The 456,454-nt window shown below is 43.4% G+C and overlaps 1 protein-coding gene, 3 long non-coding RNA genes and 4 pseudogenes across 16 annotated transcripts, besides 29 other annotated features; 4 read left to right on the top strand and 4 right to left on the bottom strand.

Moving 5' to 3' along the window:
• Window positions 18,889-21,531, bottom strand: LOC100129276 (RNA exonuclease 1 homolog; annotated as a pseudogene).
• Window positions 51,804-52,304: an enhancer, noted in NCBI's record as "H3K27ac hESC enhancer chr7:55379236-55379736 (GRCh37/hg19 assembly coordinates)". NCBI's record gives its function as "activates a minimal SCP1, AML or CMV promoter by ChIP-STARR-seq in naive H9 embryonic stem cells {active_cell/tissue: H9 hESC(naive)}" and the evidence as "EXISTENCE:reporter gene assay evidence [ECO:0000049][PMID:30033119]".
• Window positions 52,866-53,050: a silencer, noted in NCBI's record as "fragment chr7:55378490-55378674 (GRCh37/hg19 assembly coordinates)". NCBI's record gives its function as "represses an EF-1alpha promoter that drives an FKBP-Casp9 reporter gene in an ReSE screen in phorbol 12-myristate 13-acetate-treated (for megakaryocytic differentiation) K562 erythroleukemia cells {active_cell/tissue: K562(+PMA)}" and the evidence as "EXISTENCE:reporter gene assay evidence [ECO:0000049][PMID:32094911]".
• Window positions 64,004-64,702: an enhancer, noted in NCBI's record as "OCT4-NANOG-H3K27ac hESC enhancer chr7:55366838-55367536 (GRCh37/hg19 assembly coordinates)". NCBI's record gives its function as "activates a minimal SCP1, AML or CMV promoter by ChIP-STARR-seq in naive and primed H9 embryonic stem cells {active_cell/tissue: H9 hESC(naive and primed)}" and the evidence as "EXISTENCE:reporter gene assay evidence [ECO:0000049][PMID:30033119]".
• CALM1P2 (calmodulin 1 pseudogene 2) lies at window positions 103,553-104,165 on the top strand (annotated as a pseudogene).
• Window positions 108,176-108,225: a silencer, noted in NCBI's record as "silent region_18187". NCBI's record gives its function as "represses an Ori minimal core promoter by ATAC-STARR-seq in GM12878 lymphoblastoid cells {active_cell/tissue: GM12878}" and the evidence as "EXISTENCE:reporter gene assay evidence [ECO:0000049][PMID:35858748]".
• ELDR (EGFR long non-coding downstream RNA) lies at window positions 108,212-125,411 on the top strand. The gene is made up of 4 exons (NR_110426.1): window positions 108,212-108,316; window positions 108,429-108,660; window positions 125,181-125,285; window positions 125,384-125,411. It is a non-coding gene; the product is annotated as an EGFR long non-coding downstream RNA (long non-coding RNA).
• Window positions 108,536-109,095: a silencer, noted in NCBI's record as "silent region_18186". NCBI's record gives its function as "represses an Ori minimal core promoter by ATAC-STARR-seq in GM12878 lymphoblastoid cells {active_cell/tissue: GM12878}" and the evidence as "EXISTENCE:reporter gene assay evidence [ECO:0000049][PMID:35858748]".
• LOC100130121 (solute carrier family 19 member 3 pseudogene) lies at window positions 118,166-119,600 on the bottom strand (annotated as a pseudogene).
• Window positions 122,491-123,690: an enhancer, noted in NCBI's record as "BRD4-independent group 4 enhancer chr7:55307850-55309049 (GRCh37/hg19 assembly coordinates)". NCBI's record gives its function as "activates an origin of replication core promoter dependent on BRD2, P300/CBP, MED14 and CDK7 cofactors, and independent of BRD4, by STARR-seq in HCT116 cells {active_cell/tissue: HCT116}" and the evidence as "EXISTENCE:reporter gene assay evidence [ECO:0000049][PMID:35650434]".
• Window positions 126,254-126,773: an enhancer, noted in NCBI's record as "OCT4 hESC enhancer chr7:55304767-55305286 (GRCh37/hg19 assembly coordinates)". NCBI's record gives its function as "activates a minimal SCP1, AML or CMV promoter by ChIP-STARR-seq in naive H9 embryonic stem cells {active_cell/tissue: H9 hESC(naive)}" and the evidence as "EXISTENCE:reporter gene assay evidence [ECO:0000049][PMID:30033119]".
• Window positions 149,113-149,613: an enhancer, noted in NCBI's record as "H3K4me1 hESC enhancer chr7:55281927-55282427 (GRCh37/hg19 assembly coordinates)". NCBI's record gives its function as "activates a minimal SCP1, AML or CMV promoter by ChIP-STARR-seq in naive H9 embryonic stem cells {active_cell/tissue: H9 hESC(naive)}" and the evidence as "EXISTENCE:reporter gene assay evidence [ECO:0000049][PMID:30033119]".
• Window positions 152,219-344,830, bottom strand: EGFR (epidermal growth factor receptor). 11 transcript variants are annotated; one of them, NM_005228.5, is made up of 28 exons: window positions 344,482-344,830; window positions 221,410-221,561; window positions 220,359-220,542; window positions 217,107-217,241; window positions 212,485-212,553; window positions 211,183-211,301; window positions 209,695-209,836; window positions 207,901-208,017; window positions 207,188-207,314; window positions 207,015-207,088; window positions 206,094-206,184; window positions 203,509-203,708; window positions 202,216-202,348; window positions 200,024-200,114; window positions 198,410-198,567; window positions 192,634-192,672; window positions 190,723-190,864; window positions 189,804-189,926; window positions 189,027-189,125; window positions 182,369-182,554; window positions 171,973-172,128; window positions 171,006-171,081; window positions 164,984-165,130; window positions 163,434-163,531; window positions 162,492-162,659; window positions 162,065-162,112; window positions 161,222-161,330; window positions 152,219-158,591 (listed from the first exon to the last, which is right to left on the bottom strand). In NM_005228.5, the coding sequence occupies exons 1-28, from the start codon at window positions 344,567-344,569 to the stop codon at window positions 158,230-158,232; spliced, it is 3,633 nt and encodes a 1,210-aa protein (NP_005219.2). In that variant the 5' UTR covers window positions 344,570-344,830; the 3' UTR covers window positions 152,219-158,229. The 11 variants fall into 11 exon arrangements, with proteins under 11 accessions (NP_005219.2, XP_047275909.1, XP_047275908.1 ...); XM_047419953.1 differs by lacking the exon at window positions 344,482-344,830 and adding an exon at window positions 282,304-283,378; XM_047419952.1 differs by lacking the exon at window positions 344,482-344,830 and adding an exon at window positions 229,418-268,315.
• Window positions 170,878-171,763: an enhancer, noted in NCBI's record as "NANOG-H3K27ac-H3K4me1 hESC enhancer chr7:55259777-55260662 (GRCh37/hg19 assembly coordinates)". NCBI's record gives its function as "activates a minimal SCP1, AML or CMV promoter by ChIP-STARR-seq in naive H9 embryonic stem cells {active_cell/tissue: H9 hESC(naive)}" and the evidence as "EXISTENCE:reporter gene assay evidence [ECO:0000049][PMID:30033119]".
• EGFR-AS1 (EGFR antisense RNA 1) lies at window positions 174,898-184,097 on the top strand. The gene is made up of 2 exons (NR_047551.1): window positions 174,898-174,990; window positions 181,370-184,097. It is a non-coding gene; the product is annotated as an EGFR antisense RNA 1 (long non-coding RNA).
• Window positions 177,473-178,246: an enhancer, noted in NCBI's record as "H3K27ac-H3K4me1 hESC enhancer chr7:55253294-55254067 (GRCh37/hg19 assembly coordinates)". NCBI's record gives its function as "activates a minimal SCP1, AML or CMV promoter by ChIP-STARR-seq in naive H9 embryonic stem cells {active_cell/tissue: H9 hESC(naive)}" and the evidence as "EXISTENCE:reporter gene assay evidence [ECO:0000049][PMID:30033119]".
• Window positions 181,408-182,027: an enhancer, noted in NCBI's record as "H3K27ac-H3K4me1 hESC enhancer chr7:55249513-55250132 (GRCh37/hg19 assembly coordinates)". NCBI's record gives its function as "activates a minimal SCP1, AML or CMV promoter by ChIP-STARR-seq in primed H9 embryonic stem cells {active_cell/tissue: H9 hESC(primed)}" and the evidence as "EXISTENCE:reporter gene assay evidence [ECO:0000049][PMID:30033119]".
• Window positions 182,028-182,647: an enhancer, noted in NCBI's record as "H3K4me1 hESC enhancer chr7:55248893-55249512 (GRCh37/hg19 assembly coordinates)". NCBI's record gives its function as "activates a minimal SCP1, AML or CMV promoter by ChIP-STARR-seq in primed H9 embryonic stem cells {active_cell/tissue: H9 hESC(primed)}" and the evidence as "EXISTENCE:reporter gene assay evidence [ECO:0000049][PMID:30033119]".
• Window positions 206,494-207,693: an enhancer, noted in NCBI's record as "P300/CBP strongly-dependent group 1 enhancer chr7:55223847-55225046 (GRCh37/hg19 assembly coordinates)". NCBI's record gives its function as "activates an origin of replication core promoter dependent on BRD2, BRD4, P300/CBP, MED14 and CDK7 cofactors, with strong dependence on P300/CBP, by STARR-seq in HCT116 cells {active_cell/tissue: HCT116}" and the evidence as "EXISTENCE:reporter gene assay evidence [ECO:0000049][PMID:35650434]".
• Window positions 206,494-207,846: a biological region, named in NCBI's record as "P300/CBP strongly-dependent group 1 enhancer GRCh37_chr7:55223847-55225046".
• Window positions 207,274-207,846: an enhancer, noted in NCBI's record as "H3K4me1 hESC enhancer chr7:55223694-55224266 (GRCh37/hg19 assembly coordinates)". NCBI's record gives its function as "activates a minimal SCP1, AML or CMV promoter by ChIP-STARR-seq in naive H9 embryonic stem cells {active_cell/tissue: H9 hESC(naive)}" and the evidence as "EXISTENCE:reporter gene assay evidence [ECO:0000049][PMID:30033119]".
• Window positions 210,934-211,742: an enhancer, noted in NCBI's record as "H3K4me1 hESC enhancer chr7:55219798-55220606 (GRCh37/hg19 assembly coordinates)". NCBI's record gives its function as "activates a minimal SCP1, AML or CMV promoter by ChIP-STARR-seq in naive H9 embryonic stem cells {active_cell/tissue: H9 hESC(naive)}" and the evidence as "EXISTENCE:reporter gene assay evidence [ECO:0000049][PMID:30033119]".
• Window positions 216,732-217,270: an enhancer, noted in NCBI's record as "H3K27ac-H3K4me1 hESC enhancer chr7:55214270-55214808 (GRCh37/hg19 assembly coordinates)". NCBI's record gives its function as "activates a minimal SCP1, AML or CMV promoter by ChIP-STARR-seq in naive H9 embryonic stem cells {active_cell/tissue: H9 hESC(naive)}" and the evidence as "EXISTENCE:reporter gene assay evidence [ECO:0000049][PMID:30033119]".
• Window positions 222,797-222,866: an enhancer, noted in NCBI's record as "active region_26011". NCBI's record gives its function as "activates an Ori minimal core promoter by ATAC-STARR-seq in GM12878 lymphoblastoid cells {active_cell/tissue: GM12878}" and the evidence as "EXISTENCE:reporter gene assay evidence [ECO:0000049][PMID:35858748]".
• Window positions 230,008-231,207: an enhancer, noted in NCBI's record as "P300/CBP strongly-dependent group 1 enhancer chr7:55200333-55201532 (GRCh37/hg19 assembly coordinates)". NCBI's record gives its function as "activates an origin of replication core promoter dependent on BRD2, BRD4, P300/CBP, MED14 and CDK7 cofactors, with strong dependence on P300/CBP, by STARR-seq in HCT116 cells {active_cell/tissue: HCT116}" and the evidence as "EXISTENCE:reporter gene assay evidence [ECO:0000049][PMID:35650434]".
• Window positions 230,068-231,067: an enhancer, noted in NCBI's record as "H3K27ac-H3K4me1 hESC enhancer chr7:55200473-55201472 (GRCh37/hg19 assembly coordinates)". NCBI's record gives its function as "activates a minimal SCP1, AML or CMV promoter by ChIP-STARR-seq in primed H9 embryonic stem cells {active_cell/tissue: H9 hESC(primed)}" and the evidence as "EXISTENCE:reporter gene assay evidence [ECO:0000049][PMID:30033119]".
• Window positions 231,721-232,628: an enhancer, noted in NCBI's record as "H3K27ac-H3K4me1 hESC enhancer chr7:55198912-55199819 (GRCh37/hg19 assembly coordinates)". NCBI's record gives its function as "activates a minimal SCP1, AML or CMV promoter by ChIP-STARR-seq in primed H9 embryonic stem cells {active_cell/tissue: H9 hESC(primed)}" and the evidence as "EXISTENCE:reporter gene assay evidence [ECO:0000049][PMID:30033119]".
• Window positions 232,934-233,093: an enhancer, noted in NCBI's record as "active region_26010". NCBI's record gives its function as "activates an Ori minimal core promoter by ATAC-STARR-seq in GM12878 lymphoblastoid cells {active_cell/tissue: GM12878}" and the evidence as "EXISTENCE:reporter gene assay evidence [ECO:0000049][PMID:35858748]".
• Window positions 233,104-233,183: an enhancer, noted in NCBI's record as "active region_26009". NCBI's record gives its function as "activates an Ori minimal core promoter by ATAC-STARR-seq in GM12878 lymphoblastoid cells {active_cell/tissue: GM12878}" and the evidence as "EXISTENCE:reporter gene assay evidence [ECO:0000049][PMID:35858748]".
• Window positions 288,971-290,170: an enhancer, noted in NCBI's record as "MED14-independent group 3 enhancer chr7:55141370-55142569 (GRCh37/hg19 assembly coordinates)". NCBI's record gives its function as "activates an origin of replication core promoter dependent on BRD2, BRD4, P300/CBP and CDK7 cofactors, and independent of MED14, by STARR-seq in HCT116 cells {active_cell/tissue: HCT116}" and the evidence as "EXISTENCE:reporter gene assay evidence [ECO:0000049][PMID:35650434]".
• Window positions 289,289-289,458: an enhancer, noted in NCBI's record as "active region_26008". NCBI's record gives its function as "activates an Ori minimal core promoter by ATAC-STARR-seq in GM12878 lymphoblastoid cells {active_cell/tissue: GM12878}" and the evidence as "EXISTENCE:reporter gene assay evidence [ECO:0000049][PMID:35858748]".
• Window positions 296,359-296,935: an enhancer, noted in NCBI's record as "H3K27ac-H3K4me1 hESC enhancer chr7:55134605-55135181 (GRCh37/hg19 assembly coordinates)". NCBI's record gives its function as "activates a minimal SCP1, AML or CMV promoter by ChIP-STARR-seq in naive and primed H9 embryonic stem cells {active_cell/tissue: H9 hESC(naive and primed)}" and the evidence as "EXISTENCE:reporter gene assay evidence [ECO:0000049][PMID:30033119]".
• Window positions 343,156-343,830: an enhancer, noted in NCBI's record as "H3K4me1 hESC enhancer chr7:55087710-55088384 (GRCh37/hg19 assembly coordinates)". NCBI's record gives its function as "activates a minimal SCP1, AML or CMV promoter by ChIP-STARR-seq in primed H9 embryonic stem cells {active_cell/tissue: H9 hESC(primed)}" and the evidence as "EXISTENCE:reporter gene assay evidence [ECO:0000049][PMID:30033119]".
• Window positions 344,925-371,428, top strand: LOC105375284 (uncharacterized). Of its 3 annotated transcripts, none has more exons than XR_007060329.1 (4): window positions 344,925-347,286; window positions 368,435-369,118; window positions 369,390-369,491; window positions 370,039-370,188. It is a non-coding gene; the product is annotated as an uncharacterized LOC105375284 (long non-coding RNA). The 3 variants fall into 3 exon arrangements; XR_007060328.1 differs by lacking the exon at window positions 344,925-347,286 and having other exon boundaries at window positions 367,810-368,519; window positions 368,874-369,118; window positions 370,039-371,428; XR_927272.3 differs by lacking the exon at window positions 344,925-347,286 and having other exon boundaries at window positions 367,810-369,118.
• Window positions 377,540-378,739: an enhancer, noted in NCBI's record as "P300/CBP strongly-dependent group 1 enhancer chr7:55052801-55054000 (GRCh37/hg19 assembly coordinates)". NCBI's record gives its function as "activates an origin of replication core promoter dependent on BRD2, BRD4, P300/CBP, MED14 and CDK7 cofactors, with strong dependence on P300/CBP, by STARR-seq in HCT116 cells {active_cell/tissue: HCT116}" and the evidence as "EXISTENCE:reporter gene assay evidence [ECO:0000049][PMID:35650434]".
• Window positions 381,462-381,961: an enhancer, noted in NCBI's record as "H3K4me1 hESC enhancer chr7:55049579-55050078 (GRCh37/hg19 assembly coordinates)". NCBI's record gives its function as "activates a minimal SCP1, AML or CMV promoter by ChIP-STARR-seq in naive H9 embryonic stem cells {active_cell/tissue: H9 hESC(naive)}" and the evidence as "EXISTENCE:reporter gene assay evidence [ECO:0000049][PMID:30033119]".
• On the bottom strand, window positions 424,207-430,447 carry LOC643168 (Rho GTPase activating protein 5 pseudogene; annotated as a pseudogene).

Raw genomic sequence — 456,454 nt, 5'->3', positions numbered from 1 at the left:
GGTCAGTGCCTTGAAATTACAACTTTATTTTCCTTAGGACAAGCCAAATTCTTAGGACACCCTCCCCACTCTTCTGTGTAAGAGAAGGGCAAGAGGACATACATGCCGGCCCAAAGCACACCCAAGGAGTCGTGAGGGCCCCTGGCAACTGACCTTTCAAAGGAAGACATAGTCCAAGGACACGATGTGCGAGAGGGCGGCATTGTGGCACCACGTTGAGATCTGGGGGGGCACTGGGCGGAGCAGCACCTGGGGAAGCCGCCGGGTGCGGTGCTTGGGTCACGGCCCTCCGGGGAGGCCACCGGGTGCGGTGCGGGGCAGGGCCCTACGGGGTGGCCGGCGGGTGCAGAAGTTGCTACCAGGGGAGGGTGTGCTCATCCTTGAAGATCTGAGTCAAAATAGGCAGTGTCATCCTCTTCCATTCCCCAGCACCTAACGTGGCTGCCCCAAAAGCCGCTGAGCTTGAGCTCCCTTCTAAAGCCAAAGCAGGCAGCAAGGCGGAGAGGAACCCCGGAGGTGGGAGGTCACTGGGGGGCGGGGAGGGTGGTTTCGGGGCACAGGGCAGCGGTGACTGCCCGCAGGGGCAAGCCCGGGCTCCCCGCCTGCGGCGGCTCCCCACCAAGTGGGGCCTGAGACAGGAGGAGCTGAGGTGGGGGCGCCTCCCTGAGAAACGCCACTTCTTATCTGGAGCGCCCCAAAGGTGAGAGGAAGACGATGGAAAACCTGGGGCACGAGGGCTCTCACTGTGGGGTTCAGCCATCGCCGAGCCCTGAGGCCCCGCAGACAGCCCCGGCTCTCCTCTTTACCCCAGAGTCAGGTACCAGCCTCTGGCCCGGGAACCAAGCCTCAGGTGCTTGCAGGGCTAGAATGTGTGGTTCTGAGAACTGCGTGGTGCTGGGTCAGAACCACGTGGGGCCTGTATTATGTATTTCAAAACTTCACGCTTCCCTGCAGCCTCAACACGGAAAACAGGCAGTGAGCCCCCCTCTCCCCCACCCCGCCCAGGTGACCAGATGCCCCAGTGTGGTGAGCTGGCCCTGCCACAGTTCCCCTTCCTGCCCTCCCGGACTGTGACCTAGTGACAGAGATTCTTTGTTCTACCAAACTAGTCAGGTTCCTGAATCTCCTCCAAGGCCCATCTGCACACTTCCTTATAAAATCCAGTTTTAGCAAACAGCCTTGCTAAGTCACTTTAGGAAGAACCACCCCCTAATATGTGATCACCCCCATTATTTGACCAGGTTCCCTATCCCTCACTATCCCCTAGGTGATGTTGGATCAACCTGGCCTGTGTTCAGCAAGAAGCCTATTAGGTAAGATTAGTCAGTACCCACCTTCCCCTTCATGTTATCTCTTAGTAATTTTCCATCCAGTCACCCCCACCTTGCTTCTTGGCTATCCATTTCCACTTGTATTGGGAATTAAGCTCAATCTTTCTCCCACACTGCAAAATCCCATCGTGGTGGTCCCCATACCGTTAAGGTCTCAATAAAGTCAGCCTTACCCTGTGCTGTGAATGGTGTGAATGTTTTTCCTCTCTAAAAGTCATGTTGAGACTTAATCCCCAGTGTGACAGTAATCCATTCGTGGACGAAGGGATTAGCAGGTTGTCTCGGAGTGGGACTGTGGCTCTATATGAAGAAGAGAGACCTGAGCTGGCACACTCAACCCCTTACCATGGGGTGCTCTGTGCTGCCTGGAAACTCTGCAGAGACTCCCCATCAACAAGAAGGCCCTCGCCATGTGTGGCCCTTTGACCTTGGACTTCTCCAACTCCAAAACTGTAAAAAATAAATTCCCTTTCTTTATAAATTACCTAGTTTCAGGTATTATATTATAAGCAACAGAAAACAAATTAAGACCCTGTGCTTTAACAGTTGACATTGAATAATTTTCCTGTAATATTGAGACGCTCAACACACCGATGAAGCCCCGCCTGCTTTTTGCTTGTGTCCACCCTGACCCCCAGTGACAGCATTGGCCCACAGGTCCCCACTCCCTCTGCTCTCCTTCCACGTGGTGGAGCCCCTCCCTTTGCAGGGTGGCCCCTTCATGGTGCACAGTGACTGCCTCTCTAGGACCTGGAAGCACAGTCAACTTTTCTGTGCCTCCCCCGTGTCCCCATTGTGGCCGCACCTGACTGATCATGAAAGAATAGAAAACAGGGTCTCTGTCCACAGTACCACCTGTGGAAGGGTGGTAGCAGAAGAGAAGGTACTCATGCTGAGTGAAGGAACTGCTCTGCCAATAACTACATTTTCACCACCTCACTGCAGACCACATGTATGGGGACTCTGAGGGTTCTGGTGCTGCGGCCATCATGCCTGTCAGCATGACAGAGACAGTATGGCACCCTGAAGAGCAGTGGCAGCACTCAGGGAGTAGACCTGTTCATGAACATAAGACACATACCAGGACAACTCTTAAGATTTGGGAGGAGACTGGTTTGCAGGCAATGAGCCAGTGCAATATGAGTTACTATGCTACTGTTCACAGTATACACAGGTTAGTGGGATCTGCTTTACCTGGCACAAAGAGCAGCTGCAGCGGTCAGATCTTTCCTCTAAAACATCCAAAAGTATTTTTCCTTAACAAGTGCCATAAGGTACTGCCTCAGGTCTCAGGTTGCTGTTTCTGCCTTTACCTACATGATTATTTTCTTTTCTTTTCTTTTCTTTTGAGGTGGAGTCTCGCTCTGTTGCCCAGGCTGGAGTGCAGTGGCACGATCGCGGCTCACTGCAAGCTCCGTCTCCCAGGTTCACACCATTCTCCTGCCTCAACCTCCTGAGTAGCTGGGACTACAGGCTCCCACCACCACGCCCAGCTAATTTTTTTGTATTTTTAGTAGAGACGGGGTTTCACCATGTTAGCCAGGATGGTCTCGATCTCCTGACCTCGTGATCCACCCATCTCGGCCTCCCAAAGTGCTGGGATTACAGGCGTGAGCCACCGCGCCCCGCCTACGTGATTATTTTCTTACTTCTCCATGCAAAGAAATAGGCTTCTTTTGACACAGCCTGGACTTCATTTGATGCAGCTTCTCCTTTTATAAAGAATGTGCTGGCTAGCTACTTCACTATCTGGTGTCCCAAGCAGATAATAGCACAGAAACCATCCCCCTGCCTGGCATGTGTCCATCTCTCATGGGATGTTGGGCTTAGTGTGAGGCATTTTGACATTGTTGAAACTATGGGTAAGGCTGCCCTCTAAGAATGGGTGAGAATTCCTCTTAAGTGAGTGGATGTCAGTCTTACTCGTCTTCCAGCTGGACCATATAGACAGGAGTGAGGACTCCTGCCCCACTCAGAGCCCCACCCTCTTGGTCCAGACATGGAGGAATCCAGTTATGTCTGGTGGGACACTTGGATGGCTCCTGCCTCATGGAGGCAAGTCTGCAGCTAGGCTGGAAAGGGATTATGACAGGACCCCTGTTTAAGGGGAATACATTGTACATTTTAAACCACATTATTAGGTGTGTGCTATCTTGATCTGTTCCCATTTTTCTTTGGAGCCTGATAGAGTTTGAATCCATGTCCCTGCCCAATTCTCTTACTGAAATGTAATCCCCATTGTTGGAAGTGGGACCTGGTGGAAGGTGATTGGATCGTGGGAGTGGATTTCTCATGAACAGTTTAGCACCATTTCATTGATGATGTCCTTATGATAGTGAGTGATTTCATGAGATCTGGTTGTTCAAAAGTGTGCAGCACCCCACCCCCCCTTCACTATCTTACTCCTCCCCTGGCCATATGACATGCCTGCTCCCCCTTTGCCTTCTGCCATGATTGTGAGCTTCCCAGGGCCTCCCCAGAAGCCAAGCAGATCATTATGCTTCCTGTACAACCTGCAGAACCGAGAACCAATTAAACCTCTTTTCTTCATAAATTACCCAATCTCAGGTATTTCTCTATAGCATATGAATGCAGACTAATACAAGCCTTACTAAAGTCTTGTTTTAGCAATTTCAGTTTGCGCTCACTCATATCACAGGAATGGAGCCCATCTGGGGTCAGAGCATCAAAGGGAGGGAGCTGTGCCCAGTCTGCCATCAGCAGGGGGCAGCCATGGAAGTTAAGAAAACCCCAGAGGGTGTAAATCTTGGGGAACAGGAGTTGGAGACACACGATCCAGTTACCCTCCCCATCTGGTGCTTCTCCATTTATTTTCAAGTTTGGAGGATCTGTCCTGGTTATTTCAAGGATACAGTGAGTTCCTTAAACTTCCTAAGAAGCTGTCCTGTGAGTGTAGGTCCTAAATTGTTCTCTTCTCATAAAGACCCAGTAAGCCACCTAGGAGAAGAATATAAAAGGTAGAGGCTCCATGTCTGGGTATATGCCCAAGAGAAATTAAAACATAAATCTACGGGAAGACTTGTACATGAATGTTCATAGCAGCATTACTAATAGCAGCCAAAAAGTGTAAACAATACATACATTCTTCAACTGATGAATGGAAAAATAAAATGTGGCACTGTATGTCTCTACAAGAGAATATTATTCAACACTGAAAAGGAATGAAGTATTGATACTTGCTATGACATGGATGAATCTTGAAAACATACTAGACCAGGAAGCCAGTCACAAAATGGCAAATATTGTCTGATCCTGTTTATATGAAATGTCCAGAATAAGCAAATTCATAGAGACAGAAAGCAGCTTAGGAGTTACCAGGGGCTGCGAGGAGGAAGAGATGGGGAGTGACTTCTTAACAAGTCAGGGTTTTGCTTTAGGAATGACCACAATGTTCTGGAATAGGTAGTAGTGATGATTGCATAATATTGTGAACAAACTGAATGCCACTGAATTGTACACCATAAAATATTTAAAATGGTGAATTTTATGTTATGTTTATTTTACCACACAAAAGGGAATGCAGTATCAATACATGTGATAACATCGATGAACCTTGAAAACACTGTGTTAAGTGAAAGAAGCCAGTCATGGAAGATCACACATTGCATGACTCCATTTCTATGAAATGTCCAGAATAGGCTAATCTATTAAGACAGAAAAAATAGCCAATATCAGGAGCTGATGGGAGGAGGATGGGAACCGATGGCTAAGAGGTATGGGGTTTCTTTTTGTAGTGATGAAAATGATCTAAAATGAATTATGGTGATAGTTGCACAACTCTGTGAATACACTGAAAGCCACTGAATTGTACACTGTAAAGAAATGAATTATATGGTATGTGAATTATATCTTAATAAAGCTGTTACACACACACAAATCAAGGGACTGATGACCAGTACCTAGATAGTAGGGTGCCATGATTTGCCTATGAAATAATACAGATAGAAAAAAATGGCTGATCTAGCTTGTATAATACTAGGTGAGGTGGAGAAACTCAAAACACCTGGGCTCCACACTAGGACATTTTTTACTAATTAGAGGACGAAAAGAAGGCTTTGGATGTGAGCATTAGATGCTTCCTTCAAATGTGCTATGACTTGGCCCATGAGACTTAGTGTGCTGGGCAGAGGAAGAAAGAAGGATAAAGAGAAACAGACATGGATGGCATAATGTCACTCTAGGCTCTTCCTCAACAATGTCCAAGTTCTTCTCCCATCCCTAGGATTGGCCACGCCTGGCAATGCCAACTGGATGGGGTGCCCCAAGCCCTATGGGACATACAAGGGTTTGTTCCCATTTCTTCCCTTTGGAAAACTCTCCGTCCCTCTACATCCTGCCCTGCAGATACCCCAGAAGCTCTAGAACTTGTATCTCTGGAGTTTTCCTGGGGTATCTGTAGCTGGAACTTGTGGGGTTTTCCAGGAGAGTAGCCCGGAGAAAGATTAAGCCACAAGAATGGTGCTGTTACAATGACTTGGGGTGATTCAAGCTGTTTATGTAAACAGCCGCCCTTCAAAACATTATTTGTCCTAGGCCCTACACAGCCCAGTGTGTGCTCTCCCCAACTTCAGAAATAATGCCAGTGGGGAAGGAAGAAGAGCATGTTTACCCCCGTTGCTGTGCCACAGTCAAAGCCCTGCTGGTTCTAAACCCCTCAGTAACTGTTTGCCTCCCTCCTATGTGATGCCTGGCATTAGGAGCATCAAAGGCGCTTACTGTGTGGGAGTTGATGAGCCCCATCAGTGATGAGGATGCTTTGAGGAGAAGCAGCAAGTGGGCAGCCACTGCTGTGATTTAAATAAGGTGGATTTAATTATCTTCAGCAAGTCAAATAAAACATTTGCTTGCTTGCCTACTATTTATTTATATTTTTTCTAACTATAAGTGTTTCTGTGTTTATAGAGAAGTATTTGAAAAAGATAGAAAGGCACAGGAAGCAAATAGAAGACATCCATAATTCTACCAATTCGACACAACCTCCTGTTGACACTTGGATGTTCAGCTGATTCACAATATCAAAGAGAATTCCTACTGGAAAAAGGCCACCGAAAATAAATTCAGTTATATTGGGATGGAAATCTCACCATCTCTAAAAAAAAATACACTGTTGTTTTCCATTTTCTTTGTAAACATACTGAAAATAAGTGGTGGGCAGATTATAAAGGATCTAACATGGCATACTAAGAAATTTGTACTTTATTATGTATTGTATGAAATAAATCACTGAAAATTATCAAAAAATAAAAGTGTGTCACTTATACGCCTTGCTGTTTTATCCATTCTCAACCATTTAATTGGAATGTTTAGTCCATTTAGGTTTAGTATAATTATTGAGATAAATGGATTTAGGTATAAAATTTTGTTGTTTTTATTTGTCTTATCTGCTTTTTGTTATTCTGCTCCTCCTTTTCTGCCTTCTTTTGGGTTAACTGAATTTTTTTTGGTATTCCATTTTAATTTCCCCCATAGGCTTTTTAGCTATGCCTCCATGGGTTTTTTTGTTAGCTTATTTTTTGACAGAGTTTCTCACCTTGGCATCATTGACCTTTTAAACTAGATAATTCCTTACTGTGAGGAGCTGTCCCGTGCCCTGTAGGATAGTTGGCAGCATTACTGGCTTTTACCCTCTAGATGCTGGTAACAATTCCTCCCCACTAAGTCCCCCACCCAACAGTTGTGACAATAAAAAAAAAAAGTCTTCAGATATTTTTTGCCAAATGTTGCCCTGGAGAGAAAAATCACCATCAGATGAGAAGCAACGCCTGAGGATCACAGCATGCATCTTTTTCCTTTTCTTTTTTTTTTTTTTTTGAGACGGAGTCTGGCTCTGTCGCCCAGGCTGGAGTGCAGTAGCGCAATCTCGGCTTACTGCAAGCTCCGCCTCCTGGGTTCACGCCATTCTCCTGCCTCAGCCTCCCGAGTAGCTGGGACTACAGGCGCTGGCCACCATGCCCAGCTAATTTTTTGTATTTTTAGTAGTGACGGGGTTTCACCGTGTTAGCCAGGATGGTCTTGATCTGACCTCATGATCTGCCCGCCTTGGCCTCCCAAAGTGCTAGGATTACAGGCGTGAGCCACCGCGCCCGGCCTACAGCATGCATCTTTAGTTTAACATGGTCTACTTAAGTTAATGTTGTCCTCCTTCACATAAAATAAAGGCATATAGGCTGGGCGTGGTGGCTCACGCCTGTAATCCCAGCACTTTGGGAGGCCGAGGCGGGTAGATCACAAGGTCAGGAGTTTGAGACCAGCCTGGCAACATGGTGGAACCCTGTCTCTACTAACAATACAAAAATTAGCTGGGCGCCGTGGTAGGTGCCTGTAATCCCAGCTACTTGGGAGGCTGAGGCAGGAGAATCACTTTAACCCAGGAGGTGGAGGTTGCGATGAGCCAAGATCGCGCCACTGCACTCCAGCCTGGGCAACAGAGCAAGACTCCATCTTAAATAAATAAATAAACAAATAAATAAATATATATATATATAAAATAATGGCATATAGCTCAATATACACCTCCTGTAAATTGCATTATTGTTAGCATATACCTAACACCTACCTGTTATAAACATCACAATGCACTGTTATAATCTTTAAACATGTCTTTTTTTTTTTTTTTTAAGATGGAGTTTCCCTCTTGTTGCCCAGGCTGGAGTGCAATGGAGCGATCTTGGCTCACTGCAACCTCCGCCTCCTGGGTTCAAGGAATTCTCTTGCCTCAGTCTCCCGAGTAGCTGGGATTACAGGCATGCACTATCATGCCCAGCTAATTTTTGTATTTTTAGTAGAGACAGGGTTTCTCAATATTGGTCAGGCTGGTCTCAAACTCCCGACCTCAGGTGATCCACCTGCTTTGGCCTCCCAAAGTGCTGAGATTACAGGCATGCTGGGATTACCTCATTCAGCCTAAACATGTCTTCTAAAGAAATTAATAAAATAAAAAAGAATTCCAAACCTGGGTGTCTCCTTGACAGAGATCCTGTCTTTGGCCAAACTCTAGATAGGCTCCTCTGAGTTCTTTTTGGACTAAGACCCGTCCTTAGGCCTTGTCCTCAAGAGCCCAGTTGTAGCAAGAATCTCAAGTCAGTTTACTGTCACCTTCAATAGCTGATCAAATTCCTCATTCTCCACCAACTTCCCGGTGACCTCTGATCACCCTGGCCTGCCTTCAGTAGGAGTCCTGTTAGACCTCTGTAACCAGAACCCCCTTGCCCCTGATGTTTCTTCTTAATACTTTTCCATCCACTGACCTCCACCCTGCTCCTTGGCTATGTAAACCAAAAGGTATCAGAGACAAGGCTCAATCAATTTAAAAGTTTATTCTGCCAAGTTTAAGGATATGCCTGTGACACAGCCTCAGGAGGTCCTGACAGTATGTGCCAGGGTGGTTTGGCTAACACTTGGTTTGATACATTTTAGGGAGACATAAGACATCAGTCAATACATGGAAGATGTACACTGGTTCTATCTGGAAAGGCAGGACAACTCAAAGTAGAGAAGTGTGTTGCTTCTAGGTTACAGGTGGATTCAAAGAAGATTTCCTGATTGGCAATTGGTTGAAACAGTTTATCTAAAGACTTGGAGTGTCTGGGTTAAGAGAAGGGATGTGGAGACCACGGTTCTTATTATGCAGATGAAGGATTCTGGTAGCAGGCTTCAGAGAATAGCTTATAAATGTTTCTTATCAGACTAAAAAAGCCGCCAGACTCTGTTAATTCTCTCCTGGATCAGGACCAAGACCTGGAAATGGAAGGGGATTCCCTACAGAATGTAGATTTTTTCCCTACAAGAGATAGCTTTGCAGGGCCATTTCAAGATATGTCGAAGAAATACATTTTAGGGTAAAATACTCTGATTTCTTTCAGGGCCTGCTGTCGGTCAGGTGATGCTATACTAGAGTCAGGCTGGAATTTGGTATCTTATTGCTACAAAAAGTATTAAGATCTCTGTTTTTATGTTAATGCTGGTCAGTTGTGCCTGAATTCCAAAGGGAGGAAGGTAATCAGGCACATCAAACCCCCACTTCCCATCATGGCCTGAACTACATTTTCAGGTTAACTTTGGAATGCCCTTGGCTAAGAAGAGGGGTTCATTCAGATGGTTGGGGGGCTTAGAATTTTAATTTTTAGTTCACAGCTGTAAATTCCCACTTGTCTTTGCTGTATTCAGACTTGAGCCCAGTTGTATTCTGAGGCTCCTTTCCCCTATTGCAATAGTTCCTGAATAAAATCTTTACTGCTGTAACAACTGTCCAACTCTAGTTTTTCTTTAACAACCTGCAGTGGGAAGTAGATGAAATATCTATTCTTTTAGTTTTCATTTGTTACTTTTTTGCTGGCCCCACGGGGATCTTCCCCGTGTTTATGTAGTGAGGACTAAGCTCTGATTTTTTATCTTGCCCAACTTCCTACCTAAGGGGTCTAGGGAGTCATGCCCTACAAACCATAAATTCTCATCAGACGGGTTTTGACCCTATATATTGTAACTTACTTTTTAATCTGACTCTGGCATAACATTATGAGACAAGAAAAAAACATTTAACCCCAAAATATATTTCCCTGCCATACCTTAAAATTGCCCTGCAATGTCTCTTGTGGGAAAAATCCACATCCTATAGAGAATCCTCTTTCCCCTTTGTTTTCCTTCCTTTCTTTCCAGATCCAGGAGATAATCAACTAAGAGCCAGGCTCCCTTTTAGGTCTAATAAGAAACATTTTACAACCTGCAGTCTCTCTGAAATCCACTATCTGAGAGATTTCTCTGTGCTGCAGAACTTGGTCTCCACAATCCTGTATCTTTTTTTTTTTTTTAGACGGAGTGTCACTCTGTCACCCAGGCTGAGGTACAGTGGCGCAATCTCGGCTCACTGCAACCTCTGCCTCCCGGGTTCAAGCAATTCTGCTTCAGCCTCCTGAGTAGCTGGGATTACAAGCATGTGTCACCATGCCCGGCTAATTTTTTTTTTTTTTTTTTTGAGACAGAGTCTTGCTCTGTCACCCAGGCTGGAGCGCAGTGGCGCAATCTCAGCTCACTCAAACTCCACCTCCCGGGTTCAAGCGATTCTCCTGCCTTAGCCTCCCGAGTAGCTGGGATTACAGGTGTACGCCACCACGTCTGGCTAATTGTTGTATTTTTAGTAGAGACGGGGTTTCACCAGCCAGGCTGGTCTCAAACTCCTGACCTCAGGTGATCTTCCCTCCTCGGCCTCCCAAAGTGCTGGGATTACAGGCATGAGCCACTGCACCCAGCCAATTTTTGTATTTTTAGTAGAGACAGAGTATCACCATGTTGGCCAGGCTGGTCTCAAATTCCTGGCCTCAAGTGATCTGCCTGCCTCGGTCTCCCAAAGCACTGGGATTATGGGCATGAACCACTGTGCCTGGCCCACAATTTTTTTTTTTTTTTTTTGAGACGGAGTCTTGCTTTGTCACCCAGACTGGAGTGCAGTGGCGCAATCTAAGTTCACTGCAAGCTCCGCCTCCTGGGTTCACACCATTCTCCTGCCTCAGCCTCCTGAATAGCTGGGACTACAGATGCCCGCCACCACGCCCGGCTAATTTTTTGTATTTTCAGTAGAGATGGGGTTTCACCGTGTTAGCCAGGATGGTCTTGATCTCCTGACCTCGTGATCTGCCTGCCTCTGCCTCCCAAAGTGCTGGGATTACAGGCGTGAGTCACCGTGCCTGGCCAGAACCAAACCAATGTATTTCTTAAATGTATTTGATTGATGTCTCATGCCTCCCTAAAACTATGTAAAACCAAGCTGTACCGCGACCACCTTGGGCACACGATGTCAGGACCTCCTGAGGGCTGTGTCACGGGCCATGGTCACTCATATTTGGCTCAGAATAAATCTCTTCAAATATTTTACACAGTTTGACTCTTTTCGTTGACTATAGTTTATCAAGTCAGCCCAGAATTTAGGCGGAGCTTATAATCAGATGTAAGGGTTTATTTCCTCTGTGGTTTTCTCCTTTCCAGGATTTCTTCATAACTTTCCAGCTGTTCTGCCAGTCTAAATTTTGTCATCTGACACATCAAGCCAGTAAGACTGAGGTTTCCAGCTGCACTGAGCTCCGTGTGAACTGGGGAGGACCTGGAGGCCAAATGCTGCATATGGCAAATCTTACACACTGTGGTTCCTGATTCTCATGGCCTGACTCCACTCTAGTTACTGCCTGCTTTTGGTCATGTTCCAGTGCCTGTAATCAACCTAAAATAATAATAATAATAAAAAGGTCAGACTCTAGTTTAAAGCAAGTTTATTCAAGTGCAAAGATTGAGGACAGGCCACCCAGGAAGCCCAGATTTCAAAGAACGGAAGTCAGTGCTCCAGAGTGTAGAAGTTTGGGATCGTTTACATGGACAAAGCTTAGGGCGCTTTAACAGAATTTCAGTGTCTTTCTATGGAAGACTTAATGTATAGTTAAAATACAATGATATGATTAGTCCAGATGGTACGTTTCTTTCAGGGAAAGGTATATTTAACATTCCACCCTGAAGATGTAACTGTCATGGGGTCTTGGGTGCCATTGGTCTGGGTTAGGAACTGGACAATAAAGACAGTTAATCTATAACAAAGATCAGTGATTGGAAGGGGGAATATCTGGTCTCTGGTCTCTCCTAGGCATTTACAGGAAAAGAGCAATGAGGAAGAGGGTTAAGCTATAATCTAAGAAGCGAAATTGCAAACATGCTACTGTCTCCAGAGCTTAACTTCCTTCCTTGGCAAAATAAATTTAGAGGGTCCTGAAATTTTATTTTATACTACACATTTTTGTCTTTTTACCTATTATGTTCAAATTTTATCATGTTATCTAGCAATAAATCATGAATGTTTTTCTGTCATTAAATACTCTTCTGTAACATAATTTTATTGGCTTCATATGCCATTGTATGATCTACGAGAATTTATTTTATCTATTATTAGACATATAAGTGTTTGTTTGTTTTAGTAAATAATGAAAAACAAGAAGATCTCAATAGCTACCACGTGGCTGCCAACTGCCCGTGTGGAGCAACACTGCCCTTCTTGGCTCTGGGCAGCTGTTCACACTGGACTGTGCAGGAGGCATCCCTGGGAGCACAGCTGAGGATGTGTGTGGTGCTCCCTGTGCTGCACTGTGCTAGGCCATGGCTAGCAGCCCCTGGGACCCTACAAGGGAAAAGGAGGACATGAAGTGCTTGTGTGACCAGAAAAATGTCCCAATCCAGACCCCAAGAGAGGGTTCTTGGATCTCTGCAAGAAAGAATTCCAGGCGAGTCTATAGAGTAATGGGAAAGCAAGCTTATTAAGAAAGTAAAAGAATAAAATAATGGCTACTTCATAGGCAGAGCAGCCCTGAGGGCTTTTGATTGGCCCTTTTTTTTTTTTTTGATCCACAGTCTCACTCTGTCACTCAGGATGGAGTGCAGTGGCGCGATCTCAGCTCACTGCAACTGCCGCCTCCTGGGTTCAAGTGATTCTCCTGCCTCAACCACCTGAGTAGTTGGGTCTACAGGGATGTGCCACCATGCCCAGCTGGTTGATTTTGTATTTTTAGTAAAGAAAGAGTTTTACCATGTTGGCCAGGGTGGTCTCAAACTCCTGGCCTCAGGTGATCTGCCTGCCTCAGATTCCCAAGATGCTGGGATTACAGGTGTGACCCACTGCGCCTGGCCTGACTAGCCATTTTTATGGTTATTTCTTGATTATATGCTAAACGAGGGGTGGATTATTCATGAGTTTTCCGGGAAAGGGGTGGGAAACTCCTGGAACTGAGGACTCTTCACCTTTTCAGACCATATAGGGGGACTTCCAGATGTTGCCTTGGCATCTGTAAACTTTCATGGCACTGAAGACAGTGTCTTGTAGCATGCTAATACATTATAATTAGCATGTAATGAGCAGTGAGGAACGACCAGAAGTCACTCTTGGTTTTGGTGGGTTTTGGCCGGCTTCTTTACCACAACCTGTTTTATAAGCAAGGTCTTTGTGACCCGTATCTTGTGGCGATCTCCTGTTTAATCCTGTGACTTGGAATGCCTAAATTCCTGGGAATGCAGCCCAGTAGGTCTCAGCCTTATTTTACCCAGCCCTGTTCAAGATGGAGTCGCTGTGGTTCAAACACCTCTGATACTTGTAGGATTCCAGTGAAAATGTGAGTTGAAGACGCAGAACTAAATAATTTCTTGTTAATACGGAAATTATTAGTCATGCCCTAATTATTTGTCACAGACAAATAGTCTATCTAAAGCTGCTGTTGCTGAGGGAAGCGTGGATTACACGCATTTCTTTTTCTATTCATTTCTGCTTTGTGCCTAGGTGCTGTTGATGAAAAGAGTCAAACTCTGCAAAATATTTTAAGAGATTTATTCTGAGACAAGTATGAGTGACCATGGCCCATGACACAGCCCTCAGGAGGTCCTGAGAACATGTGCCCAAGGTGGCTGGGGTACAGATTGGTTTTATGTATTTTAGGAAGGCGTGAGACATCAATCAAATACATTTAAGGAATACATTGGTTTGGTTTAGAAAGGTGGGACAAAAGCGAGGGCTTCCAGGCTATAGGTAAATTTAAACATTTTCTGGTTGACAATTGGTTGAAGTTGTCTGAAGACATGGGATAGATAGAAAGGAATGTTCAGGTTAAAGATAAAGGTTTGTGGAGACCAAGTTTTATCGTGCAGAGAAAGCTCTTAGGTAGCCAACTTTAGAGAGAGCGGTTTGTAAATTGTTTTTTATAGAACTTAAAAGGGTGCCTGGCTCTTAGTTGATTATCTCCCGGATCTGGAAAGGAAGGAAGAAAAACAAAGGGGGAAGGGGATTTTGTATAGAATGTGGATTCTTCCCACAAGACATTTTGCAAGGCAATTTTAAGGTATGGCAAGGAAATATATTTCTGTGGTTAAATATTTTTTTCCTTGTCTCATAATGTTATGCCAGAGTCAGATTGAAAAGTAAGTCACAATATATAGGGTCCAATAAAACCCATCTGATGAGAATTTATGGTTTGCAAGGCATGACTCCCTAGACCCCTTAGGTAGGAATTTGGGCAAGACAAAAAATCAGAGCTTAGTGCTCAGTGCTTTTGTCCCTTTGATCCCTTTCCCTTGTCCGATCATACTGGCCCCTTCTTCCTCCACTGCTCTCAGTACTTGCTGCAGTCAATTGGCAGATATTGTGTAAGTCTCCCTGCTCAGAGATGGCAGCTTGGCAACAGGGTGTTTGCAAAAACTTGCCTAGCGAAGAGGAGAACATGCTTTACTGCTGATTTAAATTTAGGAAAACCCTCCTGCTGGGTAGAGCTTGTGTTAGAAGAGAAGGCATCTTCACAATAAATTACATAGTTACAGTTTCTTTGCTGACCTGGATATTTTAGAGATTCTTAGTTTGCTTGAAAACCCGTTAGATATAATGAGACAAAAAAATTATTTATACTCCTTTCTAGGATAATATTTTGACTGAAATTTTATACATAAGTCTATAAAAATAAAAATAAAATCCCATCTGTTGGAAGGAAAGAAATAGAAAGAAAGAAAACAAAACAGAAAGAGAAATAGAAATAAAAGAGAGAAGGGAGGAAGGAATGAGGGGAAAGGAGACAAAGAAAAGAAGGCCTGAAAAGAAGGGAAGGAAAAAATGAAGGGAGGGAAGTAACTCCCATGGAGTCCTGGAGTCACTGAGCTCTGTCTTCTGGGTGGGGCCAGCTGGGGTCCCATAAGAAAAACCCTCGATGTGCTGCTGTCTTTTCGAATGAGTGTTAATATTGCATTCTTATGAGCGACCACAATTTTAGAACGCTAATCCCTCATAGACACAGTTTTAGATCTTTTATCTCTCCATCTGTCAGCAAAAGAACTGGCAAAGGTAGTGGTGAGTCATATGATGATAATTTCTTCTAGAGTTGTGTCATTTCCCTGGCAATATGAATATCACAGACATTCTATCTGCTTGGGCAAAAAGTTTCTCTTTATGGACTTTTATTATTATTTTAGTAAATGTTACATATCCAGAATGAGTTTTTAGGAAGAACTGAGGTTTAACTGACATTGGCTTCATCCATATTGGGTCCTGTCAACTGTGGATTTTCCCTCCTCCTGGGTAACAAAATCAAAGATAGTGAAATAGCTTGAAACAACCGATCAGATTAATAAGGTAACATGCAAAAGAAAAATGATAGGTTGGCCACCATGGATCTCACTAATGTAAAATTTATTGTGGCCGGGTGCGGTGGCTCACACCTGTAATCCCAATACTTTGGAAAGCTGAAGCGGGCAGATCACCTGTGGTCAGGAGTTCGAGACCAGCCTGGCCAACATGGCGAAACCCTGTCTCTACTAAAAATACAAAAATTAGCTGGGCATGGTGGCGGGCACCTGTAATCCCAGCTACTTGGGAGGCTGAGGCAGAATAGCTTGAACCTGGGAAGTGGAGGTTGCAGTGAGCCGAGATTGCACCACTGCACTCCAGCCTGGACGACAAAGTGAGACTCCGTCTCAAAAAAATAAATAAATAACATTTATTGTTACCACCACCAAGGGGGTACCCATGGCTTTTTTGGGTTCACAGATTCTTCAGACATTTTACCAGCTAACACCAACATAATACCTTCTCGTATAACTGAAGTGGGCAGCACAGAGGAGCAAGGCTAGCTAAGGTTGTACATCATGACAAGGCATTATTTAAATCTGAAAAAAATACTCCCATAAGTTAAGTTTGCAAAACCTTTTCCCATCACCATAACAACCTACACCTTTGGACAAGCTCTGGGAACATAATTAAAAGATATGAAGATTGAGCCTACTCGTTTGACTTTGTCTTGATTCCTGAGATATTTATCCTTAGGAACTTCAGCCATAACTACTTCTTGTTATCTTTTGCATCTTGTGATATGTAGCACTGAGAAACATACCAGGGGCTCCTGGTATGTTTTCAAAAAGCCATCCTACATGCCCTCTTCAGGTTTGGTATCAGTCTATAAGTTAAATGCCCTCATTATATAAAATCCAGTGCCTCCAATGGGGGTCAGGTGGAGTCATTAAGAGTGTTGGCTCTGGAGTCAGACTGCCTGGTCTGCAGAGCAGCTCTGTCACTTACTAGCAGTGTGAATAACTTTAGGCAAGTTACTTCAACAGTCTGTACCTCAGCTTCCTCATCTGTAAAATAATAATATTAGTAATGGCTAAATGAGATAAGACATTTGAAACTCAGTAGGGTGCTCAGTATATCACAAATGCTCAATAAATTATAGTTAGTGATATTATTAGTATATTATCATGCAACCTATTTCCCGTAACTTTTTTTTTAACCACCTTCAGACATTAAAGCAATCCAAATCTTTTTTTTTTTTTTGAGGCAGAGTTTCGTTCTTGTTGCTTAGGCTGGAGTGCAATGACGCCATCTTGGCTCACTGCAACCTCCACCTCCCCGGTTCAAGTGATTCTCCTGCCTCAGCCTCATGAGTAGCTGGGATTACAGGCACCCACCACCATGTTCGGCTAATTTTTTGTATTTTTAGTAGAGTCGAGGTTTCGACATATTGGCAAGGCTGGTCTCGAACTCCTGACCTCAGGTGATCCGCCCGCGTTGGCCTCCCAAAAAGCAATCCAAATCTTAATGTAGTCCCATTATGGTTAGTGCTATTTAATAATGAGGAATTGTTGCCTATCTCAAAGCCATAAAAATATTTTCATATGCTATCATCTGGAAGCTTTATTATTTTACCTTTCACATTTACATCTATAACCCACCAGGAATTATTTATGTGCACAGCATGAAGAGGGGAAACTTTTCATTTTCTCCAGTTGACTATTCAACTGGCCCAGCATTATTGCCTTTACTCATCATTCTGCACTGCCAGCTTTGTCATAAGTCAAGTACGTGTGCCCAGGGGAGTCTTGTTTCTGTTCTGTATTGTTTCCTTTGGTCCATTTGTCTATACTCACCCCAATACTGTTTCAATTGTTGTACTTTTAAACTGAGTCTTGAAGTTGGATGGAAAATTCCCACAATTTGGTTCTTCTCCTTCAAGATTGTCTTGGCTATACTAGGTCATTTGCAATTCCACATACCTGTCCAAATCCACTTGTCAGTTTCCAAAAAAAATGGGGAAACAAAAAACCCTTCTTGGATTCTGATTGGGATTGTTTTGACTCTATAGATCATTTCTGGGAAAACTGACATTCTTATAATACTAAGTCTTCCAATTACATGTTTATTTAGGACTTTTAAGTTTTGTTTCAATATTGCTTTGTGGCTTTCTGTGTAGTGGTTTTGCATATCTTGCATTAGATTTACTCACAGCCATCTGAATTTTTGAGGCTGTTTGTAATTGTTTGTTGCTGGCGAATAAAAATACAATTTGTTTATGGACTAAAAAAGACACCACTTCTGAGTGTAAAGGTGAGCCATAGGCTGGGAGGAGATATTGGCAGCACCTTATACTGACCAAGGCTTTTATCTAGAATGTATACAGCTCCTATTAAAGAGAAAAAAACAACACAGTGGAAAAAATGGGGAACAGTCCTGAAGTGATTCTTCACCAAAAAGGATGCTGAAGTGGCTAAACAGCCATATGAAAATTGTTCGACATCATAAATTCTCAGATAAATGCAAATCAAAATTATACAGTGAGATTCCACTGCAAATCCATCAGAAAGGTAAAGTTCAAAAGAATTTCAATACTAAGTGTTGGCAAGAATATGGAGTAGCAGTGTAAACTGGTATAATTTTTATTTTGTGGTTTCTTTTTTTTAACCAGCATTTATTTATACTACCATTTATTCTGTCCATGCTGGGGGTGAGGGGGAAGGGGTACAGAGAACCCCACAGACGAGGAGCGTGCTCCTGCAGGAAGACTGCATTTGGAGGCCAGTGGGCCCTGGGGGCTGGCGAGGGGCTTCTTTGGTTCTCAGAGGTAACGGAGTCCAGCGCAGGGGGCGGTAGGTAGGTTGCAGAAGCCGGCTCCCACCAAGCAGGCCAGCTCCGAGAGCCCGGGAGGCGTGTCCAACCTACGCTAGGCCGCGTGTGGCCGTGGCCCCGGCTCCTGTTCGGGTCTGTCCGGTCCCTATGCCCCAGGAGGGAAGCCAGCGCCGGGCCCCTGCTCTTCTCAGTGGGGAAGGTACTGTGCAATTCATCAGGTTTACATTAAAAATAATACAAATAACAATATAGAATTTAAAAAGCCTGTCTCAAACTTGAGACCAGCCCACCCGGCGCCCCGTGTGAGAAGCAGAGGCGCCTGCCGCAGCCCGGAGCGGAAATGAGGGCCTGGTTGGAGCCGCGGGCGGGTGCGAGGGTCTCTTGGCGGCTCGGGCCGTGGGGCTGAGGGGCGGAGACGGCCCAGGGCTGCGGGACTGGGGGCTGCAGAGAGCGGGGCGGGGACGCGCGCCAGAGGCCAGGGCGGGGCGCGGGCTGGGCTGGGCGGGTCTGCTGGGCGTCGCGTTCTCGGCGTCCGCTCATCCCGCTGCTCTGAGCTGCCTGGCCTCGTGGAGATGTATGGCGCTGTTTTGGAAGAGGCCTAGGGCGGCAGGAGAGGCGGGCGGGCGCCAGCGCTTGGTCTTCTCGGACCTTCCAGATAGCCGGATGCACGCAGGCGCCGCGCCCCCGCGGGAGCTGTGCTGTACATGCGTCTCTGGGTGAGATGTCCCACGTGGTCGGCCGTGAGGCTCCGCAGAGAGCACTTATAGGGGAGGCCCAGGCGCTGGGGAGAGCGCGGACTCGTCCACCTCCGTGCTGTGGATACCCTAAGAGGTCACAGGCCGCTCTCCAGGCGGTGCGGGTGACGATGGTGTTGGTGCCAAGCGGAACACGTTCAGCAGGACTGCCTGCAGCTGACGCTAATGTCGGCAAGAAAGCCGTCGGTCTTGACGAAGGCGTCGCGCACCACGTTCCTGTGGCCGCGTTACCGGGCCAGCTCCAGGCCGTGCGTGGTGCAGGGCGCCCAACAGTCCAGGGCATGGGTCCCAGTGGGGAGGCGTCCCCCAGAGCTTTCTCAAACGTCCTCACGAAGCCCTCCAGGCGCTCCTTCCGCCGGCAGGTGAGCTCAGCGACCTGATGGCGCCGCGCAACCCCGGGTCTCCCAGCCGCCCCCAGTGGCAGCAACTCCTCGTTGCGGACATAGAGCTCGACGAGGACACGTGGGACTCGGTGCCGCGGGACAGCAGGTCCTGCAGGAGGAGTCCTTGGGCTTCTTCTCCTTGGCCGTGAAGAAGACGGAGCGGTGGGTGTGGGACGGGGAGCCGTTCTTGAGCTGGGCCTGGGTTAGCAGGAGCTCCTCAAGGGGCTGCACAGGGCGGCCTGGTTCAGGTTCCTCACCGGGGGCTGCTCCAGTAGCTGCACGAGAAGCTGGTCCCGGCGGCCAGCCTGCCCACCAACTCCTCCTCCCGGGACACATCCTGTGGCCTCGGGGATTCCCAGGCGGCTGAGCTCTGGGAGGGTGTTCGTGGCAGTTCAGGTAGAGGTTTTCTCCGGGGTTGCCGGTCTCAGGTCATCGTTTCCTCTTTCAGCGCCTTCTCCATAGCCTCCTGGTGGCGCAGAACGGAACACTTCTGGATGAACAGGTTGAGATGGCGTTGGCGGATGACGGTGGTGACTGCCCCTAAACTCTTAGGGGATAATGGGTCTCTTTACACTCTGTAAGGATGGACTGTGGGCGAGTCGCTTACGGGTGATGATGGTGGTGGTCTTGGACGCCATCCCTCACCACCTGCGGGTCTCAAGCAGCTGGCTGAGGGGCTTGGGGCCTCACTGGGGGTCTGGCTGCAGCTGGCCACGAGGGTTTTCTGTAGGGGCTGCAGCCAAGCGGGTTTGGGGACGTGGGCGATCCTCTTGGAGCGAGGACGGCTCTCCGCTAGCCTGGGGGCGGCCTGCAGCCAGCTCACCTACTTCCTCTGCGCGTGCTGGGCCGGCAGGTAGCCAACTAACTCCTGCGCCGGTGGGCGGGGCACCGCGGGACTCCTCCTCTAGGGCTCCGCCTCCTGGCCTTGCTTGGAAAGATATCATCCTCTTCTGAACAGAGTGGTCAGACCCGAAGGTCTCTTCCTTGGGGGGCTGAAGGCCAGTCGACCTTTGTCCTCCGTGTTGACGCTAGTGGACTCGTCGAAGATCCACAGGCACGCCTCCAGGGGGTCGGAGTGAAGTCCACCTCTTTTTCTAGGGCTGAGTAGTCCACATCCTGCCCGCGCTGGAGGAGAAGGAGGAGGAGTAGGATGGGCCGGGGAGTGGGGCGGGGAGTCCTTGAGCCGCTTGGGCGATTTCTGAGCCTCCCCGAAGCCCAGGCTGGAGACCGAGTCTAAGTCCCAGCTGAGGCTGGGAGGGCAGGGGCCCACATCCTCGGCGCCACAGATTCCGGGGCCTCGTCCTCACTCTGGTCTCCGAAGAGATCAGGGTGGCTCAAGACCCGCTTCTTCAGCTTGGGGCGTCCTGGGAGGGGTCTAGCGAGCAGGCCTTCCACTCCACCAGCTTCCCTGCAGGGGCCTTCGTGTGCTTCCTGTCTGGGAGGGTTGGGGCAGCAAATGGACTTCGGTGGCCGAAAATGGCTTCTTACTGGTCGCTTCCCCCGCTCTGCCTTGCGGCAGGGGCTGCTGGCCTGCAGGCCCTTCTTGTCCACACCGGGCATCTCCCCGGGCTGCCCTCAGCCCTTGTCCTTGGTCTTGTCCTCCTCCTGGGCACCATCTTTGCGGCTGGGGTCCCGCTTTTCTTACTCGGGTTTCCCCTCTTAGAGGCAGCTACCATCCTGCCAGGCCAGGCCTGGGGAACTGGGTGTGGCCGGGGACTCCCCAGCAGCCGGAGGTCCCCCACGTGGCGCTGCATGGCTATCTCCTTGGTCACCCGCAGGCCGCCCCCCCTCAGCCTCCAGACCCTCCCTGGAGGAAGGCTGCCTGGCGGCTTGGCTCCCGGGGCTGGCCCTGGCTTTGAGCAGGGCTGGCCATGGCGGGCTCCTTGGCGGCATCAGTTTTTGAGAGCAGAGTAGAGGGCTCACTGCCACGGGAGCCCGGGGCCGCTTGGTGGCCTGTTGCTTCCGGGAGCTGGCAGAGCTGAGGTGCCAGGCCAAGCAGCTGGAGAGCGGCCTGGAGTTGGCCATCACCTAGATGCCGCTGGGGACAGGGCGGCTGTGCCGCTGGGGCTGGCTCACGGCCATGGGGACCAACTCCGTGGCGTCGCACCACCTGCGCCTCTGCCCTGACCCCTGGACTCCTATACAGAAGATAGAAATTATTTAGGTTGATAGGGTGCAAGAGTCCCCGGCAAAAACTTTCCTTTTAACAAAAAGCAGCTCAGAAATTACTTTCTTTGGCTGGGCGCAGTGGCTCACGCCTGTAATCCCAGCACTTTGGGATGCCGAGGCGGGCGGATCACGAGGTGAGGAGATCAAGACCATCCTGGCTAACACGATGAAACCCCGTCTCTACTAAAATTAAAAAAAACTTAGCGGGGCGTGGTGGCGGGCGCCTGTAGTCCCAGTTACTCGGGAGGCTGAGGCAGGAGAATGGCGTGAACCCGGGAGGCGGAGCTTGCAGTGAGCCAAGATTGCGCCACTGCACTCCAGCCTGGGCGACAGAGCCAGACTCCGTCTCAAAAAAAAAAAAAAAAAAAAAAAAAAAGAAATTACTTTCTTTTTAACCACACACAGTTTAAAGAAATTACTTTTTTTCTAACAAAGAGCAGTCTGGAAGATTGGGCTATAAAACATAAATAAGCACTTCGACAACAGAGGGGGAGCTTCCTGAATAATCACCAAACTCCACATAAATACAATGAGTCCCAGTAAAAACAGTGGACCTTAATGAGCATATTCCTTTCCCTATTTTGGGCACACTAAGATAGGGAAGCAGAAAGCTTGCATGGATAAAGGCTAGCAGCTTGCCAATAGACTTGGGGGCTGGGTGTGTTCAACATGGAGGCTCCATTCCCCCCCCCCCCGCCTTTTTTTTGTTTGTTACCACAAAAACTAGGCAACGGCCAGGCGCCGTGGCTCATGCCTGTAATCCCAGCACTTTGGGAGGTCGAGGCAGGTGGATCACCTGAGGTTGGGAGTTTAAGACCAGCCTGACCAACATGGAGAAAGCCCGTCTCTACTAAAAATACAAAATTAGCCGGGCGTGGTGGCACTTGCCTGTAATCCCAGCTACTCAGGAGGCTGAGGCAGGAGAATTGCTTGAACCCGGGAGGCGGAGGTTGCGATGAGCCTAGATCGTGCCATTGCACTTCATCGTGGGCAACAAGAGCGAAACTGTGTCTCAAAAAAACAAAACAAAAACCAGGCAACATGGCACCAGCCATGTTAAAAAACCTATGTGCATAATAAAATATTGGGGTGGGGCAGCCAACTTCTTCACGGACTATGCAAATGGCACACCTGGTTCAACCAATCTTTCATGCCCTATGTAAATTAAACACGCCTTCTCAAGCTCATCTATAAAATCTGCATTTCACCATGGAAGTGGCAACACATTTCTCCAGGACCTCTCTCTCTGCAGCAGGGAGAGCTTTTTTTCTTTGGCCTGTTAAACTTTCACTCTAAATCTCAGTCATAGGGTCTTTACAGCTGCGATTGAGCCAAAGATCCTGAGAGAAGGAGACGACCAGAGGGGCCCTGAATGCCCTAAATGCAATCACGTGTCCTTATAAGAGGGAGCCGGAAGGAGATTTAATACAGAAGAGGAGGTGGCAATGTGGCCAAGGAAGCAGAGGTTGAGTGGCCACAAGACAAGGGCTGCTGGCAGCTCCCAGAAGCTCCTGGAGGTGAGGACTCTCTCTTAAAGCCTCTGGACAACTGTGGCCCTGCTGGGACCCTGGTTAGGGCCCAGTGATACTGACTAAGCATTTCTGGCCTCCAGAACTGTGAGAAAATAAATCTCCATTGTTTTAAGCAGCTAAGGTTGTAGTAATATGTTATAGCAGATAATAGAAAGCATACACCATGCAATGGTGTGTAAATAATAAATAGGCCAGGCATGGTGGCTCACGGCTGTATCCCCAGCCCTTCGGGAGGCAGAGGTGGGTGGATCAGCAGGTCAGGAGATTGAGACCATCCTGGCTAACATGGTGAAACCCCATCTCTACTAAAAATACAAAAAATTAGCCAGGTGTGGTGGTGCACGCCTGTAGTCCCAGCTACTTGGGAGGCTGAGGCAGGAGAATCGCTTGAACCCGGGAGGCAGAGGTTGCAGTGATCTGAGATCGTACCACTGCACTGCAGCCTGGGTGACAGAGCGAGACTCCATCTCAAAAAAAAAAAAAATTAAAATTAAAAAATAAAAATAAAAAACAACTAAAAATAAATGAAGTACTCTACACACAGCACAGATGAATCTGAAAACAGTCACATTGAATGAAAGAAGGGAGAGTCAAAAGAGAACCTACCATATGATTCCAGTCATGCAAGGTTCGAAGTAGTCCAAACTCATCTTTGTTATTAGAAGTCAGGATAGTGGTCACCTTCTAGAGAGGAGCAGTGACTGGGAGGGGCATGAGGGGTGTCTGGGGCTTTGGTAACATTCAGTCATTTATGTGCAGGGCTGTGCTCACTTTGTGATGGTTCGTTGGACTGTGATCTTACCATTTATGCACTTTCTGTATGTGTTTCCCTTCAACAAAAATTTATTTAAAAAGAAAAGCCTGAAGGAAATCTGCTGCAGTCATATTTGATGCAATCGCTGTAGTAGGAACAGGGCTACCATCTGTTCCTTTATTACCCTCTGCCCTCCCCTTCTGGGCCTACTCTTGCTTGGATTGTTTCAGTTTGGTGCTGGTTGGTGGCTTCTCTGTTATGCTGTGTATATGTAGATGGCGTATGTGTTTTGGTGGGAGGGACAGTGTTCAGCTTCCCCCTGACCTACCCTTTATCACAGAGAATCCCCTCAGAAAGGGGCTGCTGTGTCTCCCTTTAGGCACACAGCAATCCACATCTACAACATCTCTTCAGTGTGGGGCTTGCCCTGTCTGGCCCTGTGCCTTCCTCCAGCATCTGCTCTTCACACTGCGGTGGCTTATGCCCTCAGAGCTTCCAAGACCTGGGACAGATGAAGAAGCAAATCCCTCCTGCTCTTGGGCACACCCCACAGCGGGCCCTTCTCATCATGCTGGCCTGGGTTCCTCTAGTGAACTTCCCGCTTGCAGAAAGGATCATCCAGGTAGAGAGAGGCCAGTCCTTCTTCCAGGCACCTACAGTCTCCATAAATGATTCCTCTAGCTGCCCTCTCCTCTCTTGGCTTTGAGTTAGTGGGTGAGAGAAGCACCTCTTTCTTTTTCATAGAAGGAGAAAAGAGAAGTCTCTTACTACCAAACTGGGCAAAACCACAGGATAACTCAGTGACCCCCCACCCCCACCCTTCCTCATTCTACTCCTTCTGGTGATGCAGGTGGAGGGGTGTGGTTGAGCCTCTTTCTTCAATCCAAGGCTTTGGGGCTGCTATCTTTCTCTAATTGTAGTGGGGGTACTGAGTGTCTTTCCGTCCACGGCTTTGGACTTTGTCACTAACTCTGGGACACATGGAAAAGCCCCGCTCAATGATTTGTCATCCCAAGGTGCCTACACCAATCTCTGCAGACAGAAGAATACTCTAGAGATGGACCCAAACAAAGCATGCAGACAAGCATCCCTGGTCTGAAGTATGCAAGGATGCCTGGCAGGTTGGCTCTAACTGTATTTTCTAAGCTTGTATACTTTTTTTTTTTTTTTTTTTTTGAGTCGGAGTCTCTCTCTTTTGCCCAGGCTGGAGTGCAGTGGTGCGATCTAGGCTCACTGCAACCTCCACCTCCTGGGTTCAAGTGATTCTCCTGCCTCAGCCTCCTGAGTAGCTGGGACTACAGGCGCGCACCACCACGCCCAGCTAATTTTTGTATTTTTAGTAGAGACGGGGTTTTGCCTCATTAGCCAGGCTGGTCTCGAACTCATGACTTAAGATGATCCACCCGCCTTGGCCTCCCAAAGTGCTAAGATTACAGGTGTGAGTCACCGCGCCCGGCCAGTTTGTATAGTTTTGTCTGGTTGGGCCCCACTGATAGTTTTGTAAGTGGAGGAAGAAACTATCTTTATATTTCCTTGATCCCTGGTAGTTTGCTTGTAATTGAAGACAATAAATACCCATTCTACCTGTCTTTATCCATATTCTTACCCTGAAAAGGTGAAACTTTTTTTCTCTTATTTTTTGATCATTTGTAATTTTTTCTTCATGCCAAGGCAGTTCCTTCTCTCTAATGAGTGGGTGATATCCTATCACCACCCGCTAGTTTGATATTTTGCTGCAAGTACTCACCCAACTCAGCAATCTGCCTAACAACGTGACTTGGCCCGAGGCATGCACAATTATCACAGAAGATAGCTGGATTTGTTCTCTCAACCTTCATTGCATCCTCTTTATATTGGATATAGTTGCCAAGCTCAGATTACATCCCTTCAGACCCCTTGCTGTGTAGGAAGCGGTACAGTGGCACACGCTCTGGGTGGAGACAGTGAGGTGGAGGCCACCATGTTTTCAGGTGCTGGTGGTCAGAGTTGGAAATGAGAGACTTCTGAGCAGCACACCCTGTGTCCCTTCTTCAGCTGTGGGAAGGCAAAAGGCAGTGGCTGAATTGGCATTTTCTTGTCTTTTTTCTTTCTTTCTTTTTACATTGACATAGAATTTATCTAGAGTGATATACACAAAGGTTAAAGAAGTTTTACATACGTTCATACTCGTAACCACCGCCTAGCTTAAGATACAGACATTTCCAGTACTGAGGAAATGGAATTGAAAACAAATTCTCCTGCTAACCCAGAAAGCCTCTCCACAAGTTTAGAAGAGAAAGAAAACAGTTTTATCACTGAATACACACTAAGCTCATGTGACACATATCACAGGCAATCCATGAAAGAGATTGCAAAGATAGAAAAAAAAAGCCACGTATATAACCTGGCAGATACAACTCATTGCATACTTGTTCTCAAGAAAAATAACTAGTCCTTAAGTAAGAGAACTTGGCAGCACCGTTTGTCACATATAGTTCATACTACATTTGATATGGACAGGAGGCAGGGAAATGCTGGGTAGAAGAGGGAGGTTCCCCAGCAAGGGCCCCATCCTCAAACCTGGAAACTCAAAGCCCTAAATGGGAACAGGCATTCCTGTTTTCATGCCCAAATATTGCCTTTTGGCCTACCACACCCTCCTATCCTGTATCCATATAAACCCAAAACACCAGGCTCCATAAGCAGAAGAGCAGGGGAACAGAAGAGTGGTAGAGTTGCAGAGAAGGGGCGTCTGAAAGTTGAGAGGAGTTCAGCTGGTGACGGTTGGAGAGATCAGTTGCAGGATGGATGAACTCCAGGGGAAGATCAGCTTCCCACCTCATCCCCTTTCCAGTTCCCCATTCATCCTACTGAGAGACACCTCCATCTGGCAACAAAATCCTCCTCATTTAGCATCCTTCAATTTGTCCATGTGACCTGACTCTTCCTGGATGCCGGACAAGGACCTGGGTACCATGAGGGCACTGAGCTGGTTAACATGTAAGCCATCTGTGAATGGCAGAGCTAAAGTAGCACTGTCACATGCCCATTGGAACTTCGGGAGTTGCAGGCACCCACCCCTAGACACTACCGTGGGGCTGGAGCCCAAAAGCACTCTCCCTGGCTCTTGCACCTGCCTGTCTGTGGGCTCCCCCTCCTAAAAGGGATTTGAGGGTGTGGTAGCCTAACAGATGAGCCACACCCCTGCTGCAGGTCTTGCGAGGGGGGTCAGGAAACTCTCCTGTTTCATATTCACCTGGTAATTGGAGTGGTCACTTGTGCTTGCTAATTGCCTTTATCCAAAAGAAAATAAAATGTCGAGCCAGGTGCCTGCAGAAGTTGGACTCTTACCCTCCCCTGGAATCTGGGGATAGGGAGTTCTCTTCCTTGATGTTTACATTGCAAAGAGATAGCTCCCAGGTACTTGAGAAAAGCATCCCTGGATTGTGAAACTGGCAAGAAGCTTATTTAGCTTTTAGAAAGATTTGCATAAATCTATCTGAAAAGGAGAGAGAAAGAACTTATGATGAGGCATTTTCTAAAATAAATCCTCTAAGCTGGAGGCCATTATTCTGAGAGAAGTAACTCAGGAATGGAAAACCAAATACCATATGTTCCCACTTCCAAGTGGAAGCTAAGCTATGAGGACACAAAGGAATACAGTGATATAATGGACTTTGGAGACTCAATGAGGAAGGTGGGGGATGAGGCATCAAACACTACATATTGGGTACAGTGAATACAACTTGGTTGCCCTTTACACTAAAATCTCAGATTTCACCACTATAGAATTCATTTATGTAACTGAAAGGAAAATATCTTGGTCCCCCAAAATCACTAAGGAAAACTCAAGCTGAAAACGACTTAGGGCAAACCTGCCTCCCGTTCTACTCAAAGTCACCCCTCTGCTCACTGAGACAGATGCATATCTGATTTCCCCCTTTGGAAAGGCTAATCAGAAACTCAAAAGAATGTTTGTGCATCACCTATCTGTGACCTGGAAGCTCCCTCCCTGCTTCCAGTCTTCCTGCCTTTGCTTCAAGATGTCCCGCCTTTCTAGACCGAACCAGTGTACTTCTTACATGTACTGATTGATGTCTCATATCTCCCTAAAATGTACAAAACTAAGCTGTGCCCCAACCAGCTTGGGCACATGTCATCAGGTCTTCCTGAGGCTGTGTCACATGCGTGTCCTCAACCTTGGCAAAATAAACTTTCTAAATTAACTGAGACTTGTCTCAGATTTTCTGGGTTCACATAACCAAAAACCACTTATACCCCAAAAGCTATTGAAGTAAAAAAATTAAAAAATTAAGTAAATCCTCTAAAGAAAGAAATGGGGAGTCTCTTTTGCTTCTTGTACTGGAGAAAATTCAAGTTTCCTTTTTTTACATTTGTCTTTGCCGTTACACCAGAACCCGAGAAGGCTCCCATAGGCCCTTTTGTTTTGGGGTCCCATCCCTAGCTGGATGCCTTGCTGAAGGTCAGATGAATCTGACCCAAGAGAAAGTTATATTGTTGGTTAAAATGGGTTGCAGCACAGCTTCCAGTGCAGGAAGGCTAGGGAAGGCCGGCACAGGCTTCTAAATCCTCCCTCTGCTGCTTGCTCTCCAGAGGCAAACCACAGACACCTGTGTCCACCAGGCACACCCACTTGAATCCTGCAGTCCAGAGTCCTCATAGGAAGCTAGTCGCATGGACACGAGCCTGCTGTGTGACAGGCTGTGATTGAAGTTGAGGACATCAAGTCTTCATGTTTATGTGAGACACTGCTGACTGAACATTCTGCCCCCGCTGCTGTAGGACTAGTTATATTTCCCAGTAGTGCTCAAAACATAAATGTTCTCTAACTAGCATCGGACATCTAAATAAGTTACCTAATTTCACCTGCTGTTAATATTTTGCCACCTTTTCACTAGCAGAAAGTATGTATATTTGTATGTATTGTTAACCCAAAATATCTGAGATAGGTCTCAGTTAATTTATAAAGTTTATTTTGCCAAGGTTAAGGACATGCCTGTGACACAGCCTCAGGAGGTCTGACAGCATATGCCGAAGGTGGTCAGGCCATAGCTTGGTTTTACATGTTTCAAGGTGACATGAGACTTCAGTCAATATATGTAAGATATTGGTTCGGTCTGGAAAGGTCGGACAACTTGAAGCTGGGTTGGGGCTTCCAGAACATAAGTAGATAAGAGACTAATGGTTGCATTCTTTCGAGTTTCTGAATAGCCTTTCCAAAGGAAGCAGATATGCATTTATCTCAGTATGCTGAGGGGTGACTTTGAATAGAATAAGAGGCAGATTTGCCCTAACCAGTTCCCATTTTGACTTTTCCCTTTAGCTTAGTGATTTGGGGGTCCCAAGATTTATTTTTATTTCAAAGTGTGTTTGTTTATATGCATATATGTGTCTATATTATATGTTAAAAACTGCTAACAATGTGTAAGTCATGTTACTTCACATGCTTGTCTTAAGAATTATGTTCTGTATAACAACACCGTATTCAAGTTCCCCAATTGTCTCAAATATATCATTTAAAGCTTTTTTTTAAAAAAAAATCCTGGATCTAATCATGTTCATACATTGAAACTGGTTTAATGAATGACTGTAAATCTCTTGAAATTTTTCCTCCTGTCTAACTGAAGCCTTACATCCTTGGACTGACATCTTTCCAGACCATCTCCCTCAACCGCCCATCCCCCTCAACAACTCAACCCCTGGTATCCATCATTCTATTTTTCACTTCTGTGAGTTCAACTTTTTAGATTCTACGTATGAATGAGACCATGCAGTGTTTGTCTTTCTGTGCCAGGCTTATTTCACTTAATATAATGTCCTCCATGTTCATCTATGTTGTCTTGGATGACAGGATTCCCTTATTTTTTTATATGTCAATTAGCTAGATTTAGTTATTCCACAATGTATATATACTTCAAAACATCATGTTGTACACAAGAAATACATGCAGTTCAAAGTGTCAATCTAAAAAGTAAAAAAAAAAAATTGTGTTGTTCAATGTGATGTTTACACAAATTTTTTAATGGTTTAAGTGACAGTTTTGTACATCAGCTTTAAACATTTTTCTTTTCCTTTTTTTTTTTTTTGAGGCAGAGTCTCGCTTTGTCGTCCAGGCTGGAGTGCAGTGGCTCCATCTCGGCTCACGGCAAGCTCCGCCTCCCGGGTTCATGCCATTCTCCTGCCTCAGCCTCCCGAGTACCTGGGACTACAGGCGCCCACCACCACGCCTGGCTAATTTTTTGTATTTTTAGTAGAGATGGGGTTTCACCGTGTTAGCCAGGATGGTGTCGATCTCCTGACCTTGTGATCCGCCTGCCTCAGTCTCCCAAAGTGCTGGGATTACAGGTTTGAGCCACCGCGCCCGGCCTAAACATTTTTCAAGCTACAAATCTTATAGTAGAACTTTGGGTATTTTTTCTCCCTTTATTTCTGTGTTTGAGCAGAAGCGTAATTATATCTTGAGGAAAATCTTCTGTAAAAACGATTCAAGAACCTTTTTTTTGAGACAGAGTTTCACTCTTTTTGCCCAGGCTGGAGTGCACTGGTGCAATCTCGACTCACTGCAATCTCTGCTCACTGCAACCTCCGCCTCCCAGATCAAGCGATTCTCCTGTCTCAGCCTCCTGAGTAGCTGGGATTACAGGCGCCTGCCACCACGCCCAGCTAATTTTTTGTATTTTTAGCAGAGACGGAGTTTCGCCATGCTGGGCAGGCTGATCTCCGACTCCTGACCTCAGGTGATCCGCCTGCCTCAGCCCCGCAAAGTGCTGGGATTACAGATGTAAGCCACCATGCCCGGCTCAAGAGCCTTTAAAATTTCATGTTATTTGATCTACTGATTGTACTTATAGGAAGACTTGTAGAGGAAAAATTAGACACGCAAAGAGTTACAAATGTTTTCCAAGTTTTAGTAGTAACATGAAAAATAAATATAACTTAGAGTCCAAAAATTGGGAATTACTTTTTTTTTTTGAGACTGAGTTTCACTTTTGTTGCCCAGGCTGGAGTGCAATGGTGCCATCTTGGCTCACTGCAACCTCTGCCTCTCAGGTTCAAGCGATTCTCCTGCCTCAGCCTCCCAAGTTGCTGGGATTACAGGCGTCCACCACCACACCCAGCTCATTTTTGTATTTTTAGTAGAGATGGGGTTTCACCATGTTGGCTAGGCCGGTCTTGAACTCCTGACTTCAGGTGATCTGCCCACCTTGGCCTCCCAAAGTATTGGGATTACAGGCATGAGCCACTGTGCCTGGCCCAAAAATTGGGAAATTCTTATGAAGTGTTTGCATTAGAAGGAATATGACACAATGACTAAAGTCACATTTCGGCAGACTACAGCCCAGCTTGGGAAAATGCTTACGATGACATGTTTACAAATAAAAGTCAGGATATACATCTATATTCATTTTTATAAAAGCAGATAATAGCTGCACAACAATGGTAAAAGCTAAACATTTGATGAAGGAACAAAAGACTTGGTGAAGCAAAAGCAAAAAGTAAGCATTGTGCCTCCTTGGGCTTTTTGGATAGATAATTAGAACGTTGCCATATGTTATAATATGTTCTTTTAGAAGAGAAGAATATGTAAGAATTAAACTAGCAAAAAAATAGACGAATAATTAGTAATATTGCAGTTCTGGAATTCTTGGGCAAAACCATGAACAATTTCTCATAGATTATTGAATAAATAAATAAATATGAAGTATTAGTCTTAAATCCAAATTACAAATGTCACCAGCAGAAAAAATCAACACCAGATACTGGCAAATATTAAAATTGCACATAAAAAATTTTTGTTAGAGATTTTCTGAAACTGAGGGAGGGGGGAAGAAAAAAAAAGAGATTTTCCAGAACTGAAGGAAGAATTGTGATTTTTCTGTAAGTCTTGACTTTGTAGAAATTGGCAACAAAAGGTGAACTCTGAATTTCTAGAGTTTTCCACAAAGACTCAGTTTCTTTTAAAATGTGTCTTCAGTTTTCTGTTGATGTAAGAGAATACTACAAACTACATAATTTATAAAGAACAGGAGTGTATTTGGCTCTCGTTTCTGGAGGCTGAGAAGTCCAAGAGAATGGCACCAGCATCTGGCAAGAGTCATGCCATGGTATAAGGGCATCCCACTGTGAGAGAGAGAGAAAACGGGGGCCAAACTTATCCTTTTGTCAGGAGCCCACTCCTGTGATAACAGCATTAGTCCATTCATGAGAGTGGAGATTTCATGGCCTAGTCATCTCTTAAAGGCCTTACCTCTTAATCGTGTTACAATGGCAATTAAGTTTCAAAACAGAAATTTTTGGGGGATACATTCAAACAACAGCAGGTGGGAAATAAACTTTTTCATGATCAGGTTTTAAAAAAGTTTATCCCCCAACTAACTGGAAGGATTAGTTTTATTTTATTTGTAGACCCTTAAATAGCAGGGCCAGTCTTCCAAGCCTTTTCTTTCCCTGAACAGTGGGCAGGAGCTCAGAGGGGAGCATTCACAGGGTGCGCGTGGGGAGAATGGATGTGGGAGAGTTGTCAAGGTGCCCCACCTGAGCAAAAACTCCATAGCACGGGAGAAAGCAGAGGAAACGCCCACCTTCTCAGAGCCAGAGTGACAGGAGCAGACTGTAAACCAATGGACTCTTCTGGAATGATCTGGGTCATCTGTGCTATCTGAGTAGAGGGGATGCTACCTGTGCTGGTGATACTCTGTTCTTCCCCACCCAACCTCTCAGTCCACTCTCCACCCTCTGTTTTTCTGCTCTGTGCTTTGGGATGCCGCCTCCTGCGGACATTGCCCTCCTGCTCTCATGCCCTTGGATTTCCCAAAGGGTTGGTCAAGGGGAAGCACTGACTGATAGGGGGTCAGAGAGTGGGAGGGGAGGGAAGTTGGGTATGTATTTTTCTTTCTTTCTCCCTGCTTTGGCATGGTTCTGGCAGGGAATGCACCCTCTATGCGTAGATTCTTCTAGAACTCTAGCTTTCACCCAGGCTCTGGTAACACCATTGCCTGGGAGGATAAAGCTTCCCACGGTACCTCAGTATACCCTCTGTGTCCCTTAACTCTGCCCAGTCTGTGTAATCAATCATTCCCTTCATTTAAAAGTGTCTTCAAAAATCCCACATGACTGAATCACTGGCGTAAACCCCGAGTGAAAGCACTTGGTTCCATCTGAAGAGACTTCTAAAGGGCATGATCACATCACTCACAAGTGGATCAGCTTGCATTGATGGCACCACTTCTATGCTAGAAAGAAACTCGGCCATTAAGGAAAAAATCTTCAAAGCATGATTGTTCTTTGTATGCTTGGCTGTTGTCTACCTGCCTTTGCCTGCTTTAAAACTAAAGGATATTCTGGGAAACTGTGGGAGCTGTCATATCACAGGACTTGCTCTAAACCAATGATCCTTTGTGCTTTCTCTTTAGAAATTGGTACCAAGCAAGCAATCTTTCTTTCTTATAGAGAAGCAATGGAGCTTCTCCATGCAGCAATGCTGCCTCTCAACTAAGCAAAAATGGAAATTATGTCTTCAAAAATAGGGCATTTATTCCTTCTCTACAGCATGCAGCACATTCATTTAGACACCTAAAATAAACTCAATGTATCTATGCAGAGCTAAGATGACCAGAGTGAAAAACAGCGAGAAGCTGTTTTTATTGGAAAACATTCTGATTTCTATGAAGCATATTGAAAAGAAATTTTATTAACTGCTTCTCTAGGAAAAAAAATGTTATTTCAGGAAAGGAAGGAATGAGAAACTAGCTTAATTGCAGTGGAATGATGTTTGGACCTCTGAATGCCTCTTTATGTAGGAATCTTAATTTAGCCAAAATTCCCACAAACAAAATTTTACCATTACTATCAATGACAACAAATACTGGATGTATTAATTTAACCATGGATTCTCTAAGGACAGTGATTTGATAAAAGGGTAGCTCACTGAATTTTGAGCCAACAGTCAAATTTAAATGGAGTTTGAAATAACAAAACTGGAGATTTTTTCATGTATTTAATTACACTTTTATTGACTATAAAGGAAAAGCCTAGAGATTTTGGTGACATTTGAGATAATAAAAAAGATTTTTCATGATCGCTATAGTTTGAATGTGTCCCCCAAAATTCAAGTGTTGGACACAATTCCATAAAACAGTATTGAGAGGTGGGACCATTTAGAGGTGATTAGGCCATGAGGGACCTGCCTTCATGAAAGGATTAATGTTATTATTGAGGGAGTGGATTCACTGTTGCCAGAGTGGGCTTGTGATGGATGTGAATTGAGCTTGCCATCACCCTCTCTGGCCCTTCTGCCTTCCACCACGGGATGACACAGCAGGAAGGCCTTTGACAAATGCCAGCAGCATGCTCTTGGACTTCCCGACCTCCAGAACTGTAAACCAAATACATACCTGTTTATTATAGATTACCCAGTCTGTGTGTTCTGTTATAGCCACCCAAATGAACTAAGACAACCACTTTTAAGTGTCAAAGGTCAGAAACTACTAAAATTCAAGTAATGATGTGTAACTTTAGTTTGTTTTTTGAATAATATATAATAAAAGCCAAAACAGCAATCTCTTAAGCTAAAAAGGAAAATATCTCGGCTGAGTGGGCAATGTGTGTCCTCTCAGGACCCTGACTCATACAGCCCTCAATTGGTACTTCCATTTTGGCTGCATGAGGCACTGAAGCAGATTCAATATGATGTACAGAAGAAAAACAAATGTACTATTCACAATAATCCATTCCAAATAAAATATTTTCCATGAAATAAAAATGAAAACAAAGAGATGGAAACACTTTATGTGTTACATAAATTATCAATGAAAATAGATCAATGGATTTTGCTTTGGTAAATGTTTTCTGAAGTAAAATTTATCAATAGTTATATAATTTTCAATAAGATGTTTGTGTTCATAATCACAGAGTCAAAAATCCATCAGGCTGGAAAATAGTGGTATCAAAATGTGCTGTATCTATACAGAGGTTAACATAAAACCTTACTTTTCTGAACTCCGTGCCATCCTACCGTTTCTACCATTAGAAATGTGAATAAAGCCAAGAGCAGCGCATACAGAGATACTGGGCTCACCCGGTGTATTAGCCCATTTTGTGTTGCCATAAAGGAACACCTGAGGCTGGCTAATTTATAAGCCATGTTTATTTGGCTCATGGTTCTGCAGGTTGTACAAGAAGCATGGAAGGCCAGGCACAGTGGCTCATGCCTGTAGTCTCAGCACTTTGGGAGGCCGAGGCAGGTGGATTACTTGAGGTAAAGAGTTTCAGACCTGCCTGGTCAACGTAGGTGAAACCCAGTCTCTGCAAAAAATACAAAAATAGCTGGGCATGGTAGTGTGTGCCTGTGATTCCAGCTACTTGGGAGGCTGAGACATGAGAATTACTTAAACCTGGCAGGGAGAGGTTGCAGTGAGCTGAGATCAGGCTACTGCACCCTAGCCTAGGTGACAGAGTGAGACTCTGTATCAAAAACAAACACAAAAACAAAAACAGCAACAACAAAGAAAGAAGAAGCATGGCACCAGCATCTGCTTCTGGTGAGGCCTCAGGTAGCTTCCAGTCATGGGAGAAGGCAAATGGGGAGTAAGTATGTCACATGGTGAGGAGGGAGCAAGAGAGAGAGGAAGAGGTGACAGGATCCTTTAAACAACAGCTCTCATGTGAACTAACAGAGCCCAAACTCACTTGCTATCATAGGGAGGGAGGATACTAAGCCATTCATGAGAGATCTGCCCTCATGGCCCAAACACCTCCCACCAGGCCCCACCTCCAACATTGGGGATCATATTTCAATATGAGATTTGGAAGGGACAACTATCCAAACTGTATCACCCAGTGGTAAAGATTTTAGAATGGGCCACCATTAGTACACAAATAGGTACAGAGTATGGAGGAAAAGATGAGCTATGTTGTACTGAATTGAACTCTAACGTGGGCAAAGAGTGTAGCAAGGAGGTTGGTTAAGTATGTGTTAAGAAAATGTGTTAAAATGTATTTAAATTTTTACAAAATGTGTTAAGAGTGTTAACACTAAGTGGAAAACTTGGGTAGAAAATACTAGAAATAAAGTTGCATCTGTTTTATAGTGGCAAAGAAAGAAGGTTGCCCTGTCACATTAAAGACAAAGTGCCAGATTTGAGCAGTCTGAGGCTCTGTATACCAACCAGTCCGTGTCCTGTCTGAGGAAGGCTATTCTTCGAGAGCCACAGGACCAGCTGATGAGGTCAGGGTATATATTGGCCTCCAGGACCATCCTTCCAAAGCCTGGCTAGCAGTCCTTGGCCTGGCAATCAACGATGAGGCATGCCAATCTGATTATATCCCAGTGATGTTGAAATTCAGACAGAAACTCAGTTTCTTGGGGAAATTGGACTAAGATTCATTTATTCTTGGGTGCTGAAATGGCCATTTTTAGGCATTCGGAAGTGGAAGAAGCAGAGATAACTGTGGTGGAAGGCACAGAAAGCAGCAAGTAGAGGCGAGGAAATCCCTCAGGCAGGGGAGAGAGCATTGCCCTGGTCTGCCTCCCTGGTTTTCCTTTCTACTCGTTGTGTGTTCCATATGTATTTCCCTTTGTTTCCACTCACATCTATGGATAGCCTGTTTATTAACTCCACCCACTTCCTCTACATGCTGAGCATGAACAGGTCTCTGTCACTATCGGTAGGATTTTCAAATAAATCTATTGACATGGATTGGATTCAAATCCGCTTGTGCATTATCTATGACATCCAGAGATCTAGGCATCATGGTAGGAACTTCTGCAGGATTGCTCATTAGCTTAGCAATATTCTCCCACACACCAGATTGAGATTTGTGCCTTGCAGGGGTGCAAACTGGAGTTACCGAGGAAGAGCTGAAATTGCAAATGTTTACCCCATGAATGCCAAGATTTCAGTGTGCATGTGTGCGTGTGTATATTTATGTACATATGTATTATACTCAGTGTTATAATACAGTAGGTTTCACTAGTGGAAGGATTGTTGTCAATTTGAATTTTTTATTTCTTAAGCTTTTGATAGTCAGCATGTATTATTATTATATTTTAAAAAACAACTGCTACCTTATTCAAGAAAAAAGTAGGTGAGCCTGAATTGGAAGATCTATGCAATTAATGTATAGAGCCTGGGTTGATTAAGAAAATGTGCATCTGTAATTTATACAAGCTGTGCCAATAATTTTACCATGAGGTCTGCATACAATGTCACATAATAGCTCTGCTTGTCAATGCCTGTGTGTATGTTCTCCTGGGGAGAAATCGTGGGAGAGTAGAAATGGAAGAGAAGGCAACAGCAGGAGCTGACTTCTTGGAGGAGTCCTTCCCTCTAACTGTGGCGGAGCCAAATGTCAAGGGCCTCTGTTCGTGGAGGACAGGTGCTTGCTGGCTCACTTTCCTCTAGTGAGCGCCTTTTTTTAGACTGATGTTGGAATGCTACGTATTTCAGAGTTAGCATAAAATAATGAAAATTACCATCACAGCGAATGCTCCCTGATCTTGGGGACCAGAAACTCTCCTGTATGAGCTCCATGTTTAAAATAACATGACCTCCCCCTATGCCAGGTTGTTTATCTGGAAAAACTCCCTCTTCCCCAGCTTGTGTTATGCTTTGTAAATCAGGTCCAGAGGAAAATAATATTTGGAAATATTTTATTCTCAGATCTGACTTTCTTGGCTCACACTCGGTGGCAGACCCAGAACAGATGTCCTGTGGGCCCTTGGCCAATGGCTTCATGGCTGGCCGTCTGTGAGTCCTTACATCTTGGCTGAGGTGACAGCCACCTGACGTTTGTTTTAGCAGGACAGTTTGGCATGAAGGAAAACTCACTAACTACTGTTTCACATTAAATTTTCAAACAACTTGGAGTTTCATACGTGACTATTGTTTCTTGGCCACCAGTCTAAGAAAAGACAATAACGGAAAGAGGAATGAATTGCTTTTCTTAGCAACAAAACCAATCAATATTGGAAGCCCAGGCCACCCTCCTTTCACTTTGTTTCCTGGTAAAGTGAGAGGAGAGGGATCTGGGTTTGTGGGTATAGGACCCACAAACTATTCTTATTGCTCAAAGAGTGCCTTAGCGTCCTTAGATGCCTACTGATCATGGGTCTCTGGAATTTGCTGCCAATACTGTGGGGAGCCAGAGTCTGCATCCTGCTGTGGGTGCTGAATTCCTGCCACTGCCCCCCAGTAGTGCCCTGTATGTACCTCCTACTCTGGCAAGACCACCGGCCTTAGCAAAACACCAGGCCAGGATGCTCCTGCTGCATTTCCCTGCAGCATCACTTGACTGGAGCTCTGTTCAGCAACTGTACACAGGCTGAGTCAGCTTGACCCGTTTCCCTCAGAAATAGCTCATACTTTGGAATTCTGGAGAGTACAGTATCACAGTCACTAATATAGCAGAGTTGGATGTGTCCCAGGGGCCAGAGAGGGCCAAGTACGTGTGGTTTCCTCAGCTTGCCAAGTGCCGGCCAATCTGTTTACTCCATAACTGTGCTCCTGCTTTCTGCCAATCATGGCAGAAAATAGTATGTTCTGCTGGCAGTTTTGATCCACATTGGCTGACAGAAAGCATTGCAGTGATGTTGCCAAAGGTACTACAGGGTGAAAATGCTGGGGCGACTTGAAATGCAGGTTTTGTGTGATCTTAACAAGTTTATGTGAAATCAGAAATTTGGATGACTAGAAGTCCTTTAACATTTGAGAGGGATTCTTATCCATCATTCAGCTGGCGGAGTGACCATCAATTGGTGGACGTAAATGGAAGGAGCAGTGGGAATGTGCTTCACTGCTGCAGGGATCTGATGCAAAGGAGGTTTTGGGGATGCACCCGTGTTCTCATGACCGAGGGGGCTCCTAGCACCGAGTCATGAGGCCTCTCACTCCCAGCAGAAAAGCTTTTCGCCCTAATGGACAGTGCCAGGACTCACAGCATGGCCATTGTTCTGAAACTCCAGCTCTGCCACGTGTCACCTCTCCCTGCTGCCCACCTGGCCGCAGGTGAGCACCATCTCCTTGAGCATGGCCAGCCCCAGCAGCCTTCTCAAGGACTCTTTAGACCAGTGGCCCTGCTTCCTTTCTTCCTCTCTTCCTTTCACACTCCACAACAGGATTTTAAAATGCTCTTGAATACCTTCAGGTTGCCATTTAATATTTTAAAATTTAGGTTTAAATAGGTACTACAAAGGAGGGAATATCTTACATAGTATAGATATCGGCATTATGATCCATGGTCTCTAATCCGTGAGTCAAATAAATGTATTGTTCATCTTCCAATGTGGTATTATTTTATTATTTTGTGGCATAATTTTATTTGTTATTTGTTTTAGATTTATTTGTATTTTTGTCAAATAATGTGAATGATATAATATCAATCCTTTGAATGTTGTTGGAATTTGCTTTCTGGCTTTTATTTCCTTTACATTTAAAGAAACAGACTTAGTTTACATTTTCTCAGATGTTACAAATGTACTTAAAAAGAATGTATTTTTTAGGCAAATCCATAGAAACAGAAAGTATTAATAGATCGGTGATTGCCAGGGGCAGGGTGCGGGTGGGGTGAGAAGGGAACAGAGAATGACTGCTAATGGGTATGGGTTTCTTTTGGGAGTTGCAAAATGTTCTGGAATTGGATAGCACAACTTTCTGAATACATAAAAAACATTTTTAAAAGCATGAATTTTATGGTATGTGAATTATTTTTCAATTAAAAATGTATTTTCTTCAATTATTGATGCAAGCTTGTTAATTATGTTTTTTTCCTCTGTCCCAAGAAACAGGAGAAAATGTTAATTAAGTTTTAAGTATTCTATATCTTTCTAATTTTATGTCTCCTTCATCTATTAAATATGTTTAAATTGATGGTCTTGACAACATTGAAAAAGAAACTGGCTGGGTGCGGTGGCTCACCCCTGTAATCCCAGCACTTTGGGAGGCCGAGGCAGGCGGATCACCTGAGGTCAGAAGTTGGATAGCAGGCTGGCCAACATGGTGAAACCCCATCTCTACTAAAAATACAAAAAAAAAAAAAGAAAAAAAATGCTGAGCATCGTGGCGGATGCCTGTAATCCCAGCTACTCGGGAGGCTGAGGCAGGAGAATTGCTTGAACCCAGGAGGCAGAGGTTGCAGTGAGCCGAGATCGCAAGATGCTGTCTCAAAAAACAAAAACAAACAAACAAAAAACTTAATTACTATTGGAGAATGCTAGTGAATCAACTCGTTTTTTTGAAAAGTGGCACGTTAAAAAGTGGTACATAAATGAAAGAATCAAACCTTTAACTTAACTTCGTTCTGTGTACTACAGCAATGGGCAACCCAGACAGCAAAAGAGAACATTTTCTTTTTGTGGATGTATGTCAGCTAATAGATGAAAAATGAGGCCAGGCACGGTGGCTCACTCCTATGATCCCAACACTTTGGGAGGCTGAGGTAGGTGGGTCACCTGAGGTCAGGAGTTCGAGACCAGCCTGGACAACATGGTAAAACCCTGTCCCTACTAAAAATACAAAAATTAGCTGGGTGTGGTGGCACATGTACCTGTAATCCCAGCTACTTGGGAGGCTGAGGTGGGAGAATCGCCTGAACCTGGGAAGCGGAGTTTGTAGTGAACTGAGATCATGCCACTGCACGCCAGCCTGGGCGACAGAGAAAGAAAAAGGAAAGACTGGATTAGAATGTTACCTTTTCATGACCAGTAATGCCAGTAATGAATTAAGATAGCTAGGCTTTGGATATTAATGGTAGATAACTTCATATATATATATATATATAGAGAGAGAGAGAGAGAGAGAGAGAGAAAGAGAAAGAGAGAGTCCTACATTATATGTTCCTCCTGGAAGTACACAGCAACACCTATGAAGAAGTTTGCAAAAAGGTGGATCAAGTCTTCAATTACCAATTTGCAGAAAATAACAGAAGACAGAGAAATATGTTAAATGACACCTCAGTGATTCAATCAGATAAATCCATACTAAGGTGAACATGACACCATGAAAGACTTGGTTTCTTCAATAAGTAAATGTCAAAGAAAAACAATATGAAGGGGAACCTTATAGATTTAATAGACATATTAACCAATCTGAACATGTGAACCTTATTTGGACCCTAATTCAAACAAATTTAAAAATATTTATGACATTTATAGATAATTGGTCACCTAAATACTGATTGGATATTTGATGCTACTGAGGAAATTAATTCTTTCTAAGGTGTGATATTGGTAACATGACTACATTGTAAAAAAGTGCCCTTATCTTTTTATTTTATTTTATTTTTTAATGCTTTAAAAATTTATTTACTTATTTATTGTAAGTTCAGAGGTACATGTGTAGGATGTGCAAGTTCATACATAGGTAAACATGTGCCATGGTGGTTTGCTGCACAGATCATCCCATCGCCTAGGTATTAAGCCTGGCATCCATTAGCTATTCTTCCTGATGCTCTCCCTCCTCCCACCCCCCACTCTCCAACAGGCTTCAGTGTGTGTTTTTCCCCTCCATGTATCCATGTGTTCTCATCATTCAGCTCCCACTTATAAGTAAGAACATGGGGTATTTGATTTTCTGTTCCTGCATTAGTTGGCTGAGGATAATGGCCTCCAGCTCCAGTCATATCCCTGCAAAGGACATGATCTCATTCCTTTTAATGGCTGCATAGTATTCCATGGTATATATGTACCACATTTTTTTTAATCCAGTCTATCATTGATGGGTATTTGGGTTGATTCCATGTCTTTGCTATTGTGAATAGTGCTGCAATAAACATACATATGTCTTTATAGTAAAATGATTTATATTTCTTTGGGTATATACCCAGTAATGGGATTATTGGGTCAAATGGTATTTCTGTCTCTAGGTCTTTGAGGAATCACCACACTGTCTTCCACATAGGTTGAAATAATTTACATGCCACCAAGAGTGTAAAAGCATCCCTTTTTCTCTACAACCTTGTCAGTATCTGTGTTTTTTTTTTTTTTTTTGGCTTTTTAATAATAGCCATTTTGGCTGGTGTGAGATGGTATCTCGTTGTGGTTTTGATTTTCATTTCTTGAATTATCAGTGATGTTGAGCTTTTTTTTATGTTTGTTGGCCGCATGAATATCTTCTTTTAAGAAGTGTCTGTTCATGTCCTTTGCCCACTTTGTAATGGAGCTGTTTGTTTTTTTCTTATACGTTTGTTTAAGTTCCTTGTAGACTCTGAATATTAGACCTTTGTCAGATGGATAGATTGCAAAAATTTTCTCCCACTCTGTAGGTTGTCTGTTCACTCTGATGATAGTTTCTTTTGCTGTGCAGAAGCTCTTTAGTTTAATTAGATCCCATTTGTCAATTTTTGCTTTCATTTAATTGCATTTGGCATTTTTGTCATGAAATCTTTGCCTGTGCCTATGTCCCAAATGGTATTGCCTAGATTTTCTTCTAGGATTTTTATAGTCTTGGGTTTTGCACGTAAGTCTTTAATCCATCTTGAGTTAATTTTTGTATATAGTGTAAGGAAGGGATCCAGTTTCAATTTTCTGCATATGGCTAGCCAATTCTGCCAGCACCACTTACTGAATAGGGAATCCTTTCCCCATTGCTTGTTTTTGTCAGGTTTGTTGAAGATCAGCTGGTTGTAGGTATGTGGTCTTATTTCTGGGTTCTCTATTCTGTTCCATTGGTCTATGTGTCTGTTCTTGTACCAGTACCATGCTGTTTTGGTTACTGGAGACTTGTAGTGTAGTTTGAAGTCAGGTAGTGTGATGCCTCCAGCTTTGTTCTTTTTGCTTAGGATTGTCTTCACTATTCAGGCTCTTTTTTTTTAGGTCCATATGGATTTTAAAATAGTTTTCTTCTAATTCTGTGAAGAATGTCAATGGTAGTTTAATGGGGATAGCATTGAATCTATAAATTGCTTTGGGCAGTATGGCCATTTTCACCATATTGATTCTTCCTATCCATGAACATGGAATGTTTTTCCATTTGTTTGTGTCCTCTCTGATTTCTTTGAGCAGTGGTTTGTAGTTCTCCTTGAAGAGATCCTTCACTTCCCTTGTTAGCTGTATTCCTAGGTATTTTATTTTTTTTGTCAAAAGTGCCCTTAATCTTTCAGAGTTCATACTAAACCGTTTCTGGATGAAGTGACATAATGGTTGGGATTTGCTTTAAGACAGTATGGAAGAGGGTAGAATGAGTGATGAAATAAGCTTGGCTATGGGTTGCTAATTGTAGTTCAGTGATGGGTGCGTGAGGGCTCACTATACTCTTTTCTCTATTTGTGTTTAAGCTTTTTTTTTTTTTTTTTTTGAGATGGAGTCTCACTCTGTCACCCAGGCTGGAGTGCAGTGGCATGATCTCAACTCACTGCAACCTCTGCCTCCTGCCTCAGCCTCGCGAGTAGCTGGGATTACAGGTGCCCACCACCAAACCCAGGTAATTTTTGTATTTTTAGTAGAGATGACGTTTCACCATGTTGGCCAGGCTAGTCCCAAACTCCTCACCTCAGGTGATCCACCCGTCTTGGCCTCCCAAAGTGCTGGGATTACAGGTGTGAGCCACTGCACCCAGCATGTTTAAGCTTTTTAATAATCCTTATTTGAAATGGGAAATGGAAAGCATTTGATAGGGATCTTTTTTTTGAGACGGAGCCTTGCTGTGTGTCACCCAGGCTGGAGTGCAGTGGCGGAATTGTGGCTCGCTGCAATCTCCACCTCCAAAGTTCACATGATTCTCCTGCCTCAGCCTCCTGAGTAGCTGGGACTACAGGTGTGGGCCACCACCCCTAGCTAGTTTTTGTATTTTTAGTAGAGATGGGGTTTCACCATGTTAGCCAGGCTGGTCTCAAACTCCTGACATCAAGTGATCTGCCTGCCTTGGCCTCCCAAAATGCTGGTATTACAGGCATGAGCCACCACGCCTGGCCACTGTTAGGGATCTTACTACTATTCTTTGGCTTGATCTTCAGTATCCTTGGTACCTCTGTTTCTATATTATAAAAAGAGGGATAATAGTTAACCCACTTATCATGCATTGCTGCTTCGAGTCATGTGCTTTATTTATGTGATAATGGCCTGTAAGAGCCCTGAGCCATCTGCAGCAGGGCAGCAGGTAATTTCCATGCCTATTCAGACTTTTCTTTCTTTCTTTCTCTCTTTTTTTTTTTTTTTTGAGACAGAGTTTCACTCTTGTTGCCTAGGCTGGAGTGCAATGGTGCACTCTTGGCTCATTGCAACCTCTGCCTCCCGGGTTCAAGTGATTCTCCTGCCTCAGCTTCCCAAGTAGCTGGGATTACAGGCATGTGCCACCATGCCTGGCTAATTTTGTAATTTTAGTAGAGACGGGGTTTCTCCATGTTTGTCAGGCTAGTCTCGATCTCCCGACTTCAGGTGATCCGCCTGCCTCGGCCTTCCAAAGTGCTGGGATTACAGGCATGAGCCACCACGCTCGGCCCCTATTCAGACTTTTCTAGGGAGTGACTGAAGAGGACGTCCTATGGAGGGTGCCTGGCTAGGGTCTGGATGCCAGCTTTTGGGACGGACTCTTCAGGGGCAGCTCTGATGATCCTGCCCATGTCTGCTTTTCACATCCCTGCCTCTCTCTCCTCCCAGCAAGACCAAATGTAGTTGAGAAAAGCTTCCCTTTTAGGGGATATCACCACCAATCCCACAGAAATACGAACTACCATCAGAGAATACTATAAACACCTCTATACAAATAAACTAAAAATCTAGAAGAAATGGATAAATTCCTGGACACATATACCTTCCCAAGACTAAACCAGGAAGAAGTTGAACCTCTGAATAGACTAATAACAGGCTCTAAAATTGAGGCAATAATTAATAGCCTACCAACCAAAAAAAGTCCAAGACCAGACAGATTCACAGCCGAATTCTACCAGAGGTACAAAGAGGAGCTAGTACCATTCCTTCTGAAACTATTCCAATCAATAAAAAAAGAGGGAATCCTCCCTAACTCATTTTATGAGGCCAACATCATCCTGATACCAAAGCCTGGCAGAGACAGAATAAAAAAAGAGAATTTTAGACCAATATCCCTGATGAACATTGATGCAAAAATCCTCAACAAAATACTAGCAAACTGAATCCAGCAGCACATCAAAAAGTTTATCCACCATAATCAAGTGTCAGCTTCATCCCTGGGATGCAAGGCTGGTTCAACATATGCAAATCAATAAACGTAATCCATCACATAAACAGAACCAATGACAAAAACCACATGATTATCTCAATAGATGCAGAAAAGGCCTTCGATAAAATTCAACAGTGCTTCATGCTAAAAACTCTCAATAAACTAGGTATTGATGGAACATATCTCAAAATAATAAGAGCTATTTATGACAAACCCACAGCCAATATCATACGGAATGGGCAAAAACTGGAAGCATTCCCTTTAAAAACCAGCACAAGACAAGGATGCCCTCTCTTACCACTCCTATTCAACATAGTGTTGGAAGTTCTGGCCAGGGCAATCAGGCAAGAGAAAGAAATAAAGGGTATTCAAATAGGAAATGAGGAAGTCAAATTGTCCCTGTTTGCAGATGACATGATTGTATATTTAGAAAACCCCATTGACTCAGCCCAAAATCTCCTTAAGGTGATAAGCGACTTTAGCAAAGTCTCAGGATACAAAATCAATGTGCAAAAATCACAAGCATTCCTATACACCAATACAGACAAACAGAGAGCCAAATCATGAGTGAACTCCTATTCACAATTGCTACAAAGAGAATAAAATACCTAGGAATACAACTTACAAGGGATGTGAAGGACCTCTTCAAGGAGAACTACAAACCACTGCTCAACGAAATAAAAGAGGACACAAACAAATGGAAGAATATTCCATGCTCATGGATAGGAAGAATCAATATTGTGAAAATTGCCATACTCCCCAAAGTAATTTATAGATTCAGTGCCATCCCCATCAAGCTACCAATGACTTTCTTCACAGAATTGGAAAAAACTACTTTATAAGTTCATATGGAACCAAAAAAGAGCCTGCATTGCCAAGTCCATCCTAAGCAAAAAGAACAAAGGTGGAGGCATCATGCTACCTGACTTCAAACTGTACTACAAGGCTACAGTAACCAAAACAGCATGGTACTTGTACCAAAACAGAGATATAGATCAATGGAACAGAACAGAGGCCTCAGAAATAACACCACACATCTACAACCGTCTGATCTTTGACAAACCTGACAAAAACAAGAAATGGGGAAAGGATTCCCTATTTAATAAATGGTGCTGGGAAAACTGGCTGGCCATACGTAGAAAGCTGAAACTGGATCCCTTCCTTACACCTTGTACAAAAATTAATTCAAGATGGATTAAAGACTTAAATGTTAGACCTAAAACCATAAAAACCCTAGAAGAAAACCTAGGCAATACCATTCAGGGCATAGGCATGGGCAAGGACTTCATGACTAAAACACCAAAGCAATGGCAACAAAAGCCACAATAGACAAATGGGATCTAATTAAACTAAAGAGCTTCTGCACAGCAAAAGAAGCCACCAGCAGAGTGAACAGGCAACCTACAGAATGGGAGAAAATTTTTACAATCTACCCATCTGACAAAGGGCTAATATCCAGAATCTATAAAGAACTCAAACAAATTTACAAGAAAAACCCATCAAAAAGTGGGCAAAGGATATGAACAAACACTTCTCAAAAGAAGATCTATACAGCCAACAGACACATGAAAAAATGCTCATCATCACTGGTCATCAGAGAAATGCAAATCAGAACCACAATGAGATACCATCTCACACCAGTTAGAATGGCGATCATTAAAAAGTCAGGAAACAACAGGTGCTGGAGAGGATGTGGAGAAATAGGAATGATTTTACACTGTTGGTGGGACTGTAAACTAGTTCAACCATTGTGGAAGACAATGTGGCGATTCCTCAAGGATCTAGAACTAGAATTACCATTGACCCAGCCATCCCATTACTGGGTATATACCCAAAGGATTATAAATCATGCTACTATAAAGACACATGCACACGTATGTTTATTGAGGCACTATTCACAATAGCAAAGACTTGGCACCAACCCAAATGTCCATCAATGATAGACTGGATTAAGAAAATGTGGCACATGTACACCATGGAATACTATGCAGCCATAAAAAAGGATGAGTTCATGTCCTTTGCAGGGACATGGATGAAGCTGGAAACCATCATTCTCAGAAAACTATCACAAGGACAGAAACCAAACACCGCATGTTCTCACTCATAGGTAGGAATTGAACAATGAGATCACTTGGGCACAGGGCAGGGAACATCACACACCGGGGCCTGTCAGAGGAGGGGTCAGGGGCTGGGGGAGGGATAGCATTAGGAGAAATATCTAATATAAATGATGAGTTGATAGGTGCAGCAAACCAACACGGCACATGTATACCTGTGTAGCAAACCTGCACGTTGTGCACATGTACCCTAGAACTTAAAGTATATATATATAGTGGGACTGATTGAAATCAAGAGCCTCCTGATATGATGCACTGAAAACACAGCATCATCTACTTAGTATGATTGTCAAAAATATTGCACCTAAATCTAATCATGAGAAAACAATCCAATTTAACTTGGGGGACATTCAACAAAAAAATCGGCCTCAATTTTTGAAAAATGTCGATGTCATAGAACACAAACACAAAGCTGTAGAACTGTTCTGGATTAAAGGAGACTAAAAGAACATTAAAAACTAAGTGCAATTGATTAGATTTTTGGATAAACAGCAACAAAAAAGCTATGAAGGACATTACTTGGACAACAGGGTAATGTGAATATGGACTTAATTAGATAATCATATTAAACTTCTTTGGTATGATAATTTTACTGTGGTTATGTAGAAGAATATTTTTGTTCTTAGGAGGTTTATGCTGTATTATTTAGGAATATCTTGATATCTGTTATATATCTCTATTCAGGAGAAAAAGAAAACAAATGTGGCAATATAAAAAACTAATGTGCACAAGTATATATATAATATACATATATATAAAAAACATATTAAAAAATTCCCTTTTAGTTGCAGTGGCACTTCTTACCTGGGGTCCAGCCAGTTTCTGAGGCCTGAAAGGCTGAGGCAAGGGTCATCTGGTGGTTGGCTCAGCTCAGCACCTGAGCACATTTCAAAAAGCACCGCGCTCCCTCAACTGCTTTCTGGTTTCTCCAGCGCCTTTGTGATCGCTGACCCTACTGTTGTGATGATGTCACTTTAAAAAAGATGCCCTCACTGGGCGCAGTGGCTCATGCCTGTAATCCCAGCACTTTGGGAGGCTGAGGTGGGCGGATCACGAGGTCAGGAGATCGAGACCATCCTGGACAACATGGTGAAACTCCATCTCTACTAAAAATACAAAAATTAGCTGGGTGTGGTGGCGGGCACCTGTAATCCCAGCTACTCAGGAGGCTGGGGTAGGAGAATTGCTTGAATCCAGGAGTCGGAGATTGCCATGTGCTGAGATTGCGTCACTGCACTCCAACCTGGCAACAGAGTGAGACTACATCTCAAAATAAATAAAATAAAATAAATAAAAAGGATGCCTTTTTTATTTGGTCCCAGGGGCCACTTCAGGTTGAACTGGCATTGGCTCAGGACATAGTCTCCACACTATATTTGATGCATGTGGCAGGACAGCAGGGCTCCCAAAGGACAGCTCTTTGTGAGCAGCTGGACAGCCATCAGGGATCCGAATGAGCTGGAGGCGTGTGTATAAGTAAGGGGTTTGGCTTTTTCCTTAGGATTCAAGAACGGGGCAAGCGGGTAAGCTACAAGGTGAGACAAACCTCCCTGCCCTCATCCTGTTTGCTGTAAATTCCCCTCCAGCTGTGATAGGAAAGGTGATGCCCTGAGGACACCCTGTGGGGTGAGCCGGGGGAGGACGCTCAGGAGGAGGTGGCGTGGTGCCCAGGGCCTGACAATAGGAGCTGTCTTGCGCTTTCCTGCCAGGGCTCTGCTTCTGGCTGAGGAGGGCCCTTCATCACTGTCTGAGGACCACCTTCAGTGATACAGAATAAATGAGCCCAAACTGGCAACTGAGTCAATACATGAGCCAAAATTGAGCGCAACTTTATTCAACTACTTCAAATGCCTCATGGAACAAGGAAGGACCTGTTAAATACATGAATAAACACATTTAAAATATCCCTTTTAGGAAGCTGAAGGTCAACCTTCAGGCTGTTCTATACGAGGGTTGTTCTATACAAGATTTAGTAAATAAAAATACTGGACACCCAGTTGAATTTCTGATAAACAATGGGTAAGTTTTTTGTGTAAGTAGGTTTCATGCAATATTTGGAACATATTTATATTAAAAACTTATTTGCTGCTTATCTGGTATTTAAACATAACTGGATGGACTGTATTTTATCTGACACCCTACTTCTTATGTAATTTTTCAGCTTTTTCAACTTTCCAATTAAATTGTGACCAAGAGACAAGACAGGCAGCCTGTGAGCTGTGCGGTCTTTCAGGCTGATGAAAGGAATGGGATACACTTTTGCTAAGTAATGGCAGAGAGGAAGTTGCATTTTCTTCTTAGAAATTTTTTTTTCTTTTAGATGGAGTCTTGCTCTGACCCCAGGCTGGAGTGCAGTGGCGGGATCTCGGCTCACTGCAAGCTCCGCCTTCCGGGTTCACGCCGTTCTTCTGCCTCAGCCTCCCGAGTAGCTGGGACTACAGGTGCCCACCACCACGCCCGGCTAATTTTTTTGTATTTTTAGTAGAGATGGGGTTTCACCGTGTTAGCCAGGATGGTCTTGATCTCCTGACTGCGTGATCTGCCTGCCTTGGCCTCCCAAAGTGCTGGGATTACAGGCGTGAGCCACCACCCTCAGCCTCTTCTTAGAAGTTTTTATATTTTTTTATTAATTATTTTTTTTTAATTGAGACAGAGTCTTACTCCATGGCCCAGGCTGGAGTGCAGTGCATCTCTGCTCACTGCAATCTCTGCCTCCCTGCTCAAGTGATTCTCCTGCTTCAGCCTCCCCAGTAGCTGGGATTACAAGTGTGCACCACCATGACGGGCTAATTTTTGTGTTTTCAGTAGAAACGGGGTTTCACCATGTTGGCCATGCTGGTCTTGAACTCCTGACCTCAAATGATCTGCACTCCTTGGTCTCCCAAAGTGCTGGGATTACAGGCATGAGCCACCATGCTGGGCCTCTTCTTAGAAGTTTTTTTTTTTTTTTTGAGATGGTATCATGCTCTGTCATCTAGGCTGGAGTGCAATGGCGCGATCTTGGCTCACAGCAACCTCTGCCTCCTGGGTTCAAGCACTTCTCCTGCCTTAGCCTCCTGAATAGCTGGGATTACAGGAGCGCACCACCATACCCGGCTAATTTTTGTATTTTTGGAAGAGATGGGGTTTCACCATGTTGGTCAAGCTAGTCTTGAACTCATGACTTTGTGATCTGCCTGCCTCGGCCTCCCATAGTGCTGGGATTACAGGCATGAGCCACCGTGCCTGGCCTTCTTAGAAGTTTTGTAAGTTTTCCAATTGACCCGTTCCCTCTCCATTTCACACATGGCCAGCTTGTGCCATTTTACCAATTTATTTGGTCCCTGGAAACACAGTGAGCAGTGTCTACAACATTAAGAGGTTCCCGGGAGCCTCAGAATAGCACTGGCACCTAGATCCAGCTGCAGATGCTCTGACACCTGCACTAAATGGGCACAGAGAGAAATTGCAGCACCCCTGGAAGGCCCAGCAGGCACCTTTGACAACATGGTATGTGAGGCTCACCTGGAATAAGACCTCGTGGGCATGATGCTGTTGTGTGGCACCAGGCTGGGGAGCTGCTCAAACTGCTCCACTGCAGACAGGCAGATGAGATTGCTTGCCCCGCACCCAGGAAGGCTGCTGTCATCTCCAGGACTGTGCTACAAAGGGGTGGGCCAGACCCTCCATCCCATTTCTGGAACTTGGCTAGCTAGTTTCACAAGGAGATGTCAAGCCCCTGCCTGAAGGAAGTGACATTCCAGTCAGTAGTGTACCAGGGTGAGGTGTGGACGTATCTGGAAAATCTGAAATGTATTAAAGATCAGCACGAAATGCAGAACCCAGAGGATGGAAGAGGAAGATGTTCAAAGGATTGTGGCTGGGCCACACTTCCCTCCCTAACAAACAAGTGTTCCAGGAACTCAGGGTTTGCAGATGAGAGGCCGCTTCCTCCTGTTCCTCCAACTCTCCTTTCCTAACCTCGAATCAGTTGTATCTTGCCACCAAATCTAGACCTCACTTTGAATTCTCCGTTTCAGTGAATGATCCCATATTTGCTTGAACAAATGTTTATGTAAAACTCAGCCATGTCCTGGCACCGCGTTACCTGCTGCTTACGCCAGAGATCATCCTAGAGTGCCCCTCCCCTCTCCCCGCAACAAGCCGGCCTCGGTCCTGGGGAGCCTACCTCAGCATTGCTATGTCACCATCTGCATTCCCACGCTTAGTTGAGGCCCTCATTTCAGCTTCTTACATTCTCTGAATATATTTTGCTACTTCATGCTGCACAGATATTTTACATTTGCTTTTCTCTTTCCTTCTTTATTTTTACCCAGTTTATTTTAACTCAGCCTTTAAAAATCAGTCTAAGCTTCAGTTCCTTTGGGAAGCTGACTTTGACCTTCCCCTCCAATTTGATCTGGGTCCCTGTGTGTGTGTCCAACTTGTGAGCATAAAGTAACATCAAATCCATTACACTACAATGGTTAATGCACTGGCCAGTCTCTTCCTAGACTCTAGGGCCTTCCTTACCTTGGACCCCCCCACCTCCCTCCCGGACGGGGCGGCTGGCCGGGCGGGGGGCTGACCCCCCCACCTCCCTCCCCGACGGGGCGGCTGGCCGGGCGGGGGGCTGACCCCCCCCACCTCCCTCCTGGACGGGGCGGCTGGCCTGGCCGGGGCTGACCCCCACCTCTCTCCCGGACGGGGTGGCTGCTGGGCGGAGACGCTCCTCACTTCCCAGACGGGGTGGCTGCCGGTGGAGGGGCTCCTCACTTCTCAGACGGGGCGGCTGCCGGGTGGAGGGGCTCCTCACTTCTCAGACGGGGCAGTTGCCGGGCAGAGGGTCTCCTCACTTCTCAGACGGGGCGGCCGGGCAGAGACGCTCCTCACCTCCCAGACGGGGCGGCGGGGCAGAGGTGCTCCCCACATCTCAGACGATGGGCGGCCGGGCAGAGACGCTCCTCACTTCCTAGATGGGATGGCGGCCGGGAAGACGCGCTCCTCACTTCCTAGATGGGATGGCGGCCGGGCAGAGACGCTCCTCACTTTCCAGACTGGGCAGCCAGGCAGAGGGGCTCCTCACGTCCCAGACGACGGGTGGCCAGGCAGAGACGCTCCTCACTTCCCAGACGGGGTGGCGGCCGGGCAGAGGCTGCACTCCCGGCACTTTGGGAGGCCAAGGCAGGCGGCTGGGAGGTGGAGGTTGTAGCGAGCCGAGATCACGCCACCGCACTCCAGCCTGGGCACCATTGAGCACTGAGTGAACCAGACTCCGTCTGCAATCCCGGCACCTCGGGAGGCCGAGGCTGGCGGATCACTCGCGGTTAGGAGCTGGAGACCAGCCTGGCCAACACAGCAAAACCCCACCAAAAAAATACGAAAACCAGTCAGGCGTGGCGGCGCGCGCCTGCAATTGCAGGCACTCGGCAGGCTGAGGCAGGAGAATCAGGCAGGGAGATTGCAGTGAGCCGAGATGGCAGCAGTACAGTCCAGCTTCGGCTCGGCATCAGAGAGAGACTGTGCAAAGAGAGGGAGAGGGAGACCGTGGGGAGAGGGAGAGGGAGAGGTCAACTTTCCAATGAAATACTTAGGATGGACCTCATTATCTTTTCCTTCAAATCCTGCCTTCCTTCGTATTTTCTAGCAATGGTCGCCGTGTTATCCACCCAGCACCTCAAGCTACAGTCAGCCCTGACCTCATGCCCTCCATCCCTTTTCAAATATGTCACTAATATCTTTTGATTCCAGCTCCAAGACACATTGTGAATCTGTCCATATCTCTTCACATCCCTTGTCCCCACTTTAAATTGGTGCTTCTCAACTATAGGTGATTTCCCCCAACGAGGGACATTTGGCAATGTCCAGTGGACATATTTTTGTGTGTCATGACTCGGGGAGGGAGCTATTGGCATCCAGCAGGCAGAGCCAGGGATGCAAAGCATGCTGCCGTGCACAATACAGCCCTCACAGCAAAGATCAATGAGATGCCAAATGTCACTGATGTGGCTGTGGAGAAACCTGGCTCTGCAACACCCCTTCTTGCCTGCCTGGCGAATTCACCCAGTAACCAACTCACTGCGTCCATTCTTGCTGCACCTCTGACCTTCCTTCACAGGGCCTTTATAAATGCTAATTTGACCATATTACCATTCTGCTTAAAATGCTAATGATTTCCCAGGGCTTTCAAGATAAATCTCAAAATTCTGAACGTGGCTCACTAGCCTTGCATGGTGTGTCCCCTGCCAAGGTCACTGTCCAGCCTGTGGCTCTCTTCTCTAGCTGCCTGTGCTTCAGGAGTGCTGGTAACTGCCTCCTTCGGTTCCCTGGCTCCCACCCTCCATAGGTCCTTGGCGCTTCCTCTTCCTTTTGCCTGGCAGGCTCTCACTTTCCCTTACCTCCCTTCACTCTGCTCCTGCAGCTCCTGCAGATTTTAGTGCAGAGACCTTCTCACCAGGGAGGCCTTTCTGCATTTCCCAGACTGACTGGGAACGCCTAGTTGCAGCACTATAATTGTGATTAACCAGTAGTGTAATTGGTTGTTGGAAGTCTGAATCTTATGTGAAAACATCAGCTCTGCAGTGGCAGGGGCTGTATCCCCAGAGCCTATTGTGGGGCTTCCACCTAGAAGGGCCTCAAAGGACTATGAGCAAATGAATGAAACATGTGGTACCTAACGAATACCACTTCTGGTACACAGTAGGCACTCAGTAAATCCTTGAGGAATGGCTGACTATGTAAATGTCCTTGCGTCTACATTTTATTCAGCTTGAATGAATGAGATTTTCAGAATCTGTGTCCAGTTCCTGTCCTAGCAAACCAGGTCGAAGGCATCATGCTCTTCTGAGAGGTGTTTCTTCACTTTCCTTCAGTTTCAAATTTATTTGTAATGACAAGTAAAGGTGCTAAAACCACTACTACCAGAGTGCAGCTGGGGATTTTCTATGGCTCTGACTTCAGACAGCAAATTTAGATACTCCCTGACTCCTGAGAAATAACGGTTCCCATCCACACTTCATTTTCCATTCCTTTGACACTGACTTTTATTGGACAATCTTAATTCTTCAGCATTCCTGATGGCGTGTTTAACAGGCTTCCTGGTTTCTTGAGCTCACAAAGCAGAGCAGCCAAGTCACAGATGGAGTGACTTCTGAGCCCCGACTTAGTGTGGGCACCAAAGGCATGGGAGGAGGAGCACGGGACTCTAACCGAGCTGGAGGAACCGTGTCTGGAAGGTTGAGGCCCAAATGTGCAGGGGCCAAAAATGTAGAGGTCAAGGCAGAAAACCAGAGTGAATATCATGTTCGTGGTAGGAAATGTCCAGTTGTGTCAGTGTGAATCACACAGAAGGTGTGGAGGCAGTCAGCTCCAGACAAGTGGGCTAAAGTCTCTGAGCATGTGTCCTCACCTGTAAAACGGGGCTAATGAGCGCCCACTGCATGTGCTTGTGAGGATGAAATGAGCTGGCGGCTCAGGCCTGGTGTGGTAATGAAATGAGCTGGTGGTTGAGGCCTAGTGTAGTAATGAAATGAGCTGGTTATTGAGGCCTAGTGTGGTAACGAGCGCCCACCGCATGGGCTTGTGAGGAGGAAATGAGCTGGTGGCTCAGGCCTGGTGTGGTAACGAAATGAGCTGGTTGTTGAGGCCTAGTGTGGTAACGAGTGCCCACCGCATGGGCTTGTGAGGAGGAAATGAGCTGGTGGTTCAGGCCTGTTGCAGTAACCAGCACCCACAGCATAGGCTTGTTGTGAAGATGAAATGAGTTAGTGTTTCAGGCCTGGTACACAGTAGGTGCTATTTAGGCATTAGCCATTACTGTCAACTCACGTTTAGCTTGCATTTGGGGGAGTTTCAGCTTCAGATTAGGAAGGTTATAACTCCCAGGAGGAAACAGCCCAGGATAAATGATGAAACCTACAATCAGGGATCACAAACTACATGCAAAAAGAGGCCAGGAAGCCAATATGACCAAGCCAGAGAGCCAGGTGGAAACTTACACAGGAGAGATGCATGCCTCCCTCAGGGGCAGCAGCTGCTGAGCCCAGGAGACCCAACACTCTAGGGAATGTGGGCCCAGCAGGGTCACAACTTCCAAATTTTCAAGAGCAGCTGGGAATCCTGATTTTATATGAGGTCCTCAATGTTCAATGTTGGCAATAAATTCAAAGTTGTCTTGTTACTTTGGAAAGATATAAAAGTAAAAGTTGCTTTGTTACTTTGGCAGGGTTGCCAGACCATGATAGGCATGGTCTGGATACGGCCAAGGCTTGCTAGCCTGTGACCGCCACTGAGAGATTATCTGGTTGCTCTAGAGGTCTGACCCAAAGGAATTTCAGACACTGAGCAGCTGAACATACTAATGACCAGACGGCTTTCAACACCAGAGGTATTTGGAGTATGTGAGTTGCTCAAAGATGAGCAAGTGTTTCCCTTGATAAGAGAGGAGATAGATTTTATATAATATAGTTGGGAGATTTGTAAAATAGTTTAGCAATGAATTGCCTGTCTGTGCTTAGAAAAGCAAGAAGTGGCTAGAATTTGGCATTGGATTTGATGAAAAACTATGCAAACCAGCTTTTTGTTTCTTTCTTTGTTTTTTTGTTTTCGGACACAGGGTCTTGCTCTGTCACCCAGGCTGGAGTGCAGTGGTGCAATCATGAATCACTGAAGCCTCAGTCTCCCATGCTCAAGTGATTCTCCTGCCTCAGCCTCCCAACTACCTGGGACTGCCTGTATGCACCTCCACAGTCAGCTAATTTTTGTATTTTTTATAGAGACGGGGTTTTGCCATGTTGCCCACACTGGTCTCGAACTCCTGGGCTCAAGTCTCTGCCTGCCTCAATCTTCCACAGTGCTGGAATTACAGGAGTGAGCCACTGTACCTGGCTCCAAAGTAGCTTATTTCCTTTTGAACCCAGTTTTAAGATCAAAAGATTGGTAGAATGAGCAACACTGACACTGAAATTCTGCAAGGCATTTGATCTTTTTACTTCGTTTTGTCCACATTGCCCCTTTGGATGAGAGGGAAATGCAGGTTAGACAATGATGCAATGGGCATGAGTGTTGAGCAATAAAGTCTAAGTGCATGTCTTTCTCAAAAGGTAGTCTAAGGCCCAGGGAACATCAGGGAAAACAGTACAGGGAAATTGCTCTCAAGAAAATAAGAGTTTAAAGAAAAAATGAAGAAAAGTACATAGAAGGGAAATTCAAACAGAAGAGGATGGGTGTGTGGTGGCCTTTCAATAGTGTGTGTGAAGGCCTCTTCCACACTTTCACTGGAGACTTCAACGATAGTATATCTCAGGCCCAGTCTCATTTCCCAGCTTCTGCCTTCTCCACTCCTTGCAGCTACCTCCTGCTGAATTCCACGCTGCCCTGTCCTCCCAGCCTCTGGACCAATCCCCTCCAGGCAAGCTCATCAGCAACTGCTTGCTCCTGGACTCCAATCAGAAAGTGCTGAGCCTGTAATCCCAAGGCCTTGCCCAGAGGGAGCTCTCCCTGGTTCCAGTTTGCTAGGACTGGTTTCCACTGTGCCTCCCATCTTGTTCTCGCTAGCTCCTCTTCCAGAGACTAAGCCCTTTCTTTCCACATTTCAAACAACTGTAACCCCTAAGAGAGCTCTCCTGAGCTGTGGCTTCTTGTCCACCAGATTCTCAGTTCCTTCCCTCACAGCCCCCTAGAACAGGATTCCACCGTCTTCCTTGAGAAATACCAGGGCCATCTGTGGCCAAATCCATGGATAAATTGGTTGTGCTCTTTGGGTTATGCATCTCACTTGCTCCTCCTGGCTCTGCGTCCTCTGGGCCTCACCTCCCCTCTTGGTAAAAGTCATTTCAGGTCCTGGCTTCGTCTTTGACCCTGCCTGCTCCAGGGTGCTCTAATGAAGCATCACACCTCATGCCCTAATTCTGAGATATGACTGACAGAATCTACATGGTTGTTACACTTGTAGATTATATTGAGCTATGGGACAAAACCAGGGTTCGTGAAGATAGTAACAGGTAGGAGTTAGCAGAAAAAGTCCTGATCTTGATCCATAGACCCACTTGCTCAAATGCAGAATGAGGAATATGTCACTTTGTGGCATCTTTTCCTAAATAAACGTACAGATTTTTAGTGCATTTATTAAAAAGTTGTCTCAATGTGAGTCATTGGTTTGTGAGGTACCTGCCAAAAAAAAATGAGCTCAGACTGCATTAATCCAAGAATAGAAGTCAGCAGGCAGAGAGCGATAGCTCCACTTTACTTTGTGCTGGCTAGCCACACCTGGAATAGTGCATTCATTTTTGGGAGCCACATGTTTAGAAAGCTAAAAATAATCTGGAACACAAAAGTATGAGTCAGGTGATGAAACTAAAAACACGCCAAAGTGAGAATTTACTGAGGGACTAGGGAACATTTCACCTTCAGGAGGAAAGGTTTGAGGGATAAAAAATATGTCATCAAGTTTATAGAGGGCTAGCTATCATGTGGAAGACTTTTTTGTATGATCCTAAGAGGTTGACACTGAAATGATTTGTCAAGAGCTTCAAGGAAGACCTGCCCCAAAATCAAACTGACCCCAAAATGAAATTGTCTGTTTTGGCAGGTGGAGAGTATCTCTGTCATTGCAGACATTCTAGCACTGGCCAGATGACCACTTGGTTGGGATGTGGTAAATGCAGGTCAGGGATCAGGGGAATCTGGGGTTATGGGACCTTTATAATCCTTTCTCACTCAGACATTTAAAAACATTTTTATTTTAGATTCAAGATTTGTACATGTGCAGGTTTGTTACATGGGTATATTTTGTAATGCTGGGACTTTGAGCTTCCAGTGTACCCATCACCCCAGTGGTGAACATTATACCCAATAGATAATTTTTCAACCCTCATCTCTCTACCTTCCCCACTTTTTGCCTATTATTTTCCCCCAGTGTCTATTATTTCCATCTTTATGTCCATGTGTACTTATTGTTTACCTCCCACTTATAAGTGAGAACATGTGGCATTTGATTTTCTGTTTTGGAGTTATTTCACTTAGGATGATGGCCTACAACTGCATCCATGTTGCTGCAAAGGACATGACTTTATTCTTTCTCATGGCTACATAGTATTCTATGGTATATATGTACCACATTTTCTTTATCCAGTCCACAATTGATGGATACTTAGGTTGATTCCATGACTTTGCTATTGTGAATGGTACTGTGATAAACAGAGAAGTGCAGGTATCTTTTTTGTGTAATGATTTCTTTTCCTTTGGTAGATACCCAGTTGTGAGATTCCTGGGTCAAACAGTAGTTCTATTTTTAGCTATTTGAGAAATCTTCATACTGTTTTTCATAGAGGCTATAGTTGCATTCCCACCAACAGTGTATATTTGCATTCCCACCAACAGTGTATAAGCATTCCCTTTCCTTTGCATCCATGCCAACAACTGTTATTTTTTGACTTTTTAATGGTAGCCACTCTGACTGGTGTGAGATGATATCTCATTGTGGTTTTAATTTGCATTTCTCTGATGGTTAGTGATGTGGAGAATTTTTTCATGATTTTTGGCCACATGTATGTCCCCTTTTGAGAAATGCGCATTTACATCCTTTGCCCAGTTTTTAATGGGGTTGTTTACTTGTTTTCTTGTTGAGTTGTTTTAGTTCCTTGTAGATTCTGGAGATAGTCCTTTGTTAGAGGTGTAATTTGCAAATATTTTCTCCCATTCCATAGGTTATCTGTTTACTTTGTTGATTATTTATTTTGCTGTGTAGATTTTTAGTTTAATTATGTCACATTTGTCTATTTTTGTTTTTGTTGCATTTTCTCCCATTTGGGAAGGGAGGAAATATTTGCAAATTATACATATGGTTAGGTACTTTTATCCAGACAACATAAAGAATTTTTACAACTCAGTAATAAAAAGACAAGTAACTCAACTAAAAATGGACAAGGATTTGAATAGATATTTTTCAAAGGATATATATAAATGGCCAATAAGCACGTGAAAAGATGCTTAATATCATTAGTCAATTAGGGAAATGCAAATCAAAACCACAAAGAGATACCATTTCACACCCTCTAGGACTGTAATCAAAAAAGATAGATAACAAATGTTGGTGAGAATATGGAATAATTGGAACCTTCCTGAACTGCTGATAAAATAGGGCAGCCACTTTGGACAACAGTCTGGCAGTTCCTGTGGATATGACCCAGCAATTCTACTCGTAGGTGTGTACCCAAGGGAAATGAAAAGCATGTGCACACACAAAGGCTCGTATGCAAATATTCACAGCACCATTACTCATAATACCAAAATAGTATAAACAAGGAAAATGTCCAGGAACTGCTGAATAGATGAATAATATGTTTAATATCCATACAGTATGGTATTACTTGTCAATAAAAAATAATGAAGACTGATGCATTCTACAACATAAACATTGACAATACTATGCTAAGTTGCAGAAGACAGATGCAAAAGACTACCTTTTATATAATTCCAGTTACACAAAATCTTCCGAATAGGCAAGTCTGTAGAGACAGAGAGTGAAGTAGTGGCTGTCCGGGAAGGGTTTGTGGGGTGGGAATGAGGACTGACTACTACTGCATATAGTGTTCCCTTTGGAGGTAATAAAAATGTTCTAAAGTTAGATTGTGGTGATGGTTGGACAACTCTGTGAATATACTAAAAACTACTAGACTTAAAATGTAAAACCCTTTAGATGGAGGAATTTTGTGGTATGGAAATATTTCAATAAGGCTGCTAAAAGAACTAAGACAGGACAGTCAGACAAGGAGGAGGAAAGAGAATGACAAAAGAAAAAAGAGGAGAAAAGGGAAGGGAGAAGAAAGAGTGTCTCCCTTGTCTTTACAAAGCCTCGGTAAACCTCCCTTCAGATGCCCTTAAGAAGGCCCTGCAGTGAGAAAGACCAAGCTGAAAATCACAGGAGGTGTCAGAACCCTCATGTTGAGGGCATCCAGATTTGCATCACAGCCGTGGAACCCCTACTTCAGCAAACTAAAATCTTTTATTTATTAATCTCTTCTTTTCCTTTCCTTCTTTCTTTCTTTCCTCCTCCTTCCCCTCCCTCCTCTTCCTTCCCCTCCCCTGCTCCTCCTCCTCCTCCTTCTTCTTTCTTCTTCTTTTTCTTTTTTTTTCTCTCTCTCACTCTCTCCTTGTTTCTTTTGATTTATTATACAGGCTGCTAGCAAACCTATCTGACCTTTGCCTTAAAGGAAACATTATCATTCTGGACAGGTAATCAAACTATTCTGTGCTCCAGAGTGAGACACCATCACTGTCTTCCACAGCTGTTCATATACAAACATCTTTGAGAATGTAACTGGGCAGCTTAGCAGCTGAGCCTTAAACCACACTTTAAAACTTTCTTCTTTCCCCTTTTCTCTTCGCCCACTCCCTTGTCTCAAGATATGACTTTGAGACAAGCTATGTATATGTTCATCTTGTACTACAGCCTCAGAAAGTGCTGTAACCTCCACTTCCCATCCTTTTCCATTCTATGCCCCCATGCCTTATGCACACTTATTTACCCAGATGTTTGTTAAGCACACACCATGCTCACCTATCTGGCCATCTATTTCCTTAGAGGCTTCAGGAGTGGGATCCTCATAGGGACTAGACACCTCCAGAATTCTCTCTCCAACAAAAGATTACTTCAAGGCTGGAACCCACTCCCAGCTGAAGAGTGATACAAGATTAACTGTGATTAATTTATAACCTGGTAGGATCCATGATGATGCCAGCCCCTTCACCAAATTGAATAATAATTCAAGATGAGTGATCGGAGTGGGTCTTGCTGCCTGGCACCTCCTAATCACCAACTCTCACCCCTACCCCTCACCTCTTCTGCATTCCAAACCCTTTCTTTAAAAACCCTTGCATTCCCTCCACAACTCATTATTATTATTATTGTTGTTATTTTATTTTTATTTTCTGAGGCAGAGTTTTGCTCTTGTTGCCCAGGCTGGAGTGCAACAGCACGATCTCAGCTCACCACAACCTCCACCTCCTGAGTTCAAGCAATTCTCCTGCCTCAGCCTCCCGAGTAGCTGGGATTACAGGCATGCACCACCACACCTAGCTAATTTTGTATTTTTAGTAGAGACAGGGTTTCTCCATGTTGGTCAGGCTGGTCGCGAACTCCCAACCTCAGTTGATCCACCCGCCTTGGCCTCCCCAAATGCTGGGATTACAGGCGTGAGCCGCCGCGCCTGGCCCTCATTATTATTTTAACTTCTTTCTACAAGCAGCTAGCAGCCCGACCCTTTTGTAGGTCACAAGAAGACCATCCAGAACAAAGCTCTGCTTGCAAGACATACAGAAACGCAAGACACCCCTGGAGAATTCTCTCCTGGAAGGGCTTTCAGGCTATCCATTTCTGGACTGAATGAGCTTTGGTAGTTTGTGTCTCTCAAGTACTGTGTCCACTTTATATAAATTGTCAAATTGATTGTTATACTATTGCTCACGTACACTAAAAATAAAATCCTAAGTCCCCCACTGACTGCATGGACCCCCCTGTTGGCCAAAGGAGACTCCACATAAACCTTGGAAAACTGAGTTCTCAGCCTTGATGGGAAGGGAAGTCGAACACACCTTGTTACCTGCCGTCCCTTTTGGAGTTTAGGCACAACACCTGAGCAGCATTAGTGTTAAAGTAGAGATCTTAACACTGACAGAACACACTCTTTGTGGCAATAAGACACCAAATTAAAAATAAGACCTAAGGCCATGTGGCGCCAGGGTTAAGTCACCTGCAGGCTGTCAGTCTTGCTACATGGCATCCTTATCTTAATGTAAAACATTGCTTTCTGCTGACTCCAAGTTTTAGTCAGAACCTTACTTTTTTAATAAATTGCAAACTAAGGAATCTCTGAATCCTGGCTCTTTGGCTGAACCAACGTGTATCTTCCATGAGTTGATGTGTATCTTTGCCTATAACTCCTGCTTCCTTGAAATGTATAAAACCAAACTGTAATCCAATTACCGTGGACACACTTTTTCAGGACTCTTTGCGATTGTGTTTCCCTGGGTTGTGGTCACTTGTGTTGGCTGAGAATTCCCTCTTTAAAATATTTTACAGAGTTTGGCTTTTCCATTAACACTCATGATACTTTCTTTTAATCTCTGAATTTGTAATGATGATACATCGCTTATTCCTAATATTGGTAACTTATGTCTTCTCTACTTTCTCCTGATCAGTCTGGTTAGAGGTTTATTGATTTTATTCATGTTCTTTAAAAAATGTTTTTGATCTCATCAACTATATTTTTTTCTATTCCATTGATTTCCACTCTAATTTTTATTATTTTCTTTATTCTGCTTAGTTTGGGTTTAATTTGCTCTTTTTTCCCTAGGATCTTAAAGCGAGTTGGACCCATGATTTCCTCTAACATAGGTGTTTAATGTTATGAATTTGCCCTAGAGGGCAATGCTACTTTAACAGCATCCCACAATTTTTGTGTGTTTTCTTTAAATTTTCATTTAGTTTAGAATGATTTCTAATTTCTCTTTTGATTTCTTCTTTAATCGTATGTGTTATTTAGACATAGGCTATTTAGCCATGCACAGTGGCTCAGGCCTGTAATCCCAGCCCTTTGGGAGAACAAGGCAGGTGGATCACCTGAGGTCAGGAATTCAAGACCAGCCTGGCCAACATGGTGAAACCCTGTCTCTACTAACAAATACAAAAATTAGCCATGCATGGTGGCGCATGCCTGTAATCCCAGCTACTAGGGAGGCTGAGGCAGGAGAACTGCTTGAACCTGGGAGGTGGAGGTTGCAGTGAGCCAAGATCATGCCACTGCAATCCAGGCTGGGCGACAGAGCAAGACTCTGTCTCAAATTAAAAAAAAAAAAAAGAAAGAAAGAAAGAAAGAAAGAAATGTGCTATTTCACTTCCCAGCACTTTGGAGATTTGGAGATTATCCAGATAACTTTCATTATTTGAGATTTTATTATTTTTAAGCTTTATTGAGTATGTTTAGATATATAAAGAATTGCACGTATTTAATGTAAACATTTTGATGAGTTTGAACATATGTGTTCAAACCCATAATACCATCACCATGCTCAAGGTACCAAACATATTCATCACCTTCAAAAATCTTCTTTTGTTTCTTTGTATGTATGTTTTAATCTTTATTATATTGTTGATTTCTAGTTTAATTCCATTGTAGTTGAATGACATATTTGGTAGAATTTGGGTTTATAAAAATTTACCAGTACTTGCTTTACGACCCAGAATATGATTTATTCTGGGTATACTTCAAAAGAGTGTATATTTTGCTGTTGTTGCATGGAGAGGTCTATAAATGTCAATTAGGTCAGATTGGATAAAAATGCTGTTCAAGTTTTTTGCATTCCTATTGATTACTATCTATTTGTCCTTTTGATTACTGAGAGAATGGTGTTGACATCTCTGACTATAATTACTGATTTGCCTATTCTTTCTGTGTTATCAGTTTTTGCTTCATGTAATTTGAAACTCTGTAATTAGGAACATAAACATTAAGATTGTTATGTCCCCTTGTTAGGTTTTTGTTTTTGTTTTTGTTATGTTTTTTGAGACAGAGTCTTGCTCTGTCGCCCAGGCTGGAGTGCAGTGGCATGATTTCAGCTCACTGCAACCTCTGCCTCCCAGATCAAGTGATTATTGTGCCTCAGCCACCTGAGTAGCTGAGATTACAGGCATGCACCACAACACCTGCCTAAATTTTGTATTTTTAGTAGAGACGGTGTTTTGCCATGTTGGCCAGGCTGGTCTTGAACTCCTGGCCTCAAGTGATCCACCTGCATTAGCCTCCCAAAGTGCTGGGATTACAGGCGTGAGCCACGACGCCCGGCCCTCCTCTTGTTGAATTCACACTTTTGTCATTATGAAGTCACTCTCTTTGTTCTTCACATTATATTTCCCCTGAAAGTTCTCAGATAATATTTTTAAAATGACAGAGCCTCTACAGCTTTCATTTGATTACTGTTACTGTATCTATTTCCGTCCTTTTTCTCTGTGTCTTTATATTTAGCATAGGTTTTTTATAGGCCGCACACAAGTTGTGTCTGCCTTTTTAAACATCCAATCTGAAAACCTTTGCCTTTTAATTGTACATTTGGCTCATTTACAGTGTGAAAGGAAAATAAGTCTTGGGACTCCAAAAATCACTAAGCTAAAGGGAAAAGTCAAGCTGGGAACTTCTTAGGGCAAACCTGCCTCTCATTCTATTCAAAGTCAACCCTCTGCTCATTGAGTAAATGCATATTTGATTGCTTCCTTTTGAGAGGCTAATCAGAAACTCAAAAGAATGCTACCCTTTGTCTCTCACCTACGTGTAACCTGGAAGCCTCTTCCATGCTTCCAGTTGTCCTTCCTTTCCAGATGGAAGCAATCAACTTCTTACATATATTGATTGATGTCTCATGTCTCCCTAAAATGTATAAAACCAAGCTGTACCCCAACCACCTTGGACACATGTTGTCAAGACCTCCTGAGGCTGTGTCACAGGTGCGCATCCTCAACCTTGGCAAAATAAACTCTCTAAATTAACTGAGATCTGTCTCAGATATTTGGGGTTCACATTTTGGTAACCACTGAGGGATTCTGAGTGGAGGTGCCCCTGACCTTTGACAAATCTCCCATCGGTTCTTGGTACCAATTTGAGTTATCTTTATGGTTCGAATGAGTAGGACAATTTGCTGAGGCCTGGAAGTACCCCCTCCAGAGAATTCCTGATCTCCCAAAATTTGGTCAAGATCTAAAGTTTATTTTGCTGTACAACTTCCTCTTCTCTGAGTTTTACTTGCTTCTAACACAAGGAAGGCAAGTTTTCCTGCTTTGATGTTGAAGGAAAGCTCCTTCTGGACTCCTTTATGGAGTTTGAGCTCTCTTCCAACAGGGAAGACAAGTTTAAGTTTTCTCCTGCATCTAGGATAGTAGAGAGCAGTCTTCGGCCTGAGACCCATCCCTAGGTAAGTAACTGAATTGGGGTTTGTCTTGGCTAAAATTTAATTTCTCCTTAGTGTTACAGTGCTCAGTAATAGTATAAGTTGTGGGATCATTTGTTTTGCTTAACTGGTTTTTTTTTTTTTTTTGGTTGGTTGATTGTTTCTGTTGTTCTTGTTGTTTCAGTCTTTCTTCCATTGGGTTTGACCAACTCTATTTGACTTGATCAAATCTGAAGGGAAGTTCCAAATTATGGGAACGAGGACTCCCAAGTGGCTAAATTCCCATACACACACACAAAAAGGTGGTGAGGTGGGGGGAGAAAAATGGCCAGCAAAAGGGAAACAAAAAGGAAAGATTTTTTATTTTGAGTACTTAAGGGTCTTTATTAACATAACGAGGCCACCTTTTTGCTAGCCAGGCCAAACGGAAAGAGCAATGGCTGTCGCCCCGTGCTGCAGTTCCATAGCTAAAGTTCTGCCTTCTCTTTTCACCACAAGAGCCTGGATTTGGTTCCCAAATCAAGCCCTTTCTCATTTGATACTTGGTACTTCTGAAATAGCAGGAATTTGTCCTAGCGGAAATATGGTAATGAGATTTTAAAAGATTTTTTTAAAGGAGCTCAACTGGACTAAAGGTCAGCTTAATTAAAAGCTAACATCCAAGATTCCTCTGTGTGTGTGTGTGTGTGTGTGTGTGTGTGTGTGTGTGTGTGTTTGTACTTAAAAGGCCTTCATGTTTTTGTTTTTGTTTTTTTTCTCCTAGGACCTTGTTTTTTTTCAGCAAAAGTTTTTTCTTCTAGTTGAATGAATTCTGTTTTCTTCATTTACTTCTGCTGTCTCCCCTTTCTCTTGCACCCTCTGCTGCATGAGAGACCTAAAATAGTTTTAGTAGATTAGATTGGGATTCCTTAAAGAAAACAGAAAAGGTGCCAGACTCCCTTTTGGGGAGAAACCTCTGTTTTTCCTTATGGAACCCCAAGAGTGTAAACAGACAAGTTCATCTCAGCTCTTAAACTGCTTGCTTTTGTATTGTGTTACCTGATTTTTTTACTAAAATAGCTATTGGAACAGAGACTACTCTTGTGTGTTTTTAAGGAAGAGTGTAGTTTAGACACTTATAAATGTTTTTGTTTAAAAACATTTTTAAGTGCACTGTAGCTGGGCACGGTGGCTCACGCCTGCAATCCCAGCACTTTGGGAGGCCAAGGCGGGCGGATCATGAGGTCAGGAGATCGAGACCATCCTGGCTAACACGGTGAAACCCTGTCTCTACTAAAAATACAAAAAAATTAGCCGGGTTTGGTGGCGGGCGCCTGTAGTCCCAGCTACTCTGGAGGCTGAGGCAGGAAAATGGCATGAACCCAGGACGCAGAGCTTGCAGTGAGCCGAGATCCTGCCACTACACTCCAGCCTGGGCGACAGAGCGAGACTCCGTCTCAAAAAAAAAAAAATTTTTGTCTCAAAAAAAAAAAATTTTTTTTTAAGTGCACTGTAAAAGCATCGTGTGGTCTAGCCTCATAATAATTCTCCCTTTTTGGAGACCCAGGATTCCAGTGATGGCTCTGCCCAGAGCTCAGAGATCCAGTTAAAATATAGGTAGTCTCTATCTAAATAAATTGGTCTCCTTAGACAATCCTATGATAGATTTCTATAATTTTATGTTTGATTTGGCATACATCTTTAATCTCCCTCTAGCACCACCAGACTTTTTCTCTCTGTACCTTGAGATGTAAATTTTGCTGATTTTTCACCTAAGAATTATTTCCTTCAATATGCAGACTTAGGGCTATTTAACTGACAACTGCCAGAGTAATGAAACAGGTTATCAAGAGTTTGCAAGTCTAAGATAGGAAAAAAAAAAAAAAGAGAAGGTCTTATGAATCGATAAGATGTACTTCTACTGTTATGCCTAATACTGTTACCGGTGGAGGGTCTTGACTACAAGTTGTCCAGGTTCTTGGCATTTTGAACAAAGAATTGAACAAAACTCACAAATAAAGTAGCAGAGGAATGAAATGCAGGAACACAGCAGTGAAAGCAGGAATTTATTAAAGCGAGAAAGCACTCCACAGGGTGAGAGTGGGCCCCAGCAACAAGCTCAAGGACCCAGTTACAAATTGTTTTGGGCTTTAAGTACCCCATTTGAGGTTTTTTTTTTTTTTTTTTTTTTTTTTCCGGAGTTTTGCTCTTTTGCCCAGGCTGGAGTGCAGTGGAATGATCTCAGCTAACTGCAGCCTCTGCCTTCCGGGTTCAAGTGATTCTCCTGCCTCAGCCTCCCGAGTAGCTGGGATTACAGGCACCTGCCACCACACCCGGCTAATTTTTGTACTTTTAGTAGAGACTGGGTTTCACCATATTGGCCAGGTTGGTCTCAAACTCTTGATCTCGTGATCTGCCTGCCTCAGCATCCCAAAGTGCTGGATTACAGGCATGAGCCACCCGGCCCATTTGAGGTTCTTATTGGCTACCGCTTATCTGGATTTGGTCTATGGCTAATTTAAGGCTGAGGTGAATTGGCGCCCTGTGCAGATGAAGGGAAGGTCCCCTGCTTGGCCCATAGCCAACCCAAGGCACTCTCCTTTTCCCCCTGAGACGTGGCGGAAGTGGGAGGGCTGTAGCAAGAGTAGCCTTTGATCCTTTGTTACCTGGGGTGGGGAGACAGGGTTTTTCTCTTTTGATTTAGCTGTAGGAAGTTTGTGTTAGTTGGCCTTAGGTTACCTGCCCACAGACCCAGGTGTTTTCCTTTTATCCAGCTTTGGGAAGTCAGCTTGAATGGGCCTTAGATTCCCTGCCCCCCAGGCCTTGGTGTTTTGTCTTTTTTTTCCTTTTTCCTTTTTTTTTTTTTTTTTTTTGAGACGGAGTCTCCTCTGCTGCCCAGGCTGGAGCGCAGTGGCGTGATCTCGGCTCACTGCAAGCTCTGCCTCCCGGGTTCACGCCATTCTCCTGCCTCAGCCTCCTGAGTAGCTAGGACTACAGGCACCCACCACCACGCCCAGCTAATTTTTTGTATTTTTAGTAGAGACGGGGTTTCACCATGTTAGCCAGGATGGTCTCGATCTCCTGACCTTGTGATCCGCCCACCTCGGCCTCCCAAAGTGCTGGGATTACAGGCGTGAGCCACCGCGCCTGGCCTTCTTTTTTTTTTTTTGAAATGGAGTTTCGCTCTTGTTGCCCAGGCTGGAGTGCAATGGCACGATCTCATCCCACCGCAACCTCCGCCTCCTGGGTTCAAGTGATTCTCCTGCCTCAGCCTCCCGAGTAGCTGGGACTACAGGCACCCACCACCATGCCCACCTAATTTTTTGTATTTTTTTGTAGAGACGGGGTTTCACTGTGTTAGCCAGGATGGTCTCAATCTCCTGGCCTCCTGATCCGCCCACCTCGGCCTCCCAAAGTGCTGGGATTACAGGCATGAGCCACCGTGCCCGGCTGTGTTTTTTCTTTTAGGAAGTCAGCACAAATGGGCCTTACGTTCCCTGTCTCCTACCCTATTCTCCTGGCTCAATATGTCTATGTATTTATGTGTTGCATACACAATGTTTCACTATTAAAAATATATAAAAGGGCTCTAATTAGTTGACTGGTTAGACAGTGGGTGCAGCCCATGGAGGGTGAACTGAAGCAGGGTGGGGCATCGCCTCACCCAGGAAGCGCAAGGGGTCATGGAACTCCTTCCTTTAGCAAAGGAAAGCTGTGAGGGACCATGCCGTGAGGGATGGTGCATTCTGGCCCAGATACTATGCTTTTCCCACAGTCTCTGCAACCCACAGACCAGGAGATTCCCTCAGGTGCCTACACAACCAGGACCCTGAGTTTCAAGCACAAAACTGGGCGGCTGTTTGGGCAGCCACCAAGCTAGCTGCAGGAATTTTTTTCATACCCTAGTGGTATCTGGAACATCAGCAAGACAGAACTGTTTATTCCCCTAGAAAGGGGGCTGAAGTCAGGGAGCCAAGTGGTCTAGCTCAGTGGATCCCACCCCCATGGAGCCCAGAAAGCTAAGATCCACTGGATTGAAATTCTCACTGCCAGCACAGCAGTCTGAAGTCGACCTGGGATGCTAGAGCTTGGTGGGGGAAGGGGCGTCCGCCATTACTGAGGCTTGAGTGGGCAGTTTTCCCCTCATAGTGTAAACAAAGCCACCGGGAAGTTTGAACTGGGCAGAGCCCACCACAGCATGGCAAAGCTGCTGTAGCCAGGCTGCCTTTTTAGATTCCTCCTCTCTGGGAAGGGCATCTCTGAAAGAAAGGCAGCAGCCCCAGTCAGGGGCTTATAGATAAAACTCCTATCTCCCTGGGACAGAGCACCTGGGGGAAGGGGTGGCTGTGGGTGCAGCTTCAGCAGACTTAGATGTTCCTGCCTGCTGGCTCTGAAGAGAGCAGTGGATCTCCCAGCACAGTGCTCAAGCTCTGCTAAGGGACAGACTGCCTCCTCAAGTGTGTCCCTGACCCCCATGCCTCCTGACTGGGGGACACCTCCCAGCAGGTGTTGACAGACACCTCATACAGGAGAGCTCTGGCTGGCATCTGGTGGGTGCCCCTCTGGGACAAAGCTTCCAGAGGAGGGAACAGGCGGCAATCTTAGTAGTTTTGCAGCCTCCGCTGGTGATACCCAGGGTCTGGAGGGGACCTCCAGCAAACTCCAGCAGACCTTCAGCAGAGGGACCTGACTGTTAGAAGGAAAACTAACAGAGAGGAATGGCATCAACATCAACAAAAAGGACATCCACACAAAAACCCCATCTGAAGGTCGCCAACATCAAAAACCAAAGGGAGATAAATCCACAAAGATGAGGAAAAATCAGCGCAAAAAGGCTGAAAATTCCAAAAACCAGTATGCCTCTTCTCCTCCAAAGGATCACAACTCCTCACCAGCAGGGGAACAAAACTGGAGGGAGAATGAGTTTAACGAATTGACAGAAGTAGGCTTCAGAAGGTGGGTAGTAACAAACTCCTCTGAGCTAAAGGAGCATGTTCTAACTCAATGCAAGGAAGCTAAGAACCTTGAAAAATGGTTAGAGGAATTGCTAACTAGAATAACCAGTTTAGAGAAGAACATAAATGACATGATGGAGCTGAAAAACACAGCACGAGAACTTCATTAAACATATGCAAGTATCAATAGCCAAATCAATCAGGTGGAAAAAAGGACATCAGAGATTGAAGATCAACTTAATGAAATGAAGTGTGAAGACAAGATTAGAGAAAAAAGAATGAAAAGGAATGAACAAAGCCTTCAAGAAATATGGGACTATGTGAAAAGACCAAACTTATGTTTGATTGGTGTACCTGAAAGTGACAGGGAGAATGGAACCAGTTTGGAAAACACTCTTCAGGATATTATCCAGGAGAACTTCCCCAATTTACCAAGACAGTCCAACATTCAAATTCAGGAAACAAGAGAACACCACAAAGATACTCCTTGAGAAGAACAGCCCCAAGACACATAATCGTCAGATTCACCAAGATTGAAATGAAGGAAAAAATGTTAAGGCAGCCAGAGAGAAAGGTCAGGTTACCCACAAAGGAAAGATGATCAGACTAACAGTGGATCTCTCTGCAGAAACGCTATAAGCCAGAACAGAGTGGGGACCAATATTCAACATTCTTAAAGCAAATAACTTTCAAACTAGAATTTCATATCCAGCCAAACTAAGCTTCATAAGTGAAGGAGAAATAAAATCCTTTATAGACAAGCAAATGCTGAGAGATTTTGTCACTACCAGGCTTGCCTTACAAGAGCTCCTGAAGGAAGCACTAAATATGGAAAGGTGAAACCGGTACCAGCCACTGCAAAAACATACCAAATTGTAAAGACCATCGACACTATGAAGAAACTGCATCAACTAATGGGCAAAATAACCAGCTAGCAACATAATGATAGGATCAAATTCACACTAAACAATACTAACCTTAAATGTAAATGGGATAAATGCCCCAATTAAAAGATACAGACTGGCAAATTGGATAAAGAGTCAAGACCCATTGGTGTGCTGTATTCAGGAGACCCATCTCACTTGCAAAGACACACATAGGCTTAAAATAAAGGGGTGGAGGAATATTTACCAAGCAAATGGAAAGCAAAAAGAAGCAGGGGTTGCAATCCTAGTTTCTGATAAAACAGACTTTAAGCCAACAAAGACAAAAAAAGACAGAGGGGAGGGCATTACATAATGGTAAATGGATCAACGCAACAAGAAGAGCTAAGTATCCTAAATATATAAGCACCCAATACAGGAGAACCCAGATTCATAAAGCAAGTTCTTAGAGACCTACGAAGAGACTTAAACTACCACACAATAACAGTGGGAGAAGTTAACACCCCACTGTCAATATTAGATCAACAAGACAGAAAATTATCGAGGGTATTCAGGACTTGAACTCAGCTCTGGACCAAGCAGACCTAATAGACATCTACAGAACTCTCCACCCAAATCAAAAAAATATACTTTCTTCTCAGCACCACATCGCACTTGCTCTAAAATTGACCATGTAATTGGAAGTAAAACACTCCTCAGCAAATGCAAAAGAATGGAAATCATAACGAACAGTCTCTCAGACCACAGTGCAATCAAATTAGAACTCAGGATTAAGAAACTCACTCAGCTCACTCAAAACTACATAACTACATGGAAACTGAACAACCTGCTCCTGAATAACTACTGGGTAAATAACAAAATTAAGGCAGAAATAAATAATGAGAAACCAATGAGAACAAAGATAAAACCTACCAGAATCTCTGGGACACAGCTACAGCAGTGTTTAGAGGGAAATTTGTAACACTAAATGCACACAGGAGAAAGCAGGAAAGATCTAAAATTGACACCCTAACATCACAATTAAAAGAACTAGAGAAGCAAGAGAATTCAAAAGCTAGCAGAAGACAAGAAATAACTAAGATCAGAGTAGAAATGAAAGAGATAGAGATACAAAAAACCCTTCAAAAAAATCAGTGAATCCAGGAGCTGGTTTTTTGAAAAGATTAACAAAATAGACCTCTAGCCAGACTAATAAAGAAGAAAAGAAAGAAGAATCAAATAGACACAATAAAAAATGATAAAGGAGATATCACCACTGATCCCACAGAAATACAAACTACCACCAGAGAATACTATAAACACCTCTATGCAAATAAACCAGACAATCTAGAAGAAATGGATAAATTCCTGGACACATATACCCTTCCAAGACTAAACCAGGAAGAAGGCGAATCCCTGAATAGATCAATAACAAGTTCTGAAATTGAGGCAGTAATTAATAGCCTACCAGCCAAAAAAAACCCAGGACCAGATGGATCCACAACCGAATTCTACCAGAGGCACAAAGAGGAGCTGGTACCATTCCTTCGGAAATTATTTTGAACAATAGAAAAAGAGGGACTCCTCCCTAACTCATTTTATGAGGCCAGCATCATCCTTATACCTAAACCTGGCAGAGACACAACAAAAAAAGAAAATTTCAGGCCAATATCCCTGATGAACATTGATGCAAAAATCCTCAATAAAATAATGGCAAACCGAATCCAGCAGCACATCAAAAAGCCTGTCCACCACGATCAAGTCGGCTTCATCTCTGGGATGCAAGGCTGGTTCAACATTCACAAATTAATCAACATAATCCATCACATAAACAGAACCAATGATAAAAACCACATGATTGTCTCAATAGATGCAGAAAAGGCCTTCGATAAAATTCAACACCCCTTCATGCTAAAAACTCTCAATAAACTAGGTATCGATTGAACATATCTCAAAATAACAAGAGCTATTTATGACAAATCCACAGCCAATATCATACTGAATGGGCAAAGTTGGGAAGTGTTCCCTTGAAAACCAGCAGAAGACAAGGATGCCCTCTCTCACCACTCCTATTCAACATAGTATTGGAAGTTCTGGCCAGGGCAATCAGATAAGAGAAAGAAATAAAGGGTATTCAAATAGGAAGAGAGGAAGTCAAATTGTCTCTGTTGGTAGATGACATGATTATATATTTAGAAAACCCCATTGTGTCAGCCCAAAATCTCCTTAAGCTGATAAGCAACTTAGCAAAGTCTCAGGATACAAAATCAATGTGCAAAAATCACAAGCATTCCTATACACCAATAATAGACAAACAGCCAAATCATGAGTCAACTCCCATTCACAATTGCTACAAAGGGAATAAAATACCTAGGAATAAAACTTACAAGGGATGTGAAGTACCTCTTCAAGGAGAATTACAAACCACTGCTCAAGGAAGTAAGAGAGGACACAAACAAATGGAAAAACATTCCATGCTTATGGATAGGAAGAATCAATATTGTGAAAATTGCCATAATCCCCAAAGTAATTTATAGATTCAATGCTATCCCCATCAAGCTACTGCTGACTTTCTTCACCGAATTAGAAAAAACTACTTTAAACTTCGTATGGAACCAAAAAAGAGCCTGTAAAGCCAAGAGAATCCTAAGCAAAAAGAACAAAGCTGGAGGCATCACACTACCTGAATTCACATGATACTACAAGTCTACAGTAGCCAAAACAGCATGGTGCTGGTACGAAAATAGATATATAGACCAATGGAACAGAACTGAGGCCTCAGAAATAACACCACACATATACAACCATCTGATCTTTGACAAACCTGACAAAAATAAGCAATGGGGAAAGGATTCCCTATTTAATAAATGGTGTTGGGAAAACTGGCTAGCCATATGCAGAAAACTGAAACTGGGCCCCTTCCTTACACCTTATAGAAAAATTAACTCAAGATAAATTAAAGACTTAAACATTAAAATCTAAAAGCATAAAAACCTGAGAAGAAAGCCTGGGCAATAACATTCAGGACATACGCATGGGCAAAGCCTTCATGAGTAAAACATCAAAAGCAATGGCAACAAAAGCCAACATTGATGAATGGAACTTAATTAAACTAAAAAGCTTCTGCACAGTAAAAGAAACTATCATCAGAGTGAACAGGTAACCTATAGAATGGGAGAAAATTTTTGCAATCCATCCATATGACAAAGGACTAATATCCAGAATCTACAATGAACTTAAACAAATTTACAAGAAAAAAACAAACAACCCCATCAAAAAGTGGGCGGAGGGTATGAACAGACACTTCTCAAAAGAAGACATTTATGTGGCCAACAAACATATAAAAAAAAGTTCATAATCACTGGTCATTCAAGTTTCATGCAAATGAAACTTGAGTGATTACACCAATCCCTGATTTTTGGAGTTGGTAAACTCAAGCAGAATTACTTTACAATTTAGCAATGCCTTACTCTTGGGGTAGTTTTTAGCAATGCCTTAGTCTTGGGGTAGATTTTGCTTGTCTGGTGTTGTTTACTGGTAATCTTCTGTGTTTCATACTGATTCTGTAAACCAAAAAGTATCTGAGACAGGTCTTAATCAATTTAGAAGTTTATTTTGACAAAGTTAAGGACATGCCCAGAAGAAATACACATGAAATCACAGAAACAGTCTATGCTCTGTGCCTTTCTTCAAAGATGATTCTGAGGGCTTCAGTATTTACAGAGAAAAAGTGGGCTGGAGGGGAGAGGGAGAGGGGATGGTCACATTATTGAATGCATATTTGTAAGAGGAAATGAGCAGGTAGGGAATAGTCAATCACGTATTCCTCTTATGCTCAGTAAATCAGCTCTTTACATAAGATAATGTGAACATACAGTAGCTACTCGTGGAGATATTTAACCTTTAATCTGTAGCTTTCTGCTAGGAACAGGAGGAAAGGCAGCTTCTTGCAAGACTCAGCTTTCAGTTGAATTTTTTTTCTTTTGGTATAGTGAATTGAGGTCCCAAGTTTTTAGTTTCCTTTCACAATCCTCAACGTATTCTGGTTCATGCAGAACCAATTCTTTCCTTGGACTTGAGAAAATAAATATATAAACTGTAGAAAAGCCTCAATATCTGTCTTCAGTTGTTTTAAGTTAGCAGCTATAAAACAATTTTCAGTGCATCCTGCTGAAGGTGGTGGCATGAGCTCTGTGGGAGCGTGGTAGACTTCACAGGGATGCTTCACCCCAGGTGGGAGGACATAGCAGGACCTCTGGGAGGCATCTGCCATTCAAATAGCTTCCCCTGAAAATGGTGAGATGCTGGATCATAATCTCCACTTCAAGTGCATCTTGTAAGCGATGATGTGGCCATCTGCTCCATTTCCCAAGCTCTATTTTCATTCTGGTTAGTTACTGCATGTAATTGTACAATTATAGAAGGTGGCACTGTCTGTCAGTGTCTGCTCAGTAAATATGTGAGCAGATTGGGGTTTTGTATTTTAACTACTTCACACTCAGAGTTTCTAAGGTACAACTGAAATTCTATGCACTGTGTATTCTCTGTAACTTCTGTCTATATACATTAAAACACACGATCAAGACCCTGATAGAAGAAAATCTTCAGCCAAATTAAATTTAAAGGAGTTTAATTGAGCAATGAATGATTCACAAATGGGGCAGCCTCCTGAGCCAGAATAGGCTCAGACTTTGGCACAGCCATGTGGTGGAAGAAGATTTATGACAGAAAAAGGAAAGTGATGTACAGAAAATGGAAGTGAGGTACATAAACAGCTTGTCATTTGCCTTACTTGAACATGGTTTGAACAGCTGGCTACATTTGATTGGCCAAAACTCCGTGATTGGCACAAGGAGGTGTCTCATGACACCTCCGCTTGTTATAGTTCATGATGTACAGAAAAACCTTTAGGCTGAACTTAAAATACGTAAGGAGGCAGCTTTAGGCTAAACTTGATTTAAAAACCCTAAATACTTTACTCAGGGCACAACTGATATTAGAAAACAAAATTTCTTGATATCTTTACTATTTTCTTGTTACAATAACTTAATGATTATTTTTATAAAAGCTTTTACCGAGCTATAAAATGAAATTTATCCTTCTGTTGGAAACTAGTCTTCTGCCTGTTGGTAGTTTAATGATAATGCAACCAAGGAGCTGTTTGAATGCTCCTCTATGACAAAGTTGGCTACAGTAAGATAACAAGCACACAGCGTCATAAGTCACACACTACAAGAACCTGTCATTTAGTTTGACACAGCAGGGTCGACAGGTTTTCTTTTGGTATAGTGAATTGATGTCCCAAGTTTTTAGTTTCCTTGAAAAAATACCTCTGCACACAATGGAAGTTGGCTGGAGTTCCAGGCAGGACTGACATAGAAGTTTGCTTCTGGTATTCTCAGCACTGCTTTTCTACAGCTTTCTCCTGCCCTGTTATATTCTTCTCCTGCTCACCCTCCTCCACTTAGGTGCTCAGAATTTTTCTGTTCCCCATTGACACAAGAGATGACTTTTTTTTTTTTTTTTAATTTTGAGACGGAGTCTCACTTTGTCATCCAGGCTGGAGTGCAGTGGCACAATCTCGGCTCACTGCAACCTCTGCCTCCTGGGTTCAAGTGATTCTCCTGCCTCAGCCTCCTGAGTAGCTGGGATTACAGGCATGCACCACCATCCCTGACTAATTTTTGTATTTTTAGTAGAGACGGGGTGCCGTGTTGGCCAGGCTGGTCTCTAACTCCTGACCTCAAGTGATCTGCCTGCCTCAGCTTCCCACAGTGCTGGGATTACAGGCTTGAGCCACCACACCCAGCCTGAAGAGAAGGCTTGATTTGCTGCTGCTACTTCTGCCATACAATAGCGTGTTTAAATTTCAATCACTAACTTAACTGAACTAGCTTAACAGTTAACATTCAGGAAGGTTGTTTTTTTTTTTTTAATCTATTAGGACTCTGAAATCACAATGGACTTATTAATGAGTGCCATCTCTAGGAGGAACTAGAGAAAACTTTTCGGGGGCCCAAGGCATCACCTGAGAAGATGCCCCACTCTTCCAGAGTTAAGGTGGAGTGGAGTGGTTTGCAGGAACTGTGGGAGGAAAGAGAAGACCTCAAACAAGTGTCTGCCAAGGCAGCAGCTGCACACCAAAGCCAGAGAGCCTCTCAGCCAACCGTTTGCTCTCTAGTCTCCTAGGAAAGATCTGTCACTCCTTAGCCATCTCCAGTTGTTTCCCAGCTTCTCTATTGCTTCCTGGGGGTTGTGGGTGGAATCTTTGTGCTAGTGTTTTTTTTTTTTTTTTTTTTTTTGGAGATGGAGTCTTGCTGTATTGCCCAGGCTGGAGTGCAGTGGTGTGATAGCTCACTGCAACCTCCGCCTCCTGGGTTCAAGCAATTCTCCTGCCTCAGCCTCCCAAGTAGCTAGGATTACAGGAATGTGCCTCCATGCCTGGCTAATTTTGTATCTTTAGTAGAGACAGGGTTTCACCATGTTGGCCAGGCTGGTCTCAAACTCCTGACTTCATGATTCACCCATGGTGTTGGCCTCCCAAAGTATTGGGGTTACAGGCATGAGCCACTGCTCCTGGCCTGTGCAAGAGTTTTTGTGAGTAGTTTTGCTAACAATTTTAAAAGGTGGTAAATTGAATATCTAAAGTAGAAGAATTCCTAAACTGGATATTTAGAACTTGTAGGTCAGTGTTATAGATAAAATGTAAGTTCTCTTACATTTAAGAGAACTAATAACTTAAGATTTCAAATTAAGAAACACAGAGATTTGTGGATATCAGAAAGGCAAACTCTACTTCCTCGAAACACCTCCTCTCTTTATAGGAAATTTAAATTTCTAAGCTAAATTTTTGGCTTACTTCCTTTAATATATATCCAACGCACAAAATTATTTTATACTAATTTGGTTAGATGATCTTTTTCGTTATTATGAACAAAGATAAGACTTCTTAATCTTATTATATATATAAATGATAAAAATCAAAGATTACTCATAATCCCACAAACTAGAACAAATCACTGTTAACAGTCCTTCCTTCATCCCTTCATCTGATTCTTTCTGTCCTTCCCTGCCTCATTCTGTTTCCTTTAAATTATGCACAGTATGATTGTATGATACACACTCTTTGGAGCTGGTTTTTGACTTAACCGTATATATACATTGGATACCTTACCATGTAAACACATATTCTTCCTCTAGATAAGTTTTAATGTCTGTATAGTATTTTATTGTGTTAAAGTGAATTAAATATGGCCTGAGAAGGACTTCATACTTCTATATTTAAGTCCTTGTTGACAAACTATAACCTAACTTAATAGGTAGACAAGATTGAAAACCTAACCTAGGAGTATGCGGCTATAACAATTGCTGAGTCTTGGCCAATCCCAGCAGCCATACTTCAACCACTCATACGCTGCTGAGTGTTCAAACTGTGTTCAAATAAGGCAAATGCCAACCTGTAGCCAATCTGGCTGTTCTGTACCTCACCTCCAATTTCTGTACACCACTTCCCTTTTTTTTGTCTATAAATTTGTTCTGACCACCAGGCATCCCTGGAGTCTCTTGAATCTGCTGTGATTTTGGGGGCTGCCCAATTCGCAAATGATTCATTTCTCAATTAAACTCCTTTAAATTTAATGTGGCAGAAGTTCTTTTAACAGATGGTGTCAGAAGTGGGGTAAGGTAGAGCTTTGATGACCCCAGGAGTGCTGAGTGAACAAGCAAGGTGCCTGCCAGTCCCACTTGTGTCCACTGATCTCTCGGAGTGGCTGGTAATTGTGAGTAATTCTCTCTTGGATTTCGGAGCTCCATGGATTTGTGCTTTGAACTCTCTGAGTTTCTTTGAGCAAATTTCTAATCTGGGACCTGTAATCCTGGCACTTTGGGAGGCCGAGGCGGGAGGATCTCCTGAGGTCAGGAGTTTGAGACCAGCCTGGCCAACATGGTGAAACCCTGTTTCTACTAAAAATAAAAAGTTAGCTGAATGTGGTGGCATGTGCCTGTAGTCCCAGCTACTCAGGAGGCTGAGACAGGCGAATCACTTAAACCCAGAAGGCAGAGGTTGCAGTGAGCCGAGATAGTGTCACTGCACTCCAGCCTGGGTGACAGAGTGAGGCTCCGTCTCAAACAAACAAACAAAAAACCCTTAAAAACTGGCAAATGAAAAATCTTACAACTACTGGATCTTCTGTCTTTCTCTGTGTGTAGTTATATATGTGTTGTGTGTGTGACGTTTATATAAAGGAGCTCTAATTAATTGGTTTAAAGAAAAATAAGCACTTAAATATTTTGAAAGAAGAATAAAAACTGTAATGTCTCTTAGTTCATATAACTTTAGTAATCTTTGGGAAATAAAAACAGCTTTAAAGATTATTGGTAAAATAAAGACATTTCATCTAAATTAGGCAGGTCAGATATTATGTTTACTAAATGCTTTAAGGTTATAAATTGCTTTAAGTTATAAAAATTGTTCAACTTGCCTACTTTACAGCTGGGTAAGGCCTGGGGACATGTGGAGTTAGCCACATCCCTAGCTATGCTGGAAAGAGTCTTATCTGCACTTCTGTGTAGTACCCTAGGCTCCATACTTAGGTACATAATTAAAATAACCATACCTACACTCCATACCTAAGTACATAATTAAAATAACTTACTAGGTTTTTCACCAAAATTAAAAATTGCCAAGAGTTACGATTATCACATGTAATTGAGACTACTACAAAAATAGTTTTACATGCAAGGTGTGTTAGAAAAGTAAAATGTGTTTTAAGTAAAAGACGGTAAGAAGGCATGGGAATGTAAATTTTTGCTTAGTTTAGAGGGTTAAGGATTGTTTTAAATTATGTAAGATAAAGCCAAAGATTTGAACAAGTTGTGGACGGTTTGTGAAAAATTAATTTTGTGAAAAGAAATTCTGTGTGGACATTGGCTAAAGTTCCAGGGGAATTATTAAGGTTTTCTGTAAGTTGAACATTGGAATAAAAGCACAACAGGTTTTTCTTACAGCACTGCTCATTCTTTAACAAAAATTGTTAAGGGTTATAAAAGGTGTATGAGAATCTCACCTTATGGTCAAACTGATTAAGATTGATAGATTTGTCTATAAGGTTTTATTAAAAATTGGGGTTGACATTAATAGTAAACTAATGCAAGGGTAAAATTTGGCTTTCTCTCTTGAATGAGATTTTCATGTAATATTAAAGGATAATGACAGATTTTTGTTTGCCTGTTAAATAAACTACAGGAAAAAAAGAGGAAAGACAAGAGACAGATTGTATGGAAAGCTAAGGCTTCCCTCTATCAATGCCTTTTTAAAAATTTTTAAGTGGCCGGGGCGGTGACTCACACCTGTAATGCCACCACTTTGGGAGGCCAAGGCGGGTGGATCACCTGAGGTCAGTAGTTCAAGACCAGCCTGGCCAACATGGTGAAACCCTGTCTCTACTAAAAGTACAATAATGAGCTGGGTGTGGTGGCAGGCACCCGTAATCCTAGCTACTTGGGAGGCTGAGGCAGGAGAATCACTTGAACCCGGGAGGCAGAGGTTACAGTGAGCTGAGATCGTACCATGCACTCCAGCCTGGGCAACAAGAGTGAAACTCAGTCTCAAGAAAAAAAAAAAAAAAAAAAAAAAAAAAAAAAGTTCTGTAGTCCATGACTTATTATGGAAAAGATAGAATGATCCAAATTAACCATATATTGGTGTGATGACTTCTAAATTGCTAAAATAGTTTATGACCAATGTTTAGTTGTCACTAAACATTGTCAAAATGTTTATTTTGACAAATATAAAAACCATATTCCTGGGAAGACAATCAAAACTTTAGGTACATTTGACTACTTGATGGGCCATTTAAACATTTATAAAGGGATTTCATTCACTTGTCATTTTCAATGCATGTTTTCTGGTTTTATAAATATGTTCCCATGCAAGAGGGCTGATGTTACAACAGTAGCTTATTATGGCACAGTGTATTTTCACAAGGTAAAGAAAGCTTTTTATGGTTCACTGAGGACAAGCAACCCATTCACAGTCTAGAACCTGATGATTGGATCTTCTGGGAACATCAGAGAAAGACTGCCCTTGCCATCCACACTGCAACAAAACTTTGGGTCCTTGAAACTTGGGTTCGTAATCTCACAACTGAGAAGGCTTTCTCCACACTGTTGGAACTGTACACCCATTAGAACCCTTAAGGTAAAGCTAACCAGGGAAGTTTCTCCCCAGACGAAGATGCCATCCTTGATGTGAACAGCTTTTCCCAAGATCACGGATCAAGACTCTTATCTTCAAATATTTTTTTTCCTTGCTTATACCTCTATGAACAATAGAAGTGAAAAGGGGGTCTGTTATTTGCACTTACAGAATATACTTTTATTTGTGAAGGATTTTGCAGCCAGCCTTATTCATGGATAACCTTATACTTTGATAGATAAAAGATGAAGGCCCAATGTAGGTGAGAAACTTTAATGGTACATATGTTGCCACATAATCAATCAGAAACAAAACATTGATTGACTCCTCTTAACCCATATAATGAGTTAAGGAGAACATTGCTAGGAGGCCTCACTCTTCTAGAAGGGCATCATTTGTTATGTCCTTTTTCATGGTTTAGAGTAAAAGAGGCAATGATTAGAAATGTATCCCTCATAATAAGCTCTATAGAAAATTCTACTGTAAAGGCTATGGTTACACAACAGATTTTAAATTCTTTTATGAAAGTTATGCTAAACAATAGAATTGCTCTAGATTACTTACTGGCTAAATAGCAGTATCTGTGAAGCTGCTGGCGCTTATGGCCTATGGAGAAAACATGGGGTATTACAGAGATTCAGTTGTAGGGGTTGAATGAAAAGACTGCTTAGTTAAGCGAGTAGACTCTTTATCTAGCTCATTCTTTGATCTATTTAATTTTAGGTGGTTTGGTTTATGGGGACCCTGGGTAAGGAGCATACTCCAAACTCTCAGTATTATCCTCCAGATAGCCATAATAGTAATCTTCCTGGTGCTCTTCATTCCCTCAAAGGTTTTAAATGTTTACATGCAGCCATCTCTAGAATGTCAAATGGTCTGTCTTCAACTGGAATGACAAGAACTGAAAGGAATCTGCAACCATGGGGACACCATAACCTATGAATGACGTGCTGAGGCGAGAAACCCAAAATGATGGTAACAGAGTGGCACTAAGGCCCAAGTTTTAGTCACACTCTCACCTAAGTGAGAACCTAAGTAAAATTTTTAAACAAAATCATGAGAAGCCATTGTTTTAGAGCTTATGCACTAGGCTCCAACAGACCAAACCAAACAAAAATGGAGTCGCTTATGCTAAATGTGACATAATCAAACTAAGTCTTTAAGGAAACACTTAGGTCCTAGAACAGACCAGGTTTTGTTTTTCTCTCTCTACAGGATGTTCCAGCATAAGGAGCTACCCTCTACTCAGTCCTTGTTCCTACCTTCGCAAAACTCACTGTTCTACTGTTCCCCAGTGGGCTTCAAGGCTGAATAGTACATTTACCTTGGTGATAATGACATCAATGACTAAAATTTTGGTCAATCTCTGAAAATTGAGAAAATGACTAAAAGGGGAGAATAGTTAAGGTTAATTAAATATGGCCTGAGAAGGACTCCGTACTTCTATATTTGAGTCCTTGTGGATGAACTGTAACCTAACTTAATAGGTAGACAAGATTGAGAACCGAACATAAGAATATGCGCCTGTAACAATAGCTGAGACCTGGCCAATCCCAGCAGCCATTCTTCAACCATTCATGCACTGCTGAGTGTTCAAACGGTGTTCAAATAAGGCAAACACCAACCTGTAACCAATCCAGCTGTTCTGTACCTCACTGCTGATTTTTGTATGTCATTTCCCTTTTTTTGACTATAATTTTTTTCTGACCACAAGGAAACCCTGGAGTCTCTCTGAGCCTGCTGTGATTCTGGGGACTGCCCAATTTGTGAATGGTTCATTTCTCAAATAAACTCTTTTAATTGGCTGAAGTTTTTCTTTTAACAGTTGTATAATTTACGCAATTTCCAAATTCGCACTACTATAAATAAGTGTACAATGAATATTCTGTTTTCTTTTTTCTTTCTCTTTCTCGTTCCCTTTTTTTTTTTTGAGACAAGTTCTCACTCTGTCACCCAGGCTAGAGTGCAGTGGTGTGATCTCAGCTCACTGCAGCCTCGACTTTCTGGGCTCAAGTGATTTTCCCACCTCAGCCCCCAAGTGGTTAGGACTACAGGCTTGCACCACCATACCTGGCTAACTTTTGTATTTTTTGTAGAGACTGGGTTTTGCCATGTTGTCCAGGCTGGTCTCAAACTCCTGAGCTCAAACAATCTGCCTGCCTTGGCCTCCCAAACATATATTCTTGTTGACTTATTCACTTCTAATCTTACAACAAATTCCTACATATAAAGTGATCATATGACATTTTGAGGGCTTTTGATGAACACTGCTGAGTTGCCTTTCCCAAGGACTTTCCTACCTGTGGGGGATAAGGGGTGGGGGTGAGGCAGGGGAGGCTCCTAAAATCTTGCCAGGCAATGGCTACAGCTTCTGAGCCTCCCCTGGAGAGGATCATTCTGTAAGGGCCTCTCAGGGGTGGATCTGTCTGAGGCACTTGGAGAGGATCATTCTGTAAGGGCCTCTCAGGGGTGGATCTGTCTGAGGCACTTGGAGAGGAAATCAACAGCCCCATGTCAAGTTCATTGCTTCACATCTTTCCTCTTGGGGCTTTCCTTTCTTCCTCACCCGGGCTGAGCTTTCTGGGTCTGGGTCTGCAGGAGGGGGTTGGTGGGGTGGGAATGACCCACTTCTTCCCATCTCAGGGAGGTCTGACCTCCCTGGGCAGCACAGGAAGAAGGCAAGCCTGCCTGGAACCCCCAATAATTAGGAACCACTGCCATCTAGTGTCGGCATTGCTGTGAAGATTTAAATATTAAAACCCACTCCAAGCCCTGAAGAGCACCGCCTTCCCCATGGGCACCCCTCAGGGACCCTACAGGCTACAGCAGTGCAGGCCTGAGCTAGAAAATGCTCATTAGGAGAATTAAACATCTGGGGAAGGAATATGAAAATCTAATTTAGAATGGCTTGGGACTGCCAGAGAGGAAGTGGGGAGTCCAGAGAGAAGACTGAAGAGAAATTTTCTTGAAAGATAGATCCCATTAATTAGAGGGTGGCAGCAAATCTAGCGTTAAGGAAGAAACAAATATCTGGGGAAAACACTTCTTGGGATGCCTAGGAGGTGTACGGAATCTCCCATGAGCCTCAAGACGGACCCGAGGCTTGCAGAGTTAAAAGAGCCCTCCCAGCTCACTCAGGCCACTTGGGAAGAGCCATTGGTGCTGCTGTCCCCAGGACTCTGCTCTGAGACCTGCCCTGCATTCCAGCCTGGGCCCTGCTCTGAGACGCAGCCTGGGTTCTTCTCTGAGATCTGCCCCATGTTCCAGCCTGAGCCCTGCTCCAAGATCTGCCCCGTATTCTAGCCTGGGCCCTGCTCTGAGACCCACCCTGTGTTCCAGCCTGGGCCCAGATCCGAGATCCAGCCTGGGTTCTTCTCTGAGACCTGCCCTGCGTTCCAGCCTGGGTCCTGCTCTGAGACCTGCCCTGTATTCCAGCCTGGGTTCTTCTTGGAGACCTGCTCTGTGTTCCAGCCTGGGCCCTGCTCTGAGACCTGCCCTGTATCCCAGGCAGTGTTCTTCTCTGAGACCCGCCCTGTGTTCTCTACTGGGTTCTGTCTCTCTGACTCAAAATGGCGGTGGTAGTGCAGTTTCTTGGGCGGCGGGGGAAGAGGTTAGAGCTGTTCAGCCCTCGGGCTGCTGACACCACTGTGGGCTACAGGGGCAGCTTTACTCCGGGGATTCAAACCCCATTTCAGCCACCTTTTTATTTGTTGTGGAAACTTAGGTAATTTCTTAAACCTCTCAAAGACTCAGTGTAATAGGGTGAATAGTGACTCTCAAAATCCATCTCCACCCAGGACCTCAGAATGTGACAAATTTCTGTATTTGGAAATAAGGTCTTTGCAGATATAATTAGTTGAGTTCATCCTGGATTTGGGTGGGTCTTCAAATGTGATTTATAAGATGACAGAAAGAGACGCAGAGACACACAGAGGGGAAGCCCGTGTGCAGGAGGGGCTGGAGCGATGCGTCCACAAGCCGAGGAGCCGAGGGATTGCTGGGAGCCACCGGAATCTCAGAAGAGGCAAGGGAGGATTCTTCCTGGGAACCTTGAGAGGGGGCATGGCCCTGCTGATGCCTTGATTTGGAGCTCTTGGTCTCCAGAACCCTGACAGAATACATGTCTGCTGTTTTAAGCCATGGGTTTATGGTAGTTTGTTAGAGCAGCGGTGGAAACAAATACACCTAGTTTCCTGAGAAGCAGAATGGGGATAGCACCACCTCGGAGGTGCTGGCGATGAAGCCACGCATTATTTCATGAATGACTGGGAAGTCACCTCCCATCGCTGGGCCACAACGGCTAGATGGTGGAAGGCCCTCACTTTCTGCCAGGTGCATGGTAACCACTTAACAAACGTTAGCAGTCATCACTTGGGCTGGTTCTTTGCTTTTGAGGGTCTGCATGGAGACAGCCTGGTCCTGGGGACTTCCTCCCCTTCCATCTTGGGTAGCATCCCTGTAGCCCTTCCACTCCTCACCCGGTTAGCAAATCCCTCAGGCCAACACCTCTCTGGCACCGGGGCACCTTGATGGCCCTTTCGTCCATTCCTCAGTGCACTGCTGCCCTGGGGAACGTGGCCTCCTTTCAGCTCCTCAACCACCCCTGAGGTCCCAGGGCACCCCCTCCCTGGGGCTCCTCCAAATGCTGCCTTCCCATCTCTCCTGAAGGGCTGGTGGACATTCTACCTGCATTATAGACTCTGGCTGGCTAGAGGGGACCCTGGGAGCAGTGCCCCATCAGTATTTCAGTGAGTAGCTGACACCCACCACGTGGCCAGGACCCGGCCACAGAGGGACTGGAGCAGCCCTGGAGGTTAGGCTGCGTTCCATTCCCACTGAGCCCTGTCGTCCACATCTGAAATGAATCCCAGTGTCTCAGCCACAGCCAACCCCCTCACAGACACCCACACTGTCCCCTCAGAGTGGAAGTCAACTCCAATACCTGCTTCCAGACAGTCTCAGCCTCTGCCCCCAGCTCCCATCTCTGTCACCAGGTGAACACCTTGCCCACACAGTGTCATCTGTTTCCTGCAGGCAGAGCAATACCAGACATAGGATAGATGTCTTGGAGTCCAGAGTCTTCTCCGTGGGTTTCTGAGGCTGCCACGGAAACAGGCATTGGGAGCTGAGTGAGTCAGGGTATAACATGTTTACGCAGCACCTCCCATGTGCCAGGCATAGTGCTATGTTATGGGATTTTAAAAATAAGTGAGAATCTACTCTGTTGCTTTGCTGGTGAGACTGCCAAGTTGACCTCCATCTCTCCTTTCTGTGTGAAAAGTTCTAGGAGCTATAATTTTAGAAACTCAATGGATTACAAAATAATTTTACCACTGACCATCTATTAAATACCTGGAAAACTTCACAGCTTCAGGCTCACTGGCATGAGTCTTTCTGTATCCAAGAGGTGGAGTTTATATGTCCTTTTTAGTTCAGGTGGTTTTTAAACATGTCTGAGAATTCTTTGACACTCCTTCTATCAAGTGTTGGGGGGGTCTATGTCTCCTCCCCTGTGACTTGGTTAGCTGGGGCTGCCAGAAAAAAGTACCAAGGATGGAGTGGCTTCAACAATAGAAATTTCTCGCAGTTTTGGAGGGTGAAAGTCAGAAAGTTCTGGAGGGTGAAAGTCACACCAGCATGGTCAGGTTCTGGCGTGGGCCCTGCCTGGCTTGCAGACAGTGGTTTCTCACTTTTTTCTCACATGGCTGAGAGAGAGAGAGAGGGAGCAAGCTCTGTGGCATCTCTTTATAAGGGCACTGATCCCATGATGATGGCCTCACCCTTATGACCTCATCCAAACCTAATTACCAAAGACCTTTACAGAGTCTACGTAAGAACCCCATGGCAGGGTCTAGCCAGGCCCCAGAGCTGCATGTGGGTCATAATGATAACAAATGATTATTATGGTTTATGCCACATGGTCATAGATACCTAAAGCAGCAATCGCCACTGGCTGTTTGTTTAGCTAAGGCCCTTTCTACCATATCCTGACTTGAGTGGGAATGCTCCCTGCACCCCTGCATGCCTGCCTGCATTGAAAGAAAGGGCTGCAACTTTGTGTCCCTTCACCAGGCTTACACTTAGCCTCAGCGACAGTCAGATTGTGAAGCTCTTTGTCTGTAGCCATGGTTCTCAGCCGCAGCTGCGTATTAGAATCACTCGGGGAGATTTTCAGAATTCTTATGCCTAGGTTACAACCCAGACCAGTTAAATCATAATCTTCGTGAGTGTGGCCCTGAAATCAATATTTTTCAAAGCTCTCCAGGGATCTGAATGTGCAGCCCAGCTAGAGAATGACGGAGAGAGTGGGTGAGGCTCAGGCCCACCCTGCTGTAGAAGGGCAGCCTCCCCCACCACCAGGCGCAGTGATGCCAGCACCCCCTCTCTGGAGGGGCACTGGAACTCTCACAGGGGAAATAGAAATTTGGGCACAGGGATCTATTTACTCTTCTCTATTTCGCGTCAGTGAAGTATGTCATACCTGAACCAGCTTATTCTTTTACCTAATGCCCTCCTCTCTTTTTATCATACCCAGTACCCGTTTCCTTTGGGAAGGGTCTTCTGGTCATTCCAGGTGTATCAGTTGTCTTTCGCTGCACTACAAATTACTGCAAAACTCAGAAGGTTAAAACTGCAATAAACATGTATTGTTTCATCCCATTTTGTGGGTCAGGAATTCAGGAGGGCGTAGCTGGGTGGCTGTGACTTGGAGTTGCCATTCAGATGTCAGGGAAGAGTGTAGACACCTGAAGGCCTGCCTGGGGCTGAGGGAGCCACCTCCCTGGTGGGGCACGCATGTGTCTGACACGTTGATACTCGCTGTTGACAGGCAGCCTTGGTGCCTCACCATGGGGGCTTCTGCACAGGGTTGCTCAGTTTCCCCACAACATGGTGTGTCAGAGCTTGCAATCCAGAGAGACAGAGGGGAAAGCTGCAGTGTCCTTTTATGACCTGACCTCATAACCCACACATGATCATTTTTTCAAGATCCAACTGGTACACAGGCCAGGCGCACTCACTGTGGAGGCAGCTCCTCAGGGGCATGGCTAACTGTTGGTGGGAATCCCTGGGGGTCATCCTGGAAGCTGGCCCTCCCACCAGGCCCGAGTCACTTCCCTCAGATCTGCTCTCTGCACCAATAGAATCCTATGAGAAACTTCTAAGAGCAGAGATTCCCAGATGCTACTTGTGATGCTGTGATTCCATCAGGCCCAGAAATCTGTATTTTAAAAGGTTCTTAAAGCAGTTTCGGTGATCACATGGGAATCTGTAACTGTAGAGTTTTGGCACTCTGTGTCTGGCCAGGTGGGGTCCTCTTTGGCTTCTTCTGCCATAGGCCGGCCCACATTAGGGGAACCCTGCAGTCCAGAAGAGGGGCCTGGTGTTCTTTCAGGAGCAGCCATTGCATCCCTTGTTCCTTTTCTGGCCACACCTGTGTTCCTTTCTTGTCACAACCATGTATGGCCAGCAACCGTGTGTGGCTGCCAGGACATGGGGCTGTGCAGTGGGAAGGGAAAGGGATTTGGGTACCCCTGACTCTTTCCATCTGGAGAATAAAAGTTTTGCAGATGAGCTGGGGAATCCTCTATGTTCTGAACCCTCTCCATGTCCTGCCCTTGCCTGCATTTTAGTGTAGTGGTTGAGAGCCAGACTTCCCAGGTTCAAGTCCTGTGTCTTCTAGTTACTCTCATGATTTAGGGCAAGTTATTACAGTTTCTGTGGCCCTACATCCTGAGCGAGGCAGCTGGGTGGGACTGGTTCTTGCTCCTGTTTATCCTTCATCGTCTGTCTGCTCAGGGAACTGTGGTGTTCACGGGCTCAGAGAGGCGGCTGCACGCCTGGCCTGTTTGGCTGCAGGCTAGGGGAAGGGGTTGTGGATCTGGAATTCATGAAGGAAGAGTGAGCATGACTTGCTGCTGAATTCCAGCAAGAATTTCAGCATGTATGGGAAAGACAGCAGTTAATAAAGATTCCTCGGGTTTTGCTTTGAGACAATGGGGAAAATATAGGTGTAATCTGCTGAAATGGGGTTGGCTGAGGGAACAAGCTTAAGGTATTTGGTAAGAGGTTGTTTTGATTTTTCTGAATTTGAGACACCTACTAGACATCTAAGTAGGCATTGGGATATTTGAGTTTGGATTTCAGGGAAGATGTTGGGGCTGGGAATAGACATTTAGTGATCTGAACATTTGGCTCTTATTCACATCAGGGGTGGGTGGTGGATGAGAGAGAGGGGAGGGCCGGCAAAGGGTCCTGCAGGGAGCTGCCACGGAGGGTGCAGCAGCTCAGGGGGGCATGGTCTAGAAAGGTGGGAGATACTAGAACATGTTGTGTGTTTATGGTAATAATTGGGGTGGTGTCAGCAGATGGGGGGAACTGATGATGCCCAAGGGAGAGGAGATAATTATAGGTGCACAGTCCTTGAGTTGACACGAGTGGGAGGGACTGCTTGAGGAAGGAGCGAGGGCTTTCGCCAGCAGCCACAAAGTGGGCAGGGCCTCACCGGGCCCAGGTGCAGAACATCCTGCAGAGGTGGTGGCACTAGAAGATCATTGCATGTGCACACTCAGCAAAGTAAGAAGTGATGCCGTGGTTGGAGAGTGAGGAGAAGGGAGGGGTGTGGGGAGTTTGAGCAGTGAGCGGTTGTGAAAAAAATCTTCAGGGGAAGGGAGAGCAAATGGATTCTAGAAATATGGAGGGTCACTGGGCAGGGTGGTGGGCCTTGGGATTTATGGCTATACAGCCAGCGAGGCTGCCAGCACCAGCAGCCTCTGATGAATTCTGTTTCGTGTTCAGTCCCTCTCTCCCTGACAGGATGGCTTTCCCGAGAAGGAATTGCCGAGAAGAGGTGAGAATTGGCCTTCATCCTAAGAACCCAGAAGAGAGCTACAGGACGGGAAATCACACTGGGTGGCCAGGACAGATGTCCTTTGTGTGTGAACACATGGAGCATCCCTGTCACTGTTGCCTGGAGCCCAACTGCAGTGATGGCAATGGCGGGAAGGCTGCCAGGACCTGTCCAAGGGCCCAGCATTTCCCCTGCTCAGGGAAGGCACCATCAGCCGGGGTAGCCTCCTGCACAAGTGCGGGAGGAAAACAGTGAACCAAGCCAGACACGGTCCCCACCTTCCTGGAGCTCGAGTGGGGTCAGGCTGCTTTCTGTGAACTTCTCCCGGGCGGCTCCCCTGCTGACTGTCTGTCCAAGGAAGGTTCCTGGCTGCAGCCCAGTCTCTGACATCCCTGGGCATTTGGAATTGGAAGGCCCTCTTCACTCTGCCCACTTGATGTCCCCAAACCATGGCCCAGTTGTCAAAGTGGGTCCTGAACCAGGACCTTGCCTGTTGATTTTCTTCAAGGTTGGTGCCAGCAGTCCTGACTTCTTCAGTGAGGGAAGATGGGCTCCTGGCCGTAAAATCCACCTTACAGGTCTGCAGGTGTCACATAGCAGGGACCTGACCTTCCATGCCGATCCTGTCTGACGCTGGGGTGTCTGACAGGCAGTCAGCGGCAGGCACAGCAGGCCCTCTTCTTTTAGCATATAGAGTTCAGGCTACTGATGTGTTCTCTCAGGTCCAGAAAATCCGAGTACCAGGAGGGAATCACCCTGGGAGATATTTACCCAGAGATCCTTGCCGTCCTCACTGCAGTCTGTTCAGGCTTCCATGACAAAACCTGATAGACTGGGCAGCTTAAACATCTGACATTTATTTTCTCACAGTCCTGGAGGCTGGAGTAGTCCAAGATCAAGGTTCCAGCAGGGTTTGGTTCTGGTGAGGGCTTTCTTCCTGGCAGACAGACTGCACCTTCTTGCTGTGTTCTCACATGGTAGAGAGGGAGAGAGAGAGCTCTGACATCTCCTCCTTTTTTATAAGGACACCAGCCCTATTGGGTCATGGCTTACCTTCATGACCTCAGTTAACCTTAATCACCTGGTGATAGGCCCGGTCTCCAATACAATCACGTGAAGAGTTAGGGCTTCAGCAGGTGGAGTTTTGGGAGACACAGCTCAGCCCATAGCAGTCCTATAGCTCCATCTTGGCCCAAGAAACCCCTTATAGAGTCCCAAACAGGCTCTGTCCAGCAATATTTGGTTGTACTTCTGGATGACTGGATTTCTGAGGGTGGCACCTCAAAGCAGGCATGTCCTGCTGTCTGGAGTGAGGAGCTTGGGATAAAGGGCTGATGTTCCTGATTCTGAGGCTCCAGTCCTTCTGGAGGGAAACGGCATTTCTGGAGTTTCTGCTTCTCTGGCTATCTTGGCACCCTGAGGCTGCCCAAGGCACCTGATGTGCCTCATGTGAGGTGGCAGCTCCCCCTCCCTGCCCCAGTGGCCCAGCCCATCTGGCATAGCGCCAGGCCTCGTGAGGATGCTCTGTCTGCTGCCCCCAGGTTCATTGTTTCACATGAACTCTGGGGAAGGGTGTGGGAGCCGGGGGGCTGTGCTCAATATATGTCCTAATTTTAGAAGTAAGATTGGCAGATTTCCCTCTGTTCTAGCTAGGACTAATGATAGAAGTCCAAATACAATCAGGTCAGGAAGAAAAGGGTCCTTCCTGACTCTCAGAACTAGTTTAGTGAGTTTCTTCAGCAGCAGTGGGGTCAGGCTGTCAGTGCCTGCCAGAAGTCAGCCTCCCGCCCTCTCAGCTCTGCTCTGCACTGGCTGGACCTTCCCTGCTGTGGAAAAGATGAACTCCAGCACTCCAGGTGCACACAATTCCTGCAGTTGGCAATTGGGTAAGGAAGGAGAATTTTGTCCTCGAATGTCCTCTCCCCTATTCATGGACGTTCTGGTTGCTTTTGCTTGGATCCTATTCTGTGGGGTCTGGAGGCATGGGGCACCCTGATTGGCCTGTTTTGTTTATGCAGGAGGCTGTGGCCCTGGGTTGTCAGCCTGGCAGCACTGTGTCTGGTGCTGGGGTCTGCACGAGGAAGCTGCACGTGGACACAAGTGCAAGTTTGCCTGCTCCTCAGCCTCTCCACGGCGTGCATCTGAGGTCCAGGCTTGGCCGCAGTGCCCACACTTAGAAGAGAACATCAGGAACCTTCTGCTGTCAGGAGAACTGGACTATGTGCCTCCCATTTCCAGGTCCCAGCATGCTCTGGCTGCCTCTGTTCAGCTGTGGCCTTCCTCTCGTGCAGCATGCTCTTCCCAGCGCCATCACTGCCTTTGCAGGCTGATCAGCATGGTCACGAACATGGGGCTACACAGGGGGAGCTGGTGTCCCATGCCCGGCCTCTCCTTGCGTGAGGTGCTTGTTGGCCATAATCGTGTGGCTCTTTGGCCCACCCCAAGGTGGCCTTCTGTCAACATGCTTTTGACTTTCTGGCAAGTCGTCCTTGTCTTGCCTGTGTTTTTTTTTTTTTTTCCCATGTGACTTTTTCTCCAGCATGTCCTCACCCCCTTCAGGCTCCACCCAAGCCTGCAAGGAGAGGCCAGGAGAGGTGGGGATGGCAGCTGCTACAGCTTAGTTTCCTTAAAGTTGTGTCCTTGGCTTCGTGGAGCTTGAGGGGAGGTTTGTAGGCTTTAAATATTTTTGCTCTTTGGATGGAAACCCAGGGCCTCCCGGTGGCCTTCTCCTCCACTGGAGGGTGCTGTAGTGTAGGAGGAGTAGTTGTGAAATTGATTTAAAAGCTGTTTGTTCCAAGTTCAATAAGAGAACCATGGGAGATGTCACCACGTTAGACTATGGGGTGGTGGTCTTTGGGGATGGTGGTGGGAGAGGGAGTTCCCATTGGCCATCATCCCAAGATGCCATTAATGCCGGGACAAGAAACAGGGCTCAGGGAAGTGACCCCGAGACAGGAGTGAGGACAAAGCCCTCATCTCCCAGGGGTGGGGTGTTTGTTCCAGGCTCTGAAGTTTGGGAGGCCTATGTCATATTTTGTAGGGTGTGGGGGTGCCTCAAGGAGGCAGTTAAGGCCCAAGGTGGGAAACTGGTCCCTGGGGGATGGACGAGGGTCTCAGCCCCCATGTAGCTGCACAGAACTCTGAGGCAGGGCCTCGTGGTCAGGTGTGGGGTCCAGAGTCTGTCAGACCCAAGGACAGGCTGGTGGTGTTGTGTGTGCTCAGCCTGGGGGGTCTATGGTCTTGGGGGTCCTGAGGGCCAGGAGGGTCTAGTGCTGGCATGGAGGTGTGGAGTGTGTTGGGCAGCCTGAGACAAGACCCCGGAGGAACTCTCAGGAGAGCCTGGGCACATTTTGAAGCATATCCATTGCTGGAAAGGAATATCCCTGTGGGGGTCTGTGGGACCAGTCTGTGGTTTTCCCCAGTTTAATCCTTCAGTTCTGGCATTCAACAATAGATTTTTCTGGCTCCCAGATTATAGCTCTGTTTTCTAAACTCTAGCTCAGTCTTTTCCAAACTTGGTTGGTGGTAGGCTTTGGAAGAACAATTTCACCAAACTTCTCCAAGATCCAAGTGTCAGATGATGAAGAGCAGAGCTCAGGAGCCAGAGTGGTCCTCTAGCTTCCACCAGTCACCCAACATGTAAGTTACCACCACAGGGGCGGCTCTGAGTGAGTGTCTCCTTAGTGGTTTCCTTAGTGGGTGGAAATAAACGAAGACCACCCAAGCAAGGACAAAGGCTGTTTATTCAGAGCTGCTATAGCAAGGGGGTCCGCGGCCATCACTTGTGTCCTGACAGACTCACAGGCAGGTGAGGAGTGGAGAAGCTTCATCATGGAAAAGGGGAGGCTTCAGAGGCCTGTTGGAGGCTGTGGGCCTGGGGAAGCCGGAGGCGGCTGGTGAGAAGTGGGCATCCCATGGGATTGGCTAGGGGACATACTGGGCTTTCTCTGGTTAGTCCTAGATTGGAAGCAGGGACAAAAAGTAGGAAAACTGTCAGTTATTATTCAAGTCCTGGCCCTTTGGGTCTGATTGTTAGAGAATGTATTGTTTAATTTCCCATATTATTTCTAGAGATAGCAATCTGAATTCTTACCAGCCTGGCATGGAGCAGGCTGGCCTCCCAGGCTGGTTCCTGTAGATGATGGCTTGGCTTGCTGAGTTGGTTCCTGTAGATGTCAGGTTGGTTCCTGTAGATGTCAGGTTGGTTCCTGTAGATGTTGGCTTGGCCTGCTGGGCTGGTTCCTGTAGATGATGGCTTGGCCTCCTGGGCTGGTGGCTGCAGGGGGTGGGTGGGAGTTCTACTCTTATAGATGCTCTGGCCATTGTCCATTTGTGTACTCAGTCTCCGAAGTGCTCGGCCATAGTAAGCACTCCCTAAAAAGTAGCTATTGTTGTCTCTCCCACCTGATGATGACCAAATTATTCACCTGGACTGTCTTAGAACTAAGTCCTGCCCATGTCAGTGGCTGCTTGGCACACACGCCCTGGGCCATCTCCAGATCTGGCTGACTCTGGCCTCATGTGGTCTTTCCATGGCAGCTCTAGCTAGGGGGCTTTGGCACATAAGTGCGGTCAGATGACATGGTGGAAATATTTGTTGAATGGATTGCTAGACTCCTTTCCTAGAGGCTCAGGGTCCACAACCAATGTCGTCATATTGTATGTGCTTTGCATTTTAAATTCTCTAACGTCATAGTCTTCCCCAGGCCAGCATACATCCTTTACAGGGAATAAGGCACTTTCAGAATGTCTTATCAGTCCCTCCCTTCGCATTTCTTGATTTCTCTTTCTGTCCTTCTCTCCCTCATTTCCTTTGGTATGTTCCCTTGATCTCCAACTTTTCTTTAGTTTCTCATTATTCTGACTATTCCCTAATTTTCACAGCTTCCAAAATATTTCCAGAATGGGAGATTGTATTACTTTTTCCTATTGCTGCTATAAGGCTTAAAACAACACAAACTTATTACCTTAGAGTTCTGGAGGTCAGAAGTCTCATGGAGCTAAAATCCAGGTGCCAGCAGGGCTGGTTTCTTCTGGAGGCTCCAGAGGAGGATCCATTTCCTTGCCTTTTCCACTTTCTGGAGGTCACATGTATCCCTTGGCTCATGGCCCATTCCTCCCTCTGAAAGCAAGCAGTGTAGTATCTCCAGGTCGGTTGGCATCTCTCTCCTGTCCTCTCCGACCCCTGCTCTGTTATCACCCCTCCTTCTCTGACTCTGGCCCTCCTGCCTCTCCTGGAGGGACTCCTGGAGGGACTCTGTGATTACACTGTGCTACCTGAATAATTCAGGATAATCTGCTCATCTCAAGACCCTTCCTTGCATCTGCAGAGTCCTTTTGTCATGGAAGGTGACAAATTCATTGGTTCTGGGATCAGGACATGAACAACGGTAATAGGCTGAACTGTGACCCACCCCCCCTTTTCATGTTTAAAGTCCTAACCCCCAGAACCTCAGAATGTGATGGTACTGTGAGATGGGGCCTTTAACTAGGCAATTAAGCTATGAGGTCAGTAGAGCGGGCCCTAATCCAACCTGACCAGCATCCATATAAGAGAAAATTTGAACAAGGACACGTATAGAGAAGAGACTGTGAAGACACAGAGAAGACAAGCATCTTGGCAGGTCTCAGAGGAAACCAACCTGCCCACACCTTGACTCGAACTTCCAGCCTCCAGAATTGTGAAAAAAAAGAATTTCTGTTGTTTAAGCTGCCCAGTCTGTGGTATTTTCTGTGTTACAGTCTGTGTTACGGTGGCCTTACCAAACTACTACGACATCCTTGGCTGGTTATTTGTCTGTCAACCACAGAGGTTATAGCCTACATGTTGCCTAAGTTTAGTTAGTTTTAGAAGCACTAATACTTCTTATTTTACTTGACAGGCATAAGAAGCCAGGGGCCTACCTCTGCCGAAATACTTAAATGGGGTGAGAGGGTGTGAGCCTCTCAATAATTGAAAGTCTTTGGCTTCTAAATTTGACACGGCCCCTTTCAAAGACAGCCAGGAGGCAACAGGCATTTTCCATCAGAAGGTTAGGACTGGAGTGGAGTCAGGCTTTTCAAGCACTGGCAGCTTGTCCAACACAAAGGGACACTGTCCTAATGGAGATGAGAAACTGTGGACCCAGCCTGGAGAGAGTGATCGGGAGGTCTGTGTGCACGTGGACGTGATCCATCCTGGAGTAAATTCAGGAGAGTTTACGGACGATAATAAAATTGACTAAAGCACATTGTGGATCCCCAAAATCTGAGACAGGTCTCAGTTAATTTAGAAAGTTTATTTTGCCAAGATTGCAGACACACATCTGTGACACAGCCTCAGGAGGTCCTGACGACATGTGCCCAAGGTGGTCAGAGCACAGTTTGGTTTTATAGATTTTAGGGAGACATGAGACATCAATCAGCATATGTAAAATGAACATTGATTCAGTCTGGAAAGGCGGGACAACTTGAAGTGGGGAGGGGGCTTACAGGTCATAGGTAGATAAGAGACAAATGGTTGCCTTCTTTTGAGTTTCTGATCAGCCTTTCCAAAGGAGGCAATCAGATACACATTTATCTCAGTGAGTGGAAAGGTGACTTTGAATAGAATGGGAGGCAGTTTGGCCCTGAGCAATTTCCGGCTTGACTTTTCCATTTAGCTTAGTGATTTTGGGGGCCCAAGATATTTTCCTTTCACAACACGCACTTTTTATTATCACCATGGACTAGAAATTCTACACAACGTCAGTGCTGAAGGACTCCTGCCCGCTGCTGAGGAGGAAGCTCTTCCACTGGGGTGGGTGGGGAGGTGAGGGCTCTCTCTCCGTCCTCCAAAACTGCTGCGAAGGCGGCCACATGGTGTTAGAGGAAGGAAGAACACCGAAGAAAAGTGACTGTGTCAGAGGATCACAAAAATAATTGTGCAGTTATTTAATGTATTTCTCCTCCACTGCCGCACAAGCACTACGAGGGCAGGGTTGTTTTTGTTCTGATGATTACAGCAACATGGCCTAGCATAGTTCATGGCACACCATAGACACTCAAAATACTTCCTGAATGAATGAAGAAATTCTGCCTGGAAGGGACTTTGTAGAGTCAGGTGAAGCTGACATCATTTGTACATTGCCTTTCAATTTTTTTTTTTTTTTTTTGACAGAGTTTCACTCTGCTGCCCAGGCTGGAGTGCAGTGGTGCAATCTTGGCTCACTGCAACCTCTGCCTCCCAGGTTCAAGTGATTCTCATGCCTCAGCCTCCCGAGTAGCTGTAACTACAGGTGCACCAGCATGCCTGGCTATTTTTTATATTTTTAATAGAGACGGGGTTTCGCCACGTTGGCCAGGCTGGTCTTGAACTCCTGACCTCAAGTGATCTGCCCGCTTCAGCCTCCCAAAGTGCTGGGATTACAGGCATGAGCCCCCGTGCCTGGACTGCCTTTCAATTTTTAAAGGATGTTTACATTCATCTCATTTGATTCAAATATTCGAGGTTGTCAGTATCTGCATGGCTATGATGACAGTGGTCCCTTCAGGGAGGTAAAGGGCCTTGCACACACCCTGGTGTGACCCATGGGAAACTGGGATTGGAAAGCAGCCTTCAGACTCTGAATCATCTTCTTCAGCTTCTTACTTTCTCAGATAAAGAAACAAAAGCCAACAGAGGTCAAGTAATTTTCACAAGGTTATACAACTTGCTTACATAAAAACAAAATCATGGAGAAAATCTGTACGTAAAGATAAACAGTATTTTTCTCAATTATTTTCCTGCAGTTCTTTTATTCTAGTCCAAGGCAGATTTCTGAGCCAATGGGTAAACACGCCTAATGGCTTCTTTTGAGAAAAGTCTGTTCAGATCCTTTGCTTGTTTTTAGATCAGGTTACGTGTTTTCTTGCTATTGATTTGTGTTCCTTGTATATTTTGGATGTTAACCCCTTATCAGCTGTATGGTTTGCAAATATTTTCCTCCCATTTCACAGGTTGTCTCTTCGCTCTGTTGTTTGTTTCCTTTGCTATGCGGAAGCTTTTTAGTTGGATGCAATCCCATTTGTCTATGTTTGCTTTTGTTGCTTGTGCTTTTGCCATCATATCAAAAAAGTCATTGTCCAGACTGATGTCAAGAAGCTTTTTCCTATGTTTTCTTCTAAGACTTTTACAGTTTCAAGTATTGCATTTAAGACTTTAATTCATTTTGAGTTTATTTTTGTATTTGGTGTGACATAAGGGTCTAATTTCATTCTTCTGCATGTGGACATCCAGTTTTCCCAACAGCATTTATTGAAGAGACAGTTCTTTTCCCATTGTGTGTTCTGGACACATTTGTTGAAGATCAATCAGCTGTGAATGCATGGATTTTCTTCTGGACTCTCTGCTCTGTTCCATTGGTCTGTATTTCTTTCTTTTTTTTCCTTTTGTTTTGAGACGGAGTCTTGCTCTGTTGCCCAGGCTGGAGTGCAGTGCGTCACTGGAGTGCATCTCTGCTCACTGCAACAACCTGTTGAACTGCAACAGGTTCAAGCGATTCTCCTGCCTCAGCCTCCCAGGTAGCTGGGATTACAGGCGCCTGCCACAGCCTGGCTAATTTTTGTATTTTTAGTAAAGGCGGGGTTTTGCTATGTTGGCCAGGCTGGTCTCAAACTCCTGACCTCAAGCGATCCACCCGCCTCGGCCTTCCAAAGTGCTGGGATTACAGGTGTGGGCCACCTTGCCTGGCCAATTAGTCTATATCTCTGTTTTTAAGTGACCATCATGTTGTTTCGATTTCCAAAGCTTTGTAGTATATTTTGAAATCAGGTATATGTTTCTAGCTCTGTTATTTTTGCTCAAGATTATTTTGGCTATTTAGCATCTTTTATTATCTTTTATTTAGCTCCATGCAAATTTTAGGATTATCTATTTCTTTGAAAAATGCAATTTGAATTTTGATAGGAATTGTATTGTAAATCACCTTGGATACTACATTTTGACAATGCTAATTCTAACAATTCATGAACATGAAATACCTCCCCACTGATTTGTGTTTTCTTTCATTTCTCTCACCAGTGTTTTATAGTCTTTAGTGTACAGCTCTTTCACCTCCTTCCTTGGTGAAATTTTTCTTAAGTATTTTATTTTTTGGTAGCTATTGTAAATGGGATTTTTTTTCTTGCTTTCTTTTTAGACAGTTTGTGATTGGTATTAGAAACCTTACTAAATTTTGTATGTTGATTTTGTATCCTGTAACTTTACTGAACTTGTTTATTAGTTCTAACAATTTTTTTTGGTGGAGTAGTTAGGATTTTCTGTATATAAGATCATGACATCAAATGGAGAAAATTTTACTCCTTCATTTCTGATTTGAATGCCTTTTATTTATTCATTTATTTAGCCTAATTATTCTGGCTAGGACATCCAGTGCTATATGGAACAGAAGTGGTGAGAGTGGGTTTCCTTGTTTGCTCCTGATCTAAGAGAAAAAGCTTTCAGCTTTTCACCCTTGAGTATGATGTTAGTTGTGGGTTTCCCATATATGGTTTTTATTATATTGAGATGCGTTCCTTCTATATCTAATTTGCTGAGCATTTTTTATCATGAAAAGATATTGAGCCAGGCACGGTGGCTCACACCTGTAATCCCAAGGTGGATGGATCACTTGAGTTCAGGAGTTCGAGACCAGCCTGGCCAACATGGTAAAACCCCGTCTATTCTAAAAATACAAAAATTAGCCAAATGTGGTGGCACATTCCTGTAATCCCAGCTACTAGGGAGGCTGAGGCAAGAGAATCGCTTCAACCTGGGAGATGGAGGTTGCAGTGAACCGAGATTGCGCCACTGCACTCTAGCCTGGCTAACAGAGCAAGACTCCATTTCAAGAAAAAAAAAAAAAAGAAAACATACTGAATTTTGTCAAATATTTTCTCTGTATCTATAGAGATAATCATGTACTTTTTATCCCTTATTCTATTAATGTGGTGTGTGACATTTATTGATCTGTGTATGTTGAACCATCTTTGCATCCCTGGGGTGAAACTCACTTGATCATGGTACATGTGTGTACTATAAAATTCTGTTTGCTAGCATTTTGTTGAGGGTTTTTGCATCTATGTTCATCAGGAATATTGGCCTGTAATTTTCTTTTCTTATAGTGTCCTTGGGTGGCCTTGGTATTGGGGTAATGCTGGGCTTGTAAAATTAGTTTAGATGTATTCTGTCTTCTTCGGTTTTTTTGGAATAGTTGGAGAAGGATTGGTGTTAATTTTTCTTTAACTGTTTGGTATAATTCACCCATGAAGCCATCTGGTTTAGGGCTTTTCTTTGATGGAAGGGTTTTGATTACTGATTCAATTTTCTGACTTATCATTAGTCTGTTAAGATTTCTCTGTTTCTTCATGATTTAGTCTTGGTAGGCTGTTACATTTCTAGCAGTGGGTCCATTTCTTCTAAGTTATCCAATTTGTTGAAGTACAGTTTTTAATAGCAGTCTCTTACAATCTTTTTTATTTCTGTGGTATGCATTGTAATGTCTCCTTTCTCATTTATAATTTTATTTATTTGAGTCTTTTCTCTTTTTTCTTAGTTAGCCTAAGGGTTTGTCAATTTTATGTTTTCAAAAAAGTAACTCTTATTTTAATTGATCTTTTCTATTGTTGTTCTAGTCTTTATTTCACTAATTTCTGTTCTGATCTTTGTTATTTTTTCCTTCTGCCAAGTTTGGACTTAGTTTTTTCTTCTTTTCCTAGTTTCTTGGGATGCAACCTTAGGTTGTTTATTTGAGATTTTTCTTTTCTGATGTAGACATTCATTGCTACAAACATCTGTCTTAGAACTGTTTTTTGCTGCGTCCCATAAATTTTGGTTATGTTGTGTTTTCATTTTCCTTTGTCTCAAAATATTTTTAATTTCCCTTTAAATTTTGTATTTGACCCATTGATTGTTCAGGGGTGTGTTTAATTTCCATCTATTAATGAATGTTCTGGTTTTCCATTTGTTCTTGATTTTTACTCTCATACCATTATGGTCAGAAAAGATACTTAATATGATTTCTGTCTTCTTAAATTTGTTAAGACTTGTTTTGTGGCCTGACATACAATCTTTACTGGAGAATGTTACATGTACACCTGAAAAAAATGTATATTTTGCTGTTGTTGGATAGAATGCTTGTGTATGTTGGTTAGATTTATTTGGTCCATGGTGTTGTTCAAGTCAAGTGTTTCCTTATTGATTTTCTGTCTGAATGGTCTGTCCATTGTTGAAAGTGAGTTGTTGAAGTCTTTTACTATTATTGTATTACTGGGTATTTATTCCTGCAGTTCTATTAATATTTGCTTTATATACTCAGGTGGTCCAATGTTGGGTGCAGATTTATAATTGTTATAGTATCTTAATAAATCGATGACTTTATCATTATATGAGAAACTTCTTTGTCTCTTATGACAGTTTTGAACTTAAAGTATATTTTGTCTAAATATAGCCACTCTACTCTCTTTTGGTCACCTTTTGCATGTAATATCTTTTTCCATTTTTTTACTTTTCACCTCTGTGTGTTTTTAAAGCTAAACCAAAATCTCTTATAGGCAGTATATTGTTAGATCTTGTTTTTTTTTTTTTTTTTTTTTACTCATTCGGTATTCCACATCTTTTAATTAGAGATTTTAATTCATTTACCTTTAAAATAATTATTGATTAGGTATGGAGTTATTATTGTCATTTTGTTACTTGTTTTTAGTTCAGTCTTTGTGTTCTTTAGGTCTAGAATTTCAGTTTTTTAAAATGGTTTCTATCTCTTTATTTAACTTATAATTATGTCCATGTACTGTTTTCCTGATTTGGTTTAGTTGTTAATTTGTGTTCTCCATAGCTCACTCAGCTTCTTTAACATGATTATTTTGAGATTTTTGTCAGGCAGTTAGTATATCTCCATATCTTTAGAGTCAGTTACTTTATTTTTTTCCTTTGGTGGTGTCATGTTTCCCTGATTACTTGTGATATTTGCCTTGCATTGGTGTCTGTGCATTTGAAGAAGTAGGTACTTCTTCTAGTTTTTACATCCTGGCTTTGACAGTGAAAACCATTCACCAGTCAGCACATCTAGAGATTTTGGGTGGGCCACCTTGTGGGGATCTGTGGATAGGATTGTTGCTGGAGTCTTCAGGCAGTTTGGCCTGGTTTTGGGTCATCAGGTGGGTGAGCCTGTTTCTTGGATTTACAGGGGACTTGCCTAGTGCCAGGGTCCACTACAGTAGGCCTTTTGACTCGGTTTTCAGGACCAGACTTGGAACCCATGTCTGCAGGGCCTGGCTGGAACCCTGGGTCCACAGGAGAAGATCTGGTACTGGAGTGGAAATTAAGCATGAGTCTGCAAGGGGATGACTTGGTGCTGGGAGACCTGGTGTCTGTGTCCATGGAGATTAACCTGGTCCTGAATCTGTGGGGGCTGGCCTCACACTAGGGTGAACTTGGGGGAACCTGGCATCTGGCCCCTGGGGGCAGGTCTGGTGTGGGAAACCATGGAGATGGGCCAGGAGACTGCATCCTTAGGCATGGTCCTGGAGCCTGGGTCCATTGGGGCCAGCCTGGAGCCTAGTTCCATGGGGGTGGTCCTGAAACCCGAGTCTACAGTGACTGGTCTGGTGTTAGGGTTTATAGGGGAGGGCCTGGATCTTGAGTCCACTGGAGTGTGTAGCCTGAGGGCTACATCTGAAGTTTCCTTCCCACTGAGGGGCTCACCTGGTGTTGGAGAAGACATGGAGCCTAGGGTCATGGTGGGGGGGACTTGGGGTCTTGCACTAGAGGAGCTGATCACTGGGGCATTCCTGAAGTCTGGGACCATGGGAGTAGGTCTGGTGCTGGGGCCAGTCCAGAATCTGAGGTGGGCCTGGAGCCTGAATTTGCAGAGTTAGCCTGGAGCCTTGGACTTTGGGGTCTGACTAGGCACCAGGTTTTACTGCTAAGGTCCACAGCAAAATTGGGGGCTCACTTCACTCTCCCTTCCCCACATGGAGGGTCTCTTTCCAGGCTGCACTGCCTGGGCTTGGGGGAGGAGTGATGTGTGTCATCTGAAACTGTCCTTCCTGCCCTCTTTTCTATTTCTCTGCTGCACCCAGGTGCTGAAATGTCTCCCTTGGATTCCTTTGCTCTTATGAAGGTATTTTCACGCATGAATAGTTGTTCAAATGGATGTTTCTGAGAAGGCACGGCTATGGAAAATCCTATTCCGCCATCTTGCTTGGGAGACTGACTGACCTTTTGAATATTTTTACTTACAGTAATGCTATTTAAGGAGTAGATGATTTATCCAAATGTAGATGGAATGGGATTAGTCCTCTCTATCAATCCCTCTCCCCTCAAATCAAAGGAAATAGCAATCAAGAGGCAAAAACTTTGATAATCTGGTTCACCTTCTTTGTGTTATTGTATTCATTTCTGTTAGCCATGTAAACATAAAGTTTTAGTGCCTTAATGAAACATCTTCAGTTTTTCCCCTCTTTCATTTTTCCAGGGTCCACATTCCACAGAGAGACACAATTTTGTGGGTATAGCCCGGCCTGGATTTTAGTCGTCTGTAGTCGTGACTTGCTATTGCTTATATTAAAAAGTCCTGTGCAGTGGTGCTGGGAATGTCATGGTTGAGGTGCCATTACTCACAGCAGGTGGAGACACGTGGTGGCACAGTGCACAGTGCACAGCATGCCCTCAGCAGCAGTAGCAGCGGAGGAGGCTCCCCGCAGTCCCCAGTGCCGATGCTGCCCCCTCGCCCCTTCTGCTCTTCCTCCCTTCACTGGCACCATGGCTGATCAGCTGACCAAAGAACAGATTGCTGAATTCGAGGAAGCTTTCTCCCTGTCCTATAAAGATAGTAATGGCACTATCACAACAAAGGAACTTGGAACCATCATGAGGTCACTGGGTCAGAACCCAGCAGAATCTGAATTGCAGGACATGATCAATGAAGTGGATTCTGATGGCAATGACACCATTTAATTCCTCGAATTTTTGACCATGATGGCTAGAAAAATGAAAGACACATATAGTGAAGAAGAAATCGTGAGGTATTCCAGTCTTTGACGATAGTGGCAAAGGTTACATCAGTGCAGCAGAACTACGTCATGTCATGACAAACTTAGGAGAAAAACTAATAGATGAAGAAGTAGATGAAATGATGACAGAAGCAGATATTGATGGAGACAGACAAGTTGATTATGAAGAATTAATACAGATGATGACTGCAAAATGAAGACCTACTTCCAACCCCTTTTCCCTGTTCTAGAAGAATCAAATGGAATCTTTTACTTACCTTTTGCAAAAAAAAAAAAAAAAGAAAAAAGAAAAAAGTTTCTAATTTTTTGTTTCTGTTTCTTTCTTTCTTTTTTTTTCTTAAAGACAGAATCTTGCTCTGTCACCCAGGCTGGAGTGCATTGGTGTAATCTTGGCTTACTGCAACCTTTGCTTCCTGAGTTCAAGCAATTCTCATACCTCAGCCTCCCAATTAGCTGGGATTACAGGCGTGAGCCACTACTTTCAGCTAATCTTTGTGTATTTTAGTAGAGACGGGGTTTTGCTATGTTGGTGAGGCTGGTCTCAAACTCCTGGAGTCAAGTGATATGCCCACCTCAGCTTCCTAAAATGCTGGGATTACAGGCGTGAGCCACCATGCCCAACAGATTCATTCTGTTTCTGTATAGCAAAACTGAATGTCAAAAGTACCTTCTATCCAAACACACAAAATCTGCATGTATTTGTTGGTGGTCCTGTCCCCTAAAGACCAAGCTACACATCAGTTTTACAATATAAGTACATGTACTACCTTAATAATAAGGACTCCTCAAAGTTCCATTTAGTCATGATTAATACACTGTTTGGGCCGGCCAGTTTTTCATGCATGCAGCCTGACGACTGAGAGCAGTCAGCCATTTGTATTTAAAAAAAAAAAAAAAAAAAGGAGAAAACAAATCCAAAACCTATTCAAATGGATTCTGGTTCAATTTGTTTAGTATAAATTGTCATAACTGGTTTACTGAAAACGAACATTTAAAATTGGTTTATCTTAGGATGATGTGCAGAAAAATGGGGTGAAGGATAAACTGTTGAGACGTAGCCCCACTAGCGGGATGGTCATCTTGTACTTCTGTGTGCTGTGACCCATGGTGACGATGACATACCCTGGTGGCATGCCCACGTATGTTGATTTAGCGTTGTCTGCATTGTTCTAGAGTGAAACGGCTGTCACTGTTCACACACATTTTTAACAAAAAACCTTTACCAAGGGAGCATCTTTGGACTCTGCTTTTAAAACCTTCTGAACCATGACTTTGAGCCAGCAGAGTAAGCTGTGGCTGTGGGCTTCAGCACAGTCATCAACATTACCGTTCAACAAATTACAGTTTACTTCCATTCCGAGTTGTAAATGCTAGTTTTTTTTCCCCAATAAAAAGATGATTAACTTAAAAAGAAAATTCTAAGGAATCTACAAAATGACCACTAGAGCTAATAAAAAGTTGCAGTCTATATGGTTATTATGCAAAAATCGATGTAAATTTAGTATGCTAACAGTACAGAATTAGAAAAGGAAATTTTAAAAATTATATTTACTGTAAGAACAGAAACATGCAATGTTTTGCAATAAATCAACAAAAATGTGTAAGACCTCTATACTGAAAACTACACAATGGTGGTGAAAATATTGAAGAAAACTTAAGTAAATGGAAATATATACCATGTTTATGGCTTATAAGAGTCACTATTATTAAGATAGCAGTTCTTCCCAAATAGGTGTATACATTCCGTGAAAGCCCAGCAGGACTTTTTGTGGGAATTGACAAAATGATTTTTTAAAATCTATATGGAAATGCAAAGCACCTAGAATCTGCAAAGCCATCTTGAAAAAGGGGAAAAAAAAGTTGGCAGGCTTACATTGCCAGCTTTCAAAACTTATAGAAAGCCGGCCGGGCGCGGTGGCTCACACCTGTAATCCCAGCACTTTGGGAGGCCAAGGAGGGTGGATCACGAGGTCAGGAGATCGAGACCATCCTGGCTAACGTGGTGAAACCCCGTCTCTACTAAAAATACAAAAAATTAGCCAGGCGTGGTGGCGAGCGCCTGTAGTCCCAGCTACTCAGGAGGCTGAGGCAGGAGAATGGTGTGAACCCGGGAGGCAGAGCTTGCAGTGAGTGGAGATCGCGCCACTGCACTCCAGCCTGGGCGACAGAGCGAAACTCTGTCTCAAAAACAAACAAACAAAAAACTTATAGAAAGCCAATAAAGCTGCAGTGATCAAGACAATGTGGCACAGGCATAAGGATCAACAAACAGATAAAAGGCATAGAAAGCCCAGAACTGGGCCTGCTATTACATGACTATACCTAATTTGGGAACAGTGGTTATCCTTGTGATTATGGATATAATTACAGATATGATTATACTCAACTTGGGAACAGTTTTTTTTTTTTTTTTTTTTGCCTATATTAAGTGTTGTCAGGTCAAGGAGGTATGTACTGGTTGAAAAAAGATCCTGATTTGTAGGAAAAGACACAGCACATGGTGATGTTTTAGAGAGTTAAAATTTGGAGCCATTCTCCATATTCATTGGATAGAATCATCATCCCTCCTCTGCCTTTCAGCCTATATAATCAGTAAGAATTATATGGCAGATAAAAATCTGGCATTGAAGGATCAATCAACTATTAGACAATTGATCTCATTTTCTCATGTCGTCTATCTACATCTCTCATGTCATCTGGCATATCATATGTTCTAGGTCAGTCCTGAGTTCAACTAGTCTGTCCTGTGATTTTCACTATTATTTACACTTGTTAGGTCACTATCGTGGGGTTCAGAATATTGGTGTGAGGTGGTGGCATGGGTGCTTTTTTTGGAGCAGTTGTGGGGTGGAATCCCTCCTGCATGACCTGAGGCCACAAGAAACCCCTTCCACCACAGGTGTATCACACGTAATAAACCCTCGTGTGCCTTGTTACATGATAAGCACTTTATATACCTTAGACATTTTAACCTAAATCAACCCTAAAAGGCAAGGTTATTTTTTCTACTAAATTTCCAACAACTAGGTGAACTAAAAGTAGGTTGAAAGACCAATTCTTATGAAAGAATGATTGTCAAAAAGAAAAAGATAAATTCTTCTGAAGAGACGAGAGACATAGGAGCAACTCAGACAGGAAACTTTTAATGGGTTTTAATCCAGGGTTTACAATGTTTTGAATCTGCAATTCTGAAATCCAAAGCAGATCTGGAAATTGAATGTTTTTGGCAACAAATTGGGTGGCAAAATCTGAACTATTTGTAGCTCTGTGTGCTGACGAGCATTGTGAGTGCCCTAGAGGGGCATCAAGCTTTTGCCCACAAAATCCTTTCTTTCCTTGGAGCATCTCAGTGGAGTTGTGTTTTGAGAAATAGTGCCTGACATAAGTTCGGTATTGCTACGTAAGACCTCTTTATTGTTTTTCTGCATAACTTTGGATTTTCCAATTCAGTTTACTTTGACCCACTCTTTACAGTTTAAGCATGCCAGGTGGTAACTCGATGGCTTCGCATCTTAATGATCGCATCTATGTGCATAATTCTTTGGGGTTCGTGGAGCAGTTTCACATTCATTATCTTGTTTGGTCCTTAGTAAAACTCCTTCTTTATTTTCAGCACTGAAGAAGTGGAGTCTCAGAGGTCACACAGCTGGCATGTGGCAGAACCAGCCACGCCATGCCGCCATGCCGCTTTGAGGACCAGTGACCCTCAGGGACTTAGCAAAATGCCATCTTCAAAACAACTTGTCAAGATCCTCACGGGCAGTCAGTGTCATGTTTTATATCGCGTACAACCTGCAGCACAGGGCGCAGCAGGCGTGAGTGCCACTGTCTAGGGACTCTCCATACCCTCCAGCCTTCAGACGCAGGAACGGGAATCTCAGCCAGCTGTCTCCTCTGTCCCAGGTTTCTCTCCAGTCTCACCTGAGGTCGAAAAGTCCGAATGAAGTAGGTGATAGTCCATTGATCTGAAGGGCATAGTGGCTCATGGGATTTTGCTGAGTCTACACCAGGTGTCAAAGAGTCTGGTGCCCAAACCTTGGCAAGTGCACGTGACTGATTACCTCATTGTCAGAAAATGTGGGAGCCCGGCAGCGCTTGGGACCACCTGGCTCAGACTCTTCATTCCAGACCAGACCACTGAGGCCCGGGAAGCGGGGTCCACTTACAGGACGTCGGAAGGCAGTGGGCAGGAACTGGGCTCCTTCCTGCCGGGCCAGCTTTTCGGAGGCTGGCACTGGGGCTTCGGGACTTGAGGACCTGATCGCTGCGCAGGCCACGCGCCACCCGCAGAGGGCACCCGCGGTCCGCCGCGTTCCAGGGCGCGGGCTCTGGGGCTGGCCTCTCTGGCGCGCGAGGGTTTGCTGAGATTTAACAGAGGGCCGTTACACTCACAGTGTAAGAACAGACTGACAATTCCAGGGCGCTGGCTTTTATGAAAATAGGAAACGCCACGATGCACTCTAACGTGGAGATGGGTTCGTCTGTGACAAGAGGAAGCCTGTTTGAAAGGCAGATTTCGGGAAAATGTAGGGAGGCAAGAGCGTTGGCCGAGCTCCTCAGAAGTCCCTGAACAGTTCTGTTTTCCAGGGCGCCGTTCACACTGAGATGAGACAGGTGGAAAAGAGAGCTCGCCCTTCTTGCATTGTCACACGGAGCGGCCCTCTCCCTGTGCAGCGTGGAGTCCCCTGGGCGCGGGCGAGGCTCAGGCGGGACGCGGCGGAGACCGAGCTTGTCCCTGTGTGGACCCGGGCAACTGCCGGTGGGCGAGGCCTGGATGGTGGCCAGGCCGCAGCCACCCGGACGTTTGCGAGCGCCGAAGGTGGGCCTGGAGGCGGGGACCTGGCCCTGCGGGGCCGGTGCGTGCGGGGCCCGGCTGAGCCGCCGGCTCCACCGGCAGGGAACCCGGCTCCCGCCTTCCCGGCAGGGAACCCGGCTCCCGCCTTCCCGGCCACACCGGGAGTGTGTGAGGGGGGACCCTTGGCCGGCAGGGGGCGCTCTCGGCCACTCCATCCGCCCGGTCACCGCGGGATCCCGCTGCTCCATCCCGCCGGTGCCGCCGTCGCGCCTCCTCCCGCAGCCCAGCTCTGCCTCCGCCTTCGCTCCCCGACTCCTCCCTTCTCCCTCTCAGTCCCGCAGGGAAGCTGGGCTGGGCGAGAGGGTGTCTCCTGGGTCCACCGTGGAAGCCCGAGGCGCGGGTGCGGAGCCAGCCCAGGGCTGCCGGCGTGAGCTGCAGGGCTGGCCTGGTGCTCATCCTCTGCCCGGGGCGCGGGAAAGGCGAGGGACGCTGTGCTGGATCTGTGTGCTCAGTGGCCATGCGTCGGCCTCAGGACTGGGAACGAGGCGAGAGACACAGATGTGGGTGATTTCCCTGTGGAAGCTGTACCCGAGGCCGTGGGAGTGGAGGGCACTGGGCTGCGAATGGAGACAGGATGCCCCGAGGGCCCGGGAGCGGGAGGTGGAGCGGGTCCCAGACGGCAGGGGCTCGGAGTGGGAGGCAGCGGGACTGGGAGAGCCGCGCTGGGGCCGCAGGGGTGCGCAGGGAGCTTCCTGCCCTTTGCACCTCAGGCTCCGGGAGCTGATTTGTTTCACCTTGGGCAGGTGCAGGATCTGCGCTTGCAGCCACCTTACTTCGTGGGCTGTACCTGAGGTGACAGGCAGGGTCTTCTCTGATGAAGTTACCCACACGAGTCACCACGGGATGACGGTGAGCAGGTGCCACGGAAGGTAACACTGAGCGCATGCGGTTAAAGGACAAGAGGGAAAGGGTGAGGGCAGACCAACGGTCATTTTCACAACTCTTCTATGTTAGTCAGGGTTCTCTAGAGGGACAGCACTGATAGGATAGACCTATATATGAAGGGAAGTTTATTAAGGAATATTGACTCACACGATCACAAGGTGAAGTCCCACAATAGGCTGTCTGCAAGCTAAGGAACAAGGAAGCCAGTCTGAGTCCCCAAACCTCAAAAGTAGGGAAGCCAACAATGCAGTCTTCAGTCTGTGGCTGAAGGCCCGGGAGCACCTGGCAAACTACTGGTGTAAGCCCAAGAGTCCAAAAGCTGAAGAACTTGGAGTCCAGTGTTTGAGGGCAGGAAGCATCCAGCTCGGAAGAAAGATGGAGGCGGGAAGACTCAGCCAGTCAAGTCCTTCCACGTTTGTCTGCCTGCTGTTATCCTACCTGCACTGGCAGCTGATTAGATGATGCCCACCCAATTGAGGGTGGGTCTGCCTCTCCCAGTCCACTGAAATGAAATGCTAATCTCCTTTGGCAATACCCTCACAGACACACCCAGGAACAGTACTTTGTATCCTTCAATCCAATCAAGTTGACACTCAGTATTAACCATCACACTCTGCAAGGAAGGTGTTTTATGTCCATTTTATAGAAGAGAAACTGAGGCTCAGAGAAGTTGTTATTTGTCCAAGATTACAGAGCCAGCTTCTGGCCAACCTTGAGCGATTCAAAAATTGAAGCCCCTTCCACTAGGTCCCACTGACATCTGGATTCCACCTGACTACTGGCTGCACAATTTCCCCTTAAGTCAGTTCCTCTGTGGTTGTGCCCAGCTGCCCCGCTTGGTAGAATTATCCAGTAGACATTTTTCAGTCCTTGTCTTCCACACCATCCCTCTGGTGTTTGACCCAGATCGTGCACTCCTCACAATGTTCCTCTCCTCTGACTCCTGCAAAGCTGCCTGCTTGCTTCTCTGCCTATTTCTCCTCAACATGTTTCATTGGCTTTCTCCTCACAGTCCACCTATGGTTGCTAGTGCTCTCAAGGTTATGTTCTTAGATATCTTCTCCTTTAACTTCACATGAAGAAGCACAAACCACAGTGGCATCATGGGCATGGAGGGAATAGTAACCTAAACAGCCAATGAATGTCAGATCCAGGAGCTGCTGGAAGATGACACAGATGCATGGCCCAAGTGAGGGGGTGGTGGGGAGAGAGGGTAGGAGCGTTTGTGAGCAATGAACCAAGCCATGTCCAGACGTGGGCTTAGGCAGAAAAATGGGGAATGTGGGGGTCCCAGGAAGCTAGCCCTTAGGAAATTGTTTTGGGTGGATTGGGGAATTTGACATGCGGAAGCTTAAAACTTACATTACTAAAGTCATGCCCTTAGGTTAGGGACTATTTTGAGTAGACACTTCAGGAAGCCTGAAGTGTCAGGGCAGCCATCAGGAGCTTGCTTTCCGTGGAGCTCTTTGAGAAAGGGCCCAGAGGGTTTGAAGTCCAACAGTCAGGATTCATAGACACTGGGGATAAGATTCATGGATCACAGTGGGACAATAAAAATTGCTTTTCCCCTGGGGCATGAGGGAGAATCTCTAGGAATTTGCAGAGAGCACTTACAGAATGACACATGGTAACACTCACATGCCATCAGCCCAGCTCCAGAAGGACTTAAACTTTTTCACAGAAAGAACAGAAAATTGGAAAGAGCAAAGCTCCCTTTCAGAGGCAGCTGGAAGCCTCTCCTCCCAGTCTGCAAGTCCCTGGGGCTCTTCCTGTCCCTGCTGCTCTGCACTGGTGTTCCAGAGGCAAACATGGCCCAGGAGCCACATTCAACCCACCATCTCCTCTGGCCAGCTTTTAATAGAGGGTGTTTCAGCTTAATTTTTAGTCAAGAGCAGGCCCTGGGACCCTGAGATCACTGAATGTATTTGGCATTCAGTTATGAAATGAGCCCCTTTAGACAGACCTCGGACTTCTTAGTGGCATCCCAGGCCCTCTATGCCCTTAACTTAGGCTTGTGATGAGGTATCCTTGCGTCTGCTGGTCTTCCTAAAGAGGACCAGCCCCTGGAGGCAAACCTCATTGACTAATCCAGGTACTCTTTCCAATGTGCGGGAGGCCCCCACTAGGCTGCAGTTCTCAGCTGACTGGAACTGACGCCTCAGAGGAGATGTGCTGACCCACTGAGCCCTAGATCTTTCTAGACGTGTTTTTACTCCACCCTACCTTCTCCAGCTCTCTTTGCTCTTGATTTCTGATTTGTGGCTTTGGGCTCCTAACTCTCTATTTTTTCATATTGTTGTTTCTGCCTAGAATGCTCTCCCCATCACCCGACAACTCCTCAGGTCGAGAGTACCTTTTCAGACCTCAGGCCTCTGTGACACCAGACAGTGGCACAAACTCATGCTTCCCTCAGTTTCCACAGAAAACCATGGAATCAAGGAAAGACAAACATGGGCAAAGGCACAGTAGGGTAAAGCAAAAGACAACCACACCCCAATCTCCAGGAAAACTTTCACTGATGTCAAGGTGAATGGTAATCAATTGCCAAGTGTACCTCAGCCTCCTGAGTAGCTGGAACTACAGGCACAAACTACCTTTAGAGATGGAGTCTCATTATGTGTCCCAGGCTGGTCTCGAACTCGTGGCCTCAGGCCATCCTCCTGCATATCTGGGATTACAGGCACAAGCCACTGCACCTGGCCCTTCCTTCTTAACTAGTACAGGAAGGTGGAGAACTTGGGGACACATTCCCAACCAGCAAGAATGCAGTCCATGTGGGCTGGAGACATTCTTCATGCCCTGTTTTCATACATTGTGGCTAGCCCAGAGAGATCTCTCCACTCAGGGATGAATGAGCACATCTTTCTTTCACCTACCAATCACCAATCACCCGCTGCAATACACCATGCAATCTCTGGTGTGTTTTAAGCACAATGATTCAGCCCACCCTGACATGGGTCCCCCCAAATCTTTACCCAAACAGGTCCACTCCAAACCACGTTAACAAGCCACGAGACCTTTATCAGGGATTTTGTAGGTGTTCAGTGTAGAGGGTTTATGCTGCAAACCCTATGGTATAACTTCACTTAAAAACCCTCCAGGCCGGGCGCGGTGGCTCACGCCTGTAATCCCAGCACTTTGGGAGGCCGAGGTGGGCGGATCACGAGGTCAGGAGATCGAGACCATCCCGGCTAAAACGGTGAAACCCCGTCTCTACAAAAAATACAAAAAATTAGCCGGGCGTAGTGGCGGGCGCCTGTAGTCCCAGCCACTTGGGAGGCTGAGGCAGGAGAATGGCGTGAACCCGGGAGGCGGAGCTTGCAGTGAGCCGAGATCCCGCCACTGCACTCCAGCCTGGGCGACAGAGCGAGACTCCGTCTCAAAAAAAAAAAAAAAAAAACCCTCCAAATATATCTTTTCCCCTGGATTCTCTCCTGGAGTCAGCTGCCTCGTTTTCCTCCTAAGAATCTCTGTGTCTGGGCCTCTCTGGCTGGGCTGCTGCAGCCCCTGACTTCCCTGCACAGTTCCTCTTAGTCTCTCCCATTTGCGTCTTCATCCTCATTTGCTGCTGGCCTAACATAGATTGTCCTTGGGATTTGACCCTGTGCTGGAGGCTACTGGCACTCTCCCATGCCTGCCCTCCCTTCTCTCTACAATAATGCATTTGGAATTTTTAGTTGGGTGAACAACCACCCAGAGTAGACTCTACTTCCCAGTGAGGTGTGGCCGTGTGAATCACTCCGATGGGACACGAGTGACATGTGGACACCAGCTCCTAGAAGGGCACTGAAGAGCAGCGACACACTCCTTCCCAGCCCTTGCCTCCTTTCTCCGGGAATACTGTGGTTAGACTCAGGACAGCCCCCTGGAGGCTGTGTGCTGAAGCTCTGTGCCTGAGCCGCAAAGAAAAAATAGAACATGGGCCCCTGATGGATGATTCGACCTTTTATTTCAACTTAAAAAAATGTTTCCAAGTTTTCTCTGTTGTATTTTTTTCTACATGCATTATTTTTTTACCATCCGTAAAAAAATAATTTGAGGCCTATTTTAAATCTTACTTTATTGACTTCCATGATTTTCTCCTATCACAGAAAAAATAAAATAATTGATAACTAGATTCTGAAAATATTTTACAGTTTTGACAACAGGAGTTTGGAGTCCTGGCAGCAGAGGTCCCATTTGGGCCCCTGATTTTCTCTCTCCAGGTCTTCAAGTCTTTAACTGAGCCTTGCGTCTACTGGCCCTGCTCTCCTGCAAACTATTTGACCGTAGGATTTCCCTTCACCACAACATGTGAGGAGCAAAGGAGACAAAGTGAGGGGAGTCAAAGGGTGGTGTTGGTAGAGAGAGAAGAGTCAGTTGCTCCTGTATTCCTGCTTTTTGAGGAGCCAATAAAATGTTTTTTTTAGGCGGAAGGTAGTTACTGGGCCTTCTACTCATTCATGATCAAACCTGGACAAAAACCTGAAGTGCTGCCTCTGCTTCTCATCCTTGTACAGGGCTCAGAGCCCAGGTCCAGGCTCTTTGACTGCAGGAGTGGGAGCTGGGGTCGAGGAGACAGACTGTACTGTATGCCGACCTCCACATTATGAGGCCTGCTCCACTGGAAATCGTCTGGAGGGAGCTGTAGTCACAGCTCTCAGATGGCCAGGCATGCCTCCTTCCTTTGCAATCTGCACAGTCCTCTCCTGGAGGAATGTGGAGAGATCGCTTTGCCGGAGCCTCCTCACTTAACCTGAAACTCGGGTCATGGTCTGAAGGAGGCAGTTCTGCGTCACTCTTAATGATGAAACCAGAGGAAAGAGGCTCTTACTGCTCTAGTTTTCTAAATTTCAAAGATGCAAAGTCTCAGCAAACTCAGAATATAATTGAGCTTCCCCAGGAAAAAGTCTGCGTAGTTCTGGTTCTCTGGCTCTTCTTGATCTTTCTACCCAAGGAGGTCCTATTCACAGAACCATATATATCTCTTGCTAATCTCTCAAGTTAAATGATAAATATTATTTAATTACAAACCATTGTGCTAGCTGCCCAGGGTAAAGAGTTTGTTGTCTGCAGAAGCTCATGACCTAGAGAGAGACAGTCACATGAGTGAATATAAGGGCAGGAGCTACCACAGATATACTAGCAGAGTTCAGCAGGCGTGTGGCTAGTTTGGTTGGGAGGAGGAGGATGCTTGGGTCTATGGAAGCTTTATAGAGAAGGACTGGGTTGTGAGCCAAGTCCTATGGGATGGATGGCAATAAAGACATCCCAGGCAGCAGAAACAGCTTCTGGAAATAGTGAGCCAAGCAGACATTGGGATATGAGGTGCATGAAGGATGATGATGGTGGTGGATGTCATCACACAAAACTAGAAATCAGATGGGGCTTCGAACACCACAGTCTATGCAAAGGATAATTCTGTATAATTTCAGAAAACAAAAGTGACATGTAGGCATCTGTGTGTCAGATGAAAGAGGAAAATGCAAAGACCATTTAGGAATGGTGCTGGCGAGTGCAAAGGAGACCACAAGGGAAGGACGTGCAGAAGACCTTCCGCACTCGGCCGGCGGGTGCAGCGATGGTGATGGTGTGGACCAGCTGAGAACCTGCCCTGCTGTGCCAACCCCACTCCACTAAAAAGGGCAGCCAGTATTTTCCTCCCACACGCTTTGATTGCTTTTGATATAATGACAATTCGTAATATTTTTATAGAGTAGAAATATTCAGTCCTTTCTTTACTAAGGTTGCTCAAAATTTTGTTTCTTTTTATTTCTTTGTTTGTTTTGAGACAGAGTCTCGCTCTGTCACCCAGGCTGGAGTGCAGTGGTGCAATCTCGGCTCACTGCAACCTCCGCCTCCCGGGTTCAAGCGATTCTCCTGCCTCAGCCTCCTGAGTAGCTGGGACTACAGGCGCCTGCCACCAGGCCTGGCTAATTTTTGTATTTTTAGTAGAGATGGGATTTCACTATGTTGGCCAGGCTGGTCTTGAACTCCTGACCTCGTGATCCACCCGCCTTGGCCTCCTAAAGTGCTGGGATTACAGGCACGAGCCACCGTGCCCGGCCCAAAATTTTGTTTTTTATTGATAGTGTAGAAAAGGAATGGTTTTATTTTTGCAAATTTTACAAAAATATTAGTCATGTGAATTTAAGGCCAAGGGCTTGGAAGCCACCCATGCCAGTGAGGGCCTTGAGACCTCTGCTTTCACTCCTCTGTATCTTTCTTGAAAACTACTGCAAGGCTGTAACCTGGCAAAAACAAATAGCAAATTTTAAAAAGCTGTGCGATCCAGGAAATAGTGGATCTAAACCAAGAGAACTCTGAAGAGAAGTTCCTGGAAGACAGTAATGCACCAGTCCTAGGAAGCAGTGAGTTTTCCTCAATGTGGGAAAAGCAGAGCTCTTTCCCCAAACACACAACACAGCTATGTGAAGATACCAGAAGGCTCCCATACAGAAGCTCAACTACAAATGGCCAGTCTATACTTAGGACTCATAAAAAGGTCACACCATGAAAAGAAACTACATTTTTCAGCACAGAACTGCTAAGATGGAGAGGAAACCTGACCCCAGCTGGCACCCTGCTATCTCTGATAGCTAGGAATCCTAAATTATGAATCAGAGCAGAAAAGGGATTAGTGCAGTGATCTGGTAAATATTTTATTTCCCATTTTGACTTTGATTAATAAATAAACAGTGATTATATTTTATAAAGAAATAACTTTGATTTTGGAAAACTTATGTCTGCCCCCATGAGCCTGACAGTTTTGCAATACCTAATGACTTCTCTGATGAGATAAGCAGTGGCATGAACAGATGTGATTTGTGGTATCGTATAATGAAATGTGACAACATTTGAAAAAATTCATAACTCAAGGATCCAGTATTTTCCAAATGACCAGTGCATTTTGCTACAAAATGCTGCTTGAGTAAAAGATCTATTCAAGCTGCAATGGATATGAGTGTGACAGAATAAGAAGCCTTAATTGACATGGTTTCACGTTCCACATCGCAAGGAACCTTTGATAAACTACTATTTTTGCGTTTTGGTGTAATATCAAAAAGAATATCCACAATTACCCCAAAAAGATGAATACTCTTCCCTTTTCTGGATTTTATGCAAATATTTCAATCATGATAGCATACCACAACAGATTAAAGATATTTGTGAAAACATAAATGTGCCACTCCCCTTACTAAATTTTCATTTGAAAATCATTATTTTTTAAAATAATTTTTTCATTTATGTTAACGTGTAGTTTATTATTGTTATTTTAAATGAATTAATAAATACTTGAAAAGTTTCTTACCTTTAATTTCTACTTCAGCGAGTACTGATAGATTTAAACCACATAACCAAAGCTCTTTGGAGTCTTTAGTAATTTTTTGAATACATTTTATTTAGCACAATCTCTACCATTTAAAAATTAGGTGTTTATTCCCACCATCCTCACCTCTATTACTGTTTTACTTACAAATACTCCTAGAAACCTCTGGAGATTCCTTGTATGCCTCCTCCTGTAGACATATTGCACTGACATAGCATTGAAACCCCCATGTAGGGTCATGTGGGGAGAAGGCTCATTGTCCCTCCCGGGCCTCAGAGAATTGCAGAGGCTGTCATTTTGCAGACACACAGGGGCGTGTGGTGCTATTCTTGACATGGAGCTTCAACAACAAAGCTCGGCAAAGCACAAAATGCAAAATAATCATGTAAAACATTAAGTGGCACATTATCAAATCACAGCTTGTAAATAATGCTGTTATTGTAATTCTCAGGTTCTCAGAGAATCATAAGTTCAACAGAGGAAAATGGCTCATGAGACAAAAATGTCCATGTGTTGCCTGCTCTGGTAAGATCAAACAAGTATTGAAGCCAAGCAACAGGGTTGGTCCAGTTTGTATTTGTGCTGACAGGTGGGGAACGTCAACTCCGGGAGCGCTGGAGTTTTCCCATGGTTGGTTTCTGTGCCATTAGCATGCCCTTGCAAGTGATCACAACTAGAATTGTTGTTACTGCTCTTCACGGGGTCTTCAACATGAGTTGTTGAATTGTGATAATGGGCCCTGTCAACTGAGTTTAGTTCAGGCGGGCACATAGCTGTCTGATCTAAAACTGAGGTTTTTTTTTTTGTGGTTTTGAAAAGGTTCATTAAAATCAGGGCTGGGTGTTGTGGCTCACACCTGTAATCTCAACGCTTTAGGAGGCCGAGGCGGGCAGATCACCTGGGGTCAGGAGTTTGAGATCATCCTGGCCAACATGGTGAAACCTTGTCTCTACTAAAAATACAAAAATTAGCCAGGCGTGGTGATGCGTGCCTGTAATCTCAGTTACTTGGGAGGCTGAGGCAGGAGAATCGCTTGAACCTGGGAGGCAGAGATTGCAATGAGCTGAGATTGTGCCACTGCCTTTCAGCCTGGACAACAGAGAGAGACTCCGTCTCAAAAAAAAAAAAAAAAAGATTCATTAGAATCCAGACTTGCAAAGTGTGTCAACTTATGGCAAAACATATGACATCCATCTCAAAACCCTGCGTTTTCATTCAGTAACTTTGCAAAGCACTGCAGTAGTTGATGTTGTAGGGTTAGAACTTTGTTCGCGTGATACTGCTCAGCTCCTTTGGGTGCGGCCCATCTGGGTTCTGACTCATAGCGGGGCTCTGAACTCCTTCCTCTTGGCATTTGGCTGATAGGCATTAGATATTCTTCTTATTAGGAAAATTCTAGAAGTGACTGCAAAATAACTCCTATAAACTACAAACTGAATGCTGATCACAGGCTGAGCCCTTTCTGATGAATTGCAGTCACAGTGATGAGGGTCGGCTGAATCACCAAGGCAGTGAAGTGTGGAATCCGGGCACCAGGATACACATTCCACGCTCAGCTGGACTGCAGTCTGGAATACTGCCTGGGTTAGAAGCAGCACATAGCTGGACTTGAATCGCAAATAGCCCACATAGCCTGCGTAGACTTTGGTCATATAGTGCACGAGAGGTCAAGAGCCTGCGTTGATGACTGAGGAGACTTCCAGAGCCCACTCTCCAGGAGACTCCAGTTGATTTTCACATAGCCCACTGCACAGGCAGCCACAGCCCTACCAAATGCTTCAGTAGCTTCTGTGCCCCGTTATAGGTATAAGAATATTGGGGTGGTGCTTTGCAACCTCATAGGACTTGAACATAGTTCAAAGCTAGGTTAAAACCTGTGGTGGAAAAAGCCCACCGTGGGGATTAGTAACAAAGGCCTCTGAGGAGTAACACTACTTCAAATCTTGGAACCATGGAACACGAACTTTCAGAGTCACTGTTTGTGGCACTATGCTCTATGGGCCGTCATCCAGGTTCCCCGAAGTGGTGGGCTTTTCCCAAGTGGGTTTCTCCCCTTCGCAGCCTAGTGCTTCACTCTCATGAGGTTCCTTTAACCCTGCACACAGGCTTGGGGACTTTATTTCTTTGCTGGGTTTTGCATGGAAAAACATTCTTTTCTTGGGCATTGATAGAAAAAGTGAGAAAATGAAGGCTGTGGAGGCAGAGACTATGGCTATGCGATGAGGTAAAAGTGTGACCCATTCTCCAGGGATGCCAAGCGTCAGCCTTCATGGGGGCCGCTGGGTTAGCTGTTAGCGTGACACTCCTACAGTGGCCTCTCACTTCCTGACAGTGTCTCAGGGCTGACCATGCTCATGGGTTGATAGAGTAGGCCACCTGGGAGTCAGTGAGTATCCTGGAGGAGAACTCGACAGCCTGTGTAGTCTTCATCCCTTAGCCCAATAAGAGCAGCAGCTGGGGAATGATGAAGCAGAGCCCTTATGAGAGGGTGATGGGCTTGTGGTGACTCAAGAGCACAGACACCGGGAGCAGAGTGTATCCAAACAGGAAGGACCTCATCCGTGATCTCTGCGCTCGGGTTTTCACTTGGTCCAGATAAATATGGGATAAGGAATGATTCTGGGGGTCTTGTCATGGAGAACAATCCGAGTAAGCAGAGGAGCATAGTGAGATATGTTGAGGAATTGCTTGGCAAAGTTCTGAAACCATCCACAGCTGTTTCTTCCATGCCCTGAGTTTCTTTCTTTCTGGAATCAGGCCTTCAGATCCAATTTCTGCTCATTCCGGCTACTGGCTGCTACAAATCCCAGACACAATGCCCTTTTCTCCTGCTGGAATCTCTCGTACTCCTTCACGTAATAATTTTAAAGCATGAACAGGGATCTTGAGATCAAAAAGTTTAAGAATTGCTGTGTTGGACAAGTATGCTTGGAGGAAAACATTTATTTTCTTCTTGACAGATTCTTCAAAAACATTAATTTGTTAATAAATTGGGAGTCTCCTAGGGTGAGAATTGTTAAATCAAACTAAATTTGGCCTGAGGCTGCCTCTGTACCTTGAGTTTCTAGTGAACTGCAGGTTTTCCAAAATTTTAGTGTTCATTAAAAACCTTGAATTTTCTCATTGGCAACTAGAGTTATTTTCTTTAAAGCAACAGGCCCAGTTTGTTCATTTCTGAGCACATGTCTGCCTAACATCCAAGTGTAAATAACATATTTGTCTGTCATTCATTCTTTAAGTGAATTTGGTATTCCATGAAAAAGCTGGCTAGCTTCGCTTGTAAATCAAATTTAGCGGCCGGGGGCAGTGGTTCATGCCCGTAATCCCAGCACTTTGGGAGGCCAAGGTGGGTGGATCATGAAGTCAAGATATCGAGACCATCCTGGCCCAACATGGTGAAACCCTGTCTCTACTTAAAATACAACAATTAGCTGGCGTGGTGGCACATGCCTGTAGACCCAGCTACTAGGGAGGCTGAGACAAGAGAATCGCTTGAACCCGGGAGGTGGAGGTTGTACTGAGCCAAGATTGTGCCACTGCACTCCAGCCTGGTGACACAGTGAGACTCCGTCTCAAAAAAAAAAAAAAAAAATTTAGCACAAGTGCTTTTCCTTAGGATGATTGCCATGGCTCAGCATTCAGCAGAAGTACTTTATGCATGCGTTTCTCCAAAGATGATATACAAATGGCCAAGGAGTATATGAAAAGATGGTCAGCATCACTGACCACCAGGGAAATGTAAATCAAAACCACAAGGAGCTATCACCTCACACCTGTTAGGATGTCTAGTATTAAAAAAACAGAAACAACAAAGGTAAGTGCTGCAAGGATACAGCACAAAAGAACTTCTCTACTTTGTTGGTGGAAATACATTTGATACAGCCATTGTGGAAACATCATGGAGGTTCCCCAAATATTAAAAATAGAACTGCCATGTGATCCAGCAATCCCACTACTATACACCCAAAGGAAATGGAATCAGTGTGTCCAGAGACACCTGCACTCCCATGGTCACTGCAGCACTACTTACAACAGCAAAGATACGGCATCAACCTATGTCCACCAATGGAAAAGTGGAAAAGGAAAATGTGGTGCACATACATGAGACAATGTGACTCATCCTTCAAGAGAAGAAAATCCTGTCGTTTGTGACCACACAGATGAGCCTGGAGCACATTATATTAAGTGAAATAAGCCAGGCACAGAAAGACAAATTCTGTATGATCTTACAGGCAGTCTGAAGTGGTCACACTCATAGAAGCAGAGAGCAGAATGGTGGTTACTGGGGCTGGGCAAGGGTGAGATAGTCAAAGGCACACAGTTTCTGCTGTGCTGGCTGAATAAATTCTGGAGATCTAATTTACAGCAAGGTGTCTGTGTCTAATAGCTCTGTACTGAGTGCTGAAAATTCACTAACAGTGTAGATCTTACATGGAGTGCTCTTGTCACAAAGAAATCCCCAATAAAACAGTAATAATAGCAAAGGGGCAGGAGGAACTTGGGGAGGGGATGGATGTGTTTATGGCCTTGGTGGAGGTGATGGTTTCTAGGCTGCATGCGTATCCCCAGACACATTGTGATGTACACATGAAATATGCACAGCTTTGTACAAGTCCATCAGCCCTCCATACAATGGTTTAAAATAAGACAATGAAATTAATAATTTTTGGCACTTTGTCAAGAACATTCTTCAGTGGACTGACCTTCTTTACTATTGTTGTTGCTATCTGATTGTTGACTACGGTGCATGCGTTGTGAAGAGTGCAGTGCCCACCAGAACAGCGGGCACCGAGGCCCTGACTTCTGCAGAGGCCCTGGCGGCCATGCCCATCAGGGTGAGGGTCAGCATGCGACCTTTCCACCCTTTATTCTGTAATTACTAGTTGGCATTCAACTTGAAGGAAGTCCTTTCACTTTTATTTATTTGTCACTATGGACTCATGAATCCTGTTTACCCACTGGTTTATAATCTTTTGCCATCATCATTTATTTGGCTCTTCAGATTGTTACGAATTTGGCCAGAAAGTCCTGTGGAGCTCACCCTTGTCTGCTGCTTTCCGCCCCATGTTTCTGCCTCTGGCTGCAGACGGGCCTTCTGTGCCTGTCACCAGCTGGCTCCTATCTGGGCATCAGGCTCTGAAGCCACAGGGCTATATGGTGGCTGGGCCTGCCGCAAGCCCTCCCTGTACCCGGCCTGGAAAAGCTGAGCCATGAGGGAAGAGGTCCTGCTCCCTCACTTGGCATTTTCTCTACCTTCAGTTTCATTTGGTCTCTGACTGGAATGGGATGAGTTTGTAACACAGTGCAATATTTTCATTTCAGGACATTCAACAATATTTATAATATTGTACAATTTTGGCCCATGTACTACTGAAAAGTTGTTTCAAAAGTTGTTTCCACAGACTCAACAAAAATGGAGATGCATGTCTAGAAGACACTCCCTGGCAGGACCCTCAGGGTCACTCCTAAAGTCTCCTTGGCACTGACATTGGACAGGGCATTGATAATATATTGACTGCTATAGCTGCCAAGCCAGAAGGGCAGTCTCTGTCTTCGTGGAGTCCGAGTTGTAAGTTGGACGAGAGATACAGTAGATCCACACGAAGAGGAAAACATTGGATTCATGCATTTTGTTCTGATTTTGCCCTTTTTGTTTGTTTGTTTTTTGTTATGTATTCCTCACTGACGTCTGAATGGACAAGGATAAAGAAGTAGTGACAATAGGGAAGGGAGAGCACTACTGACCGGCACTCACTGGGACCAGGCCTCATGCTAGCCTTGTCACACTCTCTCTCACTCAGTGTTCACTATGAACCTGCGAGGTGCGTGCCCGTGACCCCTCCTTACAACCACTTAGGGCTAACCCCCTGCTTTTACAGCTTTTCCTATCACAAATAAGAACCTACGTGGCAATGACTAAAATTTGCATTTACAACTGCTCCTGGGACTCACAGTGGCAGAGGTGCCATGCCTGGTGGGGTTGGCCAGCATTAGGCAACCCGTCCCTGTGATAGGAACATGACTGGCTGAACACGAGGCAGGAAACCTCTGCTTTCAAGAGTGTGTGATCAGATGCAGTGACTCCGTGTTCCTCTGAACCACGTGTTATTTCAGCAGGAGGCACACCTCTCTTCTGCGTGCTCAAGGACAGGTGGGAGAGACATCCCAGGTGGTCAGTGGGAGCAAAGGACAGGGCGGTGGCTTTCAGCGGGCAACTGGCTGCTGTAACATCAGTGACTGAGGAGGTGCAAGTGGCAGCCCTGTGATGACGCAGCCAGCAATGTCTCACACACATCTCCTGCAGTCTGTCACGCCAGTCATTGGCGGCATTATCTTCATTTCATATGTGAGAAAAACACAGTGCAGCAGGGTAAGTCAATTGTCTGTGATCACAAGACTGCCTCGGGTTGAGTCAGGATTCCAGCCCATGTGTGCCCAAGGCCAGTGTTCTCACTGGATCACACCAGTGAAGATATATTTAAAAGAGAGAAAAACCGAAAAGAAGAGGCAGAAGGAGAAAGGCCTGAGCAGGTGTGGCAGGGAGGATGAAGAGGAGCAATCAGGAAAACATGAAAATGAGGGGGTCTGGGTGACTGGCCAAAAATTGCCAGAAGTCATGTCTCTCTTCTTTGCCTTCATGGGTGAAGAAAAGGAACTTCCTCATCCACGAACTCAGGTGTACTGCTGTAAAAGGCTTCAGCACGCATCTCTGCCTGGCATTTCGTGATTTACCCTGTTTCAGGCTTGCAGCAGGAGGGCGGAGCAGATTGATCTGTTGACGGTGGGATTCTCAATTCTTCACAGCACAACGAGCGCAAGCCTGGCATCCGTCCGGCAAGACTGAACACCTGCGGCCCCCTCCCTACCCCCTGCATCTCCATGGACAGAGCCACCTGGCTCTCCTGTCACCTTGCCGAGACACTTCTGACTCCAGAAAATCTGCTAATAAAGCTCAGCCTTGTTCCACAGTCTCAGCTGGAACCCTAGGTGGCTGGTCTAGCACCACCCTGGAAGCCAGTGGCTTTTCGCTGTCCTGGGCAGGCACTTGGCCTGACATCCGCTTCTTCCCCGCTGCTGTGTAGAACACCCCTGACATAACTAACTCCAGCCTAGAAAACACTCCCATTTTATATTTCACAAACACTCTGCCAACAAGGATAAGACGTTTTGTCTAAATAAACAAATAAAAAACAATAGACAATAAAACAACAACATAAATAAAACAAAAACATGAATACACAAAAAATAAAGACTGCATCCAACCAGATAAGGGCACAAACACTAAGCCTTTGGCAGCTCCAAATGGTCATCTTAACTGACACTGTCTTGCAGTCACTCATGGTGAGAACTTGGCATCTGCCACTGAAGGCTCTGCCACCTCTAAGACTCTTCCTTCCAAGACTGATGGACCACTTGGCCCAGAAAAGGACTCTTTTTGTCTTCTTCGCTTCCCCTGGACTGGCTCGTTAACCCTTTTTACTATCTCCTTTTCCTCTTGCTGTTAAATGTTACTTTGTTTTTTGCAGAATATGGACCCTGTAATATTTACAGATTGATGAAGTATGGTTTGCAATATTGTCTGACTGGTGGAGTGGCCTGAGCCTGTGTGCCCATAGCTCTGACTGCTGAGTGAACAAGGTGTACTAAGGAGAATGCCTCCTTGGGAACTCCATGGAGCTCCTGGCTTTAGTGACTGAAATAGCATCAGTAGAAGTCTGATATTGTGGAAAGACACAAACGTGCATGGACCTGGTTATTTCTAACCTTGCACTGCTCATGACATCTGCTCTCCACTCCTTGACCAAGTGGACTGAGGGAGAAGGAAGGGAGGGAAGGCACAGGCAGCCACTGCGTTTTGTTTTTCTCCCTTTTGGCCCCTTGTTCTGCTGCCATAATGTGGTTATTGCTTTTCACCAGAATCTGAGTTGTCCTATGAGGCGGATACACTTGGTTCCCCAAATTGAAATCCAAACAGCTGTATGTCTTTTCAGCTTATGCTTCTTTCCCACTTATAAAAGAGACTCACATTTTACATAATACTGTGCATGGCATTGGGGGACCCTTATGGTTTATGGTTTTTCTAATGTTTGGGAACAGGCGAGAGCACTGTGGGCATTCTATAAAATATTTACCTTGAATTGCTGAGAAGAAAGCTGTGCCTGCATATTAAAAAGTCCTATTTCCTTCTAGATGAGTTATTTAAAAATTACTAAGCTCATTTCCACAGAATCATTACAGATTTTTCTATGTGACGAAGCCACCCCAACTGTCGGGTCTTTATTTCATGTAGGTGTGTAAAAATCGCTCCAGTGGTGAATTGGAAACTCGCAGTGCCAGGAAGTGCTTCCACAGGCTTAATGCATCTCTGCTCCTCTTTTTTCATAAAAATTCAAAGGTAAGCAGAACTGCTCCTTTTCACCCTCTATGTGCAGCTCATCACAGAAGTGCAGCCATAACTGAGTCACTTGTCAATCTTTTTCCTCCCAATTACAGTGTTTAGACGGGGGATGCTGAGAGAGAAGCCGGTTTGCTGGGAGGTGCGAGCCCAGAGCACACGCTCCACCTAGACTGCGGGCAGTGCCCCACCATGAGGAGCTCAGCAGTTTCTTCACGTGGTGTTTTCCACCATGCAAAAACATCCAAGATCTATTGTTTATGTAGCTTGTACTTTGGGTCAGGCCCCGGTTCAATTCCTAACAGTGACATTTTGTATTTGTGTGACTAATACACGTGTTATTAAGAAAGTTACTACTGTCTTTAAGATGCAGTTTCCTCATCTGTGAAATGGAATATTTGTGTATTCCATATGTTATATAATATTACTGTCTGCTTAACCTTGGCATAGTGTTTGAAGGACACAAAGCCTGAGTCCAGCACAGAGCAGGTGCTTGATGAATATCCCAGACACGGAGGAAGGCAGCATCTCGATTCCAAGTTCTTTTCCTGTATATACATTTATATCTCTCTGAATAGGCATCTGCATTTGTTTCTTTTATTATAGACAGGTTGTCTGATCTCAATCCGTTAGAGATGGGGTAGCCTTAGGGACCCTCTGGTCCCACATCTCACTGTACAGGGGATGCAGGATTTGCCAAGGTCCTACCCATTAGTGAGTAGCAGAGCCTGGATGAGTTCCTCGGATCAGGAGGAGGTGGTGTGCTCCTGTCCTCCTGTGAGATGAAGCCATTCTTAATCAGAGCCTCGGATCAGGAGGAGGGGCTGTGCGCCTGTCCTCCTGTGAGATGAAGCCATTCTTAATCAGAGCCTCGGATCAGGAGGAGGGGCTGTGCGCCTGTCCTCCTGTGAGATGAAGCTGTGCTCAACCCCGGCCTCAGATCAGGAGGAGGGGCTGTGCTCCTGTCCTCCTGTGAGATGAGGCCATGCTCAATCCCAGGACAGGTGCAGGCGATTGCTTTCACCTTCTAACTTTAGAATCTGGAGAGTCCGCATAGCTCCTACTTTCGAAGCTGCCTCAGAGAGTCTTTGTTATTGCAAAATGCGTGTGGGCAGGCTGGACCAGGCAGTGGATCTTGTTGTTTTGTTAGGGAGAAAGGAAAACTGAAGTTCCATCACCTGCCAGTTAGTCTTGGTCTACCTCCAACCCAAACTTGGGCTCAGTGAAGCAGATTAATAAAGCAATGGGGCATCTCTGGCTGCTGCGAGCACCATGAATATGCATGCAGTGCAGGCCACCGGCTGGAACGCTTTTCCCACCCTGGAATTCGCCAGTCACGTTTCTACTCTCTGGGTTTCTTTCTAAGTTGAAAGATTCTGGAATTGTGGAGCTGGAAGGGATATTAGTGAAGACCATCTGGTCCAGTGTCCTCATTTTACAGATGAGCTAACTGAGGCCAGAGGGGAAGGGCCACTCCAGGGCACACTGCGAATGGCTCACAAACCCAGGACCAGGCCAGATCTCGCAGCTCTTGCTCCAGAGGATGCTTAGTGCCTGCAGTGCTTAGGGCACTCATTTTTTTGCTGAATTTTGTTTATTGAGACCATATGGAAAGCGAGTTGAGGCTGAAGTTACATGCATTCAGGACCAAGAGAAATGCAATTGATCACAAGATCCTTCTGTGTTGGGCCGCTGAGCAAATCGTGGGGTCACCCTCTCTCTTAGCAGTACAGGCTATGTCGATATGATGATATCACCTTAGAGCTAATGAAATGCATTCCTGAGAAATAAAATGATCGTTTCTGTTTTCTGCAGAGCAATTCCAAATGAGAGAAGCAATAACACTTTTTATGACCTATTAAAATCACTCTCATTTCACTAAACAACCTTCACACCTGTGGCAGTCCTTGCTTCCCTCGCAGGGGAAATACCCTGATGTCGGAAAAAACTATCCTTGAGTGAGGCCTGACACTGTGCCTGTGATGATGTGAGCCATCTGCAAAATTCACCGTGGAGGACAGAATGCCACTTAGGCTAAAGCAGGAGGAAGGGGCTTATAATTCTCGTCATCTTTTGTTTGAATGCAAACGAAACTACAGCCCAGGAAATAAATTCAATGTACTTTGACAAAACATGGGTAATCTTACCAGCATAGTCTCAAGTGGAGAAAGGTGACCACCTAAACTAAGAATCAACAAAAATCAAACAAAATGAAACATGTTGCTTAGAAATGCATTCATTTGTGATAAAACTGTTTTTAAAAAGCAAGAACATGATAGACACCCAATTTGGGACAGTGGCCATGTTTAGAGGGCTGCAGGGGGGATGCTGTGTAGGAGAGGCACAGAAAATTGGTGTTGTTTGTAAATTCGGGGGTGAGTTAAAAAAGTAGGGAAGAAGGAAGATACCAAACCAACTTCTGGACAGAACTTCTGACTTTGTAGCAGCCTTGCAGTCTTTATTAAGCAAGATGCGTTATGCCAATGATTTCAGATAATTTACTAGCAAGAGGATACTCAATTCTATCTTGTTTACGAATGAAAACTCCAAAATAAATGAGGCTCTGTGCCGCGGCACCTCGTTATTTCTTGTTCTGCAGTGAATGACCACTGTGATTATTCACTGTTCTGTGCTACTAAAGGGAGGAGCTGGAGAGACTGAGGGGGAAGAGAGTGGAAACAGAGCAAGCTGGGAAGGACTAAGGAGTCTTAAGGAAAGGCTCCAGGTAACAAAACTAACACACTAGGTGCTTGGCATCCCTCCTGGTTGCAAGATGGCTGCTGCACCTCCAGGCAAACGTTAGAATTCTAGGTGGGAAGAAGGGGGCAGGGAAAAAGCAAAGGGGTTCCAGGTCCTGGCCATGGGGCCTGAAGCATGAGCGGTCTGCAGGGCTCTCAGGCCTTCCACACCCCAGGCTGCCCCCGTGAGTGCAGCGCTCCCACAGGGAGTGGAGGCGATGATGCACAAATAAGCCAGAGAGTGCCCAAGTCTGGTACAATGGAGAAAATCAAACCCAAATCAGGAGGCTGGGCCGGGGGTCATGGTGAGTCAAGAAAAGAGGGTATTCTTCCCCACCTTCCCGCTAGAGCCACCGCAGGCCTGAAGCCCCTGGCACAGAGCCCCGCAGGGTTTGGGGTCTGCATGACTGAAATGGGGTGTGGAGGAGGCCTGAGGACTGCATTACCTGCACTTCCCAGGCTCTCCCTCTGCAGCCGGGCTGCCTTAGTGCAGGTCAGCTGCAACTGCAACCGCAACCGCAACCTGGTCACTTCCGGCAAGGGCAGAGCTCGCTCCCGCCGGGTGTGAGGTCTAGAATCGGCCTTCCTGCCCTGATCTTGTTCCCAGAACTCCTGGGGCGCACCTGGGAGCAATGCGGAGCCCCTCTATGTCTCCAAAGTCACGGCTTTCCTCTGTAATGCTATGACAGTGAAACAGCAAAAGAACACAACTCCATTTTTAAGGGGTCTTTACCCATTCTTGCACGTAGGGGAGGATAATTTTAGAGTACAGAGAAAATTAACAGCAATCATGTAGTTTTTAAAACTAGCTTTGGGACTAAAGGAGAAGTATGTAAACAACTATGTTTTGTGAAAGATTTCCAAGAGCACTGTGACCTGACCAAGAGCACTGTAACCAAGAGCACTGTGACAAAGCCATTCTCCACCTTCTTGGACCCGTGCTGGCTCCCAGGTGTCTGCGGTCCTCCATTACCTCTTGATCCCAACCCCCTCCTCTGTCTCCTGCCCTTAACATAAAATAGCCTAAAGTTTGTAGCGACTCGAGGTGGTGCTGTAGGATGCTAGTTGGCCATCTTCTTGGCTTGCTGGCACTCTTTTCCTCCCACCAGTTCTCTCGTGTGTTTGGATTCGAGCAGCGAGCAGCGGACCTTGGGTTTGGTTACCTCCGCCTGGAGCCCTGCCTGGGCTGCCCCGTGCCTGTGAGTTTCCTCCCGAGGCTGCTCTCTAGGCCTTCTCTTCACCCTCCTGCTCCTGTTTCCCAGGGCCTTCCTGATGGGTTGGACTCTGCTCTCTGGGCCCCCATTAGCCCCCTGGTGTTCTGCTCCACAGAGCTGTGGGAGTGTGACATCCCTGGCATCCCCAGAAGCCTGGGAACGCACCCTGACCCACTGCGCAGGCTCATGTCCAGCCTCCATCTCCCACCTTGCCTGACGGAGGCTGCGATGGGGCCCCGACCTCCAGCCTAGAGAGTGTGTCCACTGCCGTGGCCCTGTTCTCCCTTGGGTTTCTCCTGTGTGTGCCCTGGGTACTGTCTGCCCAGCTACATTTCTTCCCTCTTATTTTCTGCTAACAGTAGCCCCAGCTGTTAGGGTCATTGGTGGAAACCCTTAATCCCGGGAGGGTGACCTCCTCAACCCAGGTTGGAGGAACGCGGCTGCCCTACGAAACTCGGGCAGCTCTCTTTATCTGGGGCCAGTGACCTGGCAGATGATACACAACCCGGCGTCTAGGTTTTCTGATCCAACGGGGCTGGGTTCACTCACCATTCCTCTCTCCTCGTCCCTCATCTTCCTGCCTGGAATTCTAACTTGTCAGCTGAGGGGCAGCAGCAACCTTGCAAGCTGGTACGATGATGAAAGCTGGCACAGTCAGGGCGGTGCCTCTGGGCGATGCTGAGCTCTTCCATCTGCCCTGGGCTGACTCCCTTGGGGCTTATCCTAAGTAAGGAAATTAACCCCTTTTTGTTTAAAGCGTGAACGTTTTGGAATCACATTGTTTTCTGTGATTTGTGCCAGATTCATTCCTAAGTGACCTTCTCCCTTCCTTGTTGACCTGGGACTTAGGCAGAGTGTTCCTCAAGGTGCAGCCCAGGTGAACGTGTCAGATGCCCAGCAGAGACAGACAAGGACAGAGGAAAGAGTTCTCTCCTGTGGAAAAAGGGCAGTAGTAAGAGGTCTGCCCAGGCTCCAGAGAAGTGGGGAGTCCTAAGGGGCTTCCCAGGCCTGCGGTGGGTGAGGGAGCTGGCCCTGGAAGAAGAGAGGCCTGGTGGTAGGGCTGATTCTTCCAACAGGGCTGTGGCAATTCTCTGGGAAAGATTGTGCAGGCTGTGACCGAGCCCGCCAAGATTTTCCAGACCCTTGCAACCACCCGCTGCTGCTAGTTCTCTGCCTGGAAGCACCAGAGAAGCATCTTTTAGAGCTGTCCAGGGATTGCATGCATCTCCCACCCTTCAAGACCCAGGTTGCTCCTCGGTCTCCAGGTGCCATGGGTGGTGGGAGGCTTTTCTTCGCCAGAGCTAGAAAGTCAGGGCCTGCATTCTGAAGGCGGTGGGGGCACTGGGAATGCTTCCATCCACCTTTCATCACACGCTGAGATGCTGGGAGCAATAGGCGATTGTAAGGGTGGACGTGAGCAGATGGCAATGAGGATGGCAGGCCTGGCGGGCTGGGACTTGGGCCTGGAAATGCCAACTGAAGGTTGGGCCTGGAATGAGAGAAGCAGCCACATTGGGGGCAGCCAGAGGCAGTCTTCTGCTGGAGTCATGAAGTCAAAAATGAAAGTTCCCTGGAGCTAGACAAGAATATGGGAGAACATTTATGTCTATGGGGAAAATGAGGGCCTTCTAAAGCAAGATGTACAAAGCATCACATTTATCAAAAAATAAAGTTGATGTAAAAAATTTAAAATTACATTTTACCAAAGATAATATTTACAATGTATAATCCATGTGATCAGAAAATTAAAAATGAAAATCCAGAATAAATAATGAACTTTTATAAGTCAATAAAAAGAGAAGGCTGGGCACAGTGGCTCAGAACTGTAATCCTAGCACTTTGGGAGGTTCAAGTGGGAGGATTGTTCAGAAGTTCAAGACTAGCCTGGGCAACATAAGGAGATCCTGTCTTTACAAAAACTACAAAAATTAGCTGGACGAGGTGGTAACTGCCTATAGTCCCAGATACTTGGGAGGCTGAGGTGAGAGGATCACTTGAGCTCAGGAAGCCGAGGCTGCAGTGAGCTGAGATCCGCCACTCCAGCCTGGGCAATAGAGCAAGACAGTCTTGAAAAATGAAAATAAATAAAAGGAGTGAATTCTCCATCTTCAACTGACATATCCAGGTTCTTACACTGGGACTGATTGGGACTGACGAGATGTAGTGCTCAACCCACAGAGAGCAATGAAGTACAGGGTGGGGTATGGGTCTCCTGAGAGTGGCAGAGCCAGGGGAGCCCCCAACCCAGCCAAGGGAGGTGGTGAGTGATTGTGCGACCGTGTCTGGGAAACCATGCTTTTCCCATGGATTTTTGCAAACCTGCAGATCAGGAGATCCCCTCGTGAGCCCATTCCACCGGGGCATTAGGTCCAAAGCACAGAGCTGTGTGGAGTCTCAGTGGAGTGGCCACTCATGCACATGTGGAGACCCAGGAGTTTTGCATACTCTAGCCCCGGTAATTCTGGCAAGGCAGAATTCCCCTAGGAAGGGGGCTAAATCTAGGGGAGCCAAGTGGCATCATTCTGTGGCCCCTCTGCTGCACCTCACAATTTAAGACCCACTGGCTTGACATTCTAGACAGCTAGTGGCAGCAAGCTGGAGACTGCCTAAGATGGACTGAGTTCCCCAGGGGGGAGTGGCGGCCACCATCTCTCTGGTTTGAGTCAGCTGTTCTAGCCTGCTGGCTCTGGGGAGCCTGAGTGGTCCAGACTGAGAGGCGCTCCCCACAATGCGGCACATTGCTATGCCAGACTGTGGCCAGACTGCTTCTTTAAGTGGGACCCCGGTCCATCCCTCCTTACTGGGCAGGGCCTCCCTGTGGGAATTTCAGCAACTCTAGCTAGGGTTATATGGACAGAAATCTGATCTCCCTGGGATGGAGCCCCCAGGGGGAGGAGCAGCCTCTGTCTCTGCCATTGAGCCAACTCTTAGTTTTTCCAGCCTCCTGGTTCTAGAAAGTCCAGACAGTCTGCATGAGGGAGGTTCCCTTCAGCACAGTGCACCTGCTCTGCCAAGGGGCAGCCAGACTGCTTCTTTAAGTGGGTCCCTGATCCTGTTCCTCCTGACTGAGTGAGACCCCCCAAGAAGGGTCTCCAGACATCTCCTACAAGACTGTTTGGGCCAACATCAGGTCAGGGTCCCCCTGAGACAGAGCTCCAAGAGGAAGGAGCAGGCTGTCATAATTGCTGTTTTGCAGCCTTCACTGGTGATACCTCCAGGTGCAGGAAGGACTGAAGCAGCTAGGTCTGGAGTGGACCCCTAGCAAACCACAGTAGCCCTGTGGAAAAGTGGCCTGACTGTTAAAAGAAAAACAAACATCAACAACATCAACAACAAAAAGACTCCATTCAAATGTCAGCAACCTCAAAGATTGAAGGTAGATATGCCCGCAACGATGAGAAGGAATCAACGCAAAAATGCTGAGAACTCAAAAAGTTAGAGTCCCTTTTTTTTTCAAATGACTGCAACACCTCTCCAGGAAGGGCACAGAACTGGGCTGAGGCTGAGATGACTGAAATGACAGAAGTAGGATTCAGAAGGTGAGTAATAAAAAACTTTGCTGAGCTAAAAAAGCATGTTTTAACTTAACACAAAGAAGCAAAGAATTATAATAAAACAATACAGAAACTGAAAACCAGCATTGCTCGTTTTCAGAGCAAAATAACTGACCTGATGGAGCTGAAAAACACAACACGAGAATGTCACAATGGAGCCACAAGTATTAATAGAAGAGTAGAATAAACCAAGTGGAGGAAAGAATCTCAGAGCTTGAAGACTGTCTTTCTGAAATAAGACAGGCAGAAAAGAATAGAGAAAAAAGAATGAAAAGGGATGAATAAAACCTCTGGGAAATATGAGATTATGTAAAAAGATTGAACCTATGACTGATTGGGATACTTGAAAGAGATGGGGAGAACAGAAGCAAGTTGGAAAACATATTTCAGGTTATCCAGGAGAACTTCCGCAACTTAGCAAGACAGATCTACATTCAAATTCAGGAAATGCAGAGAACCCCAGTAACACACTCCATGAGAAGGTCATCCCTAAGACACAATCATCAGATTATCCAAGGTTGAAATGAAAGAAAAAATACTAAGAGCAGCCAGAGAGAAAGGCCAGGTCACCTACAAAGGGAAGCCCATCAGACTAACAGTGGACCTCTCAGCAGAAACCCTATAAGCCAGAGGAGATTTTGGGGGCCAATATTAAACCTCCTTTTAGAAAATGATTTCTGACCCAGATTCTTATTCAACCAAACTAAGCTTCATAAGTAAAGGAGAAATATAATCCTTTTCAGACAAGGAAGTGCTGAGGGAATTTGTCACCACCAGGCCTGCCTTGCAAGAGCTTCTGAAGGGAGCACTAAATATGGAAAGGAAAAACCATTACCAGACACTACAAAACCACACTGAAGTACACAGACCAGTGACACTATGAAGCAACCACATAAAAAGGTCTGCAAAATAACCAGCTAGCATCATCATGACAGGATCAAGTTCACACATAACAATGTTAACCTTAAATGTAAATGGGCTAAATGCCCCAATTAAAAGACACAGAATGGCAAACTTGATAGAGTCAAGACCCGTTGGTATGCTGTCTTCAAGAGACCCATCTCACATACAAAGGCACATGTAGGCTCAAGACAAAGGGATGGAGGAAAATTTAACCATCACATGGAAAACAGAACAAAGCACGGTTGCAATCCTAGTTGTGACAAAACAGACTTTAAACCAACAAAGGTCAAAAAAAGACAAAGAAGGGCATTACATAATGGTAAAGAGTTCAATTCAACAAGAGCAGCTAACCTAAATATATATGCACCCAAAACAGGAGCACCCAGATTCATAAAGCAAGTTCTTAGACCTACAAAGAGACTTAGGCTCACGCAATAACAATGAGAGACTTTAACACCCTGCTGACAATATTAGATAGATCATTGAGACAGAAAATTAACAAAGACATTCAGGACCTGAACTCAGCTCTGGATCAAGTGGACCTGATAGATGTCTACAGAACTTTCCCCCACAAAACAACAGAGAATGCATTCTTCACATCACCACATGGCACTTACTCTAAAATTGACCACATAATTGGAAGTAAAACATTCCTCACCAAAAGCAAAAGCACTGAAATCATAACAGTCTCTCAGACCACAGTGCAATCAAATTAGAACTCAAGATTAAGAAACTCACTCAACACCACAAGACTACATGGAAATTTAATGACCTGCTCCTGAATGACTCCTGGGTAAATAATGAAATTAAGGCAGAAATCAAGAAGTTCTTTGAAACTAAGGAGAACAAAGAGATGGTGTGCCAGAATCTCTGGGACACTGCTAAAGCAGTGCTACCAGGGAACTCTATAGTTCCCTAAATGCCCACATCAAAAAGCTAGAAAGATCTCAAATCAACAACCTAACATCACAACTAAAAGAACTAGAGAACCAAGAGCAAACAAACCTGAAAACTTGCAAAAGACAAGAAATAGCCAAGATCAGAGCAGAACTGAAGGAGCTAGAGACATGAGAAAACCTTCAAAAAAAAACAAACAAATCCAGGAGCTGTGTTTTATTTTATTTTATTTTTTATTTTTTTTTTAGACAAAGTCTTGCTCTGTCACCCAGGCTGGAGTGCAGTGAGGTGATCTCAGCTAACTGCAACCTCCCCTCCTGGGTTCAAGCAATTCTCCTGCCTCAGCCTCCCAAGTAGCTGGGATTACAGGTGCCTACCACCACACAAGGCTACTTTTTGTATTTTTAGAAGAGATGGAGTTTAGCCATCTCAGACAGGCTGGTCTTGAACTCCTGGCTTCAGGTGATCCGCCTGCCTTGGCCTCCGAAAGTGCTGGGATTACCAGCATGAGCCACCATGCCCAGCTGGAGCTGGTTTTTTGAAGAAATTAATAAAACGGATAGACTGCTGTCTAGACTAATAAAGAAGAGAAGAGAGAAGAATCAAATAGATACAATCAGAAATAATATGGGGGATATCACTACTGACACCAAGGAAATACAAACAACCATCAGAGATTACTATGTACATAAACTGGAAAATCTAGAAGAAATGGATAAATTCCTGGACACATCTACCCTCCCAATACTGAACCAGGAATAAATTGTATCCCTAAATACACCAATAACGAGTTCTGAAATTGAGGCAGTAATTAATAGCCTACAACGAAGAAAAGCCCAGGACCAGACAGATTTACAGCTGAATTCTACCAGAAATACAAAAAAGAGCTGGTACCATTTCTACTGAAACTATTTCAAAGAATTGAAGAGGAGGGACTCCTTCCTAACTCACTGTATGAGGCCAGCATCATCCTGATACCAAAACTTTGCAGAGATACAACAAAAAAAGAAAATTTCAGGCCAATATCCCTGATGAACATTGATGCAAAAATCCTCAACAAAATACTGGCAAATTGAGTCAAGCAGCACATCAAAAAGCTTGTCTGCCACAATCAAGTAGGCTTCATCCCTGGTATGCAAGGTTGGTTCAACATATGCAAATAAATAAATGTAATTCATCATATAAACAGAAGTAAAGACAAAAACCAATGATTATCTCAGTAGACACAGAAAGGGACTTCAATAAAACTCAATATCTCTTCATGTTAAAAACTCTTAATAAATTAGGTATTGAAGGAACATACCTCAAAATAATAAGAGCCATTTATGACAAACCCACAACCAATATCATCGTAAATGGGCAAAAGCTGGAAGCATTCCCCTTGAAAACCAGCACAAGACAAGGATGCCCTCTCTCACCATTCCTATTCAAGATAGTATTAGAAGTCCTGGCCAGGGCAATGAGGCAAGTGAAAGAAACAAAGCGTATTCAAATAGGAAGAGAGGAAGTCAAACTGTCTCTGTTTGCAGATAACATGATCCTATATCTAGAAAAATGCCTTCATCTCAGCCCAAAAGCTTCTTAAGGTGATAAGCAACTTCAGCAAAGTCTCAGGATACAAAATCAATGTGCAAAAATCACTAGCATTCCTATATGCCAACAACAGGCAAGCAGAGAGCCAAATCATGAATGAACTCACATTCACAGTTGCTTCAAAGACAATAAAATACCTAGGAATACAGCTAATGAGGGAAGTGAAGGACCTCTTCAAGGAGAACTACAAACAACTGCTCAAAGAGATCAGAGAGGACAAAAACAAATGGAAAAACATTCCATGCTCATGGATAGGAAGAATCAATATCATAAAAATGGCCATACTGTCCAGAGTAATTTATAGATTCAATGCTATTCCCATTAAACTACCATTGACATTCTTCACAGAATTAGAAAAAACTATTTTAAAATTCATATGGACCCAAAAAAGAGCCCAAATAGCCAAGACAATCCCAAACAAAAAGAACAAAGCTGGAGTCATCAGGCTACACAACTTCAAACCATACTACAAGGCTACAGTAACCAAAACAGCATGGTACTGGTACAAGAGCAGACACTTAGACCAATGGATCAGAATAGAGAATTCAGAAATAAGACTGACACCTACAACCAGCTGATCTTTGACAAACCTGACAAAAACAAGCAACGGGGACGGGATTCCCTATTCAGTAAATGGTGCTGTGAGAACTGACTAGCCATATGCAGAAATTGAAACTAGACCCCTTCCTCATACCTTGTACAAAAGTTAACTCCAGATGTATTAAAGACTTAAATGTAAAATTCAAAACTATAAAGCCCTTAGCAGAAAATCTAGGCAATACCATTCAGGACATAGGAATGGTCAAAGATTTTATGACAAAGACACCAAAAGCAATTACAACAAAAGCAAAAATTGACAAATGTGATGTAATTAAACTAAAGATGTGATGTAATTAAACTTCTGCACAGCAAAAGAAACTATAATCTGAGTGAACAGACAACCTACAGAATGGGAGAAAATTTTTGCAATCTATCTATCTGACAAAGGTCTAATATCTAGTCTACAGGGAACTTAAATTTATAAGAGAAAAAACAAACAACCCCATTAAAAAGTCAGCAAAGGTCATGAACAGCCACTTCCCAAAAGAAGACATTCATATGGCCAACAAACATAAGAAAAAAAAATCAACATCACTGATCATTCGAGAAATGCAAATCAAAACCACAATGAGAAATGCAAATTAAAGCCACAATGAGATATCATCTCATGCCAGTCAGAATGGTAATTATTAAAAATTGAAGAAACAACAAATGCTGGTGAGGATATAAAGAAAAAGAAATGCTTTTACACTGTTGGTGGGAGTGTAAATTAGTTCAACCATTGAGAAAGACAGTGTGGTGATTCCTCAAAGATCTAGAGGCAGAAATACCATTTGACCTAGCAATCCCATTACTGAGTATATACCCAAAGGAATATAGATCATTCTATTATAAAGATACATGCACATGTATGTTCACTGCAGCACTATTCACAATAGCAAAGACGCGGAATCAACCTAAATGCCCATCAATGATAGACTGGATAAAGAAAATGTGGTACATATACACTATGGAATATTATGCAGCCATAAAAAGGAATGAGATTATGTCTTTTGCAGGGACATGGATGGAGCTGGAAGCTGTTATCCTCAGCAAATTAACATAGGAATAGAAAACCAAACACCACATGTTCTCATTTATAAGTGGGAGCTGAATGATGAGAACATGTGGACACGTGAGGTGGAACAACACCCACTGGGGCCTGTCTGGGGTTGGGGGATGGAGAGCATCAGGAAGAACAGCTAGTGCATGGGGGCTTAATACCTAGGTGATGGGATGATCTGTGCGGCAAACCACCATGGCACACGTTTACCTGTGTAACAGACCTGCACATCCTGCACATGTACCCCAAAACTTAAAATAAAAGTTGAACAAAAAAAAGCACAAGAGGAGGAATATCAAAGAAAAAAAAGACAAGACAAATCCAAAAGGAAAAGGTCACAGAAGAAATTTCAGTGGGTAATAAAGAAAAAATATTTCAACATGTTAAATTTTATACTATGTAAATATAAGCATATTTTTATATAAAAATGAGAAACAATGCCCATTTTCAGTAGGACAAGGCAAAAACCAAAAGAAAAATCCTTGAAGGGACACAAATTATGAAATTTGATAGTATTAAGCATTGGCAAGGATGTGAAGAAATGGGCCCCCTTATATCATTCAGCAATTTGAAAGTATCTATTGAAAGTACAGCATCTCCATACCCCTGGACAAAGCGAGTCCTCATTGTGGTGTTTCCGAGAGAGCATTTGGAGGTACCCAGGAGATGCAGTTATGTTCACTGCAAAATTATTTATAATAGTGGAGACAGGGGAAAGGCTTCCAAAGGTCTATCAACAGGGAAATAGCTGTGTAAAAAAAGTTATAGTCACACTGTAGAGTACTATGTGATATTTACAAAGAACAACCTAGAGTTTTATGTTGTAAACAAAGGTCTCCAAGGCAGTGCTGAGGGAAAACAGCAAGATGCAGAATTATGATGGAGTAGGTGTCCCTCTCCACCAAAAGAAGATCCAGTAGCATCTATGACATTGCAGTTGTTAAGAAGAAGGCTGTATCCTTGTACAGCCTATGTTACATGGATGTGCATATCCAAGACTGTAGGCGAGACTGCAGCATTTAGGACAGTACAGAGTGGCAGGAGGAGGGTGTCCTGCCACTGGGGATGGGTGTAGGGTACTGATGGGTAAATGAGGTGGTCCTGATGCTGCTCAACAGACGGAGACAGGATTCAGGCCCTTTCCTGATGAGGGGTTTTAATTAGATTTGTGCTGGTCATTTCATTTTGCTGAAAGTCTTCCCTTTGATCACTGAGAAGTTAATTTCACAAAACAAGGAGAAAGTCGCTACAGGAGCTGCCCTGTTCTGGATCTAAGTGGAAGGATTGCCTGTTCAGTAAAAGACAGGTGCAGGCAGGAGCTGTGCCAGAAGGTGCAGGCAGTGGCTGTGCTGGCTCAGTCATCAACCCTTTATGGAGCACTTACTATGTGCCGGTTGCTGATCCAGGCACCAGAGAACTAGAGAGTAATATGACACAGTCCCTGGTTCCAAGGAGCCTTTTTCTAGTCCGAAAAAAATCTACACAGTGGGATATTCAATATTGACACGTCATGTGAGGATAGAAGTACAGGGTGCTATGAAGGCTCTGAGAGGCGGGGCTTAGCCCCACCTGGGGTGCAGAGGTGGCTTTCTGTAGGTGATGGCACCTGTGCTGGGTCTTGATGGACGAGTAAGAGCTGGATAGGGTGAGGAGGATGCTAGCGTATGGCACAGACAGGACACTGAGGTGTGGAATGGGCGTCCAGCTGAGGAGCTTGGGCTTTATCCCCAAGGCAATGTGCAGTTGAAGGAGGTGAGAGCTGTGGTGAGATCTGGGAAGGGGTGGTGTGGAGGAGGGATGTGAGGGACCCACTTGCAGAGTCAGGAAGACAGGTTGGTGGGCTCACCCAGGGGTCCAAGTGGAAGATGATAGAAGGTCTGCATTGCTTTAGTTTGTGATAAAGAGCGAGGGGAAGTCGGGGTTATTTAGATAATACTAGACCTGGCAAGGTGGAATTCTTTTCAAGAGGAGAGAGGTGTGACCTTCTATAGGAAAGCTCAATGAGGAGTTTTGGAAGTATTTAAAATAAGCAAATACATCCCTGAGAAAAACAGAACCATCTAAAGAAAGCAATATGGCTATTCTGGAACTCCATGGTGACTTCAGGCTCACATTTTTAAAGTCCTGTGTGTCCAGGAAAGAGAGGGACATAGAAATAAGCTGCAGTTTCCTGGTAGGGACAAGGCTTTGCTGGCTTTGTTCCCATTCAATTCCCAGTGTCTAGCATAGTAGCGGGCATGTAGGTGCTTAGTAATACTTATCAAGAGAATGCACAGATAAGTGAACAAATGGATGGATGGATGGATGGATGGGTGGGTGGATGGATGGGTGGATGGCTGGCTGGATGGAAAACTTCCTAGTGGCAAGATATGAACAAGTAGTGTTGACCTGGCTAATATCCTAGGTAACTTTTGTAGAAAATGCTCAAAAGGAACAAAGTAGATGTTTAAAGCTATTTTTGGAAAGAAAGAATTGCCATCATGAATGGGTGCTGAAAGATGACAACCCCTTGAGTCAACAGCCCCCTGCTTTGGACTGAAAATGCGAGCCTGTGCAGAAGTATAGATGTAGTGGAAGCAGCAGAGTGAAGGGACAGCAAGCAGGCCCAGAAGAGGAACCCTTCAAAACGCAGGCTCTAAGCCACATCCATGGGTCACGGCAGAAGCCTGAAATGGGCCCTCTCTGTTCCCATCTGCACACAGGCTCCAGCAGTCATTAGGACACAGGTGGCATCTGCACTGCAGTGTCCTGGGAGTTTCCTGTGTCACTTCCTTTTCAGCCTGTGGGTCAGAGCGAGTCACGTGGCCCACCTGCCTCTGGGGCAGGGAAGTGCGACGTCCCATGTGCAAGAAAGGGAGGCACGGCGGGGAAGCTTGCGCTCTAGCAGACTCTGCCAGGAGTACAAAAAAGTTGGTTTAAAATGAGTGTCCTTTTCCCCTTAAAGTGATTTTTAAAAAAATTCTTTATTTTTAGAGTGGTTTTAGGTTCATAGCCAAATTGAGCAGAAGGCACAGAGATTTCCCATACAGCCCTTGTCCCCCTATATGCACTGTATCCCCCTTATCAATATCCCGCCCCAGAGAGCCTCATTGCTTACAATATATGGACCTATCATGATCTCCCAAAGTCCACGGTTTACATGAGGATTCTCTCTTGGTGTTGTATACTCTGGGTTTGGACAAATATATCCACCATTACAGGCTCATACAGAGTAATTTCCTGCCCTGAAAATCCCCCGTGTTCAGCGGATTCATCTGTCCCTCCCCGCTGGCTCCCTGCAAGCATGCATCTTTATACTGCCTCCCCGGTTTTAGCTTTTCCAGGACCTCATTAAGGAGATCTTTACGTTTTTCTAGACACAGAAGTATGCTGCTTTATCTTCTGTGTTATGTCTGTACTTTTTATAATGAACAATGCTGTTTTAGAGCCCATGCTGAGTTTTTGATTCGTTCTTTAACATGGAAAGAGTCAGCCTCTCCTCCCACTTTGTTTTCTTCTGTGGTTAATTATTCTTTTCTTTAAAAATTAAAAAACATCAAACAGTCTTCTTATCAATCTTTCTCTTTATGCCTTTGGAGTTTCGTGTTATGCATTAGGATCACCTCCCCTTCCTAAGATTCAAAAATATTCACATACATTTTACCCAATACTTTGACAGTTTACCAGGTTGCAGGAGCTCAGCCTGGTGGTCACCAGTTGCCAGAATCCTCCTCTGTCAGGTGAGGGTAGGGTTATCTCTGCCCAGGGCTCCTCGCCAAATTTCGTGTGTGTGTGTCTGTGTGTGCGCAGGTGCATGTGTGCACATCTGCGGGTGTAAAGGTTTCTTTTGGAGCACTGGCCTAGGTATTTCCGCAGTGCTAAACACCTGACTTGGCACAGAGTAGGCCAGTAAATGTGTGCTGCGGTGGGCTAAGCGTCTTCAGCGCATGCTGGCATAAGACTGTGGGTCTGATCGCTCTCAGGGAGCCCTGGGTCCTGGTCTACCCCAGAGCTGACTGGTTTTAGTTTGGGGTTGGTGTCCAGGCAGTGTGGTAGCTGATCTCCAGGAAATATCCAGCTGTGGAGGCATTGGTCCCCAGCAAGGTTGACCTGACTTTTCCCTATTGAATTTCTTAGGAAGGTAAAACACTGATGTAGTAGATCTATGCTACTGTGTCCAAAATAGCAGTGTAATATTGCACTTTAAATGTTTCTTCATCTGTAAAGTGGAAATAATAATTTCTGTCTTAGATGTACACTCAGGACAGTGTCTTGTCTATATTAAAACTCTCCCTCTCTCTCTATATAATCACTTATTATTTCCTTAGTTGTAATTCTTTCACTGTTCAATTAGAACTTTACTAAATTATTATATGTCTTTCTTTTGGTTAAGGTAGTAGATGAAGTTTGAAATCATCTTTTATTCTGGAATGCTAGTGGGCCTTTCTCAACTAAGGTCCCAGGAGAGAACTAAGCCCTACAAAAAACAAATAGGTGACCGTTGTCTCTATTCCCCCAAGGATGATGCATAACTAGCACAATTCTAGAAGGGTAGGAGAGAAGGTATTAATTATTTTCAGTAGATTCCTGCATGCATCAGGGATAAATTCTCTTGTGGGACTGAGAACACCCAACACCCTGCTGCTTCAACTCCCTTTTAAAAGCACATTGCAGAGTTGCCAATTAGCCTCTCCCTCTCCCTCTCCCTCTCCCTCTCCCTCTCCCTCTCCCTCTCCCTCTCCCTCTCCCTCTCCCTCTCCCTCTCCCTCTCCCTCTCCCTCTCCCTCTCCCTCTCCCTCTCCCTCTCCCTCTCCCTCTCCCTCCCCCTCCCCCTCCCCCTCCCTCTCCGTCTCCGTCTCCGTCTCCCTCTCCCCACGGTCTCCCTCTCATGCGGAGCCGAAGCTGGACTGTACTGCTGCCATCTCGGCTCACTGCAACCTCCCTGCCTGATTCTCCTGCCTCAGCCTGCCGAGTGCCTGCGATTGCAGGCACGCGCCGCCACGCCTGACTGGTTTTGGTGGAGACGGGGTTTCGCTGTGTTGGCCGGGCCGGTCTCCAGCCCCTAACCGCGAGTGATCCGCCAACCTCGGCCTCCCGAGGTGCCGGGATTGCAGACGGAGTCTCGTTCACTCAGTGCTCAATGGTGCCCAGGCTGGAGTGCAGTGGCGTGATCTCGGCTCACTACAACCTCCACCTCCCAGCCGCCTGCCTTGGCCTCCCAAAGTGCCGAGATTGCAGCCTCTGCCCGGCCGCCACCCCGTCTGGGAAGTGAGGAGTGTCTCTGCCTGGCCGCCCATCGTCTGGGATGTGAGGAGCCCCTCTGCCCGGCCGCCCAGTCTGGGAAGTGAGGAGCGTCTCCGCCCGGCCGCCATCCCATCTAGGAAGTGAGGAGCGCCTCTTCCCAGCCGCCATCACATCTAGGAAGTGAGGAGCGTCTCTGCCCGGCCGCCCATCGTCTGAGATGTGGGGAGCGCCTCTGCCCCACCGCCCCATCTGGGATGTGAGGAGCGCCTCTGCCCGGCCGAGACCCCGTCTGGGAGGTGAGGAGCGTCTCTGCCCGGCCGCCCCGTCTGAGAAGTGAGGAGACCCTCTGCCTGGCAACCACCCCGTCTGAGAAGTGAGGAGCCCCCCCGCCCGGCAGCTGCCCCGTCTGAGAAGTGAGGAGCCTCTCCGCCCAGCAGCCACCCCATCTGGGAAGTGAGGAGCATCTCCGCCCGGCAGCCACCCCGTCCGGGAGGGAGGTGAGGGGGGGTCAGCCCCCCGCCCGGCCAGCCGCCCCAACCGGGAGGGAGGTGGGGGGTCAGCCCCCCGCCCGGCCAGCCGTGCCATCCGGGAGGGAGGTGGGGGGGTCAGCCCCCCGCCCGGCCAGCCGCCCGGTCCGGGAGGTGAGGGGCGCCTCTGCCCGGCCGCCCCTACTGGGAAGTGAGGAGCCCCTCTGCCCGGCCAGCCGCCCCGTCCGGGAGGGAGGTGGGGGGGTCAGCCCTCCGCCCGGCCAGCCGCCCCGTCTGGGAGGTGAGGGGCGCCTCTGCCCGGCCGCCCCTACTGGGAAGTGAGGAGCCCCTCTGCCCGGCCAGCTGCCCCGTCCGCGAGGGAGGTGGGGGGGTCAGCCCCCCGCCCGGCCAGCCGCCCCGTCCGGGAGGGAGGTGGGGGGGGTCAGCCCCCCTGCCCGGCCAGCCGCCCCGTCCGGGAGGTGAGGGGCGCCTCTGCCCGGCCGCCCCTACTGGGAAGTGAGGAGCCCCTCTGCCCGGCCAGCCGCCCCGTCCGCGAGGGAGGTGGGGGGGTCAGCCCCCCGCCCGGCCAGCCGCCCCGTCCGGGAGGGAGGTGGGGGGGGTCAGCCCCCCTGCCCGGCCAGCCGCCCCGTCCGGGAGGTGAGGGGCGCCTCTGCCCGGCCGCCCCTACTGGGAAGTGAGGAGCCCCTCTGCCCGGCCACCACCCCGTCTGGGAGGTGTGCCCAACAGCTCATTGAGAACGGGCCAGGATGACAATGGCGGCTTTGTGGAATAGAAAGGCGGGAAAGGTGGGGAAAAGATTGAGAAATCGGATGGTTGCCGTGTCTGTGTAGAAAGAAGTAGACATGGGAGACTTTTCATTTTGTTCTGCACTAAGAAAAATTCCTCTGCCTTGGGATCCTGTTGATCTGTGACCTTACCCCCAACCCTGTGCTCTCTGAAACATGTGCTGTGTCCACTCAGGGTTAAATGGATTAAGGGCGGTGCAAGATGTGCTTTGTTAAACAGATGCTTGAAGGCAGCATGCTCGTTAAGAGTCATCACCAATCCCTAATCTCAAGTAATCAGGGACACAAACACTGCGGAAGGCCGCAGGGTCCTCTGCCTAGGAAAACCAGAGACCTTTGTTCACTTGTTTATCTGCTGACCTTCCCTCCACTATTGTCCCATGACCCTGCCAAATCCCCCTCTGTGAGAAACACCCAAGAATTATCAATAAAAAAATAAATTAAAAAAAAAAAAAAAAATAAAAGCACATTGCAACTCTTTCTGTTGCTGGTTCCTGTAAGCAATACATTTAAAAATATTATTTGTTTCTTAGGATTTAAAATGTGTTGTATTGAAACGTTGACCCATCATGGCTGAGACTTGGATCAGTATCTCACTTCAGGAAACAGGACTCAAGCTGGGCGCAGGGGCTCACGCCTGTAATCCCAGCACTTTGGGAGGCCGAAGTGGGTGAATCACACGGTCAAGAGATTGAGACCATCCTGACCAACATGGTGAAACCCCGTCTCAACTAAAAAAGCAAAAATTAGCTGGGTGTGGTGGCTGGTGCCTATAGTCCCAGCTACTCTGGAGGCTGAGGCAGGAGAATCGCTTGAACCCAGGAGGCGGAGGTTGCAGTGAGCTGAGATCATGCCACTGCACTCCAGCCTGGCGAGAGTGAGACTCCATCTCAAAAAAAGAAACAGGACGCAGACATACATTCTAGGTAATTCTTGGCTGTCCCTTACGCGGTTGGGTGCATATACTTTGATTAAAGTCCTCTATCATTCCTTTTTCTCTTGCAGCCTAAAATAAAGACACCTCTCTGTTATGGACTGAATTGTGTCCCCCCCAAATTCATATGCTGGAGCCCTAATTCCCAAGGTGATGGTATTTGGAGATGAAGTTTTTGGGAAGTGAGTAGGGTTAGATGAAGTCATGAGAGTGGGGCCCTCAGGATAGGATTAGCATCCTTTTAAGAAGGGACACCAGAGTGCTCCCTCTCTCTTTCACCAGGAGCCCAATCAGCTAGCATCTTGACCTTAGACTTCCACACTCTAGGACTGTGAGAAGTAAACACCACTGTGTCAGCCACTGGGCCCACAGCACTCTGTGAGGGCAGTGCCAGCTGGCTGATGCCCTCTTACACCAATGGGGATCTCACCCCTGTGCCTACATGGGCCGTCCTGGTCTCCCAGGAGCCAGGGCATTCCACCTGAAGTGGTCCCAACAGGAAACACACACCCCACCACCTCGGCCCACTAGGCCTGCATCGCTTCCACTCAGGGCTCCTCCCACAGGGAGGTGTGCAGCAAGGATTTTGTTCTGGGGGAGAGAGATCAGGAAGAAGAGAAAATTAAATAAGAAATTGCTAAATGTTCTGTTGCAAGTGGAAGGAAGGGGAAAGGCCATGAACTGACACATAATATTTTTCCTATTACAATTGCAGAAGTAATATATATTCATTATAAAAATTCAAGCAACAGAAGTGTATACAATAAAAAGTAAAATTTCCTCTTTGTCATTTCATCATTTCACATTCTACTCCTTACTCACTAGAGGTCTCCACCATTAGTTAATTGACATTAATATTTCCAAGAGGTTTTCAGATTGTACACACACACACACACACACACACACACACAGACATATACACAAATAGAAGCTTTTTTTCAAAACAAAACTATTATTCAGTAACTTGTTTTGCTTCATTTAAAACTCTCTCTCTCTCTCAGATATACCTCCATGCTATTGCAGATGGATTTATTATTATTATTATTATTTTTGAGATGGAGTCTCGCTCTGTCGCCCAGGATGGAGTACAATGGCATGATCTCGGTTCACTGCAACCTCCGTCTCCCAGGTTCAAGCGATTCTCCTGCCTCAGCCTCCCAAGTAGCTGGGATTACAGGCGCCCGCCACCACGCCTGGCTAATTTTTGTATTTTTAGTAGAGATGGGGTTTCACCATGTTGACCAGGCTGGTCTTGAACTCCTGACCTCAAGTGATCTGCCTGCCTCGGCCTCCCAAAGTGCTGGGAATACAGGTATGAACCACTGCACCTGGCCAGATTTATTGCTCTATCAACTGCACAGACTTCTATATTATGATGTTCCATGACTTATGGGATAGTTTCCCTTTCGATGGACATTAAAAGTTTCCATTTTTTTCTCCATTACAAACTGTGGTTTAGTGAACATTCTAATTTATATATCTTTCTATAGTTGAATATGTTAACAGAATTTATCTTTACAAGTGAAGTTGCCATATCAAGAGGATACACAAATGTAAAATTTTGTTTGCCCTTCAAAAAGTTTATAGTAATTCACATTCCCACCAAAATGTGGGTGAAAGGTTATCATTCTGTTTTAAGTGGCATTTCTTTCATTGTTAGTGAGGTAGGCTATATACTTATTAGTGCTATTTGCCGTTTGTATTTTTTCCATAAATTGTCCATTGATACACTGTTAAAGTTTTAATAGAGTGTTTAATTTTTTTACAAATTCATTGGAATACTTCACATTTTAGGGTATTAATTGTTGATATATCTTAAAGTTTTTCTCCCTGTATATATATTGGCTTTTCTTCAGTGGTTAGTTATTTTTCCTTTAAAAACTGAAAAACATTGGATTTCCTTCTTGTCCATCTTTTTCTTTATGCCTTTGGGGTTTTGTGCTATGCACTAGGATCACCTCCTCTTCCTGAGATTCAAAAATATTCACATAGATTTTACCCAATACTTTGTTTTGGCTGTTATGTTTAGATCTTCGGTCCATCTGAAATTTGTCTTTGGGTAGAGTGTGAAATAGAACCATAATTAATTTTCAAATGTATAGGCGTTTTCTCCAAAATCATTTGCTGGGTAGTCTGTCATGTCCCCCATCTGGAGATGTCCTCTTTATCATGGACACATTCCTATGCACACGTATCTGCTTCCAAACTATGTTTCCGTTAATTACTGTGCTGATTTAGTTATTATTTTTATATAGTATATTTTTGTATCATTCCTTCACTACTCAATTGTTTTCCAAATGTTGTTGGCTACTGTGGTACATTTTCTATTCTAGATTCCAAATTCTAAAGCTTATACTCCCCAAAATAACCACTGAAATTTTCATTTGAATTGCATTGAATGTATGTTATATTTAGGGATAATTGGTATCTTTATAACATCGTCTTCATGTCCATGAATGTAATATATCTTTTTGAGTCTCCTTTTATGCCTCAGAAAGGATTCTTAGTTTTTGTTTTCATATTATTCTCACACATTTAAGTTTAATTCTAGATATTTTGTTGTTTTAGTTGCTATTTTAAATGGAATTCTTTTCCATTATGTTGTCTAATTAATGATGGATGGTATGTAGAAAAACTACTGATTATATTTCTATGTGCTTACCCTACTGATTTTCTTGTTTAATTTTGTTTTCAGTTAATTATTTTGGGAGAGGCAAACTTTTGCTGTAAAAAGTCAGACAGGGAATATTTTTGGCTTTGCAGGTCAAAGGATCTCAGTTCCAACTACCCAACTTGCCACTGTAGTATAAAAGCAGTCATAACAGACAATACATAAATAAGTAGGCATGGCTGTGTCCTAATAAAACCTCATAGAAATAGGCTGCTGACTAGATTTGGTTTTCTGACTATATTCTAATGATGCAAATATATCATATTTAAGTAATATGTCTTCTCTTGTCCCCCAAAACACTGGATTTCTGGAGTGTTGAATAATAGATGTGATAATAGTTATCCTTGTCTTGTTCTGATTTAAGGTGCTAGGTTCTTGGTATTTCACTTTTATGTTTGATGTTTCTTATTAATTTTTGACAGATACTTTAATCCAATTAAACATGTTGTCCTCTATTCCCAAGTGACTAAGAGATTTTAACAGCAATGTGATTGGGCGTTATTGATGCCTTATGAACATGAGTTAATATTAACATTTCACCTATTATTTTCCTCACGTGTATAAACAAAATGAGCTATCTTTTAATTCCTAGAATAAATAATTCCATTTCCTACATTTCATTTAGGATTTCTACATCTACATTCATGAATAAAGCTATAGTTTTCTTTTTCTAGTATCTCTCTGATTTTTAGTGCTATTCGGACCTTGTAGAATAAACTGAGAAACTTCCCATCTTTTTGTGCTCTGAAACACTTTAATACAAAAATTAGCTGTTCTTTGAAAGTTTGCAAGTGTGCTCCAAAACCATTTGGACCTGGCAAACGTTTCAGCAATGGGGCCTGCCCTTCCGGCGTCTTCTGTGTCATTGATCTACAGGAGAAACGCTGTAGATCACACATCACATCTCTTTGTCCCTGACCCCTAAAGTCTGTATGTGGCACTGGCCAGTGTTCCCTTAGACTTGCCCTTGAGAAGCCAGTCAGCCCAGGCAAAGTGCAAGTGCAGAGAGAAGCGTGCCAGCACTTGAATATCTTGTGGGTTTGTCACTGCATTTCTGCTTGGGTTCAGGAAAGGTTAGATTATACAAGAGAGAAAGATGGAAGGAGAGGGGTCTGGAGAAGCTGAAAGGGTGACAGAAGCAACCTCTTTAGAATGAAAATAGTCAGTAAGGGGTGGCCCCAAGCCATCTGGAGTGAGAGAGGGATGGCTTTCCCAGGTCCCACCTCCACTCCCTCCGAGATAGAGCTGCACTGGAGGTTTTAAGGACATTACTGGTTCAAATAAGGGACTATGCAGTTTAGAAAAGTGAATGGGTTTTTAGGCGCCTGGAGGCTTTGGGCCTCCAGGTTCCTGTTGGGTTTTCAGGTGCCATTTGCCTGGGCAGTGCCGCCTTCAGTCCTAAGTGACGTGGACCCTGGCTTGCAGAGCCCCTGGCCTCCCCAGCCCCCCTTCCCCATATATGGGCTACACCCTTTCCCTGGGGGTGGGCAGAAAGGATACAAAGCTGCCAATCTGGTGCCTGCCCCTCTCTTTTCTGGGCCTCGCTCAGGTGCTGGGAATGTGGGGAGTCCTTGCCGAGTGTCCCCGGGCTGTGAGCCTGTTCAGAGCCTTCAGTGTGCACACCTAGAAGCTCAAGTTGTAGCCCAGGGGTGGCCTATTGTGGGGCAGGATTAAGCGACAGTTGAGAACTGAGAGGTGGGCGGTACAGGCTCACTTCAGATCTATGTGGGGGCAAGGAGCTGAGGACCGGGAATGCCCTTTGCTTGAGCTCAGAAGGGTTGACTCTCAGGAGCAGGGTAAAAAAGAGGTTTCTATTTCTTTTAGAACCCAGTCTCTAGGTTTCCTAGCCCTGCGTCCATGTAGAGAGAAAGATGGAAGGCAGAGGCCACAGAAGGCAGTGAGGGCAGGGCTGGCCTCCCCGGGGTGCATGTCCCCGGGGCTCAGAGGTGATGAGCACAGAAGGGTGAGGGTGCTTCAGGGCACACATTTATAAATTGCAGACATCTGCCCATGGGCTCCCTATCATGCTTTGTTTATTGTTTTTAAGACTAGGGCAAATACCAAATGTGATCTTGCTGCTTCTCGACCTGAGTGTTTAAAGGTCCTTTCTGGAGCAGTGGGACCTGAGCCCTATGAGGGGTGCACCCAAGGCCCGACAGGAAGAGCAGCTCCCTCCTGCACGTTGGACTCTCCATTCTAGGGAAATCGCCCATCTCCCCAGACAGGTATGATGACTTTTATAGGATTACTGGCCCAAAGGGAAAACCTCTTCCAGCTGAAACCCCATCTGCACCCAGCTTCAGCTGGAATCGTGACGGTCAGTGACAAATCAGTGGTGCCACTGAGTCTGCCCTGAGGTGAAGGCTGTTCAGTGGGATGGCCGGCCGTGGCCTCCACTTGGGGGAACATTTCAGGCTCAGAAAGCCAGCACCTCAGAATGCTCCCCATGCTTGTCTCATCTGCAGAATCTGGACTTCCTCCATATGGACTAAACCCCCTAATTGAAGGCTTTGATTATATTAAACCTGCATGTGCCTGAGGTGTTCCCAGGCAGCCAGGGTGTGGAGGCTCAGGAGCTGAGAGAGCAGTGGGTGCGGCGGGTTCCGATATGGGATGCTGGGCCTTGAGCAGAATGCTGGGAAGCTCCGGATTTTCTCATTGTTCGTGGACCTGGCTATCCTGAAGTCCTGCTTCCACAAGGAAATGTGGTTTACTCTCAGCCCCATGTTTGTGCATAGACAACGGATGGCATTCACCAGGAACAGCACAAAAGCAAAGCTGCGATCTTCCTGGAAACAATTAGAGTCAGCGCTGCGAGCATTAGGGGTGGTGTGAGCTGGCACAGCCTGCTTCCTGCCCTCACTTCTGTGTGAAAGAAACAAGGCAGGGCACTGTGCAGCCACCGGCTGGTGGAGGGAAAGGCGCCGGAGGGAGACGCTTTACAGAAGTCAGAGCCACCAGGAGCCCCAGGGCCATCCCATCAGGAGAGAGGAGCTGCGTCTGGTGCTGGTCCACTCTCTGATGCCTGCAGGAGGCACCCTGCCTGCCCTCCTCGCCCTGTGCATCCCCACCCAGCCTCCTGGCTGCTCGGCCCTTGATGCTGGGTTTTGGGAAGCTGTTCTCTCCTCTTTGGTAGCATCATCTGCTTCATCAACAGGTTTGCTTTTTCTCAGGTGTTGAGTTCAAATCCCCTAACTCTACTTTTACAGCTAGAACTGAGAAAACTATCTGTACTCATTTATCTGTTTAAGCGTTTAGACACAGAACCTGGGTTTTCTATAATGTGCCACATAACGATGTTCACATGGTCCCATATGATTATAATACCACGTTTTCACTGTGTCTTTTTAACATTTAGCTATGTTTATATACACAGATCCTTACCATTGTACTGCAGTTGCCTGCAGTATTCAGTACAGTCCCAGGCTGTACAGATCATTAGCCTAGGAACAACAGACTACGCCGTATCACTTAGGCTTGTGCTGGGCTGTGCCATCTAGATGTGTGAAGTACACTCTGTGATGCTCGCACGGTGATGACATCTCCTAATGATGCATTTCTCAGAACATGCTCCTGTGGTAAGGAAGCCTGACTGCAGTCTGAGCTCGGACTCCCTAGAACCCTCCCCTGCCACACCGTGGCTATTCCCGATGTGCAGGTAGTGGCTTCATTACATTAAACACGGCAGTGAGAGCTCCTGCCATGAAAGTTCTGGGTGGAGGGTGGGACCACCCACATGTAAGAGAGGTTGGCGGTGAGTGGGGCAGCTGAATGGGAGGCCCCTTGCCCATGCTGGGACCCACTTAATTCCTCTGATTTTTAGCAGAATCAGGGCAAACTTCTAATTATTTTGGTACTCTGAAGAAATAAAACCTGGGCTTGCCATAGAAAAATCTGTTCCATCAGGGAATTCCCTCTTGGCTCTGTGAAGGAGAAAAACTATGAAGAGATCTTTGGAATGAGGGGTCTCAAGGGCACTGGAAGGCTCTGGCATGTGAAGAGCTTGAGTTGGAATGCATCTGAGAGCCCGAGGGGCTGGCCCAGACACAGGAGGAAGCCTCCGAGCTGGCTTGGATTTTTTTTCCATTAAAAAGTTCTCTGGTTCCTGAGGTGCGATGGTGATGGTGGGAGAGGCTGGTTAGCGACAGGGGGGGCTCTCTGAACTTTCTGCTTAGTTTTGCTGTGAACCTAAAACTGCTCTAAAAATAATTTATTGATTTTTTAAAAAAGTTATCAGGAAAGAACACCTACAGTTGGTTAGATATGATTAATAACTAGTACCAACATGGCATTGTTAACAAAGAATACATTATTATTATTATAAGGTACTCAGGAGTAAAGAACAATGAATAATATACATCTAATTTTTTAATACTCAATGCACAATCAACATTTCTGATCAACAGTATAAACCATATAAAAGAGAATTCTGCTTTTCATTTGTACAAATACTGCTTTCATCATTGCAAAACTTTCAAGGTTAAAACGTACCATATGTTGAAGCTATAAAGCTATTGCTTGAATGTTTCTAAAACGAAGTTATTGCTGTCTGTTGTTAATCGGTTACATTGTCACCTCTAATACCAGTCATCAAATCCATAGGATCTCTTAATTTCCAAGAGATTGTATTGTACAGCAAGATTATTTTTGTGGCCAAATCAGGTCATAGGATTCCTTTTTTTTTAAAGATAAGTAAATGCATCCAGAAATGTATGCACAGATTTAAGTTTTCCCCATAGTTTTATCTGCTAGGTGATAGGGTGGAGCTTCTTAGTGCTTCTGCTGGGAATTCAGATAGGACAGACTTGCAGCCTCAGAGGACACACTGCAGGTAGTGCAGAGAGACATGGAAGGAAAACACACTGCCTGCTACATAGTTTTTATCCCAGGTATAATTTGTGAGGAATGTATAACAAATGTTTCTTAAAGCATGAATCCTCTTCTTGAATTCTTGTTTTTATGAAAGCCATCCAACTACTTACTCAATCCTCTTGAAATCTGCCTTTTGTAATGTAACTGATAGGCCAGCGTTTTCTTTCACTGTGGGAAATAAAGGCTACTTGGTTGCTTTAGGGAGGGCAACAATGTCAGCTGCATAAGCAGCAAGAATATTATATTTTATTACTAGTCCACCCTTAATAAAGAGAGAAACCTTAGGAAATGGAAAGAGGTGTCTGTTTTATATTTCCTTTGCTTTTCAACCATTGTTTAGACACTCTCCCTTCTAGTGCTTGGAGAACCTTCATGGAAACTCTGTTCAGGTTCTTGACTCTCAGCGACAGATGTGGAGGTCTTTGTGTCTTAGCTCTCTAGGCCTGAGAATCACATACACCTGCAGAATTTGCCTCCAAGTCCATGTCCTTGTGGCTAATCCCTAGGCCAGTAGTTCTCAACTTTGGCCGCACATTGGAATGACCTCAGGAGCTTTAAAAACTACGAATGCTTGGGTTTCAGCCCCAGAGATTTGCGTTTAATCGGTCTGAGGTGTAGCTGGGCTTCAAGCTTTTAAAAGCTCCTCAGGTGATGTCACTGCAGCCAGGGCTGAATAACTTCTCTAGGGTGGCTGGGCCCAGGCTTGGTAAGACTGTTGGTGAACTAACCAAAGTGTGCTGAACATTATTAGGCTCTCCAGACATGTCTAGTTTATACTGGTAAATGCATATCAATTGTAAATATAAAAATAAAATTTGCATTGAAGTCACATTATATATATAAACCAACAAAGTGCTATGTTATTGCTTTTCTTACATGTACAGGGTTACACTGGCAGATGATGAGAGTATGGCATGCAACTGGATTTTTCTAGTAGTAACAACAGTGAGCCCTTTCCATTAACACTGCCCCAACAGAACCTGCCTCAGACCAAGCTAAATGTGCTTTCCATCATCTTTTAAAATTTCCTAAATATAAAAACGATGCTTCTCTTCTTCACCATGACAATGACCTAGCTTAGCTCCCCAATGAGGTTGTGCCTTTTTATAAGAGAGAGAAAGGGCTTTCCTCTTGCCTCAACTTAACCCTTTTAAACAAAGATTTCAGTTTCAAATTTTGATTCTATTGCAGTCTCTCTAAAGTAAACTGTGTTTGTTTTAGTAGAAAAATGAGTTTCTAAAAATATATTGTACAAAGTTCAGTGCTACATAAAGAGAACTATATCCCGCAACAAAGTTACAAAAATAGATTTACATTTAAAAATCCTGTCTGTGTCTTCAATAGTACAAAGCTGTACCCCTGGTATGGCAGGTGTGGCTGGTGAAAGAGGCAAGGATTTCTGTTCTGTAAGGTTTTACAGCCCCCAGGCAAGGAAATGTGAGCAGATCATTATGTTGCAATAAAAGTGTGTGCTTATCACAAGAAAGAAATGCAGAGTAGACATTGAGGGCAATTTCAACAGGTGTTGCCTACGTGGAATAGCAGCTCACTCACAAAGGAGGGAAGAGACTGGTTTCTATAACTTACTTAGAGAATGCAGAGGGTCCCAGGGCGTTTTCAAAGCTCAGGTGGGGGTATTTGCCCCTTTCCAGCTGAACTGCTGGTGAGGATGAATTGAACGCTTTTGAAATGAGCCAAGTCTCAGGCTTATCAGTGACTGCAGATTGTTCTCTCCACTGCACATGGGAATCTCTACCCTACCCAGCCTTTTATTCTACTCTGACGGGGGCTCTGGTACAGACCCACAGTCTTGTACAACTGAAGACCCTAGAAATAAGGGTTTCAACCCTGGTTGCCCATTAGAATCATGAAAGAGCCCCCGAGATTTGGGTTGAATTGGTCTGCAGAGACTCCAGGCCCCTTCTTTTGAAGCTCCACAGATGATTCTTTTCTGCCTGAGGGGAGGTGCTGAGTTCCCATCACCCACCAGCTTCATCCTACACAAGTGCAATCAGAGGCCTAGTGAGAGTGGCACTGGGGGGTGGCCCCCCAGCGAGTGCCAAGTAGATCCCACCAGGCCCTTCCTTTAGGCCAGAGGTTCTAGAAACTTTGATGAATGTTGCAATAACCAGGGGGTGCTCTGAAAAGGCCCTACGGCTGGGCTGCACCTGAGAAAATCAAGCCACAGTCTTTCTGGTTGGGACCAGAAGATTCCCAAGGGCAGCCGCCCTTGAGAACCAGTGCCTTTCCTGCTAAGCAATCCATAGTCCCCTTATGTCTGCAGTTGTGAGGCAGGGGTGGTAAGTCACAACATCAAGAACTTTCAGCAAACACCTAAGCTTTGGTGTCATCAGCTGGAGTGCAATAGGATGCATCCACAGTGCTCCCCCTTACAACCTGGACTCACAGCGAATATAGAGTTTAGAAGACTCATCCCTTCTCTGATCCCTCATGGGGTGACGGGCATGGTGTAATTAGAGGAGCTCCTTAGAGATGATGCAAGAAGATGCACGAAGGCTGGCGGCACCTATGAATGTGAGCTCTCAGCTCCTTACTTTCCTTCGACCTCTGTTTCCAAAGACCACATCTGAAGCTGGGGTCATGGGGTAAGGTCTTCCAGGAACTGACTGAGGAAGAAACAGCCAATGGACAGGCTTTCTGTAGGGTATTAAGGCCAGGCTATCAATCAGGAAGACCTTCAGGGATGGAGTCCAAGCTTTGAGTACTGACTGATCAGGGCTGTTAGGTGAAAATCATGGGACTTTGGGCAGCTCCTCTCCTGACCTGCCCATCACAGTCGCCAGATCCGTGAAGAGGCTAAGGGCTTTGCGGCTTCTACCAGACAGAACTGTGCCTCCCTGGACAGATGAAGTGAGAACTATTTTGGGAAGCACAATCTTAAAATTAATAGAATTTAGCAACTAAACTTTATGGTGGAAAATTAAAATATGAAGAAGAAAGCTAGAATAGCTTTTGCTCTTTTATTAAGTTACTGTTTCAAACTACAAAAATACTAGAATTTAATGCTACAATGTGACTCACTTACAACTGACCTGCCTCATCGATCATCTGCTTCTTGACACATAAGTGACAGCAGAATGTAGGTCCTTCTGTTTCCCAGTTCTGACTGAAATATTTCTGCATGTCCTGAGGTGAATGAATAATGAAAGTGGTTAACTGACAATATAAAATCTCAGATTCTTAGAAATGTTGTGTAGTCTTCTCACTAAGCATGTGCAGAGATGATAGCTCAAAATCCCCCTGGGGGCTGCAACTTTTAGGGAACTTGTGGGATGCTCCAAGCTCATCCCCTGGCTTAGAGGGAGCAGGTTGTTTAGGGTGACTGACCTCAGCCTTATGTGGACTTTAGCAGTGGAGGCCTCTGGCAGCTGTTTCCTCGGTCAGGGTGCCCCTGATGCACCTGCACTTTCCACCTCCCCGCTGACTGAGACCTGGTCATCCTCCTGTGAGGCCTCCCTTCCAGGTCTCCTCAGGCAGGACCCAACCTCCCTGCTCTGTGCTCTCACAGTGCCTGGCTGATGGGTCCTGTCTGGCATTTGTCACGTTGTTTTAAGGTTAGCATCTATGAGTCCATTTCCTTTGCTAAATTGTGAATTTCTTAGAATCAGGGACTATGTTTTATTTATCTTTGTATCTTTCATACCCATACCAGGCTAGTATAGATGCTTAGGGGTATTTGAGAGCATAATAGAGTGGAAATGAATATAGTTTTATTTTCATTGAGACAAAAATCAAATACTTTCTTAACAATGCTGTAGGGGCTCTGACTGATCTGGGAGTCAAAAATTACTTTAAAAGCAAAAGGAACATTTTGTATGTGTGTGTGACTGAACATAACTGTAGGCTGAAAATATTTTCTGAACCATTTCTTCCTTGATAAATTGGATGGGGTGGATATTGACTAGGAGAGTTTAAAACACTGTTTACAAAGGACTGCTGTTAACCAGTCAGGTTACAGGGCACACACAGATTAGGAAAAAAGGTGGGCTCCTAACTAGCTGAATCTTCCAATCTTCCAATTGTAGAGAAATTATTTTAGGAAGGAACTTTTTTCCTTCTAAAACATCTGCAAATGTTGTGAAAGCATTATCAATTTCAAACCCTAGTTTCATATTTACTACCTGAATTCCACACTACTCATAATGCTACTGTCATTCGCACCTGTAAAATGCCCTGTTGTGGCCAGAGCTGTAAGTGCTTGAATAGATGACTCAAGGCAGAGACACTTTTTGTGTGACAAAGCGTAAGGAGGGGGTTTGGGGGCAGCTGACCTGGAGGGAACATATACTCTTTGAGTAAAAAGCTTTTGAAGTGAAGTAAAAGGAGAAAACTATCTTCCATAAGTAACACAAACTAATTTTGGGGGGTTGGGGTGATGGCTAAAGGAGATTTCAGAGCAGCTTCATTTTTGTAGTCTTCTGATCTATGCCCCAAAGGACCTGATGCATTTCATCTGAGCCTCAAATTAGGAGATACGTTTTTGCGAGAACAAAAGCGGTGCTATCCTTAGGTATTCCACATTCTCAGCTGTGGGCTATTGGTCCAAATGCTGATGAATCCAATGTGGGCTGGAATCCGAGTTATTATTTGATGTGTCATCCTCTCTTGCTGATTTCATGACAGCAAGACAGGGGCAGCATACTGAGTTTCAAAACAATGGAATGGAAGACAAACAAGTCAGTCTAACGCTCATGACTGGAAACCACTGGTCCATCAGTGGGGAGTAAGTACCGTGGGGACATTTTTACAAAAGTAAGTCTAAGGAAGAATTCCATCCCCTCCGTTTCTTCTTTGCCCAGGAAGGGACAGAGTGGCTTATCCTACTGTACCTGCCATGACTTGATACAGTACCGATCCGGCCTGCTGGGGCCATGAAGGCCTTCTTGGATCTTTAGTGTTTTGCAGTGGAAGCCTTGAAGCAGAACCACTGGAATCAAGCATCCTCTGGAAGACTTGTGGCTTGTGCTCCTTGCTCACAGTTGGGCCTGGATGAACTCAGGGTAGCAAGTGCTACCAGCAAGCTTCTTCCTTGTTGGAAGAGCCCATTGAAGTAAAAATCAATAGCGACAATGAAAAACTCCAAGATCCCCAATCAATAAAAATCCTCACATATACTTTTTTTTTTTTTCAAATATACCTCTTTGAAAGATAAATTTCTGCTCAAAGGGACAATATTCTTGCTGGATGCGTTTCTGTAAATGCTTCACAGTTTGAAGACAAAGGAATGCAACTTCCCAAAATGTGCCCGAGGTGGAAGTACTTCCTGGCTAGTCGGTGTAAACGTTGCAAAACCAGTCTGTGGGTCTAAGAGCTAATGCGGGCATGGCTGTTGGGATGGAGGACCTGCTGTGGCTTGGTCCTGGGTATCGAAAGAGTCTGGATTTTTAGGGCTCATACTATCCTCCGTGGTCATGCTCCAATAAATTCACTGCTTTGTGGCGCGACCCTTAGGTATTCTGCATTTTCAGCTGTGGAGCCCTTAAAGATGCCATTTGGCTTGGCTTCCTTGGGAAAGAAGTCCTGCTGGTAGTCAGGGTTGTCCAGGCTAATTTGGTGGCTGCCTTTCTGGGCCCAGTGGGCAGGGCTGTCGAATGTGCTGTTGACACAGGTGGGCTGGACAGTGTTGAGATACTCGGGGTTGCCCACTGCAGTGCTGTGGGGGTCCTGGTAGTGTGGGTCTCTGCTGGGCGCGGGGTTCAGAGGCTGATTGTGATAGACAGGATTCTGCACAGAGCCAGCGGGCCTTTTGGGAACGGACTGGTTTATGTATTCTGAAAGTGGAAAGAAATCAGAGGTGAAGTAATCAGCAAAGCACCATCCCATGCAGGATCCCTGGGTTCTGAACCCTGTGAATGTCCTCAACAAGGAGACTTATGACAGGGAGCAGGAGCCTCGGGAGGGCCCTCTTGCTGTTGCTGCAAAAGAAAGTGGGTTCTTTCCTGTCCTTCTCAAAGTAATGGACATATGTGTCTTTTGTAAATTTAAAGTTCTCAGAGGATAAACTGCCTTGAGGAGAGTGTGTGTATGTGTGTGTGTATGTGTATGCATGTATACATATATGTGTGATGTGTATGTGGTATGTGTGTCTGGTGTGTGTATATGTGTGTGTATGTGCACCGTGTGTGTGGTGTATGTGTGTGTGGTGTATATTTGTATGTGTGTGTGGTGTGTGCATGTGGGTGTGTGTGGTGTGTGTGTACGTGTGTGTATATGTGGTGTGTGTATACGTGTGTATGTATGGTGTGTGTGGTGTGTATGTGTCTATTGTGTATGTATGTGTGGTATGAGTTGTGTGTGTGTGGTGTGGGTGTGTATGTGGTGTGTCTATGTGTGTCTGTGGTGTGTGTGGTGTGTGTACGTGTGTGTGGTGTGTGTATGTGTATGTATGTGTGGTGTGTGTCTGTGGTGTGTGTGTGGTGTGTGTACGTGTGTGTATGTGTGGTGTGTGTGTGGTGTGTATGTGTGTGGTGTGTATGTGTGTGTGTATATATGCGTATGTGTGGGGTGTATATGTTTGTGTGTGTGTGGGGTTTTTGTGGTGTGTGTGTGGTGTGTGTATTTGTGTGTGTTGTGTGTATATGTGGTGTGTGTGTACATGTGTACATATGGTGTGTGGTGTGTATATGTCTATATGTTTATGCATGTGTGGTGTCTGTGTGGTGTTGGTGTGTATGTGTGCATACATATGTGTATGTGGTGTGTATGTGTGTGTGTGGCGTGTGTACATGTGTGGTGTGTGGATGTGTATGTATGTGTGGTGTGTGTGTGGTGTGTATGTGTGTGTGGTGTGTGTGTACGTTTGTGTATATGTGGTGTGTGTGTACATGTGTATGGTGTGTGTCGTGTGTGTCTGTGTGTATGTGTGTGTGTAGTTGGTGTGTGTAGTTGGTGTGTAAAGAGGTATATCATCTGCCTTAACTTGCATTTTTCTAATAGCTTATAATATTGATAATCTGTTTATATTATATTAGATAGCCAATAAACTATATATTAGATATTACACTAACATATATATAACTTACATATGTTATATATCTAAATCTTTATATACATATAACATATGTATAAAGATTTCTACATATTTTTATATATAAAGATTTTGATATATATGACATAGATATTAGATAGCTAATAAACTACATATTAGATATATAGATATTAGATATTACATCAACATATATATAACATATGTTTTATATATATCTAAATCTTTATACATGTGTGTGTGGGGTGTGGGTGTGTATATGCACATACATATGTGTATGTGGTGTGTTAATGTGTGTTTCTGTGGTGTGTGTGGTGTGTCTACGTGTGTGTATGTGTGGTGCGTGTATGTGTGGTGTGTGTGGTGTGTGTATGTGTGTGTGTGGTGTGTGGTGTGTGTGTGTATGTGTGGTGTAGTGTGTATATGTTTGTATGTGTGTGCGGTTTTTGTGGTGTGTGTGTGGCGTATGTGTGTGTGGTGTGTGTATGTGTGGTGTGTGTGGTGTATGTGTACGTGTGTATGTAATGGTGTGTGTAGTGTATATGTGTCTGTGTGTATGTATGTGTGGTGTGTGTGTATGTGTGCATACATGTCTGTAGTGTGTGTACGTGTCTGTGTTGTGTGTTGTGTGTACGTGTGTGTGGTGTGTCTGTATGTATGTGTGGTGTGTATGTATGCATGGTGTATGTGTGTATATATGTGTGTATACGTGTGTGTATGTGGTGTGTGTGGTGTGTATATGTGTATGTGTGTGGGGTTTTTGTGGTGTATGTGTGGTGTGTGTATGTGTGTATACATGTATGTGTGTGTGGTGTGTATGTATTTGAGGTGTGTGTGTATATGTGTGTGCATGTGTATGTGTCTGTGTATGGTATGTGTGTGGTGTCTGTGTATGTGTGTGGTGTGTGTATATGTGTGTATGTGTATGTGTGTGTATATGTGTGTGTGTTAGCAGGTTATGAGTATCTGGATAAAGCTTAAAATTTATTAATATTAACTAATATTTAATTAGTTAAATATACGTTTCACAGGTCAAGATAGAGCCAGCAGAGAGAACAGGGATCAAATCTGTCACAAACACACACATACACACACACACATACACAGATGTACACACATCATGAACACTCACACACACAGATGTGTATGTCCGTGATTTGCTTCATAAGCTAGAAATTTTGCAGATTCATTCTTACAACAGAGGTACAGCAAACAACCAGACACAACAAAGAGCTTGTGCAGGCTCGGTCATGTGTTTATCTGCTCCTTACGCCCTTCACTGTGTCTGCAAATCTGCCACTGTTTCCCCCTCTGGAGATGCTGGAGGGAGCACCTGGCTTGGACACTGGAGACTGGCTGCTGCTGAGTGGGTCGAGGAGGTTGAGGAGCAGGACTGTTTCCAGACAAGCCACTCACCAGGCACTGGGAGGAAGGTGTCGTCTATGCTGTCCTCAGTCAAGGCGCCTGTGGGGTCTGAGCTGTATCGCTGCAAGAAGCTGTCTTCCTTGATGGGACAGCTTTGCAGCTGCAGGAGGAAATGAGGGAAGGTTACTCCGGTCAGGGCTGCCCCAACTTCAGTGTTTGCAAAAATCACCCGAGATCTCCTTGAGATGCTGGTTCTGATTAGTAGGTTGGGCAGGCCTGAGAGTCTGCACCCTGGTGGGTGCTGGTGCTACTGGGCCACAGGCTGCAGGGTGGGCAGCAGGGCTGTGCTGGGTGCTGTACAGCAGAACTTTCCGCAGTGAGGGAGGTGTGCTATGAGCGGTGCTCTTCAATACGGTCACCACTAGCCACGTGTGGCTACTGGACACTTCACATGTGTGAGAAACTGAATTTTATATTTTATTTCATTTTAACTCATTAACATTTAAGTTGAAGTAGCCACATGTGGCTAGTGGTTTCTGCATGGCACAGTGCGGTCTAGACCACGGCCTCACACTTCAACAGACATCAGCATCACCTGGAAAGTGGCTCAAACATAGACTACTGGGTGCCACCCCCAGAGGTCCTGATTTGGTCAAACTGGGGCAGTGGCCTGAAAAATGGCGTTTCTAACAAGGCCAGGCGATGCTACTACTGGTCCAGGAGTCACGCTTTGAACGGCACTGTGAGGCGTGACAGCCGTGCAGGGAAAAACCCACACAGGAAGAAAACTCAAGATTATCTGGGTTAAAATTATTTAGGTTAAGGCATTTTCCATGTAAAATAGAGCCATAGTGGAGAGCTGTAAATTCTGGCTTATAAGGTGTTCATACATACCCCATTTCTATCAATGCAAGCCACGGTGGAATTGTTGCTGGTTGCACTCTGAAAAAGAAACAGAGAAGTTGCCCATGGAATGCTTGTACCACATCTCATCCACTTTTCCTGAATGCAGGTGGTGTGCCTCATGGAGGGTATATTGTGAAGGTGTTTAATTTTTGTCTTAATCGTTAGTTTTAGAGCAACTAGGTTTAGTTTTGATTTAATTACATTCCATAGTGGACCTAAAAGGCTTACAATCAAGTTGTTGCAATGCAACAAAATAATTAATACACTTAATTTATTTTGATTTTGATTTTACCATTTGGTTAAAATTGACTTCATATCCATGTGAGTTTCACTAGATGGTTATTTTCCCTAAAATTCAATTTGTTCAAATGAGTAGACACAGCTTGAGAGAGAGAGAGAGACAGAGATTTCATACCAGAGAGCTCAGGAGGGGAGTCCGTGACGTGGAGGGGCTGCTGAAGAAGCCCTGCTGTGGGATGAGGTACTCGTCGGCATCCACCACGTCGTCCATGTCTTCTTCATCCATCAGGGCACGGTAGAAGTTGGAGTCTGTAGGACTTGGCAAATGCATTCTTTCATCCCCCTGGTGCAGAGATTTTGAGGCTATTAGAATGGCCCGTAGAGATGCTATTCCACTTCTTGGCTATAGGAGCAGGGGTCTATTGCCAGCAGGTGCCTGTGTGTTTGCCAATTTTGTTATAATGAAATCCCCCTTGGTTCTCTAAATTATAGCTGCCTCCCCTCATGACATGATGTGGGTGCCTTAAAATAAAACATGAACCATCCTTTGATGCTTGAAAGCCCCTACATGAGATTCAAATAGCTTCTGAGGAAACAGAAAGGGAAGAAGCTGCAGCATTCATCGAGTGTGCACCTTGCTGTGAGGTGTTAGGGAGCGTATTTTGCAACATATTTTATTGAATCTTTGAGACAATCCTGTGAGCTTGGTTTTGGTATTCCTGTGTTATGGAAGGAGATAGGTGGATCGGCTGCCTGGGTGATGCGAAGAAGTGGAGAGTCAGGGGTGTGAAGCCACGTCTGCCTGACACCAAAGCCCAATAGACCATGCTTCTCTCTTAGACCCAGCTGAGGCTTTGGCTAGCCGGACAGTGAGGACGAGCACCAGAGGAGAGTTCAGACGGGGAGGGGGAGATGGAGTTGGGTGGGCCCCACTCACGGATGCTGCTTAGTTCACGATGTGGCCTGCGCCTTACTGAGGCTTGCTCTAATGCGCTGGAGGGTTTAATAATGCGATCTGGGACACAGGGAGGCCAGGCTGGCATGTGACAGAACACAGTGACATGAGATGCTCATTAGAGGGACTCTTCCCAATGGAAGCACAGACTGCAATTTGTACCTGAATGACAAGGTAGCGCTGGGGGTCTCGGGCCATTTTGGAGAATTCGATGATCAACTCACGGAACTTTGGGCGACTATCTGCGTCTATCATCCAGCCTGGGGAAGGAATGAGAAAAAACAGTGCAATTAGAACACTGGAAGAAATGATAAAGATGGCATTGCTTAAAGAAGGCATTGGTGATGCGACACTTCCAGTCAAATAAGTGATGAAAGAACCAAGTCTTTGTGGTAGACTTTTCTGTCTTGGCCAGCTAGTACTGGTTACTGTTTAAAGACCATGCCAGCACTGTACATTTGAATCAGAATAACAATAATGCCCTCTAGTTTTTCTACGCCCACTCTTCCTGGGGTCAGCATCCTGTGTTACGCCTGAGGGGATGGAGCAGTGTGGGTCTGTACAATTGCTCTCCATGAACTATCCTGACTGCAGGGTGCCCTGCACCAAGGTCCTCACTCAACATCCACCCTTAGCATTCCTTCAGGTAGGAAACCAGATGCAACTTAGAAAAATAGGCTTTAAAGAATTTGGGGTTGGGACTGGGCCCCTACCCCCGGCGTCTCCAGTACAGCACATACCCAGTGGGCATGCATGCAAGTGAGAAGGCTGGTGGGCATGCATGCAAGTGAGAGGGCTGGCTGTGCTGGCAACTTCCACAGGAGGACACACTGTTAACTGTGCTGCTGCATGTGACTACCCAACAATCTAAATCCAGATTAAACAATTTGGAGGTATGGCTACTGCCTGGAAATCCTCATGCCTCTTGAGGGATCACATTTATTTTCCATCCACAGCATATCAAGCTATTTTAGGCCAGACTGCTATGTGACCTTAGACAAATCACGTGGCTTCTCTGGATCACAGCTTCCTTAGCCCAAACCAAGGAAGTTAAAAAAGATCAACTCTGTGGCCTAGAGTTCAGAAAGGCATTAATATTTACATTAACTTGGCTCTGTCATATTCCCTATACAACTTTCTTTTGCAAATGCTCATCCCATGCATGTAATGCTACCTCCAGAGCCCACTGCACTCGTGAATCTGGTAGAATAATAGCATCAATCAAATTACACACTCTTATTTAGATTGAAATGTTTAAATGCCACACTGCAGAGACTTCACATAAATCCACTGGTTTAAAAGGTTTAAGTCAAAGCAGAAATGTTGACTCTATTAGCCTTATGTTGTTACTCACTGCCATGCATTTAAAAACATTCAGTCTCTCTGGTAACAGGCTTCAAAATATAGGGCAACTCGGTATTTCATTGAGTAACTCAGCGAATAGAATATTTTGGTGTAATGGCTTGCGGAAGACTTTAGTTTTATTTATTTGCTTGCAAACATGGGCAAATGTCAGGTCATACTGCCCAATGAGTCAAGAAGTGTCTTTAAAAGAATGCTTGAAGGGGTATTTACAGATGTTTCTGGATTTGTGTGCCTGCCTTAAGTAATGTGATGACATTTCTCCAGGGATGCAAAGGCCTCAGCTGTTTGGCTAAGAGCAGCCACCAAGGCTCAGCTAGGCAGTGTGGACAGACCCACCAGTCACTCACACTTGACCATGATCATGTAGACATCGATGGTACATATGGGTGGCTGAGGGAGGCGTTCTCCTTTCTCCAGGATGGAGGAGATCTCGCTGGCAGGGATTCCGTCATATGGCTTGGATCCAAAGGTCATCAACTCCCAAACAGTCACCCCTGAGAGGATGAAGCAAGAAAAGAAGGCAGTGGGATCATGAATGAACAATCACAATCCCTTGCTTTAGTCATCATTACTGGTTACTGTTTCTTGATGTTTAGAAACCTACATTTCTGTAGTCTTGGGCAATTTGCTTCAATGCTGGAAGCCTCAGTCTACCTCTCTATAAAGTGGGGTAATAGCAGTATCTGTTTCACAGGATTGCTGTAAGGACCCAACAAGATAATACAACTGAAATGCTTAGTGCAATGCCCAGCAAGTAGTAAGTGACTGATAAGTGGTAAACTTTGGTAATTAACAATAAAGACAACAGTAACTCTACTAGCATAAGTATTATGCTCCAGACAGGATACACACTCAGTCACCTGCTCTGAGGGACCTGTATCTGCAGAATGAGGAAGATGCAGATTCTGAACAGGGCTGTAAACTGCACATTTTTAGATCATAAAAAAATTGGAAATGAAAAAGCTTAAGTTCCATTTGATAAAAATAAAAACCTCAGGAAGAAACTGAATCCCTGAACAGACCAATAATGAGCTCCAAAATTGAATCAGTAATAAATAGCCTACCAACCAAAACAAAGCCTAAGACTAGATGGATTCATAGCCAAATTCTACAAGATGTACAAAAAAAGCTGGTACCATTCCTACTGAAACTATTCCAAAAAAATTGAGAAGGAGGGACTCTTCCTTAACTCATTCTATGAGGCCAATGTCATCCTGATACCAAAGCTTGGCAGAGATACAACAAAAAAAGAAAACTTCAGGCCAATATCTCTGATGAACATAGACATAAAAATCCTCAACAAAATACTGGCAAATCGAATCCAGCAGCACATCAAAAAGCTTAAGCCACCACAATCAAGTCGGCTTCATCCCTGGGATGCAAGATTGGTTCAACATATGCAAATCAATAAATGTGATTCACCACACAAACAGAACTAAGGACAAAAGCCACATGATCATCTCAATAGATGCAGAAAAGGCTCTCAATAAAATTCAACATGTTTAAAATTCTCAATAAACTAGGTATTTAAAGAACAAACCTCAACATATTAGCCATCTATGGCAAACCCACAGCCAACATCATATTGAATGGGCAAAAGTTGAAAACATTCCCCTTGAAAATTGACACAAGACAAGGATTCCCTCTCTCAACACTCCTATTTAACATAGTATTGGAAGTCCTGGCCAGATAAATCAGGTGAGAGAAAGAAATAATGGACATCCAAACAGGAAGAGAGGAAAACAGCTATCTCTGTTTGCAGATGACATGATCCTATATCTAGAAAACCCCATAGTCTTGACCCAAAACCCCTTAAGCTGATAAACAACTTCAGTGAAGACTCAGTTGTACAAAATCAATGTACAAAAATAATTAGCATTCCAATATGCCAACAACAGTCAAGCTGAGAACCAAATCAGGAATGCAATTCAATTCACAATTGCCACAAAAAGAATAAAATACCTAGAAATACAGTAAACCAGGAAAGTGAAAGATCTCTACAATAAGAACCACAAAACACTGCTTAAAGAAATCAGAGATGACACAAACAAATGGAAAAACATTCCATGCTCATGGATAGAAAGAATCAATATCATTAAAATGACTATACTGCCCAAAGTATTTTATAGATTCAATGTTACTCCTATCACACTACCAATGAGATTCTTCACAGAACTAGAAAATACAATTTAAAAATTCACATGGAACCAAAAAAGAGCCTGAATTGCCAAGGCAATCCTAAGCAAAAAGAACAAAGCTGGAAGCATGATGCTACCTGACTTTAAACTACAGGGATACAGTAACCAAAACAGCATGGTACTAGTACAGAAACAGACATACAGACCAATGAAACAGAATAGAGAGCCCAGAAATAAGGCTGCACACCTACAACCATGTGATCGTTGACAAAGTTGACAAAAAAAAAAAAGCAATGAATAAAGGACTCCCTACTCAATAAATGATGACTAGCTAGCCATGAAGAAGATTGAAACTGGACTCCTTCCTTACACCATACACAAAAATAAACTCAACATGGATTAAAGACTTAAATGTAAAACCCCAAACTATAAAAACCCTGGAAGACAACCTAGGTAATACCATTCTGGATATAGGAATGGGCTAAGATTTCATGATGAAAACACATCAAGCAATTGCAACAAAAGCAAAAATTGACAAATGGGATCTAACTAAACTGAAGATCTTCTGCACAGCAAAAGAAACTATCATCAGAGTGAAGACAACCCACAGAATGGGTGAACATTTTTGCAAGCTACAAATCTGAGAAGGGTCTAATAACCAGCATCTATAAGGAACTTAAGTAAATTCACAAGAAAAAATTAAACAATCCCATTAAAAAGTGGGCAAAGGACATGAGCAGACACTTTTTAGAAGAAGACATACATGCAGCCAACAAGTATATGAAAAAGAGCTTAACATCACTGATCATTAAAGAAATAAAAATCAAAACCACACTGAGATACCATCTCATACCAGTCAGATGGCTATTATTGAAAAGTAAAAAAAAAAAAAAATCCCAACACATGCTGGTGAGGTTGTGGAGAAAAAGGAATGCTTTTACACTGTTGGTGGGAATGTAAATTAGTTCAATTATTGTGGAAAAGAGTGTGGCAATTTCTCAGATAGCTAAAAACAGAACTACCATTTGACCCGGCAATCCCATTACTCAAAGGAATATAAATCATTCTACCATAAAGACATATGCATGCGTATTTTCACTGCAGCACTATTTACAATAGCAAAGACATGGAATCAACCTAAATGCCCATCAATGACAGACTGGATAAAGAAAATGTGGTACATATACACCATGGAACACTAGGCAGCCACAAAAGAGAATGAGATCATGTACTTTGCAAGAACATGGATGGAGCTAGAGGCCATCATCCCTAGCAAACTAATGCAGGAACAGAAAATCAAATACCGCATGTTCTTACTTATAAGTGGGAGCTAAATGATGAGAACACATGGACACTTAGAGGGGAACAACACACACTGGGGTCTATAGGACGGTGGAGGATGGGAGGAGGGAGAGGATCAGGAAAAATAACTAATGGGTACTAGGCTTAATCCCTGGGTGATAAAATAATCTGTGTAACAAACCCCCATGACACAAATTTACCTATATAACAAACCTGCACATGTACCCCTGAACCTAAAATAAAAGTTAAAAAAATGTCAGGTACTAAAATCTAAAAAATACGAAACCACAATATAGATATAACAAGCATAGAATAAAAACCCTCATGTTTTTCCTTCAAAATCAAACAACTATGATGGTTAAAAACAAGTGAAAGCAGTGATAATTTTAGAACCAGTGTTTTTTCAGACAACCCCGAGTTCTGATGGCCCTCCCATCTCTGGGTAACAGAGGCCATTCCCAAACGGAACCACCTGAATTAATACACAGAATACAAGCTTAACATTGGAAGGAAAGCAATGGTTTGGGGGCAAGAAAATAGATTCTTGTGTCATCCCCTGCCCCCAACTCATAGTCTATATGGATTTGTAAAAGAAAGACTGTCTCATTTCCAGATCTATGCAGTCAGTTTAACTACTATTTAACTAGGTTTTTAAACATGTATGATGAATTCTAGTGGGAAGACAGGTTATTAGATTTTGGAACAAACAGCGAGAGAGAGGAGAGCCAGTATAGCCAGTGTTAGGTGGAGAATGGGCTGGAAGGTGTTGCGAGTTCTCTCTTTTTAGCTCCTTGGTACAACACACTAGGCCCCTAATTTATTAAATTGAATAATTCACCTTGACTAGAGACTAGAGAGTAGAGAAAACAGGATATGATTTTTAAACAAAAAATTCAGGCTCATGGTCTGGTAGTTCCAGTGGGCTGCCTAGGCCAGTGATTATAATCTGCCGTGGCAGCCTCAATGATGTTGAAAACACACAATGTTTTCAGTGGGAACGGACTTCCTGAGAATGGGTGTGACCACATCAAGGCACTAAGCCACTGACTTTGAGAGGGCTTCCACTTGTGCATGGAGTGTGGGCATTGCGCTGGCACACACAGGCTATGCCTGGAGCGTGACGGGAGGGGGACCTGGTGGACGGGAGAGTTGCCAGGGCCAGATGGCCCAGCAACCCATCAGTCATGGCCAGGTGCTCAGGTTTTATCTGAACATACCTGGAGGACCAAAGAAAGATGTTGAGCAGAGAATGAAAAGTCTGATAAAGTTAAAAAATATGCACTTTGGGAGGCCGAGGCGGGCAGATCATGAGGTCAGGAGTTCGAGACCAGCCTGGCCAACATAGTGAAACCCTGTCTCAACTAGAGATACAAAAAATTAGCTGGGCATGGTGGTGTGCGCCTGTAATCCCAGCTACTCAGGAGGCTGAGGCAGGAGAATCACTTGAACCCGGGAGGTGGAGGTTGCAGTGAGCCGAGACTGCACCACTGCACTCCAGCCTGGGTGACAGGGCAAGACTCTGTCTCAAAAAAAAAAAAAAAAAAGTTAAAAAATATATGTGGCCTCTGTCTGGAGCATAGATGAGGGGGAGCAAGTGGGAAGAGGGGAGACCAGCAGGAGACCGGGCTGTGCCTGGAGTGGGAGGGGCGGGCTGCTTGAGGACAAAATAAATGGCTTGGGGCAGGACCCTGCAGTTCCCTCGTGGAGAGGAGATACATTCTGAAAATGGCTGTAAATAACAATGCATCAGCAGACCTTTATTTCCTTATCTGTTCCATTAATTGAGGTGGCTCAGCTCACAGGTGCACACCAAACTTCACTTATTCATGGACACAAATCTCTGCCTTTGTATCATAAATCTTACATTTTAACAGAAGAGATAAAGACTCAGGAAATTTAAAAATGTGTATGTATTTGGAAAATCAGAAAGTTAATAATGCTATAGGAAAAAGAAAAAATACTAAGTAAAAAAGGACGATATCCCAAATAATTTTGCTTTTGTAATACTGACTAGATTATTCTTGGAAATTCATTTCAATAGTGTTCTCCTCAAATACACATTTCTAGAGAGGTGAGGCGACTCCTCCCTTGCTCCTGTCGCTGTAGATGGCTGGGGTAACTTATTTTCCTCAGTGAAGGGGTAGGTTCATGGGTTCCAGCCTTTCAGTAAGTTGCTGGGTGAAATTCAAGGACCAAGTGCGGTAATTCAGCAGAAAATGCCTGGCACAGCGGTCAGAGACAATGTGTCAGCAACACTTTCTCAACATGGGAGGCCCCTGTAGGCTCAGGACAGGGCAGGGACCTAGGGCCGGGTGAGGAGAGCGGCCCTCGTGAGGATGGGTACAGGCCAGTGCTGGGCAACACTGGGATTCAGAAGAGGAAACAGAGAATCCCCAGGGCCGGACCAGATGGTCCTCCCGAGAGCGAGAAGCAAGGGTCATCTCCCTTTCTTCTTTTATCCCTGCAGACATCCTCAGTGTGTGTTTGTCAAGCCGTTCTCTCTGACACATAAGGGCCAGGGTAGTTCATCTTAAGCCTCATTTCTCTACCGGAACTATTCCCCATTAAGCTTCTTCTGCCACCTCCCTCTGGTTCACTTCAAATTCATGGCAACATTAATGGTTTGGTTAACGTTAAAGTTTGGTTGGACTTTGCAGGGAGAGCCGTTTCCTAAGCTCTTTCCCTCCCATACCCCCCACCCTGCCAGACGAGCTCATTGCAATCTCCAGTGACTTTTGGACGGCAGCTGGACTCGATTTCCTCTGCCGTGTTTTCTCAGTACAATAGATAGACAGCAATGATTACATTATCATTAGTCATTATCTCGAAAGAAAATACTTGCATGTCAGAGGATATAATGTAAATTAACTAACAATAAAAGCCAGCTTGGCCTCAGTACAAACTCATTAGCATCAGGATTATGACTCACCGTAGCTCCAGACATCACTCTGGTGGGTATAGATTCTGTGTAAAATTGATTCCAATGCCATCCACTTGATAGGCACCTTGGGATGGTGAGAGATGAGGCAGTGAGACAACTATTAGTTTCCCTCTGTTGGAAAAAGTTAACTCACTCTGGACCTAATTACGAGTGACACACACAGACGAGCCAGATCACCCCAGGACCCGTCCCCCAGGCCCGGCGCCTCCTCCCGGCAACAGGGGATTTCAGTCTGACGGAGTTCAGGGCTGCTCTGGTAGGTTTCTGAGCACCCTCTGTGTCCCAGGCTGCTCTGGTGAGCTGGGAGCCCTGGTTGTGCCCAGTGGCCTCACTCATCCAGGTCTGCGTGTGTTTTCAGGGCCCAGCATCATGGGTTGGTGGCTGCTAGGAGCCAAGCAGGCCAGAGTGAAACCTCAGAGGGGCCTGGCTGTGGGAGGGCATTCGAGGGCCTGACAGGGGACGCGCACCCCTTAGTGCTGTGAGGGTCCCTAAGAGAAACCGAGCCAGTGAAGGGAGAGAAGGACTCCATTGCTGCCTGTCCCAGCCACGAGCCACAGACAGCCCTGGGAGCTCGGGTCCGCATGGGGCCTTTCCTGTTCCTTAGGTGTCCTTGACAGCAGTGGACCACCAAGGCAGCTGTGACCTTTCCCAATTGCGCTATTGAAGGGGACTTATATATCCTGCAGGGAGAGACTGAAACCTAACATTTGCTAATGATCACCTGGGGATAACATCCTCATTCACTGTCCCAGCAAGTACTGTTCCCAAAGCAGCTCTGGCTCACACTACCAGGAGACCCTGGCTGGACCCAGCTGCCAGCAGCAGCTGCTGCGAGCTCACCCAGAATGTCTGGAGAGCATCCTCCCCTGCATGTGTTAAACAATACAGCTAGTGGGAAGGCAGCCTGGTCCCTGGTGTCAGGAAAATGCTGGCTGACCTAAAGCCACCTCCTTACTTTGCCTCCTTCTGCATGGTATTCTTTCTCTTCCGCACCCAGCAGTTTGGCCAGCCCAAAATCTGTGATCTTGACATGCTGCGGTGTTTTCACCAGTACGTTCCTGGCTGCCAGGTCGCGGTGCACCAAGCGACGGTCCTCCAAGTAGTTCATGCCCTGAAACAGAGAAGACCCTGCTGTGAGGGACAGATCATCATGGGAAGAAGCTCTGCATCCGAATTCAGGGTCATGTTCATGCCAGGCTCTGAGCCTCTCCACGTCGAGGACTTATGGCTGGCGAACGTTAGTGACTACTGATCCAAAGAATGGAAAGGCGCATGAAAGAAGATGTAACCCGCTGCTGACCATTAACTTTTCTCCATCCAGTTCCTCAAGTTTTAAGTCCAGAGGTGCTCGTATATGAGGACAAAGAAGAGCAGGAGCTCTGCTGCCCAGTTGAGACCTGGGCTTGAACTTACTGGACTTGCCAGGCTGACCTTCCTGCATGTGGTTTATCTGCAAAGTGGGGGTGGGGGGTGGCGGGGACCATGCCCTCCTCACCAAGCTGGTGCAAAGGAATGTCGTTCAGGGTTTTTAAGCCACACTCTCATTGTGCTTTCTTGGACTCTCTGATATGGTTCACTGCCTATGAAGATTTTTGTCCTGTTTTACTTTTCACTGGTTTATTATTATTATTATTACTGAAACCACATGGATACTGAAAATGCTTTTAGAAGACACCACCCTCCCCACCTCCCTGGCTGCCTCCACAATCTCGCTGCAATTGAAATCTCTGCTCTGAGAGTAAGAAAGGAATAATATGTGAGAAGCAGCCAGCACAGCGCCCAACAGAGTGAATTCCTAGAAATGCTACCCTGACCCTGGCTGATCCTGACCCACGGCCTCTGGTGTCCTTGTCACATGCACCTTTCTCCCTGCTGGCTGCTGGGGTCACTGCTGACCCCTGCTCCTCCTTGCTTGACGGATGCCTACCTTGCTGAGCCCAACTGTCCCAGGCTTTGGCCTAAGAATGGCAGCCTGCATCTCTCTGCAAGGGCCAGGCTGGCAGGTGGGAGAGGCTGGGAGGGGTCAAGTTCTGCAGACTTCTTATTATTGTTTCTACCACACTCTCTTCTCTCTCCACCAAGAGGGTGGGCCACCTTTCTAGTTCCCTTTATGGCTGATGTTCATGTACTTTCTAGTACAGAGTGGGCACGACAGAAATGCTTGCTGCGGTGCAGCAAACAGAAACAAACAGGCATCTCTAGCCTGCTCCACTCTGCCGCTCCTGTATGGAGGGATCCCACTGTAGTGTGACTGCAGGGAAAAGCTGTAGATGTGGATGGATTCCCAAGTTTTCTGGCAAATTGTTTTTTTTTTGCATGAATATTATGTGAAAATGATTTGTTGAATTGGCATGTCAGAGCAAAATTAAAATTTTTTCTTTCTCAGGCAAAACCAGTCATCATAAGAACCTAGGGTCTCGCAAAGATGCTATGCAGAATTAGTCTTTGGGCGCCGTTTGTGAGGCCTTTAATGTTTTTCTCTTTTGGAAAAGAGACGCTTGCCTGACACCCACGTCTCATGACTACATGGACTGTCCCCTCACCCTGCACTGCCGAGAGCGCTCCTACGGGTTTCCGATGCTGCTGGACGTTAGTGCTTCCCTGCCTACTTAAGAGGAAATGAGCAGGTTCTTCTCTGGACAACACTTCCAGATTAGGAAGTATTATGTCAGGATGGTGGGTGGAAAGGGAGAGGAGAGGGGGGGCAGAAGCCGAGGAAGCGCTTCCCAAAAGAGGACTGGCCCAGACTCCCTGCTACTCTGGCAGCCTGGGTCTCCTTCAGAGGCAAGCTCCCTGCCCCCGCTGTCTGCCTCGTTTGACTCCTGCGATGCTGACTTGCTCTCTGCCTGGTACCCTGTCTCTTACAGAGCAAGGCCTCTGTTTATTAAATATCATGAACTCCTGCCCATTCGAAAGGGAGAGTTAGGCTCAGCCTCTTGCTGGTTCAACTGAGTGTCTACCTTCTTGGCTGTGTGAACTCCCAGGCTATCTCCTCTTCTCTCTTCTCTGTCCCTTGATTTCTCACCCTCACCCTTGCTTTCTCCTTTCTTTCTACCCTGTTCGTTCTTCACATTTGTACCTTTTGTTCGTTCTTCACATTTGTTGAAGGCGTCCTCTGTGGTAGCTGTTGAGCAGGAGTGGCACAGGCCTACAGTAAAGAGCCACACACAAGTCCCCATGCAGAGGACCAGGAACCTCTCCCTTTCTCCCTCTCTATTTAAAATGCGTGGTTTCTACATATTCATTAAGCCCACAAGGAGGCCCTCAGAGCACATTCCCAGCTTCGTTTCACCACCACTGCTAACTTTCATTCTGCCTCTTTAAATGCTTAGCGGAGATTTTGGTATACTGGGCACATTTTTAAAACGGCCTGTTGAAGAATGAACAACTGAATGAATGAATGATTGAATGACTGGTGATAGCAGCTGACAGTGCTGAGCACTGGCGATGTGCCAGCCCTTTCACACACGTCCGTGCAGACACCTTTTCTATCCCAGTCCCCACACGACCACCTCGTTAGATGACCTGGGGTCCAGAGACTGAAGCATGTGGCTGCACAGACCAAATACCCTGAGACCCCAAGACCACTACTGGGACCATGGCTTTAATTGCCCTGCTGGGAAATGCACCTGCTAAGCCAGAGGCTGCTTGGGGTTTTATATATATGCATATGTGTGTATATATATATATGTATATGTGTATATATATATACACACACACACACACACACATTATGTGTGAGAGCATGAGACAGCGTGAGCATGCACCTTGGTCCCGTGCCTCTGGGGAAGTCCGCGTCACTCTGTCAATCTAACAAATCCAGCTGACCTCTGGCCCAGCCCTTCCCCACTCCTCACACCAGGGCTTTAAAGGACCTGAGCCATTTCTACACAGTGTCTGTTTCCTCAGAACACCGGTCTTCACCAAAGGCGTGGGAAAGGGCAGAGAGCACAGGACATATTCTGGAATTCAGGTAATCAGTTGGAGGGTTTTAAGTCAGAGACAGCTTTGGGACAAGGAGAGAATCCCATGTGAACTTAGAGGAGACTTGACGCATGGGTCTCCGTCCCACTGCCGGCACATTTGAAAGGACAACTCTGTGCCTGGCGCAGTTATGCTTTAACTGGTCCCCAAAGATAAGAGCTGCGATACGGCCTGTGAGCTCCCAGGGTCCGAGCAGAGGTCGCAGGAAGAAATATCAACAAAGCCTCAGCGGGGCCTCTCAGGAAACTCAGTTCCTGCTTCTTCTCCGAGACCCTCACTTTAATTGAAATTAAAATATTTATTTTTGTTAATTACTACAGGAAAACTGGAATGAATTTTGAAATACAGCACTGAGGTTAAAAGGGGATTTGAAAAGCCAGCCTGGAACTTCCACTTACAAAAAAGAAGGCTCTGCTCCACATGGCTGTCGGGGCTTATTCTGGCAGGGTACCCCAGAGTGAGGGGCGGGGGCTGTGTTTGACCTTGAAGGGCTGGGTGTTCCCAGGGGCTGCCGCACCCCACGAGTCTTGGGAGGAGTTCAGAGTGAGAGGCGGGAACTGGATTGTTTGTGTTCTATTTTGTAAATCTCCTGTGGAAGAGCTCATGGAGCAGTGACTTAGGAAGGAAGTGGAGGAGGGGAGGACGAGAAGGCCGCGTGGTTCTGGTGGAGTGGAGGGCTTTCCTATCAACACTATTCTGTTGTTGCTGTTGTTCAGAAGTATTTATTTAAAGCAAGATCAGAAAGAGGCTTAAGGTTCATCATCTTCAAAATAACCCACCTCTACCAGAACCATGCTGAGACCAAGACCACCATCACCCTTCCCCTGGGGGCTGGGGCTCACCTCTCACCTCCACTTTGGGCTGGTCCTGAGGCAGGCAAGGCCAGACACTCTTGGCCACAGCTAGGGAGAAGGTGAGGGGCCCCGCAGGGCTTTCTCAGGCCTCATCTTCCAGGATCCCCCTGTACAAATGATGGTGTTCTCCCCTCAACCTTTTAGCCCTTGGGGTGCTGGTGGGGAGGGCAGCCCCACCCCAGAGACCCACCTGCAACTGGTAGAGGTAAGGGATGGGGTTCAGGGGGGCTCTGAAACTACGGATCTGATGAAGTTTTTAAGCAGAGTGGTCACCAGGAGAAGCCTCCGCTCCTGTCTCTGGACTCCAGATCTCAGAGCATCTGTGGCCTTGAGCTCCCTAAAAAATGGAAGAGTCTGTTCCTCAGGCCAGCTTGCCACCTTCCCAGGCAGGCATAGAGTAAGTGCTAGACCTCGGAAGAGGCAGGAAAGTGTCAGAATGTCCTATTCCTAGACAGAAGTGGTGCAGCACGGGCACCCTGCTGCTCAGGGAGGGAGGGCTGCTGGGACCCCTGTCCTGAGAGTCATGCTCTGAGCTGGGGCATCCATGCAGGCTGAGAGGCTGCACCATGGAACCAGGCCACCTGGATCAAATCCTGAGATCTTGGCAAGTGACGTAAACACCGCATGCCTTTGTTTCCCCATATGTAGAATGGATTAATCAGAGGGTGGAATGAGTTTATGTAGAGATAGCACCCATGGAGAGTCCCGGGTAGGTGCTCATGATTGTCACCATTTCCTCCAAATGCCAAATCTATTCTCTCTTCTCCATTCCTTTTGCAGCGACCTTGAATTTGGCCACCATCTTGCCTTTGTGATGAGGCTCCATGTGCTTGGCCCTGAGGGGTCCACCCCTCCTCCCCAGTGTCCCTTATCTGGTGGTTTCCTCCCTGTCCTCAGCATCTCCCAGTCAGAGTCACTTCCCCACCCTCAAGTGCCTTCACGCCCTGTCCGCAGCCAACTCTCACCCACAGAGGCCTCCTGGACAGGGAAAGGACCTGTCACGCTGTTTGGTCTGCAGGACTCACGGCTCTGGAGGGTGAGGGGCCATCTGGCTTGTTCACTGCTATCTTCCCAGAGCCAGGGGGCTTGGCTGACAGACCCATTCCATTCAAACTTGGAGCTCACCCTCCCTGTGCCTTGCATGGTGGCCTCACTATAGCTGCGCCTCCTGCTCTGACCTGCTTCCCTTCCTGCTCTGTATTTGTTGGCAAACTTGGGGAGATAAGAAATTTTGTCTTACTTCTATATGTATTTCATGTGATGCTTAACACTAGCAGGTAAATGCTTAAGAAATAACTAGTCAAAATGTCTAAAGATGATGAATGTGCTTCAACAGCACTGTGAGCTTTGTCTTTTTAGTGATATACTAAAGTGATCATTAGGTTAAGTTTAGCTGCGACCCTTTGTGGAATACGCAAGAACAAATAAAAAAAATAACTCACATAACTGAAATCTCTGGTCCTTGGACCTAGGAATCCACAAAGCTGTGTGATGTGAACGTGCTGGGTAAGTCATCCTCTCTGGCCCAGTGCAGACGGGATCAGGAGGTGCAGGGCTGAGTCACCACCCTGGGGCCACAGTTAGTCAGCAGGGGTAGGCTCTGCCGAGTCCTCATCTGAGGATGGGAAAGCCATGAGGGGAGGGAGCAAACCTGGATGACGAAGGCCGGAGCCCTCTGGGACCTGCCTTGCAGTTGCATTGGAAGCAATGTAGAGCAAGCCAGGGTCTCTTCTCCATGACAGCCTATCTCCACCAACACACTGTGGCCCTTCCTCAGTGCTCCACCCAGTGTCACTTTCACTCTCTCACAGTCCTGCTTGTGTGCTATGACACGCACACAGCACGATCTGTCAGCGTGGTTTTCGTGACCTGGCACCTAGGAATAGGCCTGAGTGGCCTGGAATGTGCTGGCACCACCAGCTTGGAGTCTCCTTCCCTGTCTCCCGGTGTGGACGGGATAGCCCGGCCCACTCAGCTCATCTTCCTCTCCCTCCCATTAGCAGCTCACAGGCACTGGGGCTTCTTGTCAGTAGCAGAGCCGTGAAAGCACCTAGGGCTTTTTAAAATGGACTTGGACCAAATTAAGTAGCCCACGTACTTGTAAAAAGGAGCCTTTGACGTTTTCTTTGATGTTCATCTGCATTAAATTTTACCTCATAGATGGAACTAAGTGTAGTTTGGTGCTTATACAGTTGTGGTCAGAGAGTGCCATGTGTAAGCCAGTTTCATTCTGAGAACCCTGCCCCACCGCTACCGTGCGTTGTTCACCAGGCCTGGCCTCAGGACTGTAAACTGATATTGTTTGCTGTACTACAGAACCACATCAGTGTCTGCCTGAACACTCAATTCTGTGAGACTGTAATCTGCATTAGGTGATGAGAAAGCTCTGTTGTCCAAATAGTTTGGAAGAATGTGAGATGAGTTGCAGTCTGAATGGCAGGACTCTGCAGTCCTGGGCATGGGAGGCTCCACGGGGAGAGGGTGGCACAGGAGCAGGGCTTTCCAAACGGCACGGATGACGGGATCTTTGGATGACTGTGCCGTGTGATTTATTCTGGGATTTACTAGCTGGCTTGTAAATCCCAGGAAGAGTAGACAGGCTTTCTTAAGTCTAACTTAATCCCAGTGCATGAAAGCCACTGTGAGCTCCTGTGTGGGGAATTTAGGAGGCACCTGCTCTTTCTGGCTAGTAAGCAAGTGGTGTCTCCGCAAGCTCCTGAGATGGTTTTGCATATGGAGAACAAAATCCATTTTCCTTGTAGATGGCAAGGGATGTCTCTCTCATGGTCTACTGGTCTCATATGGATTCCTCCCAAGACACCTCTGTTTTTTTTCCTTTTTCCTTTTGTCTAGTTGATATAATTTTATGTAATCTCTTTGGCAGTTTAGTCAGGACAATGAAACTTGCATAACAGTGGCCAGCTCTCCCATCAACATTTAGAAGAAAACTTACCTAGATAGTTTGTGCCTTTGTGAGTCAACACAGGACATTTATAAGCCAATAAATCCCATTTTGAGGATGCCAGGAGTTTAGTTTCTGGTCAGCCACTAAGTGTTTCTGGGTAGTTTTACTTCAAACGTTTAAAAAGAAAATTTTTTAATACTCAGATACATTGTAAGTAACCCAAGAGCAAATTTCTATTGTCACAATTTGGGGAATCACTGTTTTCATTTCCCTCCAGGGACAGCTGTTCCATCATTGCAACTATTCAAATACAGAGGAATGAGGTTTCTCTTGTGAACTAAAAAGCAAATCTAACAGAGACAAAGCGTTAACTGCCCGTAATGTAAAAGGACTTCAAATCAAAATAAAGCTAATCAAAGTACAACAAACACAAGAATGGCTTTAAATAACAGATTGAAATTGTAGGTAATATTATGCAGAAAACTGTCATGGAAAACTTTCAGGCCCTGGAAACTTAAACTCAGGCTTTCAGTAACTTCTGCTTAAATGGGACACGCACTAAGTTTATTCTCTGTAATGGACACTATTATATTCGTTTGTAGAAGGCTAATTTTTGGGGTCAAATAAACCTCCACTTATCTAGGTCAGGCCAACTGGAATGTGAGCATGAGAAGGAGCGCTGGAGAGCAGGTCATGAGCAGCAGAGATCAGGAACAATGGCGGGCATGTGATGGTCATGCTGCGCCAGGGAATGAGGGTTGGCACAGATGTAGATTAGGAAGATGTTTCTGGGTATATTTTAGTGGCTGCTCCAACCTAGGTCAGCCAAAGGGGATCAAAGGAGGAAAAGAACACTCAGTGGGGATCAGCCATGTGCTGGGCCTGTGGTGGGCGATGCGAAGGGGCTCACTGCCCTCCCTACCTCCCAGAAAGACAAGGGGCAGAACACACTCCACAGTCGGGAGACGAGGCGCAGACAGGCCAGCAACGTGCCCCCGTTCACACGGCGAATGCGCCAGAATCCAGATCTGAATCCACAGTCCACTGGAGTCCTGAGCTCATCCTATATTGAGCGAAACCTGCCAAGACTACGTGCCCCTTAAGGAAAACGGTCACATACACATTTCACACGGATGGCCCGACCACCTCTCCACCATGTAAGGAGTCACCTTTGTGGAGCTGGGGGTTACTGGGAGATGATTAAGAACAGCTGTGGACTGTTGGCCCCCTCTGATGAACGGAGGAAGGGCAGCTCCCACATGCAGGGCCGGGTTTGGGGAATAGCCAGGGCTCACCTCCCGGTTGGGACAGGTAGGCACAAACTCAAGTAAGCCATAAACCAACCAGATATTCTGGGGCAATATGTGCTAAGAAGAAACTAAAACCAGGTGATAGAGACTGCCTGGGCAAGGAGGGCAGTGCTCTCCATTCCCTGCTTCAGATAACCAGGAGGAGAGCTGGGGAAGCAGGTCTGGGTTCCAGGTCAGGGCATGAGTGGATGTAGCTCCACACCCAGCAACATCTGCCCCAGGCTGACCACCCCCTCCCCAAGACAGTGGGTTGCACAGTGTCTCCACATTTCACGTCTACCCAAAACTGCAGAATGTGACCTTATTTGGAAATGGGGTTTTGCAAATCTAGTTAAAAGTCTTGAAATGAAATCATCCTGGATTTAGGGTGGGTCCTAAATGCAATGACTGGGATCTTTTTTAATATATATATTTATGGAGTGCAATGTTTGTTTTGACATTTATACACATAGCGGAGTGATCAAATCAAACTAATTAATATATCTACCACTTCACATATCTGTCATTTTTTTTTGTGCTAAGAAGATTTACAACAGACTCTCTTAGCAATTTTCAAACTCAATGACTGGTATCTTTATTAAGAGAAAGGAGAGGGGCCTGTGGTTGCAGAGACACAGGAAAAGGCCTTGTGAAGACGGAGGTTGACATGGGGAGGTGCAGCCACAGCCCAGGGATGCTGGAGCCACCAGAAGCCAGAGAGGCAGGAAGGATCCTCCTCAGAACCATTGTGGGAGCATGGCCTTTTAGACACCTGGCCTCCAGAGCCAGGAGGGAATAAAGCTGTGCTATGTTGAGCTACCAAGTTGGTGATGATTTGTTGTGGCAGTCTTGGGAAACAAATGCAGCCACACACAGAAATAACAAGCACCTCCCAATAAAAAGAGGCCCTGGCATCCGAGGCACACAAGACCCTCTCCCAGGACCACTGTCTAACAACAGTGATAGGAGTGTTCTACTCTGTGGCCCGGGTTATGACCATGAGAATGGCAAAAATATTCAGTGATTTTTGTGCTCAGAGAAGCATGAGCGCTCCCCACTTCCTGGGGTGCTGGGGGCCGCCTGTGGCTGCAGCTGAGATATCAATGCCCGATGATGCTGGAGTAAAAGGGGCTGTGCAGGGTGTGCTGCTATCTGGTTATCCTGGGAGGTGGTCCCTGCTTCTACAATGCGTCCCAGGAGCTCTGCCATGGGAAGGAGCTTACCCAAGCACCACGGCTCCCAGCAACAGCCTGCCTGGTGGTGTCAAGGGCAGATGCTGGCATAAGAGCGCTCCAGATGTTTTTGTTTGTCTTCTTGTAGGTCACCTTTTACATCTGCCTGGAGTTGGGTGAGCGCCTCACGAATGACTCGGCAGGACTGACTGCCACTGCTAACCAGGCGGATGCAAGCAATGAGGAGGACCTGCCCAGGCCGGGTGGGTGTCTGCTCCCTCCCTCTGGTCCCTGGCACATCTCTGGACCCCCTGCCCTGCTGTCGGAGAGAGATGACGGGCAACGGCGTATTCTCAGAGACAGGGCCTGCCTGCAAATCCTTTAAAGTCAATGGGATGAAATGTATACCCATTGTTAGAAAAAAATAGGACTTAGCAAGTTGAGTGCAAATAACTGATGCAAGACTGGGATGGAGATGGGAGGGGTTTGGGGCAAAAGCAGAAGTCTTTCTGGGTCCGCACCAGCTGTGAAATACCTGGCTTGTTGTTCTGTGCCTGTCTCCAGCACCCAGGCAGGGCTACCTGACCACTCTGCTCTCTCAGCCCCGCCCTGGCTCTGGAGCGAGCCTGTGGAAAGGGGGACACTTAGCCAAGGCCCCAGCCACATAGCAGCAGCAGCTGCGCCCTCTGTCAGCTCCTTGCACCTCCTCACTGGGCCTCCTGCAAGGCACCTGCTCCACTCCACCACTATCACCTGGGTCCTCCTGGCCTTGGCCTGGCTTGCTTACCTTGTTATCAAGTCCTGAATGGGGGAAGCAATATTCCTTCTCCACTACAAATCACCACAGTATTCACAAAGAATTCCAGAGAAATAAGAACAGAGACATCAGACCACACTGAGCACTCAATAAAGAGAAAATTCTTCAAAGGTAGCTGATTGATGAGAGTTTCCACATGCAGATGGGACAGGCACTGATTTGTGCACAAGAAGATCAACTTGATTGAATCCAAAATAAAGGAATGTGTGTGTGCTGCATGCACGCACACACATATCCCCATGGCAAACTCTTGCTATCCCAGGAGCGCAGACCGCATGTGAGGATCCTGGCTCCTTATCTCCCCTCCCCGTATCTCCCTTCCCTGATTACCTTTGCGATCTGCACACACCAGTTGAGCAGGTACTGGGAGCCAATATTGTCTTTGTGTTCCCGGACATAGTCCAGGAGGCAGCCGAAGGGCATGAGCTGCGTGATGAGCTGCACGGTGGAGGTGAGGCAGATGCCCAGCAGGCGGCACACGTGGGGGTTGTCCACGCTGGCCATCACGTAGGCTTCCTGGAGGGAGGGAGAGGCACGTCAGTGTGGCTTCGCATGGTGGCCAGAAGGAGGGGCACATGGACCCCTTCCAGGTGAAGACGCATGAATGCGATCTTGAGTTTCAAAATACGTACTCATGGAGGAAAAGCTGTGCCTGCAAAAGACCTAGCACAGGGACGTTTACGCAGGGCTGTGAAGTGACAGATGCAGTGGGAGAGGGCCCCTCCTGGGTGCATCTGGGGATTCCCCATGACAGAGAGGCCCAGGCAACAGTGGCCATGAGGAGCACATTGGATAAAGGAGGAGTCGGAGTCACCTGATCTCTGAGTTTGGGAACTGATAGTATCTTTGTTATGAAGACCTCCGCCTCAAGGTTGAGGATGCTGTGTTTTAAAATATCATGAGGGCCTGTAGGAATCTGTGTGGGGTCCGGAACACCCTGGGTAATGACTGACCCTGCACATCAGGAACGCTGGCTGTGGGTGCTGCAGAGGACAAGCGATGGAGAAGGCATCCGGGGAGCACCGAGCCAGCAGGGAGAAAGGCCTCCCTTCCCCACAGGCCAGGCTTGGCCCTGACTGTGCTCTGGGAAATGGGTGGGCATTTGGGCTGGGGACCCTGCCCACAGCACCTCTGCAAAGAGTAGCTGGATAAGCTCTTTCAATAGACCAGTCCCAGGTTTTGAAATGGACAGAGCATTCAATCTACAGTGACTAAAGGCTGCCTGGCTGCCCGGGACCCATTTCTAAAGAGAAGTGGTCTCTCTGTGCTGTGCCCCCAGGCTCCCTATGGGAAATCCATGCTGCACTGAGTCAGGCATCTGCTGCCCTGCTAATTCCGGCTGGCTGCCAAGGCAGGGGCCTTCCTTTGACAGAGCCATAAATACAGACTTTATTTTAACCCTTCTGCTATTCTTGGGCTGAGGAAGCTAAATTTATTTGCAATCAGGCACACAATGGGGCCCTCTTTTCTGTCTGACTGAGAATGAGGGAATCCCCAATTTCCACCCATAAATTCTCTTTCTCTTTAAAATACAAATGGTGGTGACCTTTTATTCAGATATGGAAAAGAACACACAGACTGTAGCAGAAAGCATCCACAGCTGCTTTTCACATCTCAGCAATGCCTATGTTTTGAGTGTGGACTTGGGCAAGTTAGTTTCTCTGCAGAAGTGAACACACTGAGCCAGGCTCTGAGATAGGGTGCTGCTCCAGGGTGCCCGGGCAGGTCAGGAGCAACAGGCTGGCGGGAGGCAGGGTGGAGATAGGAGACAGGAGACAAAGGCAAGGTGGGGCGAGGGGACACAGACAGTGGACCCTCAGTATCTGGGGAATTGGTTCCAGGACCTCCCTTAAATATCAAAATGTGAGGATGCTCAAGCCCCTGATATAAAGTGGCACAGCATTTGTGTGTAACCTACAGACATCCTCCCATCTACAGCATCTCCTGATTACCTATAGTACCTAATACAGTGCAAATGCTATGTGAATAATTGTTATGCTGTATTGTTTAGGGAATAATGACAAGAAAAAAAGTCCGTATATGTTCAGTACCGATGCAATTTTTTTCCCCAACGTTTTTCATTGTGGTTGATTGAATCCATGGATATGAAACTGCAGACATGGAGGGCAAACTGTAAATATTTACTAAAATACAAATATGCTCACACGCTTTCCTTGCCCTAAACCCTGCCCTGGCCGTCCCTGTTCCTGGGAAGCCCCGAGGCTGACTGCCCTCCTCCCTCCAGCCTCTGGTCCTCCTGCCCACCTTCTCCCCAGGAGAGCTTCCCTCCACCCTTACCCACGGGAGAACCTCTGTCCCCAGAACCCACCTCCTCCTTCCTTAGCAGACTCTTTCTCAGAGGAGCCTTCCTCGACTCTTCAATCTAAATGAAACTCTCCTGGTATCTTGCAGTTTTTCCTTCAGAAAGCAGCCTCAGCATTGCCTGGGAACCTTTTAGAGCCACACATTCTTGGGTCCCGCCCCCAGGCCAAGAGGGTGAAATGCAGGAGACAGGCCTAGCCTTCCATATGAACAAACCCTCTGGACTCTGAAGCTTGATGAAGCTGAAGAGCCACTGCTTTGAGGCAGTCATCATAATCTGTACTTAAATATTTGTGTGATTTTAAAAATACCCTCCCCACCAAGTTTTTGAGGAAAGAACGGCTTGGTCAGCCCCTAGCACACGCTTAGGGTCTAGCTGGCGCTCTGCAGTGTCGGATCACCCGGCACACACTTGCTCTTACGTTGACTCAAGTCTCCGCCCCGTATCTGTTGGCAAGTACGTGGCAAGTGCTCTGAGGGCCTGGACCTTTGCTTCTTCAACATTCCAGCAGGGACTAGGGCAGATCTAGGCACATACCTACTTCAAAACTGTCAGGGTTGAACTGTACTGAAGTCATGAAGGTCAAAGACTCAAAGCAAGTCAAAGTCCAGGCCACTTGCATTCAAGACAAACAAACAAAAACTATAGCTTTAAATATTTCCTGCAGAGTGTTTAGGCTCTCTATTTTCAAGGAGAGTGTGTGTTATTTTCCTTTTATATTCTAAAGATAATGCCACAATTTTAAAGAAGAGAGGAGATATTTAATATCTGTGGACTCAGTAGATATTGAAAATATCCCTTTAACTTGGATAAGTGCTTGTTTATAAAAAGTCAGAACTGGACAGGGCCAGGAAGCGTATTTTGTCTGAGGTCACTGTAGTCAGAGGGTAAGCTGAGGCTGACGAGGTGAACGGCCCACCTGAGGCCACCCTGAGCAGGGTCAGGTCAGGCCCACAACCAGGTCTCCTGACCCTGGCTCCCTCCATGGCCCACTGCTCACCCCAATGGGTCGGAGGCGCCCCAGGTCCTCTGTGTGAAGGCAGCCTGTGGGGCCTGTTGGGTGCTCCAGTTAACAGACTTTAGACGTGGGAGACACACACACAGTACACCTAGAAATCTGTTTTGCGTTCCCTTCCATTGCCTACCCTAAATTTAAACTGGAAAGCCTATGAAAATTTAATACGCCATGGGATTGCCAGAAAGCACAAATCACATCTCTCCCCCGGAGTCTGGGAAGCTGTACAACCATAACACCAAAGAAACCCTCTGGCTCTTCCTATTTTCTCAAGATCTGGTTGAGACTTGAAAACATATTGTATTCATTTGAGAGGGAAGAAAAATCTGCAAACCAGAGCAGTTTGAGCAGCCCATCTGCTGCAGGGCCTCGCAGGGCTGACCTGGGGCTGGGAATGGGGAGCAGAGCGGGGGGCGTGGGTGTCGGCCACACAGAGCCTGGAGCCCCGCCAGGCCCCATCCTACTAACATCTGATAGACCCACTGGGCCATCACTTCCTCCCCACCCAGCAGGCACAATGGGAACGCTGTTCAGTCGTGTGTCCCGTTCGGTGTACGCAGAAGCTAAAGCGAGCTTTGTTCTCGGCTGTTTGTCTTGGAAGTAGTAAACGTGCACCGTGACCTACAGCAAGCATGCTTGGTATTCCACAACAATCTTCGTGGAGCCCCAGCACCCACAGGCTGGCAGGCAGAGCGCACAGTTGGAGCCCCCATGGCTCCTAGCCCAGTCCCACCGCAGGAGTGTCCCTGAGGCTTTGTGACCTTGAAAGCCTGTTATTTTGTCCTAACTGCTGACATGACTTTTGGTTCCTTCCTTCTGGCTTGTCTCTCTCATCTGTGAATGGCTCTACCGTATGAATTGGGATTCCACTAGCTCTTGAACTCCTTAAGGAGAGGTGTACGTCCAGCCTTATGAATGAAGGGCAGGTGTCCCCTGCATTTTAAGAACTTTACTCATTCACTAAGCCACTGCTAGCAACATGGAACTGGGGCTGCAGTGTGTGTGCCGGCTGTGGGGGCCTGGTGTCTGCAGGGGAACGTGAGTATGGAGTCATTGCTGCCGTGCATGCGTGCATGTGAGTCTTTCTAAGAGCACACATGGCCCCATGAGCTGTCCTGCCACAGGATTAAGGTGCTATTTAACTCCCTGTTGAAATTGGCCTGGGCACTGCTGGCTTTTGCTTTCTTTACCAGAAAGTGCCTCCTCCAGCTTCCCCCTCTCCATCCCAGTGTGGTGCCCTGCCCGCCAGGATTGCTGGTGAGGCCTGGGCAGCCTGAGCTGCAGGACAAACCACAAACCACAGGCTTCAGGGAACACTCCAGGCTTGTCGCCCTCTGACTGCAGCAGACATGACATCCATCATTGGAGAGGAGGGGGGACATGGCCGCAGTGAAGAAACATGGGGCAAGGAAATAAAATGATGGAGGGGGAAGAGGGGATGAGGAGACAGGACAAGCAGGAGGCCAAACTGAGCTTTCTTTTATTTCTTTTATTTATTTAATATATTTAGGGATATATATATATTTAGAGAGAGATATATATATATTTAGAGAGAGATATATATTTAGAGATATATATCTCTAAATATATATAAAATATATATAAATCTCTAAATATATATCTCTCTAAATATATATCTCTCTAAATATATATCATATATATTTATATATCTAAATAACTATATACAGAGTATATATAGATATCTATATTCAGATATATATAGGTATCTATATTAATATTTATATCTAACTATTTTTTTGAGCAGGGTCTTGCTTTGTCACCCAGGCTGGAGTGCAGTGGTGAGATTTTAGCTCACTGCAGCCTAGATCTCCTGGACTCAAGCCATCTTCCCATCTCCTGAGTGGCTGGGACTACAGGCATGAGACACCACACCCAGCTAATTTTTTATTTTTTGTAGAGACTGGGTCTCAGTATGTTGCCCAGGCTGGTCTCAAACTCCTAAGCTCAAGGGATCCTCCTGCCTCAGCCTCCCAAAGTGCTGGGATTACAGGCGAAAGCCACCATGCCAGGCCCATGGACGCTTCAGATGTTGGGTGCACTTAACTTTTAAGCCTTGACCTTATCTATCTTCTACCCCATTTCCAACTCCACAGAAGCATATTTCCTCCAATTAAAAGGTCCTGGGGGCACTTTTCAGTGAACACTGCTTCCTTCCCAAAGCACAACTATTGTCTTAGAATACATCCAAACCCTCCTCACACTGCATTTATAAATACCACTGAAATTCACATTTCAACATGATTTTGTATAATTTATTAGAATGTGTTGAATGAATAAAAAATGAATTAAGGAAGCAAATTGTGCACAAAGATTTTCCTACACAGCACAGGTGAGGGGCCAGAGATTGTAAGTGAAAGGCTTCACAGATTGCCCGTCTTCCTGTATTTCTTGTGGTTATGTTAATAGACTTAACATTTTGTTACTAGGACTTGACTCAATTTGTAAACCGTTAAAATGAAAGCTAATTTTTCTTGATAAGTATATCATCAATTTTACAGATTTTTTATTGTATTATATCAATTCATCATCTTTCATTTAGAAGTATATCAACATGGGATTTCCCCTACTATAATAAAAGGAAGAAAAGCTGCCCAGAGAAAATTAAACTGTAGATTTCCTCCAATTAAAAAATTGTATCTTAAGACATTTTTATAAAGGCCCATGTTCTCTTTACTTGCTATGTATTCTGTGGGTTAGACATGAGGCGGAGGATATTACTCTCTGGCTTTTGTCCTTCTTGGCTGTAAGATCAACTAAATTCTCTAGAGTTTTGAGGTAATAAGTCAGCCATTTTTCCTTTTCCTCGATTCTGCTTCCCTAGTCCGCTGCCTGAGCCCCTTGACCTCCTCTTTCACTTGCTCTGTGTTGGGACAAGAGCAAAGGTTTCCACCAACTCACAGCAAGCCCAGGCCAGTGTAGAAGAGGCTCTGTCAGACTCCAGCCAGCATCTTCCCACCACTGGCTGGGGAAGGCCCAGAGAAGGTGGAGAAAGTTCAATAGAATTGGTAGTAAGAAGATAACAATAATCTTGTGGAATTTTCCAAGAACTTATTCCACAAAGTAACAATCAACAGACACTGGAGAAGAATGTGAATTATTCTGAGAGAAAGTACAGAAGGTGGGCAACAGTTTATAGACTGCACGCCATCATATTCTAGGCACCTTTAAAAAAAGCCATTTCAAAGATGAGATAACTTGGTGGAGTGAATTGAATGCAAGTTTCAGAGTCAGAAATAACAAGGGGCTTAAACCCTATCCCAGCCATATAAGGGTCAGCCAATTTCTTTATGCCTCCATTTCTTCATCCAAAAAATACCAAAAACAATACCCATGCTCCAGGCTCACCAAGAGCACTCACTCATCATGCGTGTCAAGAAACTAGTGCTGGGTAGATGCCAGTAATTGCCTGTTTCCAGCCTTTTGGGGTGGATACCAGCATGGGAGAGGCCAGTGCTGTCTCTAAGGGGAGGGAGTTATACCCACTAGAGCTAGAAAGGGAAAGACATAGAAAGTGAACATTTAGGATGTGGAGATGAGCAGGGTCTAGAGCAGAGCAGCTGCCAGACATGAGAAAAGGTGGGCCTGAGGTTCAGAGCCATGGACCCCCACACAGCAAAGCAGAAACTCACATCGAGGATTTCCTTGTTGGCTTTCGGAGATGTTGCTTCTCTTAATTCCTTGATAGCGACGGGAATTTTAACTTTCTCACCTTCTGGGATCCAGAGTCCCTATGACAGAGAGAGAAGGAAGACGTTAACTGGCAATTGTGAGATGGTGCCACATGCTGCCCAGTGATCTGGGTGGATGTTACCAGCGATGCACCCCGAAGGTGAGGGACACTGGGGCTGTGGAGCCGCACCTAAGGCTGATATTGCTGGGGGCTGTGACGCCCCCGCAGCCCTGCAGCTGTTGGGCTCCACGAATCACACTGATTATTTAGATAAAAGAATCTCAAGCTTGTAAAGCCTGTTATAAAGTCCGTGTGGATCATTTCATCCAGAATTTAATGATGCTGCGTCTAGGCCTAACTGAAATCAGATTTCATGCAAAGAGGATCTAGAAGAAGCAAACGAAGATGAGCCCATTTCAGCTGGGCTGCATTCTGATGCCGTGCGGTGAGAGGCGGCCCTCCTCCCGCCCTGTGCTGCACCCCATGGCAAGGTCAATGGCCCCTTTCATAAAAATGCCTTTGGTCTGTGAATTGGTCTCACAGGACCACTGATTACTGTGGTTATAAAAGATTTCCTCTCAATAACTTGGGAAAAACACTGGAGTTTCCCAAACACTCAGTGAAACAAAGAGTAAAGTAGATGATGGAAATATACAGCTTGCAAGGACTCTGGGCTCCCCACCAGACCATGAGAGGCCCTGCGGCCCAGCCCAGAGGCCTGTGCCAGGGACCTTACCTTATACACCGTGCCGAACGCACCGGAGCCCAGCACTTTGATCTTTTTGAATTCAGTTTCCTTCAAGATCCTCAAGAGAGCTTGGTTGGGAGCTTCTCCACTGGGTGTAAGAGGCTCCACAAGCTGGGGGGGACAAGAACACAGAGACAAGGGTCACCTCAGCCCTCACCATGCTGGAAAGCAGTGCCAGACATGGCCCAGCAGGGGGACCAGCAGCCACGGCATGGGCTTGGGTGCCAGGACACGGCACTTGCCAGCTCATTTGGAAGGACAAATGTACGCCTTCTCTACAGAGCTTGACAGAAGTTGGTAGAAACACAGGCTCTGATACAGGTGTTCTTTAACTGAACAGCTACCTTTCAACAAACACAATTTCTATGTCTGTTTCCACGCCTATTAACTGGATTGAAAACTCCGGTAGGGAAGTTGTGCATGGCGGTCGTTTGGTTGGGGCACATCACACGCGCTTATGCTTATGAGCCGCTGGGTTGCTCTTTCCAGAGAACATGGCTTCCAGCACAGGACTGGGCTGTGGCGAAGTCCATCATGGACAAAGCCACTGTGTGGACAATGGTGTTTTCCAAAGCAGGAATCTCTCGCCTTCGCCACAGTGCCAGCATGGGATCAACAGCCAGGCTTCCTGGCCTCCCTCCTATGCACACACAGGCACCGGGTCCTAAGCAGATGCCACACAGCTTTGTGGACATTGAAGGGTGCAGCCTAGAAACATTGCCATTTCCTCGGATGGATGTACCAACATGTCACCAACTGGGTATAACTGCACATTCAGAGATTCTTTCTGCATCATAATACAATTATGTATCTAACATACACAACTGCTAATGGCCCGTTCTCGGGGCTGGCCCTTGTTCCTGTCGGGGTGCGAGGGCTCCTGAGCCCACCCAGGACTGGCACTCACCTCCCTCTCCTGCAGCAGCCTCCGCAGCGTGCGCTTCCGAACGATGTGGCGCCTTCGCATGAAGAGGCCGATCCCCAGGGCCACCACCAGCAGCAAGAGGAGGGCCCCCACCATCCCAGTGGCGATGGACGGGATCTTAGGCCTGGAATGAGGTGGAGGAACAAGGAAGGGTGAGGTTGCTGACAGATTCCATGGCCTTGGCACTCAACACGCCCCTGCATGTTTCAGTGCACTGACATCTTGTAGAATGATCTTGGAAAGTGAGACACTATGTAGCTTCTAAAAGGAGAAAAAACAGGCTTCTAAGGCAACGTTTCCAACTTTCTCAAGCTCTCCCCAGTCCCCTACCAGGCACACTTTTCCTCATTTTTTAAAATTGAGGCTTTATCTGGACCTCTCCATATAATGAGTATTTTTCAATTTGTTGATTAACAAAATATGATTCAAAAAATAACTTAGACTTCAATAATGCTTTTTCATGGATTGGTATTTTGTTCATTCCAAGAGTATTTCCATGCAATTGAAGTGCCATAGTCCATACACATGGACCAGGCACTGCCTCTGGCCAGGCTGGGTGAAGGGACTTTTTGGCAATGCTGAGACTCCTCTGGGTCCTTGGCTTTTAAGATGAGCACATGGATTGTGTGAAATACTCTCTGAACGAGCTTGAAAGGGGTTATAAAGGAATAGGATTCAGACATAGAAAGCATCATTGTGATGAGTGATGTCATCATGCAGCCTCAGACTGTAGGGTGCATTTAATCCTCCCTCCCACAGAGGTCATGTCTAGTTCCAGAGAGAGGAAACCAGAAGCCACATGTGCCAGCTCACTAGAATACCGTAAGATATAAAGAATCATTTGCTATGGAGCGCATATCCATAGGGCGCCACAAGAGTAAGGGCGGGTGAACAGGAGGAGAAGAAAAAGATGGAAAAGAGCAGATGTAAGAAGGAATGGCCATGACTGGTTTCCAGGTGGAGACATGGTGGAAAGCCCCGTGACTAAGATCCCTGAGATTGCAGTGTGGAGTGGGGAAGTTCTGCTGGGTGTCCTAGCAGCTCACTGAAGAGATGGGAGTGGAAGGGGACCCAGTCTTTTTGAAGTTGCCTTCTTCCTCGATCATGTGACACTGGTGGCAGGAGAGAGAGCTATGGCTGTCAACTCGGGGGCGGAGGAGCATGCCAAAATGAAGGAAGGGCAGTGGTGAGGAAGGGACTTTGTAAATGTTACCAGAGATGGCAGAGGGGCCTGGAAGTTTGGTTCATGTTTGGAAACATCCAAAATGGCAAACAGGTGCTCGGTGTATAATTCCATGATTCCTGGCTAGACGCCATCGAGAGTAACACCACTCTTTCCTGGTGAGTTTGAATAAGACTTTTCAACCTTGCTTTTCTCAGGGCTTTGCTCTGGCAAACTGGCCAGAGCTGATGTTGAAGGAAGCCCTTTTGCCTTTGCTGGGCAGTGTGTCTGGGAAAGAAAGCAAGGAGAAACACTCCCCTATGCTGGAGGTTGTCATCGAACAGAAAGGCCACTCACACACAGGCTTGTGATGGGACCAATGGGGTAAGTGGACAGAAAAAAAGAGGAGCTAGAGGCACAGAAGGACCCAGCAAAACCAGTGGAACCAAGGAATTCAGAGGCAGGCCATGCATCGAGCAACGGCGGAGCAGGGAGCAGCCCCAGCACTGTGTGTCCAACTTTCCCTCCACTGAGGACAAAGTTGGCACGTGGAGCCACGTGGAACCAGCTGGGCAGTCTCTGCAGAAACCCTGGCTGAGGGTAGGCTGGCCCAGAGCCATAGAAACTTGATCAGGACAGAGGACAGTCAGAAATGCAGGAAAGCATCTTCACCCACAGCAGTGTGGTCATTCTTGACGAGGTCCATGTGACACAGAGCTGTGAACACTTACCCATTCGTTGGACAGCCTTCAAGACCTGGCCCAGTGCATCTGTAGGAAGTGAAAGAGAAATATACATTTTTCTCATTCTACTTCTTTGGCATATATTTTGGAGATTTTTAATTAAATCATAAAGCAATATATGCTAAACTACTCTTAAATAATTAAAATCACTATGTGTCTGGATGTTGGATTGGTGGTTAATTATTTATTATGCATTTATTCATTTGTTCATTCACTCAGCAAATATTTTTGAGTTTCTACTCTGTGACAGGCGTTGTTCTAGCATTGAACAAAGCAGCCAGTTTGTTATTGAGATGTTTTCACATCTGGCTTTTGACACAGATAATTGTCCCACAGCTGGCTCTAGAATTTCAAACAGAGGGGCAGAAGGAACCAAGGCTAGAAGCATGGACTGGGGCCATGCTAATTACGGAGAAGGCTGGCAGCATGGAGTCCCTGCAGGTTTCTGACAAATTCTGTGCTTTGAACAATCATCTGGCAGCGAGGAGGAAGAGGTCAGTCCTGGGGGTGATGGTTAGCTACTAGTTGGGGTGAGAGGCACTGGCAAAGGGAGTGGAAGGAAGGAAATGGGTAGGATACTCTTGGGAACCTGGCGGCCCACGTGCAGGGGTGGCAGAAAGGAAAAGCGGGGGGAACAGACACGTGAAGGCATGAGGCTCAGTGGCAGGAGGAGGCCGTGATGATCACAGATGCAGAAGGCCAGGCATGGAGGTGGCTGCATCCACCCCAACCCAGCTGAAACTCTGACGGCAGAAGAGAAGGGATCCATCCTAAGCATGACTCCTGAGCAGCTGGGCTCCCGCTCTGGTGGGACACGCTGCCATCATTACTTTGATTACAGGATGATAGTTTAAAAAGGCAGAATAACATGGCTTTGAGACTCTCATTTCCTGGCCTGGAGAAAGATGGACAAGTACATTTCAATATGTGAGAGGCCTGGGGAGCCCTGGTGTAACACTATAATCTGATCCTAACAGTTTCTATCTCTGCTCTCCAGGTCTCTGTTCTCTACACTGCTCTTCTTAATTTGGGGGTCTGGGTGCTCCCTCTTTTCCATGGTGTCATGTACTGCAGTCTTACCCCTGTGGTGCTTTTGAGCTTAGTTCATAAACCAAACACACAGGCTTCGTAGGGGTGGAATATACAGGAGACCTCGTTACTGCCCACCCCACTACCTCCTACAGACACCAAACAGTCTGAGACAGAAAGCAGTCACTCAGGAACAGACCTAATAGCAGTCTCTCCCTGCCTGCTGAATGCAATACAATGGGAACACCCGGCAGAGGGAGGGCAGATTGAAACTGCAAATTTTCTACAAGATGCAGTCTTATGCAGGCTCTGAAAATGCTTTTGGGCAACCATAGGGATTGCTAACAAGAAGCTGTGACAGACTTGTAGGGAAAGGTAGACCAGTTGACCCTTGAAGAGAAGCTGGACAAGGACAGTGGCAGGACGGGGCTGCAGGAGAGAAGGATGTGAGAGCGTCAGAAGGCGAGGGGCTCCTGCTGACGCTGATGAGGCCCTCGGTAACTCTGCAGAAATGACTATTGAGTATGAACTCAAGCAGCTATAGCATGTTATTTAATTCTGTCAGAAAAATTATTCTCTGGCTCCCACTTGATTCTTTTTTTTTTGGTAAGGAATTTATACATATTTGCAATTATAGCAGTAACTAAACTTTGTTACATATAATTAAAATAGGCAAATTTTCATATTATTTGGTTTATTAGGATAAAGATTTCAAAGCAACTTTCTCCTCACCGTGTACTATGAAAACACAGTTCCATTTAAAAATAGATATTCCTGCTGGGCGCAGTGGCTCACGCCTGTAATCTCAGCACTTTGGGAGGCCAAGGTGTGTGGATCACTTGTCAGGAGATCAAGACAAGCCTGGCCAACATGGTGAAACCCTGTCTGTACTAAAAATACAAAAATTAGCCAGGCGTGGTGGCAGGTGTCTGTAATCCCAGCTACTCGGGAGGCTGAAGCAGGAGAATTGCTTGAACCTGGGAGGTGGAGGTTGCAGTGAGCCAAGATCACGGCACTGCACTCCAGCCAGGGTGACAGAACAAGACTCCGTCTCGACAAAAAAAAAAAAGAAATAGCTATTCCTCCAGGGTTCCTCCCCCTCGTCTGGGTGGCTGCACCTGCCCGGTTGGAAGGTAGGGCTTTTGGAATCAGCAGCTGCTTATGCTGTAGTCTGGGCTCTGATGCTGCTGTTCACAAGTTGTTAAAGAAACCCCTGTAAGTGTTTCTTTAACAATAGAAATGGAGAAGGCAATACATCCCATCTGAGAAATGAGAGAGACAATATATTCAGGAATGTTGTGCACGTCATAAATACTCAGTGAAAGAAATTAAAAAAATTTTCCCTCTCATCAACACTTGGCCGTATTTTAAAAATTAAACCCATTTCTATCGTGTAATTCCTATATAATTAATGGCTTTGGGAGAAGACACAGGTGGCAATAACAAGATTATATCAAACTATATACTCATCTAAAAAGGCTCAGAATCAGGAATGTAATCACACATACTAAAGAAAATATTTATAAAATTCCATATGTCAAATGAATAGTGTCAGGACTTTATTTGAAGCAAAGGGAGAAATTGAAATTGTAGAAAGGAAATGCAGTTTTAGTGGGAGACTAAAGTCAGACAGTGAAGATTTATTAGGACCTGGGAAAAAATAGAAAGACATTAGAAAAATGACCACTAACATTTTTAATTTAAATCTTGACTAAATCCCCTCTTTCTATATTTGGCAAACTATTTCTTATACAAAGTAAGTGTATTGAAAATGCCAAAACCCAATCACTTTCTGGACCTCCCCTAAGCCCAGCAACATATGCTCACTGACACAGAGATACTGATATAGAGATATTGATGCAGAGATACTGATGCACATCTATTCCAGAAGAAAGAAAAGGGGGAAGATAAAACATTTATTCTATACAGATAATATAATTCTGTTTCAGAGGCTTAGCTCCAAAATTGCTTATAGAAATAGATTACGTGAAACACTAGCAAAGCATCTTTTATACCATGCTTCATCGAGCTCACAAAGTGGCCAACAGAGCTGGCATGTTGGTATACCCAAAGGCGAAAATATGAAGAATCTTACATTGTTCCCAGGGAAATATTTGTTAAAATTCAAAATCAATTCCAGATTTTAAAAAACAGTTAAAAACTAGGTATAGGTGAGTACTTCCTTAACTAGATAATTAGTATCTCAGACTAATAGCAAATGTTGTTTTTCACGCTGAGACATTAGAGCTATTCCCATTACCTTTAGATGCCAAGCTCTGATGTCCACTGTCATTATGTCTGATATTATTCTGGAAACTTGGCCCTTATAATATGATCTGATACTTTTGGAAAAGATATTAAGATATCACTGTTGGAGATTATATGATTGTTTTCCTAGAAAGTTGACAAATCATCATCATGTCTCAATCACCGTCACTGCCACTGTTGTTACTCCCACGTCCTCACCACCATCATCGCCACCACCGTGACTTCCACCTCCTCACCACCAACACCATCATCGCCACTACCATTGTGACTCTCACCTCCTCACCACCATCACCACCATCAACACCACCACCACTGTGACTCCCACCTCCTCACCACCATCACCACCATCAACACCACCACCACTGTGACTCCCACCTCCTCACCACCATCACCACCACCACCATTGTGACTCCCACCTCGTCACCACCAGTAACACCATCATCACCACCAACGTTGTGACTCCCACCTCCTCATCACCATCACCACCCTCATCACCACCACCACTGTGACTCCCACCTCCTCACCACCATCACCACCATCAACACCACCACCATTGTGACTCCCACCTCCTCACCACCATCACCACCATCAACACCACCACCATTGTGACTCCCACCTCCTCACCACCATCACCACCATCACCACCACCACCATTGTGACTCCCACCTCCTCACCACCATCACCACCGACACCATTGTGACTCCCGCCTCGTCACCACTGTCAACACCGTCATCACCACCACCATTGTGACTCCCACCTCCTCATCACCATCGCCACCATCAACACTGACACCATTGTGACTCCCACCTCCTCATCATCATCACCACCATCAACACCACCAACATTGTGACTCCCACCTCCTCATCACCATCGGACCATCAACACTGACACCATTGTGACTCCCACCTCCTCATCATCATCACCACCCTCATCACCACCATTGTGACTCCCACCTCCTCATCACCATCACCACCATCAACACCACCAACATTGTGACTCTCACCTCCTCACCACCATCAACACCATCATCACTACCACCATTGTGACTCCCACCTCCTCACCACCAACACTGCCACCATTGTGACTCCCACCTCCTCACCACCACCACCACCAACACCACCAACATTGTGACTCTCACCTCCTCACCACCATCAACACCATCATCACTACCACCATTGTGACTCCCACCTCCTCACCACCATCAACACCATCACCACCACCATTGTGACTCCCACCTCCTCACCACCATCAACACCACCACCACTGTGACTCCCACCTCCTCACCACCATCACCACCATCAACACCACCATTGTGACTCCCACCTCCTCATCACCATCCCACCATCAATGATGCTATCATTGACTCAGTATTCACCATTTTCCAGGCACCATTTTAAGTATATGACATATCTTAACTCATGGTCATAAAAATCCTGTGAGCTATGCAGCATTATTATCCCAATTTACAGAAAAGAAAGTGAGGCACAGAGAAGGTAAGACCCTTGCCCAAGGGCACACAACTCATACAGATGGATTCAGAGAAAGAATGAGTAACAGTTCCAAACAAAGCTGAGGATTTTGAGAAACAGAAGTAAGTGTGAACTACTATATGACAGCTCAACTTCTCTTTCTGATTGTTGAGTGGGATCCAGTTTGATTGACAGCTTTATTATTCCAGTAAATAAGATACACACAATCAGAGTGCTTCTGCTAATTCCAGTCAAAGTAGCTTTTTTTTTTGTTTTTGTTTTTTGCGACAGAGTTTCGCTCTTGGTGCTCAGGCTGGAGTGCAGTGGCGAGATCTTGGCTCACTGCAACCTCTGCCTCCCGGGTTCAAGCAATTCTCCTGCCTCAGCCTCCTGAGTAGCTGGGACTACAGGTGTATTTTTAGTAGAGGTGGGGTTTCACCATGTTGGCCAGCCTGGTCTCAAGCTCCTGACCTCAAGTGATCTGCCTGCCTTGGAATCCCAAAGTGCTGGAATTACAGGCGTGAGCCACTGCGTCTGGCCCAAAGTAGTTTTAATTTAAGTAGCAACAGCTTAACAATCAACTAGCTTTAAAAAAGTGTCTTTAAGCAACATTCCAGGCAATGTTACCTTTTATTCATTGCAAAACAGCTAATCCCCATGTTAACCTTAGAAATCTGGAGAGAAACGCAAAAGCCCCTGGAGACTGTGGCAGCTGCCAGGACCTGTGCTCTTTTGTCCCCCTACCCTCCTGTTGTGATGTGCAGCATTGCACAACACAGGCCCGGCCGGGGACACGGTGCATGGCAGAGTCATTCCCACTGCACTGAGGCCTGCTCACAAGCAAGTTGCTACTGGCATGGCTGTGGGGACCAAAACACCTTAAGTAACTGACTCAAATACAAACCTCGGCAATTTGTTGCCGGAAAACTTGGGAGACATTTTTGATCTCTGAATTTGCAAGAGAGGAAATGTTCTGTTCTCCTTCACTTTCCACTCACCCGTAGGTGCAGTTTGGATGGCACAGGTGGCACACATGGCCGGCGTCTGCGTACTTCCAGACCAGGGTGTTGTTTTCTCCCATGACTCCTGCCGGGCAGGTCTTGACGCAGTGGGGGCCGTCAATGTAGTGGGCACACTGGATACAGTTGTCTGGTCCCTGCACCAAGGTGGAGAAAAATGTTCATGCATGTCTCTTTCTTTTCTCTTTCAAAATGGAAGTAACTTTTTACTTAAAATATTTAGTGTGTGTGAGTGGGGAAAGCCAAATGATAGAAAAATTCTTAAAGGAGAAAACCAGTTATTCTGTGATTGCACCTGCTTGATATGGTCACTGTTAGTTGCTTAGAAGTTCTCCCTGTTTTTGAATGCATATGATATACACCAGCATGAAAGAAATGATATTCTCTACATTATTGCATTCTGCTTAACCATTGTGGGCATCTTTCCTTGGCAAAACCATCTTGATTGGCCCAAATGTGTATTTATGGTCAGATAGTCTTTCTTGCATATTATAGTTGAAGTTAAAGGGAAGCTCAGAGGGAGGCAAATTTAAGAAAACCCACATGAGTGTTTCTCCAGTGACAGGAAGGTGGCAAGTCTCTGTGCAGTGGTTGGCATATCAAGGACTGAGTCATACGCTACCTTCTATTTGTAAAACTTGGAATAACCTTGCAAAACTCAAATAAAAGCATTGGGACTCAAATAAAAGCACTGCTCAGGTTGTGTGCCCCACACTTCAGAAGTAGCAGAAATAAAACCAGCAGGGAAAGGCTTTCCCCTTGGCTAAGTTCTCTCATGTTGGTTTTGTCCACTCAAGGGCTGTGTGTGCCCAGAGCCAGCATAATTAGATGACTATGTCAATATCGCCAATTATTTTAATGACAGAAATTTAACCCAACACCATGCAAACCTATAAACCAAGTCTTTACTTTGTAAGCAGCCACGCTGGCAGCCTATCCCTCAAAACACAGTCCTGTCATCTTCTGCCCAATTTAGAGAATGTCTAAAAAATGTTTTCAGTTAGTAGATTTAGAACTGGCTGTTGAAGCTCACAAGAAAACAGAGCTCCCTATATAATAACATTGAGAATTAACAACATCAGGACATTTGGTGTGAGAGGGGCCCGAATTCTCACTCATATTCTTTAAAAGATTATTGTAAAGAATATTGTATCTATATGTTATTGAACATATAGATACAAAGTTGTGCAGTTTAAAAAGTTTTGCTAGCAATTTCTTTAAAAATTCTTCAATTAATTACAAGCTAATGTTAAGAATTTGAGGATGTTTGATGAAAGCGATAAAGCAATGCTGACTAGGTCAGGGATGGGGGAAACCAGGTGAAAACAGCCTCCGTTAAATGTGAGGATTTGATAAGCTTAGATAAGGTTGGGGGTGTCAGCAGAAAGAGTGAATGTTCATCGCAGGCTAATGTGTGTGCTAATGTCACCGACACCCTGCCCGGACAGCGCTGTCAGCGCCTGCCGTCTCCTCTGGGAAGTGGCTCTGATGGCCGTCCTGCCCACACAGGATGCCCTGGGCCATCATCACTGTTCGGCTTCTGTGAAGGCCCTTCCCATGAAATGGACGTGGATAGCAGCAAGGGGCTCTTACCCGTCCTGTGCAGGTGATGTTCATGGCCTGAGGCAGGCACTCTGGGTGGCACTGTATGCACTCAGAGTTCTCCACAAACTCCCTTGGCTCACTGAGAGGAGGAAGAGGAAACCCGTCAGCCCACCCCTGAGACATTATTGCAGGAACACAAATCACCTCTTCAAAATTCCAAATAACTTGAGGTAATGGTCAAGGAGTTGGGACTCCAGGACTATATAGTAATATAATCAGCTGATTTTGTTAACTGAATCCTGGGTCATCTTCTCTCTGAGTAAACACAGGAGCTTCATTCATAATCAAGATATCTTTTCTGCTTTTTCTACAGCATAGTTTTTGCATATTGGGTAAGCAAGCCAAATGATAAAAGAAAAGATAGTCCTGAGGAGGTGTTCCCTGCCTCTAATACCAGATTCATGGTTATCAAAATTAAGCTGGAAAAATGATAATTTTAGATTAAGTGATAGAAAAAGGAAGGAGGGAGAATGAACTCGCTCAATGGTTATTACTAAAAATGGTGAGTGTGGAACACAGGTATGAAAAACTTAGCTTACAATATTTTGACATCCCTCAAGATGTACACATCAATGTTAAGCAAGAAGCTGATGTTTGATTGAAAAGACAGAACAGATGTACGGCTGTTTGTCAGTAAGACTGGACTCTGCCTAGTAGTCAAGCATAGTTCTACCCTCCAGCAGCGAACAAGGAGTGTTTATTCTCCAAAGTGTGTGCCTTGGCTAGGTGCAGTGGCTTATGCCTATAATCCCAACACTTTGGGAGGCCGAGGCGGGCAGATCACTTGAGGTCAGGAGTTTGAGACCAGCCTGGCCAACGTGGTGAAACCCCGTCTCTACTAAAACTACAAAAAATTAGCTGGACATGGTGGTGCACACCTGTAATTCCAGCTAGTTGGGAGGCTGAGGCAGGAGAATCACCTGAACTCAGGGGGCAGAGGTTGCAGTGAGTTGAGATCACATCACTGCACTCCAGCCTGGGTGATGGCGTGAGACTCTGTCTCAAAAAACAACAAAAAAGTGTGTGCCTTTCATCCTCCCCTTTGGTCAATGGCACCATTAAACAAAATGTGATACAGGGTTGTGTCTTCTGTGCTTCTTCTCTGGGTCACTGCCCTTGCTGAAGGGGGCTGGGCTTGCAGAGGGAGCAGGTGCTGCTGGACACCAGGTTTCTCTACACTAATGGAAGGACATGGGGCTCCCCACGTGGGCGTTTTCATCACCTTGCCTCTTAAGAAACACTTGAAAACTGAAAACATGAGACCACTGTCCATTTGTAGCTGTAAGGATTGCATCAATATTCCTTACTTGAAGTTGAAGCAGCACTATCAATTATGTGATTTGTTCTGAGCCTATCAGCTAAAGGATTCCTATAGAATTGAACTTGGTCCTCTTATCCTGCTCCTAAATATTTCTGGATCCAAGCTGTGGTCCATGCCCAGAGAGTAAAACAGGAAGAATTCCTACAGCCATCTGTAATTCCTATGGTGCTCACCAAATTTCCCTTTTTCTTTAAATCTTCTAAAACATGGCCTTGGCCTCTATCCTTCAGTTTTACTTTCCTATTTATGTTTTGTCCTCATTTGTCGTTCAAAGCCTTACATCAATATCAAGAACCTCAGAGCATTCACAAACTGCACTTTTTATTGATTGCAACTAAATTCAACAAACATCATTATGAATTATTTCTTTGTCCGTGGGTATATTTAAAGTCCCTGGTACTGTTTGATGTTCAACACATGCTGGGGGCACATAAAACAGATATTAACTTGGCAATATAATTTGTGTTAATTTATTTTCACACACCAGGAATCGGGCACTACAAAGAAAAGCCCAAATGGCCACGGTGTTGGCTAGATGAACCATTGATGACTGTCTCATTTGTCTTAGGAACTTTTTGTAGCTTAGAAAAATTTAAGATACTTCCAGGAAAAGAGATTCTATAAATTATTGGATTATATTAGGCAATAATACTTGCTTATTTCCTATTGTGCTTAAATTTGCCAAAAATAACGCAATCAAACAACTTCCCGTCTCCCCACAGAAAACCCAAAACCTCCAAAAGCCAAGGGCAAAGAATAAAAGGAAGAGAAAATCAAACAGAATGCCTGTAAAGCTATAACAACAACCTGGAGCCTTATTTTTGATCAACGCAAGGGGATTAAAGAAATAACCTCCTACCCCTCCAGAAGGTTGCACTTGTCCACGCATTCCCTGCCTCGGCTGACATTCCGGCAAGAGACGCAGTCCCTGGGCTCCGGGCCCCAGCAGCCCTCGGGGGAGCACAAGGCATGGCAGACCTGGCCTGTGGCCTCTGCGGAGACAGAGTGGGTCACAGCAGTCAGTGACAGAGCAGGGACCCGAGGGGCCGGAGGAGACGGCACCTTCCCGGGAGGGGCCCTGTGCTCCATGACCTTGGGTGACACAGACATGCTGGCTACCCCTGAAGGAGGAGGACACAGACTGGGCTTCCCAGAGGCCGACCGTGACTGGAAGGACAAAGTAGTTGTGCTGGCTGCTGGGAAGACTGAAATGTGCCTGACAGTGGAGGACAGGTCTTCCTCCTGGTGGGAGCCAGGCACCCTGGCACCCGAGAGGGGGTGCCGTGAGTCCTCCCCTTTGGCAATGGCATCAATTAAACCAGATGGGACTCCATGTTTTCTGTGCTCCCACGGCCACTGCCCCTGCTGAAGGAACCAGGTGTGCAGAGGAGCAGGTGCTGCTGGGCACAGGGTGTGTTTTGATGGTACCCAGGGCAGCCTGGAGCAGAGCTGGTGGTGTTCTGATGACAAATCCCACAGCTGATAGGAGCCATTGGGCCATTGGCTGTGTGCTGTGTGCTAGGCACCATGGAAGGGTTTTACACACAGGAATTTCACTGAATTCTCTCAAAGCACTACGGCGTAGGAATCATTCATATCTCCATTCTATGGATGAGGAAGCCAAAGCCTAAACAGATTAAGGGAATTGACAGAGGCTCAAAGCTAGGGAGGCCAGACCAGCACTTGACTCAAAGCTGACGCTGCCCGTGGCCAAGGCCCAGCACAGGCCAGGCTCTCACCAGCTTCAAAAGCTGAGGCTCTAGAGCCAGAACAGGAAGTGTTGATGTAAAGTGCTCATTCCATTCCTCTGTGTGTGTATGTGTGTAGCTGTAGTCTTTACAGGCTGAAATGAGCAGAGAGTGACCTACAACTAAAAGGTAATATAACTAATACTAAATTTAGTTACTTACATTACAAATAATTGGTAGCCTAAACCTCAGGGTAAATTCATCCCATTGAATGGTAATGATCTGGAAAAAGTTTTAATGGAATTCACATGGTAATTTCACAGTTAGGAATCTTAAGATTTTAATTTGCTTCTTAAGGAACTGAAAAAAGTAATTTAAATGGGAATAGCCCTTCAATATTCTAAATACAAATAAAGGACCCATTAGAACCAACTCCATAAACTAAACAGAAAGCGGTGACTTACTGCAGCTGTTTTCACCTCTGTTGCTTATAATTTTGGTTTTCTGACCGGAGGTCCCAAACAGTTTTTTCCAGTTTATTGTATTTGCATAGCACAAATTTTTGTTTCCTGAAATTATCACATCTCCATCACTTATCTCCTTGAGGGAGCGTAATCCCAAGGATGTTATGTTCAGGCTGACGACTGCAAGAGAAAACTGACCACTACATTGGAGAGAAGAAAAATCATGTGGTGAAAAATTATAAAAACAATGTATCCCTGAAAACTTTGTTTCTCCAGACCACCTTTGATTGACTACAAACTGCTTTCCAATGATGGTAGGTCATGCTGTGGGAGGCACACACTGCACCTTTTGAAAACTGCAGGTGTTTTTAAAGTTCCTCCAGGCAAAAGATAGTTCCTTGTTTATTTAGTATCTTTAACCCAGTGGCAGATGGGGAGGATGAATAAAATGCCTTAATGTCATTATATTTTCTCCATTTTCATTTTGCCTGGAAATTGAGAACATATTCTAACCTCTCAAACAGCCAAATACACTTCAAAGGTGTGGGTTCATCCATCTATCCACCACCCAACCTGTCCCTCTATCCATTCATATATTTATTGAACAAACACTAGAGGTTCTCTGTCCCAAATTCTGTGCAGGTTAAATATGTTTCCTCCTCTCCAGGACGCTTGATCTGGTGGTGACACAACCCCGTAAGCAGATCATTTTGAGCCGGTGTGAAGAGCACAGTGAGTGTGGGCAACATGGAAGCAAAGAGCAGGGGCCTCTGACCAGGTCTGGGAGGGATGCCTGGGAAGTGGGGCCTTCCTCCAAAAAGCTATGCCCAAGGTTGTGAGGCCCTGAAAGCAGTAACTGTGGCATTTTCTTCACCATCCAACATGACACTAGGATGCTATTGGGTGGTCCAATGTGTATATCAGATGACTGGATGGAAGTCATTCAGACCGAAGGGGGGATGTCCTCAGCCACCTGGAGGAGCAGGAAAGCACGCGGTGGACATGAGAACCACTAGCCCCAGCCAGACCACGATGGGTGTGAGAACCACTAGCCCCTCCTGAACCACGATGGGTATAAGAACCACTAAGCCCCTGCCGGACCACGATGGGTGTGAGAACCACCAGCCTCTGCCAGACCACGATGGGTGTGAGAACCTCTAGCCCCTACAGGACCACGATGATGCAGGCTGGGAGGGCTGGGCTGGTTTGGGGAGGGAGCACAAGGCCAGAGTGCACCTTGTGGAGGAGCTGTCTGTAATTGAGAAGGAGCCACAGGAAAGAGATCTGCATTTGCAGGAAGCTCTCATCTGACCCCAGGCTGGGGGCTGGGCCAGCTGAGAGCACTGGATGAAGAGACTGATGTTCAGGTGTTGGATGGCAGGGGGTTAGAGTATCATCCAGAGGCTTCTCCTCTCCCTGCTGCTCTTCTTTCCCCCATCTTTTTCCTTTCTCCTACACAGATGAGTGGTCTCGCATAGGAGCCTGTAACCAATACCATTAGGAATTCTCCCCCACATATGCCCAGGGAGGCCAGGACACCAGGGCAGAGCCAGGTTTTCCTTGCAGGGCAGGTCTGGGGCCTCAGTGAGTCACACCCTGGAACGTGTGGCCACCCTGTCTCAGTAGGAGCTGGAATCACCAGACTTCTCATTAAATGTGAAAAGTAAGTAACCCTTATCTTGTTTAAATCCCTACAACTAAGCCAACTGGCTCATACCAGCCATCCAAGAAAATTGCTCTAAATCTCTTATTTTTATAAGAATCTTGGTCAAAGAAAGCATTCCAGAGAATTCAGAGCAAAAAGGCCTTTCTGGGAAGCAACGGTAGCCACATATTTAGTATCAGAGATTCAGAGCCAAGGGAGTTTATGGGAGGCAATGCATATTTCACGCACTCTTATTCTCTTTAATGTTGCACAGTATTATCTAGTGCTTTAAGAGTCAAGTAGGGGCAGCAGTTCTCATAACGAGGCTGCTTCCAAGGCGGGTTTCACTAAGAGATTCCCATCTCCTCCTCCACACCACTAAACTGATGATTACCATTACCATATTAAAGATGCTTGTGTGTGAGCACCTGCATGTCTATTCCACTGTCAAAGCTGAAAAAGTGGAAATTCTTGAAGAGTGGTGCTAAAAAGTCTCTCTGGTCCCTGTGATAAGATGTGCATAACCTCAATTGCATCCTGAGAAAACACCAGCTGAACAGACATGGTTAGACAGTGTGCAAAGTACCTGACCCACACGTTTTGTAAGTGTCAAGGCCGTGAAAGACAAGGAAAGACACAGGAGCTAATATAGGTTAGAAATGGACTGAAAAGATTTGACAACTAAGTGCAATGTGGGATCTGGAGTGGACACAGAAGCAGAAGCACTGGCGAGCGCTGAGAAGTCTGTGGTTTAGCGGACAGCCTGTGCCAGTGGTCGTGCAGTCTTGCTCCCTGTGCCTGCTCATGTGAGATAGCATTTGGGAATGCCGGCGAGAGATGCAGGAGCTCTGTGCCCTATCTTAGCAACTCTCCTGTTAAGCCTAATTTCCAACTAAAAAGGCAAATGTAATCTACCAGGCTTTGGCTGTGGTCAACTTACTGTTGCTTGGTCCTGCCGCGTATGATTTCTAGGTTCTCAAAGGCATGGAGGTCCGTCCTGTTTTCAGGCCAAGCCTGAATCAGCAAAAACCCTGTAAGGCAGATGAAAGACTTCAGACACACACCACGTAGGAGTTTCTTTTTTGTATGAGACATTACTCTAGACTCTCAGGGACTCTGTATTATATGAACAGTAAGTGGGAAAATTGGATTTGCTTTCTTTTTCATTATCATCTTCTCTGAGTGTACATGCGCAGGGCGGACGCAGGCCGAGCCACAGTTCACAGCTGCCTCCCGCCTTCCGCTGCGATTCCGCATGTCTCCCGCCGCCCCCCTGGCTGTGGCCCTGAGACCCCTGCTGCGCCGCGTATCTGATTACCCCGAAGAGGCTCCTGCTGCGATTATCTGCCAATTGTGGATCTGGTATCACATACAAGGAGCTTTACAAATTTTCCTTATTTGATTCCAACCTTAAAACAGTCTTGTTATTTTGGTCTAATCTTCCCATTTTAGAGAGGAAGGAAGCGGAGCTCAGGCGGCAGTCATAGACCCGAGGCTTGCCCGTGGCCCCACAAGGCTCTGGCGTCCAGTTTCAAAAGCCTGAGGCCCAGGCTGCCTGTCACCTACCCCTGTCCCCTCCCTCTACCCTCAGGGGTTATGGGCCACCAAGGCAGCTGGCTGGGGCCGGGCGGGAGGGAGAAAGCGTGTTTACACCGCAGTGAATGACCCAAGCCTGGACTTAACGTGTCCCCTTTTGCCTGCAGGAGAAACTGCACTTTTGAAAAATATCAAAACATCAGCCATTAACGGTAAAATTTCAGAAGAAATGTTTTTATTCCAAGGGAACAGGAAATATGTCGAAAAGTTCTCTCTCTAAAACACTGATTTCCCATTTATATTCATGTGATAATTCAGCTCAAACCTGTGATTTCCTTTACGGTTTTCAGAATATCCAGTTCCTGTGGATCCAGAGGAGGAGTATGTGTGAAGGAGTCACTGAAACAAACAACAGGGTGATTATTGATCACCAATCTCTACCAGTTAAAAAGGCAGATTTTGTTTTTCTTTATACAAGCAACTGAACCTGTGACTCACCCCCTAAATGCCACCGGCAGGATGTGGAGATCGCCACTGATGGAGGTGCAGTTTTTGAAGTGTTTAATATTCGTAGCATTTATGGAGAGTGAGTCTTTAAATTCACCAATACCTATTCCGTTACACACTGCAGAGATAAGAGAGACGTGTATTCCGTTCACATTTGTTGGATTAAGAATAGCTAGGGATCCACAGGCAGAGGGAAGCAGGAAGGAATTCCGGTCACCGGAACCGCCACTGCCACATCATCCTTCATTCACTCAACAAACACTGAAGGGGCTGGGGAGAGTGCAGGCGGGAAGGGGGGACACCAGGACCTATAGTACACTTTGGGGCTACGGCGGTGTAGGAGATGCCATCCCTGTCACCTCACACTGACCTTGCGTTCTCCTCATTATTTCCCATGGGCCGCTTGGAGCTGCACTGCTTCCAGCTCTGCCTTCCCTGGATTCTCCCCAGGGCTGGGCACCTGGCAGCTGCTGAGCGGGGCTGGCTCTGTGACTGTTCTCATCAGAGCCCCCCACCCCGTCACAACCTTCAGTGCCTTCCCATTGCCTAACCTAGCTTTACAGCTTTATCTTCTGTTTTAAAGAAACGATATGTATAGTTGTTTTTTAATGAGAAGAGGAAGATGTGTTCCTTTGGAGGTGGCATGAGAGCCCAGCCTCAGCAGCCGAGAACAAGCCTCGTCCGCACACCGGCGGGCTTCCTACCTTTGCGGCAAGGCCCTTCGCACTTCTTACACTTGCGGACGCCGTCTTCCTCCATCTCATAGCTGTCGGCCCCACAGGCTCGGACGCACGAGCCGTGATCTGTCACCACATAATTACCTGGGGAAGAGAGCATGAAAGGAAGGTGATGACGGTGGCACCAGGTGCTCGGGCCTCACACAGGCGGTCCAGGTCCTCTTGAGGGGTGATGGAAAGGCTCCATCCTCCTTTGGCTTTATTTACTTTAAGGACAAAGAATGAAAGGTTGCAAATAGAGAAGGAATCCCGTTCAAGAGTTTAATAACATTCTAGGCCGCAATGTGGACAATACAGGTGTTTCATCATGGCAGGAAACACTGGGTCCCTTGAGGGGCCAGCTGTTTTGCGTCCCAGCAGGCACCTCAGCCCTCTCCTCCACCTGCTCTCACCTTTAAAGTAATTCATTTGTATTAATAGCAGACTTCTGCGTTATTTTTAGGAGCTCTATGTCTTCCTTTTTTGTTTGTCTGAGATGGAGTCTTGCTCTGTCACCCAGGCTGGAGTGCAGTGGTGTGATCTCAGCTCACTGCAACCTCCGCCTCCTGGGTTAAAGCAATTCTCCTGCCTCAGCCTCCTGAGCGGCTGTGATTACAGGCGTGCGCCACCACGCCCGGCTAATTTTTGTATTTTTAGTAGAGACGAGGTTTCACCCTGTTGGCCAGGCTGGTCCCAAACTCCTGACCTCAGACAATCCAGCCCCTTCAGTCTCCCAAAGTGCTGGGATTAAAGGCATGAGCCAATGAGCCACTGTGCCTGGCCTGTTCCTGTTTTAAGTTCCCCAAGAAGATCCTCAAAAATATTTATAGGACATTGATGATTCTTCTGTGAACCATCTGCTCTTGGTATCTCAGGCTCGAAGTGTTTTCCTATGGATTTTAAAGCTCTGTTAAGCCCTATCTCAAAGATATATCTGTGTCATCACTGTGGCACATTTTTCTTTAGCTTTGTTTGTCATTTACCTTATAATGGCTTATTATTTTGTGTTTTTTTTTTCCATACGGAATGTAAAATTTTTCATGTACACAAATCTGGCAGGGTAAAATCTCCCCCTCATAATTGTTCTTTCAATTTTTTTTCTCAGTTAATCTCCCCTTCTAGAGATCAAGAGTGGCTTCTAAAACTCTTTCATTAGACAAAGTTTTGCTTTCTCTGTCAGGAATTATTTTATGTCACAATTTCCCTAAACCCTGGAGCCACCAGTACAAATGTAAGTACAAACAAGCAAAACTCAAACCCAAACCATTAAAACAAAACAAAATAAAAACAAAAACAAAACCTCTGCAATACTCCTAAGAGGCATAACTTTCACTAGAATTTTAACCACTCAAGAAGGCAGGTCTTCTGATAGACTCTCTGATTTCGGTGTATTAAATACCTGCTTGGCACAAGCACTAAACAGTGGCATGCCCACGGCTTTGTGCCCAGCAGACAACTGAATACCCACGGCTGTGGCTGCTGGATGAGTGGTGAGGGCTGAGCAGCAGGTGTTTCTCCTGTGAGGTGGCCTGGCCACCCAGATCTGCCCTGTGCACTGAGCAGCCCCCATGGGTGGAGATGGCCACCACCTGCCCGCTCCTCGGTAGCAAGCCAGCCCCTCCCCTCGCCTGTGTGCCTGGACGGGCACAGGGTCGCCTCCTCCAAGCAAGGCAAACACATCCACCCAAAGACTCTCCAAGATGGGATACTCCAGGGCTCAGCAGGAGACAGAGCGGGACAAGGATGCCTGACCAGTTAGAGGGCCCACAGAGGAGGACTCACGGGGACACTTCTTCACGCAGGTGGCACCAAAGCTGTATTTGCCCTCGGGGTTCACATCCATCTGGTACGTGGTGGGGTTGTAGAGCATGAGTGGGGGGCAGGTGTCCTTGCACGTGGCTTCGTCTCGGAATTTGCGGCAGACCTATGGAGGAGAGAGGACACGCTGGGCAAGTGAGGTAAGTACACTCAGCGCCACACACGGAGGAAGCGCAGCACGGTGTTGACTCCCGTCAGAAAGCCCAAGTTACTGTCTTTGCAGCCTAGTGTTCCACTAGTGTGGGAAAACCCAGCTGGCGCCCTCTGCAGAGTCAGAAAGACCCTTCTCTAAAAAGTCCATTTTTTTCTTAGGTGCACTGTCCCACCTATCATAATTTATGGATTATGATAAAAATACGTCTGTTTACTAACGTATAGATGATGGAGTTCACACATTATAGCGGTGACTATGGAATGAAATTATGTTTAATTTCCCTTATAAAGGACATTGGGCTTCCCTTATAAAGTACAATTGAGGGTATATTTTATAATGTATTGCTGAATGGCAGAAAGCCTTGCTAGAACAATGCCGTGTAAAGGAGCCAGACCCAATACAGCGAGGGCTTTTCCTAGGACCAACCCCACGCACAGTCTTCTCCCTGGGGCTCACATTAGAAACAGCTCAGGCCAACCAAGTCACAATTCCTGGGTCTGGGTCCAAACTCTGGAATTTAGGAATCTTCTCTGAAACCACAGAGTGCTCTGGATTTAGTCTTAGGAAGGGCTTCGTCACACCAGCTCCCACTCCAGGAGTCACATCCACCAGCCTTGGCGTCTCCAGGACTTCCAAGACGCTTCTGACCTGTACCCTCCAGTGCTGCTCAGAGCCCGCTGGGGCAGCAAGGCTTCTGCTGGCACTTTCTGGAGCAATGGGGCGACAGTGAGTACTTCAGGACCCCTTGAGGGCAGGGTGCAGCTCAGGAGGTGCCTGAGCAGTGGTGGAGGAGCCGAGGGATCCGTGTCAGGAGGCCCTAACCCAGCCCCAGCCAGCAAGACCTGTGTGGCTCTCCATGGGTCTCTTAGGGACCTCACAGTGTCAAGTCTCTAGAGGTATAGCCGAAGTCAAACAATAAAGAGAGTGTGCTGCTGGCAACAAGGCACATTCATGACAAATACTTGCATGTAGTATTTAGTGCTTGTTCTGTGCCCAGGTCCTAATGACGGACATCACAGGCATCTCATCATTTAAGCATTCAACTGGGAGAGACTTTGTTATGCATCATTGTCAGGTAAGGAAATGGAGGCATGGTAGTCCCATCATTTTCCCAAGGTCTCAGTGAGTGGTGGAGGCAGGATACTAAAGATACTTTGTCACCAGGCAGAGGGCAATATCCTGTCTGTTATGACAAATGCTAATTGACAGCTCCCCCACAGGAAGTCTTCTGTCCTGGTGTGGGTGGGGCGGGTGCAGCCCCAGCCTGCTCCAGGGAGGCTGCTGGAGGGGCATCTTACCAGGCAGTCGCTCTCCCGGGGGCCTGTGCAGCCTGCAGCACACTGGTTGTGGCAGCAGTCACTGGGGGACTTGCCACGGCAGCGCCCGGAGCACTGCTGGGCACAGATGATTTTGGTCACTGAAAAAGAGCAAAGGTTCCCTGTGAGCTGAAGAGTGAGGGTAGGATCATTTCCCAGGGATGTCGCAGAGCACTTGCAGACTTTTTCATGAAAAAGTGAAGACACATTTGCTTCCAACGAAACCACATTCAAACTAAGTCAAACCATGCCCTTTTCTGATTGCCTCTTTTTTCTCCTGATTTATTTTTAATCACTTAAGAGAACTCATGAGATCAAGTCTAGACTTTGAGACCTGCTAAATAATTAGATGCATCTTGGGCAATGCAGAAAGCACATACAAAGAACAAAAATACCTGCTGGGAAGTAGTGTTTAGAAGGGCCTAACAGCCCCCCCACAATTCAGCTTAAGGACATAGTGTCCGTTTTTGAGCTCATGTCCCCAGGTTCCTTGGCCACTGAGAGGCTGAGCCAGACAACCATACCTAGGAGAATGGCCCTCTCCATCGTAAAGCAGGGTCCACATGGAAAAGTCCCCATGAGAACCCGTGCTCAGGCTTCTGTGTAGGTGGGTACCAAAGAAAGCCAGGGAGGGAGAGGAAACAAGAAGTCTGGTGACTGCTGTCAACAGGAGCAAGTCTTCCATTCCTGGGAAAGTGTGCTGTGTTCAGAGGACAGGGCTGGGGTACTTGCTGATGTTCACTTATTGTTGTTGTTGTTGTTGTTGTTGTTTTGAGACGGAGTCTCGCTCTGTCGCCCAGGCTGGAATGCAGTGGCACAATCTCGGCTCACTGCAAGCTCCGCCTCCCAGGTTCATGCCATTCTCCTGCCTCAGCCTCCCGAGTAGCTGGGACTACAGGCGCCCGCCACCACGCCCGGCTAATTTTTTGTATTTTTAGTAGAGACGAGGTTTCACTGTGTTAACCAGAATGGCTCGATCTCCTGACCTCGTGATCCGACCGCCTCCGCCTCCCAAAGTGCTGGGATTATAGGGGTGAGCCACCGCGCCCAGCCCCTGCTGATGTTCACTTATTTGTGATAGGCTGAAGCTCCCAAAATAGCCCACCCTGGATTAACTGCATGCGGTGAGATTTGCAAGACTGTCCTTCACCTACTGGTTCACATCTGACCCTGTAATAAAGTAACTCTTTGGAGTCTTCAGAGGGAAAACAAATCCAATCACCTAAGCAAGTGAAGGAAGAGAGGGGCGGTCACACATGGGTCTGAGGCTGTTCACTGACTTACGTTTCTGGCAGTTCTCCTCTCCTGCACCCCAGCAGCTCCCATTGGGACAGCTTGGATCACACTTTTGGCCTGAAATGTAAAAGTAATAGATGCATATCTCAGTGAAATGATGAGAAACTGATGACGCCCTTTCCCGGGCCTGAGTTAAGCACATTCAATAAATGAAGACAATCTTTTCAACTTATTCTCTGATTGTTTGGCTGGCTGGTTTGTAGAATCACTTGAGACCCCGATAAGAAAAGAAGATGAACCATGAACTGCTTTTATTTACATGTCAGCTGCGGAAACTGAGGCAGAGAGTAATTACTGACATGGGCCACATAAGCAAGAATTTTTCATGAATTTGAGGTTCCTTGTTTACAATCTGCTTAGGCTTGGAGCATTCCCTGGCATCTCCTGCCACAGCTAGAGTGTCTCGTCTGGCTGAGCCTTTGGCATGGACCCACTACTTCCTTGCTGTGTCCAGTCTTGAGTGACTGCATGTGTCAGCCGTTCTGGGATTGTTAAGTCATAGCCTGTAAATAAAACCTTCTAGACTCCAAACCAGAGAGAAGCACAGAATGGTGCACAGAGGGTGAAATGTTAACAGTGCAGATCACTTTCATGACTGTGTAAAACCTTAGCTATCTGGTCAATTTTTGCAGTTTTTATAATTGGCCGATTACAAATTATAGCTGCAAAGGTTTTCCTGTCATCTGTCGTGTTTTCTTTTTATCAGTATTGAGAAGTCTGAAGGTCGAAGTGCTATATCTATATAGAAAGAGTAGGTTAACCACCAAATTTGTTAAAGAGTCCAGTCATGCAGATATCTTTTACTGTGAAGACATAGTAAACTAGAGGTGTTCATGGGTCCCGAGGTCCCCTGCAGTCAGGAAGAATTTAGATTTCAAACAGAAAAGCTGACGATTGATCTCCCATGTGACTGTGAAGCCAGAATACCACCAAGGCAAAGGGCGCTAATTGCCGCGCTGGTGCTCCTTAGAGACATGAAGGCCGGGGAGGCTGGCATCACGACAGTGACCGCGGGGGATGGACGTTGTGAGGAGGTAGGCAGAGAGACTGCAACAGAGGTCTAGAGAAAGCAAGGTCCTACGCAGGCGTGCTAAAAGCAGCTAGATCTGTAGCGTGCAATCCCATTCTTTCAACTTTTTACCCTGTACTCACATATAATTTTCAAATTTCTATTATAAGCTTGTAATCATTGTATAAAATAAAAATATTTAAAAGAAAAATGCATCTTTTTCTAACGGGAAACATTTGCCAATAAACAAACAAGATCTGTTTATGATTCTAGTATTGACCATCTGTTACAAAAAAGAAATGCAGGCACATCGTATAAAATATGGATAATAGAAGAAAGCAAAAAGAAGACATGAGACTCATCCAGAGTTAATCAATATAGACATATAAGTCTATGTATATACAGGAATTGGAATCCCACTATACATTGTGTTATAACCTTAAAAACCCATATAAAACATGGCAATTTTTCCATGCCTTTAAATATGCTTCTATCTAACATGATTATCAATAGCATGGCTGCTGCATAATTTTTTCAACCAATCTCTTATTTTTAGATATATAATTTGTTCACAAAATTTATTATAAATAAGGCTGCAAGGAATTCTTGTATAAGAATATGTTTCTACATCTCTTATGATTTTCACTTTCATTATTTCTTTTTCTCTTATTCCGAAATGTGATATTGATTGGTCAAAGCTATACATACTTTGAAGCTTTAGATACATATTGCAGGCATATTGCCAAGCTTGGTTTTATTAACATATATGCCCACAAGCAGAACGTGAGAATTTCTGTTTCTCGACACCCCAGCTGACCCAGGTGTTTAAAAGCAAAAGGAACCCAAATACTTTGCAAAGGAAGGTGTGATGCTTTCTTTTTCTATTTTGACCTACTTATTACATTAGAAATAACATTTTACTTTATTTCTTGGCCATATTTGTGTGTGTGTGTGTATGTGTGCGTGTGTGTGTGTGACAGAAAGAGAGACAGTGAGAGTGAGAGAGAGAGGCTGCTCATGTTCTGGGCCAGGTTTTTATTAAGAGATTCATCTTTTTCTTAGTCTTTTAAAGATGACTTCACAGAGTGATATAGCAAGGATATTAACCCTCTTCATGGCAATCAGACATTGCACAATATTTTCCTGGTAGCCATTAACATATTTTACTTGAAAGTTTTCTTTTATGATGTCAGATTTTGGCTTTTCTTCAACTTGATATTACAAAATATTCATATTTATGTTTCCTTCTGGCACTTACATATATATTAAATATTTTATTATATGTATTTAATATGTATTTGGAATTCATAGTACAAGGAGTGGGTGATGGATTTAATTTTCTCTGAAGTAAACCCATTCATTCTAACTTCTAATGCCCAACTTCAACATAAACATAAAAGCTAGGCACACTGTGAAATTTTTCTGAGTTTTAGACATCTTGTCCATAAAACACTTAAATCATCTCATGAGATTTTTTTTTTTGGTGAAGACTAAATGAGATCCATTCTGAGCAGGAACGTGTAGCCATAAAGCACCAGTCAAGAGAGGAGCTTCCTTTACCACAGGAGCCTGGCAGCATTCCCAACTTGCCTCTAGATGGTAAGGAGGAAATTTCAGGTATCAGGTCGATGGTGAATTTGCACTCTCCAATGCGACTAACCCAACATACCTAATTCCTTTTTAAAAACCCTTTATAGTTCTCTCACTTTGATATTTTCACCCCTAATAGTTAAGTCATTCCAGACAATTTATTGAATAAGGAATTATTCTCTTATTGGCTTGAAATGTCAGTTCTTTATAGACTTTTGATTTTGCTAGGCTTATTCTTACTGTCTTATTTTTTGTTTATTCTTAAAGCAATGCTATATTGGCCTATAGTTCAATGCCCTGTAGTATTTGAATCTTTTTACTGCATGAACCTACCCATCATTCCCCTTTCCAGCACTTTCTCTGTGGGTCTTTCCCACAGTTGTTGTACAGAACATGGAGACCTGCCATTGTGGGCTGCCTGACCTGATCCATGGCAAACACTGGCCCCATAACCGTTCCAGGTTCATTAAAAAAAAATAAAATGTGCACAGTTTAACCTCCCCATTGTCCACCAGACAGCTGAGGAAATGCTAACCTTGATCTCATAATATGAAATTTTGCAATGTAAAATAAAGCTTTCAGTTTCTTGCAAACATAGTAGGTGTCAGGATGGGTATCTGGTGGAATAATATGTCTATAAAACAAAGAGCCTCAATACCCATGTTCACAGCAGCATTATTCAAACAGTCAAAAGATGGAAGCAACCCCAGTGTCTGTAGATAGGTGAATGGACAAACAAAATGTAGTGTCAACATACAATGGAATATTATTCAGCCATGAAGAGGAAGGACATTCTTAACACGTGCTACAGCATGGATAAACCTTCGGGACATTTTGCTAGGTGAAATAAGCCAGACACAAAAGGACAGATACTACATGATTCCACCTGTATGAGAGCCCCAGAGCAGTCAAATTCATAGAGACATCAAGTGGACTGTTGCCTGCCAGGGCCAGAGGCTGGGAAGGAAGGGAGAGCAGAGAGTTACTGTCTAATGGGTAGAGTTTCAGCTTTGCAAGATAAAAGAGTTCTGTGTGTGGACGGTGGTGATGGCCACACACCCATGTGGATGTATAATGCCACTGACATTGTAACTTACAATGGTTAAGATGGAAAATCTTGTATTACGGGCATTTCATCACAATCCATCCATAAAATGAAAATAAAACAAATACACAAAAATCCAAAGCCCTGTAGTTGATGATTTTGAAGATTCACGTCAGCTCTATTTTTTTTTTTTTTTGTTCTGAGGGCAGAAAACAAACAGGCATCCACTGCACAGTTGTGGAGAAACAAAGAAGCAGGAAATGGTGATCACTTCTTACTCTAAAGAACAGAAAGTCCAAGCGATCAGGAACGGGCGCAGCCCAGGGGAGCTGGGTGAGTGTGAGCTTGCGTCTCAGAGTCCCCCATCAGTGCTGGCCTGAGTCAGGGCGCCACGCTGACCTGCGCCTGGTTCCCTGCCAGGCTTCCCCACAGGCTGCCTCACTGGGGAATGGGACAGGGACCAGGCCACCAGTATTCAAGGAAACATGGACAGACTTCCTCTCCATGGCAGTGCCCAGCTGTGTGTGTGACTCCATGTGGCAGTGTTCATGCCCTCAGCTGGGGGTGGATTCAGCCCTGGTGCTTCAGGAGGGCCGGGTAGCCTCTGGAGACTCAGAAGCATGTAGGAGTCTGGCCAGTGTCAGCAGGGCAGGCTAGGAGAGGCCCTGGTGCTGCCAGCCCCATGAACAGCAGCTCTTCTCAGGACACAAGTGCTCTGCTGTCCCTGCAGGGGATCTGCCTCCGGTGGCCTGCACTGCCAACCAGCTGGGCTGCCACCCGCCACAAAAAAACGATCTCTATGTCCGTGGTAAATACATGCTTTTCTAGTGGTCAGATATTTTGCTTACTACTTTTTGTTTCTGATTAATGTGACTTACTAAACATGGCTTCTCTCCCCTGCCCCAGTGCTGTAGAGCTGTCCCCCATAGGAGCTGGAGGCAGAGATAGTGTGTATGCGACACTTACAGCTGCCCAGGTGGTTCTGGAAGTCCATCGACATGTTGCTGAGAAAGTCACTGCTGACTATGTCCCGCCACTGGATGCTCTCCACGTTGCACAGGGCAGGGTTGTTGCTGAACCGCACGGCGCCATGCAGGATTTCTGCGGGAGAATGGAACTGCGGTGAGCACTCTTTCCAGCTCCTTTAAATTCCCATGAAGGATGCATGTGCTCTTCGCATTTATGTTCTGCTAAAGAGATGCCATGGTGCGAACAAGAGTCCCGCAATTAGCCCAGTGAACTTCCCGGGGGGCGGCCAGATAAAATTGTTAATGATGGTGCCATGGAGGAGCTAGGGTTTTCTCTGAATTGGGCTTTGAGCAATGATTAGAAATTTAGAAATATGGGGAGGAAGGAAGAGAATGGTTTAGTCAGTGGTCACAGCATAAATGATATGCATGTGGTAAGCTGGGTCCCAAGGGGCTGATTGGCTGGACTGGAATGGTCGCATGATGTAGGGGGTAGGCAGGGCAGGGAGGCAGTTCCTGAGTGCTACAGCCCTGGATGCCAGGTGAGGGGCTGGCATCCAGGGCTCCACCTTGCATGCCCAGGCGGAGCTTTTCATTAGAGAAAAGGATATGAGAGTGACACGAAACAAGAAGAATCTGAATGTATGACAGAGACAGGTAGACTCCAGGGATGCACAGGATGGTGAAACTGTACAGCTGTTTCCAAAGAAGAACTAACAAGATGTGGAAAAGTCAGGGATGAACACATTCAAGTCTTTACAAAGTGGGAGTGTTCCACTGATGACATTAAACATGAACATTGACAGAATGACTTATGTGTACAAAACCCTGTGCAAGTGCTGTGGGCGCTGCGAGGATGAATGAGATCCACTGGCTTCGATCTGGGAGCTGACAGGCTTGGGGACAGACATGTCACACACTCTAACCACCTCATGCCCAGGGAGACCCTGACACAGTGAGGCTGGGTACCTTGCTGGCTGATTTATAAGCACTATCTTCATTCATTCTCACAATGGTGCAATGAGCATCTGTGACTTTAATAGAGAAAAAATTGACCTCTGATTCATGAAGCAATGCCCAGCTCCCCAGGCAGGGAATGGGCATGTTGTGTGTACAGAGTACCAACGTGGGAAAGGAGGGATTCACCCCTGAAGATCCTGGAGGCTGCTAGGAAAATGAGCTTCCCCAGAAGGGCACAGGCACACATCTTAGAGGAGTGTGGAAGTGAGGGCTGAAGGCTTCCTGCAGACAGGAGACCCAGTGCAGGGAAACAGTGGAACAGGCTTCTTCAGTGGATGCACAGAAGCAAGGAACTGAGGAAGGAAGCTTGGGGTCATAAGGGCTGAATCGTGGTGCTTTGTTTATCAGGTTGGAGATGACAGCAGAACCATCCGTGAAAACACTCATGAAAAAGCCATGCACAGGTGGATGGAACTCAGGAGAGGACAGGGCTGGAAACACCAACAGGGATGTCCAGGCTGCTGTGGCAGCTCGGACAACAGACCAAAGACCTGAGAGAGAGCAGGGGGCGGGGCGAGGAGAGCACAGAGGCACAGTCAGAGCTGGGCCTTCAGCACACCACAGGCAATGACTGCCAGAGGAGGGCCAGCACACGTGAGGGAGGCTGCAGGAGCCGCTTCCCGGTGGCTTAGGGGAGGCTCACCCTGCAGCAGGCACTAGGTTAGCTATTAATGGTATCACATTAACTAATCTGCATCTATACAATCCCAGCCTTGGTTTAAAAAACAATCATACCAAGGAAGTGGAAGGAGCTGCTGAGGCCTGTTCCTACAGTCACTTAATTTTCTGCACCACCTAGGAAGTATGTCACCATTTTTTAGCAGCTATGCCATCCACATTTTTGAAGATGACGAAACAGAGACACGGAGGGATTGGAGAATGTGCTCCCGAGCCATCTGGCTGCTGAGGGACGGGGCCAGGCAGGAACCCAGAGGGTCTGGCTCGGAGGTCCAGGCACCCGCACAGGCTGCCTCCCTCCGAGACAGCGTGTGAGGCGCACTGTAGGAACCGGTGTACCAGGCCATCTCACAGGAGGCACGCACAGCACAAGCATGTGCGCGGCTGCTCTGAGCAGCAAGGGGTGTGGGGGAACCACACAATTTTATAGGCGGTGAACTGAGGAGCCATGACCAGAGGTGCTGGCTTGGGTTCCAGCGCTGCACCCCTGTTGGGCTCCTGTCACTCCGGATATGACTCCCTCTGCTGGGCACCCCTTTCATCACACCCCTTTCCTACCAGCACTGCCTCCCTGTCAGAACTGCATGGCACAGGAGGGGCGTTGAGCGCCCTGGGGCAGAGAGTGGTGGCCATAGCTGGCCTCTCCATTCACTAGCTGGGGCCCTCAAGGGAGTTACTTGACTTCCATTTATTTATTTGTACGATGGCAGAGCACAGCCAGTCCCCGGCTTAGCATGATTTAACACAGATTTTCGACTTTGCCATGGTGTGAAGGCAATATACATTCAATTAGCCCTGAAATCCGACCTAATGACGCCTTCACCCTCGGCGGGGTCCAGCCAGATAGGATGCCATCATAAGTCAAGGGGCATCTGTACAGTGCCTACTTTGAAGAAAGGTTGTGGGCGTTAAATGAAGTTACCAATTTAACATTCCTGGCCCCAAACCCACTGCACAGTGAGGCACAATCACTGCTATCTCCAGTTTTTTAAAATCAATTTCCCTTCTTTTCTATCATCCTTCATTGTTTCCTCTCACAGGAACCTCACGAGTCCTGCTCACAAAAATTCAAAGTTCTAGAACACCTCATTCTCTATCCTTAACTTACACAGGGCTTTCTGTGTAGCAGCGCGACTCTCGAAACTGTCCTCAATGTGGGTTGATTTTTACTGTATGTCTTTTATCCTTGAGGTCCAGGTAATAAGACTGGCAGTTTATTCACTGCCTACACACATAGATTCACGATTCCTGCTCAGCTTGTTTGGTCATACTCTCTTTTACTCAGAATCTTTACGATTTCTTACTATCTCTCAGTATTTTTTCATGTCCATGTAAACACTGGTACCCCGCTTAAATCTTCCCATTCCAGTATCTGCCATCTTCTCAGTAACTTCCCCTGCAGTATCTTACACACAGCCGGCACTCAGTGCACGTGTACTGGGTAAAAATAAAAGCCTTCTCCGAGGTGGAATTGAGTGACAAGCTCGCTGGGAGCCATCGGAACTGCTGTCTGCATTTATGAACCCCCAGCCTTGGCATCCCAGCCTCTCACCCTGTAAATTTCTCATGGGCAGCTCCTTCAGTCCGGTTTTATTTGCATCATAGTTAGATAAGACTGCTAAGGCATAGGAATTTTCGTAGTACATATTTCCTCTGATGATCTGCAGGTTTTCCAAAGGAATTCGCTCCACTGTGTTGAGGGCAATGAGGACATAACCAGCCACCTCCTGGATGGTCTAAGAAGAGAAAACATAAATGCGTGATTTCTCTTTTGAGGAACTCAAGAACTCAAGGTCTAAAATGGGTCCAGGGAGCCCTAGGACGCCCAGTTGAACCCTAATGCACACGAGTGCTCAACAACTGTAAAATAGGTAGACGATTGCAGTCATGGACACAGGAGGCAGCATGTCCACGATCTGCAACAATCCCTGCACGTTAGCCTTTGACCCCTGTGATAATGAGCAGTAAGCATTGTTCTGGAACACTGTGCTCTCATGCCTCACGGGGTTCAACACTCTCCAGTGAAAATGGAAATTAAAAAGAATTACTTTGTATCTGTCTTGCATTATTTCTTATTTAAAAAGGAAAGGTAAAAGAAAAACAGAAGAAGGCTAAGTAAACCCCATCCAAAATTCAGTGAAACTCTGAAGCCTTCAGAGCTGGCTCCTATGGGGTCATTAGCGCCTATCGTGAAATAAGAATTCTGTGACCAGCTGAGTGAAACTTGGTACCTTGAAATCAGCTATAGTAGGAGTATTTACACTAAGGGAATAGGCAAATGGTGCAAAGCAGGGCTTTTAAAAAAAGTTTTTAAGAGCGAGTATGGCAGCACATCATGACTGAGGTAATGGTCAGGGATAAACGTCAGTGTCTATGATGACATGGAACTCCAGATTAGCCTGTTTCTATTTGATATCCTTTTCTAGTTATTACTTGACATTAGCTGGTAAAATGGCTTTCTCATAAAACTCTCGTTTGTAGCTCTGTAAGACTTGTCATTGCCATAGCAAAAATAAACACACTTCAAGTGGAATTCTGCCCAGGCCTTTCTCCACTTAGATTTTCTCCAATTTTATTTGTGTAGGAAAATCAAAGTCACCAACCTTTAAGAAGGAAAGATCATAATTCCTCTGCACATAGGTAATTTCCAAATTCCCAAGGACCACCTCACAGTTATTGAACATCCTCTGGAGGCTGAGAAAATGATCTTCAAAAGTGCCCAACTGCGTGAGCTTGTTACTCGTGCCTTGGCAAACTGGAAGAAAAAGACAGATATCACATGAAATACTGAGAAATGCAGAAAAACTAAAATAAAACAATCCCTCAAGGTCCAGGTATTAAGGGTAGCAGTTTCTTCACTCTCTCCACACAGAGACTCACCCATTCCTGCCCAGGTCATCTGGGCGCAAAGCTTACTAACTTAGTGAGCTTTAGTGACTGATAATACAAATTCTCACTAAAGGACACAGCAAAGAAATTTGTGATAAAAGATCTTTAAGTTTATATAAGGTGCAATTCATAATAAGAGATAGCTTGTCCCTATAATGCATTGAATTGCATTAAAATGCCAAAATAAAAAAATGTTGAAATTTAAAGGGGTGGGTGGTAGATGAAAATTCTATGAAAATCTTGAAGACAGGATTAACCTGTAAGAGCTCCAGTAGGCAAAAAATAAATTTCACAAGGTATTTCACGAATATAACTGTAGGGTTGAGTTAATAACTATATAATGAACTTTTTACTTCTCAAAAATATTGTGAGTCACATTGTTGTGCGTGCAATGAATGTTTACAAACATAACATACACTGGGCAGTAGTGTACACAACACTACACCTAAAATCAGGGACAAAAGTGTAAATTAAAAACCTAACTGGCTGGAGATTAAAAATATTATTCAAATGAATGCATCAAAGAATAAATCAAAGGTCTAACTGTAGAATATTCAGAAAATAACAAACATCAAAATACAACATTTAAAAACACTCTCAGCTAGTGAGAAACCCACACATCCCTATGCTCGTCCACACTCCATGTTGATCCACCCAGCACAGGCGGAGGCACAGTTACTTCCCTCACCACCAGCATACAATCTTGTATGCTTGAGTTCCTAATGTTTCAAGGCATCAAACTTAATCCAAGAAAAAATTTTAAATTAAGGGACAAAGTTGGACCATAGAAATGGACGTGGTGATCCATTTTTAAAAGCAAAGGAGAGGTTTATAATAAAGTTGTATTTACAGAACTAGTTCTTTGAAAGGCATGTTTAGGCAAGCATAACAAAAGAGAGTCTTGGGCCTTTTGAGGCAGAGAGTGTGTAAAGGGACTATAATTTGAACCCAAATTATCTTAAGAGTGAAGAAATATGGCCTCTGGCTTTGGATGTTGGATTGAGCCTTGGCCAGGTTCTTCCTCATCTGCAAAGGCACTTCTGCAATCACAGTAACCAGGTGGTAGAGCACAAACCATGGCCAAAATCAATACACTGGCACTTTCTTCAATGCTTTTTACATGTGCATTTCTATTTTACAGGCTTCTTTGTTCCTTCCCCATGGGAATGATTCTAAAGAGTATCATTGGACTGTCTGCCCTCTCAATGAGCCATGGAAATGAGCACATGTTCAGACAGCACATAACCAACCCAAAGCACTTACACAAACATTAAACATGAAGCAATCTTCACATCCTCTTTAACTCTGTGGGGATTTCCCTGTTCTTCCCTTCTGTGTTCTCATTCAATTTCAGTGATAATGATAGCTTTCACATGGGAACCATGACAGTTGACAAGATGGAGTCCCTCTCTCCTATCACCAGGGGCAGAATTATTCCATCATTTTTCCAACCATAACTCTGGATTGACCCAGCGTCTCTGGTCTGCTTTTCCTCAGGAGTATGGGGGAAATGAGGTTGCTCTGAATGCAACCTCAAGTTGGAACAATTGTGTGGTTGTCGGCTACACATGCAGATAGGGCTAAACTGATTTCCCAATTCTAAGGTTCTTAAAGATGTCAGCACTGATGTAGGTACCAGGTTGTGACAATAACATGTGGCCTTTCGGTTGGCACACCTTGGAATAAAAGCTGCTTTCCCAGCTGACAGACTATGGCCTCTAACTCTCATTCCAACTAGATTGGCTGTCGTCCAGGTAGCCGCAAGTGTTAGTTGGGCCCCTCGTGCCAAACAGATGAACAGGGTCAGCTAGAACCTAGGGCTGGAACACGTTGCAGAAGAGTTTCCTCAGGATGCAGAGAGATGAAAACAGGCAGCTGCTTTCATTTTAAATAATCAAGGACGTCAGCTTGCAAGTTTCTCTCAGCTGAACCAAAGAATTTTTATTATTCAATCACAGAGTAAGTAACTTTTGTCAGTAAAATAAAGGAAAACATGCCATTTAAGATTAATCTATTATAGAAAACAGTATTTTAAAAAAACTGTACTTGTGCTTTTATTTATTTATTCAAAAAGTGCTAAATAAGCCCCAAATGACCCCCCAAAAGCCCCTTCAGGGCTTATTTAGCACTTTTTGAATAAATGAATAAAAGCACAAGTATTAGAAGCACTTCATTATCTATGAGGATAATGACCCTTCATTGTCTACAATTAGCATGTATAACTTTTATATTCAGAAAAAGATCCTGTATTTGGGAGACAGTAACAACATTACATATTCTTGATGTAAATCTTAATTCACAAAACATTTTGGGAAGCAACTGGACAATTTGTTTAAACAAGTAAGTATGCTTAAATTCTACGTCATGATGATTCCACTTTGGGAAACGTATTCTGAGGAAACAGACCTTATGCAGAATGTTGCTCATTAATTTTGTTAATAATGGAAAAAATTGCAAAGAAACTTAAATGCCCAATTACCCAACATGTCTATACTTGAGAATAAGAAGGCAGTTGATATGCTATTTGATTCAATATAAGGCATGTCAATCTTGAATACTATCCTGGGTTAATTACTAAAGTATCAAAAGAAAACACATAAGGTTGTTTCTTCTGAGGCTTTCCCCTGTCACATACCCAAAAGGAGACAGCAGCATTTAACTGAAATCTAGGATGAGGATCACAATGACTTGGTCTAGGTTTTCTAATTAAAACAAGGTATGATCTTGGTTCCATCCTTATACCAAATATCTCATGTTAGAAATATAAAGCAATGAGAAAATTTAATGTGAGACCACTTATATGAGTAAATTACTTAAAAATTACAGTCACAAATTAGGTAGATTTAAGACAAAACTGCAAAGAGCAAGAGGTTTTTAATTAATTTAAGATAAGGTTTTTGTTTAGCCACTTCCTCATTGGGTGACCTTGAAGTACTTCTCCAAGCTCTCTGTGCCATGCTTTCCTCAAATATGAAAATGGTGACAATAACGTTGATCTCTGCTGTGGTTTGAATGTGTTTTCCAAAGTGCGTTTATTGGAAACTTAATCACCAATGCAACAGTGTTGAGAGGTGGAAACTTTAAGAGGTATTATAATTAGGTCATGAGAGCTGTGCCCTAAGGAATGGATTAATGCCATTCATGTAAGAATGGGTTAGCTATCACGGGAGTGAGTCCCTGATAAAAGGATGAGTTAAACCCGCTTTTTCTCTTCCCCACCACCTCACATGCATGCTCTCTTGACCTTCCACCATAGATTGACACAGCATGAAGGCCCTCACCAGCTGCCAAGCAGATGCCAATGCCATGCTCTTGGACTTCCCAGCCACCAGAACCATGAGCCAAATACATTTATTTTCTTTATAAATTACCCAGTCTGTGATATGGGTATAGCAACATAAAATTAACTAAGACAACCTCCCAGAAATGTTTTGAAGATTGAAAAAATATATAAGCTTTTGACTTTCTTTTATTAAAGTTAACTATTGAGAATGCAACAGAAACATAACATAACATGCATCTGGACCCACGTTAGGGGATGTCAGCCACTCTATATTGTCTTAAGTTATTGTCTAAACTGAGATGTTTGGATCTGCATATGGACTTACTCAAATGTTGGCCATTAAACACAGTTACTTTATAGAATATTTATCAAACCAGAAAAGAAAGAAGAAAGAAAAATGAATACATAGTACTTTAAGGATTACATAAAAATATTTATTTAAGACTAGGTATTTCAGTAGTTGATTCAAAGAAAGAGTTGATATTACTTTAAGTCTATACATTTGAAAACCAGACAATTAAAAGTATTTGCATCAAGTTCCATACAAAATGCTAGTGGTTTGCCTTACCCTTTGCAAATCTGAAGACAAATTCTACTGCATCAAGAGCAGCAGGCCCTATGACTTAGGACTTCAAAGCACTAACTTTTTGTCCTAAAATTTTATTATGATTTATAAATGTATAGAAAAGCTGAAAGAATTGTACCGCAAACATCCTTATGTTAGCATTTTACTACATTCACCTTATCACATATCTATTTTTCTGTCTGTCAGATATGGTCCTCTAGTCTGCCTTTGGATGCATTTTAAAGTAAAGTAGAGATATCACTATACTTCACATTGGTATATCACTAACCAGAGTTCAATATTAGTTTGCAGTCATCATTGTTGTTTTTAAGGTAACATCCACAAACTGTGAGAGGATTAATCTTAAGTGTAGCATTTGATGAGCTTTAACAAATGCACATGCTGGAGTAATCTGAATTCCTGTCATGATCGAAACCCTAACTGTCATCCCTCATGCCCCTCCCAGTCGATCCCTGCCCCCATACACCAGAGGCAACTGCTGTCCTGATCCATTTTCACTACAGAATAGCTTTGCTTGCTTTAGAACATAGATGGACTCACACCACACTGTCCTCTTGAGCAAGCCTTATGTCACAGCACAGTAGTTTTGAGGTTCATCTCTGTTGTTGTGCTCCACTTGGCTGTCAGGGGCAGGTTCAGGAAAGTGGATATACGAAGTTATCTGTGCATTCTTGTTGGACATCTAGGGCGGGCCGGTGGTCTCGTTATTATTTTTCTTGAGAAACTCCTCACTTTATTTTAACTGAAAATAAAAGCAATCTGCCTCCTTTAAGTTTTTAAATGCCTCTGGTTTTGTAGGGTAGGCCCTGTGGCCTTCCTCTGCTATTATGGGGTGTATACCACTCTGCCCACAAGCCTGGGCAAATCTATATTACTTATTAAGACACAGTATTAGAACAAGTTTCTCCAGATTTGCCCAAATCCACTTAGACACTTAGAATCGTCTAAGTAAACTATAATTGTTTTAATTTGTTGTTTTCTTAGCTATGCATTAAAGGCTGCTGAGGTATGAGCTGGGCTGTTGTCAGTCTCTCCCCTTGGCCTCCAAGTTGTCTCTGCTTCCATCCCCAGCCCAGATCTTCGCATCTTTGCTTCCTTTGCATCTTCGAGGTACGCTTAAAGGCCTACCCTCTAGAAAAGCCTGTTCTGCAACTACATTAGCTTAAGTACCCACCATTACATCTGTCACATTATCCTGCATTCTCTGCTCCCTGGCAGTGATCACTACTTATTATTAAGTAGGAATAACTTAATAATAATCATGAAATTATTATTTGCCTATGAATTTGTTATCCATCTTTCCCTACCAGATATACAGATGGTCCTCAACTTTCCATAGGGTTATGTCCTGATAAACCCACCCTAAATTGAAAATAGCAGTCGAAAATGGCATTTTGTAGACATGATAGGATTCAAAAACACAAAACACAATATCCCCAAAATGCTGGTGACACAGTCCACTGTATAGTATCAGCTGTTTAGCCTCTTGATTGCATGGCTGACTGGGAGCTCTGGCTCCCAGCCATTGCCTGGCATCGCAAGAAAGTAACATATCAGACATCAACTAACCCAAGAAAAGATAAAAAATTCAACATTAGAAGTATGGTTTCCATTGAATGTGCATTGCTTTCACACCATCGTAAAGTCAAAAAATCTTAAGTCAAACTGTAGTAAGCTGGGGAGTGTCTGTAAGGATGTGTGTGTGTGTGTGTACACATATGTGTATATATAGATAGCTTATTGGACCTACTGGTATGAAATGCACACACACATGTTGGATTTATATTTTTGTTGTGAAAGCAATGGATGGCCATGTGACCAAAGTCTTGGATGACTTGTCCTGGGTTTCTCTGCCTTTCTCGTTTCCGTGTGCCTGAGGGAGATAGAGGAGGAGGTGGGCTGTATGGGAAGAGTGACAGTCCTTGCCACTTTCTGGTTGGTCATTATAAAATATTTCTAGCTTAGTCATATATTTAATTAGGCTTTAAAGGCCAGAGGAGGATTTTTTTCCCGCTTTCTTGCTGAAAGATTTAAGAAAATCTCAAATAAGATGAATGGATAGTTCATTTATAGGATGAACTTAAAAATATGTAAGGAAAATATAGCGAGTTTGCCAGAGGTTTCATTGAATCAGGACCGGTCATTTCTTTTGCTATACTAAAATCTCAAAGTGAACATGTATACACATCTCAAATGTGCTCAAATGCACGGAAGCATGACAGGAGGAAGATACACCGTGTTGTTAACAATGACCTTTTCTGAATGGTAAATTTCTGGGTGTTTTTCTTATTTACTCTTCATAGTTTTTGTGTTTTTATGTTTTCCATAGTGACCATGTATTACTTTATGCTAAAAAATTACCAAAAATTTAAAAAAATCTGTAAAAAATTTACAAAAATCAGTGTTAAAGAAGGCTAAAGAAGGCTATCTTAAAAAATACATTCCTTAAAAATTGAGAAATAATCATGTACATCTATGAAGACACTCAATTTACCACATAAAAAAATTTTATAAATTGTGACTATAGAACTAGACTAGTCTATGAAATTGATTTAAACCACACAATAGTTTGTAATAATGGAAACTAGAAAACCTATAGTTGTGAGTCATAATGAAATAAGTGGTTAAACCAAAGTAAATACACTTATTTAAATTTTCATTGTGGGTTTAATCAAAACTTTTGTGGGATGGAAAAAGTCATAATTTTGAAGACAACTTTTATTCACAAAGCAAATTTTATGTTTTTTCCTCAGTTGTTCCTTATTTTACCCTATTTTATTCCACAACTAATAAATAGTTCTTAACTGATAGGCATCCAAAGATACCTGTCAAACTGAATGTGAATCTATATTGGAACTTGAAAATACACATGTGATACTCAAAAAGTCCTTTTGAATTTCTGACAATCTTCCATGTACATTATAATATGCCTTCTGGACTAAACATGCCAAGCTGCGGCATGCCCAGCACAGCTGCAAACTCATGTATCTCTAATTAAGTTAACAAGCAGAAGACTTGAAAATAACATCTCTTTATTTTGAGTTAGGGAACAGAATACCCAAACTGGTGGACTTCCAACCCCATGATTCTCCTTCTAGCCATTAAAAGAATCCAAAGCCAAGCTTGTGATTTGTAAAATATACACTAAGTAGAGTGAGAATACCTCTTGGGAGTTCCCACCCTCTTGGGAGTTCACTGATGCTTCTGATCACAGGAAGGCCAGTTCACAAGGGACTGTGGAATATGCTTCCAGTGACATCATCAAACTTCTACAGTGTGAAGATTGTGATGGTACCATTATGGGATGATCTCTAGCCAGTTATCTCAACATGCTGGGTCTCAGTGCTCAGTGTACTCTGATTGACATGGGGCCAGCTCGGCGAATTTCACAGGGCAGTTGTGAGCAGTACTGAGATCATGGACATGAAAGGGCCTCAGAAATCATAGATCTCTCTAAATATGGAGCATGACACTGAGGCTTCACATGGCAGCAACTATTGCAATCTATTTCTGCCTATGTGCCTTCAATGATAACTGTTTTACCTTCATTGGTTTTTAAACTAATAATCTTAAATCACTTTCCATTTTTTATGGGCAACTGAATGGCTAGTAAATCAGAAATGAATTTGACCTGTTATTGGACTATAAGAAACAAAATTGGGCTAAAAAAGATTTCAGAAAGCAATACCCGTTGATCTGTTATGTATTCAATACAATAGTTTCATTTTGAGTCCCTACTGTGTGCCGGGCAGCACCCTTTGCCCTGGCAGGCAGTTTCTCATAACGTTTCCATTTTAAACACAAGGACACACAGGAAACAAGGCTTTTGGACGGAGGAAGGCAGATGATTTACCTGGAACTGAACCTGGATATGGCTGGGGTGGGCCTCACTGTGTCCTGAATCCTGGAACTGGACCTGCATGTGGCTGGGGTGGGCCTCGCTGAGTCCTGAGTCCTGGAACTGGACCTGTGTGTGGCTGGGGTGGGCCTCACTGAATCCTGAGTCCTGGAACTGGACCTGGATGTGGCTCGGGTGGGCCTCACTGTGTCCTGAATCCTGGAACTGGACCTGCATGTGGCTGGGGTGGGCCTCGCTGAGTTCTGAGTCCTGGAACTGTATCTGTGTGTGGCTGGGGTGGGCCTTGCTGAGTCCTGACTCCTGAGCAGGGGACATTGGAGAAAGGACAGGATGCTGGCTTCGATTCAAAATCCCTCTGTGTGAGAGGATAGATAGCAGTGAGCGTGCTGGGCCTGGCTTTCCTTCCTAGACAGAGGGTGAGTAAACGCCTCCTCTCGGGCCAGCATTCTACTTGTCTAATCTCTGCGCTGAGACTTTTGCTTACTCATGTTCAGGGGCTCTCTCTTTACACACAGGCATACTTTTGAACTGAATAATACCACTTCCCCTCCAAAAGTCTGTGGGCCAGGCCGGTGCTTGCACTCTGTGCCTCCACTGTGTCCAGGGCATCTGCCTTGCTGCTTCAGGGCCGTGTGGCTCCTCCAGTGGCGCCTCAGACCTGCCAGAGAAGGGCAGTGCAGAGCCAGGGCGGCAGGAGCCCCAGCAGAGCTGGCCTCTCCCTTCCTGGCTCGCTGGGGAGCCGACAGCACCACAGAACCCGGGGTGGGACAGAATGGGGCAGTGTGGACGTGGGGATGACGGAGATTGCATGATTATCACCAAAGGTGAGCTCAGAGACATCTGGTAGAAGGTAGGGGGAGATACAGAATTCCTAAATGGGGTTGGCATCAAAGATCACTGCTGGAAAATCGGCTTCAAAACCCGGCCAGCTGACTTCAGGAAGCCAGCTCTTTGTTCAAAGTCAAGACTGCCCTGTGCTACCTCCCTTCCCCTCTGACTTCACGTCCCTCTTTGTTACTGGAGAGCTGGTGAGCACCAGGCAGTAGAAAGGTGCCAAGGGCTGCTGGGGGCTGCAGACTGCACAGCCCAGCCCAGCCTCCACCACCCCAGCAGGCTCACTGGGCAGCTCACTCTTTCTTCCTCAGCTTTGCATGAGACAGCTCAGTGCTGCCTGCCAGGGTGCAACTCTTCTCTTCCTAGACAGGCCCTCACAACCGAAGGCACCCTAGCAAGGTGATGTGCAGGTAAAGACAGGCAGGGCTGCCGGGAGTTCACCTCGCTGGGCGCTGTCTCACCCAGTCCACACACCTTTTCTCCTCTATCTTCTATTCAGTTCAGGCCCGTGACTCACTCCTTGATGACAAAGGCTGAGTAATATTTCCCATATGAAGCTGTTTATTTGCTGGTTGAGCTGTCGCCCTAGAAGTCATGTGAATACCAAGCATGGCTGAGAAGCTCCGTGGCCAGATGGAGTCAGCCACAGAGGTTGCATGATGACCCTTTGGCCAGGCTCACTCCACCCTGCTCTGAGATGCACACCAGGCACCAAAGTTGCTTGTTCTTTTGTTCATTAATTCAACTACAACATATCTAGTAAAGTAGCGCGAAGGTAGCTGCTAAGGATGAATCAGAAGTACTCACTGCCCTGAAGGAATATGTGAGTCCTTTGGGGAGGCAACTTTACACATGAAACAGTCACAGGACATCTCAGAGCCATGCAGTGTAGAGGTGTGCTAAAGGAACACACGTCAGAAAGAGAAGTCAGTCAGCTCGAGAACTGGGACGAAAGCACCAATATTCCTCATTACCAAGCAAATGAAAACATAATACTTCACATTCAGATTAGAAGACTACCTTGCCTACAAGTGCCAAGTGTTGGGCTTGGTGACTTCACCATACGTAAAATACATAGTCCCACCATTTACCACTAAAAATAAAGTTTCTTCCATTTCTTTTTTTTATGCCTTCCCATCCTCTGGATTCGAATTGGGGGATACAAGTTATTATCCTTCCTGGTTTGTTCATAGTTATCTGTAAGAAACACATCTTCATTCATTCTTCTTATAGTCAAAAATCCTGAAACAGATATGTAATTTGCAAGGAAATAAAAGATCTCTGACTCAAAAATTGGGATTGGAAATTCTTTTTGCAAATGTTTATCTGCAGAGAGATTTTGTTTGGCTTCCGTGGGGTGGTGCATATCCACCCCTAGCCCAAGATGGTTTAAATGTTCTTTTAAAATTTTTCTTCAATTTTTACCCATGTTTTTTAAAAAATCAATCTCTACTGCAGAATTGCGATTTAAAGCCATCTCTATAAACATACACACATTTACATTGGTTTACCCATGAACATTAGGAAAAAAGCATAAAAGCCCCTCTTTCAAAAAAAAAAAGACAACCAAAAATCGAAAGAAAAGAGCAATCACAAAGACACCAGGAGCAGGTCAGTGCACCAGTGTGCTTCTTTTTTTTTTTTTTTTTTCTGAAAGCAAAGATGCTCCCTGCGCTTGTCCCTTTGACCTCTGCAGCACTGGGCCACAGAATGGCCACGTCTAGCTGCTCCACTGTTCCATGACAGCTGTTAGCCTGGGAGGCTGTGCTGTGTGAATGTCTCTGAATGCTGACAGCGCAAGGGGTCAGCAGCAGGGACCTCAGAGCATGCTGGACACCCCAGGGCCTCTGGACTTTTCCCCCGAGGGTCAAACATGCAACTCTCAGTACTGACAGGAGCAGGACAGCCAGTGAATTGAATTGCTGGGGGGCAGAGGGCGCTCAGTGCCTTTGGGGTAGCTTGGGGAGAAGCAGCTTCGAGAGGGAGTGTCCGAGGGGCCCAAGCCGCCCCGCCTGTGGTTTCTAAGCCGACCCTAAGGTCTAAGCTCGCATGGTGCTGCTTCAGGCTGGAGGTGTTCCCTGAGTCGTCGTCATCTTGTCCTCTTTACTGCGGGGAACAGATGAGAAGCAGTAAAAGGAAGAAAAATAACCTTCCTAAAAGATTACTGACTCAATTTTACCAATGAGCAGTCCACTGCTTGCTTTTTTCAAGTTATAGAAACATGTCATGTTGTCAGCAGAACGATGCAGCCAGTAGTTTATGTTCATGTCATAAAGTGTTTGAAGAGTGAAAAAAAAAAAAAGAAGGTGGAAAGCCAGCCTCTGCCGGCAGTTTAGTCGACAGAACCACAGGCAGCTGCACTGTTACTGGCACATGTCAGTGGGCACTGGGCTCAGTGGAGTCCATGGTTTGGAATCCTGGTGCCACCCCTATGAAGGCAACATCTTAATCATGTTGGGTCTGTTTTCTTCATTTGTAAAACAAGGACTCATGTACCTGTGACTCCTGGGAGGGAAGTGAGAGGGGAGAGTCCCTGGTCAAAGCACCTGGCCCCTTAGTCAGACTTGAGTCTGAGTGAGACTAGAGGGGTTGCACAGGAGGAATCCCGTCCCTTTCTCTAAGCACTCAGAGGTTGCCGGCCTGCCCTCCTGCTCACATGTTGTGATGACCTCACCATGGAGCGGGGAAGCTGGTGCTGACCGCAGCTGACCAGCCCGCCTGGACACAGGGATGCGTCTGCGGCTTGAAAGGAAGGCAGCTGGCCTTGTGTCTAGCAGGGATCCTGTGCGGGGCACATACAGCTGAGAATTCCCTTCAGGGAACCCAGCATGCTCTCAGAACAGTCTCCACCCCTGTTCTTTTTCATTTAGAAAAGGGCCTCGCCTGACCCTCTGTGATGGTTTTGTAAGCGTGGTTGGATTTGTGTGCTCTGAGTGTGTGTGGGTTTTCATTTAACGCTTGTTTTAAAATGAGCCCTCTTCTCACTTCCTACTCAACTGAAATCCTCCTTTTAAGTTTCATTTTAAAGTGGGTGAAGGGATGTAGCAGTGTGAAGACAGACCTTGTCCCGGGGGCGGGCGTGAAGCTTTCCCTTTCCCTGGCTACCCTGTAATCCCAAACTCATTCCTGGGGTCGTTGACAAGGAAAAACTGACTCAAAAATCACTAACAACTACCAAGTTAACTCAGGAGAAGCCCCAGCCAAGTTTCTGCCATAGAAGAATCTTAATTTTGGCTCAGGACATTCTTGCAATAGGGCCGCACTCCTGTTTCTAGAATATATTATCCCTTCCATGAGGAGAGCTGCTAATTAACAGACCAGTTCCTGCACGTAGGCACTTGACATTAGATGGCTCCCCTGCCTGAAAAAATGAGTGAGTCGGGAGTGCTATCCTGAGCTGGCTCTTTACTGCCCCAGGCCTGAATCTAGTGAAGCATGAGCCTGAAGCAGCGCTTGCCATGTCTCAGAGAAGGGCTCAGTAAACCTCCTCTGAATACAGCCAGAGAGTAAATGTTTTCAGCTTCACCCATCATATGGTCCCTGTCCCAATTATTCAACTCTGCTGGGATAGTGTGAACGCAGCCACAGACTGTAAGCAAATACATATAGTCATGCTCCAATAAAACTTTATTTGCAAAAACAGGTGGCAGGCTAGGCGTGACCCACAGGTTGTGCTTTGCCAGCCCCTGTTTTAGGGAAAGGCCTAGCAGGAGGTCAGGAAGTATGTGATGAGGAGCCCTTTCATCCTATACTTTCTAGAAGACAGACCTGGTTGGAGTGATTCATTTTCCCCCAAGGCCAAACTCCAAAAGGATTTTCTTAGTGCTAAGCTCTTCCTATTTCATCATCAGCTAAATAAAGGAATTGAAGTAAGATACAAGGTCCTGAAACCGGAGAGGGAAATGCAGGGGCTGGGGATTGTTATTTGTGTGTGTTTGTGTGCAGGGCAGTGTTGCAGCTCCGTGCTGGGCACAATTTACTTCTAGATTGGGATACTCACTCCCTACCCTCACCACTCCCACCCAGGGCCCCTGCCTTCCCATACTCTACCAAATGGTTGTCCACTCCTCCTGGACCATTCTGAGTGACTAGGAGTGTGTGAAGAAGCAGTCTACTCTTGTTATTGACAACCCTATCACATAATTGTTCCTTATGTTAAGCTGAAACCAGTCCCTTGATAATTTTGTTTGACTTAACACAGATGCAACGTATTGCTTCTCTACCTTACAGCCCTGCAGATATTTTAAGACAATAATTGTTTCTCATCACGTTTCTCACCCCAGTGCTTTCCTGCAGATTCCCCGCCTCCACAGCCCTCCTGGGAATTCCACGTGTGTGGCCTCTCCACACAACTACATCCTCTGCAAAGGCCTCCCCAGCTAGATCTGCTTCTTGGCTTCTGTAGTCCCCACGGCTTTCTCTCATGTATGAGCACTCACTCACACTTGAGTGCTGAAAGCATTCTATTATTTCACAGCACATTTTGTCCTTTAAAGAGATAACATGTCATCTGAGAACAGCACAAACATTTTGTTTTCTTTAGCTTATTATTTTGAAAAATTAGCAAGCAATAAAAAGATAAATAAAAATTGTTGAATTACTGGAATGCATGCATGAACATCATATATAAGTTTTCAACAGATGTGATTCCCTTTTCTGTACAGTGTAATAATGAATATGGCAGTTGAGTAATGAAAATGGAATCTGTATTCCATCTATTAATAGTAGGCCTGACGGTAAATTGCTCTCAAGTTTGGATGAGGAAGTATTTTTCCTTGCTTTGGTCTCCCCTAGGTTTTAGTTTCCTATCACATCCTACTAGCTTAATAGAATTATATTTGCTATTGACTACAGATATAGAATCTTGTAGAAAACCCATTTTCTGATTGAATATATTTGAGATCTAACTAGAGTGATATTTTCCAAAAACATGGAGTCTTCTAGAATACTAGACAAGAAAAGATATCATTGCCATGCTTTGCTTCATTATTAATTACTATGCAAGGGAATACACACAAATAACTTGCAGGGGTGAGTCACAGAACACACGTCGTATATTCTTTAAAAAATTCCTACTTTCAACTTTTCTCTTAGGTTTTCTTTTGCTTTTTGAAAATGTTTTGTGATTCTCTTCTTTCATTAAACTTTTTAAAATAGCTTTCATATTTAAGGGCAAACTTTCTTAAATAGCTTTCATATTTAAGGGCAATGACTAAGGTGAAGCTGCTCCGCCATGACAGTAATTTTAGACCAAAGAATATTTCAGTGGATTTCTTTAACTCTCAGTAATAAACTATTTGAATTTCTCCTCCTTGGGGACAATTAGAAATGAACCGCAAAGGGACACATCAGCTGCTTTGATCAGCAGAAGTGTCTTTCAAATGCAGGCATCGTTCGGTGGTCTAGGAGACTCGTGGTAATGAAGCAAGAAGAGGAGTGGAGCAGCAGGGCTGGGGCCAAGTCCCTGGGTCTAGAAAGCCACTATGAATGAACGCTGCTTGCACCCATTATAGGTCTAAGCACCAATCCAGGCTCAACCGCTCACTCCAGGAGGATGGGAAGCCTTTGTTTTGGTTCCTGTGCCAACTCTGGCTTCTCTGGCTGCCCCATTCAATCTGACAGAACATGTTGACGGAGATAAGGTTATTACTGGCTCCCGCAAGGCCCTACCATGTGAGGTGGTTTCCAGTGGCCTTTCCCGGGGCTGAGAGCGGGGCCTGGTGAAATGGACATATTATAAGAAGTCTGCAATCTGTAATCTGAAGCAAGCTTTTGTTTTTCTTTTTAAGTTGACTGCCTGGTTATTGAGGCCAGTAACCAGAGAAGGGAAAAACTGGAAGTGTGTACTTTGTGTCTCAACTGAATTCATCCTGAAGTTGTTTATTCTGGCCCACTGTCAAGTCTTTATAAGGGGGGTGTTGGCGGCAGAAAGGATTGGTCCTAATGGCTATATGAGTGCCTTCTACTCAGCTAATTTCTATGCTGTTGAACAGCCATTCAAAGCGTATTATTTTTCCTTGAAGCCGAGAAAGTTTCTATACAAGCATTCCTTTGAAAGTGCAATTAACTTTTGTAACAATTTGTGCTTTAGTTTAAGAATTGCAGATGTTGTGTGGGTGGTGGGGGGTGAGGGGGTGGGAAGGAGAGGATGAAGGAGTAAGGATATAGATGCCTCCCACTTGGAAAATGTGGTAACACTTCCTTTCGTGGAAAAAGCGCATCAATTTTTAGAATTACTAAAACATTTAGATGGTTGGTGAAACAACTGAGAAGGCCGTGATGTTTGGTTTGGGGGAGGTTGGACTGGATCATCTCCCAGCTTCCTCTCCTTCCTAATGAGACCCAGATCTTTGTGACAGAATTATCTGGAATTGTGATTTTATGCTTGGAAACTGTCCAAAGGTTGGGTAGCAGAGCCCTGCCACTCATCAAAAATGCTAGCTCAATTTGCAAAAGAAATACAAAACCCAAAATGTCACATCACCATTGGGATGTAAGTATTGATGTGCGTGGGTCAGAGGAGCTCTTATTAACTAGATGGTACATTAGTTTTCACTGGGGAATGGTTTTCACCATTAGAAATACACTTGCACTGCCCCCAAGTCTATTCCTTATTATTTAGTGTTAGTTTGAGGTTAAGCGGGGGTGTTTGGTTTCACTGAATGTTTGTGGCTATTTCATACTACGGTATGATCCTTAGTAAACCTTCTACCTCAAAATCCACACTACTTTTTGTATAATGAATATCTCACTCATCCCCTGACAAACAAGATAACATTTATAAAATACTTTATAGTTTGCATTTGCTAATAATCTAGATTTTCTAATTCATGTATATCCAGTACTTAAACTATTAACAGAAATCAACCTAATAAGGAAACTATTGAGATTCAATCCCACTAGAATTAAATCCCTTTTATATGTGTGACTTCTAGGAAAGCAGTTAATCAGAGGCAGTGCAGGAGCATTTCTCTCCCCCTCACTGGTATGTGGGGATGAGGTGTGCAGTGGGGGCACCTGGCATGGTCTTTGAATGCATGGGTCCTGGCTTCACAAGCCTGCGTTTGCACCCAGCTCTGCCAACAGTAGTGGGGTCCCCTTGGGCAAATGACTTCTCTTTACTAGCTTCACTGTCCTTGTCTGTTAAGTGGGAGTAGAAGAATGCCTCCCTCGTGGATTGTTGCAAGGATTAAATTGTTAATATTTGCACAACACCCAGAAGAGCATCTAGGTCATGTAAGTGGTTGCTGTTGTCATCGTCCTTTTAGGATTAGTATGTGCAAAAACGAACAGTCCTGGGACATAGCATTGACTGGAACCAATGCTGTTCCTGCCCTCAGGAAGCTTACCATCCAGTGGGGAGACAGACATTCACTGAATCATCACAACATCACAACTGTGATTATGCCATGGGGATGATCTAAGAGTGCAGAAACCTGACCTGGTCTGAGAGGTTCTGGAGGGGTTCCTTCAGGAAGCAGTTCAGCTGGGCTTCTAAGGACAAGCGGGGCCCCGCCACATGTGGGGAAGAGTTGGGGGCAGGGGACCTTCCTGGCAGGGCAGGAGGAGAGGGACTGTGAAAGGCTGCCTGGCTGAACAGAGCCTAGCAGAGATGAAGCTGAGAGTGTGAGGGGAAGTGGGATGGAGAGGTTCCTGCTGCAAGGCTTGTAAGGACTTTAGATTTCATTTGAAAGGCACTGAGAAGCCACTGACAGATTCAAATGAAGAGGAACATGTGCAGATGTGTGTTTTTAAGAATGCCTCTGCTTTTTGGAGGGGGTCCTAGATGGCATCTGGAAGTGGGCGTGTCTGTGACAGCACAGTGCAAGGGGCCCTGTAGCGCACAGGTGCTCTGGACTTCGCCTGGGTCAATGCCTCATCCTGGCTGTGACGCTGCAAGACGTCTCCGTGGGGAAAGCTGGTACGCTGGATTTATCCGCATCATTTCTTACAGCTAGTATGTGTGAATCTACAATTTTCTCAAAACAGACAGTTTAATTACATAACTTCTTGAGATGTACAAGCTGTAGGGCAGAGCCCTTGCAAAGAAATATCATCCCTAGGTATGTGTTTGCTTTATGGGAGGAGCTGGCACCCCAAAGCTGGAGCACCCAGTGCTGTTGGAAATGAGCCTGGCTTCTGGCAGTGCCCTGGTGACAGGTGACTCTTCTTCTCTAACTGAGATAAATGGAGTTAGCCATAATAGCTTGTAACTTTCAAATACTATGATTTTTTCTTATAATTTTTTAAAGCATGTGGTTTCAATGTTGCATACTCAACTTATGACTAATAATTAGTTTTCTCAATCCCATGTTGCACATTTTAGTATTAAATAATCTCCTTCTCCCAACTTGAAACACAAACACAAAAACAGATCTTACTGCCATGTGGAGAAGGGCCCATTAGGCCTCCAGGGAGTGTGGAGAAACCCCTAGGAGGCGACAGCAGAGCCTGGAGTCCCACCACTGAGAGTGTCATCTGCAGCACAGCAGCGGGGACATCCCCAGGAGCCTGCTGGAAATGCAGCCCGAGGGCATCCCAGATTTGCTGAATCAACATCTGCACTTTATTAAGGTTCCCAGGTGACGCTCATGTATGCTGAACTTTGCAAAACAGTGCACCAGGGAGATGGCAGGGTGAAGGGGCACAATGGACACCCCGACAGGGGTTAAAGAGGGTGAATCGACAAACTTGGGGATGGCTTAGCTACAGAAAGATAGAAGAGAGTGGCATCAAGTAGCTGTTGACATCTCCAGGTCAGAATCGGGAATGTTCGAGTGAGTATGGTAGTAGGAGCACTGGAGGCTCAGGTTTATAGACTGTGAATTTGGTGTGGAGCAAGGCATGTGGGGCAGCCAGCCTGAGATAGTGTCTGGTCTTTCAGCTAGGGCTGTAGAGGAAATCAGGGCACCCAATGGATGATCAGAAGGGAACGGATCCTGACTGTTGTCATCTTGGCTGGAATCAGCCAGTTGAATTGCCCCCGAGGGATCCATCCTTTGGATCAGTTATGCCCCATCTAAACTTGCAGATGATGATAATGCAGATTTCATGAAAATCCTAAGATCCACAACTCTTAGCATAAAGCCCTCTATAGTTTTTCAACCATAAGTTGCAATCAAAGAATATCATACACAGCACCATGATTTTAGAGCTTAAATTTGTAATTTTGAAAATCTGAAAATTTAAGAACTGAGTTAAGCAAGTCTCCAAGCCTTGGCCCAGGCTTATTCATTTTTTATTTTGAATAATTTAGTCAATTTTATGGCCAAAATACCTCTCCAAAAACCTGGTAGAAATTTGAAATATACTCATATCAATAAAACATGTTGGAACAAAGGTTTTAGATTTGATTGAAGTAGTATGGAATGTCATAGGGACATTTTCTGACAATAGCACTGGGAAACATATCAAGTCTGAACATTTTAAAACCATGACTGATAGGGAGAAAAGTTTTTCCTATAATTTAAGCTATAGCTTTCTTGTTAATTTCCCTATTTCTTTATGCACTTTCTCTAACTAGACTCTAGAACTACACGCATACATTAATACACACACATACACCAAGCACACATGTACATTCACACTTTTATGTGCATACACACATACTTGCAAACAGATGCATAAAACACACATACATGTACACAATACATGCCCACACACGTATACACACTTACTTGCACACACATGCACACACACACACATCCATTTACACACGTGCATGCATGCACATACGGGCACATTCACATGCACACACACACAGAGATTTAATTCTAGTTTGAGTTAAGAAAAACCTGCTGCTCTAGTCTTTTATTACTCTCCCCTCCTGCTTGATTCCTCTAGGTTTCTTCTCTTCTAGGCTTTCCCCCTCATAAACTGCCACTGGGATTTGAATTGACATTCATATCCATGAGATATTGTAGCTCTAGACCTCCTCTTGCAAAGCCTCATGCAATAAGGCATATGATAAATGTGAGATGGAGACCCTCAAGCTGCTGCCAGCAATTGCTTATGTGCACCAGTAGACTCTGAAGATATTTCACAAGGAGGTACACTTAGCTATGAAGAAATGCATTTCCTACAGATGCTACACCAAAAAGGAAGACCAGAAAGGAGAAAAATATATCCTTTCTGGGATATATAATCTGAAAGAGATATGCAGTATTTTTAGTTAAGTTTTCTTTATATTTGTTTGTAAAAGGAATGATATATCAATTACTCTAAGCAAATAAAATTTGCAAATTAATTTCTTAATTGATTGCACAGATATTTGTTTCAAAGAATGACTCTTTAATCACCTGGCTTTGACCGCAATATCACCACAATACCTTGAGTTAATCTGAAACGTACTATGTTGTACCAGGAAAGGTCTGTAATCACATATCACATTTTCTTCCCCCAGACGTGATATTTAATACACAACCTGATAAAATAAAGGTAATTAGGTAGATGATTTTCAATATCTTCTATAGCAAGCCTGTAGACAAAAAAAGAATTCCTGACCTAGTCTTGTTGATTTTTTCTTACTACAAACTAGCCTGGTCATCCTTCTAAAATATCCCACCATGTGAATTATTTTGATGAGATCTTTGCATTGAAGGTTGCACTGTGCTAGTGTGAACCATTAATTAATCAATTCATCAATTAATCAGCTATATACTGAATACAAGACACTGCACGCTGGCCCCAGCACTGAGGGAACTCAGTTGAATGGCAGAAAAGCAAGTCAGCCACTACCCCACATTGTGACAGATGCTGTTGTGGCAATACTCATGAGACATGCTGGAAAAGAAGTTGAGGCAGCTGCTGATTTTCAGCTAAGAGAGGATGAGGGACACCTCATCAGACTGAACAACTAAGGAAAGTGTCCCAGAGGATCTGATGCTTGAGCTGTCCTGTGATGGATGGCTTGGAGGTAGGCAGAGGAGAAAAGGGGAGAAAGGGCAAAGGGAACAGAGAGTGAGAAGGCACAGAGAGGGGAGGCAGCAGGAGGAGTCAGCACATCTGTGAGAGAGTGAAGATCCCATGCAGGTTGGAACGGCTGCTGCCAAAAGTGAGCGGAGCTCAGAAGGGCAGAAATGCGCAGCCATGGCTGCCTCTTGAGGGCGAGGGTAGGAGGCTGTGCATTTCTTCAGCAGCACACAGCGTGGCTGTGCGGTTCCCCCCACTGCCACCAGCAGCCCATTGAGGACACATGCTGCACTGGCCCAGGCATGGACTTTGCAGGTTGGGCAGTAAGAGGGGAGTGAGGGAACACTAACGATGTGAGGCTGTGTCATGCAGACTGGACAAAAAGAGGGAGTGAGACCAGATGGGAGCTGCCAGGTGAAAAATCACGTTACCAAAGGCCAAGGTCGACGGAGGACTAGAGTGCTCCATGAGCAAGGCTGAGAGTGCTGGGAAGACAGCAGGCCAGAGAGAAATGTGGCCCGAAGACTGGAGAGGTAGAGCCTTCCCAGTTATGGTGGGGTCACAGAGGCTCCTAGAGAGCAGATCTCTTCAGTGAATTGACTTGTTGCACAAAGATTATCTAAATAAATTGTTATCATTTCCTTCCAGAAGTGGGCTCAGGTCTCCCCTCCAAGTCTTTTTGGATAGTGAAGAATCAGTAAAGAGCCCCTAATGCGGATTAAAGAGAGATGCCCAGATCCACTGGACTGAACTGGGCAGCAGGGAACTGCCTTTGAAGAACAGGCCCCACATGGGACAGCTTCATTCCCAGTCAAGGTCACTGTCGCACAGAGGCCATATATATTTGTTAAATGACTGAATTACTTATGGTACAAACTTGACTGCATCACTTAAATGCTTTTCGATTCTAGTAAGAGGAAGTTCTTCTAATATTAACTTCGATTTAGTGGAAGTTACCCAAGAAAGCTCAGTAATCCAAAATAGAAGACAAAGTCACCATTATGTGATAGAGTGTTGTATGTCTAGGGGTCTGTTTTTTATGGTAATTCTCTGAACCAGGAGTTCCAATGGAGAGAACAAAACTATAGTGGTGGTGGCTGGGCAGAAGGCTGACAGGGAGACAGAGCAGAAGACAGCACAGTCACGCTGCTGGCTACTAGGACAAATGACAGCTCTCGAAGGGCAGTACCTCACATTCCTCTCATCACAGAAAATGAGAAGGTGTGTAGGACATTCTTCTAATGGCTGAGCTGTTACCTAAGAAGGGTAACACACAATGCCACTGAAACGCCATATGATATCTGCCAGAGGCACGGGGCTCCCATTGACTCCTCCTCTGTTGAAATGGATTCTGAAAGAGCAGCAGCAATGAGAGAAGAGAGCCGCCTTTTCCTGGGAATGTCTGCCAAAAAATGTTTACCTTCTCTTCCATATCAGAGTTTTATCCCTCAATCTATGTATGGTTGTAAGCAGCTAAGCATTCAGAAGTTTGGATTGTATGGGCTTTCTGAAGAGGACAGTGTGAGGAGCTCTTGTTTTCATGCTAAATTGGAGACTTCATCCCTGCACAGTATGACACACTTCCCTGTGTTGTAAGACTTGGATTTAGTTCATGGAATCTTCCAGGCTTTCAAAACAGATGACCTCTCACTAGAAGATCCACTTATCTCTTTCCCCTTGGCCCTGTAAACCAGCCCAGCAAAGTCCCAACTTGCAACAAACAGGCAATTCACTCTACCGGAAAACAGTTATCTAATCTCTCAAAAATGACACCTGGCCAGTTTCTAACCGTAATGCCTTTGGACTCATTTCCATCAAATGTCTTCCTATAAGCAATGTTAACAATGTCTTTATAACTGTAGGTGCTGTAACCAGTGGAGAATACAATTAAAAATAGGAATATGCAGCCCGATGAATGCCCTCCACTCCAAACCAGTGTTATGAGATGTGTCAACAACGTTCCCAGGAGAGCTAATCTGTTCACCATTCAGCAAGTGCTCACTGAGCCCCGGATGTGTGCCAGGCCCTGTGTGTGCTGTGGAGATACCAACAGTCTCCGCCCGGATGGAGCTGACAGTCTAGGAAGGGGGATAGATGTTAAATACTCTGGTGAATATTTCTCCCACCACCACCCATTGGCTGATTTAAAAGGAAAATGGGGGATGCTTTGCAGATGGTTCATTTCCATGTAAACGTCCTTGTGGTTGTAATACATTGCTTTCTCTACTAACAAGAGTTAACTTTCAAATGAAAAAATGGAGTGATTATTTGTCAAACCAAAGTGCTTTCTTCATTATTAATAAAGTTGCTCAACATCCCTTTAGTAAGTGAAGTTATTCACACAGGGTACCAGGAAGTGGAGATAGTCACATATTAGCCCTCTTGGGCCCTCCACGTGTAGGCAGATGAACAGGAACCACGAGGGTGGGTGGCGTCCCCCAACACTGGAGAGCAGGCTGTGTAGAGTGCTCTTGGTCATCCTGTCTGCAGTCCTCCTGCCAGGGAGGGCAGCACCTGATCACAGAGAGACACAGCGATGCAACAGAAACACTGAAAAAGAGTAGCTTGTCCTGGCCCACGTCAGCGGCCTCGGGTCCATCCAGGTTTGCAAAAAACAGGAAGGTTTTCACTTGTATCTGGCTACCCAGTCAGCATACTGGCCTCAGCACTATTTGTATGTCAGGAACTCATGAGACCAGTACTTCTCAAACTCTCATGGACATAGGAGTTACCCAGGACTTTGCAAAAATGCAGATTCTGAGATTTTGGAGGACCTGGCCAACTGCATCTCTAACACACTCCAGGGATGGTTGTGCCCATGGCCCTGGGGAGGTGAAACAGATTTGGGGCAGTGGTCACCTGCTGCAACAGAATGTGTCCTCCAATAGAAGGACCTTTCAAGACACTGATAAGGATGGGTCAAGAGGAGAGGTGAACCAGGGCAGGGTGGGTTCACGCAGCCCAGGAAGACAAAAGCATAGGACCGTATTGTCAAATGCAGAGGGGCCAGGCCACGCCAGAGCGAGGGGAATCCCACAGATGTAGCTACAAAGGGATCCTTGGGATACCTTTTTTTGAACATTTCCTAGATCAGTTTCAGTAGAGTGGCTAAACAGAGATATTACATTCTGAACAAATTCAGGCTTTAAACAGGAGAAGATACACAGTGAGACTCTCTTCCCACAGCATTTGCTAGGGTAACACCAACTCCAATTATGCTGAAATTCTAGTTTCCAAATAGTTGATGGTTGTTGGGGATGTACAGCATCAGAGCCAACATTATCCCCTATATGTTTCTGGAACCACTCGGAAGATTGTGTTGGTTTCAGGCTCTATGTCATGGCTTATTGTCTTAAACCAGGAGAGTCTGACATCCAGTTCCAAGGCTGTAATCTCTCTCTGTTACACCTCATGGGAAAAGGGTTTGTAGGTCATGATAGACACTGTGTATGGAGAAATAGGTACTCAATTCATTAGGAGGGCACTCTCTCAAAAGGCCTGTAGTTATTGATCAAAAATTAATTTTATAGCTTTCACATTCTTCTCAGATCAGATGTATTAGAAAATTAAGGTCTTGATGATGCCTTCCTCTTCTTGCCAGGATAAATTGAATGGCACTTGAACTGTAAAATGAGCAGGGGAAAGAGCAGAGTTTTAGGCTTACTTGGTCCATTGTTCACTTCTATTCTTTTCTCCTTGACTTTGGAGGAAAGGTAGGATTTGTTAATAAAAATGTTTTTAAAATTTATTTTTAAAGTTAAACTAGCTTTCTAGTATGAGTTTTTTAAGTAAAATAACCAATTTTCCCACGAGTTTGCTACTGAGAAAACACTGAATGGGAAGATTTGGGGGAGCATTTCAGGCTGATGGGCTGACTTCTTATGTGTCACTTCACCCCTCCCTGTGCAGTCCTGGTTCCCGCCCGCCCTGGGACACTTCTCTGTGGATCTGTGAGATCACAGCTCCTTTGTCGGCCCCTGGAGCTGTCACCCATGGCTCTGAATGACTTAGTGACTTGTCATGTGCCAGTGGACATGACATTTCTGGAGGGCAGAAATGGTGTCTATCCAGCTAGCCACAGCCAGTGCCCAGTGGTGGCCTGACACATAGTGGACAGTTGACACGTGTTTGTTGAATGACTACCCCAAAGGTGGCAACCTTCCACACAGCCGGGGAGTGGGGGAGAAATGTGTTCAGAGGCTGGTCCACCTGCTTCTACCACTCTGGTCTTTGGGATGGTGCCTTCAGGTACCTACTGAGCCTATCTTACTCTAGTAATCTTTTAAAGTATTTGAGATTACCAGTGCTTCTCAAACTCCAATGGACATAGGAATTACCCAGGACTTTGCTAAAATGCAGATTCTGAGATTCTAGGAGGGCCTGACCATCTGCATCTCCAACATGCCTCAGGTGATGGTTGTGCCCGTGGTCCTGGAGAGGTGACATAGATTCAGAGCAGTGGTCACCTATTGCAACAGACTGTGTCCTCCAACAGGAGGTCCCCATTAATTTCAGAAGCACTGGCAAAATGCTCAAAAGGGTAATCTCCATCTAAGCATTTTATGAATAAAGGATTCATTAATGAAAAATTAACTTGTGCTGGGCACTTTAAAAACCACTAAAATGTCAAAGTGTAATTGTAACGCAATTCTAATTTATAGACACGCCGAGTCTGAGTGGTGTCAGGCCCTACTCTGGTCTGGATTCCCTTCCTTCTCCTTTTCTGGGGGCCCAGTTCTGCACAGGTGCATGTCTCAAACTAACTCCAGTCTTCCCAGCATCAGCACTGAAGTTCTAATTGCAAATTTTCAGTGTTTTGGCCTAGGAAATCTAGCCTTTTCAAACTTCTGAAGCCTCAAATATACACTTTACCAATGCTTTTCCGCAGCCCTGACTGTGTCATTCACCATGACTGCAGAATCACATACACATATGCAAACCCTCGGGAGACTTGGTCTTCCTTGCTCCTTCGTTGAGGGCACTCTGCACAGGGTCTATGGCGCAGAAGGGAATACCGCCTAGGACTTGATCGCAGCAGTATGCCCTGGTGGCTGCTTTGGGATTATTTTTTATAACAGAGATCTATTAAAGGGCCATGTTCCCTGGAGGAGTTCTCCCATCATTCCAGGTGGTTTCCTCCAGGGTTGCCCCAGCTCTGCTAGTATCAAATATCCTCCTAGGGCAGCAACCATGGCCAAGAGCCGTTCCTCTTTGACAAGCTGCCTCGTTTTCTGCAGCTTACCTATAACATGCTAATTGAATGTGGGAGTTACAGAGTGTGGGTCCCCCCCACCCCGGGAAATGCCCCTCCTTGTAGACTGCTATGTCTTTCATTGGGTACCATTATTTCTCATCTTTTCTTGCCTGCATTCAACAAACTTTTACCGATCTAAAAAGGTGGCAAGACAACTTTTACCCACATCTCTATTCCACTTTATAAACTATTTGAATAAAAAGATTAAATATATTTCCCTTCAAATTTGCTGAATAGTTAAGTAATTGATATGGAAGATGTATGTGGCAATCTTTGGGGGTTTACTGTGAGCAATTAGGAGATGTTTTCTACTGCTGGTGGTGTATAATTTGCTATAACTGCGCTGGAAAATGTTTTGGCAATATCTTTCAAAGCTACTAAAGCGACCAGTACCCTCTGACCCAGCAACGCCACTCTGAGGTACCCAACAGAAATGCAAACAAAAGTTCACCAGGGACACGTGGGACAATATTCATAAACTTGTAACTGCAAGAAAAGAGAAAGAACCCATATGTCCATTGGCGGTAGAATGGACGAACGCAGTGTGGTATTCTCCTATGATGGAACTGCCCAGTTATGGAATGCAAGAAATACAATTTTGCAGCACAGCATGGAAAAATATCAACACATAATGTTGAGTGAAAGAACCTGACCCAAAGGAGTACCTACTGGAGGATTCTATGTAAGCAAAATTCAACAGCAGGCAAAGCTGGCCCATCGTGCTGGCCTTAGGATGGTGGTAGCCCTGTCCCAGGAGGCAGCACGGGGTGCTTCTAGGGTGCTGGTATGGTCAGCTGTCCTGATCTGGGTGCCACTTACAAAGGGCTAATTGGTTTGTGATATTGGCCAAATTACACACCTTTGACTTGTGTGTGTGTGTGTGTGTGTATGTGTTTTTTTTGAATTTAGTTATACTTGAAAGTTTACTTGAAACATTTCTAGAAGGCTGCTCCCTCTGAGCAAAGCTGCCTGGGCAGCATCGAATTCCCAGTCAGGAACTCATGTTTTTAGAAGGGAGTTGTGGTGAGGCTCTTAGGAGTACATAAATGAGAGGTGCAAAAAGTGGGGTGCTTGGTGCAACTGGATTTCTTGTGGACAGCGGCCAGGGGTGGGATGTGCGCATTGCGTGGGCACAGGAATCTCAATAGCTGGCCCCAGAGCAGAAGCAGAGAAGGTGTGAAGGCCTGGACTCTTCTGAGCTTGAGGTCAGGGGATCTACTTGCACATTAGAGTTATTTAAATGAGGAAAATGCATGCCCTTTTTGAATCGATGTTGTCAAGCCTTTCTTTTCCTAGGAGAATCTTTCGATTCCCAGCATGGGGAAAGCATGTTTTCAGGTATTAAAATGAGTAAGGTTGTAACAGTTACCATGAATCCACATGTTGTGCCCCATTCTAAATCAAGTATGATGATAACAAACACTGTAACCCGTGCCTAGGAACACTTGTTTCAAACTTCAGACCCCTCTCCAGTTACATGGGAAGCATGGCTGTGGGCATGCATCTCTCTCCGCATAATCTGCGGTCGCTTAAAACTTAAAGTTATGGCAAACCATGTTGTCCTGATGATTATAGTTTCCTGATGTCACTCCCCATTCCAGTTCTGCAATCCCAGGGACATCCAGTCCAACTACCCAGCAAAGACACCTGCCTGCTACTGTATGACGGCATTGGCTGAGTTTGAGGAGGGCACACAGGAAGCTCCAGGTGCTATCTACAGCCTCTGCATAGGTAAGTCACTGGGTCCTGAGAGCAGACCGGGATATTTGCAGGGAGCTCATGGATGGGAATGTGAAGCTGAAATTTCACTATACCTTCAGGAAGGCTTCCAGGAACCCCTTGAGATTCAGAGAACTGCGAGTTACTCTCCCTTACTGCCATTGATTATAAAATCTATTTTTAAGAGAAGGAATAGCTAAAATCTTAGATGATAATAAATATAACTTCTTAAATCCAGTAGAGGACAATAAATATATGTTAAAACGAACTCATGAAAATAGCAGCCATTGACTGAATATTTAGTTTGTGTAGGCAATGTGCTTGGCGTTTTTACAATAATCCTGGCAGGTAAAATGAAATGTAAATAAACCTTATTCACAGGACTATAGTGAGGTTAAGAGATCATGCCTGTCTCACTTTTATAAACTATAAACTATGTGAGTGCCTGGCTCACTTTTCTGATACTTTTGTCTGAACAGAGTCTTGGTGATATTTTAACTTATGGTATTTTTTGAAGCCATACTAAATTCTCATGTGAATTTAAAGAATAATATAATGCCTGTAATCCCAGTGCATTGGGAGGCTGAGGCGGGCAGATCATGAGGTCAGGAGATCGAGACCATGGTGAAACCCCGTCTCTACTAAAAATACAAAAAATTAGCCCGGCGCGGTGGCGGGCACCTGTAGTCCCAGCTACTCAGGAGGCTGAGGCAGGAGAATGGTGTGAACCTGGGAGGCGGAGCTTGCAGTGAGCAGAGATCGCACCATTGCACTCCAGCCTGGGTGACAGGGCGAGACTCCATCTCAAAAAAAAAAAAAAAAAAAAGAATAATACAAATACAAGTTGCAGTGTTTCATTATTTCTACACAATGTCCTTCTCTCAAAAGCTGATATTTATACAGGCGGTAACAATATATTTAGAATTTTTTGTAATGCCAGAAAAATAACAAAACATAAACACATTGATTAATACTTTAAGTCCATTGGACATGGATACTATAGGAAAGAATGGATTCCCCAGTCATCTCAAAGCCAAAGGTTCCTTGTTATAAAAAGTTAGAAATACAGATTTTTTTAAAAATAGTATTTTTAAAAAGGTACTAAAAGTCCAATATTAAGAAACTTAAAAATTATTGTATACATAGATATAAAATTGAGTCCTCTAATAATTAAACATCATGTATTTTTAAATGTTTTAATTTATTTATTATTTATTTTAGAAACAGGGTCTCACTGTGTCACCTAGGCTGGAGTGCAATGGTGCAATTATAGCTCACTGCAGCCTTGAACTCCTGGGCTCAAGTGATCCTCCAGCCTCAGCTTCCTGAGTAGCTGGGACTACAGGCATGTGCCACTACACCTGGCTAATTTTTAAGCCTCAAGTGATCCTCCTGCCTTGCCCTCTAAAGTGTTGGGATTATAGGTATGAGCTACTGTGGCCAGTGTAAACATCTTTTAAAATATTAAATGGTATAGGAAATATCTCAGGATATACTGTTAATGAGCAAAAACACACACTAATATATTAATAATCATTGTTCCTAAATGACAAAATTCTGTGAGCCTTTTATTTACTATAACATGCTTTTCTATATTTTTGTAATATTCCAGAGTGCCCATGTCTTACTTTTTACATTGAGGCTGTGAAATGTGAGAACACAGGAAGGAACCTGGTTTTGGCACCTCTGTGGAGCAGTGCTTCCCACCCTGGCCACAAGTTAGAGTCACCTGGCAGCGTCCAAGCCCCTGCCACCATGGCCGTGCCCATCAGAGTGTCGGGTGAGGCCTGGCTTGGCAGCAGCTGCTCAAAGCCCCCAGCAGGCTCCAGGGCTGCTGCAGGAAGGCAGGCACCTACTTTCTAGAGGTCTGTGGGTTTTGGATGGGGCTTGAAACCATATCAAAAACTCCCAGAGCCCAAACACAGCCCTGCTTCTTATCAAATCACCTTGGAATCTCTGTCAAAGCTAAACATTCAGGGATGTTTGTATCAGAATTAAAGTTCTGTGCACTCATAGGGCAAGAGTGTTGAACAAAAACTAGAGTTCTAAGCTATGCTTTTGGATGAAATAGTGAATCTAATTGAGATTGTCAATGATTTTTTTCCTTATCGATCCTCTATTGAAGGAGGTACATTGACAAAACATTGGGAATGTGAAGAGAATGTGGTTTACTTGTCTGTGGGGGGAAAACATCACACTTGTACACATCAAAGATGGAGGAACCAAAACCACCATCCTGCAAACACATGGGAGAGGGGAATTGCTGTCAGGTGTTTTCAACTGTATATTTCACCTGGGAAAAAAAAGAAGGAAATTTCCTGGGTGCCAGGTGATTTGAATAGGACATTTTTGTGGGATTATCGAGGCAATACCATGTTTACTGAAAGCGTACTGTGTAGCAGGCACTCACATAGTCTCACACAGTCAACACGACCATGAGGCAGAGCTGGCAGGCTTGGCAGTGTTGGGTCATTACTAGAATGTTTAGGGAAGGGAGTTGTTTTCATTCACGGAGCTTCCTATTTAACAGAAGGTTAAGGAACAAAACCTCTTTCCAAGGTGACTTTTGAAAAACTTTCTACAACATACAGGAATCGCTGCTCCCCTGGCAGACAGCCTGTCGGTGCCTGTCATCCAGCGTCTGGTACAGACATCTCCTCCTTTTCATTCTCAAAAGTGTCCTTGTGTGGAGGGAAAATGATATGGTCACTCTGAGTCTAAGGGGATAATTTAATCTTCCTTGATGACTATCTCTGGATCGTCAAGATAAGGTTGATTCCCATTATAAAAGACAAAGGCTGGAACCTGGGAATCAGGTGTTGCACTGGCACTTGACTGTAAGGCTGTATGGGATAAAGAAAGGTGCACAGTCCTGGAAGTTGGGGGTCTGGGATTCCAGTCCCTGCTCTACCAATGGCTACCTGTGTGACCTTGGCCGGTTACAGAGCCCTCCGACAGCAATTCCATAGTCTACAAACTCACTGCCTTGGTATCACAGGGCAGAGGGATTCCCATCCAGCGTTTCCTACTTGTGCATTCCCATACTGATCTCCAGAGGCCGGCAGGAAGACCCTTCCTCGCTTCACAGGAGGCTGCTGAGGCTCGGCCAGCCACTCCACAGGGCCTTCTGAGGGGGCAGCCATGGCCCTCGGGCCACACTTCCTGTCTACTGTGAGATCAGCCCCTGGCCACACCAGGCCTGATTCTGAGGCCATGTCTAGGCGATGTGAAAACTCTTGATTGAAAGTGACCACCCCAGCTAATCATCTGTTTGTTTTGACTCCAAATGATGGGTTTGAGCAACGTGCCACCCCGGGCAGCTGCCTCAGTCGCCTGGCTGCTGTGTGCTCATGGTTGGCCTGAGACTTTTCACCCACCATGCAGGGCATGAACTTCTGGAATTTGAAATGCTTGGGCAGGGGAATGACCCTGAGCCACAGCACTCATCAAATCACTACTGAACCACCCTTAAATCGTGTGGCTATCAAAGTGAGTCACAATGAGACCCGAAGGGGTGAGACGCCGACTGCAGAACTGCTGTCTAAGCTGGGTATCGGTTTGCAGTGGGGACCTCTGTAGGGGGACCTTGCTGCCCTGCTTCCGGTGAGTCCTGTGGGTCACTTAGTGAGGGCGTCGTGGGTGAGGCTGGGTAGCCCAGGTGTCTGCCTCAGTCACGCCAGGAGTTCCAGTCCCAGCTCTGGCACCCATCAGCCAGAGACCCCAAGCCCATCACGCAATCCCACCCTGGGACCCCACCCCACATCAGCCATCCGTCAGGTGGTGACTGCTGGTTAAACGAGATGCTGTAAACAGTGCCTGGCACACAGTGATGTAGAAGCAAAGGAATATGTTTCACCTCCTTCCTGTTTCAAAAAGGTCTCCATTAATTGGCATCATCATAAGCCCTCCTAAATGTGGTATTTACACGTCATTTATCTGCTGGGCTGCTGACATAGAAGGACAGGTCTTTACAGAGGAGCTGGCTATCATAACATCCAAACACTCCTCAGGTGGGTGCTCGCCTGTGCACCATCTCATCTTAGCTCACTTAACTGAGCCCACTCACTCCCGAGCCAATGCCAGCTTGCTACATATCAAGTCCAGGAATTCATTTCTATAGGATTTTATTCAATCTAGAAAGTAACATGATTTTTAGTGTTTTTTAGACAGTATTTTGAGCAATTTAAAACCCCCTAATACAATCACTGCTGCATTTTATTCAGGAAGCCTGGTGGGTTCTGCTTCAAGCCTGTCTAATCAGTGGCACAAACAGGCTCAGGAAACTGGAATCCAAGTCTAATAAATAAAAGGTGTGAGGTTTAGAAAAAAAAAAAAACAAAACGTCTAGCAAGCGAGATGAAACCTGCCTCGCTGGGCAGCTGCTCTGAAACCGGTTACTGTGGATTGCAAATCATACCCTGGCTGATTGAGCCCTAAACCACAAAATGTCTAAAGAATGAAGCAAAACACTTTAGTTCTAGTGCACTTTGGTGTAAGAAGGAATCCATTAGAGTTAGAGGACTCAGCGGGCCAGGCAGAGAGAGCACACACCGCGCGATACCCGAACCCAGCTGGCAGGGTTTCTTGGGAAGAGTGCAGTCAGCTGTCTGCTAGCATTCAGCGATTCCAAATCCAATTTCTATGGTTTCTGAATCAGTTCCTGGGATATAAATGGAAGGGGGGAAAAAGCAACAATGATGCTTCCAAGAATAAAAGCAGTTGCAAGTCTGGAAAACCCCCAAAACTCCATTCGCTGGAAGGAAGCTTTTCTGAAGGCACTTGAATCCCCTTCATTTCTGCATAGTGTCAATGGAAAATGAAATCACTCCCATCTTGGCCCTGAAATGCTTCTCCAGCGACTTCACACCTGGGCCCAAGATCTGCCAGGGGCCAGCTGGTCATTGTGCAGAGGCTGGTGGCTAATGGCCAGCGAATGGCAAGAGAAAGGAGAGCGGGGCTAAAATCGGTCCCAAATAAAGCATGAAAAGCAATATTTGAAATTCTACTTCCGGATCCGAACAGGAAACAGAATGGAAACCCAGTAAATCACAGACTGGAAAGTTGCTTTGCTCCTTAATTCCCAGTCACACAGTCTCCTATGAACTTCCTGGTTTTGGACACATGCTAATTGAGCTATAAATAATTTAATGATCGTAAGACATTTAACATGGGAAACAAAGGCCTATAAATCATCGGGGTCAGTGCCAACGAAAATTGGGGGCTTTGCCCAGCCTCTGTCCGCCTTTCCCAGTGTGTGGGGTGGGAGAGCTGCCCCATGTGTGAGGACGCCCCGCAGACCGGGCAGGCTTGGCTGCAGCAACCTGGATACATGCTTCTGCTTTATTATCTTCTTGGGTTAGCAGTGATCAAGTCACAGAGACATCCATGTCTGCAGAGACCCCTTTTCTCTCTTTTTGGCTACATTCCTACTGGCACAGAATACATAAATAGGAAAAGAAAATAGATATTTATATTTTCCATTATGCTGTTTTAAATCTACTATGTCTAGAATTTTATAGCATGGGATATGTTACATATTCTTTTAAAAATAAGGTAAATTTTCTAAATTAAAAAAAAGCTCAAAACTTGTTGTCTCTGGAAATTCTCATAAGATTCCTAGGAATCTCCTCACTTCTTCCCTCCCCAGCAGTATCTCATCATGTGATGCCTCATAACAACATACACTGTGTGTTTATGCTGTTATCTCTCACATTTTTCTTTCTGTGCCTCCTCATGTACTTTCTTACTTGGTTATCCGGATAACCTTCTCAGCGCGGAGAGGTCGCCTGCCGGAGGGAACCCACAGCAAATGCACAACCAGCCAGCAGCCCAGAGCTCCCTCTTGTTCTGAAGTCCAGTGGAGAACTGTTTTAGAGCTCATTCAAAAGGAGATGGGCTTTATATTTTTGTTTTCATTTGCTGAAACACCAGACAGGCCCTTTTGTCATGGAAATAAATGCAATCCTAGGCCCAAAGGAATGATAGAATTTGTCCTGTGAGTCAAAAGTTTATACCTAAACCAGGAGAGGATATCCCTTTAAGAGCAAATTTGGAATTAAGCCTCTCTGCAAAGGTAATATTCTGACTAGCAATGACTCACATGGGAAAGCGAGGAAGGCTTTGAATTACTGCTTCAGAACCTGTCTTGTCTTGCTTTCTGCTTGGTCGCTGGCAAAGAGGAGCTGCCCTAACCAGTAAGCAGCAAGCATTGCAGTCGGCTTTGTGCTTTGTAGCAGGTCCTTGATTTTTTTTGGAGAGGGCCATGAGGCCACACCTCAAGGGCCAAATCAGCCTGCAGTCATTATTACCTGGGAACACATCCCAACACCCGATTCTTCCATTGCTGTAGATAGTCCTTAAAATTTTCCAAGAATAAAAGCATCTCAGTTTAACTATAGAAAGACTTGATGCTTGGGAAGAAGATGAGGGTATCCAGACCCCTTTTGTTTAGGTTGCATTAATATGTTTTATGTGGAAATAGATTTTAAATGACTTTGCAGATCACATAATTTAATCCTCTGTGCACATTAATCTATTTCCTTTCTGATGTTCAAGGTTTGGGAATTTATTTGCCTAAGGAGGCAATAAATTCTTCTTCCTATGGGACTGTGCTGCTCATTCTGCTAAATGCTGTCCCTCCCACCTTCTCCCTTGCAGCCCCCTCCAGCGTATCACTCTATTGCAGTCTCACTGAGCAATGACCGTCCTCACAATGTATCCTGCTGATTTATATGTTTACATAGGCATTTCTCTTTCCCCACTAAGATGTAAGCTCCAAAAGAACAGCAACTTGCCCAGCCTGTGTTGAGGTGCTTAGTTCATGTTTGTGGAGTTCAAATCACTCCTTAGGAAGTTGCACATGAAGTCAAACTTTGGCCCTGTTTCGCTTCCACCCATCCATTGCCTCTTATTCTGCCACCTGGAGTCCTACAGATTAAATCGAATTTCGGTTTGGAGTGACTGTGCTTTGAGAATGGAGTCCTACAGATTAAATCGAATTTTGGTTTGGAGTGACTATACTTTGAGAATTTGAAGATGGCCCTCCTACCTGCAACTCCCTTCCCCATCTCTCCTGTCATGACTAACTCACGCCAGTTCTTTCAACTAGTGTTCATGAATTCCAGGCATGGCGACTTGCCTTCAGCCTACTGCTATTTCTCAACTTCTGAAAATGTAGCATGTAAAACTCACAAACCTCTGACCACAGATTTCACTTCCCAAAATTATTCCACAGACACTCACTCAAGTACCTAAAAATGTGTGAACAAGGATGCTCATGGCAGCCATTTATGGAGATAACCCACACATTCGACAACAGAGGAAGAGACAGTCACTCTCGGACCCCTCTGCACACCGGCACCCAGGGCAGCTCTGGCGGAGTGATACGGCCCCTGTGCGTGAACATGGACAGTTCCGAACATGAGTTATAAGTTCTAAGTCATGACTAGAACATAAGCATGATTCTATTTTTGTTGAAAATTCTGTGGGAATGGCCTATGGCCATTTCTTATCACTCAGGGCTTTTCTAGGCTCTTGCATGACAAATAGACTAACTCAGGGTCAGAGATTTCTGCATTTGGAATGAGTCACACTGCAGCTAAAAATCACCTTTCAGAAGTTCTGCCAACTTAAAAAGAATAGAACTTTTGTCTCAACTTCATCTTTCAAACACAATAACTAAAGAGGAAATACAGATTTTTCTAAGGCATCCAATAGGAGCCAGAAAAAAGATGGTTCTTTTATACAGCAGTGGAGGTGTTCATGAGCTGTTCTGTGTTTCTTCACATTTTTATACATAGTATAGTACCATTTACATGAGATTTAAGTATTTTCCTTAGTTTGCAAACCATTTATTTTACAAGTAGGCGTGTCTTTTGAATAGCTTGTGCCAGATAACGGGGGAACAGGGGGAAGATAATGCAGAGTGGGCAAACTCTATATAGCATATAGGCACTTGTGCAAAAAATAATCTTCCAATTTCAAATGCAAATATTGTTCTGTCCTCAAATCTGTGGCCTTGAGAATTTGGAAGTCAAATGTGCTCTGAACAACTGGAATTCACTGCCGTGATCTGCAGCATTCTCTGCCTGGCAGGGCAGTGCTTGGGACATGCAAGATGCTGGAAGAGATGAACTCTGTGCAGATGTCTCATGCCCTGCAGCATCCACTCTTCACAAATTTCCTCTATTTGGGGTTATACTGCCAGTATTTCACATGAAATTCATTAGACGTGAACATCTGAAATAATAGATTTTTTATATTGCTTAATTCCATAGGTGCCACGGAAAACAAAAAAAGAAAAATGGAAAAACAATAGGTCTCTGTCATCAAATAACATCAAATAACAAAACCCAATGGGCATTTTTCTTGATTGAGGGAACAATATTCTTCGAGTGATCGTTTTGCTTGTCATGTGGCTTGCCAATGGAAATAGGAAAAAAGTACACACCTACTATCAGGAAGAAAAAAACTGGGGAGGGAAAGAAGGCAAGGAGCAGGGAAGAAATACATAATTGTTACCACATTAACTAGTCTGTATGCACAATCAGAACGTTTGAGTTCCAATAAACCAGATGCTGCCAAAATATGCTGCTGCTTCTATCTTTTCTGAGTGTGTATGTGTATACACACACATACACACACACATATATTTATTTATGGGCAAAACAAACTGACTTTTCCTGTATTTTAATTTTGCTTGGGAAGGCACAAAGTTGGCAATATATATGTTTCTACTTACATATTTAGGATGTTTATTGTGAAAGCCAATTCAGGAATATTTGAACTGTAAGAGTTGAAGACAATTCCATGGGTAATAAGGTAATGTCTTGACTTGATAGATTTTTACCAGGATCTCTAAATATGATTTTTTAAAACCGACTTTAAAATGTACACTTTACAGTGTACATTTTACAATGCAGCTTTGAGGATAAATGATAAACCATCACATTAAGGATAAATGTTGATAATAGGATACATCAGACTTCCAGAGTTTAGGAGACATGTCTTAGAATTAGAGTCAGGACTAGCCTTTTGCATGAAATAATTAATTTGAAGAGTTTTACTTTAAGTCTCTACATCAAAGATAACATTTCCTTCAGGCCTGTGGATTGTGGAGTGCACAGGCAGTGCAGGCCTGATTTTTGGAGGGATATGTAAAGGAAACAGAACTGAAGATTGATAAACAATCCCTGGACATATTGGTGCCCAAGGAAAGCAGATCCATTTTGCATTGAATGAGCAGGGCAAAACTGATTAGGAAATGAAGGCATATTGCCACAGAATGAAGGGAAAAGGTGGGCTTGCCCCACTGGAGGGACTTACTAGGGTTCTCAGAAAAGGGAGGATGATGACAATATTGGTGGCTTCTGACCCAGAATGGTTTTGTGAGTTAGGGCGAGGGGCCCTACAGACACCTGGACGCACACTGTTCAACGTACTGCTGGGGGAGCAGTGAGCGTGTGCGTACCTGACACATCCAAATCCACTCCAGGATTGCAGGCACTGTACTATCAGCACTGCCCTGCACTGAGCTGCTGCTGGGTTTTTGGAATAGCAGTGGCTGTGAGTTTCTGCTGATGTCATCCCACATTCAGCCCTTGCCGCTAGGCTCCCAGACCTGGGTCTCTAGGTCTCCTGGGGACTCTGCACTACCTGATACAACTCCTATACCAAATTCTTAAATTTTGTTGTTTTCAAGTAAGCACACAGAAATCTATGTGTGTCAGCCCTTCTCATGTTATGCTTAAAATTTTGTCACATTCTCCACATCTGAGTTATCTCACAGGAAAGAATAAAAATAAGTTGTTTCTAAAAGCTTATCAAATAGAACATTTGTCTTAAATTATGTCTTATCTACCAAACAGATGTGTTTTTTTTAACAATCAAAACAACTAAATTAAAATAGTTAATGCATTTGGAACAATGGTTAATATAAATAATCTTTAGGATGAAATCAGAGTTCTTTCACTCTTTCTATATAAGCCCTGATTAGACTGATGTTTTGTGATTCACCCTGGATGTTGTCAAACCCTGTAGAGTCAGATGTGTAGGTGGTCTCAATTTGCACTAAAGCTCCCTAAATGCTTCTCCAGTTGTGCCCATGGCTAGTTCACAAGGCTATCATTTGTGCAGAAGCTGTTTTCATGAAGAAAAGGAGGGAAACAATTAGTGTCCACGTTAGGATACTGGAACTACTAGAGCCTGGTTCTCTTTGATCATGAAAGACTCTGTTTTATCAGAAAGTAATAGAGTAATTCCCTCTCTGCCAACAACAGAAAACCATTTTAAAATCTTAGCGCTGACTTTGAAAAGCACTTAGAATGAGAATAAAAAGCAACAGCAAATGATCTAGTTTCATCTCAAATACTTGAAGTGATGAAGGCATAATCTTTCTGCAGTTTTCCACTTGTGCATTCCCCACTCTTCTCAGCCACAAACCACACCAAAAGGTATGTGGTATATTTCTGAAGGAGCCACATTATAAATGAATGTATCATTCTTGCCTGAGCATTTGACATCAGGGGAGATGGCTAAAAATAAGCAATAAAGGCAGACATGTAACAACCGCAAGCTCCTCTAATAATAATTTAGAACATTCATTAGACTCCAAATCCAAAATCAAAAGCAAACATCCATTGTACAAGCACTTTATAAAGGGGCACCCCTGCAGCATAAAGTGACTATATCAGGCAAAAAGCTTGCTATTAATATTCCTATCCCTGGAATTCTTACTCATCCAGATTTCCCCCTTCAGTTACTTTTTCTCTTTCACTTGAGTAGTTTTCTGAGTGCAGCTGATCTGCATTGGATCAAATGAAGCCAAAGCACAAGCAATACATGACTATAAATCACTTTTCCTGACAGTCTGCCCACTTCCTACTGCGTTGTAAAACAACAGAAAAAATGTGGGGCAGTAACATGAATTTTTGGATGAAAAGAGTCAATGCCCCTCAGAGTTACTGAGGCAGCCTAGCCTCTTACAGTGGGTTGGGAGAGAGGGGAAGAGGGGCAGTGCCTAGGCACTGGATCAAGCCAGGCAGGGCAGAGCTTTGGGACTTCACACGCCGACATATTTCCACTAAGAACATAAATCGCTCCTCATCATTTGTGAAACAGTTACCGCATGCGGTAGACAGTGCCATATGCATCCCTGGAATCCTTCAGATAACCCCCACAGATAGGCTCTAGGTTTTCTTAATTGAGAGATGAGACAAATGAGGCTCACGAAAGTCAACTTGCCAAGGTCATCCAGCCAATAGGCAGCTAGGGCAGGACTGAAACCCGGCCTGTCTCAGAATCCATGGGGCTCCACATCTGCATCTACCAGGCATCATCCAGCACAGTAGCAGCGACGGCGGAGTTGGGAGCCTACGGAGGACGGTTTCAACCCAGCTTGGCAACCTGCTCCCTGCACGGCCTTAGGGAATTCCATGGCACTTGCTCTCCATGCCTCGGTCTCCTCACTGAATTGCCTGCAATGCCTTTTGCCACACAGATTGTGGATGAGGGGCCAAAGCACTCGGGATAGTGCCTACCAGACAGGAGCATTCGAGAAGCTGCTCCTTTATCGGTAGCAACAGGTGGTCTATCCTACTCAGTGCTGCCCAACACTGCTTCTAGACAAAACAGGCACACGCCCTTTATAACTCCTATAAATTGGATTTGAGTTGGGCCTCGATTGACATTGCTGTTTCTTAATATGAGCACAGGAACTTCTACCCTTCTGGCATGGAAAAATAAAAATGAATATAATGCAAGTAATGAATTTTTAGAAACAATGTCATTTCAGAACAGTTTCAGTCTTGTGAATTAAAAGATGTGAGCCTTCTATGCAGCATCCTTTATTCTTAAACCAGAGATGATGAAATCTGTATGAATAGTCACATGTCATGTCTGGTAGGCATAGGTTCAAGTATATATAAGGATGTGACAAGGAAGAAACAGTTTCCAGAATATTTAAGAGTCTTTTACAGGTCATATTTCTACAGACTCTTATGTTTGAAAGAATGTGGCCCAATGTGGACCATCCAATATCCAAACACCCACGACATCATTCTTTGGTTAGATTTAACTACCACCACCCACAGGCACATCATTCCCTCCCTAAGCATTACCCTTCTGTAGCTCCTTCTAGACCAGCTTTCTTCCTTAGCTTGTGCTTTAAATGAAAATCTGCCAGCTTTTCACTTAGTCTCTGAATGCAATGCTGCAGGTTCATAAATGGTGGATCACATTCTGTAAGGGTATCTTTACAAAAGTATATTACAGGGTGTTAGGAAGGGAGATATATTTGAAGACATATTATGGTTATGCACTTCTGCAATGAGACTGTCTAGTTAACTAAACCATAATATTAATTAAGAAATCAGTTTAAAAAGCAACCCTCCCAAATCCCTTTCCATGTATTAAGCACACAATTCAGATTTGCTCAGAGAGGACACACACTGAAGGGCTTGCAGAGACTGGGAAAGGTCATCAACTTCATAAATGGATGCTCTCAAAGTTCACCAACAGAGGATGCCTCAAAGAAGGGGAGGACATTCGGAAGCAGCTCACCCTCCTGAGGAAGAAAATACTGAAACTGCACTAAGAGTTCTGATGCAAAAAGATAATTCATGACCCATATGGGGAGTCTATTCTTATATCTTTCTCCATCTTCCCAAACTCCCCAAACTTCTTCAAAGGAAGAAGAAACTATACAGAAGTATTTTTAAAATCTACAGAAGTCAAAGCACGTGGCCTTCTTATTACATTGTCTGAAATGTTCCTCTTTCAAAGATGTTAAGGACTGCAGAATCTGCAAGATTTAATTTTTCCCTCTCCTCCATGCTTTAAACAAAATCTGATTTCACCATCTAGCTAGGTATATCAACCAACAGTTACATAGTGTGCCTCCTGAGAATGTTTATCAGGAGTTTTAAAAAAATTTTTAAAATTTCTATTTAAGATATATAAATGAACAGATACTTAGATAAACATACACATTATACATGTGGTATATAAATTTCATTGCTTAATTCTGACCCTAAAGAGTTGAAAAATGTTTTTTCCAAAAAGCATTTTGACGCAAACATCAGGGGAAAACCATATATTGTTAACATTACTTTTGGTAAAAAAAATTGTTACATTGTTTTGCTGAAATCTTATTCTTTTGACGAGCTGGGCCACCAAGAAGCAGCAGACGCTGCAGTTCAGTGTGCATGTCCAAGTCCAGTTCAACTTAGTGAGTGAACAATATGCAAAGAGCAATGTGTTAGCTGCTTTTAAAGCAGAGTTGAGTTAGACATAGTCCTTCACCTGGAGAGCATGGCTCAGGTAAGATGAGCCAGACAGACCAGGAGAATGTGGAGTGGAGTGCCCTGCTGGAGGTCGAAGGTGGCTGGGGTTCCTGGAGGGAGCAAAGCCATCTGGCTGAGAGATGGGGAGAGGAATTTGGAAATGTCCTTGGAGATTAATCTTGAGGGGCAGGTGGGAATCTTTCCAGTAGGGGTCTTACAGGTGGGAGTGGGGAGCTGAGGCTCTGGGTGAGGGAAGGTGGTGATGAGTGGGGGTGGGTCACATAAGTGGGCTTCTGTGGAGCACAGGGACCTGCAGGGCAGAGGCAGGGAACACGTTCAGAGAGGTTTTCAGAGCCACACAGTGACAGGCTTTAATGCCAGAGTGACAAGTTTGATGGAAACTGAGGGTTTTAGTCAAGAGAATGTCATGATCTGAGCCGAGCTTCGATACAGAGTTTCCCGACATAGCACAACCTCTTCCCCTCACCACGTGATCCAAGGCTTCTGGGCTGCGTGGAAAAGGGATGGGAAGAAATTAAGTCAAAATTGCTGAACCTCCGTTGCTCAACCTTAGAAAATCCTAGAATACACAGTATGCTGTGGAGAACTGTTGACAGGCAAACTTGTTCTAAGTTTCAAAATGGGAAAGAAGATGGAGATATTATAAATACCTATCTCAGGAAAAAATATAGACAGTTTAAAAAAGTTGCTGTATGTGCATGTACAGACAGACTTGTTACTCCTAAATGCAGGTCATGTGTGGCTAACCTGTTTCATAGCTGGGCAGTACTACAAAGCGGACAGGTCAGGGCAGCAGCCTCAGCCAATGCTGTGCCCGGACGCAGCATGTGCGGCAAGTTTCTCCTGATTCAACTGCACCTTAAAAGGAAGTATGCAGGCTGGCTGATAGGATTTCATGGATTCGTGACAGGTTAAAAAAAGCACAGTGATAAGAGGATGGATTTCTCAGTAGGTGAGAATTAAAATGGTGTTAAAATACAGAACTCAGCCTCGCTCCACATCCTCACGGTAATTCAGTAAATAGAGCGACAGAAAGAACACGGGGAAATGCTGGAGCAGAACTGTGTCTGTACCGATGGCATATCACATCTGAGTGTACCTCAGTAAGCTGGAAGGAAGTGCTGAGAACAGTAGGAACTGCAAAAGGAACAAATGACGAGGACTTAGGTCCCAAAGCCCAGTGACGCAAGCGTAAAGTCTGGTGGACAGGACAGGGCAGGCTTCCTCGAGTTTCCAGTCTTCCTGGATACCTTCTGCCCGGGCCCCTTGTTCACATCTGGCAGCCCTTGCAGAGGTTGTCAGAAGGAGCAGAGTTGTCAGAGGGTTGCTCGGAGGAGGCTGCTCAGCCGCGGGAGGAGAAGAATCAGCTGTCTGCAAGCCCAAGGCCAGCACGAGGAGAAACAGTTTTGTGTGGTGGAAAAGCACCAGGTAAAGGTGAGGCAGGGACGCCGACACTGGTATTCACAGCAGCAATTTTTTATGACAGTTTAAAGAAAAATTGTTGGAACTGTCAAAAAAATGGAGCATATTGCCTCTGGCAGTGGCAAGTTCCCTGTCATCCAAGTGTTCAATTGACTTCAGGGCCCCGCCAGCCCTCCAAGACTAACAGTGATGTGTGACGTGAGGCTTGGCAGCTGACTCTGGATAGAGCCTCCGAGTGGCTCAGGTGGCCGGCTTCCTGTCTGCGTGTCCCAGGAGTGGCCCACCCCAAGGACGGCGTGTGGAGATGACAATGAGGCCTTGGCAGGCGTGGGTCTCCAGCACGGTGCTCCACCCAGGGCGGAAGTGGAGGTCCCCTTTCAAAGCCTTGGGTGACCACAGCTTTGAGCAGGGTCACTCTGCAGTAAACAGCTGCAGTAGCTCTTAGATAACTTAGAAAACAGACCTCTCGTAGGGGAAGAATTTCCTGCAGACATTTCTCCCTCGAGGGCCTCCCACCCACCTCAGAGGCTGCACCCAAATCCTGAGGATCTGGCAAGAACCATGTTTTTGAGATGTAATTAATACAACTGTTTACACACAGCATCTGCTGGGGCAGAGATGGCGGTTGTGTGCAAGCCACAGCTGTGATTGGAGCAATCTGATGACAGTGAGCTCATGGTGTCCCCAAGGAGGCCTTTGTGAAGTGCCTGACATAATTAAAATTGGGAGGAAAACTAGGTCAGGTGACCCAGGGTGGTTTAGGTGAAAGGGCTTCAGAGCTCCCAGCTCTGCCCATTCCCTGGGCACTGTCAGGCATCGTAGAAAGGATGCGTGCTGAAAGGCAAAGCCACCACAGTCTCCGCTGAGGAGCAGTGCCTCAGAGATGCTGAGAGATGCTGCTTTCCATTCAGAGTGGCCACCACTGACATCTCTGACAAGACTGGCGGCAGTCTGCTGGCTGGGTCTCTCAGAACAAAAATTTAAAAAAGGATTGAAACCATAAGATGCAGCCCCCCTTGTATTATCTGTAAACACCAGCACATTTGATGCATCGGTTCTGTCTCAGATTTCAAATTCAATTCATTAGCCTATCCTTTTCCATTAAAAAGTTTCCACTTACAGTGTTGAGAATTGGGCCCCTTTCTTTTTTTTTTTTTAATTGCACATCTGTTCACAGAGGTTGGCAAAAGACACTGGAAGTGATTGTGAAATCCACATTGTGATTCCTCAGGAATCAGATCCTAGAAGGGGGTGCCCAGAGCTGTCGGCACACCGTCCCAGGAGTCTGCCTGTGCAGCTCCCAGCCAGGCAAGAAGCCCTGAAGGCAGAGTCCCAGGTGGACACAGCTGGACGCCTCTCTGACAATGGTGGCTCTGGTGGTGAACCCCTCGGTGTCTCTTCTGCACCTCTCAAGGCTGCAAAGTGCCAAATACTCTTTTCCAACCAGCTCCCGAATTCCCCCCTCCATCTGGGACTGCATGTCCTGCTTAGCGATTTCAAGCAATGATTTCACCTTTTCATAGACAAGGACATTGTCCTCATCAGGGCTTGCACCATCACTCTGATTTCCAATGCTGACAGCCAAGTGGAGGTTTTTAATTCTTAAAAGAATGTGGCATTAAAAAGAAAAACTCACCCATCTCATGGTCTAAAATAAAGCAAAACAAGTCAGATGGCTCTGCCTAACCCAGCACAGCATCTGTTACATAATCTGAAACTTCTGTGTAATTGAGTGAGATGTGGGAGAACTCAAGCACAGTCTTTGTAGCATTCTGGGCATGGAATCCTGATCCGTTAATTCCAGAGACTGAATCAACAGAGGAACACAGAGAAAGCCACCACCACGATGTGTGAAAAGGAGAGATACGAGAGAGCACACAGAGGGCTGTTTTAGAAATTGATTTTCATCTTCTGTTTGAGGCCCTGGGAAAAGAGTGAGAGAGTAGAGGGAAAACATGGACGTTTATGAAGAGCTGCCAGAGGCCAGGTTCTCATCACTTTCCAGGGCCTCTCAGGAGAGGCCACCTGAGGCTCCTGTCTGACTCCCCACTGCTTCGAAATCAGAAGACTCGGGGAGTCAGAATCAAATCACTTAATTAGCTCACAGACAACACTGGACACCTTTTAGGGTTTACTGGTTCACATACTATTTCAACTACTTTGTTGAATCTTTTTAACAAGTGGAGGAAACTGAAGCCTTGAATCACAAAAGGCTGGCAGTGTGGAGGGCCAGGTTTGCCTGTTCTTACTATCTGTTTGATGACAAGACAAATTAGTTATTTTATTTTTATATTGCCGGAGTAACTTGTTCTTTGAAGCAAAATTAGAATTATAGATAAGCAAACAGAAAAAATACTTAACAACAATATGCATACAGTACTTATATTTCTCAGGATTCTTTTTATGCATACGTAGTAAACAGGTATATTTATTTACAAAAGTGAGATTTTACTGCACATAATTTCTGATGCCTTAAGGTTTTTTTTTCATTTAACAACATATAGTAAAGTTTTTTAAAGCAAATATTTATCCAAAAATACATTTTACTGGCTGAAGAGTATTTCATTCTATGGAGTTGCCATCACGTCTCTGAGCAGTTCCTGACTGTGGGAAGGTCATGCGTGCTGTCGGGTCAGACCACCCTCAGGAGAGAGCAGTTCTCCCCAGTCCCCCTAGCCCCATCCCTGCCAGTCCTGGCTGCCGAAGGCTGCAAATTAGTTATTTGGAGAAACACAGGCTATTTAGGTTTTGAAAAAATCAGTGAGCTTTCAGTTTCTAACGAAGCTACCAACACCCTCATTTTTTCCCTGTCTTTATGGTCTGCAACCAGATGGAGGCTAAGGATAAAGATTATTTTCTCCATCAACTACACTGTCAGGCAAAGCAACTCTGGGGTCTGTATGAGAGGAAATATGGATTTTATTTATGTTAGCAGTAGTTACTGTTGTGAGGCACTATTTGAGTATTTTTCATTATATTTTAATTTTTTTGAACTTCCTATGATAAAACCATCTACACTTTTCTAAGTAGGAAAAATAAGGGAATGAGTGTCATGTTTTTAAAAATTTGGGGAAAGATCAAGAGTACAGAAGAGCATGGGGCAAAAAAGAAGTTTAGGTGCATTTAGGTGACATCAATAAAGCCCAGTTCTTTTTTTTTTTTGACAAATGGGATCATCCTATAGACATTGTTAGGCAAATTACAGAATCTATCTGCGCTGTCCCTAGTTGGGCACAACATGCTCCATGGCAATCTGTCTTGCTGCTGTGCAGTCCTTCCCTGGGTGGCTGCAGGGGCAGACACAGGGTTTGTAGGTCCTGGGTCTTATAGAAATCAGGTACAAAGTGACACGTATATTTAGAAGGAGAAATTGCACAAATGAGACAAAATGTTTTCCTTATGCAAATTTCATAATATAAATTATAGACACTGCCAGTGCACTGTTAGGACTCCCAGGGCCTTGGAAGGGGCTTCAGTATTATTGGCTTTACAATAGATCTGGTCCAGGTGAATGTGCGATGATTTACTTCTCCATTTTCTCTTTGATGGATATTTGGGCTGGTTACAGTTTTATTGTTTCCTATTAAAAAACACTGGGGAATAAGTTTTATGGGGGAGGATTTATCAGCTGAGGTTACTATTGCGATGACTGTGTGACCTTCCCTTCCCCTGTAGATCTGAGAGCATCCAGGCCATTAGGCAAGGAGGATAGAGGAGGCTGGGATTCTGCGTTCCAGGCAGTACTGCCTTGAAGAAGTGCAAAGACACCACCAGAATCACCTGGGGGTGCTTGTGAAAACTGCAGATTCCTGGGCCGTGGAACTGGGGCAAGGCACAGAAATATGTATTTTGACAAACATCCTCAGTGGCTTCCTCACAGGTTAGAATTCTAGAGCCAGTGACTTGGGCTTCAGAAAGAGCACAGGTATGCAGCCTCGGGCAAGCCACAATTTCAATTCAGTCTCCTTACTAGGGAAAGGGAGCCAGGGATATGCGTGTGGAGGACAGGTGAGGAGCTGGGGGGGTAAGGAACGGACAGCACTTTCATTCCACTACTGTAGCTGCATTCCCCAAGCACATGTGCTAGCCTCTGTATTTTAATATAGAACCTCGGCTGCACCTCCCATGACTCCAGGAGGGACCCTGTGCCCTTCCCTGGCTCCAGCAAGGGCACAAACCGCTCTGCGCCTGCGCCCCTGCAAGCTGGCAGGGGCTGACAGGTGCTGTGGCAGGGCCTCTGCTGCAGCGTGAGGGAGCCATGGGTGGGGAGTTTCTTTTCAGTGGGACCAACACGTGTCCACTTCATAAAAGTGGCCGTGCGGCAGTTCCCACAGGGCTGCGTGGCCGGGAACTCCTGGTCAGTCACTTTATTTCAGAGTGGAAAAACATTTTGGCTTCCTAGATCCCTGAGATCCTGACACTTCCTGTCTTCCTAGAAGTAAAATGGCCATAAACAGAACTTATCACAGGTGACCTCTGGCATCGTATCCCCATCGCCTGATGTTATTTTTACAAGGCAGCCGAAAAGATAGCAGGATTTCAAATCTGGCCCTGCCGTTCTGCATTGCATGTGCAGAGGTCTAGTCCACAGGCCGCCACAAAGTTAACTCAGCAGCAAATTTAAACACATGGGGTACACATCACGGAATTCTTAATCATGACCAAGCACCTGGTGAACACAACCGGAGAATTAAAAATCTGAGGTATGTGTATCAGTGTGCCTGAGAAGATTTTGAAGAGAAAAGGCTTAGGTGGGGTCTGGGAATGAGGTAGAAAGGGCTGCAGTTGGAGCCAGAGGGCCTGGGATACGCTTTTGTGCTGAACTCACCTCAAATCGAATCTTCACTTTCTCTTCTATAAAAAGTGGAGAAAAACAAGGCTTCTTTCACTCCTCCTGAACTAGCTAATATTACTTTATCTTTATCTCTTTCTCCTCCTGAACTAGCTAATATTACCTTATCTGCACGTGTGTGCCTGTGTGTGTCTGTGTGTCTCTGTGTGTGCCCGTGTCTGTGTGTATGTCTGTCTGTGTCTGTATCTGTGTCTCTGTGTGTATCTCTGTGTATTGTATGTATGTCTCTCTGTGTGTGACTGTGTGTATCTCTGTGTGTTGTAGGTATGTCTCTGTGTGTCTGTGTGTATCCCTGTGGGCTGTGTGTATGTCTCTCTGTGTGTGTGCCTGTGTGTATCTGTGTGTCTCTGTGAGTGTGTCTCTGTGTGTGCCCATCTGTGCGTATGTCTGTGTGTGTGTGTGTGTGTGTCTGTGTGTATCTCTGTGTGCTGTGTGCGTGTGTCTGTGTGTATTTCTGTGTATTGTGAGCATGTCTGTGTGTAACTCTGTGTGTTGTGTGTATGTGTTTGTATCTGTGTGTGTCTGCATGCAATCCTTTGAGTCTATAATTAATTCTCTCATTGCACATATCAGAGAATTGTGGTTCTAAAGGCGAAACTGGCCCACACTCCCAAGCTGCCCTGGGCAGGGAGCTGTGTGTTGAACCAGGACTGTCTCTCCCAAAGGACAGGGCCTAATTCAGGACCCACTGAAGCAGCTTCAGTAAAATGACTGTGGCACGCCTGCCTGTGAGAAGGCAAATAATGACAATGACAGTAATAACTGTCAACCTCATTGGGCCACTCTCCTCACTTAATCCTCACAACAGTCCAGTATCTTCCCCACTGTACAGAAAAGGATGCTGAGTTTTGAGAGGTTAAGTAACTTGAGCTTTTGAATGTCACATGGTGGAGGGCCAGTCGGACAGCAGAGAAGAGGGAAGGTGACCTGGCTTGCAGGGTTGCTCTGTGTCTTGCGGGACCTGCAGCTTTTCCAGCTTTTGCACTTAGACCAGAGCCCTGCAGGAGTGGCTTGGGCATGAGCTGTGCTAGCGTCAGGGAGAATCCACCTCTGTGTCCTTGCTTTCTTTAAAAGATGAATCTTTTAATCACTTTTATTAGGAGAAATAAAAACCAGCGATAAGAGAGCCCTGACATAAGGCTGCCGGTGCCAGGGATCACCTGGGTTCAGCACCTATGGAGAGGTTTATGGTTGCCGCTGCTGCACTGGGGCCTAACTGCCAAGGTCCAAAATGGTCCAAAATGTTTCTGTTAAATTGTTTTGGGTCTTTCTAGGTTTTAAGAAATATTTGTTTTACCTGCAAAAGAGCAGGATCTGTCTAGAGTCTGTACAGTAAACACAAGTGAAAATGTAATCCCATATCAATTAAGATGTATAGAAATACACCTAAAGCACTATGTATTTATTTCTTTTTACCCTACTTCTCTCAAAGTGGATCTGTGATGTCCATGTAAATGCAAAGTCTTGGAGTATCCAGCATATGTGAAAGGAGAAGTTAGAAAGGAAGTTGCTGGACTGTCTTGTCGTAAATTCCTCTTCTTGTTTTCACTGTGGACTCCTAGTAGAAACCCATGACCCAGATGTTCTCACTCCCTCCTCTGAGGTCACCTGTAATCTCCAACTCAAGGACTCTCCAAAAATCTGTGGATCAACTGCCTACATCTTAGGCCCTTGAAAACGTCTGGGCAACTGCGTCTCCTGACAGGATAGGCCAGTCTCCCCAGATGATCAGTGGGTGGCAGGAGGCTGCACAGTGAGGCCCCCCCTGCCCCCCGACCTGGCAGCCCACAGCTCAGGAAGAGTGCTCTGCAGGCTGCACAAACTTGGCTCTTGCACCAGGCAGCTGCGTGGATGACAGACCAAGAGCTATCTCTCCCAGGATAAGAAGCTGGATGCTGGGTGAAGCCAATTCATTTTTCTCCTCATCAGTCAGTGGAAACTCACTTCCACAGATTGATTTCCAAAGGAATAAATGATATCACCAGATGTCATCCTGTCAAGCAGCCCCCTTCAGAAAAAACTTTTCCTTGGTAATGGGGGAAATTTGACTTCAAGGAGGCAGTACACAGCTGTGTACAATGGGTTTCATCTTTTTACGTTACACACGCTCTACTGTGAGTTCTCAGTGGCTGCACTTCCCATCTCGCCTGCAGCTTTGCCACCATCACAACATAACTGATGCTTTACGAGGCCAATTTCATAGTGTCTGCTGGCACCTCTGCACTCCCTGAGCTACCAGTGACAGTTACGACAGGACCAGCTGGCTAAGCACCTGTGGCATCCAGGCATGATTCAGGCAGCCACACTGCCCGAGAGAAATGTATGGAAGTGAGACCTCGGATCACAGACTAGTTTCATCTCCCTAAATTAAGATAACTCCTTGCAAAACTAAGACAAAACAAAATGCCATCCACCAGCTAAAAGTTTCCATCAAAATTGGAATGAGTCTAAGTGCAGTTTTCACCTCAAAAATGACTTCCTTGTTATTTACAGTCCACAGATATGAACAGAAATGACCATTTCTATGAAAGAAGATTTTATGATAGGAAAGGACAAGGGAAGTAGGGCTGAGGCGCATCACGGTCGGGAGAAGGTCCTCATTCTGTTTACCATCACTGAGGACTGAGACGCGGGGCGAGCGGTGGGGAGGGAGGGCATGAATTCGCTCACACAGTCACCATGCCATTCATTGCTCACTCTACGATACTGATTTTTGGCTATAAATTGGCCACATTAGTGATTCCAAAACGAGGTAGAGTAAAAATGAACAGCACAATTCCCAACACAAAAGCAATTCCATTTTTAAAAAGCACAGAAAAATGATTTTCATCATTTCAAACACGGAAATCAGAACAAAAAAACATGGAAGGCAGTATCTATTCTCATGGGACATGACTGACAAGTGCATTTAAAGCTTGGTTCCAGCAGGAAGAGCTTACAGGCTTAGGCGCTGGAAGGAACCCAGCGGACCCCTGAGCTCATATTTTCTTCTAGATGTCAGTTAAGGAAATCAAGACAAACATAGGCTGAGTTTTCAAAGCCTCATTTCATTCTGGATTCTTTTGATTAAAATAGAAAGGCTCTTGTTTTGAAAATGCAGGGCAATCTAGGAAGAGGCACATAAAGTAGCCAATTACATGAACTCTGTCCATGTGGCTTTCAGACTTTAGAATCAATACTCTAATTGGTTATTCTTAAAAATGCTAGCAATAAAAAGCCCTCCAAATTCCTAATGTCTAATCCAATCTTGAAAGGGACAGATCTTTAGTAACATCATCAGAACCATATTTGTTATCTGCGAATTGCTGGAGATACGGTGCCGGTCCCACACCGCCCGCTGGCCCTGCCAGGAGCGGCTGACGCCGGGGCAGGCCGAGCTATCATTAGCCGGGCACAGGGATGATGTTCATCTGCCTGTCATGGTGCTCGGTGACATCTAATACTACGAGCTTGTTTTGATCTGGCGGAGAAGATATATGAAGTTGATTCCATAAAGCTATTTTGTTAAATAAAACAGCTTTCTTCAAAAACTGTCTTAACAATAATGTAATAAATATAGAAAAGAGGTCTAGGGAATGAAAATCAGAGTCATTTTATTTGCTGCATTTGTGGGGGTGGGTAAAATGTAAGAGGGTTGGGCTTTAAGCCTAGTTTTGATTGCAAGTGCCCTACACTATGAAATCACCAGGAAATTGGAGCCTGAATGTGGCCACTTAAGTGCAGGCCTCCAAGTGAGGCAGGGACTAATACCACTGATGCAAATCTTGCCAAAGTAATTAAGGCAAATGTTCAACCTGACAGGGAGCCACCCAGTCTCATCCTCTAGGGCACTCCTGGGCTTCTCAAATACATTGTAGGACTCAGCATCTAATTGAATTTTCAGACCAAATGCAAAAGGAAGGGAGGGCCGGTTTACAAAATTTCACTTGCCAATATTGTGCCGCAGAGCCTGTTTTCCTCCCCATTCTGTCCTGAGCAGAGCAGGAACCACAAGCAGCATGGAAGAACAGAGGTAGCCCGCATTAAACAGTTCTCTGAAAATTACAGCCTGCTATCCATTAAGCAGCTGTACAATCAAGTTAGTGGGCTGCAACCAGAATTTTTTTTTAAGGAGATAGAGTGGACTAGGAAATGCTAGGAGTAGATTAATCATTAATAAACCTTCATTAGAGCATGTATTATTTTGCCAAACTTTAGTTCTCTCTCTTTAGTTATCTCTCTCTCTTTCTCTCTCTCAGGGTGTGTGTGTGTGTGTGTGTGTGTGTGTGTGTGTGTGTGTGTGTTTACAGTGGGTCAGGGTTTGGATAAGTTGCTCTACGAGATGCCCTCTGCTTTGAAATCCTCTGAGTGTGAGTCTCCCCAGCTGCACACAGCTCCTCTGAGGCTGAAGTATCCTGCCAGCAACACAAGCCTGCCATTGTTTAAGTGCTACTCCTGGGCCCGGCTTGCCACTAGTCAGGACCAGATTTTAGAATGTAGTAGGGACTTGTATTGTCAATTAATGGAACTCTTTCCACCAATAGCTTCGACATGACATTTCTCAACTTATTCAACTCTCCCTGGCCTTACTCTCTGGAAGGTAACCAGGAAGCCTGTACTGTCGAAGGGAGGTGGGAGGGGTGTGGATAACTGCAGGCCCCACCCCCAACCCAACTGTGGCCTCCCCACACCCAGATGTGGCCCCCGCCACCAGCTATGGCTTCGCCTCTCATTCCCTGGCTGGTTACAAATCTTTGACTTACACATCTTTCACTGCATTAGGAACCACTATCACCAGAACCTTTCAAGATGGTAGTTTTCATCACTTTTTACCCCATAGTAGATAATTACAGATGAAAGACTGACTTATTTATCATATTTCATCATTGTAGCGCTTTTCCTGACATGACTGATCCTTTTCATTCAAAAGGCCCATTTTGCAAAGTTGAGGGCATCCTCTTTCAGAACGTGAAATTGTGCAAATCCAATACAAAACAAAACTAGAAATCGGGGTCTTTAAATTAGAAATTGGGGTGAAAATATTGTCACTATCACTTGCCAACTCAGCGATCTTGCACACTGGTACCTCTCAGGGACAGCTGAGAAGTCAGATGAGGTCAGGACAAAGTGCTAAACACAGTGCCTGACCCCCGGAGGAACATTGTATGTCTTGAAAAAGCAAAGTCACATTTAATAACAATCTCATATACAAAAGTATATTGTGTACATCATAAAATACCCAAATATAGGTTGGGTCCATCAACATCAGAATGCATTTTTCAGTTCTTCATGGTTAAAATGAGGATTTCTTCCACAAGTAGGAGTATTTCACTTTTTACTAGCCTCATTCCTGAAGCCAAGATGATTGTCTTTAGAAGAAAGATGTTTTTAAAATGATAAGATATATTTTGAATTTCCAAACAGTTAGTTACATATGGCTTTCTCAACAGACAAGCCTGGCCATTTTTTGGCATCTCAGGCTGTATGTCTGAGCTCTGATTTTCAATCAGGGTTTAGTACGGTATTTTTTAAGAGATTAGGTGAAACTTTCAGGTCATAAGATTTATGGTTTTAGTAAATCATGTGCTTTCTACCCTTTTAAATGCCTTCATGTTATGCTTTAACATCTATTTTGTTATTATATCTGAATCCTAAATAATATGGCCAAGTCAAGAAAATCTACACATAGGACCTTGAAGAAGATTCATGTGGCAGCAAAAGACCCAGGGTCTGGGAAGGGGCCCGAGGTCAGGGGCTTTTTGGCTGTGTGACCTTGGCTGGTGGCCTTTGTACTGCCAGCTTTTTCATCAGCACACAAGCGCTGTGTACCCTGGAGATCATTTGAAGTTCTTTAAAAAACAGAAAAAGGACCTGGTCATCAAAACTAAAAATGCACGTACAGCTCCTGAAAACATGAAGCACTTTGGGAAGCCGAGGTGGGTGGATCACGAGGTCAGGAGTTTGAGACCAACCTGACCAACATGGTGAAACCCTGTCTCTACTAAAACTATAAAAATTAGCTGGGCGTGGTGGCACGTGCCTGTAATCTCAGCTACTGAGGAGGCTGAGGCAGGAGAATCACTTGAACCCGGGAGGCAGAGCTTGCAGTGAGCCCAGATTATGCCACTGAACTCCAGCCTGGGCAACAGAGTGAGACTCCATCTCAAAATAAATAAATAAATAAATAAATAAATAAATAAATAAATAAATAAGTAGCATCACCTAGGCTCACATAGGTGAATTTGAACTGAATGAGTCCTTTGAGCAGCTTGTATTGACAGGAAAGAGGGCATCCTGCATAGCTGGTTAGAGGGAGGCCCCAAGAAGCAAATCCCGTGTGGTGGTCTCCAAGCCTGGCTGGAAAGAAACATGGGCTCCGGCAGGTTAGGGAAAGGTGAGAGGTGGGTCTGACTTTTGGATCATGTTTCAGACAAACCACAATGGAAAACACATTTTTGAGACAACTGGAGATGTGTCAGTAGGCTGGTTGTTGGGTAACATAAGAGATTTATGGCTAATTTTTAAGTTCGATGACAGCATTGTGATTATGTTTTAAAAATCATGCTTTTAGAGATTCATAACCATGAAACGGAGATAGTGTTGTGTGAAAGGATGGGATTTCTTGGATGAGACATGACTGGCCTTAAAATAGTTCAGAAATGGAAGGACAGATGTGGAAGAAAACAAACTTGATGATTTGGGGTTCTGGATATATATTAAAACTTATTCAAATAACTGAAAATTTAAAAATTCCTCCATTGAAAATCCTATTTGAATGGCACCCTCTGCCAGGCCTCCCTAGCAAGCCCTCCTTTGCGTGCACAGAGAAGTACGTATGAACAGTGCCCAGTGTACGGGCTGCAAAGCCCAGAACAAGCTAAATCCCCTTTTTAGTGACAGCCTCACAGAAGATGAGGGAGCCATTACATGCATAGGCTGACTTACACGTACTTCAGTTCAAAAAGCTCTCAAGCAAAGTAAAATTAAGTTAAAAAAAAGCAAGAGGCAAAACAATATGTATGAATGACATAAGCTCATATATACAAAAATATAAACAAAACCTAAATGATCGACCTTTATTTGTACATATATTTGTATGTATGTAAAATACACAGAAAAAATGCTGGAAGGATTCTTCCACAACTCTTGACAGTGGAGTGAAAGCATGGTTCTTGCTTTTTACCCTCTAATTTCCTGAAATCATTATACTTTTTACAAAGAGGAATATTTTTGCATGATGTACGTAAAATACAGCCAAATAAATAAGTAAGTAGAGACAAAAAATGATGGAGGGCGTGGGAGATGAGGCAGGGAGGCTGGATGGCCAGTCTCCAGAACTTGATGTTTTCATCGTCAAAGGGACAGGACTGAGTTGGATAACATTTTGGTTTCAATTGCGAAGGCCTTTCATTCCAGAAAGAAAACAGTGTCAGCATTACAGCCATGGGTTGACACATGGTTAAGGTCCCATTAGCAGCACGATGGAAGCTCCCCTGATAATCACAGGGAAAGCCAAATGACGGGAAAGGTCGCATGCCCAGAGGAACTCCCCTGTAATTTGTATTGTAATGAATTATTACCTTAACACAAGCATGTGCCAGGCATCTAATTTGCAAGTGCGGATGCCTGGCAGTTGACTTTAAAATCACTCTGGAATTATCCCTGTATAATCTGAACAACCAGAAGTGTGACCAGGGCTTTACCAAAAGGGAGTTGCACAAAAGGGTAAACTGCAGACTGGGAAGTTCCATGAACATGGAGGTACTGGACGCACCACGCTCTTTTTCAGGAAGAAGTCCTACACACATTTTCTGCGTCTGTTTTATAGACTGGACTGTGCACTCTTTCATGGGGCTCTTTGTGCGAAGGGGGCCTCCCCCATCCGCTCCTACCTTCAGCGTAGGGCCAAGTCCAAGTGGAATACAGCCTCTGAAAACATGGCTGCTTCTCACACTCCTGGGAGCCAGACCACTGCTCCTTTCCATGTACCTCAGGCTTTGTGGGGGCTTTTTATTCAGGTGGGAGAGAAATGGGCACTGGGGCAGGTGTGGTAGATGCCAAAGAAGTGAGAATGTGTGTGTGTGTGTGTGTGTGTGTTTATACCCTGAATTATATCAGAATGGAAGAAAGGAAATAGTATGTCCATCTGTTATCTCCTCTGTGGGCCTACCTCAATTAGCCACCAACACACATACACACCTGTGCTGCCTTTGATGAAGGAATTAAGAAGGCCCAAAGTGACTCATGTCACTTCCTTTCTGTGGCCTGCAACTCCAAAAGGAGAAGAGGAGAGGACGAGGGAGGGTGGGAAGGCCATTGCTCCTGGTTCCGGGGTGCCTCTCCCCTTGCCTGCTCAGGTTCCTGTAGGCCTCAGCTGTTGGTCAGTCCTTTCCACATCTTCGAGGAGACTCTGCCTGACAGGGCTGGCTAGAAGCTGGGTGCCTGGGTGTTCATGCTCTAATAAACCCAATCGGGAAGTTTCCAACTCATCACAACATCACAAAGAATGTGCAAGAAAATGCCGACTCTCTTATTTCTCCTTCAAAGTTTGATTAATGATTCTAGGAGGAACCAGAAATCCTTGGTGCCAATCAAACACATTTTGCCATACCTTTTAAACATTTTACACACAACCCATGTTTCATGAAAGCATGGCTCTTATCCCTTCGGGTGCATAGAATAAGACTGCCGGATAGAATGTTTCTGAGACCTGCTCTCTAATATTCTAACTCAGTAGGCCCTACGCAGGGCCTGAGAATGTGCATTTTCAGTAAGTGCCACTGCTGATGTTGATCAGTTCTCTAAGAAATTCTGGGTTAGCTATGGGATTATAAGCATATCCTCAGAGTACAGGTTTTTTTTTTTTTGTTTTTTTTTTAACAATTGAGAAACTACTTAAAGTGAACCTAAAATGGTGTGAGCCTGAAGTGCTTGCTGGGCAGCAGACAAGCTTTGCCAGCCTTGTGTTCTCAGTGGAAATGCAGCATCCGAGCCATCCTCTCTTCCCCCCGCTTGTGGTCAGCTCTAAATAGCACACTCACAGCGCGGGGGGAAAATATTTTTCCCTGTTTCAAGTGGGCAGTGGAAGTAGTGAAAGCCTAAGTAAACTCTGACCAGTAGATAATGGGCCATTATAACTCTGGATGACTTCCTGAATGACCCTGAAAAATGACTTCTCATTTCCTGCCTGCAGAAAAGAGAAATATTAAGATAGTGTTGTGTGCAAAAAAATGCAAGCTTGCAATGAGAGATGCAGAGCGTGAGGGAGAGAGGCACGAGGGGGTGGAGAAAAAAGACAGAGAATTTGAGGTTGACTCACGGCTTTGAAGGGAAAACAAGAAGAGGAAGAAAGTCTGTTCTCCCATGGGTCGTCAAACCCCACACTTCACACATCTTTCCCATGGGGCTGCCAGCTGCCGCCACATCACAGCTGTGCTGCCACCCAAGTGTGCCGCCTCCACAGCGGGAGCGACCTAAGCGTGGCCACCTCTGCCTCTGGAGGGCCTGCCTGCTGGCCAGCGGTGGCCGCCCCAGACCCGGGTGACTGGGCAGCACAGTAGCCCGCCTGGGCAGGGCATGAAATTAACGAGGCAAAAGAAGCCACAGAGAGATGAAAGCATAGAAGAAAAAAAGTCACCCTGCAGCTCAAATTAAAACAGAAAACTCTGCTGCTATACTTGGTCTTATTCCAAGAAGCTGCCAGGAAAGAATTGACTCACAGAAAAGCCACAGCTTCATTTTTTCCCATACTCAAGTGATATGTCTTTCCAGGGCTTTTTTCTTCAAAGGGAAAGGGAGCAAAATAACCTCACTTTTCTGCATTACCATAGACTATCTTATATAATTTTTTTACAGCCTGTAATGGCTGGTTGAGATACCAGCTGACAGTGTAGTGGATGAAGGCTCCGGGGTGCAAGCCCCTGGCTGTCCTGGCCAGCTCTTTAACTCGAGCAAATTACTTACTCTCTCTGAGCTTCCCTTTCCTCGGCAGTAACATGGAGGTATTGAGCAGAGAAATTGTGAGGCACTGTAGACACGAGATAATTCACAAAAATTGCACGGCACGGGACCTGGCACATAGTCAGCACTTCACAAACAGTGGCTCTCATAAGGTAGTTAATAGTGGTTTCAAACTATGTGTCAAATCTAAGGGAGGAAGAGGGGCTTCTAGGGGGTGGGGATGGGAGGGAATGTTCCAGTACAAATCTTGGTATTGTCAAACTTGGGGCAGCATGCTCAGGAGACAAAACACGGAGGCACATCTGCACAAGCTCAAATTCTACTTCTGCCACTGCATCAGTTGGGCCACTGTGGCTCCTCATTTCCTTATTTTTAAAAGAGCTGATGTGAGAACGAGCTGATTTAATGTGTAAAATACCTAGTGCCAGCAGACAGAAGGTACCCGCTACACACCAGCTCTGTACTCTGCCTTGATCCTTCGCAATTTTCGTTAGCAGAATTCCACCACGCACTACTGACTTTATGGTATGGCTAAAACCAGAATTCTAAATGTTCAAGGATTCTTGTGCAGTTACTTCAGCAGGAGTTTTCAGAAAGTGGGAGAAATACTATTTATGAAGCACCACCCATGTGCTTTAGTCTTTCTACATTGTTAGGTTTTCATGATAATACTTTAGAGATAAGAACACTCCTCATCTCATGGACAACGGAACGGGCTCTACAAGAGGGCGTGCACAGTGGACCTGGGGTCTGACGCCCACCCTGCTCTCTGCACCTGGAGCCCACCAGCATCCTGCTCCCCATGCTGCCTCCCCTGGAAAAAGAGACACATGCAAATGATGAAGCATGCAGGAGCCACATGGAGGTTTTATAAACTTAAAAGGATTTACATGAATGCCTCAGAGAAGGGGCAACCCAATGTCAACTCTGATACCCCAGGCATGATACCACTGACAATGTGTCTGCTGGCATCAGTTGGAAAACAATGCAAATATCCTTCATGTGATTAAACACAACATGCCTGTGACATTGTTTTTTTTTCTAGCCAGGCTGACTGTTGTCCTGTAGGCTTCCAAAGGCTGCTGGTGCCCTGACCTTCAGCTCCTAAATTACCATCTGAAGGACAAGGACTGGGGAAGGGAAGGAGAATTTGCATTTGAGCGTACCATTCCGTAGGTCATTCCAGAGAAACTGTGCCTTCCTCCCGGTTGACTCTCCGCTCACTGAGTGTGACAATATGCCTGACTATGGAAGATCACGGATGGGGCTGTACTGCCCTGCTACCGAGAACCTGGACAGAAGACAGCAGGTGAGCCCTGGAGGCTGGAATGAATGGCTAAGAGCATCTCAGGACTCCACTTCTCTGAAGGCAAAATCCAATATGCCAAATTCCTCTTCCTAATAAAAGCCCTTTAAATATTTGAAGACAGCTATTATAACTCCTCTTAGTTTTCTCCCAGATAAATATCCACATTTGCCTTCATCCGTCACTTGACTTTTCTCAAGTGTCTTCCCCATCCTCTGACCATTCCAGTTTGTAAACATTCCTCCCAAGTGTAGCCTTGTAACTGAACTCTTCTAATCAACAGAAGCTTGTCCAGCTTTATTATATCTCTTAATGCAACTTGACCCAAATGCATGATAAATATCAGTCCCATGGTTAGGTTATATGGCAAAGTTGAAGTTGTGCAGATGTAATTAACATCCCAAATCAGCTGGTTTTGATTTAATACAAAATGAAGTTATCCTGAGTGGGCCTGACTTAACCAGGTAAAAGCCATGAAGAATGGACTGAGCCCTCCTGGAGGCACATGCTTTCCCACTGGGCCTGGAGAAGCAGGCGGCCATGCTAAGAACTGCTTATGGAGAGGGTGGCCTCTAGGAGCCAGGACCTCAGTCCTACAGCCTCAAGAAACTGAATTCTGCCAAGAACCCTTATGAGCCTGGAAGAGGACCTGGAGCTCCAGATGAAAACATACTTTGTGAGTCCCTGAGAACCCAGACCCTGACCCACAGAAACAGAGATAAGAAGTGTGTGTTGTTTTAAGCTATGACATTTGTGGTTTTGTGTGCCAACCTCATAACTTGGGCTTACATCTCATCATGGTAAGCCAATCTCTATCTTTCATAGGGGCATTTGTTAAACCACCTTTCTTCCACTCAGGATATTTGTTACTGATTTGGCCTTGACCCTGTTATTAATAAATTCCCTGATTTTGTTCCATTCATTTGGGTCTGTATTTTAGGATCCCAATCTTGCTAACCTATATGTTCTAATCCCTTCCTCTTGATTTCTTGTATTCCAAAAACCTGAGGCACTCATTTAAACTGGCCAATCATTCCCAGGATGTTACTTCTTGACTCATCAAAGTAATCAACAGAGACAATGGGTTTCATTTTACCAAAAACTTCCAGTATATTTAAACATTAATGCATGTCTGCATTATATTAGTTCACATATTTTTAAAACACAAATTCGACTAATAAGTAGCCATTTTTTTTCAGGAAGAAAAAGATTCGCTTTCTTCAGTAGATGCAGCAAAGATCTCCCCTTGGCCTGAAAATAATTTAAAACCATGATATTAATTGTACACACATGCGCACAGTGTGCCTCGCCATGTGCCTGTTTTGGTTATACTGCAGACAGGCTTTCATGCCCTTCTAAGAGTGACCAACCATGTGTTTTCTCATAAGACATTCACCAAAGATGACATTCAGCAGAGAGGTCTAGACCACTGACGTCAGGCGTCTGTTACAGTCCTGGATGAGGGAGGCCACAGTGGAGTGAGTCAAGAAGAAAATCCCAGGGAAACCCTTTACTGGAGTTCAAGGCTGAGTTATTGTCTAAAGAATACCAAGGAAGTGAACATGATGATTGAAATACATTCTGGAGATCATATGCTTCAGGCTGTCAGCGATGCTGGTGACATTGCCATGGTTAATGCTACTAAATAAAGTCAACGTCTCCAAGAACGAGTGCATAAATTACTATGTGTCATCAGTTGGATTGTTCAATAAGGTATGTTCAAGTCCTAACCTCCAGCACTTGTGAAGTAACCTTATTTGAGAATGGGGTTTTTGAAGATGTAATGGAGTTGAAATGAGGTCTTACTGGTATAGAGTGGGCCCTGATTCAGTGATGGGTGTCCTCATAAGGAGATGGAAACACAGACACACAGAGAGGAATGTGAAGGCACAGAGACAGACATGCAGGAGAACTCACTGTGAGGATAGAGGTGGAGATCGGAGTTTTGCATCTACAAGGCAAGGAATGCCAAGGGCTGCTGGGAACACCAGAGGCTGGGGAGAGGCCAGGGGCATCATCCTCAGCAGGTTTCAGAGAGAGAGACTCTACTGACACCTTGATTTTGGACTTCTGGCTTCCAGAGCTGTAAGCAAATAAATCTGCAGCTTCTTAAGCCATGGCAAGGATGGTGATCTGTTAGAGCAGCCCTGGGGAAGCCACACACTACGGCTGCCCTGCACGAGATGTCTCAGGAGGGTCTCAGATGAGGCTGCTGCCCGGAGCCACAGGGACGAGTGGTCTATTGTATGTCTACACTGGAGCGAAAATGAACCATGAAATGAAAAAAATGAAAACCCTGGGTAATAATCCTTATGAGACAGGAAGAAACAAGAAACAATCATAGTAAGATGCTGTCCTGCTTTCTCCCTTGGGTGGTTTTGTGTCTAGGCAATCTCCTTTTTAGCCTTGGATGCCACCCACTGAGTTTAAATACAACTATTGCTGTGAGTCTCCAAAAGGCTATAAAGTCACAGGTAGGAGACAAGGGAAACAAACAAGCCAAAACACCAAAGCTGCTTATGAAGAAAATGTGGGCAGGGGTGGGGTACAGAGGGGAGGAAAGGAAAGGGAGGGGCATGTAGGATTGTGCATCCTTTACAAGTAGGAGGTGTTCAAGGACTACCTTTTTTCTCTTTGAGGTATCAGGAATGACCCAAGTTCCTTCACATATCTGACACTCTAACAGCTTTCTCATCCTGATATCACTTGGTAAGATCAAATAACTTTGGTTTGATCACTGATCCACTAATGTCCCCAGTTACCTACTTTGTACAGTGAGAGGAAGGCCCTAGATTGGGATTTCAAACTGTGGGACACCACCCAGCCTGCATTGTGAAATCACTGGAGTGGGTCACAACCAGCATAACAAGGAACAAAAAGAAAAATAAACAGAAAAGAATAGACAATATCAGAGTGATATCGTAAAGGCAGTATTATGAAAGTTTAGATACAGCTGTATGTGTGCCATGATATTAAAATGTATTTCTTACTTTGGTAAGGTCAAAAATGTTTGAAAGCCACTGAAATAGATGTTATCTGGGAAACTTTCCTGTGCTGCTTTTTGTGAGCCTATGATTAGCTCCAGAATTCCTTACAGAGTAAATTAGAACACACTGACAGCACGTTTTGGAGAGAGAAAAAAGCTTGCAAATAAAAAAAAAAAAACCAGTCTAAAACAATCTCTTCCTGTCACAGACACTGATGAATTGTGCAGTGATGGCCCCTCCTCGCCCAGGGTTAGTGGGTGATTTGGTAATAGCCTGCTTGTCCTGGGAGCACGGAAGGATGGTTTTGCTTTAGCTATGGAGAGACCGAGGGGCAGAATTCAGGGGCTGCTCTCACCTCTGCACGATGGCAGGTGGCTGAGGACAGGTCAGCTCAGGCATCTCAGGCTCTCGCTCACAGACACCACACTTTACCACCTGGCCTTTGTCGGGAGTCTGCAACACTCATTGCGAAGAAGAAAGCCAGGTCCAGTCTAAACAAGACTCCTTCGTGGCAGCAGTGTGAACAGTCTAGGAAAAGATGCAGTTACCCTGCTCAGCACAGCCCCCTCCAACCGTCCACAGAATAGAGTATCTCCGTTACGGTGTGTGGCCCTGGCCCAGACTGTACCAAACAATACAGTTCCTTCTGCCGCCAAAAGTCCATGATTGATAATTGCCCTGTTAATCATTTCCATTCTGATCTGCAAGGAACCCTGCCAAAAGTATGTTTCAAAATGCTTTCTGTTCAAATTAAATTGCTGTTGTTTTACATGAGGAAAAATACTACCTGGGAAAATGTTTGACAAAAATGTGGCAATTAAGTGCACTTTTGAAGCACTTAAAATCCAGGATTGAGCTTTCAATCTTTGATGTGCACCTTTTGCAGGGCATTTCTAAGTAGTATAGTGGCCAAAAGGAAGCTTTATCATCCTGACTGGCACCCATACGTCCTGATAAATGGCTAGTGTCACTAGATCACCCCTGGGTCCTAGTTGTACAGGGAGGGCTATCCCACACCTGTCCCCACCACATCCACGACAAGTGAATAACATTTATTTTATCTTATTTTTAAATTTACATAAAGAGACAGTATATATTTATGGTATACAACATGATGTTTTGATATATGTATCCATTGTGGAATGGCTACATCAAGCTAATTAATGACTGTATTACTGCACATACCTTTTTTTGGTGTGGTGAGAACACTTAAAATCTACTCTCTTAGCAATTTTCATGTATACAATACATTGTCACTAACTACAGTTACCATGATGTGCAATAGATCTCTTTAACTTATTCCTCCTGTCTAACTGAGATTCTATGTCCTTTCACCAAATCTCCCCAAGCTCACACCTTCCCAGCCCCTGGTAACCACCATTCCACTCTCTGCTTCTCTGAATACAATTTTTTAGATTCCATGAAGGAGTGAGATCATGCAATGTTTTTCTTTTGGTGCCTGGCTTATTTCACTTAACATAATGTCCTCCAGGTATGCAAATGACAGGATTTCCTTCTTTTTTTTTTTTTAAGACTGAATAGTATTCCATTGTGTATGTATACCACAAGCAGTGACTGGCAGTTACTAAAAACAAAACAAAAAGAAACAAAAGCTCCTGATTATTATAACTATTAAGTCTTGACATTGGCTATCATGTTTTCAACAAATGGTGCCAGAGCCACTGAACATCACAGGCAAAAAAAGAACCTTGACCTCAACTCTTGTGCAAAAACTAACTCAAAATGGGCCACAGATTTACATCTAAACAAAATACTATGAAACTTGTTGAAGATGACCTAAGGGAAAACCACAGGACATACTTTGGTGCAGACTTCTCAAACCTGACACAAAAAGTATGATCCATAAAATAAAAAAATTAAAAATATATTAGACTTCAAAATTTAAAACTTTTATTCAGCAAAAGAGCCTGGTAAGAGGTTGGAAAGATAAGTTATGGACTGAGAGTAAATATTTGCAAACCACAGATCTTTCAAAGGCGTCATATTGAGAATATAAGGAATGCTCAGCACATACAAATGCCCCTCCTGGCAAGAGCCTACGTGTGTTCAGCTCTGCTGCAGACACCTGGAGTGGCGGGACCCTGGATTTTCACGGACTACTGGGCTTGTTTCCTTCCTTTCTGTCCTCAGGTCTTAAGGTTCCGTGGGAATGATGAGAGCTATGAAGCCAGCAGGCCCGGGCCTAGGGTGGGGCACGTTCTTGGGCCCAAAACTTAAGACGGCAGCAAAGGACCCTGTCTTCACGATAAACCGTGCAGTATTTTGAAAACGAACAAACAAACAAACAAAAAAACGCCATAAAATCCATGCTGAACAAAATCTCAAAATGTAAATGCAGACAAGACCCAGTGCGTGCCTGTCTCAACCATCACTCCAGTCCTGGCCCTGGAAGGAAAAAAATTCAAAGAACACGTATTTGGGAGAAACAAAGTAAAATGTGCAATCCTAACACAGTCCATTTCTTTTTGTAAGTGCTTCTCACCACACCTTCAGCACGCACAGAGCAGGCCGCAGCTCCTGCATCTTCAGCAGCACGCCGACCCGCCCCTCTTCCCCGCTGCACAGGCCACCTACTCTGAGTGTGCATGCCTGGCTCTGGGCGGAGCACCTGCTCCAGCTCTGCAGGCCGCCCACACCCCGTGCCTGGCCTCTCCTCTTCTGACCTTTCCTTCCCCATCTCGAGTCCCCTGGTGGTAAGTTTTCCCGCCCCCGCCCAGCCTTAGCGGGGCTTTCCCTCCAGCCTCAGCCCATGCCTGCCTCATTCCAGGGCCTCGCAGCTCGAGCCCCTCCTGGCTCCTGAAGGCTGTCCCTGCTGCCTGCCCGGCCCACGGGAGAGGAATGGACGAGAACTCCCTGAACTTACGTTCTCTTTTCCCTTCTGAAGCCAAACGGAATAGAAGTACCCGCCTGCTCCCTGGGGTGGGGAAAGAGGTCTGGAGGGCCCCGGGCACCGGGAGTCTCCACCCCAGACGCGTGCCTGGCCGGAGACAGGGGAGTGGGGGCTGCATGGGGAGTGGAGAACCTGAACTTTCTGTCTCAGCAACGCCACTCCACTGCTCCATGGAGAAAGTGGACGCTCTGGGGACATGCACAGGATCCGCGGGCTGCCCAAACCATCTCAGGATGTCCCCTCTCTGTCCTCCTGAGCACAGCCACAGACCGTGGAGTCACCACAGCGTCCACTCTCTCACCAAAGCGACTGGGCCCTGCACGTGGGATCTGCATGGGCAGTAACTCGATCCCACAGATGATCAGTGGTGGTGCCCGTGTGGCCCCCACCCTGACAAGTGCACGTGGACATTTTCCTGCACGTGCGGAAGGACGCAGGTCAGTCTGGGCAGCAGTTCCCCACGGGGGACCAGCTCAGAGGGAAGGAGGAGGACGCACATAAACCCTATGCACCGAGGCATCCCAGGGTTGGTGCAGCTAGCACACATGCTTTAGGAGTGACAAACACGAAGTGAAAAATAGTGTCTCTACGTGGCGTGGTACCCTGGGGATGGGGCTGGAGCCTCAAGATACGGCTGCGTCGAGGCGGCTTCCTGGCACCGCTCTGGGCTGTGGCGGTGGGGTGGGGTGGGGGGTGTCCCAGGACAGTGAGGACGCGGGACGCGGGGCTTGGGGTGTGTGCGGGGCCCAGGGCCTGTCCCATGGACAGGGTGGTCCTCATCCCCTCCCTGCCGCCTTGCTCCTTCTCCCCTCCCCACACGCCACACACCCAAATACCCCAGGACAGGAACACGGCACGGTGGACAGGAGCAAACCCTGCACAGTGCCCAGAAGGTCTGCAGGAGCTTCTTCTTCCCTTTGACTCGCGCACGTTATTCTAAACTGTTCCTGGGCGTACCTTACCCCAAGAGGGCCAGCCACTGCCTCCCCCTCCACACCCACGGCGTCACCGGTCCCTGCAGATAGCGTCTCCCTGGTGCAGCATTACACCCTTGCAAAGCTCCGCTCGCCAAACAAAGCTGCGCTGACGGCCTCCAGTTCCTGCTCAGGGTTCAATGTCCAGCTCTTCGGAGCTGCCTCTGTTTAAAAGAAAAGACGGGCCTGCATCTGGAAACTACCTCTCCCAGGTTTCTTTTTTAAGAGCATTTAACCCATTTTTTCCCCAAGCACCAAAGAGTTTCTGCAGCCCCATAGAAGCCTCCCGCTCTTCCATGAGAGCCTGGAGTTCTTGCACCGCCTGTTTCCTAGTTCTCTAGCAGTCTTGGTCTTTCGGTGCAAGCAGCTGCCCTACCCTGAGTTACCCTGGCTTAGTTCCACTTGGAAGTAAACATTTCTGTCATTTAATTATATCATAATCATGCTGGAAGGAATTAGACCAGCAAGTGTGAGGCAGGGTGTGCAAAAGGGCACACAACACACACACACTTTTCACTGTCAGAGAAAAAAAGGAGGACACATTTTTACTTCCAATGTAAAATGACAAGATCAAGATCAGAAAATTTAGTGATGAAATTGTACTATGATTTATATTGCGCTGAATTTTATTCACTATTTTAGCCACACAGGAAGATAATTTCACAGCCTTAAGATGATATTTTTTGCTGAAATTTTATTTAATTATTATCAAGGAATTTTTCTGTGTGCTTGAGGCCCTGTGCTAGGCACACTGATGTCTCAGTTTAAAAATACCACACCCAGCAAAGAATAGTAGTCAATAAAACTGCCATATTTTCTGCTAGGCTTACAAAGGATGAAGATCTGACCGAAATACCATCTTTGGAATCTTTGGGGTCTAAATAATAATCTGTAATTGACCTCATGAAGACATTGAATGATTTACCAACTCATCCATTAGTACATGGTGTTCAATAGTTGTACTCACATATTGGGATTGACATGGATTTTTGTATGGCTTACATTCTGCCTTTGTGTATCTTATGACTGTAGTGAACTCAGTTTTCTAATGTCCAAGCAGAGGATGGCTTAGGTCTTTGGCTGCTAGTCAATTTCCCTCATTCCCTAACTGTTTTATTTGTCATATATTTATTGATAGCCTACATGACAACAGCTAATGATGGAGTGGCAGGCATTATGAAAATAGATAAGCGGGTGGTCAGAGCTCTGATGGAAATTATGTTGTAGTATATATATTCTGACATACGAAGAACTCTTCAGGAGTGAATGAACCATGTGCTCTACTAATGAAGTTCAAAGGGAAAGAAACTACAGTATTCCTCAGTGGGGGTGGGTGCCATGCACAATAAGTAGGTTTCATTGCAATGAGCATTGAAAATCACCTAGATGATAATAGGCGAAGGGGTGTGAGTATGTTGTTTTGTTTGCTTGGCTACTTTTGGTTGGTGTGTATGTGTAAAAATAGGCCTATCAGATGATGGAATAAAAAGAGGAATCTTTTTCTGGACATTAGTTGTGTTTCTAAGTCTAGGCCACAGAGTGTCCTAAAAATTGTAATCATTAAAGTTAATATGCCTAACAGTGCTTATCAGGATTTTTTTTCCAACCAATGAAACTAGATTTTACTGGTGCCCTTGAGTCTTGATAATAAAACTCAAGGACATCAGTCTTGTATTTGCCTGCATTTCCCATTAGATTGAAGGAAGTTACAAGGCTTTCTTGGGTTTTAAGAATATTTGACATGCGTTACCATTTCTGTTGATTTATTCATTTGTACTGAGAATCATATTTTAATTCAGAATTTCAGCAAGGTGTAGGCTTGAAAAATAAAGCCCTCATGCAGCTTGGATTTCGTATTAATACATCTCAAGCTTGTACAACACTACTAACAGAATGTTATAATAAACCATACCAGTATCCCAAAGAGATGCTTTAATACCAAATGTCTCATTTATAACAAATTACTAATGGACAATTGCTAGGCTGGACAAGTGAACAAGGACAATTAATTGAGGTAAACAGGCTTGGACATTTCCAGTTGAATGGAAATTTCCACGCGATGTGCTTGCTTGTCTCTTTGTAAAGAACTGTTGTGCAGAGTTCCACTATTGCACCCCCACCCCTTGAAAGCCAGCCCATCTAATTTAATGCTCTTTTTAGCTCAGCAAATTCTGATTTGGAGAGTTGATGTGCATGGATTTTTGTGCAATCTTATTTACAAATCAACTGAAAAAAAAATAAAGAGTTCCAATCCCAGAGTACACTGTGTAGCTCTGAGCGTGCCAGAGAAGGCAGCTGTGGTGCACTTGTGATGGCCTCTGAGGGCTCTGGGTGCTGTCCTCACTACGGTGGTAGGTTCTGCTGCCTGAGTGTATCCATTACAGGAACTCGAGCTTTGGGTGGCCCATTATAACCCAGCTCAAGAGGATGTGTCTCCAAGTTTCAGGAGGAACATAGCTGTACATCAGCTGCAATGTTCCTGTGACCTAATCTAGGGGGAAATTCAGATTGGTAAATTTGTTCCAAAACACATTGTTGCATTGTTGTGGTAGTGGTTGCTAAGTCCATTCCCCAGTGAATATATTCTGAAATTAGATATAAACTATCTATATTATAAAAGCCCTAAAACAGGAAATTCTGTCATGTTGGTCACAGCTCAATTAATAAAATGACCTCCATACAAAGAAGGGTTCAGAGTGAATGAAAAGTGGCCACCGGTGTGGAGGAAGCTGGAGGCCTTCACAGATAAGTTAGGCCCAAACTGTCCTAGGTAGTATCCTCTGGTTGGTGGAATTCTTTGAAACATTTTTTTTTTTTTTTTTAGCTCCTGCTTCAACTTTAATTTGCTCTGCCCTTTAGAAGAATGCAGGCTGCAACCGTGGCCCCTGCCCTGGCCCTGGCTGCCCACTGATGGTCTGGGCTACCTACACACCCTTTGGCCTTCTATTCAGTTACTTACAAATGCTCTTTAAAAGTCTTAAGAAGATGACAAAGTGATTTTACTGGTATTGTGAGTTATTTTAGTTGCTCTTATACTGATTTTCCATGAATGTGATTGTTTTAATAGTAACCTTTGCCAAAGATTTCTAAAATAGATTTCTAAAATACCATGCAATCTCAAGGTTCAAATTCTGGATGAAAATAATGTTTTGTTGAAATGATCTTCCAAAGAGAACACCGTGCTTGGTAATTAGAATGACAGGTTAAGCATTATTCTTCAACTACCATAAGGAAAAATAATCTTGTCTTTGCCACCTAATTGATTTGCTTACTAATTGATTTAAAATGTCCTTTCACTTTAATGAGTCTGTCTATTTACAGTGGTAGTTTATAAGGTTAAAGTATGCATTCCCAAATATTAGATATTCTTTAATCATGTCGTATATCCAAGTTGAAAACAGTAGGTATTTGGGGAGCAAGCAAGACGATATTTAAAATAATTAGGTATTTTTTAAAAATTCATATTATTCTCAAAAATAATTCTGGAAAGACTTCGGTGGCCTTTCACATTGAATGAGAGAATATGATGTCACCACTTACACTTTCTGTTTCTGTTTTATGTTCACAAACCAGGCCAGGGGGCCAGCTGTAAACCCACATTCTATTTTGATTACATTGTCATAACTTTCAGTTCTAACTGGAGAAAGCCAGAATTTAAATCTAGCCAGAGTATTAATGCTGCTCAACCAGGAGGGAAATGAAAGTGGGATCTCAGAGTGAACATGTGGTCCTTCCGAATTTCCTCCTGGACCTGGACAGGACTCATGGTCGAACCCGAGATCCTGAAACATTTTCACCGTGACTCAGAGTGAGCAGGAAGGGTGGGGCTGGCCTCTTTGTTTTCTCACAAGGTTAATAGCGTGTACCTTAGAATGAGCCAGAGCGCAGCAGGGGTAACAGCACATGGCTTAGCCTTCGCGAGGCAGATGTGGTGAATGAGCCGTTGAGACCGCCCCTGACAACGTCAGGCTGTTTGCAGTACCCATGGGCCTCGCCCTCTCCAGACTAGGGGAAGGGTGTGTCTGAGATGCAATCTAAGAAATGATCATTCTTTAAATTCTAAAGGTGAAGAGATGTAAACAGCATTTTAATTATAATTTGCCTAAAATGTGTTTCTTGTAGAGGATAGGCATCCCTGTGCACATGCAAAATCTTGGAAGAAAAATATATGTTGAGAAGGCTTGACTAAGGGACAGAACAAATAGCACGCTGGTTTTCTGTTTTCCTTAACGCTGATAAGGTCAGAAGAGCTGTGAATGTCTCTATGTAATTAACAGGGTGCAAAAGAACAGGAACGAGATTCAGGGGACTCCAGAAAGAACTTTAATTTCTGTTCCTTGGTTTCCTCATGGGACACATGGGACGAAGTATTAATAGCTATAAATGCCCATAACAACTGAGATTTGATAGTAAATTCCAAATTAAGTTAACACTTGAACTTTATAAAAAATACACACTTCATTTCCCTATGGGCCATATACAAAATGTGAGCTGCAATCAAAGTCCTGGCTAGGGAGTTTCTGGTAACGTGTCTGTATTATGGGATGTACACACTGAGAAAAGCATTGATCACTGCACCTGCAGAAGCCTTTCCAGCATGTGCCTCACCCACATACTGCCTGAAAGTCTTCTGAGAATCATTCTATAGTCACAAAAAAATCCCCTGGGAAGGTCCTACACTCATACCTATTTTACAGATTGAGGAAGTGGGTTGAGAGGCTTGATAACTTGTGCAAGGCAGCGTGGCTGGTAAGCAGACACTCTTCACAATTGCACTATGCTGTCTGCAATATCCAACTGCCCTTTCCTTGATCCGGCACATAGTTTGAATTGAGGGAAGTCTTTCAGTATTTAGAAAAATCACAGATGACTAAATGGTAAAATAGCAGAAACAATGAGTGAGAAGTTAGATATTTGCTTCATTCCAAGGGAAGAGAAACGACAAAGTAGTCAGGTAGTTAGCCAAAAGCTCAGCCTCCAAGAGCAGTCAGATATAGCAAAGCCTGAGAATTCCTTATCTAAAAGTAGTGAAATGTGAAAGGCTAACATGAGAAATTTCATCCTGATTATAAGGAAATTTTCCAGACAGTGAAGTGAATTGAACTGTAATCATGTACCTAAAAAGAAATCATGAAAGTCCTTTGTGTATGGCATTTTAGAAACTGACAAGCACACAGGAAAGAAGGCAGGTTCACTGACTCCAGACATCTTTCCATCTGCACTATCTTTTTAAGGATTACTTTAAGGACCTCAAAAGGAGACAAAACAGCAGACTGTTAAAAGCAGCCGTCAATATTTATCTAAACACAATGAAGCAACTGCTTGTGCTACGACAAGCAGTAATAAAATGATGGGACTACCACTGTTGGTCCTATTAGTGGAAACAATTAATAGAAAAATGGGCCAACATGAAACTGTTGGTAACTTTGTAAGGGAAAATCACTTCCCTAAAAAAGGGAACGGCATCAGCATCACCACTCATGAGAGCAATGATTGACACTTCACATGCACCAGCAAACCTCATCCAGCCCGCAGCCCTCTGAGGAAAGCACTGCTGACAGCTCCATGGTGCCCACCAGAAAATGCAGGTGCAGCTGCTTCAGGAGCTTACTCAAGTCCCACAGCTGGTAAGTGGGACAGCTGGGATTTGCACCACATTCCTCTGACTCTGATGAACGTGCTTTTGTCCGTGATATAATGCCACAAATAGAGCTCTAAAATCCACCTTGAGTAGGCAGTATACTCCAAAGTTGTGCAGAGTACAGACTAGTAATAGGTACAATTGCTAGTAATAGCTACAACGCTTAAACTGATGTTGCATACATTTAAAATTAAGTTTGCATTTGAACTTGATAAAACGTGTGCATTTAACTTACTTCCCTGCAGGTCACATACGAAATGAGAGCTGGATTCCAAGGCCTAACCAGGGAGTTTCTAGTATTACTGTGGCACACAGTGGACGCTGCACTGACCACAGTGTGTGCGAAAGTATTTCAGGTCTCTCTACTCCATTTTCTCTGCAGTACTCTCTGACCCAATCCAAGAGAAAAATGTGCTGCAATATTGGCTGTCTTCTGTTGGTGTTGCTAAGTTACTGAATATTTTGCCTTGCCTTGCCCAGAAACTGTGTTAATTGTCTTTAAAGAGATAAGCTACATTCTGGAACATCTTTGTATATGCCCTAAATGTACTGAGTATTTTTGTAAAATAAATTTTGTTCTATTCTTTCTCTCTCAAATATAATTTGGAGAGAACCATGTGATTCTGTACTAATTTGAAACATAAATCTCTAACATATTATTAGTATATAAGCAGAAAAATATCTTTTTTTAGAGTCCTTGGGAGCTGTGCGTGTGCCTACGCAGGCACACCCATGCATCCTGGTAAGACTGCCTAGAAAGGAAGAGACCCATGCTCTGAAAGGGATGATGACATTGAACAGAGAACATGATGGATCACAATTCTGCCAGTGAAGGCAGGGCAGGTGGAGAGGTGGGTGCTGGTCTGGTCCCTGTGTTTAACACAGCCAGGCCATCTGTTTTAGTCCTCTTTTCAAAAAACACATTTTTGAGAGAACTTAATTTATTTCTTGAAGGTTCCGAATAATGAAAAAAGAATAGGCAAAATACAATTTTATATAACAGAAGGCAAATTGAAACACATATTCAAAATGCTTGCTTCTTTTCTTTTGCCCCTAAAGTCTTCACGTGAAAATATACAAAGGCAATTTTGGAAATCAGCATATGTGTTCCTATCTTCTATGAGTTCTCTACCTCACGCAATTAATGGAATGGGAATGGGGGCAGAAGCCTTCCAGCTCTTGAACAGTAACACCAACCCTCCAAATTCCTTTCTACTTCTTCCTAACAGTGGTGGAAACTTGCTCAGTGTCAGGGCTGGGCTTTAGGGAGGTCCTGAGACACCGGAGCCACAGAAGGGCCAACGTTCCACCTCTGGGGCTGTCTCCACGTTGTTCCTCCTGCTAGCGGCGTTTGGCACAGGCCTTACCTGCTCTGAGCCACTGAAACAGCCGGTGGGATGTGTATACCCATGTTGCCATGGAATAAAGCAAAACTTTACAAAGCTTGGATTAAATAAGATTCTCCTAGGATCTGCCGGCTTTATTAATTTCTTTTTCTTTGCTCCACTTCCTTTCCTTTTTCAAGACTGGTATAGGGGAAGGAGACAAATTTAACAGCTCAGCAATGGTTCTGTCTACGGATAGAAATAGCAAGAAACGAGGAAATCCAAGCTCTAGGATGTGTGATTTCTTCTTGCACATGTTTGCAAATTTGCTTCTACAATCAGCCCTGGCTGCGAATTAAGACATAAACTGGGGGACTCAGGGCCGTTTGCAAATAATCGCCTGCGCACATCCCAGTCGTCTAATCTGTGACAGGCAACTGTTGGACTGGAGGATGGCAAAGTCCTCTTCCAACTCCAGGTCTTGTCAATGTTTCACAGGCTGCTGCTGCTATTATGTACGCATGTTTGTATGTATCTATGCATTTATTTGTATCCCCGAACTAAACAAAAATTAGATAAATAGTCCAACACATTGGTTCTTTTCCCACCGTAGTTGGGGCAATTTGTCCGAAGATGAATGACCTCACTATATTTTAGGCAGTGGAGGTTTGCTGAGGCATGAAAGTTAGTGATTTTTTGTGAATATTTAACAGAGAAGAAGTAAGCTGATGATACCAGGGGACTCAGAACTTATCCTGTCTAACCAGGAAGAAAGAGAAGTATTGTGCCCTGAAAAGCAAGGAAAAAACCCAGAGCTTTCATTGCTCGGAAAAGATAGATAGCATATTCCCTCTGAGTTTTCTTAGATGCAGCCTGGGATAGGGGAGAAAATGTAACATTCAGAGAAAGGTGGGATACAGCATATAGCATTGTTCTCCTTTTTAAATTAATTAAAGCTTTTTTTCCTAAGTATGTTTGTATTCATGTACTTTTCAAGTGTGATGTTCAAAAAACAATGCAACTTTTTACTAAATTTAAAGATACTTCAGGTAATTTCTCAGTTTTGTACATGATGTATTCCTGAAGGCTTTTCTGAAAGTAGACTCTCTGAAAATTAAGCAACAAGGTTGTGTGTATGTGTGTGTAAGTGTGTATGAGAAAGACAGAGAGACAGAGAATGATGATTAGTGGGTTATCACACTTCTATGACCACTGGAGACAGCAGTTAGGTAACTATGGGGGTTCCTTGTAAGGATTCTGTCTTTAACACTAGAGTCTATGCAGGCATCTTCCTGAGTTCACTGCATCTACCAGCCCTGCTGTGGGTGGTCTGCTATTTAAATGCCTGCTGACACTGTCAAAGGGACCTGAAGTTGGGAGAATGGAGAGGAGTGTGTCTTTGCTCATCACAGCTTCACGACCTAGGAGGTCACCAATCCTGGAGAGGAGGACAAAAGCCAAGCTGGAGTCTGGTCTTGGGGGTAAAGTACGTGCTGGGTTCTGTGGCTCCCAGGACTGAGCAAGAACCAGGTCTGATGTGCTTGGTCACCAGGGCCTGTGAGGCCCCATGGTGGGGAGCTGGGATGCAGTAGAACAAGGGGTCTTTTTAAGCATGACCTTGTGCCCACTGTCTTTCTGTCTGAGGCTGTTTATTATTAGCTCAGCAGATACTTGCTGCACATATCCCGTGTGCAGCAATCACCACACGAGCTAAAAAGTATCCCTTGCTGGAGGATCATCAACGACTCATTTTGCAGCTGAGGACAGGCTGTTTGGCACTCAAGGGCCACCTCGATAAAATTCCTTTTTACATGAACAGCAGTTTCAGGAGAATGAATTGTCTTAATTATCTGAATTTTAGAAAAAAATTAACCATAGAGCATTTGCTAGGTTTATTTGCATTTAGTGAATTTCACTTAAAAATACTACAATAATGCTTCATACTCATCTCTGTAATCAGTCTGGTACTCAAAGCCTCAAACTGCTTTGTAAGAAGACTTGAGTATCATGACTTTTCTCTGAAGAAATGGTTGCAAAAAGAAGTGAACACTGTTCCCAAAGTGTCCCTGCAATTCAATAGTAAAGCAAGACCTCCTACTCCAAATACATGACCAGATGCCTTTTCCCTGTGCCCTCCAACTGCTCTGCCCACCACTCACCCCTGTCCCTGACCCTTCTTTCTACACATTCCTAAAGTTGGTGTGGATGAGGGCTTTTCCTGTGAAAAGTCATAGGAGTTTGATAACCTACTAACCATGCATTCTCTCTCTCTCTCTCTTCTCTAAGGTTATTCCAAGTGTGTTCTTAGATGTGGACAGACTATTGCCTCCCGGTCACTGGAGCGTTCTCAATACTTCAGCCATCTGTGCATGATGGGTACAGTAGGAATTGAATTGTGCCAGTTGGTAACGGCTTCAGTAAGGGCTGCAGAGAAGATACAGAACAGAAACGACCAGGAGCAGATCCTCACGGAGCCCCCCGGCTAGTGATGAGGATCACTGTGCCCTGGACACGCAGACACAAGCAATCTTCGCATTGACCTTGTTCTGGGGCTCACTCTAAGCTATCTCTGAAGAAAACCATTGCCTAATCTGGAGCTGCTACTACCAGAAATAACCATAGTCAAGGAAAACTCTACGTCCAAGTAAACTCAAGATATCAGGAAATAAGATTAAAAAGGAGTGTGGGGCTGCCACTGACATTTTAAAATCTCCTCTTTGTATTCTCTATTTTCAGAAAACAATTTCAACATCAAGCATGAAGTTTATGATGAATATAGGAAATAGAAGGATGGTGAGGATTGAGGATTTTGTCTGTGGGAAATTATTATTGTTCTGATATTTTAAAACAGAAGAGCCAAACCAAAACAACTGTTCTTTTGACTAAAAAGGTGATGAGAGATTTTTAGTGTCCCCACCACACATGCACACACACACACAGGCACACACATACACACCTGTGCACACACACACACGTATGCACACGCGTACATACATGTACACACATACACATATACACATACACACAGGCACACCTGTGCCCACAGACACACATATACACACATGCACACACACGTACACACGTACACACATACCCATATACATGCATACACACGTGCGCAGACACACATACACAGGAACACACACGTACACACATGTACACACACGTATACACAGAGACACACAGACACACACAGGCGCACACGTGCACACATACACACACATACACGCACATCCGCGCACACACAATGGCAACTATGGGTGGGTTGGATGTGTTAATTTCTTTGATTGTGGTAATGAGTATACAATGTACGTGCATATGAAATCATGTTCTACACCTTGAATATACACAATTTTTATTTGTCAATTAAATATTTTAAAATTTAAAAATATTTCCCCTCAGGAAAAAATTAATAAACAAAAGTAGCAGATTGGTTCCTTAGCAATGTGAATATACTTAACACTACTGAACCGTACACTTAAAAATGGTTACAGTAGTAAATCTTACGTGTATTTTACCATAATTCAAAACTTAAATGTTTTTAAAGTGAAAAAGAGGCAGCAATGGGGTTCTCACTTTAAGCTTCTCACCTCATTTACCAGTAGGTAACTTGTTGGGGCTTTCCCAGTCATTCTGCGTTGTCTATGCAGGCAACTATTTGCTTGAATGTCCGTTTTCCAACAGATGCCTTCCAACACGTGGAACACTCTGGAGTCATTTCCCCATGGGCTCCGGCTCTCCCTTCACACTGTGCTTCTGAATAGTCTTGAAAGCATTGCAGGAGACGACAGCACTTTCCTGCAGACACAACCACCTTGAGGGTTTCTTCTGACCTTTGCTCCTGAAATCCTTTGCTGACCTTTCTGACTTTTGCTCCTGCAGCTGTGCTCACGCAGGTGCAGCCCAATGGTTTTCTGAAACTGCGCCCTACCTCCCTCACCCTGACAGCAGTGCTGCAGGAGAGATGTCACTGTCCCACCAGGCAGGTGAGGAGCCGAGGATGCAGGACTGGCCTAGGTCACCTGGCCAGCCACTGCATGGTGGGGCTGAGGCATAAACCAATGGCAAGGACGCCTGCCTCCCAAGTGACCAGCTCAGCATCCAGTTCTGTAATTCCATGTCTCTGTGGATGCATGGTTTACTTTTACGTTTTGGAATATCTATATGAAATCATGGGTTTTTATGTAGCTGTATCATTGTCAAGCTTGAGAAATGCACACATCAAAGACTTTGTTCCCGTCTATCTCAGAGGAGGAGAAGCTAGGCAGCTGACCTCAGGGAGCAGCCAGAGGCTTGACCTGAGGAGCCTCTTGCTTACTTGTGAATCCACAGCACCCCTGGTGACAAAAGAGAACCTGCGTGAACCCCACCCCACCCCAGCACGGTGGAAGGAATTCAGCTGACTTTCACAATAGCAACCAAAGCTTTTGAACTGCCCTTTTTGTAACCAAGCAAACCAAACTCGACAGTGAAAAGAGATGCCTCTGTGATGTGCGAAAGATAATTCGTTACAGTGAGTTAGAAACTGATTTGCTTACAGAAATTTTGGTTTTATATTTGATTTACTTGTGTGCCGCAGGCTGACGGTAGCCCTGGCCGGAGGAATTCGAGGCTACAACCCAAGCTCCCTTGCCCTGTCGCCTCTGCTTGCACCAGCTCCCGGGGAACATTTCACACCAAATATTTCTTTGTATTTAAAAAAGGACTGTAAATGTCTGAAAATAATAGCTGGCACGACAGTGCCTCATTAGTTATCAAATGCCACACTATTATGACCACGGTATTAATTTTTTAGTTTTCACTTACTGGATTTTTTAAAAATGTAGGCTGTAGTTTTCAGAAATGTCAACTGCCAGAACACCCCCTGCTGACAGGGAAAGAGGCTTTGCAAACATGGGAGGAAAGGACGCAAGAGGGGAGTGCGGCTGTCCTGTGCAGGGGACTCTGTCACACACCACGAACGCCTCAGTCAGACACCTCCTCTGCATGGTACTTTCATCACGTAGTCACTGCGAGGAAAAACTGTGCTAGAAACAACATGCAGCTTTTTGGAAAAGTTTATCTTTGTCAGGATACATAATAGGGCCAGGCTTCAGGAGGCCTTCTCCAGGGTTCTAAAGGAAGGCAAGAGCGAAAGGAATGCAGCCGTAGAGAATAGTTTTGGAATGACAGAGGCCATATGACTCAGCTTCACTTGGCAAAAAAAAAAAAAAAAAAGCCACTTAGTCACTTACTATGTTGTCCCCTTCCCCTTGCCTTCAGCTCTGCCATGCATGTCAAAAGCATGTTAGTGAAGAGGGAAAGTAAAATGGCCACTTTTCTCTGGGGAAACACAGCCATGTCCCTAATTCCCCCAACACCTTCTGGGGACGCTTGAACTCATCGCTGGTTGAATTCACAGCCATAGCTAACATGTTTACAACATGATTCACTGTGTCATGATCTCAAGCCATTTCTTATTCCTTCTGCAACCAGAACCTTTTAATAAATACTCTTGAAAATGGGAAACTGGCTGTCAGTTTTTAGTGACTTTCCAGCTCTTGCTTTATATTTTTAATCTTAAAATAAAACTGATCTTTTTAAAGACACAAATGTGTTAGTAGCCACCCAGATACTTCTAGTGAGTAAATTACTCTTCTGGAATAACAAATTAGAGGCTTTTGAAAGTGCATTAACCCTTTAGACTCACCCTGCGCAGCTCACTTGTGCAGGGAGTTTCCACACAGCGCATGAGTCACCAGCAAAGCTTACTCCTCGTCCACCCCTCTCCTCCCTAGGGAGTAATTTCCTTAGAACATCTCAGTGTTTATGCATTAAAGGCCCAGAATGCAGCAGGAATCTCCAGTAACACTAAGAAATTCCAGAGTTGCACATCTGAGGAAGTGGGGAGGAATCTTCATCTGGCTCTCCCAGTATTAAGCGAGCAATCATCAAAAGTGTCACTTTTCAGATAACTTGAGTTGACTTCTGGAAGCTTCGAGAATGCTTTTTGAGATGCTTTTCAATACATGCCTCTAAAAAATTCACTATAGTGTGCCTTCTGATTTTATTATATTTGGTTTGTGGTATGGTGAGTGGCAGACCTCTTCCAGGAGGACGCAGTGTTGTCACCTTGACCAGGAAATGCAGGGACATGCCCATCTCTTGGGCTATTGGTATATGTGGCAGGTTATTTGCTAAAACAGAAATGATGGAGCCAGTAGGTTTGTGTCTACTTACCATTCTTTTATTCCCTGATTTTCCTTTGTTTTAGACTTTGAAATGGCAATTTCTAAAATTCAGAAGGCTAAGATCAATGAGAAAATCCATCCTTGTATTGTTAAGAAGCCTTTATCTTGTTATATAATGGTTTCACTATCTTTTCTTGGGGCTGTCATAATCCTTTGTGGAAATACAAGAGCTTCTGGTTTCTAATTAGGTTTAAACCGTATCTAAATTAAGAGTAAATGCGCACTGACTGAGAGTTTGAAGAACCAAAGAGAAAAAAGAAGTGCATAAATGTCAGTGGAATCACTTTACAATCTCTGTTTGGTTTGCATGAATGGGTGTTTGTGTGTGTATTTCAAAAGTGGGGAAAATGGACTCTGAAACAGTAAAGGATCCTTTCTGGATGTCTGGATACTAACATATTCTCCTTAACAAGGCAACACAAGCTGCTCTGAGAACAACAGCCAATTCTGGATAAGTGAAATTGCAATGAGTACTCCATTAAATTATTTTCCATGTGTGAATGGTGAAGCTTGCATAATTGGCTTCTAGTGGGGAAGAACACGACACAATTATTATGAATTAAAATTACATCTATTTGACAGTCAAACATGACCTGTGGATACTACATACAACCTATTTTTAAGCATTAATCTATAACTTTGCATATAAACTGCAGGTATTTTTTAATTAAAATTCTAGTATCAAGATCATAGTTTAAGGAAATGTATTATTTTGTATATCAAAAATAGAGGTTCTCTTAGGTTTACAAGTTTTCTTTTAGTCCATGGAAGACTTAACGTGCTTAAAAAAAATCTATTATGTTCAGGCTAATAAATCTACAAGACTTTATATAATTTTTTTAATTAGATTTTTACCACCTGAGGGTTTTGTGTGGAGATGAGAAGCCAAGAAGAGACATACACAGTATCAAGTGAGTAATCCTAAGAATGACTGTACTCATTTCACTGGAATTTTTCTTTTCAGAAGTGAGCAGCTGGCATTTGCCCTCCAGGACGGTCCTCAAGCTGTGGAGCGCACTGATGGTCTTCCTTTCATTTCTGCCTCCTTTCTGAACAGCATACCTTCATCTGCCACTCCATCCTTTTGCTCCACTCCTCTCGAGGTGCAGACCTAGTGTTGACACCAGTATTTACGTCCATGCCCATGACGTCCTTTGTGTTAGTCTGGCTGATGCTGTGTGTTGTCTGTTGGATTCAAGATGGCCCCATCTCAGAAAACTGAGAAAAACTGCGTGTGCTGATGGTAAAATGCTTTGCGAGAACCTCATGGGAAGAGAACTTTTTCCATGAGTGCAAGTTTAGTATTCATTTAAAATACTATTTTTTGTTCATTATATTTCCTCCCATACACCTGGTCTTTTAATCTTAAACACACACACTAACCCCTCCATAATTCTATCTCTGTCCAGAGAATTCCACATCGTTTCAATCACATCAGCACATGTGGTTCGATCTAAATTATGGACCAAAGTAAAATAAGAGCCTGAACCTAAATGACTTCACCAGGGAAGAGGATTCAAACGAGATCAAGGAGGAAATGCGGGGGAGAGAAAACTTGGCCAAAAGGCAGAAAAAGATGTGAGAGGAGGTGAAGGGAGCCAGTTTAATGAGGTCGGTCGTTCTTGCTTCCGGGCACATATTTCTTCATTTCTCTTATTTTCTGAAACTTGACCCCCATGTGTTCTTTCCATTTGACCCTCAGTGAAGAGAATGGAGATGCAACATGAGGTCCTGGAGCAGGCAGACTTTGGAAGCTGACAACCCTGAGCTTGCCTTTGGGGTCTGTGAGTTTGTGGAGAAAGACTCTCCATCTCTGATCCTCTGGTGTTTCCTCTCCTGTAAAAAGGGAACCGTGGTGCCTCTCTCGAAAGCCAATTTCAAGCACTGAAATAAACCAATGGGCTTAGAGCACAGTGCCTGGCATGAGACGGGCATCCACCACATGGTAAGATTCATCTCGTATGAGCAGCAAGGGCTGCACAAACTTTGTATTAAAAGCACATTTTCAAGTTCAGAGCACAGCAGCACATTTTAAGTAGCTTTTCAAAGATGCCACAAGTCCGTTTCTGATATTTTCAAAGAACTGGGGAGGGGAAAAAAGGAAACTGAGAATTCAGAACAGCCCCCAGGACCACCTTCACATAAAATAGCGATGGGAACGTGCAGTAATATGGGACTCTTTGGTTGCTTATCAGTTATGATCCAAATGGCACAAATATAATGGAAGCAAGCACCATGGAGTTATATTCAGAAACCCATGCACATTTTTCCATGCAGATGAGCAGCAATGAAAGAGAAAACATGCTCACAGAAGCACTAAGGTATAAATGATCAGTAGTTAATTATTTTGCAAGCTATTTCTAGGGCTGTGATCTTAATTAAAGGGTTAAGAAAGGGGTACATGGGGGTCGGGAGTCCTCCATGTCTCTACTGTTTAACCTTTTCAGTGCTCACGTGTTACTCTAATTTTAATCTCTATGCCTCCAAAGCCAACACTCCTGCCTCCAACACAGTGGCCTATGACGCAAGAGAGTGTGCCGAAATCCCTGCCATGTCATTGAAGACTAATTTTAATTCAGAAATGAAGTTTCCTTCTCTAGAAAGTCTTGAGAGCTGCTGGTGCTGAGATTGAGACCCACTTCCAGAACAGTTCCACCCTCCTTCCCCATCTTTCTAGCCTTGGACATCTCTTGTTTCTAAAGATAGACTTCTTACTCTTCACTTATCTCCTGGGGATCGAGTTCCTCTCCTGGTTAATTGGAGTTTTGGTTTGTGCTCCAGGGTCCCAAATTTCCCTGAAACTGACAGTAGAGTTCCATGGCCTTGAGCAGTTAAATGGCCCTCCCCACTCTGGCCTCCAGCGATGAGCGAACCTCAAGCGCTTGGTCCTTTGATGAACAGTCAGCCTAAGCTGCTCACCTCCAACAATGCTGCCCACTTAGCAGCTGAGCCTTTGCCGTGCTGAAACAGGCTTGCTTCTGGGTGCTGCAAAAATTAGGCCATCAAGTTATAAATTGCCTGGTAGGTTAAGTAGATTAAGTCAGAGTCAGTCTACCTTTCCCATCTTTTAGCTAAGTTCCATTTGTCTCGGTTCCAAAAATTCACATATGGAAAATGAAGTTTCACAGAGATATATGTTTACAGTCTCTCTCTCTCTCTCTCTCTCTCACACACACACACACACACACACACACACACACACACATCCCTGGAGACCGTCATCCGTGGGAGGGAAGACTTTGCCTTTCACACAGCAAATGTGGCTTATAAAATGCTCGTTTAATCAGAGCAAAGAAATGCATGCAGGGCAAGAGGTGTGAGACGAGGAGAGCTGAATGAAAGCATATTCTCTGTCCCCTTTCCCTCTGTGGCTTAAAATTCACATTGACATGGGAGAATTGTACTGATACAGACACAAACTGGGATTATGTATATGGGGGCTAATTGGAAGCAGCTGACAACAGTGGGAAGAAAAGCTACCCACATTTGGACAATTGCTTTCCTTCTCGTGGGTGGGCCAGTTTGTGAAGGCCTGGAGCCTTCCCGGGGCTGGGACCTGAAAGCTGAATTGCAACACATATCTTACATAAAAGGCAGAATCCTTATCCACACAAGAGACCTACACGTCTATTACTAAGTGGCCAATTACATAAAAGGAATGAAATCCATTGAATTCCCCTTAAGTAGTTCCCACTGGGGCATGTGATTTGCCAATACAAATATTGCTGGTACAGATACAGTCATGAAGAGCAGGCGCATGGGCTGTGTTTGCACCTCATTTAAGCAGATGAGGAGCATCTCCCAACATGCGGTTCACCTTCTGTGGCGTCACTTTCAGACTGGCAGGTAGCAGAACATAAAGTGTAGTCAACTTGGCCATGTCCAAGTAACAATTAAAAATAATAATTTGTTGAGCTCCCACTCAGTGTTAACCAGAGCACGTCCATGATTTTTGACGCTCACATGGTTACACAGTTGGAAACAGGCAGAGTTGGCATTGAGCCCTTGTCTCTTCAGGCCACACGGTATCCAGAGCCCCAAAACCTACTCATACCCTTTCACAGGGAACTGCATCGTTATACTGGGAGCAAGGCCAAATAGCCATCTACATGCTGGGTCTATCCAAAGCCAGTTTCCTGCCCAGAACCATCTATGGCTCCCAAAACACAAGATGAAAAGTCATTTCCTGAAGGGGAGGTAAAATAATGAGAAACTCACTTTGGCCATACTGAAGAAGGATACTGATTATATCTTGGGTTCATGAAATAGTCTAGATTCTACAAGCAAAGATGGAAGGAAAAGATGCTAGGAAAAAATCAACTTAAGATGTTTGTTGTTTGTTTTGCCTCATTATACTTTCTTAGAATGTGAGACTTTGAGAAAATCAGCATTATACTGTGAAATTCAAAAATTTACCACAAGAATCCAGCGATTTCACTTCTTGAACTAGATACTAAGGAAATAATCCAGAAGGGAAACGTAATTATGTATAAAACTACTGAGGCACTACTAAAAACAAAAATGTCAGGAAACCACACAAATTCACCCAGTAAGAACAGCTGAACAAACTAGAATATATTAATGAAATATAACCATATAATCTCACATGACAATTTGGCAGTTAAATGCATATAAAACTGTACACTTGGGAAAGGTCAGAAAATGCAGAGTGACAGAAATAAATTAGAGTTAAATTGTTCTTTTAGGGGCAGAGGGTGTCCCTGTGAGCCTTTCTCAGAATCGTCTGTAGGTTTTCCCCACGTGGCATAACACACATCAGCTCTGTGCCCGCTGGTGGCTGCCAGCAGAGGCCCAGTCCACACTGAGAGGACCTCTCTGCCTTCAGTTCTTCCGAGGTCCTGGAAGTTGGCACTGGGTCTCTGTGTCTCCAGCCCTACTTCCACCCAGCCCTTATCTGGGTCAGAACATGTCCAGTATCTGCTCAGCACATCTCGGTGAGAATGACTGCTTTCTTATAAGGACGATGTAACGCATAAGAAATCCTGCAAGACTGATTGATTTTTCCTGCATTCATGCAAGTATTTATTCATTGAGTATTTACAGAAGTCTACTATAGACTATTATTTTATCTTATTAAAATATGGTGTACATACAATAAGGCAGAATAAGAATAAATCCATTCAGTCAAAAGTTAAATGGTTGCCACAGTTTGGGGAGGGTGGGAAGGAGGAGTGAGCAGGTGGGGAAGGAGGGGACTTGTAGGGCCAGGAGACGACTCTGCGTGATATAGTAATGGTGAATGCATGTCATTATAGATTTGTCCAGACCTGAAGAACGTACACCACCAAGAATGACCCCTAACGCAACCTGTGGGCTTTAGTGAATAATGTATCAATATTGGCTCATTAATTGTAACAAATGTGCCATGCTAATGACAGACGTTAATAATAGGGGAAACCTGCAGGGACCATGAGAAAGAAACAGGGGCCGTGCTGGAACTCCCTGAAACTGCCACTCAATTTTTCTGTAAGCCTAAAACAGCTCAAAAAAGGAAGTTTATTAAGTAATAAAAGAGAAAGTTCTTTCACTCTTTATTTCAACTCTAGCTAGCATTGAGGATGAATACCAGCTGGTGCCAAGGAGATAACAGAGATCTAAGATCTGCTTCCTGGTGTGTTTTTACTTGGAAATCTGAGTTGCACATTCTGTGGCTGGAAGTCTTGTTGCACAGAATTTTAGAGGTGACATTTAATCTTTTGTTCAGTTTAGTCTTTTGTGCTGGTGCTCACAGGAGGCCCACATTCACCCACAAGTGTGAAACCCCAACACCAGGTCCAACAGAAAAAGGATTACAATTCAGATTTTTCCCCATTTATTTCAGCCTTACCATCTCTGAGAAACTTATTATTTATTTTTTTGCTAGAGCCATCCAGACACATATTTTTAGATCATTAAATGAACATTTACCAAGTTAAATTCTTAATTGAGAATTTTATTGCATAGCATCTTTTTAAAAATTTTTTTAAGTTCAGGGGTACATGTGCAGGTATGTTAAACAGGTAAACTTGTGTCATAGTAGTTTGTTGTACAGATTATTTTGTCACCCTGGTACTAAGCCTAGTACCCCAATAGTTATTTTTTCTGCTTCTCTCCCTTCAACCCTCTACCCTCAAGTAGGCCCCAGTGTATCCTTGTGTTCTCATCATTTACCTCCCACTTATAAGTGATAACATGCGGTATTTTGTTTTCTTTTCTTATTCGTTTGCTAAGGATAATGACCTGCAGTTCCATCCATGTCCCCGCAAAGGACATGATCTTGTTCTTTTTTATGGCTGCATAGTATTTCGTGGTATATATGTACCACATTTTCTTTATGCAGTCTATCACCGATGGGCATTTAGGTTGATTCCACGTCTTTGCTATTGTGAATAGTGTATATGCAAGTGGTTCTTTTTTTTTTTTTGAGACAGAGTCTCGCTCTGTCACCTAGGCTAAAGTGCAGTGGCTTCATCTCTGTTCACTGCAAACTCCGCCTCCCGCGTTCAAGCAATTTTCCTGCCTCAGCCTTCCGAGTAGCTGGGATTACAGGTGCCTGCCACCGCGCCTGGCTAATTTTTGTATTTTTAGTAGAGATGAGGTTTCACCATCTTGGCCAGGCTGGTCTTGAACTCCTGACCTCGTGATCCACCCGCCTCGGCCTCCCAAAATGCTGGGATTACAGGCGTGAGCCACTGTGCCCAGCCATGTGTTTTTATAATAGAATGATTTCTATTCCTTTGGGTATATATCCAGTAATGAGATTGGTGGGTCAAATAGTATTTGAATAACATCTTAATTGAGATATGATTTTAAATATACTACATTAAAGCAGCTCTTGTTTCGGCTAATAACAAAAACTAACACTTCCTTTTGAAAGTAACTTTGATCAACCATTTAAAAAGAGCACGTTGCTTTTGTGAGATGAACTTAGTGCTTCAGTGTCACAGATCTCACAGTCTAGTATTTCCCTGAAAACAGAGGCTATCTTCAGGCCTGAGAGGCCTCTGCCTCCGCTAACCTCACTTAAATGTGAGAACAATACCGCAGAGATAATGAGCTGTCAGAATGTAGAGGACAGACCATGGGAACTTCAAAATTCCCCTCTCAATCCCATTTTATGTTAGAAAATCAAGTACCGAGAATGTTAAGTTAAATTATGTGACCAAAACAAGGAAAGAGGCTGGTAAAACTGCATTTTGCACAAAAGTGTTGATTCAACATGAAGTCAAATAATATGTTCTAATGAAACCACACCTCTCACACACATATCCTTTCTCTCAAACCTCGGTGTTACTCTGGCCAAAAGTCTTAGGTTTCTTGAAGTGTTTGTGGAAGAGTAGATGGAGTTTTATTTAACATTATCAAGAAATCCAAGCTGCAGACCCACACATAAATAAAGTGACTTCTTTGAAGGGCTGGGTTTTGTTCACTTATGAGATGCTTAATTAAGAGGTGCTCAGTGTCAGGGAAGTCCACGTTTCTGGTGATTGCGGGTATGGATTGGAAAGGAGATTACTCACAACTGCCCGTCCCAACTTTGCTTAAGCAATTCCAGGGTGAGGCATTCGCAACTTTATAAAGAGCAAATTCCATTTTAGGATTGCTCTAGCTTTTAAAAAATTCTTCTTAAAGTTGATCCAAAATTGGCCTCCCTGTAAGCTTCTGACCGTTTGTCTGAGTTCCGTACTCTGGAGCCAGGAGGGTCAATCTACTTCCCTCCCTCCATGATAGCACCTTCAGTACCAGAGGATGGCAGTCGCACCACCTATAAGTCTGTCTTCCTTGCTGCGCATCCTTGTGCCTTCAACCACTCTGCGGGGATTCTGACTCTCTGCTCTGTTGGCTGCACTCCACCTTACAAGCTGCAGCTCCCTGTGGGCCCCTGAAATGTGCCCTGGGTTACATACTGCACTGCACACACCGTCTGAGCTGCACAGGGCATGGGCAGAGCATTACCTCCTGAATTTAGGACACTGTTCTTATTAATGTGCTCCAGCCTCCACACCACGCTGTTGTTGGCTCATGTGGAATTTGGATCCAATGAAAACACCCAGATCTTTTTCACACTTACGCAACTGGCGTTTTTCATTCCGTCAGTCACTCAACAAATATTGCCTTCAAGAAAATTATTTCCATACCAAAAGCTGAGAATTTTCCATGAGATGACTGAGAGACAAATAGACTAACAAAACACGTGTACTTCTGACCTATGGTTGAACCTGAAATTATATTTTTCCACACATTTAAAAGCTAACTACATCATTTATCAGTTAGTGGTTAAAGGGCAAAGCCACCATGCAGAATTCTAACAATATGTGAAATGGGAACCGCAGTTGGCAAATGAGTAAAATTCTATCATGTTCTAATCATATTTTCAAATGAGTTTGTTGAGAAGAGCAGGAAGTATATTTCTGAGGAAAAAAATCAGACATAATACTATTTTGAAAATCAGTAGAAACAAAATCTTCAGTTTCTGTAAATTCTATAAATAGTATTGGCTACCTGCTTTCCTGACTAGAACACATCAGACAGGTTCTTTCATGTTCCAGATGCGGGCCTTCACATACACAGAGGCTCACTATCCATTTTACTTCAATTCCAGAAATACTGATGATTTTTCCATAGAGTTCTTAAACCACCAAAATTGCTGCAGAATCATAAGAGGCCTTTCATTCAATCTTCCCTCACCTATCTGATTTTTCAGGTTTTGAGGAGCATCTGCTGGGAGCCAAGGATGTTCACCTTTTGTACCCTCTCTTTAATTGGTGAAGTGTTGTGGAACGAATGAATCACAGAGCAAATGCACTCTCAGAGCTGGAAGAAACCAGATGGACCCGCCAACCCAATGCCTTATTACCCAGATGAGGAGACTGAGGATCTGAGAAGTCGCCATCCATGCATTCAGGCATGTTGAGCACTGTGGTGAACATGGCAAGTGGAAGACGCTCAAGGAACTGACCTCAAGCAGGTGAACATCTTGAGAAGAGAAAGCAGAGGTGCACAAAGGAGTAATGACTCACACTCGAAGGAGTTCAAGATGAAGTCCAGGGTAGATGGCATCGACCCTGGTGTGTGTGGTGTGTGTGTGTGTGTGGTGTGTGTGTGTGTGTGTGCGTGCAAGAGGGAGACGGCTGCAGGGAAAGAGGATGAGACCTCGAGAGAGGAAGTTGGGCAATCAGTGTGAGTCAGTTCGTAGAAGGACTCACATCTCATATATTTTGAAGAAAACAATAACCTATGCCATTATGCATATGATATGTTATATACAACAGCAGAAAATGGTTCATAAATCTTGCTGGTGGGCTGAATGTGTTAATGCACAGTTGAAAATGGGTGCACTGAATGCGCACATGTTCGGTTTTGAACTTTAGATAGAGAAAGCCAAAGAAGACCACCTAAAAGGCTGGTAACATGACCAGATCTGCACGTTAGAACAGCGATACTCAACTCTAGCTATGCATTACCAACTGGAGAGCTTTAAAAAAATACCTGTAGGGCCCCATCCCAGACCGATTGTAATAGAATTCTTGGACCAAGAGTTAAGATTTTTTTAAGGGTCCCAGGTGATTCTCAATGTGCGGCTGAGGTTGAGAACCACTGATTTAGAGATTCTTTCAGCAGCACTATAGAGAGACTCTAAGATGAGCAGGGGGTGGGAAGGCAGTTAAAGCCCTTCTCACAGGGGCTGGTACGGGCCGACCCATGTCAGTTATTATGGGGACCCAAAAGACAGGATGGATGAAGTCAGGGAAACCCCCCATCGGGGAAATGAGGCAGTCCAGGATGGCTCCAGATGTGTGACTCAGGTGCCGCTGTGAACAGGAGGGCAGCTCCCCAGTGAAGGGCAGGAGGGTGCATCTCGCCACACGGAGCTTGGAGTGGTTCTAGGGCCTGCAAATGCAAACATGGGTGCGCAACGAGGCTGGGCTGCTGGTGAGTGCTCTGCCTCTGCAGGTCACGGGGACCTGTAGCCACAAACATGGGAAAGAGCATCTGAGGGAGATGGTTGAGACCTGAGGAAGAAGCAGCCATGCCAGAAGGAAGCAGAGGCACAGCCATGTGAGTGGTGTGAACGGAGGCACGGTGCTGCCCACTGCCCCGCAAGGGGTCCAGACCTTCCCGGCAGGTTTCACACATTCTGCACTCTCTGTGGGGCCATGGTTCAGAGAGAGTGTCTTGCTTTTGAACACAAAAGACACAGCCAGTGTTTAATGAACATTCTGAATTCCATGTTTGCTGACCTGTCTGGAGCAACTGTTGAGAGACGAGGGAGCGTTCCCCTCTTTCTGAGCTCCAGGCCCCGCGGGCGCGCCAGGAAAAAGTGGCATTAAAGGAGCTGCTGCCACGGCATGGCCAAGTTAGAGCAGTGCTCTGCCCAGACCCACCCCACTCCTGTCTGAACAAATAGCTTTTCCCGCTGTGTTAAAAGTGGTTTTCCAGCTTCAAGTGATGTTTTCCAGGCAAGCTTAACTTAGTGCTGCATATCCCAAAGGGAGAGTGACTTGGAGGTGGAATCCTGAGAAACTTGCTCAAGGTCACTCAAGGTCGAGTTAGAGGTAGAATGATAGGCTGAGACACTGGGCATGACAGTCAGGAGATCAGAGGGAGCGAAGCGTGCAGTGCCAGGTATAAGCAGGAGCCTTTATACCTTCCAGAAAGAAGGCGGGTGGGGAGCCTGGGGCAGGGAGTGAACAAGAACGGGCAGACCATTAGGCAGGGCTTTCCTCTTTGAGGGTTGACAGAAATTCCTGGCATCTACCACGCTCAGCCATTGTTAACACACATGGAAAATATTCTACGGAGAGGGAGGGAGGGAGGGACCTGACTTTTTTTGCGAATTGGGGAAAATGAAAACTCTTCCTCAGAGACTGAAGAAATCATCACTGTCTCCTGACAATCGGGTTTGTCTGCTTCAAGCAAAACTGGTTCATCGCGAAGCAGATTGGCTAAGAGCTTCAAAAATAAAAGAAAAAAGAATGTGAGCTCAGGTGATTCACTGAAAGGAATGGCTGGGAATCGGATGTCCTCCTAGGAAACACCCTGCCCTGCTGAGGTTCCTGCGACAAAGCAGCGGCTGGGTTGGGGAGCGGAGTGCTGCGGGCCTGGCCCGGCAAGGGCTAGAAGCCTCGGATTCACCAGCCTTCACTTTGTGTGGTGATGGCCCTGGGAGCTGTGTGTCCTCCTGGTCCACAGTGTTGTTTCTAAGTGGAAGACACAGCAAACTCAGCTCTCATGAAACAGGCATTGCTCCGCAATTTCTTGGAGGAACTCTGGGAGTAGAACATGGGCAAAGGAGGGATGGCAGCTCCACTGACTAGCCAACTTAGAAAATCTAAGAGAAGGCCCAGAGACACCAAGGTCACAGAATGGTCTTCACAAGTTGCCACAGGAAAATGATTTCCCACGTCCCTGGCTTAGACCAGGCCCCATCCTTTGGACCTGAGATCACACACGTTTATGCAGACAGTGTCAGTGGCATACTTAGCCTTATTTCTAGAGATGCACCCTCCTTTCCAGAGGTCGAGGACATCTCCCCAGCCCCCTGAACTGAATCAGCTGTGAGTTAGAATACTGAAGCACGTCAAGAAACCACAGGGGTTTTCCTTAACTAAGCAAAACATACATTAAACTAGTAATAATTAAAAGAGTCTGTCCCGAAGAATGTGCAGCGGGCAGCATTTTCTTCCTGACCTGAGAAAGACAAATCTCTCCTAAGAATCTAAAAGCCAAAATAACATCTCTTCATCAAATCTGGATCCCTAAAACATTTGAAGGGTGCTATTTTCCGAGACTCAGGGGAGCAGGGAGTCTCCCAATGCTGGGAATCAAGGTCTTATTTTCTGTGCTCCCCTCCCACTCATGACTTCACTCTGTCTCTGAGATCACGAGAGAGTCGACCTGCTTGGATGAAGCAGGAAAAAGAAGTCAAGATGAGTCAAGAGCTGTGCGAGCTCCTGCCTTCTTCTTTTTCAGAACGGCTCCTTCACCTTTCTCAGTCACATTACAGTGCTCCAGAAGCCAGCATCAGCCCCCAGCTCCATTCCCACCCGGAGCCCTTGACTCCCCTCTCCTACGGGGCCCTTGCTCCTTGACTGTGTCAACCACTGTGAGCAAAAGCCTGGCCAGCTCTTCACAGATGCTGATGCAAGTGATGGCAGGGCATTTCTCTACCTGGCTGCATCCCTTCCTCATTCCACCAGGCATCCATGCACCTGAGCTTCGCAAGCTTCCTGAGGCTTCTGGGAAGGGCAGCACTTAGTGTGCCTTCAGCAGGACACAGCCAGCACGGGCAGGGGCTCACTCATGATTATTATCACTGTTGATTGGTTGATTGATTGATCGATTGATTACTGAAACTATTGAAAGAAAAGTCTGGTTTCTGAAGAACAGAAGGGCTCTAAAGTGGGCGACTCAGGCAGGGACATCAAAGACAGAGGCATACAAACAATGCTGTGGATGCATCATCTCCTGAGAACCCACTTCTCAATACATATTTAACTCATGAATAACTGTGCATGAAGAAGGGAATGTGTGTCTCATGCAAGGCAGGAAGCTGACCCTTCCTGGTCATAGATGTGCTGCACTGGCTCAGTGCCTTTTACATGAGTCTCCCAGAATACCCAGGAGAGGGGAACTTTTCTCATATTTTAGATAAGGGAAAACTAAAGCCCAGGAAGAATAAAGGACTTGACCAAAATCACACAGGTGAAGTAAGAGGCTGTGAGGCTGGGATCCAGGGTCCTCTCATCCTCCACCCTGTGGATTTTTTCAATCAAACTGCTATACAGTTCTGGACTCAGTGGGCACATGGGTGAAGGAAGCGAAGAAGAACTCTGCCCTCCTGGAGTTGATAGTCTAGCTGGAGAGACTATTTGAAGAGCAAACTAATAATTCTGCAAGATGAGAAGGAACCTACAACTAAAGATTTGTGGGGGGAGTTTTCCAGGCAAAGAAAAGGTTTTGCAAAAGCTCTGAGGAGGAAAACTTCAGTTTGAGAAACTAAGCAGTGGTCAGCGTCTGTGTGAGCCAGTGGGTGATAGGGTGGCATGACCCTGGAGAGTAGCTGAGGGCCAGATCATGTTTGGACTGCTCTTGAAAAGTTTCCTTTAACCTTGGACTGGCAGTCTTTAAAGGTTGGTACCCTAACTTGATGAAAGAAGATTGTCTTAGTCCATTTTGTGTTTCTATAACAGAATACCACAGACTGGGTAATTTATAAAGAAAAGAAATTTGTCTGGCTCGTGGTTCTGAAGGCTGGAAAGTCCCAGGGCATGGTGCCAGCATCTGGGGAGGGTCTTCTTGCTGTGTCACCCCACGGCAGAAGGCAGAAAAGCAAGAGAGCATGGTAGCCAGCAAGCAAGAGGGGGCTGCACTCAATTTTCTAACAAGCCCACTCTCACAATAGCTAACCCACTGCCTCACTAAACATGTTAAGCCATCCATGAGGGCAGAGCCTTATGACCTAATCACCTGTGATTAGGCCCCACCTCCTAACACTATTGCATTTGGGATTAAGTTTCCAACACATAAGCTTGAGGGACATATTCAAACCACAGCCCCAAAGATTCAACCTCTTCTTTATGAAAAAGCCTCCCTGGGCCATGCCTGCCACACATGTCACTTCACTGGTGACTAGAAGAAACTTGTGCAAAGAGCAACAACCTCAGCAGCAACTGGAATCTGCAAAAGTATGCCTTACCAACAGCTCTCCCATGGGCCAGCACCAAAGGCACTCACTTGCAGAAGTTCTAGCATGGTGCCGACCAGGATTCCCAGAATGAATGGATGCTGTGCCCACCCTCCAGAAGGAGCTCAGGTCCTAGAGGGGGCACACTCACACACACAGCCCACCGCAGGACAGCTGTGTGGGCACACAGGAGGTGCTGCAGGAACAGTGAGGAGTGATTCTGCTTATGGAGGAAGGGCCATGGAGGGGGCGTGTGCTGCAGACTATGCAGACACCAGGACAGTTGGGATCTCTGGGTTTTTTGGGTTTTTTATTTTTTGAAAGAAGAAATGAGAGTTCATCTGGTAGAGATGATGGAAGGCTCATGCTCCAAGATGAGAGAGCGTGAACAGAGGCAGAGGGCTATGGCAATGCAAGGCCTAGCCAAGGATGACAAGCAAGAAGACTGAGCAGGGCTGGCGGGAGAGACCTACAGGGGAGACTGGCCTTTATCCCACTGCTGGGGAGCAGTGGAAGGTTTTAAGCTGGGGAGTGACTTGATCAGATTTGGGCTTTAAAAGACAAAGGCATACAGCTATGTTCATAGCAGCGTTATTCACAATAGCTAAAAAGCAGAAGCAACCCAAGTGCCCTCCCGTGGATGAATGGATAAATGAAATGTGGTCCACACGTACAAAAGAGTACCATTCAGCCTGGAAATGGACAGATGTTCTGCCATATGCTGCAACGTGGATGAACCTTGAAGACATTATGGAAAGTGAAACAAGCCAGTCACAAAAAGACAGATACATTGTATGATCCACTTATAAGAGGTGCTTAGAGTAATCAAACTCACAGAGACAGAAAACTGAGGATGGTGGCCAGGGGCTGGGGGAACGGAGGAAAACAGAGCCATTGCTTAATGGGGACAGAGTTTCAGCTTTGCAAGATGAAAGGAGCTCTGGAGATGAATGGTGTTTATGGCTATAGAACAACGTGAATGTATTTAATGCCACTGAACTCCACTTTTATACATGATTAAGATGGTAAATTTTATGTTGTGTATATTTTGCCACAATTAAAAATATTTTCAAAAAGAGAGAGGAAGGGAAGAGCTGAGGAGAGGAGGCTTGGCAGAAGAGTGAAGAGGTTGCCTTGACTATCTACCTGCAGGGAGATGAGGCTCTGAGGGTGGGGGTGAAGGTGATGCCAGATGCCATGTGTGTTTTGGAAGACAATGTGGGAGCCCACAGATGTGAGGTCATGAGTGGAAATTCTGAACTTAAAGATGATTCTCAGGCTAGAGTCTAGATCAGGGACCAATTTTAAAGAATGTGCCCCCCATGCAATCTGTAAGCAAGGGATTTGTGCTCCTCTGATCTTGGGGACACATAGTCTAGATTTTGCTTGAGTTTATAATTTTATAAATAAAAGAGCACAGCCAGCCCCTCATTGGCTGTTCCTGCAATAGGCTGTGCTGGCAGTCCTCAGGTGGAAGGAGCATGAAGCAGTCATCAGAGAGCTGGAGAGGGGAGGGGAGGAGAGGGTCTGCAGTGGGAGGAGGAGGAGAGAAGACAGCAAGGCCCCCCAGATACAGAACACCTAATCCCCAACTGTCAAAAATGAATTACCAAAGAAGGATCCCATTTCCTTCTCCAGAGATGTTTAAGGGCTGATACAAGCACTGGTCTGTTTGAAAAGCCTAGGCCTAACCCTTTCACTGCTGAGTGCAGTGGGAGAGACTGGCAGCTGAGTTCTCTATAGATTTGTGCTTCAGGAGAAATAATGAAGAAAGAGGCGGTTTGGTAATGAAATGAGTTGGGGCAGGAGATTACGGTCATTTCAAGTTATATTCAAATTCTCTTCTTTTTGTGTCTCCTGCAGGAGCTTATAAACAGGCGGTAGAGCTTTCTGGGCAGATACCAGTGGTCGTTATTCCTATGTCCAATCTAGATGATATTATAATTTATAATTTGGATGCAATACAGAATTTTACTAATTTGAGTATAAAAAATCCTGTAAAACTGTATTGCATCAGCAAAATCGAAGTCCTTCGTGTTGTCATATGCATACTAAATGTGCGTTTCCATTTATTTTAAAGGATTGAAAGTAGTTTAGAGTGCCATCTTTGATGCTGCTGTAGGGCATCTGTGCTTCCAGTTATTGAAGTGCACCCACTCCACTGAGTCTGTGCCATATGACTATTTTCATGCTGAGAACTGAGCTAGTTGGGCTCTGTTACCCTTTTAGAGCCATCAACACTCACATGCTCCTTAAATTCTTAGAGTCATTCAAAAGAAGAAAACTTTTCTAAGTTATTCAGTTTATTTTACTCCTCAGTTGAAATTTGAATCAGTGGCTACTGTATTTTATCTAGCCGTGCCACAGACAGTACCATACAAGAGCAATGAACACCTGTACTAAGCTGCCAGCACTCTCTCATTCAATGTTCCTGGCAGCCCTAGAAGGGAAAGGCTCTGTCCTCATTTTGAAGTTGAGTAATCTGACACTTGGATCATACCCAACGTCACACAGCCAGGGAGAGACACAACCTCAGTTTGAATCCAGTCTGTGTATAAAGAGATGCATTTAACCAATATATTCAATTGGCTACTGTGAAAGTCTATTAACCGAAAAGCAGACAAAAACACTTTGAAAGCATCATGGAAGGCCCTATCAGGGTAAAAAAGATGCAGGTATGCATCTCTAAGGGTAAAGTTCAGTGATGTCCAAAGTCACCCAGAGGCCATGGGGCATTCCCAGCTGTGTTTACCTAAACTTCGCCAACCTCACCAGCGCTTGTAACTCTGTAAGAATCAGTAAGGCCTACATTCTGAGCAGGGCCCTGGAAATGCTGGGAGCCTGTACACACAACACATATGTGTCACCCATGCAGATGCCTCGTCCCAGAGCAAGGCATGTGTCATTTAAAGATATTCTTATAAATATCCCTAATTCCTAACTGAAAACAAACCGAGGGGGGGTCTAAGGATTTTTTTATTATCATCTTTATTAGCAAAAAACAAGCACATCCTCCTAATAAATGATTAGTTATTTAATGTAATGTACATATACTAGTGCACTAATATATTTGAGCACTATAAAATATTCACAAAAGATGTAGAAAGTGGTGAGATAACCATTATTTCATATTATTTATATTTATATATTTTTTCACTTATATATTTATATGTGAAACTGAATTCACATTTGTCTAGATATAGAGGTTATAGTATTACTTTTCTGCTCACTCCCCAGTGAAATACTTTCCCAGTTTACGAACATGTTGGAAATTTTTATTTGCATGATTCTTCTCTAGCCGTGTCATGAAATGTGGTTAGGTGATACAGCACACAGAGTTCTTTGGCCCCAGTGTTTTTTTGTTTGTTTGTTTGTTTTCGAGATGGAGTTTCACTCTTGTTGCCCAGGCTGGAGTACAATGATGCGATCTCAGCTCACTGCAACCTCCGGCTCCCAGGTTCAAGTGATTCCCCTGCCTCAGCCCCTCAACTAGCTGGGATTACCGGCATGCGCCACCAAGCCTGGCTAACTTTTTGCATTTTTAGTAGGCATGGGGTTTCACCATCTTGGTCAGGCTGGTCTCCAACTCTTGACCTCAGGTGATCCACCTGCCTCTGCCTCCCAAAGTGCTGGGATTACAGGTGTGAGCCACCATGCCCAGTCCCAGTTTTAATCTTTTAAAAGCAGCAGGCCAGATCAAGTACACACAATATGTTTTCCACTTAAAAACATTTTGATTGAATGCATTAGGCTACTCTCTTTTCAGGGCATTTTTAGGAAAAAGTTTTCCTGCATAACAATACTCCAGTAATGCTTCGTCCTCTAAACTGAAATTCGTGTACTAGGTGTTCTGGGTGATACCCCCAGGGCTGGCCTTGTGTAACCACCACTCAAGGCAGCAAATGGCCTGCAATCAGGACCAGGAACCTGCAGACCTTGCCTGCAGCCATGAGGCTCAGAGCTGGTTTCTGGGCCACCTTTTCTCCCAGAGCTATCTCCTCTTCTTTATGACTGTGTTATCACCACTTTACAGCTTTGTTGGAATGGCCCTATCGTACCGGTAACTTTTACAAGGTGTCTCAACTGTTTTCAGGAAATAGACTAGTTATAAATACATATAAATCTAAGGCATACATTTTGTGATTTTTATGTTACTTATCTAAATAAGGCACATTAATTTTTAATATCACCGGACACACCAAGAGTAAGAACTGTACTATTAATTAGATGTGGACACACTTGCAAAGCAGCAAGTACCCTGCTTTCCCCTGCTGTGGTCTGAATGTCCCTTCCAAAACTCATGTGGAAATCTAATTGCCATTGTGACAGCATTGGGAGGTGGGGCCTTAAGAGGTGATCTGAATGTGAATAAACTCAAATCTATTTACATTTGAGCAATTGTGGGTTGTGGCAATATTAGACAGGGCTCTGTATTGCAGGACTTTCCAAAATCTTTAATATGAAATGTGTACGAGAAGCGTAGTGCAGATTCCAAGCTTTCTGAGCATGTTTGACCTCAGAATGCTGTTTTTTTTTTTTTTTTCCAAGAACATCTATTAACACTAACACATGTCTAAGGAACAGAGCCGAGAAACACTGGCTTAGGACGCACCACGCCAAATGCTGCCCTTTATAATGACTCCCAGAGCCATGAAGGGCAGCCCATACACAAGGTCAGTGACACTTCCACAGTGGGCTCTCTGAAGAGTAAGGAATTAGGCCTCACTTCATTATTTTGGAAGTAGGTTTATGTGTACATAATATCCCCTTGTAGAGAGCAGAATGTCAGAAAGAAACTGAATTCACATTTCCCTAGATGGTTATTCTTTTCAATCTACTAATGCCAAGCCTTCAGAGAAACACAGCCGCAAAAGTAAAAAGACTGAGGCCCAAGAGCCAAGGGCTGGAAGTAGAGGAGACTAGGAATACTTTAAGGTTCTAAAAGAGCATGCGACATGTTTCTGAGAACCTCCCCACAGATACTACCCATAGTACTGTCTAGAGCGCTGCTGTCCAATAGAAATGTAATACGAGATGCATACATAATGTCACATTTTTGAGTAGCCACACTAATAAAAAAAGTAGAAAGAAACAGAAGAAATTAATCTCCTGTTTTATTTAACTCAATATGTCCCAAATATTTTCATTTCAACATGTAATTAATTTAAAAGTTATCAATGAGATTTTATTAACATTGTTTTCCTTGTCCTAAGTCTTCACAATCCAGTGTGTATTTGAGACTCACAACACATCTTAGTTTGGACTAACCATATGTGAAACACCGAACAGCCAACAATTGTGGCCCATGGCTACCCTATTAGAAGGCAATGTTCTAGAAATCACATCTATAAGAACAGCTGCAGCAATAAAATAGTTGGTATTTATTGAGTACTTCCTGGATGCCAGGCACTTTTCACTTTTCACACATTACCTTTCTGAAGTCTCAACAGCTTTAGGTGCCATCATGTTGACACTCGACAGGTGAGGAAACTGAGGCACAAAGAGATTGAGGTGTCTCCACTCAATCACACAGCCACTTAAGTGATGGAGCTGACTCTGAGGTCCCAAGAACCCACCGTGAGTATAGTCTAGAAGCCTCTCTTCAGGCCACTTTTGTTAGAGACGGAAGGAACCTTAGCTGTCATGAAGTCTAACCCCTTCTGTTCACAAGTGAGAAAACTGGGGTCTTTTACTAAGAACAAAAAACCTGTCATAGAAAAGCAAGTGAAGTTCAATCAATTGTTTAGCTGGATATAGTCAAATTAAACTTGATTAAAATATACGTAATTTATTTTAAAATTCTCATTTTGGATCTCTAAAACTTATTAATTTATACAGAGAGGAGCAACTGCATTACAGACATAAAGAGAGAGCAATAACTCATAATATATGATTAATAAACTTTATTAAATCTTAGTGAAGTCAAAGATTTGAAAATGTTGATTTCACTATTTTAAAACTAGTAGTTAAGCTGGGGTCTCCAACTCCATAACTTACTTATTCTCTTGAGTTTCTCAACTGGAGGTGATGCAGGTTTTGTGCAGTCAAAGCTTAAGCAGTTTTGGAAGCTCTTTTAAAGAAAGCTGGACTCAGGATCATGCCAGCTGGATGGCTTGTCTGCATGCCTTTCTAGATGGCCGGAATGTCTGCATCAGGACTTTCACGGAGCCAAGAGAATCACAGGGCCACGTAAACAACAAAGGCCATGAACACAGCCTTCTTTCTTAGACAATCGCAGAACCTCTGTGGACCTCGTTAAATAAGAGAGTTGGACTAAGATCCCATCTAGTTCTGAAAGAATTCATTCACTTAACAAACATTTATTGTGCCCCTGTTGTATGCCCGCTTATAGGCATAAGTGACTGAAGTTCAAGAAATTATTGTATTTTAGGACACACGAGTTATGCGGGGGGCGGCGGGAAACAAGTGTTACTGGACTCTAGCTCACAACCAGATTTGCTTTTCAAGCTGGACTTCAGTTCCAACAAGACCCTTGGTCACCTGCCCTGCCCAAATGCCAAGGGGACACCCCGCAGGTGTGCTGCTCTGTTCCAGGACTCTGGTAACTCGCTCGAAGCACCACAAATGCATGGTGACTTCTCAGCTCTGGGGATCTGGGCAGCTGCTGAGTCAGGTGCCCAGCTCCAGGCCCGTAGTGACCTCTGCCTGGCAGAAGGCTTCCTTTTCATTTCTTTTTCTAGGTTGTTAGGTATAGTAATCTAAAACCTTGGCACAAACAACATTATTTCAAAGTCCCATAAAGCAGAAACAGGCATACATTTACTGTTCACTTGTGTAATTCAAACTATTAAACACACTTTCACCCTTGGGCAGGCTGCTACCAAAAGAAAGAATAGTTCAGACTGGAGCAGCTGCCTTCTCTCCATGACAAAGCTGGGTTAGAACAAGCTGGTTTCTCTTCTGGCTCTGCAGGATTAGTGTGGTGAAGGATTTCTTTACCTAATGGCATCCTTGCATTGCCAAGACAGGAAAAAGTAAGAAGAAAAAAGAAAAGCACGTGTTTTATGTTAAATTTATGTTGTTTCTACAGCAGTGAAGGAGCCAGTTTCTAAGGCCAGGGCCCCACTGATTCCTTTCTGAGCAAGTGTCTGGGTGGGTGCATATAACTAAGGCGTCTTCACGTGGCTCTTGCTTTCACTTGGTAGGTTTTCAGGTTGAACAAGCTGAGGCAGGTGAGGTTGGAATGCTAGGCCAAGTGCAACTGGTCAGGAATGCCATCCTGCATGCTGGCTGTTGCTCTTCTGGGCACTTAGAAAGTCCAGGCAAAGGATCATTAACTGCAAAGCAAGAGGAATGAAGAACAGGACTGCATTCTTATGCAATTTTAAAGAAGATAGATAAGTTGACTTGGCTTAACCTTGGGTTTCTCAACCTTAGAACTATTAACATTCTGGGCTGGGGATTCCTCTGTATGGTGGGGGCTGTCCTATGCATTAAAGAATGTTAGCCTGGGCACGGTGGCTCACACCTGTAATCCCGGCATATTGGGAGGCCAAGAAGGGGGCGGTTCTCTTGAGGCCAGGAGTTCGAGACCAACCTAGCCAACATGGCAAAACCCCGTCTCTACTAAAAATGCAAAAATTAGCTGAGTGTAGTGGTGCACACCTGTAATCCCAGCTACTACTTGGGAGGCTGAGGCATAAGAATTGCTTGAACCTAGGAGGCAGAGGTTGCAGTGAGCTGAGATCACACCACTGCACTCCAGCCTGGGTGACAAAGTGAGACTCTGTCTCAAAAACAAAACAAACAAACAAAAAAACTTGTTTACCACCATCCCTGACCTCTACTCACTAGATGCCCCAGTGTGACAACCAAAAGGTTCTCCAAACATTGCCAGATGTCTCCCAGGTGAGATGAGGACAGGATTGTCTCAGTTAAGAGCTACTGGTTTAGACCTTAACATTCCGAAAATCTATTAACTTGATTCACAACTCAGCTCGTAGGCCATATTTCAGATACTAACATTGAGTCTACGGCCATGCCACCTTGAACGCGCCCGATCTCATCAAGTATTAACATTGAGAGCAGTGCCTTGAACATAGCAGACAGTCATTAAATAGCAGTTTGAAGGATAGGTACCATCCGATTTGAAAGAGGTGGAATATATATACTTATAGAGGGCTGTGCTTTATAACTTCAAGACATACCAATTTAACATAATACATGACACATCTAGACGTGAGAGTCTATCGTAAACACAGCGAAAGGAAATTCACAGATAGCTTCTACCTCCTCATGAAGTCATTTGCAATGCTAATTTCCATTTCCAGAGGTAAACTGAGAAAGCATCATTTGTTAAACTTGTAGATGCAAAGTCAAGACAATACGCATCTCCAGCCTCACGTGGGACCGCAAAGTTTGACCTGTTATCATTATTTTACTCAGAGATTTCTTTTGATTCCCCTATATGTTATGTCTTCTGGTTGGATAATTAAAAAAATCACCTGGTTGGTGAGCCCATATTTTCGAGCTTTATAACGACCTCGTGCACATACGTAGAGTGACCTGCATTAACCCCCTTTGCAGAGGAGACTTTTTCCCACATCCATGCTGCATGGAACTATAAGTAGAAAACAGGGGCAATCTTGCAACCATGTACCAAGTGTAAAAAAGCATAGGATACAAAGGATGTGGGTCACAGAACCAAATGGACATGGATTTTCTTGTCCGTGAAATTCCATTTTCTTTCTTTAAGTAGTTCCTCATTTAGCACCTATGGTCTTCCCAGCCTTGTGCCAGCTCTGGGAAGGTTCAATCAGACAGCAAGGATGTAACTTCTACCTCTTGTCATTACTGGATAACCACCAGTTATTTGACTTTTACAAGACATGTGTGGAGCAAACTGACTCTTCATGGTGTTTCTTGAGGTTACCAGTTAATAGCTGTTTCCAAGGTAAATGAAAGTCAAACTTATTTTTCTTTGATGTAATCTTTAATGGTTGTCATGGTTAAGACTTTTTATCAGGCACTTAAAATCACTTTATCATATTTCATGCAAAAATAATCATTTCTTTTAATTACTAAGGGGACTCAGAAGATCATATATTACTCTGACCTGCCTGTCAATTTATACTAACTTGAATTTAAAATACATATACAGAGAAAGAAATATATGTCTCTGAGCTTTTTGGTGCTGGTGAATGCTGCAGAAAATTCTTAGATCCTTCTATATGAAGAGGTTTAATTGTGATTACATGAAGTTAAGGTATAGTTTTCCTTAACAATGATTCAAGTTTTAATCCAAGTACTGTTTCCTTAAACAGTACTTTTAAACTAATGTACTTTAAGGATGAATTATCTGAAAAGTAAAATAAGTAAGAAAACACTTGTCACGCTCACCTGTTTCAGATAAGGCCTATTCACTCCTTTGGACATAACTGTTTTTCTAGGTATTACAATTGAAGTATACAAAAGGCCAATGAGAAAACTTATGAATTAAGATCATTATAATCTAATCATTCACTAGTTTAAACATGTTTGTTTTTAAATACATTGATGCTCGTTAGCAAATAAAGATGTGTTAGGGCTGCAGATGTGTATTTGAATGCAACGGTGCCTACATATATATGTTTGTGGCATGCAGTCAATGTATTTATCTGGTGTCCACTCTGTACATGGTACGATGTGTATGGGCTGGATAAATGGCACCTTGGGCTCACTCCACGTTTTTATGTAAAACTTCTTACTTCTTTTTTTTTTGCGATGGAGTGTCGCTCTTTTGCCCAGGCTGGAGTGCAATGGCGTGATCTCGGCTCACTGCAACCTCTACCTCCCAGGTTCAAGAGATTCTCCTGCCTCCGCCTCCCGAATAGCTGGGATTACAGGCATGTGCCATCATCCAGCTAATTTTTGTATTTTTAGTAGAGACGAGGTTTTGCCATGTTGGCCAGGCTGGTCTCGAACTCCTGACCTCAGGTGATCCACCCGCCTCAGACTCCCAAAGTGCTGGGATTAAAGGCATGAGCCACTGCGCCTGGATTTTATGTAGAATTTCTATCCATCATCACTGACTCTGACACCACCTGTGTACTGCTAATGCACTTATTTACAGGAGACACACAGATTAAATTTACAGAGTCCTCTACTGCTGTGATCCAGAGTGATATTTTTAGCTTGCGGAAAGATCATCAAGTTGTCAGGGTTTCTGTGATTTCCACATAGGACTCCACATACTATTTCTTGCATAGCTAATTTTATTCTTAAATAAATTACAAACATCTTCTGATGTAGATGCAGTAGCTTTCACCTGATAATTATTGAAATGTAGAGTGGAATTCTAAATGTTTCAATGACCTCTTACCTAGTTAATTGAGTAAAGTATATACAAGGTTAAAATTTTCTTGTGTTTCTATAAACAAGATCAGATAAACATCCAGTGCCTATTTAATGTTAACCTGAGATTTTCTGGGAAAAAGGCATGTTGTCACAAAAACAGTAGTTCAAAAAACATGTTTATAAGTAGACACTGAGAAATAAAAGCAAGAAAAGTCTTTCCCCAGTCATTTCATAACCCAATGATAAAATGCAGAGTAAGAGTTTAGATAAGCACTTTAAAATATTACTTTGTAATATTTTCAACCAGCTCTGAAATAAAAATACAGCAATGAGTAAAATAAATTGCCTAGGTTTAATCTGTCCATTTTATATTAACCAAAGCTCCTTGCTAATGGAAAGAATTTTCCAGTTATATCAGAGGACTATAATCATGCAGATCTTCCAACCCCACCTTCCTCCTATTAATTATCCCTAAATTCTACTTGACTTTAGCTGCAGGTCTCAGGATTAATATCGCTTTGAAAAAATGTAGGATATGAATACTGTCATTCTGCAGAAAGTTTATAGGCAATATAGCTACAGAGGCATAATCCACTTTTCATATTTTTCTTGAGGCTGCGGGTGGGGGATCCTCCTTCTGACCTCCACAGAGCCCACTTCCAAGCCTGATGCAGAACTCAAGGCTCCCTGCAGCAAAACTTTCCAATAAGCAACTTTCCTTGTTGGAACAAGACTCAACTGTCTGATCCTAATCCACAGCAAAGCACAGTGGCTTTCAAACCGGGACACATGCGGGGAATTCTGAATTTCTGCGTCACCATCAGTGTATAGTAAGAGAACTGTCAGTGAAGAGAACAGTAAGAGAACTATGACTACCAGTGTATAGTAAGAGAGCTATACTGCTTCAGTGTTTAATTAGCTGTTTTAACAAAGAGAAAGGTATCGGCACAGAGGAAACTCAAAGAGGACCCCATTTCTCTCCCCAGCGCTCCCTCATTATCAACAGCTGAGAAGAGATTCCTGGTGTGCTTGCCTGTCTGGGATCACAGTTCAGTTCACGGACTGCTTTCTTTGCAGCCACTGTGACAGCCCAGGAAAATGTGGAAAGAAATGGGATGTACACAATTTATTTCTTAATTACCGATACACTCAAGTATCCACAGACCTTCTCTTCTCACTCCCTTTATAAAAGAACCTCACTCTAATCACAAACCCACAAGCGACTGCCTGGTCTCTGAATGCCTCCAGCCATGGAGGAGCTCTCCCTCACCCAAGCACATTCCTTTTGGGATATGGGACCTGACATGCTCTGTGCCTCCTTGTGCCTTTCACCACCTTTTCTCATCACAAACCCTCTTCTCTCTGCCAGTCTTGAGCAGCAGATATGGGCGTTAAAGGTCCTGGTCTTCCCACTGGGTGTCTTCAGGTGTTCAGCTCTCCTGCAGGCTTCCACCATCCTGGTCATCTCTGCACTCCTCCACCTAGAGGTTTGAGATTCCCCTTACAGCATCACAGGACAGAACTTAGAATCCTTAGTTTATCTTTGCTCCCCAAATGTCAACCAAGCATTGAAGGAGCAGGTCATAGAAAGCCTTACTGATGCCCTTAGTAAAATACGTTGAGCAAGGTGACCAACTGATTTGCTCTTCTGAGCTCCCACTGTATCCAGGGCCTACATTCACTTAAAGTGATGGATCTCAAATTTCATAACGCATGGGCCCTTTTCACCAAAAAATAATTTCCATGGGTTCCAATTGAGTAGCATTAACTGTGGAACTAACGTTCCATGTTATACAAATTTCATCCACAGACTTCCACCTCTGGCAATTACTAACTGGTACCAGATCTACCCTCCTCTGCCACTGTAAACAATCAGAAAACTGAGCAAAATATTGGAGGCAACCATTTTCAGGCAAGGGACAACAGGCAGTGCAGAACCAGAGCACCTGCCGGCAGGGAAGCAGCTGGTAAATATGTGGATACATACAAAACAGCAGCTTTTCTTTTGTCCTCTTAATTTCCTTAAGATGCAAGTGGCTATTTAAAATAATAATATTGCAAGGTGAGGTTTACATACACACACACACACATACACACACACACACAGGAGGACTGATTTATTACTATAAAATGGTGAAATCTATACATAAGTTCAAAAGAATTTAGATTCTCCTCAATGTGAATAAACAAAAATTTAAAAATCTTATAAAATTCTCAATCTTTTCCAAGTGGATACATTTGTCACTCCCAGTTTGAGAAAATGACTTTAGAGCAGTTTCATAACTGTTCCACCCCTGCCTATTAACCTGAGGGCAGGGACCACACGTGTGTTTGCATCCCACAAGCACACAGTAGGTGCTCAATGAAACAAGCGAGCCTCTGGTGGGACAAGCTTCATCCAGCAGCAGTCACCATACCTGGCTTCTCACTAGTCCACATCTTCTGTCTTTGGGAGGCTGCGCTGTTTTAGGGGCCACGTGCTCCAGGCAGGGTGAGACTCCTCCAAAGTTTCCTCACACATCATTTGCACACTACCACCTCACTGGTGTCCTCAGAATCAAGTTAGCAGCCTTCAAACTGGGGCGAGTGTGTCTCTGTGGGTCCACAAGGACTCGGCATGAAGCATGTGAACGACAGATCAATTTCCAGGGTTTCACCTCCAGTTTGTACTATTTCCAAAAACGGATCCACCTGAATGTACTGTGGCTCCACCCCCCCGCTTTCCTATCTCCCTTCTATGGCTTTTCAGACCAAGGTTTTGAAAAACCTCCCCCTATCTGCAGTCGTAAGTGTTTTAGGACTCCAGTATAGGGACAGCCCAGAGTACACAACTAACTGGGCGCCGGAACACCGGGAGTGCAGAGGCACCCGACTAACTGGAAATGCTGGAGTGGAATCGCGGCGTGCCTCAGTACCCCTCTTCCCAGCATGTAGCCAAATATCCTTCTTAGTTAGAATCAGCATTCAGAACTGAGATAGATCTCCTGAGGAAGGTGTTAAGTTTTTTAATCAGAAAAAAAGAAGTCAGAATCTATTATCTGGGAGAAAGTAAATCTGAGTTGACTAATTGCTTTGACAATGAAGGTCAGGTTTACCAAATAATTGAAATTACATCTCTTCAACTATTAGGATTTTATGGTAACCGATTTTTGATGTCAACTTAGAAATGTGAAGAGACTATAAAGATTTTTCAAGGCAAATTTGGTCTTCCGTGAGCATAGAAGTGTGAGGCTTGCTGTCTACTGCATCACTCCATGAAGAGCTCACTGAGGGGTATGAGGCTATCCTCACACAAGTATTCAAATGAGACACCGCGTGCGGAAGGCTCTGAGGAAGCTGTGAAGAGTGCTGCAAAGCTACGTTATGCTTAATCATATAGACACATTTTAGCGAACCCATTCCGGCTTCTCGTGACCACCTTTCCAGCTCTTAAATTCTCGCAAACCACATTAGGTAAATTCTTGCTTGGGAGAATGGGATGGAAAGAATGGGGATCTGGATTACAGGCTCCTTAGGGGTCAGAGGCTACGTTTTCTATCCATGTAACCCTGTACCCAGCAGCTTTTCAGTGCTCAGTCTGCAGTAGACATTTGACACATGCCTATTGAGTTGAATTGAGCTAAAAATCCAAGATGAAACATGCAGATAAGATTCTGCCAAGTTATACCAATCTATTAAAATAAACTGTCCCCGCTGGTACAGCAGACATCATTTATGGTTGCATAATACAATTAGTGTAAGGATCAGGGCTCAGAATGCTCGGTGAGCTGGGAGGCCCTGGGAGCTCCCACAAACAAGAGTACCCATGTTTGCTCTGTGAATTGGGAGCTTTCCTTCACCAAGGGGTTGATTTTCTCTTCCCCCTCCCTATGTTGCTCTGAATATGGCTCCACAGAAGCCTGACAATGGGAGGGAACAGACAAGGAAGGGAGCTGTGTTATTCCCAAATAGCCCTGTCCTTCTGCAGTTTCTGCAGTTGGTTAATGCCTGTTAAGAGAGGAGGTGTTCCTTAGAGGTTTTATCTGTGTAATGGAGCAGAGGTATGTTACTTTGTCGCTACAGTATTTCAAAACCTATTTTTATATAATTTGTAATTAAGAGTAAATTGCAGTAACAGTAAGATGAGGGCCACTTTGAATTTAAGAGATCTTTTAGCTAGTTATATCAAAAGAAAGAATAGATGCATTGCCTTGACTTTAAAGCCAATACCTCCGTCGAGAAGCTGAATTTTCTAATAAAATCTTAGCCTCCTCTGTAGGTTTTCTATCTTCTCTACCAAATGGCTGGGGATTCAGGTGAACCATATATATTTTTAAGATTTATATAATGGTATCATATACACATAGGAAAATGTACAAAAGTGTGCACTCCCTGAATTTTTCAAGAAATGAATACATTTGAGCACGGAACACCTGAAACGGGCAACATGGCCTCACCAGCTTTCCAAAGACCCTCATTTAGGACACCTATCCTGAAAATAAAGAAGGCAGAACAGACCAAATACAGGACAATAAATATAGGATGGGTAGAGTGGTACACACACACACCCACCCCCCCCCCCCCACACACACACAAACTTGACCACTTGTGATCTGAACAGAATATAAACTTAGCTCATGTAAGTTAATCCAAAAACTATAAGGAAGTATCTGGTTTGTTCAACGAATCAGTGGATCTCCCCATCTCTGTCTTTATCTATCTTAGCTCTCTCTCCCTCATCCCATTTCTCCTCATGCCTCCATGGCCTCCAAACCTTAAAGACCAAAAACATTTCACTTAAGAAAATTAACTTCCAAATAATGCTGTGAAAGGCTATGAGTTCTATAACACTGCATCACTAGATAATTAAAATAGTGGGCTTTTGGCTTAGGTTAATATTAGATAATGATGTCAAACTTAGATAATGATATCAAAATAAATATACAAAACTTTGCTACTAAGATGTTACTACTGGAGGAGGTTGGGGGAAGGGGGATAGGACCTCCCAGTAGATTTTTTGCAACTTCCTGTGAATGTGCAATTCTTTAAAAATAAAAAGTTAACAAGAAAATTTGCTATCACAGCAAACCACTATTTCTATTTCTATAAGGTGGTCAGCATTCTGTTTTGTTTTTAGTATGATTTCTTTATCCTTTTTTTTTTTTTTTTCCGAGACAGAGTCTTGCTCTGTCACCCAGGCTGAAGTGCAGTGGTGCAATCTCTGCTCACTGCAACCTCTGCTTCCTGGATTCAAGTGATTCTTATGTCTCAGTCTCCCTAGTAGATAGGGTTACAGGCACACCTGCCACCATGCGTGGCTAGTTTTTTTTTTGTTTTTTTTTTTTAGTGAAGACGGGGTTTTGCTATGTTGGCCAGGCTGGTCTTGAACTCCCAACCTCAAGTGATCCAAGTGATCCACCTGCCTTGGCCTCCCAAAGTGCTGGGATTACAGGTGTGAGCCACCACACTCGGCCATTTTTAGTATAATTTCTAAGTAATACAACTATAAAAAAACTCATCCTGTCTGTTAAATTAAAAGAAATTGAAAAAATAAGATCAAAATATTAAGTCCAAATAAATAAAATGTGTTTTGAAAGTGAATAACAATGCTTAAAAACATTACCTAGGGAATGTACAACAGTTAACTTTCTTCTTTCTTCCTTCCTAACCACACAGTTTTCCCTGTTCCTAACACCTAAAAAAATGCTTATCCTAAAGTGAATATTTAAAGAGAATAAAAGGTTTTGCCTCCCAAGTCTTATGTGTTAAGCTCGAAGGCCACTTCCCTTCATAGTTTCCAGGTTTCCAAACAGAACAGGCACTCTCAAGTGTGTCACATGCCACTACTGTGCTGTACAACCTCTAGGATCTCATGGAAGGTAAACACAGGACAAAGGTTAGACCACCCTTCATCCCACTTGCAAATCAAATATCTATTAAATCCTCTCACTGTTTAAAGCAACTATGCCACTAGTGATGTCCATAAGATAAATTATTAACTTTGAACCGTTAGCTTTTCCATGTTTGGTGTTTCTTGCAGCAAAGCAATTTATTTTTACTCACAGATTTAAAACAACTTTAAAAATAACTTTTATATGCTGCTAGTAGGAAACAGCAAGTCTCCAGCATGCATTAATTTATGATCAGTCTATTAACTTGCAACTTAGAGAACAATGATAAGTAATCAGATAAAGAGGAAGGACAGATGGTTGGCGCATTTTTTACAGTTCCATATAACACGCGCAGGCCTTATTACACACTAGGTGAAGAGACAGGAATTTCTGAGGATGGACCTCAGAAGACAGTCACAGTCCTTGGGTGTGGGTGTGTACTGGCTCAACACCAGTCATCAGTGAATCAAGCAATTCCTGCAGTAGCTCAGTTAATTCCAGATCAAATAATAATGGGCACCTGGCCAACATGGTGAAACCCTGTCTCTACAAAACATACAAAAATTAGTCAGGTGTGGTGGCGGGCACCTGTAGTCCCAGCTACTCAGGGGGCTGAGACAGGAGAATCACTTGAACCCGGAAGGTGGAGGTTGCAGTGAGCCGAGGTCGGGCCACTGCACTCCAGCCTGGGGAAAAAAGTGAGACTCTGTCTCAATACAAAACAAAACAAACAAACAAAACAAAAACAATAATGCAGAGGGGGAATACAAATCCATTCTTTTCTCACTTGAGGAAGCCAAAACATTGCCGAAAGGGCCAAGTGCTCCAGGCAGGGTGTGTTTGCCTCCCTCCTCACAAGATGGTCCAGGCACCTGGGGAACCATGAAGATCTACAGCTGGACCCTTGGAAAGTGTGCATGGCCATCATTGCCATGTCTGCTTTAGTGATGATGGGGGAGAAAGCAGAGCAAGAGAAAAAAAACAAGAAATGGGCCAGTCACAGTCGTCATAGTAAAAGTCCTAAGGTAAAAAGAGCACAGGAAGAAATCATCAGGGTTTCTGAAGTGAAATGAAGAGGGTTATCAAAACTGGCCCAGGACTATGCAGGAAACAAAAAAGCAACACTCTTGAGGGAAAGTGAGACCCACCAGGGAAGCAAAGTGAGGGTTGGTGGGATGTCACCTGAGAGTCCCGCCATGGAGGCAAGGGATGGTCACCAAAGAGGAGAGCCAAGTGGAGCCTTTCTCCTGTCTGGCTCTTGGCGACTTCCCAGGGTCCAGACCACGGGAAGGACGTCTGGGGCAAAGTCATGTAGCCATGGAGAACACAGGCTCTCTGGTGAGAGCCCAGGCCCGCCTCCCCTAGTTGGAAGGCTGTCGTGCACACATGGGGCACGCTCCAGCCTCTACACCACCCTGTCACTGAATCCCCTCTGCGACCCTATGAAATAAGCACCAGGCCTACCCTCATTCTGCAGATGAGGAAACTGACACCCACAGGCATTGCTCAGCATGGCCAGCATCCCCTGCAGTCCCCAGGGGGCCCTGAGTTCAAGGCCAGGGCATATGGCAGAGTCTGCCCTGTGCACATCACGTCACCTCCCTGTGCTTCACAGGGAGCAAGAGGCTAACAAGTCACTTTAATGAAAACAAAACAAAACAAAAAACACCACAAGGCAGGTCTTAAGATTTTTTCGGTACATTTGCTTTGTATATTCATATGTTAGTCCCATGTCCACATTTTGCTTTTTCTACTTACAGAGAATTTACCCTCAAAATAGAGAGTAAATAGAAAGTTGCTGCTTTTTCTAGAATAAAATAGTCATCTATTGAATGTTAATGATTAGTTCTAGAATCACACTGACCTATCTCATTCTTTAGCCTGCTATAAAAATTTTCAGATTGAGAAAATCATTCATAGACATGACAATTTTGGACATACTGAGAACCAGTGGAAGTTTTCAAGCATTGTTGAAGACTTTGCTTTAAGAGCATTGTGATTCTAAGGGCTTTGAACACTTGGCACTGGTGGCTTATTTTGACTTCCAGCGTGGTGAGTCCCCTTTACCCTGCAAAGGTAGTAAATTCCTGGCTGAAAAAGTGCCCTGAGTATCCCTTTTCCCTCTCTGAGTCAAGAAACTCCTGAACATTTTCTCCATTTTTAATAAATGACATATATATTCTATCTTATGGCCAGAAAAAAATACAAAGGGACACTGATTTGTTAGGAGAATCAACTCTATGCCATCCAGGATGCATATATGATTGAAAAATGAGCAGAAATATCTGCTGCAAAATAGTAATAACAGAAAGCATGAGACAGTCAGAGAACCAGGCAAAGATGGAATCATCAACTTAACCAGCCAGCAAAGCTAGCTGTCCCTGATCTGGGAGTCAGATGTGTCAAACTGTGAACACGTCCGGGTCATCTGCGTCCTCATTCAGTTCCCCAGGATGCCAGGCCGCTGCCTGCCACACATGCAAAGGCTCAGGAAAAGTGTGTGCTGGTGCCGTTCTACATAGAGAGTGAAAATTCACGGGAGCAAACTCTTTTTGAAATAAATTGCATCTTCAGATATCATTTTTTCCCTTAAGGCCCATTTAGCCTCCACCATGCTGTGCTAAGCTGCGTCCTCAGACAGAGATGGGCTGAATGATTTAATCATCCTCTGTCTGCCTCTAAGGATGATACCACTGAATTGGTATGTTTGATGTCTACATTTCAAAATCACTGGGTATTAATTAGTTATCATCTGTTACTTTTGAGACTTCTCTTAAACTTAACTGGGCCTTTTATGGCTTGGCAGAACATCTTGTGAATGGGACATAGGGCGATTGTGAGATCAGTACTACTGTTAATAACATTACGTGGTACCTAGAGGTTCTCTCAACTAAAAATCAACCTTGAAAACAGTGTTCAGAAGTCACCAAGCCTGCAAAACTTCTACTAGGTGACCAATGTGCAGTCAACATGCCTGTGCTCACAACAGCCCCTCTCACCTGTGACCACCACCTCATGCTACCTCTTCCCTTGTCACCTAGTGAAAGAAGACAAGTGTGGGAGGAAAAAGAGTGCCCAATGTCTTCTCAATATTAAGTCAGAGGAATGCTAATATTTTCCTTTTCCAAAATGCGAATAAAAACAAAAAACCCCGAAGAATATAATATTGGCAACTCTCTTTGCCTTAGCACCCAATTCTCATCGGCTCCATCAGCAGAATTTAGGCCTTGAGTTCGTGACTACTTATCTCCCTGGCTATAGTTTGAATGTCTTGTTTTTGCAACTGAGCAACATTATGAACATTTAGTAGCCATTGCCCAAAGAATCTAAAAGCCTAGAATTCCTAGCCAAGACTTCAAGAACTCTGTCATGTGATAAGGAAAGATGGACTCAGATAATCACCCAAGTCTTCTGCCCTTCTGGGACTTTTCTCATTCAACTCTCTCCCTGACACCAGGCACGTCACTACTCTGCATCTAAACAAGAATCTCTAAAGGTGGAAAGTGAAGTGAAAAAGTAGGCAACTCACCTGATTCTTCATGTTGTCCCACTTCATCAAATTGCTGAACTTTCTGTTCTGCCTTGGCCAGGTAGATTTTTGTTGACTGAAGGTAAAATAATGATGCTTTTGCCCAAGTAACCTTTGCAAGACTTACAGGTTCAGTGGCTAAAGCCACCCTGAAATCAATATACTAACTGTCTGTTTACTGGAAGGGTTTACTTATTCAACAAGAGATACGTCATCACAGGCCTGAAAAATCGATGTGTTCTCCTGGCAATCCTCTCTAAACCTGCAGCACCTAGATAACAACTGGAGATCCATTGCTCAGCTGGAGTGCAGGACTTTTTCCTTTGCTACTTTATAATCATGAAATAGAAAATTGCTTTTGGGAAATTTCTGCCAGAGTACTGAAAAGTTTCCACTATGTTAGGAATAAACAATAACAAAACAGTTTCTTCCTTTCTTGTGGAGGAAAATGAACACTGCATTTTGAAATTTCTTCTGGGAGAGGCACATCACCGTCACTGAGAGATCTACTCACTGCCGCACTCTCCATTCCATTCCTTCAACCCAGAAAGTGCCTCCAAGTGAATAATTTGATGTGTGAAACCATCTCTTCTTAAAAGCCAATGCTTGCAAGTAAATCCCAGCCAGAATAGCTTATTACAAATGGTATGATATGGAAAATGAACACTCTTGGAGGGCCACACTGTTTCTTAAGTTTGTCTCTTTTTGTAAAAGCTGTTTCACACCCTAAAGAGGTTAAGTGTATGCCTTCATTTAAATCATAGAAATGAGTCTTACAAATCTATGTAAGGGAATTACTACAGCTTGCCATAGGCATTGCTAACTGACCCAACTGCTAAATCAAGTTGCCTTCTCCTTTCATTTTTTTTCTGCAAGTATTTATAGGTCTGGAAAATTTACAGAAGTTGATGACACAACGTTGAAAAGTCATACTTCTCATTTCTAAAGTAAATATTTTCAAGGCTCACAAATTCACTGCCCTGTATCTTATGGAATGGGCAGTTATAACACATACAGAAGAGACTTGAGTCTAAAAACTACTTCATAACAAAAAAGAAACCTGGGAAAGGAACCAAAACAGAGCAGAAATACACAGAAATATACAGAAATTGTGAGGGACATTAAGCATTAGTAACAGAAGTATAACAAATTTTGAGGAATACTTTATTTAGCCTTTGATTCACAAATAGAACTAAAAGTGATGGGGCATCCATAGCTAAAAAACCCAATGACGTCTTGAAGGAGGAATAAGTAACCTTGACCTGCATGTTGAGAGACAGTGCTGTGTAGCAGGAGAGCACCCAGTGCCCACTGATCACCAGCCTGGTGATTACGGACAACAGCAGAATCGCTCTGAGCCTGGGTCCCTCACCTCCCAATCTGGAAAGCTATCCCAATCCTGTGGGGTTGTAGGAGGCTGAGAGAGAAGAATGTTAAGGCATTGTGTAAACTATGAGGTGCTGTACAAATGCGAGGTGTTGTTATTATTATGACATCAATGTTTTAGCATCTAAATTATAGGGACAGCACACTTATTACCAGCATGTTTAAATACATATCTTGCATACATTTAGATTTGTTTTTAATTTTACAGATGTTTTCAGCTGGAAGGAGTCTGACGATCGTCTAGTTTAGCTGTTTTATGGAAGGTGAAACTGAGAGGGGAGACTCTAACCTGTTTTCTCTCCCCATTATAACTAACAACAAATTACAGAAAAAAATATGTTAAGCCGCGTACTAAGAAAAACTCCCTTAACAACACCACTTTTCAGGGAGCAATACATGTGTATGCATACTTGTATAACCATGAATACTGAGTGTGTTTGGTACTTTCTAACTTTTGAAAATTATATAGTATATTTTTACAGTCATTTGACAAAGTTTTTCATCTGCAGTCCTTTGCAAAGTTTCATTTCCAGTTATTTATAAAAATTTTTCTTTCTCTGTGAAGGCTAATTCATAACAGCTTGTAAAAAAGAAGGAGCGAGGAAGAGAAAGAAGGAAGGGAAGAAGAAAGAAAGCAAGGAAGGAAGAAGAAAGGGGAGTAAGAAAGAAAACAGGGCAATACACTATTCTCACTCATAAATGTCACCAGAAATTAAAAAAATCAAGAAACATCTATAAGGATAAGGTTTCTGATTCTCTATTAACATTGTAGCAAATTGAAGCCAAGAAAAAGTTCTATAGTGCACTCTATTTAAAAGCCTCTCAAAATTAGTACATTAAAAAACAACAGGTGACACAATAATTCTCCAATGACCACTTTTTTTTTGTTTTTTGACTGAGTCTTGCTCTGTCGCCTAGGCTGGAGTGTAGTGGTGTGATCTCAGCTCACTGCAACCCCTGCCTTCCAGGTTTAAGTGATTCTCCTGCCTCAGCCTCCTGAGTAGCTGGGACTACAGGCACGTGCCACCGCACCCAGCTGTTTTTTTTGTATTTTTAGTAGAGGCGGGTTTCACCATGTTGGTCAGGCAAGTCTCAAACTCCTGACCTTGTGATCCGCCCGCCTCGGCCTCTGAAAGTGCTGAGATTACAGGCATGAGCCACTGAGCCCAGCCAACCATCTTTTGTTTATCTGTCATATGTTTGGACTTAATCAAAAGTGGATGACATCTGACATTGGGGTTCCAGGGTTTTTGTTACCTATAAACAGATAATTGCTTAACTTTCTAATAATATATTAAAATATACTTTATTTTAAAAATCTAGTTGGAGCCATTAGATCTTGCAAGTTAGCACTAGAACAAACTTAAAATAGTTTGTCTAGTTTATCTTGTTCGGCACAATTTGAAGCATTTACAATGGCTTACAGTGTATGAGAATGAACTAGGAGATAATTTTGTAAGTGAATAGAAACCATTGTAATAAAATCTCCTGAAAGCTTTCAGGTATTCAATGATTGCTGGTAAATAAACAAAACCAGGTTTTTGAAATTAAAAAAATGTTTTTGAAAAAGTTTCTAAAATTTGGTATACAATGATCAGAAAATCTCAGGACACCTTTGCCTGTCCTTAAGGACCTGCACAAATTCACTAAGTGGTTTGTTTTTATTCCAGCACTAAAATAATGGATAATTTGAGTATCAGCAGAGACACTAAAACATGCACAGTTTTTCACATACAAATGCCAGTTTGTCTTATCAGAGAGACTATGTGCAATGCATCAATTTTATCCAAAACCTGGAGTAAAGGAAAGAAATTTTAGCAAAGGGTTGTAATGACATCATAAGTAAAACGATAGGACTGCTAAAACAATCATGACGTCATCTGCTGTGCACTGGCCTGCAAGCATGTAGTGGTAAAATCGTCAGATATCACATTTCTGCTTATAAAATAAAATCCTTCATGAATGCTCTTAAAACAACTGCAAAGCAAGCAGTGGTCTTTACCTCCATATGTGTGTGTGTGTGTATATATATATATATATATATATATATATATATATTTTTTTTTTTTTTTTTACATAAAGGCATGAATATACAAGGTAATGTCAGCAGCTGTACTCCACTCTTTATTTGTTGCAAATCTACCTATTTGTTTCCAAAGGATGTCTGCAAATAAATAGGTAACATTGTACAGCTTTCAACAGTGGATCAGAACATAGATGTCTCTTCTAATTCACAAGTACCAATGGCTCAATTAATTTAAGGGACATTTTCTGAGTTGTGTGATTTCACATGTATTTATCGTGTCTAGAACTGTGCAAACTTTTGTTTCATTTCTCTCTTAGATTTCTGTAGGAAGAGTTAAAGGATGTGAAGTAGTCATTTTACTTATTCATAACACATTTTAGGGAAAATTGTGCTGTTGCTGTTGGGGAGAAAGTTAAAGCTATCAACTATAACCTGGACTCCAGTCCAATTTTTCACATCTGGTTGCTACTTTTAAAAAGGATCATTTTAATTTTTAAATGCAGAATGTGTTGCACTTTATCTTTGACATTCCAGGTTTCCTCATGGTCATTTAGAAAAATAAAGCAGGAAATTCTAATGCCTTAGCATCTACTTTAATAAGATGTTTGCATTTATAAAAATAACAAGAAACTGAGGGTTTTGCTGAAGGAGCACAGGGCCTACAAGTATTTCCTCATTCCTGTCCCTGTGCCTGGAGGCCCAGCTAAGCATTCTGTTTCTGAGAAACTCCCCTTGTCACAGAGGCTGAATTAGTCAGTCCCTCTTTTGGGCTCCCACTGAAATCCCAAATCACATCTGTTATAAAACATTGCATTACAGGGAGTGATCTTGTATGTGTCTCTCTTTCTCAGCCCTTCCAAAAGGTAAGTCGGTCCTCAGAGGACAAGTGCAGTTATTTTGTTCCCTTGGTGTATCTAGATCCCAGCATGCGATGTGCCTGGAGTATATCAGCAGTTCTCAAAATCTGGCATGCATCAGTCAGAATCTCCCTGAGGACTTGTGTGCACAGACCGGGGCCTGCCCTTCCAGTGTCTTACTCAGAGGCCAGGGTGGGGTCCAAGAGTGTGCATCTCCAACAGGTTCTCAGGTGCTGCTGCCATGCTGGGCCCGCTGAAAGCCACTGCAGAAAGCTTTTTTTTTTCCCTTTTTTTTTTTGGCAGTTAAAGAGAGGTTTTCTTTAGTTAAAACCTGGGAGGCACTCCTGGTGAATTTTGGTCAAGAGCGCTTTCTCTTACAGACTAGGAGTATATATTGGTTTTAGGGTGAGGGAGATTATCAGAATTTTGGAATGTTCCTGTTTGAGGGAGAAGTTTTATGGCAGGGTTGGAATATCTCTGGGAGGAGGCAAGTTTATCTTGGGGCAGGCATCTTTCCGGCCAGAGAGAGGTTATCCCGAGACTGGCATCTTCCCTGCTGGAGGGGGGTTATCTCGGGACTAGCATGTCTCTGGTCGAGGAGGAGTTTCGAATGTTTCCGGTTGGAGATGTTATTTGTGGTTTATGGTCATGCTGACCTTAGCCATTAGGCTGATGCAGTTTGAATTTAGGCAGTTTTTTATTAAGGTGAACTTTAGAATGAGGGGCTTGTCCAAGATGGCGATGCTCCTGCTCTGTCGAGCCAGACCCTATAGTTATAAAAAGGAGGAGGGGTGGAGTGTTCTTTCTGGCTATTTCCTCACTGCAGGAAACTTTTAATGGACTAACTTGTGAAATAAAATGTGACTCTGGAACTGATTTACTAATGAAATATGCAACTGTTTCTGGATCTCGAAGGAGCTCATGAGATGAGTAAGAAATGGGGGTCTGAGAGCAAAGACAAGATTTCTTTCGTTACGAGCTACATACAACATGTAATCCACTCCTCAGAATTGCCAAGGGAGCTTTAAGAAATGTGTGTGTGCCAGGCTCCATTCCCCAGAAATACTGATTGTCCTGGTCTGGGGCACAGTAAGGCACCCTCTTTTTCAAAAGCCCCTCAGCTGGTTAGAAAGCATGGTCAAGGTTCAAAAGCTACTGCTTTAAGAAAAAAGAAAAAAAATCATCTCCTACTTTTTTTGGTTCAGCCACTAGCGTACAAAACCAAGTAATGTGATGTGGTCTTAAGCAGGGAACAAGAGATCCCCATTCCGAGTATTTGCAGCAATATATAAACATGACTTCTGGTACACTTATATGCACAATATATTATATTACCAGTTGCTGATAACTGCAACTAATCAGCTGCTGACTATAGCAGCCTCACCTAGAGAGAAGCTGGTATCCAGAACCCCTGGTGTGGCTCAATTTCGATGCTGACGGTGAGCATGAGACAGGTGGAGCCAGGAAACTGTGAGAGGAGAACTTGTTCTGTGATCTAAGACAAGTAACTGACACGGAAATATGTGAGCAAATGACAACTCAAGCCACATTGCTCTCCTGTGCTCTGGACCACCGTATTCTACTGCCTCCTGGACTTCTCCATCTGAGCACTTCAAGCTCAACACATCTAAAAGCTGAATATTGATATTGGACCCTCCTGCCCTTCCTCTTCTCCTCCCTTCCCTTCCCTTCCCTGCAGTCCCATTGACTTCCCAGCCTTTGTGATTGCATTCAGTATCTATCCAGGCTTCCAAGTGAGAAGCCTGGGTGTCAATCTGGGATTCTTTCTTTCTTATGCTGCTACATATACTTATCAACCAGTTCTGCCTCCTGATCAGCCCCGGAGTCCCCTGTCCTGAATCTTCCTTGCTCCTGCTTCATCCTCTGTCTCTGGCAATAGTCATGAACCTTCCTGTTTCCAATGCCACTCCTGCAGTCCATTCCCCAAACCGCTGCTGCAGCCATCTTTCTAAAACACCAAACACAGCATGTCAGTTCACAGTCACTTCTCTTTCACACAGGACAAAATCCAAAGCCACAGTGAGGATGGAGCTCTCTGTGAACTGTAGGTAGCCTTACCATTTATTCCTTCTCTTCCTGCCATTTGAATTACTAGCACTCTCAAGAACTTTGCTGCTATTGGCACTGCTTGTGTAATGCCCTGCACATCCTATTCTCTGGGGAAATAATCATATAACCAAATAGCTCAAATGAGTAATCCCTTCCATTTGTGGCTAAACGTGCTCTCCTCCCCATGTAGAATTAAAGGCAAAGACTGAACTCAAAAGTCATCCTTTGTCCTGGGAAGAGTTCCGTCATTGATTCTGTGACATTGTTTCACACTTATTATCTCTAGCTCTCTTTCCCCAGTTGACTTCCAGACACTTAAGGGCAATTACCAAGTCTAATTTATTCTTACATCTCAACATATGGATGCAACAGTGTAAATCACTCATCATGGCTCAAACATAAAGAAAAAAAAGCCTAAGTTGTAACAGGTACCAATACTTGCCCTTCTATGCAAAGGGCAAACAATCATGGTTGACTTACGTAATTATTTAAACTAAGTCAGGGCCATGTGTGCTGCCGCGCTAGTAATGGTGTAATTGCAGGTGTACTTAGGGCTGCCTGCAAGGCATTCTCATTGGGTGCCTTGTCCCCTAAATTATAACTTGAGTCTTTTGTTAATGAGAAGTTCCAGATATATTCAGAAAGGACACTTGGACTCCGAGTCTCTCCTTGAAAACCCACCAGAATGAGATAAAACTTGGATCAGAGAGAGAAATTCTACTCCCCCATGTTAGTGTTTCCATACTGCTTGCTAAAGCAAGCTGCTGAAACTGGTAGGAGTAAAATTTACTCTAAGCATATGCAATTCACAGATGCTCAGTCCACAGGACCAGTCATTTGATACTGAACTTCAGGGCCTTCAGGGATTGAAATGTCAAATCTAGCACTTACTTTCTAGGGGCTCAGTAAACACACCCCCAATATTCCTGGCCCCAACTACCCCTCCTGCTCCCAGCTGGCTCAGGGAACTTTCTAGACAACTGGATTGAGTGTATCTATCTAAATGTGTAGCAAGAAAGCTTTATCAGATGACTCTGAAAAAGTGAAAATTACAGGCAAACTAGTTATTTGAATAAGTTCCAATGCCTGGATTCTTGCCCAAATTCAAACTGGCCAGCTTGTGCCTATGGGCCCAATGGAGGACAATCTAGAGATGTCGTCCAAAGAGCCAACTGCTGGAATTTTCTTAGAAAATTCATTCCTGTAGGAGGAAAACGAAAAAGAACGAATGAGAAAACACTATGATGTTTAATGGGGATGGCCTACAGGAACAAGTTAAGATTTACACTCTATTCTCTATGGATTAGTGGTTCAAGAATAAACCAGTAATAATTAACTGAGACTAACAATGTTTATTACCATAATTTCAAATGTCCATAAGTGATAAAGGAAAACAAAAATGGAATGGATCTGAGGAACAGAATCTGTTTTTTTTTTTTTTTTTTTGAGATGGAGTCTCACACTGTCGCGCGGGCTGGAGTGCAATGGTGCGATCTTGGCTCACTGCAACCTCTGCCTCCTGGGTTCAAGCAATTCTCCTGCCTCAGCCTCCTGAGTAGCTGGGATTACAGGCACCTGCCACCACGCCCAGCTAATTTTTTTTGTATTTTTAGTAGAGACTGGGTTTCACCGTGTTGGTCAGCCTGGTCTCAAACTCCTGGCTTCATGATTCGCCTGCCTCGGCCTCCCAACGTTTTGGGATTATAGAGGTGAGCCACCATGCCCGGCCCAGAATCTGGTTTTAAAAATTATATTTACAGGGAAGCAACATGTGGGTGAACCATATTCTAAAACTTTGAAATTTTCTCAACACATACCCCTATTAGTAAAACCCAATGTTAAATAAGCTCATAACTAGAGTACTTATGAAGTCAAAATTAAAACACGCACACACAGACACACAGGCACACACACAAGTCACATGGCAAGGGCCACACTGTGTTGCAGGTGGGTTCTGCAACAGGCGAAATGTCCTCAACATTGTGACCCATCCCTATTCCGGGGCACCAGCCTGGGGTTACCTTCCCTTCAGTGCCCATAATCATCAATTGCCTTTAATATTAGAGTTGGTTTGTCACTCTCGTCAAAAAAGTTTCAGATGCTAGCTGCTAGTCTTAGAGCTTAGATCAAAGAAAAAACAAAGAATATTTTCTTTTCAAACAGGGAGGAATCCTTCATCTTTGCTGAGACTACTTCTAAAAACATTTCAGAACATGTTAGTGCTGTCACGTGGACCAAGTGTAATTATGCAGCACAATGGACTTTCGGCAATCGGTGTCTTCAAACCAGAAGTTTTTGAAAAATCATGAGTTATGAAACTAAATACGTGAAGCCAGAAATTACTGTTAAAAGCCTATTGGAGCTCTCAGCCAGTTTCTTGTATTCTGTGCTACGGCAGTGTGGGTCTAACACACAAACCACTGGTGTCCTTTCCAGATTTGAAAGCAATCTGGAAGCAAGAGCAGAAACCCTTAAAACTCACCCCCCCTTCAACCTTTAGCCCAGAATATCTAGCATATTCTATGCACTCAGTAAATATTCACTGAATTCAGAAACAACAGCTCAGAAGCCTGAAGGGTCAAAGTGACTTGTCCACCTTCACCCTGGGCTGGAGTGAGAAGAAAGGTCCCAATTGCCAGGCCGGGCTTGGGCTTTCTTGATCTGACCTCCTTTGAGGAGGGAGGGTGGGGTAGATCTCACTTTGGATACCATTAATATCCCCACTTTGGTTTCTCTTTAAGACAGCTCGGACCTACTGAATGGGAACGTCTCCAGAAGTGGGGCTGGGCGGGCTTATTTCCACAAAGCTCCCTCAGTTGGGAATTCGACTCGCCTTGGAATACTTTCCAGTGTCCCTTCTGGAGAGCACCTTCATCCTGTAAGAGGCAGGGCTTTGCTCAGCACCCCTCAAGCAGTCTCCACTCCATGCTCACTGAACTGAGGACTAAGCTGCCTCTATGGAAGGTGACCCAACAGAGGGCTGAGGAACTCGGCAGGAATGCAGACTGCCGGACAGCCCGCGTTGAAGCTTCAGACAGGCTCATCGTCATGAGCCGGCTCCCTGGGCCCTTTCCCCTTGCCAGCTCTGACATTAGACATTTGCACACACCTGATTTGGATCTCCTGAAACCAGAACTCGGACAAGGCAGTGGAGTTTGGAAGTTGAGAGAGGGATCTGGAGTTGGAAGCCCCTGGTGTGAATTTCCCGTCTGCCTCCCACCAGCTGTGGGAAAGTCACTTTAGTTCTTCGTACCTCAGTTTCCCCCATAGGAGGAGAGTGTGCACCTCTTATGCTTAATGTGGGGATTAGGACTCATGAAATGGTGTCTGGCAGTCATTACCTCTAAGAGCAGCAAGTCTAGAAGTTAGCATGTCCCAGAACCAAACAAAACTCCCACTAAACAAAGTGCATCTTGAATAAAATCCACTGAATTTGATAGACACAGGCCTTAAACAAATTTCTGTTAAAAGAGCTCATCTCCTATTTTAATAATTTGCCCCTGAAAATCCAGTCTTTTATGTTACTGTAATGGAATAGCGTCTGTTCTCCTACTCTCTCTCTTGTCTTCAGGAGCATTCTGTTTTGAGTGAATGCGGGACAAACAGGCAAATTAAGTGGTATTTATATTTTTCTCAGGAACAAATCTCCAACTACTAATAGTGGTGTTCAAACAAGTAACATCAAAGAATGAGAACACCAATGGAGGGAGAAAAGTGATGCTTTGGTGGTGCTCTGAGGGTTTAATTTAAAATAAAGAGAAGAGTCTCTTCGGCAGAGACAGGGCTGACACCTGACTAACAGGACCGGCAGTCAGCAGTCTCCGGAGCAGGCCCGCGTCTCCCGGGCACCCCAGGCAGGCAGGACGGGCCTGCAGGCTCAGCAGAGAAGAAACCTTTCCACCAGTTCCTTCAATGAAAAGCGGAATCCTTTATTATTGGAATCACACTCTACCTTTTCCCTCTTTCCTATATTTGGCAATATTGTAACAATTCCAGATGTCCTCAAAGAGCTCTTAGCATTGGCAAGTAACATCTCCGGAGACTTTAACAATCCTTCTTCCGTCTAGTGATCCCCAAATCTGGCTGCCCAACAGATCACATGAAGAGCATTAAAAAAAATCCCAAGTCCAGGTCTTGCCCCATGCCAATTAAATCAGAATGTCTGGGGGCGGGAGCCAGACACTGGTTTTTGTTTTGATTTTTTTTTTTTTAATCCCAGGTAATTCCAATGTGCAGCAAGGTCTGGGAACCACTGTTCTATGCCTTGCCCCTCCCCCAACGACCGCGCTGGGCACCAAACCCCAACTCCCCAAGCCAATGACATCAACAGCAAGTACGGGCCTGGCTCTTGGAACCCGCGCAGCTCAAGGTTGGAATTGTGCAATTAAACCTTCCAAGGCATGTTTCCCCTGTCAAGTGGGTTTATGGTCGGTAGTCACGAAGCCAGACTCGCTCATGTTCTGTCTGCACACTTGGCACACTTGAACCAGGGACAGCAATCCGGTGTGTGTGTGTGTGTGTGTGTGTGTGTGTGTGTAAGACAGGTTTAATATTTTGGTTGGCTCAAATTCTTCAAACAGCAAAAAGAGACATCCAAGAAAGAAAGTCTCCGGGTTTTGAGGAGAAGTTTGCTGTGAGCCCCATTTTGAAACACCATGGTGTTGGCCAGGATGAGCTCTGCTTCCGGGGCTTCCGCTCAAGAGTCCCGCGATCCCCCCCTGCAGTGGCCGGACAGCCGCGTCCCGCTCCACCGCGAAGCCCAGGCGCGACCGAAGGGCTGCAGGTGGAGCAGACCCGGACGTCTCCGCGAGGCGGCCATCGAAGGAGAGCCTGGGGCTTTCGGCGCGGGCGCCCAGGAGGGAGCTGGGGTCCCCGGGAGGTGGGGGGCACTCTTGGATAGGCAAGACGAGGGCGCACCGGGCGAGGCGAGCGGCCGGGGTCTGCGCCCAAGGGGCGGGTCGGACCCCACCTGCCTTTTGCCAACGAGGAAACTAACCGCCGCCAGCACCACCCCTCCCCGGGAGCCGCAGGTGGTGGTAGACGAGTTCTCCCAGCTCCCAGGTCGAGGCTGCGACTCCACACTGGGGAACGAGGATCGCGGGGACCTGGAGAGGGGCCGGGGCCAGGCTGGCGGGCGCCGGCTTCAGTTTGAGACCTGCGCGGAGGGCGGAGGCGGGGAGGTCCTCTCAGAAAGCCGCCTGTCCCGCGGGGTCCGAGGGGAGGCTGTATTTTTGGGTTCCTTCCTCAGCTTCCCTAAACAGTGCAGTCTCGGCGGGTGGGCAGCGCCCGCCCCTCGGGTGCGCGCCAGGACCCCGTCGCGCCCTGGGAAGACAGCGCGGGGCGCACGTGCGGGACCCCGGCCCCAGGCGCCCACCAGCACCCGGCTTTCGCCCACTGACGCCGATCCTGCGCAGCTGGGCGGGGAAAGTGAGGGAAGAAAGTTGGGAGCGGTTCGGGGCGCCGGAGGTCCCGGCGGCCGTTCCCCGCCTGGCCTGCAGCCCGGTGTCCCACGCGTCTCCTCCTCCGCCCGCCCCAGACTCTCCCGGCCGAAGAACGAAACGTCCCGTTCCTCCCGCGGTCCCGGTCGGCGGCGCAGCTGATCTCAAGGAAACAGGAAAGGACGGGCGGGGGCGCGGGCGCCGAGCCGGTGCGCCGGTGCGCGGTTGGGCGGGCTGCGGGGTCCGGGGCGCGATCCGGGGGCGGCGCGGGAGCCGGCGAGACACGCCCTTACCTTTCTTTTCCTCCAGAGCCCGACTCGCCGGGCAGAGCGCAGCCAGCAGCGCCAGGAGCGCTGCCCCGGCCGTCCCGGAGGGTCGCATCGCTGCTCCCCGAAGAGCTCGCTCCGGCTCTCCCGATCAATACTGGACGGAGTCAGGGGGCCGTGCGCGGTGGTTGTGGCGTTGGCGGCGAGGCGGGGACTCGGGCGGACGCCGACGAGGTGGCCTGTCGTCCGGTCTGGGCGGCGGCGGCCGCCGGGGCTAGCTCGGGACTCCGGCCGCCTCGGCCGCGTCGGGCGCTCACACCGTGCGGGGGGCGGAGGCTGCTGCGGCCGCGCTGCGCCGGGGGCTGCCCGGACGTCTAGCTCGCGCGGGCCGAGGCGCGGGGAGGCAGGGCGGGAGGAGGAGGGACCAGGCGGCGGAGGAGGGATCGGGAGGAGCAGAGGAGGAGGAGAATGCGAGGAGGAGGGAGGAGAACCAGCAGCGGGGACCCAAGGCCAGCGGCCGCCGGAGGCGGTGGACAGCGGTGGCCCCCGCGGGACCTAGTCTCCGGCGGGAGTGGGGCGGCGCATGGGAGGGGAGCGGGTGCCCTGAGGAGTTAATTTCCGAGAGGGGCGTTCCCAGCACTGCCCCTCTGGACCCGGTCCCCGCGGACTTGCAGGCCCAGCCTATGTCCAGGTCGAGCCAAATCTGTGCCAGGGTCCCCTTCCCCCTTTCCCTTCTTTTGTTTTACAAAGCAAACTTGTACCAGCTTTAGACAGACTGGCCGAGCCTTAGAGCCAGCGTCGGATAATGGCACCGACGGGGAAACTGCTCCTTTATTCGGGTCCCCACCTCCCCTGCAGCACTACGGGACCCTCTCGGGGATCAGAGGCTGGCCTGGCAGCTGAGGAGGTCGCCGTGCCCGCGCGGCAGGGGTGCCAGGCGTCCGAGGTGGTGCTCTAAAGTCCGAGGGTCCTTCAGATCTTGTCAAGCACCCTCGAAATCATCTGAAATGAGGGCACCCAACTCCGGGTGCAGAGACAGGCCTCCTTAATGTTTATTGCAACCAGCCATGGGTACTTTGAAGCCAATGTGTGAAGCACATTACTTCGCAAAAGTGAAGCTCTTGGAATAAAGGCTTGACACAAACAGCCGTGGAGGTGCTTTTAGAGAGGCTAAGTGTCCCACTGCCCCTGTAGCTCCCGCAGGAGAAATGCCAGGGAAACTCGCGGAAGCTTTGGCCAAAAGAAACTGAGCTTTTTTGGGCTGCAGGAACTTGAGCTATATTCCTTTGGCAAGTCCACCCCATCCCCACTGTTCCTTCTCCTGCAGTAAAAATGTCCTCTAGGTCCATGTTACAGCCAGACCCCTCCTCTCTTCACGAGATTCACTAGGACCTTCAGGCCTGGTTCAACAACCCTGATCTCTCGGCTCTGTCAAAAATCACAATCCTGAAGTAAGTGAAGCTACAGACCTGCCCTTTGCTGTCTCTGAAGGGGAGCAACCTTACATCTTTCCTCCTCATCCAGCAAAATGTTTGTGCCTGGGTCTCGCACCCTGCAGCCTGAACGGTGGGGTTTTTCACCAGGGCAAGCGCAGACAGACACAGGTCTGCTCACTGCCCGCACAACCTGGAACTTCCCTGTGAATTAGGAGAAGTAATCTGTTCCTTTGTTTTAACAAATCAGTACAGCCACTGTGCGTTGAAGTCATGCCCTGAATGCAGAGGCCATGAAGGCTCTGCAGGCATGTGTGTGCTTCCTGCACACCTGGGCTGAGAGCAGTCCGTAGAAACACAGAAAACAAAACTAGAGAAAGGCAAATGGGAAGCACAACAGTGGAACATAAAATGAAGACAGGAGTGAGTCTTACAATAAAAGACCTGAATACAATAAAGTCCTGTGCATTCACTTAACAAGGGCTGCAAATTTGGTTTTAAACTATATTTTCTGTCAAGGGAATGTGACCTGTGTGTACAAGTCACAACACAAATCAATTTAAGCTACAACTGATTTGTAAGACTGTACAGGAATTTCTTTGAGTGCCCAAAAAGACAGCATGTAAGAACATCAGTTCTCACTACGTTAGGACTATATGAGACAACAGCCTTCATAGTACGGCTTGTATATTCTTCAATGTGATCTGATAGCATCACAAGAAACAGAGCTTTTTGTAAAGAATTACTAGACACACACATAGCACAATACTGGGATGGATTCCAGGGAACAGAGAAGAATGGGTTTGCTGAACATCTTCATGGGACATCTATGTAAAGTTTGAGTTTCTCCTTTGAGCTTTTGATACAAAAGCTGACATTCACGTTGATTTTGTAGTCCTTGGCTAGTACCTGGAGTGTGCTGATAACTGTGTTACTTGGTAAGTAAAAAACTGTATGGCCGAGCAGGCACTAATGAAGTCCTCTTAAGAGAGATAAGTAGCCTGGCATAGTTAGGGCCCTGCACAGTTAGGGCTCTAGCTCACAGCCTCTGTGGAGGGTGGTCCTAGACCATGGCCCGGACAGAGGCTGGGTGTGTGTGCCACCACCACAGGAATGACAATAGTGGCCCAGTTGCTGTGTTAAGCATTGGTCAGACTAAGCTTATCTGATAACCTGTGAGCTGGTTAATACTTGTATCTGCCTTTTATAGCAATGTGATGCTGTGGCCGGGAGAAGTGACCAGGATACCAAGGTATACTTGCTAGTATGAGAGGCCAACTTTGAATCCAAGGCAGAGCCGTGTTTTACCCCTCTTGTCCAGCAACGCTTCAAAACCTGAGACAAATGGTGATGTCAGGACCTAAAATTCTATTTCATAATGTCTTGGAAATTTGTTAGGGTGAGTAATACCAAAATTTCTGCTTGGCCAAAAAAATTATAGATAAAGCCTTCATGTATGCTATATTAGCAAGTATGTACTAAGACTCTAGTATTTCCCTTAATAAATCTCATAAGCGTCTGTCAATTTTAATAACACAGATGGTTCCATCCCTTTGCCAGCTGTACATGAGAAACTTTTTTCCTCTGATGAGTGGTTATCCTCTTAGAAGAAGTTTCTGAGTATGTTGAATAAGAGTTTAGTCTTGTCTATAAGGAATGTGGCTCTGAATTTCCTAAAACCAAATGCTCTGTGAAAGGGGAGGAGAAACACGTTATTTGGCAGGGTGAAGATCTGAGGTCTTCAAATATTCTAAGTTCCATCTTAGGCAAAAGGCATTTGACCACCTGTTTTCTCTGGCTTAGAGGTCAAAGTAAAGATTGATTAGGAAAAAAAAACATAGTGGCAGATTTTAGACTTTCAAAAATATGTTTTATAAGTTATTGGAGCTAAGTAAAAGTAGAATAAGCTATGTCAGAGTGGAAAGGGCTTTTTTGAGAAAGATTTTTGTGCAAGAACAATAAGTACTAATGGAGGTTGTGAATTAAGGACTGACACAGGTTCCTTCCAACCCTAAAGTTCCTTAAGAAAATGCACTTCTAAAATAGGTTTTCACTTAAACATGTGTTCACTTGACAGCTCTTCTAAGGATATATGTTAAGGAGATACAAGAATCTGGTAACAGCTTTGCCTCTAGGGAGGAGAACTAGGTAGCTCGGGGTCAGGGGTTTAGAGGGAGACTTGTTTTTCAATTTGTCCTTCTGTACCATTGGGATTTTGTACCAGGAGCATGCCTCACCTATTTCTGCAAGGTAAGTGTGGCCCCTGCTGAGGTTCAGGGACACTCCTGGGGGCAGGCTTTCATGGTTTCTGAGACTGTTTATTCCTTCTCCTTGAAGGAAGTCATTTGCCTTGAGCTCTGAGTTGAGACCCATCTCTTGCAGAATGTGGAAGAAGCAGCTTTTTCAAGGGGTAATGTGCTGACAGAAAACTGCTGAAGCATTTCTCCTTTGTCATTAGTATGCTTCATCATCTCTAGAGTTGAGGGTTACATGTCACTATAGGAGGCACTATTGGCGCTCCATTCTAGCAACAAGTAGAAAGCTGAGCAAACCGAAAAATTAACACCTCTTCTTAGCTCTTTCAGAGAATTGAGGTCATTGGGCAAACCACTGCCCCCCAAATTGGAGAGACAGGCAAACACAGAAGCACAACCTCCAGAGGAAGAAACCAGCAGACAGAAACCTCCAAGGACCCAGTGCCGGCTGGGAAAGTTTGCCCTGTAATTGAGAAATTGCGGGAGGCTCAGTGTGGGCAGTTCTGCAAATTAAGAACTCCAGCAGAGCCCAGTCATGGTGCAGGGTAGTATGAGACACTTGAGAGTGTTACCTCCTGGAGCTCTGCTAGGTCCTTACCACGAATATTAGGGGGAAAATCTCATTATGCTTCTGGCAGTGGAAGGAGAAGAGGAACCATTTTGAAATAGGTTGGAACATTCTATTATTAATAGAAGGTCTGCCCTCAGGAGAAATTATTTCACCAGAGGCCTAACCTGGTGTTTTATCAGAGGGTGACCTACCCAGAGCAAGGGAAATATACAACTCCACCCCCCTCCAACAGTTCTGTACCATCTAAGGGGCTGGGGAAGCTGAGAAGCAAGCATGAAGTTCACAGTCCAGGGACACAGGCTCACTGGAAGACTGTGACATGCGGCAGGACTGTGCAACACTCCCTCTCCCCACAGCTTGTCACTACGTCACTAGAAGCCTCTTTACTACAGCTCCTCTTACCCAGTATATCATTTCCACATTGCAAGGCACACTAAAAGGCAAAGACGCAGTTTGAAGAGACTGCACAAGCATCAGAACCAGAATGAGACATGACACGAACGTTACAACTAACTGCTGTGGTTTGAATGTGTCCCCGAAAAGTCCATATATTGGAAACTTAACCCGCTGTCCTCATGAATGAATTCACATGGCTCTCATGGCGGTGGGTTAATTCTTGTGGGAGTGGCTATGTTATAAGAGTAAGCTCTCTTCACACGTGATGCCCTCTCCCATGTTATGATGAAGCAAGAAGACACTCATCAGATGCTAGCACCAAGCTCTTGGACTCCCCAGCCTCTAAATCAGCCTAAATCAGCTTCTTTTGTTTATAAATCACCCAGTTTGTGGCATTCTGTTATAACCACAGTAATTGGACTAAGACATTATCACATCGGAGTATTAATTATAAAAAAACTATGATTAATAGGCTAGGAGTTTTAATGGAAAAAATAGGCAACATGTAAGATCAGATGGATAATGTAAGCAGAGCCATGGAATTTTTCTTTTTTTTGAGACAGGGTCTGGCTCTGTTGCCCAATCCAGAGTGCAGTGGCGTGACCTTGGCTCACTGCAACCTCAACTTCCCAGGCTCAGGTGATCCTCCCACCTTAGCCTCCTGAGTAGCTCTGACTACAGGCATGCATCACCATACCTGGCTAATGTTTTGTAGAGATAGAGTTTCACTATGTTGCCCAGGCTAGTCTTGAATTCCTGAGAGATGAAAGTTTTAAGAAAGAATTTAAAAATTCTAGAGATCAAAAACACTGTAAAAGAAATGTAGAATACTTTTGAAGTACACATTAGTGGGCTGAACATGCTTGAGGAAAGAATTTCTGAGATTGAAGATACGTAAACAGAAACTGCCAAAACTGAAAAACAGAAAGAAAAACGACTAACAAAAAGAACAAAACAAAACTTTCAAGAACTGTGAGATAATTACATGTAATGGGAATACTGTAAGTCAAAGAAAGAGAAAAAGGAGCAGAAGCAATATTTAAAGCAATAATACCAAAAATTCCTCCAAATTAATGTCAGACAACAAATCACAGATTCTGGAAGTTCAGAGAACATCAGGAAGATATATGCCAAGAAAACCCAAACAAACAAATGATACCTAGGCATAACATATTCACACTTCAGAAAATCAAAGGTTAACGAAAAATTCTTAAATGAAGCCAAAGGGAAAAAACACCTTACCTGTAGAGGAGCCATAAAGAAAATACCTATAGAGAATATTAGAATTACATCCAACGTATCCTCAGAAACCATGCAAGCAAGAAGAGAATGGAGTGATCTGGTGTATGTCTTCATCTTTTTGGGCTTCTGTAACAAAATAACATAAAATGATTTACTTGTAAACAACAGAAATTTATTTCCCATAGTTCTGGAGGCTGGGAAATTCAAGATCAAGGTATTTGCAGATTTGATGTCTAATAAGGGCCCACTTCTTCATAGATGGCCATAATTTCACAGTGCCCTCACATGGCAGAAGGACCAAGGCAGCTCTCTGTGGTCTCTTTTATAGCACTAACCCCATTTGTAAGGCCTCCACCCTCATGACATAATCCCCTCCCAAAAACACTCTCCCCTGATAACATCATTTTGGGAGCTTACATTTCATCATATACATTTTGAGGAGACATAAACATTCAGTCCATTGCAGTATATTTAGACCACTAACATTTAAGGTAATTATTGACATAGTTGGATTAATAGCTACCATATTTATTACTATTTTCTATTTGCTGCCCTTGCTCTTCTTTTCTTCCTTTCTTTTTATTTATTTGCTTGTTTATTTTAGAGGCAGGGTCTAACTGTCTTCTAGGCAGGAGTGAAGTGACATGATCACAGCCCACTGCAGCCTCAAATTTCTAGGCTCCGGTGATCTTCTCATCTCAGCCTCCTGAGTAGCTGGGACTACAGGCACAGTCCTAGCTAATGCCTGGACTTTTTAAAATTATGTTTGTATAGATAGTGCCTTGCTATGTTGCTCAGGCTGGTCTCAAACTCCTGGCTTGAAGTGATCCTCTCCCCTTGGCCTCCCAAAATGTTGGGAGAAAAAAATCTAGGGCAACTGATTTTAAAAAGTTAAAGACTAAAATAATTGCTATGCTAAAAAGAGGAAATCGAATTATACAAAATGCTGTGTAAAATCCACAGAGGCAGAAAAAGTGTGGAAAACAAAAATAGAAAAAATGAGCAAGAGTGTGGTGGCTCACGCCTATAATCCCAGCAAGAAAATCAGCAAAACCAAAAAGTGATTCTTCAAAAAATCAATAAAATTTATAAGCCTCTCACCAGGCTAAGAAACAAAGAGAGAATACACAAATTATGAATATCAGAAATGAAAGAAGGAACATCACTACTGATCTCATGAACATTGAAAGGATAATAAATGAATATTATGAACAGCTATACCCACGAATTTAACAACCTACATGAAATGAACCAATTCCTTGAAATAGAATGTACCAAAAGTCATACAAGAAGAAATTGCCAATCAATATAGGCCTATATCCACTATAGAAATTGAATAAATAATTAATAACCTTCCAAAACAGAAAGCACCAAGCCCAGATGAGATCAGTGCTGATTTTCGTCAAACATTTAAGAAAGAAATTACATCCATTCTCTACAATCTCTTCCAGAAACTAGAAGTAGAGGGAAGACTCCATAATTAATTTTGTGAAGCCAGAATTACCTTAATAGCAAAACCAGACAGAGATATTACAAGAAAGGAAAGAAAACTGTAGACCGATATCTTTTATGAACATAGATGTAAAAATTCTCAAGAAAATATTACAAAATCAAATGCAACAAAGTGTAACAAAGTTATACATGATGACCAACTCCGATTTATTCCAGATATGCAAGACTGGTTCAACATTTGAAAACTCAATTAATGTAGTTCATCACATCAACAGATCATATCAATAGATAAAGAAAAATTACATGATCATATCAATAGATACAGAAGAAAACATTAGGCAAAATCCTACACCTATTCATGATAAAAATTCTCAGCAAACTAAGAATAGAGAAGGATATCCTCAACTTAATAAAGAACAGCTACAAAAACCTATAGCTAAAATCAGGAACAAAGCAAGGATGTTTCCTTTCACCAATGCTTTTCAACATTGTATTAGAAGTCCTAGCTAATGCAATAACACACAATAAATAAATAAAATGAATACTGATTGGGAGGGAAGAAATAAATCGTGTTTGTTCACTGATAATGTAATTGTCTCTTAGAAAATCCAAAAGAAACAATAAAAAAGCTCCTGGAACTAATAAGCAGTTATAGCAAGTGAGCAGGATACAACGTTAACATACAAAAGCCAATCACTTTCCTATATACCAGCAAAGAACTAAGGGAATTTGAAATTAAAAACACATTACCATTTACATTAACACCCTGAAATGGAATACTGAGGTATGAATATAAGAAAATATGTATAAGATCTATAAGAAAAAAACAAAAAAACTCTGGTGAAAGATATCAAATAACTAAATAAATGGATCAATAGTTTGTGTTCATGGTCAGAAAGACTCCATAATGTCAAAATGTCACTTATTCCCAACTTGATTTATAGATTAATCCCAGTCAAAGTTCGAGCAAGTTATTTTGTAAATATTGACTAATTGATTCTATGGGCAAGCAAAAGACCCACAATAGCCAACTCAATATTGGAGAACAAAATTGGAGGATCAACACTACCTGACTTCAAGACATATACAACTACAGTAGTCTAGACTATGTGGTATTGGTGAAAGAATAGACAAATATATCAATGGACCAGAGAGATCAGAAACTGACGCACATAAATTTAGTCAATTGATCTTTGACAAAAAAGAAACACAATACAATAGAGCAAGTATAGTCTTTTCAACAAATATTGCTGGAACAAATGGACATCCACATGCAAAAAATGAATGTAGATACAAACCTTACACACTTCATAAAAATTAACTCAAAACTGATCATACATATAAATGTAAAATGCAAAACTATAAAACACCTAGGAGATAACGTAGGAGAAAACCTAGATGACCTTAGGTATGACAATGACTTTTTAAGTACAAAACCAAAGGCACAATCCATGAAATAAATAATTTATAAGCTGGAGTTTATTAAAATTAAAAACTTCTGCTCTGAGAAGGACAATGCCAGGAGAAGAAGACAAGCCATATACTGGAGAAAAATTTGCAAAAGAAATATGTGATAAAGGATTGTTATCCAAAATATGCAAAGAACTAAACTCTTAAAAGTTAATAATAAGAGGATAAATAACCTGATTTAAAAATGGGCCAAAGCCCTACACAAACACCTCATCAGAGGATACACTGATGGCAAGTAAGCATATAAAAAGATGTTCAACATCATATGTCATTAGGAAATTGCAAATTAAAACAACAGTGAGATACCACTACACATCTGTTACAATGGAAAAAATTCAGATCAGTGACAACACCAAATTCTGATGAGGATGTGGAACAATAGGAAGTCTCATTCATTGCTGATGGGAAGGCACAATGGTACAGCCACTTAGGAATGCAGCTTAGCAGTTTCCTATAAAAGTGTACATACTCTTACCATATGATCCAATGATTTCTCTCCTTGATACTTACCCAAATGAGTTGAACACTGTTGTCCACATAAATCTGCTCATGAATATTTATAACAGCTTTATTCATAACTTCCCTAACTTAGAATCAACTAAGATGTCTTCATGTGGATGAGTGGATAAATAAACCATGGTACATGTGGACAATGGATTGTTATTCTGTGCTAAAAAGAAATATGCTATCAAGCCATGAACTGACATGGAGGACACTTATGTGCATGTTGCTAAGTGAAAGAAGCCAATCTGAAAAGGCTACATACTTTATGATTCCTGCTGCAGTCATGTGCCACGTAATGACATTTCAGTCAACAATGGCACCCATATACAATAGTGGTTTCATAAGATTATAATACCATAATTTTACTGTACTTTTTCTATGTTTAAATACACAAATATTTACCACTATGTTATAATTGCCTACAGTATTCAGTACAGTAACATGTCAGATAGGTCTGTAGCCTAGGAAAAATAGACTATACCATATAACTTAGATGTATAGTAGGCTATATCATTTTGGCTTGTGTAAGTTCACTCTGTTATGACCATACAATGACAAATTCACCTAATGACACACATCTCAGATCATATTTTCATTGTTAAGTGATGCATGACTATATATGACATTCTGGAAAAGGCAAATCTATGGAGACGGTAAGGTGATCAGTGGCTGCCAGTGGTTGGCGGGAAGGAGAGATGAATAGGCAGAACATAGAGGATTTTTAGGGCTGATAAACTATTCTATACCATATTTCAGTGGTGGATACCTGTCATTTTACATTTGTAAAAACCCATTGAATGTACAACACCAAGAGGGAACCCTAACATAAACTATGGACTTTGGGTGATAATGATGTGTCAATGTTGGTAATCAGTCGTAAAAAGACACCACTTTTGGGGGGATGCTATGTATGTGTGTGCACAGGGGTATACAAAAACTCTCTATATTTTTAGCACAACTTTTTTGTGAACCTAAAACTGCTCTAAAAATAAAGTTTATGAATTAACAACAACAATAAAAAAACATGACTGCATGTTTGAATGCTAGTTTCAGCATCGTTGAGATGTTTGTTAATTACTTTGCAGAGGGATCTTATAGAAGGTTTCTGTATCCTTCACAATGCTTCCCCCCTAGTGACAATTTTACAAATGAGCTTAAATAATTTTGTTCAAGGTATTGTAGCTTGTTTCAGGGACAGATGTTACTAGAAACACTAGCCTGGAGATTGTAACTGGTGGTCTGAAAACCAAGTTCAGGGTACAGATGTAGTTTTGTGAAGTCCATTCAATGTTCCTTTTAGTTTAATTAATGGCAACACTTAAAAATCAGAAGGTTTTACATTTAAACTGTAGACTTTGTGTTTCTCTCGGAAAATGGGAATTGTTGGCTAACTGTGTTTGCTTTCATGGAAGATGGCAGGTGGCTAAATGGTAACTGTCCTCTTTAGGAGGTACATTTGATCTCCAGTTCACGCTGGAGCTGCCATCCTGATTCTCTTGTTCATGGGTCTGTGAGGTCACTGTAGGCATTAGAGTTTGTAACTCATCCCCCGTGGTTAAATCATGATAGTGCCACTTTATAGGTATGCTTCCTATCTCTGCTTTTCCCCTCTCCTTATCTTTCTTTCTTCATTCGTCTCTCTCTCTCATCTCATATATGTGTACATATGTTTTTGTTAACAGGTTTTTGTCCAGATGCCATAATACATTATATATCATGATAGACATCTCTTTAAATTGCCTATTTCAAATATGGAGTAATATTCAAGCACAAATGTTTATCACAGCTCATGATTATCCTTATAGGCAGACTTTCTAAAAACCAGTTAAACATTTCTGGAAGCAAATTCAGTTCTGTTGCAGAACAGAGAAAAAAGGATCTATCCATTAATTTATGGTACATGTGGAATGACCATGTTCCATGAGTTGAACATGAGTTGGCTTTGCAGGTAATCACGGGTAGGAGATGGAGGTTTAGGAAGGTGGCTGGAGTCAACTTCACTGCCAATCCTACAAAGCAGCAAGTTTTGTCTGGCTAATTTGTCTATAAACTGTAATAAGTGAGAATGAGTGCTTATTAGGACACAACTAAAGAGACATTTTGAAGCATTTTAGCTATGTCTGATTTCATTATTTTAATTATTGTAATTATGTCTCATCTTATGTAATAAAGGTCCTGGAGCAAAGACCTATTCTCAAGCTTATATTCTTCCAAGGAGAAACTCAAGGCAGGTCACCAACTGAGAAAATTGTGTCACTTTATTTATTTTTTTTCACAAGGAATATAAACAGAGGGAATGAAGCTTCCACATGTACTATAGAAGGAAATAAATCGCTTTTGAGAGGAGGTCTCCAGAAGCTAGATTTCAAGTGGCATTTTTAGATGGCAGAAAATCTGGAGGGTCTGCAAGGTCAAAAATATGTAGGCTAAAAATGACAGGGCTAGAGAAATCCAAAGCAAATTGGTGTTCTATTTCTGCAATTGAATGGAAAATTAGAGTTTCTAGGGCCCCTCCAAAAAATCAGCAGAAATTCTTGCAGTTGTTACTTTTAAGGGACTGAGCTTACAAAGCCTCAGTCATTGAAACAAACCTGGGAGGGACCTCACAGATAGTTCTTCGCCATTTTTTAGATGACAAGGTAAGCACCTTGTCCAAATTACTTGTTTCACAAAGAGACAAAGGATTAATAAATAATATTTTATTAATAAAATAAAACACATAGGAGTTTTCAGGGTTGTTGGCTATTTGATTAAAATTCAGAGTTGGAGTAAATGGCATTTACTCAACACTCATTTATCAAGAGCCAGAGGTGGCAGGATATATGGGGTCACTCACTAGTTCCTGCCTTTGCAGAACTTACAGTCAATCTACAAAAGGTCACCTAAGCTAACCAGGGATGTGTGTGTGTGTGTGTGTGTGTGTGTATGTGTAAGACGAAAAGTCTTTCTACTCTTCCATAATCAATAATTTCACTGGTTTCTCAACACCATAAAAAATAGGATGTTTTGCTATCCACAGTTAAAATAAATGTCAAACACAACTAGTTAGTGGTGACACAAGCATTGGAATCCTCAGTGCCTGCATTTAGGGCAATTGCTGTGTCACTGGAGATTAGGGAGTTGTTCTGACATTGTAGCATTTAGTTTTGTCACCTGCTAAGATCATTTGGCAGGTGTGCGCTGCCTTTCCTTCTTAGTAATCTCACCGAGGCCAGTTAATTGTAGCCTAAAGGAGAAGCGTAGACTGCTTCTGTGATCAGAAGCATCTGTTTTTTCTCCCCATTGGTGGATGGTTCTTGGCGGTCCTTGGAAGTCCGCCATAGGCTTGCATAACCTGCTGATGGTAGGACTCCTGTCACTCTGGGGCAGAGGCTCCCTGAACCAGGCCACGCCTCCCCAGGTCACTTCCTCCTCCCTCTTGTTGGCCAGCGACCTCCTCCTCAGCCTGGGAACAGAGGGAGGGGAGCAGCCCCTTGGGCCGGACTCGTAGGTGGCATTCTAACGATGGGTGTGTAGAGAGAGAAACACCCCCTCATTAGGCTCACGGGAGGTGCAGGTTGTTTGTCACTCATCATATCACAGCACACCTTAATGTATACAAGAAGGTAGTCAACCCCTTGTTAAATATTTAAACGGTATATTTTATATATGCTTAAGATTAAATTACTTTGTTTAATATATAAACATACATTATATTATCATACATTATATATTTCTATAATATGTTCGTTGTACACACACTCATTCTATGTATTTGTGGAGAGGAGAGCGAGATAACATGGAGTATCCAAATGAACAGGGACCCAAAAATGCCAGGGCCATTTGCCATTAACTGTGGCTTTGAGCACATGATATTTTTTCAGTCTCTCCAAGCAACAGCCTTGTGTGATCTTCTGTGGACTGGCGTACGTGTTTGTACACAGGATTGCTCTGGCTTGAAATAATGCAGGGACAGCACCCGGCACGTGGTGAATTCTTGCCAGAACCATTCTGCACAGGCGTTTTTTCCAGCTGAAAGGTTGCCTATATAAAACCCTTAAAGGGTTACTGTTCTTTCCTTTCCCTGAAAGTTTTGTGAGCAGCTCCATATATGCAGATAGAGCAAAAAAAGCCTGAAGTGGAGTCCAGCCCATTAGATTTCTCCTTTAATTAGTCGTCATATGAACAATCAAAACATAGAATTAGTCATTAATTTTTTTAAGAAGAACCCTTCAAGCCTCCAATGGCGCAGCTTAGCAACTATGACTTTTCTCCAAGATTTCTCATTATGAACTTTGAGGACCACACTGTTCCTTCCCTCAAAAGAACTGCTATTTGTTGCAGCAGCTGCGAGGGAAAAAGGGCCGCACGGGCCCCAAAGCGGCTGGCATGGGAAGGCGTGTCCTGCTGTCGCAGATGGACACGCTAATAGGGGCCTGGGACCAAGGCGATTAACTGGCCTGTCCTGCGCGGGCTGGGGGGCCTCCGGGCCAGCGCCCTTTCACAATAGCTCTCGACTGCATTTCTTCAGGGTCGCTGTCAATCCTGCGTCCCTTCGCGTGGGGTGGGGATGGGGGACTCTGATCCTGCGCTGAACCTGGGGTTTCAGAGCAGGTGGCGGTGACTGTGAGCTGCGTGCTTGCGCGCGGCCTTCTGCGCCTGGCAGGGGAAGGTTTCCAGCGCCGGGGGAGGGCTTTGCCGAGGCTGCGGGAGGACCTGGGGCACTGGGCCAGGATCTGACTGGCATTTCACAGGGCTCTCGTGGAGCCCGCAGGACGCGGCCCTGCCTCCCAGGCCTCTCAGCCTCCGAGGCCGTGCTCGGGGAGGCAGTGAGTTCCGATGTGGCCAGAGTTCACTGCCTGGCTCTTTACCCGGCCTTTGCTAATAAGCTTCGGTTTCTCACTGCTTTGTCTTACCAGTTTGGCTCTCCCCCTCCCCCCGCCCCAGAACTTTTTTGTTTATTTATTTTAAATCTTTCTGTCTTATTTGAGGACTTGGAGGCCTCACTGGCCAGGGTGGGTTGATTTCTGCGGGATGGGGCAGGGGTATTGGATGCTTTTGCGTCCTTTCCTTTTCTGAATTTGGGATGTTTCTAGAATTTGTTTTTCTAATTATTAGGTGGTCTGCAGTGGCTTTGCCCAGCACCTGGCACAGAAGCCAGCGGTCGCACAAGTCGCCCTGGAATCTGGCTGGGGTCTCCCCACCGTGGGCGGCAGGGAAGGGCAGGTGCCTCAGCCCTCGGGGCCGGGACGCAGGAGCGGCTTCAGCGCCCAGCCCCACTGTCAGGGCCAGGTTCTGACACGGTGACTCCGCAGCCAAGCCCTGAGATCGCCTTCTCCTTCTCTCTAATGGGTCTTTCTGAGCTAGGGTTTCCGCGGACTGAGCGAGGGCGCCTGGCCAGCCTGCCCGGGCACAGTGGTCCCTCCTGCGGACTCGGGGCCTCCGCGCGGGCCTCAACCAGGCCCGCCCTGCTCCCCGCGGCCGCGGCGAACCTGGACCCCCTGCTCTGGCTGCGCGGGGCTCACAGAAGTGCATCCAGGAAATACCATCCTTGGGTTCGTAGGAGGGGACACACCAACGTCCCTCCAAGCCACCAGATTTAACTCATTCTCCAAGAAGTGTGAATAGGCAGACCTGGTCCTTTGACACAGTGCTAAGAGGTCCTCAGAGAAGTGCCCCACAGGAGCCCGAAAACTCAGTTCCACAGCCCGTCTGATCCGAGGGCGACCTCACGGAGGCTCGAGTTTCCCTGAGAAGCTCCCATCTTCCAGAGGAAACACTCGCCCCTGAGCTGCAGGGCCGGGAAGGGAAGCTGCCCACACGCACGCTGGCGGCTCCACACTGCAGGGCCTCAGGGAGCTCAGCTGGCTGTGTTCACTCAGGCAAGGCCTTTACTTGGCTTTAGGAGACCTAAAGACCCCAAGCTCTAGGTCAATATGAAGATAAATTCTGTGTCATGGGACAGTTTCAAGGACCAGCGCTGGTCAGTGCTGGATTTTGCACAGGACCGAAGGCTGCTCAGGGGGTGGAACAGTGGGAAGCCTGTTCTGGGGATGCAGACCCTCTGCTCGCTGGCGAACTCCAGCAGGCCGAATCCCCTGCGGGACCGCCTTCCCCATCATCTCCAAGCCCAGGGTTCTGGTTCTGGCATGTTGCCTGACCCAGGGCACAGCAGTAGTACCTCTGCCTTGAACAGACTGTTAGCTTGACCCAAGAGCCACCTCAGGAGGCTGCGTCCTCAAGGCTGTTCATTCACAGAAGCCACTAAGTCCTTTTTATCTCCAGAGGTAGCCTGGATTCTCTTCTGGTCCCACTCAAGAAAGCCGCGAATGCTCATTGATCTGTCACCTCTCACAGGAGATGTGGGGTGTGGACCTGTGCAGAATAGACATTTGCCTTGTTTCTAGGTCTTGTTTGGGGTTAGGGAGAAAAGTGAGTGGGAGATGGCCTTTAGCTCGTTCCAGTTCGAGGTGAAGCCGTTTCGTTTGTGTAATGAACGCCTCAGTCTTAGGTGCATTCGTGAACATGGTTGACGGACTTTGGCATTGCTTGCTGTCCAAACCCCAAATTATTAAAATAGTGCCCAGCACATATTCCAGTGGGTAAAAAACTGTCAGTAAACAGCCAGTATTCATAGATATTATGGGATAGGTGCTATGCAGAAAAATGAAGGAAGGGGAACAGAGACGGATACCTCCTAAATAAGATGCTCAGGGAAGGGCTAAACGAGAAGGCTGCGTGTGTCTGGGAGGAGCTGCCTTCCCGGTGTGCAGGACTCTACCTTGTTTACCTAGAGAACTGCAGGGAGTCCAGTGTGGCTCAGTGGGGGGGGGGGGGAATGGGAGGGGGGGAAAGGGGATGATGTAGGGGAGGGGTCTTGTAGGGCCTTGGTAGGCTATTGTAATGTTTTCAGCTTCTATTAAAAAATAGATGGAGGTGGTTTACACCTGTAATCCCAGCACTTTGGGAAACTGAGGCTGGAGGATCATTTGAGCCCGGGAATTTGAGACCTGTCTGGGTAACATAGCGAGACCCTGTTTCTACAAAAAATAAAAAAATAGCCAGGTGTGATGGCACATTCCTGAAGTCCCAGTTACACTAGGGGCTGAGGAAGGAGGATTGCTTGAACCCCAGAGGCCAAGGTTGCAGTGAGACATGATCATGCCACTGCACTCCAGCCTGGGTGACAGAGCTAAGACCCTGTCTCAAAAAACAAACAAATAAAAAATAGATGAGAAAAAATTGGAAGACTGTAACAGACAAGTGTCATGCATCATCAAGTTGGTCTTAATGGGATCCTTCTTCCAGTTGTGTCCAATAGGAAAGGAAGGCAGGTAAGAGGCTGCTGCAATAGTTCAGGTGAGACACAGGACTGGCTTGCAGCTGTGGAGCAGGCAGAGAGGTGTGATTGGATTCTGCTTGTACTTTGGAGAAAGAGCTGACATGAATTCTTGACAGATCACATCAGGGGCGTGAGGGACAGACAAGCCAAGGGTGACTCCAAGGTTTTGAACAGCAACTTGGTGATGAGACTTCACTGAGATGAAAAACAGAGAGGGAGGAGAGGTTTGGAAGGAGAAAACCCAAGAGTCTCCTGTGTTTGAGGTACTTTTTAGACTTTCAAGTGGAGGTATTGAGCAAGTGGTTGAATATATGAGCTTGGTTTTCAGGAGAGAGCTCCAGGCAAGAGGTAAAAATTGGGATCATTAATATACAGTTGCTATTTAAAGTCTTGAGATTAAGCCAGATCATAAAGAGATTAGATGAGAATATAAAGGGCATGGAGAAGAGAATCGAGTCTTGAGCCCTGGAGCCCTGCGAGGGGAAGAGACCCAGGAGATGAGGAAGGAGCAGAGGCACCAAAAGGGAGGGATGTGATTGTCCTAGAGAAAGGGGAAAAGCCGCCATTAATCAGCCTTATCCAAAGCTGCAGATAAGTCAGTGGATTCCAGCAAATGGAATATCCTTGGTGTCCTTATCAAGGAAAAGATTCATGGGAGTGATGAGGAAAGAGTCTGATTTGAGTGGGGTTTTAGTTGGAATTTTAATAATCTATTGGAATATTTAGGAATGTTGATATCTTTACAATATATTTTCTGTACCTCCTTATAATATTAAATCTTCATATTGCCTTCCCATTGATGTCTTTTTTTTTTCCATGTCTTTCCTAGGCAGACATCAAGAGAAAAGTTTGCTGTGCCAGGGATCTGAAAGGTGTCTGTGGAAGGAGGATGGCAGGATAGTGCTTCTGCAGATCAGGCGACTGCAATGGGGAGTGAGGGTACTGAAGGGGTGGGCATCAAAGCAGAGTGTCTGAGAGTGCCAGGAAGGAGGAGGAAGGGAACATGGTGGTTGGCAGGCATCACTACCAAGGCTTGCCTTAGAAACGGTGAATGAGACGGACCCTTGAGAAAAGTCACCTGCTTCTGTTTATGTCCACATGTTTTATTAATTTAATTTCATTTACAATTTGAATACTTAATTCACTTGGTTTGAAATTAGTTTTAAAACTGTACAGTGAAAAACCCCATCCCATCTCCAGCCATCACTAGAGATGATCACGCTCATCAGCTCCTTGGGGGTTTTAGTTTGATTTCTGTTGCTTATAACAGCATACCTGAAACTGAGTAACTTATAAAGAAAATGAATTTATTTCTTACATTTATGGAGGCTGGGAGGTACAGGGTTGGGGAACTGCATCTGCTGAGAGCCTTCTTGCTGGTGGGGCCCTCTGCAGAGTCCCCAGGTGGTGCAGGGCATCTCATGTTAAGGGGGCTGAGCGTGCTACATAACATGCTAGCTCAGATTCCTCTTCTTCTTATAAAGCCACAAGCCTCTCTCTCATCATAACACATTGATTCATTAATCTAATATATTAACCTCTTAATACTGCCACATTGGAAATTAAGTTTCAGCATGAGTTTTGGAGAGGACATTCAAACCATAGACGGGTCCTTCCAGAGATAGTCTCTATACATACACTGTTATTTCTGCACTTAAAAAAATATGTAATAGTATATCCTGGAGCTCATTCCATATCAATACTTAAGTGTTACTCATTATTTATTGCCCAGTATTTTTTTTCTTTCTCTCTCTTTCTCTTTCTTTCTTTTTTTCTCTTTCTTTCTTTCTTTCCTTCTTTATTTTTCTTTCTGTCTTTGTTTCCTCTCTTTTTCTTTCTTTGTTTCTTCTCTTTTTCTTTCTCTCTCTTTCTCTGTCTCTCTCACACACACATTCTCTCTCTACCTATCCATCATCTATCTATCTATCTATCTATCTATCTATCTATCTATCTATCTATCTGTCTATGTAGGACACTCTAAATAGATCTGGCTTATTGTATGTAACTATACCTCCATTAAGTTGAAGCTAATTTATTTACCTGGCTTCCTACTGAAGGACACTTAAAGTATTTCCATACAATGCTAACTGAATAACCTGTAATACAATTTCACACATTTGCAAGTAGAATTTGAGTGCTTTGTTTCTAGTTTAAAAATTTTTTATTTATATTCTTTTTAAAAGATCTGCACCTTTAAAATTAAGATAAATTTCTATGCAATAAACTTCAGGCATGAAATGGTTTTATCTTGTTTTTGCATTTCTTTATTGTCTAATGGCATCAAGCTTTGTTCATGTACTAATTAGCCATTTATCTTCAACTTAATCAAGGTATAGTTTACAAGCAAAAGGCTGCATTATTTAGAGTGTCCATTCACTGTGCTGTGACACCATGAGCACTGCTACAATCAAGGCACAGGATGTTTCCATCACCCAGAGAGGTTTCCATGCTACTTTGCAAAACTCTCTGCCTCTGCCGGTGGCCTCCCACAACTAGTGATCTATCTGAGGTCACTACAGAATAGTTTGTATTTTGTATAAGTTCATAAAGAATCTAGATTTCAAAAAGAATCATTCAGTATGAAGCATTTTGTGTTTGGCTTTTGTCACTCAGCTCAATAATTTCCCTCCATGTTTCTGCATTTATTGGTAGTTTGTTTCTTTTTACTGCTGCATAGTACTCCATTGTGTGGCTATACTGCCTTTTGTTTATCCATTCACCACTAGTTAAAAAAGAAGGTGGTGACACATTTCTCTAAATAGTGTTTTATCTCATCAGACTCTAAAACTTTGGCACAGTGATGCTTTTCTTCAGTGTTTCGGGCCTTGACTAGTTTCCCTTTAGGTAAGATCTGGAAGTAGGTTTGGTTGGATAACCGTGGTGTGCCTCAGGAAGGTGTGTGCCCTGCCATCTCTTTGCCGTGCCTAAACCTGCATGAAATGAAACAACAGAAAGTTATTTCCTAGTGGCTATCACTTTGTAGTCAAATATATTTGATTGATGAAGAATACAAGTCACCTAGAATTTATGAGAAGTGTACGTCTCTTGCCTACACCTTATTTAAGATGGAAACCATGGTATTAATTAGTAAATTAAAATTGGATACCGATTTCTCTTCTTGGGTGGGGATGGGGGCACTTTTTCAGACTTCTTGGAAAACCATGGGGAGACTAAATGCTAATGAAATTGCACTGCCTATTTCTCATAAAAAAGCTAATTAAATTACTTTAAATGTTTAGCTGTAGTTGAAATAAAAATCACAGAGATGTCAGAATTTACAATTAAACTAATAGAGATTAGAAAAAGTGCACACATAATACAATGTTAATTACCAATCCAATAGGAGCCTTAATATTTTTGATTTGTTAGGTATATAAATTACAGTAATCTATTTGAGAGGGCTTAAAGTCAATGTGGTATTTAAAAGATATTTAACACCTATCTAATATAAAAATATAAAAGTAAATGGAGCCTAATTCATATATTTTAAAAAGCTATGATGGAAAAAGATAGCAGAGAATGACAAGAGAATAATCTAAACCAAATTATAAATGACAGTGAAGAGTGAAGCAAACGGCCTCAAAATAAATGGACACGAGGCTGGGGGCTCGCATCTGTAATGCCAGCACTTTGGGAGGCCAAGGCAGATGGATTGCCTGAGCTCAGGACTTCAAGACCAGCCTGGGTAACATAGTGAAACCAAAAAATGCAAAAACATTAGCTGGGCGTGGTGGTGGGTGCCTGTGGTCCCAGATACTTGAGACGCTGACATGGAGGATGGATGGTTTGAGTTCAGGATGTGGAGGCTGCAGTGAGCTGAGATTGCACCACTGCACTCCAACTTGGGTGACAGAGTGAGATCCTGTCTCAAATAATAATGATCGTAATAAAAAATGGACAAAAAGTGTGAATGTTTAACTCAAATAGGAGTAAAACAAATAGAGATTAAAAATATTTTTCTTTCTTAGGAAACAGAGAAGAGGAAACTTAAATTATTTTTTAGTAATATATATATAAATATGTAAATATGTTATATATATAATATATGTTTATATAATGCTGGTGAGGTCAAGATGAAACTGGACATATTCCTTGCTGGTAACTTTCTAAATTTTTGAGACCAATATGGAAAAAACTTCAGGATCCACAAAAATGTATCCTTGGGCCCACTGAGTATACTATTAAAGCTATTATTTAGGAATAGTCCAAATACTAAAGCTAATGCTCTGCTAACTTTTCAGTACATGACTTAAATCTCCTTTCATCATGAGTTTGCACATCTGAATCCACTTCAGGATGTGCACTGTGGCAACGAAAATAAATTTTTTTTATCAAAAGTAATTTTAAGCATGTGTTTCAATATTGTAGATTGTATTAGGTTAATTATTGGCATAGAGATAAATTTATCAGAATTATTTGTTCATTTTCCTTACTTTAAACTAAAAGATCAGTTTTTAAAATACTGCAAACCAACTTAATGACCAAAAAAGAGGTAATGGATAGAAAGAAAGATAAATGGAGAGTTGATACAGACAACTTGAATTTGGGGTAAATGAATGAAAGTATTGTTGAAAACACTTTTAACTATGTATTCTGCATTGGTAATAAATTCCACCTAAGGCAATGACAAAAATATTACTAGTAAAGTCTAATATATTTTCTAGTTATGGGTGTTCAACCTGACAGTGTCAAACAAATATAGCATTTTAAAATAAATTCTTTTTATCACATTTCAGGCTTTTAAGTTAGTAAATTTATAAGTAACTGTTTTGGTGTTTCTATGTATGAATTGTTCATATTAGTGTTGAAACATGCATTCAGTCCCAGCTTCACCACAGTTTACCAGCTAAGGTATTATCAAACTTTTTTTTTAATCTTAGCAAATGTGAAAAGATTGCTTAAGCATTCATTTCTATTAGTTTTTGTTTGTTTGATTGTTTTAGATTTCTTAGCTGTTTAAGCAAAGAAAAGAGGGAAACTAAATCCCAGATACTAAACATGAAGAATAAGAAGTTCAGGACTCTTTCACTTACAAGTGACAGAAAAACAAAATATCCAGAATTGGCTTAAGCCAAAAAGAGAGAGAGAGAGAGAATTTACAGGCTCCATTTCTAAAAGCCTAGAGCGAGTGGCAGGTGCAGCTTGTGACAGCCTGTGAGCCAAATCTGGCCTCTGCCTGATGGAGGGCCAGCCAGCTAAGGATGGTTCCTACACCTCTTCAATGGTTGGGGGAAAAAAATCAACAGAAGAACAGTTTTTCAGAGCATGTGAAAATTCAAATGTCACCGTCCATAAACAAAGTTTTATTGGACATAGCTCTGCTCTTTTGTTTACACATTGTGCTGCTTTCATGCTAGGATAACAGAGCTGAGGAGTCGCAACAGAGACCGCATGGCCCACATGGTCTAGAAGATTTACTAGTTGGCCCCTTAGAGAGAAAGTCTGTGGCCCTGCCCTGGAAGCTCAATGGTGCCAGCACTGAGCTACATCCACTGGCATCTTTCTACTTGCCCCCACTGACTTCCTGTGTGTCGGCTCCATTTTCATACTGTGTGGGCAAGAGGGTGGCAGCATCACACATGAGCTTCTGGCCCACTCAGCAGGGGAAAGGGGAAGGAGAAATTCTCTTTCCCACTCAGCGCAAAGAACCGAGATTGAGTCCCATTGGTCTGGCTTGGATGTGGTGTCTGTCTCCATGGCAGAGTGCTCTGATGGTCCAGGAGTGGGTCACTCACCACTCCTGGAGCTGGGAACCCACCTGTCACTCCCCAGTCTCATAGATTGAGCAGGGGTCAAGGCAGAAGTCGATCATGCAGGGACACATAGACCATGTTAAAACTTGAAGTTTTATTCTATATTTAGTGGGATCATGTAATCAGATTTATATTTTAAAAAGATGTCTCTCCTGGCAACATAGAGAATGAACTGGGGGGGCGCAAGAGTGGAGGTGGAGAGGCTAATCAGGGGTGGTTCTGCTGGAAAAAAAACAAAAACAAAAACAAAACAGATAGTTTATTTAACCAGGATGGTGGCTAGAGAGAAAGAGATATGGGCAAAGTCTAGAGAAGCTTAGAAGTTTTAAATGGATAGGTTTACATCTGAGGATTGAGGGAGAGGGAGATAATGAGAATGCATACTGCATTTCTGGCTGGCACAAGTGGGTAGATGGGCTCATTCTCAAGTTGGGACTACTGAAGAAAATGAGGATCAAGATGATGAATTTGTATTGGAAATCCTTACATTTGGGCTTCTCTTGAAATATGCAAGAAGCAATGCCAAGTAGGCAGTAAGAAAATCAAGTCTGAAGCTCAGAGGTGTGGTGTAGGATGGAAAATAAAATTTTAAACAGTCATCAATCTGTCAATAATATTTAAAGTCAGGAGAATGAATGAGTTTATGGGGAGGGGGGATGCAGGGGGAGAGGAGAGAGATGGAGAGAAAGAGAAAGAGGAAGTCTCACATTGATCTTGGAAACCACATTTATGACTGAGGTGGAGGAGGATGAAGTGGCAAGTAAGATTGAGATGAAGCAGACAGATAGGTAAGGAAGACGGGGAAGCCCAAGGTAAACAATGATTCACAAAGGCGGAAGTGCTCAGAATGCCAATGCTGCTGAGAAGCCACGGAAGAGAAAGATAAAGTATTACCCATTGGATTTGATTATGTTGAAGTCATTAGTGACCTTAGTGAGTGCTGTTTTGGGAAAGTTTGGGGGTGGAAGAAAGATTTAAGTGGGCTGAAGACTGACTCAGATCCTGTTTTTATGGGACTCTTGTCTTTTGATTCTATGTTTTTATGATTCCACGTCTGCTCTTTGAACCTGGTCTCTCTGTTTTGACGTTCAGACTTGACTCAGCCCCAATCTACAAGGTTTTGCTCCAATCTTAATTATTCCCTTTGGAACCCAATTATTGGTTCTGGCCCACTGAGCATCCCTGACAACACATGAGCTAGCCTTTAAGTGAGAGTAATTGAAGCTTACCCATCCAAGTCATGGCATGTGAAGCTCAGGCTTCAGCTCAGCTTACCACTAATTGCATAAAACTGGAAAGTTACTCAACCTCAGTTTCTTCCTCAGTGAAGTGAGACCTAATCACTCCTGTTTTACTATATCATTGTGAAAATTAAAGCTCTTGGTACATGATGGTTGCTCAATCAATGTTGGTTACCTCCTTCCACCTTTCCTGTCCCTCTGATAAATGAATGTCCTTGTATCTATCTTTCTGTGGAGCATTTGTAGATTGAAATGAGTATTTCTAAAGTGATGTATTGTAATCAAGGAATGTAAATGCTTCTCAGTGACATTTCTTTATTCATCCAACATTTATTTATCAAGCACCTTCCATGTGACAAGCACAGAGCTCGGATGGGCAGCCAACCATGAACAAGAAGGACACGGCCACGTGCCACATGCACGGGAGGTAGGCAAGTGTGGAACACAGGAGAGTCATGAAGAACATGACTGTGAACTGTGATAGGCACTGGGAAGGAAACAGCAGGGGCTGAGAAACAGAATGAGGGCCTCAGGATGCTTCAAGCGAAGCCATGGAGGAAGGTTTTTCTGAAAATTTGATGTATAAGCTGCTATCTAAAGGGCATGATGGAACCAAGGGCAGTCGTCCTTCTTGGCATTCATTGATAGATGGAGCTATCTGTGGAGACCCCCGAGAAGCTACGGAGGTGCAGGTGTATTCGCCTCTACATTGATTCTACATCTGGGTGGCTATGCATTCACTAACTTATAATGTTTTTCTTTCCTTTTCATCATCTGCCAGGTGAGCAAGTCAATCATCACCTTTTAAACACTTGAGATTTCTAATCTATTTGTGGCTGAGAAATCTAACAATTGTGCTGGTTAGAATTACATAAGGATGACATTGGCTTTGGATGAGGTCTCTCCTGTGAGTGTCGTAAACCAAACTTCAGAGCCTGAGCTGTGTACTAGTGCACTCATTAAACTTCTCAGAGACCAGTTTTGTTCCTGAGATCTTGGTTAAGTTCTGGACAAGTGAGGTTCTAGGTAAGTGGCCTCTGGGCAAGTGAGGTGTTGCTGTGCAATCCTAAGCAATTATGACACAGGTTACCTTTGTAAATTAGGTGGCCAAAATCTGTAGGGCCCTAGGGTGTACGGGATTCACTGTAGGCCTGGGAGAGCCCTGGGCAAATGGACTGACGAGCTCTCTATCTGATGTGGTTTTCTGTCCCTCCACTGATGACTGCCCCTTCTCCCATGCGATAAGGTGTTCCTCCCTCGTCACCCAAATGAGGATCTCTATCTTTGCATTCTCCAGGACAGACACCCCAGCTTAGGAGCATTGTGTTTGATGTAAAAGGAAATGGGGTGGAAAAATATGCAAGTGTCTCATCTCTCCTGTCAAGTGCATGGCTACTTGGTAAGCACTGATTTAGAAACTTGGAGATCTTTTCCATGTATTTGACCTTCAGCTTGACTGGGCACACAGGAGAAGGAACAGAAGAAGAGTGTTTTTATAGCAACTTATCTTCCAGGGATGTCACTGTTTCAACTGAAATTAACTTTCCCCTCCCACAAGAGAGTTTGATGGTGGGTAAAAGGGAAGCAAATTCTAAAATGATTTTGTCTTTAAAGAGAATCAAGAGTGATTGTGGTTCCGAGGTCAGGAGGTCGAGACCATCCTGGCTTACACGGTGAAACCCCGTCTCTACTAAAAATACAAAAAATTAGCTGGGCGTGGTGGCAGGTGCCTGTAGTCCCAGCTACTTGGGAGGCTGAGGCAGGAGAATGGCTTGAACCTGGGAGGCAGAGCTTGCAGGGAGCTGAGATAGCGCCACTGCACTCCAGCCTGGGCGACAGAGCGAGACTCCATCTCAAAAAAAAAAAAAAAAAAAAAAGGAGTGATTGTGTTTCTTGCCTCTTTGTTATAGTATCTCTAACACAGGAGTCCTTTTTTATCATTGTAGATTACATCCTCTACCCCAAGAATGCCACCCTGCTTCAGATCACTCCACTCCAGGGCCTACTGGAGAGACAGAAGAATGTGGGAGAAATGCGAGCTTGAGATGATTTTGCTCTTGTTATTAAAATGCTCTTCTCATTGTGTGGTAAAATTACAGAAAATGTCTTTCTCTTCAGAAAACAAAGACTTCAGCCCCAAAGAGGGCCCAAGAGAGTTTTAGGACAAATTTGCATCTCTCTGGCAGGAACTATGTATGAATTCAAGACAGAAAAGGAATATTTACATAATGTATACTATATTTCTGTTATAGCTTTCCAGAGAGCTCCCTAGCAAGAACTGGGAAGAGGTATGAGGGGCAAGAAAGCTCCAAGCAGCCTCCCCTACTGAAAGCTAATTGTAGTGGCACTGATTGAAAGGTGGTGGAAGTTGTAGAAAGCCCTAGAGAGCAATCAACAGGCTTAGGGCAGGCTGACCCCAAGACCTTGGGTCACTGTGTGGCTTTGAGCAAATTGCGTAATCTATTTTGGCCCTAATTCTCTCTTTTTAAAAATGAGATTGCACACCAGCAACTGTTGTTGCTCTTTCAGCTTGGAAGTGCTGTCTTTGTGGGTAAATAAGGCATTTTTAAGGCTAGTCTAAATTTACAAGTGAACCTGTGGAGGCCCTGGAAATACACTTACATATTTCACATAGGACTACTGTAGTCACTACAATGAGAAAGAATTTCACTTCCTGCATTGGATCGGGTGGATTAGAGTTGGTGCATATAAAGCAGCTATGACATGAAAATATTCCACAGATGGTAGTCATTGTTATTTTTTTTTTTATTTTTTTTTTTAGATAGAGTTTTGCTCTTGTCGTCCAGGCTGTAGTGCAATGGCGCAATCTCAGCTCACTGCAACCTTCACCTCCTGGATTCAAGCAATTCTCCTGCCTCAGCCTCCCAAGTAGCTGGGATTACAGGCGCCCACCATCATGCCCAGCTAATTTTTATACTTTTAGTAGAAACAGGATTTCACCGCATTGGCCAGACTGGTCTCGAACTCCTGACCTTAGGTGATCTGCCTGCCTCGGCCTCCCAAAGTGCTGGGATTACAGGCATGAGCCACCACGCCCAACCTTGTTATTGCTATTGTGACATTTATAATTAAGATGACATTTTGTATAAAGTCATCACATAAATTGTACATGGAGTTAATGACAACTTTGAAAACAAGACCCCTTTACAGAGAGGGAAAACGCTGAAAAGAAATGTACTCTTAAAAACATGGTTGTATTTGTACAATGGCACTAAGAAGTGATTGTTTTCTTTTTTCTACTTCTCTGCATTTTTATGTTTTTGTTTAAAGAGTATTTACTGCTTTACGATCAATAAACACTAGTTTATTTTGAAATACTTTGTATTTAAGCACAAGGTGAATTTCTTCCTAGGTCCAACAGTCATAGTAGCAAAATTATTACAGCACCCTGGACATTTTAGTGAATTTTAAGAAAAGCTTCACATCTATTTCTAAAAATTTGCATTAGATATTTAATTTCTACACCAAAAACTTGCTTTCAGTAAAAAAAAAAAAAAAAAAAGAAAGAAAGAAAGGAAGAAAAAAAAACGGAGGCACAAGCAGCACTGTTTAATAGCCTTCGCAGAAATATTTTAATCTAGGTGACTTGTTTGAATTTCATACGCCACAGGTGCAACAGAGGAAGAAAACACGAAAATTTAGGAAATGTTAGCTTTTACAAAAGAAATACCCCATTACCTGGAAAACTCAGCAATTGAAATGGTTTGCTGGACTTTCAGCATCAGGCACATATTAGTTCCTTTCTCACGATGAGAAATTGGAAGAACTCAGTTCTTTCCAGCAATAAAAGAATTATTAAACCCTCATTTTGGTTTGAAATTCGTCTCTTTTTTTTGTGTTTGTATTGGTTTTTACTGAACACTTCTCTCACTAGATTTCACATGACCTCCGTTCTTGTTATCCTGTTTCTAGCTCCAACCCCCTTCCCTGCCCCTTGCCTTTTATCAAAATGTGAAGATTGGGTCCGTTCAAGTTTCCAGTCGCTGGCTGAAAGGCTCACTGAGATCTTCTTGCTCCCTGGCTTTCTGTTGGGAAAATGGCTTTCTCTCTCTTTTCAGGAGAATGTATTGAAAACAATCTCTGCCCTGCCCACTGGGATAGCGGAGAGGATGCCGTGTGGGAGGGAGAGGGTCGTGGTTTTCTGGCAGAGACGGAAGTCCCGGATGGCCTGTGTTTGATGCCTCCCGATGGGTGGACGCTGTCCTGATGTGAGCTGGCGGCAGGAAGCCTGCCATCACCTTCCACCCAGCGGCCCTTGGAGTTGCAGCCCTTCCCGAACCAGCATCACTAGTGCGTCTGCCATTGGTGGTTCCCTTGGCTCCTAGCAGCGGCCATTGCCTAATGTGTCTCAGCTTTCCGAGACTCTCATGAGAAAGCCAGCAGCTGCCATTATTTGGAACTTGGTCGTGCTCTCTGCATTTCTTCACGCACTCTTACCTCTTATGTTACTTTTTACACCAATACAATGATGCTTGGAGAGCTCGATGCGATTCTCAAGGGCAACCTTCAGCTCAATCCATGAAGGTCCCTATGGTGATCTCTTGCTACCATGTCCCTTTGAAGACTGTAATTTGTTTATTCATTTTTCACTCACTCATTCACTAACAATTGTTCGTTGAACATCAGTTATGGGCCAGGCACTCTGCTAAGTGGCAAGGATGCCCAAAGGAATGTAAACATTGACTGGACCTCTGAGGAGCAGACTAGTATAGAAGATCCAAATTGAAACAAAACAAGGCAAAACTGTGAACCTGATTCGATAACAGCAGAATGTGTTTGGACAAACCATAGGGTACAGAGGACACAAAGATGAACTCTGCTGCCCAGATCCTCTCAGAATGGAGGAAGCACATTTTCAACCATGTTAGAATGGAGTTGGAGAGAGAGCAAGATCACACAAGGCAAAGAGGTATGAAGCGGCCTACGGGCTGCTCACTACTGTTAGAATGTGAGTTTCTAAGAACAAGGAATTTGCTGGGGATAAGGCTGGAGAGGAAGACAAGGGTCATGTTGAGTTGGGCATTATATAGCCCTGGCTAAGGGCTTTCTCTATGTTCTTTGGGTACTGCCACTGCAAGAAGGAAATAGAAATATTTACTCTAACTCCAAAAAGTAACTCTAAAAGATATTTTGCTGGCAATGCAAACGGTAGCAGGCAGAAGGAGATGCTTGAGTATTTAATGCCTGGGGTTATTGCAAAGGCTTTGCAGCTTTGGAAGTCCTGGGAAAAATGCCTTGGGTAGGGCACATTCTCTCAGAAGAGTAGGGACTGAGGACTCGCAGAGCCTGTGAGACCCAGGGAGATGGAGGAGTGAGGGGATAGCCGGAAGTAACAACACAGGTGCCAGGTCACAGAGATGTGGGCATCCAGGTGACACAGGCTTGTTCTTGAGCGTGCATTGGGCCTGGATCCTTTGTGAATTTCTTAGGCAGGGCTGAGTAGGGGTGTGTACGCTGAGAGCCCACGCAAGATAAGAGGCTGTTAGAATTTGATTTTAAATTCTATCTGCCAGTTGTGAAACATCTGGGGATGGCTGTGTTTTTGTTCTGAGGCTTAGACATAATGTAAGTGAATCATTTGTCATACAGTAGAGTCTTAGTCCCCTCATATGCGATTTCATTTCCTACTGACAAAGAAAGTAAAACTCAGAGACACAGAGTAATTTCCTCAACATCACAGAACAGCACAATTACTTCTTGTCTAAGAAGAGAACCTCAGCATCTTGGCTTAATTTCCAATTCTCCACCCCTCAATGGCAAGTTGTTATTGAATTTCTACTGAGAGACAGTAGTTGCTTGTCATGATGAAATTCAAATATTATTCCTTAATGAACAAACATGGCAACTTTCTATCATAATATTTGTGCAAAAATGTGGCTTTTACAACCAGTCACTACGGGGTGAGACAGGTCTCGGTTTTCTTCCCCACCCTGTTCTACTCATTTTCAGAACCATAAAAAAACAGAAGCACATAAGTTCCAAAACCCATAAAAATACATTTACATATACAATCAGGAGATACAACATGAGGTTTTAATAAACGTTACTCAGCTATGTGACATGTATTCTGAGTTAAATACTCTACAAATGTCATCACATCTGGTTTTCAAAAATGACATCTCTTTTATGTAGTATGTGGACAATTTTGCAATTATATGTTGCTTGTGGATTATTAACTTGTGAAAGTGGTTCAAACCATATTTTCATTGTTATAAAAAATGGCACTAACTACCCACATGTGTGATGTGTTATTGCAGACACTTGAGAAGAACTGTGAAACTAAAGCTGGCATTGCCAGTGCTACAGTTCATAAGCAATGGCTGTACCTAGCCAACATTCCAATATGCAATTCAGTGAAAAAAGGGAAATCAATGGAATTAGCAACATTAATGGCATCACAATATATTGATGTATTCTTCTCACTCTCCTCCTGCAGAACTCACACTCCACCCTGGGTATTCACTGCGCAAGCACGAGCTCCCTAGAGGCTGGTGGATTATTTAAATCTCTCTGTTTTATTTGAACTAAAACACAGAGACAAGTGTGTAGTCAGGTGTTGATGGCTGTGTTGCAAAGGGAAGGTCCATGAATTACTGATGTGGAAGCCCTTGGGGCAACAACAACAACAAAAAAAACCAAGGACTGTTTCATGTTTGGTGGTGGTGGTGGTGGTATTTCCCAGATTCTATAATTTATTCAGCAAAGAACTCTGCAAAGAACTCTCACCACCCCATTCTTCTTTCACATGATTGAGATAGTTATTGTCATTTGCAATCTACAGAGCCTTCCTGAACACAAATTGTGATAGTATAAAATACACAAGGTATGTCTATAGAGATACGAGATCAATTCCACTGGCATATTTCTGTCTAGATTGTGAAGAACTAGTTTCCTAAAACTACTCTACTGCTTACTCGGTAGCTGAGGGACCATGTTTCAGGAGAGCTAGGACTGTGGGTGAGATTGGACTGATGAATGTCCACCTCCATGATTTTATGATAGCCAATTACCTTATTACACAATTAGGCCTTGTAAATAGATGGGGACATGCTCAGTCAACTGTACAAATATTAGACATAGATTTGGTGAAAGATTTAGATTATGTATCCCTGTGAGTACAAGAGCTTTTGGTGTGGTGTCAAGTCCTGAGGAAAAATATGTGAATTGTATATTCAGAGATTAAGAAGATAAAGGGACAAATTAATACCTGCTATTTAATGATTAGAAAAATTGCCAACTAATTATGAAAATTAATAATCTGTAAGCTCATTTATTGTATGTATAAGTGAAAACAGTAGGTTACTAGCATACTGCAGTGTTTGGCCTTAATAGCATCTTTATAAAGATAAAAATAAATGATAGTTGAAATAATAGAAATGAATTTTTGAAAAGTGTCTTATTCAAGTAAAGCTCTGCTTATGAAAACTGTTCTTTATTACAAACAAAAGCCCACTTTTTGGCCTTGAAATCCAAGCTTTTCTACTTACAGTTTTTACCTTTTATAAAGTTGTGTCAATAAATCATCAAAACTAGCCAAAATGGATTTCATAGCAGAAAGTCTGACTTGAAACCATTTTTACTATGGTGTGATTTTCCAGCCAGAACTTGTAAAATTACCAAGAGTGACTGTTTTAAAAAACAGTATTGTAAATGCTTCATCAGCCCTGGGCAGCCTTCTTTAACTCCTGACTCCAGGCAGCTTGAGCTTCTTCCTTCTCTGTGTGTTTGTGAAGACTTTGACCTGCCTTGTAAATCTTTGTTTACATGCTTGTCATCATTCTGGACAATGATCTCCTCAAGGTCAGAGGGTGCTTTTTTATTGGTGGTTTGTTTGTTTCCTGGTTGTTGTTTATTTAGGGTTAAACATAACACATATCCACGATAAAAATCAGATGTTTAAAAATATAATAAAGAAAGTTTAAAAATTTAGATCAAATCCCATTAACAAGAAGTAATCATTCTTGGCATTACGTGCAAAATTTTCTAAGTCTAGTGTCTGTGTGTAGTTGCAGATATCAAGAAAGAAAAAATGGGCAGAAATAATTGTAGAACAATAAAATCAAATTACATGTGTTATTTTGAAATAAATTATATTACATTTAATTTTACTTGAACTTAAAAGAAACTAAAGTGAAATTAGAACAACTGAAATTTATTTTTATCTTGATTCTAAATTATCTCTTTAAATTTAAGCAAAGGTTATAAAAACCTTTAAAAGACCATTATTTTGATTAACTAAGCATTTTAGCATTAGGCTTTAGTTATTTATTATCCTATAACTCCCCATTTTTCTTATTTATATTGTTATTTAATTTTAAAATTTTTATTTTGAGATAATTATAGATTCACATCTACAAAGAAATATATGAAATAGTACAGAGATTCTGTTTAGCCTCCATCCAGTTTCCTTCAAAGATAGCATCTTGCATATATACATTATATAGTACAAAATCACAACCAGGAAATCAACTTTGATGCAATCCACTGACCTTATTCAGATTTCATGAGCCTTATATGTACTTATATGTGTATGTGTTTAATTCCATGCAATTTTATCACATGTGTAGATTTGTGTGACCACCACAAACCAAGACGCAGAATAATTCTATCACCAGGATTCTTCAAGCCTTGGCACCAAGAATGTGTTCTCCATCCCTGTAATTCTGTCATTTCAAGAATATCACATACATGGATTCACATATTAGGTAACTAACCTTTTGATACCGGCTTTTTTCACTCCACATAATCCCCCGAGATCCATCCATGTTGTTGCATGTATCAATATTTCATTCCTTTTTATTGCCGAATACTATTCTGTGGCATGAATGTGTCACTGTTTGTTTAACCAGTCACCTGGTGAAGGATATTTAGGTTGTTTCCAGTTTTAAGGTATCACCAGTAGGCATCTATGTACACTCATGTGCAGGTTTTTGAGTGATTTTCAGGGACCCCCCCCGAATAGACACATGTGAGTACAGTTTCTGGGTTGTATGATATGTGCAGGTTTAGTCTTTAGAAACCGCCCCACTCCAGGATCAGTGGACTATTTTACATTCCCACCCGCAATGTGTGAGCCATCCCATTTCTTTGTGTCCTTACAAATGTTTGGTATTATATTAAGTGCTCATGGTAATCACAGTTACATCCTTTTCTATAATCACTATTCACCACAATTATTTCTTTCCATAGTTATATACTTAAATGTATTGAATACTCAGTACCATAAATGCTGTGTTTGGATTAGTGTAGGGATCTTATGAAGCACTTTTGTTGCGCTTTGTGTTTAAAAATCTTATTTAAAAAAACTATTGATGCAATAATCTCTCTAGATTCTTACGTGTTTGAGAACTTCTGTGGCCTTTCTACCTGAAGGAGAAATTTACTGTGTAACAATTCTGGTGGGCAGTTTCATTTATCTTCTGGCATTTCTGGTTACTATAGGAAACCCTACTTCCTCCCCAAAATGTAACTCGCTTTTTTTCCCCCTGAATACTTACATGATTCTTCATCCTTGAGATACAGTAATTTCACGGGCTGTGCCTTGTTGTGTGTTCTCCAGAATGTGTTTCTTGTGGGTTAATCTGCATTGTGAAATATTTCCTTATTCCAGAAAAGCCTTCTCATAGCTTTGAATATTTTCTGTTTACTTTTTCCTGTTCTCTTCATAAGAAATAACAATTCATTTAGCCTCTGGCAGACCCTCTTGGCTTGGAGTCCATAGGAACAGCATTTGACACAGCTCTCCCTAGCATCTCGTGGTGCTGTTGTGGTCTTCAGGGGACACTCACTGTCCCTAAGACCTCAGGGCATCTTACAGCTCAACCTATGGCTGACATCTCCTGACTGGGAACCCTCTGTCCTGCTCAGCCACACTTGAGTCTTGGCCCCAGACAGGCAGTGGCTGCCAGGTGAGCTTCACTGCTTGTCACATGGGTTTGTACATTTCTTTGAATTGTTTATGAAGGGTTCAAGGAGGGGGAATAAAACAAAATGACAAGGTCCATCTGAATAGGAGAGCTCGGCCCTCTTCACCTCGCTGTCCTCCTGCTCCAGGCAGTGTTGACGCAGAGCTGGATAATCCTTATGGAATGTTTGGACAAATGAGCAGATGCAGAAGTGATATTCTGCACCAAGCAGAGTCATCGAAGATGAGAGTGGCTGCAATCAGCTAAAAGAAATCACCAAGACTGGCTCTGACAACTGTGACTGAGTGAGTCATGAAGAACTCATTTAATATTTTTGACCATTTCCTGAATTGCCCACATACAAACCCAGTAAATGATTCATTGTTATCCATTCTCATTGTGAAAATTGCTGAAATAAAATGATCATTATGGTCCAATAATTTTGGTTGCAGCACTATTCACAACAGCAAGAATATGGAATCAATCTAAGTGTCCATGAACGGATGAAAGGATAAAACAAATGTGGTATACACACAATGGAATATTATTCAGCCATGAAAACGAATGAAATCCTGTCATGTGCAGCAATATGGATCCTATCATTTGCGGTAACTGGATGTTAAGTGAAATAAATCAGGCACAGAAAAACAAATATCACATGTTCTTACTCATATATGCAGATAAAAAACTGGATCACCTGAAGATAGAGAGTAGATTGGTGGTTATCAGAGTCTGGGAAGGGTACATGGGGAGGGAGAGATGAGAGAGAGAAAAAAGAATCTGAACATAGTTATTACCACTCAACTGTACTCTTGAAAATGGTAAAGAGGGGATCCCATTGAGTTAAAAAAGCTTCTGCACAGCAGGGGAGACAGTCAATAAAGTGAAGGGACAACCCACAGAATGGGAGAAAATATTTGCAAACTACCCATCTGACAAGGGATTAATAACCAGAATATATAAGGAGTTCCAACAACTCTATAGGAAAAAGTCTAATAATCAGATGAAAAAATGGGCAAAAGATCTGAATAGACATTTCTCAAAAGAACACCTACAAATGGCAAACAGGCATATGAAAAGTTGCCCAACATCACTGATCAGAGAAATGCAAATCAAAACTACAATAAAATATCATCTCACTCCAGTTAAAATGGCTTTTATCCAAAAGACAGGCAATAACAAATGCTGGTGAGGATGCGGGGAAAAGGGAACCCTTGTGTGCTGTTGGTGGGAATGTAAATTAGTGCAACCACTACAGGGAACAGTTTGGAGGTTCCTCAAAGAACTAAAAATAGAACTGCCATATGACCCAGCAATCCCACTGCTGGGTATATACCCAATAGAAAGGAAATCAGTGCATCAAAAAGATATCTGCACTACTATGTTTATTGCAGCACTGTTCACCATGGCCAAGATTTTGAAGCAACCTAAATGTCCGTCGACAGAGGTAGGGATAAAGAAAATGTGGTACATATACACAGTGGGGTACTATTCAGCCATAAAAAAGAATGAGATCCTGTCATTTGCATCAACATGGATAGAACTGGAGGTCATTATGTTACATGAAATAAGCCAGGTGCAGAAAGACAAACTTCACATGTTCACACTCATTTGTGGGAGCTAAAAATGAAAACAATTGACGTCACAGAGATAGAGAATAGAAGGATGGTTACCAGAGGCTAGGAAGGGTAGCAGGGAAGTTAGAGAAGTGGGGATGGTTAATGGGTAAAAATATGTAGTTAGAGGGAATTAAATAAGATCTAGTATTTGATACCATAATGGGGTGACTACAGTCAACAATAATTTATTGTACATTTTTAAATGACTAAAAGAGTATAATTGGCTTGTTTGTAACACAACGACATGAGAAATGCTTGTGGTGATGGATACCCCATTTACCTTGATGTGATTATTGCACATTGTATGCCTGTGTCAAAATGTCGCATGTACCCCATGAATATATACACCTACTATGTACCCATAAAATTAAAAATAAAACATTTAAAAATAGTAGAGATGGTAAATTTTACATATATATTTTACCTCAATAAAAATAAAATTAAAACAGCAGCAATGAATAAACAATATAGCTATAAAGAATATAGCTATCTTCATTAAGTTTCTAGGGTCTGCCAGATTTTAGCTGTTACAATTACTATTGGAATTTTATAGGTAAGAAGAAGAAAATGACTTTCTAGGTGGCAAGCATTCTATGGCCACAATAGCATCTCGTTCTGTAAGTTTTCTGATTGACCCTGTTCTTAGTGTTCAACGTGGGACTGAGAACGTGGGTAGGACATCAGGGCTCTAATTTTCTGCAGATGCTGATAAAGTCTTGGTAAATAATTGTAAAGTTTAGAATCCTGAAATTCTTTTGTTTTAGTTGTCAATGTTCAAGTAAGTCTTTATTAAACGTAACAAATGCTGAGTTAAAAGAGAAAAAAAAACAAATGAACAGGGAAACTTTAGACATTGCTGCTGGGAATCAAAGAGGTACAAGTATTGGAAATGGAAACTATTTGTTAAAATTAAAAATTTATTTCCTGTAAACCGGTAATTTAACTTCTAGATATAGAATTAACAAATTCAAGCCCACATGTGCCAAAAGACACATACAAAGGATTATAGCTGCATTGTTTGTAATTGTTGCAAATTAGAAACAACCAAAATGTCCACCATGAGTAGAATGGATGAGTAAATGGTAATTCATATGAGTAAAAGCTATCTATTAATTAAAAAGAATTAACTAAAGCTACATGGATCAATCCACAAACGTAATTTTCAGTGAAAGAGGTCAGGCTCAGATTAGTGAATGATGCATTATTCTTTTGACAGAAAGTTTGAAGCCAGGCAGAATGGACCCCTGGCATCAGAAGTCGGCATGGTGCTACCTTGGGTTGAGGCAGGGGGCACGGAGCTGCTGGGTGCTGGCTGTGTTTTAGTTCCTGGCATGTGAAAGTTACGTAAGTAGGTTTACATTTAATCATCAAGTTGTTCATTTTTGATGTGTGCACTTTGCTGTTCAGTAAAAAGTGAAAAAAAAAATGTAAAAACAAACCAAGAGGACAGATTTTAACATGGGAGTTTGGAAACAGAAGAGGAAATAGCAGTGGAAAACAGACCTCTGTCTGTCCGTGTATGAAAATTGACAAGACTAAACATCTTAGGAGTAGGAAATGAGGACTCTTGAAACCGAGACACATGTGAAGGGAATCCTAACAAATGACCAACATATTAGCAAGGTATTGGAGTTGCCTAGGGCAGCACAGAGAGAGCGGTGTGTGAACAAGTTTTAAAGATCACAATGGGATGAAAGACTTAAGCGGTGGATCTGTTTTAGAGGCAACCTCTTATTGTATGATCAGACAGTCTCGTCGTAATGATACAACGAATTTCATGGAGGGAAAATAGTAGGTCCCTTGTTTTAAAAAATAGTCTCATCAAATGCATCTGTCTCTGAGAGCAGAGAAAAGGAAAATTACAATTAATGAAACGGAAATATACAGAGGACATTCAAAATAATCATGTGGAAAATCATATGACAAACATCAAAAAAAGTCAAAAACAAAAGGAAGAGACAACGGTATAAAATAAGCCGTAAATAACATACATGTTATGATTGGATAACATCAAGTGCATTCGTCACTACGCTAGGTGGGGTGGGTGGAGGTCATCCCCACCTCCTGGCCAGCGCACATGCGTGCAATCCCCTCCCCTTCGTGTGGGCTGGGCCAATGACTGGTTTCTAAGAATGGGACACAGCGGAAGTGATGGCTGTCACTGCTGAGGTTAGCGACATGAACACTGCAGTTTCAGCCTTGGGCTGCTGTCTCTGCGCTGAGGGGAGCTGGCTGCCATGTCCTGAGCTGCCCTGTGGAGAGGGTCACGTGTCAAGGAACTGATGTCTCCCACTGTGGAAATAAATGAAGACCACCCAAATAAGAACAGGCAAAGGCTGTTTATTCAGAGCTGCTATAGCAAGGGGGTCCATGGCCATCAGTTGCATCCTGACAGACTCAGGCAGGCAAGGAGTGGGGAAGCTTCACCGTGGAAAAGGGGAGGCTTCGGGTGCCCTGGCAGGGGCTGTGGGCCTGAGGAAGCCGGGGGCGGCTGGTGAGAAGTGGGCATCCCATGGGACTGGCTAGGGGACATACTGGGCTTTCTCTGGTTGGCCCTAGATTGGAAGCAGGGATGAAATCTAGGAAACTGTGAGTTATTAATCAAGTCCTGGCTGTTTGGGTCTGATTATTACAGACTGCAATGTTTAATTTCCCATGTTATTTCTAGAGACAGCAATCTGAATTCCTACAAGCCTGGCATGGAGCAGGCTGGCCTCCCTGGCTGGTTCCTGTAGATGAAGGCTTGGCCTCCTGGGCTGGCTGCTGCAGGGGGTGGGTGGGAGTTCTACTCTTATAGATGCTCTGGCCATTGTCCATTTGTGTACTCAGTCTCTCACCACTGAGAGCCAGCAAGGACCCAAGGCCTGGAAACAACCTGGCGAGGGGTCTTGGTTGTGGGTCCTCCCCGTGAGCGTAGAAATGACCGCATACCAGATTCAACTAAAAAATAAAATCCAGCTATTATCTGTTTGAAAGAAAGATTTAAAATATGATCAAAAAAGGTGGGAAAAAAAGATGAAAGTATTAGGTCCAGGAAATGGATGGGGAAGGGGAAAACATATATGTGAAACTATAAAAATATTTAGCTTTTTTGGCTACAAAGTAAAACATTAAAAGTAAAAGTTATTAGTCCTCATTTCTCACATGATGGGTGAATGTTATTTTCATTTTCATAAATTTTTGCTTTCTAATTTTCTTACGCTGAACGTCAAATTTCTGATCAGGAAATACAAGGAAATAAAGTACTCCTCCATTTTTCCTGGGTCCTTCCTCCTTATGCCTCTCTCTTCCTGTCTAAGCACGGGGTCCCAGCACCGCCTCTGCGGGCTCCTTTTCTCAGCCCCTCTTTTTGGTGCCTGTTCCTTCCTGCTTGCAGCCTTTGGAAGCCGCTGCTCTTCCGCCCATGTCTGCGCTCCCTCTGCCCGTGGATATCGCTTGCCTCTCTCTTCCTGGCCAATGGGGTGGCCCTGCCTTCATAGCATCTCCGGTTCTCTTCCACGGCGCCCGAGGGCGTCCTGGGGGGAGAGGCCTCCTGGGGATAGGCCTATGTTGCTTCCTCCCTGACACACACCCTGGATCCCCGAATGCAAACTATGTACATGGATAGGCTAAAAAACAAGCTTTTGTAAATTAGTAAATAGTGTTTGAGTCAACTGGAAGTCACAAAATAATGTTTGTTTAACAAAACTAAATGATTATCCTATTTATTCAAATATAAGACTGTCGGAAACTATTCTGGGAAGTTCAGATATTGTAGCCAAAACATATACAAAGGTAACATACCGGCACAGTAATTGGAATGCAGTCATACTGGCATGCCCCTAGACAATTAAATCAATGGAACCAATAGGGTTTGTAATTATAATTATAGACCAATGACATATTAGAGTATAATAACTGATTATTCGGGCTGGTTGCAGTGGCTCATGACTGTAATCCCAGCACTTTGGGAAGCCAAGGCGGGCGGGTCACCTGAGGTCAGGAGTTGGAGATCAGCCCCATCAACATGGTGAAACCTCGTGTCTACCAAAAAATACAAAAATTAGCCGGGTGTAGTGTTGCATGCCTGTAATCCCAGCTACTTGGGAGGCTGAAGTGGGAGAATCGCTTAAACTCTGGAGGCAGAGGTTGCAGTGAGCCGAGGTAGCAGTGCACCACTGTACTCCAGTCTGGGCAACAAGGCGAGATCCTATCTAAAAAAAAAAAAAAAAAAAAAAAAAATTATTCAAGGTAATTTAAAACACCTTGAAAAAATAAATAGGTACAAGATTAGAGAAACTGGCTAGCAAATCATTCATTCAATTACTTATCTAGCTATTAATAACAAATGTGTATTAAACACTTCCTGCTAGTCTGTTTTAAGCTGTAGGGTAGGGATAAGGCATTGAACAATAGATACAAAATCCCTGCTGTCACAGAGCTTATATTCTGAAGTGAGAAAAAAAAATTTAAAAATTATAATTTATTTAAGATTTGAATAGAAAATGAAATGATTGGAAAACTATCAGAAAATGTGATAAAGAATTAGTTTTGATCATTTATTACTCTGATAAATTGTGAAGAAAAAACAGATTTCATTATATACAATATTATTTTCTTATTTAAAACTTGTCACTTTCTCTGATCATAAAAATAATGTTTGTTTATTCCAAAAAATGATAAAGTGAGATTTCAAATTACTAGGCAGATGATGTTGGAAACTAAAATAATTGGTTTAAAATGTAGACGCCACATATAAAATAAATTCTGCTGGAATAGAATTCAAAATTTTTTTTAAAAAAATTAAAAAACATAAAAGTGGTAAGAAATAAATAGGTTGTTCCTAGGATTTGGGGGAGAAAGCCTTCCTAAATAGGTCAATAAATCTACTACAAAGGGAGAGAAATGGCAGTTTTAGCTACATAAAAATATGCCAATCCTATACCATCACGTATACACCATAAAGAAGTTAAACTAAAGATGTGGACTCCAATGAGAACACCAAGGGAAGAAGGTATATTTGCAAGAGGGAAAGGCTGGTTTGTTTAAGTTATTCTAGTGTTCACTGACTGTCTAGGTGAGGAGGATGATTCTGCAAAGAAGACACAGAATCTCTTGCAGAGGTAACAACAAGACAGTGTGGCTCATGGAAGCTAAGAAAAGTGTTTTCAGAACGGGGAGAGAACTGAAAAACAACTGTTTGACTTGGCAACCCCACAGCCCTTGGCGGTCCTGGGACATAATGCTCTCCATGAAGCCACTGGGGTGAAGGCGGCTTGGAATGCATTGAGGTATGGGCAGGTGTGAGAGACAACAAATAGAGACAACGCTAGGTACGTTTCTAAGGGGGAGGAGAGGTTCTTTCATAGCAGGACAGGAACAGAGATAGAGGTGGATTTGCTGTTTTTGAATGTATCCTCTCTGAGCTGATGGGAAGGATCCTGCCATAAAGCTGACTTGCAGTGGTCCTGGACTCACAAGGCCCTGCCCTCGGGTTAAGGCTCTGCTGCTGCCAGCTTGAAATTCTTTATCACTTCTGAGCCAGCTGTTCTGCATTTTCATTTTGCACTGGGACCCACAAATTATGCACCTGGTTCTGCATTACTGAGAGGGAAAAACTTACTACACAAACGCAACAAAAGCTTCTATACTAATCAGTGGGGTGGAGAAGCTCCAAAGCCTAGGTGAAGAGATTGGAGAATTGGCAGTGTCTTTTGTAATAGGAAGGAAGTGTGACTACACAGGTTAGTTTTATCAGTTTCTTGTCCAGGTGACAAAGGTGTGTTTTATTTTTAAAGTAAAAAGTGTAAGCATTTGTTGTAAGTGCTGAGGATGAGGGTGGCGTTGTTAGCTGGGTAACAGCGAAACAGATTTGAAGCAGTAAGAGTGAGATTGGAGGAGCCAGAACGACTGAGGGCCTGTGAAGACTGCTCAGTCAGAGTTTATGTAGGAACCTCTGAATTTTTATTGAACCTTCTCTATACTTGTTGCCTGAGCAAAGGGATTTTTCCAGGTGGGTAGAATATAATGAAAGACCGTTTAAGGTACTAACAGGAGTGCCAGTGACATGACAGACCAAGGAATCTAACTGAGAAAATGAAAGAAGTTAAGAAGTGTTATTTGGAAGGTTGGTATATCCCTATGTGCATATGGGATATTTTTAGGGAGATAAATATTAGTGATACACATACATATTAGGGATTTTATATATATATAGTTGTTTACTGAGCTTTATATAAATGTTATAGTACATACTGTATGTAATCTTTTGAAAATTGATTTTTTCAACTTTGTATTTTTAAGACTCATCAATATCAATTCCTGTACCTATAGTTTATTCATTTTCACTGATACATAATATTAATTATACAAATACACTGATATTTATTTAACTATTCTTCTGTCTAAGGACATTTGTGTTGTACTGTATAAACATGCTGGTACCTGTCCCCTGAGAAACATGCCCAAATGTTTCTCTAGGTATACCCCTAAGAATTGAATTGTTGTATTATAGGGTACGTGAATGTTTGGATTAAAAAAATTTTTTTTTGTATAAATTTATGGGGTACAAGTGTAATTTTGTTACATGGATAGATTGAGTAATGGTGAAGCCAGGGCTTTTACTGTATCCATCACCTGAATAATGAACATTGTACCCATGAAGTAATTGCCCATCATCCACTCTTCTCCTGCACACTCACCCTCCCGTGTCTCCACTGTCTACCCTGTATGTTCATGTGTACACATGTTTAGCTCCCACTTATAAGTGAGAACATGAGGTATTTGTCTTTGTGTCTAAGTTGTTTCACTTAAGATAATGGGGTCCAGTTCCATCCCTGTAAAGACACGATTTCATTCTTTTTATGGCTGAATAATATTCTTAATATGGCTGAATAATATTGTATATATGTACCACATTTTCCTTATCCAATCACCTGTTAATGGACACTTACATTGATTCTATATCTTTGCCATTGTGAATAGTGCTGCAATAAACTATGAGTGCAGGTATCATTTTGATATAATGATTTCTTTTCTTTGAGTAGATACTAAGTAGAGGGATTGCTGGGTCAAATGGTAGTTTCATTTTTAGCTTTTTGAGAAATCTTCATACTGTTTTTCGTAGATTGTATTAATTTACATTCCCACCAATAGTGTATGAGCACTCCCTTTTCTCTGCATTCTTTGCCAACATTTGCTATTTTTTGTCTTTCTGATAATAGCCATTCTGACTGGTGTAAAATTATATCTCATCGTGGTTTTAATTTGTACCTGTGTGAGAATTAGTGATGTTGAGCAGTTTTTCATATGCTTTTTGTCCATTTGTACATCTTCTTTTGAAAAATGTCTATTCATGTCCTTTGCCCACTTTTTAAGGGGATTGACTTTTTGTTGCTGAGTTGTTTGTTGTCGAGTTGAAATTCCCTTGGAATTTCCCAAGGAAGTCCCCTGTTGGATGCATAGTTTGCAAATATTTTCTCCCATTCTGCAGATTGTCTGTTCACTTTGTTGGTTATTTCTTTTGCTGTGTAGAAGTTTTTAGTTCAATTAAGTCCTACTTGTGTATTTTTTGGTTTTTGTTGCCTGTGCTTTTGAGATTTTTGTCATGAATTCTTTACCTAGGCCCATGTCCGGAAGAGTTTTCCCTAGGTTTTCTAATACTATTTTTAGATTCCAGTCTTACATTTAAGTCTTTAATCACTCTTGACTTGGTTTTTGTATATGGAGAGTTAGAGATCCAGCTTCATTCTTTTGCATAAAGCAATCCAATTTCCCTAGTACCACTTACTGAAAAGGTGTGTCTCCCCAGTGTATGTTCTTGTCAACTTTGTCAGAATCAGTTGGCTGTAAATATGTGGTTTTATTTCTGGGTTCCCTATTCTGTTCCATTGATCTCTGTGTCATTTCATACTAGTACCATGCTTTTTTGATTAATACCAGTTATTCCTCAAAAAATGATTGTACCAATTTACGTACCCATTGGAAACGTATAAATTCTTGTTGAATCAACATTCTTTCTAACACATGGTATATTGGACTTTTAAATTTTTACCAATTTTGAGTAGGTATAGAATGTTATCATTATTTTCTTATTTTGACAACAATGTCTTATTGTGTCCTTATTTTGAAAATAAAATAAAACATCTTTAATTACTAATGAAGTTGAGAAACGTTTCTTTTCTTCTTCCTTCCTTCCTTTCTTCCTTGCTTCCTTCCTTGCTTGCTTCCTTTCGTTTCCTTTTTCCCATTAGTCTTCCATCTATTCATGTCTTTTGCCCATTTTTCTATTTTTTTGGTCTTTTTCTTGTAGATTTATAAAGTTATTCATATATTCAATTTGTGAATTATTTGTGGGATATTGTCACAAATGTCTTCTCCCAGATTGTGGCTTGTCTCTTGAATTTCTTTCTTTTCTTTTCCTTTTTTTGTAAGATCTAGTAAAACATGTATTTCTCTTTCAACTTTTTTTTAAAGGTGTATGTAACCACGGGTACAAGTGCAATTTTGTTACACTGATAGATTTCATTGTGGTGGAGTCAGGGCCTTCAATAAGGCATTCATCACTGGAGCAATGCACATTGTAACTGCCAAGCAACTTCCCGTCATTTTTTTTCATTTTTTTATGATATATACATCTTAAAGCTTAAAATTTTGCCTTTCATGTTTTGTTTCTCAATATATCAAAATTGTTTTTGTGTAAAGTAGGGATAAAGTTTATTGATTTTTTCCAACCATTTCTCCCAGCTTCATTAATTCTATAGTCCCTTTTTTCTTAATTGCCTATACTTCCATCTCTATCATATATAATATTTTCGTGTATTCATTAGTCTGTTTCAGGGATCTCTATTCTGCTCTGCTGATCCATGTTTCTGTTCCTGCACCTGTACCACACTGTCTTAATTACCAGAGAAACCTTATAGAAAATCTTGAAATCTGATGGCCAAGTCACCCCTTTTCCACCTGTCCTTTCTCTTTCTCATCCTCTTCCTTCAGGAGCATGTTGATTGGTTTATTCTCACATTTTTTTTCCCATGTAAAACTATAAAGCAGCTAGTCAAGTTCCAGGACAAGCTCTAGAGAATTGTGATCGGAATTTCTTCCACTCTATATTTTAATTTTGAGAGAAATAATATGTTCACAATACTGAGTTTTTTAATCCAAAATACAATAATTACTTATGTCTTTCTTAATGTTTTAAATTAAGTTTTTGTAAATTTTCTCATAGAGATCTAACACAATTTATGTTAGACTTTTTCTTAGGTGACTTAAAAATTTTGTTATTATTTTTATTATAAGTATGTATATAGCTAAGTGTATATGCATCTGGCTCTGCATATATATGTAACATATACATATAACGTACATATGTACATATAACATACATATGTGTATAACATATATAACATATATGTTACATATATAGGCATGGTATTTTTTAAGCCATACATTTTCTGATTGTTGATGACATATATAATGCATTTACTGGTCAGCTACTTAGTAAACACTCTCATTATTCTAATAATTTTTTCATGCATTCTTTTGGATTTCATATGCAGAGAGTTATATCCAAATAATGAGAGCTTTGTTTTTTATAATTGTTATGGCTTTATTTCTATGTTTTCCATTACTGCTCTGGGGAAGATCTACAGTGCAAGGTTGAATGAGATTGTGATAATGAATACCCTATCTTGTTATTGATTTCTTTTTTTTTTTTTTTTTGAGACCAGAGTCTCACTTTTTCACCCAGGCTGGAGTGCAATGGTGCGATCTTGGCTGACGGCAACCTCTGTCTCCTGGATTTAAGCGGCTGTGCTGCCTCAGCCTCCCGAGTAGCTAAGGTTACAGGTGTGCGTCATGACGCCTGGTTAATTTTTTTGTATTTTTTTAGTAGAGACAGGGTTTCACCATGTTGGCCAGGCTGGTCTCAAACTCCTGACTTCAAGTGATCCACCCACCTCAGCCTCCCAAAGTGCTGGGATTACAGGTGTGAGCCACCATGCCTGGCACATTATTGATTTTAAGGATATTATTTCAAAGATATCACCATCAAGACTGACGTTTTATGTATAACCTTTTTGTAAATAACTCTTCATCAGGCTAAAAAAGTTTCTTTCTATTCTGAGTTTGCCAGAAATTTTTTTAAAAAATCATGAATAGAGATGGATTATCAAAATTTGTTCTGCATCTATTGGTGGTCATAAAATATTTGCTGTTTAAGTATTTAATGTCTTGAATGGTATTTATAGTTTTTTTTAATGTGAAAGTACTGGCATTTGCAATTTGCTCATGATATATTATCTTTGTTATATATTATTGGATTAAGCTATGATTTTAATTATTTATAAATTTTAGTTATGATTTATTTTATGTATATTTGTAAAGAAAAATTAATTTAGATTTTTTCATTTTTATACTGTTCTCTCTAGTTTTATTATAAAGTTATATTGGCTTCATATGAATTATAGAGTTATGGAATATTTTCCTTTTTTTCTCTATTTTCTGGGAAAAGTTTTATAAGTTTGAAATAATCTGCTTCTGAAAAGTTTGTTTAATTTGTCTGCAAGAAAGTTTGAGTCTAAAATTTGGAAACATTATTTTAATTTCTTTCTAATTATAGGAATATTAAGGTTTTTAAAATTTCGTCTTGAACTTGTTTTTGTTTAGCTATATTTTTCTAGAAGTTTGTTCATTTTACTTGTTTTCAGATGCATTGGAATAAGGTTATTTTTAGTAATTTCATTATTTCAATCTCTTTCCTACATGTAGGCATGCCTCCCTGTTCAGTTCTATCATATACTAGAGTCTGTTTTCTTGGCAATCTCATGGAGGTTTACCTCTTTTATTAAACAGTCTTTTCTAAGATCCTGCTTTTTTGTTGTTCTACTTATCTTCTCTATTTTATCTTTGTTTTCTATTTAGCTGATTTCTGCTTTCAAATTTCTTGTACTTCTTTTTTATTGTAAGCATTTAGAAATATACATTCTGGTAGTATGTGCTTGGTAAAATTTTCAATTGTTTTAGTTTCAACTCTTCTGCATTCTTATGATTTAGGCAAGCCTTTTGCAAGCCACATAGAGATAGACTCATTTTATTCTTATTTTTAAGCCAGCCTGACATCCTCTATATTTTAGTGGGAGAGTTTAGATCATTTATATTTATTGTGGTCACAGATATATTTGAATTTGTTTCTCCCATTTCATGTTTTTTGCTCTTCATTTATTCTGCTTTGCTGTTTCTTTTTTCCTCATTTTAATTCTGTTTGGTCTTCAGTGTGTTTGGAAGTTTAAAATTCTATTTCTCTTTTTCTGGAGGCTGAATTTTAAAATGTTACGTTGTATATGGAACTAAGTCTAAAATTAATATCTCAACGTCTCTACCCACTGCTGTGGGATACTTGCAACATTTTAACTTTGAATACTCTTTTTTCCTTACATTTATTGTTGCCCAAGATTTAAGTTTGTTTTACTTTTTAACTCTGAAATTAGACATTATTTTTATTACATCTTAGAAGTTTTGCTTGTTTAGATTTATACATGTTTGCCAATTTCTTTTCCTGCCATTCTTTTGTATCTGATAACATCTTTCTAAGTTTATTTTCTACATCCTGAAGAACATGCTTTAGAAATTTCTTTAATGTAGATGTATTGATGGTAAGCTTTCCAGTTTCTATTTATCTAGAATTTTTTTAAATTTTACTCTGGCTCTTAAAATATGGTTTTTCTGGTTACACAGTTCTAGATTAATAGTTGTTTTCTTTCAGCCTTTTCAAGTATTTTTCTATTGTTTTTATTCTCTTATTGTTGAGAAGTCTACTATCAGTCTTACAATAATTTCTTTTTAGGTGTTTCTTTCTTTCTCTCTGAACAGTTTTAAGACTTTCTATTATATTTGGTATTTTGCAGTTATTCTCCAACATATATGGAAATTCACTTTTTAAAATTAGTTCTGATTCCCCCCAGAAATCAGAGCCTAACTGACACACAGTCTTGAAGGCAGGTAGTTTATTTTGGGGAAATAGAGGCCAGGGAGAGGAAAAATGAGATTGGAAAAATAGAATAAGGATGTAGGGAGACCCAATGCAAGGGTACGTTATTGATCTAATCACTTTTGTGGAAACTTGGGGCTCAAGCCCTCTGGGACGTTCTGAGTGCTTTTTAGAATGTGCTTCAGAATTGGCTGTGTGGGCATGCACTAGGGGAGGGAGCATTTATCCACCAGTTTCTGTTCCCCAGTGGTCAGGATTATTCTATTAAATGCTTACCTCCTTGAATTTTCAGGTTTGGTGCATGTGTGGGTGCCTATCAGGTTCCCATATACATCAGAGAAGTACCGGACAAAAAGCAAGGTATATGAGTTGCAGCTGAGGCATGATGCTGCCAGCTGTCCCTGCAGAAAGATGGTTGCTGCAGCAATTATTATAGTAAACAGTAGCCAAGAAGATGTGAGGCAGGGTAGAAGACGTGTCCTGTACATTTTACTTTTATTTTTCAGTTTAATATATGTTTTGCATCATGAATCTGTATATTTTTCCATAATTTCTGAAAATTCTCACCCATTTCCTTTTCAAATATTGCCTCTCCTTCATTCATTTTCTCTCTGTCTCTCTCTGTGTCTGTCTCTCACTCTCTCTCTCTTTCTCTCTGTGTGTGTCTTTGATCTTTCTAATATCTTCATGCTCATTCCTGATCATCTATGCCCACTTCCTGCAGGGTGAGAGTCTGCCGTCTGTGCCTGCTACTGCACCTCTCTCGTGGCTCGCCTCCTCGGGCTTTGTTGGTGTTGGTTGTGGGCTTGCTGCTTGATCTTCATGTGTGTGAATCCTGCAGGCCTCTACGGAGGATGTGTTTGTCCAGAGAGGTTGTGCATCTGCCTTGATCAAGCCCTGGGAGTATCACAGGTATAGGGGCTACGGCAGGCAGAATACTGACCCCCTCCAAATATTTTCCACACTCTGATCTCCCGTACCTATGAATGCATTAACTTTACATTTTAAAAGGGACTTTGCCCCCATGATTAACTTACAGATGCTGAAAATATTTGTATAATCTAGGTGGGTCCCATGTAATCACAGGGATCTGTAGAAGTGGACAAGAGATTCAGAAGGATGGGAGATGGCCGCATGAGGAAGATGCAGCCTGACACTGCTGACTGGAAAAAGGGGCCGTGAGCCAGGGCGTGACGGTGGCTTTCCTCCAGAAGCTGGCAGAGATGAGACAAAGGACTCTTGCCCAGAGCCTCCAGAAGGAGTGCAGCCCTGGTGACACCTTGATTTCAGCATAGTGAGACTTGTTTTGGATTTCTGACCTCTGGGACTGTAAGGTGATAAACGTGTGCTGTTTTGAGGCCCAAATTTGTAGTTAGTTGTTGTAGCAGCAACAGGAAATTAGTTCAGGGACTCTGCTACCCACCTAGAGAGCCTGACTTTGTCCGGAGCCCACTCCCCTGTCTCTGTCGCCCTGTGCTCAGTGTCCTGATTGCCCTGAAACTGGGTGCCCACCCTCAGGGCAGTCCCGCCCATCTCCTTTGCCCTTCATCTGCCTCTGGCTCCTTCCCCAGCGCACCAGCGGCCGTCCCTCCTGCTGAGGAGTCTCCAGAGGAGCAGCGTTGCTCAGAGTGTGAGTGTGGACCGGAGCATCTGGCTCTCCATACCAGTGGAGCTGTGTATGTTGTAGCTTCGTCGTTAATATTGCTTACACGTTTTGTAGATGTTCTATGTCTTTTAATAATATGCAGAATAAACCTCAGAAAAATATTTAAAAGTTTTTTCCTATAATTTATAGTAAGCCTATTTAAGGAAAAAAGTATTTACTCTTTTCAACATAGTTTGCCTCTCTTGCACTTCAGGGTTTTTTAGTTACAGAATACATTAAATTTTTCTCAGAACTATGACTCTATTGCAGGATATCTTTGATGCTTTCATTTTTAGTTAAAAAATTTATTCAGTCTTTTCACATGCATCTTCAGCATCAATATCTTCTTCACTACTACAGGCAAGAAGACATTTGTATGTCTTCTAATGTCATGCTTCAGAGTGTGCCAGATTCATTTAGCGTCTACCAATAAGTGGTTCACATGATGCCTGCTTTCCACACCACACTGAGTAAGGACCGAAAACCTGATAGAGATTGGCTTGGAGGGGAAATTGACATTCACTGAATTTACACAACCAGGTCAATGATAGCTCAGTTTAGAAAGAAAAAATCTAATCAGAAAAAAAGACGGAAACAAGCTTTTATACAAATGTAACCTCTTGTACACACTTGAGTTTCACACCTCCACACCCCACCCTCAGCAGGCTGATGGGAGGATCCTGCCCCTGAGCCCATCCTCCTGGGCGACAAGTGCAGGGATGAGAAGGGTGAGCTCTAGCAGCCCCTCATGTCCCCTCCTTCCACGTGTGGCCCTGGCGGTCCTGACAGCGCCGCCACCCCACTAGCTCCTCTTGGTGACTGTCCTTCCTCTAGAGGGATTGTGGGTCTTTCCTTCTTCAGTGTAATCTTCTCTTAATCTTATTTCACCAATATTCCTCAAATGATTCATCATATTAGTCATTTGTCATGAGTTTTTTTTTCTCTTAGTGGCTTCTTTTATACTATTTTTTAAGTGACAAAAATTGTATGTATTTATAACATACAGCATGTTTTGAAATGTGTGTATGTTGTGGAATGGTGAAATCAAACTAATTAACATGGGAATTACCTCAAAAACGTATCGTTTTGTGGTGAAAATGCTTGAAACTTACTCTTGTAGCAATATTCAGGAATATAATACATTGTTGGGAACTATAGTCATCATGTTGTACAATGGATCTCCTGACCTTACTCCCCGTGTCTAACTGAAATTTGTATCTTTTGACCAACACCTCCCCAGCCTCTCCCTGCAGCCTCTGGTCACCTCCGTTCTGCTCTCCATGCACGTGAATCCACCCTTGCTACATCCCGCGTGTAAGTGAGATGATGCTGTCATTAGTTTTAGGACTGTGTCAAGTATGGGAGCGTGGGTGCTGCAAGAGGTAAGATCTCCCAGTGACTCCCAGTCATGAGACTATACAAATCATTAAACATATATGAAAAATACCTATCAAAAGGAAAAACAAATAACTTGGAAAATATTTTTGGCTTATACAGGAAAATGTATTTGTTATTCAAACCAATGAGAATTGAATGAGAGCTTCAAGTTTAAGTACAGAAAATTTGCATAGTAGGAAATATTTTTAATATGCAAACATCAAATGATGATTAACATTGTGATGTGTGAATGAAATTATATTTAGAAGACTGATAAGATACCTTTTACGATTAATGAGGTGTCAGCAGTGAAGGAGGTGTCCCCCTGTGACATACCTGACGTAATGAATGCAGTGTTACTGAAGCCACGTTTGCAGCATCTGTCCTGTGAAAACTGACAGAAAAACATACTGACAAGTAAAAATACCTTTGATCAGGATCCTACTACTGTGACTTTATCTAAAAGTAAGAAGATGATCATTGTGTATTTACATATAATAGCAAATTATTGGCATCAACCTTAATATTCTACCATAAGATAAAAATGGAAATAAATTTTAAAATGCAGAACTTAAAATAATAACTGTGGAGTTTATGCAACATAAAACATATTCAAAGTTAGCATAAATACAAAAACAAAATATATACTTATTTTCTATGTCAAGGTTATAACTATAGAGGTGATGTTCTTTTTTCTGCAACAGAAAAGTGGAAATAGTTTGGCATTTGGGGATAGCAGCATCAATGTAATTGAGCAACAATTAAGCAAACACTAATTTTAAAATGTACTATTGTTACTAAATGTTGCATAGTCAACATGGCAATACTTTCATTCCTTGTGATTAGTAGCGGTTGTATTTCAAGGCTTTGCAATTGTCAGTCCCTGTCTCTCAACCCCAACCCCAAATGGCCACCGGCAGTTTCAGCCCTTTCGAGCCTGCAGCAGAAACACCTGGGCTGTACTGACAGCTTCCAGAGTGAAATGAAGACCGCATGTGGTGCTTTGCCACAGGCCTGGGAATCGAGCTGGGCAGTGCTTGTAGGAACACTGGGCCGGCTTCCTTTCTCCCCACCACCAAGTATGGCCAGGTTATTTGACTGGCCTGCCAGGTGCTAGGTCTTGGTTCACACTTGCAGTCCTCTCCCTGTATAAGCTTCTGCTAGATTCTTCTGTGTTTAAAAGAATGTATTATTCCTCAGAAGGTTCATAAGAGCCTCCCTTTTCTGGGCTGAGAATGCCCACAGGATATCAAGAACCACCACTGCTCCCTTCTCTTCCACTTGGGAGCAAATTCCTTGGCTACCAAGACCATGGCAGTCTACTGTGTCACATCTGTTGGATGTATTTAGACTTCGGGAAATCATTGACCTGGTCATAAGTAGACCCAATGACTGCTCTATCCACTGTCTCTAAAAAAACCCTGAACTAGATACCATGGCTTATCCTGGGTCATTTATTTATTTCCTTGTTAGCCTTCAGTCTGAATAATCCTTACTTATGGATGTTCACCACGTGACCTGAGGTGGAGGATGGTGGCCTGAGAACATGAGGTGGCCCAACATGTTCAAGCAATGGGATCGAGTTGTTTTGTTCTTGTTTGCTAAGATACGTGTGGGGAACTCTGGATACATAGTTGGAATAGTTGGCATCCCTACAGTTTGGAATGTTTGTGTCTCACGCATTCCAAGGACATGCTCAGGTGTGCAATTGCCCGGGCTGTCGCAATACAGAGAAATGGGCCATTCAGCTTGAGTCAGAATAATCATAAACAATGCAAAGTACAAACTTCTCATAAACTTGAATGTGTCTCTAGACTTCGCACGTAGCTATTGAAGGTGAAACCCTCCTCCTCCAAAAAACAAATGGACTAAATCAAGGTTATAGAAGAATGAGCATAAAGGCACTTTATAACAGGGCTATGTTGGAATGTCACTTGGAATTCAGGCACTTGTCTGAAACTTGGCATCTTAGAATTGGAAGAGAAAGACTGTGAAAGGAATATTTAATTTGCTCCATTCCAAAACTTGACATCCAAACACTATTTAAAGAAACAGTTTTGATAATCTGTAAACTTGACATTTTGAACAGTCTTGTTCATTAAACCCCTTCTCTTTTCAGCCATGTTTATGAATCTCAAAAGCAGCACATAAACCTTCACTTACTGACATTTATTGATGTTTCATTTTAATTTAATACTTTTAATATAACAACTGCTGTTATGGTCCAGACACCAAGCTGAGCAATTTACGAGGTTTACCTCATTTAATCCTCATGACACCCCTATGACATGGTTACTATTTCTATGTGCATTATTCAGAATAGAGACTTACACAGGTTTGTTAACTTGCCTTCGTAAGTAAAAGCTTTAGTAAATTCTAAGACTTAATAAATTCCATAGCTCTCATGTAAACCCAGATGGCTTTATTTCAGAGTCAACCCACGTACTTAACACCACACTATGCGATGCGTGCCCAACACAAAGAAAACTCAAGTCAGATGTCAAAGCATCCTAGCATGATAGTTTATATGCTCTTCTCACAAGGGTGACCCTAGTGTCTTGATTCCACTCTGTCCCCTGACCTAGCTCTCATGGTTATGATTCCTTTTTCACCTGCCTTAGGTAGTGAAGGTGTTACCTAAAGGAGGGTGAGTGTGTGGCTCAGTGACATTGCTGAGATGTCACAGGCTTATTCTGAATAATGCACATAGAAATAGTAACCATGTCATAGGGGTGTCATGAGGATTAAATGAGGTAAACGTTGTAAATTGCTCAGTTTGGTGTCTGGACCATAACAGTATTTGTTATATTAAAAGTATTAATAACAAGCTTATTTTCCTGAACACATCTCACCCTGTTTTGTATCTATCTCAATGGGTAGAACATAACTATTGTGCCCAAGGAAGCTGTTCATGAAATAGAGGATGTAGTTAATACCATGGTTCCAAACCTTCTAAAGACAGGTAAACTTAGCTCCAGAACAGTTAAAGTCATTAGACTGTGGTTAGAATCAATTGTCATTCCTCCCTTCCCAAGAAAAGTATCCTATAATTACATTTAAATATAAGAAAAGGCTTTAACTAAGTTATTGCTGACTATATCTTATGTCCAATGAGATAATGAAAGAAAATGAAAACTTTTATTGTTTAAAATCGGTAACAGATTAATGGGTACAGAGTTTCTGCTTGGGGTATGGAAAGAATTTTGGAATGAGACAGTGGAGATGTAATTAATGCCACTGAATTTTACACTTAAAAATAGTTAAAATGGCAAATCTTATGTGATATATATTTTACCGTAAAGCTGTTTGTTTACTTCAAGGTGAGTATAGTCATCCTTCAGTATTTGTGGGGTATTGGTTTCAGTATCCTTTGCAGATATCAAAATCCACAGATGCTCAAGTTCCTGATATAAAATGGCATAGTATTCGCATATAACCTACACACATATACCTTTCTCCTCCATACACTTTAAATTATCTCTAGGTTATTTATAATACCAAATACTATGTAAGCACTATGTAAATAGTTGTTATACTGTATGTTTTATTTGTATTATTTTTGTTGTTGCATTGTTATTTATTTATTTTGAATATTTTCAATGTGGAGTCAATGAAATCCATGGATGAGGAACCCACAGATATAGAGGGTTGACTATAATCCAAGAAAGGGAGAGATGAGAAAATCACAGTGTCCTTTATAAACTGGTCTCTGAAGTTAGATATCATCACTATGTTTCATTCTATTAGTTACAAAGGAGTCAGTAAGTCCAGCTCACACTCAAGGGCAGGGGAATTACGTTCTACCACAGTACTGAAGGGGGAGTATTAAAGCCTTTGTGGTCGTATTTGAATTTCACCACATGTGGTGAGTTATAATGAATATCTTTCAAGTATTAAGCTACTATTAACCTCCTAGAATAAATTTACTTGGTAATAATGTATTTTTTGTATATTGTTATATTTGATTGCTAATTTTTATTTAAGAGTTTTGCATGTATGTATTTTGTAAGGTGCTTGTAAAGTCTTGGTATCTAAGTTATTCTGGCCTCATAAAATACCTAAGATTCTTTATTTCTTTTCCTATTACTTTTGGAATTTTTTTCAAAGAATTTATTCATCTGTTTCATCTAAATTGGCAAATTCTAGGTTGTAAAGTTGTTTATATTATACTCTTGTTACCTTTTTAATAACTGTAGGATACACAGTTATGTTTCTCTTTTCATTCCTAATATTGGTAATTTGTATTTTCTCCTTTTCTCTTCCTTGATCTGTCTTGCTAAACTTTACTGATTTCACTAATTTTTTTAAGGAAACAACTTTTAGCTTTGTTTTTCTTTTTCTTTTTAACAGCTTTACTGAGATAGAATTCATATACTCACCCATCATAAGTCTACCACTTGTCTCAACCATCTTGGGCTGCTATAACAAACATTCCATAAACTGGCTGGCTTACCAAGAACAGAAATGTATTCCTTCTAGAGGCTGGGAAATTCTAGAGGCTGGGAAGTTGCAGATACAGGCTCCAGCATATTCTGTGTCTGGTGAGGGCTCTCCCTTCCCTCCATAGATGGCACCTCTTGCTGCAGTCTCCAGAGTGGGAGGGGCATGCATGCTCCCCTGGGCTCTTCTGTAAAGGCACTAGCCTCATCCATGAATGCTGCACCGTCATGGCCTGATCACCCCCAAAGCCCTGCCTGTTAATACTAGTACATTGGGGATTAGGTTTCAACATAAGAATTTGAAGGGGACACAAACGCTCAGACCATAGATCCATTTAATAACTTTTAGTAAATTTTAACCAACCTCACAACCCAGTTTTAGGACATTAATAAAATGTTCATCATTGCCAAATATCCTGAGTGACTTTCAACCAAAACCACTAAGCTAAGCCACTCCCAAACCCTCAAACCAAAGAAATCATGAGATGATGAGTGTTTGTTGTTTTGTGTCTAAATATTGGAGTGATTTTTATGCAACAATAGACAGAATATAGATCACCACTCTTTTCTAGCTCTTCTATTTATGCTTGCAGACAGACTTCAGTATCATTTAATTGTTCCCCACCCAAAATATCATTGTTACTTTAAGTCAAGAATTTTCTGTAGCATATTGATGTACTTGTCAGGGTTCTCCAGAGAAACAGGATTTGTATTTATTTACTTATTATAAGGAATTGGCATGTGATTGTGGAGGCCAAGAAGTCCCAAGATCCGCAGTTGGCAAGGTGGAGACCCAGGAAGCCAAAACCCTGAGAACCAGGCGAGCGAATCTCCTAAGTTCTAGACCAATTCCGAGTCTGAAGGCAAGTGAAGACCAAGAGCACAAATTCTCTCTTACTCAGACTTAGACTTTTTCTTCTATTTAGGCCTTTGATAGATTGGATGAGGTCCACCCACAGTGGGCAGGGCAAGGTACTTTATTCAGCCTACCAATTCAAATGCTAATCTCATCCAGAAAAACTCTTATGGACACATTTAAAATAATGTTTCACCAAATATCTGGGCACCCCATGGCTCAGTCAAGTTGATACATGAAATTAATCATCACATATGGTAAGAGCACAAGCTTTGTAAACAAAGTGAACAGGATTCAAATTCCTGCTCTGCCATTTATCAGCTGTGAGGCCTTAGTAGTTATCCTAATTTGCCTTACAGAAAATGTTTTATTAAAAACAAACTTTAGCTGTATTCATATTGTGATGGACTCTAACTCCCAGCCTGACATGTGAATTATTGGTGTTCTGGTTACACCTGGAGCCCTGTTGTCCTCAGAATTCTGGCAAAGTCTATGATCCTTGGCAGAAATGTGTTGCCTCTTTGGAAACACCAGGTTCCAACACTTTGGAAACTCTTTATGCTTACCCTTGACTTACTTCCTGATAAATACATGGGAATGATTTCCAGATTAGCGCATGGCTTCCAAAGACAATATGAACACCCTGCCAAAACTGCTGCCCAATGCCTTTAAAGGTTGCTTTTCAGTTTGAGATTAATTTTTTATGTAACAATAGACAACTAATATAGGTCACCACTCTTTTTTCCCCCTATCTAATTTTTTATTATACTTTAAGTTCTAGGGTACATGTGTACAATGTGCAGGTTTGTTACATATGTATACATGTGCCATGTTGGTGTGCTGCACCCAGTAACATGACTAAAACACCAAAAGCAATGACAACAGAAGCCAAAATTGACAAATGGGATCTAATTAAACTAAAGAGCTTCTGCACAGCAAAAGAAACTATCGTCAAAGTGAACAAGCAACCTACAGAATGGGAGAAAATTTTTACAATCTACCCATCTGACAAAGGGCTAATATCCAGAATCCACAAAGAACTTAAACAAATTTACAAGAAAAAATCAAACAACCCCATCAAAAAGTGGGCAAAGGATATGAACAGACACTTCTCACAAGAAGACATTTATGCAGCCAAAAGACACATGAAAAGATGCTCATCATCACTGGCCATCAGAGAAATGCAAATCAAAACCACAATGAGATACCATCTCACACCAGTTAGAATGGCAATCATTAAAAAGTCAGGAAACAACAGGTGCTGGAGAGGATGTGGAGAAATAGGAACACTTTTACACTGTTGGTGGAATTGTAAACTAGTTCAACCATTGTGGAAGACAGTGTGGTGATTCCTCAAGGATCTAGAACTAGAAATACCATTTGACCCAGCCATCCCGTTACAGGGTATATATCCAAAGGATTGTAAATCATGCTGCTATAAAGACACATGCACACGTATGTTTATTGCGGCACTATTCACAATAGCAAACACTCTTTTCTAACTCTTCTATGTATGCTTACAGATAAACTTTAGAATCACTTAATTACTCCTCACCCAAAATATCATTGTTATTTTAAATCAAGAAATCTCTGCAGAGTATTGATGTATTAGTCAGGGGTTCTCCAAAGAAACAGAACCAATAGGATATGTATTAGCAGGATATGGATTAGGATCCTGCTGCTAATTAGGGTGTGGATAAGCTATAGAGAAGAGAATAAAATTATTTATTTATTTTTCCTTCTGATCCTTTTGCAATGAGTTTCCCTTCTTAGAGCTTGAGGCTGGTAAGGATTATTTTTTTTAACCTCACTTTCGAGCTGGTGGAAACGTGACAATGGCGGCATATATTTGCCAAGATGTGGGTGGTTTGTATGTGTTGTCGGCCCCAGCTCTGAGCCCAGGACAAAGAGCAACACCAGGCTAACAACCCAAGTGCTCACTACCCAGGCATTGCCTGGCTACATGGCCTCAGGGATGCAAAACTTTCAAAAGTTTTATAGCTTGGAGTTTGTTGCTTACTTTTTTTTTTTTTTTTTTTTTGAGAAGGAGTCTCACTCTGTCACCCAGGCTGGAGGGCAGTGTTGTGATCTGGGTTCACTGCAACCTCCCCTCCCAGGTTCAAGCAATTCTCCTGCCTCAGCCTCTGGAGAGCTGGGATTACAGGCGCACCCCCACCGCACCTGGCTAATTTTTGTGTTTTTAGTAGACGGGGTTTCACTGCATTGACCAGGCTGGTCTCAAATTCCTGACTTCAGGTGATCCACCCACCTCGGCCTCCCAAAGTGCTGGTATTATAGGCATGAGCCACCATGCCCAGCCTGCTTACACTTTTAAAATAAAGCTTTCTATTTTCATATTTATATTCAAGTGTCATAAATGATTTATGGTGAGGGTGAAATGACTCATCAGAGATGACAATGATTATGAAATGAGCATAACAAACATGAAGGGTCTCAATTTGAGGCTGCCGTGTTATTACCTGATGTGGGCTGGTCTCTAAGGGCAGAAATGCCTCCGAATAGAAGGAAAGAAAATTTAACTCCTTGTTGCTACTAGTAGAAGAAATTAAGAATTAGCAAATATTGGGCTTTCAAAATTATTGTTTTCCAAATTTTAGAGGTGGGTGTGTGTGGGCAGGAGAGTGTGTAATACATAAACATCTAGACATGAATTTGTATATAAAGAATTGTAACTTTCTTGTTTTCTTTTCTTCCTTCCCTCCCTCCCTCTGTCCTCTCTCTTTCTATTTTAAACACTAACTCAATTTCCTTTTTAACTCCATCTTGCTATTTGACAGAAACCTAATTTGGATTTGTGTCTCACTTCAATTCCCGGTGTTTCGCAGATAGTCAGGGGCTTGCATAGAAGCAGCACAGATCATGGTCATCGTGATGCTGGGTGGGTGGGGGTCATCTGTGTAGGCAGGTCCTTGACTTTACCCATCCACTCTGACAATGGCTGAAAATCCATTTAGTCCTTGGTCCTAGGCTCCTGAGGGTGGCTTGCTGCTGAATCACACTTTGTTTCAGTATTGTTAGGGTCAAGGAGGATTTCGTTCTGCTTCAGTACCATTCTCAGGCCCCTGGAGTCAGTTGCTTCCTGGACCATGGTGGGAAGGGAGCCCTGTATGACTATTACAGCCATTGTGACTAATCACATCCATATATACTTTTGGGCTAGTTCTTGCTACCTCCCTTGGCTCCACCTACTTAAGGGGCATAATTCCCCCTTGCAATTGGACATCCTCAGACAATGTGACACTTCTCCCCACCAACTGCCTGAGTCATCATTTTCTCAGGAGTCCACCGATACTGCCTGCATTGTCTTCATTTCCTTTCCAACTCTGTGCCATCCCCCTGAAGAGGAAAGCCTTTCTCTGGGTTGGCCAATGAGGAAACTGCGATTTCTCATCACAGCTTCTAAATGGGTTGCTACTATGTTTTATGAGACTTTCCTTTTACTCAGAGACTAGACTTAAAAAAAAAACAAAAAAACAAGGACAGGCTGTTGCTTTTCCCCCAATCATGTATCATCTGCTTCTTCAAGCAAATCAGCCTAGATTATCCTGACTGCTTCCCACAGGCAGAGGAAGGCGAGTGGGAATGGGAATGCAGGGGAAAGTCATGCCTCCTGCGTGGAAGCCAGCTTTGGAGGCTGGAGGTGTCATATAGGGCGCTAAATCAAGGTCAATCGCCTTTCATTCCTTCAAATACAATGATGGAAATTGTGGTCAAGGAACTGTCGTTTCCATGTGATTCTCCTGCTTTATCTCTTTGTTATGCCAGGATGCTGGGTACTGTGGCCCTCCCTGTCGCTTATGACGCTCCTCCACCTTGGCTTCTTTGAAGGCATTCTCCCCTCTGGCAGGACCTTCACTTTCCAGGCTGTTCTCAGCATCCCCCCTTCTCATTTCTCCTGAAGTGCTGAGGGTCCCCAGGCCTCACCCTGTACCCTCTTCCTGGATGTCCTCATCCCGGCCTGGCACTGCTGTTTCGTGACTTCTGGTGATCTCTTCCAGCTGATAAGCAATAAGGAAGGATTGGTGGAGTTGACTGTTAGCATCTTTTCACATCTAATGAAATAATAGGTTGGGCCCTTACCACCAGTGTCTGCTAATGTCAGAAAGGTGAGGCTAGCGGGCTTCTGTGCCTAGTGCTGGAAGTGCTGGCATCGCATGAGGGCAGGCATCCCTCAGCATCTGCAGGCACTGCTTTCAGGGCCCCCGTGGGTGCCAAAATCTACAGATGCTCAAGCTCCTGATAAAAAATGGCTTCGTATTAGTATGTAGCCTACATACATTCTCCCATATGATTTAAATCACCTCTATATTACTTATAATATCTAATACAATGTAAATGTTATGTAATAGTTACAATATTTTATTGTTTAAGAAATAATGACAAGAAAAAAGAAGTCTATACATGTTCAGTACAGACACGATTTTCTAAAAACTATTTTCTATCTGCAGTTGCTTGAATCCATGAGTGCAGGACACACAGATATGGGGGGTTTGTTGTATTTTATTGCTAAAAATTTGAACGTGGATGTGATAAAATATCTAGATTGAATTACCAGTTAACAGGAAATATAGGAGACAGGGCATCATTGGGATACAATCAGCAAAATGTAGACTATATAAAATTCTACCAACAAACTACTCACTTTCTTCAACAAATAAATTGAGAAAGAGTAAGGGAAGAAGGGAGGTAAAAAAATGGAGAGAGAGAGAAAGATGGCAGGAGAAAGAAAGAGAGAGAGAAAGATTTTAGAGTCTGCAAAAACCTTAAGAGACATCCTGGTTTGAATTCTGATTCAGATTTTAAAAATACGTATTAGTCAATGGGAAAAATTTGTACATAACTGGATATTTGATAATATTAAGAAATTATTGCTAATATTTTGGTGTGATAGAGGTATTGTGTGTTTAAAAAAATCTTCATTCTTGAGACATTTATGGATGAAAAGATGTGATGTCTGCTATTTGCTTCAAAATAGTTAAGGTTGGGCATAGGTGAGGGCATAGGTAAAACCAGATTGGCAGTGGAATGACAATCTTGGAAGCTTGGTGATGGATACGTATAGGGTCCACTATCTTATTTTCCTAATCTCGGCATATGTTTAAATTTTTTAGAATAAACCAGCAAATAATGAAGCTAAACATCATCCATATCTGAGCTCCAGACCCATCTAACCATACACCAGGTAGTCACAGAGACGTCACTTCTATTTCCCACAGGCACCTCCAGGTCATTGATTCTAGATGCCTTTTCCTCTGCCTAGCGCCTGGCCTCTGTTTCCTCTGCTAATGGCACTGCTATTCCTCCAGCCATCCAGGCAGCACCCCAGGGCTTCATCTGAGTGGCTTCCCTCCTCCAGCCCCCACCACATCCCGTCAGTGTCCGCCTCCTCAGATTCCATCCCTCCCCTCACCCTTTTTTTTTTTTTTTGAGACTGAGTCTTACTCTGTCACTCGGGCTGGAGTGCAGTGGTGCAATCTCAGCTCACTGCAACCTCCGTCTCCTAGGTTCCAGTGGTTCTCCTCCCTCAGCCTCATGAGTAGCTGGGATTACAGGCACCCGCCATCATGCCCGGCTAATTTTTGTATTTTTAGTAGAGATGGGGTGTCTATGTTGCCCAGGCTGGTCTCAAACCCCTGACCTCAGGTGATCCGTCCACCTCGGTCTCCATAAGTGCTGGGATTACAGGCATGAGCCACCATGCCCAGTGATGCCATCCCCTTAATACCTCTCCTATCAACCTTGTCCTCCTCACTCCATGGTCATTGCACTAGCTCAGCCACTCACTGTTTCTCACTTGAGGTCCTGCAGAACCTCCAAACATTCCATACTTATTCTTCAAAACTTAGTTTTCAGGGTCATCTCCGCTAGGAACCTCTGCCGACCTCACCTTTAAGGGAGCTTTGCTCTGTGCCTGTGTGGCATCCTGCATGTCTGCTTCACTGGCTGCATCACCAGTCCTGCCATGTTCTCATTCTTTATAGCAAGAAAGAAAAGGAGAACTGACAAGGTGGGAGGAAGGGGCTTCCTCTGCCTGTCAGCATTTCCCCCACACCCCATCTCCTAGAAGAGCCCCATTTTCTGCCACAAAACCTGGCCTGCATGCAACCTCCTCCAGAAGCTCTCCTCATCCCGTCAGGCTGAGTTAGGCGAGTGCATTCCATGCCCCACTGCACGTTGTCCATCCCTGTAACACGACACAGGGGCATGGGCTTGTTAGCACCAGTTAGTGTTTAAATCATCAACACCAGGGGGTGAGCATTTTGAAAAGTGTTTTGGGATCCAACACTCAGTCCCTGCTCAATTTTTTTCATGCTCCTCTGCTGCAGGAACTGTTTTAGAAATTGGAGATAGAGCAGTAAACAAAACTGCTCCTTAGGGAGCTTGCATTTTACTGCATGGAGGCACATGCTGACCCCATGCAAGAGCTGACTGTGAAGCATGCTGAAATGTCATAAGCACTTCAGAGAAATGAGAGAAAATGAGTAGGGGAGAGGGAGGATGAAGAGGCGTCGTGACTTTTCAACTGTCAGAGAAGGCCACTTGAGAAGGCGACATCTAACACAGACTTGAGTGAGCTGATCCCTGTGCACTTGTGAGGGAAGAGAGCTGCAGGCAGAGGGTCCCCAGGGAGGGCAGGCCCCAACTTGGGGCCCGCTGGGGAGGGAGACGTCCAAAGGAGAGCAAGGAAGGCTGGGCGGCCAGCCGGGTGCCAGTGCAGCTAGAGCCAGAGATGAGCTCTGTGGGCTGACGGTGACCTCGATCCTGTGAGGCCTGTGGACCACGGGGGAGATTCAGGTCATATTTCTCATCTGTTTGGGAGCCTTTGCAATATTTTGAGCAAGGACCTCTCATCGTTGACTCACATTTTATAAGAACCATTGTTGGCTGCTGCCTGGAGAACAGATAGCAGAGGTAAAGAGTAGAACAGGGGCTGGGCGCGGTGGCCCACGCCCATAATCCCAACACTGGGAGGCCGAGGCAGGTGGATTACCTGAGGTTGGGATTTTGAAACCAGCCTGGCCAACATGGCGAAACCCCATCTCTACTAAAAATACAAAAATTAGTCAGGCATGGTGGCACGCGCCTGTAATCCCAGCTACTGGGGAGGCTGAGGCAGGAGAATCACTTGAGCCCAGGAGATGGAGGTGGCAGTGAGCCGAGATCGTGCCACTGCACTCCAGCCTGGAAGACAGGAGACAGAGTGAGACTCCGTCTCAAAAAAAAAAAAAAAGAGTAGAACTGAGCACCCAGTTGGCAGAGGCGCTGATGGCTCCAGGCAGGTTGGAGGCAATCGAAGGAGGGTTGGATCCTGAATACACATAGAAGATGGGGCAGGATTTGCAACAAGTAGGATGTGGGTGGGAGAGAAAACTGGGAGTCGAGGTTGAAATGACCTCCCATAAGATCAGCAGGTAGTAGATACACATGTGTATTTGTTGAATGACCTAGCATGCATCGCATTCTGATAGATTCTTCATCTCTGAATTGAAATATCCTTGAGGGCTGGGATCATGTTTCACCTGACTTTACACCACCAACACCTTGTGTAGACCTCATACACATGAGGACCCACCACATATTTCCTCCATAATCGAATGTCATGGCTTCCAGGATGCAGGGGGAGGAACATGGCTTCATTCCTGCTCTGAGTCATCGTCACTGTTCCCACATCCACTTGGTGATGAGGGACACACATCTCAGCTGTGAAGCTCACAGAACTCACTCAAGAGCCACAGATCTATTTCGAACGCATTTGGAGAGTTGGTGTGTGCAATCCGAACAGTGAGTGCAGTGGGAACTGAACACGCAGAAGCAGATGCCCTACTCTCTGTGGGTTGCCAAGAGTTCAACTGAGAGGAAAGGGAGCACAGCCATTGTCTCTTGAGGAACAAAGATGAATCTTGCCCAAAATGAAGAATAGGCAGAGCTCTGATTCTTAAGGTCTCATTCAAACAGCCCTTTATGTGTGGTGGGTACAGATGAAGGCACTGAGTGGGAATGGCCAGGATTCCAACCTGCCGACTAAAACTGGTCTGGGATGCCAGCTGCCGGGGTTGACTGGAGTCCAAAGTGCTGGACCCAGAGAAAAAGAAATCCCAGGGGCCAGCACTGGCCTTTTAATTTTTTTTTATTTCTGCATCCCAGAATGGCAGAACCCACAATTGGCAAGATTTGCAATTTCCCTGCTGCTTCTTGTTTTCTGCACTGTGGCAAATGCAGCTTCCTTCAAACTTTCTTTTAATTGACTTTATAAAGTTACCCCAGAGTTAGCTCCTAAGAGGTGAGACTGGTGTGGCTGCTTTCAGCACTTGGGAAATAAAAAAAAATTTCTTCTAGCCATACCAAATACATCAACAGATAGTCTAAATATTATTTGTAAAAGGGCTAAATTTGGTGTCATGACTGGAAAGCACGGATAAAAGTAGTTCATGTATTATGTGCCAACTATGTGGTTGCACATGACCACAGCAAATAGCAAACACAAACCAAAATGTACTTATGGAATCTCTCTTTTTCTCTGTCATATCTATGTATATAATATAGGTATAAGATTGCACACACACACACACACACGCACACAACCTCTTGTAATCTTGCACAGAATTTGAAGCTGTTTTCAATGTATTTAGTTTAGTTACATGAATAAACATCTAGAACTGTGAATAACAAGTTACCAGTGAAAAAATTAAACTGATTCAATAGTTCCAAGGTGATTGAATAATTTGGCTCGGATATAGTAAGTACTTGGGAATTTTATTCCTCTTTGCTAAAGCTGATTTAGTATTAAGGAAATAAATGAAAACAATCTTGGCACATGTTGACCTCTGTTACAAAGTGCAACAAATAAATTCTAGGGCATTTGAATGCATGTTAAGTCAATTTTGTGTCCTATTTTATTAAAAAATATTCATGGGTCATTTCATTTGGTTGGTTGCTCTTCATTTCGACACATGGAAGTCATAAAAGCCTAGAGATTTGTTGACTAATTTGCAATAATACCCTCTGAAATGTGGATTAACCGTAAGCTCCACGTCCCAAATAGAAGCCTTCTTGAAATAAAAGGGATCACAAAGCTTCTCATATAGGTGCCTCCTTCATACAACCTTCTGACGTCTACGGCCCCAGATCTAAAGGGATGAGGCTCCATCAAAGTTCAGCATGATACTCAACAGATTTCAGTATCTTGAAGCCCAGGACTGTATGTCTTTATTCATTTGGACTCACTCTCACTTATAAGAGAGAATCTATAGTAAGAAATGTTTCTCAAATTGCTCTTAGCTGCTTCAGGAGCCTGCATGGGTGGCTGGTCCATGCTAAGGTTGGGGAGGGATGGCCTCTTGTGCTGTGGCTGGAACTGGACATCTGGGGTCTTGCTGTTTCATGTGGACCTTTAATCCACCCCTTCCTTCAGCCACATTCCAAGCCCAGCCTTTAGAGGTAGCTCTGCTGCCAGCTGTGGTGCCTTTAGAGATTCCATGGGCCTAGACTAGCTTGTTCTTTCTGCTGCCTTCCCCTCCTTGCCCCACTGCAGGGTGACCTCCGTTCTCTTCCTCCTAAGCCTGTCCACATGCCTCAGGCGTCTTCACACAGCTGCCATCTCTCACCTACCATCTTCCCTCTTTCATTTTCATTTTCCTTTTGGAGAGATTCAGATAGAGACATCAGTTTTTAAATTTCTTGAAAAATGTCTTGGGATTTCAGGAAGTCCTGGAGATAAATACAGAGTTTCTATCTGTCGTGCCTCACCAGGGTGTGTGTTGAAGTTCAACCTCAGGCCACACTCTGGTTTCCCTTTTGCAGGTCCAGTCAGCCAAGCTCAAGGGCTGATTCAATTCCTGTGCAAAGGAGAGATCTGGCCCCCTCCTTCTCATCCAAGGGGCATGTGCTTTTGCCTTGGGTAATCTCAGGAAGTGACCCAAATAATAGGAGATGCAGGACATGGATTAGGGATAGCCGCATTGGGTAGATCACTATTGATTTCATTTATTTCAGATTTTAGCATTTCTATATAGAACAATGCTGTTCATTTAGTCCTTACAATATTATAGAACTGGGCAAATTTAGTTTTGTAATTATCACAATGAGACAAAGAAATTATACATCCTTACAAACCTTTGTGGGATATTTTATTTGTAGCTAGAGTAGAAAGTTTAAATTTTGGTTGCCTCATTTATAGCTGCTTGGTTTTATGTTCAGCTAAAATTTTATCAGTACTTATGTAAGCTGTGTATTCCTTTGGAATTTTTATTCTCAATCATTTTTATCTGATAGCAGCTTTCCTGATCACCAGAAATGTTCATGTTGACAGTTGACATTCTGAGAAACAGAGACAGTATAAAGATATAAGAAAAGGAATCCATAATTCATGGCCTAGGACCAGTTATTATCCATAGTTTGGTGTATTTCCTTCTGCATGTAAATATTTTTCTGTATGTGTGCACATACCTTCTCGCTTATAGTGTATATCATGTTGTATATACAAAGTTATACCCTATGATTAATTAACATTATATACACGTATGTTTATTTTGTATGAAAATGAAATATTCTGCACATATTGCATTGCAACATGCTCTTTTACGTTGCAAAGTACAAAGATCATCTTGTCTCCCCAAGTGTCTTATTATTTAAATTATTTCCTAAGATGGATACCCCATTTTCCATGATGTGATTATTACACATTTGAGTGCCGGTATCAAAATATCTCATGTGCCCCATAAATATATACACCTACTATATACCTACAAAGATTACAAAAAAAATCCTGATTTTTATCAGCTGCTTATTATGTCATCTTGGATTTGCACATCTTGGATTTTGCTAATCTATTTGGGAAGTTTGCAGTTTTGTCTGTTTTACACTACACTGAATATCCACAATAAAGATTTACTTACATCTCCGAAAAAAGAGCTGTTCCCTAATTTAATAATAAAATCATGGTATTTATACTTATTTTTATGTGTATTTATTTGTTTATTATTTAGGGTGACATTTCAAATCTTATTGATCATTTTTTTCTTTCTTTTTTAATTGTCTGTCTCTGGTGTTGTGATGGTTAATACTGAGTGTCAACTTGATTGGATCGAAGGATACAAAGTATTGATCCTACTTGTGTCTGGGAGGGTGTTGCCAAAAGAAATTAACATTTGAGTCAGTGGTCTGGGGAAGGCAGATCCAGCCTCAACCTGGTGGGCACAATCTAATCAGCTGCCAGCGAATATAAAGCAGGCAGAAAAGCATGAAAAGGAGAGACGGGCTTAGCCTCCCAGCTTACATCTTTCTCCTTGCTGGATGCTTCCTCCCCTCGAACATTGAACTCCAAGTTCTTCAGTTTTGGGACTCCGACTGGCTCTCCTTGCCCCTCAGCTTGCAGCCTGCAGACAACCTACTGTGGGACCTTGTGAGCATGTAAGTTAATACTTACTAAACTCCCATACACATATATTATATATGTATATCTCCTATTAGTTCTGTCTATCCTATCTAATAGGATATATATGTATCCTGTTAGTTTAAGTTCTGTCCCTCTAAGAGAACCCTGACTAATACAGATTTTGGTACCAGGAATGGTTCTAGAGAAACAGAATATTAAGGATGGAGTTCTGGAGTTGGCTGTTTAATATGATTACACCCCAAAATGCTAAGAACTCTACTTATAGTATGGAGAACACTGATAGTCCTTGGTGTAAACTGTTTAGAGAGTTATGCAAAATAAATGCATTTGAACCTCCTGATTCACCACTCATGAGAGGCAAGGAGTTTAGTGACTCTAAACATAATACCTTTGATCATATGTGGAGAACCAAGGAATATAATGAAGCTGGTTGGTTGCTCCTAAATCCTGTGAACACAGCGATGAAAGAAAATGATGAACTCAGGGATTCTGTCTCCCAGCTTCAGAAGCAGACACTGAGCCTCAAATCTGCTAAGATTTCCCTGAATGAGAGTCTTATCTCCTGTAGAGAAAGAACTGAAATTGTGGAAAAACAGACATAAGCTGTTATCACGCGAGTGGCTGACCTGCAATGAAAGGTTTATGCACTGCCTCACCAGGTGTCTACTGTTAAAGTGAGGGCATTGATTGGAAAAGAATGGGATCCTGCAACTTGGAATGGGGATGTGTGGGAGGACCCCGATGAAGCTGGGGACACTGAGCTTGTAAACTCTGATGAACTTTTTTGCCAGAAGGAGCAGCTTCCCCATCCCCAGTAGTGACAACATCCCCTCCCTGACGCATTCTGCCATGAGCCTTTCCACCTTTGTCTGGGGAGATAAACCCTGCACTGCTTGAGGCAAGAGTGATGGCCTCCCCTGAGGCAGTTGCCAGGCAAGATAATGTTGATTCTCCTCAGAAGCCACCCCCAATACATCTGTTTGCTTATAGACCTATAACTAGACTAAAGTCCCAGCAGGCCCCTAGAGGTGAGGTTAAGAGTATGACCCATGAGGAGGTGCCCTACACTCGAAAAGAACTGTTTGAGTTCTCTAATTTACATAAACAGCAATCTGGAGAACAGGCATGGGAAATGAATATTATGGGGATGGGATAATGGTGGAAGGAACATAGAGTTGGATCAGGCTGAATTTATTGATTTGGGCCCACTAAGTAAGAACTCTGCATTTAATGTTGCAGCTTGGGGAGTTAAAAAAAGTTCTGATAGTTTATTTCCTTGGTTAGCTGAAATATGGATTAAAAGATGGCCACTGTGAGCCAGCTGGAAATGCCTGATCTCCTTTGGTTTAATGTAGAGAAAGGGATCCACAGGCTTAGGGAGATTGGGATGGTGGAGTGGATTAATCACTTTAGACCTACTCATCCCAGATGGGAGGGGCCAGAAGATATACCCTTGACCAGTGCCTTGCAAAATAGATTTGTGAGGGCAGCACCTGCATCTTTGAAGTGCTCTGTAATTGCTCTTCTCTGTATGTCAGATCTAATGATGAGAACCTCAGTCACTCAACTACAAAATTTAAATACAATGGGAATAACTGAGCTGGCAGGGGCCAAATGGCAGCACTCAACCTTCAAAGGCAAGGTGGGCATAGCTGCTGTAATGGACAGCAGAGGCAAAGCGGCAATCAGAATAGTCTGACTTGTGTAGAGCTCTGGTACTGGCTAATTAATCATGGTGTTCCTAGAAGTGAAATTGAGAGGAAGCCTACTGCATTCCTACTTAAGCTATACAAACAGAAAACTTGCAGGTTGAATGGAAAAGACTAATTTGAATTACAAAAACAGAGAGCAACAGCCCCTCTACCAATTTCCAGACTTGAGCCAGTTTACAAACACAGAACCCCTTGAATGAAGGGGAGGCTGGGCCCCCTTGAGGAAGGACCTCACTATATTACCAACAATTTATGCAGTGAATCTTTCTCCCATCCTTCCCCAAGGAGACCTCTGGCCTTTTACCAGGGTAACTGTGCACTGGGGAAAAGGAAATGATCAGACATTTCAGGGACTACTGGACACTGGCTCTGAGCTGACTTTGATTCCAGGGGACCCAAAACGTCACTGTGGTCCTCCAGTTAAAGTAGGGGCTTATGGAGGTCAGGTAATTAATGGAGTTTTAGCTCAGGTGCAACTTACAGTGGGTCCAGTAAGTCTCTGGAATCATACTGTGGTCATTTCCCCAGTGGCAGAATGTATAATTTGCATAGACATATTTAGCAGCTGGCAGAACGCCCACATTGGCTCCCTGACTTGTAGGATGAGGGCTATTATGGTGGGAAAGGCCAAATGGAAGCCATTAGAGCTGCCTCTACCTAGAAAAATAGTAAATTAAAAACAATATTGCATCCCTGGAGGGATTGTGGAGATTAGTGCCACCATCAAGGACTTGAAAGACGCAGGGGTGGTGATTCCCACCACATCTCTGTTCAACCCTCCCATATGGCCTGTGCAGAAGACAGATGGATCTTGGAGAATGGCAGTGGATTATCATAAGCTTCACCAAGTGGTGACTCCAACTGTGGCTGCTGTACCAGATGTGGTTTCATTGCTTGAGCAAATTAACACATCTCTTGGTACCTGGTATGCAGCCATTGATTTGGCAAATGCCTTTTTCTCCATTCTTGTCTATAAGGCCCACCAGAAGCAATTTGCCTTCAGCTGGCAAGGACAGCAATATGCCTTTACAATCCTACCTCAGGGGTATATCAGTTATCTGGCTTTGTGACGTAATCTTATTTGGAGAGATCTAGATAACTTTTCACTTCCACAAGATATCACACTGGTCCATTACATGGATGACATTATGCTTATTGGACCCAGTGAGCAAGAAGTAGCAAACACACTGGACTTTTTGGTGAGATGTTTGCATGCCAGAGGATGGGAAATAAATCTGACTAAAATTCAGGAAACTTCTACCTCAGTAAAATTTCTAGGGGTCCAGTGGTGTGGGGCATGTAGAGATATTCCTTCTAAGCTGAAGGATAAGTTGTTGCATTTGGCCTCTCCTACAACCAAGAAGGAGAAACAATGCCTAGTGGGCCTGTTTGGATGTTGGAAGCAACACATTCCTCATTTGGGTGTGTTACTGTAGCCCATTTATCAGGTGACCCAAAAGGCTCTCAGTTTTGAGTGGGGTCCAGAACAGGAGAAGGCTCTGCAACAGGTCCAGGCTGCTGTGCAAGCTGCTCTGCCACTTGGGCCATATGACCCAGGAGATCCAATGGTTTGAGGTATCACTGGCAGATAGGGATGCTGTTTGGAGCCTTTGGCAGGTTCCCATAGGTGAGTCTTAGCGGAGGCCTTGAGGATTTTGGAGCAAGGCCTTGCCATTTTCTTTTTTTTTTTTCAGTTTTTTTTTTTTATTATTATACTTTAAATTTTAGGGTACATGTGCACAACGTGCAGGTTAGTTACATATGTATACATGTGCTATGTTGGTGTGCTGCACCCATTAACTCGTAATTTAACATTAGGTATATCTCCTAATGCTATCCTTCCCCCATCCCCCCGTCCCACAACAGGCCCCAGTGTGTGATGTTCCCCTTCCTGTGTCCATGTGTTCTCATTGTTCAATTCCCACCTATGAGTGAGAACATGCGGTGTTTGGTTTTTTGTCCTTGCGATAGTTTGCTGAGAATGATGATTTCCAGCTTCAATCATGTCCCTACAAAGGACATGAACTCATCATTATTTATGGCTGCATAGTATTCCATGGTGTATATGTGCCACATTTTCTTAATCCAGTCTATCGTTGTTGGACATTTGGGTTGGTTCCAAGTCTTTGCTATTGTGAATAGTGCTGCAATAAACATACATGTGCATGTGTCTTTATAGCAACGTGATTTATAATCCTTTGGGTATATACCCAGTAATGGGATGGCTGGGTCAAATGGTATTTCTAGTTCTAGATCCCTGAAGAATCGCCACACTGACTTGGTTGAACTAGTTTACAGTCCCACCAACAGTGTAAAAGTGTTCCTATTTCTCCACATCCTCTCCAGCACCTGTTGTTTCCTGACTTTTTAATGATCGCCATTCTAACTGGTGTGAGATGGTATCTCATTGTGGTTTTGATTTGCATTTCTCTGATGGCCAGTGATGATGAGCATTTTTTCATGTGTCTTTTGGCCGCATAAATGTCTTCTTTTGAGAAGTGTCTGTTCATATCCTTCACCCACTTGTTGATGGGGTTGTTTGTTTTTTTCTTGTAAATTTGTTTGAGTTCATTGTAGATTCTGGATATTAGCCGTTTGTCAGATGGGTAGATTGCAAAAATTTTCTCCCATTCTATAGGTTGCCTGTTCACTCTGATGATAGTTTCTTTTGCTGTGCAGAAGCTCTTTAGTTTAATTAGATCCCATTTGTCAATTTTGGCTTTTGTTGCCATTGTTTTTGGTGTTTTAGACATGAAGTCCTTGCCCATGCCTATGTTTTGAATGGTATTGCCTGGGTTTTCTTCTAGGGTTTTTATGGTTTTCGGTCTAACATTTAAGTCTTTAATCCATCTTGAATTAATTTTTGTATAAGGTGTAAGGAAGGGATCCAGTTTCAGCTTTCTACATATGGCTAGCCAGTTTTCCCAGCACCATTTATTAAACAGGAAATCTTTTCCCCATTTCTTGTTTTTGTCAGGTTTGTCAAAGATCAGATAGTTGTAGATATGTGGCATTAATTACAAATCTTGAATGTCATAGATTACTGCATCAGTAGACTATTATCTATATAAAGTCACATAATTTTAGAAACTCTGTTCATGAAGTTGGCAATGCAAACATTGCAATAACACAGTAAGTGGTTATTTTGGACACAGTTTATGTAGGTAGTTAAAATGCTTTGTCAAAATCAATGAACGGTAGAATTACATACCACATACTCCCAACATCTAACCATCTTTAAGCAGTCCTTTTTTAATCTCGCTGGGATGGTAGCATTTCAAAGGCCTAGGGCTAGACTGCAGTGAAAAGGCTATTACCCTGCCCCTGTAAGCATAGCGTGAGCATCAGAATCCTGAGTAACCACTGAAGGACAAGATTCTCCTGACACTTGGTCTCTGTCTCTCACTGTTACGTGAACAATGACAAAACAGAGATTCTTAAAATTTTGTTGCTTTAGTTATACATTTAAAAAAGCACACATAGATATTAAAAAAATAAAGAATAAACAGTAGATACCTATATATTCAAGCAGGAAAATAGGAAATGTACTTTCATCTGTTTTTAAGTTCTAAGACAGAACCTATTTTTAAATAATGGCTGTCAAATCATTTTGACTTATTCAAAGAAAGGGATTAACTACCTGGATACAGATAATCAAATAGCATGCACCCTTTTTCTTCACTTTCCCACCCTGCCCCCAGTCTCAGGCACACCCAGAGATTATATATAACAACGTTTTTTTCCATTAGATCTTCTGTAGACAATCTCGCTGAGAAATCAGGAAAACCAAGCTTACCACATAGTGAGTGAAATCTTTCCTTTTATTGGATTTGGCTTAAACTCAAGCTTTTTGAGCAGCAAATTTGACAGGGGTTCAGGAAAAGTCTCTGCCTGGACTCATCCTGGAACACTGGGCCACACCTCATTTCAGAGTTGTACGGCCCAGGTATGTACAAGGTGTGGCAGGCAGAAGTGAGCTCAGTTAAATAATGAATTCTGTATTCCTAGCTTCTTCTTTGATGCAGTATTTTCTTCTTACTGGAACTTCTCTATGACCTAGTATTTTCCTCCTTTCTTTTTATTCAAATTACTGTCAGAAAAAAAGATTCGATAAATTCATCAGCTCCACAAAACAAATGAAGGATCAGTTTAGGTGAATACTCCTTTCAAGAATTTTTAAAATTTTAACAGAAAACAAAACGTTAAGCTAAAGGTCTTTTATAGAGTTGGTGTACAAGTATGGCAGGCTAGAGGAATGTGGTTTGGGCTAGTGTGTTTTTCCTGTTACCATAACACCCAGATACCTTTTTAAAGCAAATATGAGAGCTTATATATCTCATGCCTCAGTAAGGGCCTCCTAACATGCCATCCTCCCAAAAGAGCAGCATGTGACTGAATGTATGACATTCCTTGTCAACCAATCAACAGAAAGATCCTCAAAATTCCTTGAAGGTTTCTGTACTTGTGTCTATCCCATCACAGAGTACACGCATGCACACACACACCTTTCTCTTATCAGCTCCATTATATCCTTACTTTAATTCAGTCTTGTTTCATTTCTAATTCAATCACCTGCATGCAGGACCAGGCCCTGATTCGCACCTTCTTCTGAAGGGTTGTGGTCTCTCTGACACAGTCATCTCTCCAGTTGCCATTCCCCAAGTTCTCTTGAATCAACTCTGCCATTTTTATGATCTCTAGAAAGTTGATGGCTTTCTATTATTCAATTATGTCGTTTCTATCTTGAGATCTTTCTATGTAGCTTGGTTTAACTAACACCCTACTTTTTTTTTTGGTTATTGACTAACCTTGTATCATATTGGCCTCCTAGTCTTAAAACTATGATGGCAAAAGTCATGTAATATGTTAGCTTTTTCTACTAATTAATACATTTAATATAGCTTTGATCTTCAAAATCATCTTATACATATATATATATATATATTTTAGTTTTGTCGTATAATTTGCTTCCACTTTCTTGCATCATTTTATTTCTCTTAATTCCTACTGACTTTTTCTGATTTTCCCATGAAACTTTCATACTCAACAAGGCCATTTGATAGGAAAGCTTTTGCTATTTCTTAGATGCAATTACTGTTTTTTTTTGCATTACCATCCATATATATATACATATATGTATATACATATATGTGTGTGTGTATATATATATATACTTTAAGTTCTCAGGTGCATATGCAGAACGTGCAGGTTTGTTACATAGGTATACACGTGCCATGGTGGCTTGCTGCACCCATCAACCCATCATCTACATTAGGTATTTCTCCTAATGCTATCCCTCCCCTAGCCCCCCACCCCGCTACAGGCCCCCATGTGTGATATTCCCCTCCCTGTGTCCATGTGTTCTCATTGTTCAACTCCTGTTTATGAGTGAGAACATGCAGTGTTTGGTTTTCTGTCCCTGTGATAGTTTGCTGAGAATGATGGTTTCCAGCTTCATCCACGTCACTGCAAAGAACATGAACTCATCCTTTTTTATTGCTGCATAGTATTCTGTGGTGTACATGTGCCACAGTTTCTTTATCCAGTCAATCACTGATGGGCATTTGGGTTGGTTCCAAGTCTTTGCTATTGTGAATACTGCCGCAATAAACATACGTGTTCCTGTGTCTTTATAGTAGAATGATTTATAATCCTTTGGGTATATACCCAGTAATGGGATTGCTGGGTCAAATGGTATTTCTGGTTCTAGATCCTTGAGGAATTGCAAGACTGTCTTCCACAATGGTTGAAGTAATTTACACTTTCACCAACAGTGTAAAAGCATTCCTATTTCTCCACATCCTCTCCAGCATCTGTTGTTTCCTGACTTTTTAATGATTGCCATTCTAACTGGTGTGAGATGGCATTGTCATCCATTCTATCTCATTTTGTTCCGGTTTAGAAAAATGCTTCTCATTTTCAGTGTTGCCATCCACCTTGACTCAATGTGTTCACATTTCCTGTAGGATCTTTATTCATCTCTTCATTCTTGTATGCATCAACTTCCTTGAATTCCATGATATTAATTTTTATTCTACTTTGCTTTTATTATTTTTATGCTTTCCTTTAAAAATCTTTATATAATAGTTGTTTTCAAGTCCTTGTCTGTCAATTGCATTATCTCTGTCATTTCTGGGCCCATTTTTATTCATTGATTTTCTTCTGATTATGAGTCCTAGTTTCCTGTTTCTTCACATTTGGGTTTTTTTTTTTTAACACTGTGCAATGTGAATATCACATTACTGAGGTCAGGATATTTTTCTTTTAAGAGAACTGAGTTTTGTTTTAACAGGCGGTTAAGTTTCTTTCGGATCAGCTGGATTCTTTAAATGCTTTTGAAAAAAAGCATTTTTTTAAAGCATTTTAAAAAAGCATTTTTAAATGCTTTACAAAAAAAAAGCATTCTGTCAGGGCAGGTTTATAGTTCCCTATGCTAGATACTTCAGCCCTACTGTTAATTCTTGACCTTTCTGAGTGCACTTTTGAATGCCTTTGGTGTTTAACGAGCTTTCTACATTCTGCCTGGTCAGATGCCAATTATTCCTCTGCCCTGTGCAAGCTCTAGTGAGTGTTCAGTTTTAGTTTCCTAGTAGATGTTCTTTCCCCTATAGTTTTGTGCCTAGTCTCACGGATCCATACTCTAACCATGCATAGCTTGGTGTTCAGCCGAAGACTCCAGTGAATGCTATGGTGCTCTTTCCCTGCCTTGCTCACTCTTTTCCAATACTTTTTGCAATTCCAGTGACTTTAGACTAACTGAACTCCAATCACTGTTTCTTCAACTCAGTGAAGCTATCATGCTTTGTTTGGATTCTCTCCTAGTACTGTGTGTATGTGTGTGTGTGTGTGTATATATATATGTGTATATATATGTGTGTATATATATATGTATATATTTAAGTTTTGTTAAGTTTGTGGATAACTTTTTATCCACAAACAAGGTATATTCCTCCATTTTCTAAATTCTATTTCACGTCTTTAATAAAGGTTTATAATTTACTTCCCAAAAGTTTGTGTATCTCCCTTGTTAGACTTATTCCTTGGTCCTTGTGTAGTTACTGTATATTTTATCTTTTTTAGTTTTTTAAAAATTCAAACTTATAGAAAATTTCAAAATTATATAAAAGTTGCAAGAATATTAAAAAGAACTCCCATACAATCTGGAATTGACAATTTCAAACATGATCATGTTTATTTTATCATCTTTATCCATTTCTAGATACATAGACACAATGGCAAAATTTCACGGAACCATTTGGCAGTGAATTGTATACATTATGTACCTTCATGCCATAAAAATTCAATATATATATTTTATTTTTTGAGACAGAATCTCATTCTGTCTGTCGCCCAGGCTGGAGTGCAGTGGGGCAATCTTGGCTCACTGCAACCTCCCTATCCTGGGCTCAAGTGATCCTCCCATCTCAGCCTCCCAAGTAGCTGGGAGCTGAGACTGCAGGCACGCACCATGATGCCCAGCTAATTTTTGTGTTTTTTTGTAGAGACAGGGTTTTGCCATATAGGCCAGGCTAGTCTCAAACTCCAGGGCTCAAGTGTTCCCTCTGTCTCAGCCTCCCAAAGCGCTGGGATTACAGGCGTGAGTCACCACACCTGGCCTCAATGTGTATTTCTTAAGAAAAATGATATACGTACTTTTAGACATTTACAGTTCAGTTATAAAATGCAGGAAACTGAATATTTATAATACACTTTTATTTAAACTATAATCTATATTCTAGTTTTGTCTCTTACATCAATAATTTTTCCTTTACAGCAATGATTTTTCCAGTATAGAATCCAGTTCAAAATCATGAACAACAACAAACAATTCTATGGCAATTGTTTGTTGTTCATGCCATTGGCATGTTTGAAGAATAAAGGACAGGTATTTTACAGAGTATAACTCAATTCGAGTTTGTCTGATGTTTTTCTTACATTTAGATTTAGATTTTAGATATTTTTCCTAGAACGTTGCATAAGTGATGTATGTTTCTTAAAGACACATGTGATAATCTTTTGCCCCTTAGCAATGTTTATTTTGATGACATGTGGAAGGTTTTGTCTGACTTCTCCACTGCTTACTTACTATTTTTTGTAATTAATAAGTATATATTATTAATCTAACAACAAATTAAATCATTTCTTCCTTCAAATCTTTCTATTCTGTATTTGTATCTCATATTTTTTTTGCCATCTTACTGCACTGAATACACAGTAGTAATACTAAGAATCAGCATCCTTGTTCTCTTCCAGTTTTTGATTACTTCCTTCCTTCCTTCCCTTCTTCCTTCCTTCTTTCCTTCTTCTTCTTCCTGCATTTTACTTTGTATTTCTAGAAATCTATTTAAAAAAAGAAATCTATTTAATTTTTTGAGTCTATATTGTGAAATATATTTTTTCTGAAAAACTGAATTTTACCTAAGTTTTCATTTTTGTAAAATGTGACTATAGTATTTCCTTCCATTGTAATTCTGTATAGATACCTAGTTATGTCCCGATTTTATTGCTATCATTATTTCTTTGTTTTTTGTCTTTTTGTTCTTGGTCAATCATGCAATAGGTTTAAGAATTTTATTAGTCTTTTTCAAGAACTCAGTTTTAGTTTAATCAATCTTTTCTGCTGTATTCATTTCCCTCCCTACTTTTCCATATGCTCTCTCTCTTTTTTTTTAACTATGTTATGGTCTAATTGACAAATAAAAATTACATATATTCAAGGTATGCAATGTGGTGTTTTGATAGACCTATATATTATGAAATGGCAACCACAATTAAGGTAATTAGCATATCACCTCACCTAGCCACTTATGTTGTTGTTATGTGGTGAGAATAGCTAAGATCTACTCTCTTAGCAAATTTCAAGTGCATAATATGTTATTATGAAGTGTAGTTATCATGCTGTACATTAGGTTTTCAGATCTTATTCTGCAAGTGTGTACCCTTTAACCTTCTTCTCCTCATTTCTCCCAACCCTTCAGGCCCTCATAACAACCATTCTGCTCTGTGCTTCTATGTATTTGACCTTTTTAGATTTAGATTCCACATATTCTCTTCCCTCAGTTTTCTTTAAGAACACTCTGCTGCTTTTCTTTTCTTTTCTTTTCCCCTTCCTTCCTTCCCTCCCTCCTTCCTTCCTTCCTTCCTTCCTTCCTTCCTTCCTTCCTTCCTTTCGTTTCCTTCTTTCTTTCTTTCTTTCTTTCCTTTTTCTTTCCAAGTTTTGCTCTTGTTGCCCAGGCTAGAGTGCAGTGGCGCGATCTCAGCTCACTGCAACCTCCACCTCCCGGGTTCAAGCCATTCTCCTGCCTCAGCCTCCCAAGTAGCTAGGATTACAGGCATTTGCCACCACGTCTGGCTAATTTTGTCTTTTTAATAGAAACGGGGCTTCTCCATGTTGGTCAGGCTGGTCTCGAACTCCTGACCTCGTGATCCGCCCACTTCCACCTCCCAAAGTGCTGGGATTACTGGCATGAGCCACCACACCTGGCCTCATTTTCTAACTTGTTAAGCTGGTTTTTGAGCTTTTATAAATAAGCATTTATGAATATAAATTCCCCTCATAATACTTTGACTATAGCCCATACATTTTGATATGCTGTATTTATGTTTTGTTCACATCTAGGTATTTTAAAATATTTGTTATATGTAATATTTGATCCACAAGTTACTGAGAAATGCATTTGTAAGTGTCCAACTGTATAAATTTTAAGTTATTCTTCACTGATTTCTAACTTAAGTCCACTTTTCATAAAATATGCCAGTGTGACGCTTGTTGAGATTTGACTCTTTCCTTACTTTGCCATTCCACATCCTCTCCTCCTCACAGGTTCACACAATAGCCTGCAGGCACTGCGTGACTTTCTCTCTCTCCAGTGTTTACCTTTTGGTCTTATTCTCCTGCCACTAGGTCATCCTCTAAATCAACACATTCTAAAAATATTGGCCCATTTACTGTTTCTTGGACATGCCCCGTTTAAGGCCTTAGAAGTTGTTGTTTCTTCTGAAATACTCTTCCCTTAGAAATCCAGATGTCTGTTCTTGCTTCTTCACCCCCATTAAATGTTGCTCAAAAACTACATTTCCAGGGAGGCTTTTCCTAAACACTCTTCAGCAAGGCCAACTCCCTCCCTGTGTTCCTCCTTTGTCTTCTATTTTTCCATAGTACTCACCCCCACGGAATACCATATACATGTTACTAGAGTATAAGCTCCATGAGGGCAAGCATTTTTATGAGAATTCATTTTTCTCTTTGTAGCATCCCCTGCAACTCAAAGAGTGCCTGGCACATAAGAAGCAACCTGTAACTATTTGTTCAAAATTTTTTTCTCTTTAATCTCTCATGTGCTGTTAGATTTCTCAATCTACCTTCTTGATTCTGTACATTTTTTCTTTATATTTTTGAGACTATGTATTAGTTTTATACAAGGTTGAAACTGTTGTGTGTTATTGGTTAATTTAATGTTTTATGACATAATCTTATAATCCTTTTGCCTAAAATTTAATCTATCTGACATTCTTACCTCTGACCCAGATTTCTTTTCATTAGTATTTAATGAGTTTATCTTTTCTCCATTCTTTTACTTTCAACCTTTCTGTGTAGTAATTTCAAGTGTTTCTTTCAAGTATCATTTAGTTAGACTTTATCAAAATCTAATCCTACAAACTCTGTGTTAATGTGTTTATCTCATTTACATATATTGTGATTAATGGTATATTTGCATTTCTTCTGCCATGTTATTTTATAGTTTCTAATTGCCCTGCTCTTTCTTTCTTTTCTTGTTTCTTACTTTGACTTAATGGATTTAAACTCATTTCATCATACTAGTTGGGAGCTTATATATTCTACCCCTATTGTTAGGAGCTACTCTTACATGTTATGTTAAGCTACTCTTAAACATAACATACATACTTGGCATAAACTCTAAAGTTACTTTATATCTACTTCTACCTTCCTTGAAAACAATTATTACTAAGGTTTCATAATACTAATACTTGTTTAGATTTACCAGCCTGCTTTCTTTTTTAAGATCTTAAAAATTAAAAAAAAAATTTTTGTAGGTACATAGTAGGTGTATATATTTATGGGGTACTTGAGATACTTTGACAGGCATGTAGTAAGCAGTAATCACATCATGGAAAATGGGGTATCCATCCCTTCAAGCATTTATTCTTGGAATTGCAAACAATCCAATTATACTCTTTGAGTTATTTTTTTCTGAAAATCATCTATTTACTATAATACATATAAGACAATCTTAAAATTGTAGTCTGAATTAAGATAACATTTACCAAAGAATTTTTTTCTTTACTACACAAAATATAACCTAGTGAAATTTGCCTGTGCCACCTATTCTGAAAATTTTATCCATAATTTATTGTTCTGGTTATATCTTCACTAACAAAATGTTTACACCCAAAAGCAGCAGTCGTTTATAGTAATTCTGGTGCCAACATCAAAGGAAAAAAATTGGCTTAAAAATGGTGCAAAAGCCATTTTGGGTTTTAGGATAACACATCACAGGAAAGAACATGAATACAAATTTGTAACATAAACACTCCGAAGAGTTTGTCAGTACCCAAAGTATTTTTATTGGTTTTTTGGATATGTTTTTAAGGGCCACATAAAAATAGACACAAGGAACAAATTAAATTGAAGTCTTAGATTTAAATGTTTGGTTTAAAGAATTTTCTACAACAAATTTCATGTTTATGTATGAAAAGTTATATAAACTTAATGCAAATGTCATGAAGTATTTTCTACACTATACTAAATGTGTTCTCCAAAAGGGAAAAAATTAAAATATCTAAAATATATTAGATTAAGATTATAAGAACATCATAGATCTTTTGACCATGCATCTATTTACAGAATTAACAGTCTACAAAATGTTTATTTCATTATGGACCAGAAAGAAATGAGTTGGTGACAACTATCCTTTGCACAATATTATCAACTCACTTTAGTCACAAGCATGTCCTTGGTATGTGTGTAAAAGAAATAGGTTCATTTATCCTTCATCAAATCATCCACAGGTTTATTTGTAAGTAAAGATGAAGGTACAGAAATGTGAAATATGTCAAGTGTATTTTTTCTTTCTTTCAAACAACATCCCAAGCATGGCCTCAGTAGCCTGAAAGTATAAAATACTTAACTGGGCTTTTACTTATCTACACTGACTGCCAGAATGTAAATTAAGTTGCCCAAATTAGCACATCAAATAACAAAATCGCCAGAAAGCAGGCTGAAAAGCATTAAATGTTTCATATAGGTGAGTTTTTAAATCATTTAATTTCTATGGAAAAATTTTATTCACAACATAATGTGACAGAAATTGTCACAGGAATGATATACTGATTGCAATAAGGTTGCATGCAGCAGCAGCTTTGTATTTTATAGCTATTTTTGTTTATAAAAATTAAACCTCTCCAGTCATGCCTATCACATAGTCTTAGATTTGTAATGTAAGTGAATAAGGAATACCATCTAGTTCAAAGAGAAAATGTCATTTTGAATGTGAATTATCTGTATGAAATATGAAGTATACTACTGAACCCTGAAACATGCATGTCTAGATTTGCTTTTTGTCCAAATCCAGCCTGTTTGCAATTACTTCCTACTCATATAATACCAAGAGGTTCCGTTTGTAATTGTGGTTGTATCAGCTGAGGTTGCAATGGTGGCGGCAACTGAAGTAGTACCGTTGGTTCCACCAACTGTCCTGGGTTTGAAGGTGGTGGAGGAGCCACAGTGTTTGTCGTTTCTACAATTTCTCCATTGTAAAAGAAAAACTGACACTGTTGAATGAATGTTTCAACAACAGATTGATGAATCTTAGTAGTAGACAGAAACTCTTGATTTTCAAAATCAGCTCTCATCAAGGTTGGCCAAAAACAGATGGATTAAGTTGTCTGCTGTCATTAGGTTGATTTTATTTTGCTGACTAACCCTGTTCAGATGTGTTATCATGTATCTGAATACATCATAGTTTACAGGATGAAATTTCTTAGCAATTTCTTTCAAGGCATGAAGACATTCTGTTTTATCTGGGATTTTTGCTGTTTCCAATAGCTCTGGATGAAGAGAATATGGTATTAAAGGAACTGGCAGATCTGCAAAGAAAGCTTTAAGGGCTCCAGCTACAGCATTTACTGTTACTTCCATTGACACTAGATTGATATTATGATCTTGATCAAACTGCTTTTGAATATTGTCTTGGTCAGTTTCGTTCCTGCTAACACGGTAGAGTCCTTCAGTACATAACCCTGTATCTTCAATAAATTCCACACATTTCTCAACAAATACTGGTATGGGCTTCTCAGCTGTAACCAGATCCTGGAGGGGCATCCCAAAGTAATTACTTTCCCAATTTCTACATGTTGGTGGATTGAAGGTCTTAGTTTTCTTTTTCTGCTTTTTATCTCCTTTCACTTTGCGGGTTTTCTTCTCCATCTTCTTATCATCTAACTCCTGGTCAGAAGTGATTGCAGGATTACCAATACCTAACCTTTCCAAGTTTCAACAGGAGAAAGAAGTGGATCTTCTTCACTTCCACGATGTCTTCCTTTTCTTTTTGTTTTAGAAGTGGTGAAAGCCTCATCATCACTTGCATCTGAATGTGTTCTCCTATAGTATGACTTGGCTTTACTAAACATGATTTTAGACTTATATTTGTATTTTGAAGGCCTCCATTCCCCGTGATTTTTTTGAGGTTCTATCAGAAAATCCATTTTCTTCATCTCCTTGGGTGTTATTTACAAGTGAGTTTTGAATTTTAATGTGATTTTGACTATCATCTGGGACAATATAAATCTCATCAGAATAGCCCTTCTGTTTGAAAATTGTATCAATGGGTTCCGCATAGTTATCTGAAGGATTCATATCTTCAGGATGTGCCAAAGGCACCTGGGAAGTCCGCTTTCTTGGATTTTTACCAATACCAGCTTCAATTGTTTTTAAAATGTTTGGATCCATTTTTTTCACATTTGTCTTAGGTACAACTAGTTTAGGTTTAATAGGTGGAGGCACTTTATGGTTGCGTTCATGGTCACGACAGTTTGGGGTACTATGAATAGAATATTCATTTCCTTGCAAATCTAATCTGTATCTGGAATGGTCACTAGGTGTTGGAAGCAACTGTACATCATCCCCAGTTGGACTATAAGGAGGTAGTGCTTCTGTGTCATCATCTGAATCAGGGTAGTTGTTATAGGGAAAAAAGTCTCTGGGAGATGGTAGAAAAACATCTTCACTTTGATGGGTTGATTCCCTTGTATTATCAGACAAATAAGAATTTTCTATCATATGTTTTTTCTCTAGAACATCACTAAAAAACAGAATAAAGATCTCAGTTTGCTGATGATACTGAGATAAAGAATACAATGCTGTAAATTTAGCAGTGATCTCAGTTGCAATGTGTTCTTCAGTCATTAATTCTTTGATAGCCTCGTTTTCAAAAAAAAAATCTGCTTGGCTATCAGTAACTGCCACCAGCTGTACAGGAATGTGTTTTGAACTTCTGATAGAAATGCTCGAAGCATTCCCATTGATGCTTTCTGTTTTGCAGAGTAAATTAATATATACCCATGAACTAGTTCATCTTTTCTTACTCCAATTGAAGAGTGGTATGATAATATTGTGGTCTGTATTCGCCTCCTTTTTTCACCAATGATTTTATCAAGCATTAGGGAATTATTCTGTCCAGCTTGAGCAGCACTGCAAGAATGAGAATCAGGGAAGGGTGAGGGAATAAGATTCACACTAAATGGATCTCCATACATGGCACACATGACAATTCTCAAGTCAGCTTCTGATATGTCCTTCTTGGCAGAAACTGGGCTCACCACATCCAAATTGGGTTTAACAGATTCCAGTACTCCTCTTAGAGCTTGCTTTATTTGGGTTTCATAAAAATTATGAGGATATGTACCAGCAGGTACATCTACAAAAGGACATTGTAACTTGTCTGCCCTTGGTGCCTGAGAATTGGTAGATTCTTACTAATGGAATCTCTCTGATTAGCCAGAATTAATGTAAATGGAAGATTAGCCAAGTATTTATCTTTTCTGATCTGAGAAGCTTCAGTTCTTATTTTCCCAATAAATTCCCCCAATAAAACTCAATGACTTAATGGAATTAAATACACAGAAGCACCGATGTGGTTTAAAGGCAGCAGTCCATAACTGACTCAAAAGGTAAGGCGAACTGGCCGAAGATCAAGTTCATAAATTTTCCATCTAAGGCATACTCATCATCAGTGGATTGTGTCCTTATCTCATTTGCTAGTTCTTGGGCAAGGCCAACCTTCCCTAAAATAAAAAGGTTAATTTTATCTATATTGGTACTATCGTGATATAATCTTAAGCAGCCGTGATCCAACTGTAAAAGACTGCTAGCAAGTAACTGCTCCACTTTAATGTCTGTACAATTTTGGTCACTAAGACACGTTTCTTTAGTGGGATGATAAACAAATCCTATATGCTTAAGTAGAAGAGAGTCCCTATCAGGTGCAAGTTTCTGTAAAGCTTTATATCTAGGTTCTTCACTCAGAACTGTATGAATTTCACTCATTTTATCTGAACTAGGTGTTGCATTAAGATCTAAATCATAAAAAAGTTCAGAATGCTCAAAAAGCATTTCTTGAAACTTTTCTTTGGATTTTCAACTATTTATCACTGATGCCTACCATATGCCTCTTTGCTATCAGCCTCAGTGATATACTTGAAGGCTTCATCCTCCATAACAAAGCACATAACTTCCTCCCATGGCTGTCCAGGTGAAATGACTTGAATTTTTTCCAAAGTCTTTTTGAATTTTTCCTTCATTTCTACCCTCCTCTTCTCGGATATTGGATGTTGTACATGGTTCTGACAGACTTTTTCAGCTTCTAAAGTGCTCAGGAGGTCAAATGGAATCTGCCTGTCATTAATTTTGTCTATATGGTCAGTTTCATCCCAAGGTGTTTTTTCTAGCACCACAAAACATAACTGGAAATCTATTCTCTTTTCCATTAACTTCAAAGCTTCTGACCAATTCAAATGTTCAATCTCTTCTAGACTTGGCAAGAGTGTTAAAAACTCTTCTTGGTAAAGTATTTATATACTCTTCTCTCCTTTTTCTTATAGGTTCCTGTTTAAGTTGTTGTATATGTTTTGAGAATGTATTTCTGGCCTTTCTTGTTCCCTCTAAGTTGATGTATTCTTCATAATCAGGATGATTTTTTAAATTTATTACTAACAGTTTTCCAAGTTGCATGATAATCTCTCACGGTCTGCACAAGTTTTCAAACTTATCTGTTGCTGTGACAAGTTGTCTCTGTGTTTTATAAGCATCCAAATAGGGAATAATTTTAGGCTTGCTACGAGTTTTATCCAACATTTGTACCAGTGCAGTGAAACACGTTTCAATGTTGACATTAAATCCTGCTGATGTTTCCACTACAAGAAGCTTCTTTTTGTTTGAAGCAAATGCCTGAACTTCTCTAAGATAATGATCCACGCATTCATCACATTTAGTTGCCGCTATTATTACAGGTATTTTTGATTTTGATAACTGGACAAAAAGGTTATTCACAAATTTAAGTTGATCATCAAATTTCCTATTGCATCCCTGACTTACATCAATGCATAATAAAAATCCATCTACATTGAGCTTCCCTTCAGGCATTTGCTTCTGTTCAAAGTCTTGTTCTAAGCCTAGTTGATCAGTGCAAATGTACATTAGTTTTTCTGCTGACTGCAATCTAGATGCAGCTGCACGTTTTATATATGGTTGCAAATTCATACTCCGATGAGGCAAGAATGTCTGGTCATCAATGAACTGTTAAATGACATGAATTTTGCATTCTACTCCAACTTCACCATTTTGTGTTATGTCACCCCAGTAGTACAAAAAGTGATCACTGTTTACGACTCGTCCTCCAAAGTCAATGGTGCTAAGCACAGAAGTATGCTCTGGATAATATTTATCTGCTTTTGAGCGTGCAAATCTATTGCACAAACAAGACTTTCCAACTCCACAGTTACCTTTGTCTTTTTCAGTCCCAGAGAGTCCAACTACACTGATAGTATAGGATGGGGGACAAGGCTCTTTGTTTTTTGCCATCATAACTCTCTTCTCATGCCTCTACATTCATAAATGTAGATATGAAACCAGATATGCTTCTCATTCTGAAAATAAAATCATCTGAAAATACAGATCCCAAGTTTCAGAACTGTATTTGGTTCTTTGTATTTCCCTCATTTCTGTGCAGAAACATCTTCAAGATCATAGAGATCATTTTCCTAACAACGTCGGTCTCCTCTGTCTCCTCCTCAACCACAGCGGCCCTGGCTGTGGCTGCGGCAGCAACATTCCTGGGTAGCGCTCCCGCCGCCGCCTCCTCCTCCACTCTCTGCTCGCCTCTCCCCCGGCGCGCTCACCGAGCGGCGCGTCCCTTCAGGCACCTCCCTCCGCCCTCCCCGACACACACGCCCGGAAACCCTGAGCCCCACGGCCCCCGCAGCCTGCTCACCCACCCTCCCTCCCTCTCTGCCACCAGCTGCGGCCCCGTCCCTCCCCGCTCTCCCAGCGCCAGCCGCAGCGCCAGGCTCAGTAATGGCGGCCACCCGGGCTCCCTCGCGCTGACCTAAGTTAATTTTTAATGTACAATTAAAGTATTATTGACTATAGTCACCCTGTTGAGCTATCAAATTCTGTCTTATTCATTCTAATTATATATATATGTATGTATGTATGTATGTATGTATGTATGTATGTATGTATGTATGTATATGTATGTTTTGTACCTATTAACCATCCTCACTTCCCTCCTTCACCCCCCCACTACCCTTCCTAGCCTCTGGTAATCATCCTTCTACTCTCTATCTGCATGAGTTCAATTGCTTTGATATTTAGCACCCACAAATAAATGAGAACATGCGAAATTTGACTTTCCAAGTCTGACTTATTTCACCTAACATAATGACCTCCAGTTCCACCTATGCCGTTGTAAATGACAAGATCTCATTCTTTTTATGTCTGCATAGTACCCCATTGCGTATATGTACCATATTTTCTTTATCCATTTGTCTGTTGATGGACACTTAGGTTGCTTTCAAATCTCAGCTATTGTGAACAGTGCTGCAATGAACACGGAAGTGCAGATATCTCTTCCATACACTGATTTCCTTTCTTTTGGGTATATACCAAGCAGTGAGATTGCTGGGTTATATGGTGGCTCTATTTTGAGTATTTTGAGGAACCTCCAAACTGTTCTCCACAGTGACTGTAATAATTTACATTCTCATCAACAGTGTATGAGGATTCCCTTTTTCCACATCCTCATGAGCATTTGTTATTGCCCATCTTTTGGATTAAAGCCATTTTAACTGGAGTGAGATGATATCTCATTGTGGTTTTGATTTGCATTTCTCTGTTGATCAATGATGTTCATCTCCTTTTCATGTGCCTGCTTCCATTTACATGTCTTCTTTTAAGGAATATCTGTTCAGATCTTTTGCCTATTTTTAAATCAGATTATTATTTTTTCCCTATGGGGTTGTTTGAGCTCCTTATATATTCTGGTTATAAACTCCTTGTCAGATGGGTAGTTTGCAAATATTTCCTCCCCTTCCGTGGGTTGTCTCTTCACTTTATTGACATTTCCTTTGCTGTGCAGAAGCTTTTAAACTTGATGTGATCCCATCTGTTCATTTTCGCTTTAGTTGTCTGTGCTTGTAGGATATTACTCAAGAAATTTTTGCCCAGGCCAATATCCTGGAGAATTTCTTCAATGTTTTCTTGAAGTAATTTCATAGTTTGAGGTCTTAGATTGAAGTCTTTCATCCATTTTGATTTGATTTTTTTGTATATGGTTAGAGATATGAGTCAAGTTTCATTCTTCTGCATTTGGATATCCAGTTTTCCCAGCACCATGTATTGAAGAGACTGTCCTTTCCCCATTGTATGTTCTTGGCACCGTTGTCAAAAATGAGTTCACTTGAGATGTGTGGATTTGTTTCTGGGTTATCTGTTCTGTTCCATTGATTCATGCTTCTGTTTTTATTCCAGTACCATGCTGTTTTGGTTACTGTAGCTTTGTAGTATAATTTGAAGTCAGGTGATGTGATTCCTCCAGTTTTCCTCTTTTTGCTTTGGCTATTCTGGATGTTTTGTGGTTCTATGTAAATTTTAAGATTGCTCTATTTCTGTGAAGAATGTCTGGTATTTTTATAGGGATGGCATTGAATTTGTAGATTGCTTTGAGTAGTATAGACATTTTAACAATGTTGATTCTTCCAATCCATGAACGTGAAATACTTTTACACTTTTTTGTGTCCTCTTCAATTTCTTTCATCAGTATTTTATAGTTTCATTGTAGAAATCTTTCACTTCTTTTTGATTCCTAGGTATTTAATTTTATTTGTGGTTATTGTAAATGGAGTTACTTTTTTGATTTCTTTTCCAGAATGTTCACTTTTGGAATATAGAAATGCTACTGATTTTTGCATGTTAATTTCTGTGGTATCAGTTCTAATGTCTTTTTTTTTTTCCAACTCTGCAACTTTTCTGAATTTGTTTATCAGTTCTATACTTTCTTTGGAGTCTTTGCAGATGATATCAGCTCATATCATCTGCAAACTAGGATAATTTGACTTCTTCCTTTCCAATTTGGATGCCCTTTATGTCCTTCTCTTGTCTGATTGCTCTAGCTAGCACTTCCAGTACTATGTTGGATAACAGTGGTGAAAGTGGCATTGCTGTTGTGTTCCAGATCTTAAAGGAAAGGCTTTCAGTTTTTCCTCATTCAGTGTGATACTAGCTGTGGGTCTGTCATATATGTCTTTCATTATGTTAAGGTATGTTCCTTCTATGCCTGTTTTTTAAGGATTTTTATCATGAAAGGGTGTTGAATTTTGTCAATTGCAGCACCAATTAAAATGATCACATGGTTTTTGTCCTTCATTCTATTGATATGATGTACGACATTGATTTATTTGCATATGTTAAAGTGGTCTTATATCCCTGGGATAAATCCCATTTAGTCATGATGAATATTCTTTCTAATGTATTGTTTAATTCAGTTTGCTAGTATTTTGCTAAGGCCTTTTCTATCAATATTCAACAGAGAGAGTGTCCTGTAGTTTTCTTTTTTGATGTGTCTTTGTCTGGTTTTGGCCTCATAGAAGGAATTTGGAAGTATTTCCTCCTCCTCTACTTTTTAGAATAGTTTGAGTAGGATTGGTATTGGTTCTTTAAATGTTTGGTAGAATTCTGTTGTGAAGCCATCAGGTTCCCAGACTTTGCTTTACTGAGAGACTTTTTATTACAGCTTTGATCTCATTGCTTGTTAATGGTCTGTTCGGGTTTTGGATTCCTTTATGGTTTAACCTTGGTAGGTTGTATATGTCTAGGAATTTACACATTTCCTCTAGATTTTCCAATTTGTTGGCATACAGTTGCTCATACTAGCTACTAATGATCCTTTGTATTTCTGTGGTATCAGTTCTAATGTCTCTATTTTTTTCAACTCTGATTTTATTTATTTGGCTCCGGTGTCTTTTTTTCTTAGTCTCCCTAAAGATTTGTCAATTTTATTTATTGTTTCAAACAACTAAATTTTCATTTCATTGATCTCTTGTACTGTTTTCTTAATTTCAAATTTATTTATTTCTGTGCTGATCTTTATGTTTTTTTCTACTACTAATTTTGGGTTTGGTTTGCTCTTGTCTTTCTAATTTTTAAAGATGCATTCTTGGCTTATTTATTTGAAGTTTTCTTTCTTTCTTGATGTAGGTTTTATAGCTATAAATTTCCCTGTTTTTGCTACATTCCATAGGTTTTGGCATGTTCTGTTTCCTTATCATTTGTTTTAAGAAAATTTTCAGTTTCCTTCTGATTTCTTCATTGACTCACTGATCATTCTGGGCCATATTGTTTAATTTCCATTGTGTTTATATAGTTTTCAAAATTCCTGTTGTTATTGATTCCTAGTTTTATTCAACTGTGGTCAGAGAAGATGCTTGATAGTATTTCAATTTTTCTGAATGTTTTAAGACTTGTTTTGTAACCTAACATATGATCTATTCTCGAGAATGATCCATGTGTTGAGGAGAAGAATGTGTATTCTGTGGCCATTGGATGAAATCTTCTGTAAATATATATTAAGTCCATTTGTTCTAAAGTGGAGATTAAGTCTGATGTTTCTTTGTTGATTTTCTGTCTGGAAGATCTGTCCAATACTGAAAGTGAGGTGTTGAAGTCTGCAGCTTTTATTGTATTGAAGTCTATCTCTCTCTTTAGCTCTAATATTATTTGCTTTATATGCCTGGGTGCTCCAGTGTTGGGTGCATATATATTTACAACTGTTATATTCTGTTTCTGAATTGACTCATTTATTATTATATAATAACCTTCTGTGTCTCTTATTACATTTTTTGTCTTGAAGCCTATTTTGTCTGACATAGTGTAGCTACTCCTTTCTTTTTTTTTGCTTCCATTGTCACGCACTATCTTTTTTCATCCTTTTATTTTCAGTCTATGTGTGTCTTTATAGATGAGGTGTGTTTCTTATAGGCAACAGTCATGGGTCTTGCTATTATGTTTATTCAACCACTCTATGTCTTTTGATTGGAAATTTTAGTCCATTTACATTCAATATTATTATTAATAAGTAAGGACTTGCTTTTGCCATTTTGCTATGTGTTTTCTGGTTGTTTGGTGGTTGTTTTGTTTTTTTCTTCCTTCCTGTCTTCCTTTTAGTGGAGTTGATTTTTGTTGGTGGTATGATTTAATTTCTTGCTTTTTATTTTTTGTGTGCCCATTGTGTGTTTTTCAATTTGAGGTTACCATGAAGCTTGAAAAACGATCTTACAACCCATTATTTGAAACTGATGACAACACTAATTGCATAAACAAACAAATAAGCAAACAAGCAAAAATAAAATGAATAAAAACTCTACACTTCAACTTTATCCACTCACTTTTTAACATTTTATGGTTTCTCTTTATGTCTTATTGTACTCTCTACATCTTGAAAAGTTGCTGTAATTATTATTTTTGATCGGTTCATCATTTAGTCTTTCTATTTAAGATAAGAGTATTTTACATAACACAGAGTATTATTATATTCTGTGTTTTTATGTGCTATTACCAGTGAGTTTTGTACGTCCAGATGATTTCTTATTGCTCATTAATGTCATTTTTTGATTGAAGAAATCCCTTTAGCATTTCTTGTAGGACAGGTCTGGTGTTAATAAAATCCCTCAGCTTTTTTTGGTCTGGAAAGGTCTTTATTTCTCCTTCATGTTTGAAGGATTTTTTTTTTTTTGCCGGAACTATTCTAGGGTAAAGTGTTTTTCCTTCAGCACTTTAAGTATGTAAGTATGTCATGCCATTCTCTCCTGGCCTATAAAATTTCGACTGAAAAGTCTGCTGCCAGAAGTGTTGAAGCTCAGTTGTACATTATTTGTTTCTTTTCTCTTGCTACTTTTAAGATCCATTCTCTATCCTTGATCTTTGAAGAGTTTGATTATTAAATGTCTTCAAGTAGTCTTCTTTGGGTTAAATCTGCTTGGTGTTCCACAACCTTCTCGTACTTGAATATTGATATATTTCTCTAGGTTTGGGAAGTTCTCTATCATTATCCCCTTGAATAAACTTTCTACCCCTATCTCTCTCTCTATCTTCTCTTTAAGGTGAATAATTCTTAGATTTGCCCTTTTGAGGCCATTTTCTAGATCTTGTAAGCGTGCTTCATTGGTTTTTTTTCTGTCTTCTATGTGTATTTTCTTTTTTCTTTTGTCTTTTCTGTGTATTTTCGAATAACCTGTCTTCAAGCTCATTAATTCTTTCTTCTGCTTGATCAATTCTGCTAGTAAGGGACTCTGATGCATTCCTCAGTATGTCAGTTACATTTTCCAACTCCAGAATTTCTGCTCAATTTTTAAAAATAACTTTAATCTCTTTGCTAAATTTATCTGATAGAATTCTGAATTCATCCTCTGTGTTATTTTGAATTTCTTTGAGTTTCCCCAGCACAGCTATTTTGAATTTTCTGTCTGAAAAGTTGCATATCTCTCTTTATTCAGGATTAATCCTTGGGGCTTTGTTTGGTTAATTTCATAGGTCATTTTTTTTTTTTTCCTGCATGGTCTCGATGCTTGTAGATGTTAGTTGGTGCCAGGGCATTTAAGAGTTAGGCATTTATTGCAGTCTTCACTGTCTAGGCTTGTTTGTTTACACCCACCCTTCTTGGGAAGGCTTTCCAGGTATTCAAAGAGACATGGGCTCCAAACCCAATAACGTTGTGGTTCTTGTAGGCTCAGAGAGGTACCACCTTGGTGGTCTTGGACAAGATCTAGAATAATTATCTGGATTACCAGGCAGAAACTCTTGTTCTTTTCCCTTACCTTCTCCCAAACAAAGTCTCTCTCTCTTTGCTAAGCCTCCTGGAACTGGGGGTGGGGGGACACAAGAACCCTGTGGTCACCAACACTAGGACTGTGCTACTTTAGACCTGAACAGCCAAGCCCAGCATTGGGTCTCACCCAAGGTCCACTGTAACCACTACCTGGCTACCACCTAGTTCACTCAAGGACCTAGGGATCTATGATCAGCATGTGGCAAAGCTGGCCATTACTTTGTCTCCTTCAGAGCAGCAAGTTCCCCCAGGCCCTAGGTGGGTCTGGAGATGCTATCTGGGAGTCAGGAATTGAAGTCAAAAACCTTAGAAATTTATCTAGTGTTCTATTCTACTGTGGCTAAGCTGACACCCAAATAACAAGACCAAGTCTTTCTGACTCTTCTCTCCCTTTTCCATAGGCAGAGGAGCCCCTTTCTGTGGCCACCACCACCACTGATCCATGTGGGGTTCTGCCAGGCCACCACCATTGTTCACTTAAAGCCCAAGGTCGCTTTAGTCAGCTTGTGGTGAATGCTGCCAGACCCGGTACTCACCCTTCAGGGCCACTGGCTCCCGTTTGGACCAAGGCAGGTCCAGAAATGTTGATCAACAGCCTTGGCCTGGACTCAGGGACCCCAAGAGCCTGCTTGGTGCTCTACCCTATTGTGGTTGAGCTGGTACTTAAGGTGCAAGACTGAGTTCCCTTCGTTTTCCCCCCTACTTTTCTCAAACAGAAGGAGTCTTTCACCATAGTCACCACAGCCGTGGATGTGCTGGGTCACCCCTGAAGCCAGCAAGTCTTAGAGCCCTAGGCCTGTGGTGTATTACCTGGGTATCACTGTTAGTTACTCAGGGCTGATGGCGGAGGGGCTCTATAGTCAGCAAGTGATGAATCCTGCCAGGTCTCTGCTGTGCCAGGGCAGCACTGAGTTCAAAGTAAGGTCCTCCAGTCACTGTGCTCTCCCTCTCCCAACACATAGATTTCTCCATGCTGTGCAACACTCCCTTAGCCACCCTGGCTGGTGTCTCAGTAGGTCACATGCCCCTCCAGTCCACTGGCCCTGAGCCCCACTCAGCACTAGGACTTGCCTAGAAATTGCAGTCCTTGTGGCCTAGACTGCCCCTCAAGTTTACTCAGGGCCCCAGAGCACTCAGCCCACAGTGGTGAGGCTTGCTGGAACTCAAGCTCTGATCACTGGGATGGGTGATTCCTCTCTGGCTAGGGCTGGTCCAGATGCTCCCTCCATGGGCAGATGTCAGTTGAGTACAACCTTGTTCTGCTTTCCACTGTGACAAGGCAGCAGCGAGTTCAATGCAAAACTTCACAATCACTGTGCTCTCCCTCCCTTAAGTGCATAGATTTCCCAGCAGGAGAGAACGAGGGAGGGAGAGCATCGGTGTGTGGAGGCTGTCTTTCCTGCCCTCTTCAACATCTCTTTCTGTGATATGAAGTTAAAATCATGTATGGAAATTGCTCACCTGATCTTTCATTCTTGTGATAGTGCTTTTTGTGTGTAGTTAGTTGTTAAAATTTGGTGTTACTGTGGAGGAACAAATGGTGTAAGGCCTCTAGTCCATCATCCTGCTCTGCCCCTCCCTTTCTAATTTCTTTGCACGCCATTACCTCTTGTATATCAGTCCATCCTAAGAATTGAGATCACTAAAGAATATCCTTTTCCTTAATAAACTACATATTTTAAAATTCCTTTAATAAATTAGGTCTGTTAGTGGAAACTCAGGTTTTATTTGAAAATGCATTTACTTTGCCCTCTTTCTCTTTTTTTTTTAATTATACTTTAAGTTCTAGGGTACATGTGCACAACGTGCAGGTTTGTTACATAGGTATACATATGCCATGCTGGTTTGCTGCACCCATTAATTCGTCATTTACATTAGGTATTTCTCCTAATGCTATCCCTCCCCCTGCCTCGCAACCCACGACAGGCCACCACGTGTGATGTTCCCTGCCCTGTGTCCGAGAGTTCTCATTGTTCAGTTTCCACCTATGAGTGAGAACCTGTGGTGTTTGGTTTTCTGTCCTTGTGAGAGCTGGCTCAGAATGATGGTTTCCAGCTTCATCCATGTCCCTACAAAGGACATGAACTCATCCTTTTTTATGGCTGCATAGCATTCCATGGTGTGTATGTGCCATATTTTCTTAATCCAGTCTATCATTGATGGACTTTTGGGTTGGTTCCAAGTTTTTGCTATTGTGAATAGTGCCACAATAAACATACGTGTGCATGTGTCTTTATAGTAGCATGATTTATTGGGTATATACCCAGTAATGGGATCTCTGGGTCAAATGGTATTTCTAGTTCTAGATCCTTGAGGAATTACCACACTGTCTTCTACAACGGTTGAACTAGCTTACACTCCCACCAACAGTGTAAAAGCATTCCTATTTCTCCACATCCTCTCCAGCATCTGTTTTTTCCTGACTTTTTAATGAACACCGTTCTAACTGGTGTGAGATGGTATCTCATTATGGTTTTGATTTGCTTTTCTCTGATGACCAGTGATTATGAGCATTTTTTCATGTGTCTGTTGGCCGCATAAATGTCTTCTTTTGAGAAGTATCTGTTCATATCCTTTGCTCACTTTTTGATGGGGTTGTTTGTTTGTTTCTTGTAAATTTGTTTAAGTTCTTTGTAGATTCTGGGTATTAGCCCTTTGTCAGACGGGTAGATTGCAAAAATTTTCTCCCATTCTGTGGGTTGCCTGTTCACTCTGAGGGTAGTTTCTTTTGCCATGCAGAAGCTCTGTAGTTTAGTTAGATCCCATTTGTCAATTTTGGCTTTTGTTTCCATTGCTGCTGGTGTTTTAGTCATGAAGTCCTTGCCCATGCCTATGTCCTGAATGGTATTGCCTAGGTTTTCTTCTAGGGTTTTTGTGGTTTTAGGTGTAACATTTAAGTCTTTAATCCATCTTAAATTAATTTTTGTATAAGGTGTAAGGAAGGGATCCAGTTTCAGCTTTCTACATATGGCTAGCCAGTTTTCCCGGCACCATTTATTAAATAGAGAATCCTTTCCCCATTTCTTATTTTTGTCAGGTTAGTCAAAGATCAGACGGTTGTAGATGTGTGTTATTTCTGAGGCCTCTGTTCTGTTCCATTGGTCTGTCTCTCTGTTTGGGTACCAGTACCATGCTGTTTTGATTACTGCAGCCTTGTAGTATAGTTTGAAGTCAGGAAGCATGATGCCTCCAGCTTTGTTCTTTTTGCTTAGGATTGTCTTGGCAATGCAGGCTCTTTTTTGGTTCCATAAGAAGTTTAATTTTTTCCAATTCTGTGAAGAAAGTCATTGGTAGCTTGATGGGGATGGTATTGATCTATAAATTACCTTGGGCAGTATGGCCATTTTCACCATATTGATTCTTCCTATCCATGAGCATGGAATGTTCTTCCATTTGTTTGTGTTCTCTTTTATTTCATTGAGCAGTGGTTTGTAGTTTTCCTTGAAGAGGTCCTTCACATCTTTGTAAGTTGGATTCCTAGGTATCTTATTCCTTTTGTAGCAATTGTGAATGGGAATTCACTCATGATTTGGTTCTCTGTTTGTCTATTATTGGTGTGTAGGAACGCTTGTGATTTTTGCACATTGATTTTGTATCCTGATACTTTGCTGAAGTTGCTTATCAGCTTAAGAAGATTTTGGGCTGAGACGATGGGGTTTTCTAAATATACAATCATGTCATCTGCAAACAGGGACAATTTGACTTCCTCTTTTCCTAATTGAATACCCTTTATTTCTTTCTCTTGCCTGATTGCCCTGGCCAGAACTTCCAACACTATGTTGAATAGGAGTGGTGAGAGAGGGCATCCCTGTCTTGTGCCAGTTTTCAAAGGGAGTGCTTCCAGTTTTTGCCTGTTCAGTATGATATTGGCTGTGAGTTTGTCATAAATAGCTCTTATTATTTTTAGATACGTCCCATCAATGCCTAATTTATTGACAGTTTTTAGCATGAAGGGCTGCTGAATTTTGTCGAAGGCCTTTTCTGCATCTATTGAGATAATCATGTGTTTTTTGCCATTGGTTCTGTTTATGTGATGGATTATGTTTATTGATTTGCATATGTTGAACCAGCCTTGCATCCCAGGGATGAAGCCCACTTGATTGTGGTGGATAAGCTTTTTGATGTGCTGCTAGATTCGATTTGCCAGTATTTTATTGAAGATTTTCACAACGATGTTCATCAGAGATACTGGTCTAAAATTCTCTTTTTTATACCAGGCTTTGGTATCAGGATGATGCTGGCTTCATAAAATGAGTTAGGGAGGATTCCCTCTTTTTCTACTGATTGGAATAATTTCAGAAGGAATGGTACCAGCTCCTATTTGTACCTCCGGTAGAATTCGGCTGTGAATCTGTCTGGTTCTGGACTTTTTTTGGTTGGTAGGCTATTAATTATTGCCTCAATTTCAGAGCCTGTTATTGGTCTATTCAGATATTCAACTTCTTCCTGATTTAGTCTTGGGAGGGTGTATGTGTCCAGGAATTTATCCATTTCTTCTAGATTTTCCAGTTTATTTGCATAGAGGTGTTTATAGTATTCTCTGATGGTAGTTTGTATTTCTGTGGGATCAGTGGTGATATCCCCTTTATTATTTTTTATTGCATCTATTTGATTCTTCTCTCTTTTCTTTATTAGTCTTGCTAGCAGTCTATCAATTTTGTTGATCTCTTCAAAAAATCAGCTCCTGGATTCAATGATTTTTTTGAAGAATTTTTTTGTGTCTTGATGTCCTTCAGTTCTGCTCTGATCTTAGTTATTTCTTGTATTCTGCTAGCTTTTGAATGTGTTTGCTCTTGCTTCTCTAGTTCTTTTCATTGTGATGTTAGGGTGTCAATTTTAGATCTTTCCTGCTTTCTCTTGTGGGCATTTAGTGCTATAAATTTCCCTCTGCACACTGCTTTAAATGTGTCCCAGAGATTCTGGTGTGTTTTGTCTTTGTTCTCATTGGTTTCAAAGAACATCTTTATTTCAGCCTTCATTTCATTATTTACCCAGTAGTCATTCAGGAGCAGGTTGTTCAGTTTCCATGTAGTTGTGTGGTTTTGATTGAGTTTCTTAATCCTGAGTTTTAATTTGATTGCACTGTGGTCTGAGAGACAGTTTGTTGTGATTTCTGTTCTTTTTGCTGAGGAGTGCTTTACTTCCAACACACATAGGCTCAAAATAAAGGGATGGAGGAAGATCTACCAAGCAAATGGAAAGCAAAGAAAAGCAGGGGTTGCAATCCTAGTCTCTGATAAAACAGACTTTAAACCAACAAAGATCAGAAGAGACAAAGAAGGCCATTACATAATGGTAAAGGGATCAATTCAACAAGAAGAGCTAACTATCCTAAATATATATGCACCCAATACAGGAGCACCCAGATTCATAAAGCAAGACCTTAGAGACCTACAAAAAGACTTAGACTTCCACACAATAATAATGGGAGACTTTAACACCCCACTGTCAACATTAGACAGATCAACTAGACAGAAGGTTAACAAGGATATCCAGGACTTCAACTCAGCTCTGCACCAAGCGGACCTAATAGACATCTATAGAACTCCCCACCCCAAATCAACAGAATATACATTCTTCTTAGCACCACTTTGCCCTCTTTCTTAACGCACTACACAGCTCTGCATAAAATTCCAGGGTGTCATTTATTTACACTAAAGATATTATCATGGCTTTTTTCCTCCTGCAGTTGGTAATTCTTGATTATGGATTTATATTGTGCAGGATTTTATCTGTGGCAATGTGGGTATCCTGTACTGGCAAGGTGAAATCATGTACTGCAAAAAGGACTTGATTTTGTTTTTGCCAAGTGCTCTATGACTTAAAATCTGGCACTTCAGTTTAATTTTGTAATGTGTGTTTCCCTAGATCACACAAGCAACATAATCTGGATTTCAAATTCACGTGGAGCAAGTCTATAGTGAGAAAGTTTTAGAGAAGAAGAATTTTTATTTTTTATACAGAGTAGACAAATTTCCCCAACATCTGTGTGCCTCTTGGGAAGATATTTTTAGGTTCACTGTTTCACTGAGTGAAAGAGTCCAAATTGTCAGGAGATTCTCAGGGTTCATACCTCATTTGCATAGTTAAAATATTTGTTTCCTGATCTCTGCAGCTATTAAGCCAACCCTGGTGGTTCCAAGATCAGCAGAGGCCCAAGACAACTGTAGCATCAGCATCCATTCATCATTATATTTTCAGCCTCTTCGATATTTTTGGATGCTGGGAATTTTCATTTTTCGAAGACTTGGCAATACATTTGAGATGTTGTTTATTATATTTTTACTCAGTATTGTTTTATAGTGAAAGCCTATCAGATTTTGTCATTTGTCTTTCCTCCTTCATGTTTTTGAGGGAGGAAATGTTACTCTAAGATAACATTTTAAGCATATTTCATTATACTTGGTTTACATTAATAAGAATTATCTTTCTCTTCCTCCATAAGTTTAAGTTTTTATTATCTCTTTCCCAAATTATTTTACAAAGTATTTAATCTACTACCGTCTAATTTCTCTGCTCCCCTTCTTTATGTAGAAACCAAAATGTGAATTAAATCTCATGCTTTTTGCTCATAACTTTTTATATTTCAAATTTTCTACTTCATAAAATTGTTCAGATTCTTCAGCATGGCATTCAAGGCATTCCAACTATTTAGCCATAATTAATATCAGAATATTTTTCTCCTTTCCTTGGGCTCCTACTCTATTTTATTATGTATATGATTGAACATAACACGGTGAGTTTTATTATAGTTGCATTCCTAAATCTTTGCCCATCTACTTCACTCCATGCCATTTCCCTGCCCAATCACAGTCTTACCAAAGTCTAAAAATCACTTCCTGAAAACTTTTATGTTCTATAGTGCTTATTCAGATGCCGAAATATTTTTCCTATATTGAACTTAGTTCTGTAGCAATCTATTTGCTGTGAAGCTATTGTTTAGGCTAATAGCTGAATTCTACTATGTAGCAATAGTAATTATCATTGTTTCAATTGGCATTTCAGAAAAATCCTATTTAATGAACATTGCTGAATGAAATCTCACAACTTTAGGTATTACAATTATCAAATTATGACATAAAGAAATTCGAATTATGTTACATTTTCTCAAAATAACAATAACAGAAAAAAATTCAGCTGAAATTATTCTGTACCATTTACTAGAATTCTGCAATCTTTACTGAATTCCTATTGTGTTCAAACTAGGAGCAAACTGTTTTGCTTACAACTCATTCACTTAAAGGCAATTTGCTTTTGGGTTAATGGTACATTTATTTCAAGTTTATATTTACCCCGTGCTGTATTTATACCTTATCTTTATTTTATATGCAACAGAATTGCTTTAGCTCACTTTTAAACTTTTTAAAAATTTGACTATTTATATTTTTCTAACCTCTGAACATTTCAAAGATATTTCAGCCAGTTTTCTAAGGGTATTATCCCTTATGATTTGGATTTTAAAAATTAGTACACATATTTTAATTCTTGTCACATTACAACCTTGGTTTAGCCATTTAAAAGTATGTTCGCATCCTTGGATGTGCCTTTTTTTTCTGATTAGCACACTTTTAAACCTTTCTAGAATTAAGAAAAAAACAATGCGTTGAGTCACTCTTAAAATTTTTTTTGATCTTTCTAAATAGATCTTTATAAAATTGACAAGAGTTTATGTATGATTTATTAAATCATGTCTTTTAAATATTTTGGATTATTTTGAGGAGTGTTTAGAACCTTTCTACATTATGCAAAATAATAACCAATAAAACCATGCTTATTGTTTGATTTCATTCTCTGTTCTTTATTAGCATGTGAATTATACTTCTTGTTTTACTTTTCTTAGTGTTGCCCTAGAGTTTGCAATGTACATTTACAACTAATCCCAGTACACTCTCAAGTAACACTACGCTGCTCTACTGGTAGTGTATATACCTTATAATAACAAAATAATCCTATTTCTTCCAACAATTATTTGGCTATGTATACTGATGTATATATATGTGTGTATACATAAGCATACATATATACACACATATATATATAAGCATACATAATCAAATAATTGTTGCTGTTAGATCAATTAAGAATAAGAAAAATGAAAGGTTTTATTTCACCTTCACTTATTTCTTCTCTGATACTCTTCCATTTTTTATGTAATTCTGAATTTCTGATCTTTATCATTTTCCTTTTCTCTAAAAAATTTCTTTTAACATTTCTCACAACAGAGTTACTGGCAACAAATTCCCTCAATTTTTTGTTTGTCTGAAAAAATATTTATTTTTTCTTCATTTTTGAAGGGTAACCTCACAACGTATAGAATTCTGGGTTTGTGAATTTTTTATCTCAACATTTTAAATATTTGACTACATCTTCTTTGTGGCTTGGTTTCTGAGAAGTTGGATCCAATTCTTACATTTGCCCTTTTATAGGTAAAATGCTTTTTTGTCCTTCTGTGTTCTTTCAGAATTTTTTCTTTATCTTTGATTTTCTGTAGTTTGAAAATAATATGCATTGGTGTAGATTTTTGGAGTTCCTCCTGATGGTGTTCTCTGAATTTCCTGCATCTATAGTTTGGTATCTGACATCAATTTGAGAAAATGCTTAACCCCTATTGTTTCTGTTCCTCTCTCTGTCTTTTGATTCTGATACTCCCTTTACATGTATGTTATACCTTTTGTAGCTGTACTACAGGCCTTTGATATTCTGTTCTGACACTTTTCTGTCTTTTCGTCTTTGCTTTTTCAGTTTTGGCAGTTTCTACTGAAGAATCTTCAAGGTCAGAGATTCTTTCCTCAGCCATATTCAGTTTACCAGTAAGCCTAGCAAAGGCATTCTTCATTTATAGTAAGTTTGGCCTTTAGCATTTCTCTTTAGTTCTTGCTCAGAATTTTCATCTCCCTTCTTATAAGGCCCATCTGTTCTTGCGTGCCATGTACTGTATCCATTAGGGCCCTTAACGTGTTAATCACAGTTGTTTTGAACTCCTGGCTGGATCATTCCAACATCCCTGCCGTATCTGACTCTGGTTCTGATGCTTGCTCTGTCTCCTCAAACTGTGTTTTTATGTTGTAGTATGTCTTGTAACTTTTTCTTGATGGCAGGACATAATGTCCCAGGTAAAAGGAATTGCTACAAATAGTCCTTTAGTCATGCTAAAGGACTTTAGCCTTTAGTGGTAATGTGTGGGGTAAGGAAAAGCATTCTAGAGTCCTGTGAGTAGGACTCAGTCCCTGGTAAGCCTGTGTCCTTGGACTTTAAACTTACAAGTGCTTCTCAGTTTTTCCAGGTGAGAAAGAGACTGCTAGAATGGGCTGGAGTTGTGTATTTCTCTTTCCCCAGGTTGGTTAGGCTCTGATAAAAACCCAGCAGGCCAGGCATGGTGGCTCACACCTGGAGTCCCAGTACTTTGGGAGGCCGACAGGGGCAGATCACTTGAGCCCAGGAATTCAGGACCAGCCTGAGCAACATGGTGACATGCCATCTCTACAAAAAAATCCAAAAATAAGCCGAGCATGGTGGCACCTGCCTGTAGTCCCAGCTACTTGGGCGGCTGAGGTGGGAGGGTTGCATGAGCCCAGGAGGTCAAGGCTGCAGTGAGCTGTGATTGCACCACTGCACTCTGGCCTGCATGACAGAGTAAGACCTTGTCTCAAAAAACAAACAAACAAAAACACCCCTGCAGGTTAGGCCTCTAGTAAGAAACTTCCTCCTGAGGGTTGACCTCGTTAAGAACAGAATGCTCCAACCTATTTCATTTCCCCTTTCTCCCTCCCTCTGCCAAAAGCGATGACTGGGGCTACATCACATCCCGGTCACTTTCCACCACACCTGTTCCACCACTCCAAGGGCTCTGACTTCGGTGTTTTGCCGTAGATTAACTTGTTTAGAACTTCATGTAAATGGAATCATACAATATACACTCTTTTTTTTTTTTTTGTAAGGCAACATGTTACTGCATGAGATCTTTTCATTTCCTTCTCAATGCTACATACTGGTTGTTGAAGCTATGAATACATCAAAGTTTGTTTATCCATTCCTGCTGATGGACACCTGGTTTGCTTCCAGTTTTTGCCTATTATAACTAATGTTGCTGTGAACACTTATGTACAAGTCTTTTGTGATTACATGTCTTTCTTTCTAGGAGTGAAATTGTTGGGACCCAGGGTAGATGTATGTTTAGTTTAGTACAAAGCTGCAAGCCTTCTTCCATAATGGTTGTTCCATTTTTACTGCCACCAGTAATACTCAAGAGTTCCAGTAACTGTCCTTTTATTTTAGCAATCCTAATATGTGGGTTGCGATATCTGATTGTGATTTTCACTGGTATTTTCTTGATGACTACTAATGATTTTGAACAGTTTCTCATGTCCTTATTTGGCATTTGTATATCTTCTTTGAAATATCTGTTCAAAGCCTTGATAACTTTACAGGCAGAAGTAACTTATTTAAAAAAGAAACTAACGTATTTCATTAAATGCCATAATGTATAAAAAGCAATAGTTTTTAAAAAGAGAGGATTTATTATGCATAAGTAAATAAGAAATAGACAGATAAAGAAAACAACAGACTTAGTAATTATGAAAGTTAACTTTTAAAATATATGTAATGGAAAATTGTCTGCAGAATAAATGGAGAAGTAAAAACATGAACATTAGAAAATACAGAATAAGAAGAATTTGTAAAAATTACAAATAAGGAAGTGAATATAATCTACATCATGTGGGAAATAGTTATAGGAATGCTATGTGCAAATGCATGCTAATAAATCTGAAAATTTGAATTAAAAGATGATTTTCTGATACATTAAAACTATCGAAATTAACACTTCAAAACCAGAAAAATGTCATTAACTATGAACACAGGAAGGACAGTTTCAACTTTATCTGTCAGGTGTAAGCACTTTCTTATGATCACAAATTACATCAAACATTCATGCAAATATTTGTCTTTTAACACAGAGAATTACTCCTGTTTCTCCATCCTTTGCAGACTTTGAACCCTTTCTACATGAGTTAACCTAGAATTAATCCAGTGTATTTTTTATACACATTTTGATTTGGCACCTGTATTGCACAGTTTATTTTGCCAATTGTGCACCAATAGCTGCATGGAGTTCCGTTTAGCAGTTTTGCTGGTTTGGGACTGAGTCAGAAGGGCATGTGGAGTGTCAGGCAGTCTGCTGCACCAAGGCTTCTTGCACCTTCTGGCCACCGTTGGCAACAATGACCTATCCCTTCCAGCTGATACCCTTGGAAGGTTTGCAGAAGTGTAGGAACTATTAGGTCAAGGAGCTCCAGCTTCACGACTAGGACTTTGGCTTGTGGGTTTACTGTTACGAAGGCCACTAATGTGAACACATGTGAAAATGACCCTGAACTGTCTTTACTTTTCTGATTGTAAAGAAACTTTCCCAACAATAGAGACACATTTGAAGGTCCTCCCAAATATTTCTGCAGCTACTATAGAACTTCTCCTGCCAAGACCAGATGGAGAAGCCGATGTTGCTGGCGACCCACACTCAATGCAGCTTATGCCGTGGAGCAGGTACGCTGTCAGGCTGAGGACCTGCAATTCTCCCGCATCAGATGGAGACACGTTATCCACACCCTGTTATCCCAAGTGTGCTGCCATACAGCTGAGGCTCTGCTCAGGTCTCTGTCAGGAGAATTCAGTAGAACTGGCCTGAGGAAAGGGTGTTTTGTGAAAGTTAGAATGAGGGCTTTTGCCTCTAGAATGAAGTAATTTTAAGGTACGAAGTGATCGACTGGTGGACCAAACCCTTTTTCAACATTGTCAACTCCATCACAAACCCAAAGCTTCCCTGCTTTGAAGTAAACTCAGGCCCAGTTGAAGTGGCCAATGACCCATAAAAGCATTCCAATGGGTGAAAGGATAAAACAAAAGGCTAACTGTCATTGTAGCCATTGTAACACCCTCTAAACATATTCCCTAAAGCTACCTTTGTTGACATAACCATCCCTGATAGAAGCCCACCTTCACCAAAGATCTATTAAACTGAACTAGGAATATGATAATACGGAAGAATCCATATCAGCACTGGAAACGTTTCAGGAAATATAAGGAAACTCTTTCAATACAGAACAGCTTAAGCAAAATGAGCAAGGAACCCGTAATTATTTTTAAAATATTGCTTAGTAAGTGAGTGGAAAATACCCTCAGGAGAACCTCCTTAGGACTTCTAGCACTGAACTGCAGATGCAGGGCACGTGGGCAGTGATAGATCGATTTTTGGCAGGGCAAATCTTGATTATATCAACGTTTTTGAGAAGGGCTTCAGGTGCTGGAGATCAACTAGAAGGAAGAATCCGCAAAAAAAAAAAAAAAAGAAAGAAGGAAAGAAAAAATGAAGCAATAATTCAAAGGTTGAGAAAAAACAATGTCAACCCAAATGGATAGACTCAAGCTTTCCATTTTGAGGCATGCACTAAATTCATGGGTAAATTAACTGCAATACATGCTCAAGAACATCAAAAATCATAAGTGATATTACCCCATCCTATTAGTGTCCAAGTGCTGCCATAACAAAGTCACATAAATGGAGTTATTTAAAACCACAGAAATGTATTGAATTACTGTTCTGGAAGCTATAAGTTCAAAATCAAGGCGTTGGCAGGACCATGTTTCCTCTGAAACTTAGAGTGGAATCCTCCCTTGCCTCTCCAGCTTCCGGTGATTTGTCGGCAATACTTGATGTTGCTTGGCTTTCGGCAGAAGCACTTCCACTCTTGCCGCCTTCTGTCATGGCCTTTTCCCCTTCCATGTCTGTGTGACTGTCCTCTCTCCTCCTCTACAGGAACATGAGTTATATTGATTTAGGGCCCATCCTACTCCAATATGAACTCACCTTAACTATTAGGTTGGCCTAAAAACAATTGCAGGTTTTGCCATTAAAACTAATTGTAGGCCAGGCACAGTGGCTCATGCCTATAATCCCAGCACTTTGGGAGGCCAAGGCAGGTCAATCATCTGAGGCCAGGGGTTCATGACCAGCCTGGCCAATATGGTGAAACCCCATCTCTACTGAAAATACAAAAATTAGCCAGGTGTGGTGGCACATGCCTGTAATCCAACTACTCAGGAGGCTGAGGCAGGAGAATCACTTGAACCCGAGAGGTGGAGGTTGCAGTGAGCCGAGATTGTGCCATTGCATGCCAGCCTGGGCAACAGAGACTGTCGCAAAAAAAAAAAAAAAAAAAAAAAGTAATTGCAAAAACTTAGTATATCTTCAACGCTTATTTCCAGATAAGGTTATATTCTGTGGTTCTGAGGTTTAGGACTCCAACATATCATCATTTGGGGGCATCAGTTTAATCTATGGTAACCATGTGTCTTTGAAAAAAATACTTAAAAAATTTGTCTTGCAAAGAGAGAAATTAACAGCAATTAATTAAAAGAAGTGAAATGAGGTATTTAAAAGAAATGATACTAAGCAATTAAACCTGTTATAGCTAAAAAAATTGTCAATGTTTTTATAAAGCAACACATATATTAAAAATAATTGTTAAAAGTGAAGATGATTTTTATAAAAAAGAAAAACTGTACATAAAACTGCAGACAAAATCTGTAAAATACTGGAAGGTGTGCTGAAAAATAGAAGGTATAAAGGCATCCAACATTTTCATCTTTCACAGTTGGAGATATTAGCTGTTACATTCTTTACATTAACATTATTTCTCAAATTTATTATTTTATATTTAAAGTGAATTACAAGTCGAAAAAAGAAAATAATTCTTAACTTTCAAATAAGAAAAAGAATACAAAAGTGTAATGAACACATTATCAGTAGAGCAACAGAAAAAGAAAAACAAGGTGAGGAAGAAGCATGAAAAAGTATAAACTTAACTCAGGTAAAACTAAACATATCAATATACATACAAATACATATTAATGTTCATATTAATACCTATGAATGGCTAAATTCATATTAAAGCTACATATTGAAAGACAACACAAAATTTGACTGCACATAAGAGAAGCACCTAAGCAAAATGATAGTTTAATAAAAAAAGAAGCATGCAATAATATACTGAAAAAATGCAAAGCACAGGAGAGCAAGCAGAGGAGTTCCAGTGGTAGTGGAGGTAATTTCAGGAGCAGACACAATAGAACTCAGTGGACAGAGCACAGGGATTTCAATGGAAATAGCACAGAGGGTTAGCTCATATTAACAAAAGGTAGTGGATTTATAATTGAATTATGACATTTACTAACTCTTATATGAAACAATATAGCATCAAAATAAAAATAAAATTCTTGAAAACATAACGAAATTGACAAAACCTCAATTGCAATTTGCTACTCCACCATTCGTCTTATTTCTTTATTGATAAGCAATAATAAATTAGGATAGAGAGAATTTGAAAAATATAATTGATAAGCTTGCTTTAGTAGGCATGCTTAGAATTTTGCAGCTGATGAGCAAATATATATTTACAGACTTGCAAATATATATTAAATATTTATAAAAACAAACCTTAATTCTTAATGAATTTTAAAATATTGAAGTATTACTAGTTACATGTAATAACAAAAAATCTATACATCAATTACAAAAGTTAGCCTAAAACAAAATCCAAACAATCAGAAATTTTAAAATAAAAACACCATCTACAACAATAACTATCATATGTAAATATTAGGTAAAAAGCAAAATTAAAACTTTCCTTCCAGACTATTTAGAAAATAACTATTATAAAAATACTTACTATCTAAGATAGTTAGATGTAAGAGGCGTGTTTTAGTAATCTTTTTATTTTATTTATTTATTTTTGAGACCGAGTCTTGCCCTGTCGCCGAGGCTGTAGTGCAATGCCACAATCTCTGCTCACTGCAACCTCCACCTCCTGGGTTCAAGTGATTCTCCTGCCTCAGCTTCCCAAGTAGCTGAGATTACAGGCACTCACCACCACTCCCGACTAATTTTTGTATTTTTAGCAGAGACGGGGTTTCACCATGTTGGCCAGGCTGGTCTCCAACTCCTGACCTCAAGTGATCCACCCGCCTCAGCCTCCCATAGTGCTGGGATTACGGGTGTGAGCCACCACACCCAGTTAGTAATCTTTTGTATTTTTAAGGGGATAAATATAAACTAATTAAATATTCATCTCAAGAAGTGAGAAAAAGTGAAATCAACCAAAGGAAATTAGGTTAAAAGAATTAAAATTACAGAAGAGAAAGTAATTAATCTGAAAGGAAAATTGAATAAAATAAATAAAATTCATAAACTTTTGGCCCAGAGTGGGGTCTATCATACATCTAGATCACAAACTTACCCACAAGGCTCTAAAAGACTTATTCCGAATTTTCCACCCCAGCAGATCCTGATTGCCCAGTCAGAGCTGAAAGCTTCATTATTTTAAACCAACTCTAGAACTGATGCTGATGTGTTTCTCACATGACAGTAAATGTGAACCTCCTCTAAATGGAAAAAAAAAACCCTCAATGTACCTATTATTATTTTATCATAATTATTCTATGTTATTTCCACTATTTTTCTTATGAATTCCTTATATTTATAATACATCTATAAAACCAAACACTTTAATAAGTAAATACCATAGAACTGTCTAGAAAATCATTGTGTCATAGTGGCTGGTAATGCTTTGCTGAAGCTAGAATGTTGTTGAAATTCAATGTTGGGAAATTATATTTTGCATTTTACATTTTACTTTCTTAACTCTTACATTTGAACATGCACGACCGTCATCCAAGGCATCTTCATTATCATTTTAACCCCTGTTACATTATTTAGATTTAATCATCAACTCAGTAGTGCAATTCAAAATGCATTATTAATTTTTTTAAAATCCCGTTTACGAAAACTCTTCATTGCCTATTCACTAGTATCCCTACTGCTAAAATATGTTCCAACCTGGCACAAAAATGGATAAATTCTGCATCGGCACAGAAAAGACACAGGCTCTCAGTTCTTGTGGCCTGCTGATGCTGGCCTGCCCTGCACGCTAACTCGGTTCTCCCACTCCACTGTTCTATTTCAGTGACTTCAAAATGTCCCTCAGTACAATGTGCTGTAATATCATTTGGCCTGTACTTGCCTCAAGGGCAGTGTCCTGCATTAAGTCCACCTCTGCTCTTTCATCATTAGCACACAACAATTAGAGCAACACGTTTCACCAGTGCAATAAGCAGGGCTCGTAAATTCAAACCAGGATCTCAACCAAGGAAGGTACAATCTTGCATTGTGATAAGGTTTATCAATGGAATATTTTCATTGCAAGAGAGAAGTTTGTCTTTACAACTGGTAAACAATTATTGTGTTCCTGTAACAGTGTCACGTTTTCTTGAGATTTTTTTTTATGTTCCTTGAAGTCTTACATTGCTATATTCTCATTTGAAGAAGCAATCAACTCCTCTAGTCTATAGTGATGACTTCAGGAGAAAAACAGCTTCACTAGCCAGCCAAGCTAGGGACTCTAGTAGAGATCTCTCAGACATTTTTCCATGGATGTACCTGCTTTACTCCATCATGTTCTCTTTTCAGTGGACTTCATGCCTTCTCTCTCTATCCTGCAAAGGTGGCTTGGGTCCTAAGAGCCTCCTGTTTATTTTCCCTGGGACAGTGCCCTGAAGCATTCAAGGTTGAGCACCTTTCCCCAGTCCCTTTGAGTCTAGTAGGCTCTCTGCATTTGTTCATGCACAGTGTGCAGAAACTTGCCTGTGCCATTTTGGCAGGAGGATAGGGAAGGTCATGTGGAGTGCTGGCGGCATGCACCAGCTAGCTGAGGGGTCTGCTGGTAATGGGTCCCAGCAGGTTTTTGAGCAGGCCTCCTGGTGGAGTTCAGGAGGCTGTTAGTGGAAGCTGCAACCTTTGTTACTGTGGGTCCCCTACCCCTTTTTCCTGCTCCTAGCTCCTCCTCCCCCATGACTCAGCTGTGTTGATCCCCTCAGTGTTTTGAGTAATCTTTTGGGCAGCATCCTGTATGGCTGGGGAAGCCCAACCCTTGTTACATTCTCTTTCCCCCGTCAGAGAAATAAATCATGGACCAATGGGCATTCTCTAGGCACTTTGTTCTGCCACCTTGCAGGAGGGGAAAGGCAGGCAAAATCAAACTGTTCTTCTTACCTTCCTCAATGTGTTTACTCTTGAACCTTTTCCTCCAGTAGGGTATTGGGCTCCCTCTGCCAGACTGCCAGCCTCTAACAATGGTCCTCTTGTCTTGGGTATGTCAAGATCCCCGTTTCTGCTGGGGAATGAGGATTGAAAGCTTCTATCCAACATCTTGCTGAGGACACTGTCCTTCAGTATTTGTTTAGAGGACACAATTCATCCCTCTACAGTCAAAATGTATTGTCCTTTTTATATATTGCTGGATTTGATTTTCTATTATTTTATAGAGAATTTTTGTGTCTAAGTTCATGAGAACTCTGTCATTTTCTTATAATGATTTTTTCTGATTTGGAGATTAGGGTTATTTTAGTGTCATAAAAAAGTTGAAAAGAGTTACCTCCTCTTCTACATTCTGTAAGATATCATATTTAATTGGTATTATTTCTTCCTTAAAAATTTGCTAGGATTTACATGTGAAGCCACCTGGGCCTGATATTTTCTTTTCTTCTTTTTAGTTTTAGGGGACTGATATTTTCTTGTTGGAAGGTTTTTAACTCTAGATTTTACTTCCTTAATAAATAATAGAACTACTCATCTAATCTATTTCTCATTTATTGACTTTTGGTAGTTTGTATCTTTCAAGAAATTGGTCTATGTCATCTATGCTTCAAAATTAATCTTATAGGTTTATTAATATGTACACAATCTGTAATGATGTATTCTCTTTCATTATTGATATGGTACTTTGTGCTTTCTGACTTTTTTCTGTGATAAGTCTGTCTAAAAGCTAATCAACTGTATTGATCTTTTCAAATAAGTGGATTTTGGTTTATTAATTTTTTAAAAATGTATATTTTCTAAATCTGGGGTTCTGTTCATCTTTATTATTTCTTCTTGTTTTGGGCTTCATTTTGTCTTCTTTTCCCAATTTCTTATAATACCAGCTTAGAGTAGTCATTTGAGATTCTTCTCTTATAATATAGGTATTTAAATAAAAATGTTCCCCTAAGAACTACTTTAGTTAGATCCTGCAAGTTCTGATGTCACATTTAATTTCCTCTATACTTTAAAATAATGTTTACTTTTAGCTGAAACTACTTTGACTCACAGGTTATTTAGTCATGCACAATTTTATCTCCAAATATTTGGAGAAATTTTCCAGATATATTTTTGCTAGGTTTTTTCCAGTTTAATTCCATTATAATTATCGATCACAATCTCTGAGCACACTGTATATTTCTATTTATTTAAACATGTTGAGATTTGTTTTTTAGCCCAGAGTCTGGCCTGTGTTAGTGATTGTTCCATGCACATTGGAAGAGTCTCTGTACTCTTCTGTGGGTGAGTGGACTCTTCCATAGGCAGGTGTCAATTGGATAGAGTTGGTTGACGGTGTTGTTCAGCTTTTCTGTACTCTCCTTGACTTTCTAAATACTTGTTCTATTAATTATTGACAAAGGAGTGATGAAATCTTAAACTATAATTGTGGACTTGTCTGTTTTACCTTTCATTTCTATCAGATTTATTTATATATTTTAAAATGTATTGTTAGTTGTTAGGTGCACACACACACAAAGATTTGTTTCTCTTTATACCTGATAATGTTACTTGTGTGTTGTGTTTCAGGGTGTCTGTTTCTTCATTCTTTCTGTTTGAACTCTTGTATGTGCAGGTGGCTGTCTTGTGACAGCCTATAGTTTTGTCTTGCTTTTATACACACTCTGTCAATCTCTGTCCTTGAATTGGTGTGTTTATGCTGCTAAAATTATATTTGTTGCATTTTGATTAACATCTGCCATCTTGCTAGATCTCTATTTGTTCCATCTATTTTGTTTTTTTTTAAATTTCATCTTTCTGATTTCTTTTGAGTTGATTGGACATATTTTATGATTTTATTTTATCTTCACCTTTTGACTCATAATCTATAATGTGTTTAATTTTTGTATTGGCTGCCACAGAATTTACAGTATACATAATCAGAGTCTGTCTTCAAGTAATATGATATTGCTCTAGTTTATTTCTTATTCATTTCCTGAATGTCTCTGATAGCTCTCTGGTCATTTCAAGATAAATTTTTCATTTTGCATTTTTCCAGTTCTCAGTGGGAGTTTTGTCTGCCTCAGGCAGGCTTGTCATACCCATCCTGAAAAGAAGACCTTCTGAAGACTCATCCTTAGTCACTAATATCTTTGGAGAGAGAGAAGTACCTGTGAAACAAGAACACAATGATATGAATGAGAAGCAAGAAACAAACAGCTCTGGGAAATTAAAAACATGATAGCAGAAACTAAAACTTAATAGAAAGTTTGGAACTTAAAGTTGAAGAAATAACCTTAAAAGTAGAGCAGAAAGAAAAAGAGCTGGAAAATAAGACATAAAAGATAAGGCTATTAGAGGACCAGGACAAAGTGTTTGACATCTGAATGGTAAGCCTTTCAAAAAGAGAGAACAAGAGGTCAGGAGATCGAGACCATCCTGGCTGACACGGTGAAACCCTGTCTCTACTAAAAATACAAAAAATTAATTGGGCGTGGTGGTGGGCACCTGTAGTCCCAGTTACTCGGGAAGCTGAGGCAGGAGAATGGCATGAACCCGGGAGGCGGAACTTGCAGTGAGCCGAGACCACACCACTGCACTCCAGCCTGGATGACAGAGCAAGACTCCGTCTCAAAAAAAAAAAAAAAAGAACAGAGGAGAGGACTCACCAATTAAATAAATTCAAATTTTTTCTAGAATTAATTTATGCAGCCAAACTGAAAAATCCCATTGCTTCCATGAGAATAAAATAAAATATTCAAGCCATGCATATTCTCATGACATTTTCAGAATACGTGGGCCAAAGAAACTGTAATATTATATTTCAGCAAGAAATAAGATCATAATTAAAGAATAAGAACTGATAATGTTTTGTCTTCAACACTAGAA

This window comes from Homo sapiens, chromosome 7 (assembly GCF_000001405.40).
Source record: "Homo sapiens chromosome 7, GRCh38.p14 Primary Assembly".
Taxonomy (NCBI): domain Eukaryota; kingdom Metazoa; phylum Chordata; class Mammalia; order Primates; family Hominidae; genus Homo; species Homo sapiens.
This window is presented reverse-complemented; position numbering and strand designations above follow the sequence as displayed.

What these genes read in the sequence shown, in the direction of transcription:
- EGFR (NM_005228.5), bottom strand. Translation starts at nt 344,569, where the DNA reads ATGCGACCCTCCGGGACGGCCGGGGCAGCGCTCCTGGCGCTGCTGGCT. An exon ending in GCCCATGAGAAATTTACAGG is followed by an intron (nt 217,242 to 220,358) that starts GTGAGAGGCTGG and finishes ATTCTCCCGCAG; the next exon opens with AAATCCTGCATGGCGCCGTG. An exon ending in CACCTTCCTCCCAGTGCCTG is followed by an intron (nt 158,592 to 161,221) that starts GTGAGTGGCTTG and finishes TTCCACTTTCAG; the next exon opens with AATACATAAACCAGTCCGTT.